This window comes from Hippoglossus stenolepis, chromosome 17, assembly GCF_022539355.2.
Source record: "Hippoglossus stenolepis isolate QCI-W04-F060 chromosome 17, HSTE1.2, whole genome shotgun sequence".
Lineage (NCBI taxonomy): Eukaryota > Metazoa > Chordata > Actinopteri > Pleuronectiformes > Pleuronectidae > Hippoglossus > Hippoglossus stenolepis.
The window spans coordinates 14,754,213-15,330,928 of record NC_061499.1 but is presented as its reverse complement, the minus strand read 5'-3'; the positions used below and the strand labels follow the sequence as shown (position 1 = coordinate 15,330,928).

At 42.8% G+C, this 576,716-nt stretch overlaps 3 protein-coding genes across 3 annotated transcripts; 2 read left to right on the top strand and 1 right to left on the bottom strand.

The window, feature by feature from the left end:
- Positions 1-122,145: 122,145 nt before the first annotated feature.
- Positions 122,146-126,374, bottom strand: LOC118124355. The gene is made up of 7 exons (XM_035182028.2): positions 126,255-126,374; positions 125,991-126,013; positions 125,017-125,208; positions 124,550-124,746; positions 124,427-124,431; positions 123,749-123,872; positions 122,146-122,190 (listed from the first exon to the last, which is right to left on the bottom strand). The coding sequence occupies exons 1-7, from the start codon at positions 126,293-126,295 to the stop codon at positions 122,146-122,148; spliced, it is 627 nt and encodes a 208-aa protein (XP_035037919.2). The 5' UTR covers positions 126,296-126,374.
- Positions 126,375-194,734: 68,360 nt separating this feature from the next.
- On the top strand, positions 194,735-196,523 carry LOC118124985 (tripartite motif-containing protein 16-like). The gene has a single exon (XM_035183278.2). It carries the CDS (start codon positions 194,735-194,737, stop codon positions 196,412-196,414), a length of 1,680 nt encoding a protein of 559 aa, XP_035039169.2. The 3' UTR covers positions 196,415-196,523.
- Positions 196,524-258,810: 62,287 nt separating this feature from the next.
- csmd2 (CUB and Sushi multiple domains 2) lies at positions 258,811-506,562 on the top strand. Its single transcript, XM_047344263.1, has 73 exons — positions 258,811-259,400; positions 277,790-278,006; positions 301,267-301,413; positions 328,072-328,096; positions 333,798-333,957; positions 338,881-339,088; positions 374,921-375,033; positions 376,879-376,956; positions 380,348-380,435; positions 381,436-381,560; positions 386,850-386,971; positions 389,314-389,417; positions 392,719-392,831; positions 397,740-397,922; positions 399,179-399,369; positions 399,540-399,675; positions 402,672-402,866; positions 404,982-405,120; positions 406,506-406,693; positions 407,886-408,074; positions 408,648-408,764; positions 409,210-409,425; positions 410,661-410,849; positions 412,221-412,390; positions 412,954-413,110; positions 413,303-413,494; positions 417,682-417,808; positions 426,210-426,412; positions 426,593-426,784; positions 428,087-428,225; positions 428,352-428,539; positions 432,509-432,703; positions 433,376-433,492; positions 436,006-436,119; positions 441,639-441,734; positions 442,241-442,444; positions 443,283-443,407; positions 446,263-446,359; positions 447,940-448,044; positions 448,214-448,332; positions 451,034-451,103; positions 452,667-452,783; positions 452,962-453,171; positions 455,350-455,538; positions 457,285-457,462; positions 459,490-459,635; positions 459,734-459,814; positions 460,442-460,555; positions 468,716-468,904; positions 469,822-469,968; positions 472,171-472,359; positions 473,273-473,458; positions 473,731-473,925; positions 474,246-474,419; positions 474,517-474,690; positions 475,370-475,543; positions 479,372-479,560; positions 479,930-480,103; positions 481,281-481,463; positions 484,171-484,347; positions 486,683-486,862; positions 487,332-487,505; positions 487,598-487,771; positions 489,569-489,642; positions 490,093-490,204; positions 490,533-490,712; positions 492,215-492,280; positions 492,637-492,798; positions 495,650-495,762; positions 496,469-496,556; positions 499,442-499,574; positions 500,387-500,564; positions 501,045-506,562. Exons 1-72 carry the CDS (start codon positions 259,226-259,228, stop codon positions 500,544-500,546), a joined length of 10,830 nt encoding a protein of 3,609 aa, XP_047200219.1. The 5' UTR covers positions 258,811-259,225; the 3' UTR covers positions 500,547-500,564; positions 501,045-506,562.
- Positions 506,563-576,716: the final 70,154 nt, after the last annotated feature.

Genomic DNA, 576,716 nt, shown 5'->3' with positions numbered 1-576,716 from the left:
TGACGACGGACCAAGTCCTTTACACGTTCCGCCACCTCAACATGATTGCTGTCATGTGTCATGAGACACTGAAAACGGGGCTTACGGCGGAGCCTCTCTGACTACCGAAGGGGACATGATGGTATGCTCTGACGATCAATTCAGAACAGGATATCTCAGAGGACTCGCAACCAGAGGAACTATATCCCGTTTTGAGGCTGAGATACAGCAACAACTTGAAAAGGCAGACGCTTCTGACACTGAAGAACAGAGAAATGCTAAGAAAATTGTTACTTCAACCAATCTTCTCGGCGATTCCACGACTGTGGGGTCACTGACCTCCACACTGTGCGCATCCCCACGGACCAACGCGCTACCGACCTTCGTGACGGTAGCAGGTTCCATTAGCAGCATACGTGTCCATTCAAGACATCCTCGACACTTGCCAGAGAAACGGATAATCAGGGAATGTAATTCAACTTACACCACCCATTTGGTCAGGTGCTAAAACCAACCGAAAGTGGTGTATGCCTCACCATTGATTATCGCCCTGAACAAACAAGTTCCCTTTCCCGCTGGCCCATGATTCACCTGGATCAAGAACTGCCAAGGTAAAAGGGAGCTACCGCGCTCCACCGTGGGACGTGCAAACGATTCTGGACGATGAAAGTGGACTCCAGCTGACCAGTACAAACTGGCTTTCTCTTCGGCAGTAGCCAGTATACCTGGAACCGATGCCCGTTTGGGTATCAAACTCCCCATCGGAGTTTAACATCTTCCTCCATAAGGCCATGAGCGATGCCGCAGCCCGCGAAACCTCATTTATGTGGACGACGTCCTCATGAGGAGCCAACCTTTGAGGAACACTCACTGAGATCCGACAGTGCTCACTCAACTGTCCACAGAGCCAAGTTGGCCCTCACCAAAGGGCCAGTGGTGTCGCACTAAAGTAAATACGTAATTCGACAGTCGGGCGCGATGGCATTGGAACCAAGCTGGGCGGATAAGCCATCCAGGATATCAAGGCTCCAAGTCGCTTGACAGAACTTCAGGAGCTTCCTCGGGGTCTGTAACTACTCCCTGCCAGTTCATCGAGGACTACGCAGAGATAGCCAGACCTTCACCGAACTCCTTTGTAAAGACAAACCTTCAAGTGGGAAGAACCCCAAGAACAATCTTTCCGTCAGATGAAGGCAAAACTCTGTTCGGCATCCTGTCTGGCCTACCCAGACAAAGACAAAGAATTATCTGAAGCAAGTTTCTCATCCCACTGTCTCAGTGCGGCCCTGGTACAGAAGTACGACAATCGACAAACGTTGTTGCCTACGCCAATGACTCCCTTAGCAGTGTGGAGATAAAATTCTCCGACTGCGAGAGCCCTCTCACACAGTCTGGGCCAGAGGAACACTTCCGCAGCTACATTGAGGACAGAAAGTCATCATAGAGACGTGCCACCAACCTGTAGCCTTCTTAAACAGCCAAAGGCTGGAGGGAAGGCCGAGTCACAAACAGCCGCATAGCTGCTTTGATGATGGCACTGCAAGGCCAGACATTGAGGTGAAGTAACGCCCAAAACAATAAGATGGCCCTGGGTAAAGGCTCGGCTGACTGTCACCATTGCGATGAGGACGAATAGCCGCCTCCCCATATCTCCTAACAACCACTCCATCGCTGCCTTCCCACCACTGATACTATGAGGAGAACGCCTGCCAAGATCTCCCAAGGTCTACGTTGGATGGCTGCTCATTCCATCACGAGACCCAACTCCGGCCGGAGTGGGTATCGCTTGGGTCGGGCTAACTGCAGCGAACCAGACCACTACCAACTAGGCCCAAGACGAAGTCAGTACGCAGAAATTGTCAGATACTATTGCTCTGCAAATAAGCCATGTTGGTTATAACGCAGTTGGTGATCTGCACAGACTCTGAACTACGCTGGCACAGTTTCATCTCCCATTTTCCTTTATGAAGGAAAGGGAATGAAGAATGCTAGAATAAAAGAGGTCAAATGACTCTCAGAGCTTTTCCTAACTCAAGTATCAACTGTAACAGACAAAGGACTGACGGCTCCACTGAAGAAGAAGGTCAAGGGTCACTTCCCCAGATCGCTGGGCAGGAAAAAGATGGAAATGACGAAGATGGACTGCTCAGCTAAGCTAGGCGTAGAACAAGGCACGCCTGGGAACGATGAGCGAGGGACCTAAAGTCTCCCAAACTCTGTGCAGTGAACGCCATCACCCGACGGCTGGGCAAGAGAGAGGCAAGAGAACCCCCAAGCCTGCGACAAATCCTGCACCTAGGCCGTAAACCTGAGACGCAGACTTGTTGCTATGCAGGAGCAGGACTCTGCGTTATCAGCGCCATCCGGCAGATAATCATGAACCTCCTCAGTCGCAGATCGCACAACCTCAACTGATGAATCCAGAGAGAAAATCATTCCGATCATTACATTACCATTTAAGGCTGGAGAAAGATTCTACCATCTACGCTCATGACGCCAAGAACCAAACCGGTGGGTCGTCCCCTAACACCATAGGGGGTAATGTTAGCCCATGCTCACGATTCCCTGTCGGAGGCCACAGAGGTTACAAAGCCACGTTAGCTACACTCCAACAAGTCGTACTGGCCAATAATGGCAACCGACACCCAGGCATATGTACGAGGGTGTCTCACCTGTTGTCAGTTCCAACCTTCACACCACTGAGTCGAGCCTCATCACAGTGGGGTGACATTTCCATGGTCCCACTCCAGATCGACTGGATTGACCAGTCCCAAAATCCTCACGAGGCAACAAGTACCTTCTCACGGTTACCTGCGCCTTCACTAAATGGGTGGAATGCCTCCCAGCGCCCAATGACACGGCTGCCACCACAGCAGTCCTACTGTTGAATCATGTGTTCAGTCATTGGGGCCTACCCTCTCCATTGACTGTGATCGTGGAACCCATTTCACTAAACGTCATGACCTCCCTATGCGACGTCCTGGGAGTCGAAGTCAGGTTCCACATTCTCATCACCCCCAATCATCGGGCCGGGTTGAGCGCAAGCAATCGACCATTATCCACATGTTAAAGAAGCACGAAGTAATGGCAAGGACTGGGATAAAACTTCTCAGTGTTACTTGGCAATCAGGTCCACTCCGGCACCGCTCCACAGGGGCTACACCTTTGAAATGATGACAGGAAGGCAAATGACTCTCCTGCACTCTGCTGTACCAGGCTGAAGACTCAGTGCCAGACCGCATACACTGCCCACCAATATGTGGAAGAGCTGCATGGACTCACCTCAAGGCAACATTTGCCTTGGCACAGGAAAACCTGGAGGCCAGTGTGAAAGCTTCTGAAGGCCTACTATGATAGGAAAACATCCCACCGTGAATACCAAGTGAAGGACAAGGTGTTCTATTTCAAGTTCATGAATGGGTGGGGGTTTCAAGAAATTCTCCCCAGCTGGATAGGTCCTCTCGAGATCGGGAAAACTCTCACCGTAGCATACCGAATCAGGATCCCGAAAGAGAGAAGACCACCCACATACAAATGGGTCCATGCAAACCAGATCAAACTGTATGAACCTTCCCCCAATCTCAGGAGCGGACGCTGCCCCACACCTGATAGGGGGAGCAATCCCAACTCCAACAGGAGACCAGTAAAATCACCACACCATCAAATAGCCGCATGCGCCAACTCGGCATCGCTAGCATGCACTAGATATCCTTTCGCTCCACGCCCCATAGTAACTAAGGTTTGTTTGTTTCAGATGATACCTCAACCACAGCATGTCTCTCATCCACAAATGGTTCGGACTCTGTTCAAGTGATTGAACAAGGCCCACCAACCGCATTGTTCTTCAGAACACACCTGACTCCTCATCACCCGCTAGGACTCTACACCCAAAGGGTCTACGCATTTACTGACCCCCCGGGATGTACCGAAAAACACGTCCATAAACCCCACGGTTGACGGAGGAGAGCTTAAGTGGTTCACAGGACACAAGACGCAGTGGAACATGCAAAGCAGACCACTGTGCATATTCTCGAGCAATTGCAAAGTTGCTGGTCACTGAGAAAGATCTCAGTAACCAAAATAGACTAAAAAGGTTCCCTTTGGGGCCCTAGCCGCTGCAGCATCAGCTATCGGGTCCCTTTTCTCTATTGGCCTATCAGTAACTAATCTAACTGCCTCGGTGCACTCCACAGACACATGAGTGAGCTAGACGAGGAAATGCCAAAATCCAACAGAGACTTAACCTCCAACAAGAACAGTTACAGGACCCAAGTGCCACACTCCAGGGCACGGTACTTGCTGTGAACCTCCACTCTACTTCTCCTAAACCATACCTTGTGAAGGCCTTAAATACTCTGTCAATAGTCGTGGAGAGGATGCAGAAACAACGATGTTCAGGTAGTGAAAGACTTAATGCAGGACTCGTGAGAAGTTAGCTCCACTGTTAACAGTCTGAGCGCCGGTAGGACTTCACCTACTTGGTTTCTAGACCTCGTTGAGCATCCTAAAGTCCGCTACCACTCACGGTTGTGCAGTCCTCTCCAGGTACATTTGGCATTCAATCTTGGCAGTGCAATCCCAATATCGGTAGATCCGCAGAACTTAGAAATAGGATTCATCATAAATCTACCGTTATTGAACAACAGAACGTGTACCTGCCTGAAGTCCGTTCTAAATGTTGGGTTTTGGCAGGATAACACACATATTCATCTTAAACACCACCACTACCTACCACGCACGAAAACCCCTCGTCATCTCATCCCAAATTTAAGTTTATGCACCCAAAACAAAGGACATCCATTGGATTGTCCTACACCCCTTTTATCAGGGATGCCAATAATGCCTCTGTGGTTCCGAACCACGCCCAGAACAAAAGTGCCAAGGCCGTATGTCCACCAGAAATGAGAAACACTAACTAGAGTAGAGCGAGCCGGTAACAAATGGTTGGTTAATACACCCGCCACTGAAGCCATAATGGCTCATAATCAGTCATGATACACCATAAAACTGCCTGACCAACCAGACGATGTTTGTGTGGTTCCCAAGGAGCCACTATACATATTGGTGACATTGTCCTCCATCATCTCAACCTGACAGACACGATGTGGAGATTGAGATCTGACGCCTTTAGAGGCCACAATCTTACGATTGACACAACCATCCAACAACAGCTCATAGCTGAGGGGACAAAGGAGGTAAGGTTCAGTGTCAAACCAACTGACTTAATACCAAATTGGGTAAACACCTAGTCGGTCACCAACGCATGTAGAACATCCCATTAGCCTGGTCGCTCTTGTGCTGCTCCTTAGTGGTTGATCATCACGTCATTGGTGGCTTATCTACGTATAAATATATTCAGAAACTTCGCAGGGCAAAATTGGATTCACTTTCTGCTCCACCGAGAACGGTTGCGACAGTGTCTACTTTTTTCCCAAGACACACACTAACATATATGTTTCCTGCTGCTCCTTTTTCCCTTTTCTTTTCATTTCCCACGCCACATCAATTCATGGATATGTGACAATGACTGCCGATCGTATTTATGAAAGTGAAATTGGTGTGCCGTATTTAGAAATATATATTATATAGCCTCTGTCTGCCCAGACATTTTCTTATGCCTCTGTCTGCCCAGACATTTTCATGCCTCTGTATGCCCAGACATTTACAGTCTCTGCCCAGATTATGCCTCATGAAATGAACTAACATTAACTGCTTCAACCTCACTCAGGGATTACCTTTCCGTGGATTATAATACGAACCTCGATTCTAGGGTTTGCCCTGAAACTGTGGCCAATGCCCCACTCTCCAGACCAAAGGGGGATGTTAAATCGAGCCAGACAAAGGATCGTGAACGAGGCCTACGGTGCTTTTCAAGGCCTGTCTAGAGTTTTGCCTCTCCTCAGGAGACAGCCCTCCAGAGATCTGACAGAGCAGCCATGTTGTCTTGACCGGGGCCTGAGGTCAACTTGGCTTTCCTCGTTGGCCGAGAGTCAATAAGACCCTCTGCCCTTTCCAGGAGGGAGGCCGGACATTTTCGTGAGGTAATAAATACCGAGAGCTCTCTGTATTGCTCATTCCCCGTGCACTGAAGATAGGACCAGAACCTCTCCAGGTTCCCTCCAGATGATCCAGACACTTAAGGGAGCAATCCACAAACGTTTGTAGTTTTTTTATAATTTTTCCCCTTTAAGTTCATTCAATCTCCTTTTTAATTTTTGTTACTTGAACTTTATTTGAAAGGACCGCAGCAAAAGTCGAATACTCGCCGGCCGAGTTATCCACAGATCTTTTCTCCGCTCTCACAAATCAGCTGCTCCATAAGGTCTATCCTGCAGAAGCGCAAGTTTATATTCGCCAAGGCATTGAGATTTTCGCCACGGAGAACGAGACCGATTTCCTTCCATCTTCTTCTGTCAGCAGCTTTGCCCGCTGCCATCACATCGAAGCAGCTGATCACTGCTTCCGGACGCCACTAACCAAATCCACTCGTTTTCCCCGAACGCCGCCGCGCATTTCCAAACAACTGCTGAACATTGACAAGTAAGAGGCTTGGTGTCTGGGCAGAGACTAGTTTAATTATTAGTGTGTTACTATTTGAGCGTACATTTGTGTGAGACCGCTGTGTCTAATCTTGTCCACATTGTGCCCGTAGCGTCAGTGACGATTCGCATTTCTGCCACGCCACCGGGCGGTTGTGTTACCGCTTTCAGACCGACTTTTATGGAGATTCTAACCTATTAAAAGATCGGTACACAGCGGATTTGGATCTAGTTCGTTCGCTTGGGTACCGAGTGGTAGAGTCCCCCAAGAAGCTGTTCTCTGGCGGTGTTTGAGATCTCCTCTGATAAATTAGTGTATAACTTTTCCTTCCTCTCTCTTCTCTCCTAAATCCGCTCTTCTGCACGCACGTCCGAACTCATCCTCACTTCACGCCTATATACCTTTCTAGAATCTAGATAGTGCGCATCGCATCTCGACGCCATTCGGCGCTTTGAACCACGAGATAGATCATAACCTTTGTCCACCATTCCTGGTGGTCAAACCACATGGTGCACCGCCATTTTGTAACCCGAAAACCACGTGGTAACTTGTACGCCTATTTTTGATTTCAGAACCCGACACTACACGGCTTTAGACGCCCATCTTGTCTCCATCTTCCCGGACATATACACACACCCACCCACACACACACAGACACACACACGCACACACACACATACTCGTCTCCGGGCAGACACATTGAGGCATTACATATGTGTTAAGGATTGTAATAGATGCTTGTGGTAGTTTCCATTTTGATATAGTGGGTTTGCTGTGATAAGTCATTGAGTTACATTGATGTCATTATCCTAAATAAATCCCTTTTATATTTAAAGTACCGGTATTTTTGTGATTCTTTGTGCATATATATATGTGGAATACAGCTGATTATGACTGCCTGTGCTCGAACTTAAAACCTTCACTGTTCATTATATAATCATTAATAGAAAATATTGAGATTTCTAATTGAACCTTTCAGATTATGAGACTGATCTTTATTGACTGATTGTTGGTCCCCTGATTCCAGGTGGTGTTCTGCCTTTGATAAATTATAATTACAACTTTTATTATTCTTAATTGATAATTTTATTGTTTTTCATTAATTTATTTCATTATTCTTAATTGATAACTCTATCATTTTTAATTAATTATTTTATTATTTTAATTAAATAATTTTATTTATTTTAATAATCATATTTTATGATTATTGAAAATTAGCCAACATCCAGTCTACCTACTATTGCACAACACTGGATAGGTCCCTTCGAGATCGTGGGAAAACTCTCACCGGTAGCATACCGAATCAGGATCCCGAAAGAGAGAAGACCACCCACATACAAATGGGTCCATGCAAACCAGATCAAACCGTATGAACCTTCCCCAATCTCAGGAGCGGACGCTGCCCCCACACCTGATAGGGGGGAGCAATCCCAACTCCAACAGGGAGACCAGTAAAATCACTCACACCATCAATAGCCGCATGCGTCAACTCGTACCGTTAGCATGCACTAGATATCCTTTTCGTTCCACGCCCCATAGTAACTAAGGTTTGTTTGTTTCAGGATGATACTCCTTTGGATCCTTGGCATGTTCCTCAGTCCACAAATGGTTCGACCTGTTCAAGTGATTGAACAAGGCCCACCAACCGGCATTGTTCTTCAGAACACACCTGGACTCCTCATCACCCGTTGTGGACTCTACACCCAAAGGGTCTACGTACGACTGGACCCCTGGGATGTGTACCGAAAACACGTCCATAAACCCCCACGGTTGACGGAGGGGAGTTTAAGTGTAATCCACAGGACACAAGACGCAGTGGAACATGCAAAGCAGACCACTGTGCATATTCTCGAGCAACTGCAAAAGTTGCTGGTCACTGAGAAAGATCTCAGTAACCAAAATAGACCAAAAAGGTTCCTTGGGGCCCTAGTCGCTGCAGCATCAGCTATCGGGTCCCTTTTCTCTATTGGCCTATCAGTAACTAACTCAATCAGTCTCGGTGCACTCCACAGACACATGAGTGAGCTAGACGAGGAAATGCCAGAAATCCAACAGAGACTTAACCTCCAACAAGAGCAGTTACAGGACCTGGGCGCCACACTCCAGGGCACGGTACTTGCTGTGAACCTCCACTCTACTCTCCTAAACCATACCTTGTATGCCTTAAATACTCTGTCAATAGTCGTGAGAGATGAAATAACGTATGTTCAGGTAGTGAAAGACTTAATGCAGGACCTCGTGAGAGAAGTTAGCTCCACGGTTAACAGTCTGAGCGCCGGTAGGATCCCCACCTACTTGGTTTCCTTAGAACTCGTTGAGAGCATCCTAAAGTCCGCTACCACTACGGTTGTGCAGTCCTCTCAGGTACATTTGGCATTCAATCTTGGCAGTGCAATCCCAATATCGGTAGATCCGCAGAACTTAGAAATAGGATTCATCATAAATCTACCGGTTATTGAACAACAGAACGTGTACCGTCTGAAGTCCGTTCTAAATGTTGGGTTTTGGCAGGATAACACACATATTCATCTTAAAACACCACCACTACTCGCCTACCACGACGAAAACCCCTCGCTCTATCTCATCCCAAATTTAAGTTTATGCACAAAAACAAAGGACATCCATTGGATTTGTCCCAGCACCCCTTTTATCAGGGATGCCACAAATTACCTCTGTGGTCTGCGATCCGACGCCCCAGAACAAAAGTGCCAAGGCCGTATGTCCACCAGAAATGAGGAAACACCAACTAGAGTAGAGCGAGCCGGTAACAAATGGTTGGTTAATACACCCGCCACTGAAGCCATAATGGCCTATGACCGTCATGATACATCCACAAAACTAAGCCTGACCAACCAGACGATGTTTGTAGTGGTTCCCCAAGGAGCCACTATACATATTGGTGACATTGTCCTCCATCATCTTAACTCCGACAGACACGATGTGGAGATTGAGATCTTGGACGCCTTTAGAGGTCACAATCTTACGATTGACACAACCATCCAACAACAGCTCATAGCTGAGGGGACAAAGGAGGTAAGGTTCAGTGTCAAACCAACTGGACTTACCACCAAATTGGGTAAACACCCTAGTCGGTCACCAACGTATGTAGAACATCCCATTAGCCTGGTCGCTCTTGTGCTGCTCCTTAGTGGTTGGATCATCACGTCATTGGTGGCTTATCGGATGTATAAATATATTCAGAAACTTCAGGCAAAATTGGATTCACTTTTCTTCGTTCCACCGAGAACGGCTGCGACAGTGTCTACTTTTTCCCAAGACACAGCTTACTAACATATATGTTTCCTGCTGCTCCTTTTTCCCTTTCTTTTCATTTCACGCTCACATCAATTCATGGATATGTGACAATGACTGCCGATCGCATTATGTGAAAGTGAAATTGTGTGCCGTATTTAGAAATATTATATAGCCTCTGTCTGCCCAGACATTTTCTTATGCCTCTGTCTGCCCAGACATTTTCTTATGCCTCTGTATGCCCAGACATTTACAGTCTCTCTGCCCAGATTATGCCTCATGAAATGAACTAACATTAACTGCTTCAACCTCACTCAGGGATTACCTTTCCGTGGATTATAACTGAACCCTCGACCCTAGGGTTTGCCCTGGAAACTGTGGCCAATGCCCCACTCTCCAGACCAAAGGGGGGATGTTGGGGATCGAGCTTAGACAAAGGATCGTAAACGAGGCCTGCGTGTGCTTTTCAAGGCCTGTCTAGAGTTTTGCTCTCTGCCAGGAGACAAACCTCCAGGGTTTTGACAGAGCGGCCATGTTGTCTTGACCGGGGCCCGAGGTCAACTTGGGCCTTCTATTGGCCGAGAGCCAACAAGACCCCCGGCCCTCTCCAGGAGGGAGGCCGGACACTTCTCAGGTGATAAATACCGAGAGCTCCCCCAAATCATTGCTCATTTTCCCCGTGCACTGAAGATAGGACCAGAACCTCTCCAGGTTCCCTCCAGATGATCCAGACACTTAAGGGAGCAACCACCAAACGTTTGTAGTTTTTATATTTTTTCTACTTTAAGTTCATTCAACTTCTTTTATTTTTTTACTTGAACTTTACTCTGAAAGGACCGCAGCAAAAGTCGAATACTCGCCGGCCGAGTTATCCCCAGACTTTTCCTCCGCTCCCACAAATCATAGCTGCTCCGCCGCTATTCATCCCTGCAGAAGAGCAAGATTATATTCGCCAAGGCATTGAGACTTTTCGCCACGGAGAACGAGACCGATTCTCTCCACTTTCCGGCCACAGCTTGGCCCGCTGCCATCACACGAAGCAGCTGATCACTGTTTCCGACCCCACGACCAAATCCACTCGTCTTCCCGAACGCGCCCAAGCGCCGCAGAACCAACACGGAACATCGACAAGTAAGAGGCTTATGTCTGGGCAGAGACTAGTTTAATTATTAGTGTGTTACTATTTGAGCGTACATTTGTGTGAGACCGCCGTGTCTAATTTTGTCTACATTGTGCCCGCGCGTCGTGACGTATTCGGCATTTCGGCTACGTCACGCGTTGTGTTACCGTCAGACCGACTTTACGGAGATTCTAACCTATTAAAAGATCGGTACACAGCGGGACGGATCTTAGTTCGTCCGCTTGGGTACCGAGTGGTAGAGTCCCCGCAAAGCTGTCTCTGGCGGTGTTTGAGATCTCCTCTGATAAATTAGTGTATAACTTTTCCTTCCTCTCTCTCTTCTCTCCTAAATCCGCCTGCACGCACGTCCGAACTGCATCCCCGCACTTCACGTCTTATATACATTCTAGAATCTAGATAGTGCGATCGCATCTCGACGCCATTCGGCGCTTTGAACCACGAGATAGATCAAGTAACCTTTGTCCACCATTCCCTTGTGGTCAAACCACATGGTGCACCGCCATTTTGTAACCCGACACCACGTGTAATTTGTACGCCATTTTGGATTTCGTAACCCGACACCACGTGTAACTTGTACGCCATTTTTGATTTCGTAACCCGACACCACGGCTTTAGACGCCATCTTGTCTCCATCTTCCCCGTACATATACACACACACCCACCCACACACACACAGACACACGCACACACACATACTCGCCTCCGGGTAGACACATTGGAGGCATTACATATGTGTTACGATTGTAATAGATGCTTGTGGTGTTTTATCTTTGATATAGTGGGTTTGCTGTGATAATAGTCATTGAGTTACATTGATGTCATTATCTTAAATAAATCCCCTTTTATATTTAAAGTACCGGTATTTTTGTGATTCTTTGTGCATATATATATGTGAATACAGCTGGATTATGACTGCCTGTGCTCGAACTTAAAACCTTCACTGTTCATTATATAATCATTAATAGGAAATATTGAGATTTCTAATTGAACTTTTCAGATTATGAGACTGATCTTTATTGACTGATTGTTGGTCCCTGATAATAGGGTGGTGCCCCGTCTTCGATGAATTATAATTATAACTTTTATTATTCTTAATTGATAATTTTATTGTTTTTCATTAATTATTTCATTATTCTTAATTGATAACTCTATCATCTTTAATTAATTATTTTATTATTTTAATTAAATAATTTTATTTATTTTAATAATCATATTTTATGATTATTGAAAATTAGCCAACATCCAGTCTACCTACTATTGCACAACACTATTAAATTACACAGCATAAGAAGAGTTGGCTCAATAAATGCCCTCACAATCACGACAGAGGCAACCGAACGCCAATGACAGACTTTTAATCACGGCCAATGTTACCTCCACTTTATCTCGCCTCCTAAGTGGATAATACAGCCGGTGATATTAATCTTTAAATGTGAGTCAGCCTGAGCCTCTGAGGCTGCGACGTTCCGCAGTTTTACCTTGAGACGAGGCAGTTGCTACCATTCTCAGCTTCAATCCTCAGCTTTGTCATTTCATTTAGAAAAATGGTAGCCTACATAAGATAAATTGCATGTTTATCTTATAAATGTTTATTTTAGCTTTTGCACAAACATGCAAGCATCCGATCGCGCCTACACAGACACAATCTCTGAGGTGACACTCAGCCCAGATGGGAGAGAAAACCTCAGAGACAACAGTATATCTTGTCTCGGGGATATTGCACAGGTGGACCACTATTTGTTATTCGCGTTTGATCTAGATTGCCATGTTGCTGTCTTCAGCAACAGCAGCCGCGCTCGTCTGTCTCCTCTTTAGCGGAGTGTTTGTCTTTCCTCTTGTTGTGACAGAAGAGTCGTATCACGATTTCTCAACAGAGAAGCCTCTGGTTATGTAAGGTCTCTGATTACAATTTACATACTCAATGCCATGCAAATCCAGCTCTACAGTGCATCCTCTTGCAGTAGGAGTCTGACAGAGTTGTGGGAAAAGTCAACAATCATAAAGTTTCTCAAGATCATGCAAACAGGTGAGGTGTGAGGTCTCCTTGAATACATTGTTTGATCTTGAATGAACATCATCAATATGTCCACAGCTTTATTTGCACCCATATAGAGCCAGCTCATCTGACAGAGTGATTCTTGACACCGACTCGCTCAACAGGTTGAGCGAGTTGCAAATGCTTTCCTATCGACCAACCTATCGGTGTCTATATGAGTCAATGCTCTGTATGAGTCAATGCTCCTCCTCCTGTCTTAATGAGCATTGACTGTATGAGTCAATGCTCCTCGCTAACAAGGTGGGGTTGGATTTCTCTTGAGTGTGGTCTTTTCTTTGCTACCTCTTCCCAGCACTGCTTTTCTTTCTTCTTCTGTCTCTCGCTCCCCTTGCCTTTTCATTTCCGACCCTGACTTTCTTCCCCTTGCACACTTCAGCCAGAGGAGTACTGTTTTAACAAAACTCTTTCCTTTGTGTGTGTGTGGCTTCCCCCCCCGCACAACATCCTCCCCAGGTGTGATAGAAGAGGAACAGTAACTAACGATGTTCTTCCACTTTTAGCATCTCATTTTTCTCACACTACATTTTGGATTCTTCTCATGTGAAATTAAGAGGAAAAGACGCTTCCCGACGGCCACCTGAGTTGTGTCCCGGCAGGACCTTGTCGAGTCGATGTTAAGTGACTTGAGAGTGTTACCTGAGTATTTTAAGGCTGAGGCGTGGACCGACCGGAGGGGAGGGTGGAGCTTCACTTACAGACACACACATGCTCTCACACACGGGTAATTCCAACTTGTTTAGCATTGGCAAACATGTTGCAGGTGGTTTCAAGGGCAAACGTGTGACATGTGGCAGAGAACCTGCATAACGTGAAAGAGAAGAAACAGCTTTACAGACAAACTGGACGCGGCGATGTAAAATAATGTAATAATGATAGTTAGACTAGAGGCATTTCGGGGAAAAGGTAAGCATCAGGCAGCTAGGATCTGTAATATGAGAGATAACAGATTTGCATGGTGTTGTTTATGATGTGATACTGATGCCAATCAGCAAAGTCTAGTCTGTGAGTGTGAGCACATGAACATGCTGGTTTCAAGCATTTAACCTTTAGATCCCACTTAGTATCTGCTTCATCAGCTCGCTTTTACTGCCCCTAAGCACCGAGATGACTTTACATCCACAAAATTAAAACTGGGGATTTTGGGTGCCCCTTCTTAGCCTATTCAAAAATGAAAGTGTGATAAGAATCTGAGTAGTTTTGAATCAAAAGTGAAAGAAAATGCAGTGGAAATGTCCCTATTGGGGAAACATCAAAAGTTTCCCCAGTAGCACAAAATTAAATCGTCTCCTTCCTGAGCCAAACAACCACACCCCCACACACTCATAACGAAATCAAAACGAACATTCACATGACATGAAAACTGATCCGTTCAGGAAATCGCTTAATAGATCATGACAAACAATTACATACCACAGGAGGGAGGGATTTCTCCGAAAAGCCCCGGACATCCTGGTTTGTTTTTCATTGTTTGTAGGTTGGATTTCATTTCTTTAGTTTCCAAGTGATATGCTGACAGAGACACTTTCTAAATATATACCGTGAATAAAAAAATGCATTATCTGTTTTCTAGGTTTTTACATTGTTGTTACCATTTGAAGCAGATGAAATGAGCAACCCAGTAATTTCAGTCAGGGTGTGACAAAGTCGAACCTGACTTCCCTACAAGCCACAAAGCAGGTTTCCTCATTAGGTTCCAGCTTTTACATGACACCAGTGAGTCTCTCAAACAGACTGCACCTGGCTCAATATCGTTCAATATTATACTGTGTTGCATTGAGACGAAGCAGACATGCAGGGGGGAGATCAAACAGACAGACAGATGAATGCCTTTTCTATAAAGGATATGTTATGACCTCCATTGGCCTCTAGGGAATGCTAATGCTCCATCATGTTGCTGCAGTTTATTTCTGTGGAGCAGAGAGGGCGAGAGGAGAAATGTTTAGTAGACAGAAAAACGGAGGATCTCATCTCGCCTGTTAAAAAAGCAGCCGCAGCATCATCTGTGAAAGAGAGAAAAGGCAGCATCCAAGACAAAGCACCAGAATTGGGCGTCATCACTGGTTTTAATTGCGTGGAAACAAAGCTTTCCTGCGTTATTTAATTGCATCGACCGACACATTTATTATTTAAAGCAGCAGCAGCTTTTTGGTGGGATTTAAGAAATTGTATTTGCATATCAAAGCTATAGCTGCATGACCACTTGTAGATTTTTCTTAATACTCCCTTCCACTTCAGCACACTGCTGAACATGCTCAGCCTATCAGAGTGAGCCCATCCATACCCACCAAGTGTTAAGTAGCTCGGAGCGAACATAACATGTGAACATGTTTGGTTATTTCGCTGTTCACAACTGTGCCACATGAAATTAAGAGTTTTGTTGGGGGGGTTGAGTCTGAACATGGGTTTTATTGTTAAATTCGCCCTCTAATCCAGCTAACTGGTTTTCACTACTGTTTTTGCAATGTGTGGTATGTCTGCACTCATTTGTTATCATCATTGTGCAGATGGTTATCATCAGGACAATGTTGGTTGGTCGCTCTGACAAAGGTAAAATGGACTGGTGGAGCCACATTAGCAGAAAATGATGGTTGGACTTGAATGTTATTGTCTCCTCAAACGTCTCTTAGTTATGCTATCTCTCCAATGATGTAACAACAATAGAGGTTCTTCCAGTATAGCCATTAAGACTACATTTGGACTTTTCACATACCACCAGATTATCAACAGATCACACATGACTGACTACCTGTTTGGAATATGGACACTTGGTGCAATCACGTGCTGTTGCCATAGTGAGAAAAATTACTTCCCTATTGGCGAAAACATTTTGGTAATCGAGTTCCCAAGTTGCTGACGTCATCCCTTATAGACCAATTTGCATAATTTTACAATCAGTTCTAAACAGTGTCCAAGTTTTGTTTCTCATATCAGCTTCAGAGCTCATGGACACACCGACGTCTCACCAACGGCTTCACAACTCGAGAAATGGGAACTTCAGAGAAGCATGAGAATGCAAATTCCCTGCTGGTTTTGTGGTTACTTCCTGGGTATAGGATGGCTTGTATTTGCCTTGTACAATAGTGTGTATGTGCTGGCTGAGCATGGCCCCTGCTTCATGCTAATGTCGCCAGTTCTCCCACACACCTGTTCCACATCCTGCGATCTTCTCCACACCTATTTCAGGACTGCTCGATAACCACTTCTCTGCCAGAACGTCATTTTGTCTTGTAGTATTCACGCTTTAACTAACCTTACTTCATATCTTGCTTGCCTTTGGAAGACCTGCCTGTCTGTACTCCAACTGTAAATAAACTACGTCTGCGTTATCACATGCCAGATTATGAGATAGACATGCCTCTAGCTCTTCTCATTAGCCAGTTTAATATGGCGACCGTTTTAAAGGTCGGCTATGCCAACCTGAAATGGATCTACGTTTCTACTTTAGCGGTGTAGGTAAGGAGTTATGGTGACATGCTTAACAATGCAAACTAATATCACTAGTAAAAATGTATAGAAGTATATGACAACTGAAATTCCAGATTAAGTTCTTGCTCGCAAAACTATTAAGAATGGTGATGTAGCTAATTTAACAGTTGGCTGATTTAGCTTGAAACTGTGAAACTATTGATAACATGTAACCCTGTCCAGCGTAAAACATATTTCACACAAAAAAACTAAGTTTAAATGACATTACTTCAGATTATCTACAAACAGAAAACCTCTGTGTTTGCCGCCGTAGAGCTGAGAGCTTTACACAGCGAGGTCAAGCTGACAAACAACAAAACAGAGAAGTATTTCCAGTCGCTGCAGCAGAGCTTAACAGCACCACTGCTTAAACTCCCTCTAATGTGGTGGCAGAGGAAAAAGAGAGCTGATTCATTCTTGACCTTAGATGAACTCTAAGTAACGAAATCAGCTCCCACACATTGCCAAGACTTTAAATTTCCTGAATGGCTACACCGCTCATTCTCTGACTCACCTGTCTGAATACAGAAAGGATAAATTTTCTTAAATGAATTCTAAAAGTTTTGGAGACTAAGTGGTTTTTCTCTACCCTGAAAAGGAGAGTGGGATTCAGACACCTTTTTACTAGCAGGTATCTGAAGAAAGCTGAAAGGTATAGGAGGCCGCACACTCTTGTGAGTCACAAGGGCAGACCATTCAAGAGAGGCCTGCAGAATAATGAGGGTTCACAAGGGTTCTTTACGGAAGCTGGATGGTGAAGAGGGATATATCACCGGATGTTTTCTTCCCGAGCAGCAGCAAAACCATTTCAGGTGAAGCAACCTTTCTGCAAAAACCCCTTGTGAAAGTGTAGCCGTCGCAGAAACAAGAAACAAAACAAGCAGGAAGCCAGATCGACACCACTCTCCCCCACTCTGCCTCTGGAAAGCACAATCTAACCGAATCTCTTCAAATGGTGGATTACATCTCGGCACCCCGGATAGTTTCTACAGTAACCTGCTGGCAATTCTAGAGGCTTGTTACTTCTATCTTTCTATAGGGCAGAGACCCCAAAAGATTAACTTGGCCCAGACTGATTGGTTGAGCTTACAAATATCCTCATGATGCTGAAGATACTAAGTGAGTTGCAAAGGCCCATTATTGTGTGCAATAACAAAACAAGTGGGGAATCAAAGAGAATGAGCCTAGAAGAAAATATGAATCACACAAAACCTCTCAAGCTTCTTTCTCTCACAACAAACAGCACAAAAGCATTTGTAGAAAATATGGTGTTATTATTTGATGTAAACTGTTGCACAGCTTTTCACCGAACATCCAAACACTGCTGACACAGTCATCCTGGCCATAGTCCTGTGTCTTGTCTCTCTGATACTCCTCAACAAACCGCCCTCCCACCATTCGCTGCTCCACCTTCTCCCCTTTCCATCCCCAGCCCGTCCCCCACCACCCATCCTGTTACTGTCACAGCCATTGCTCCGGCGCGGGTCACTCCCCGTGGCGTGTCAGAGCTGGTGACACCGAGCCAGCACCTCCTCCCTCGCTGCGTGTTGTGACAGCATCATGTCTCCGCCGCCACCATGAATGATGTCAGGATGTCCCCTGGAGGAGGTCACCGCCTCCTTTCGCTCTCTCTCTCTCCCACCCCGTGTCTTTCTCCGTCCATTACACAGACTCCACAGGATGCTGGTCTGCAGACAGGAAAGGAAGGGTTTGTCAAACTGTCGCCAGAGATGGGAGAACACAAAACTGTCTCTGTGCTGATTTATGCCGAGAGCCTGATTGGCTGAGCATGTGCACACATATCTCCATAACGCTGAGGCTACTAAATGAGTGGCAAAGCTCCATTAGTGACGTGTGAAATAAAACCAAGTGATTGGTTTAGTATCTGCACGGGGAAACAATTTATGGTGAATCAAGGAAAAAAACGAGACCACCGTCTTCTTTCTCCTCTCTCTCGGTCTGTATAAAGAAAGGTTCATCAAACTGTTGGGTGGACTTTGGGCATTTTGGGGAAATAATACAATACTGACTGTGAGCTACTGATTACAGCCAATCAAATAACCTTTAGTTATACGTAATGTGTTCTACATGACTATATTTACCTGGCCTACCACCGGGATGCGTTGATTGTGTTTCTGGTTAAAGTGAACATGTTTATTTGCTCAGCTGCATAACCACACTTCACCAAACCCTTTAAATGTTTGAACCACCAGATATCAGCACAGTACCATACTGCAAACATACTGTGTACATGCATTCTGGTGTATTTTATGGAGGATTGTTCCTCCAGGAGCCAAAATGCAACCACGCCAGTCTCTAAAGTAACAACGGCAGCTTTTCTCTCAAAGTAAAGTTAAAGCAAACAGTTTGAAAGTACGAAAAATAAAGCTTAAATCCAACCGCTGTTGACGGTCTTTTTTTTTTTCTCCAACATCCAAACTGTCCAAGTGCAATTTAAGAAGTTGAGCTCAGACACAACCACCGCTGCTCTTTACCATTGAAGTCTTTTTCCTGGGACATGTCCGCTTAAAGTTTTTAGCATTGCATCATGAATGTGGCCTGCAGACATTTGTTAAACCCATAAAAAGAGAGTTTGCAAACAAATCAAAGTTTTAGTGCTGTTCTCTACTTCTCTGTAACATGTTTCAAAAATTATCACAAACTATTCTCAGCGAATGGAGGCGGATTTTGTTTTGATTGTGGATATTCACAGTGGCTGAGTCCTGGTGCCCCCCCATGAAGACTCAAGCCCTGAACCCTCACAGACTTAAAGGCTCAGGGTGTAAGATTTAGGTGAAAGGTATCTATTGGCAGAAGTTGCATATAAAATAGTCCTAGTGATGTTTTCCCTAGTGTGTTTCATCTAAATTGTACACATTTTGAGGTGCTTTTCGTATTGGCCGACCTTTGACCTTTTTACTTTTTCTGCCTGTTTTTCCCCTGAACCCTTCAGTTCTCCTTCTCCTTCCTCAACTTCTCATGTCCAGTCTTCCTCCATCCATAGTTTCGTTAGTTTATTACTTACTTTATTTGGAAATGGACTGAGGTGAAGCGTGAATCCCTTTCAACTTTAATTTCTTGGGCCTGTGCGGATTCAGTTGATGTGGATTGGTGTCATCTCTCATTGCAAAACGATCTCCTGCTGCGAGTACAGTAACACTTGTGCAACGATATGTGTGATGCATTTGGAGAAAAGTTCTGTGATGTGGTCGAACAGCTTCTGCTTCTTTGAGCAGGTCAGGATTTGCTATTCCAGAGAGCAACTGTTCCTTTTTGTATGTGGGCCTGGCAGTGATTGTGGTGTTTGGAGGAGCAGTGAGCTGCATGTAAAACTATGCCACGTTGTTTTGTTGTCTGCTGGAGCAGAAAATTTGCCTTTTTGTGACTAAGCAGTCTGTGATGTCTATTGTCTATCAATAATTAGAGGATTATTAATTTGATGTTTGCAAAATAATTGTTGACCTTGTTAATGTATGTTCGGCAAACTTGAATTGTCCCTGTGATTTATATTTCAGGTCAGTGAAAAAGGAATTACACCTCCTTATTTGAACATCTATTGTTATGTAACCTCCTATTATAAATAATGCATGATGATATTCAGAAATGATCTTCAATTATCTTGCCTTCAGCCTGCGCCTGCATAACAATGCAACGTGGGATGATGCCAAGTAATGGGACTGCATGCACAACAAGTGGGATTATGGGTGGATCTTGTGCAGATTGCTTGCCACTCTTTTGGGGTTTCTTCTTCCAGTCAGCGAGACAACATATTCATCGTCATTCTGCAAACATCCACTGATCAGCTTCAGCCATCACCTTGTTAGATTAGTAGATTGCACAAAACAAACAAAAGTGTCAAACCCGATGGCATCGCCAAAACCATTAGGGTCCAGACTCTGGGGAACATGAATGTTTGTAATCCATTCAAAAGCCTCTTGCTGAATTGGCCAATGATTTCCATCTCTAAAATGGAGGAGCAGGACATTACAAATCTTGGTTGGAAGAGAAAACTTAGTAACAACTTACTAAATGGCAACTGAGGCTACATCCATACTACCACGATTTAGTTTGAAAAGCATCAACTCTACCACTTTGGATGCACCTGGCGTCAAGAGAGCCAATTTAAGAGCCACTAAAATGGAAAAGTTTGGAAATCCTGCTGGACCTGTTTTAGTTTGGACGGAAAGTTTGGAGTAGTTTGGAAATTATGACGTACACACTCACTGCTGATTCGCCAGGCTTCTATCACATGACCTCCTATGGGCAGAAAACTACCAGTATGAACCTCGGCTGCTAGTGTAGAACACAACATGAATAATCAATTACAAGCATTACTGACCCAGTTGTGCAGTTAAACTCTGCATTTTACAATGATACAACTATTTACATGTGTAGGAGATGAGCTAGCTTAGTTCCCTTTCCTTTCAAATGACAATTAACTAGTTTTCTAACTACAGTACTGATCTTCATATAACATCATCTGTCAATTCCTGTTTTTGAAACCTCCGCTAAAGCTAAAACAATTGTAAAAACAAAATGATCCTTTTAAAAGGTGTTATGTGAATTTTTGTGGGGCTTTTGTGGCTCATTCAAATAATCATTCTATTGTGGCTTTAATCTCTGAAGATGCTCATTTTGTATTAATTCATTTGTATTATTATTTTTGGACAGATTTCTAATGAGGCCGGAGCCAAGACTGTACCTCAGCAGACTCTCGTTTAGCGACCCAAATATCCTGAGCTATTTTCTAACAGCCACAGTGAAGACAGCTCGCAGATTTTGCTGATGCTGCTGCTGTCTGTAAGCTCTTCAAATTTTAAAATAACCTCTTGTTATGCGTCTGGAAAATGGATAACGCTTGACAAAGGACTTGATCGTGATGACACAGCAAAGAAGCGGAGGTGCTAAATAACTTGAGTTTTGTTCTGCTGCATCTTTAAAGATCAGAGCGGGGAAGAGAAAAGCAGCCGTTCTTCACCCTCCCTGCCGTTCTCAGCAGCAGAAATGACGTGTTCACACACACACACACACACACTGCTGTTAATCAGGTTCTGTCAGTCAGAGCGAGGCCTTCTAATTACCATGGCGATTGTAATGGCGTGCTCGGCGGAGTTAGGTGATTATAGCGTCCACAAAGGCTGTACCACTAATGGCGTGTGGGAACGAGAGAGAGTGGGCCGTGGTGTGAAAGTTAATCTGATCGCTGAGGGTCAAGAGGAGTCGCCGCGAAGTCGGAGAAATTCACAGAGATAGAATTTGCGCCGCTCGCTTTTCTAATCAACCCAACACATGTCTAAAGTTGAAAGTACATCCATGATCCACACTCACGACGTGTTTCAGAGGGAGAACATTGTTCATGACTCACTGCAGCCTGGTCGGGGGGACTATTAAACATGTCAGCGACTTGAGTCATGATATTGACCTTTTTACTGCTTTGAATAAGATGGATGTCGCCGAGAAGAGACAGCTTGACATATCTATTAATCCAGCACGGATGTTAAAAAACTAAAGTCGGAGGCTCATATGGAGCCAGATTCTTTGCTGGCACTTTATATTCTATATAGCTCCTGAACGTTTTGGCTCCATACAGTGCTCTCATTACCCTCGATGTGATACGACACCATGAGAAAATCTTCAAGCTTTAATTTGAGTGAACGTTGCTCACACAGGAGTCCGAATAAATCTGGCAATAAATCGCTGAAAAACCTTGCAACGACTTCTAAAACTCTGCTGCTAATGAACACATACAGTCGTGTATTTTGTCGGATTCTGTCTCAACCTTTTTTTTTGTGGTGAGATTTCAGCTGTGATTCTGTTTGGCTCTAAATGATAATGAGCAAGATGCTATGGGTGTAACGAAGAGGCATGGAGGGAACGTAAACAAATAAACAAAGCTTTCAACCCAGTTGGAAATCAGCGAGCCAGAGAACTTTATGATCGACAACCGATGGGCCGATTTATTCCCATTTAATAAGACATAAACAGCTGTCAACAGAAACTGAGGATAACATTTAACTTGTTTCCTTTTCATACCTTCTTGTGAGTCACTGATTTAGCAAATAACATGTGGAGTTATTTAACACATAAGTCATAAATCCTGTAAAATATCATTAGTTTCAATGGTTTCTGAGTGGGCTCCTCGAGATCTGTTCAGCCACTCTTCAGGAATATCCACTAGAAAATCAAACTAAGCCTCGTCTAATGCTATGGATAGTGTCATGTACCAACAGTTTAGTTTATCAGCTATACGGGCATCCATGTCTCTGCATAAGCTCTGATTTATTATTCGGAATCCAAAACTCGTGTCGGGTGATGAATATTGATTGATCCGTCTTTTGACACTGAGGTTTCTTTATTGTCTCTCCTCTGAAATGTAGTACAACTCGAGATAAGCTTCCCAAGTGATTCTCAATTAAAACCATTTCTCTTGGATGAAGAGTCTCAAACTCCTCCACCTTTATTCAACAAAGAAGTTTTATCTTTCAGCGTGGGAAATTGTTCTTTTAATTTAAAATCAACCTCCTGCAATTCCTCTTAATTCCTACTCAAATTTTTCACTTGCAGCCATGATTTCTACGACTGATGAGCTCTCAGGCCTCTCTGCCTCCTCTGGGCCTGATGGAGCTGCTCTCTCATGTCATCAGCATCAGGCATGATGCCTCTCTGAGACATCTCACCAATAATTGGTGCTATTTTGTCATCTGTGGCTGACACTGAAGTGGTGCTCCGTTCCCCTCCCATTGCACTGACATCTCGCTTCTCTTCTGCAATTCTGCATTTTCTGGTCGATCATTCTCGGGTCAATCCATTTTTTTCCCCCCATCTGTGCCACACATCTTATTACAGGTGACAAACCATGCACAACATTTGTCTCGTGTCCTTCGTCTCGTTGGTCGTGTTTTTTCCTGAAAGTGCCAGGTACAATATTTTGCTAGGGGCCTCATGGTGGAGATTCAGTTTGTCCCCCATGTCTCTCTTGTCTGTCTGCTTTTACTGATTTTTGGCTCACCACTGCTTCAGAGAAGATGCTTTTCGCTGTAAAATGCACTTTGTCTTTCTTCCAATATAGAAACAAAATAATCCTTTATCACTGTTTATTACAGATTTGATTAAAGTAGTCAGATTTAAGTAAAAAAAATAAAGCAGTAGAACCACCCCAAAATCATTTCCCATAATGCAACTCAAAAGAGTCTTTTATTGGCCTCTTCTTGCCATGTTTATTACGTCCGCGTTTGTTTTCATTACTTTTTTTTTTGTCTGTCAGCAGGGTTGCGCAAAAAACTACTGAACCATTATGAGACTCGGTGGAAGGTCGGGGTATGAGCCAAGGAAGAAGCTGTAAAAAATGTTTTCCTTTCTTTAAAACTGTCAAAATGTTTTGTGTCTATTTGTTAGAAGGATTATGTCAAATCTACTAAACCAATTTCAATTAAAATTGATGGAGGGGCCTGGCCCTGTAATGAACCCATTCATTTTGGTTCTGATGCGGATGAAAAATAAATAATGTAGATTATCAGACAACTTCATTTTTGTATTTTTTTATTTCAACTATAAGAACTAGACAATAATGTGTAGGGTTGTTTGGCCTTGGTGGGGGTCTGTGCTCCGCTCAGTAACATTCCAGTTTGATTAATGTTTTCTTGAAGACAACAATAAGACAAGTCCTTGATAAATATGCTGATGGTTGAAAAGCTGGAACACTCCACAAACAAATATTAATATCAGAAAGTAAAATAGATTTTCACTTTTGTCTGCATCATGGCTCAACACCCTGCCGTCAATAAGGTGGTAGTTAGAATTCTGATGTGTGTGACCAAGCTCTGTTTTTCATCTAATTTCATCCCCTTATCTGTAATTACCTCGCGTGTCGTTAGTGCTTTCAGTGTACATACCTTACAAGTACAGATGAAAGCTCTGTGCACAGAAGCTCCTTCATCCTAATAGGTGCAAACATGCACAAAAACGCATCCATCCCAAAAGTGATTACCAGGGGTGGGAGAGGTGGAGAAAATAAGTGTCTTGTCTCTCTTCCAACATCTTTCCGGGCAAACAATCAATGACGGCCAAGCAACAATTGAGTTACAATCATTTAGTGTTTTTCCGGCCGGGCTTTGATGCCGTCTCCTTCCAGCCGAGGCTTGATCGGACCAGGGGAGGGGAATTGAATTAACGTAAGTCACAGGGGGAGAATGGCACCTGAGAGCTTTGGTTATTCAATATACCGCCATTCATGCACTCGTTCTCTTCCCTTGCTTTTCCTCCCCCTTTTTTAACTCACTTTCCCTGACGTGCATTAAATGCCTGGCTGCTTGGAGACAAGTGAGGAGAGATGCGTTTGCTTTTGTCGGCTGTAAACTGTCTTGGATGCCCAGTATTTACAAATCTTTAAAGGATTACATGGGTATTTCAAGCAATTTCCTGGAGTAAAAAAACAGCCTTTGTTAGCTTTTTTCTGTTCTTGCCATTGTCAAGGACATTGTGTTCAGTAATCAAATTGAATAAAGTAATTATGCCCCTCTGTTTAAACAGACAAAACCTTCAGCAGCTTAATAGAACTGCAGAGCTTGACTAAAATGTGTTAGCATCCAGTGTCTGCTGTTGTTGTTTGTGGAAATAACAAAGTAGAAAAGGGGAACCCACTAGGAATGTTCTGCAAATTAATACATCCTTTGGATATGAACAGATAAAACACCTTAAGCAGAGTTTCTCCTAAAGGTTTTAATTATGCTCTTTTTGTTTGACCTTTATTTCCGAGGCCTGGTGTGATCAGTCTCTTTATGAGAGTCTTGGATTAAAATATCATCAAATATTCATCCAAACAGATTACTCTGCAAACTGGAAATGATGTCTTACAATGAATAAAGTAAAAACTAAAAATCGCACCCTGCCTCTGGTTGTATGCCTCCGCCAACCACTGCAGTGTCAGTCTGCATACAACTTTTCAAAGACACATTTTAGGTCCCTGTGAACTTTGACCTCTCAAATCAGTTTATCTTTGAGTCCAGGTGACAACTGGTCAAAATGTGAAGAAATTCCCAAAGGCAGATTTGAGATATCATGTTTAAGAGGCATCAAAACTTTGACCATTGACCTCTGCCCACCTACATCTAAAAATTGGTCCATGAGTCTAAGAAAACATTTGTGCCTAATTGAAAGGATTCTTAAGATGATGCGTTCATGTGGCGGAAAAATGGCTTTGTGAGGTCACAGTGACCTTTGACCTCCAAATTCTAATCAGGTCATCCCTGAGTCCAAGTTAACGTTCCTGCCACTGGGTGGCGCCAACGCGGAGGCATGAAAAATGTTTGCATGGTCAAACAAACATTGACTAATCAACAGCGTTGACAACTATCATCACTTTCTAGTAACAACTAAAAATTGCCACAGTGTTAAGTAGTTATATAAGAACTGAAGCGTACATATAAATTACCTACCTTTTCTTTTGTTATTTAGAATAGTGAACTTTCTTGCAAATAACCCAGTAGTGTGTTGGGCTTGGGCATCATAACTACTAATATATAATAATAGTATATAAATGTTAAAAATATACTATATATATTATTTTCTAAGAGACCAAACAATATTTCTACAGTAGATGCCGTCCAAGGACATTCCTAACAGAAACAACCATACAAATCAGTGTTTATTTAAATGTTTATTTCACATAGTTTTTAACTGGGTTAAAATTTATGAATGCGTTTGAAAGAATTTTCCTTAATTTTTATCGGTGATTAGGTTGAAGCCCGGGCCTTCTTCCATTTCATCTCATCTACAAAGTGATTCCAATATAAATCACAAGGCTAGCGGGGTAATATCTCTTTGGAACAGAGCCTTTATAGATTTGTTGTTATCACGAGAATGACTGGAAAAATAAGTTTTGCTTATGGCAGAGTGTATCGGAGATTACAAGGGCAATTGTTGGACATAAATCCTTGGCAGAGATTTGAACAGTTTACAGACTCCAGGGGGGACTGCACCAAAGACTTTTGCATAATCCCCTGCTGATACCAGGATATTATATTCTGACAGAAAGTCTTCATAAGTGAGGAGAACACCATTCTTATTAAATATTTGATCTAGTAACACAGTATTGTATTCCATATGAAATAATTACGAGGTGAAAAAATTGTATTCGTAGATAAGAGAGCACGACAATAAAGTCTGGTGATGAAATCATAACTGGGACTTTATCAAAGGTTACAAACATGAAAAAATTATAAACCACCTATGTTAGACAGTATATGAAGATATTGTATTCCAATGGATGTAAGGTTTCTAATCTTAAATGAAATCGTTTAATGTCTGAAAATCCAACTAATTTTCATCACGATTTTCATCAGAACTCATTAGAACAGTTTTCTTCAAATGGTGTGTCCTACTTTTCCATGACAAACTGAACAATGTTCCCAGTCTCTGTTAGTAGTTTGTTTTCAAGAAACAGAGCCACAGCTGCAAGTGTCAGTCGGGAAATTCCTTCCTGCTTAGTAATTAAGATTCTATTTATACCAGCCGATCCCTTAAGAGCCATTGGTTTCATTTTCTATGAGTTTATCTGTATAACCTGATTAATTAAAGGAAATGTGCCTCTGTTTATTCTCAGTAAATAATATTTCTACATGTGGCAATACGTCTAAATTGTGACATTATAAAGGCCAGATTTAGAGAACTCCTTAACAAACATATGTTCGTACAGACCAGAAGCCTCAGATAACTCCCTGAGTGCTTCAACTGCATTTTACATTTCATTTTTTAAGAGTAGTGTTGTGTCATCTGCGATTTGAGTAATGATTAATTCTCCACCAATTAGGGACATTCACAGAGCCATTAACAGGAAGAGTTGGGGGTGTAGATTAAATCAAGGGGATGCACCACCCAGGATAGTTCTAACTTAATATGTATGTATGAAGCCCTATGATTATTAAGAGAAGTGGGTCATATATCTAAATCACTACCATTTTCATTGAAACTCATAGGAATAAAGTGGGATGACCTTTCTTTGCCTTCATAGAATCCATTGGAAATATCAGACTGGTTGATTTAAACATGTATTCCACTCAGCTAGCCAGGTAGCTATCAAGCTAGTAAGTTTCAGTTTAGTAGGTTTAGCAAGTAGAAAGGTCAAGCTAGCAAGATGTTTCACATGCCCGCAAACAGATTATGGTCACGTATTATGGTAAATATGGTGATGAAGATGGTGATGATGATGATGCTGCCGGTTTCAGCCTGAGTCTTTCTGTGGAGAGTGTGCATGTTCTCCATGTGCTTGCATTGGTTTTCTCTGTGTTTTCTCCAGCTTCCCCACACTGTCCGAAGACAAGGTTAATAGGAGACTAGTGGGTGTGAATATGTCTGTGATTGATTGTGTGTCTCTGTATGTCGGCCCTGTGATACGCTGGCGACTTGTTCACCTTGTTCCCTTCGCTCGCACTCTGTCAGCTCTGATTGGCTACAGTCCCACACCTCCGTGACCCTCAACCGGATAAGCAGTATAGATAATGGATGGATAATCAACCCATTATCTGACTGTAAACTGTGTAATCGCCCCCCTTCACGATGAGTATCTACGATGTGTGTTCAGCCTTTGACACGATGACATTTAGAGGTCGTGAAGATTGGATATATTGCGCCGAGAGGAGATGAGATACAGTCGAGGAGTTGGGACTTTTGGGGGATGGACATGAGGGGACACCAACACAGAGCAGTTGCTGTGGTAGATACAGGAAAGACAAAGAGCAGCAGTGTTAATTCGCATGCTACAATATGAGTCACAGAGCGAGAGGAGCACAACAGAGGAAGGGATGAGGCCGTGAAGATGGATGTGATCAGATAGACACGGCACAGACTCCACTGATTACACTGCAGTGAGTAATAAAGGGCAATAGAGAGCAGATTGATGTACATCTGCTGCTGCATTGAATATTGGCTTCCAGCATCCAATAGTGGTGTGTTGTGTGCTGTCAGCCAATATGGGTTGTGATTATGTTCCTCTTAAGAAAGAGGCAAAAATGGCCATGCTCAGAACTGTTGCCCTCACCCCCCACGATTTCCAGTGGTACTGCTCCGTGGGGTCTGTTTCGTTCACATCTGTTAAGCTTTCAGAAGACACAAATGGAATCAATGCAGATGATACCATTTTCGTGTCCGTGTCTAACGTTGTGCATTAATGAGCCTGTTGGGTTTTACTGCAGCTGAAAGTAAAAAAAAGTAAGTTGAAGTAGAACATGTACTCAGCGTGAATGCTGAGCTGCAGAAATGCTTTGATTCATCGAGGATCAGAGCAGGTCAAAGTACAGTTTTTCATACATATTTCAAAAAGTATGAGGAGTTAAAAAAATAATAAAAAAGTTGGAGCTGAACGTTTTGATAGTGGAATGGTTAGGATTGGTATGCAGGAGAAGTTAGAGCATTCACACCGATTGGAAATAAAACCTTTACAATATTATATAACATGATTGTGGGTGAAAAGGGTCAGAAGAAGAAAATTAAAAAGTATAACAAAAGTGTGGATGCTGACTCAGAATTCACACTAAATAAAAACATGATGTTGTGAAAGTTACCCGGCACATCTGATTATCGCTGTGTCTCAATTTATGTTTTAACATAACATGAAAACTGAGCAATTATGAGAATTTGAAGATTTATGTGTGTTTCAATATCCTATATATTGCAAATTACGCCCTGGGATTCCTTGGTTTAGATCTGGCCTTGCATCTCATCTCTAGAACATGCACCGGAAATTGAATTTTGTATATGGGTATGGTGACTTATGGGAAGTAGATTTGTCCGAATATGGGCAGACTATTAACTGGACTCATTGAAAAAGAGTGCCACTTTAAACGTTGCAATATTTCTTCCAGTTACAATCATTTGCTCTTAGAGTAGAAAAAGAGAACTTTTTTTTCTGGCCTCACTGCAGCCAAGAAAACTATTAATGTAAGATAAACGCCCGCCTCATAGTTTATGTATCCACCACTGGGAGTCCTCTTTTAGTGTTTTAGTGTGAAATGAAAAGTCAATGGCATCAATAAACGCTCATGATGAGGTAAGTGCCGTTATGAAGGCAGCTGCTGATTCGATTCAATCCAACATGTTCATGCCATCAAATTATTTGAAAGATTAAAATGTGTTGTTCTTTTATAGACGGTTAAATGTCGAGTAACATGAGGTTTTGGATTGGACTGTGTGGGTGGAGGAGTTGTTCATAATTTTCTTTCCATATCATTTGTTTTTACATTCTCTTTTGTTTCTCTTCCAATTATCTGACATTCAGTTGTAATAATTGAATGTGAACGGTGTGAAACTAATTTAAAAAGTAATACAATGTTTTAATTTCTCCCCTTTTTTTTAAAATATATTTTTCTTTATTTTACTTTTTCTATGTCAGTGAACATCTTGTGGAAACAGGTGTTCAATGTCTTCTGTCAGAATCTGTGGAGTTGCATCATGGGATGTGCACTGTAGGACCCACACTTAAAGTACTACCCAGATGTGGAGCATTCCCTCTTTTGAAAATATATCTCTTGTTGTCCTCAACTTTATTGAAGTGCAATACTAAATCAGTGAAGTGGCCTGCAGCGCTCATAAATCAAACGTACCATCATTCTGAAGCAGTTGCTGAACTTCCTATGAATCAGAATATCATAAGACGTCTTTTTCGGACATGACCTCTGGAGGATGTCCACAGATTTGCGTCAGGATTTTTTCTCCAGAGTTTTACCTTTCACACACAAACAACGCAGCAGGGAGTGTTCAGGCGACAGGTGGCGCAGCAGGCAGAGGCAGCATGTAACGTATTCATTCCGCTGCGGAGATCATGTGTTCTCGTCTCTTATCACCAAAGCTTTCTTACATCTTCGCCGGCATCTTCTACGTGTGGCACCGCTTTTTCATCCTGACATATTTGTATCATTGTTGTTTCTGTCATTATTGCGTCTGTCGTGTGTTAGAAATTTCCTCATCAAACCATCATCTCCTGTTGTTTTTCGCATCGGCTCATTCGGACATTCTGCAGAGTTTTACTGAGGGCTGGCAGGAGACAGGGAATGTCCAGAGGTTCTCCAGAGTTCAGTGCCTGTTTGAAACCAGGGTGTCGACTAAAAAAGTAAAGCTCTCCTCTTATGTTGCCACAGCTACCAATGTGCACTCTCCTTTTTAATTTCGGCTGTAAAGGTGAGTGGTTGTGCGTCTTTTCCACAGTTCACTTAAGACTCCACAAAGTCAGAGGGATTACTGTGACTGTACATTCTGTGCGTGCACACGCGGACACGAGTGTGTGAAGTGTGCGTTCCTGTGTGCACGGGCCACTGCGTCCAGCTCCTTCTTGCTCCAGCTCCCGTCTGTGGAGGTAATGAAGATCAATGAGAGGAAAGGTGGGGGTCGGCTGAGATCCAGGTACTGTCTCGCTGTTTCAAGCCAAAGCTCTATCGATCCCCTTGTGCTCCACTCAGCCAGAATCTGATAAAGGGCTTCTGTACGCACACACACACACACACACCCACGGTCGCACACTTTGTATACAAAACGCACACATTGCACACAAAGACCCACCCGTGTGCACTACCAGAGAAACACACCAAGTTGCTGCGCTCACTCCTAATGCCGGGAGTTAAGCTTCCATCACCCTGTTACAGTTTTTGCACAGTGTCTCACACACCTGGAAGAAAATGTAAGGCTCACATTTCATCATTGTCAAATAATGCTGGCTGAGTGTAGCTATTTTTCACACCGCAAAATGCCTTGTGGTGGTGCTGCCTTCAAGTGCGTTTTGTGAGCCCCTGTGTCAGAACCCAGAGAATGAAAGGGCACATACATCACGCGGATGAGTGTTGTTTCTGCCGGCAATAATGAGAGAATGGATCCCAAAACAACAGTCAAGTTTTCGGTGGCTGTTATTTTACTTTGGCGATGAATGATGCATCCACACGCTCCAACACTTCCACCCTGATGTGGAAGTACAAACAGAAGACATGAGCTGAATGCATGCACTGAATGGATAAGGGAGGGGCTGTATGTTCAATTTTATTTGTATAGCACCAATTAATATACATTATCTCAATGCACGTTACATAAGGTCGAAACCTAAAAGATTGCAGAGAAACCGAACAGTTCCCACAACGAGCAAGCTCTTTGTCAAATGTGGCGAGAAAAGACTGGAAGGAACCTCAAGCAGAACCAGACTCAATGTGGGCGGCCATCTGCCTCGACCGGTTGGGGTGAGTGGAGAAAAACGGGGAAGAGAGGAGGTGAGTGGCAAAGAGGAGAGAAGAGAGAGAGAGGGGGGCAATGGCTGAGAATTCAGCTAGTCATACACATAAGCTGCTTTTGGACTGCAGTGAACTCCGGAGATCCTCAGAACTTTCTCCGCAGGGCCTGTTCCAAATGTTCAGAGTGAGAGCCTCTAGAGTTTCTACAGACCTTGTCTGTCTGCGGGGGGGGGATAAACAGATAAACAAAACCTACTGAAAGAACATAAATATCTCAGGATGAGGAAGCAGCGCCACACACGTACAAGACGCCGACAAAGATGCACTGTGTATATGTTTGTAGTGAAATGGGGAATGCGTCTGAACAGAAACAAATTGACCATAGAAGACACCAATGAAGATGTCAACTTGGAAAGACGACACTCCAGAGCTAATGGTGATTTGCGCAGCAGAACTTATACGTTACATTCCTGCCTCCTGCGTGTTGTGCTGCTTCTCACCGGTACGCAGCTTTCTGTGTTTATATGATTGCATCTGACCTGAAAACTGCAAGGTTGGAATATATATATATTTTTATACCAAATTCCCAGCTTCCCAACCTTCAAACATCCCTTCTGGGCAAACCTTACACTTGTGTGGCTTTTACATTATTGTTGAGTTGTAATAGCACTTGCTGCAGTCTAGCCTTCATGTCAGATGATGAAGTGTTGGAGATAGTTTTGATGCACGGCCAAACCAATTACCAGGTTGGCATTGAAAAAAGATCTGCTTGCAATTCAACTTTGCTGGCTCATACAGGTTTTTCCATTATATTAAATAAATGTGTTTTCAAGAGGGACTACACGGCCATCACAATAGCTATATAATGATATTCAGCCTGGAACAATGTTCGTAGTCCCTGAATGAAAAGGATGCTCCCATTGTAATCTCCCTCCGCAGAAGCTAGGGGAACGATCTCGCTATCTGTAAGAGGGAGTGCCAAGTTCTGACTCCAAAAAAAAACAAACCCTCATGTGATCACATCATCCCCAGAAGCCTTTTTGAAAGATGTGCACTACCCCAGTATGTTCTAAGAGGTGCTAATTGTCTCGGCTTTCCTGGAGATGGGTTTCCAAGCGAAATAGTTCAAGAGAGATTAGATAACAGCACTTTCAAGACAAATAGCTCCTTTTCTCGCTTTATAGGGTTTCAAGCAATTAAAAGAGTGTGTGAATGCCAGAGCCTGGCTCAGTACCGCTATTTCATTTAAATGAGCGAGCCGGAGAGGCTGTCCCTTAGATGGGTGGTGGCTGGTGCTCGGCCAGTGTTTTGCATGTCTCCTCTGATGAGAAAGAAAGGTGAGGCCGTTCAGGAGACCGAGCTGGCCCCGCATCTGAGCCAAGCGCTCGTGTCTGGGCCCAGAATTTGCAACAAGCTCACAATTAGCATGACATTGCCGTTAATGCTCTGCAAACTGCACCGACTGCTCCATGATGCCAAACATGCATTGAATTAATTGACCTAATTAGTGCAGCAAGGAAAGACGAGAGCAGGCTTGCTTTTTACATGGTGGTGTGCTACTTCTTATTCACATCACATTTGAGCTGTGTGTGTGTGTGTGTGTGTGTTCTACATAAAGTTCAATCCAGCATAAGCTGTAGGCGAATGTTAGCCTAAGACACCCTGTGTTGCGCCCCCTTCGCCAGAGTCTGTTTCCCTGTCACTGCAGACATTTCTCTTTTCTGCCTCCTCTTTGTGAGCGAATGAGACAAGAAACTTCTCCTGGCTCAAAGAGATGCACAGAGACGTCTTGTCTTTTTTTTCCGCCTCCCCGCCCCTCTCCTGTCGATCTCTCCATCTTCTTATCATATGTGTTACCATGTCCCCCCCCGGGCGAGGCTTAGGGAGGCGAAGCTCTCGGAATGGATGGCGGGATGGTGGGTGGACAGACAGGAAACACTTGTCACCCATTACGACGGAGGAGAATCACATTATATGAGTCGCGAGGCATTTTTTCCCCTGAGGGCGCCCGATATGCCCATCACACAGCTCAATCCACTTAGCGGTGATGAGGGGCCACTTGTCACATTCACGTCACCGCGCGAAGAAGATAAATCCGACGGGGAAAACGGACAAACATGCATGCAGCGGATGTGCGAGCGCATTCAATTGTTTAAATGCATGCGTGCACATTCCCAGGTCCTCACACAACACTCGTCTCCTGCTCTTCAAGGTTATAACCAAGGCAATTCAATTAACTCCTGACTCGTGTGTAAATTCATAACAAAATAATAATAATGCGGCAGGAAGGATGACAGCACTGAAGTACAACCTGAGACTCTTTACCTAACAGAGTCGATATGCTCTGTGTCGCATTTGAAGTTTAAAGAGATACCTCACACTTAAATGTGCTTTGAGCTGTAAACTGAATCATATGAGTGTGCTTTGATTGATTAATGCTGAATTTAAACATTCAATCTAGATCCATGGTGTTAACATGGCTCATATCGCCATCTAGTGTTGTAAAACCATTTTAGACCTAGCTGGGCCAATGCTTGTGTTGAGTCAACTGTTTAGGACGTCTTGATGACATGATATTTACATTTGTTTGAAAAAGTTAACATCCTCTAATCAAAGGTGGCCAGCCCCCCCAAACACCGGCGACCACTCATGGGAATTTGGAAAGTTGCGCTCACTTTCAAATATATCGTGGAAATAAACAGCTAAACCACTGCATCGTCTATTTTCCAGAGACGTCCCCCATCCTGTCTTGCCCCTTAGCTGTCTCCCACACATCGTTTCAACCACTGCCTGAGACAGTGGCCTATGTGGGGGGGGATCATCTGTGACAGCGGCTCAAACGGCTCAGGACCACCGTGGTCTTGGCCGTCAGGAAACTCCGGCGGCGAGAAGCCCTCTACTTCATACGACGTTTTGCTGCGAAAGAGTGTGTGCAGCCACTGGAGTCGTAGTTCTAGACAACATAGATAACTTTGGTATATCATATGTGTATGTGTCGGGGGGTGGTGCTTTGGTAGTCGTGTCTCAGGCCCTCCTCCCAGCACTGTGTTGTGACATCTTTGGAATTTCCAGCGAGAGACACTTCACCCAAAACTACGTGGTGAGGTTACGCTTCAATGTTTTTCTGTTGAATTATCAAGAAGCTCCAACTTGTCACATGCGGACCCTTCATCAGGACCCCTCGGCCTCACTTTACAATGCACTGGGTGCCCCTGCATTGTCATTTCTTTCAATATATATCTTTTGGGTCCTGACCAACTGTCTACATGTGATGACTTGGGAGCATGCTGAAAGCACACACATACACACACATCAGACATGGGAAGCTCAGCCCTGTTGTCATGCCCTGCCTCTCGGCGCGGTGATGGTGTTATGCATTTTTATGTTGGGCCGAGGCCTCTCTCTAAATAGGGGCGTCACGGGTGCGGGGTTCAGTAACCTTGTGCTTTATTGTCTCGGGGCTGGAAAATGGGTTTTATTCCAGGCTGAAGATGAGATAAGGCTCTGTCAGGAATACTGGCCTCTCTGCCTCTTACCCTCTCGGCTGGAGGCTTATTGCGGCAGAGAGGACTAACATTCCATCTCTCCCTCACTCTGTCTTGTATAGATTTTCCCTACCGGCTCCGTCATTACATTTTTGACGCTTTTGTTCCTGCTTTGACTTTCATGTTTTCTAACTTTTCTCCTCACACCCTCAATTTCACCCATCTTCATTACGCTGTCATTAAACCGGTTCTGATTTCATTGCAATCATTTATCATTCCATTGCGCGGATTCATTATCTGGATCTTTTATTGCTTTTTCTCCTCGGCTGCGGTCTTCTGCACAGGCTGACCCTGCAGTGACATGGCCCCAGTGTGTTGGGATTGTGCTGTACTGTGTGCATTTGTGTGTCGGCATGTGCGAATGAGAGAAAGACGCCTGTGCATATTACTCCCATTTCAGACATTTGACCTCTAATCCTACCCCTTGCATACAGTGGGACTTCTCCTATCTCTGCTTCACCCCCCATCCTCCCCGCGCCGTCCCCTCTCTGTCTTCCCCAGCTGAGGCCACGTCCCATGGGGTCACATCTGGTGACAGGCCTCCTCCCTATAAATTGCCGCTGCTGGATAAATATGTGCGCAGCTGTTAGCCAGTGCTGACACTTTACCTCTGAGTGCCCCCCTCTGTTGCCCAGGGTTGGCTGGTCATAAATTGTCCCGGGCTGAGAGGCAGGAAGATGCAGTGACTGTGAGCTGCTTCCCGATGTTTTAACAGATCCTCCTCTCTGTTATATGCTGCGGTGCAAGACGTTCTGCAAAAAAAAAAACACATCATATAACATAACATTGAAAAAAACACATTTCAAACAAGTCTTGCATTTACAAAATTTGACTATAAAGCCTCAAAGTCCAAAGCATGGTTCAGGGGTGTTTTACATAAAGCTCAGAGACATGCTCGCGTACAGCTTCACCCAACCTTCAACCTGCGCGGAGGTCCAATCAGCCAGAAGTGCAGGAGGTGCAGGGTCTTTCAGCGAAAAAGTAGAAAAGTATAGGCTATAGTAAAATGTGCTTAGGTGTCAAAAAGGTATACTCACTCTTTGATACTTGAAAGTGTTAGCAGCATTTTAAATTCCCTGCTGGTCCAGGTGGAGCTACCTTCTTTTTGTATACACTCAGGTTTCATTTTATCAGATACATCCAGCTGAGCAACGATCCTGCAATGACCCCTGCTTCGCTTTTTGTTGAAGCTGTTATAAAGAGGTGTGCATTCAGCAGCAGGATCATTTTGGACGAGCATGTGGTGCTGTTGAAGTGTACGACATCTTCAAAGATGCCCAAAAATATCAGCATTGTTATGTTATATATTGAATTTTTAAATCATAATTCTTCTTCTTTATTGGAAACTTAGGCCTCATTATGATCAGGTTTGCTTTAGAAATGACAGTCGCTGTAAATCCATCCCAAAAACCAGGTAAAAAAGTGTTAACCAATCAGATTTATATTATATGGGTGTTGATTAGCGGTGACGTGTATATAAACTCTACCATATTAAAGAAAAACTGTGCAGACAACAGATTATAAAGTACTCTATAGATTTGGCAGCAGCTATGGCCATAAAATGTTAGAAGAAATGTTTATCTTATCTGTATTTAAAACACAAGTTACTGAATACAATGAGCTATTCTTTTTTTTATCTGAATTCATTTTATGGGTTTTTGTTTACATTGATTTCCACAAACTCTTTCATGTGATTGAATATTCTCTGCTATCCCGGACGGCAAATTAAGCATCTTCATCGATTTGACCATTTGTGAAGTTCCATCACCACCGATGAGCAGCAGACTTTCATAACTTCAGGAAGCATTGAACTACAGCCAGGTTCATCACTATTTTGGGTCCCCTGGAAACATTTCCCGTGTTGTTTTTTGCTTTTTGCACCGCGCTTCTTTATTTGCATGTGTTGTGACTTTTTGCAGCGCATGTGTTGTCATATTGATGAAGATGTTTTCTGAATTTGCAAGTGTTTTTTCCATTTGCATGTGTTTTCCCAATTTGCAGTGTGTTGAGCTCTCTAGGCCACCGTACAGAATGGCCTTACAAACTGCCATAGTAGCAACCGTTGCATATCTCAACAGTGTTCAACACATCACCGGTAGACGTTTTTTGTGATATTTATTGAACCACTTCTTAAAAAAACAACATGGCACCAAGAGGATTCTGTGTATTGAACGCAGCCTTGAAGCCCCCCCCCCCACAGTTTGTGTAGGAAGTGACAGGTGAATTAACCAGTTAGCTTCTGATTTAAAGTGGGCGGGGCCACGCGGGGTTCACCTGATCTCAGTACAGGGGTTTGAGCCACCTGGTCATTTCAGTGACATCAGCACGTTCATCAGACAGCATGGCAGAGACGTGCAGAGACAAACGAGGCCGAAATTAAAATAATTCTGACTTCCTGCTGAAGCAACTTCGATCTGATGAGAAGACATGACAACTTCTCCACTTCTCTTCCTTCAGATTATTGTTGGAAGAAGGAAAGAGGAAGTTGCCCACAGCTGGCAGTGGACTCCACGTGGCAATATTCACAACTTGGAATAATGTATTTGCTTTACAAGGATAAACCACCATTGCTTCTTAAGGACTAAAGGAATTTACCATTGGAAGAAAGGACTTCATGAAGGTAAGGAGACGCCATGTTTTTCCATCTTGCTGGTTTATGATTCCATTGATCCATTCATGCCATTAACTAATCCCATGAATATATTATGCTGTTGTATGGTTTCAGTAAAACCAACTGTCGACCTGACGGGGTTTTAGCCCTCTCTGTTTATGCATGATGAAGAAAAACACTGACAGCTGTTTCTTTTATTTTAAGCTGTGTTTTTATTATTCTGCCCTGAGCATTCATATCAAATTCATGGGTTGTAAATATCAAAAACACACCAGAAAACTCGCACTCCATTGAAACCTTCAATGAAGTTGTGATTCATCACAGGGCTGTATTGCATTGAGTGTAGCTGGGTGTCCCTAATAAACTGGCTACTGTGTGATTCTAATCAGACAGGTTTATTTTTGTAGGCATTTCACTCACCGATTTTAAAACGGTCTCTTTTAAGCGTACGTACCTAATATTCCTAATGGCGTAGTTAGTTTTTTAGTTTTAACTGCCACGAGACAAATCTGTGAGTTGTGGCGGTAAAATGTATAAAAAGAGCATCACAGCACAAACTGCTGCAAAGAAGTTTGGTCTGTGACAATGATGTAATTACCGGTGCAGTGAAAATGCTCAGCGTGTAAGAAAGTGTTTCTTTCTTTTGCCGATGAGCTCCCTATAGAGTCCTCTACTTATAATCCCTACATAGTGAGTAGGGATGAGTGATTTCAGACACAGCCATTGTCTCCCGCTGGTTCTTGTGACGCATTTCACTGCCTACAGTCTCTGCTGCTGTTTTAAAAAAGTAGAAATATGTGATTCCCCAACGCTGCTCCTGCGTAAACCTCCTTTGTCGACTGTTTGCCTTCACCTTGCAGTTTAACATGGCCGTGTTTTCCTGTCCGGCTCTCTTCACCTTGTGGCTCCTCCTGGAGGATATCTTTTTTGTTGACATGCTGCAGAGCACAGGTTTGTGTTTGCTGTCGCCCCTGCACGACGTGTCCATGTCCAGGTTAATGTCTGTTCTGGTGTTTTTTGTCTGTTTGCTAACATGCGAGGAGGGTGGCTGTTTGTTTGCTCGCCCTGGTTCCTCTCCTGGGCCGAGTAACAGCTTCTGCTCTCGACCTCTGTGAATTCCCCGCCGTGGCTGTGATTTTAAGTTTTTTGTGTGTTTTGCTTTGGTTGTTGTTCGCCACATGCATTGTGCTTTCATCTTGGTAATTTGCGCAAAATGAATATTCATGGTTAAGTGTTAATGAGAACATATTTCCAAGTCACGTCCTGGTTGTTTTTGTTTTTTTAGTGGCGTCCCATTAGCGTAATGCAATCTCTGACTTAAGGGTCGTCAACCTCACATTCATCCCGCACACGGCTCATTCATATTTCCCTGTAACACTCTCTGCACACACACACACTTGGCTTAGTTTTGTTCAACAGATGATTAGTTGTCACGTTCAGTTTTTGCCCACACTTCTCTTTCAGCTCCACGTTCTGAGCTCCTTGTCTACTCTTCATCCAGCAGCTTTGCTCATTGCCAATGCAACACGACGCTCCAGCAAGTAGAGACTGTCTGCTGGCTCCAAGCTAAAAAAAGTTGTGTTTAATATGTTAATTATTGCATGCTGCATAACTAATGTCCGCTGCATCAGGTGGACTGCTGGGCTTGTGATTGTATCCATCTTCATTTCCTGCGTGGGTTTGGAGGCGGGGCAACGCAGCGGCTGGTGCGGTGCTTCTATGTGTGCAGCGAGCGACGAGGTCAGAGACAGAAGCTCAAATGGCCAGTATCAATTCCATATTGACACACGGTAATGAATCTGTTCCACATAATTCAGTTGGCTTAATGCATTATTGCTAATGATTCTCAAAGGAGTAGTTTGACACCATGAAATCGCCAGTGGAGGAAGTCACTGTGCTCGGCAAAGAAACGGTCCTGCACATAACGCACTGTAAAACCACTAATTAGGGAGCGTTAGAGCTGGATTCTGTTACCTTGGGAGAAAGGATAACAGTCGTTATACTCAGCTAAACCAACTTGCTTTGGGCCTTAGCTTAAAGATGCAAGAGTGGTATCCATTTTCCAGATATCCAACTCCCGGCAAGAAAGCAAATATTATTTCCCAAAACGTTGAGCAGTTCTTAACCCCCATTAGGCTTCTTCCTGTCACAAACGTATTCTTGCATCATGCATATTCACTTCTTATTTTGCAGCAATAAAATGAGCCATCTAGTCGGAAGTAAATATCAGATCGTTCCACCGTCTGATATTAACAGCTTATCTGTAAGATTTAGCTCTGTTTGTGTTGGGAGAACACCGCTCTCCTGCTGCTCGGTGCCATAAAGCAAAAATCCCTCCATGAACCAAAGGGATTAAGAAATCTGACCTGGTGGCTCACAGTGTGAAAAACTGAGTAGAGGCGAACAGTTTGTAATTAATGCAGGAAGAATCTTTTTGTGAGCTTTATTTCATATTCCTGACACAGGCATAAAGAGGTCACATGTTCTCCTGCCATTCAAATAAAAGTGTCCACATGAGATGTTTCCTGCGAGGTAACCTCCGTAGCCTGGGCGACTTCCGTTTTTAGGAGTGTCATATAAATATGTAACATATAACGCCACAGGAAGGAACCGTCCATGGACTTAATGAGTGTTAGCACCTCTTTCAAAGTACATAACTCGCATGCAACTGCTTTATTTATAGGTCGAGTCAATTAAAACCTCGGCAAACTTTTTTCCCGTGGAGAAACTGACATGCACGTCGCTGCCGAGCACACGCACGCAGCGCATGTTTGAAGAGTGAGAGATGTTAACTGTGAGACATATCAAAGGTTATTAAATCTCTTAGATTCTCGTTACGTTTGGGTTATTCTCGCTGCTCCCGCTCATCACTGGTGGCTTAACTCGAGGGTGCATAAGCGATTATGGCGGCGCAGTAAGTCTTCACACTCGCCGCAAACCAAACATAACCAGAACGCCAACTGTCATCCCCTTTGCGGAAAGAGAGGAGATTAATTGGTTGGACAGAGCTGCAGTTTAGCCTGGTTGTTTGATCTCCGAAGAACAAAAGTCTTATTTGCCCTGAGGGATCTAAGAAGTTAAAGCCGGGCTGCTTTATAACTTGACAGTCGCTGGAAGAATACGTTTTTTTATGTCCTGTTCCCCCATTTGTGCATAAACTCAAAACAGCAGCAGTCTGAACAACATGCCGTCTTTCTGTCAACTTCTCCAATAAGCAACACGGAATCTCATCCAGGTTTACTATCAGTCTAAATACGGTGCAAACTCATAAAGCTATTAGGACTTTATCTTTGAGTGGACGAGCCAGGGGTGCGGTTGCAGTTCGATTCTGATTGTCACGTCTGATTGGACGCTCCTTCATTCAAAAAATCCACCTGAGCCCTGTGTGTCCCCAACTCCGACTGACTGTAAGTCTGGGGTCATCATCAGTCCGTGAATAATGTGCCTGCAGGATGCTTGAGGGGCAAGCTACTCGTCTGTTATGCACAGCGGGAGGCTCGGGCTGTAATTAAAGAAAGTTAATTTGAGTCTTTGTGCAGAGTAAAGGATCTTTTCATCGCAAAGACAGTATGCCTGCTTCTTGCCGTGATCGATGTTATAGGATCATGTGTGCTGGCGTGTATTTTGAAAGGGAGACTGACTAATCTCCTGTGCAGCTGTGAATGGCCTCCCAGTGTCACCCATCAGCTCCATCTGCCTCTGTTGCCATGATACATCACAGATGTGCTCCCATGTTAACTCATCACCTCCCTTATCTCTTTACTGTGTTTCCCAGCAAGTGAAAGGCTCCGATATTATTCTGAAAATGCCAACTGTACACTACTAAAGCGGAAGGTTTCAAGCGTTGTCTGTCAATAAGAAACAATATGTCAGTGCAATACAACTCTGGAAGTACAGTATAAACCACTCATTAGTTGAGACTGATTGATTTTTTTTTTGTAGGCCTATACCAATATTGGGGAGTAAAAACAATTCTGATATATATATATATATATATACATACACACACACATTTAAAAAAATTTACAATGATTCCCCTTATAGCCTTATGACACAGAAATGTAATTGATGCTTAATATTTTACACTGTCATAAATACATAAATAAGAAACAAATATATCCGAACTTATAAAACCTTAGCTTGGAAAATAAACTTTTGCATCGTTTATTCTGGAAAATAAGTTTTCATATCAACACATTTCTGCCTGACACTGTCTGTGAAAGGCTCATAGTAGTCGACAGAAAACTCTGCCAGGGTCTAGTTATGAGATGATAATAGAAGTCTATAAGTAGATTAAAGTAGTTAAATCACTTTTATCCAAAGCAAATAATTGTATTATATGGTTGTGCTGATGATGGTCAGGGTGATAGTTGATCGTTATGTCACGATGTGTGTCAGCATGTCAGACGCTCCTTAGGAGTTTTTTTTTTGTCCAGCGTTAGTGGAAATAAGGCTGTTGCGTCAGTTAACTCTTCTCATCTAACGTTTCAGTGGCTCGCACACACACAAGTGCACCGCACACACACACAAGTGCACCGCACACACACCAAACGTGACTTGCGAGAGATTTCACCGCACGGCGCACACACAAATTACGTGACTCGCAAGAGGCAGGACACCATAATTGGATGTCGTAGTTTTTACAATTCTTCCGGTTATGAAAGCGTGACGTTATGAAACCGCGGTTATGGCCAAATCGGTTAATCCTGACATCCCTTTTAGATGATCGCCTGATGTCAAGTCTTGTTTTCCCATCATTGTTTAAAGTTATTATTTGAAGTTGTCGTGATGTTAAATTATATTTGATTAGTGCCGCTTTAGTTTGATGTCTGCATCTGCTGCATATAACCAATGCTTGTGACAAGATAGATACACACCAACGTGACTCCCACTGTGCTGGTTGTTGTGTGAAGGCACCCCGCTGATACCGAAACTAAGTGAAGGAGATCATAGACAGAACATGGTGAGGGAGAGAGAGAGAGAGAAAGCGAGCGAGCTGCATAAAGAGCCATTTCTATACACCTCCGCCTGCAAGAGAGAAAGTTTTGCTCAGCACAAAGGGTACACTCCCCCTCATTCATAGGCTGATGTGACTACGGAGAAGATCACCCAACACTAATTGCAACTTGAATCTGGGCGAGTTGAAAGGCGAGCGTGATCACGCTTGATTCGCTGCCGAGGAGCAGCCAGCGTCTTTGATGCAGCGGACAAGTGTGATGCTAGTCTTCAAATTTTTTTTTTTAATTCTCAGAGGGCCATGGTGAACTTTGGATTGATGCCCATCCCCGTCCCGAAGCAGCGATGTTCCACAGCACCACTGTGGGGTGAGACGGCGGCCTGGCTCAGTGAAGCTGAGCGCCGGCACTTGGATTCCCCCTCCTTCTGTCCCCGCACAAAGCGCCTCAGCTCTCTATCTCACTGCTTTTCTAGGTCAGGACAATCCCAGCACTGCAGCAGAACACTCGCACAGAGCTCGAACACATCCCCACACACTGACACGGTTTGTGTACGATCACAAACGTATGGGTCGATGTTTGAATGTGTAAATAAGTGAAGGCTCAGACAATCACGCAGAGCAATTTGTTAACTCGTCCATTGCTGTTAAGGCAGTGATGCAGTCCTTTAACAGGGAAAGAGACAGGACCATTGTAGTGCTGCTATTGTAAAGAGCAGTATGAAGTATTAGGTCATTAACCCAGGGTCAATGAGAATGTACTCGAGCTCAACTCTTCTTTTGTTCATACACTGAGGACTAGGTTTAGGACTAATATTTATGTGCTTTGTAATTGATTGTTATCCTTTCAGCTTTGTCATGTTACTACTTTCATTTATTTTAAACACCAACCCAAAGATTCCTGACAACTCACCAAATGGAGAGAACTTCTTCCCCAAGTTCGTGCATAGATCGACCGAAAGGCTTCGACAACTGCCGTTGTTCCCCCCCTATAGAGAATTTACCCCTTTCTGGTGCAAATACATTCTTTGCGCACAACCAAAGAAATCTAAATAATAATAATAAAAAATCTAACTAGAAGGGCTTTCAGTGAGCACATACCTCTAATGTGTCCACGTCAGAGAAAGTGAAAAACAACTTGCCAGATCCACTTGTTTATCCGGATCTGCTCCAAACTTTAATTGGTTCTTCCTTGGGTCAAGTCACACCCCTCCTAAAAAAATCAATGTAAATAATTTCAGTAGTTTTTGATTATTGCAACAAACAATCAGCATTGAAAGCACAACCTCTCTGGCAGAGAGGTTGAGAGATTAATGATAGTGTCATCAGGGCTGATTTGACAGCAGGTTCATATTTTTATTTGCACAGGATTTGTAGCTTCTCTTCTGGTTTTGATGTCTCAAGCTTGTTCAAGTGCGAGATGGCAGATAGTGATGAATGGGCCACGCCCCCACGTGTGCCTCAGATGCACTCGAGGTAAATATCCTGATCAATTCCTGACTTTGTTATATAAATATATGGAAAATATGATAAAACTCGATGCTTGTACTCAAACTAATACGCTAGCATTTAATTAGATTTGGCTACATTTATATGTGACTGATGCCAAAACTAAGTGAAGCAGTTTGTCTAAGCTGATTATTATTGCATTAATTGACAAAGTTTTTTAATCCTGTTTCATGACTCTCCACATCCAGAGCTTATGACTCAGTAAGATTTGCCAAAACAAGTCAGTCCAGCCGTCATGATTCTCCTCCACCACATTAAAACTAAATTCTTCATTGTGAGCTGCTTGGATTGTATCCAGGATGTTTCTCACACACACACATCAGGACAATAGTCCGTTTGACGTGTGCAGAAACACAGACACATTCGTGGGCTTACTCTTGAGCAACACGATTAAATTATGACAGATGATGCCTTCAGGTGTCAGTGAGGACTGCGGCCATATCTTTTTAATTCAAACCGCAAGACTCATTTCATCGGGGCTCTTTACTTTGTTGTTGGTATCTGGTCACTTGGTGGTGAACTGCCACAGATTCAGGTTGTTTATCAGATGTGACCACAAGGTTAACACTGGGTGAACCACAGTTTTACTCCTCGTCCGTCTGAACAGTGTGACTGAAGCACTAACCAGCTGGAGACCGCGGTGGATGAAACTCAGTGCATTGAACTGAATCTTTACAGGTTAGAGATGTTTAAGAGTTTGTTTATTTTATTCATGAGCATTTTCAGCTCCGCCAAGAAGGTTATGTTTGTGTCTGTGTTTGTTTGTTTGTTTGTTTGTTTGTTAGTTTTTCAGGATTACACAAAAAAGTACTCCACCGATTTCCATGAGATTTTGTGTGGCACAACTCAAAGAAGAACCCCAGTACATTTGAATGAGGATCCAGATCAGGGGGCGGATCAGTTTTTAAACATTGCAAGATTGTTTTTCCACATTGCTGTTGATTTCTCAGAGAATAATTAATGGAGTTCGATGAAAAAAATTAGGCCTGTTCAGGGAACTGATATTTATGAGTGAAATTCTGTGCAGATCCAAATCCAGATCTAGTGAATGTTTAAGTGGCCTTGGTGGAGGTATGCACTCTCTGTGTTCTAGTTGATCACTGTTGGAATCACAAAAACAGATCTGGTCCTTTTCTTTAGGGCTGCAACATATAGTTTTGATCAATGTGACAATTATTTTCCTGAGATCCTGTTTACTCTTTGAAATGGTTTGATATATCCAAATAACAATCTCGAAGCTGGAAGCAGCAAACTTGGCAGCTTTGCTAAAAAAAAATACAAAAACAATTAACTTATCAAAACACTGATATATTAATCGGGATTGATTTTATTTATTGATTATTCCTCAGCTTTACTTGTCTTCTCTCTGCAATTTCAAGTAACCACATTTCACAAATTCACCTCTGTTTGCACTGCCTCATCTGCATGATCTCTTTGTGTCTCTCTTCTCATCATCGACCTTTATCCTGTTCACTGGGCATGAAAATACTAAAGTGACTTAGCAGAGCAAAATAGCAGCTGGTTGCAGAGCTAGTTGTTTCAGTCATTCTCCACCATGAGAGTGCAGAAACAAATGTAGAACCTTGTTTTGAAAGAGTCTGAAGGTTTAGCTCTCGTAAGGAACCGGCAGCCATTATTCCAGATTAGTGGCAGAGTGGTCAAAGAGTTCCTCTTGATTAACAGACGCAGATTTATGAGCCAAAGAGAAAGTGCCAAGCACAAATAAATCATTAGTTCTCGAGGCATTGAACATTCTCTGTAAACAAATTACATCATGGGGTTCACATTTCTATTTAATTTTTTTTTGTCTTTCCTTCAGTGCCCGTTGAGTCACACGAGAAAATGGCTTCTGACAAAGCAGCCAGATGAATGGGGGACAGAGAGGATGGAGCCACGGCAATTCATTTATAAGTTGCCTTGTCAGTCTTGGCGACTGTGTCGAACATTTTGAAGCAGCTAGCTGGGGTATGCATATCTAATGGAGGAGGAGTGCAATATCACGGAAAGCTGAGCAGCCCTCAGATGACACAACACAGTTTGCCACCGAGAGATAAATGGGAGAGAGAGAATGGGAAGAGCTAAACAAACAAACACACAAACCAAAAAACACACAGTAATGAGCATTCCCCTGACTGGTTTGATTGCATAACTCATCAGCTTTCACCACTGTCTTTTCTTCTCCCCCGAGCACCTGCTGTGCAAAGTTTGCAAGCAGAAGTTTAGTTGTTTTTGTGGGATTGTTAACTCAATGCCAAGTCTGACTGTGTCGGGAAGGGTTTATGACACCTGAAGCTGTGTTTGATCGCAGCACGATTGGTGAAAAGTTGGGATAGAGAATAGGTCTGGGTTTAAATAATTGATTCCCTGATTAAAATTGATCTTCGTTTAAATGAGCCGATCCAAGCAACATTTATATTGTACACTGAAATATCCTTAACTGAATCGATATTGAATCTAATTGAATCGGAAATCGAATCAAATCGAGACCTTGTGAATCGTAATCAAATAGATTTGGGAAATCTTTTCACCCCCGATTTAGTTTGTTTGTATACATCTTTATATGTAAACAAGATTATACAAAAACATCGAATGGATTTCCACGATACTTTGTGGAAATGCGTTCGGGGAAGAAACCAGTACATTATGGTGTGGATCAGGAGAAGGATCCAGGAATTTTTTTTAATCACTTTACGCCATTTAGAACCGGATGAAACATCTGCGTGCCTGTCCCATTCGAGGTGGATGAGATGCGTGCGTCATATTCACGACTGATTTCAAGACATGTGACTGATGAAATACATCTTGATTCGCTGAAATACTCGCAGGAAATTTTGCAATATGGCATTATGGGAAATCCAGTTTGTTTGCTAGCGCTCTTAGTATTCAAAAACGTTTTTAAAGCAGCATTTCAAACAAAGGCTGATGATCTAATCTAGGGGAGTGATGTTGAAGCACATTATAGCAAGGTTTCATTGGTGAAAATAACAATGGAGAAGATTGAGACCCAGACGATGTTCCTGCGGACCCGCTGATTCGTTGATAATCGCTAAGAATTAAAGGTTTTGTAAACATTGCCAATTCTGTCGGCTCTTCAGAAAACCATCAGGTGTTGGGTGGTTTTCAAACAATGCTTAGGTTGTTATTTTGTACTTTAAGTATTAATGGGTGAGCATTGCTGATCTTTTTCAACATTTTCACTGTTTTCCCAGGACATTATTTATGGATCTTGACAGGAAAAGATCAGGAACATTTAGGGAACTGATAACTATGAATGTGTGAAATTTGGTGCCGCTTGATTGAGTTTAAAGGGACTGTTGAGCCTTGGCAGAGGTATGCGCTCTACTGAGTTCTATTCTAGTTCATTTGGTGTTGTGATGATGGTGGTGGAAAGTGCTGTCAGTCCAAAACTGTCCATAGGTGTTCAATTATTTAAAAATAGATTGACTGTAAAGGCCATAGCATATGAGTCATTTTCAAACTCATAAAAACATTCAGGGAGCCCTGTGGGTGGGGGGGAATCATCATCCTGGAGGATTGGAAATTTGTACTAAAGTATAAATTTATAGAAATTATGTAAAAACATGTAAAAATGTTCTCTGAGTAAAGATCTTACTTTTTAGGTGGGAAGAGGAGGTGTAAAACATGTTAAAGGGTGAAAGAAGTACAATATGATAAACACGATAAAACTATTGAATCAAATGACATTAATATTTTGGTATATATATATATATATATATATATATATATATATATATATATATATATATATATATATATATATATATATATATATATATATATATATACCGTGTCCATGTGTGAACTGCACCAAAAGATAGATTCCAGTCAGATTTTATTAAACTTGTTTTAGAGAGTTGCTGATTTAACTGTGTGATCATTGTTGAAGGTGTGTGTGTGTGTGTGTGTGTGTGTGTGTGTGTGTGTGTGTGTGTGTGTGTGTGTGTGTGTGTGTGTGTGTGTGTGTGTGTGTGTGTGTGTGTGTGTGTGTGTGTGTGTGTGTGTGTGTGTGTGTGTGTGTGTGTGTGTGTGTGATTTGTAACAGCTTATTTGTAACACCATGGCCCCACAGTGGCTGTCCATAGACTTTATGTTGCAATAATAAGCTTCATAAATCAGCTGCAGCTGCAACAAATGACTCCTTTCATTTGTTGCTTCAATACAGTTAATCATAACTTCATCATGTGACTTTAATACTGTGAAAATATTCTATTATTCTACTAATGATTTTGACCTTGAATGTAGCAAAGTAAAATGCATTACAAAAATTGAGACAACAGAGAAATTGTTCATTTTTAAAATATTCTGTAGGCCTTAACAAAAACAACTTTTTTTTGTGTTGATTTCCTCATAAGGGGACATGCAAATTTCCACCCTCGGTATAACAGAGCCTCTGTTCCCTCTCCCTAAAGGGGTTAATCCGTCAGGCCTGTATTATTCTCTTGGTGTAAACTACACTTTCAAGTAATCTACTTTTATTGAATGATGAAGAATAACTCATCTGAGCATATCATTTATTTCCACATCTTTGTAAACCGGTGCTCGTGGTTTTTTGCAGAACTGAACTCTCAAATGTGCATTCATCTCTGTAATGAATGTTTAATGCACTGCAGCTCTACTATAGCATCACTGTCTATATAATTATTGATGGACTCTTCTTGCTGACACAGTCTGATCATGTCCTGCGTTGACATTCTCAGTCACCTGAGGACAAGCTGCTCTCCTGTTTTCCCTTACCTGTCGCAACCAATGCACAACATTCACATTCATCAAATGGGAGCTTTTAAACACTAAGTTTGGTCCTATGTGCTGATAGATGGGTATACATAGATGTACTGTGAATGCAGAGGTCGTTTTAGATATTGTTCCTATTAAAACTTGGGTTGGGTATCATTTGCTCCGCTCCCTTCACTGGTTACCGGTGGCTGCCCGCATCCGTTTCAAAACATTAGTACTTGCGTACCGTGCTGCGAACGGATCGGGTCCAGTCTACATCCAGGACATGGTCAAACGTTACACCCCAGCCCGTTCACTCCGCTCTTCTTCGGCCAATCGGCTTGTTGCTCCCTCACTGCGAGCTAAACACTCATCAAAATCACGACTGTTTGCTGTCCTTGCTCCTAAATGGTGGAATGAGCTCCCCATGGACATCCGGACATCAGAAAGTTTACACATCTTCCGCCGCAAACTAAAAACACACCTCTTCCGACTATACCTTGAATAACATTTTTAAACTAATAATTTAGTAGCACTTAAATGGCACTTACTTATAGCACTTTGTAGTTTTGCTTTTTTGAAGAAATGTTACTTTCTTGATTCTTGTTGTTCTGGGTTTGTACCCTCATGGTTGAATGCACTTATTGTAAGTCGCTTTGGATAAAAGCGTCAGCTAAATGAAAAATGTAAATGTAAATTTGGTTTTTTTTCCAATCCTATATTTTTTAAATGGTTCCTGTGCCGAAAAAGACATTTGCTGCATGCCCCAGTGTTGGAATCCAAAGGTGTTGCTGTATGTCACGGAAATACATTAACACTTTTGGACCCTTTAGCTTTATGCATTTTGTTGTTGTCCATTTTATTTTATCAGCCAACTGTAGGCTAACATTACGTGCTGCTGTATCTATGTACAGAGTGTGTTGACACCAGAGTTAAGTGTAATGTTAACTAGGCACATGCAGTGATGTTTATGTTGCCTGTTAGCAGGGCAGTACAAAGCTCAGGCACCGAAACGAGGCATACCAAATCTGCTTTGTGATTTGGTCTGGTTGGTCCTGGTCATGTAGGAACTGGAGCCTGATTGGCAACGGATTTCGGTTCCCAACCCTGATTGAAACACCGGCCAGTTGACTCTTTGTGACTGAAGCTGTTGCCATCAGTGCCTCACCAAAGAATCCTATTTCAAAGTAACTTGTATAGTCTAGTCTGAGCAATTCCGCACATGCCACAGCATGGTTGGATCTTAATCGCTGAATTGTTCCGTGAAATGCACCCATGTGTGAGCATCTGCATTCATTACATTTGTCCGCTCATTTATTCAGGTTTCTCCTTTTTGTCACGCATCTGTATTTCCCATCAACGTGATTGTGATGTTTTTGTCATTTTGTGTAAACACCACAGACGGACTGAAACTCACTGTGTGCAGTCATCCGTGTGCTGTGACATTCCACTCAAATCCATCGGTAGACCTTTACAAGGCTCAACTTCCCTCACTGCTGATTCTAACTGCAACACTCGTGTACACAGAGATTTACTGAGCTATTCATCTGTTCATTTCTAGTCCTCTACCTGTCACAGAGGAGGTACATGCGGAGGATATTTGTGTGTGTGTGTGTGTGAGTGTAGATGTGGGTCTTCTTGTCCTACCGTGGAAAGCCACAGAGACCTAACAATAATGTGGCAAAGTTGCTCAACATGGCGTGAAATGACTTTATTGCGTTTTTACATTAAAAGCACTGATAGAATACATTTCTAATAAAAGGACCGCAGTGCCCCGGGGAGCTGGCATGGGGTCTGCCAGTCATGCGAGGTGACGTGAGGGGAGTGTGTGCGGAAAAAAGAATGGAGTGACAGGGTAATCAAAATGGTACTGAAACCAAATGGAACATGTCTAATTTACTCTGTGACGTCGCCGTACACACATGCACGCATTCAAAGACACATCATCACTCCTTTGCAATGCTCTTAATCAGTGTTAAGTTGTTGAGACAGACATACATGTTTCTTCAAATGATGGATTACCTGACAGAAGCTGACTATGTGCATGAATAAGGTGCAGTGAAGCAAGATAAGGGGTAGATAACGTAGTGGTGGTTACTTTAGTGGTCTCTATACTAGGTCTGAGAATTAAAAACAATATTAAGTACTGCAATATCATTTTCATCAATAGCAATGTAACTGAGGTTCAATATATATGGATTATTCACAGTGAGGAGTAATAACACATAATTTGATCTACCGCCGCTCATATCGAAGAGTTTTAATACAAACTTCACTCAGGGGCAGAAATCAGTCTTTAAACTTAACAGCGTTAATATGAACATTTTTATTATGCCTCTGCCCCGGCGTAAGGTCAAAGGTCAAGGTCACAGTGATTTACTTGATTTCAAGTGTTAATCAACCTGATATCTTAAGATCAGCTTGAGGGAAAATGTCTTCAAATTTGGTACAAACATTCACTTGGACTCAAGGATGACCTAAAAAGAATTCAGTGGCCAAAGGTCAAGGTCACATGTTCACTTGGACTCACTGATTAGATTTGGGTCGTCAAAAGGTCAAAGTTCAAGGTCACGGTGGCCTCAAAAACCATATTCCTCGCCTCCTGAATGTGATCTCTCAAAGATAACGTGATTGCATTACATTGGTCAAAGGTCACAGTGGTTGGCGTAGGCATACAACCGCAGTGTGCTAATTGTAGTGTTGATATAAATTAGTTCCATAATGTCAAACACTTCTCTAACTATAACATCCAGCCTGTATTGACATTATTCGTTCTTCTCTGAATATGGGCTTGTGTTGATTTGGGCTCAAATATTTGCTAAGTTATATGAGTGTCCTCCATTCCTCTCAAAACACTCAACATGGAAGATAAAAACCACTTTGGCTGAGGGAACGTGGCTTCATGAGAGTCTGTGGCTGCTCTAATGCACCTGATGCTACCCTCCAGAAGCCAGATTCATTTTGGAAAAAATAAAACCTCATGAGAAAGCACCATCCTACTAATCAATTTTATTTCTCATGAAATTACTTTTATTTGTGAATGCAATATCCAATGCCAGTCAAAGGATATTTTTATGAACACAGAGTTTTGGGATTGTTATTCCAGCATTCTTTACAACCTAATCATCCCAACAACAACCCACTGTAACAGAAAACAGTGACTGTAATGGTCGCTGGTCCCCTAGCAACCCACCTGCCAAGTTTAAAGAAGATTGAAGAACTTTGTTATTGAGGTAGGAGAATAACATGCATTCATACAGATTCCTTGCATCATAATAAGATTTGTTGTTAGAAAAATGCACTCCCTCACCGCCAGTTTCTGAAAAAGTCACACAACTGGAAAGTGTATTTTATAGTTCAACAAAATCAGCAATTTCCTCCAGTTTCTAGATCCGTGATCTTAATTGAATCTCTGAGTTCTTATTTATAGTTTAAATCACTTGAAAATATCGAGAGGCAAATCTTCTAATTAGATTTGATTATGGCTTGATCAGGGATTTGGATTCAATAAGCTGAATGAAAACTAGATTCATTTACAAAAAGCCCTTGAAATCTGATGAAAGACACAGCTGCCTCTGGATGAGGCCAGTGTTTGTGTTTCTGTGTGTTACCACACGTGTACCACCTAATGTGAGCCTTCAGATTTGCTCGTCCACTCTGTGTTTGAACCAGCATCAAAACCAGTCTGCTAACGTGTGTGTGATTGTTCTACAGAAGCTTCAAGCTCACAAGGCTCCAGTAATGGTTTAATCTCTACATCAGCTGCAATCATCTGAACGCTCAATCCACCAAGCTGAGATATCAACGTTCTGGATCATTTTGTTGAGGGACACACTTTGTCTGTGCTATCATGTGAAGAATGGGTTTTATAGCAGAACTTCTCTGAGCATCAGTGCTAAGGACTTAGTTGTGATGTGTCTGTTTTATAAAGAGCAGTGGGTACAAAGAAGAAAGAGAACAGATGAAGAGAGGTATAAAACCCCCTTTGCCTTTGACCAACAGCAACCTTTCACATCCTCCTCTGACATCACCACAAACCCCAATGTCACACAAGCACTTAAGTACCTGGCAACATGTTTAAATAGCCCATCCACTGGCCGGGAACGAGGCTAATTCAAGCTGAACCCCATGGCTGGAGGGGCTCCAACACATGACGTGACCTAGCAACGACATAAAAGGTTGGCTAGACCTGCAGAGAGAGAGAGTGTGTGTGTGTGTGTGTGTACATGCGCAAGAGATGGAGGGTTAGGTAGAGCGAGAGAGACACAGAAACAGATTCAGGTTATCATCATTACAAGGCTAATCACTAACATCTGCACTGCACTTTCACAGGAGCGAGGTTGGAGAACCATTTAGTTAATGCGAGTTTGTGTGTGGGGGGGGGGGGCGTATGCACACTGCTACCAGAAAGCTATTTTTGGAAATTCTACTGGGAGCCAAGGCAAGCGAAGCAGTGTAGGTGTGATTTGGTAAATTGCGAGAATTTTTTTTTTTTTGCCACAGGGCTGAACAAGCAACAAGTGCCTATAACTCAAACAAGGAACATCTCCTCTAAGTCTCCCTTTATGCAGCAGAGTGAGGGCCAGTCACCTGTCTTAGTCATCATGTCTCATCCATGTAGATGGCTTCAAAGATCATCTAATGTCACTGAGCTGGACTCTTTCACTGAACAACATCAGTAAATGGTAAGAATAAAGTCAGTGTGTGTTCATCAGTACACAGCTTCACAGTGTGTGTGTGTGAGTCACATTCATTATCTGAACAGAGATTTTGATTATCAGCCTTCGTACTGCAACCGTCAATGGTAAACTTGCTATGAGATTGTGAAATGATGTTATATTCTCCTGTTGAAGCCACAAGTCCGGATGATATCAACTGGATTTTAAAAACGTGTATTATTGCCAAGTTGAGGAGAAGTACCACACTACATCTTTGATTGGTGGAGCTTTGCTGCTACCATGGAAATATTTACCGCAACCGTGAAAATCATCATGTTGGTTATGATCTGATTGTTCAATGAGGATTTTCTGATATGGAGAAAACGAATGAGCAGATATAAAAGAGGGCGGTCGCTGTAACACTTAACTGCTCGGATAATTGAATACATGTACGTTAGGGCTCGGCAATTAACCGACTTAATTTTGCTCATTAAGATCACGACCTGGTTTGGGGGGGGGGGGCATTAAAAATCATTCATTAAATGTAATCAAGGTAAAAGTTTGAAATAATCGTGATATTGATTTGAAGTCATATCACCCAGCCCTACTATACGTACTGAAACTCCTTGGCCTCTACACTTCTCCAGCATTGTTTTCCTGTGAACATGTAAGTGCAACGTTGCGAGTGAGACGTGGGAGTTGTGTGTTGTCACCGCATTTAAAATCGAAACAACATTGCAGTCATTACTGTTGAAGCTGCTCTGAAACTGTTTTTCTTTCACTGTACCTTTCAGTAAACAAAAGCAAGTTATGTAACATTACATGTCTCACTGTGTCATGCGGCTCCCAAGGTTGACAAACTGTAAGAAAGTCAGTACTCATTCAGGAGAGATCATACATCACATGTTCCCGTTCATCTTCAAATTCATGTAAAACCAAAGTCAAGCCATTTTGTAAATACTATAGACCTTGGTTAACATTTTCTGCCAACAAAGTCCCAGGAGGTGTCTGTGTGTGTGTGTGTGAGTCAGTGTATCACTGATGGAGTGATTTACAAATAACACAACAAAATAGGTCCTTCAGTCATGCATCATGCATAAGAAGATCTCCCCTGAAGCACTTGTGCAGAGTTTGTGGTGAGTGGGTCTTAAACTTTGCAATTTGACTTTATAAGTAATTCAAACTGTGTTGTTATTCACTACACACATGAGCAAATTGGTCAATAATCCAATTGTTGCAGCTGAAAAGTTTAAAACGCAACTGAGTTTCATGATTAAAGATACAAGTTCATTAATTCCAAATTGAATGATTAATGATTCCTTTCTCAGTATTTAAAACAACAGCAACAGAGAGGTCAGTGTGTCCGGGTGACATGTCATAATTTACTATACATGCCATTTATTGTCATGCATTTTCAATTAAAGGATTAGATAGAAATAAAATGCATGAAGAATGGAAAAAAAGTGACACAGACCAAAGAGAGAAGGAGCTGTATCACGAGTTTATTGGCTGGTGTTGGGCATAAGCTGTATTATAATGATGCTCACAAGCCCCAGGTGCAGCTCGGTCAGATATCAATCATATCTGTGGAAACATTGGTATGGGTGCCTTTTAAGACTCTCATGAATAAGAGTATGTTTGTATGTGTTTATGTATCTGTTTTCTTTTTTCTTTATGGTGTATGTCTTGCTATTGGGTCTAGAGCCTGTAATAAAGTTTATCATATGGTTGCTTTTAGAGCTTTTTCCACTGATGACAGCTGAAACCATTCAGAAAACAAAGCTGATGAGAGATAAAACTGAAGCAGTAAATATACCAGCTGGAAAACCAAAACAGTGACCTGAAAAGCTTTGTCGAGCTGAGGATACTAAGAGCTACCTAAAATGACAATCTTCCTTTTATGTCCATTTCTAATCCATGTTGGAAGGCGGGTTTATTACCTAAACTGCAGCTGGCCACCAAATCAGATGATTTGGCTTCATCTATCTTTATATGTCTGGATAATGTGTAGACAATACAAACCGTACAATGAAGTAATTGATGCCAGAAGTAACTTGGAGCATGGAGTTGCGTGTTTATCATTTAAACCACTGGCATCTCTAATCAGATTAAAACACAGTCTGCTCCAGCGAAGACGAGCCGCGTTAAACTTTTTTGCTGAACGACCTTTGGCTGCTGACGTCCTCTGCATCAGCACCACAGCCGTGTCAACGCAGTGGTCACTCTAAAGTGAAGAAATGGCCTGTTGTAGAACAAGCTCCATCATCATATCACCAAGGTTAAAACTGTGTTGTGACTCTCCTCTGCTGTGCTGAAGTTAGGTTTGAGTCTTTTCTTTCTTCTTGGCTAAATTCAAAAATAAATCAAATCACTGTTGGATATTAGATTCATTTTTCTCACAGTTCCACAAATCACATATTTGAAGAGCTGAGGTTGGTTTCAGTAATCGGTGGCTTTATTCGGCTTTGCAAAGTTGATACTTGAAGCCAGTCTTTTGATCAACTCATCCTGGTGCCATTTTAGTGTAACGGAAATATTTTCTAATATTTGTATGTGTCGGCATCAAAAGGCGACATGCAGGTTAGAGCTTGAGCTTCCCAAAATACAATAAGCTCTTTTATCTGGTGGCATTAGACCCCAGAGAACTGTTAAGGAGCACACTGATGTTCAAAAGTAAAGACTAAACAATAGCTTGAAAAAATATGTTGACTATAAATGGAAATTTGGACTTTGAAGACGTGGATGGGACCGACTGAAGCAGGAAAGACAGAGGCCGAGGATATGAATGATTTGAAGGGAGTGGAAATGGGGCGCAGGAAAAGAACGGAATTGATTCAAATTGAGAAGTGAGATGGGAAACGAGGAGAGGGAACAAAGCCACTGAGCGATTTTGAAGGGGGAGAAACGAGGAGAGGATGAGGCTTGGTGAAAACAATAAAAAATGGTTAAAAAGAGGAGGACGAGAAAACAAAGGGCCTCGGTGAAAGATGAGAAGCGCTAAAGAAAGAAACAGGGGAAACAGCTGAGGGTGATGGAGAAAAATGTGCCGAATCTTGAGATATCTCGAGAGTAGGAGAGAAAAAAAACCACTTGAGAAAGTAAAAAGAAAAATCTGTCAGACTTTTAGATTATTTACCACGGGATTTAGTGGCAAACTTTTACAGAGCAACCCAACTAACAAAGAAAAACATGAACCTAAAATGATGCGTAGTAATCTCCTAATGCATACATAAAGTGGGGATGGGGATCCATAGCCAATCAAATGACTGCGTTGGGATTTTCAAAGGTCATGTCATCCTCTTTTTTTTTTTTTTGTGAAACTTTCTCCACACCCGGGTGATCGAGAAGCTGCGCAGTTTATAGGCACTAACTTTATTATTATTTAATTTAGTGTGGCAATTCAGACTGATAACCCAGGTTACTGTGTTTCACGACTTATTTTACCTGAAAATGCGTCTGTCATTAGTGAATTTTGAGCTGAAAATCACATAGAACTTTCAGTTTTTGAAGGAACGCTGCATGAGGGTTAATAATTCAGATTTTTATGGCTATATGCAGATTTAATGCCGGGGCCATTCCAAGGCAAGGCACGTTTATTTATGTAGCACCATTCAGACACGAGGCCATTGAAAGTGCTTCGCAAAGGCATGGAAATACATTAAAATAAGACGTTAAAGACATAAAAAATAAGACATTAAGATAATAAAACAAGGCAATTCAGAAGCGTTGAATAATTAAATAAAACTATTAAAATAAAATCCCAGAAGACATTGAAATTCCATTGAAATAATCAATAAAAATCCATATAAAAAACAATTAAATAATTAGCTAAAGATGAAAAAGAAGTTGTTTGTTACATATTGGTAATTCCCAGGAAACAATAGTGTTTTAGGACCTGATTTAAACGAACAGAGTTTGACCTCAGTTATTCAGGAAACCTTTTCCACGACTGGAGGGCTTTGAAACTCCGAGCTGGTTCTGGAAACACTGAGTAAACCAGTCCCACATGACCTGAGGGGTCTGGGTGCTTTGTATAAAAGAACATTGTGGATGTATTTAGGGCAGTTATGGCTTTATGGAAAAATATAGGGATGTTAATATCTATCCAGTGCAGTGATTTAAGGACTAGTTCTCTACTTTCTTGGTTTGGAGAGAAGACTCTGGCTGCAGCTGTCTGGTAGATATATATTTTTTACACAAGTTTAAACAGAAATCCTTCAATTATTTCTATGTCCATAACTTCAGCACTAAATTTCTGTCCGTCTTTATACTACAGTGCCAGGGTCTTTATTTACTTCAAGAGCAGAAGGCCTCAGACTTTTGTTTGAGACAGTTTTGCATTAGAGAAACACCATATGGCCTGCGTTTATTTGTTTTCATTTTTGCATCTGTCGCAAGTTAGAAATGTCATCAACACGCCCACTTACTTGCGGTCAATCCTACAGTGGATCTCCTGTTTTTCCACATATCTGCTCATTCGGACATAATCTGGAGTATTTACTGGGGGGCAGAAAATTGGTAAAATAATTGTAAACGTACCTCACTCTCAGCGGTACCTGCAGACAGTGAATCACAGCAGTAGCAGAGGGACTAGAGGACTGATGCTGACTCGCGTCTTTGTTCTTCATTCTCTCTTAACCTCACCAAGGAATCTAAATTATTTCCCATGTTAGATTTGTTTTCAGGGGAACATTATTTAGTTAATTGTGACTTGGCTGTTGTGAACGCCACTGTTGCTCCTTTAGAAACAGTATTTAGCTGTTATGTCAGATGCTGTTTCTCCTTAACATTCAAATTCTCCTATAGTAATTCACTACATGTTAACAATCAGGGAGACAAACTCATTAAAATATGCAATAAATAAGAGGAATTCAGCCATTAAGGCGTCCATCAGGGCAAGCGCAAAATAGCCATGGGCTTCTTTATACCTTCTTTTCATATGATTAGTGCAGACAAGTCACATGACAGATTTTAACTGTTGATTTGATTTTAATAGACATGAAATATTAAAAGCTTTTTAATTTACCATCTCCTTGAGTGCCTCACATTCCCTTAACTTGTCTAAACTTTTTGGATCCCCAAACTGAACCAGCACCAGAGGGACATTGCTCACCACGCCCAGGTAGCACTCTTAGCCTTTTGTTTCTTGACTGAATTAAGAGGAATATTTAAGGAATAGTGGCAGTTAAATGTGCCACCGGCTTCAGCATTTGGGCTTCTACAGCCAAAACCCCCCCCCAGCTAGGTTAAACTAGGTTAAGACTGAGATTTCTGTTACTCATTTTACATTTACAAGAAAACTGGAAGAGAGATTGCGAGAGTGGGAGTTAGAGACTTTATGAAGGGTTGGTTCAGTCTGTCAATAAGGCCACGGTGTAAGCCTTAGGTTCTTCATTTCCTCCAGCTTTGTGTCTTCTCACATCCTCTTCAAAATCCATTCCAACAGGCCTGGCAAGTGCTAGTGATGCATTAACACAGATCCTCGCTGCCTCGGAGACCGTCAGCCTCGCACAAGACAGTGATAAGGACACAGACAAGCCTGGAGGATCAAGAAAATAATGAATTCAGCCACGCTGGACCGGCAGTAAAATACACTACATGGCCTTTGGGATCTTGGTGCACTCTATGACTCGGCCTTCAACAAACATGTCTTGTTCGAAAGAAGAGAAAAATTCACACCTACACTTGACAGCAGCGGCACTTCCTTGCCACATCCCATTTTGCTAGTGCCAGTCCACAGTTGTCCCATTTCCCTGCAATGCAACAGTGTTGCTTATGTTGCTATTGGCAACGTCCCATTAAGCCTTGATAATGAAGAGACAGGTCCGAGAGGATCAAGGTGACCACACTGCTGCTCGCCATTATGCCAGTTGGAAGAAAAGACGTGCGGAAAGCCACATCAAGAAAGGGAAGCTGCACTCTCACAAACAAATAGCATTTCTTCGAGAAGGATACAGTTAATTAGGGGGCATACTTTAACATCCTGCCGTTCCCACAGGCTTCTATGGATAGTGACCTTTCGTTACTAGTCTCTTCTCTCTATAAGTGGCAGGTTGGTTGTGGTGCATAATAAGCTTCGTTGCCTCATAGAAAATCAGGTGGTGCCGTTAATATCCTTTCATGACGTGTAGCTCTGTCGTTTCCATCTGAGAGTCCTTCGCTTTATTGGTTTTCTTGTTTGTGTCTTTCACTGTGAGAGGGGGAAGGGAGAGCAGGGCATACGGTAACTAGATTTTTGGAGATAGATGCTATGCAATTATTTTGAGTTATGCAAACATGTGTTTGCAGCATGACTCACAGCCAGTGTGGGTGGTATCTTTCCATAGCCATCTAAAGGCAACCCAAAAACAAAGTGCTCTATCACTTGGCGTGTGGAAACCCCAAAGGATGACACAAAACCTTCAGCAGAGGACAAAGAAAAACAACACGAGCACATTTTCACAACGAGAGGAAGAGATTGAATGCAAATGATTTATATGCCCATTTGTTTGTTGCTTTGTACTCATGGACTTTCTTGGCGTCACCGCTGTAGCATTTCTGGAGGTGTAGTTCACTGGAGGAAACCCGAAGCAGGGGCTGTGTCTTTGTCTCCCCCTCGCTCTAAGGACATACACAACGCACTGTTGTTGAAGGGCACGTTCCCCTCAAACATGATTGATGTAAACATGGTGAGGCATAAAACTTGCAATATAAAGCATGCTTATGTGCTCTTGTCGGGCCTTGTGATTGGCCCTGCATGTGTTCTTGGCACGGCGTCTACGGACAAACGCTCATATCCCTACTTTACAGCATGACTCGTATCCACAGCTCGTATCTGGAAACCTTAATCCAAGTGGTGAACTGCTCTTTATATTTATACGCGTGTCAGACGCAGGGCTGTTGGCACCGCTGTCCATGAACAGAGGTGCAAATTATGTTGGATGTAATTCATGAGGACAGAATGGACAACCATAAAGGGATTTCGGTGATGCTCAATGTGCTACAGTGGGCCCTGGGGGGAGTTAGTAAAGGGACATGAGGGAACACATCTCCTACTGTTGCACTTTATCTCAAAGACATGCAGTACGCAAGGCTTTTAATATTTCCCGCACAGAGAATCGGACACCGTGGGTATTTGCAGGGCGCGGGAGTATCATCACCGACCGTGCAATCACTGAGCAGCACTGATGTGAGAAACTTTTTTTATTTTTGCATCCACTGTGCAGATCTATTTTAACCACCTACTAATCGTGACATAAGGGTATAGAGCGGAATGGCATAAAGTACACAGAGCATCAGCAACTTTGGCCTGCAAGGAATAAATCTGTTATTTTCAGATGTTTTGAGCTCTTTTTGTCAGCATTTCTTTCCTTTATTGTCTCCCCTGGGCTTCATCTCATTCTTTCACGCAAACACACGGGCCTGCTCTCGCCCCCTCTCTCTTACACAGATGCAAATACACAGCATATGCGTGCCATAGTGTCTCAGCTCTGCAGCTGCGTCTCACCCTCTGTTGTTTCTGAATCGGGTGTAGCCAAAGCAACTGGCGGCCTGTTGGTGTCGTGGCACCATGCAGCGGGTCCCCAGGTATTCATTATCTGGAGTCCCTGAAGGATCCACACAGGCCAAGGAATGTGTGTGTTTGTGTTTAGAAATGTTTTTAACATGAGTGTGTGTGCACGTGTTTTTTCAACATTTGTCTGACTCGGATGAATGAGCCGAGGAACTCTATTTATTTAAATCTAAATATATTTATTGTCAACATCTGCAAAAATACAGCCAAAGTTATCTTTGGTTTTAATGATTAATGGATTTGAAGTAATGTGCTTTCCACTTTTAATCTTGTAATTGCGTGCCCATGTTTTTCTCACTTGTGTGGCCCATCGACTGGCAAACATTTGCATCTTAATACTCACGTATACAGAAAACGCCAAAGAAGAAACAACAGTTATTTACCCGATCTCACGCATCCGTGCAAACATAAACAAGGGAAAAAGAAAGAAAAATGGAAATTAAACTCAACAAGAAGGACTAAACTCGGATCGACTTCGAGATAAGAATTGACTGAGGGAAAAATTGGAAATGATGTTGGATCACTACTCCTACCCCCTGTGCAGAGAGAGGGCTCAGTGTGACGGATGAGCTCATACATCACACACACCACAGCGCTGACAGCTGCCACTGTCACAGCTCAACTCCGACCCCTCAGCTTCATTCATCTTACTGCATGTGTGAGCACATCCCAGGCAGGACTACGCCTGTGCTGATGTGTAAACATAACCACAATCATGCTTGCATGCACCACGTGCACCACACTTATCTGCCCCTGCATATTTATGGTTCTACTCTAGATACACAGGCATTCTTGTTCACGGACACCGAGGTTTTCCTCTGGGCTAAATCTCCATATATTCCCCATTTCCCCAGCTGAGTGGCCCTGTGAGTGGGTTAATCGTGTGTGTGGGGGGGCTCGTGGGGACCCTCTGGCACCGGCTAATGGTGAGTATGTTCAGCGTGAAAATGCCATATTGACCCCAGTCAGGTACAACCATTACTCATACCACCTCTGCACAAGTGCTTCCAGTTTTGTTCCTCTCCTTTTGTTGTAACAGACCTGTTGTCTTTCACAGCGATAACGCATGGATCGACCACGACATGACAACAGGTAACTGGTTTTACTTTCGTGGTTGATCCATGTATATTAACTGGAAGGATGATGACTAAAACAAAAACTATTAAAGTTGTATCTGCTTCATTTTCAAATGTGTTCTGTCCTAAGCAACAAGTTATTGACACAAGTTGAAGTGTGATGACGTGCAATTTTTAGCAGCTTTATCAGGAACATTTAGCCACACTAGAGGCATGTCTTTAAGGTCTGGTGGTTAATGGTTCCAACTCAACAAGCTCTGGATAACATGCCATGCAATACATGAAAACACACATGATACAGATATGGTTTGTTATGGGATGAATGACTTTGTTGTTCCACTGAATTTGACTCATCCATAGAAATCTACATGGTGCTTGACTGTGAGATTGTTTCACTTGCAGTGGCTATAAAAAAAATTTAAACTGTAAGATTTATTCAGAAGCATGTGTGCACATGACGTGTGATGGGAAATTAAATCCTAGCATAGCCTCCTTCTTTCTTTCATTCTTATTCCAACAACAAAACCTAAACTTGATAAATATAGAACACCACGGTGGAAGAAACACCGGCTTAGCTCAGAGCAGACGAGACGACCTGCTTAAAACAAGCTGTGGAGGTGTCCATATTGTTCATAGGTTTATACTCTACAGTACATCATAGTGTATGGGAGTATGGAATATTATTTGGGCACCGAAAGTGAGACTAAAAACACAATGGTGTAAGTGAATAACTCGTCCACATCAGTGTTATTTTATTATGGATACAGACTACATTATTTAATCCACATCTTGGGGCGGCTGTGGCTGAGGGGTAGAGCGGTCGGCAGTTCGATCCCCAGTCTTCCCCATCTGCATGCTGAAATTGTGTCCTTGGGCAAGATGCTGAACCCCGAATTGCACAAAAAAGTGCTGCTAATAGATGGTGTGTGTGTGTGTGTGTGTGTGTGTGTGTGTGTGTGTGTGTGTGTGTGTGTGTGTGTGTGTGTGTGTGTGTGTGTGTGTGTGTGTGTGTGTGTGTGTGTGTGTGTGTGTGTGTGTGTGTGTGTGTGTGTGTGTGTGTGTGTGTGTGAGAGAGAATGGGTGTGTGTGTGAGAGAGAATGGGTGTGTGTGAGTGAGAATGGGTGTGTGTGAGTGTGAGAATGGGTGTGTGTGTGTGTGTGTGTGAGAATGGGGTGTGTGTGTGTGTGAGAATGGGTGTGTGTGTGTGTGTGTGAGAATGGGTGTGTGTGTGTGAGAATGGGTGTGTGTGTGTGAGAATGGGTGTGTGAATGGCAAACTGTACTGTAAAGCGCTTTGAGTGGTCATCAAGACTAGAAAGACTCTATTTAAATACAAACCATTTATATTAATAACATTAAAATAGTATTGGATATTGGCACTTACCCAAAATTAAGGGATTTTGATCAGGGCAAAAGTATTTATCGGGACATGATCAATAAACAGTTTGAAGCAGAAATAATAACGACCCTTGTTTACTATTTCTCTTCATTTTCTATGTTGTATCCTTTCAAGATAGAAAACGTGTTATTGTGTATCTAAAGTTCAAGCCTTGCTACATCGTGAATTGACAAAGTCTGGTGCAGTCATCATCCCCAGAGGATGAATCTTCTAGCTCCGCCATGAGGGGAGAAGATACGTCCCTATGAAACTTTTAAATCTTTAAGTCTGCAGATATCGGCCTTCTACCATGACAAATTAAAAACATGTAAACTAACAGCGTAATTATTAAACAATTATTCTTTTAATAACAGACTTAGCAAATAGACAAACACGGAAATTGCTCAATTTCTAAAGCTAAACATATTTGCACGCTGTGAGAGAAACTGTGAGGGAAGCAAATCTAATCAATCTAGTCTAATTAAGTATCTGCTATTTATTGTCTTATATGAAGCTGGATGACTACAGTTACCAGGTGGCAGTAAAGTTGCATGGTAAAGTTTCGCTCAGATGCCACTTACACATTTCAACTTTCCTAAAGCCTAAAAGGGACCCATGTTTATAAGACCAGTTAAGGTTTAGTTTCAGACTTGATAATAATATTGGTGTAATCTCTGATCTGTGACAAACACATAAGCTGTTTGACTTTCACATGTGAAGAAAGCAGCAGGAGGTTGTCTGAGTCAGATGCCTTCACAGCAACAGGAAAATGTCCGGGACATTCGGACGAGGGCTGGCGCCTGGGGAGAACATGCAGGAGACAGGAAATAGTGCAATAATTCCACTGTTTATTTTTGTTTACAGCACATCGACAGCGGGGCTGACACTAATCACCAAAAGCTCCTGAATCTTGTCGTCGTGGGAAGTTGCCATCTCTGTCTGCGTCTTCTACGTGTAGGGCATCTCTCTTTCATCCTGACATATTTGTGTTCTTCCAGTTTCATATCTGTCTCATGTTAGAAATGTCAACAACACGCCCGCTCACTCGTTGTGAATCTTCTGGACATTTTCCTGGCAGGAAACGTTGCATTTTTTCATACAGCTAATCTTGTAAATTTCAGAAATATGCACAGAGTTCATTGCATGTATGAAAGCTGGTATAGAGAGAGACACACACACACACACACACACACACACACACACACACACACACACACACACACACACACACAAACACCTCTGAGGACTGAGGAAAGGGCAGAAGAGCGACGATGCAGTGTCGGTGTGTGTGTAATTTCAGTGAGTGTCCGTGCTGTGAAAAGACGGCTCACGGACTCAAGTGATAATTAAAGTCCTCATGTTTGTTCCTCCGAGAGCAATAACAGTGAAAAATTAATCAGAGATGAGTCCTGTTGGAGTAGAATTTGCCCAGTGAGTCCGTGAAGGTCTTGCTTGTTTAATCCCATTTGCTTTATATCCTTTGGACCTGTGGACTGGTTATCCATCTCTCTGCTGGTTTTGGGAGAGCAGCGTCCCGTGTTCCTCCTCCCTGTCCCAAATGGTCGTTTAATATTGGGCAGGGGAGGAGGAGTAGGCTGTGGCCGTAGAATCAACATGTTTATTGGCTTGTGACGGATGTCAGACCAGACAAATACACTACATTTGTGTGTGGATCTGTTAAATGTTGTTTATTTCATAGATATGCATCACATTAGCGTGTTTGCTGTAACATTACTCGCATCAAGTTGCAGTTGCTGTTTTCCCTCTGGCAAATAATTACCCATGAATCTGCATTTGTATCGCTGTCTTCATTGTGGACATCGATCTGGTTGTTATAATAGTCGTTCTGTCATTGTTATGTATTCCTGATAACTATTCTGGTACCTGGACTTTGCTTATGATTTGATATCTGTGGTGTATGACCTGGCTTAGGTTAAACCCTTTGTAAAAAACAATACACATAGAAAATTAATAACATAAAACTTTTTTTATTACCTAGTTTCACAGTCATAACTGAAAAACTTTTTTAAAATCGCTTGAAACTAAAGTGTTGTGGGACTTTCCAGTGTGAAATATTGACAAATCAGTAACATTTTAACCAGCTCTGGCTATTGCTGCACTCCTAGAAATCCCGTCTTCTTCGTCACTTTTAAAACAGTTCTTGCCAGTGGTGGCGAAAATGCAATGAAAAAATATGTAATTTACCAGAAAAGGAAATTGCAATTTCCTATAAATGAAACTAATATGGGCTACTTTAAAGACGTGGTATCGGATCAGTACGTATATTGCGTTCTTGCCGATGGCCAACCCGGCAGTTCCGGCAACATCTAAGGGGATGTAGTTAGGTGTATGATTTAGTCCTGCTAAGGACCCCGAGATAAACTCTGTTTGGATTTGACGATATATATATATATAATTTTAAATGTGTACATATATTTCAGTGTACCCACTCTGGTTGCAAATCACTCATATCATTATATGCATTAAATCTATGATGGCGAGACTGAATTATTGTGAAAAGAGTCTATGGACCAGATCCGTCTCAGAGGCAGACTTTTGCTCTTTTTCCTGGAATTTGAATCCTTCCTGATGTCCACATCTGTGACTCTGGATTCACTCCACAGACAATACATGCCTCCCAGTGCTCTGCTGCTATCATAATCATCATTATTATTATTATTTTACTCCCTCGTTTACTTTTAATCCTGCAGGCACAAATAAATCCAGCCCCTTTTTGTCTCGCTCAGATCTTATTCCGCACGGTGGCTCTGCACGGAAATCAGGACCTTTTCAATTAATGATTCACCATGTGTGTCCTCAGAAATCGTGCAAAAACAACAACATCATGGCTGAGAAGTGAAAAAAAACAAAAAAGCAGACGTCTGCTGACTTTTCTGTCCAAATAAAATTATGGAGACAAATAGAAATGGCTTTTATTTCATTAGCTTGGGGAGAGAGTTTGAGCCGCGGCTGAAGTTAAAGGAAAATAAAACCTGCTAAGAATCCAAAAAACATAAATAATATAAATAGAACAAAGTGTTTTTTTTTTTTTTTACAGCTCCTCCAGCCATCACATAGAATTGTTAATTGTTCTTTCTCCTCTAACTGTTCTCTGTTTGTTACAGAATTTCCTCGCCACCACCACCATCACTTTATCTAACACATGATGACGCTTTAAAATGTGGGGGGTGCACTGGTTGACATGTCACGCAGCGGCATAGCTCTTGGTCTGCCAGTCCAGACTGGAAGATCCAACAACTCTGACACAACGTGTGCACTTCCTGCAGGGTGGAAGCAGCATGTTAGCCGAGCTACAGCAGCAGCTTTAGTCGTCTGTCAGTGTCTTTACAGGATACGTTTAGGCCACAGTGCCACATGTAGGTCACTCGCATTATGGCAGCACTCAGGACCCCCTCACTGTGGGTGCATGTGTGTAAAAAAGAAAACAAATAACAGAAAAAACAGACTTGCATTAAAAATAAGCTGTGGGTTATGGGGAACCCTGATTAGAAGTGTCTGTTGAATTGAGACAAACTGAAGGAAATGCCTCCAACTTAAGCTACTGCTGCACAATAGTGGCAATGAATGTATTTTGAAATTCAGGGCCTGTCTTACCTGGTTTACCGCTCTCTCTTGACTAGAAGGTAAACGTATTAGGATTCAATATGCAGTATAAAGGAACAAAATAAATCAGAAAAAAAAAAAATCAGTTCCATGGTTATCTTCAAAAATATCCACCTCTAACTGACAATGGCATTTCCTGAATTGTATATTGGCAGTATGTGGGGGGGGGTGTAATAATAAAACATCTTCAACTGATCGGCCCCAATAATCCTGATCGGAACAGCCTTAGTTCTTACAATCCTCACAGTATTTTGCTGGTTTAACTGTAGGTGATGATGAATCAAATCCATCACACTGAATGTGGTCATACCCAAAAGAAATAAATGGAAGTCAGCTTTGAATATAAACAGTCTTTTCATGTAATAAACGTCACAAATGTTCTCTACACGTATTTCTGTGTATAAAGTAACGTGTGTGTGTGTGTGCGTGCGTGCGTGCGTGCGATGACAATGATGTCAAGGCTGTGAAAAGGCTTTGAAGCGAGCGCAGCAGACTGTGAGCAGCAGTCTTGCGTCGTTAGTGTTGTATTTCAGAACAACTTGTCAGCTACAGTAAGTGACAAGAGAACAAACAGAAGCTGCTATTGTTGTGGCTGTCAGACAGAAATCCAGCACGGCACACACTTGTCCTTCTCTCAGACGTTCATCTATTCTTCCAGCTGCTTGACTTAAATCCAAATAAACACCGCAACAATGATTGCTTTCACTTCTACGCACATTCCTTCAGGAATTTATGTGCTTACAATCAGTTTATTTTGCCAGCAATGCATCAATTCAATCAATTTGCCCACGATATTGTGAAATAATGAAAGAAAAGTTTATCCACTGCCTTTTCTTTTTTTAAAGCAACTTTTCTGCAGAAATAGTGTGAATGCCTCAGTTATAAGGACCATTGTAGAGGTGCTTGAGAGATGAGTCACATGAGTAATGTTAGGCAGAGTACACAGTAGGAACACACAGAGCCCATTGGGCTTTATTTGTCCACAATTCATTCACATGCTGCTTCTGAGAGAGACGTCACTGTAACAATAAGTCATATTTTTTCCTTTTCCGTTTGCACAAAATGGCCACAGCTCTGCACAGCTATGAGAATATTATTGAGCAAAGCCACTGACTCCATGACTGTGTTCACCCGGAAGCTTATGACATGTAATACATCACTCCTCACGGGAGAAACACCAATAAATCCTCACACAGTTTCAGCACAGAAGAAAGTAGTTTATTAATTTATTAGGGGCCATGATCGACACAACGGTTGAGTCAGCTGATGTAGTTAATATGCATATGTTGCTTGGTTTTAATAATAATATATATATATCAATTTGTTGATTTGTAAAGTTTATCTTCATAGAAGAGTTGAAAACCCACTCAGGAGTCTTTAAACTACTTTTTGGCCACATTGCCCTGCACCACTGTGGTCCCTGGCCAGGATGATATAAAGACCAAAACAGTGCAATACAACAGTTAACAACTGACCACATTGACAAACAGTACATCACTCATAAAACATCACACAATATACATGATATAGATAAAAAACCTGTTTTTAAAATTACTCAAATTTCTGCATTCTCTGATATCGGATCCAATTAAGTTCCCCTTTTTATTAGCTGCTCGGACTGAGAATGCTGATCTTCCAGAGGCTGTAATCAAATCCGACCGATGCCCTGGAGACCCCAGCGGTGTTTCTGCAGAGTGACAAACATTATTTAGGTGGTGGTGGTGCAAGATCATGAATACATCCATGAATCAGGCAGATATCTGCAAAACAAAGGAAAGTGACGATGATCAATAAATTATAATTTTGAATAATGGTACAGTGATGGAGATAATGGTATAGTAATGGTGATAATGTTACAGTGATGGAGATAATGGAATCGTGATGGTGATAATGGTATGGAGATAATGGTACAGTTATGGGGATAATGGTAAAGAGATGGTGATGATGGTGATAATGGTACAGAGATGGAGATAATGGTACAGTTATGGTGATAATGGTAAAGAGATGGTGATGATGGTGATAATGGTACAGAGATGGAGATAATGGTACAGTTATGGTGATAATGGTAAAGAGATGGTGATAGTGGTACAGTGCTGGTGATAATGGCAAAGAGATGGTGATAATGGTACAGTGATGGTGATAATGGGCTGTAGTGTGGATGATTCAGATGTGCACAGAGTTGGCGAGATAGAACAACCTAACATTTTCATTCGCCGTCTTTCCGCCGTAGTTGTTCCAACCAGTTTTGCGCTCCGCAGCTCGACCTGAATCTGAACTCCACCCGGGTAAGTGGTTCACTTAAAAGTAATACATATCTCAGGAGTGAGTGGAGCTGCTGTCAGAATATGTTTTACACACATAATGGTAAATGTTTGCTTTTGCAAAACAGTCAGAAAAAAAGACGTGTCCCGCTACGAGTAACAGCCTCCTGTCTCATTGTAGTGTAGAGTCTTTACAGTGTGAGTTAGCTAGTTAGTTTTTCAACCTCCACAATGCAATGAACAACACATTGTTGCACAAGATGTGCTTCTTAAAATAGCCTTGTGTAAAATGAAGAATCTCAGTATGTGTGAGCAGTTCCCAAACTTTGTCAAAGGAAGCTGCCTTAACACTTTTCAAAATTAATGTGCTTCTCACACACTGATGATCTGCCATTCAGACAGATTGGAATCAATAGGTGAGGAGGTCACTCTTCCTGCCACCGGGCGGAATTTCATTTTCTACCTCATATGCATAACACGTCTTCTGTGTTATTTTTGGATCACAACAGATTCTCAGCCACAAACATTAAGCTTCTCTTTCGGTGGGAAACGGTGAACCAGTGGTGCTCCAGTTTTTAACGTCACATATCGATCAAAAACATGGAACTTCTCTGATCACAGCTCTTTTTTTATTGTAAAAGAAAAACTGGTTTACTGTTATTTGTAACAACTACTTTAGCTTTTTTTACACATTAAAGAAAGACATTTACAGAGAACAAAGGATTTTGAGGAGCCGGGATTGAATAAATATGATCCATCTTATTTATATGCATGGCTGCTGTCTTCATTTGAAGACTGGTTGTCTACAACTAAATGTCATATTATGCCCTTCAACCAACTTGAACTGTACAGCCTGAGTTTTGAAATGCAGCACTTACATGAAATATAAAATATGAAAATTGCAGGCAAGGTCGACTGCGATGTCAGATGCCAGTTTTAAAGTAGCATTGTGGAAATGTATGTACGAGTCTGTGGAGGTCAACCATCCTCTTAACCCAATGTACAATATACATATAAAGTGAAACTTGGGCTGCTCCTGCTTATTTCCTGCAGTTATTTCTCACAGTGACTGTGTTAAAGATTTTGGCCCAGTTTTTCAAACTGGCTTTAAAAGAGAAATGTTGTGGCCCCCGGGTGCAGTCATTTGACATGTGTACTCATGTAATGAGGGATAAAATGACTTGAACCACTCTCTTCGCCTGACCAGGCTGCGTAAGTGGCCCCCAGTGTGCACCTACCATCCCTGAGGCAAAGAGCCCGTATCCCCCTCGGTTTCGGGCTTTTCAGCCACAGCTTGTCAGAGACATAAATGGACGACCCATTCATAAAAACCAACACGTTTTCTTGGCTCCAGACATTTTCACTGAAATCATTTTCAGTAGTTCAACATTTGGCAATTAGAGCAAATGACCAAGAGCATGTGCTATAAATGTCAAAATGTCACCCATTGTATTAGTTTCCAGTGTCCTTTGGCTTTATAGGAGATTTATTTTTTCACTTTTGCTCTCCTCTGGTGTGTATTCGTTTTTTTGTGAATGTAAAAGGTCAGCAAAGGTCCCCCATAGAAAACCGGGAAACACCTCGCCAGTAGTCCGGCTGATCCAGGGAATCGTGATGTCACATGACACAAGGTATGTCCCCTAACAAAGCCAGGTAAAGTGAGAGCACTTGCTGGAGGAGGTAACCAATCACAACAGAGAGGGCTACCTGGCCAATCAGAGCAGACTGGGAATTATCGGGAGCAGGCATTTGAAGAGTGAGGAGCTAAAACCAAGCGTTTCAGACAGAGGCTGAAAAGAAGTGTTGCAGCAATGGTTAGTGGAAAGTTCTGAACATTGGAGCATGTAAACATTTTCAAATAATTATGTGATAATATAAAAGAAGAATAATGCATCTCCTTAAAGTGCTTTTCAAATTGACTGAACTAGATTCACTCTAGATTGTCGTCATAGGGAAAACTGAGAAGAAATTTATTGTTTAATCGACTATAAAACTCACGTGTGAAGTGACTGTGATAAATTAGCTACTGCTTTGGGGAATGGATTCAAAATGGTTTGGTAAAGAGTCAAACTAATTTCTAAAGAGACTACGCATAATCAAATGAAGATACATAAGCTATTTCCTCTTCTCATAAAAAACACTGTGGAGCTATAGACAGACACACGTACCCACACGTACGCACACAAGCACACATCCAGTCCTCTGTCCTGGTAACGTCCCCTATCTGTATTTCTGATTAATACTAGCCTGTGGTCATCCATCAACATATGGCTGTCATTACACCAATCGAATCCTCACTCTGAAACACATTTAGGGGCAAAAAAAGAAAATTTGACTTTTCTTTTTTTTTTTTGCTCATTGTCCCATCTGGTGACATGGATAATTAATCACCTAAGCGATGCGCCTCCGTTCTTCATTATTTAGCCCCGGAGTAGAGGCTGATGCTCGTGTGTTTATGTGTGTGTATGTGTGAGTGTGTGTGTGTTGGGTTGTAGTACTGAAGAGGACAAGCAAGGTCTGGCTCATCATTTCAGCTTGTACGAGGCAGTTTGTTTGCTCGGCTGCAAACACAAACATGGTCAGATTAGCAAACAGTACTGCTCAGACAATCTACCCCCGCTACAGTTCAGCTAATGAGAGGCATGAGGTGCGAAGTCTTCTCCTTTTTTCTTTTTTTGTTTGTCACAAGGACGGGGAAATTTCAACCATGTAGAGATTTTTGTTGCCAAGTCGTGTAGGATTGAGATTTACCCATCCAGACGTTGGCCCTTACACAATGTGCTGCTAGAGTTTTAGGCGAGTCTGTGGGTTCAATCGAAAAAGCTGATTATTTTCACACCCCCTACTGTGAATGGAAAATGTTACTTGGATTTATTTGAGTTTCCTTCAAGTAAAAAAACTGCCAAAATGGCAACTGCACCATTTGAAAGACTCTACTTAAGTGTGCCACCGTTCAGTCACGAAGGCAGCATGTGGTGAAAAAAAACAATTAAATGTTCACTTTGTTTTTGTGGCCAGTTGACTTCGGCCCTCTTTCTTTCAAAAGGCTATTTATTGTTAGCTACAAAAAGAGTTTGGTTGATGTTGGCAAAGTGTAACTAACTGCTGTCACTGCTGAGCTGTAGAGAAAGGGCAGCAGCTTTAATGGGATAACAGGGAATAGACTCTGACCTGATGTGCAGTAAAATATCAGCCTTAACCCACTCAATGCCTCTCCCAATTTAATCTGTAGCATTATTACGTTATAATACTTTAAAGTTCAACTGGCACACTAGTCAGCTCAGCTTTGCAATGCCCCTATTTTCTTTTTTCTTTAAATTTTTCATCACAATTTCTATTATTTCTGGTTTTAATTATGAGATTTATTCATTCCTGTATTCACTGATCGTATAAGCATGTCATATGCAAAGTAACATTACCTGTAATGGGAAGCATGTTCCCCGCCTCTCGCCCAATGTCAGCTGGGATTAGCTCCAGCCCCCCTGCGACCCTCAAAGGATAATCGGTATAGATAATGGATGGATGGATGAAAATAAGAATAAAAATACATTAGCATAATATAAAAATGCCTCCTGTCTGCCATAAACAATACAAAAATACCCTGTGAAATGTAATTTCAAGGTTAAATTTAAATAGCTTCATATCTTTCATGTTAAATAAGGGCTTTAAAGCATAACTTGTGTATGTATATGCATGCATTCATCTATCTTAACACAAGAGAACTTATACATACATTTTTAAGAATATAAAAAATACGTGCATTTGTAGACAAACTCTATGGTGGGTTAAATTTTCAGCATGTAATTGACAGGAAATAATATAATAAACTCAACTTAAACTCATTGCTAGTTGCTTTAAAGCTTATAAACCCCATATAAGACACATCATGTCTGACAATGTAAAGCTACATTACATAGGAAATCCAGTAAGGATAATGCAATAGAAAACCCACTAGTAGTGGTTCTGGTTGTGGGTAGACTATAGGAGTCAGTAACTGATTCTGGATCCTCAGACAACATGGTTCATATCTTCTCCTGAACGCCAGGGTAAACCAGGACATCCCTGTTATTCACGCTGATGTTATCATCCTAATAAAAAGGCCAAATTGTTTAATTTGTCATGCATACAATTTTTTGTTGTGGTGCAGTAGCCATCTCTAATCATATCAGTTACCTGGACTGAATCAAAATGTAATTCAGAGTTTCTACACCACTGCAATAAGGATTATATTCGTGTCACATATATAAATTCAAATTTACTACTGTAAAAAGTAAGTGCTGAGCTGCAGTAACAGTACGGTAATAAGTCCATTTTAGTTAGTGAAATTATACTCATTCATTCACTCTACTCATTTTTGTGAGCAACGGATGACTGCATGTAATTTGGAAATAATGAGTAATACACATGCACCATGGGCTGTTGTGGATGTATGATGTGGTTATTAGGTCTCAGAAATATATTATCGTGTTCATAGATGCTTTAAATAAATGTGTTACTTCTTTAAGTCTGTATTTGCCTGTACAGTTTTAGTGTATTAACAAAAAAGGAATAGTGTACATTTTGAAATCCAAACATATCGGTACGAGAGGCGTATAAGTCATCTATTTATTTCATGCACCCAACTTAAGAGCCATGGTTCCCCGACTTGGGCTAAAGATCTAAAGCACACGAGGGTTTCTTAATTTAAGGTTGCCAAAATTATAACTACACACTTACTAGAAGCATTTTTAAAGCATTTTTTGGCTCTGACTTAAAAGTCGTAGGCTACTTCAGGGGATTGTTTTCTTGGTGTCCATGTGGTGTCATCAAAGTGTCTGCAAGCCAAGAGGTCAGTTCCTCCGTGTTTTAAGCCTAAAAGTCCACCAGAAGTGGCTAAGCTAGTGGCTGTTAGTATTTCCGACGGCCCCTGAATGCACCTTGTCGGAAGATATCAACAGGCATTTAGGTGAATTTGAATGTCTGGGCTTCTGGACACTTGGATGACGCCACACGAACAGTATGAAAGCAGGTTATGTTTTTTTTCAGTTATTTTTTGGCTGCTACACTGTTTACCCCTGAAACTCCCAGAGTGTTTTGTGGACTCAAACACTTCACCCACCCCGCCATCTGCATAGTGGTGAGTAGATAATGAGTGGATTTTCATTTCTGGGTGAACTATCCCTTTAATAGGTCACATCTTTATAACCTCTCAACCTCTGTGATCCACACTCTCAATCAGTTTTGTCTCTCAAGCTGATCTCAGCTCATGCTTGTTTTTCCAGCAGCAGGGCTTTCACTTTTTTATGAATGAAGTGAAAATGTGGTGATGACTCAGCTGTATCAAAAAAGAAAATAAAGCTATATCTCAAAAGATACAGTGGACTTTTATCTTGGTGAAAGACCAGAGAAAACTGCCAGAATGTGTCAAATGGAGCAACACTGGCAAATAAAACACCACCAGACTCTCGTTGTTGTAGGTTAGAAATTCTTTAACAGGAGAAAGCAGTTGGCGTTGGATCAGAAATTAGAAAATTACTTAAAAGAGCAGGCTATGATTTACATGGAGCCAGGGGCTCAAATAGAAAACAGCAAATCAGACCCACCTGCCTGGAAATTGTCCAAGCTGTGTAGCCCACAGATGGTGGATGAAGTGAAAACCATATGTACCAGTGTATTTTTGTGTCCTTTGCAATTTTTATTGCTATTTTTGCATTTTTTGTACATCTGGTGAGGCGGGAATATAAAACCAGAGGAAAAATGGCAACATCGAACAACTCTCAATGCAAATATATCATTTGAAACTTGTGGGTTCTTTTGTTTTGCACTTATGTGTTCTTTGCTCGACAGTTCTGGAACTGTATTTTTGTATTTAGAAATGAATTTATCTGTCAGTCTGTTGTGAGCATTGTTTCTCTTAAACATGAATGCTCATTTTTACTTTATTGTTGTGTAGTTAGTTTGATCAGCCAATGTGTAGTGTTTTTTCAGGTCTAAACATGGTAAATAAGTTGCATGTTAAACGATACCAACAAGGTACAAAGGTCACTGTGTGCATGTGTGCACCGAAGCCTTTCAGTTTCAGACTGAATTGGATCAGTCCATCTAAAATATCAACTGGCCACAACAAATGGTCCAGAACTCCCTCTGAATCCTGTAAGACTCATCCAGTATCTTTCTGCTCATATAAACATGGTCGAAAGCAATATGACGGCAATGTTGCCATTATGAACATGAACACATTGTCCAATGTTCTTGCATCAAGAATTAACCAGCTTAACACAGTTCTGGAACCACAGAAACATCTGAACCCAGTTTTAGAAACACAGGGGTGGGGATGATTGAGTTGCCAGGAAATGCATTTGCGGAAACCTCCATCCTCCCTTGGCCTGCACTGATTTCTCAGTAATGAAATTCTACCATACGGCTTAATCAGAACTTTATTACACCATGTCAGGGCAAGATGAGTGGGTGTGGGATAAGCGGGGGGAGCACAGATTTAGCATCACAATACACAGCTTTATATTTGTGACAAGATTCACACAACAGAATGGGGGCATGTTATCCAATATAGTTTGCCATTCTGGCCTTGTAGAGTGCTGTTGGAACGGTTGTGATGCACTGATATAGATATCTAAATAAGACCAGATATATATTTTGCACCGTTTATTTTTGATATCTTGTAGGGCATCCGTAACTTTGTTATTTTTCACGTGCAATAGTCTCTGTAGTTTACTCAAAACAAAAAAAACAACTAGCATGCAGCAGTTCTGTAGATGGAACCATTCTTTTGATAAGTGAGGTCAAAGGGGAAATAAGGGGTTTGGTGAATCAGGTAACCATCGCTTACAGCTGGGGGGGTGGGGTTGGAACAATGTCAGAAAGAACAACAGTCAAAACTTGAGGCGGATGATCTACAACAGGAGAAGACCACGTTAGGATGAACTCTTGTCAAGAACATAAATCTGAGGATGCAGCAGGCACTGGTTCGCCAAAACTGGACAGTTGAGGACTGGAAAAATGTAGCCTGGTCTGAAGAATCTGCTGAGGCTGCAGATGGTGGAGTCAGAATTTGGCTTCAACAGCATAAATCCATGGAGTGAACCTTCCTTTTGTCCACAGTCCAGGCTGCCGGTGGGGGTGTGATGGTGTGACCAAGGATTTCTTGAACGACTTTGGGCCCTTAGTACCAATCAATCATGGTTTGAATGCCAGAGTATTGTTGCCGACCATATTCATCACTTCATGGCCTCGATTTACCACCTTCCAATTGCAGTTTCCTGCACAATAACACATTGTGTCACAATGCAAAAGTCTCACGAACATGTCAATGAGTTCAGTGGATTTCAGTGACCTCTGCAGTCACCAGATGTGAATTTAGTAGAAGAGTTTGGGATGTTGTAGAACAGAAGAATGATGGCATGAATGTGCAGCTGGTAAATCTGCAGAAATCATGTGGTGCAGTCATTTTAATATGGAGCAGCGTCTCTAAGATAAGATAAGACCTTGGGAATCCATGCCAGAAAGACATTATTAGTATAGTGTTGTTAATATAGTTGTCACCGTTGTCATAATCCCGTTTTTTACCAATTTGTGTATGTACTAATTCTCGGCACAAATGTCTAGTGCAAAGATTTTAGATTTTTTATATGGTGTCAGGAAAACCATGTAAAATGATTCCATACACAGAATATAATTATACGAGCCAGACAAAGCACATTAATTTGTCGAAGGAGAAACCAAAACAGTTAGAGAGAGTAGGCTGGCTAATTCACCAAAGCTGCAGTAAATATCCCAGCCCTGTAATTAGGGCCCGAGCACCGAACAGTGGGAGGCCCTATTGAAATTGTAAGGATTATTCTTATTATTATAATGACCAAAATGAATTGGCTTTTTGAGGGCTTTAACATGCTCAAATTCTTAGCAAAGTTTGCGGAAAATTTGAAAGTGGTGAAAATGTACATATTCTGGAGTAATTTGAAATGGGCGTGGCAAAATGGCTCAACAGCGCCACCTGGAACGCAGCCCCTAGGTTTCCCTTCGACCGATCTTCACAAAAATCGTAGCCCAGGTGTATCATGACCAGACAAACAAAAAAGTCTCAGGGAGCATTATGAAAAACGCAACAGGAAGTCCGCCATTTTGGATTTAGTGGCCATTTTAGTGGCGTTTTTACTTTGACGAACTTGTCCCAGGGCTTTCATCAGATCAACTTCAAATTGAGGTGAGTGTCATCTCAACAAGATGGAGATATAAACTACCTCGGTATATATGATTTCATCACACGGTGTGACCATGGCGTAGAATCTTGATGATTTGCCAAAAAAGAGGGATTTTTTATTATAACTCCTCTGTGCATTGTTCTATCAGCCTCAAACCTCATTCACACATTAATAGTCCCGCCCTGATCAGATCCATGTGTCAATATTGACTCATCATTACAGCGCCACCTGCTGGCGACAGGAAGTGACATGTTTTATACTTTGATGAACTGCTCCTGGCTGCTTTACAATATACAGCTAAAAACAGCTCAGTCAAGTCATAGGACCATGGTCAGAATTGTGACATTTCCTCAAACCATGTAAACATTGAGGAAAAAAATACTATATATATATATATATATATATATGGTACAACTATATATAAAACGTTATAAGCTGTGTTATCAAATATGTTTTGCGGCTCCAGACAAATTTTATTTGGGGGAAGAGGGGGAAAAATGACTCTTTTGATAGTAAAGGTTGCCTACCCCTGGCCTAGTGTGTAGCCTGGCTTGCTTCCCCCGCTTCTGTTTCCTCCCCCTCCGCCTAAACATTGGCTTTTCCAGTCTGACTGCCATAAATATTTGCTCTGACCGAGCGGATAATCCAATCCCGACCACAGACATTGACAATAGTTTATAGAAAAAGCAATTTTTCGCCCCTATTGTCTCAATTGCTGTTGTAGGACATAAAGACTGTTAAAATAAGACTGTTTCATAATATCTTTCTTCCCTTTACATTTTGTTTCCCCTCAGAGGTGTGAATGTTGTGCCATTCTTGGAGATAATGGGTCTACCGGAGACATTGGTAGGCCTTTTGAAAAACTCTTCGAGTGGCTACACTCTGACTGCATATGCCATCTACAAGGTCATTTGATGGGTTTTTATAGTTTTTGAACATTTTGGTTCATTCCTTCATTGATCATTTTCAATTTGTTTTAAAACAAGCTTATTGTCAGGTTTTCTTAAATGTTCCCAATGCTGATTTGCATGTGTCTCTCATTAGGGCTGCACGATATATCAAAAAATTATCGTCAACGCGATATCAACATGCGCAATATCAACACATGCGATATACGTATCGCAAAAGACTGCTTGAACTGCGATAAATGGTGTTCCATGTGCTATGCATTCATGATCTACATGTGTATATTATACACTGCTCGGGAAAATTGAGGGAACACTTAATTGTCACAGTATAACACCAAGTCAGTTCAACTTCAGGGTTATCAGTCTGTCCATTTAGGAAGCACAAGTGATTGTAAATCAATTCACCTGCTTTGGTGCAAATGAAAGTGACAACAGGTGCAATGGAGAGGCTAAAGCAATACAACCCCCAAAAAGGGAGTGGTTTTGCATGTGGTGCACACAAATATTTGTTCTCTCCTTATCCTTCCTGACTGATTGCGGTCGCAAGAAAGTTTGCTGTGTCTCCCGTCACAGTCTCAAGAGCATGGCGGTGATACCAGGAGACCAGCCTGAACATTTGGCATTGCTCCTTGGGTGTCTTCCCCTGACTTGGTGGCGCTTGGCCGTGCTGTGTGCCCTCTCCCTTAGGCCGTGGTCCCTGTGTTCATAGCCAGGTAGAATTTAATCCGTGTATCATTCATTCTTTTCATATTCAATTAGAAAACCAAAATCAGGAAAAATTAAAAACAAGTCATTATTTTGTTATTTATTTATGAATCTGATACCAAAAAACAATATATATTTTTTTCGTAGATTGGTTTTTTTGCTCGGATCAAAAATAGGAAATGAAAAAACGGATCACGGGCCGAACTTTAATTGGTGTGACCCGGAAGTCAGTGTCCTCTTGTGTTGCACGAGATAAACTTGCAACTAATTTGCATTGATTGAATCACTCTCGAATTGGTCTCAACACCATGGCCGCACTGGAACCATACGCTTAAAGAGTTGTTTGGAACTGGCAAGACGCATGCAGAGATTTCCACCACGCTGCAGCAGATGGGTATCCAGCGATGCTCTGAAATGCAGCAGCGCTGGGTGGGTGGTGGAAGGAAAAGCGGGTCGGGTGTGTTATTGGCACGCTAGATGAGTTATCCACGCTGATACTCTCGCCATGCACCTCCTAATGCCTAAAGGGCTAAAGTGGCCGTCACTCCCAGGAAATATGGCTACATTGCTGTCATCAGTGATTTAGAGACTGAGACCATGTACCTTTTCAAATGTAAACAGAGAGGCAAGGGTTTCACCACAACATAACTTCCAGATCAAACAAATCATACAAATTAACTATCAAAATCAAGTTTGGCCCGTGACCCCTTTTTTAATTGTCTAATATCATGCAGCCCTTTCTTCCATCCTTAGCATAGATTCAATAAAAGCAGATGCAGTATAGTGATTTTATGAGGGATGGATTCAGGGATTCCTTGTGTTCCTTGTCTTTGTTTTCTTACAGATTTCCACCCCTGCTAGATATACGGTAACTCTGGGTGGCACATCACTGTCAATTCAGTATCTCCGCAAACACGGCTACTTGTCCGCGCCACCACCTGTAAAAGAATACATCCAGGACAAAATGGAGGAGACACAAGAGAAATTTACAGAAAAGATGGAGGGGACGAAGGAGAGACTGTCAGAGAAAAATGGAGGTTACAAAGGAGCGCATCTCTGAGAAAATGGAAGAGACTAAGGACAAGCTTTCTGAGAAACTGCAGGAAACCAAAGACCAAAGTCTCATGAGGGAAACTCATTTTTTAGAAAGAAAAATGATTAGCGAAACACATTGACAGGTTGACAATTCATCAGTGAATTGGGAGCAAGACAGCACTTCTGAGACTGGGAGGAACAGAGAGAGACATTGTCTTAGGTCAGAAATCCCCTCACACAGTTAGCTTTCACCTGTTGTCTGTTTTAATTGTCGGATTCCGTTTCTTATTGTCTAAACCCTGCGACTGTTAGTGTTGACAAGACAGCAGCTTTCATCTCTCTCTGATTTTACACAGGCTCAAGTTATCTGGACTTCAACTTCAGCTTTTTTCAGACATGCACTGAAACCCAGATATCCTCAGCAGTTTTATAGGAGGTGTATGTGTGAATGCAAATATGAGTGAGAGTCTCTGTACTTCCTGCCTGGCCCCATAGATTAATGTCCGCAGAAAGTCTGTAGAATCCAATGTGGGCACACAGCAGGGGATCCCCGCTGGATTCACTGTAAGTGAGTGGGGGGGTTAATGAGGCTTTTACATGAGACAGACGTAAAACGACAACAAATATATAATGGTGATAAGTGCCGATGTCAATATGCTGTGAACAAAATCACAAGTTCCGTGTTCATGGGTCCATCTCCCTCAAACTACATTTGTGTAACAACAGCCCCCCCCCCTGCAGACGTTCACATTGTTTTAATTAAACTTCATTTACCTCATGTAATGGATTTCATTTTACTTTGCACTCAGAGCCAAACTGTGGTTTAACAGACTTTAAGAAAAAGCTGTTTTGTACTTGCAGGTTCCAACAGTTAACTCCCACACTAACAATGTGGATGTTGATGTGGTTTGGTTGGTCCAGACTGAAAGACCCTTTGGATTTATTGATGGAATTTTGTAGAGACGCTCATGGTCCTCAGATCACGAATTCTAATCACTTTGGTGATCCACCGGCTTTTTCTAGCTATGTTTTTATTGAAAATAATGGATGGATTGCCATGAAACACGCACACGCACCCACACACTTTTGTCCGCCTCAGGATCAAGCTTCATAACATTGGTGATAACTGAAAGTTGTAGTGCCAATATTGCGTCAGTAGAGATGATGCTGCCTCAGCTGTACTCTGTGTTTACTGCTAAATATAACCTATTAGCTGACATGATAATCATTATACATGCTAAACAATTGCTGATGAGTTTGGAGTATTTTGCTGTATTAAGCACTGACTTATTTTATGTTAAATTATTGTGGTTGTTTAAGATTTTATTCATTATGTATTTTTGGAAGTCTAGTTCTCTGACCCTCATTGCATAACAGTATCCAACAAGATCCACTTTCATATTCTCCCTAATTACAAGGAAAATGCAATTGTGCGTAGTGGAGATATTATTTTATATATTTGCCGAAGCAAATCAACAGTAAAGTTAAGCAGGTAATCTCCTTATTCAAATCTAACCCCATTACAGTTCATTAATGTTGAGTAACTGTGTGCTGCTCCACGAATGAAGGCTTGTATAATTTCTCATTGCAAGCTTGTTCAGTCCCATTACATTAGTGTGTTGTGTTTATTGTTTTTCTTTTAAAATGTATTTTATGTACCATCATGCTTTTTAGTTTCATCGTCTTGTTGAATATATCTAGTGGCTTCCTATGCTGTTGCAAACTCAGATAATAAACCTCTCTCTCTCTCTCTCTCTCTCTCTCTCTCTCTCTCTCTCTCTCTCTCTCTCTCTCTCTCTCTCTCTTTTCAGTTCCAGCCTGCCTCTCTCATTCTTGCTCTTTCCCTCTTCCCCCGGTGGGTATCGCTGCCAAGGACGTGCTTCCAACTGCATGAAGGGTATCGCTAATGCTGGTTATGGGCAACATTCTGAAAATAACGACTGCACCGTTACAAGCCTCCGCTATATGTGCTTGCGCTTGCACAAAAATCACAGCTCAGATCATCACGGGACAACATCCCGTCATTTGTCTTCCACACTCGGGGAGACAGAGCTGTTTGTTAAGCTGTCAAAGTAATGATTCCTTATCTCTGTTGATAATGACATCTGTTCCTCTTGATGAGTTCTGCGCCGCGATGTTCTGTGCATCGTATTCAAAATGCCCCAAATAGGATGTGCACGGTTGCAAAACATATATAAAATAGCTGTGTGTGTGTGTGTGTGTCTGCGCATGTGTGTGTAAGTGTGAGAGAGAGACCATGTGCTCCTGAAAGGATGAGTTGAGGGTATAGAAGAGACAAGAGGGGCGGAGGTGAGCAATGGAGTGACGCCAGTCTTGTGTAAAAGACATTTATAGGAGACAATGACAGTCTTCTTGTCAATATACCCCTCACCCTCCCCTTCCAAACATGAAAGAGAACCTTGTCCAGTCTGGACTACAGTTTAAAAACATGGCGGCCTCCATAGAGACGACCCGCACCCGATGCAAATATAAAGTATTTTGATGTAAAGGGTCTTTCTAGGGGAAAGAAAACAACAATTTGTACTAAGTTTAGATGAAACACACTTGTGAAAACATCACTAGGATTATTTTATATTCAATGTCTGCCAATAGATCCCTGTCACCTAAATCCTACACACTGAACCTTTAACTAGCTGGCGCACGGTGACCAGATGAGAGCATTATAATGTTTAGAACATGTTTACGTCCATGCTTGCAATTTCTTTGCAGATTATCATGTAACACATGAATGCTGGTTCTTCTATCCAATAGGAGATTATGGTTCATCATGTTCTTTATCTTTGGAGTGCTTTTGAAATACGGTCATAGCAGTTTCATTTAAAAGCATGAACCTATGTTACTGGCATCAGTGCTGCACATTAAGTGCCTATGGAAGTTTACAGGGCTAGAGGGTACTTGAGTTAATTGGAGTTTTGCTGTTGTATCCAGGTAGCCTGCTCTATTTTATTCCTTTGGTGTGTCACTATTTACCCTTTGACTCCTTGTACTTCCCGGACATTACACTGGCTAAACAACAATTCCATGTACCAGTCAGGACACAACCTCCTTAACCGAGTATACATACTTACAGTGATCTTTGTAGCCACAGCATAGGCACAATCTCCTGCGCTAGGAAGGAATAAGTGCACATTATATTTTTTAAAGGTATTTTGTTTATTCCAGTGTTCATATAAAACCAGCTGCTGTATAGAAAGTAAAAAATCCTTCGTTTTCCCTTTATCCACTTCCATCAGAGATCTCCACACCGAAGTGACACAAGCTGTGGCAGAAATAAATAAATCTAAGATGAAAAATATGAAGAAGCAACCTTGGGCTAAGGCTTTAGGTCCAATTTTTGCAACCCAACTGAACATTTCTACCACCCTTAAAAAAAAATCCTATTGCTGAAATTGCATCACGGCCTCGAGAAGAGGGCATCCATATTTATAAGACCTTCTTCATGACAAGAGTCACTCGGAAGGTAAAGGCAGGGCCAGAAACGAGAGGAGCCTTGGACAAAAGGTCAACCCGGTGTAAATCCTTTATTCCAAAATGTTCCACCACAGTACTGACACCTAAGATCACGATACAAGAACAATAAGTCCCTCGTATAAAATCTCATCAAGCCCTGTTTATCTTCAAGAACAATGAGCAAACCCAAAGCACACTATGAATATGATGAATAACTTGACGTTCCCGAAGAAAATGCCCAAATTACCATCTAAATGACACTGTAGTGGTAATTATGATGGTAACAATAGCAGCTGTGATCAATGAGATAATACTTCCAATTATAAACATGACATCTCATGGAAAAATAATGGGGATCATGTACTGCAGTTGGCTGTTATGATGTCCTTTGTGAATCGGATAATTAGAAAATGCACGGGTCAATGACAATGCAGAGGACAAATCAGTATATCAGACACAACCCCCAAAAAAATGGCCAACAATAGATTAAGCTGCAGCTATTGTCGTTGCGTCGACCTGTGGGTGATGTCTAATGGCGGCACGAGCGAAACATCTAAAAGGGAATTCCTATAAATGTTTCACATAAAACTTCACTGCCAGTTTCTTGAGGCGATCTGTGTCAGTCAGCCTCTCCTGCACTAGCGTCGTCGGATCGCGGTGCCCGACCGCGGTGGCTGTGCCCGAGGTTGCCGCTCTGCAGAGGGGAAAGGGCGATTGACTAAAGCTCATCAGCGAGCGCTGTAACCTGAGCCTGCTCACCTCTGTAGGAAGGGGGGGGGGTATTCAGCAGCAGGCCAGATGACACAGGCGAGCCACTCAATAGCTTTGTCCGTCTGGCTAGTATTCAGGCCTGTGAATCCTGTCCAACTCAATCTGCTGCTATTGTTACGGTGAGAATGCCACAGCAGCTTTGTGACGGGCTGCAGAGTTATACGGCCATTCTTCCTCTCTCTCTCTCTCACTCCTACTCTCCCTCTCTTTTTATACTTCTCCCTGTGCCGAGACCCTCTCATTCTCTTGCAGCGTGATGACTCTCTTCCCCTCCTCAGAGGTCCTCAATTTCCATTTTTTTTGGTCTCCCGCTCCTCCTCTTCTCCTCTCCTTTACGTTTCCCATGTCACACTCTCGCTGCCACCTGTTCTCCACCCTCCAACACGCGTCATTCTCCTCGCAGCCCTGTCACTCTGCTGTGGACTTTGTGTGCCAAATCACTTTGCTGCTCTTATGTTTCACCGAGCAGGAACATTGACAGGCGACATGGAAGTCCACTTACCCAGACATGAGCAATGAGCAGCCTAGGGGCACAAACAGAACCCATCAGCTTCATAACATGTCTCCTGGGTGGGGTTTGAAACTACAGCAAAGAGAGCCCATAAACACTGCAACATGGTCCACTGCTGCGGCTTGTTAAAGTTGTGGTTAGTCAGTTTGTAGTCAGGCATCTCTAAAGAAACAAGCTGGTCAGATTTTAATGTAAAAATAAACTCTTTTGGACAGCGTGAATCCTAAATTTGGGCATTTTATCCTCTTTCTTTTTTGAGATCTTGTACATTCACTATGTTGAGAAAAACAAACACAGAAAATAAATGATAAGAAACCACGGCTGTTATAAAACAAGAAGGAAAAATGGGTAGTTTTGATATTTGCAAACCGATTCCTAACACTAACATTAGCCTTATTGGTTAAAGACACGGCAAATATCAACTAATAAAAGTCTGAGACTTGGCAGGTGAATTTTCGGTTAAGAGGCTACAACTTAAAAGAACCTAATTTTACACATGCAGGTAATGCCTGCATACCGACAAAATCCACAAATCAAACCTAAATACACGATGCCTTCTCTACACTATGGCTGATATATGTATTTTCCTCTCTATATAAAAAAATGTAAATCTCCATCCCCACAATCTTCATTTTACGAAGTTTCTCCGTCCAGATGAGAACACCAAAATGACTTGCTTACACAAGCATGCTGTGCCAGTAGGTGGCGACAAAGTCTACATAAACGGTTCATCAAATACCAAAGAAGGGGGCTGTGGTTGAAGTAAGATTGGGCGAAGCAGACGCCTGTAAACGCCGTGCAGTGATGATACATTTAGCTCTGAACTTGTAATTGACCTAGTGGTGCTAACCAAACATAGATAAACTGTTTTATAGCCGACACTGCTGGTTTTTCAGTTTTTATGCTCACAACACAAAGCAGCAGGGCATTTTCAAAGTAAGCTGTGATGTCTTCATTACCCAAAAGCTCCTTTTTACACAATTGTTGAAAACCTGCACTTTGAACGGCTTTTTAGGTTTGGTGACTTAAATTGCCGTTTGCGTGTGAACGATGGGCCCGAACAAAGAGGAAAAAGTTCCCTTTACAAATTTATCACATTGAAAATATTTAAATGTGACACAGCCACATTTATAGCAGGCCCCTAAGGGGACACAGTGTGGCGCTCTCCAGTCTGGTGCACTCAACTTGAGCACCTTGTTTACAGACTCTGTTCATACCAGGAGGCTTTATGGTGAGTGCTGTGGTGCAGGGTGATAACCATCTGATCATCTCAGTACCGGCCCCGAGTATGTTGGATGGCTAACCTCATGTAAAACTAGACCACCTGTCAGCCTGTCAGTACACAGTATAGGCGTGTGGTAGCCATTTTTAAATATTTAAGACCCGATGAAGATGCAAATTACACTAATTGTTGTCCATTTTAATAAGTTAGCATTGGAGTTGGTGTGCAAGCGATCCTCATTTCGTTGTTGCTCCTTTCCAGGGAATAACATGCAATGTCACGATCAGCGTACTCACTGAAATTGATCTTAACACAGATCATAGTTCAAAATATGGTGTTTTGTTATACCAATCAGTAAACCAATATGGAGTTATTACAGTGTAGTGGAGTGGCAGGGTAACAGGTTTACAGGTGCACCGATGACACAGATTAATATCCTTGGATCAGATTGAATATAATGTATGTTGTGTGCTTGAAAATCACATCCCTAAGAAATCTGGATTCACCATTCCCCTCCCCCCCCTACATTTAAACTGAGCTTTCGGCTGACATGTTACATTTCAGAATATCTGTTGGGAAGAAATAACTCTGTGTTTACATTGGAGTTGAACAGGAAGTCAAAACCGTAGAGTCGCAGCACTTCAGAGAGCGCCGATGCAGCACCAGACGACACCCAACACATTTTGTGAACCACCTGAGGTTGGCACTCAGTCAAACAGGTGCGGTGACGCAGAGTGCGACAGAGTGCTGCGAGCCAAGTGAGTGTGGAGGGAGAAAGTGGAATGCGATGCAGACCCTACACTTTGGTATGCATTAAACACGCGGCCGTAGATTTGTCCGAGCACTTCTTCTTAACCTGCGTGTCCTCCTCTTCAGCCGCCGGCATTATCATTCAGTCTCACCAGAGTCGATAATGCCGAGACAACATCCCTCAGGCTGAAATCATCTGTCTGATATGCGCTCGGAGGCCTTTGTGCCTCATCACATTATCAGGCTGACGTTCAGTGCTGCTTTTTAGGAGAATTCGTCACGTCCCCGTCCCCGTCCCCGTCCCATCCCTCTCATCTCTCCAGCACACCCTGAAAGTAAACAACAACACTCTGTCCTCCATCTTCTCTCCCCGTATCCCTCCATGTCCCGCATGCATTTATCCACCTGATCCGTTTGCCATCTGAAGGGCCATCTGAAAAATGTAATTTGTGTTTGCCTGGCGTCTCACTCGAGCTGCACCTTGCCACTTCTTGTTTGTGTCAGATGATACTCTTTACAACCCCCCCTCCCTTCTTTATGTCTTGGCATTGAACATTAGCACTCATCACTTTTTGGGGTTTGCATTAATCGTGCTGTAGCGGTGATTGACGGACAATCCTCTGAACCCTTTATGGCAAACCTGTAATAGACCTAATTAAAGCTTGTCCTGGCACATGTAGCTCTCCTGCACAAAACTCTTACCAGAACCCATTTCTCTCTCTTCTCTCTGACACCTGCTCTCTTTTAATATCTACATTCACTCCCTGTATCTCTACGTCTCCTTTCCATCCTCACACCCTTTACCCACGAACACTTTGGAGATGTAATTGAGGCAGTGCTTGGGAAAGGCCTGGCAGTGAATCCGCCCAAAGATGCGAGGGAAGTGAGTGAGAGGAGGCGTCCGACACGCCGCTGGCCTCCACTGGCACGGAGACTAACTTCCTCCTTAGCCATTCCAAAATCCTCCGCACGACTTAGGTGATTAAATTAGTAAGTTCTACAGTGTGTGTGTTTTTGATGCATGGCGGAGTTATGCTCTTAAGGTATTGCGCCATCGCCACAACTTTTTATTCATTGCACTATATCACATTTATTTCCCCTGCTGTTTTGTCTCACCTTGGTTGGAGCTTTCAGGGATGAGGACATTGCATCTTTTTCTGTACTCATTTGAATGCAATAACTGAAGTGAGGGCAATCTAATCAGATGGTTTTTAATCGAATTTGCTATTTTAATTAGCATCATGACTATTGATGACTTACATTGGATCTCTGAGTCTATAATTACATTTGTTAATGTAAGGTAATCAGAAGTAAATGCACTGGACATTTGTAAAGACATGAGATAGATTGTGATAGAATCTAACAGCATATACATGTGGCTGTCAAGGTGATCAATTGATCTGTGCACACTACTGTAGCAACACTTAACACTTGTCATTGATGATGAGGAGGAGACGAAGGGAGACGCAGGGAGAAAGAGATACAGTGATACAGAAGACGAGAGGAAAAGCACAGACGCAGGTTAAGAGAGAAGAACCTAATAAAGATATGCAGATGTGGAACTTTGCCATTGGCTCTTTGTCTAAACTCATCGTACCCTTGGCTGTCCCCGAAATTAAAGATCATTTTTAATCACTTTGATAATGGAAGCTTCTTTTTTTGTTAAGAGGAAACTCTGCTAGATTTAAGAGTTTATGGGAGCTGACAAGGGACATTGCATTGAGGGCATTAGAACTGGCAGCTTGTCAAACAGCCCACTGGAAAAAAAAAAAAGAGAGCAGCAAGTCAGGAGAGGAATACAAAGACGGAGGGAGGGAGAGACAGAGAGAGAGAGAGAGGGCAACGGAGGCAGAGGGAGGAAGAGAGCGCTTCTTAAGGTAAACCGACAGGTCATCAGACAGGACGAGTTTCCACTTTACCTTCTTCCTGCACTTTATCCTCCACCTCCTCATCTTCCCATTGTCCATTAATTACAGTATAGGACACAAGAGGGGTGCAGAGTGCTCTCATTAAGGAACAACAAATAGCCGGGACACGGGAAACTTAATTACCCGGTGACCGGAGATTGTTCTGTGGTAGTGCTGAGGAGATTCTCTACCTCTAAATAAGATCTTTGCCCTCGGAGAGGAGCTTGAAGCGACTTTAAAGCCATGGAAAAGGACATGAAGGAAATGCTCTGTGCCATTGCTATTCATACACATGACTCTTTAAACCTATTATTGTCCTGAATATTTTCCCTAATAACAAAGAAAAGGAGTTCTCCCAATTTGTTGTGTGTGTGTGTGTGTGTGTGTGTGTGTGTGTGTGTGTGTGTGTGTGTGTGTGTGTGTGTGTGTGTGTGTGTGTGTGTGTGTGTGTGTGTGTGTGTGTGTGTGTGTGTGTGTGTGTGTGTGTGTGTTATGATTTTTAACAACTGACTTCCCTTATGGCGTCTGCCTTATTCAATTAATGGCATTCATTTCCCTCGCCGCTCCGCACGAGCTCTGAACTGATGACGCTCCTTAATATCTCGGCAATTGTTCCACGGTCCTTTAATTCCGGCTCACTCTATTCCATCCCCGTCCCCTCTTTTATGTCATGTATTTATCACTGTAATCACCAGGTCTTTTATCTGCGAGCAGATCAACCGATCACTCTGGGTCGTCACAGAGCGGGCCTTAATCTACACAGAACCCCACTGTCGAGCCGCGCGGGGTGCCACTTTTATGATTATCTTAATTAAAGTCTAAGTCATTGGCAAATGTGCACAAACAAGCAATAACAACATGACCTCCCACCCAGGCAGCAGCCACTCTTACAGCAAGTCAACGCTGCGCATCCCCCCCCCCCCAGCGGCAATCAGATATTCCAGTCAATAACGCGGCCTCATAAGAGGGAAGAAAACGAGCAAAATAGGAGGATAAAATTGTGGATGCAATGCTCCAGATGGAATGTTGCCCGCGCCTTTGGCTTTGGTCAATAGCTGTCAATATTTTTTAATCTCTCGCAACGACTTGGAAGGCGCGTATCGGAAAGCGTTTTTGGTATGCAAATCAGGAGCGCTATTGTCATCCAAGATGGATGGGCCCGAGAGATGGGCTGAGGGATGTCGGAGAGAAATGGGGTGCAGTGGAATTTGTCTCACCCCTGCTCGCCCTCCCCCGACTCTCACACTTCTCCCTGCGTTCCCTTAGCGTATCGTTATCACTTTTCCCTTCGCCTCTACCGGCGTTAACTCGTTTCAGATTCCTTCCAATAAAATCTGCCCTACTATTGTCCTCCATTTACCGACTCTTTTGTTGGTGTGTGACCGCTTTCCCCCCCTTTCTCGTTTTCTTTACATCTGGCTCTCTCCGAGTGTTCACAGGTTTACACAGCGGAGCTCTGTCCTTTTTCCTCTCTTCCCCTCCAGGCCACAGGCAGGTCATTCCCTGTTTTACAGCCCACAGAATAGCCTCCCTTCTCAGAAAAGAAAGGGCTCCCTAATTTGTGGGTTGTGCTTTTTTATTTAATTATCTGAGAGGAAGTATATTCTGCTGTTGCTGCAGAAAGCTTCCCCCTTTTCTCAGAGTTCCCATTTCCTCATTACCGGTCTGCTGTAATTTACAACATTGCACTAATTCACACACCGTAATTCGATGAACCCCAAATTAACCTGGCCAGCGACTATTTTCCCCATTAGCTCATTTTCGCTCCCCACTCCATTGTCTCCATAATTAAGACACATCAATGTCCATGAGTTGGATCTAACGCTGTCAGCGAGCGGAGGAGCCGGTGTCATTCTGTGTCTGGGTTCACTGGAGCACAGCAGCCCCATATTAAGGACAGAGATGACGGGTGAATTACAGCCGATTAAGATCTGGTAATCACATCTCCTGCCTATAATGCTGTCACACTATGGTGCCAGCCTCATCTACCTAGGGCAAGAGGATAGCTTGTGGGGGGGAGGGGGGTCGAGGGCTGTAGCTCATTGTACCACAGAGAACTGCACTTTCGAATGTCTTCCCCCTTAATTTTTTATTCAAACACTGTACATTGTGTTATTAGAGGACGTTCCCTCCCTCGTTTCCTGCCACGTCCGCCTGAGCCCAGGTGTAATTGTGTTTTTTCAGTGGGTTAAGTAGCTTCACCAGTATAATGTGCACATCATGTCATTAAATGATTTGTCATGCAATCAGTGGTGGTTGTTGAGAACATAAAACAACCAAGACTGAGACTATTAGAGCACTTTAACATGCGTGGGTAAGCGCGGCTTTGAATGCAGCGGGCCACATGGCCACACTTGTGTTGGCGCTTTGATCCAGACACTGACCATAATTGATCTTCTTTGAGAAGTTGTCAAGTGGCTCTTATTCGACAAGTCCAGTTGTTCCACTCCCTGCTTCGCTGTGATAGTGGGCATTACTCATATCGCTGCTGCCAGCTTGAATTGGACATTAGTGAGCAGAGGCCAGTTTGGTTGTATCAGGTACGCATGTGCGCACACACACACACACAGCGAATAATACACTTGTTTTTATCTCTTCCTGTCAGTAATCCTCAGCAGTGGCTGTCTACGCATTGCACTTTATGTGAAAACCAAGGCCTTCGGTCTCTACGAGTGTTGAAGTGAGTTGACACTGTGAACCACTTCCCTCTTACTGATAATCAAACATTACAGAATGCACTCCACAGTGTAAGAGCCGGAGCCTTTAAGCCTTGATACGATATTTTCTCCGAATACAAAAGGATTTGGTCCATTGGAATCATTTAGCTTTGGTTACGCCAAATGCAGTAAAAAAAAAAGAGTAAAAAACCTCGCACATGGGGAAATCCCCTGTAAGGGTCGTGTTTTATTTGATATTTCTCCAGATGCACATCTTATCTAAAAGTCACATTTGATGCTTTGGCGTGTTGTGTTTCTCATACTGGAGTCATGACAGATACAGAGGAGCTCTGCATCAGTTTATCTCATTTGTCTGGATCTTTTTGGGATCCTTTCATTTATACTATAGTCTCAAGTAATCATGACTGTTAATCTTGCTGACTCCAAGAAATCTTATCACTCCTCTCCTATCTATTTCAGCAGATAATGTCCAGTTAAAAAAAGTATCATATCCCTTTGTAGGTGCTCCTCAATAGAACCTGTACATGTGTATTTGGGAGGTATCCTTTCCTAAAGATTTTAATAGGTTTTCCATTTGATGCGGTCCATTACAATTACTGGAGAATGATCTTAAGTAGCCCCAAAAGACAAAATCTAAATGGAGGTCTTAAATTAGGCAAATGGGAGAGCAAGTTAAATGGTTCTTGACCTCTCACTAGCCATTATCCACACCCAGGCTGGCACGCCACAAATATCCATCCCTGACCCTGCACACCCTCCTCGCTCTCTCCTCTCATTCCTCCCCTCACTCCTCAACACCCGCTCACTAAGAAGAACATCGCTTGCCCTGTGGATGACCACTTCACAGCTCGTCTGTCTCGTTTCTCACCGATTCGAGAGCAAACCATGTTTTAATGATTGTTTTTCGGTTGCTGAAATAATTTATTGGTTGGTGTCAGGTTCAGCTGTGCCTTTTTAAACCCCCCTCCAAGCCGATTGGCTGCCTGTCAGGCTTATTGATGAGCGCACCCTCTGTCAAAAGGGCAGCCTGATAGTTTGAGCAATCAATCAGAGGTCAGGGGTCAAGACGAAATAACCATGGGTATATTAGATTAGCAAAGAGACCTAAAGGATGTACTACCCGATGGGCTTTGCCGAGGCAGTAACACAGGGTAGGAGTGAGGGCGTCTGGGTCAGCAGGGCAATCAGATTACTGAGAAACTTACATTGTCAACATTATGTCCGGATCAAGTCTCACTGGGATTATTGGCTCCAGGGCAACTGTTGCTAGGCTGCGTTTAGTACCTCTTTACGGCTGTGAGAGTGCTTTTCTCCTCTTTGTCTGCTCCACGAGTATCTGTGAAGGATCTAAGTATGAGGAAGTACTGTTAGGTATCTATTTATTTCAATGTTCAGTGATCCCTTTTGAAGCAGATAAAGCCAACAACAAAAATGCTGAGATCCTTTTAAAACCCCATGCAAATGCATACATCTCACTAGATGGCACTGTTCCCACTTTTCCTGAGCAGATCATCCTTACAGTCTCACCTTGTACTGAATTTCTCATCCAAGCAAATCTTGCGTGAAACCGCAGGGCGGGGTAGATCAGATGTTTGCACGCAGGTTTGCTTGCAAAATGCTTGATTCGTTTTTATCAGATCTGTGGGAAGTGCCTGCAGAATTTAAGGCTTTAAAGAAAATCTTTCCATTTCCATAAAAATAAAGCCAGCGACGTCCCTTAGAGGACACAGATCTTTGACTCTTTTGGAAAATGGGGGAAGCGATTAACTTAACTTAAATAACTGGTTTTGCGACCTCACAATAGACCCTAATATTTTCTAAATTCATCCACAGCACCAATGTCATGTTGGCACGCTGAGAGTCATCAGAGGCAATCCAAACAATCTGCTATGTAATGACACGACAGCAGCCGAGAGAGGCCGGAGGTAAAACAGAGGGGAAGAGTAAAGGAAACTCAGAGCTTAAAGCGAGAGGGAGGCTGGGCTGATGATCAGTGTTTATGTCACAAACAACCTTCTGCTTCTCCTGCCATCATGGGGGACTCACTATCTGCATGGCTGCAAGGCACGGGGAGTGAGAGAGCAAACAATGCGCACCTCGGCGCTCTCATGTTTGTGCAGTACGACGCACCTGCTCCTCACTTGTGGGGCATGAGAGAGAGATAAAGAGCACGAGAGGAGATATTCACAGGTACATCTCCCAACACAGACACACCAGGTGACTTTCTATTTCTACTTATTTTTTTTACTATAGCGAGCATCCATCAGCCACACTCTTGAGGGCTTTTGGAGATGTATAAGCTGGTCATGTTCACTTGAATTCATAAGCACTACAGAAATCCAATTTCCCTCTCTAGATCCATACCGCTAGTGCGTTGCGGAGCGAGAGGCTTAGAAACTTAAAATATTATTTCCCCGAAAAAGTTGGGGAAAGTGTTGGTTGGATTAAGCTGATGTTGTGAGGTTTTTCACTCTCTGCCTCGCTGGCTCGGCGTGAAGCAACATCTTGCACAAATCACACACTGCGCTGCGACGTGCCGTTAGACGCACAGTGCATTCTCAACCTGTGCAACCTCATCTCCCTATTTGCAGACTTTCACACTCTGGTTACAAACTGCTATCTGCCAGATTCATGCATGCAAACACACACACACACTGTGTATACATCCGCCAAACAAATTATATTCAGGCTTTGACCTGCATGTCTCGCATGCGGATATAATTTTCCCCACACACTGCATATGCATACTCTCGTAATTGCATAAACCTGTCTGCCGACGAGAATGCACACACCTTTTTTCTATCCATCCCTCCATCACACGTATGCATGCACACACACGTTCACACATCTCCGTCGTCCTTTGGGATTATCATGCCTGACGCCTCTCAGACTAAATGGCTGGTCTCACACTGACAGACTGGTGATCTCAGTCTGCTTCTGAGCGGCGATGGAACCTCCCTCCGCTCTGCTCTCACACCCCAATCCCTGTCTCCCAGCCTGTGTGTACAAATCTCCAAGTGTTGGTGTATCTCATGAAGAGAGAGCGGAGCAGACAGACAGAGCCGGTGACGGAGAGAAAATGAGCAGAGCTTATGTAAAAGAAGCCAAATCCAGGTCAGACTGTAGATTCCTTCATTAGGCGCTGCTTCCCCCTTTTTTTTTTCCTGCACACGGACTTAAATTGGTCCCAAGGCAGATTTAATGTATATCAAAGACTTGAACTGCAAATATATACAACTGTAGAAAGAGGTCACTGTAATGTCCGTCCCAGTTTGTGGTGAAGAGACGGGTGGAACTGTCTTTGGATTCTTTGTCATCGCTTCATTTCTCTGATTGTTGTGCTCGTTTGAATCACTTTGGCTTCAGATAAATTGTGATGGGTATTATTTTTGTGATGTGATTGTGATTTGTTTATTTTATTCCCCTTTTAAACGGCGCAGCTTATATTCAGACCGATGCTCTGTACCACAGATTGGTGTCTACTTCCACTTAAGACACTGCCCTTTACTTTAACTCTCAGTCTTTTACCTGAGACTCTAAATTCTGCTCAACACCCCGTTATCACAGGGAGCATCTTTAATTTGAAAAACAGCACTGGCCTTTACTGAACGAGCTAAACCATACAGGTTGTCCACAGGCACTATTCATCCTTATTGCAACCAATAAGGTCAGAGACACGATCTAAAGCTTATTCAGATCAAGCAGCCATTGGTCATCATATGGTGTAAATGACTAGATGGTGACATCATTATACATTACAACCAATATAAAAAAGTTAGCATTGCATGCTGTTCATTGGCCATTGCTCTTCATATGGCAGTGAAAGTATATTTAGATTACTCAGCCCCGAGGTGGCACAGAGACAATGAAGAACAGATGTAGTGCCATTCAGGAAGGGCTTAAAAAACCCTGAGATAATGATATTTAAAACCTAAAGTCAAATGAACAGCAGATTAAATTTTTAAGGGTAATGGGACTATTTTGAGACTAATTTAATTGCGGCTGCTCCCGCTCTCTACTGTACCATCCAGCTTGTCCTTGATTTGCTCATGGGAATATCATCTTCCTCCTCTGAGAGCACACATGACTTCAAGCTGTCCTCTTGGTTACTCTCCAACACGTATTTATGTTGGTGAGATGGCGAATAACTGTGTTTATGATGCTATAAAGTCTTTTTGGCCAAAGCCCTCGCTGCTTACAGCTTGTCTTTAGGTCCATCGTAAAGCTGGAATGGGCTCTGCCCTTGGAAAGGTACTGCAAGCATTAGTGTGTGTGTGTGTGTGTGCACCTTATATGTTAAGTTGATTGTTAAAGGAGCGCAGGTTCCAGAAGCTATTTTTATGGTTACAAACACACCATCATTTGAATTTGCAGAATTGCTTGCTTATCCAACCCTGTGCCTCTGAAGTGAATGTGTCATGTCATACCAAGATGATAAAGGTACAGTGTCTGTCATGTGATTAAAGTGATCTTCCACCCAATATCAAACACTCGTCACCCTCGAGGCTCACTCTTGTCTTACGTACCGCAGACGTGATCAAAATGCAATTGATTTCAATGGTGACAAGTCTGTACGGCAGTGAAAAGTGCTTTTACTTCAAAATCATATATTTTAGCTTCGAATCTCAACTGGACAATGATTATTCGTAGCGTACTCAGTTTACACACAACCACAGAAGGACTGCATCACGCTGGGTTGATGCGAGTGGTATCTGTGGACATTTTGATACATTTCCCCACTTTGAAAACTTTGCGTCATTAGAACAACATTAACCAACATAACTGCTATTCCTTGCCTTGCTGATTCAGATTTAGCATACATTTTTTTTAAACAAAGAAACCTGAAATGCATCAAATTACAGTGTTATTACAGCAAGCAACATCATAAGCATCAATTCAGAATAGAAGATTAGTGCAATTTGGGCCGCAATTTTCTATCCATACCCGAATAAGCCAGAAAAAAATGAGCCAAGCCTGACCAGAACCCGTCAGGTATTCTGTTTTGTGTCCCAAACTGACCCAAGGCTGATGTTTTCCCTGATTACAGGCATAGGCAGCGTAGAAAAATCAAGTCGATACTGAATATCCCACAGAGCTTTTTTAATCTATGGTGTATTGCATGTCCATGCGCACAAACTTTACTCTTATGTGCAAATTATTCTTCGTGACAAGTTTACAGACTACGGAGTGACAGACAAGTTGCATGCGACATCTGAGTATATGCACAGCTGCAGCTGAACCTATGAGGTCTGACTGTCTGCATGGATGGTAAAAACTTAATGGACGATGTCACAAGCACGTGCTGCACACACATACAATGCAGCAACGAGTGGAGAGTAATTATCAAAATGTGGCAGGACAAATTAGAATATTAGAATCAGTCTCGATAAAGGGAAACACTGAGATAGCCCAGCCAACGTGATCGAACCCGACCTGAATATCGTTTATTAAAAATTGTCAGAACCTGAACCAGACTCTGATCGGGCATCCACACTTTAATTTACACCCAACAATAAAAACCTCATTCAAGAACTAATTGAAGAGCTTGAGGAATTAATTAAAATGATTGTGGCCATTACACGTACATTATACCACCTTGATGCAGTAAAAGCTTTAATCAGAGTTTGTCCTTTTAAGCCTTAGGTGCAGCACACAAGTCTAAATTGAATAAAAGACAAATCAGTGTGGAGAGCACTGACCACTGTCATGCACTTACTGTTGTAGTCTGATTTATGAATTGAAAACGCTATTTTGTAAGTAACAGCACACTTGCAATAACAGTAAAAGTCTATCATACTTTTTAAAGCACTTTCTAAATAAAAAACGAGTTCACGTTTTGACAGATTTGATCAACTAATATTAACTGACTAATATAATCAACTTTTTGTGTTAAAACATTTTTTTAAATAAATAACTATGAGAAGTGTCCTTTTTCTCACTTGAGCCCCTGCCCCTCAAAATGTCTGTGCACGTCCCTGGGTGGAACAACTGCGAAAAAGCTTTTGCTGCCCTTAGAAAGTGTTTGTGTCTCAGAGATAGTATTACAGGCTAATAACTGCTCATAGCACACTGGAGTGGTGAAAGGACGCAAATGATATTAAAGACAAGTGGCGTCCTTATGATTCAAACAGATAAACAAGTACCTGTCGAAAGGATTTATTAGCCTTGGATGCACCTTCTCAACAATTAGCTGACACTGGCATGGACGAGCACTCGCGCGGATATGTTGCCCTGAATAAGTGGGGAAATGAACAGCAAGCTCTATCAATTTTAGCTGCGCGTGTCCCTGAAATTTTTTATGTGTCACAGTGTTCCAACATAATGTACGTCAGGATTGCCACAAGCAGTCGGTTTCAGGTCGGTCTCATTACTAAGGTAATTCCTCCGGAGCAACAGCCCCGTAATGGCAGGAGATGGTAATGATGCTTTAATAGCCCTCCTTATTGCCCACTGGCCAGATCCTAAAACCTGATTTGCCTACTGTGCTCCCACTGAGCCAGGAAGATGAATAGAAAACTAACCATCATTATATCTGCCATTGAAATCAAATCAGAACACCCATAATCTACTTCTCAGCTCCCTCCTTTTTGTCTCATTTTCAAACAGTCCGCTGCACACGCCATACATCTCTCCCCCAGCTTCATCTCCTTTTCTCTCTCTTCCTCCACTCGTCTGACTGTCTGCTGCTCTTCCCTCACTCCTCATTCTTTGGCTCCTCTTTTGTCTCTTTGTACCAAAGCTCAGTTTTTCCATTTCTGTACTTCAAAAGGCGTCAGAAGATTGGATTCTTTTTTTTTTATTGGCATTCGGAGGTAATGAGGGATGACACACTGAGACTGAGAAAGCAACCACAACCGAGTCCGTCTCACCAGGCAGAGCTTGGGAAGTGGGCTAGACGAGGTGCTACGCTAAGTAGCATGGTGTGCTGCAGTAAACGTGTGTGTGTGTGTGTGTGTGTGCACGGGAAAGCATTTCGGGTCCCAGAGGGCCCTGGTTCAATGCTGAGGATTGATAAGGATTTTGTTATCACCCTTCAAAGTTTCAAAGAAAACAATGGTGAATGTGGAAATTGATTTTGTGCGAGTGTGTGTGTGTGTGTGTGCGCGCGCGAGCGTGCGCTTTTAGGCATGTGTGTGTCCGACAGCTGCTGTTATCTGAAGTGAGAAAATCGAGAAAAGGCCAAAAACTCCACACTAATCTCCTGCACATATGTTTGGGTTTCTCACATATCCTCGATAAGATTTAAAGGGATTAGTTTGTCCCCCAAAATAGTCAGTGTGGAAAAAATGGCTGTCTGGAGGGCCCCTTTAATCTGTGAGACATCGGCACTGTTGACATGACGGACCAGTGCCAAGCAAGCGAGACCATTCCTTTACTTGATTCCAAATGATCAGTGTCCAGGAATCACGCTTGCTTCGTTAAACAAGCAGGGGATAAATAGAATAAAGAATGGTCCCACATGTGTGAATGACCACACACGCACTCCCACCCATTTACTCAGAGCTGTTATACGGCTGTTGTCCCTTGGGTGGCTGCGCAGTGACACAGATGATTCTCCGCTGAACTATTTTCCCCCTTTTCTTTCTCTCTCACCCTCTCTCTTTTTCCTCTGTGTCTCAGTCTCTCGCCCCCTCTCCCTCCGTCAGCATGTGCGTCTAAATAATTCAGCTCAAATCCAGGCCAGTCTTTAATCAGATGTCACTACTTCCCCTCACTGACGGGCGCTCAACGCATTATTATAATCATCCGTATCTTCAGATTCGCCAGCCACTAAAGTCTTGTGACACTTCTCCCTTTTTTTTTTTTACTTAAATGACGCTTTGCATGTTGTCTGATATATTTGTGTCCGTGCCTTTTGATTCTGTTCTTTATTCTTGTATTGCTCGTCTAAATTAATCAAAAATAAAAATAATCTACCCTTTTACAGCTCAAACGATGCTTGATTTCTTTTTTAGGCCAGTGTTCATGCAGTGATGGAGACTTTAACGAAAGTGGGTTGAGATAATGATTTATTAGCCAAGTGCTTTAGATGAGGATCTATTCAATTTGGTAGCCGAAGAATTTGCGGTAAGTGGGGAAAATCTAAGTTGTAAAGGATCCCTGGTGGAAAATCCGAATATTAATTTCTACATCACCACAAACATAATATATATTTTTGGGCATTTTTGTGCAACAGCTTCTCAGTTCTAATTATCAGCTGACATGAATGCTGTTCCATAAATCATCAATTATTGACTAGGGTCGAGCGATGTTGACATGTAACAGTGAGTTAAGTGAAATATGGAGATAGACGATGACATAGGAGGGTGATTAGCAAACATAATTAGCCTGGAACAGTATTTTCTTTGCCTGGTGCGGGGCGGCAGTGTCACAGGTTAATCCGACAACTGTGTTGGTGGTGCATCATATCAACGGTAACTAATCAACTTGATGGAAGGCCTATATAAAACTTGTTTGTTGTTGGTCTCCGCACATCGCTGCCAGTCAATGTTAAAGAGAGTTTGTGAGAGAAGGACTGTCACTCTAACAGCGCTTTACGTCATGCCACTGTCGGCGTTGGCATTCTCTCTCTTTTATATCATCTCGGTAAATGTAGCTTACAGACTTTTTTTATTTTTGAACCATGATCTTCAGTGTGTGGAACAAGAATAGAGTTGTGTGTATTGTTTTTTTTGCCGATACTAGTAGTTTATATACAAATGTAAAGAAGTGCAAAACAAAATGACAGTTTCAGTGCTCAGCTATGCACAGGGTTTCTGAATGGAACATAATATGTCCAACTTTGTCCGATGAGGTTTTTATGCTATAATCATCAACTTTTGAATCTATAATCATCCCTACAGTTGTAATGTGTGTCCTCAGATTCATTGTTCTGTAGGTTTAAATATGAGCATGCGTCTTAGTTTATCTTGGTTTGTTGGCCCTGTAACACACTGGCCTCACAAGGCCCCACCACCACCACCACCACCTCCTTCAAAGGAAAAGCGGTATAGATAATGCATGGATGAATATCTGGTTTCTGGTAAATATTGATTGGCCGTCATTAATATATATATATATATATATATATATGTGCAGAAAATAATACAGATAATGTAGTTTTGATGCGTCTAACTTCAGCATCCTCTCTGCATGCCCCTGATCTATTGTTGCTACTGTACGGTACAGTAGCTGTCTAACGTGTTTAGCAAAGGTTGCAGATAGAGATAACTTGCTAACAAGATAAAACAGAGCAGAATTCGCCATGGCCACGCTGCCCGAGGCAAGGAGGAAACGGTGATGGAATTCAAATCTTATCAGTCTTCTCCATAGGAGATACAGTGCATATAGGGTACTCAGACAGGTCGGCTGAAGAGATTTGTCAGGGGCAACATCCCCTGGAAACAGATTTGTCTGAGGGCGTCAATCTGTTGTGTGTGTGTGTGTGTGTGTGTGTGTGTGTGTGTGTGTGTGTGTGTGTGTGTGTGTGTGTGTGTGTGTGTGTGTGTGTGTGTGTGTGTGTGTGTGTGTGTGTGTGTGTGTGTGTGTGTGTGTGTGCGTGCGTGTGTGTGTGTGTGTACCTTGAAAGCTCAGTCAGTCTGCAGCCTCACCACTGTTGCTTGGCAGCTTCTCTCCTCTTTAATTAGAGAAAAAGCAACTGCAACAAGGGTCACCACTGAAAGAGTGGGAGAGCGGAAGAGAGGGTGGTGTTCCCATTGTAACGTAACAAAGCACATTCAGTCACAAAGAAATGCAAGAATCCTTCAAGATTGATTTTGACCTTTTTTGATATGGCTCAAACCTTCCATAATGTAGAAAATGTATAATCAACATCCCACTTGCAGAACCCACTACATTCACCTTTGCCCTTATTCTCACTCAGTCAGTATAGACTCTGGGCAAGTTTACAGGTAAACATTTCTGACTGTTTCAGCTTTTAGCTAAAGAGTTTTCTTCACTCTATATATACAGTTTATAAAAGCGAGAAGCATTGGAGAGGGGACATCACACTGTATGAAACATTCATGGTGGAGCCATATGGGGAAGTGTATAGGTAAAAGTTAAGGTAAAACATTAATGGGCATCACAGGGCTACCATTAGCCATAGTGCCCTGTTTACTCAAGCAGAGGTTGACTGCTTTTTGTTGTCGTACGTATGTGCGGATGTTGTTTGGCTGCACAACATTTAAACTCAAAAGCTTATAAAACACTGACTTGCAGCACGTGTGCTGTTCTTCCGCCTCTGATATGGGTAAACCCCCAGTTTTGACCTGGGGTGTCACTTTAATTTCTCATTATTTCAGATGAACCATTCATGGAGTCCCACTCCTTTTGTTTTCCTCTGTGGTTTATCTACAGCATCAGCAAGACGCCTCCTATTTGCTCTCTGATGTTCCTAATTAAACACAATGGAGTTGCCCCGAATAGGTTGGCATCATTGGCAGCCGAGTAATTACTCCGCACAACGGGCTGAACTGGTCTTTAGCGGCACTGCAACCAGTAGTTTGCCGTTCTTTTTTTGGTCCTCGATGTCATATCTTCCACCTCCTCGTCGTTACTTTTTGTTTTTCCTCAGCTCGTGCTGTTTTCAGCTGCCGCGCGATGCATCAAATGCCAAACAGTCTGAAGTCTCTCTTGTCTCCTTCAATTTCTCTTTGTATGTCATCCAGTCTGTGGAATTAAATCTCCCTCTCTTTGCCTCTTCCTTGCCGTGTGCTCCCCACTGTCCACTTTCAATGTGTGCCTGATACTCTGTCGCTCCTTTTCTGTGTTTCCGGTGTAAAAAAATTCGGTGACATGTGGCGAGTTAAGAATTAAAGTGAATATCAATCACCCTCTTTTTGATCCTCTCTCCTCCAGGCGATGCTCCCTGGCGGCTTCACGGACCTGCAGGGATTTTCCATTATTCTCTCATTCTCTTTTGTCTCCCTGTCTCTTTTCCATAACCTCCTTCACGTACACCACTGCACATGCTATTTACATTCCTCCAAGTAACTGTAGCCCACACCGGTTCACGTTCTGACCCCCTCTCTTTTACCCCCTACTCCTCAGGATCTCCATCTCATTTTCCCTTTCCTCTGTCACTGCCTGTCTGTCTGAGACCCTGCAGACTTCCCTCCCTCACTTCCAACCTTGTTATACCTGAGACCTGTGAAAACTAGAAGTGGAAAATCTCTTCTCCTTTTTACGTGATAAAATCGCACAGAGTGGCTTCAGCCAAAGCCACTAAGCCCGTGAAGGGAATGGAGCTTTATGGAAGAGAAAGATTGGCAGAATGACTGGAAGGAGAAGTGGTAAATAAAAGACGAGCCACCTTTTTTTTTTTTATCCGTTTTTCAGCTTAGGAGGTAGACGACAGAAATGGCTGATCACATAAACTAAATGGCTACCAATTTCATTAGCAGCCAAGAGTGTGTCACTATAGCTCCTCAGTTTGTAGGGTGAGTTCAGGGTCTGTGGGTGTGTTAAGGGCCGGCATCAATCATGGCATATCAAATTAGCTCTGCCCCTTTTAAAATCTTCTGTAAAGTTTGTTAAATTACTCAAATAGTTTCCTATTTAAAGAGAAATATTTAGGCTATGTGCATAGCGATACAGATATTATTACTCTGTAATAACACTACGAACCAGACCAACGTGGAACTGATAATTGATTGTCTCCAAAAGGTCATAAAGGTTTTTAATTTAACTTTTTGAAAGCTGCAGAAGCCCTGTATGTTTCCATGGTGGAATCTCAGGCACTGTCCTCAAATAGAAATACCAAGCCCTCTCTACTATTTCATCATTTTTGAAAGTAGGCAAGGCATGACAGCCTTTTAATTGTGTTGATGCTTCTGTTATTTCAACAATATGAAGCTTTCTACCTCCTCTGCCACACCAGACTTTGGGAAAACCTGTGAAAGTTTTTACTAACACACTCAACAAAAAAAATGGTGACATCAATACATCTGAACGTGGGATGAAATGAGCAGTTGAACCTTGTGAGAGGTTGAACAAAAGAGTGCGCTCCATTTACTCTTTGGACACCCATACTTGGTGGATGCTTTACTCACCCTGCTGGGATACTAATACACTTTTGTGGTCTATAATACATCAGTGACTCACACTTAGTTCCCCTCGGCTATAAACAAATAAGAAATTGGATTTGAATCGATTGCGTGCATTGAATTGAAGTTTTATGAGAGTTATAAGAACAAAGCTGCTTATTTCGTGCAAATTTGATATATCCTCTTAATACCATTTCTATCACTGCCTGCCCTCAAACATCGTATCGTACAATTGATCTTGGTTTAAATAAACTTATGAGACAGCAGGTAGAAAACATTGTGCACCTTACACAGTTCATTTAATTAACTGGGGTAGTGGGTTATGCTGATTTTGACTTCAGGGCTTAAAACGTTCCTTTCTATGTTTTATGGGCATATTTTATGGGTAGTTAAGATAAGGTATAAAAAGGTCACATTTTCAAAGGGAGTTGGAGTGAACTTTTTAAAAAGATGAAAAAAGGAAGGGGGGGTGGAGGAGTGGGAGATGGAGAATTAGAGCAATGTATCATGCTGGCAGAGGTCAGGCAAGAGCAGGATATGTAATTAGCTATAGAGGAGCTCGGTAATCATGCAACTAATACAGTGTTTCAGTAGATAATTAGTCACGCTACTGTACCAGGATGTCTCATACATATAGTACTATATATATAATATATGATTTAAGTGTGTGTAATATATGTACTACAATACAAAACAATACACTGTGAGATTTTTGTTCTTCATTCACTTGGCTGGCTCACTCTCTTTCACTCATACTCTCTCACACGCACACAATCACACTCTCTCATACTCTCTCACAAACACACACACACACACACTCTCTCATACTCTCTCACAAACACACACACACACACACACTCTCTCATACTCTCTCACAAACACACACACACACACTCTCTCATACTCTCTCTCACACTCACTCTCTCATACTCTCACACACTCACACTATCTTACACTCACACACACTCACACTGTCTCATACTCGCACATACACACACTCTCTCATACTCTCCCTCTTTCTCTCACACACACTCACACGCTGTCACACATACACAAACGCATACACATACTCTCTCATACTCTAACACGCTCTCTCACACACAGAGTTGTGTCTCCATGACTTCAGAGGACATTACATCCACTTACATTGATGAGACTTACTCTAACCATAGTTACTACTAGCTTTACCTAACCTTAAAACATGTCTTCATCTTAAAATGTAATTAGTTATGGGACTTGCATTTTGTCGCCATAGGTAAGACAAGCCCCCATATTGTGACGGTGTTAACAGATTGGGTCCCCACAACATAAGCAATACCTGGACAACACACACACACACACACGCGCGCAATATTAGCATTGGGAGACATCTGAAATCAAAGCAGCTACACACGGTACATGCATGTGAGACAACATTCAGATTATCTGAACATACATGCATTCACAACTACAAAGCTCAAATAACCTCCAGCCCCCACCCTCCTCTTTTGTTTTCCTATGCTTCCACGCCTTCATCTCTCCGTCTGTGCTGCGTCTCCCTCCATCCAGCCGCCTCCTCGGTGCGTTCACAACAGACCCCCCAGAGAGGGGGCTAATGAGGGCTAACGATGGGAACGCATGCTGCTGTTTCCCTTTCATTAACGGGTCCACGCTCGCACAACGAACGCGCCTTTTCATCATCAGCAGTCTATCAGCGGCGGCTCCTCTCCTCCCTCCATCTTTCCCCACCTCGCTCTGTCTCTTACCCTTCACCCCCCTTTCATCGCTCAAATGGAGTGAATTTCTTTCGTTTTTCCTCGATCCACACTTATCTTCCTTGTCTCTCGCTGCGCTTTATCTCACCGCCCGCCGCCCCCTCTATGAATACTAACTTGTTAATGTGGCCCTAATTACCGCTCAATGCCATTTCAGTGGGCAGACAGAAGGTCTCTCGGTGAAACAAATGCATCCTCCAACACAGTCTGATGACTCCACGGTCTCTGGAAACTGAGGAGCCAACGTCAGTTCTTATTTTAAGGCCTTTTATAACAACTACTAATGTGTCTCTTGAGCTGCATCTGTTTGTGATGCTTCTGAATTTAGGCATCTATTTTTAGCGTCAGGTATTAGAATATACCGACACTCTAAACCATCAGGGCGAGACTCTTTCCCCAACTAAGAGACAAAAGAAAAAGTTTTATTTTCACCCTATTGGGCATTTCAGGTTAGACGGGATAAAATAAGAATTGGATTTGTATATTGCTTCTGTGTGACTTCTACATCATGTCTGAACATCCAGAGAAAGTTTAGAGGCTTTTTATTCAATTGATCTTTCGTACATTTACAACATCAAGCACTTTTGACTGCATTACTGTTACCCATGATGCATTATTCTCTTTGTTGAAAAGGCCATCTAAAACAAAACAAAGATGTCAATATGAAATATGAATGTTAAGCCTGATGATGATATTTTCATTTTGCAGCGGTGGCCAGGGTACATGGTAACGTGCCACACATCCGCCCTCTTCACTCCCCCGCTGACCCTGTGCTCACTTTACTCTTTAACAATAAACACCATCACTAATCAGAAGCTATTAGGACACAAGCGGGACTTGAAGTTTACTTTGTGTTCGTTTAATTCGCTCTAGAGTTTGAGACACGTATTTAAACACATTGAAAAACAACATTTTGTTCACCTGCTACACACAACATGAGACACGCACAACCAGGACATCAGGGTTAAAGTGACCGGAACTATCCAGATTCATGATCCGACATCATAGATGAGTAACTAAATGAATGTGTGAAGAGCGACAGAGACGAGCACACACAAACACACACACACGTGCAGGAGTTTAACTTCATTGTTGTCCCATGTATCCAATTATCAAATTGGACCATTTTAACACAACTTTCTACATCAAGTTGAGTGTAAAATGCTCATTACTGGCACTGGGAAAAGTTGACATATGCAATCCATCCACAACTTGGCTCAACCTTTCATTTCATATACTTATGCACTGTGGGACACAGGGGTTCATGTTCCCATAGCTCTAAAAGACACTTTTACAAGCTACAAAGAAAATGAATAAAACATCAGAGGCAGTTCACAGGCAGCTGTGGCAGCTCACACTGGCCTCTTGGCAAAGCTTAGCGGAGAAACTGCTTTTCATACTTGATGCATGTTTTGCACATGGAGCCGACTTTATTGACCTGAACAGAACATCTCAAGGGTTTTCCTGATCTGATGCATCCCCAGGCCAGCAGTGTGTGTATAAATATCTTCCCGTAGACAAGGTTGACTGGCATCGATTAGTTCTACATTTCTTTAAAAGGAAGTCTGGACATGGTCTGTGTTTATCAGCGCTCTGGTGTCAGAGAAGCTTAGTGAATGAGACAAGCGAATTTCCTCAAATTTGGTAGAAATATTCACTTGGACTCAAGGATGAACTGATTCGATTTTGGTGGTCAAATGTCATGGTGACCTCACAAAGCGATATCAAGGAATCCTTTCACGTTTGCCACAAACATTCACTTGAGCTTGGATTTCATCTTGGTAGCTAAAGGTCAAAGGTCATGGTGGCCTCACAAAGTATGCGTACGTTTTTCTTGAATGGGATATCTTAAGATCAGCTTGAGGGAATGTCTTTAAATTTGTACAACCATTTACTTGGCCTCAAAGATGAACCGATTAGATATTAGTGCCTGGAGGTCAAAGGTCAAAGTCAAAGTGACCTCCTGTTACTGTGAATGTGACATATCAGGACTGCCAGTAGGGGATTTCATTACATCTGGCAGAATTCACTTGGACTCACTGATGAATTGATTATGTTTTAGTGACAAAGTGACCTTTATATGAATCTGGAAAAAGAGTATGTAGAAATATATATACACAGAAACTGCACCGGTTGGCAGAGCCATACAACCGCAGTGCAGTTATTCTAGTTTTTCACGTATCGAAAAATCTCCCAACTTATTTTTTTGTTCTTCAGACTTCCAAAGAAAGTAAACTGCTGCAAAACTTGGCGCGAGATAATGGATTAGCTGTGGTTTTGTTTTGCTGCTACCCTCAAACTCTCACAGTCTGAGGCACTGGGAGTGCTTCCAGGTTTTTTTTTCTGCACAAGATTGGTGTCGAGCAGATGTGTGGATAAGACTCTGATCACCACTGAGCTGACAGTAGCCACGCCGCCATCCGCTCTCACTGACGGTCATTGATGATTTCAATTTTGCCGTGTGATTTCTTTACGCTCCGCACAATGCTGGGAATAGATTTCTCGCCTGTTGCTCTTGCTGCAGTTTTTGGCTCCAATCGATTTGGTAAGCGGGATATAATTAGATAGCATCTCGCTTCGTTATCATTTCCCATGAGGAGCAGATACTACGCAGCGCAGCCATTTCTCCCTTCGACTCCTGCTGTCTGCTCTTCAATCTTGCTCCTCTTTCTTCTTCATGGCCTTTCCAACAGGCTCCGTCTATTTTCTTTTTCTCCGTCGCTTTTCGCTGCTCTGCTTCCCCTGAGTGTGTGTGTGTGTGCAAGTGCAACATTATTTAGCTTTATTCTCTTTCATTACTTCGCTGTCAAGCAAATGTGGCAATTAAAACTTTCTCATTAAAATTTCCCCTGTCATGCTCCCTCTTCTCTTTCAAAGCCCTGCCCCTGCGTCATCTGGTCCCGAGGGCTTCACCAGAAAGAGGTGGTTCCCTGTTGCCATGGCAGCTCCTTAGCGATGTGTCTTGTCTGCAGAGTTAGGGGTCAAGTGGCTGGAGCAACGCGCTAAGAGGTTCCCACACCACTCGACTCCAGCAAATCCTCTATAATGTTAGTGGCACTTAACTCTTCACGTCCACATTGTTTTAACGGAATTTGCAAGCAGAGAAAATGAAAACACCATGTAGGAAAAACTGAATTAGCAGCACACTCCCGTGAAAAAAATGTTGATTTCCCCGATGGTTATAACATGACGAAACATTTGCATGAGTTTGTGTTAAATGTGAGCTAAACGAGCTAAATAATTAATTAAGTAATGGAAAGATAATTGCTGCATTAATATTAAATTAATATTAAGTTGTAGCCTGAGCAGGAGCTTCCCCTCATGCCGGCCTGCTGACTGCCCCACAAAAAACCCCAATTGAAAAACCAAATGTTTTAAATGGCCAAATGGCATCAAATTCCTGCAAAAAAAAAAAAGATCCTACAGTTCAACCAGCACCTCTCTATGCTGCTTCAACAAAAAAATGTAATATTACTTTTCATTGCGTTTATTGTTCAGGTAGTCCTTCAGTTTTTTTTACCTAGATTTTAGCCGCTCTCTACTGGCTTCTGGCATCAACAGACTTCATTCTTTCAATTTTTTATCAGCTTGTTAAATCTTCTCAAATTTTCAAAACCCCTATCCAGTCGAATGTAAGAATTTACTGAGAAATAGGTCATTTCTTCTCCATTTTTACATTTGCCAAGGAGGTTATGTTTTTGTTTTGTTCATCTCTCTGTTATTTAGCAGGACTGCTAGGCAGTTTAGCACGAAACTAGGTGGTGGTGAGGTGAAGTATGGGTCAGGAAAGAACCCATTAAATCTGAATAAATGGGCGCATCTGGGAATTTTTGTTTCCCCTTCTCTGCAGCATTTCCCACAAGATAATTTCTAATTTATGGCAGTAGCAGGGGGTGTTTTTGCAAGGGCAAGAACATTGGGCCTCATTCACCAACCGTTCTTAAAGGGATAGTTCACCTAAAAATGAAAAATCACTCATCTTCTCACCACTGATGGAGGGGGTGGTGAGTCCACGAACAATTTTTGGAGTTTCAGGGGTAAATAGCGTTGCAGCCAAATCCAAATCAATTGAAGTAACTGGGGTCAACTTCTTCGAACATAAAAAAACAACAGAGAAATAAATGCCTCCATACTGTGTCATTTACACAATGTTTTTATCCCAAATGTCCTCTGGACCTGCGTTCATGTTCGCACGCATACACCTCACACAAGCTCTCTCCCAGCGGTACGTGCGGGGTGTTCATTTATATAATGAATAAATAAAAAACGTTATTTAATTTAGCAGAATATCAAGATAAACAGGCAAATCCAGGATTTTGTTTCACTCTCTGTAACACAGCGAGATGTGGCGTCACTGTTGTCGGAGGTATGCGCACACTGAGTGATTTTCTAGTTCACCAATCTAATATACTCTGTGGTTTGTAGTTCCCTCCTCTTTCAATACCCTGTAATACACTTTTTCCTGCTGGTAGACTGACTTGACTCTGGTTGCAGCTGAAAGATTTAAAACCACATTTCCTTGTGGTTTTCTATTATTGCATCTGTCTGCCACGAGCAGTAAATTATTAACAACGTTATTGACGTGCCACCGACAACATGTTCTCTGTGACATGTTTTGCTGTGAGTTAAAGTGAGGTTAAAAAAAACACACAGAAACCACAGTCAGCTGGGCTTTAGTGACGGCCGACCATTTCAGCTGCATGGAAAATTACATTTCTAAACATGAAGTGTTATATTAATATTTCAGAAGTGTTGTTCTCTCTTGTAAATTCAAAGCTAGGTTTATTTAAAAAAAAAAAAAGCTCAACAACAACACATGTCAGTCTTTAAACAAAATAAAGATGAAACACAATAAAGATGAATCAATTTCACCTCAGTTCTTTCCTCTTCCGTGTAGATTAGAATCCGGCTAAGGAGAAATCCTTAAGGTTTTCTTCACACTACTTTCACACTCTCACCCTAACGTTTATCTTCTCTTCTGAACTTCCAATTCCAGAGACAAAGACATGAATCTCATTATAGATCATAAAAGTACAAAATCAAGAAATGATAATTAACCAAACAAGGCTGGGAACCACCCGGGAACTCTACAAATAGCGTGTACTGTATACTGTGGTATCATTGGTGAAAAGAGTCGGCTAATTATGTGGACCAAGCCGTAAAATAAAACTTTTTGGAAGTTAACATTGTTTATTTCTTCAGGGGGAATCTCAACAGATGAGCCGGGACATATTTGAATAATTTCTGCCAAAAAAAACAACAACCAACAAACAAAGGACTCAAGTTGTAAAAGTCAAAATGGTCTTAAATGCTAATGTCTAGATTTAATGTCACTGTCCCTGATACCTAAAGGTCAAAGCACCGTCTGACTTGCTGCTGTTGTTATTCTGAGTCGAGTCCCAGCAGTAGCAGCGGCCTCATTAACAGCAGACTGAGCAAAGTGCTGCAGATGTACAGTTCTGCACAGTCATGTCCTCCACAACTTCCGTAGGGATCCTGAGGTTTTCCCGAACTTTAACAATCGCACATCAGAAAGCCTTACTAAATCTTGCTTTATACAATTTGAAATTCGGACAATTTAAAGTGCCACTAATCAATATGTTTACATTATCTTTATAAAAATGTGTCTCTTGCGGTAAAAATCCTTCGAAAATGATCACCAAACTTAGCTTTTCAGCTCTCTTATCATCAGACTGGGGAAATGCTGTTTACAGACAAACTGTGGTCTGTTCTTATTCCGGTAGCACAGCGTTAGCTTTGACATCTCCCTACAACAAACCGCAATACCATGGCCATGTGATGTCTACTGCGGGGGTATTGACCTCATTTCCTTCTTCACCGCAATTCCTTTAGTTTTTTGGTGCTGAAAGTTACAGGACTGCATATGGGGATGTGGCACACTGTGTGACCAAGCCTGGCCCCCTAAGAAGGTGGCGTTGTGGGCATTTTGTGTGTGACAGAGGGGGAGGTAGAGTGTATTGTTGTGTTGCTGCCGATGTCAGTGCTAGTGTGGTTAGCTGCAGCCACAGGACAATCCATGAACGCTCACTCATGTTAATAATCACAGTTAATATGTAGTTAGTATGTTGTTAACTATTATTTTACCAACATCTGGAAAGGATCAGCAGCTATGGTGCTCCGCCACGCTGATGCCCACTTCAGGTGACCTTAGAGGGGAAATGTCCTCCACAACAGCCCTCTGTGGCAGCGGTGCCACTTTTTTAATGACCTGTAAATGTCACAACAGTGACACTGACTCCCATCCAGCCCGGCCTCCCTCACCCCCTGAGTCCCCGGCCCACTTTTTTGCATTTTTCGAAATTATCAGTGGTCAGAGCTGCGGATTTAGTTACACTTTGGTGCGTCTTTAAGTTGGTTGTGTTGCTTCTCATCTGCCCAAAGAAGACATGGTGGTAAAGTTTTCAGACAGGACAAACTGTAAAACAGATGGAAAGTTTTTGGTGGATTATTTCACCCAAAAAGATCTTTGCCAAAGAACTCACATATTCTTTTTCTTTTTAAAGTAAAAACTGCACTCTGCCTTCGTTTAATCTTCAGACACTGCCCAGACAACCTGCATTATCCACCGACGTTGTTATCTCAGCTTTCTCATTCGGAGTTTGGTCACATTGGCCTTCACATCAGCACACAGACAAACAGTCATTACAGTCATTACTGTAGTGATTTGCTGTTGCACCGTGTCTGCTCCATCTCGGTGAGTTTGCGCCGGCGATGTGCTCATCATCTCATATTCTGCCCTGCTCCTTTGAATTCTGGGAGATTTGAAAGCTTCAGCAAAGCCCACTGAAAATTCACTTTGATAAACATATATCTTTAGGCTAGATTAAAACAGAAAGCATCAAACCATTGGGTGTCAGAGCACAGCTCTTTTGAACATCCTCCTGTGGGAGCCATAATAAGCCGCCATGCCCACTCCCCCAACTTTTTGCATTTTAATATTTCTCCCCGCACTGTTGACACAGAAAGTTGGTCACATACTGCGGTATCAAAGTAGATCACCTGGATATAAGGCTTTAAGCTTGTTGAACCTTTTTATTTTTCATACAGTCCCAAGAAAGAGGCACGGTAGAATAAATTAAAAGACAGAAAGGAAGAAAAGACAAAGAAAGGTAGTGTTTTTCCACACAGAGTTTTTTCTGATTTGGCTCGTTCTGGGAAACAAATGAAAGGAAAGTGATGGCAGGCAGTTGGTAATGAGTTTTAGTTTTTCTCTCTCTCCTCCCTTCTCCTTTCTTATCCTCTTGGATTCATCATGTGGCTCCACATTCAGGGTTTTCAGTTTGACTCATCCTTTTGTGTCCCGTGAGAAGCTTCATCAAAGATCATCAGCAGTCAGGCTTCACCCCCACCCCCACCCCTCGTCCCGTGTCCGTGCTTCATCTCCCGTCCAGTGCATCTCATTCCACTTCCTGTTGCCTCATTGTCAGCACCGCATGCTGTTTGATGAAAGGCCGATCAAGTGGAAAAAGAATATCCTGACGTGGAAATAAAGAGTTGCACATCTCCACTTATCTTCCTGCTCTCAAAGGCGGTGGAGTACAACTTGTATCCCACTCATGTGGAGACAAAATATGCGCGAGAGAGAAAACGACAAACGCAGACAGCCTGAGAGTAGCACAATGGAAGAATGGAGAATACAACTTGCAACTCACATGGAACGCGTCTTATATAATTTATGTGCCATGCCACATAAAGCGCTGACAGATGATTATATATGACTGAAGTCAGGTCTACTGAGGTAAAATGTGCAGGAACGTGTGTGTGTGTCAGAGAGAGAGAGAGAGAGTCAGTCTTTGTGGGTGAGCAGGTAAAGATGAATACGGATCATTAAAGCAGCCAAGGATGTCTACAAGGCTCCCCACTGCGAGCGGCAATGGGTCCTCCCTCAAGACAGTTTTTAAATGTCAACCTCTCATTGCCCATCTGTGAGTTCAGGGTTCCCCTCCTATATCGGGTAAGATTATGGTGATAATTCCCATCATGTCTCAATTTGTGTCTCTCTACCCTCGCACTAACCCACAGCGTGTCACAGTCATCCGACGATAGACTGTGTCACTCGCGCAGTTCCTCGGGGGGGGAGATATCGGGGAAAAGTCTCACATTTTCTCCGTCTATTTTTTCCACCAAATCAGAAAATCATTCGAACAAGCCAAATGGAAATATTACCTATCGCACACTCAGGGCCACATGCAATGACTTAATAGTTCTCCACGTGCCACTTTCGGTGTCGTGTGCTCTTCCATTGACTGCGTGGCATTTTGCCATGACATTCAGAAAGCCAATATTTGCTGTAGAGAAAAAACAACAAGCTGAACTGATAAAGACTGAACTTGGGCTGTTAATGGGGAGTCAATTGAAAACATGGAGGATGTTATAACAGTGGCTGGGATATTTTGATTACAGCAAGTGCTCAGTAAACAGCACCTTATTGAGTGAGCCTGCAGCGTTTCAGTGTCTGCATCAATATTATATATACCGGCACATCAGTCTTGTTGAGTCTTTGAGTTTCCTCAGTCTTTAGAGACATGATTAAAAATGTGCTCTGGTTTGTGATTATTACACACACTGAACGGTGTCTTTCAGCCACTTTCTTTAGTCTGTGTTTTTTCTTCGTATCCCCATTGCTCTTTTCCTCAACCCTTGTAAAAATGTCATCCGTCATGAATGATGCTGGCTTCCTACTTCGAAGACTTTTTACGAGAGTTGCCATTAGACCATTAACAATGCCAATGAGTGATTAAGCAGGGTTTCTGTCATCTTGTTCTCGGTGTTGTACAATTGCTGAAACTTGAAAAGTTCAATTAAAATGATTTATAGTTGTGATGTAAGGCCACTACAGTGTCCCTATGCCAAAAAAGTTGGACACGGACTACACTGTGGTTTCACAACTTACAACAACCCTGCAAGTGGTCGCTGAGGGGGATCAGCTGTGGCTAAGGAGGTAGAGTTGGTTATCCACTACCTGGAAGGTCACTGGTTTGATCCCCAGCTTCTCCAGTCGACATGTCAACGTGTCCTTGGGCAACATACTGAACCGCAAACCCCCTGATGGTTTAACCATTCGCGAGTGACTATTTGAAATGAAGCTGGAAATTTCTCCATCGGGTCAGAACAGTCTGTGGACCACCACCGGTTTTAGTCTTAAACCCATACTGCCCTTGGAATCCCACTGCTTAATACCCGGTGGATTGTGGCTTTTACCTCTCGTCATTAATGGTCAGAAATACACCATACCAATTTATTTCTAATCTCAGACTTTAATTTCTTCTTCCTTGACAAATGACCAAATGCTCTGGATTTTCTTCAGCCATATGCTGGTCTCAGAGTTTGATTTCCAGCCGCATGATACAAATGCTTTGCATCATTATTCCTAGCTTATAACCTGCACAGGTCCGGGTGGTTTTTAGTGTTTCACTCTGAACTAATAAGAAAATTACAAGGTACAGTTATTTTATTCTGTAATGCAGTGGCTTTGGGGACAAAACTCTTTGCCATGTATTTTCCACCTCACTCCCTTTTCCATTTTTCCCCCGTTTCCCCCTTTCTTTGTGAACACAGATGCATTTCTCTTCCATGGGACATAATGCTATTCTTGCCCAGTGGGTAAGAATTTTCTGGGTAGTTTAACAACCCTTTTATTTCACAGTGAACCTGTCTATCCCTGCAGGATATTGGCTTTTAAAGCCGCCAAGTATTCTGGCCACCTACCACACACACACACTGTAGGTCCTGTTGTGAAAGGTAGAGAAAGGTGTGTTTTTATTACCCCTCTATTTCCACAAAATGACTCTTTTCCTTTTAATAATTCACTGCCACTCCATTTGTGCGGTAGAGATAGCTTCCATCAGCTTCCAGCTAGCGCATCTCCAGTCTACGTGATGGTGTTACTGTAGCGAAGCCACGCTCCTGTTCTTAAGAGCTCCTCCAAACAGCAATGAAAGGCTCCAGCATGGGCTCTTACAGCATGAATGAGGCCGAATGATGGCATGAATGAGATGTTCCACATTTATGATCCATGAACTCCGCCACAGCAAAGTGTGTGATTGAAAAAAATGTGAGAGCAGACCGACAAATAAAAGACTCGGGCAAAGCATTGGCTGCCTTTTGATTAATGTGTTTTTGTTCAGTGGGAACACTGGGTGAAACCAAACAAATGTCTAGTGTGGGCTGTTCAGGTGGATATCCTCAGTGCAGGGAGAATAATAATAAGATATATTTAACTCCGAAGTTATTTGTTTTGTGTGTGCTTGTCAGAATCACCAAAGTCTTTCAAAAGAAGTGCGTAGCTCACCGTCCTCATAATGTCCATTTGATGTTGAGTGGTGCTGTCAGGATGCTGACTATCAGTTCATTCAAAGTCTCCAAAATCTAAAGATCAAAGCGCGTTTTTAATGTCTAATTTGAACAAATGGTCTGTTTGTTTTTCGCGTTATTTGTTCAAGTACAGGGATCAATATAAAAGTTCAAAACAGACAGTCCTTTGTTATCCCACTGTCAATCAACAGTCAATGTTTAACAGATATAAATAATTTCAACCGTAGTAAATGTTGACATATGTTCCTGCTACACTGCACAAACTACACTGCTGATTGTATGGACTGCCATGCCTGCTCCATTCAGGATAGTACAGTATAAACAAAACTGAGTAAACCCTCATGCAGTATCACTGAAATATTAAATGATTCAAAATTGTACCATCTTATAAAACTTGTAATATTTTAGGTTGAAGTGGCATTTGGTCTTATGTATAATTAAAGACAGGTTAGATAGACTACATTTAAAACAAGGGCCCCGGGGCGCCCCCCCAAAGCCAGCTCACCCGGTAGTGTGGGTACCGAGGAGGCTTTTGTCCTCCTGCAGCGGCCATGGGTTGGGTTTCGACGTGGCTTTTTACTGAGTTCCTTCCCCTGTGCTCTCTCTCTCCCCATTTCACACTTGTACTGTCCTATCAATGAAGGCAAAATGACCCCAAAAAACCACTTAACGGTCCAGTGTGTCAGATTTAGGCGAAAGGGATCTATTGACAGAAATTTAATATAAAATAATCCTAGTGATGTTTTCACGAGTGTGTTTCATGTAAATACTTTTTTTTTTTTACCCTAGAATGGGCCCTTTATTTTGAAATACTTTATATTATCCTCTCTATGGACACCGCCATGTTTCTTGTAGTAGCCCAGACACGACAAACTAAACACCCTTTGAGTTTTTATGAAAACTGAAGGTTACCACAGGTTCTCTTTAATGTTTGGAAGGGGAGGGAGAGGTGAGGGGTGTTCAGCTGCCACATGCAACTTCACCACTAGATGTCACTAAATTCTACACACTGCAACTTTAAAAAACATGTTAATAAAAAACAGGCCCCAAAGAACAACGTAAATGTCTCTGACTAAGTATGTCCCCTGACTTGAATTCAACACAAGGCATATTGGCCCCCCCTCTTGCTCCCAGCATGTTTTTGCTATTTTAAGATCAATACAGTCATCGGTTTTTATTTGTGCCCATGTTCGTTCATAGCAACTTGCACTTGTGCCCATCTGAGCACCGATGGATGTGTTGGTCTCGAAATGAAGAATGGTCGGCTGCATTGTTGGGCAGTATCAGTTATTGACCAATAAAAAACGGATCAGAAGTCAATGGTGCAGTATTTCATTGTAATTGGGGCTCATCTAAAAGAAAAAAAGGGAAAAAAGTAACACCGACATAGCACAACGCACACACTCCGCTTGTTGTAAAGCACAGGGCCACACAGCAGTAACGACAAGTGTCACTGATTAATTATTTGATCAATTTTGCAATCGGCAATACAGAGCATGTATAGCAGTATATACACATTATTTATTATGAGTCTCTGCAGAGAAGCATTCTCTCCGCTTCAATCCGAAAATTATAATTGCGGCCCCCCCAATCAGCAAGCACACCTGGCTTTTAAAGGGGATTGGAGATGGCACTCTCATTGGTTTATTGCATCTTACTGCCGTTGAAGTGGCAAAAGCGGATTTGGACACAGCCTGAAGGCTCTTCCCTCGCTGTATAAAGAATCGTCTGTGAGGAATGACAGACCGTCTCTCTACCGATTAAAGTAAAACAGGAGGAAGCAAAAGTAAATGAACACATACAAAATGAAAAGGATGCAACATCACTTATCTTGTTGGCTTTTGCTGAAGTTGGATTTTTAATAAGGACTTTTCATTATTGTTTAATTTGTAAAAAATAAATAAATCCGTTTTTCAAATTAACTGGGATTTGGCTAAAAGCAAATTAAATTTGATTAAATCAACCTCATTTGTAATAACTTAAAATTGTATTGATACTGGAAAATGGTGTATTGAGCTTATGTAACAAATTGAATACAATCATGATACAATGACTCAGGTTTCTCTGTGTTTTGATGATAATTTCCAAGGAAAAACACAGTTGAGAAAACCTTTTTGTTTCTGCAACACTGATTTAACAAATAGACACAGGTAAGCTTTGGGTTGGGCTATAAATCTGTGCACTTTGTCCACATTGTTTTACAAGGGTAATGGCATTGTCTTATGTTAAGTGGAATTAGAGGAAAGTCTAAAGTGCCTTTCCCAGACAGAGTTACAAGCCAAAATCTGTCAATCTTCCCAAGGCACACCCACATGCTCATAATAGATTTTTATTCTATTATCTCTCTGCTGCTTATTTGCATAATTCATGTTAGTGCTTTAGTATTGAGGGAAATGTAGTCAAAGCTCAGAGAGGGGAACATGTTCCCATGACAGCTTTCCAGAATCTTCAACCTGGTTAATCTAGCAGCAACTAAATTCACCCAATGAAGTTTCATGCTCTTGGCCGGAAGCATTATGCTTTGGGGTTGTGAGCCTGATCTGGCAGTTGCCTCTTTATCACCGAGACTCACCCTGGCTCCAGCAGCTGCAGCTACCTGTACCCATTGTGGACATCTCTACCAAGGGGTCATGACTAGAATATCATGAATATCAGAAAGAGTGAACCCCTCTTTGTCAGATGCGTCACATTGTGGTGTTGAGAACTCTGTCCTAGTCAACTGAATATAGACTAGATTCTCGATTATATTCTTACATATATTCTTTTGTTATTTTTTTGTTACATTCTCTGTTGTATTTCCTGCTTCAGTAAATTCACAAAAGACAGTTTGATCTGAGAATTCTTATTTAATTTCTCTCACCGAGAATTTCCACCACACTGATCTTAATGTGCAACTATTTGAGTTTTCGGTTTATAGCTCATAGATAGTAAAGTATGCTTAAGTGTTAAGAAAGAACAAAGGTGCTGCTTCTCCATAAATCATTCTAGAGTTTATATACTTGAGTTTAGAAATAAGAAGTAATACATCCTTTTCTCATAGAAAGGAAAACCAAAATGCACATGCAACTCTGATTTACAATCTATCTGAATATATTATTAAATATTTTTTCTCAATACATGTAATCATGAAATCTTGATTCTTCTCGAGTGGTTTGCAAACAACAATCTCTCCTTAGTATTGACTTTCCAACACGATGAATGAAAAGATGACAACATGTGTTACATCAGCGGATGTGTGCAGACATTTTCCAGGCTTGAAAGTATCAACAGCACCACAAACCATCGGCTGCAGACTTAATGTCCATGCTAATATGGATTTATCCGCCATCACACGAAACTAGAATGAGTTCATTGATGACACACAATGCCCCGACCCACAAGGCTTTGCTCCTTTCGACATGTCTGAAATTGGCGAGGGTCTGTTCACTCAGGTAATAATCACTCGACATGGAGGCACCACTACAAACCGCCATGCCCCACTTCACTGCCGGATTGAAAAATGGCACCGCTAACAAGACAGTTTCCACAGCTACGTTGCCATAGTGACAGAGATACTCTGCCCCGTCATATCAGTAGCGGTGATCTCAAGTGGCGGATTTTTATGGCAGTTTTGTAACATGTTTACCTTGGGAGGATAGACTACTTGTGTCTGCCTATGTGTATCCTTCAGTGTTTTTACTTTGACCAACTTGGAATATTTATTTGCATTCATGTGCACACCAGCCAATTTTGTTCTCACCATCTTGCGTATGTTTGTGAATCAGAATCATTCTAAATAGACAGCAAGTGTCCGCTATCTGCAATTAACATACTGCCACGCCTCTATTTATCCATATAAGGACGTCCGTTTGTCATGAAGAGAGCGGTGTGCTGAACAGAGAAGTTAAAAGAAGTTGAAGTTATAGATTTCGCCTCAACCCTCCTTCCCTCCACGTCTCCTGCACAGTGGTGAGCACTAGAGCTGTGGACATTTCCTTTAGCCTCAGATGCATCGCAACACGGACGTGGACTCTGCTGACTAATTATAACACCGCTGCTTCAGGACCAGGACAGACGCACATTAAAGGTCCGGTCCTCCTGAGTCTCTGTCAGAGTCTGCTTCCTCCTCACTCCTCCTCTGACCTGCGCTCACTTTACACTTTACACTTTAACGATAAACACCGTCACTGATCACAAGTTATTAGGACACGTACAGGACTGACGTTTACTTTGTTTGTTTGATTCGCTCTAGAGTTTGTGAGGCACTTTTTTAAACCTGCTACACAACCCGAGATTTAACATGACGCACAAAGTTAGGACATCAGGGTTAAAGTGAGCGGAACGATCCGGACTGATCATCCAACATCATCTATTAATAACTATTTTAGAACATAGGACTAGATGGTGAATATCCCAATGCGATTATCAGTTTGTGTTTGAGGAGTAACAGAGACGACCACACACACACAGTCCTGCAGACAGAAGTTCTTCCCGCTGATTATGACGCAACGTGATGTTTTAACTTCATTGTTGCAGAAGAAGCGACGCCCGGTTTATCCAGGAACATAAATATGAATTCAGCAGCTTTTTATAAAGATCAGTTCTAAGTGTGATGATTAGAAAACACCAGAGGAGCAGAGTCACTTGTTGACCTGCGGAGTAATGTGCCTCACAGCAGTGGCGCTGATTTAAGTTAGGATAAGAAACAACTTTATTGATCCACACAGCAGGAGAAATTCAGTCGTTACAGCAGCAGGCACGTCAGAATGAGGTAGACGAGGGAATACAGAAATATAAAAAGGCAATAGAATGAAAAAAGTTCAAATTAAATAAAGAATTGCTGAGTATTTACATTTGTACACCTTTTCACTGTAGTGGTTTGTATGAAATGTTATAAGTAAAGTGCAGTGGCACAGAATGATTGTACCAGCAAGTAAAAAATCTGTTTTGTGTAAAAGAAAAAAAGTTTGTCTATAGGAAGAATTTTGTTAATAAACACAAATGTACAAAAAAAGTTATTTTCTGGTTATTCGATTTTTTTTCCATATCGCCCAGCCCTAATCTGTACATGTGTGCCATCATGTGGGCGTGATAACACAAGAACATTTGAAACCAACAGAGCAACTCACTGTGGTGCATCATGGGATAGTCATTTGAATTTCTGATGGCTTTGGCACCCCGGGGCAGCTTGAGCAGCAGGGATAGTCATCTGCAGAAAACAGCAGCAAGGCAGCAAATTTGAAGGTTGCGGTGCTGAGGGTCAAGGGTGTGTGGATGTTGGGGTGTAATAATATAATAATAATCTATTTATACAGCACTATTCAAAACCTATGTTACAAAGTGCTTTACAAATGTAGTAGTGGGGGGTGAGAATGGGAGGGGTAAGAAACAGAGCGTGGAAAGGTGGTGTGTGTGTGTGTGTGTGTGTGTGTGTGTGTGTGTGTGTGTGTGTGTGTGTGTGTGTGTGTGTGTGTGTGTGTGTGTGTGTGTGTGTGTGTGTGTGTGTGTGTGTGGGTGCGTGCTGCTGAGATCTCTGCCCTCAGACCCCTCAGTCTCAGAGTGGGTGATTAGCCTGGGCACGTGTAGCGGCTGGTGACGCCGCTCCAAATGTATCTTACCCATAGATACAGGCACACAGAAGCAGCATCCCATTATTTAGGCAGCAATTTTAAATAAATGAGCTGTTAGGAAATTAGCCATTTCCTAACATCAGGGGAAAAAAGATTTTTTCTTTTTTTCACATTTAAAAAATCTGAAGGCTTTTGTGTGTTTAAATGCCCTCTGTTGAGTTCATTGTTTGTTTTTAATGTAGTACACCATGGCTCAAGGTGAGGCTAGGATTTGTATTAAAGTTGCTCCATTCAGAGGATGTTAATGAAGAATATTTTCATGTTCATGTGCCGTTGGGAAGGTCTGACAAACTATTCAACTGCTAAGTTCCATCACATTTTTGTGCTGTCAATTAAATCAGAAGAACAAATGAACACAGGTGGTTGGCAGTATAATGAGTTAATAGTAGGGGTGTAACACAAATCACGGTTCGGTACGTACCTCGGTGTTGAGGTCACGGTTTGGTACGTTTCGGTACAGTAGAAACAAGGAACAGAAAAAATTAAACAGATTTTTTATTTATTTTTATTCTACCCTGGTTAACTGAACAGACTATGGCTGTGTCTTTCTTACCTAAGGAAACAAAATAAACATTCTCTCAAATAAATAAATACATACAAATAGTAAAATATATATCCAGTAAGGTGCAGCATGTAGAAAGTGCTGTTGTATTTAAACAGCACCGTTATTGTAATTTATCATTATTAAATATATGTAATTTCTTTTTTTAACAATCAAAATAATTAACTACCCCCACATCGTTCGCAGGGAGGGTTTGATGCCCTGCTGGAACTAACAATGGGTCACACTATGGTCAGAGGTTTATAAAGGGCTGGTGTGACTTGCTGGCTGAAATGTGGACGAGAGGGAACTTCATAACAGGGCTCGATTAACTTCAGTGTGTGTTTGAACCCTGCGTTGTCAACAGAGAACGGTCTGTCCGCTGTTATAAAAACACCATGACGCTCGTTATTGCTTTGACATGGTCTGAATGCTTTAATGCCACGGGGAGCCGGGTTTTTCCTTGTCCTACTAGGGTCTTCACACTCCTGCTTGTCTGCGGTCGCTATGACCATAAGCCTACAGCACATTCGGTCCTTCACTAAAGTTTTCCCTCGGAATATGAGACCCTTACACACGCAAATAAGTTCTGTGCGCACCGAACCGAAAGGCCCGTACCAGAAATTTTCGGTTCAGATACATAAACCTCTACACCCCTAAATAATAGACAAAAAAAAATCAGTATTATTACATACAGATATAAAGTTTTGTTTTCAGGGCACATCTTTCTTCACTTGAATGAATTAAGCACGACTTCAGTCCTGCCGGGTTCTGTGGTCAGAAACTTTCTGGTGTTGGCGCTGCCGCTTCTCTTCACAGTGCAGAGAGTCTGCCGGAGATGAGCTGGACCTTAAAGTCAAATTTGTAAAGTCGCATCAACAAAATTGAAACAGACGAAACAGAAAAGTTTCACGAGACTTTTATTGATTCATTTTCAAATGGAAAACAACGTTTACAGAGACAAGCGGCACAAACATGACGATTATAAATGTGATCTTAATATTTTAAGCAGCATAAAGCAGCAACAATCAGTATTTTAAATAAAAGTGAGTCTTCATTGGAAACCTCATCGGATCGGAGCACGTGTGATTCTAGTCGACACAACTTTGAACATGACAGAAAACCTATTTCTCAAAAGCACAAATAACTGCTGACACCAATTTACTCTTTAATCCGCATGAACCAATTTGCTTTTTCAAGTCCAATCTTAAAATCTGCGTTAAAACTATATGACCATTATACATTGAGATAACTTTTACATTGATTTAGATATAGTGTGTTAGTTTGCTTCTCCCTCGCTCATTGTCTGTCGTCCTTGATTTGAAGCTCATATTGTTTTAAGACAATAGTTTCAACCTTGTCAAGCTGCTCACTTTTCAACTTGCAATAACTTTCCCCTGTACATGATACAGATGAGGGCCACTTCAGGCATTAATGCGGCTCTTCTGGACAAAGCCGATGTGAGCCTGAAGTTTCCCACTTTTGGTTGACATGTGGTATTGCTAAGTCTTCCTTGTGGCCCAGATCTGGCAAACTGGAGTTGTCTTCATTCCACTTCAATGCATTTTCTTCATTTTTCTCTCCTGAATGAAAAACTATGTCATAACATTTCTCATGACAATCTTCAGCCCCGGAACCTTCACAATTACACATACATGACACTTTAGATTTCTCACTTTAGGAATAATTAATTGTGATAATGAGATTCAAAGAGATTTTAGATTCCTTATTTTGATTTTGTGTTGTCATGCGTGTTCACTGTTTGTTTAGTATCACTAAGACAGAGTACAGGGAAGGGGGGGGGCGGGGAGAGAGGAGTGGGTGAAAGGGGGTGGGGTAGGGGGCGCGGAGGGGGTGGGGGAGGTACGTGGCAATGTTTACTGTCGATGACCGTGGTGGTGGACGACCCGGCGCTGAGGAGGGAAGCATGAGAGACCGTGGTCAGATACAGATATCATCTTGATCGCCCCCTGGTGGCTGGTTGCAGTATAGGTCATACACTCTGCCTCCTCCATGTTGGTGGATGGGACATGGACCAAAAAAAAAAAGTACGCATTGAATAAACTTTCTCAAATGTGGTTTCTGTCATTTTCGGTCGTTTGTATCACACTGATGTTTGTTCAAGTGCAATTATTTTTTCCAGATATTTCAGTTTTAAATATTTGATGCTATTAAAACATGGAGAAACATCACAATTGACAGCTGAGACTGACTCTGAGCGGAGACGCGTCCTCCATCTTTATTCAAAGTCTATGAGTCGTACCCAGATGCCAGTTTATTAGGTTCATCTAATATCAGATCAATAGTATTAGTATTAATACTGGAGGTGGGAATAGAGCAGATATACTGAGATTATTTCGATGATGTCATGACTTTGGCCAGAAATGAACAAGTGGACTTGTTAAACTGAAGAAAACAACCGTCTCCCTCCCTTTGAGTTTGCAAAGAAATCTGAAGTCACACTTACCCCTGCTGATGGACCAGGAGTTCAACAATAAAGAAAACGAGAAAAAAACATGAGTGATGATAATCAAACGGCATCGTGATCTTTAAACAGTAACAGTAATATGTCGGTAAATCCAGTCGTCACCTGGGGAAATCCAAGAAACTTCCGGATCTCAAACTGCACGATATCGTTGCAGTCAGACTTCAGCAGTCTCTGCTCATAGAACAGACAGTTCACTTTGAGGTGGACGCGCGGGTCGTCCGTCAGCCTCCTGCTGTCAGGTACGACGTGGTTACACTCAAAGGTGTGATACATCACCACCAGGATCGTCGGTTTATTTTCTGTAAGAACAGAGAAAAACACAACAAGCAACTGAGTCGGACACAAGTGGAAAGTAACGAGATCCGTTTGGTTTCTGTGGCTCTTTTTATTCACCTTTTCCTGTATTTTCAATCCAAGCTATAACTACTTCTTTAAGTTGATATGGCAACGATCACACACATCTAGCAGATAGACCAACATTAGCATCGTTTCTGGGCTCCTAATGAACCTCAGTGTTGTATTTACTCTCCTGTTTGCTCTGTTTTGGTCTCCACCCACTCATTTCTCACCAGGAATGTGTCTGAGGGACAAACCCACGTCGGTTCCAACTTGTGAAGTGATTGGACAGAAGAGCAGACAGTAGTCACATTCTTCAGGAGCAGTGACCTCAGTGTGTCCGTTGTTTTTAATCATCTTTACAAAGTCTGCATGAGTGTTGTTCGTGTTTCCAGTCAGGACCAGAAAGAACTTACTCCAGGACTCTGAAGGCAAAACAGAGGAGAACATGATCATTAATCTGCATCAGGATTTTGTGCAACAACACATCCTGAGCGATCTCATGTGTGTGTTCTTACACTGAACCGCATCGAAATTCGTTAAATTAGCAACTGACTAAATTTTAAATCTACTAAGAAAGAGGTGTGTCCTGTTAATCAAGAGTAACAACAAATATTCGGCATTTGTTTGAAATCAGTGGGTCACATGACATGAAAGTTAATTAACGTTTTTGTAATTATTACATTATATTATGATTATATCAAATTATACTCATATAAAATAGAGGACATGTTAGAATCTGAAAAAAAAGAGGAGTGACCTGTTTGTGATGGCAGCAATAATATCTGACTTGATTTAGAGTCGGTTTCCCATATGACACTTTTATTATTATTTATTCTATTTTAAATATGTATTTCTCGTTTAATATATCAGAAACACTGAACTCTATTGAATGAGGTGTGTCATGTTGTGGAGTCAGAGGGTGAAAGGACAGAAAACAGTGACGTTATCTTATCTCAGACCACTTCCCTCATTAGTTACTTTATATTCCTACAATAAGAACTAGACATTGAAATGAAGGATTATTCAAAGACATTCTAGTTTCTAGCAAAGAATAAGATCAAATAAAATAGTCATTAGTCCCACAGTGACAATGGAGAAATTCCCTTTCACTTTTGATTCTCCACAAACTCAAATACTCAAATGGTTGATAAACGGTAGAAACATATGTTGTCACACTATAAACACATTGAACGTGTTTTCTCACCTGGATATATCTGCGGCATGTCTCTGAAACAAAAACACACAGAGAGAAACTTTCAGTCGACACAACTTAACAAAGCTGCATAAAGGTCAAATAAAATCATTTCCGGTTTTAAACATCAGAAGCTGCTCAGCTCGAGCTTTCCTCCGGGACACAGAGTGGTAAATACCTGACGGGTTGATAATCTGTACTGTGTCGATGCATTGCAGAGGTTCAGCAGCTCACAGCCTCTTATTTCAACCACCTTAATGTAAGAAGCCTACTTACGAAATGGAATGATAATCTCTGGATGTGGACGCGTCTGACATGTCTGCCCCACAATCTGCTGCAGAATCAAGAAAACTCCCTCCAGTCACTGAAAATGCCCTGATGCACTTTCACTTTCACTGTCTACCACAGAGCACAGTGGGGGCGTAGACTTTTAAAGGGGACATAGCATGCCCATTTTACCACAAGTTGATATGGTTCCTTGGGGTCTTAATGAAATGTCTGTAACATACTTTGGTCAAAATACCACAAGGATCATTTAAAACAGCACCCTTTTTACCCTGTATAAAACAGCCCTCCACAGTGACCTGTTTTGGGTGCCTGTTCCTTTAAATGCTAATGAGCCAGCTCCCCCCTCTCCCCCCATGATTTTAAATGATATAAATTATCAAATATGCATCCCATACTTTGTATTCCCCTTCTGTTGTCCTGGAGTTTTAATTTTCCCAATCAGATAATTAAATGTCCCCCTCTGCCCATCCACTACAAGCACACAAGCAGACAGACAGAGAGAAAGAGAGGTGGGGGGGGGCTATGAAGACCATCATTTACCCCCGAACCCCGACATTCAACGGGTACAACAACAAGCGGAGAAAGCAGAATCGCGGGCTGACCTTATATATACAGTCTATGGGGCTGACCAGGCGGAGAAATGCTCGTCCCTGTGAACAGCCAGGCGGCTGCGCGCTTGAGAACGGCGCTGCGCTGCCTCGCAGCGGCGCTTCCGCGTCCGGTGTAAACCCGGCGTAACGAGTGGGGGGGCTCTGTGTGTTTGTGCCGGTGTTACAGTTGTGCTGAATACTGCGGAAGTCTTCCACACTGCTGGCTGTGTGGCGTTGACACAAATTCCAGCTCGCGCATGGGAGAGCGAGCGGTCGCGCCCGAGCAACTGCTGCAGCCTCCCAGTCCCAACGATCCAGACAAATGCCACATGTGAGTGAATCGCGGGTTGACCAGCGGAGAAATGCTCGTCCCGTGTGAACAGCCAGGCGGCTGCGTGCTTGGGAACGGCGCTGCGCTGCCTCGCAGCCTCGCTGCCTCCGGTGTAAACCGGCGTAACGAGTGTGGGGGGACGGGGGGGGGTGGGCCAAGGCCATGTAGGGAGACTTCCAGTGCCTTGTTACGACACAAAACCCAGGAAGCTCAATCGAGTCACTCAAGCATGACGTTTCTGACTTAGAGGAACTATAACAAAACGCGCAAGTGTTTTTTTCCCAGAGTTTTTGGGTTGGTAGACATGCCAGATACCCACATTAATGTGTAGAAGCACTAACAAAGTGGAATTTGCATGCTATGTCCCCTTTAAGACTAAAATCTATGTTTTTCTTTCAGTGTGTGTCTGTGAAGATGGCAATGAAACTGAACTCTAAACAAATGCAGTATGTTGGACAGGGGTGGGGGCAGGGGCAGTTTGGGCTGAATATGTGGGAAAATATGCGGCCTTCACATAGTGACTGATAGTAGCCGTTGCTGGCTGGTTTTAATCTTGAAGTTGATTGTTGTGTGTGTGTGCGTCACATCGCAGTTCAGTCTTGCACCTGTCTGATAAGGCCTGTTTTGAGAAGACTGTACATCTGTGGCATACAATACACTGTACTTTAACTTGTTCTCATACCTAACTTGCTATATTACAGCCTAAACTCCATTAGCTTTATTCAAACATCACACATACATGAATGCACTGTTTTCTGAAAAAACTGTGACATACCCTTAGAAAGAATTCAAGCAGCTGCCACTAGGGTCTGAAGGACAGATAGGAAAGGCGTTGTTTTGTCTAGAAAATGCGCATGCCATACTGAAAACTCACAAGCTGTCAGCCGATTCAAGGCTTGTTTTAAAACACCAAACCAAACACTGTCAGAATGTAAAGATTTTCCCAGCTACTGTCAGAGGAGGGGCGAACCTGGGAGCGGCTCCTCATCATTGGCGGATTCCAGTGCCTAGAGGCTGGGACCAGCCTGTGCACTAGCCACGGTGACTCCCCCTCGTTATTGACCAATGAAGTTCTACCTATTATTATAAATATTGCACCTGTCGTCCGTTCGGGGCGACTCTTGACTTCCCCGGCGGTATTAGACGGCTTGGGGCTGTACGTTGAGTGCCCATAGCTATGTAGTAGCTTTTCATTGCTTCTAAATAAATACTTTTTTGAACCAAGACCGACTCTACCCTCTCTACCTAAGGAAAAAAGAACACGACAAGACGTGGCAATGTTTACTGTCGATGACCGTGGTGGTGGAAGACCGCGCTGAGGAGGGAAGCATGAGAGACCGTAGTCAGATACAGATATCATCTTGATCGCCCCCTGGTGGCTGGTTGCAGTATAGGTCATACACTCAGCCTCCTCCATGTCGGTGGATGGGACATGGACCAAAAAAAAAAAGTACGCATTGAATAAACTTTCTCAAATGTGGTTTCTGTCATTTTCGGTCGTTTGTATCACACTGATGTTTGTTCAAGTGCAATTATTTTTTCCAGATATTTCAGTTTTAAATATTTGATGCTATTAAAATATGGAGAAACATCACGATTGACAGCTGAGACTGACTCTGAGCGGAGACGCGTCCTCCATCTTTATTCAAAGTCTATGAGTCGTACCCAGATGCCAGTTTATTAGGTCCATCTAATATCAGATCAATAGTATTAGTATTAATACTGGAGGTGGGAATAGAGCAGATATACTGAGATTCTTTCGATGATGTCATGACTTTGGCCAGAAATGAACAAGTGGACTTGTTAAACTGAAGAAAACAACCGTCTCCCTCCCTTTGAGTTTACATGTGACAGAACTTTGTTCAGTTTCCAATCCAAGCTATAACTACTTCTTTAAGTTGATATGGCAACAATCACACACATCTAGCAGATAGACCAACATTAGCATTGTTTCTGGGCTCCTAATGAACCTCAGTGTTGTATTTACTCTCCTGTTTGCTCTGTTTTGGTCTCCACCCAATCATTTCTCGCCAGGAATGTGTCTGAGGGACAAACCCACGTTGGTTCCAACTCGTGAAGTGATTGGACAGAAGAGCAGACTAGTCATATTCTTCAGGAGCGGTCACCTCAGTGTGTCCGTTGTTTTTAATCATCTTTACAAAGTCTGCATGAGTGTTGTTCGTGTTTCCAGTCAGGACCAGAAAGAACTTACTCCAGGACTCTGAAGGCAAAACAGAGGAGAAGAACATGATCATTAATCTGCATCAGGATTTTTGCAACAACACATCCTGAGCGATCTCATGTGTGTGTTCTTACACTGAACCGCATCGAAATTCTTTAAATTAGCAACTGACTAAATTTTAAATGTACTAAAAAAGAGGTGTGTCCTGTTAATCAAGAGTAACAACAAATATTCGGCATTTGTTTGAAATCAGTGGGTCACATGACATGAATGTTAATTAACGTTTTTGTAATTATTACATTATATTATGATTATATCAAATTATACTCATATAAAATAGGACATTTTAAAATCTGACGAGAAATAGAAAACAGTGAAGTTATCTTATCTCAGACCACTTCCCTCATTAGTTAGATACTTTATATTCCTACAATAAGAACTAGACATTGAAATGAAGGATTATTCAGAGACAATCTAGTTTCTAGCAAAGAATAAGATCAAACTAGGGCTACGTTGTGGCACTAACGGGCCCGAGCACACGCATTTTGAAGCCTTTTGCGGTTAGTGGAAAGAGCGATCAATGACCAAGCGCACGTCTCTGCGTTGCATGTGTTTTGCGCACTGCTGCAAAGATAAATGCTTCACTTCCTGCGTCCGTCACGCGATGTCGATCCTTGCCTGCTAATTGCTCATTACGGTCCACGCTATCAATTGCACATCACACTGTGAAAATTGTATATAAATTGAATGATAGTTGTAAAACAAAGCTTATTTCCTGTTGCCAGTAGGTGGCGCCATCAGTATTATTACATACAGACTAATAGATCTGTTCAAGTAGGGGCTCTGATGTAGCGTGAGCAATTTTGTGTCAATTGGACCATGTTACAACAACTTAATTTTCACACTGATCAGTAGGTGGCGCTATGACCCTGCACTAATATTAATATATGGAGCTGTTCAGGTCAGGATTGTGATCATAGGGCAGTAGTTCGGGGCCGGTTGGATAATGCAGAGTGAATTTATCAAAGTACTTCCTGTCTCATGGCGAATCAGTAGGTGGCGCTATGACCCTGAGGAAATATTGACACATAGAGATGTTCAGGCTTGGACTCTGATCATGAGACAGAAGGTGGTGATAGGACAATGCACAGTGGAGTTATGACAACATCGTCTCCTTTGGCGAAGGATGAATCTTCGCCGCACCTCAATGTTTACAAGGTTTGAGGAAATGTCACAATTCTGACCATGGTCCTATGACTTGACTGAGCTGTTTTGAGCTGTATGTTGTAAAGTAGCCAAGAGCAGTGCATCAAAGTATAAAACATGTCACTTCCTGTCGCCAGCAGGGGGGGCTTTGATGACGAGTTAATATTGACACATGGATCTGATCAGGGCGGGACTGTTAATGTGTGACTGAGGTTTGAGGCTGATGCACAGAGGAGTTATAATAAATCCCTCTTTCTTGGCGAATCATCAAGATTCTACGCCACGCCACGGTCACACCGTGTGACGAAAAAGCGAAATTCAAGGTAGTTTACATCTCCATCTTGTTTAGATGACACTCACCTCAATATGAAGTTGATCTGATGAAAGCCCTGGGACAAGTTCGTCAAAGTAAAAAAGTGGAAAATGGCCAAAATGGCCACTAAAGTCAAAATGGCGGGCTTCCTGTTTGGTCTAGCATATCTATCCAAGAGACTTATTTGTTTGTTATGAAAAGACACATGTCCCTATCGATTTTTGTACATGTCGGTCAATCGTAGTGCCGGGGCTGCACTTTAGGGGGCGCTAGTCAGTTATTTTGCCACGCCCATTCCTTAAAACCATATAAATATCTTCATGGGGGGGCCGTTGTTACACAAATGTATTTTGAGTCAGACTGAAGCATGAACACTGAAATTACAGCAATTTCGTGTGTCACGGCGAGTTGATGAACTTTAACGCCACGCCACTAATATGGCGTTTGACGAAAAGTCACAGTAATCTTATGCCTTCATTAACAATATCTTGAGACCCTTTTGACATAGCTTGACATGGTTGCGGTCAGTGGATGAGGAGGAATACTTCCAAGTGTAAGACGTTCAAAAAACAAGACATTTCCTGTTGCCACCAGGGGGCGCTGTGATTTTAATTCATGATTTCTCTGTTGATGTCATCAGGCCGGGACACTTGTCTTACATGTCTAGTTTGGACTCGATTGGACCATGTACAGTGCCTTGCATAAGTATTCACCCCCTTTGGACTTTTCTACATTTTGTCATGGTATAACCACAGATTAAAATTTATTTCATCGTGAGTTTATGTAATGGACCAACACAAAATAGTGCATCATTTGGAAGTGGGGGGAAATATTACATGGATTTCACAATTATTTACAAATAAAAATCTGAAAAGTGTTGAGTGCATATGTATTCAACCCCTTTACTGTGAAACCCCTAACAAAGATCTGGTGCGACCAATTGCATTCACAAGTCACATTTGCAAGTCACATAATTAGTAAATAGGGTCCACCTGTCTGCAATTTAATCTCAGTATAAATACACCTGTTCTGTGACGGACTCAGAGTTTGTTGGAGATCATTACTGAACAAACAGCATCATGAAGACCAAGGAGCTCACCAAACAGGTCAGGGATAAAGTTGTGGAGAAATATGAAGCAGGGTTAGGTTATAAAAAAATATCCAGAGCTTTGAACATCTCTCTGAGCACCATAAAATCCATCATAAGAAAATGGAAAGAATATGGCACAACCGCAAACCTACCAAGAGGAGGCCGTCCACCCAAACTGAAGAGTCGGACAAGGAGAAAATTAATCAGAGAAGCAACCAGGAGGCCCATGGTTACTCTGGAGGAGTTGCAGAGATCCACAGCTGAGGTGGGAGAATTTGTCCACAGGACAACTATTAGTCATCTACTCCACAAATCTGGCCTTTATGGAAGAGTGGCAAGAAGAAAGCCATTGTTGAAAGGGATCCATAAAAAATCCCGTTTGGAGTTTGCCAGAAGCCATGTGGGAGACACAGCAAACATGTGGAAGAAGGTGCTCTGGTCAGATGAGACCAAAATTGAACTTTTTGGCCTCAATGCAAAACGCTATGTGTGGCGAAAACCCAACACTGCCCATCACCCTGAGCACACCATCCCAACAGTGAAACATGGTGGTGTAGCATCATGCTGTGGGGATGCTTCTCTTCAGCAGGTACAGGGAAACTGGTCAGAATAGAGGGAAAGATGGATGGAGCCAAATACAGGGAAATCCTTGAAGAAAATCTGATGCAGTCTGCAAAAGACTTGAGACTGGGGCGGAGGTTCATCTTCCAGCAGGACAATGACCCTAAACATACAGCCAGAGCTACAAAGGAATGGTTTGGATTAAAGAATGTTAATGTCTTAAAATGGCCCAGTCAAAGCCCAGACCTCAATCCAATAGAGAATCTATGGCAAGACTTGAAGATTGCGGTTCACAGACGGTCTCCATCCAATCTGACTGAGCTTCATCTTTTTTGCCAAGAAGAATGGACAAACCTTTCCATCTCTAGATGTGCAAAGCTGGTAGAGACATACCCCAAAAGACTTGCAGCTGTAATTGCAGCGAAAGGGGTTCTACCAAGTATTGACACAGGGGGGTGAATACTTATGCACCCAACAGATGTCAACTTTTTTGTTCTCATTATTGTTTGTGTCACAATAAAATTTATTTTGCACCTCCAAAGTACTATGCATGTTTTGTTGATCAAACGGGAAAAAGTTTATTTAAGTCTATTTGAATTCCAGTTAGTAACAGTACATAATGGGAAAAAGTCCAAGGGGGGTGAATACTTATGCAAGGCACTGTATGTCCGAGATACACAACCTTGTGTTTTGATGGCGTGTAATCAAACTTTGAGGCCACGCCACGGTCACACCGTGTGATGAAAACGCAAAATTCGAGGTAGTTTATATCTCCATCTTGTTGTGATGACACTCATCTCCATATGAAGTTGATCTGATGAAAGCCCTGGGACAAGTACGTCAAAGTAAAAATGTAGAAAACGGCCAAAGTGGCCACTAAATCCAAAATGGCGGGCTTCCTGTTGCGTTTTTCCCATTGCACCTCTAGACTTTTTTTTTTGTCTGGTCATGATACACCTGGGCTATGATTTTTGTGAAGATCGGTGAAAGCTAACTGAGGGGCTTTTCCTTAGATGGCGCTGTTGAGCCATTTTGCTACGCCCATTTCAAATTACTCCGTAATACAATAACTTTTTGGGGTCTTGAATTTCCTCCCACCGGAGGTGCTCGGGCCCTACTAAACTATCCCAACAATTATTTTCTTTCCGATGCTTACTTTCTGTTTTGCCCCTTTAATGCAGTAAAACTCCATGATAAAAGTATTTATTTAAAAATAAAATAAACATAAGTAGAAGTGATGTAGTTATTAGCAATATTTTATTGTAATAACACAGATTCTGGATCCACTGTGTTGCTACGGTACAGTACTGGTACCTGACTGGACAAGAACAGCAGCAGCTGTAAGTTAAATGCTTGGAATCTGCTGAGGGGAGATTTAGCTGTTCCCTGTTCAGTTCAAATGCTACAAATCTGCCTAATTGGAAGGATTTCAGTAATTCAAGCCATTCAAGTGCAAATCCGGTCGCACTGGAGTTCTTCCAAACCGTGTGGAACAAAGAATTGATGAGGAAAAAAATGCATTACCCCCATATTTCACTATACGAGTGTCTAACATACATTTGACTTGTTTTATCTCCAGCTGTAGAGAGAGAGAGGGTTTCTTTGAATTTGGATTTTGAAATCTTATCTGGTTATAAAAACGTGGGAGATCAGACACATATCAACAGATCTAACCAGTCTTTAGTCTTTTTGCACACATAATTGTATAGAACAGAGTTTGTATACATACAAATGGTAAACATACATTAATGCCTGTCAATTGAAAGTGAAAAATATCAGTATGATGAGCAGTAATGTCTAAAACGCACAGTATACTTTTTTTCAGTCCCTTATTTCTCTTGATAGAAAGCAAATAGAATAACAAATGCATTGCCCTAGATTAATTTAACTAGGAATCAATATTCTACAATAATAATTCAGCAACAGCAAAAGGGTGTATTTATATGGGACAGAGCCTTCTTTTCAGCGTAGGATTTTGAAGGATCACTGGTGGACTCTTTTCTTAGTCTTCCAAAAATGCTGTGGATCTTTTTCCCATGTGGAAAAGCATGTTTAACAAGCACGAGAAGAAAACCATGGTTCATCCGAGGACTAGCATCCTCTGGGAGAGTAATTAGGGGGATTGAGTGAAACCGGATTGTGGGAATACATTTAGGAATGTCTGAGGCTGACGGAACAGGAGAGCCAAAAGGGTTTTGTCAAGGGACAACGGAGTCACAGGGGCGGCAAATGAATTGCAAGTCACGGTCTAACACAAGTCAGGACTGAGGAACATTTAGTAAAACGGACAATAAACCATCATTACATCCGCCTGAGTGCTTTTAAGGAACTGTTTTGACAGATGTATCAGAGATGGATTGAAAAAATGCTAAGTCATTTTAACCCCATTTTCAGTTGCAGAAAAAAGTGCCCTTACTTGATAAATGAGGGTTACGCAATGACAGCGAAGTTTCTCCAATGGAGATGTTCATACGTGTTGACAAAGTATCCAGTTACATTAATCCTAGCGAAGACGGGGTTGATGCCCCGGTCTCTGTAATGAGAGAATAAGCACAGTGATGTGACGACGTGAACGAGGGAGACGATCTATGGGCGCTAACACGACGTGGCTTTAAGTAGGGCGACGGGATGGGGAGCGCTGCCTTTAAAGAGATCATTCTGATAAATAGACTTGATGAGGCTGGATGGTTGAGTGTTCCCTCCACGGGGTAAGTGAGCCGAACCGTCATGGTGGTAGCTCTGCAGCTCTGATGAAGTGGAAGGGATTATGACATTAAGTTGAGTAAGCGTCTCTGATTTTCGCGGGAGGCTTGGTGCTGGAGCATTAAGTACGTGAGCTCCCTCTGAGGTATAGGGACAGACCAATATTTACTGGTTTGATGGTTTTGCCAGAGTCAGGAGGTCAGCAAAAAACAGTAGGACCGATGCTCTGGGGACAATGATTGTCCAAATATTCGCTGACACGAGAACAGGAGAGGTGCAGAGAAAAGATGATGTGTGAACGCTCGAGAAGAGGACACAGAATCATCCCAAAACCTCAAACATATGACTCTGACAAAGCATTATATAGTGCACTTATTTTTTCCCTAAATGCATGACAAATAGACAAACCGATGGTCACTAACCAAGCAATACCTACCATCATGCATTGCACTTGCGGCGGAGATGCGTCAAGAGAGAGGGCAGCAGTAACAGCCCGTCCTGTCCTAAAAATGTACATATGAAGTATCACAGCACAAACTGAGACAAACACGTCTATTTCTACTTTTAAATATAGTCATTAAACTTGTTTTCACCTAAAAGTATTAATACTTAGTGTAAAATTAACATAAAAAATGTATTGTGGGAATTTCTACCAACCGACGTTACAATCCTGCGACAATGCAGATGAGCTCACTATATAGTTCTCTTCAAAGAAGTCCCTATATAGTGAAGAAGGCGTTTGCGAGTGGGTGTTTCGGACACAGCCTTAATGATAATGTCAGTAATTACACTGCAAAAAATAATAAAGTGTCAGGGTTATATTTGTGTATTAAACGTACTGCATTCACATAATACATGACCATTGCCCCGAGATGGTATTTGACGTCTTGTTTCTTTTCACTTTTACCAAGTGCAGGCTTATTGCTAGGACTCTTCAGTTTCTCACTGTAATATTGTAAGGTCAGGCCCTGACTCCGTTAAGTGCCCTCAATTATGTATGTTGTGGAGGTAGATGTAATTAGATTCAATTATATTTAAAGAATTCCATTGTGTTGATGGCACTAAATCCCTGGAATGACAATGACCACATTGAAAAGCTATTAAAGGTGACCTCTTATGCTTCTTCAGTCTTTGTTCAATATGTTTTTGTGAATGTATACGTTGAGCATGACTCAAAATCCCCAAGTCCGCAGCAGAGGGAGCTCTTCTCTCCCACAGTAAACACTGAAGGCTGCTGAAATGCCTCATCTTTGATTTTTCTAATAGTTCCGCTGCGCCTCTACATCACAACGCTGGTGACTAAGCTGGGCCGAGAGGAGGGAGGAAGAGGGAGCAGCGGTTGTAATGACAGTCAAAGGGATCGTTCACCCAAATATGAAAATTCACTCTTCTACCTCGACAGTCAGATTCGTCTCGAAACAGCATCATTCACAACTTGTTGTTAGCCTAAATGTCCGCTGTGATCCACGCAGGAATGCAACTCTAGAGGAGGATATCAGAGGACATTTAGGCTAAAAATCATTGTGTAAGTTTCGCCATTTCGAGTCGAATTTGAATGCCCCAAATTAAAATGATGAACCCAAAACGAGCATCATAGGTCTCCTTTAAACATCAGCAGTATCAACATTTGTCCAGTCAGCACAAAAATCGGTTTTGTTCGAACCAGATATGTTGTAACATTGCAAATATGCTGAAAAAATTTGACAGTGATGAGAAATTAATCATTTTTAACTATTTACAGTACTTTATCATTTTAGGCTTTCAATAGAGTGGAAGTTTCTGTTCCTTAAAGGGTATTGAACTTAAAAATCAACCTTGGAAGACAGACCGGTGTGGACATGTCCTCTGAGAGTTGCAACATAATTCAGTCGTGATCATGCTGATCGTGCTGAGTTGATTAACTTGTGTTGTGTTTACAATGTGACCCACAGACATTCCGTGCTGAGCTCTGATGGCCAACACAGGACGCTCCTGGTGGGAATCTGCTTAGCAATTAATATCCACTGGGGCCGAGACGCTGTAGTGCTTTATGGTAACAGCTCTGGGGTCAAATACGGTTGGGTGGTTTGTCTTCCTCTTGCAAGTTTCATGAACTTTAAAAAAATGCAGGGTCATATGCTGTGGCTGTGACTCAGCTTTACTGGAGTGCACAGAATCTGAGAAAGAACAAGAGAGGAGGAGATACAAATAGAGACATTTGCACAGAGTAATTTAGTATTCATTTGAATTTTTAACTTTTTCAAATTAAATGTGTAGAAAGAAACTAAATCTGCAATTATTTAGCTCCATTACTAAAACAGAAATTGCTAAAAAAAATTCAAACAGGAATGCATTGAAGCTACAATAAAAACTATAATTTGAATGGGAGATTGTACAACAAAAGCCTGCATGAGAACCAAGGTGTTTGATTTTCTTAGAAGACATTTTAAAAATGTTGCTTTTTGCTCAGTTAACTCTGTGTGAGTTCTGCTTAAATGATTAAAGAAAGTTAAAGTCAGGCTTCATAACAAATGCACCACATAGAATAAACAGCTGTTTTTCCAGTAGGTAGTTTGCAGAAACGTTATCATTCAGCTGTAATGACACAAGTGTCAGCAGGGCAGGAGGGACAGACATTAGCAGATGCTATTGGGGGAATATAAACATATGTGGATGCCTTTCCATTTGATACTTCACAATTGAATCTTGACATTTGAAATTAATCTCACTTTAATGAATGACAGTGGTAAACAAGCAGTTGTAAATGTGCTAACCCATGAAATGTCTTGTTGGAAAAAAAACCTCGGAGTCAAAGTTTGGCACACAGGTAGTGGAAGCAGAGAAGCAAGCACACAACACTGAATCACATCCCAATCTCAGGAGATCTTCACTCTTGGCTAAATGAAGATGTGTAGTGCAGAATAGGCGCCCGGCAGTTCAATCAGCCAGCACCCAGGCCTATCTCTAACTTAGACGCACACGGAAAACATCTCCGGGTGAGGAGCTGACGATGTGAGTTTGCGTCTTGTGTGTGTCGGCAGGGAAGGATAAGAGGACCGAGGCAGGGATTCTCTCGGCGGATGCCATGTCTCCTTTCAGCGGCTTGATACGCAAAGAGGTCTCTCCTCTCCCTTTCCCCCCCTGACGCCCTCTGTCTATCGAACAAGACCGACGACATGTGCAAATCCCAAAACACAGTTCCATTAAAACCTTTTCGCTGCTGACAAGGCCCCAGAAGATGGTTGACATGTGCTGCCTCACCCGAAGTGAGAAATAACAGGGAGGCAGCCTGGCTGACGCTGTGTGTGACTCGCTGTCATGTGCGCACCCGAAGGGGGAACCACCCAGCCTCACCACAGATTGTTAAACCCCTGTGCATTCACCCGCATGCGTATGCATTAAGACGGCTTTAATGCATGTCAGTGCAAAGATAATAACAGTGAATTAATTTAATTTAATATTTTAGACATGCTGAATTGCATCCAAATTAAAATTGATTTCTACAGTACACATCTGTCTAAACAACAGGGGGCACAGTAGGCGCAAATGAAAATGTTGTTTGGCAGGAAAGCTTGCAGTAGAATAGACCCATGCTGCGTTTTAAACCATCTAATCAATCACAGAGTATTAAACAGTCAATCGACTTTAGATTTTAATACCACCATCTACTACCATCAGGCTGCTCATGAGGTATGAATGGTAAACAAATGTTTAATGTTCCATGTTACGGGAAACGAGGACACAAATGTTAACATAAACACAATAAAATATATTTTAAAATATGCATGAATCGGATTCCAGCATCAAAACAACACCATGAGAGTTTCATGTTAAAAATATATCATCTATAATTTCCCCTGCTCACTGCTGCCTTTTAAGAGGCAGCGAAACGAAATCAACTCGACATCAAGTGTTATATTAAAACTGCAGCAACACGTTTCATAAAGGGGAAGGTGCATGTGCAGGAAGCCATCCATCATGTCAGAAATAACACCAGCAGCCCATGAAGCACAGTGAATGGACCCATGTTCCCACAGTATCGCTCTCTGCCTTTTTCATGTCGTCCGTACCCAATATGTCACACCTGTCACTGTAACAAGGAACGTGTGCTTCTGTTAATGTGCTGGTGACATGTGTGACAAAACAGGAAAAGGAAACCGTATTGCGGTACCTGCCAAGTACTTGTTTCCTGGGGATTACGGCCATAAGATTGGAAAAAGTCAGTCTTCATCAAACCTGATCCTCCGTCCTTCAATGACTCCAATTTGATTCAAAAGGGCCTCACATACATGACGGGGGAGTAAACTGATTGGATTTAATCAGCCAAAAGCCAGTACAAGTACAAAGAGTATTTCCTACAAATGCCTCATCTCCACCAGCCACGAAGCCAAGCTCTGATTATATGGTTTTCTACTGACCTGCCCCAAAACAACAGATAACTACAATGACCCTGATGTCAGTGTTTTAAAATGGAGCCAAACGGCGACGGCTTCCACTCTTGCTATTGCGCCATCTGTCTCGTCACTGTGTAGGAAACTTGTTTAAGGGGTAAAGAGAATAAATGAACAAAATCAAGTGACTTGACTTTATATTCTACGTAATATGAAATAAATGAGAAAAGCCAAACGATAGAAGGGATGTCTGAAGTCAATACAGCGAGCAACAGCAAGAAAATGACAGACGACAGTCGTGTGTGCCAGTAAATACAAAAAAAAAACGTTTATCAAATGGAACAATTTTGGACACAAATTTAAAGCCATCCAACATTTGGAGCTGCACTCTGTCTGACGCCTGCAGCAGCCTGTAGGTGTGTCGTTTTTCACTTGGAACAAAAAAAGCATCACGTTTCTGTACTGTACATTAGGCTGCTTCTCTAGAGGGAAAGAAATTTGCCTTGCAAATGAATATGGGTTATTTCTTACTGATGTGCTGTCTCCAAGATTTATTTTTGCAACAACTCACTTGAGATCTGCAGAAATCTGCTGTGGTTAACTCTTTTCTAAGTTGGGTTACAGCTCCCATTTGTGCATTGTCTGGATCTGTTACATTTGTGTAGGAGACATTATACATTATACATATACATTATCCCTGCTTTTAGTTAGTTATTTGATTACTCAACAGAAAGACACTGCAGCCTGTCCGTTTTGTTTCATTGGCTGATTTCTGCTTCTTTGTTGCATATCTCTTCTTTGCCAGGAAGTAAATTGATTGTATCCGTATGAGGCCATTCACATTTGCTGGCAACTGGCTTTTCAAAATGAGTTACAGTTTCATGAGTCGACACTACAGTGTGTGAGTTAAAGTTCATGTGCACCCACTGAGTGGAACTTACTTTTAGCGGCATTACTCATTCTTACCCACAATAGGATCAATTCCCCTATGGAGAACTACCCATCTATTAACAGTTTTGTAAAAAGCCACACTTATTAAAAGAAGAGGAGCTGCGTTGAATTAGGAGCACCTGACAATGCTCCTAATTTGTGTCCAGCAAATGGGGTCTCTGTCATTCAGCCAAGAACATAGTGCACATTGTCGAGTCGGATCTGACCAAAGCTCGGTTGCCAAGTGACAAAAACACAATGTGTGTACAGAGAACACACACACACACACACGCACACACACACCTACGAACACGTATGCTTTCAAGATACCACTGTGTTCAAAAGTTCACCTACCCTCTTTTGCCTTTTTTTTTTTTATGTAGCAGTAATTTAGCCTTAAACACACAAAGTCGCAGAAAAAAATCCACACAGGCTTTACTTTTTAATGAGGGATGTCTGGCCTCCAGGCATGTGTGTCTGCAAACCCAAATCTGCTTCATTCTTCTCAGCCGATGAGGATGAGCCTAATCAAGCCTCTGAGGGGTCGCCCCGTATGAAAGGGCAGCCGTGACTTTCCTGCTCGTTCGCTTTTTTCCTCAACTCTTCTGTGATGGAGGCTCAGTCAGAGATGACAAGTCCAGTGATTCATTTCTCTAAAAGTAGTTTCAGACAACTTTTCAGATTTGAAATAAGCTGGCAAGTATGAAAAATACATAATGAATCATCCTAAATTGACCCAGCATATCATTTTTTTAAGGTGAACGCATTGACTGTACTCTACAGATAATACAATCAACAGAAGCTTTATCAAGCAGTAACAGTTTCTCCTCCTGGAGTGAGATGGAGCCCTTCCCTCTCACTCGAAGCGTTGGGAGGGAGAAGCCACAACACAATACCTTCCCCCTCTCCTGAATGCTCCAGCAAATAAAAAGGCAAATAAAAATGCTCGTGATGGATTGATGAGCAATGAATTTGCTGGGACCATCTGCAAGGGGCTACACGGGTGAGTTGCCAGCTGATGACACAGGGACTTATTAGGACCGAAGCACTTGGACAATAAAACGCAATCACTGCACCACAGTTAGATCGCAATCATCCGCCGCAAGTTTTGTTGGAGGCAATTGACTTTTACACCCGCTGATTTCTCATCTCCGTCTTTAAAGCGGCGAGCGAACGAGGAGCGCGAGGCGGCGTCGGCCTCTCCTTACCTGCATCTCCATTCACCTCCTCGCAGTCTAATAATAATCCTTATCTCCCAACTGCCACTTCAAAGTACCCCCCATTGACAGCTGCCCATTGATACACAAATCACTGATTGAAAAAAGGGACAGCTGATATTTTCTCTTCCCTTTTTATATAAAAAAAAAATAAATAAAAAGATATGACAGTGTGCTGATGATATTATCCTTTTTCTCATTCATGCGCATCCAGATTAAGTGGGAGGCAATGCGGTGGCTGTCAGCGCCGGCTTTTGATAGCGGTTTTTCTGTTTACCCATCAAAACAGTGAAAAACATCTCCAGTAATGAGCTGTTCCTCCCTCCCAAGCATAAAGACCCCAGCTGTCACAGTGAGCGGCACATCCTACACTCGTGCCTGCCTGCTCTATAGTGGGCTGATGTGCGGATGATAATGCCATCACGAGGATTAGTGTCTCCGCGGAGAGCAGACTCGCTGCCGTTGTCTCACACCCATCACTTTCACTCTCTGTCTGGAGTTAAACAAAGCCTCACCATGGAGCAGATAGCACAGATCGTGTTTTCTTTGATATAAGACTTGACTCTGTGACACTGACAGAACCAGGTCTCGCTGCGCTTGCCGGTTTTGTTGGAATGCACGCATCAAAATCGAGGTCCTTAAGTGCTCAGACGCCGCATTAACATTGAAAGAAGACTTCTTATACGAACAAAATGCACATATAAAGTTCATCCCTGCGTTAACTCGGTTGGAGCGCCGACTCCTTTGTTCCCACTTTGCTTTGATTTTCTAAGAGATTATTTTCAGCGTTCTTTTCTTGGATTTCACTTCCTCGCAAAACATTTTCCCCAAAGGGATGGTGCATTATCAGATGGCTGTCTTTTCAGAGAAGGTACTTGGAACCGAGTTAGACGTTTCAAAGACAAATGTGTCTTTGTTACAGGAGATTGTCTTTGCGATCACAATGCAGATATTCTTCAATTTAGTAAAAGTATTTGCATACAGGTAAACAAGAGCTGCAATTATATCACCCTCTCCATTCCTCATCTCTCGTCAGCTTCCCTCTCTCCATCTCTCTTTTCTCTTCTCTCGAAGACTGATTAGACGTTTTATCCACTCCTGCTAGCTGGCTGGTATAGCTCGAGTGGATCGCAGCGTCTGTCTATCCCGTCAATCCCCAGACTGCTGCCCTACCTGCTCCTCTGCCTTGTCATGCCTTATTAATGTCCCTTTCTCTGACACAGCTTTCTCGTGTGCAGAGAAGATGTAATTAACCTTTTTAAAAGAAGAATGGCCGTCCAGCCATTAACTGTTTACGCGGCCGAACCCAGCATTCACTTGTGCTGCGTATCCTGGCTCAACATCCTTCATGTGTCATACACGCTTTCTCTCAGACTTTCTCATTCGTGAATCCTTAAGCCGCCGTGTTAACCTTCTCTCTCCATCTCGTTCCGTCACTCTCCCAGACATCCTGCTCCTGTCTATCTCGGTGGCTCTACCTCGGGATGAATTTTTTATGTGTCCCTCACATGTCAGCCTCGAGCTGCAAGGTAGACAAACGTGGCCGGAACAAGCTCGGAAGCCGTGAAGAACACAAGATGATGGAGAGGTGAGGGACACTCCAATTTCCAGCCAGAGGGAATGGGTAATATAATAATTGCCGCAACTGCCGCGTGACCTCTGGAGGATGAACACAGGGCAAAACATAAACTCGGAAATCCCGTCTTGACCTTGCGGCTGCGGGCCTGGAGTCCTACATTGCGAGTGCGAGGGGCTGGGACCGAGATAATGCAGTATTGGACATCCTAACGATGGTTATTTTATTCATAATGGCGGCGTATATCACTTGTGGCCACAGTGACACATTTCGCATTTCAGCGGAGATTGAGGCGTCACGAGGGGGATGACTTATGGGTCAGTGTGACAGGAGCTAATCATACTAGTCTCATACAACAACATGCAGGATGATAAAATAGCAGAGAGGGGAAACCACATACACACGCGCGCACACACACACACATCATGATCCTTACAGATGCACTAAGGGTTGACCTTCAGAATGGACTCTATTAATTACACAAGACTCTTAGGCTGATCTGTCAATTCCACTTCACACTGGGTGTTACTTCTTAATTAAAATAATGAGGCAATTAATAACAACACGGCTAAGGTCACTGCCCATACGACCGCGGACTACCACTTAACACCATCCGAGAGGCTCGGGGTGTGTAATACATGTCTGTGTGTTGGTGTGAGGGGGCTTCGGTATGCATAAAAAAAAAAGAAGCCCTGCACATGATGTGTATCTCTTCTCTTTATATAGCCCCTCTTCATTGCCACTCATCCGCTCACCGCTGTCACCCACTTGCATCCGGCCCCTTTCCTTCGAGCATCCCATTTCGCACCCCCTGTAGCTGAAAGACAGAGCGCCCTTGCAGGGTAATTATATTAGGTTTGGTGATAGGGGGATCATAAAACTTAAAGCACTCTAATACCTGGGAATTGGCTTTGGGTCCGGCTGTGAGTCATGCTGTTGTGTTAGGTGTTGTATCAGGCCTGCTGCCGTGCCCTGCTTGACTCTTGTAAATTGTGCCGTCATGCAAAATAAATAGGCGGACAAAACAAATAGTCTTAAATCAGCATCCTTAGGAATGTAGCACGTGCCGCCGTGCTTATTTACACATTCGGGCCCCGGACGGCTGGTCAGGATGATAATGTTGAGCTTTCTGGCGACATAAAGCCTCCTTCGCCCTGCCTGCCACCACCTCCACCTACTGTCCGCCTGAACTCTCCCTTGTTCTTCCACCCTCCTCCCCCGCGGGCCATCGGGTCATAACAGCCGAGAGAAATCCTCCTCCCTTGCCGTGGCACGGGGATCAATAACTGCTCAAATTATCCCTCACTTGTGATTAAAGTACAACACAACAGCCACGATTACAACCTGCCGGGCTCCCTGTCCCCTCACCCTTTTCCCTACCCACCCCGTGGACGCTGTCCCTGTGTCCCACGCCGACCTCCCGTGACCCACTTGGCTACCAATGCGTTCGCTGGATGCCTTCCTTCACGCTCACACACACATACACACACACTGACACACCTCCAGCTAAGTGGTCCATGGCGGCCTGTGCACACCGAGGGTGATGCTTGAGTAATGACTATGGATTACTTCATTATCCTCCCCTAACAGGCCGGTGGGGCGCTTACATGGGGCTGCCTTTAACAAGCTGAATGGAGGGAGGACACTGGCAGAGAGACAAAACACTCCCAGCGCCCGCGTCCCTGTCGCTGTCATGGATGTTAAACACCAACGCCTGCCCATAAGTTCCAACAAACAGAATTTTCTATCCCTCTGTCTTACTGTTGAACATTTACCGCTCTGTGACTCCCACGTCTCTCATTGGAAAGTTCTCCAGCAAAGAGCAACGCAGGCAAAGATTAATTGTTAATAAAATGTTATCACCCGTCGTAATAATCCCTTCCTGTTATCTGTTCGAACTTTCATCACGGGCCCAATAGTCCGAGTGACAGAGATATGACGTTGATCAATATCTTATCATCTGCGGGCAGACAGTAGCTGACTCACCTTGCAATCAGGAGGAAGACGGGGAATGAGTGATTTGCCATTTGCTTCAAATTACTTTCTGTTTGTAGTTTCTGATTAGAGAGATAATAATGAAGGGATCCCATTGGAAAACACAGAAACATCTGGGAGGATTTTAAATTTTTCTATCGATTATTCATTTGATGTCGTGTTGTTTTTTTCAAACACAATGTCTTTTCTCAATGATGTTTCATCTCCTATGTGAATGTGCGCTAATCTGCCTAATAATCAGTCAATAGTTATATCAACACGTGCGGTGCAGACGTGGATCAGACAGCTGGGTAACAGTATAGAGCCAAATACAACATGCCATTTCTAGATATGTGTCATTAATCATTCGCTTTGCCACATTATAACATGAGCATGTGTAAAACGTTATTCGAGATTTTTACAGCAGCCATTTTGATATTAGAGTAATAGGTAAACACAGTTGTGTCACATTTCATCATTCATTTGATCCTATCTTGAGTTAATGACCGGATTTATTTGTGTGGTCACAGCGACCTTGACCTGTGATCATCAAATCCTTCTCAGTTAATCCTTGTGTCCAAGTTGATGGTTGATTGTTATTTTGTGAAATTCTTTCCTGACATTCCTGAGATTCGACAGGACGGAAGAATGGACGGATGGGAATTGTGCTCCTGGCGGTGGCTGTCCCTCTTGTGGTGAAGTGAGAACAAACACTCTTTAAGGTCGATATCTTTCTCTTATAAGATCAGGTTGTTGGAAGCATTTGAGAGATAATACTGTTTATGCTTGGGGATTTTATATTTTCCTTTCCACCTCCCTTTATGGCTATCTCCGTCTCTCAACCTTTTCTGTCGGCTCTCAACCTTTTCTGTCGGCTATACAGATTCTTTTCTTTTCTTAATTATTCATTTTCAACATCTGAACTGAAGGTCTAAGGACAGAAGTTGTTGTATCCTCTACTTATCAGCCTCTTTGAGGCAAATTTGTGATTTGTGGTATTATACTATTACAGTGCTCTTTCAAAATAAACCTGTAAGCAGTGGCTGATTGCTTGGTAGCATCATCCAACCAATTTGACACTCCACACCACATGTTTCTTACTGCTGTAGTTGACTTTCTAGGCTCTGCTGGCCTTTCTTAAATTCTGTCATGTCTGTGCTCTAAATTGTCCGAGTGCTGAACTGCCCTAGTAGCGTAGTTCCACCTTTTTCTTAAAGTAAACCAACATGTAGAAACATGATTTCTTGAGCTTTCTCAAGATTAATCGGTTGGAAATTTTTTAACAAAGTCCGAAATTCAAATCAGAGATTCCTCAATTTCTTGTTGGATTCATGAAGTTGACTTGACTAGATCTTAGCCCCAGGGTTGTAAGGTTTTCAACAGGTTGTACAGAAGCAGCTCAGCGCTCCCTGATACAGCTAAAGCATGACGGGGAAGAAAAGGATGTGTGAAGAATGATTGTTTCTTTGACTTTTTAAGTATATAATTACCATTATCCCTTTGCAGTCAGTTATAATCATGACCACATTGGATTTTGGCTTTCTTACTCTTACCATATGTCAGCCGCTGTGATAGACTGGCGACCTGTCCAGGGTGTTCCCCGCCTCTCGCCCAATGTCAGATGGGATTGGCTCCCGCCCCCCCAGCGACCCTCGAAGGATAAGTGCTGTCGCTAATGGATGGATGGACCTTAACCATTCATTCTTAGCAGTCTGCTGTCATCCGAGTCCAAATGGATTAAGATATTTCCGTTCAGTGTAGTGAACAGGTAGCCAATTAGGAAATGTCCCAGTCTTTTGAAGAAGAATGATCAGCAGGAAACTAAGAGGCAGCGGGGGGGGGGCGATGGAGAGCCTACTCCTCGAGCACAAATGCTTTTTTTTGTCAGCTCAGAGTGGTCTCCATGTGAGCTCATAGCCCTTGATCCTCGGAGTTTCATAATTACTTGGTTACATCGGCTGGAGTTCGGCAGGGACCTCTGAACAAAACACGAGTGAATGCAGAAATCAGGCTCTTTTTTGGGGGGCTTTGTGTAAAAAGGATTAAGTGAGATAACTTTGTGAATGTATTGATAAATCAAGCTGTTTCTGATGTAAATGGTCAGATTTCCCTCCATTTCAATACCGCAAATCTGTGTTAGCCCCCTCGGATAAACATAAAAACACAAAGGAAGTTTGAAGAGATGCAACCAAAGGCAAACCAGCTGTGCACACATAGGATTTATGAGTTCCAGAAGCTTAAGATAATTCACACGAGCAGCTTGTGACTAGGACCCACTTTGTTCACACTGTTCCTTCATCTTATTCAATGCAAATTGTAAAATATTTAATTAAAAAAATCTGTTTTAAGAGAAAAAAAAAAGACAAAACGCACACCCTGTAGTCTGATGTCACACAAGGTCACAACACTGCACGGTTTGCAAATTAAAGGCAAACTGTCTTTAATTAAGCAGCGTGCCATGTCACATCGTCGTGTTTGTTCTCATTCATGTTGGCATCTGCCCCCTGCCACAGCTTTGTGCTTCTACAGTGAAATGCAATTAATCATATCAAATATTCACATTACACATTTCTTTTGTTGGGATGTTAAGACGAGACCGTTCAGCATTGGGTTGGATGGATGTGATGTACAGCACACTGGATGACCCAATTTATATTCTACTAGTAGTGGTATTAGCATCTTTTTTATTCAGTCATTAAAACATTTTTCATATTATACACATAGTCACAGGCAGAGGCAAGATGCTTATATGTGCCTGCCCTACATTTCTGTCCATCGTATGAATCCTCCAGATTTAAACAAACTAAGCAAAACATACAAATTATTCACATTTGTAACCCTAAAAAAAAAAAGCTTCTCAGACTGTTTTTTGAAAATAAATATGAAGCAATTTGTTTAGATTTGCTGTTCAGCTCTTGTGTTTCTGCTCAGCTGTTGTCCACTGTGCATTTTAAAGTTTTCTTCCTTTTCCCTGCCTGTGTTTCTGTTCGGCATCAAATTTGAAGTGACGAGACATTTCTTCAAAAGTTGCAAAGCATAAATAACACAAGCACTGATACTTCTAAGTCTCGCACGAAACCAACTATTCTTTTATCACTATTTAAAATATTAAAAATGGCTTTTAGTAATAATTTATTGCTTCTTTGCAAAGTTGCTTATGATCTAGTGCTTCTATTTATGTTTGATGTGATATCTGATGACTGTCATGCAAGCTAACGACTTCTACTTCAAATAAGGGTGTTTAATTAGACAGGTAGTGCAGTCTGGTCTGTTTGCAGATTGTCTTCGGTTCCCAGTGTGAATGTGTGGTAAACAGATCACTGCCCCGAAACGCACCATCAAACTTATAACAATCACTATCAGTTGTGGTGATTGAAGAAGCTTTGACATCTCATCCGGCTACACTTTCTACTCTGTCCACTGCTGCTGACAGGAGCTGAACATGACCAGATTTGATGAGTCGTGCAATCTGAAATGCTTTCCCTGCTCCCTACAGTTTGTAAAGAGTGGCTGTCTGAGCTCCTGTAATGTTTTGAGTGAGCTTCCACCAGTCTGACCATTCTCCTCTGACCTCTCCATCGACATGCATCTATTTGCTTACTCCTGATTGGCTGATTAGATACGTGCATGAATAAGGAGGTGTTCAGATGTTCCTATTAAAGTGCTTGGTGAGACTACATTTAACTTAGCTCTCCTTGAACTAAACTGGAAAAGGAAGGAAGGAATCTGTGTTTCATGAGGTCAGAAAATCATTCCCTGACTGAGAGGGTGAGAAGATGGCACCAAGCAAAGCAATGGACAGCTGCTGGTGCGTGTGAATGCAGGGAGGGACTCTGTGAGCAGGTCTGAATCTTAGAATCATAAAAGAAAATAAAACATTTGCATTTTCCATAATTTGAAATTCATATCTACATTTTTAGATGAGAATTTGAAGATGAGATAATCAATAATGTGTAGGTCATGCAAGAGGAAACTAATTAAATGGTCAATGTTTTCATATAGATACTGAAGGTCTGTTGATGTATTCTCAATGGCAATGCAGTGACCACATGTAAGACAACATTCCACCTCCAACATTACCTGTAGCAGTCAGTAGCCTTCGAGCAGCACAGTGACTCAAATCAGTTTTTCCACCTGGCTAATGATAACTAGTACAGATGAAAAGGCAAAAAAAAAAACATCATCTCATTCATTATTCACTCTTCTGAACTTGAACAGCTCGTGCTGCTTCCACAATGCCTGCTGGAGCTTAGCTAAGTTTTCACAGCCTTTAAGATGAGCTTGACCCGAGTATGGATATTTCCTGTGCGGCTTCATTGTTCCTTCACCTGTACTGCCTATGCAATGCTAATTACCTGCTACAGCCATGGTGTCGGGTTTCACTTCTTCACTAGATGTTTGGCCGGCTGCTGTGGAATGTTACCAACATTATGGAATTATTCATAGAGTCAGTCTGATAGTTAGTGTGCAGACTTTCTCGGCCTGGCCGCCTAATATAATGGCCCGTAAAAAAATCCAGGAGAAGTCGATGTGTGAGCACAGCAGGGGATCCCCCCCGCTGGATTCACCGCAAGCGAGTGAGGGGGTTTGTGATGACGCTTTGAACTGAAAACAAAAAGAAAACAAATGTCTCCTGGTGAAAAAGCGGCGTCGTACACGTAGAAGACACCGACAAAAAAGGAGGTGGGCTGGGCATTAAGATGTTGTTTGGATGTTGAGGAACAGGACAATGTCAAGTCCCAACTCACATTATGTTATTTTTTTTTTATTAATTGGATCGAAAATACTGAGGCTCCTTGATAGCAGTGTGTGCATTGAACTGCTGAGCAACATCAACAGCTACAAGATGCATGCAAAAGTTGGATATCCATTTTATGATGCACAGCATTATGGTCGGTGTGAAGTGTACAGGCTGCAGATTCACTAACACAAGTCCTGCTGCCTTCACATCACTGCAGGGGTTTAATGACCCGAAGGTGAAGCTTTTCTGACACAACAGTCTCAACATCAGAAAAGTTTTGCTCCAAAAATATTTTGCTCTTGTTGAAAAAGATCTGCTAAGTGCAAGCTGAGTAGCTGTGCTTCAGGAACAGACGTGGTTCTGAGATGTCTATTCTCAGCACAGCAACATCAACAGCTCGCTTTCCACTGCTTCAGCTGAACCACACCTGTTTGTTCCTCTCCTCCCACCTGTTCACCGGGCGTGCTGCGCCTGGCACCAAGTCACACGCACGGATAAAACAACTTCACCTGTTGGAGGGCTGCTTGCGTCGGCCGTTATAATCAGTTACCAGAGGCTTCTGTCTCTCTCGCGTTGTCTCTCAGCCGTCCCTCTCACCGGCTCGCTCTCAGGCCAATTAATTCACAAAAAGCTTCAACATAGCATTCCCATCATTCTTTCACGTTCGTATACCGCTTGTGAGGTCGGAACTCACTTTCCCACTGCATTTGCACATAAACACATGTAGAATTTGTGTTTGCCAAGACCAGATGATGTTCTTTTACCCAGTCTGAATGTAGAGACAGATGGTGTTCGATGTCACTGTGTTTGACTGTGCATCTATGTGTGAGAGAGAGAGAGAGAGAGAGAGAGAGAGAGAGGAATGGATTTCGTGCAGTTGTGCTGGGAGAAAAGATTTGATCAACGTATGGAAATTATAAATCATGTGGTTTTCAGTGTCGATATTGTGACGGTGGTCATTACCAAATCAACGTATGGACACTGAGAAGCGTAAAAATGTTTGATTTTAATTTATCTTTTTCTTTCCAGGAAACCTATGACACCCCCTGTCCCATGATTCTGTGTAGACGGGACATTTCACACCTTTAAATAGCTAATTAGCATTGGCTAAGAAGTAACTAAGCTACCTTGCTCTCTCCTTGGATAGGTCACATGCCTGTCTTCAGGCTAGAGTCATCAACAAAGGTAATAGCCAATACCAGCAAATTCTATAACAAGAAAATCATGGGATCAGGAGTTTTTCATGTAGGTGGGCTGGCTGTTTTTATCTGGAGGCTCCTGGAGGGAAATGTGAATAGAACTTTGCAGGGAGACTTCTAACTTGTAGGCAGTAAAAGGAAGAAGGAAACAAATACACCCAAAGCCAGGGAGTCTGAAGGAGAGAAATCTGGAGACCAGTGTTGCGAAAAAAGCCGCCCGACAGTCTGTGTTGCACATCACACAACAATATTCACAACTTGGAATACTACACAATCTTTTGGTTCTATTAATCAGTCGACCCTTATGGACCAAATGAATACAAATAAGACTTTGTTTCTGTGGGGATTTTTGGACACGCATTAAGTATTAAACTGTAACAGCTTGACAGAGTTGCTGACAGAGATATTCTTGTTTTATTTTTCTTTATAGCAGAGTGTAAAGCCTTTTGGTAAGCTGCTTTATTATTTTCAGTTTTTGAAGACCACTCTTTGGATCAAGTTCTCTGATATACCTGTCAGTTTTGATCGCTCCACTTTTCCACTATTTTAGAATTTTGTAAGATACGATACATTTAGGTTCAAATAGGTAACATTGGAACTCAATACTACCATATATCATCTTCAGACTAGCACACACAAGTTTTTGTCCATGTATTCCTATAAAATTAATTTAGGATGTTTATGCTATTTAACGTCAGTCACCAAATGCTTGAAACTCTTTACGCTCTTCTTCCTCCCTGCCCTCTCAGATTCCCTTTCTCTACCCTTTTCCCTGAACATGTTTGAGTTTACGGATGCAGACACACATAGTGTCTGCGTCCGTAAATGATTTACTCTCCAGTGGCGAGGTCTCTCAAGATTGGCCCTCCTCCATGCATGACCACATGTCTACTTCATTCAATGTCTCTCTCTCCAGCCGCCGGAAAAACACGCTGTACAGGCTTTTTTTTTTTTACTGCCAACAGAATCACTGCAGATATCTATTTCATGTTTGTCATCAATCTTGGCTGAGCAGGGCGATGAAGTCTCCAATGCTCCTGTGTCCAGTGAAGAAGTCACAAAGGCTTGTTCCGTTGCTGTAACACGTATCATTGGTCTCTGGAGGTAATCTGCGACCCGTTTGCCCTTTGCGTTGTTGTAAAGGTTGGGTGTTGCAGTACACATGCTCCTTGTGTTTTATGGCGGTGTTGATCGCCTGCAAAGTGGTTCATTCACTACAGGTGACTGGTGCTCACTCAGATGTGCCTTTCCAGGCATGTGCGTGTGCGCGTACGTGCTCAAATTTACGCATTCGCTTTCATGAATTTAAACATACTTCCTGTAATTTCTTCTGGCCAAGGTCACTTTGGCGCGATCCCAGGTATACGGTACATCTAATGCTAATGATCGGCTGTTTAGGCCTGCAGTATGCTGGATGCAACCTTCCCGTAATGTGCTGCAATGTGATGAGTTTCCGGGGAGAGTTTGTAGAGGGCGACTGGGGATGTGGTGGAAATACAAAATGCGCATTCTCCTGCAGCCTATAGTCAAGACGCTACATCCATTTAGATGGTTGTCATTGAATTTACCCATTGGTTTGAATCAGGTTTTGAACAAGTGTAACCTAGGTCAGACCGATTTACAGTGTCAGTCCTCTCTCTTGGGGACTTGGTTTTCCTGGAGAAATCACCATGTATATACTTCCACATGTATACGGTATTACACATAGTCGTTGGTCTTTGATTTGCGTTATTATGCAATGTTTGTCTTGTTGTCCTTGATAACAATCTTACCAAGATGGAAACTGGCATGCTCCCATGTAATCGCAAACGTCTGCCATTTGATTCCCGTCACCTGTTGTTAATCAACCCCCCCCCCGCCCCCAAATGAACGCAGCGAACGGGAGATCACTTCACACTCAAGTGAACACCGCTAAAGTCTTTTCTCCTCTAATAAATAGTCTCGTCGCCATTAATTACTGCTACAAATCGTATCATTGTTCATCCTTAAAAAAGAACAAGCGCTTCCAAGATATATACGTGATTGATGAGGTTCAGTCACCAGCACTCGTAAACAGCACAAGTTGGCTCGAGTCAAACTGACTTTGAACGCAAGAGACATAAACAGAGGTTCTAACGTGGTGAAGGAGGATTCAAAGTGCCAACAAAAGCTGTCCCAGATTGGTTTCTTTGCTAAATTGGTACCATGCGTATCATATTAGCCCAATCAATCAACCTCAATGATGCAGATAATTAGAACATAAATGTGTCAAGGTAAAGAGGTGCCCATTCGGGTGTGCAGCGGCATTACAGTAAGGTTAATGCAGTTTTATTAACTCCTCCTCCCCATCTCTCTTTCCATGTCTCTATTTTTTCCTCTATTAACATCTCTCTCTGCCTGTATCCCTTTCTATCCTGCCGCTGAGACAGTTGCTGCTTCTCGTCCTCCTTCATCCTCTCCCAGTGCTATCCAGCGCATCTCTTAAAAGTGGGAGATAGAGATGTTTTTGTGTGGGCTTGTTTTGAGTGAGATAAAGAGAGAGGGGAAGAGATGGCGGCAAACAGACAGATCCCTCTTGGTGATTCTGATCTTCAAAGTCTTATTTATGATTCATTGACCCCCTGCCTAATGCTAATGTATTATAGATCTATCTCTGCCAATGAGGAAGATGCATTATGAATTTTGGCATCATACACAAAGTGGTAACAATTTGCTCCAAGTTTTCTTTTGTCCTGTATTGCACAGAATCATCAGTCATTTGGTCCAGTAAAGCCAATGCAGCATTTTACAGTATGCCATTAAAATGCTGTCCTCCTACAGATTTGAATCCGGTATGCAAGAAGTTACTCACTCAAAATAATAATAAATGATAAATTCCCCACTTCTAATGTTGACAACATAGTTGTGAAATAGAGGTGGGGAAATGTCTTGATTCTTAGATGCATCGCGATGCGGACGTGGGCGACTCGGCATCGATGCAGAGACGGAACATAATCGATTCATATTTTATGCTACGTTCACTTTTTTAGCGATGTCCCGCCGCTGAATAATTACAACCACCATTTTATGGGGATCAGGACAGACGCACACTAAAGGGATAGTTCACCCAAAAATGAAAGCTCACTCGTTATCTACTCCCGATGGAGGATGTTTGACTTTTAGAGTTTCAGGGGTTATCAACGCACAAATGTGTCTCTGGAGGAGGATGACAGCGGACATTTAGGCTAAAAACATGGTGTAAATGACGTCGTTTCGCAGTCAAATTTGAATGTCGGGGCCTACGGACAGTTGGATGACGCCACAGGAGCAGTGTGGAGGCACTATACGTTTTTTTCTGTTGTTTTTATAACGTTTGAAGAATTTGTCACCATTTACTTCAAATATATTGGATTTGGCTGTGATGCTGTTTACCCCTGAAACTCAAAGTGTTTTGTGGACTCAAACACTCCTCCATTGGCATAGTGGTGAGTAGATAATTAGTATGAACTAAATTCATTATTGAAATTCACTATGAACTATCCGGTCGTCGTTTACTGCGTCAGATTCCCCTGTCTAAGTGTCCTCCCTCCACTCTCTGTGTGTGTGTGTGTTTGTGTTTGTTTGTGTAAATACTGTCTCGCTCCGTCTTCAGACACAGATGAGATCAGAGAAGTGACTCACTAAAATGTTGTCGCTGTTCTTATGTAAAAGGGAGTCACTCATGGGAAAAGGCATATATTAAATGAACGATTCCTTCTTTTTGTGAATCGAGATCGGTTCATTTAAATTAAGATCGATTTTAATCATGAAACGATTCTTTAAACCAGGCCATAGTTATAAGTGTAACCAGTAAAAAGCCAGTAAGAGTCCTTTTTTCACACAACTGTTCTTTAACAGTAAAGTGATATTTTAAACTACCCCGTCCACTGTGATATCTTTTACACAGTAAACACTATCACAACAATAACAACAGTACACTTGTTACAACAGTACACTTGTTATTCTAAAAGTAAGTTGTTACAAAAAAAGCCTGAAATGGAGGCTTTCTGTTAGTAGACTGATTTAGCTTCATTAGTTCAGATGTGTCAGATTGTTGAATCTGATGTTGAAACACGCTGAGACAGCAGCCGCCCACATTTTAGCAGCTTTTACCTTTTACCACCCGTGTGTTCTTTATTCAACTTCCCTCAGCTCACATGTCATGTCAGGAATATAGTATTTAATTAATTTACTTTACTTTACACTTGTTCCCACAGAAATAATAAGTCTATATCCTCTGGTTGGTTTGTTGCTGTAAATATTGTTACTGCTCTAGAAACTATTTTTTATTTATTCTGATCTGGTGCAAATGTTTATTCTTTTTAAAAGTAATAACAAGATAAAACGAGCACGAACAAAGAGCCAGATGCAATTTTCTGTACTGAAAAGATGAATGTACCATTATGAGGGCGACACCTTGATGAGAGAACCCCGACTGCCTCAATGCTGCTCCCTCAACACAAGCCCTCCAGAAACTTGTGAACTTATCAAACGGAGCCTGAGTGCAGCGGCCGTGCAGTCACACCTTTTGGCCAATCAGATGAAGCCCCAGCTGGTGGTCAGCTGCCCTCTGTAATTGGTGGAGACTGAGGCTAGCTAGCACGATGGCTGGAGACTACGAAGCAAATGTACATTTATACATCGATATTTATTGCAAGTTCATATCGTCATCACACTGTTGCACAATGTTCTCGCACAACGCCGATTTTCCTCATATTGTGCAAGCTTGAGCTCGACCACAGCTGGGTTCAGGCCACTTATTCTGTCCCCTTGTTTTCCTCCTGAAACACTGAGTGGGCTTTCAGCTCAATGCTGAATCACTGCTTTAGCTCTATAATACACTAATTGCCTCTCTACGTACTCATCATTCAGCGCTTTGAGATGAGTAAAGGAGGTCATGTGTTTATGTAATGGACATTTCATTTTCGGTTCAATTGGCCGGGCATCAAGACGTCGTTGAATAAATGCTGCAAATTACTAATAGACGTGTGCACCTCCCATGCAGAGGACGATCAGGTGCAGAAAGAGACAAACACTACAGACGAATGGAACCACATTTTAAACTCTGTATTTCTGCTTACACTTAATTGATCTGAGTGTGTTAAAAATGACCTTGCATTACCATTAACTAGTGCTGCAAGGCCAGTGGTATCAGTGGGCTCATCACTCACTGTGGCCTTGCTTGGCTCACTAGCCATTTGCATGGGATAGAGGTATTTTGGTTGACGTCAATAGAAGATGATCAAACAACTGACCATTTGCTATAGAACCTCTCTGGAACAGTGATCATCCCGTCACAGTTTAGCAATGGAACGTGTTAGTGGCAGAAGCAAAACTACTCCTAATACCTACAGTGGTATGCTACCAGTATTTCCTAAGAACATTTCATACTGCAGAGTTTTTTCAGGGTTACAGGATAGATTCATTTTCACATTATTACTGTGTTGTATTTCACGACTCTGGAAGCTGGTCCTGGATTTTATGACTGTATGATCATGTTAGAGACTCCGTCCTGCTTTTAATTGGATTTGGGGATATTTATGCTCCGAAAACAAAAAAAGTTTTGTTTAACACATCAGTATTTATATTAAAGTCATTTCCCTTAACCGTATAAATTAAACAAGCATTCATCTAGCATTAAGCTAAATGAGCTATAATACTAGAACTTAATAGCTAAACAGAAATATAAAAAAATGATCCATGATTTCTTCATGGATAATAAACTCGTGAGGATGCTGACTATTTGTCGTTTTAGTTTATTATCCACTGATGGCCATCAATTAGTATAATCAAGGTTCTTGCTTTTAGAATGAGTCAGCTGGAAACATTTGCAGTTCAGAAAAGTGCACGGACTAATTGAGCTACATTGAAAGGTTTGCTGAAGTGGATTCATGCCTGCAGCGGATAATCTCTGATCAAAAAAAGTGTCAGTTCCCTGGCAAAACTTCTGCTTTTGTCTACTTTTGTCTGAAATCATGGACCCATTGTTCCAATAATTTTAAGGATTTCTAAGATTCCAATTCTTGAACTCAAGATCACGTCCTAAGAGGAAAGGGTTGCAATTAAGTCACCCAGAACAGCTTTCTACAAATCAGAGCACAAACCCCTCATTTTCATTTCAAACTGCTCGATGCCACGTCATCCAAACTGTTCCCCCGTAACGAGTGGCTGTCATCCCACGAGATTGAACGCTCAATGGACTTGAAGTATCGAATATATCTACAACCTCATACAAATGTCAGCTACGTCGTTACAGTTTGTCGAAAGTTGCTGGGAGCTGAGAACCCCCCAGTGTCTGGATTTTCCTTCATTTCGCCATGAGTACAGACAAAGTCCTGGCCATCTGCTCTGCTGAAATATTTAGACATGCTCTGTTGCAGCATCGCTCTCTTGGGCTCTGTTGCGACGTGGAAAGACCAAAGGGTGGTGTGGTGGCAGTTTGTAAGGGAAAGGGCACTGTTGCATCCGCGTCTGTGCACAATAACATGCTGATGTAACGCACTGGTGTTCAGGAGGGAAAACAGCAGGGTTAAAGTTATCGACACTAAACAACCCCCACTGAGGTGCCCCCAGGCAAGGCACTTATTATACCAGCCAGGTGCGAATGGGCATGACAGCATTTATTTAAAGCAGAATGTTGATACCAAACAGCTTGTGTGTTTAGCTCACCTGACCAGGAAAAACAAATGTTGAAGCACACTTACCTACATTAATACACACACACACACACACTAGACACAAGCTTTCTTGCAGCCAGCTGTGCATTATGCATTCTACAAATCCCCCCAATGTCATGTACAACATGATGCCATTTCATGCTGTGCAGAAATACATGTTGAGTGATCTACAGGCCTCTAGATGAAAAGATGGCAGGAGCAAAACTGATTTAATGTACATGCAGCAGTGTCCGCTGCCTTTATGCATGAGCGATTCTATCAACTGGAGTGTGTTTGTGTGTGTGCGTGTGCCGGAATGTGGCAGATGGAATAACCAACTTGATGGCGTCATTGAACAAAACATTATAAAACCCCCCCAATCATTGAAAACCGTGTCTATAATAACTAAATATAACTGTTGTCAACTAAAATCTCTATAATAACCACAGCAGCTTGACTCCATATCATATAGATAAATCACACACTGGTGTTCAAACTGAGCTGTTTGCTAACGCAGCTCCGCAAAACCGCTTGTTATTGGAATTCGGCGACGAATGTGTACATGAGTGTCAAAATTCTGACGCTGTAATCATAGACTCTGCAATCTGTAGTTAGCGATTTGATCTTCCACTTGATTATCCATGTTGAATATTTATTATAGGTCACAGTTGCTAAAAAAAAAAAAAGGTGAGCAGAGCAGCCCAGACATCATTTCCAAAGCAATTACTGAACTACTTGGGGGAAACCGAGAGTGCTCTCTGACCAGGAGGGAGATGTAGTCCCCGCAGTGTGCCCTGGATCTGCTCCGGGGCGTTTCCCGGCTGGTCATGCCCACTACATATCCAGAGGGAAGTACCTGGGGTCGTACTGTACTTATCAGCCCAGCTTCTCACCTGGCTCCACAGAGTGTGAAGGGCCTCATCACCAGCCGCTGTGCAATATATAGAAGGATGAAGGTGAAAATGTCAAGCCAGTGAATCAGCAAACCCAATGACATAATGTCGAATATTAATCATAAATCAATGATCATCGTGAACCATGACACATGGCGTCTATAAGACTTCTATAATTGGTTTGCGAAACCAAACAGGTGTGAAAGGTGAAAGAAGTGGTCTCCGTCTGGATCAAACCTGAAACATGGCTTGTTTCTTTTCCAGTTTTATTTAATTTATTTGGGATAGTTCAGACTCCCGGATCAATAGCAGGAAGCTGAGACAAAATTAAACAGTAGAAGACGAAAAAGAAGAAGAAGCCTGTGGACTTCGCCTCAGACAATGTATTGGTTGAATGACGTAGATGTTCAATTTCCTGGTCGTAATACCATAATGAAATCACAATAAAAAATGAAAATTACCAAAGTGAACTGGTTCATTAATTTTCTCCATTCAAACTTCAACATGCCACTAACTCACCAACATCAGACGCAGGCCTTCACGTCTACAAACCAATCGATAAGAATCAATAATGTTTCCAGTTCTGTAGTTTGTGTTTTCTTCAGTTCTGATAAAGAATCATCACCTCTGCCAGGGAGGTTATTTTTCCCCCCGTCCGTTGGTTGGTGAAATGTTGGTGCAGATTCAGACAAAGTGCTGGATCCAGACATTTGTTTTCATTTCCATCACATTGTGATAATTAATTTGACATTTTAACCAATTTACCAGGGAATAATTTATGGATCTTAATCAAAAAAATCTGGCCCGTTAAGGGAACTGATATATATGAGTGTTTGCAATTTGGTTTGATTAAATTTAAGAAGACTGTTGGGTGAAGTATGAACTCTACTGGGTGCCATTCTTGTAGGACTCCATCATTGTATCCCTGATTAAGTCTAATATTTTGTATCTTCTTGAATATAATGTAATTTATTTCTTTGGCCGATGTGCTTATTAGCATCTTGTACACACCGATTTAAATGTCTAAAGGCTGGCGTTTGTTTCTGTGGCTAACTGACTAATGGACAGCCTCAAATCATCTGTTGACTCAAGGACAAAGTATAATGAAGCCGGGAGGATGACTCATTCACAAACAGCAAATGCGACACCAACGCTCACGCTCTTCAAGCTCTGTGTCACCCTGACATCTTTCCTATGAATGAGGCATAAATGCAAACAAGACTCTTGGTCAGGTAGCAAGGAGAAGACGATTTAAAAGATTTAGGAAAATAGCTTGAGCTTGGTAAATCCGGAGAATTAGCACGTCTCCACAGATCGTTTGTGAGAGATGTACCTTTCAAGTACTTGGTGAAATGACGTAAACGGTGAATCTGCTCTGGCGTGTCGGTTTGATGCGTCTGCCTAACAACCTGTGCAGACGCCTGAATAAACGTAGCCCTACTTGAACTCCGTAAGCACTTTATGTAGATTTAAAAATAATCTCGACAAACCACAAGTTCACATCAAGTGGTGCTCAGATCAGCTGCTTTGCCTTGTTTAGTTGGTTGTTATGTACAGGAAGCTGACATATGCTGTGATGTGTATGGGTTGCGGGGGGGGGGGTGGCGAAAGGCGCCTGGCAGATCCACTGGGGGCAACGGCCTGGGAGATGAATGAGAAACGTATTGCTTCTTAGATTAGGTTTGTTTTCCAATTCTCTTCTGGCCATACACCATATTGATTAAAACCTAATAACCTCATAAGACGCTCTCCTCCACGCTTCTCCCTTTACAGCAACACCACCCCTCCCTTTCCTCCTCCTCCTCCTCCTCTCCCCGTCCTCCTCCTCATCTCCTTTCTCTCACTGTCCCCAAAGAGAAACGACTCGCCCGCTCTCCTTTCACTATTAAAGAACCGCTGACAGCAAATCACTCTTCCTGACCTCAAAGTTGAGCCTTTAATTTTGATGGTATCTATCAATCATGACAAGGATATCAAATAAAAAAAAATAAAAAAAGAATTTGCCGGGTTATATATCCGACCCGCGATTAAAAGATATTACCTTGCAACACACACATCAATCTGGGAAAAGTGTCAAGCAGACAAAAGGGTTATGAGGGGGAAACAATCTGGCAAGCTAACGACATTAGCTTTGATTGGCGCAACAATTTGGCTGACAGAGCCTCGCATTTGTTTGGGGGCAATCGCTGGCTGTGAAAACAAAATTTTAAACATTGATGCCTCCTTAAAGTTTCATGAAGCCGAAAGTAACCTTGTGGCACCACGCATTTCGTTTCAGCGATTTCTCTGCAATTGTTCCTCCATGAGCCTCGCAGTGAGCCCTGAGTCGGTGGTTTACCCGCCGTCGCCACTCCACTTCATCGACAATCTGCTTCTGCTTGCGCTGCCCGTATTTCCTCCAGCAAACACTCCGTAATGGGTCTTAAAGCGTCACTTAAAACTTTCTCTCCTCCCATCAGCGCTCCCCACGCCCTCACCCCCCCGGCCCCCTCCATCTGCCCAGAGACATCCCGATATGACATCCCATCACATTTCAGCAGCCTGATGAGCCTTTATCCTCAGTAAGGAAAATCAATAGTGTTAAGACTAGCCGCTCGTACAAACACTCATATGTGTGCAGACGTACACACAGAGTAATATGAGCGTAACCGTCCTGCTGGCTATATTTTGCTGCTGATGGACGACTATTGGTTTTATTGCCTCTAATCATGAATGATGTTCAAATTTGTCCTTTCTCTTCCCGTTGTTGTGTCTTTCTTGGTCTCCATCTTTGTTGCCCTCACTTTAATCTCCCATAAGTGCACAATAGAGGCAGATTGTTGACTCTAAAGAGACAGCCACACATATCCACTTCTCCCGTATATGTGACATTTGTGAACCCTCTACTCAATTTCTTGGGATCATTTAATTTCCCCTTCCATTCTTTGGCGCGGTCATAGGAAAAGAAGTCTTGGTATGTTAATCGTATTAGTGGTATTTGCATTCCAATTAAAGGGGAATTTACTAGCCCAGCAGGGGGGATTAAATGGCACCAACGACTGGTGGGGCATGTGGCAGTCGGCAACCTTTAACAAGGCCCTCGCTTTTCATGTTGTAATGATACAGTGGTTGGGTGCCTTTGTAGAAGTAAACTGTTTCCCTCCATCTATCCAAATTTCCCGAGCTATTTCTCCCCGTTAAGCGGTTTCACAGAGGGGCGTCACACACTGTAGCGAACCTTTAGGTCCCTGCGTCGCTCATTATCTGCCACCGAAACATCTAATCAAAATGGGCTAAATTTAAAGATTCAGGGAACTTCTCAAAATCATAGACTTATAAAAGGATTTGCTCTTTTCTCCCTCACAAAGGACGGCAGCTGTGGAAATTTCACCACCGTCCAACTGAAACACAATTCACATGTTTTTCAGTGTGACTCAACTTTTCCAAGAAAATCCTCATACAATTGTTCATCGCGAAAAAAAACCTGTGAAAAAAAATCGGTGTAGACATTATTGAAAACCCCCCCTCACCATATATCTACATCATTATCCTGTAAATCATATTTTTTGAAATTACTTGTTGCTGTACTCCAGTGATGATTGTCTCTACAATTGTCTGTACTTGTTAAACAGGCACTGCTAATAGCAGCACTGTTGGCGGGTGAGTGGGGCTTTGAAAACCCCTGTGCTGGGTTAATGCTGCCCTGAACAACCATTACTGTAGCTTCATTTAGGTCTCGCTTGGGGTTTGTTAAGGAGGGTGTGTAAACTATAGAGAATGGATCAGGCCATCATTTTATTTTATAATAGTGAAAATCCGCCAAAACCCGACCAGAACCTGACAGGCACGCAGGGGCAGATCCCCCCCCCCCCTTCCAAAGAGTCGTCCACCCCAATATCTTTGCAAACATAAGCAATGATAGTGCTTACATAATTTAAAGATACTAATACAATTTACAGTGAACACATGTTTGCTAATTATAGACGCAAACTGAAGCATTCTTAAGCTTTGACAGATTGAACCCTTCCTCCCCTTGCCTCACAGTGGTTTGCTCCACGGCTATGAATGTAATGCAATGACAGTATCATACTAGAGCAATGTAAATATAATGAGTAAATGGTGACACTATTACTTATATGATTTAAAAACAGTAACAGGTAATTGCATAATTTATTGTTAAATAATGAAGTGTCTAATAGCTTGTCTCTTACACTGTTTTACAGCCACCTGCACCTCCACTGGAGATAACCACAGATGTGTCATAGCTCACTCAGTGTTAGTTCACTGTCATTACATTTATACATTACTGCATTTAATCCTCACCATTAGTACTACTATTGACTGGTTCTGCTGATATCATTAATAACACCATTACCACAATAAGTATCACTGTTATTATTTTCATTGTAACAACCAGTCCGTCAGAGATTAAAGTCATAGTTCACCGAATAATTTAAATTCCCTCATTATCTACTCAGCACTATGCCGATGGAGGGGTGGGTGAAGTGTTTGAGTCCACAAAACACTTTTGGAGTTTCAGGGGGTGAACAGCGTTGCAGCCAAATCCAAATCAATTGAACTAACTGCTGACCACTTCCTTCAAACGTAAAATGCCTCCATGCTGCTCCTATGGTGTCATCCAAGTGTCCGTAAGCCCTGACGTTCAAAATCGAGCGTTTAAGACATTTCGGCTAAAATATGGTGTAAATGACGCAGCACAGGAGCAGTATGGAGGCATTCTATATGTGTTTTTTTTTTTTACCAACCAGTTGAGGCAGATGGCCGTGCACAGAGTCTGGTTCTATTGGAGGTCTCTGCCTTTTTTTTTCACTGCTGCCAAGTGTTTTCTCAAGGTTGGGACTGTTGAGTTTCTCTATAATATTGTACGGTTTTGACCCTGCTGTGTATATAGTGCCTTGAGATGTAATGTATGTTATGATTGGCACAGTACAAATAACATTGCATTGAATAGCTAATGGTGGATGTTGTTACTGGAGGAAAGCAAGAAACATACAACATACATTTCACTCCCCCCCCCCCAGCCTAATATTAGCATTATATAATATATTATATTATATATATTTGCTCTGAGTATTTGGGTTTTTGTTTCACTGGTTTTGTCAGGACTGTCTTGCTGGTTATTTTCAAGCTGAGCTGATCACTGTGTCTGTCTCCCTGATATCCCGTGCTCGCCTCACTGTGGAGATTTAGCTGGCTTTAAAAGACACAACGAGGAGATCTGAATTGATTTGTTCTTGCAGACCGTCTTACTCTCTCAGTTTCTCTTTTACTGTTCTCCTCTCCTTGTCGTGTCTTGTCTTCTTTTGTTAGCCTTCCGTCACTTGTGCAGTCAGTGTTCCCCTTACCATGTCGTCCTTTTTTCCTGCCTATTAGCCTTTTTTTTTTTTTTCTCCTTTAAACAGAAGAACAGAGACATAAAAGACGAGGGCCGACACAGTGACACTCCATGCCTCCCGTTGATTCCTGCTGCAGTCAGGATGGCTGCGAGCGCTTCCCGACTGTAGGTGACTAGCAGGGAGGCAGTTATAGAAGCAGACGGGAAGCTCAGAGTAAAACTGCGTAGAGGTCAGAGGACGTAAGTGAGGTGAGCGTCAGATCAATGTGATCAATAGCAGCCAATGATTGCTTGGAATCAGTCAGCCTCCCTTGATAAGTCAAGGACAAAAGCATGACTCCGCTGCAGTTAACCTGATTATGCTGTGGGAGGGAATGATTTAAGATACAGCAGGATTCTGAATTCCTGACTTTCTGCCCATGCATTATTTGTACCTATTGACAAACATATACTTCAGTAAAATATGAAGATGTTTAAATAAAGTCTTTAATTCTAACACATGATTTTGTTTGTGTCCTTGTTTCTGCTTTTGCGAGGTCTTGATGGGACTAAGCAGTAGCCTTGATGCTTTGGTTCACGTGTTTGACATGTCTCCTTTGTCTTCTCTTCTTAGTCCTGTTTATGTGCTCAGCCTCCTCTGTCCTCTGCAGCTGCCAGTAAAGACCATTTCAGACTGTGTAGATTGCTAAGCCTTTTTAATCTGGCTGCATTCATATTTCCATCTACTGACATTTAATATGTGGTTTATCCACATGTACTCATGCATACACTGAGGCCCAAACATTGGATTTCCATACCAAAGCCATGGATCATATTTGAAACTATTAAAAATGTAAAGCACCTTACCAATGTTTCAGACTGAGATCTGGTCTGCCCTAACATTAAGACCAGCTACCAATTTTCAAAACCTTTCAAACCCTCTAAAAGTCTTCTGTATCCCTCAAAAATACGTATTCAGAAGTTTTGTCCTGAAAGAATTGGACTCATGGCCTTAAAATGTCTGTACACCTTCCTTCGTCATTTTCTGACTGAGATCTAAAAATATTCTTAAATGGCCCTTCTCCTGCTCCCCGTCTCCCCGCCCTTACAGCTCAGCTACAGTTGAGGAGGCTTTTCCAGCGACTGAGCTCCCCCTACAAGTTGGATTGGTCACTTAGCTTCGGTTTGGCTTAATTTCGGTTGGCAGGGAGCAGCACGAATGATGGAGACACTTACAGGAGCAGTAAATTGACAGAGCCGATAAAAACGGTAAAAACATCACATTTTAACGATTCAAACATGTATGAAACGATCCAAATGAATGCTGTCAGCGAACTTAGTGGAGCTGTGCATGGCCCCCTGGGTGTCTGCCTCGGTGTTGCTGTGGCCGGACTGATCAGAAATGAGCTTGGCTTGATCACGTTCCAGGGGTGAGTCACATGGTCTTGCTCTCGCTCTCTTTATTTAACGTATACTCTCCCTTTACTCTCACTCACGTATACATACTCTCTCACCGAGATGCGTTCACAGGTACCAAAATTTGGCACAGATTGATTTAACGTGAATCGGTACCCGGTAGCACCCACGTAATTCAGTCTGTACCCTTAAAGGGGACATAGCATGCCCATTTTACCACAAGTTGATATGGTTCCTTGGGGTCTTAATGAAATGTCTGTAACATACTTTGGTCAAAATACCACAAGGATCATTTAAAACAGCACCCTTTTTACCCTGTATAAAACAGCCCTCCACAGAGCGACCTGTTTTGACTGCCTGTTCCTTTAAATGCTAATGAGCCAGCTCCCCCCTCCCCCCTCTCCCCCCATGATTTTAAACGATATAAATTACATATTTTATATGATATAAATTATCAAATATGCATCCCATACTTTGTATTCCCTTGTTGTCCTGGAGTTTTAATTTTCCCAATCACATAATTAAATGTCCCCTCTGCCCATCCACTACAAGCACACAAGCAGACAGACAGAGAGAGAAAGAGAGGTGGGGGGCTATGAAGACCATCATTTACCCCGAACCCCGACATTCAACGGGTACAACAACAAGCGGAGAAAGCAGAATCGCGGGCTGACCTTATATGTACAGTCTATGGGGCTGACCAGCGGAGAAATGCACGTCCCGTGTGAACAGCCAGGCGGCTGCGCTGGAGAGAACGGCGCGCTGCCTGTAGCGGCACTTCCGCGTCGGTGTACCCGGCGTAACTACTGTAACCGGCGGAACTACTGTAACCCGGCGGAACTACTGTAACCCGGCATACAGTAGAGCTGAACACTGCGGAAGTCTTCCACACAGCTGGCAGTGTGGAAGACCGCTCAAAGCAGCGCAGCGCCGTTCTCAAGCGGCAGCCGCCTGGCTGTTTCACGGGACGAGCATTTCTCCGCGCTGGTCAGCCCCATAGACTGTACATATAAGGTCAGCCCGCGATTCTGCTTTCTCCGCTTGTTGTTGTACCCGTTGAATGTCGGGGTTCGGGGGTTACAGTAGCGCTGAACACTGCGGAAGTCCTCCACACTGTTGGCTGTGTGGCGCTGACACAAATTCCAGCTCACGCACGGGAGAGCGGCGGTCGCTCCCGAGCAGCTGCTGCAGCCTCCCAGTCCCAACGATCCAGACAAATGCCACATGTGAGTGAATCGCGGGCTGACCAGCGGAGAAATGCTCGTCCCGTGTGAACAGCCCGGCTGCGTGCTTGGGAACGGCGCTGCGCTGCCTCGCAGCCTCCGGTGTAAACCCGGAAGTAACGAGTGTGGGGGGACGGGACGGGACGGGGGGGGGGGGGGTGGGCCAAGACCATGTAGGGAGACTTCCAGTGTATTGTTACGACACAATACCCAGGAAGCGCAATCGAGTCGCTCAAGCATGACGTTTCTGACTTAGAGGAACTATAACAAAACGCGCGAGTGTTTTTTCCCCAGAGTTTTTGGGTTGGTAGACATGCCAGATACCCACATTAACCTGTAGAAGCACTAACAAAGTGGAATTTGCATGCTATGTCCCCTTTAAAAGCATTGAGTTTGGTACCCAACCCTAGTAATTAAACATTGACATTTAGCTTTAAAGGCTCCATTATGTTTAACTTTCAACATGTATATGGAAACGATTAGAGCAATCTGTCTGTACTCTATTTTAAACGGAGTAGTACCACCTGATACCATGGGGGGCAGTGTAGTCGATAGTTGAAGCGAGACAGCCAGAACACACAAGTAAAAAGAAATGGATGTAATACATAAAATCATGCCAACGAAATATTTGTTATGGAGTTATGGACCTTGCTATGTAAAGTGCCTTGAGATAATGTATGTTATGGTTTGGCGCAATACAATTGAAATTGAATGGTTACATTGCTTGTTCACATTTAGATACAGGTTGAAAAAAAAAATTGTAAGACAAACATCGTACATTTACTGTGCTAGATTAAATAGTTTGAAACAACCAAAATTAAGTAAACAGTCTAGGTAATTAATAGGAAACGTGCTGAATGGGACAGAAGGTCATGTGGAGCATTTGTGATTTATTGACTTTAATCATAATCGTTCCCCCAACTTCAATGAGCATTTTTGTTTCCTAATCCCCATTTTCCTTTTTTAATTTCAGCACTTTGTATTGCTGTGAGCAGATACGACAGAAAACAACTGTTTGTTTCCAGTGGAATTGAAAGTAAAAATGTTTTACATATTTCTCGTTGGTATTCCTGTCTGTCAGTAAGGTTTGATTAATGGCTGCTGTGTGCTTGTGTAAGAATACAGTTATCCTGTGTTGGACACAATAAGTGATCCCACTATTTAGAGTAGAAGTGGAAGAGAGCAGCCGACAGCATTTACATACATTTACCCCTAAAACAACCAATGCTAAACTTTTCCTTTCATTTCTCAGAATTATTCCCACCTCGTCCATGTCTTCTGTCACTATTTTCTTCACTTTTCTACTCTGGCGTTGTCCACACTTGAGTAGCTTTTATTTATTCATGTGTCCTCTCTGCCTTCCAGTGTAATGTCAAACCATGACTTTAAACAACATTTGTTTGACCTATTAAAAAAAACACATTTTATTATTATTTATTTAGATCAAGTCCCTTTTTCTAAACTCTTGTGTGCTTGAGGAATGCACAGAACAATATGGAGTCAGAAACCTTTGTTGACAATAATGGTTGAAGGGACTGATGTTTCATTCATTTTGTTTGAGATTGTAAAAGATCATTGTGTGTGTGTCTGTGTGTGTGTGTGTGTGTGTGTGTGTAGAGGCAGAATGAAAGAGGGTGGAAGAGGTTGACAAAAAAAAAAAAAAAATTGTTACCATGGGGGTGGGAACATGAAATGGAAGCGCTAACCCGGGCAGCTGTGGAAGCACTGGGCCATGAAATTTTCATTTGCTACCAAAGTTTTTTTTTTTTTCCTCTCCAAGGATTTCATCATACAGAATGGATCATGCTTACAAACTGAGCGGGTGTTGAGGCTTGGAATTACAATACAGCCAACATCCACATTCCCTTGCTCCTCCACAAATTCCTCTGAGGCATGTAGTCCAGTCTGCAGTGCTCATACGAGGCCCGCTGTGTAAGCTATCAAGGATGCAGTTGAATGCACTTTAACAGACATACCGTGTGCTCATTTGGACGTCGTGGAACCTTGTCCTTCGTGGTTCTTTTCCTCCTTCAGCCACTCAAACTCTCTTCATTTCCTGTTGAGAAAAAAAAAACAAAACCCTTCAAGCGTTCCACTTCAGCAGCCTTGCTTGTCTGGTTACTCTTACCTTTCACCATCCAGGAGTTATGGTGTCATTGTCCCTGCTTTGACTGTAAAGTTGTTTGGCTCTCCATTTGTTTTTTTACTATGCGTTGGGGAGGGGATCAGTCGTGACACACTCCACCAAGAAAGTCCTTTCAAAATGAAAAAAAAACAAAGCCACGAACCACTAAGCTGTCTTTCCGGTCATCCGTGTAGTGATGGATCACGGAGGACGAGTTGACCTCGGTGAAGACTACTCTGCTAGGTACCAGCGAACAATGGGGTACGGTATCTGTGGTAACCAAGAGTCAATTAGACTGTAATCGACTGTAATGTGAAGCTGATGTGAGGCTGGAGTACGCTCTCCACTAAAGGACACTCTATAATGAGGAAATGGAGCACTGGTTTGATGTGTGCATATGCATCCAAGCATCAGTAACGTGATACGCGTATGAAGAACAAAGAAGATACTATTACAGCCCCACCAGGAACCATGCTTGCCAAATAGTGTCACTGTCACTTAAACATACATATTTATGTCGTACTCTTGTTTAATATATTAACATTTTGAGAGATACCGAAGTAACTACTCGGACCAGATAAAGACTTCGGGTGTCGTGGGGCTGTCATGCTGCATGGATGGCTGCACTGTCCTTGGATTGGTGGGTTTGGCGATGCCTGTTTTCCAATGAAATAACTGGAGGTTGCTTTTTCCAGCTAATGTAGAATTTACATGTGGACGTTCTTACTGTTTGCAAAGGTCCCACAGGGAGACTGAAAGACAATTGTGGCTTTTGTCCTGCATGGAAAATGTTTCAGCTTCTTATCGTCTCATAGATCGTCTCAAGCTGTCATGGGAACGTGTTTTTGTCCAGTCCCAAGATATGTTTAAAGGCCGACACCGGTTCTCCCCAACTCAAAAATATCCCAGATACAAACACTATCATCATGCGCCAATGACGTCTTTTGGAGCCAGAGTCTGAGCGGTAGAAGTCAGTGGATGGAGCTGCAGTGTCAAGGTCCCACTGATCCACATGCTCGACCAATTGTGAGTCAATCTCACCTGTCACTCATGAAAAAATGTGCACTTGTATATACATCAGTATGATACCTTAAATGACAGAAACGATGAAAATGGATTTAACATGTACTTTGGGATTTAGGCTCATGTCCCATTCACTTACATGGAGGCATTTATTTATATTGTGACCTATAGTGCAGGGAGCCACCAGAGTGGATCACATCCTTTACTTTTAAGGAGCCGTGATGTGTCCGTCTTTATGTTCAATCTATGGTCCAGTCTCATGTTTTCTGTAGATCTGGAGGATGCTCCGGATCATGGTCACCGATTTATTCCGATATCTTTATTTCTTAATTTTTTTTTTTTTACTATGATATCAATTTAAAATATTTATTCCAAGGGAAAGGGGTCAGGTGTTTGAGACTGACCTCTGGTTACACGCTAACGTTTCTGTAACAGGAGAGCACCGACCCTTATCCAGCTGTCAAGCAGCTTAGTAAAGCAGCTTAAATGAGGGTCACTGTTGCTGTTTTGGTGGAGGTGGTGATACTTGACATTGAGAGAATTCAGCTGAGGAGGTAGAGGGATGATTCCTGCTCTTTATCCTTTTAAAATGACTGGGAGGAAACCCAAGGTTACACCAGGGGGGTGCTGGAGGGACTACATCTCACAGCTGGGATAACTTGGGTTTCCCCCTCAGGAGGAGCTGAAGGAATTATCTGTGTCAAATAACATTTGAGGTGCTGTTCATGTACCTGGCATTGAGACCGCGATCAGAATAAATTATGTGAAAAATGGAAGTGTCGGATGGATGCAGGTACCTGGTTTACAGAAGAGCTTAGGTAACTAAGAATCAAGAGTCACTACATCATAGAATGAGTTTGTCTCTCTTGGCCATTTTAAATCTGGAATAATGTGACATAACTGATCTTCTTGTGTCCTATTGTTCTAGTTTTGCTTCTGAGATGTAAAAATAGGATGAATGGCTCCAGAATAAAAAAAAACTGGTGATCTGGAACTTTGGATCTGGATTTCCAGATACTTGTTTGCTGCTCGTGTTCATGGGTTCATGTACAATTTGGGGTTAATCTCTTTTTTTTAAGAGAAGCATTTGATTTTCATTCAATTTAGTCACTGGTTTTCTGCCCTAGTTTTGAATTGCTGTACTCAATTCAGAACACCATTCATTGATTATTTTCCAGAAAGCAGAAACCAAGTTTAATCAATCAATATTAAAAAAGCAACGCACAATTAACAGTAAAACTTGTTTCTGTGATACAATTGTGTTTGTTACATGCAGGAGGGGGGGGCTAATGTATCAGTGGAGGATTGTTCAAATTAGTGGAAACATTAAATTTGTCATCACACAGGAGTCTGTGCAGTGAAGAGCACTTTTGTTAACTCAATTACTATCTGAGGCCGATATTACAATGGCGAGGTTCACTCATTAAGTCATTGCCAACATGTTTTGATTGCTCATCCTGTCTCATTTTCTCTCCCGTCTCCCTCTCTCCTCCTTTTTTCTCCTCTCCCTCCCTCTCTCACTCGCTCTCCCGGAGAAAATGCATCTTATTAGCAAAGGCCAAGCTGTAGAATTAGCAAGGTAATAGATGTGATCCGCTTGCTAACCTCAGCCGACAGTCATGCACGGAATATCAAAGAGGGTCTTAACACGCAAGTAAACAGCATATCTGCTGCGTAGGGCTTGTTGTGCGGAACGTGGATGTGCACGAGTGTGCTGTGTCACGTGTGCAACATCTGTTCCATGTGGGACAAAACCTGTAGAGGTCAGGGTGCGAGCAAATGTCATCTCTATCTGGAAACATGCGATGCCTGGTGCGTTTGTGTGTGTGTGTATGTGCACGAGTGTGAGGATGTTATTTAAACCCATACATACATAATTGCACCGGACTAATGCCTTAACTTTGGAGGATTTTCTTCATCTCTCACTCCGTGTGAGGCCATTCGCCGAACACAAGCACAGACATGCAGGGGATGTACACACACATGCGGAGTAAATAACATCCTCAGGCAGGATGAAAGTCAATTGGTTTTCCCAGCGTTGGCAGCAGTGGCAGCTGTGTGCGCTGACAGGTGCTCTCGCACAGCTTGAATGACATTGCTCCCTTCAGTTACATATCAAATTCTGATCAGCGGAGGGCTCGTATTCAATCTGCATAAAAGGCAGTTAACGGCATCACAATGTGACTTTCAGAGTGTGTGTGTGCGTGTCTGCGTACATGCGTGGATTGTAATGTTGACAAGTGTGTAAATGTGCATCTCTTTAATGCTGAAATGTGTGTGTGTGTGTGTGTGTGTGTGTGTGCATGCGTCCATGTCTGCCTGCATGTGCGTTCTAAAAATGCTGATTTGCACGCTTGAAGGGAGGCGATTTTCATATGTTTAAGGGCAAGCACATCGCTAAGCTATGCCCGACTGAGCTCACTGAGGCATTAGAAAAGCCCGTGTAAACCATAAGCTGACGGATATTGAGAACTCATCCCAATGTGTCCTTCTGATCTTTTTACTTCTCCGTCCCTGTTTTGTCTTTCTTCTTCACACTGTATCTTTCTATCTAGATAATAAAAAAGGCAAACGGCACTTCCCTGCCTCCACTCCAGCATCTCTTCAAATCAGAAGTTTGCTTTTAATCCAGAAGCCATTGGACTTGTATGCAGCAGTAGTACAGGAAATGGTCAGTTTACCATGTGCACAGACCGGTAAATGGACTTTTCCTTTTGACTTCTACACTTGTGGTTTTGGACATTTCTCACCAGCTTTGAGCGGGACATTGTTATAAGTTGCAAAGTTTTATATTTCACCTCTATCTTGTATTTAAATTCCTTATGTAACATGCTTTTGCTGTTGTCTTAAAGGGATAGTTCACCGAAAAATGAAAATGCACTCATTATCTACTCACCACTATGCCGATGGAGGGGTGGGTGAAGTGTTGGAGTCCACAAAACACTTGTGGAGTTTCTGCGGCAGCCAAATCCAATATAACCGAAGTGTCCATAAGCCCCGACCTTCAAATTTGACTCGAAACGTCGTCATTCACAATTTTGTTTACTCTAAATGACTGCTAACAGTGGACATTCAGGTTAAAAACACGGTGTAAATGATGACGTTTCGAGTCGAACTTGAATGTCGGGGCTTACAGACACTTGGATGTTGAGACCACAGGAGCAGTATAGAAGCATTAATGTTAGTTTTTTTCGTTTGAAGAAGGAGTCCCCAGTTATTTCAATTGTATTGGATTTGGCTGCAACGCTGTTTACCCCTGAAACTCCAAACGTGTTATGTGGACTCAAACACTTCACCCACCCGTCCATCGCCATAGTGATGAGTGAATTTTCATTTTTAGGTGAACTATCCCTTTAAGTCCTCATCTCCTCTTCCTCTTTTCTTCTCCCCCGGCTTTCAGAGGAAGCTTTAAAAGCGGTTAGATGATGCAAATGTGACTGACACAAAATACATGGCCCTATCTTACACTGCACAAAAGGGTGGCAAGAACAAAACATGGAACTTTGCTTGGTTCAGACAGTTGTTATTTTCTTGTCGAGTGCCCACGTTTGTTTGGATAGTAAATGCATTTGTGCACCGGTGGGTGTCTGAGATCTAAAGATGAGGAGCGATCAGGCACATTATTGTCACATTGCTGTTTTGAGGGAGCGGAAAGCAGCGGTACTTTTTATCCAACAGAAGCCTGGTCAAAGCCTGGTCAGTAAAAATGTGAAGTCAACTGTAATTTGAAAGGCTCATTATCAAGATGGTCATATGCACCTCGCTAGATGGGGAGGGTGCACGATACACGTTCACTCTGCTCGTTACGCACACAGATTATCTGCTTGAGTGCAAAGTAAAACCATTACTCCTTCTTTTTCACTACCTGGCAAAATCCACCAGTATAATAACAATCTGAACACCTGAACCACACTTGAGTTTAACGGAATGGGAGATGGCACTCGATCGGTTCATTTCGTGTAATGACCAAAGCACACCACTGATTTATATGGAGACTAAAGACAACCCTTTTGAATTATGCACCTGGCGCTGTGACTATACAGTGAAATTCAATGCAATGTATAGAATTGTATATATACATCATTCATATCCAGGTTCTCGTATTAAATCCACAGTATTCATACTACTACAGGCATCAGAGGGTTTGCCATGTTGGGACTGCCTTGATGACTTAGCTTTTGTAAGCTTGCTGTCTGGCGGCAGGTTTCCTTTAGTATTTCTCCTTTCTAACAGGTTTGAAATTTGCTCAGAAGCACAGAATGTCTCGTTTAGCTGTGTTCACCTTGCGCACTTGGTTGTGTTGTGGTTATCCTGCGGAGTATTTTTGGTTCACACGTCACATTTTTTGTCAGTTATAATTGTGTTATAAAAGCTTACTATGTTCAGTATTTGGTTGGCAGGGTTACCGTAACTTTTGTTTTGCAGCAGCGGCCCATCGTTCCTTCAGGATTGGGGCAGACGCACATTATAGGTCCGGTATCCTCGTAACGTGCCGCATGTCGTCCCATCATCAGAAGTTATTAGGACCTGAACAGTGCTGAAGTTTACTTTGTGTTTGTTTGACTCGCTCTGGAGTTCTCGACACATTGAAAAGAAAGTTCAACATTTTGCGTGCACGCAGTTCAAGCTGGGATTGACTCCTGCTCCCTCCACGACCCTCGAAGGATAGATAACCAAAGAGAAAGTTGAGAAGTACATGAGAAAGGAAAATGAGAAAAACAAGGGCTTATTTAATGACTTCTGGAAAGACCAACCAGACGAACGAAGGGTTTGTAATGTCTACAGTTTACCAGGTTTGTAATAATCTGTTTAGCACAGCAGGGCATGTTGCCTTTTTAGCACAAACATGCAAAAATGAGCATTCGGAAAGCCGAGACAATATGCAAGTGCTGACCTAAATATTAAAGATAAATATATGAAAATGTGTATGCATATATTTGCACTTCTATGCATATATGAAATCATATCAAGTACATCATTTATCAAAAAAAAACAAAACAGAAACCACCAAAAACTTTTAGAGTAAGAAATGTGGAGACATAAAAAGAGGGTCGACAATCAGGTGAGATCTGACCCTTTGGATTGTTATCTACAGACTATGGAAGGATGAGGAGGTAGACAGGAGGCGAGGCCGTCTGCATGATGAGGCTTTGAAAACCCCTTTGTTGGTTGGGAGCAAGGAAAGGAGTGATGTGAGGACAAGCCGGTTAGATAAAGAGAGAGCGCGAGAGAGAGAAATGCAGAATGTGAGAAATGTCGGCTCTCAGGAGAATACTTGGCCTTGGCAACGCCTGAGCAATGCAGAACTCTCGTTGTTTTGTTTTACAGTTAAAGTTGAATTTAGTGCAAGAACACAAAAACAAAACTCATCGCAACAATGAAGGACTTAAAATAACAAATGGGGCAATGTCTGGAAAGTGAGTGAAAACTGCTTAGGCCTGCAGACGGGGATGATGAGTTTCACTGAGCTTAACACGTCTTGGAAAACTTCCACATCTCAGGTAGCCACGGGATTTAATGTTTGTATAATAATATTGCTTAATGGAACTGGTGTTCAGCAGGACGTGAGCAGTGTGTTCAGAATACAGATTGTAGACAGAGGGAAAGAAGAAGCCTGAGCTGCAGGGTCTCGCTTGTGGAATCACTGAAAATATGTCGAGAGGTCGCAGATCAGACGTCTTTCATCTGCCAATCACAGGCAACTTGCTTACTTGGATCTGCTGCTATCAACAGTTTTGGGCATTAAAGCACAACTTGGTAAACCATCAGTGATTTGATTTTTTATGCCTCTGCACCAGCGGCCGTCCGTCTGTTCCATTCTTTTCAAGACAGATAAGAAGGCAAATTTGGTACAAAGGTTTAGTTGGATTCACATATGAACTAATTCGAATTTAGTGGTCAAAGACCTTTGGTCTTGTGAACGCAACATCTCAGAAACACCTTCAATTCAGTACAAAACGTTCATGACTCAAAGATTTGATTTTGGTGGTCTCAGGTCAAAGGTCACTGTGACTTTATGTTTTTACGAATGTGATTTATCAGGAACATCCATATGGAATAAACTCTTGAATTAACTGATTGAGATTTGGGGGATCAAACATGCTGGCCTCACAAAACATGTTTTTTGGCCTCTTGGAAATGATATCTCAAGTCTGTCTTTAGGGAATTTCTCGACTTAAAATAAATATTAAACAAGATTTGACAAGATTTCAGTACCCAAAGGTCCCTGTGACCTCATAAAACTGGGCGGTGATTGCAGTTTTTTTTCCAGAAATAAACATAACCCTATACTAACCCTAACCCTAACCCATATACAATTCAGAGATTGAATCACTAATACTATTAACACCCTACAGCAATTAATATAATCTCAAATAACTCTCAACCATCTCTGGTTATCAGCCGTAATACTTCAACAATAAACTTATTGGAAGAAATTTGTATTTTAACAACCAAAAGCCCTCCCTGTACATGCTATATCATAGTTTACACTGTATTTAATACATTTGGTGTATGCAAATAATCAAATAGAATGTTGTCCTGCCACTAAATAAAAATGTATAGATAGAAAGTTTGTGTTTGTAAGTATGTGTGTACTTAATGTACCCAAATGTCACTTAGTAAGCCGAGTAGAGTTGGTTTAGTTTTCTTAAGATGACCCCGTTTCCCCTCTGAAGCAGGGCAGCCTTCTTTCTGTAGCACAAAAAATAAATAAATAAAAACTTGCCCCAACCTGCAGCTAAGTGTACAGCAAAGGCCATGAAACCATCCATCTATATCCATTCTCTCTCTATCTCTGTATGTGTGTGGCAGAGGGCACCTTGAAGCCAGACACTTTAAATGTACAGCAGAGGAAGTGCACACACACACACACACACACACACACACACACACACACACACACACACACACACAGCCCCTGCTCTGTCCTTGTGCATCCCTAACCCTTCCTCCCCCTGTGCATCCTTAGATATCCTCTCCTCTCATTCTGCCTCTGACCTTCTCTGTTACTTTTTCCCCACTTTAACTTCCTCATGTCTCATCTCTCGTCCCTCGTCTCCCTAGAGGAACTACAACTGTGACTACTAATGATTCAGTCGCCGCTACAACAAATATTACCACTGGTGCTCCATGCGTTTCCCAATCTTATGGCCTTGTCGTGAAAAGTTGAATTTCAACATCATAAATGTATTTATTTGTTTTCCCATGAAAAAAATATTGTCCTGTATGTTAAAGACGAATCCTAAAAGCTTCTACATTTCACAGTCTATTAGACAATAGTCTCCATGTTAATGTTATGTTTAATAATGGAAAGCTATACAACAGCACACACTCAAGATTGGCTGGCGGGTTTATCTACATTTGCTGATGTCTTGATTTTTACTGATTAATATATTTTATATTATTATTGTATTCACCATAAACCTCAATAACACAAACACATGGAGTATAATTTCATATAGTGTATCCTAAACCTTCAGATGAGAAAACAAGCACAACAAAGACACAGCTGGCCTTGTCTTCCAACATGCACACCGCTGGCAGGACCTGCTGCGTCCTGTGTTTGTTTGCAGCTCATAACATGAAACATAATGAAGACGCAGAGAGTTTCCAACACAAATCATTATCACTATTATCACCAGGATGTTACCTGAGCCCCTGTGGCTCCACCTGCCTCTCCTGCCGTCTCTGCTCCACTACATGCATGTTCCTGTTGAAATGAAACAAACTCAACATAATCTCTGAACTATCTGTTCATGCTCACACCAAACCAGTGAGTGTCCGCTTCGACTGCTGGGATTATCATCGAACCACTGCTATGCCAGTAGCTATCTAGCACTCAATTTCACTGTAACTCTTTTATTCACTATTCTCTGTTGCTTTAAACCGCAATTTTGAACAAATAAGAAGTGAAACGTTTTTCCCCAGTGGACAGCAGGTTAGCCAGCCGGTCATGCTGATTATTTAAAATAGAGAAAGTTCATTGTGCAAATGTGGGGGTGTGACATCACAAATTGGCTACTGCATCTTTCATCAATTCTCGAAATAATATCTTCTTTTATTATTCCTCCTCCACTAGGAAATGCATGTATGAACATTTTGCAAAGTTAAGGAAAATTATATTAAAAAAAAAGTAATACTGGATCAGCCGTCTTAATTGTATTTACACCAAAAAGACGTGGCCCATTCCCCCCCCCCCCTTACCCAAAACTTTGGTGCTGAGCAGTTCAGTATTTTCTGCATTATCCTGCTGACTCATAAATATTAATAGGCTTTATAGACATAGTGATTGATCCAATAATAAAAAAAAAAAAAGAAGATAACTAGAATGGCACTCAGTAGAGCGTATACTTCCCCCAAGGACCTATATTCCCCTTAAATTCAATCAAGCTGCACCAAATTTCACACACTCATAGATATCAGTCCCCTATATACTGTATGGACATTTTTTTCCCATCAAGATCCCTGAATTATTCCCTAGGATATTGGTGAAAATGTCCAATCTAAAAAAATGCCCTATGTGACAATATCGAAGAAAGTGATGAAAACATTCTGGAATCGGTCTCATGATCAGGATCTGCAACAACATTGTTTGGGTTCTTTCCTGACTCGTATTCCCATTCTTCCAACAAGTTCCGTGGTAATTCAGTAATTGCGTAATGTTGCTTACAAACAAATGAACCAACCAAAAAACAAACAGGGGTAAAAACATAACCTCCTTGGTTGTGATAACAACTTAAATATCAGAATAATGACTACTTGCAGCCCTGCAATTTATACCTGGCACTGAGCAGGACAACAATAAGGCAGAGTGGGCTCATGAAAAATACTAAAAGTATAAGAACTACTGCACTATTATTTTATCTCCTGCTGCCACGGCAAGGACTAATACCAATACTTCTTTTGAGTAAAGGGCAGGGTGCAGGCGACTGCAAGGATCTCCACATTCATCATTGCTCCTCAACCCTTCCAATTTAAATAACCTCAACCACTGTTTCCACTTTTATTCTGCATTTGTTGTCTTTTTTTTTGATTTTGAGACTCAGCATTCTTCCTCTGTGCAAAACGTAAATATGAAGCACAGACAGAAACTAAATAGTAATCCTTAATCATGCCCACGTGTTATTCATTCTATTAATAAGCCATTTCACACAAGTTGGCTGACTTCACATCAGCTCTGACTGTACAAGGACCAGTCGTGTGCATGGATGTGTGTGAGATCTCTTGTGCTTTGGCGTATAATTGTGCTTTCAGTGCACTGAAGAAGGAATCTGATTTAGCCATGAATGACATAACAGAGGATTGTCATGAGTGGCATCATCTGTTTTCTAAACTCTAACATTATTACTTTTTATAAATGGTTAATGTGTTTCTTAAGAATACAACTTGGAGAAATTACTTCCGTTTGTGTATCAGTAGTTTTGGAACATTTTCAGCAACAATACAGTAATACTGATAATGTGATCAGTATGTTTTCACAGCGTTTCATCCATATCCATATTGATAGGGTATAGTACAGTATAGTCTCTGTGTATGATTTAAACTAATATAATCAATTGCAGCACTGGGGTTTGTCAAATGATATTATATCAAGCCTTATTTACATCTTTGTCCATTTTATAAAATGTGGCTTCATTGTTATTCCAACTCAGATCAAACATTCTCAATTGCTGAAATAAACTGTGCAATTGACCTCTTGATTAATTGGCCAATTGTGCTGCAAAGAAAGGGACTGCAAACACAGCAGGTTTTCACCAGTCATACAGTACGTAGGTAGGAGCTCACACTCTAGCTCACACACACACCCACACACACACACACACACACACACACACACACACACACACACACACACACACACACACACACACACACACACACACACACAGCCCAGGATCTTCCTGAGAAGGACAGATGCCCTTATTCAGCATCAGTTAACAGGCGGCGTGTGAAGACATTTAGAGCAGCACATTTAACATCCCCACCTTGCCTCTCACCCTATCCCGAGTTGTTTATCTTCTGCCCTTGATAAAGTGAAGGGCCCATTTTCTGTGTGTGTGCGCACACACTGTGTGCGTGTGTGTCATGAACAATCACTTGAAACATTTCCAGCAGTCCCAAACCCGATCAATTGACCTTCCACAGACACGTGCTCAATGAAGAGTGATGGACAAAAATGGGAAAAGAGGATCAGCGCTGTGGAACCATGGAAGAAACAACAGGAAAAGAAAAGAAAACCAGGCCGTGTGTGAAGAAAGTGGAAGAGGAGGAGGAGGGGGGATCAAGGAGCAGGAAAGATGAAAGGTAAGGTTGTGCACACGTGATAACCAGGCTCGGCTGAACTCACCCTTAATCTGTTGTCTGTGCCGGGAGGCCTCCTTTAGGTCGTATAATCTATGAGGAGTTCTGTTTTAGACTCACAAGTCATGGTATCATTTATGCCATCTATATTTGATAAGGTGATTTAATTCTGTTGAAGCACAAATGCACACTTTAGGTTAGACCACTATTCTTTCACGTTGAGACACTTCACTGTGTTGTGACAGTGTTTAAGCTTCTTGATCATCTGTGGGGTTAAAGAATGAATAGTTGTAAAAGATGTATAATTCATCTTTTTTTTTTCTTTTAGCAGCGAAAACAATTTGTTTAGAAAAAAAAAACATTGTTACTCATTTCATCACTTTTAAAGTTTTTTAGCAAATTAGCTCTTGTTTATTAATTCATCCAGCAGATGGAAAGCAACATGATCATTTACTAGCAGATGCGTTTGTAAACCCCTGGTAAATGGAAGTTTAATATTCACAGAACTGCTTTTAGTTTGTAATGTTAAAACCAATATAAGCCTAATTCATCCTAATTCTGTTCGTTCATCCCCTCAAATAGCCCTTTGGACATTGTATGAAATAACAATGTGAAAATATTTTTATTAAACACATATTAAAGCTCTTTCAAAGTCTTTAGCCATGTTATCAGCTAGGCTTGGCTGTGCCTACTGTAGCATTCATTGTGCCTTAGGCTAAATGCTAACATAGGCATTTTAACATGTTGAACTGATGATGCCAATAGATGAAAAATAAGATGATCACCAAAGTTATCATTTCATATCATCGTATCATTTCCCACAAAATCCTCAAGGAAATGATAAGTTAGAGAATCACCAAAAATCTGAGCAGTTCATCCCCTGGGCACCATGAATCTGTACAAAGTTGTAGAGCAATGTTTTCTGACATGTTCTTGTCTAACCAACCAACCTGGCTCATAGGTAGGCAAATAAACGCAGCTTTTACAGATCTTGTAGTCTGTTTTAAATGTTACTTTTTGGTGAAAATTTAAGTATTTTACAGTCGAGAAAAGAGGAATAAAACAAACTAGTGAAGGAGGCTGGAGTGTGTCGAAGGTGGGAGAGGGGCAATATGAACCAAAACAAACCAGTGCCAGTCCCCAGAAAAGAGCATTTTTCAAACAAACCCCGAGGACAGCCGGATCTCTCAGTGCCCACTCTGCAATCCTTCTAAATCTTCCCCAAATCCGACCTTAAAAAGAAACGGTGAGGAAGAGAGGCTGTGTACGAGCTATGATCATCTTTTTCTGCCCGCTACCACTCCGTCTCGACAGCAACGCAGGCCATGTGCCGTGGGAGCTGCTGAATGAGCGTATTTCCGATAAGACAGTCAACCAAGCCAAGGTTGTGAGCAGAGCTGAATGGGTTTGAATGTGTGAACGCTGCGTATGTAAACAAGTCAGTGCCAGCCCATGTATAGACGAGCAGTTTATTATGTCTCCATCAAATCTCCATATGCGTATAGTGCATCAGACGGATGCAGAGGTCTGGTTTACGAATTCATGTTTGAGGGGAAGATGCTAGAAATTGGTTAAAGAAAAACATTGCTCTCTATAACTGTCTTTTCAGAGATGAGACTTTAGTCAAATAGCATTTTGAGTAATTATTGGAAGTTGAGAGACAATTTGCGAGCAAGTAATGCTCTGGAGCTACTTCAGGATTATTCCTCGTCAATATTGAGTCCTCCTCAAACAGTTCTGCAATATACTGTCACTTTTTATTGTTTGTGTGCTGGATGCTGTGTGCACAGCTTTTTATAAACAGTCTATGATGCAGAGTGATGTCAGACAACAATGTGTTCATCCTAACTAGTTAATCTGCAGTGAAGCTGATAGGCCGGATCCTTTTTTTGGCTCTGATTTAACAGTCAACGTAAAATGAAACTGAATTTGCTTTATTGCTGTTCACGTGTGTATGTACGTTTGAATGATTATCGCTGTGTGATTACTTTGAAAACAAGTTGCTAAAGAGAAAGGGGTTCTCTGAATGTTGTTGACATGACGGACATCAGCACCTGCGAATGTCTGTGTCAGTCTGATATGGTGACATAAGAAATAACCAAATTATCTAAAAGTAGGTTAACTAAGGATGAAGATTTTTCTCCTTATCTTCTGTACCTTGAATATCGTCTTGTTTATTGAACCCATCCCCGTGTGGCACAAGTCGTCTCCTCTGCCACTACACGGTGACTTTCATGCCCTCTTCCTCTAGTAGCAGTGGTGGTTAAAAGCAACTGGAATCTTGTATTTAAATCAGACAATATAGTTTTGCACTTTTTAAAAGCATTATAGCTTTCAGTGTCAGATTAATGAGGCAGTAAGCTGTAAAATGCATTTTAGTGCTGTAGGTGTTTAACTTCTCTTTATGTTGTTGGGTAGTTTAAATTTAAACACTGCATCGTGTTTTATGAGCTTATCGAAAATCTGTCTTTTGTATAAAAGCCACTGTCTCTGAATGTGTGCATGGAAAAATCTGAGCTACATTTTGTATTGTTATAATTTTTTGTTTCGGCTCCAGTTATTTTTGGGGGTTGTTTTGAAGCTGATGACACATTGTGACACGATATATGAAAGTTTTTAATTGTTTTTTTTAGTCAAGTCACTCTCCCTGACATACTGTAGAACATGTCAACTCAATAACACATCAAACCCACAAAAACATGACTGTAACCATTAAAAATACAGGAACTTGTTCTCGAGTGTCAGCATGGTTGAACACCACTGAACTATTTATTGCACAAAGGAAATGAGAACATAACCCACTTGTTTTGGATCACAAAGACCCAAAGTGTTTCAATAAATTAAGATTCTGCTTAAACTCAAACAAACAATGTCAAAGTTGATTATGTTTATATTTCTTCTGTTCAGTTCATTTCAAAAATGCTATTGAGTCTACAGTTCCACCGTGAAAATCCCCCCCCCAAAAGAAGAGAAACACATTTGCAAGAACACTTCGGAGACACATCAGTGGCTTCGGGACAGTGTTCATCTATCAATCTTAAAGTCAGTCAGACACTAACTGACTTTCAGGTTCAGTTGAGCTTCTGTGGAGATGCAGCCAGTGTAGGATTTTACTGCCTCTTTCCTCGGATGTGTCTGAATAGGTATAATAATTGATGTCATAAAACCATCTATGGATGAGGTGACTGTCAGGTATAAGAAGGTGTGCAAATTTGTGCGTCTTTATTTGTACAGTTGCCACAGAGTTATAACATCAGTGTTCAGAACGTCTCCCCTCGTGTGGTTGGGATATTTGGTTTTCAACAACGCATTTTCTTTTTCCCCTGATGATTATTGCAGCTTCGTTGCTGGCTGGGACGCAACTACTCCTGTTTGTTGCCTAAGCAGAACCACGACGCCTCTGTGTGTGGGTGTGAAACACTCGGTACTTGAGGTGACCAACAGTATCCTGACACTATGTGTGAAGGAGGCAGTGAGATACTAAACTGTTGAGTCTATAAAACACTGTTTAAGACGGTTTCTGTTGTAAAATGAAGTGGAATTAGAATCATCGTAAGCATTTCACATTCCTCCTCTTCTACTTCATCATGAAAATGGGGGCAAGTGTGATATGTCATATGTAAAAAAAAAAAGAATATGTAATTCATTTCAATCATTGAAACTGATGCCAATATGGCGTTGGTGCTTCATGGGTGGTCTGTATCTACAATGCTGCTGCAATTAATTAGCGCATGAATTATCATTGCTGGATTAAGTCATCGTGTGTTAATGAGTCTGGCTCACTAGACACTGGGAGCATTCACATGGGAAATTTTCGGCTTTTGTAACATTTGCATTGCACACTGTATTCTGAACGGTTAGATCCAGCTGGTTGGTTTCTGAAGGTCTTGAAGGTCTTAAATTCCTTGAAGTCGCCTGTGCCAAGTTTATGAGATGATCCTCCATCAGTGGATGGTGCCCGTCTGCCCTCCATCAAAAGCTCAACTCCTTTAAATCTTTTTATGGGAGACTCGGTAGTGTTGCTTTCACACGGTGCACTCCATCAACCCATGGCATCAATAAACACCCACATTTCACTGGAATTCACGCACGACTTGTGCTCTGGCATTTCACAAATGCACATGTTTGTCCATCCAGACGGATCACTTGTTGTGAGCTGGTCTTTGTTTTCAATAAAAGCGATATTACATGTCAATGGCCTACGAATGGGCTTATTGTATAGTACAAATCCTTGAGCCGAGGATGTTCAATTATATTAAATATTATAATCATATAAGGACATTAAAGCAACCTTTACTCTCTCTATAGCCTGGTTACAATGGGTTACTACTAAATTGATTTGATCTTTCGCTCCAGTGTTACTTTACAGCCCGAGGAGACAAACAGGTGAAACCCAACTCGACTCAACAGACACACACTTCAGTATAAATGGATGGTTCCACGCCCCCCATTGTGCACTCTGCCTGCCGTCCTGTCTTTATCACTTCCAGGTCAAGGAATCATGAGCGCTTTCCTGCACCTTAGGAAACTGCACCGTGCCTTGTGTGAGAGTGGAGCTTCAATTATTAATTATTTACACCCTCTTAATAAAAGCTGAACAAATTACTGCAGCTGTTGTGTCAGCAGTTATACTGTTGATGTTACCTCTTAACGATTAAGTCACTCCTCTTCATGTCCGTGGTCTGTTTGTTTATGGTGTGTTAACGGCTGATGTACGTAATGACCTGAAATTAGCAGCTCATTAAGAAATCTCATTGGCAAGTATATAACCTTGGGCACCTTCAGTCATGATTCCTGCAGGCATTTACACGCATTTAGCACAGAATGCTGCTGTTGATCTGCAGGGAGGCTGCACATGCTGCTCAGGAGTTAACACGGTCGTCACATCCCACATCTGTCTCGCTATGTGTTGCCCACTTTAGCTTCTCCCATCCTCATAATGCATCCTTTATTAGGGGCATAAGGCGAGGCGAGAAAAGTTTATTTGTACAGCACATTTTTACCAACGAGGATATTCAAAGTGCTCTACATAAAATATAAAGGCATCAAGACAAAAATATAAAAGCAACATAAGGCAATATAAAAAAGCATTTGGATAGAACTTTAAAAGGACTTGAATAGAAAATAAAAAACAACATTCAACAGTAAAAGAAACAGTGAAAGAAATGAGTAATTTGATTTAATAAAAGGCTGTGGCGGACGGAGGAGTCTTCAGCCTTGGTTTAAAAGAACAGTGAGTCTCAGCAGACCTTGAGCAACTGAGCACAGCTTCACGTGTAAACCATTCAGTGCTTTATAAACCAACATCAGCATTTCAAAAGACGTGAAAAGAAAAACTGTGATGCACTTTCTTGGTCTTTGCAAGAACTCAAGCAGCAGTGATCCAAAATAGCTGCAAATGTCTGAACGACACCTTTAAACCATTACATTAGTCAACTTGATTGAATAGACACATCTTCCAAATCCTGCTGAGTCATACGTCCATTAATCCTTTATGTTTGAAAGGTGATAGACTAATTTGGTCTTAATGTGACCGTTAAAAGTCCATGACTACATCAATATCTCTGACTTGGTGTGTGAATTTTAACCTTTAATTACTCTGCCATTCAATTGGTTATTCAATTCGACTCTCAGCGCTTGTATGGAATCATTGCCCCGTGGTCATATGGTTTTGTAAAATTATACCATCTGAATAATTACAGTAATACATTTTGTTGTTTTACACAATCTGAGATAGTGGAAGCATTTAACAGAAAAGTCCCAAGAATGGAGCCTTGGGGAACTCCACATGACACTTTTCCCCACCTTGATGTGTAATTAGCTATAACCAGGAAAAATGCTGTGCCAGTTTTCTAATATGTTGTGGTTTACTTTGTTGAATGCAGTACTTTGATCCAGTAATGCTAAGACTGAAAATGTCATGGTCTGTGAGTAAGTTGAACGTTAATGTCCGTGTTCATGAGTCGTTAAACCACATACAAACGAGTGTGGCTTGCACACTATCTTCTGTATGTGTTTGCTTTTTTGTTGGTTCATTTAAATTTACCCAGTGACAGGATTTTAAAGTGTGTAAAAAGTCAAGTAAATAATTGTGTTACTGCAGTATCTCTTATTTAGATGCAGAGAATGACAGAAATCCTGCCTAGACATAAGCTTCTTTTCCCACTGGTGCTACATGTACCATCACAGCACCGGGACTTGTCAAGACAAAATTAAGGACGGTCTGTCAGGGTGAGACACTTGGCCTTTTTTATACCTCAGGGATGTTAAACTTACATTAGAAAATGGTGTCTATTCTTTACTGAGCAGTACCCACATCCTAAAAAAAGTACAGGTGGAACGATTTGATCCGCCTGCTGCTGACTTCAATACCAAATTTAGGATATAATCCTGTCAACATTTCATTTGTACGGTCATGCTAATGCATCAACCTCACAAACACTAACACACTGTCATATTCTCATCTAATGCATGCAAGACACAAAGTTCATGCCGTGTTTTGACTGGCTACAGCCGGGCCGAGCTACATAATGACATTATAATAACGTAATAATTCAGATTTAATGATCCGCTTAAATAGGTCACTGAAATGTCCATCCCTAATAAACGTTTGGCAGGACTCTTATCTGTTCGGCCATAGTGGTGCTGCCAAAACTGATAAACTTTGCACATAAGATATGCTAAATGTATCTACAGTTGAATGCAATACTCCCAATTAACATTTGAAAGAAGTGCTAATTTCAATGACTGTTTGCTGCGAGGTTTTACTTCTATATTCCTAATTTTTAAAAAAAAGGTAATTTGCCTTTAGCAAAGATACAACTGTTCCGTTTCAAACATAAAGGCTTTCTTTAATTGACTGGAAATTGACTTATTTGGTGGAACAGAGTGACAAAGTTTCTTTTACATGGAAAATAGGAATATCCATTTCAAGAGAACTTGTGAGGTAAATGCTTTTCAAAGCTCATTCGTGACATAACCTCCGTGGCCACTGTGGTCGTGACGCTCTGTGTTACCCTTCAGATACACCTTCGGATTTCTATCTTACAAAGAAAGTCCTTATGATGTAGTGAGGGACCCAGGAAAAACAACTATTTACACCAGAGCCCATCAAAGTCACGTTTACACCACTGGCTCCACAGTATGTCACTGTCACGAAATGCACCACGGGATTGTGTAGAACATGCACTTCTATCATATACACAATCCAAATCCTTCACTAATCATAAATCACAGGCCCGTGCGGGAGCGATGATTGATTTCATCGCAGCGAATAAAAGGCAGGATCAGCCTCGACTGTGTGTTTCTCACAACCCCTGCACCTCTTTCTGCTGCGCTCGCTCTGCCAATCCCCAAAGCAACACGGCCGACATCAGCAGGGAGTGAGCGTGTGGGTGTGTTTGCGTTTGTGCATTTCTATGTGTATATGTCAGTGGGAGTAATGAAGCAGAGGATGAGGCTGACATCAAGTCTATCAGAAGGTGTCAGTTTGGGTTAATCCTGAAGTTATCCTGTCAGTGTACAACACACACACACACACACACACACACACACACACACACACACACACACACACACACACACACACACACACACACACACACACACAACGTCTCTGACTTCAGAAGACATTACATTGACTAACTCAAACCTAATCATGACAATTTACTGACACTGACCTTGAAATATTTGATCCTCTTAAAATAATTTATGCGGGCTTGCTTTTTGTCCCCGTAAGGAACACACATGTAGGTCCCCACAAAAGAAGTAACACACACACACCTGTCCCTCCTACACACATGCTCTCACATCTCCTTGGTTTGACACGAGAGTAATTGAGGAAACCACTGTTAATTAACACTGTTTCTCTGTCTCCCTGACAGCAGCTAACCTGTCACCCCTTCCGTCATTACAACTACGACAGAGTCAATCACCAATTCCAGTGCCATGCTTAGTTTGCTTTGTTTTCCGAGGGCATGGGTCGCCGAGGTCTTTAAGTGCCTCTCTCCGTTATAAATAGCGTCGTAATTGTTTTAAATACAATGCTCTCCACGTATCAGGAGGATTATAAGGTTTGTCCCTATTTTTTACAGATGCTGGTGGAATTATGGGAAAATGTTTTTTGCCACTCAAACTCTCGAATATAAAGTTGTTTCCAGATTTGTTTTATTTATTTCTAGATCATTCCTTTTGCCAACTAATCCCACACACCCCAAAAAACAAGCAACATTTGCGATGCATGATAATAGCTAGTTTGTAGGCAGGGTCATCTCACCAAGTCGGAAGGTTTATAGTTGTCCTGTACCAGGGCACTTGAAAATGGGGAGAAAAGCAGGGCCATCATAGATTCTCTGCTGGAAGGAATATAAGGGAAATTGTTATGTAATAAATATAAGAGAAAGCTTCAGAGAAATACTTCAAACCCTGCTTCCCTTTTCACCTCTGCTCACTTTTTGAAAAGTAGCAGGAATTGTTGGACGCACGTTCCTCTACAATCCAACGAGCACCTCGGTCGGAGAACATTGGTGCCTTTGATTCATCTTAGAACTCGAAGACATCCCTGCCACGTCTGTTGCCGGCAGCCCAGGCTTATTCATTACTGAAGATGTAAATCCTTTAAGATGTCTCACAAATAACGTTTCGCTTGGAAGAAAACAACGGAGCACCATTGCACAGGCATTTTGATACTCGTTAGTGAGATTAGTTCACCGATGCCTTTGTTCTATCATTGGCTTTTTGTTGGCGATAGCACAAATCGGGAATCTCACCAGTCACATTGCCCATCTCTCTCCTGCTGCAGAACATCTATTAAAGTGGAGAAAAGTTGTTTTGTTTCCCGCTCAAATTTATCTGCTACCGATGGCCTTTCCCGGCCTCTCTGTCTCTCCCTCCTCCCTCTGCCCTGCGGCCCTTCCCCACGTGGGCCGACATTTCCCAGCAGTGCTTGATGTATATCTGACCTTTGATGTTGTCGCTGCGTGTCCCGGAGCCTGAAGCCCAATTAAAACTAACAACCCCCGAGGCCCTCCAACCCTCCCTCGAACCAACCCTGTGTCTCTTCCGCCTCCTTTTTCGTCTCAGCCATTACTTTTCCTCTCTTACACGCTTCCTCCTGGCTCGTCCTCTCTTGCCCTCCTGCCACTGTGCACCTCTGCTCCTCCTCCTCCTCCTCCTCATTTCTGATTCTACCCTCTCTCGTCCTTATCCTCCATCAGGGTTTCTGCGAGTCCACTGACAGCACGAGCATTCCTGCCTCACTCTGCTGTCTCATCTTCTATCATTGGTGGGCACACGGATTCTGCTTTCCCTCCCATTTGAGTAATAGTTGTGTTGGAAACTTCGGCGCACGAATTTCAGCATAGTGCTCATTTCCTGACTTGATACATGGTCGGCTTCATGCGGAAGCAATATGCAGACCTCATTTATTCAATTTAAAGCCCATTTGGTGATTTCAACAAGTGCAGATGCTGTGGAGTCCTGCAGCATATTCACTTTGATGACTTATGCATGTAACTCATCAGTTTATGTGGGCGTGATTTCAGCATCTGCTCCTCTTCAATTTACATTATTTAAACGAGGAATGTATTAAATACACAGACTGTATGATTGCATTTAACACATTAATGCAGTTTATTTTAAAAGGCTTTTTTAATTAATACATTTTTAGAGAAAGTAACATGAACAGTCATATAAAGACAGAAATCAACTGCCAACAGTGTAGGGAATATGCATTTTTGGTCGACATCCATAATACTACATTTTCAAACAATCTCTTTGATTACTATGGTAACTCCATACTAACACACATGAAAAGACATCACATGACTACTCCGGTACACTGGGCATGTGCTTGCCGGTGTAAACACACCGTGCAAAAAGGACTTGTCACATATTGCTCGAATTACGGCTTGACTTCGACACAATGTTGTATTATTGTAATATATTATTATTATTATTGCTGTCAGGGAGATAGAGAAACAGTGTAACACGGTTGTTTTTCTATAGAAGGGGGTCATGTGATAGAGCATCGACCTGAATATTGTAAAAGCAGAAATACTACAACTAGTAAGTTTGTTGATGATTGATCAATATTCTAGTGTTTGGGGTAAATATTAGATACAAGTCTTCACTTTAAATCATGATAAACTTGCTATATGATTGTATTTTGAAATATGTTGTGAGTAAACAATTTACTGATATACATGTCAATGCTTTTGACCTCATCAGTACTATTGATTAATGCTCCCTAACTTACAAGCGACATTACTATATCTGTTTGCCATACGTTTACAAATTAGTTTAGATGTAGAAGTCAGCGTTGCTCTGCTACATCTGCTGGAGCCTCACTCAGCTTAAGTCAACCACCATCTGAACGTTCAGTTAAAGTGGAGACTTCATTAAAATGAGTTACATCTGTGACTATGGGCCAACGATTTCTGGATGACCACCCATAAAATCTGTAAAAATGCCTAAAATGCTTTGGTTGCTTATAAGTCAGTGGGGAAATCTATCCAACCTCCATCTACTCGCATATACATGTGAGAGTAAATAATTCATATAGCATTAAAAGCAATACCAATTTAAATGCAGGAGAAATTTTTGGAACATCCGCATTTTTACTTTTTAATGATATATTTTTAATTTAAAATAACGTCCTCTCTAATATAACTTCGTATTCAGGCTGATGTGGATCCTGCAAACTAAAATGTCGTGTGTGAGAGCACTCTGAGCTGCAAATCCAAAGTTTTATTTCAGACTTAAAAAAATAAATAAAACACTGAACACTACTGAATGTGAGATGAACTCCCACATTCCTGATTCTGGCCAGAGGAGGGCGACTGCTGGCACCGAGCCGAGGCCCCAGGGAGCACCGGGTCTTCCTCCAGCAGGTCCTGACCTGCTGTCCGGCCTCCCTGCCCCGCTCTGTTAAATAATGCATGCAGACTGGTCACCTCCCTGACTCCTCCTGACAGCCTCGCCGTCGTATCGAGCCATCACTTGTACTTACACTCATGGTGAGAGAAGGTCAACGTATATGGAGGCAGACATGTAAATGTGAAGGTATATATATACGGTGTAGCTGGGCATACAGATACGACTCCTGTGCTGAAAAGTACAGATTCAAGTAGTCAGAGAGATATCATGCTTAATACAGTATATTGTGTAGGTGTGGAGTACAATAGGTTAACTTAATGCCTCCTTCACGTGTTCTGTATAAGTCTCAGACAGACCATTCTGAACATTGGCAGACAGGAGAGATTAAGGATCAGATGTTCTCTTCTTCCCGGCGTCTCACTCCCATACACTTTCTCTACGTCTCTCTGAATCTCTCTCCCTCCACGTCTGTCTTGTCCTTGGGGAACGGTGTGACTCGAGGTGATTATGACGTGAATGCCTCTCGCCGCAAAAGAGGCTGTCAGACGTGAACAAGGCACCGCTGCTTTTACATGTTTTATCCACGAGATTACCATAATCATGTATCTGAACATAGGCCGTGCCTCCGTTTGATTTTGAAAGGATGTTGAGACATGTCTGCTCTGCAATTTAGACAGTGTGCATGTGCAGAACATACTGAAGAGTATAGGACTCAATCCCCTGTGGGGAATCCTTCATGCAAGGCTGTTTTTAAATGGTTGCTTATACATTTTCTACTTGTCAAAATGCTTTACTTTATAGGGATTGCACACCTACGGATATAAGCTACTTTCTTTCTCAAAAGTCACCTTTTCCCACTCATTTTTTTCAGTTTATGAAAGTCACCCAGCGTGACATCTACACTATGCAAAGTTTGTGCCTGTGTGGCGATATGCAGAGCACACAGTATTTAGATCTCATATATCACTTTAGAAGTTCCAGGCCATGGCGGTCCAGAAGTTGCTTAGCCTAAGTGTGGCTGCTCGTGGGATCATGGGCCACCCTGCGGAGTGCCACGACGTAGGCTCATTCATCTTGCCGTGCTGCATTGTGGGAAGATGCGGGGGTCAGGGGTGATGGATGCTGAAAAACTCAGGTGCTGTCGGGACAGAGGGGTGACAATCTGGGCTTTCTGGGACCGTGTCGCGGTGCAATAGCCCAGGTGGGATAGCAAGAGCTGAGGGAACACAAAACCTTCCTGCTCAAGGGCAAGAGGGGGATGTCAGTGCGGCACTGCTGGCTTCCATGGAGTCTCCTCTGTACCCTTCCTTGTAAAGGATGCAACACCCCACCAGATCTATTTAGGAGCCTCATTCCAAAAAACAGCAGCGGCACACATTGCTGTCTTGCACGCGCAAAAACGCAGGCGTACAAAAACACATACAGTGTGTGGATGACCGAGCATGCATACGCACACCCTGCCACACTCGGTAGAGAATCACACACACTCCATCACACACTCCCTGCTGCTAGCTCCCTCTCTCTGAGTGACCCCTGATGAAGGAGTACCACAGTAGTTGGCAGTTCTTCATTGACATTCAGGGTAGTGTGTTTGTGTGTGTGTGTGTGTGTGTGTGTCTGAGAGAGAGAGAGAGAGGGAGAGCGCGAATCCGTCTACATCCAAGTACAGACAATCCCTACACATTCAGCTGTGGCCAGATTGACTTGGTATTCCTCATGGCACCACTCCTAAACCACTTACTCACATTAGCAATGCTAATGCAGAGAGGTGCAGGGAGACGGATTCATCATACACACCCACCAATCTGCCCCCCCCCACACCCACCCACCCACTTGCTTTTTACTCCACCATGCACACAGACATGCAAGCAGTTGCCCTGACTGTCACCAACCCAGTGAGGAGGTAAACAGTGGTGTGATTGGTGGATTCTAGACAGTGGGAAGGAGGAGACGGGCTAATGGGGGACGACGTGTTGTGTGAACGCCTCTGAATCAATTTAATACGTACATGTAAATCCATGCATGGTCCATGCATGTGGTGCAAAATGACCCATTTGTTTGTAACGATGCAGTGCTGGGTGATTTAAAGCTTATCGAGTCGTGTTTCAGCTCAGATTTATATTTGTTTATAACGTTTTTATTCCAAGTTCTGCACCAGAAGCGGTACAAGGGCGTTTCGCAAATTGAATGGTTTGCAGGAGTAAATGACTTGGGGAACGTAAACCAGCGAGCAGGAGAGCGGTGGGTCACACAAAATGACACACGGTTACTTGAGCGGCTTTTGAAGGCTTATTGATATTTAATGGATTTCACGCAGAATTTGGAATGGATCGCTGCTGCTGTAATAATGGAGCCATATTTCTCATTCATGTTTAAGAGGCCCATTGTGTGCAGGTCGCCTCCTATCAGACAGTCCTCTGATTTCTAACCCTGTCCATTTGAATAAATATGTGTTTGGCCCTGATGTTCAAATGGCTTCATGTTCATAAAACCACCGAAAAACTGGTCTATGAGCCTGCTGCTGTTTTTTTTGTTTTTTGTTGTAATTGTCTCCATGGTTTTGGTCATGCAGCACATTGTGTGCCTCTTGAGCAAGGTTGAGTCTCTTCATTTTTGAATGTTATATCATGAGACACCAGCAGCAATTTAGCGCACATTAAGCCAGCATTTTTCATGAAGCCTGGCAGATGAGCCCCTGCAAAAGAAGATGTGAAATGTCATGAGCGCCCAGATGTCAGGGATGTGCAATTATTTCCGGGGGCCCTCCGCGGACACGAGAATGGAATATTGCACATTGAAATTCAGGTTGCAAGGATAGCGACCTCTGTCATCAGATGCTCGTGTGATACGTCTCATTTCCCAGTCGTTATCAAAACTCGCTGCACTGTGGAGGCTTGCTACACTGCACACTATCATAATGGAACGCACCAGAAGCTGAACTTCTATCTCTAACTCTCACTGCAGGAATAGTCTCACTTTGACATATAGTTTGTCAAATTACAATTTTTTACGAAAGAAGAAATGTTTAAGTCGAATACTCGAACAAATGTAAAACCTCTAATCGCTCTCCAGTAATGATTTTTTTATTCCAATTCACAGTAATATGCACAGCTCAGTGAAGAGGTTTTATTCATAATTAAATCCAAACTTCAAACGTGCTGTTATCGTACCACGATTTGATCTAATTCTAGTTTTTAAAGTGTGGTCATGATTACATTCCTTTCACCTGTAGTGTTTTTATACTTTAACTCTTTCATACGTGTGTTTTAATGTATTTTTACTTGTGTTTTTCATTTGTGAGGCACTTTGTAAGTTGTTTTTATTCCATTGAAAAGACTCGTTAACTTTTCTGGAAACTTCGAAGAATGTGAATCTTACAACCTGTGCTGTTGTGAGCTGAATGTGACAGTTCCCAGTGCAACTATTCACTTTGAAATGTGATAACACAGATAAAAACTCACCAACAGCTCATCGTAGTGAACTTCTTCCTCAGACACAACCAGCTCCTCCCAGTCAGGATATTTCTGTGTCTCCTCCTGTGTAAGTGTAAGGACCAGTGAACAACAAGCTGTGAACTGTGGGAGATGAGTCACTGCAGGAAGTGAACGAGAGGGGGAGGAGCAGAGATCTGTTTCTGGTTAGAGGAAGTGAAACTGCTGAAATGGCGCAGCAAGAAAATCAACTGGACAGAGAAAGATTCTGCTGTTCGATCTGTCTGGATCCACTGAAGGATCCAGTGACTACTGGCTGTGGACACAGCTACTGTATGAGCTGTATTAACACCCACTGGGACAAAGAGGAGGAGAGAGGAAGCTACAGCTGCCCTCAGTGTAGACAGACCTTCACACTGAGGCCTGTCCTGGGGAAAAGCACCATGTTAGCTGATTTAGTGGAGGAGCTGAAGAAGACTGGACTCCAAGCTGCTCCTGCTGATCACTGCTATGCTGGACCTGGAGATGTGGCCTGTGATGTCTGCACTGGGAGAACACTGAAAGCTCTCAAGTCCTGTTTGATTTGTTTGGCCTCTTATTGTGAAAAACACCTCCAGCCTCATCTTCAGTCAGCTCCGTTGAAGAAGCACAAGCTGGTGGAGCCCTCGGAGAAGCTCCAGGAGAACATCTGCTCTCGTCACGATGAGGTGATGAAGATGTTCTGCCGCACTGATCAGCAGTGTATCTGTTATCTCTGCTCTGTGGATGAACATAAAGACCACGACACAGTGTCAGCTGCAGCAGAAAGGACTGAGAGGCAGAGAGAGCTCGGGCTGAGGAGACAAACCATCCAGCAGGGACTCCAGGACAGAGAGAAAGATGTGCAGCTGCTTCAACAGGAGGAGGAGGCCGTCAATGGCTCTGCTGATAAAGCAGTGGGGGACAGTGAGAAGATCTTCACTGAGCTGATCCGTCTGCTGGAGAAAAGAAGCTCTGACGTGAAGCAGCAGATCAGATCCCAGCAGAAAACTGAAGTGAGTCGAGTCAGAGAGCTTCAGGAGAGACTGGAGCAGGAGATCATTGAGCTGAAGAGGAAAGACCATGAACTGAAGCAGCTCTCAGACACAGAGGATCACAACCAGTTTCTACACAACTACCCCTCACTGTCACCACTCAGTGAATCTACACACTCATCCAGCTTCAGGATCCGTCCTCTGAGGTACTTTGAGGACGTGACAGTAGCTGTGTCACAGGTCAGAGGTCGACTACGGGACATTCTGAGTGAGACAGAGACAGAGATTTTACAGATTGTGTCTCAAGTGGACGTTTTACTGCCACAACCAGAGATCAAGAACAGAGTTGACTTCTTAAAATATTCACAGGAAATCACACTGGATCCAAACACAGCACACAAACATCTGTTATTATCTGAGGGAAACAGAAAAGTAACAGGAACGAGTGTAGAACAGTCTTATTCTGATCACCCAGACAGATTCACTTATTGGTGTCAGGTCCTGAGTAGAGAGAGTCTGACTGGACGTTGTTACTGGGAGGTGGAGGTGGGGGTGGAGGTGATAGGGAGAGTTGATGTAGCAGTCGCATACAAGAATATCAGCAGAGCAGGAAACTCACTTGAATGTATATTTGGATCAAATGATAAATCTTGGTCGTTATATTGCTATGTAAACAGTTATAACTTTTATTACAACAGCATCAACACTCCAGTGTCAGGTCCTCTGCCCTCCAGAGTAGGAGTGTACCTGGATCACAGTGCAGGTGTCCTGTCCTTCTACAGCGTCTCTGACACCTTGACTCTCCTCCACAGAGTCCAGGCCACATTCACTCAGCCTCTCTATGCTGGAGTTGGGGTTTATAATGGAGCCACAGCAGAGCTCTGTAAACTCAAATAGACTTGAGTCATTAAAAGCAGGGATTTAGATTCTGTGTTTAAATCTTTAACTTCTTTTGTCTCCATGTTTGTTGATCAAAGTTCGTCGTGGTGACGTTTCTGCTCCGCACAGAGATCAGCTGTCAATCAAACACTGACCTTCCTTTATCACACATATTTAGTTCTCACTTTGTAAAGACAGAAATCTATAATTACACTGACATGAATGTGTTTGAAAGAACTAATGTTGCTGTTGTTTTCTAAATCAATGTAGAAATAAGGTTCTGTGATGTTTTAGAACCTGTATTGATCCTGATCCTCATCAATGAGCTGATTATTTGTTCTTTTCTTTTCCACGTGTGAGATGGAGGTGAAACAAACTGATTGTGTGTCCATGAAATCACTGAACAAGAGTCCCTGAACAGACTTTACTGGTCTAATCAGTTCATCTTCGAGTCCGAGTGAAGATTTGTGACAAATTTGAAGAAAGTCCCTGGAGGCGGTCTTAAGATATCGTGTTCACAAGAATATGACGTGCAGACGGACAAACTGAAAACATACTTCCACTGGCCACCAGGTGTCTACGGCGAGGAGACATTAAAACTATAAGAACATTTTGTGACATTATTGTCGGAGGAGAAAAAACCTGCTGCTCCAAAATCATCTGGAATTTATCACAGTTCAAAACTATTCACCATCAATTAAACAGTGTTTAAAGTTGTTCTGTTAATATAAAACATACCTACAAAAACTTTAGAGCTTTTTATTGTTTTGATATTTGTTTTTATTATGTGTTAATGTCATCAGAGGAAAAATACACATGTAACTTAACCCTGTGTAAAAATAATAAAACCTTCATAAAGTCGTCAGCTTTTTGTCACCTAATGCTTCTTGTTCTTGGAGGAAAATTAAATATAAAATATGAATAATAATTAATAAAAATATATTAATTATAATAATAATAATAATAATGGGCCCGAGCACATGCTTTGGTGAAAATTTGAGGTCTTTAATTTGTTGTTGAATCCTTTGATGCTGATAATGCAGGAGTGGAGTTGTTTGTTGACGGCTCAGCATCAAAGGATTCATGGTCCATGTATGTCCGAGATACAGAACCTCGTGTTTTGATGGCGTGTAATCAAACCTTGACGCCACGCCACGCGCCACGGTCACACCGTGTGACGAACAAAATCGTTCTTTGAGGTAGTTTTTATCTCCATCTTGTTTAGATGACACTCATCTCAATTTGAAGTTGATCTGATGAAAGCCCTGGGACAAGTTCGTCAAAGTAAAAATGTGAAAAATGGCCAAAATGGCCACTAAATGCAAAATGGCGGGCTTCCTGTTGCGTTTTTCAAATTGCACCTCCAGACTTTTTTGTTTGTCTGGTCATGATACACCTGTGTATCGATTTTTGTGAAGATCGGTCAATGTGAACACGTTCCGGGGGCGCTGTTGAGCCATTTTGCCACGCCCATTTAAAATTACTCCAGAATAAGTACATTTTCACCACTTTCTAATTTTCTGCAAACTTTGGTAACAATTTGAGCATGTTAAAGCCCTCAAAAAGCCAATTCATTTGCCTGAAAAAAATTTATAAAAATAAACAATTTCAATAGGGCCTCCCACTGTCTCCTACTGTTCGGTGCTCGGGCCCTAATTATTGTAAATTGTGAGGCTGAGAATGTGCTTTTCAAAGTCAACTGCTAGACATCATTAGAGAAAGGCAAATAGGCCAGAAGACTAAAATAAAATGGCAATTACAGAGGACGTGTTATGTTTGACCAGAGCTGGATTATTCACAGCCCCTAAATTCAGCCTGTGTTTTTTCGGCCTGTGTTTTTATTGATCTTTTTTTCAGAATCACGGCGTTCGCCTCACATGTAACTGTTGTTGAGGAGATTATGTCCAAAAGCAAAGTGCGAACATGACAAATACCTCAAACATCACGTACAAGTCCCTTGAATATCTTATGAAATAAATATGACAAATGCTCCCTCTGTCTCTCTCATGTTCCCCCCTCCCTGTCCTTGCATCGAAATCATGTAACCACAACGTCTACCCTCATTTTCACATCCCCCCCCCTTTTTTTTGGTTACATTAGTCTGTGGCATCTCGCTGCTTTGAAATCCTGAGGTGAAAAAAAAAAAAAACACCTTTGATGTTCCATTGCGAAACTTCAAAGCAGAGCAGCGCTATAATTGACCTTGAAGTAATTAGGTAGTGAATTGTTGATCCTGACATCAGTTTTTCTTGCAGTGCAAAGTCCTGCTGGTTAGTGGGAGTTCAGAGACGTGCCGCGCCACATGGTCGTCACATGGACTCTGTGATGAGGGGGTCAGAAAGACACAGATGCTTTCATCTCCATATGTTAACTCAAAGGCATGTACATACTGTATGGACATAAAGATGTGTGTTCTCATATAGAAGCAGCAAACCGTGTCTGAGTTAGTGTGTGTGTGTGTGTCTGTGTGTATGGGGGGGGGTGCTCTGAAAGTGCTGCTCCTATTGAAGTGGCCTCAGTGTCACTAATGAACCTTCAGGCACAGTGACAGGGATGGGGGCCAAAGATGTGCGTGCCTGTGCGTGGCAGCAAGTAGCGCACAGGTTTGTGTGTCCCGTGTGCATTTGTGTGACTTTGCGTGCGTGCGTGCGTGCGAGCGATATCTTGTGTGGCCAGTGGGGACGAGGAGGCTGCAAGCCGGCGATAGCACTGGCCTCTGTTGTGCTCGAGCTAATCTACTGAACAGCAAGGCACAGGGGGGGTCAAGGAGAGGCCTCGTCCTCTCGGGGTGCTCGGCCCAGCAATCTAAAACACACTCCATGGCTTTGTGTACTTCTCCTCTCCCTCCACCAACGTGGACCAAAATGCAGGTGAAACGAAGCCGGCCCTTGTTTTTCCAAAGTATCAGTATGTCAGCTTAGATAAGGGAGTTTGGAAAAGTTAGAGCTGTGTGTGGGGAAGCGGTGAAGTGCGAGTGTCTCTGTTGTATATATTTTAATGTTATTAAACAAAGTCATTAAGGGCTTCATTAATTTTTCCTGCAATATTCGCCTCTTGATTTGTATTTGTGCATCGATACCCAAAAGCAGAAAAGTTATAGCTGGAGGTTTGGTTTTGGTTTTAGCTGAATTAAGCTATTTCACTTTTGTGATTAGGAGGTTAACAGTTCAAAAAGCACAATTGCTAATAAAACACCAGACTAGACGAATGAAATGAAGCATTCGTTCCTTTTTTCTAAATTCAATCTCGCCAAGGCTTTCCGCTAACTCTCCAGCTTCTGAAACCCCAGCAGTGATTGTTAAGCTCTGAATCCATCCATCTAAATACCCAGGACAATATCGCGTCCCTGAGTGTCTCTATTTATTCCCCTGAATAAGACAACAATGCGTTCAATTCATTGAAATCCGTTCTGCACATCAAAAGCATATCCTTGCACATGGCACACTATCCTTGATTCTCTCACGGCTCCCTGAAAAGAGGGGGCATCTGCCGTTAAAGCTGCAGCAAAGCGTTCAGGCTCAAACAGCGATCATTAAGCCAAGGTTGAAATCAGTCAAGGGCCTCCCCTTCTGCCCGCTCCCTGCTATGTCTGCTGTGCCCCACAGGAGTAGAGTTCAGTGATTAAAATGTCTGTAATTACTCCACTAGTGTGCACACAGGCGCAGCGTCTGGGTGCGAGTGTTCAGGAAGGTGTGTGTGTGTGTGTGTGTGTGTGTGTGTGTGTGTGAGAGAGTGAGTACACGTGTAGGTGTGTGTCCGTCCAGTGTTGTTAGCAAAAGGACACCTTCAGTGTGGCCCCCGCCGGGAGAGAGCTGTGTAAGTGCTCACTATGTGTTGGATAATTCGGCTCAAGGCACTGGCACCTGCAGAGGTGTGCAAGCAGTTAGTCAGAAGCCAAGTATCTGCCAAGCCTGTATGTGTGTTCATGTGTGTATGTACACACACATTTTTTTAAATGTTTGTAACACATATGTCCAGATTCATTCCTCTTATCGGCTTGACACTTGCATTAGGGCCCAAGGAAGTGCAGTGTCAAATCAGGTGTGATTTGGACGCTTGATACGTTCAATATTAATAAACCTTAAATAAACAGGCAAGAAGTGCTCTGGAGCTAAGTTCTAAATGTACTTAATGTAATTGATGTTTCCAATTGTGACAATGGACGCATTTATGACAAAGAGGATGTTGAACAAGATGTTAAATCTCAAGGGGTTTATCTTAATACATTTGGAAAGAAAACTAACAAACAGGCAGGTTAAGAGCAGATACTTTACTAATGAAAGAAAAAGAGAATATTGACAGTAATTACCAGCAACTTAAACTGAAATGACAAGTGAAAGACAATTGAATAAATGTGTCACTTTTCATTTTCTGATCTTTAGCAGCCTCGCTTACTGTGTACTTTGGAACTACATAGAAAAGTCCCATCTATGAAATTGTCTCAAGTTGTTACACTGAGTGTCTTGACGACCGCTCTGCCAAGGAGACAGACAAAGACGCCCTGATTGAGGAGGCAGCGCTAACGCAAACACCAACACATTGTGATCGAAAAAGGTATTGTGTCGAGGCCGCTCGTTTGTGTCAGGGTGCATGAAGACGCCAGACGCTCGGCGCCTTTGTCTGCTAAAATTACCCACCGGCTGTGTGTGAGGCGGGCTCAGTGTGGCGGCCTAGTTATAGACTGACGGGAGCTGTGTGACAGTGCAGTGTGACTCTGTACCTGCCTATTGTTGTTCTATACCCGCTGGTTTTCATCTTCTGGTGCATTTGCGTGTGACCGTGACTCTGCGTTTGTGTGTATTGCCAAAACAGAAAAGTCGGGCACAGGCTGCTGATTTGAAGCTCAGGAGCTGCAGCTGTTTAATGGCACATTGTAAAACATTCGTTTTTTGTCATGAAATGAGTCGGCGAAGCATTGAGGAAAGTGTTGTTTAGGGAATTTATGGATCAGACTATTCTTGAATATGTTATGAGAAATTGTAAGTGTGTTTGCATATGACTCTTACTTCAATCGTAAATCATCCGGTGTTTGAATTAGAATGACATTGCAGGGATTTGCAGTCAAGTCCTCCTTATCTTTCTCTTCGTCTTCACACACACACACACACACACACACACACACACACACACACACACACACACACACACACACACACACACACACACAGTTCCTCGCTTGCTGCATGTGTGTTCTCATGCACAGGTAAGGACACATATGGACTCACACACACAGACTCAGTAACTCACTAAGTATGTGTAAATAAATAAAACACCTGAAGATCCTCATCAGGAAAACCATGCCAACAGACAGCCTAGTTTCTACATGGCTTCAGTGAACATGCCAGATTTCCTGTTTGTGAAAGTTAAACTCATTGTACACAAAGATGCTCGCTCTATATTTAGATCTGCACTGGGTGTAAGTGTGTGACTGGCTGCCTCTGTTTTGTTCCGACACTCGTCCTTCTGCTGTCGCTCCCTGTTGCAGTGCTGCAGGGTGGAGGGGTGCAGGGGGTTTGCAGGTATGGCTGGAAAGTGAGAGACTTTATAATGGTGATGATCATCATGACTATAATCAAACAGGGAAGATCCACTAAGAGCGAAATATAACAGTAAATATAGGATGAAAAGTCTTTTGAAGTAGTTATTTGTTAATTTGCAAGAGGGGTTTTCTGCATCTGCACATGTGTACGATAATGTTTGCAATATCATAATTGATCCAAGATTAGTGGAAGTCAAAGGAAGCTTGACAAGCTTCACTTCTCACACTTCTCTGTAGCTAGTCACCTATCAGAGGTCCAGAGGAAGCCACCGGAAGTTCAGTGGTCTTATGTAGACTGAGCTCCGTTGTAGGTATTTTAAAGCCCCGTTTTGTAGGAAAAGAGGACCTAGTCACTTTTTTGCAGGCCAATCAAAACAAATGGTTTTGCCTACGCCCCTGGTTCACACCCACTAACCCAGGTAATGAAGCTAGCATCTTGCAACAGTAGCCTAGTGCAGCCACAAGATGGCAGTAAGTTACAAGACGGAAAATGGTTTGAATTTATATAGCGCCTTTCTAGTCTTGATGACCACTCAAAGCGCTTTACAGTACAGTACTCTACAGTTTGCCATTCACCCATTCACATTCAAACAGTGCATCTATTAGCAGCCCTTTTTTTTCTATCTATGAACGGCAATTCGGGTTCAGCATCTTGCCCGAGGACACTTTGGCATGCAGAAGGAGAACTCGGATCGAACTGCAGGCCTTCTGGTCGGAGGACGACCGCTCTACCCCTCAGCCACAGCCACCCCAAGATGACAGTCACTTGTCGTTCAAATTGATAAAAATTTTAAGTAGTGGTCAAGTATTGCTTCTCCGGCTTGACCTTATGGGAAAGATGTTGCTGATGTCATTGATGAAAAGATATCAAAAAGTGGAATTCCCACAACCTTTTTTAGAGACCCCCAAATTTCAATGAAGTCTGGCGAGGATGACTGCTGAAAACCTAATGTACTTAATGCAGACAACTCTCCACAGATACTGCGAGGTTGAAAAATTGGCTGAACCATGCAGGGGATTGTCCAAAAATGCTTTATGCTCTTATTGTGGTACACTGGCTCGGGCTGCACCGGATTTGTGGCTCAATAAAGAACCATATAATATAGACTGATCATATGAGGAAGAAATAAAACGATGCTTGGCAGTCTTAATGCACTGGACACTTTACAGCGAGAAAGTCCATTTGTATTTAATAAAGCAGATAAAACACACATTGTGCTGCAACACCAGTAACGCAGATAAAATCCACATTGTGGACTAATCCTGTTTTGTACAGTTGGAAGTATGCAGCCCAAAGAACCCTGTCACTGAGTGGGGGGGAAATAAGATCTCTAATAACTACATTCAAGGGATTTTAATACGTTTCTAAGGTCTTAAATTGTGATTTCAGCTGTGAGTTTTAGGGTCAGAGCCGGGAACAGAAACTCAAAAAAGGGAGAGGGTATCATAATAGAAGTGGAGAGAGGGAGAAGGAGTGGAAATGAGAAGATTTGGAGGATAGGAAGGAGCGGTGTGTGAAGGAGGCAGCCGAGAGGACGAGCGGTACACTGCGTGTGTGTGTGTGTTTGTGCGTCCTTGTGTGCGTGCGTCCTTGTGTGCGTGCGCTGGGAATGCGTGTGAGTTCACGTGAAGGATGCAAGTCTACGCCGAGGGGTCGAGGGTGCAGCGCGGTGGGAACGATCACACCCAGACACCGGGAGGGGATTAACGTCTAATCACCCACCAGGAGAGAGCCTGCAGAGATGGATATCAGAGAGAGAGAGAGAAAAAAAGAGCGAGGGATAGTGTGTGTGAATGTGCGTTGCTGTGTGAGTCAGAGAAACGGAATAAGAGAGGGGGGCTGGTTTTTATAGAGAAGGAAAATAAAATATCATTAGATAAAAGTGATTATTAAGAATTATTGCAACTTAAAATCTAAATACAAAATACACAAGTGTTTTGCATCACTGAGGATGTAACGACAAATATTACAGACATGTATGTATTAAAATGTTGTATTGGGGTTTTATATGGGCCATCTCAGACTCAGGTACAAGACTTCAAAGCCTTAACATTAGACTTAATCGCTGTGTCCCTGGGTTGTTGTTGTAACTTCCCTCTTCCGACTCCTCCGCTGCCGAAGAAGCTGACATCACAGCAAATATCCACATTGGGCCTTTTTTTTTTTAACACTTTCATATTGTAATGAGGCTGCAGATTAGAATGAGGGAGGAAGAAAAAATAAAGTGGCTTAATGCGAAGCTTTGCGGAGACTAAAGCACTCAGTCGGAGAGATTTGTGTCAACCTCAGGAAACCTCAAAGACCGGAGCAGCGGCGGCTGAAAGTGAAAGCATGGGAGCCATCGTTATAATTACCCTGAGTATTTTCGGTCTGCGTCGTTATCAGCCCCATCCTAACCCTTTTTACTTCCTCACTAGTCTTCATCACAGTCGTCTACATTACACACATTAAGCTGAGGCTTTTATGCACGGAGAGGCCAAAATACCTTAAAAGAACAATGGCTTTTTTGTAGGGCGTGAACTTGTGACCCTCGACCTCGTAAACTATCTTCATCCCCCTCTTCTTCAACTCCCAGCTATCCCTGTTGCCTCTCCGATGAGGATCTCCAGCCTCCTCTCCCTCGCTTTAACCTCCTGGCTGCCTTTTTCCTCCCTATTGCCATCGTCTCTCTCCATCTTACACCCTCATCATTATAATGTCCCCGCTCGGTGTGCGAGGGAAACAGGAGGGGGACATTTAACCAATGGCCAGAAGCGATTAGTGCCGCTGACCTGCTGAGTTAGTGTCCAACTCTGCCCTTGACCAGCTCTGACCACACTGTGAACCGCTCTGCAAAACAAACAGTGGGGGGAAAAAACCTGGCGTTGGCCTCATATGTAAGTACTGTGTGCGAAGGTGAATATTTACAGCCTTTCTTCTCCCCTGTGCTCCTCACACAGAGCAGATACACGGTATAGGAATGATGCACACATACACAAACGTGTGCAAGACGCTCAGCGAAAGTTGCAGAGCCACCAGCATGCATTAGCGAGCCTGACAAAGCTCATTTAGGTTTGCTGGTGATGAAAGGAATACACGGCCCCGTCCCACTGAGCTTCCTGAAAACGTTGTGACAACGCAGAGTGATCCACTTAGGAGGTGCATAGTGGCCCTCGGGGGGTGGCAGCCCTCTCTGGTGGCTCTTGTTGCTATTGTGGATGTGAGCAGTGCTCTAAACGCTGCAGCCATGTCCCTCCATGTTCCTCAAGGCGTGCATGGAGGACACCACGCCGTGCTGATGGAACGGTGCGGCTGGTAGTGGCAGTAAAGGTGGCACTGCTTGAGAGGCCTGTGTTGTCATTGTGTGTGTGTGTGTGTGTGTGTGTGTGTGTGTGCTGTGTGTGTGTGTGTGTGTGTGTGCGTGTGTGTGTGTGCGTGTGCTGTGTTTGTCTAATTACGTTTTTTCTCTCTCTCTCTCTCTCTACCACTTTCAGAGAAAATATCATTAAATAAATGTATACCAGCAGAATTAGCTTCTTCTCAGTTTCTCTCCTTGCTTTCATTTTCTCTTTTTTTCTTTTCCTGCGTCTTTTTTTCCTCCTTTCTTTGTCTAGGCCTCTGTCATCCTTTATGAGAGAGAGAGAGTGCTGTGTGGGCAGATAGAGAATGTGTGTGTGTGTGTGTGTGTGCAGGTGAGCATCTTATCGTAGATGGTACTAACAAAATTGTGGGATCCGCAGTTTATTTTTAAAGAATGAATGGCATCTTAAAGAACAGGAGGAAACCACTCTCTGTCACAGTCTGTCACAGTCAGATTGACCATCTGGGGGAGCACTGGGAGAAATCCTACCTACAATGTTGACTTTTAAAACATCCATAAAGATTTGACCATCTAAACTCGAGAGATACCACGTTTAATCAACAAGCATTTGGTTTTCTACTGCATAGGTGTCGTCCTGGGGTCCACATGCTAGCAACTCTATTATTCTTTTTATGTAATTTCTTTCATCCATAAAAGAAAGGTGACAATGTAAAAATGACCTGCTGACAGTAGTCCAGCACATGATATGATAAAATATGATTTAACCCTTATATATTATGTGCTAATTAGCGATCTGTAGAGCTGCTGTGAGGTGGATTCTGTTACCTTCATACAAAGCTGGGACCTTTAAAATGAGCTAAACTTAGTAGCTAGTACATGTCTTACGCCTAGAGTTATTCATCTTCTCATCTAAGCCTTTAAGTTTTGGCCCAACTATAGAAAATAGTTATTTTTTCTTGATTTTTGCTCGTGTTTTATATCAAACCCCATGAAAAAGTCTTTGTCTCTCCCTCCCAGAGGACGGGAGTGAGATGTGTTCATCACACTTTCTGTGCGACACTTGCCGTGTGCCAGGAGGCACAGCGGTCACAGGTGGTGCAGTGGCACAGATGGTAGCGCAGGTGTCGAGATGCCACCACATCAAGCACAGTCATCAGCCTCATCTAAACACACTCTGGTGTGCGTACATTTACGCGCACACACACCGTTTGCATAAGATCAGATAACTTCAGGGCTGTGGCTTTAAAATCCTTTTCTTTTCTTCCCCACATCTGACAGGAAGCCGAGCTGTCGGCAGCCCTGCTGTGTTAATAATTAAATCTAAAGTGGAGTCGAAGTGGCCATAGCTCTTGCAGATTAAACATTGATGTTGGGAGTAAATGCATCTGTTATCATAACATGTAACAATCCCCTCTGTCCTGCTTGACTTTTACATCGGCACTCTGGATGACAGCTTTCCCAGAGCACAGATTTTTTTTTCAAGCGCTTCTTTTTTCCAGCATGTCACTTGTTTGTCATTGGAACTGGCAAGCATGGAGGAGTAAACAAAACATGACAGCTCGAATGATACCCTGATTTGGCGCCGCATGGGAGAAGTTCAAATGGATTGTTTGGAAAGTGACATCTCTCCTGCTTGACAGGGCTTGATATTTTTGCATTCTTCTTGGGGGTACATGTGTTTATTTTGAAATACAATGAATGATGCTCCGTGTCCCTGTCTTTGTCAAGGCTGTCCTCCTGTAGAAAACTTTCTTCAGTCCGTTCTGTTCTGCACTTCCTGCCTTCACCTCGTTCTTTTTAACGTGCAGGACCTCTTGTAACAATTGATATGGACTTCCAGTAGCTCAGGTCTTTAAATGTTAAAATGTCGAGGAGCTGCAGAACATGTCTCATTTAACATGTTCTTGACCCTGCGCTGAGGTAATGTGTATGTACCGATAGCGGTGGCAGCATTTCTAAACCACTGTGGTGGATTAATTACCTAAAAGCGTGCTCTTCATGCTGAATTCCTAAGAGAACGGGGTGATTTGGTTCATAATGAGGCTCGCTCATTACAATGACAAGTCCTCACGGCTCATCAGCCTGACTTTGAGAAGGCATATTCAAGTACTGAGTCTGCGGCTTTAATTTAGGCTTTTATCAATATCAAATTAACAATAAAGCCTGGCTGTCAACTGTTAGGTCGTAGAAGTTGAACCTCCCACTTTGATGGGCTCTAAAAAAAAATTGTATTATGCTCTTGTGTCAGTAAGGGACTGTGTAAAAGTTTCCGCCTGTTTTATCCTGTATAAAGCTGTTAATTGACTGTGTCTATATAGCGCTAGACTTATGAATTCATTCTTTTTAGTGCATACACAGAGCTTTCTCTATCGAGCACCATTCAGAGCCATCTAGGGCAAATTCATGGTTCACTGTCTTGCCCAAGGACACTTCAGCATGTGTCCTAGAGGAGTCAGGGGTCGAATCACCAAGTCTCCAGTCAGAAGACGACCGCCTCTACCTCCCGAGCCACAGAAAGAACATGGAAAAGAACAGGAGCCTTATACTCAACTTGAATATACTCTTGATTTCATTTCCTGTGCTACATTGCAAAGAGTAATAATAATCTTGGCAGCTTGCGACCATGCACATGTATTGGAACCCACTGCCAATTTGACTGAAATATGCACTCTGGTGCGTTGAACACTTTCCCTAATGACTATTAACTGCTTCCTTCCAGCTTTCAGGAAACAAGACACGTTATGAGTTCATGAAAATATAGTGGAAGCAACAGTGAAAGGGGACATTATAACAATTCAGCTTCATCACAGCCAAGTTCTCCGGTGGTGAATAAAGGAGGGGAAATCACCCTGTGGCCCTAATGAAAAAATTGGCCTGTTACACACTGTTGTTCCCAACCTGAAGCCATTTATACAAACAGAAACCTGTAAAACTGTCCCTCCACCGTCATCAAAACTAGATTAAAGTCCGCCGGCGGCAGCAAGCGCTGGATTACCTACAAAGATGGTTCTGGTTTGTGGTGAGTGCAATGTTAAGATATTCCCTTTTTCTACTCTGTCAGTAAGTCTGACTTTCAGCCTCGACCAGCGTCTGTCTTTATCTTTGAACCGCAATCTTTCAAACTCCCCTCCTTCTCCTGTCTGATCCGTTTCTCCCTGTCACGCCTCTGCTCTTTGTTAATCTTTCCCTCTGTACCCTATGTAGTGTGCAGTTATGGTGTTGGTGTGTGTGTATAGAAGCTTTACAGTTGTGTCACACAGCAACTGCAGTGGGCGTCATCCTGGACTTCCTCTTATTTTGTGGAAACAATAGTTGTATTTCTAACAGAATAATAAGTCTCACTGCAGTGTGGGTGTAGGGTGAGCTGAGTAGTATTACAAGTGAAAAGGCGCAGGCTTGAAGATCGGTTTCACACTGAAACACTGAATAGGTCTTGTCCCTAAAGCAAATGTTCTGCCTTCAAAGCTGACGAGGTATTTATATTTTAGATATAATATCCACCGGGGGACTTCATCCACACGAGATACTTCCTGACTGTAGAGGTGGTGCTGGTCCTTCCAAGTTCCGTTTCAGAAGTAAAATGTGAAAAGGAGCTTCTCCTGCGTGTGAGACGCGCTGCTCTTCTAGAGGGTCGGGGTCTCGCCTATTTTCTCCCAATACCACATGCAGTACACCGAAAAATAAACTGTGTAAATGGTCTTTCACCACAGTTTTAATGTCCATTTGTTGAATGTGTCAGAAACATTTATGTGCAACACTTCCTGTTTGTGTTTCAAAGTAAAAGCACTCCAGCGTTTCTATTAGCTGATCCATTCAGTTGTTAGTTGGTGAGTTTTTTATTGTTATTGTAGGACAGTAAGATGCATGACTTCACACCACACCATAGAGTCCCAGCATTTGTTTCAGTGTATAGACCTACTTCTATCTGAGGAAATACATTATTCATACCAGAAACTCAGGCGTTAGGCTTTTGGATATAGACAAAAAGGTCACATCAACATTTATCAGTTCGCACATAAACACATTTTCTTCCAACTCATCCCTGTAGCAGAATATAACTTGGGCCACATCATGCTTTTAACTCAGGTGGAACCATCAATGGTTCAGATAAAATATTTGATATTGTTTTGCACTGAAAACCAAGAGTGACAACAGATGACTGATAACAGCTGATAAAAACTGAAAGATGTTTGAAATAGTTTCTTAGCACAAGGCTAGTTTGCTAGCTTGGGCGATTTTTAACATGGGCATCCAACATCACAACAGTCTATATGTAAGAGAAAAGAACAAAAATCATAATATTTCTCCTTTGACTTTTCATTGACTAAAATCATCAACCATTAAAAAGATCTAATTACAATTTATGTGGTTGATACAATTTATCTCAGAATACTGTAAAAGGTTTCAATCACTTTTTCACATTTTCAAAGGCTGACGAAGAAAAACAAACTACCAGATCCACAGATTTACAGAAACTAGTGTCTGCTGCTGTCTGTTATCTTTGTTCATCCTGGAAAAAAATAATTTGAAAAACAATCAGAACTCATGGCACATACTGAGATTTTTCAGCTTTTATAAGCAATCCAGTATTCAGTAAAATTAGCACATAATTAATATTGTGCTTAATTCTGTGGGGTTATAGGAGATGAAGCTTGAGATTAATCAATCACTTTGTATGAATAGCAAATAAGAGTTGCGACTTCCAAAATGGCCACCAGAGGGTCCGTTACATCACCATGTGCCTATGTTTCCGTGTCACTTTTCTTCCCTCGCTCTTCTCTCTGCCTCACCTCTGTTTTTCCGCCATGCCCTCGCCCCCTCCCTTTTTCCATCACCGCTCCGAGCCCTATTGATTCCTTCGATTGTGGATGATGATGGCAGAGCGTTGTTTGCCATGAGATAATTGGACCATCATTGGCGCTGTGATGAGTGCTTCACTCCCCCCTGCTTATTTATTTATTAATGTGATGTGTCACCTGCTCCACGCTCAAGAGGGAGCAGCAGGCGGGTTAAACAACTGGAGAGCCGGCCACCATCGATTAGTGTGCGTGTGTGTGTGTGTTTGCGGTGTGTGTGTGTGTGAAGGGAGGTGTTTCGGGGTCAACATGCAGTGTCCGAATACATATTTGTAATCAGTAGAATGGAAGACCGATTTACAGGGGAATGGGAGCAGGATAACCCCCTCCTCCTCGCCATGCTGTCTAGGTTATTCCAGTAATAAAAGCATGGAATGGTTTTATTATTGTATTGATCCGAAGAATCGACTGAGTGAGGGAACGAGACACCAAACATCGCACTTGTGTTGTGTAGTGTTGTGTTGCCCACTGGTGCTAATTGCAGTTTTTTCAGTCAATCAAGACAAACTAGTAAAGGATTTCATGTGTTTATTGAGGAATACTGAACAACACGCTTTGCCATTTTCTTTTTTCTGTTCATCATCATCGGACCGCCATCGATTTCTTTTTTCTTTCTTCTGTCGCCATGTGGATACCAGTTGACACACTGGTGTGATCGCCCTAGCAACAGCCGAGAAAACTCACACATGAAATAACATATCCTTACAAACTCATTTTTGCTCAGAAGTAGGTGGTTTATAAATTAGATATTAACTATCAGTGTAGCTTCAGCTGCCATGTTCTGAGGGGACATACACTGTGGAGAGTACTCGCATGACATCTGTAAACATCTGGCCGGTCAGCGTCTCACACCACCAGCTTCAGTGTCCGAATCATCCTCATAAATATTGTCTGAGCTGTAACTCAAAACCAATCTGCATTTTTTTCTATAAAAAAAGAAAAGTAGGCTACACTTTTCTCTGAAGTTATGAATTTTTGCACAGTTTTGTTGCTACATCTTAACAATTGGGCGTTTTTGCATATATCAAGTGGGTATTTCATAAAGTAGATATTTTAAAAGGATCATTCGTGGTTGTAAGTTTAAAGTAATATAATGCGATACAAAATGTTTTCAGAGAGGACCTATCTCACTGCCATATTGTGTTTTTACTCCAATATATCTATCCATTGCTTATCTTGTTGGGGTTTTTGGGGGACTGATGCCAATCAGATTTGGCAAGAGGCGTTGTACACCCTGGACAGGGTGCAAGTATATTGCACGGCCAATATACATACAGTAAACAACAATTCACACCAACTTTGATTCGATAGAAGTCTCCAAATAACCAAATTCCAATCAAGAACCTTCTTCCTGCAAGGTGACAGTGCTAACCTCAACACCACCCTGCCCCCTGTGTATATAGCATTTTTTATTTTAATGCAGGTAACGTGGGTTGACTCCATTTCCATTGTCGGAGGAGGAGTTCTTCCTTTCTTCTTCCTTTCTCTGGTCAAGTTCGATGTCACAAATGTGCCAGAAAACAGGGTGAAAGAACTGCAGAAAGCAGCTTATAGGCCAGTGACTTTGTGATTTACTTTCATTTACTTCTTTAGAATATTATTAACACGTCTATTCAAAATGAACGCTGACTAAATAATTTTTGAACGTTACTTGAATGGAGATGGAGGGAATTTGTGTCAGAGATGGTGAAGAGTTGTAGAAGGTACAGGTGGAGGAGCCATGACCGGTGTCAAAGCCCTGCACCAGAAAAGGGATGAGAGTTAGCGTGTCCACCCGGGCTCCATGTTTCCATCATGGCTGATCGGAGCTGGAGGCGATACATATCCGTGACTACTGCAGAGTCATTTGACCCGGGAATGAACACAGATGGTACCCTCTCAAAACTGAAGACAAATAGCACATGGCTGTTTTATTTCCAGCCTGTGAATGCTACAATAATATTACACTTCAGTCTCTTATACCGACCCAAAAAAATGATTTCCTTAATGAATAATAAAAGTCTCCTCCTTATTTCAGAGATAAGAACTTCAGGCAATGTGTTTGTTTTTATTTACCCCTGTAAACACACACACACACACACGCACACAAATTGGATCTTAGGAAATAGATTTGATCAGTGTGTAGTTTGGGATGGATGGCCATGAAATGAAGTAATTATCTAAATGAGGCAAAATTTCCCATCTGCTCCACTGATATCTGAGGAACTGCTCATGTGACCGTTCCTGCCATCAACCTTCCCTGATTACAGCATTAAAACATATCCAGATACAACAAACTCAGTGCCCTGAAGCAAAACACTGCATCTGACAGTTGTGGAGACAGTTTCAGTTGACACTGATTAGCCGACCATTTTTCTCTCTCACTGTACGTCTGCTTTATTAGTATAAATGCATAGAAGAAAGAATCGGGGAAGACAAATGAAAGTTTGAGAGTGTTTATCCCGCTTCTGTTGTCATCAGAGGATTTGATGTCTTTTTGCGAAGCCTTTTTGAATCACAATGAAATCATTCACAGATGCCAGCTTGCCTTGTCACTGGGATTTTCCATTTAGATCAGAAATCTTTATGTGGTGCTTCAGTCGAGGATTTGGCAGAGCTGATTCCTTGCCTTGAGGTTGCTCCAAGTGAAACAGAAGATACAGAGACACTTCAGTTGTTTCGGGCAGGGCAGACAGCTGTGGAGACGTTTTTTCAACCAAAAGTCCCAAGAAGTGGAATCTCAAATAAAATCTACTGCCAAAGCATGTGTTGTTTTTGAGGACTAACAGTGAAAAAGCGATTTGATTTAGAAAGATGAGACGAGGGAATTTACGTGTATCTTAGCAGGACACATTCATCCCACACTGATGATATTAGAAAAGTGATCTTTGTAAGTTATATTTAACGCTCAATAAAAGCTGTTTGCATTGTTTTTGACCCTTTTGCAATATGAACTTTTCCCATATTGTACAGAGAATCCCACTCGTATTATGGTGGAAAATTAACTTTCCAGTAACCTCATTTAACGTCAAGTGTATCCATGACAGACTGTATATCTAGATGGATGTAAACTCAAGGGCCAGAAAGTGAAGCCAATGCGGAAGTACCTGAAACCTGTATTCTCCCAAATGACCAACAGAGGGCGACTCCACTGGTTGTCGTCAGTTTCTATCGAGGCCAATGACAAAATGACCCTACTTCTCACAGCATGAGGTTTATTTTGTAAATCATATTTCCATTTAGAGTAAAATAGACAATAAAGCACAGTATTCATTCTCGCGTGGATAGCGTGTGAGCTAGGCCTGTCCCCTGGGTGCAGGGCGAAGGTGTCGGTGGTCATGCAGTGGCTCCGAGCTTCAAGTCAGCACCCCCTCGCTCCTCCAAATATAGTTACTTATCGTTTAAAAAAATAAACAGATGGCGCTGACCAAAATGTGACCAAAATGGGTGATGTGACTGTTGGTTACGGTTACGTTCGGTATCTACCGATTTATTTTGTCGAGACTAATTTACTGAACCATTTATTCCCTTCTCCGACTAAACTAAAAACTTTTAGGACCCTCACAGACTACCTACCCATCTCAGCATCAGAAACATTTTGAATCACTCCGAGGAGAGGCTTTTTCGGCAGTCAAGCAGCTCTCTGATTAGAGCCCTCATCTTTCCACTGATTGCTGGTGACAGAGGGGGTGATAATATTCCTCCTCTCGTAATAAGTGTTACTCCCTGTCGTTAGAACACTAGACATGACAGATGCATGGGAACAGCTGAGGGCCAGCGAGTGAAGGCAAAATTGGAGGGTGGACTCGTAATCCAGTGCTCGGTTCTTCTTAGTGTACGTCCTCCCTTCCTTGTCCTTCTCTGCTGTCTTTTGTCCTTTTTAATAGTTGTCTTGGTTGTGAATCAGTCAATGTCAGTGGAAAGCTGCAGATGAGGCTGGCTGTCAAAGGGGAGGGTAACATCATTTTTAACGCAGAGAACAGCATGACCAGCAAACGGTACACAAGAGACACAATGAAAAAGAGTTACTACAGAGTCGATTAAGGCTCACTAGCAAACACTATGGCTACAAGGAATATGCAGCTGCAGTCATAATGAATAATTATTTAGGTTGCAGCACAAACCAAGGTCAAAGGTGAGAGGTTTAACAATCAATGTCATTGGTTCAATGGGTCCCATTGAGCATAATAGATAGGGTGGGTCATTGATCATTTACACAAGTAATTTATTATCTTGTTTTGTCACAAATCAGTGATGCAATTCTCATTGATAGAGGATTTTACATAACTTTAAAAACGTCAATAATAATAGGTCAAAGCAACTAGGTGTAGGATATTTATAGCCACATTAACATTGTGACATTATTCAATTTTACGTAAGGGCAGGAATGTGTGTTCACCTGCCTTCACGCGGATTCATGTGCATACCATCTGTAACAGTCGGTGCTGAAAGACATTGCCCAAAATTATGATTATACATAATGATTATCTAATTATCATTAGACACTTTAACATGGACACCAATATTCCAATATTAACCAGTTTAAGACAAACGTTTAAATAGGACACTGCCATGTGACCATATTCTCTGATTACCTTTACCCACATAAGGTCATATTCGTGATAAGCAATAATCTATATTGAGTATTCCGACCATTATGTTGACATATGTCTTAATGGCATTATTATGTCCTTCGGACATCGACATTTGGTTGTCTTGAAATCTCTCTTCATGTTTATCACACTCTAATGAGTTAATACAAATCATAGTGAGGACTTAAGGGCTTAGCAATGTCTTTGAAGAACAAGTGGCAAGAGAGTTTAAAGTCTATATGTGAGTTATCCCTGTGAGGAGAAACACATAACACATATTTCTTCAAATGGACTTCAGGAAGAACACCAGTACCTGTACACCAGTAATTCACTAGGATAGGTAGATACATTAGTATGTATATATCAAAGTGTGTTTCAGAAATAATTCAATCTGTTGCTGGTTATTCAATGTTAACGTACATAAATGCATCACTTTTAAAGTTACTTAATCATGTACATTATGTCAGTGAACGCATCGGTGTTAAAATGTTCTTTGGTATGTGCATGGGTTAGCAAATGCATCACCGTTCAAGTGGACTTCAGTGTGTTTATTTGTTTATAAATGCATAATCATGCAAATACTCTTCAGTACATACACCGGTAATGTTCAAATGCACTTCAATCGTGAATGCATCTTTGTTCCCACCTCTGCGATGTTTGTACTGATTCCCTCTTTCTTCAGTAGAACAGAACATCGAGAACAAAACTAACATATACACGCACGGTTTATAAGATTAATAGTTCAGTCGCCAACTTTTTATCTCTCCTCCATGATTTCCTCCACCAACCTTGGTTGGTTGGTTTGGTTGAAAAGTACTGAACATACACTACCGTTCAAAAGTTTGGGGTCACTTAGAAATGTCCTTATTTTTCAAAGAAAAGCACTGTTATTTTCAATGAAGATAACATTAAATTAATCAGAAATACACTCTATACATTGTTAATGTGGTAAATGACTATTCTAGGTGGAAACGTCTGGTTTTTAATGAAATATCTACATAGGTGTATAGAGGCCCATTTCCAGCAACTATCACTCCAGTGTTCTAATGGTACATTGTGTTTGCTAATCGCCTTAGAAGACTAATGGATGATTAGAAAACCCTTGAAAACCCTTGTGCAATTATGTTAGCACAGCTGAAAACTGTTTTGCTGGTGAGAGAAGCTATAAAACTGGCCTTCCTTTGAGCTAGTTGAGTATCTGGAGCATCACATTTGAGGGTTCGATTATACTCTCAAAATGGCCAGAAAAAGAGAACTTTCATGTGAAACTCGCCAGTCTATTCTTGTTCTTAGAAATGAAGGCTATTCCATGCGAGAAATTGCGAAGAAACTGAAAATTTCCTACAACGGTGTGTACTACTCCCTTCAGAGAACAGCACAAACGGGCTCTAACCAGAGTAGAAAGAGAAGTGGGAGGCCCCGGGCATGCACAACTCAGCAAGAAGACAAGTATATTAGAGTCTCTAGTTTGAGAAATAGACGCCTCACAGGTCCTCAACTGGCAGCTTCTTTAAATGGTACCCGCAAACGCCAGTGTCAACGTCTACAGTGAAGAGGCGACTCCGGGATGCTGGCCTTCTAGGCAGAGTGGCAAAAAAAGTGTTATGGACAGACGAATCAAAGTTTGAGATGTTTGGATCACACAGAAGAACATTTGTGAGACGCAGAACAGGTGAAAAGATGCTGGAAGAGTGCCTGACGCCATCTGTCAAGCATGGTGGAGGTAATGTGATGGTCTGGGGCTGCTTTGGTGCTGGTAATGTGGGAGATTTGTACAAGGTAAAAGGGATTTTAAATAAGGAAGGCTATCACTCCATTTTGCAACGCCATGCCATACCCTGTGGACAGCGCTTGATTGGAGCCAATTTCCTCCTACAACAGGACAATGACCCAAAGCACACCTCCAAATTATGCAAGAACTATTTAGGGAAGAAGCAGGCAGCTGGTATGCTGTCTGTAATGGAGTGGCCAGCGCAGTCACCAGATCTCAACCCCATTGAGCTGTTGTGGGAGCAGCTTGACCGTATGGTACGCAAGAAGTGCCCATCAAGCCAATCCAACTTGTGGGAGGTGCTTCAGGAAGCGTGGGGTGAAATTTCTACAGATTCTACAAATTTCTACAGATTACCTCAACAAATTAACAGCTAGAATGCCAAAGGTCTGCAATGCTGTAATTGCTGCAAATGGAGCATTCTTTGACGAAAGCAAAGTTTGAAGAACAAAATTAATATTTCAAATAAAAATCATTATTTCTAACCTTGTCAATGTCTTGACTATATTTTCTATTCCTTTTGCAACTCATGTGATAAATAAATGTGTGAGTTTTCATGGAAAACACGAAATTGTCTGGGTGACCCCAAACTTTTGAACGGTAGTGTATATCCACGGAACTTGGTGGCCCTGGCCAATAAAAGAACCCTTTAAATCTTTGTGTGGATACAGGAATTTTGTAATCACTGTCTTAAACATTGTAAGATAATGCCCTTGGCAGAGGTATGCACCCTACTGAGTGCCATTCCAGCTGTTTCTGTGGTTCCTGTGTTCTTTTAGTAGTTATTCAGGACTTGTGTGTGCCTGTTATGGCCAACAAGCAAAAGCAAAGAGTTTTCTTTATGCATATCTATTTCTGTATAGTTGGACTAGGCAAGAAGCAAAACATGCAGCAACCCATGCTGAAAATGAAGGAAGGGTTGTATACAGAGTTTCATGTGTGTTTGCTCAAAGGTGTCGGCCACTAGAGGCTCATACTCTCCAGCTGAGATTGTGCGGGCATTAATATGAAATGCTGAGCAGAAAATGTCAAGCGAGCTGCTTTTGCGATGTAGCCATGTTGAAATGTCACACAAATAATAAATGAATCTCTCACAAATGTATGTGTGGGAAATGTAGAAACTTTGCCGAAAACTTGAACCTTCTGTTTGAGTTTGTTCGTGGTGTCTGGGGTTAAGTAAAACAGAGATGGTGAGAAAATGTCTCAAACCAACTGTGTTGTTTTACGTGTGGACATATTAAGTTTGTAAGACAATTTAAGATGATGAGCAGTGACATGGATCAAGAATTTTCTTTCCTTTTGGGTGACGTTCCCATGTTTTGCATTAGATGATAAATAGATATACTTCTTGGCCTGTTGTTTAACCCATGGATTTTCTGTTCAGCTTAGCTAATGTAGCTTATGATAAAAACCACACGATTAGAGTCCTGCACACGTCCATTTTTGCAAACCGCACCCGTAAAGCTCCACAACGCACTCCTCCGTTTACCTACTATTTTCTCCAAGTCAAATTCGGATCCGCCCTAATCCACCCGTGACCTGACCCGTCCTCAGTGACTAAACACACAGGCTCCATTCGCAGTCACTCACATTAAATGGCTTATGGCCTCCTCATTCTCCCGTTGTGGTAGTTGAGTTGTGTTCTTAGAAAAGTATCAGTGCTCCTGCACCTGTCAGTGTGTTTCCTTAGCGACGAGGTGCCTAGCTTGTGCCCATCAAAAGCTAATAATTTGTGGCAATATTTATAAGCAGTAAAGCCACTGAGGACATAGTCACAACTGGCTATTTTTGTTTTAATGTGATGTATTTTGATGCACTAGCTAGTTCGGTGTTGGCACTCAGTAATTTTTGCAGAAGTTAAGGCTTTCACAATAATATAAGTCCTCATGGCTGTTTTTTTGCACGAATTAATACACGTGGTGCTGTGTGCTCTAATTTAATCGTGCATAAGAAAGGCTCTTGCACCAAGAGGGCAGTTTAATTATGTACACAGTATCTGAGCTGGCTAAATCAATTCCTCTATCATGTAACAATGAAAACATGTATTTGTACTGGTAGTGGCTAGGATTTAAAACATAATTTTGTCTCGCGTATTATGTAATTTACATCTTTTCTATGCATTAAAACGTATAATAAGATATAATAATATGAGCATAACCCTACCAACAGTTAAGAAGGCAGATATTGTTTTGTTTTGTGTATATATACATATCTCCCACCATATGTTTCAGTATATGCAGGTACATATGCATATGTACATTTACATATGTATCTCACGCCATATGTTTCTGTGTGTACATATATATATATAGCTCTTACACCATGTTAAATATATATATCACACAATGCTATGTTAGAATCATCTACTGTGATAACTGTTGTACAAGTACTGATTCAATTATAATTCAGTTATGAGGCCTAATGTATAATACACGTGTAAATGGGCAAAAAGCTGCGGGTACATCGACAGGAAGCCTTGATCACATCAGGCAAAGCGGCACAGGGACAGGGAAGGTTGAAAGCTTCATTTTGTTCTCCTGCGCACAAAGACGCTGCGGCACTAATAACAGAGAAGGGCCATTAAAATGTAATTTGCTCCTTGTGTTCTGTTCGAGCAGTGTTCGAGTGGTGGAGTGTACAGATCAGCCCTGGCAGAGAGACGACGACGACGCCTACAAGTGTGCGAGCGTGTGTCCGTCAATGTGTGAAGGCGTGAAATATTGATTGCGGATGCCCATTTATTTTTTTTAGGTCACCCTCTGCTCATTGACCTCTGTGTAATTACCTTTGGGATGACTGGGAGTGTTATTTAAACCCGTGACATTCTGATCTTGTTTACCTCCGCTCCGAATCTTACAATTGAAGTACATGAGCTAATTATAGACCCAGAGCGCCTTTAGAAGGTAACATTGAGGATTTTTTTTCTCGAATGGACAGCAACCACCTGCACCATGTTCTCCAGCCCGGCTCTGAGGCACTTTGTTTTCATTTTCCCTCCTCCTTTCTTCTTTGATGCGAATATCTTTCCATTCATCATCAAGGATTTTGCTGTGTATGAAGGCCGAGCGCTCATCTGTCAATCATCTGAGCTCCTGTTTGTAATTATGACAGTTACATTTTAAATTATTCATTCCTTTTCCCAAGCCATTAAAATTTGCCATTAAAAACTAATCTCACATCAATGGGTAAATCCTATGCAAAAGCAACACAGGCCCGAGTCTTTAAACTTGTTTACTCTTCCATTAATAATGATGGAGGGGTTTTTTTTTGCAAATGGAATCATTTGAACAAATCTAGTTTTTGCAAATATTTTTCATAGAGGCTTTTAGGGAATTGCTGCCACTGTACTGCGCTTCCTGCCTATCTGTAGTCGTGTTCTGTTTAAGGTGAATATGCACTAGAACTCGCCGAGTGAGGGAAGAAAAAGACAGATCTAATGCACTCTTCCAACTCCCCATGTGAATATGTCGTCTGTGGAAACAAACACATTTGGGATTGTTGGTTTTTGCTTAAAGTGATATATACCGTCGCGCTGCGATTGAGGGAATTGTGGTGGAGCACAGGTACCCAAGATGTGCCTACACTGTGTAATGGTCCCTCTGTGCAACCACAGAGCGTCTAATACATTTTGTGTATTATGCATCCAGATACAAAGACGTGACATTTGGAGAATACTAATTGCTGTGCCTGGGTTCCCAGTCACATTTAGCAGTAGTCTTTTATCATTAGCTCTCCGCCAGCCAATTAAAATGCAAATGCCACCGACTTCATGCAAAACACAAGGCAGCCACCGATTTGCCGATTTCTTGTTTATATTTTTTTCCAACTCAGGACATTATAATTAATCCAATCTATTAAGCAAAAAGTTCAAAAGTGTAGAGGCAGTAATTTGTTCATCGATTGCCATGGTTTTCGTTAAAAGGACAAATATGTCAGAAGGAAATAGCAGCGTGAATTAACTTCTTTTGAAGCTGACACGCGGAGACATATTTGAATCAATAATCAAGTGAAAAGCAGGAATTAGCCACAATTTGCCTCTGAGAGCTGGGAATGTGCAAGCTGTCATTCCAATCAAAGGTCGAATCAAAAAGCCTTTTCCCAGCTGAAGGCTGAGTGATCTCTGAAATCATCTGAAGTAGTGTTTGAAATTCAAATCTGCATAATCCAACAGGGACAGAAAAAACAACCACCGAAAAACATGTACAGTATATTTAAAAAAGGATATTTTGAATGTTTCAAATAACCTGAAGGACTAAGTGTTCCATTAAGGGTGGACATCTTATACATTTTCGGCCACATATAGGCAACATTTAGAAACCCTGTGGGAGTAGGTGATGAGGTAACTACATCGTCACAATAATAAAAGCAAGGGAGTTTTTCTTTCCTATTTTTAGCTTATTGGAAAATTTGATGTTTCCATACACAGTATCCCCGTGACAGCAACAATTTGATACAGTGCAGCCATAAAAAAATGTGACATCTTATCTTTGACAATTTCAGATATGAGAAACTGTGCAACAAGCCGATAAAGAATATACAGCACACGTGATACCAAATGCTTGCATGATTCCACAAAACCACAGACTTTGCCAACGTTTCCTACAGTATCTGTCCATTGCAGCTTTTGTTTAGTTGAAAGAAGCACCGTGGTTAGAGTTAAAAAAAAACAAAGCAAACATAAATCGCAGGCCGGTGACAGGGGGGGGAACAACTCTGGTCATCCACATTTGAGTAAGGTGCGCTTCACCACCGGAGCCCTGACTTCCTCACCCTTAATTTCCATCTCCCCGCATAAAGGGCACAGTACGTCTCGGTTTGGCACTAAACGTTGTCACTGTATGTGAATCACGACCTGCAGAGTCATCTAGTTTAAATGCAATTCGCACGATGCTGAAAGTGTGTGCATCGTTGTTATTTTAAATCTAGTTTAAGAGAAACTTAAGGTAAAGGTCAAAATGTTTAAGCATCAAAGTGGATTTGTCCGGCCGGGTCGCAGGAAGGTCACCGGGCTGCAACAACTCCGCTCCCCAGTTAACACAGAGACTGAGCTGAGGCTGAAACTTGTTTGACCCCCCGAGTCTTTGTCTTGGTTATTAAAAAAAAAGGATTTCACCGAGCAGGGGTGCAGGATTCGTGTGTTTGTTAGAAGCCACATGATCCCGTACTTAGTCTGAGGGGAGTAATGGAAAAAATAAATGCTCCGTCTACAGTAAATTTATTTCACTTGTACTCAGAGGATGAATTTTTTAAAACAGGAATTTTTTTCTCCCACCGAGTACACACAGCGATTTGACACGGACAACCTCGCACACAAATACAAACACAAGAGCAAACAGAAACATACACGTACAAACAGAAAGTGCTGGAGGATGCACTGCAGATGCCCTTTTGCACTCTACTGACACTGCAACCAACATCCGTCCAGTCCCAGTGTCTCATTCAAAAAATCTCTCATTTTAACTATGGGGTTTATTTAGTTTCAGAATTCATGCACGTCAAAACCACACCACATATGATGCGCAAAATCCTACAAGCCAGTGAGCGTTTCTTCTCCACGTGCACAACCGTGGTTCCCGCGAGCGACGGAGCTGAGACAAGTGCAAACTCGCCCCCCTTCCCGACGCGCTCGCAACTGCTCAACACCAGCCCGACAGTCGCTCACTCGTTAAGTTGAATTCTGAGACTTTGGTGTCGGGGACGGTGACAGATTCGATCGGCCACTTAACGCACTCCAGTTCCCTGCCTATCTCTGACCTTCTAACCCGCTTCTTGGCAGCGGGGTAGAAACGAGAATATATCCGGGAAATGTCGTAATTGGAGAAAATAATGACTGGCAGCTTTCCCTTGCTGTAATTGCAGAGCACTGACTTGACTGTAGTGTGCCCCTCCGCTCGCAGATACTGTTCTGTGCACGAGGATCATATGCACGAGCGTGTTTTTTGTACATGCATGAATTCTGAGATCAGATAAAAGATATTTTGATCCTTTCCTTAACACAACCGAACCGTGAGCGTTAAGACCTACAGTATGTGGTGTTTTGAGTTGGAGGAGCTGTACGTGCTGATTAATTTTGCAAGAGGAATTCTTCACTGTGTGCTGCTGGACAGAAAGCAGTGTGCACATTCAACCACAACAGGGAAAGTTGAAAAAGAGGGAGTTGTTTAAGGGCAAGGCCACTTACAAACAGCTGATTTGATTATTATGAAGATGGCGCCTGCAGCCGCCTCAAACGACCTGCGCCGTGAATACACGCCGTCGTTACTGCTCGCTGTCAGCATACTGCTCAGCACACCTCCGTGCGCCATACGCGCACATATGTTCTGTTTCCCGCCAGAAGCGAGGCAGCTGAAGGAGGGCATGAATACATTGTGAAAGGGCAGACGGCTCATCACCGCTCTGCGCTCTCTCACATGCGTGCGTGTGCGCCCCTAGGTGCTGAGGAGGTGTTGACACGGCTCGGGAAAAAAAGGAAGAAAAAGACATATACTCCGCTCCTCACACAGCACACACACATTTTATCATTTCATTTTGCACTTTTTCCTCCCCTCACAATTATACCTGTTGTAATGTCAGTTTTAATCCGACAGCGTAGGGTGTCTTTGGCAAGGCATTTCATGTTCCATTTCACAAAGCGCTTCATGTTCCACATCGCCTGTCCTCTGGTATTTGCTGTGCAGGGCACACAGAGGTGATCGGAGCTGGGATGTGCACATTCATCTTTTTGTGCTTTTTTATTCTCGTGCTCCAACGCTCGGCTTTATATGCTCTTTAAAACTCAAATATTAAAGATTAGCATTAAAGAGCCATTCACAGGCACCTGCAAAGAAGCAAAGCATTTTCAAAAAGCACCCTCTTATCTCACAGCGGCACCCGCCTGATGCTGTTGAGGCAGATGAAGTAACAGAGCCAAAAGGTACTTTAGCCGTTTGTGGGTTGAGACTAGAGAGATCAGATATCAATTCTGTATAAGTCTCCCATCTGTTTAGACCGGTTTAGTTTTCATTCTACTTATATCAGGGCACGGAGGAGTTTTTACATAGTAAGTGAGTGGGTCGTATGAGTGCATGCCTGCGCGGGCTGCGACAGCACTCTCTCTTGATGGACCGTCATTTTCATCAGCATGCTCATGCTTAATGAACCCAGCAGTTCACGTCTTAATTGAATGCCTTTTATGCCGCCATGTTCTGAGCTCCCCCGGCCAACCCCCCTCCCCCCTGCGCTCTTGTTTGTGAGGTAGGACGCTGATGGCCGGTGATGGAATAAAGGTTCTTTTATGTGCCACACGTCTTATGAGGCCTCGGGGTCACACTTAGAGATATACTCACATGGTACATACATGCGCACATACATACAGTATATGCATATATACACTGATGGGGGTGGGTCCCTCCTGCGACTTTTTCTATCTTTATGTTGGTTTGCATCCTTTTCTGAGGGGAGCCACTGCAAACCATCAGTGAGTAATGGCAACATGGGCACGGTCAGAAGCTGCTGCTGGATATATGTGTAGTATTAATTGAAGACACACATACTGTCAGCTAGAAGCTAAAGTCGCTAACTGCAGTGACATGTGCTGCTTTCGTTCTTATTTCTGTCGCTTTTGTTTCTTTTTTTTTACGTAGTCACGCATATAATTTTTTTTTTTGTTCTGAATTTGTCTCTCAATGAGTCATCCGACTCGCTGCAGGTCAAACAGGGCCATTAATCTTCTGCTTCCACAGTATGTGCAAGGACATTCGTTATCATAAACAGTGTCCTTGTCATTTTGTACTCAGTGATTCTAATGTCAGAATTTATGAAAGCTGAGTTTTATTCATGCATTTATTTGACCATGACAAATAAGGTTAGTTTTTCGTGATAACTTTCAAAGCGTTTGGTGCCAATCAGGGCAACCGAGGCCACGGGTTTTCTCCTGTTTGCCTTTGTAATTCAAACAGGTCTGATGGTTACTGTCATGGACTGTATCTAAAGATGGACGACCCGTCTCCACTTCCTCCCACTGTTCAGAAATGAAGCCAAAATATCATGGATACGAACGCTGCCATTTTTCACATTTAGAGACAGATTGTGCAGTAGCTATCGGGGGGGATGGAGCCGCAGTGGTCTCACTGACACATGATGTTTTTTGAGCGTCGAATATCGAATTTAAACCAAACTTGTTTAAAAAATAAGAACTTCAACCTCTGTCAGTGCGATAAGAACTACCTAAAATGAGAGAAACCATCTTTGAAACATTTCTTTAGACTTTTTTTGCCCATGTCCCATCCCCTAACATAGAGGAGGTGGGATTAATTACCTATACTGCAGCCAGCCACCAGGTGGTGATAGAGACGCTTTGGCTTTACTTTTGAGGAACAGTCATGTCATCCATCTTTATATACACTCATTGGACACTGTGAGTGCTTGAAATAGTAGATTATAGTGGAACTAGTGGACTGTATGGTTTTAATTTCAGTTTTGTGACAAAATATTAAGGGATGTTCACACAAATCACAGCTTTTTTAAAATGTATTATTTATTATTACGTATCAACGCATCATATGAGGCATTAAAATACAAAACTCCCCAATTTCATTATTAATTACTCATGCTTTGGAGGCTCTAAAACATTCCTGCCAGCTTCCACCATCCCATCAGCAACTTGTCCATGTACCATGTCTCCATCATTCAGATCAGTCAATTTGTCCCCACTCAACCGTGCTGATCAAAGGCTCCAGCTGTAGCCATTTAACCAAAAAAAAGGGAGTGTTAATCCATGTATTCAATCCAAGACTTATTATTTAGCATATAGACACAGGGCTGTTATGCAACAAGTATTCAGAAACAAAATGGAACATTGGCTTAGAGCTTGTTCGACACTTACCATCTGTGAGTGTCTCAGCAAATTGATCTCTCAAGAGAGAGAGAACTGCAATTACATCACAAGTCAACTAGGTGCGGGAGTGACAGAAATACAGAGGCCGACGATAAGAGAGTCAGAATATGCAATTTATTCAAACAACACATTTCAGTGCAGAGCCCTAATCTGGGCATTTTATCACAGTCTTGCATAAGAAAAATCAACAAGAGCATTGGCATCAAAGAATCCAAATTAAAGAACTTATCAAACAACTATATGCTGCTTTTCTAACAGAAAACAAATAGGAAGTACACTCATTACTACCTTAAATTGTATAAACGCATGTATTTCAACATGATAGATATGTAATTCATACATTACATGCTGAGGAAGTTTGGAAAGTGAGAAAAAAAAAATCGATTAATTAATCTGACCTGCACCAAAATGCAATGGGTTCTCCCGGGGGCCCTGCTCAACGCCTCCACTGTGTTTGGTGCAACTGGGATCAGGACTCTGCATAAACCTGTGGATACATAAAGAAACAGACATGGTTGAAAACATAACCTCATCAATACAGGAAGTGATCTTGATCCTCCAGACTGTAGGGTAAATATAAAAAAAGTGGTTTTACTGTTGGTTTTGATTGATCAGAGGATCTCTGAGAGTTGTTGAAATCACAGAAACCAAACATAAAAAATTATATATATTTATTTTGTTGCATCTTTATGGAAGCAATTCACTAAATGTATTCCTATTGTTATTTAGCAGTAAATAGTAGTAATATTAAAAAAGGAGTTACAGGTCAGCAGTACATTGTAAGTAGATGTACACTGTTATAGTACACTGATCGCAAACTTTTAATTTAGTTTTGATAGAGTGGTATTCCTATTTTCATTTAAGTGAATGATCAGACCACCTCTATTATTGCTGAAAGTCACAATAAGAAAGTAGTATTTTTGGGGGGCTGAACAGATAAGAAGGTGGTTACTACCCAACAAGTCCCATAAATTGCTCAAATTATATATAATTACTTTCAAAGTTATTTTTTGAAATAGTGGTTCATATTGGAAGCTTGTGAGTATAATTGACTGTTTTTTACAAGGTTGCACAGACAGTGTTTTTTATAGTTTGTACCTGTGACTTTGTATTTTATTTTCTACAAAAATGTGCCGAAAGCCCCATTTCACCGATCCATCACTTGTTATTCCTATCATTGCATAAAGAGCAGTTCAGTGCTGCGCCGCCTCGGTCACATTTGTTGTTTCTCCTCGGTTCAGCTGCACCTGGGCCAATATTATCAATTTGAACACCTGCCACGCTGGCACCACAGGTTGTGAGACAAAAGCAGCCTTGTTGGTATTCAAATACCAGTGTCACTGTAATGAAATGGATATTGCCAAGACGGAAGACAATTTGTCAGGCGCTTACTCAGAAAGTACAGATTTTATTATGGAGATTGGTCGCCAGCCTAATTGGCACAATGAGGTCAATCCGAAAGTGTCAGGCATTCGTCCTGATGGTTACTAATGGACTCTTGTAACTTAGTCCCCCCCCCTTTATCCTCCAAAATCAAACTTTGCTGTCTAGAAGCCGTATTAAGAAAAGCAGCTTCTGGTTTTGAGATGACATAACTTCCTCTTCGTGACAGGCGGTAATGATGCATGTGTGACAAAGGCTATGCAAAAAGAACAGATTGAATATCACAATAGATCATTGTCCGCCGCACAATGAAGTGAGCGGCTGTGTTAATGGACCGTCAGCCGTCGTATCTCAGGTGACATCACGGGCATCACAGGACCGGATTTAATGAAGCTTACAGGGATGATGTATCAGCTCTGAGTGCTGCTGTTATAGCACATTAGAGTAATTGCCCTAAGGGTGTCACTAATTAAAGAGCAACATTTTTAAGTTTGATTTGGCAAGTCTCTTACATGCCCGAGCAGAATTTGTTAAAATATAGAAGGATGCTCAATCTTTTTTTTGGGGGATTTTCAAAACTCCTGATGTTGGTGCTTAACATTGGGGTCAAAATATAAACCATAGACTGTAGTTGAAGATGGACGACGCGTGTCTGCTTCCGAGTATCTAGAAATGGTAAAAATATGATATCATTTGGAGCCAGTGTCTGCTCAGTCGTGATCATGGGACGGAGCGATATTAGCGAGGTACCGTCGACCAATCGCGTGTCAGCCTCATGACGTCTCTCCCCTGTTTTAATAGCCTCAAATAACAAATCAAAACCAAACCTACAGGAAAAGGAGCTGGTCAGTGTGATACAAAACTACCTTGAAATGAAGGAAACCATCTTTGATAATTATTTATTTGATGTATCCCGATAGAGGAGGCGTGGTTTCTGACCCATGCTTCAGACAGCCACCAGGAGGCGATCGAGATTCTGCAACTTCACTTTTGGAAAGCTGTCATGTCGTCCGTCTTTATTTACAGTCTATGATATAAATCCATATTCCCGACACCACTGGTCTGATCAAAACAAATGTTGAATGTCTTTAACACTGGTTTAAAAAAACAAAAATAAAACAGCGTAGATCAGGCCGTTGCACCCCCACACACTTACGGGTGTGCAACCACCAGGAGGGGGAGCTGATAAAGGTTGTAGTTCTCTATGATATCATTGTTTTCAGCTTTTGAAGATTATTCTGTTTATTGTTTTGATTTCCTTTCTTGTCTTTTTAGGTATGTTTTTCAAGCTTCTGTTCTTAATGCTAAGCTAACAGCTAACTGCTTGCAGAAGAGAGAGAGTCTGTTTTGATGTAACTCTCGGCAAAAAAGTGAACAAGTGCACTTCCCTAAAGGTCAAAATTACTATCCTTAATAAATAGGCTAATGTAGTATAAATGCAGTTTTCCCTATAAATTGTGATGGCAATTATTTATGAATATAGTCTCAATGGCACACATCGCCCTGAATCCTCCCTCCAGTGCGCCTGAAATCACGTCTCTCCACCGCGCGTCTTAAAGCTGCTGAAGGTAACATCACCAGCTCATCAGCCAGAGGGTGATTTCTTTCTAAATGACAAAAACATTGGAGTCAAATGTCAGATTTTTACCACATCCGCTTAAACCTTTATAACCAGCAAACTTTTTTTCATATTTAGCAACGAATAACTTTTGACATTTGGGTGAGGATTATTAGTTGTAAGATTATTTTATGACAAGATGGCGCCGTAAAAAGATGAAGCACGGCACCTCTGAGACGGTGCAGATGAAACGATGCAAGGTTGTAGAACACAAATATCCTTTTTTTATTTAAACACATAAAAAACATTCTTTTGCTTCTATATTTTTTGACTTGACGTCCCCCACACCCCTTCCCCTCCAACGTCTCATCAGCCTCCTTCACCCTAATAATGGCTGACATCTGAAATGGCAGGGCAGGGGGGGGGCCTCACAGTTTTCTACCTTCTCTAATTTCAATCAAATGAGTTGGAATGAGCCCAATCTGCCATTCAGCGGTGAACCCGCTCATGGATCAATGGCCCCTGAGCCTTGATAATCTCTCAAATTGATTGGCTGCCTCATTGATCATTACTCCAGCATTAACCAATCAAACGTCTCTCCAGTAAACAAACACGCTGAATAAAGACATCCCCGGAAGTTTGCTCCCGGGGGAGAGTGGAGTGATGTGAGGAAAATATATAAACCGAAATCCCCCTTGGAAGAGAATATCAAATCATAAGAGTGCTTAATATTTCACTGACTTGATGAAATATGTATTGTATCCCAGAATGGAGGAAAATGCAATGATTTGGATGCATTATGTATGAGACGGTCCGCTGGCGAAAATGACACTGCACTGCTGAATAATCGCCATTTCACTATCACCACAGCACAATGAGATTTTGTTTTTTACTACGCATCGCTCAATTCATTTGGAAAGTGCATACAGTATGCATTTTGTATTTAGGGCCTAACCCATGTGTGCACAGCATACAGATGCTCGCTAATGAATTAAAACACTGACTGGGACGTGTCCTTTGCCTGCACTTGACAACCTCACTGTGGCTCAGCCCCAGAAGAGCAGTAGGTTACCCAGGAAAGTGAACTGTGGCTGTGTGACGCAACTGTTTATTAGGCTACTAACAAGGACAGTAAACAGAAGGGAGGGGATTTATTCACCGTCCAGCTACGTCACAGCGGTTGTCGTCTCATCTAGTTGTGTTTAGATGAGTTACCTCCGGCCTGGAGAACAGACAAACACAGATGTTAAGTGAATAAGAAATGGGACGTAATTTGTTTCCCACACAAATATAGACTGTGATCTTAATCCTGGGTCTTATGTCTTTTTGAACTTCAGGTAACCTTTTTATATTTTATACTCACCAGTTGGACATAAGAGACTAAACAATACTTTATATTATACACTTTATTTATTTATTTGTCCTTTAACTGGCTTGGGCCCTGTTTCCCAAATGCACCTTAACAACAACACTGCGCAACTTTCTTTTACCTAAAAATATCAACTTTAATAATGTGTCTGGAACAGGAAGAATGTTGCCGCCTTCATTCCCACTCCCCACCCAGAATGCCCGACTGATAGTCACACCTTAAAGAATCAGACCCAGCACGTTCTAGAATAATATCAAACAGTAAACCAGTTAAAAGGACTTAAAAGGACATTAAAAAAGAGCTTTGATCTCCGATATTCAGTGAGGAAAATGTGAGAACGTCTGCGGAAACTCAGGACGCCCTCACTCCGACATATTTCGTTTGCACATACGCCTCTGGAGATCAGCGCATGTCTGAAAGCAGTTATAGCAGCTATTATTGCTTTAAGACTAAGATGGCTGTAAAAACTGTCGTATGGCATTAGAGGTGTGTACCAAAAACATTGTAGAGTTACTAGGGATGCTGATAGAGGCACTCGCAGATTAAGAGGTACCTACTTAAGAGCGTCTTTACATGTAATGCACTTTGAAACTCTCTCCTGTGTTTCATTTAGTTTTAATTCTGTTACATCATGAACTTCATCACGATCTTTGATTCTTGCAAGTTGCAGTAAATATATTGTGTCATTTCTGTTTATTGTATATGTACAAAGACAAACTTTTGAACATGACCATGTTTGACCATGATTAGTTTGGGGTCATCCACATCACTGCGTGTGCAGTCGGTGTCCAGCAAACAATGTGGCCATGGTAGATAATTGCCGGACTTTCTGGGGGAAGACCAGGTCTGATGAAGAGAGACAGCTCTCATGTCTGAGCAAGTTTATTAGACAGCCAAAGTCATGACAGGCCAGATCAGGAGATGGAGTTTCAGTCTAATACGCTTCTCTGGGCTTCTATTAAAGCCGTCACCCAGCCGTCCCCAGACCACCTAAATCAAATAAATCAAAAGTAAACGTACAGAAGCATGAGAAAACTAATTGTGCTGTTTATCTAAATTGGCGAGATTACTTTGTTTGTACTAAAACTAATTCAGCTCTGTTTTATTGAAATTAACAAGAAACCTTTCTGTTAATATGATAAAACATCAACTTGTTTCATTATAAGATATATATTATAATATTGTTTTCTATTTTTTGAAAATAATTCAAGATTTGTTCATGTTTTCCTGATAAAAAGAAGTTGCTCTGTTTTTCTGAATTAACTATATTTATATAAAGTAATACAGGTCTTTTTCCTGAATTAACAAGATTATTCCTCTGTTTTTCTGAATCAATTCATTTCCGTCTGAACAATCCCAAATTCCTGAGGTGCCCGCGCAAGTTGCCAAAGTAATAAAAGGAATGAGAAAAAACTCTCATTGAGTAACGGAGCAGATTTTTATTCTCAAACAAATGAAATATCCTCTCAGAAGAGGCATCATACATTAAAATCTAATGAGAATGAAAACAATCAGTGCATTTAAACATGGACTATTAGATATTAGATCGCTATCATCTAAATGACTATTGCTGCTGGAACCGGTTTGCGGCGAGGGGAACATGTCGGTATAGTGTTAATGAATCAGCACCTGCTACTTATATTAACTCTCACATTCCTCGAAGCGCAGGAGGGGTCACAGCCATTTTCCACCTTATTAATCAGCCCTAGACCCACATTTAGTCATAGCTCATTTAAAAGCCTTCCAACTCAAAAGCCAATTCTGCTGCTCACTGTAAATCATCCTCCTTTTCCCCCTCACTCCGAATATTTATCTGAATTTCCAGACTTGTTATCGGAGTTAGTGCTTAGCGCAGATAAAGTAATTACAGTGGGTGATTTCAACGGCCATGTAGATGTTGACAGCAACAGCCCCAGTTCTGTATTTAATTCACTATTAGACTCAATTGGCTTCTCTCCACATGTAAATGAACCCACTCTGCTGTTTTTAATCACTACCCTCGATCTTGTTCTGACATATGGCAGAGATATCAAACATTTAATAAGATTCCCCCAAACCCTCCACTGTGTGAGCAGTTTTACTTACATTCGAATTGGTAATAATGGACCACAAAGAATCCCACAATCTGTGTATATCTAAATCTGTGACCAAGTATAAGAATATAATTCCGCTGTTATTTACTCCACTGCCATCGCAACTCTACTCCCACACGGTTGATGATCTTGCTGCGCACGACACTCAACACTGTTGCTCCTCTGAATCAGAAGAGGCTGAAGTTATCATATTTCACCCAAAGCACCTCAGACATTATATGATCATGTATGTACAGCATTATTTTTCCTCCAGTTCTACTCTAAGGACGCTTGGAGGTGTTTGACCAGGACTTGTCCTTTGTCTCGAACAGAAAGCAAGTCTCTTGGACAGTCTTCTTCTACCCACACAATCTAAAGGCTGCTGCACACTAGAAGATAATCTTCCCGATTTTGGACCCGATTTGCTCCTTGTTGTAAGGAGCAAACCCTCCGCGTGTGTGTGTGTGTGTGTGGGGGGGGGGGGGTTCAGCCTAAGGATCAGTCTGTGCCGATTACCTGCCCAAATAATCCTGAAGTGTGAGGTTTACTAAATAATCTTAATGCTACCTATTGAGCCTCCCCGAACTGGAATTGTAACATGTTTGATAATTTCGATAATCGTCTCTGACGTGAAACCAACAATAGAAATAGAAATGAGAGTGAGCTGACCGGGAAGTGTCGCCAACCGGATGTTGATTACTTGTACAGCTGCGATTAAAAACAAACATACATTTCGGCTGCAAAATGTATTAAGCCAATTCCACCTTCTCAGCCACAACTACATCCAGAGTTAATTTGAATTTTTACTTTTTCGCTTTTTTCAGTTGTCCAAAGTTGTGAACCAACCGCCATCAAAAAACAAGTTTCTGTGACATTCCAAGAATCAAACGGCAAATGTGTGTTCTTACGCTCTCACCAAATCCTCCAGTTCGTGTGCTCTGACGATTATAAGATTAAAAATCGGTTAAATCAGTCATTATGCAGCAGGACTCTAACGCAGCTCAATTACTGCAGGTCACTTTTACAGTTTCACAAAGAAAGCTGCATTATCACAGGACCAGCAAACATCAGAAACATCCTCCCTCAAAGGGATGCTGAAAAACGAGTCCATGCCCTTGTTACTTCTAGACTAGACTGCTGTAATTCCTTTTTATCAGGATGTCTGTGTAAAGCCTCCGGTTGATCCAAAATTCCGCAGCACGGGTGCTGACAGCAACGTGCAGAGGAGGATCATACTGTTCCCACACTAGCTTCTCTGCACTGGCTCCCTTTTTTTAAAAGCCAGAGTCAAATTCAAAATCCTTCTCCTTATGTACAAAGCCCTTAATGACCAGAGCTCATAGCATCGTAATATCCCAATAAAGCACTTCGCTCTTTAAATACAGGCTTACGTGTGGTTCCTAGAGTCTCTGAGAGTAGAATGGGAGCAGTGGTGGATCTAGGATTTTCTAAACCAGGGGTCATAAAGGGGCCACATTAACACAGAGGGGCCAGTTTTAAGTCCAGCATTAATGCACAGTTCCTGATTCACATTTATGCCATTTCTCTTTTTTACTGTTAGCTCTTTAGCTTTGACCAAACATCATTGAATATATTTTTTAAAAGTTGTTCCTTTTTTCAAGCACATGAAAAAGCTTAGAAAATGAAGTTTTTTTTTTTTTTATTGTCAGGAAGTGAAAAAGGCACTTCAGGGGCCAATCAGATTTCACAAGCACTCTCTCTGAGGTGCTGCCACAACAATTTCCTGAACTGTTAAAATGCATTTATTGAAAAGCTTCTTGGAAAACAAGTCTATTAATCACCGGAATATGGTCTAGTCTTATATATTTGAATGTTTCCTCTGTGAAAAAATATGTTTTTGTGAGAAATAACACATCAAAGCGTCATAATATGGTTTAAAGCAACATGAAACCATGGCAGGGGCGCGCTAGTTTTCCGTATCCCCGTGGCTCTACCTGCTGGGCCCGGTTTACACTCGGTACAGAGCTGGCGTCACTGCCAGCAGGCTCCTGAGTTGGCCGCGCTAAACCCTTCTGTGGCAAGCAGCCACGGCAAAACAAAAGTCTGAAGACAAACACCTGGGTAAAACAAAAAGGATAATAGCTTCACTATTCTCTTCATCACCAGCCATGGAACAATTACAGTTAGTGCCTTTTTACATTTTTTTTACAGTTTTTGTAAATAGATATCATTCAAATGAATCATCAATGGAAATTCAGTTGCAAGCTAGACTTGCTGAAGGGTCTGATATTTGTGTCTACGTCACCTGCAGGGAGTAATAAGTGCTTCATAGATAGTAATTGACTTGATATATACAAACCCACAGTGTTCTGAATGCCGGAGTTCAGAGGTTGAAAACTCCATTCAGCGCAACTGTTGCTGCCCTAATGTGATAATTGCACATAATGTGTTGTGTCAGGAAGTAAATGGAATTCTTTTCTCTCTTTTTTTTTTACATTCTCCATTTCACAAGGTTTTTTAAATCGCCGAGCGCTTTAATTTCCGAAGCTAAATTTGGCAAATGTGCTGACATCATTGCAAATAGATGTTGACATACTACACACATTTCTAAGACATCCTGACACAAGTACAAGTTCTGGATGCCACACATGGTGTTCGGCGTTAAAGAGGCGCCAAGCTTCCAACAGGTTGATATTTGCACACAAATCTTTTGGACGGGAATTTACAAAAGTAATTGCAACAGGAGGAGGCTGGCTCTGGTAGGCACAGGCTCCGGTGTTTGCTGTGGACTTTTACAGTATACGCAGCTCAGTGCTAAACCCTGGGTAGCGCAAACAATGACAGGCTCGAGGCTCAAACAAGCGCTTTCATCAAGGCAGGGTGCAGGGAGGAGTGTAATGTGATGTAGCACGTCTATCCTGGGTACGTCTCTTTTAAAGGGACCGGTTTCCTAAAGTGCACTACTCAATGTTTTACAAGGATGACTCCTCGCTGCCTGATTTAAACTCTGCGTCTCCCTGACACCCAAATAAAAGTGCTCGCTCTCTGGAGTTCCCTGAGATGTCGGGAGTCAAGGTGATATTTTTGCATTTCTTTTCATTAAATCTTTACTTTTTGCGGCTGCCATTTTTCTACAGGTGTGATTACACAGCGTGTCACGGGGGCGCGTTTAGACGAGCCACACAAACACACCCCGAGATGAAATAAGCGATTTGTGACACAAAAGCCGCTTTCAAACACGGCGGTTGTGTAAAAAAGGAGCGGGTGATGAGGCCCCACAACCCAGCGCCTCGCTCGCTGCCTTCTGAAAGGCATCAATGGATTCATGAGTTGCAGAATGTTTATACTCGGGCCTGAATGATGGGAGAGATTAAAATATTTCACTGCAAATAACAGACACCTTTAATAACCACAGGAGCGCAATGGAAACACAGAAGGTACTGAGTGCATAAATGATTTGGCAAATAGCAAATTGATTTTCCAGCGGAAACTTAAATACAAAAAGGTCTGGCTCCCAGCCACCTCCCTAAATATCGTTCTGAGGCACTTTCTTCTGCGCCCTCCTCCGAGCCAGCATTTTACATTTGTTATTTCTCTGTTTAGCCTCATTTGTATCAGCTCATTCATCATGCCCGTTTTGTTGGAAATCTTCGGAGGGACAAGGTCAGAATATGTGGACTTGATGCCATTTTGAAATAAGCCAATTTGCCAGGCTTGGAATATTTAAAATGCCACAAGGAATAAACTTCCCATCAATCAGCAGTTAAAGATGGTGGTGTTTGTTTTCGGAGAGTGAAAACACAGCAGCTACACAGTAAACCGAGGTGGATGTTACCTTCTGAGGTGCAGTGGTGCTGACTGTTGCCGAGATGAGTTACTTGATAGACGAGCATTTCAGAGGGCTGTGTTCACACTGCTTTATTGCTGGTTTCACTTTTCTAGGAGAATAAGACACTGCCATAAAAGCATGCTTTACACTGCCTTTCCCCCTCTTGTGTGTCAAAGACTAGAGAGACAATTTTCCTGAAGTAACAATCAGAAGATCACTCTCACAGCCTGCACAGTGTCCAAGCTCTCCTCTACCTATCGCAAATCAAGCGGTTCAAAATTGTACTTGACTGTACAATAACCAAGCTGCAAACTACAAAGGGGCTCTGCTCCCGTCTTTGGTTTCTGAGACGAGTTGCTTCTGACTGCAGCCTGCTGCTTTTCCACGCAGTTTATTTTTTATTGTGCATGTGTGTGTGTCTGATAAAGGGACTGAGATCTGCCACATTTGCATTCATGTATGCATTTGGTGTCAAACAGTCTAAATATTTAAGACACTAGAGGGCAAATGGAAGAAACGTGGGAGCTGTCAGAAGATGCTGTATTACTGATTGATTGTCCTCACTGATCCCACTGTAGTGTGGGGGCTGCGCACGCTTCCGTGCACGTTTCTGTGAGGAGTGATTAACCGCAAGTACTTGCCTAAGAGGACGGCTGGTGTGCGAGTGTGGGTATATGTGAATTTTTGTGTGAGTGTGAAAGGAGAGACAGAGAGATCTCATAAATATGTATATCTGCGTGTGTGTGTGTGTGTGTGTGTGTGTGTGTGTGTATGCACACGTCCACGTCACCGTGTCTGCATGTGTCCACGTCACTCCGTGTGCTCGCCGCACCATGTGTGCGTCGTTGTGTCTTCGCTCACGTCCATGCGATGAAATTCAAATAAGAAAATATCAAGGCGAGGATAACATTCGGATGCTGCTTGGATGACAGGGAAATATTGGCCTGGCAGTGATCCACCTATTGCGCTGTCAGTTTGACGGTCAATGAGGAAAAGAAAAAAAAATATTCCTTCCCTTTTTTTGTTCTTACTTCCTCATAGACAAACATCCCACACAGTTTTTTCTCACAAGCTCTTTTGCCAAAAACCCACCTCTCTCCAACAAAAGCCGGCATCACGAATAAAATCTTTCAACTCTCTATATCCGTATCCTCTCATCCTTTTATAATCTCAGCCAGTGATTCGCAAATATCACTTGTACCAGGGGATATATCTCTGTAGCTGACAGAAGGATATGTGGAATTAACTCATCTAATTAACTCAACTGCTCTCAACTAAAAATATAGAAGTTGAGATTTTCTTCTGAGGACAGAAAACAAACAAACAGGAATTTAAATTTGGTGTGAAGCTGATCTTTAGCCCACTGTATTTACATCAACAATCAACCTGAGTCAGTTGTTTGAAGCCACATGTTGCGGTTGATGGGATCGTTCACCCCAAATTACTGCTGCAGTAAAAGAGATGAGATCAGCAATACTTAAGAGTGCTCAGGAGACAAGATCAGCAAGATCAGCAGTAACTAGGAGGAGGATCACAGGGAACATTGAGGCTAAAAACATTAAGTTTCAAGTTTAATTTGAACGTCTCTACTTCCTCTCACTAACCAGAAATGAAGCTGAAATATCCTGAATATGAACACCACCATCTTGTGCGCTTGGAGCCAGAATCATTACAGCAGTAACCCGGGTATGGAGCCACAGTAGAGAGGTCCTGCTGTCACAGATGTGGCACCAATTGTGAGTCAGTCCCACCTGTCAATCACAGCATTTGTCAAATAACTAATTGACACCAAAAACGCACTTCCCATAAGTGCATTCAACTTATACAATCAAGTTATATATTATAATGAATAAACAGTTGAGGTAGTTTGTTAAAAAGTAAACAAAAAAAAAAAGAAACTGTTAGCTAAACGTAATGGATGAGTGATTTAAATATATTCAGCCTCTGCCGCTTTCAGACATGCACTGAAATGTGGATCCTCTGCTGACAGTCTCTGTGTGTGGGAACACAAATGTCCAAGTGAGAAGCTCTGGAGTTTCTCTGGAGTTTCTCAGAACAGCATTCAACGCGATCAAGTGTGCATGTAGATGACGTTTCTAACACTTGACAGATGCAAAACAAAAAAAATAACACATGTCTCAGAATGACAAAGCTGTGCCGAACATGTAGGAGACACAGAGGAAGATGACAAGCGATGTTTTGGTACTAAGGGACGACGCCAGTGTTGATGTGCTGTAGACAAAAACATGTGATCTCTGCAGCAGAATTTATACGTTACGTCCTTCCTCTGCCTGCTGTGCCCCCCCCTCACCTGAATGCTCCAGTGACTCATGTTGTTGTGAACGCATCTGAGCGGAGATTCTCCTGCTGCATTGTTCATGGGTGAAAGGGAAACTTTGTCAAATGTCTGCATAATTGTTTTTCGGACTTTCTCCGGACAACGACTCAGTCCGTTTGTTGTGTTACATCGTGAGACCAGTGGCTGTAATTGATGCCAAAGGTGCTTTAACTAAGTACTAAATGGGTATGACTACATATATCGATATGATATTGATTTGATCCCAATTTTTTGGGGGGGGCTTTGTCATTTTGATGTCTTGAGCGTATAATTTTTTCTATTATAGCAGAAAGCTACAACTTAACAAAATATGGAAAAGGTGAAGGGGGTTTGAAAACTTTCTGAATGCACACATGAATATTGGCTTCTAGTAAACTCAGAAGTTGAACCAAGCTATAGATTTACATATGCACATTGGTATCGTTTAACTCAATTATATGTTAATATAACATGTTATTAGAGGAAAAATAACAAATAATAACACTAAAAAGAAAAAAAAGAAATAACACTAAAAAGCACAGATGCAGAGACACTATTGTGCACATGGTGTTGAACTAAGAAACAGGAGGGAGATAATGTGGGAAAGTTGTGAGGGAGATAAAAAGGGAGGTGACATGAGGTGAGCAGCAGAAGAAAAGAAAAAGAGCATGAAGACAGTGAGGGTGAAAAGGATCTAACACCTGTAAAAAACTGTGTCCCTCCTTGTATTTTCTTTCTTCGTCCTTGTGTTCCCCAAATGACACTGCTGAACCAGAAAATGCTGCAGTGCTCACCTCTCGCCCCTGCCTTGTGTCGAACACAGATCAGGCTGCGACACTTTGACACCCGTAGTCACCCTCACCGTTTGTTGCCCGGGTTCCGGTTATCAACGGCTGCTGCAGTCGGCCTCAATCCCACATGCTCACTGGAGGCGCACAAAAGGTGGCTGACGGAAAATGGCATTTGAAATACGGGGGGGAAAATAGAGTGGCACGAAACAACCGTTGATGAAAAGCAGTGAGGAATTTAGGAGGGATTGAAAAAGCTTGCACTGTTTCATTTCAAAGACATTTTTGTTTTGTTCTCTGCCTTTGGTGCGGCTGAAAGGCGCTTGATGATAGAAAACCGAATTGAATCACGGAGTTCCTTTTTCTCATGAATCGTCCTTCTGCTGCAAGTAACGCTGCTTCTAAACTAATCTTCGATGAAAACACAATAAATTGGACATTTTGCCTCCTGGCCTCTTTCTTTTCCCTTCATCTTCACGCACGAATCCAACTTGTGCTTCCTTTTTTGACAAGTGATTGGTACTTTAAGTGATTCACTTATTGCTAAGATCAGGAAAGTCTTTTACATTTGCTGTTGTAAAGAATGCATGAGCAACAGTGGGCACGGGCATCGGTCGACCTCAGCAGCGACTGCCCCTTGTACAGGTCGTCCATTCTAACTCTGCCAATATTCGTCATGTCCATTTTTATTCCCAGACGTTTGCAAAGATGCATAAACAAAATCGGAACATGCTGATGTGACTTGAATATAAAGATGGTTGACACGTCTCCACTTCCTCCCACTATCCAGAAATGAAGCCAAAAATACCCCGGTAAAGAACGTTGCCATCTTGACCGTTTGAAGCCAGATTCTGCGTAGTGTAACGATGGAGGGATGGATTCATGCTGTTTCATCTGTCAACCATGACATAAGCTAACACACCTTAAAGAAACACTTGAACATACTTAACATCGGTGTGATGAGAATTTATAAAACCCTCTTAGAGAAAAATTTTAAGTCTACTTAGATTATTCAGTTTGGTCCATGTCCCATCCACTAACATGGAGGATGCCAGATTTATGACCAACACTGCAGGTACCCTCCAGGTGGCGATCAAAACATTTTTTGGGAGCTCTCATGCCCTCCATCTTTATATATAGTTTATATATGGTCTTGAAAGTGGAATGAAAGCTTTGCCAAAGTGATGACATTCCACCACACATGATCAGGTGGTGTGTAGCAGTTGTGTGTGAAGAGAAGACACACACCTCCCGACACATTCAAGGAACAACAGCTTCATTTTTAGTTAGCTTTTTCAAATGTAATCTAAATCCATTAGTTTGAACGGAGTTTGAAAGTAAACACAATCTGGAGTTCTTACGAGGGGTTAACTCGAGCTCCGCCGCTGAAGGCTACAGCCCAGGTTTTGATTTATGGATTTATTTATAGCCTCAGATTGATCACGCTACCGCAACCCCAGACGGAGTGTATATTATCAAGCTGTGTCCTGCTTTAATCAAATTCCCCTCCAGTAAACATGTTTACATTATTTCATTTACGACACAATGACGGTGGGGCCGTCCACTTAGTCTCATTAACGAATACAGGAGACTGTTCCGTGGACTTGCTGAACTTTGTCTCATTCGCTGTGATAACGAGCAGTGGTCACGTGTTGGCTGAAATTTTGTCGTGGATATTTCTTTAAAATCGTTGGTGCTGTCAACAATCTTCACTGGCGTCAGAAACTTGCAGGAGAGGACACAACTAGCTGGAGCTGACCAGTCACACTTGGCCATTCGTAGTTATCGTGTTCCACGTGTTCAGCCCCTGTAGTAACGATATGTAGTTAGTTAAAGTAAAAGAAGACATGCATAATTACACCTGGACAACATATGTGGCCTTAACTTCACGTATGTAGCACAACCGTAGATCCAGTTTTAATCATTAAAGGTGCAGTAGGAAACCTTTGCAAAAATACACTTTCGTTTCTGAACCACCAATCAGAGTCAGGGGGAGTGTCTGAGTGTCAATCACTGCTCATGCACAATGCGAGCAATGACCAGACAGCAGTTTGATGTTTGTCCTGAGTCTGGCACATCTTAAATGTTGCTGTAGCGGTTTACTGCGTATGTGATGGAGCAGTCGCGCTAATGTTAGCGTGTTTAAATTATAACTGTTACTGGTGGTGAGCGTCATATTATTGCATTTGCAAAGTTGCTGAAAGTGTAGTTGTGAAATGACACTGTCGTTGTTTTTCTCTGGTTGATTTAGTTACTATCCTACTCAGGCACCCTAGTATACTCAGCAGTGCAGGGAGGGGCTATGGAGACGGCTTCGGAGCGGAAAGGGGGGGAGGAGTCTGTAAGTTTAATTCGTTAAAAATCCCACCTTTCCTGTAAAGATACTCACTCATTTGGATCATGGTATCTTCAGGAGTTATATAAGTATACATAGGCAAGTATCAGGTTGTTTTTACATAATTGTACATATTTGGGCCAGAAGAGAAAGTAGCCATCTTTGTCAACCTGGAAAAAAAACTATCACTCAACACACTTTCCGTACACTTTCTGTACTTTTCGAAATACTACCGACTGCAGCTTCAAGGATTCGGTTCTGATGATTCAACATATTAGTCCATCTCTAAATTAAATGATAAAATTAGTCATTTGCAACTGACCCCAGCCTATCAGATCTTGGGAGATGAGAGAAATACCAGTACTTTGCTCACAAATCTCACCAAATTCACAAATAGCAGTTATTGGTATGCTTTGCTGTGGTATAAAGATCCGGGACCTCCACATCTGGTCTCATCTGAGGCCTCGAGCTTCCAACAGATTATCAATGAAGACGAGATATGAAGAAAATGAGGAAGGAATCAAATGAAAAGTTTGATAATAGAATCTTTGGTGCCTGAGCCCAACTTTTTAAAGAGTCAGACTGCGGTTCCACTCTGCTTAAGATAACCTAAATCAGAGCATCAGATAAACACGCTGAACGCCTTGGAATTAAATATGAAGCATCCCATCCCCTTCTCTTCCTCCTCTCCTCTGCCTTTTCTTCCCTCTCACCGACCCCATCACACTCTCTTCCTGCACCTTCATCTCCTCCTCCCTGCACAAAAAAAAGGTGGGTGGAGGCGTTCCGCATTCGTGCGCTAGGTTTCGCTCTGCTCCGTGCGCCTCCATGCACCACGGGGTGCATGTTTTCTCATTTAGTATGTCAAGACACGAGGGGGATCTGCTGTCACCGTCTCTCCTGCTAAGTGATGATATTCAAGGGACCACATGACCCACAAAGGACTTGTGTATCCCCATACACAGGCTCTAAATATGGAAAATCAACATGAGACATCATTAGGTTCAGTGTGCACGAGCGACTTGGAGGCCAAAAACTCCAACTGCGCCGGAGCCACGAAGTTGAAAGCCTCTCCTGGAGGATCAGGCTCTTTTCCTTCCTCATTTTCCCCCACTCATTTATTTCTGTGTTGTTCGTTTTCCCTCACTTCTGATGCAACGAGCCAATGGTGCCATGTAAGTTTAAAGAGCTTTGTTAAATATTAATCGCGGGGGTTTCATCGACTCAGTCAAATCTTTACTCATTTCGCCACAACAAGGCATATTTCTGCCCGACTATACAAGAGAGGAGACGGAAAAAGAGAAGACAGCGTGAGACGCGTGGTGTCCTTTGAGCAGCTATTTGACTGTCTGTTTGAAGCTAACTGAGAAATGGGCCCCTCCGGCAACGGCTGCTCACCACACAAGGTGAATGAGGCCAGCGTTTGAGTTCCTTTCCAACTTCTTACACCTATCAGATGTATGATGCATCACAAGCAGACACTTACAGACACTGTCGCGCACACAGACGGCACTTAAAATAAAGACACAGCCCACTGTGGATCAGTAATTACATGCCACGAATACAGATGACTATGGCTAGGTCACACTTTTCTGAAAGGAGTCATGATTTAAAGAACCATTGGCGGTGTGCGGTGGCTCTGAAGGTGGAGGCCGCCGCCGCCGCCGCCGCCACACGCACATACACACGGCGCTCCGCAGAAAGTAAACCGACTCGGAGATTTGCACTCGGTTTTGGTGCTCAGCCACATTAATGAGAGTGTCATCTTTGTCCTGTTGAAAGCTGATAAGCTGGCAATTTAACAGCATGAGAAACTGTGGCAAAGTCGCTGATGGCTGTGATAATTCCTCACCTCCTCTGTCACAACTAACAAGCCAGAGAAAAAGTGTTGAATCTATAAATATTAAATGTTACAGACTGGTGATAAGCATCTTAGTCTGTGATCCCGGCCACCTCCAAGTTTAGCTTCAGGCATGATGATGCTTCTGGCCATCACTCAACACTATGGATTTATGTTTCCGCTTGTTTTTAGTTTTTTTTATTCTTCACACACCTAATTCAAAAAAAAAAAATGCATTTGCTGATTTTGCTCATGGTCTAATCGGAAAATCTGTTTTAGGGCATTTAACAGGTGGGGCCCCATCACCCTATTTGATGTCTTCTCTCGGGAACACAGGAGATTCTCCTTTTGTAGGAACTCATTAAATCACTTGATCTGCCCCTCTGTACTGGTTTAATGGCCACCAACTGGAAAAAAATAGTGCCACCAGATGCTTATTCAAATGAAGCAACTCCTCACAGAATGATGGTGGATGCGCACACAGAGATCTACGGGTGAGCACACCCCTTCGCCTTCAGCATACATCATATTGTTAGAGAAATGTGAAACTTTCTACATATGTGATTTCTTCAACTTATAATTTGAGAATACATTCATCAAATGCAACAATTTAATTCAAGCAAATCTGGAACATGGGAATCACATGAGCAAACTTTTTATACTCACTTCTCTACTTCCAAACCCCCCCCCCCCCAGGTGTCACACTTGCTTGGACTAAGGCCATTTTCAAACACAGCCTTCTTTTACATCCCAGCTGCAGCCCTGTGACTGCACCTTGCACAGTTGTGATACTACCGCAGTGACAAAATCTGTCTATTGACCGACAGACAGACTTGACATCTGCCAAACCCTCAGTGGTTGTTCCCACTGGGTGTCTCCACTACTGGAGACCGGAGTGTGTATCCACAGCCACATCTTTGGCTATGTCTCAGTAACAAATTGGTTATTTATTAAAGTTAAATAAATGCATTGTGTCTGAAGTCACTGTGAATTTGTTCTGATTTAACACCAGACCACTATCTTTAACTAACCTTAACCAGGAGCTGCAAGTTCCTAATTATAACTGTAAAGAAGCTAAATGCTGTAGATTGGATACTTTGGTGGAAGAATACATTGGATACGAACATTTTACTGATAATCTGATTTAAATGAATTCACAACATATTTTCATTATTCTGATAGTGTCGTATATTTAAGCAGCAGTGATGTTGAAGATGATGATGAATCTCCGCGGACACCGTTCTTGCTTGTATAATAAGGTTTATTACACAGAAGTTACAGGTCAGGACAGGTATCTAGATACCCGGAGACGTTCTCAGCCAAATCAGAAGCCTGAGTCGCCGGTGTCGGACAAGCATTCATATAGGGAACTTGTTTACGCTCAAGACTTGAGATAAAATGACGTCACACATAGGGGCCTCTAATTCAAAACATGCTTTGTACATAAAGATGGAAATCCCTCTATCTACAGGTCAAGGAGCTCTCTCAGAAGGAGAGAACTTAACAAGTAACATATGGAATAATACTTAGGAAGTCTGAGAGTCCAGAAATCAGGCGCCGCTAGCTTTAAACCTGTCATTATGTTTTACACACGTGTCAAAATGATGTACGTTAGCTAAATATACCACAATAGAAAATTATATCTGGTAACAATGACTTTTTCCTTCAAAATGTATTTGCTGTTACAAATGAGTTGTCCTGATTAGTGAGACATTCCAACAATAGCCACAAGGGGCACTAGCCTGCTACAGGCTCCACATCCCCCCCCTCCATTGGAACGAATGTAACTTTAACAATGTGTGAAGCTGTGCACACAGTGTGAGAGATCTGGAGAGCTTGTGGCAGCACCCACAGTGGCTCACATCCAAAACATGACATGCAAAGTATGGAGGAAAAAAAGAATTCACCAACTGTATCCAAACCACTGGAAACCGCTGAAATAGTAATGCGGCCTCAAAAAACCTCCTCGCCCATCCGCCCCATGCAGAATGTATTGTCATTAAAGTGGAAAATTATGTATATATGATGGCAGAGCGCGGGTGAAAAGCTGTCCTTTCTATAGCTCTGCCATTTTTGCATTGCCTTATGATGGCCGTCCGACTTATTATTTAAGACAGCCTGCCTCCTCCTCAATTAGGACAGAACAGACACAACATGTGGCGGCATGAAATTCACTGTGACACCATGAGCTACCAGTGCCAACAAAGAGAAAGGGGGAGAGAAGCAAGTGTTGGGGCTAAAGCGAATAAAATATGATGGAGAGGAAGGGTGAGGGAGTGGGAGGAAAGATGAGGAATGATGCCTGATTGTGCTCGTCTTATGAGGAGCATCCATCAGGAGTGACACCCGGACAAATAAAATCCTTTTTTACCCTTTATTCAATTACAGAGCATGGGGCTAGTCGGCACACACATTCACTCCGATGCATGGACGCAGAAAAGAACACTTGAGCACACATGCACGGATCCATATGTCGACTAATGTGGCTTCTATTTCGCATCATCCTTGCAGAAGCATGTTTAATCCCTCCTGAGGAAGATTTATTGTGCGATGGCAGCGCCTTTTATATGTAACAAGGTGGCAGTTTCATGAAATAAAGTGAGAATCAATGGAGAGCTGAGTCGCAGCTGCTGCGTGCCTGCACAGACTCCCACGTAAACTACAGTTGGGCGTAAATTCAGGGACGCAGATTAGAACTGGCTCCAAACTTCGGGGACATGGAGGAAATGAGATTGTTAGCAGCCTCACCTGTTGGAAAGGAAAAACGACATCTGAATCCTGGAGGACAGTTGGCTCGGTGTGCCGCGGCTCCAAAGCGCTGGAGGGAGAGAAGGAGATTAGATAAGTGATTGAAGGGTGGAGAGAGAGACAGAGAAAGAAAGGTGGAGGGGGAGAGAAAAGACAGATTAAGAATATGCCTGAGGATGTGAAAGGAGGAATCAATGTTGAACTAGTCTGAAAGCCAAGAAAGTGTCAATGAGCAGCAGGTCGGAGGTATTTCTCCGTGGATAAACAGTCTCACCAGGTTGGGCAGCGTTGCCTTGGCAAACCAAATGAATATGTAAAGAGATGAGTTCAGTGAACTGTCCGTGTGCCGTATTTCAGAAAATACAATGGAAGTGAAGTTAAAAAAAAATGCAGCAATATTTTTCAGGAAAACAATCAGGACAAATTGCTTTGGAGGGTTTCCATTGGAAAAGGTAACAAAACACCTTCACTGCAATATCACAGAACTGCCAATGGTGCGGAAAAGTCCTATAAAGTTGTCAGGAGAGTGTGGGTTTACGGTTTTATAGCTGAACAGCCTGTATTCAAAGGTGCTATGTCTTCTATGGAGCCATGCTACAGTTCAACTGAATGTATTGCTGATAATTCAGTGTCTGTGAATACTATCTTCTAAGAACTGTTAATATCTAAGTGTTTTTTTCAATGCAGAGATAGAATCTTTTACATACGTGTTCTCTAGCCCTTCTTTTTTGTACAGGTGCAAAGCCAGTTCCTTAAGATAATAAAAGCCAACTTGAATTTTGACTGGATCAGAACCGACTGTCAGTCCTGCACGGGTCCAGTTTGTCACACCCACTCACATCTACAAAGCTCCGTACTGGAATTGACCAGCCAGACCAAACCTGTTAACATATGTCCCATGATTAAACACACATGCTACAATAAATGGATTATGGCCTCCGTGACCTCCTGTGATTGATTTGCATTTGTGGAATAGCATCATTGAATTTTTTACAGCACCTTTGCTACTGCAGGTGCTGTGACAATGTGTTTCCTCATCGACCGCGTGCCTGGCATGTGGCGATCAAAATGTGGCGCGGTTAAGCCCTGAGAACATATCCACCACCTGCTATTTTTGTCTTGTGAACCGTTGTGATGTACAAGCTAGTTCAGTGTCGATACTGACAGTTATCCCGGCGTTGTGTGATGGGGTTCAAAGGTGGTGTCGTAGGTTTTCACAATAACATAAATCCTTGCCTCTAGCTAGGTTTAATTCAAGCTGATGTAGACATTAAAAATACTGCACAATCATTTTGATCGCCCGCAGGTACCCGACCCGGTGCAGGACTTTGGCGGCCGTTATTCCACACTGCTCACCAGTGTGAACTAATCAAATTAACTAATTCATTGTTTGCCAGCTGCCAATAACACTCAAAAGAGGAAAAAGGGGGATGGGATGTTGTCAGAAGGAAATCATAGCTGACAGAAAGCAACCACTTGAAGTTAGCTTCTTATTGATTTACTTTCAAAGTCATTTTATTTTGCATTTGAGAGTTTTTGGAAAGCTTCTCGCTGCTGCTGCTGCTTTTACTCAGTGGCAGAAAATAGCCACCATTCTCACATGTTCCAAATTTTGGACGAGAGATTTTATGGAGCCATGTGCCAGCTTTTGGCACTGGCACGTAAAATGCCTTAAAAGGTGGTGTCAATTTTTGGTTCTGACTGACAAGTGGTTGCACACGCGCAAAATGTGACAAAGGGCACTGAAAACCAACAGAGCGAATAGACTCAAATGATTAAAATGTCCACTGAGGAAAGTTTGTGTGGCGCAATGAGAATAGTGTCACATTTGTCTCCATTGTTTTTCACTGTTTGCAATTTAACTAGAGCTCTTTTCCATTATCTTTACGCAACCTCTCCTCCTTCTGTGTTTTAACGGTATCTGGCTGGGAAATTGGCGCCACTAGCTGTTTTTTTCTCAATAAACCAACTTGTAACATTTGCACAACAATTGGGGAATGTAGCATTAATTCACAATTCTCTCAAAATGAGGTTAGGATTTTTGCTACATTTGATCAGCAACTTAATTCATGTTGTTACTTTGTTGGTGGAAAACTCTGCGGCTCTGAAATAGTTTGTTGGATGGGTTTAGTTTCAGCAGCCACACACACAGGAAACCAGCTGAGCAATCACAGTTAGCTGCTACTCAGTCCCATTTAACTGATGCAACAGCCAACAGGCAGCCAGTGCAAGTATGATTATAGCTTATATTTCCTTACACAAAAAGAGAGAATAATTCAAATTCCTGTTTAATACAGTATTTTCTCATAGCCTATCATTAAACCCTTTATGTATAAAATTAACATCTAAAAGTTTGGTAAATCCTATTTTGCGCAAACAAAAACCTTCACTCAGAATAGTGAATTTTTTTTACATAATGACCTAAATTGGCAAACATTCAATTATGTATGTGGATGGGGTCAGTGCCACTATTTAATGTAAGATTTTACATATAACAAATATATATATATAACAGCATAACATAATAATCTGGTTTACAAAGAATCATAAGCAACAGGTACTCATCGTGTTCCTTCGTCTGGATTCCCAGGACTTTGTTTATTTAATAAATCAAACCTTAACTGTTTCACCTATTTCTTTTTTTTTTTGTCCTCTCTCTCCATTTATATTTTATGTGAAGCTGCGAAAGGTCCGAGGAATCTTCACCCGGGGGGACTGAAGGGTTAACGCGGGGGGGCTGGAGAAGCGAGAGGCAAAGAACTGATTTCCTGATTACGAACAAACACATTGATCGAACCCATGACCGAGGCTGTGGCTCACATGCCCACCTCAAAACCAATCTATGGAGATCTCTCTCTGCCCTGGAAACTATTAGCTCTGCTCTGCTCGAGGTTCGATTTCCACCCCCGTGCAAACAGCCACCGGAGGGACAGTCATCCCGTATTCGTCGGTGGGGGGTGGGGGGGGGGGCTTTTGAAGTATTTCCCTTTACAGCACCTACTCACGACATGTAGAGCCTTATTTCGTTGCCTAGTTACAAGATTTCTCAGCCTTTTTTTACTTTAAAGATTGCCTCGGCCAAATGAGTTCACGTAAGCAGAATCAATAACGTCTACGATCCAATGGACATGCTGCTGTTGAAAGACTCCGGGTAACACATGAACAGATGCATCAACGGGTAAATCGTAACACCAATGCACACCAGACAAAATAATCATTAAAGTTGTCTGAAAGAAAAACGCAAGAGTTTGTGGTGAAGAAGCACAAGCGGTGTTATTGATGTGTCAAACTCTAATCACATTTCTTGATCTCTGTTCCACCGTCCTGTCACTTCTTTCAATTTCTCTGTCTTGATATCAAATAAACACTCTTTAATGTATCCACAAACACACACACACACACATGTAGAATGGAAGAAAGAGAAAGGCCACCTGCCAGAGAATAACAACAGACCTGTGTAGCCTAGCAACAGCTCGGAGAGACAGGCTTATTAGCTGGATGAAGAGCGAGGAACGTGAGAGGGGGGAACAAAAAACGTTAGCCCGTGTCTCTGCCACTCACGCACACACTTACACAAACTGAAGAGCGCACGGGGCTCAAACGCACCAGCCTTGTTCCGCCAACCCCTCTCTCTCGCGTGCCCTCCAAACGGGCCTCGTGTCGGACAACCCCACTATTGCAGCAGCCCATCGATCAGGCTGCTCAACCAAACCATTTGGCCGCTCACTTCTTGTTCTCCGTCTGCCAAAAGTGTGGGGGGGGGGCATTCTTAATTGTCAATTTGTTGCTCTATTTTATTTATTTGTTCTACTTTGGAAGCCACGGCACCCAAGATATGCCAACTCCCCAACACTATAAAAGGGCTTCACTTAATTGCTCTCTCTGAAAGGGAGTATCTGATGTTGTGGATATGAGCACTGGGGCAGCTGAGGTTTCAATCAATGCTAAATAATTGTTGGGCTGGCTGAGACACTCGGGATTTAGACATATGTGTAAGACCTTTGATTGTACTTGAGCGGCCTCAGTGTTTGTAGTTTCATTCACTGCACATCCTCATCCATACCCTTAAGATTGATTATTTATAAAAAAGATTCTTAGATCCTTTGGCAGTTTCTGTAAAACGTTTAAATTCAGAATATTACGGTTATGGTCGGTGACGGAGCAAGAACAGGCAGACGCATGCGTGTAAGTGTCTGTGTGTGTGTGTGTGTGTGTGTGTGTGTGTGTGTGTGTGTGTGTGTGGAGAAAGAAAGACAGAGAGAGAGCAAGTTCAAAACGCGTCAGTGTATAAAATAATTCATAACTTTTTCACACTCACATGTACTTGCATCTCTGCATCAGCTGTTTTGTTGCCAAAAATAAATCTTTTATAATGTTTCTTTCCATCATTGCACATATTTTATAGCCTCCCTCTTTCCCTCTCTCTGTCAGGCTCGCTCTCCTTGCATCTCATTTCTCAGCTGACACCGAGAGACCCCCATATTGCCACTCTCACCCAGGGGGAATGTGCATCGCGGCTTCAGTAATTATCCTGTTGGATTGGAAGTGCCGGGGCCAAAGGGACGCGCCTCAGAGTGCAGCGGGCCTCGCTGTCACTGTCAGAGCAGCATATGGTAAAAGGAAGTGCCACCCAAATTTAAATACATGTAGGTCATAGGCAGTCAGGGCAGAGTGGGAAGGGATGGAGGGAGGGAGAGGAAAAAAAGTATGGGATGTGTGAACATGTGGAATAAAGACAATCTTGTGAGCCTTTCTGCAAAGTCTCAATGGAATCAAGACCAAGATGGAGCTTAAACAACATCAGGAAATTACCCTTAACACACAGTTTTTAGTACCTCCTTATACTTGTTATCTTAATACAAATATTTTAGCAGAAAACACTGTCAGGGGTAAGCCTCCACAGCTCCTCCTAATTAGCACGTTAGCTCTGTGTTCACAGATGAGATGCTGGGAAACCAGAGACGGAGCAGAATTTCAAAATACTCTATTCCAAACTGCAATATGCACTTGTTTTCACGTTCTGTTTCGGAAAGTCAAGCTCAAGACTTCTCCTGGTCAGTAATTGATCCCATAAGGTCGACCTCGACAGAATACCTCAACCGTTTTGCTGCAAGAGGCCGCAAGTTGGATGAAGAGGTCGGCACCACTCTTCTGTCTGTACGATCCACATTTATCGAAGGGGCCAGGTGTCTGTTAGCTTAGCGTAAAGACTGGTGGAATCAACTTTGCCACCGTGGATCAAAGTTTTTAAAAGAAAATCTGCCAGTTCCTGAAGTAAAATCCTAATAAGAGCTTCAGCTTTTTGTACCATACTGAATGTGCACCCTAAAAGACAAAGAGATCACCAGGTATATAAAGTAGATACCAAATCAATTTGTAGAACATTTCTAGTAAAAGTATATATATTTTTTTATGCTGATTTTGATGTGTAAAAAAGTGTTTAACTCGCCACATAAAAAATGTTGAGTCACAGAAATGATTGAACCCCGTTGCTACACGCTGCAAACAGGGACAGCAGGAGTTTCAGTGTCATCTGGTCGTGTGTCAGATTGTTTAAGGTCCTCTGTCATTTTGTCACCTTGTGAAAAGCATGATGGGCTTTTTTACTGTGTGACACGAACCGTTTGCCACGAGGCAGCCACAGAGAGGCTAGTTCACAGGTTTTTCACAAGCACAGTTTGACCGAATGATTGAGGACGGTACCCAGGGCCACGCACATCATTGGATTTGGAGCTTCATTCCAATCCAACCACTGTTTTTTTCACATCATAGACAAACTAAGAAAATAAATTCACAGCACTGGAGGCAATGACACTGAAGAGGCTAGAAATGGACTAGGTAACTATACTGTGACTATAGAGTCTTGTCCTGTGGTATTTTTATGGAGGCACTGAGAGGGACAACAGTGCAGCATCTCGCAGCACTGCTGGACTGAGAGCTGACGTTTGAGTGATCAGCTCTGAATTACTTGTAACCAAGTAATAATGCAGGATAAGTACAAATCTCTATCGAGGCATTTTATGTTTGTTTTTTTGTTTTTTTTTACGTTTGAAGAGTCAATCCCCAGTTACTTCAGTTGTATTGGATTTGGCTGCAACGCTGTTTACCCCTGAGACTCCAAAATCGTTTTGTGGTCTCAAACACTTCACCCACCCCTCCATCGGCATAGTGGTGAGTAGATAATGAGTGCATTTTCATTTTTGGGTGAACTATCCCTTTAACATCTGAACACTGGAGCACTTTTGAAAATGCATATAACCAGTAAACCATTCAAATGGCTCATTGGATATGTAGCCATTATAACTATTCATGAGTAGATACGGAAATTGCCAAATGACACTGTACACATCAGCCCACAGAGAAAAGTGTGTATCAGTTACATCTCTATAATATATTTACCTGATGGTGGGGTGGACAGGCCTAACTGGGAAGTGGATCATAGGAACAGGGCAGAAATTAGTCAAATGGTGGGGAGGAGTCACTCTGGAGGATTTCTGAGTGAGAGGAAACCTGGCTGTGAAAAGACACAAAGAAGTAAAAGATTAAATGCACAAAAGGAAAAGAGCTCAACAGTGTGGTTCTAGTGATTTTGATTATCAGTCACAATATTGTAACCATCAGCCACGAGATTGTAAAAAGATGTTACATGCTCCCGTAGAAGCCACAAGTACGTAGGATATAAACTGCATTTTAAGGACATGTTTTATTCACAATGTCAAGGAGAACTATTCCACTACACACAATCTCCAGGTGTAATGATGTCTCTGAATGTTTACCACAACCGCAACAATCATGTCGGCTGCAATCTGTTCATCTAGCGTTACGATACGTTTACCTTAGACCACGATTTCCTCTCTTTTTTTTTTTCGAGATGAGGAAAAGAAATAGGTGAATAACACTACAAGGTTAAACTCAAGAAGAAGCCTTCACTTGCACTGGTTTATGGGATGTGTAGCTCCTTCACTCATAAAATGATTATGTACAGTTTCGTACTATATTTTTTCCCTTTTCCACTTTCTTTTTCATCTGAATCAAGTGATTTGTGGTCATGAATCATCTCGAGGCTGGTTGGCCTGGTTCCAGGCTGAGGGCTGTTTTTATAGGGATATTTTGAAACGTCAATGGAGAAAACGAAAGGCAACAAGACTGATTCAAAAGTGGGCAGTTACGATTTATTGGTTGTGTAAAATTATTTTAACACTCCACCTGCTGTCTTGGTGCAGTTTTTACAGTTGCTTCTAGTCTGCTTGCGATGCTGATATTTTAAGGACAAGCATGTCAATTTAAAAAAAGAGTTTTTACTTTGATCATGCACAATCTTGTACGCCGTTCATTCAGCAGCATCAGTAGCTTTGTAATTTTCACTCTGAGGACTTTGCATGAATTCAGTGAGAGTTCCGAGGAGATGTTTATTTTCCAAATACGCTTGCAAAGTTCTCACAGTGGCTAAAATAATACTGCAAAAATCCAAACCTCTCCCAGGAGGCAATTCAGTTTAGGTGTCGGTACACTCAGACATGCAAATTTGACCTGGCAAACCCGAAAGCACAATTCGACGGAGTGACTGTACACATTTACAATCTCTGAGAAGTACGTCGAGCCAAATTTGACGAGTGACAAGTCTGAAAGCAAATGTTGAATATTTTTTTGAACGTAGGGGTCTGCTCGGTTAGTCATGTTTGAGTTGGAAAATCAATTCCCCTAATTAAAAGATGTAATGACACCGAATACACCATGACTTCATCTATACACGTGCGTTGGAATCTCTGGTTGAAAACTGCCTACATCAATTGTCTATATTGTTAAATTGACACGTTTTTATTTCTATCGTTATCAGACAACTGACTTTGCCAGACCTGTGTCAGTGTTGATCTCAATAAAAGGGACAAATTCATTGACGTCACAGACAGGGACAGTGGGACAGACCGCCAGTCAAGTGCAGCCTTGTTTACATCTGGTGAATGTTCCATGATATCCTAATTGATTTGACAGTAATATATTGATGTTTAAAAATGCTACACGCAGTAAAGGGCGTGGGGGAGAGGGACGTGCTGCCTACTTCAGTTTAGCAAGCATTGCAAAATAAATACGCTCAACAAGTGATGATCATGATGAATTCTTTATGCGGCCCACCGTGCAACGTGATCCCCGCTCCCCTCGACACAACAGCTCTCGACACACTTGCACTTGGAGAAAGATGCCGAGGTATAAACTTACCACCGGCTCTGTTGTTTGGGATCTATCTGCTGAAAGGTGCAAGGTCTGGCTTTCTCCTGAAGGGCAGCTGCTCCCCTCATGCCTGCTTTGGCAACGCGAGCCCAGGTCCTGGCATTTACACCCACGCCATCTGTACCTGCAACTGCACAGCAAGGGAGGAGAGGATCAGTGCTGTACCCATTTCACATGTGCACTGTCTTGCCTGGGCAGTGTCACGTCAAGTGGGACGCAAAGGGCGACCTTAATCGAAATGCGCTCCTCTTCCGCTGCATTGGTATTTGCGGTAGTAGTCACTCACTTCAGGGGGTTCAGCAAAGTGCTATTGAATCAACAGGAATGTGTTATCGGAGGGTAAATTCTGTCATATCAGCACTGACTGCAAAGCGCTGGGGGGAGTACCAGCGGTATGTATCACATATGCACATGCATGAGCAGAGCCGAGCAGCTTTCAGAGACTGTCATGCACCTGATTGAAGCAGAAAGGATTTCAAACAGTAATATATACAGATAGATGGAGTGTTAGAGCGCTGGAGCAAAGGTATAGGTTAGGTTAGGTTTTTTTATTTGTACCCGTAGGTAGATTTGTTTTGCAGCAATAAAAAGAGAAGGCATCCATCCAAGACAGTACACAATTTTAAGACAAGACCACATAAACCATGACAAAAAATGCCAAAATGCATTGCTATCAATAGAAAACTGGAGGTATGACACCACTGCAGAGTGTAGGTGCTGTACAAGCCATGCTCCATACCGAAAAATGAACACTGTGCACTTGAGTTGTTCTTGACTTAATTCATATCTGTGTCCACTGCTCTGTTCTGCAGCGGCAGCCAGTATATGGGAGGCTCACCGTGCACTTCTCTGCAACGCTCATGCCGAGTCACAGTGTTTTAGCACCTACACGGAGCCATGCAACGCTGGCATGTGTGCGTTAGTGCGTGTGTCTGGGATTGCGATTGGCACAGAGCAGCACACGACTTCATGATCAGGAAGTGGGTCTAAAGCTCAGGGAAGTAAATGGAAGTGGCGAAGCTGTGTTTCTTTGTGGCAGAAACAAAAGAGCTTCATTAATTGAGTTGTAAAAAAAAAAAAAAAGGCTGAGGGAAAAAGGTAAAACTTTGTGAGCTGGACTGATGCAAGTTCTAAGAGGCAGCGTTTCATCCTGGGACAGGTTCTGCTGCCGCTCGCCTGCCTTTAATTACTAAGGTGTGTAATACATTTTTGTACAGGAACGTTTGCATGAGCTTCTGTGTATGGAGCACCAGAGACTATTAAGTCAGACATAGGAGATGCATGTGAAGAGCAAAGCTGGACAGAGACACAAGGCTGATTTATCCCCTCTAGTAAGCAGGTGGTTGGTAGGAGAGTTGTGTTGTGTACCTCCTGTGCAGATGGAGGAGGCCTCATGGGGCAAATTGTCCATCCTCCACTGATGGGGAGCATCTGATGCTGAGGGATCCGTTGGGAAGACGGGGGGGGGGGGAGTCGGCCAGCAGGTCAGAAGATTCCTCCTGCTTTGGAGCTGCTACTCTTGCCCAAGATGAAGTACGGTTGTCACCTATTTTTCATTTCACACGTTTCCCCTGAAATGACAGCAAATGTAAAAAAAAAACCAGACAACAGTGCTATTGTTTAATGAAGAGGTTTTGAATAGAACATAACTGATTGGATCTAATTGTTTTTGGGGTTTGTTGTTGGGAAAGCGGCGGTTTAATCGACTAAAGCTAACACAACTTTAGCCACCAAAGTCACTGTGCTCACCAAGTTTCTTTTCCTCTCTGCCTCTCCCTCATTTAGTTTCATCTCTGCTTCCATCACGGGGCTCGGTGCCCGTGCAGGCTCGGCAACGTGGGAATTTCTGAGGCCCGAGAGATAAGAGCAAGGAAGGGGGGGGGGGACGCTGTGTGGTATTTCAGACCGAGATCATCAGTCACCTTCTGCTGCTCCTCAGCCCCTAGACACAGAGAGAGACAGGCATGAGGGGGTGTGGCTGTTTCTGAGGACACGCAGCAGACCATCACACCAACGTCTCCATCACAACGCGGTTAACTTCCTCACGCTATCGTTTATTCAACCATTTTCAATAGAGAAAATCGAATGTGTTGGATAATTTCATGAGTCAGGAAGGATGGGGTATGGGTCAGTGAAGAACTCACAAAATGTTGGTGTGGACCTAGTCATTATTTTTTAGACAACATTTTACTCAGATAATAAGTAATGGGTTCTTGATGATAACAATAGCCATGTTTAGGGGACTGATTATATGAGTGTGTGCAATTTGGTGCAGATCCAAATAATAAAATAATAAAATACGCTCTACTGTGCCATTCTAGTTAACATTATCCCATGCCTCATTATGAGAGTATTTCACATCATTCTAAACTAACTGGTTAACCAATAGGCCTCTAGGTCAATCAGTTAAAAAGAGAATACTGTCATTCTACTGCCACATTCGACTGGACTTAGCGCCGAGCTTCACATTTTGCGAAAAGAGGATGAATCACTGGGTCCACGGCTCGCCGCGCTGTGCGTGTGGTGCAGCACCCACTTCAAACCATGACTTTTTAATGAGGCTATTCTTTAGTAACCAGCCTGTCGACCGCCGAACCGTGATGCGTAACACGCCGTCCGGTGAGGCCCGGGACGCTTATGATAACGGAGATGTCACTGAAGCTCCTGGTGGCAGCCGAGCAGATGGTGTACATTAACATTAGTGGGTCAACGACTGCACAGCAGCTCACCTGATCTACACTGCGATGATGGCATCCAGGTTAGAAACAAGCCCTAACTTCTAATACATCCTCCTTCCAATTCATCCATTGATTCACAATCCCCCTCCCATAGACTGCTAACTAGTTAGAGTAAAAACCCATTAGCCAATATAGATTAGTTATCTTATAGTCCCCCGAAAGTGAGGAACCTTAATTAATGGCTTGCCGTAATCTTTAACTGCTTTACTAAACCAAACACACAAGTATAAATACAACCCAACAACTAGAACTTCCCCAAACCTGGCAACCCAACACCTTTTCTTATGAATATCTTATAACTGACCTTTAAAAATATTCAGAGTAAACAATGCATTTACGTTAATAATAAATTGACTTTATCAATGTTTATTAAACAATAATGAATCCATAATTTCGGACATGCAATATCAATTGGCCTGACCTTCATAAAGCATTTCAGTATTAGTAACACTTTCTACACAAACTCTTTTGAAATTCCTAAGAACACAATGAAAACAGGATAATTTACCATCGACAACATCATCCTAAGTTATATAGACATTAACTTCTTTAATTACATCTACTAAGTAGGCTACATTTGTCTTGGAGGGGAAGGTGAGAGGATTTCACTGAGAAGGAAATGAATTGATGAATAAAGACCGAATAAACCTGCAAAGGACCAATGTAAAAAGTATCAATACAAGAACCAGGACAAGGCGATTAACACGGGTCTCCATTAAGATGCACTACAGCCTTTGTGTTTCATTGTGTATAATGGCGGCTGCCAGATGTCTGTGTGCCTGACTCTGTCTCATACCGGTGACTCCGTGTGCCCTCCGGTGGTGTAGGGTCTTTAATCTGCGTTGTCTCCGGTGGTCTCTGACCTGAGCCACACTCGCTCTGCTCCACATGGTTTTTTTGCAGACATGATCACAGACGTCGTACGGAGCGTGTGGATGGATCAGTGCTGGAGTTGTTTTTCTTGAGATCAACTGGTGGTAACACAGATTGCCTCATTTTCCTCTGTGACGTTCCCACACACGTCAGTCTTCTTGCTGACGTGTGTGTGTATTTTACCCCCACTATTCTTAAAGAAAACAGTATCCGTGATCCTGACAGGTTCCTATGGCAACCGGTTGAAATTCCAGAATGCTAAGTCAGCTGGTCAGGGGTCATGATCTCTATGGTGATTCCTGCCGTTATTGTTGAACTATTTACCTCTAATGAACAGTGAATGAATGAATGTTGCTTGGAGACATGATGGACTGTTGCCTACATGCACATGAATACAAATAATAGGCCATACTATTAGATGTTCCTATAGTTCACCATATGTGTTTATAGAAAAGCTGATTCTATAACCTGGAAACATGCAGCATCCGGTGATGTCCCGGAAAACAAAGGAGCGGGAGCTGCCCTCCAGTTTCATGTAATGTTGCATGGGAGACTGTTTATGACCTCCATCTTCCTGCATGTAGGGGTCAGGGGTTGGCTCGCCTTTCATTATCCCGACTGTCTCCACGCACGGCGCGTTGCGTAAAAACTAATTATACCGGTCATATGCAGAAGTGGGAATGACATTCAGATTTACTGGCGAGGGGTTCCAGCCTGTTAGGCATCAATTTCACGTGTAGTGAGCAGGAAGTGGACGTCTGTGTTAAAGTGCCGGGCAGCCCCATGATTGGTCCAAATGGATGGACCATATGGCCCAAATCTTAGACAAAACCCATCTCGCCATCCATTATTATTATTATTATTAATATTAATATTGTAATTGCTGTTGATTCAATAGAGAAATGACAGTCTATATAGCTTGATGGGTCAGTTATTGACCTTTCAACTCACACACTGTTTATCTTGATCACTTGTGAGTGGTGCAAGTTTGATATTTACCACAGTACTTTATAAAATGTGGGCATATGATGTGACTGGAGAGAGAGGGAGAGGGAGGGAGGGAGGGAGGGAGGGATAGAGTGAGTGGGTGAGAGAGAGAGGGAGAGAGAGAGAGAGAGCGCGAGAGAGCGAGAGAGGGAGCGGGGCTGCAGTCAGAATCTTGGCGTCGCGCAGACCCGAGACGACGCGGTGGCGAGGCGCTGCGAAACCGGGAATACACGCAGTAGCGCATCGTTCCCTCCGCACAACAACCAGCACTGACCGCGCTCCCCAGCGTCGGTGGAGAACTTCTGAAACAAGGCGATTTTTTGGGAAATCTCGGATCCGGATAAACCTTTCCCCCTGCAGCCCCTGTGCGTCTCCTCCGTTCCTCCTTCGTTCCTACGATACCTCCAGACGTGGATTATCGGCACCCCAGATGCTGCTGTTACTAAGTGGAGATACGTTAAGGAGAAGGACATAGAAGCTGTGGGATAAACTGGAAGGAGGGATCTCCTGGTCGCTCTCTGGTTCTATCAGGTGCCTATGTGGAGCGGACGAGGGATTTTCGTGATTTTTGCCCTCTCCTCTTTACGCATGTGAGGTAGCCCAGTGGCCACTCGAATCGCGTCTCCCCCGTTTCGGTCTCCCTCCCTCCTTTCTCCCCTTCCTCTCCTTTTAGGTGTGAAAATCTATCTTCTTCAGACAGAGACTCTGAACCCCTCGGTCCCCGCATGACATGGTTCAGTCCAGCTGCGAGATCCGAGCCTCCTCCATGCATTGGGATTTTTCTCAGCGCCGACACCGAGTGAATCTCCCCTTTCTGACCATCTGAGGAAAAACCCACCGTGCGCGCCCCCCCTGCCACACCAGAGAGGAGAATCTAAAGCCCCTGCCATGACCGCCGCTTCAAATCGGGACGGAGCACCGGGACTTGCGAGGAGAGCGGAATGCGCATGCAGGAGAGGGGACGGAATACGGATTTTTGCTCTGATGAAGGCGGGAGTGCAGGCGCACCGCTGGAGCCGGCTGCTGTTCTTGTACATGGGGCTACTGGCCGCCTCGGCGAAGGGTAAGTCCCCCGCGACTGTGCCGCTTGTGGAGATGCAAAAATGCAGCAGGTTTACCCCCACGCTCCTGCGCCCACCCTCCCCGATCCCTGACTGAATGCAAATCAGCATCGGCAAACACACAACCGCACGCACGCACACACACACACACACACACACACACATACATCCATCCTATACAGGCGCATTGTGGATCAGCCTCTCCTCGGTGTCCCAGCGCCCAAAGTTATTAATACACAAAGAGGTGGTTCTTTTTGGTGCCTGAGCTTCTGTCTGTACAATCCCCGACTCAGCTCACGCGTGTCCATTTGCAGGACCGTGCGTCAAAAGGCGGTTGTGTGGAGCCGAGTCGGGTTAAAACGAGCTGTTGTGAATGTGTGAACGTTGCCTCCGAAACACCAGGAGGCTTCTCGGGTGAGAGGAGGCGACGTTATACAGCAGCAGCAGCAGCAGCGTGTCCTGCTCGGCTCCCCCCGAGGTGCAGGAGCAGGCGGTGGATGATGATGCTGTTCGGTCCAAGTGTGCGTGTGTGTGTGCGTGTGCGTGTGTGTGTGTGAGAGAGAGAGAGAATGTGCCTTCTGAGTTTCCCCATACAATAAGACACCCCTTAAGATTCTCCACTTTCCCTAAACGCCTTGGAATAAGAGTTAGTGTGTATTTTGTCCCCCTCTTTTGTCATCTCAGTGTGTGTATGTGTGTGTGGGCCACTTGAGCCTGCGTGTGTGTGCGTGTGTGCGTGTTGTGTGTGTGTGTATGAGGCCTAATTAACTGACTCTTGGCTTTCTGTCCTTGATTAATTGCAAATGGAAATCTCAGGCAGCGTTCAACAGATTATCCTGACAGTTTGCTTGTAATCCTGGCGTGTTGCTCAAAAAGATCACTCCCAAGTTACTGATCCGTGATTTGATCCTTGCTTTGTTTGTCTTTGTCTTTAAACTAAATTCCATCACTCGTGTGTGTGTGTGTGTGTGTGTGTGTGTGTGTGTGTGTGTGTGTGTGTGTGTGTGTGCGCGTGTGTCGTGATTTAGGGCCCTGGGCTTTTCAGGGGGGAAGCGCCGCGATGGTTTTTGTCGTCCTGAGCAGGTCCTTTGGCACCGGGAGCCAACCGTTCTATCACTGTCTTGGCTCCACACCCGCGGAATGGGAACTATTTTTAGCGAAAGCCAAGAATACTGCCACGGCCACAGTGTGGATTTGACAGCGAGGCATCGCTCCGCGCTCGCCCACTCGTACCTTTTTGGTTGGAGAGAGAGAGAACGCATAGTTACAAGAGTGAGTGAGCGAGCGAGTGAGTGAGTGGGGTGGGGGTTGGGACAGGCACGGGTTTTTTTTTTTTTATCAGCATCACCAAAGCACAGTGGGCCGTATCATGATCTCATCGCTGCTGCGTGTGCGTGGATCCAAGCTGGTGCGTTACTCTTCACCACGAAACGACCGCCTCTCGTGTCTCCCACCGCGCAACACCCACTCTGTCGTCGTCGTCCCCCCCCAGCCGCCGCTGATCAAACTTGCGTCGTCAACCACCCACACGGTTTTGGGGTGAGATGTGGGTTTATCACACACTCAGCTCTGTCCACACGAAACCATCACACTTCCCTCTTGACTTTCACTCTCGCGGAGTAGATCCCACTGCGGCTGTGGCCGTGGGAGGCTGCTTGCTTTATTTGCGCTTTAGGGAGCTTTTTTTGGACATTATTTTATTATCGCTGCGCACTCTCCTGGCGCCTGAGCCCAATTCTGGAGGCGACTCCAACTTATTGCGCATATCTACTGAGAGCAATGGCCGGTCGGACTCTCCGATAGTAACAGCGTTTACTCTAAACGGTGCCAGTAAACATGTGGAGTGTATCACACGCCGTGGCGCTGAGGTGGTCCGGCGCGTCCCTCGCTGCCGCTGCCACCAGCAGTTGCCCCATCCTCCCATTGAGCGGCACCAGAGCCTCACACTATGCTGAGAGGCGGAGCGGGGAGGAGGGAAGGGGGGGAAGGGGGAGGCCGTGGGGGGGTTTCGTGGCGTCTCTCCACTTCCACGCTCCAAAGCGAGGCCGGACAGTTGATTGACCAGCCATGGCTGACACATGTTGCGCTGTTGCCTGAAACGAAGCATTCCCCCTTTTTTTGCAGGCCGTGTTTGATGCGCGTCACATGAGGCCTGTGCGCCTTTTTCTTAAATATTCAACCGTCGTCATTTGTCAACCAGCCTCCCTTTAAACGATTCTCTAGACTCCCCCCGTAACCTTATTATCGTCCCCCAAGGGCCGCGCAGGCAATGATAGAGATGTGCGAGAGGCCTGTGAAAGAGAGATCTGAGGCGAGCAGTGCGCCGTCTCCGTGGGATCAAACCCAGCTGTCCCAGTGGAGTCGTCGCTCAATACGCGTTAATCAACCTCTATTCTATTAAACGCGCAGAGGAGATCGTGCAAAAGGCCGGGGATGGGAAAAAAAAGGTGGGGAAGGAAAGGACGAGCAAGATGGGGATGGCGCGTCTTTCATCCGTGCGCGTTTCGGCTCGACTGCATTAGATCATTCGTCAGCGGCGCATGAGACAGTCAGCTCAGCGTGTCCGTTTACAGGCACGATCACGCTTCGTGCATGGTCCTGTCCCCTCAGCCACGCTCCCCTTTTATATAAAGGCACCGTGTTGTGCTCATGATGAAACTTGCAGAAATGTTATGAGGACTGGAGGGCTCGATGCTCGCTTTCCTTTTTTTTTTTTATCTCTCTCTCTCTTTTTTTTTAACTTCATGACATGTGCTTGTGTTCCTGCAGTCGTGAGGCTTCGGGAGGAAGAGATGGAAAGTGTGTGTGTTTGTGTGTGTCTGTGTGTGTTTGTGTGTGAGGCGTCTGTGCGTTTCTAGTCAATGACGCAGCGAGAAAAACGTCAGCAAATCAGTTTTTGGAGTTTTATAAAAACAATAAAAAAAAACTAAACAGTTGTGACTACTTGAAAACGAACGATCTCGTGTCCTCGTGTAAGAATAGAAGCGGGGGTTAGAGTGAAACTGTAGAAACACTGTGCGGCGACACCTTCAGCAACCTGGACAGCGACAGGCGCTGCTGCGTTTGCCAATGTTCAGCACCACGGACAGCTCCCGCAGCCAACAGCCTCAGTAACAGCTGCTCATCGGTGGAGAGCTCAGTGGCCTCATTTAAACCTTCAATTACACACGGACTTCAGATCCTTTTCACAAACATTTTAGAGTAAAAATGCCAAAGAGGCTGTTACTTATAACGACAGCTTCTCAAATTTGAAGATTTGCTGCTTTTCATTCGTCCATTGTCTCTGAAAAACACTAGAAATCTGAAGGTGTCTACTGGCTCTTGAGGAAAGCAGCTCTAACAGACTGTAATAGATCGTCTTTTATGGGGACTCTGCTCAGTTGAGTTCAGTTGTTTATCTTCTCAGGTGTGGGAATTTAACTTGCAGTGAGGTGCAGAAGACAACAAAACACTGCATACTAGAATACAAATACAGATATGCTCTTAATATGTCTACTTTAAACAAACTAACCAAAGTGCAACACGACCACACCACAGTCTTGGTCAGACCTTGCAATGAGTAGAATTGATGCATACAAATATCATGTTTAGGTTTATTGAATGGGGACCACATGTTTTTCTAATTCTATTGCACTTATAACAAGCTGCTCTTAATATCCGGCCTGAAAGAAGAGTTTCAAACTCAGTGCAGGGAGTGATTTGTGCGGAATGACCTTTCCTTACATCATGTGGGCCACCTCAGGCAATGATACAGCACCTCTAGCTTTCTTTTGGCCTCGACAAAATGGATGTGGCCCACTTGTAAAATAGTAACTGCTGCCCAAATACCCCAAAACAAATGTGGCCCTTTTTTGGCAAGCTCGCCAGATCTGGCAAACAGGAGCGGGCTGCCCCAGTGCCATTATTCCACATGATATGTGGGCCGGATGACACAGCGGCAGTGTCGGCCAAATTGGGGCTAAAACAAGTTGGCTATGTGGATGTGGAATGCCCATGACCTCATCAGCCACCTTCACAATGTGTCACAGCTGATTTACGTCCTTATTATTTAAATCTGTCAGACGGATCTTCACCCTAAGATCCAGGAAGATCCCAAACTCCTCTGTAAATCACCACACCTGTAGTAGCTCCCTAACAACGACGGGTGGTAGCTAAACTGGAGATAGTTCTGTGGTCTTCTGAACACAGCTGTTCATATGTCTTATGACACCCTAGTATAACCAAACCTTCACACAAATCCGTCCATATGTCCCAAGTGCCTCATTTGTGTTTTGATTCTGTCTATAATGGTGCCTCACTGTCTTTTTTTCCCCCTCACCTGTCCCGCTCCCACCTGCCGGATACTCTCAATCTCAAATTCTCAACTACCTGCACGCTCCATTTCTTCCTGTCTCCCATCTGCTCTCTATATTCACCGTTGAGCAATAAAGGAAGGAACGGGGAGCTAAGAATCAGATGACATTATGTATTTACTCAAAACTGAGGAATGTGCGGGATCCAGAGTCGGCGTGTATCGCCCCAGATGCTGCTTTTGCCTACTTGCACAGAGCAGAGGGCGCGGTGGGGAGTGAGCGGTGGTCAAGTTGAAGATGGATATATAGAGGAGCAGGGAGGAAGAAAACAGTGGAGCAGCAGGGAAGGAACTTACTGGGAGAGGTAATAAGAGGCAGAGGAGGAAGACAACTGTTGAAGTAGAGCGGTGATAAGCTCACACCAGCTGGGAGATAATCTGGGCCCTGTGTTTCTGTGCCTTTTGAGTGCCGGGCGATTTTTCTCCTCTCTTTAGTAAGTGACCTATTTGGAGGGCTCAATTTCTTATCAGGCATCAAGCAGACTCCTATTTCCACATCTAACAGCATGTAAGTGAGCTTGTGGGCACATGTATGGGTGTGTTTGGATGAGTCTGTGAGTTGCCATCCCCATTCACTCCAGGCTGATTAGACTAAAGTGTTGACAAGCAGGTCATTAGCTAACTCAAAAGGGGCAACTGAGAGACGGTGTGTGTGTGTGTGTGTGTGTGTGTGTGTGTGTGTGTGTGTGTGTGTGTGTGTGTGTGTGTGTGTGTGTGTGTGTGTGCTTGTGCGTGCATGCCAGAATGTACGCAGCTTTCAGATGATCCGAGCGCTTCGTCCTCGTCAGCTCCCCTTGTTTCCCGTCCTACCTGCTGATGCGTCATGCTTCTCTTCTCTCTGTCTTACCCTCGTACCTTCTCCTCTTCGCCTCCCTCCCTCCCTCCATCCCACCACCACCACCTCCTCCTCCATCCTCCTCTCTGATGATTCACACTGTCATCTGTCTCCAGATGGCCAGAGCTCTGTCACTGTGCTTCGTCACACTGATCACAACCACACCGCTGACACACACACACACTCACATAAGCACACTCACACACTCACATACGCACATGCTCATAACACAAACTGAATCATTAGACCTCGTGAACTTAGCTGGATGCACGTGTGCAGAATTTCTTGATTAAAGAGGCACTCAGTGAGATGATGAGGAACATCCAATTCTTTTTCAATAAAGTGCGATGGCTTCCTCTGCTGTTTCTTCTAGTAAACACAAACACTCTCTCTCCCACAGTGTCACTGTGCTTTGTTTGGAACCCTTTGGTGTCCTTCCCTTTTTAACTTATTGGGTAACATTGCATCATGTTTCTATGTGTAGGGGGTCTGAATGATGTCCACTGTTCTCTGCTGCAAGTTTAAAGTTGACACATGACTGAAGGAGACCACAGACTGTTGATAAGAGGCGAGACCGCTTTGTGGTTTTGAAGTCACAGTGGACTTTTTCTGTATTACCAAGGTTTCCTCTTGGTCTTAAAAAGTACATTATTCAATAACCTGAATTTTAGCCCTAAAAACATCTAAAACATGTTAAAGTATTACTTACATACATTTAGGTATGTCTTAATTATGTTAAAGTTCCATTCACACTTCACCCATCAACCTTAATTACCGTATCTTCAATTATCGGGAAGTGTAAGTAATTCTGGATTCTAGGTATTCCTCTATGTCTGTGGTACTTGACACAGGTCATAAAGTTCATTCATTATAGTCTTAAAAAGTCTTCAAATTTAAGTTGCCCAAACCTGCAGAAAACCTGATTAAAGGACACTGCAACCTTTCCTTAAACATAGTTGTGGAGGACTCTGTCTACCCGGCCCACGGAGACCAACTGGTTCCTTGGTTGCATAGACTGTGAAGCCTGGTCTACAAAAGTTTTCTGTGATCGGCTTCCCCAGGTCATCAAGCCCTTATGGCTTTTGCCCAGCAACAGAGCTGAAGTTGGAAACAATGAGAAAGTCTTAATGCCCCTTGGTATGTGTACCGTTAGCTCTTCAGTTGAAGCGTGATACCCAAGCAAGGGACGTCTTGCCGGCGACATTACCTATTGGGAAAACAGCTCATCACTGAAGCAAGTTAAATCCTGGGATAGGTTGGACTTTTGTTTTTTCGGAATGGAAGCCCATTGTTCAGCCGCGTTGGAAGGAGCCTTCGGAAGAGGACAGCCTAGTCACACCGCTGTGACACAATGGGCCTTCGAATGCAGCCTCAGAGGGACGCAGCCTTTGAATTGAGACAGAGCTCTAACCAAGCACCGTCAGTGCCTCCACACAAGTGTTTGTAAGTTTAATATTTCTGTAGTGTACCCTGCACATTGAAAGGTGTTTCTGTGTGTGATGAGTTGGGAGTGAGAATGCATTGGACTTAACAACGGTATTACATTTAGATGGTATTACCATTATAGAAAAAAAAAAGGATTGCTTTCATTACATATGAGGCGTACACATTCAAACCGAGGCATTTATATATCCAAGGACTCTGGTTGTAAAGTCAGCAGCTCACATCGAACACAAGCAGCGAAACACCTTGTCGGAAAACAAATGAGAAATACTCTTGTTTCCTTCAAATATGACTCCCAGCGTGTCCCTGAGCTCGGCATCAAATTAATAAATGTATATTTTGGCTGCTTTGCGTATGCAGGGAATATAAATCTAGCACCGTTGCTCTGCTCTGGCAGCGCTCGTGCTTCACATTCAAAACACACTCCCCTGAGTCGTTCTGTTTAACAGCAGCTATCTGCTATTAGCATTTCCAGCTCCTTTAAAGACACTGGATGGAAGGTTATAGCAAAGTGCCTTCTCAGGGTACGTGATTCTTCAGGCAAACGTGATTTTCATTTAACTTTCCCTTATTCTAATATCTTGTCCAGGGTGTCTGTTGTACTGGTCAGCTCTTAGATGTGCACGCCCTGTAACTGCTGTTGGACAAGACGTGTCAGGAAAGGAACATACGTGCTTTGTCAATCTTCCCTGGATAACCCAATGTCACGATAAATAATACCCCAAAAATCCAGAGCTTACATCCCCCCCGAGCCAGGGTATGAAAGCAAAGTCTCAATCTTGATTCAGATTCTCCTCTTTGTTATCAGACATGGGAATTTGCTCCAGTTACTGTAAATCCCCAGAAACCTGAGAGACGGATGTAGATGCCCCATCCGTCTTGTACAGACACAACGCTCAGGCAGGGGATTCTTCAGCTTCCTGATTTACACTGTTCTTATCGGATACCAGTGATCCCAGAGATTGAAGATTAGATCCTGGGCAGGAGGTATCTTGTCCCTACCTTTCCCTGTACCACGTCCCTCTCTATTCAACGTATAGGTAATCTGTCGGTGGTCCATCTCTGGCAAAGAGGTAGAGTCATCATGTAGGGGTGGATAGAGGGGGAGGTGGAGAGCCTTGTATTTCTACACTTGTCGGGTCCACTTTTAGTTTTTGGATTGATTTATTTTATTTTTATTCATGTCTATTCTGGCTCATTTGTAAATCTCAGCGTATTAGGATCAACGTGGTGTGACACTCGTATGTTATAGTCACTACTAAGAGAGGTTAATCTAATCACCAGTTGTGTGTTGGCTCATGTTTCGTGTGTTGCTGCCACTGAGGATATAAATTCCCAATAAGCGTAAGTGAGTGGAAAGCATCTGACGTCATTACTGCTGAAACGGACCGGACACAGTATCTGTCGGAGCAGAGAGAGATAAAGGGTAAAGTGATGTTTAATTTACAAATGCTTGCTAATCTCAAATTATCCTGTTCAGACCTGGTTTTAACATCTGTCTTGAGTTATTCAATCACAACTGGGCAGGTCTGAACTCGCCCAGATGTGTCCTGAGATCCGATCGATCAGATTTACATTACGAGGTGATCTGGGACCCATTCGGACATTTTTCTTTTTGCTGTTTGAACAGAAATGTGTCCTGGGCCACAAATTGGGAACCGCTGACTCATGTCTTCTGACCTGCTACAGTTTGAATGTGAATTTCTGCCTCTCAGTGTCCATATATGTTGATTTGTTTGTAGCTACCAGCCCAATATCAACACTGACCAACACATGACTGATACTTTTCTTAAATTGGTAAAATATGTCTTCATAGCAGAGCTGGTTCTCTTTCTCTCTCTCACAAACATTGTCATCCAACATATCTGTAAAGTCAAACTGGGTAAAAACAATCAAATTTGGAATTTGCGAACACACATTTTGTACGTGATCATTTGCACATAAAGCGGAGAAGTGCGATCCGATCACAAGTGGTCCCAGGAGACACATCTGGATGCATTCTAATACCAGGTGTGAACAGACGAGAGCTTTAAGCTGTCCACTTGTGATCGGATCTCCCAGGACGGATGTTAATACCAGATCTGAACTGGGCCAAAAATAAACTGTACCTGGAATGTCTCAGGGGTTGAATGATCAAAAATGTATTTATCGATTGTATTATCTTAAATAATTATCGTAGACTTCAATGCTTATTTGATACAAGCTAAGATAAGTATTTTTGTCTCACAATTAAAAAAAAAAGAAATATTGATTGACTTCAATGAACACGCACATTACTAATGCAAGTTTTTCAAATCCAAGGCAACTGGCAGTGTGGAAATTCAATGTCATAAAACATTATGTGAATCAGTAGTTATTATTGTTATTTAAACTATGTCCTGAGTGTGATGCATGTAGTCTTCAGTTGACACTGGAGTGTTCCTGGGGGAGCAGTTAGGTTCTGAGTTGAAAGGTCAAAGTGTATTTACAGTTAGTTGGGATGAGGCTGATTGATCGTCCGATACAACGATCCTGCTGGGATGATCATGACCTGACCCCTGGATCAGTGCTTCCTCTCAGGTTAAACACACACTGCTGATAGAGGATCAGATGTCCATGAACACACACACACACACACACACACACACACACACACACACACACACACACACACACACACACACACACACACACACACACACACACACACACACACACACACACACACACACACTGATCGGTAGGTTGAGGTCTCTTACTTTAATAAAGTCCCCTAAAGTCCCCTAATTCGAATGCTCCAGATTCCCCCGTATTGTCTTAATTTGTATTGCCTGTAACAGTGTTAATTGATGTGGCTTCTTGTGAGAAGTTTTGAGTTTTTAAGATTTTAATTATGGTAATTTGGGGGATTATTTCTATGTTGAGCTGTCCATGATGTTTAAAGTGCACGTTCATCATGGGTCGGTGAAAGATTCAATTCTCTGCCTCGGCCTGCAGAGCACCAGTCGCCTCACAGTGCTCTAGTTATCCGAGGATGGAGAAGAAGATATGTTCAAGTTGCTCTACAGACTGCCTGTTAAGTCCCGCCCCCACTGACTGCAAAGCATTGTTTGTCTGTTAATTACATTTTTATTGATATAGAACTTATCATGTGCAAAAATTGCACCAAATTAAACATTGCACTCCCTTGGGTCCTTAAAAATACAAAAAGGGTGAAACTGAAAAGATGGACCGCTGTCGAGATATTCGTTCCACATGCAGGCCGACAGACGGATTTGGATTAGTAGGTAAAATGGATGCTTGAGTCCAGAGAGTGTATTTTTAAGTGCAAATACAAGACAAGACCTATAAAAAGCAATGGCTCTCCAGCATAGGCTGAGTCAAAAGTACCTCGGAGAGCCTGGCTGTCAGATGTGAGGGGAATGAAAATGAGGTGATAATTGACTTCCGCTGTGTCGCACATTAGCGTCAAACATAACTATGCTTTTTTTCTATAAGTAGCAGGGTGACAGGATGAGGAAACAGAAGCTGTTTGAGGCATGAACCGTGTGTGTGTGTGTGTGTGTGTGTGTGTGTGTGTTAGGACGCACGGGTGTATTATGCACGGCCGTGTGGGGGTTGTGTGCATGTGTGAGATTAAGTGTTAAGGCAGACTCGAGCAATAATAAGTAATTGAGGTTGGCGATTTGTCTTCATATGTGTTCTCCTGTATCCCCGTTGTCATGGAAACAGCATTCAAACTTAGTCGACGAGATCAGTGAATGAGACTCTTTGAACTGCACTTATCTCCTCCTCCTCACGTTCTCTTAAAGAAACCTCATCTTTTCCTCATCAATACAAATGCGCACACACGCATAAACATAAAAAAAACACACTTACACACACGCACACACACATTTCTCCAGGCATCCCACCTCACTGTGTTGTGTGTGGGAGGCGCGTCTTTATCAGAGCTGAATAACCTCTCCTGCGAACAACAGGGTCTTTCAGAAAGGGAGGAACATCGACTGTAACGTGCCTTTGACTCGGAAGGGGTTACTTTCCATTGATCAGTTGGAAACCTCGGTGCGCCTGTGGATGAGGCCCCTGCGTTGTTCACAGTAACCCCAACTTACCACAGGGCGATTTGAATTTATCGATGACAAGGACTGAGGAGAAAAACATGTAGAATCCACACAGTTTTCCCTCAGTTGAAGCAGTGTTGGAACTGGGTGTATTGTTGAGTTTTTGAGAGGATGGGTTGAAATTGTGTCAAAGTGTGTGGGTGGCTGTTTTTTCTCTTGCTGGGTGGGTGGCTACGTTGCAGGTCCTTTTGGCTGGCATCGTAATACCACTGGTTAAATATGACCCAGCTGGAAGGAACTGCCTGCCCTCCTCCCCCTCCTCTTCCTCTCTGTCTGAGAGGACACATGCTCCATTGTGCTTCTTTCGCCAGGCAGCAGTGTGCGCATGCACTCTCGCAAGTGTGCGTTTCTGCACGCTTGCCTTTACTGTGTTTCAGCATACAGCCATTTTCTTTGAGGCTTTAAACTTTGCACGTGGGTGTTGTTTATGTCCTAACCCCACACATTTCGCCCCCCAGCTATGTTGTTGTGACAATGTGTGTTCGGGTTTTTGTAAATGCGTTTGTATTAACTACGTGTTGCCATAGGCGTCAACAGATCTTGAAAAAAACAAACAGCCACAGTCCTAGATGTGAGCGCCACAACTGGGACAACACCACATAGAAAGCAGCCGCGTTGTCACCGTGGCACAGATTTGTGTTCCCTAATTTACAGTTGAGTGTATTGTGGAAAATCCATGTATGCTTGCTTGAGTACTCTCTGTGTGTTTGCAAAGATAATCTCACATTCATGCAGAAGACCGTCCCTAGCTTTGCATGTGCACCATTATGGAAGCACGAGCTTTGCTGCCCCTTTAAGAAAACAACATTTACCATTCATCCCAGTGGTAACGACCTCGGAGTGGCGGTGGAGGGGGCAAGTCAGTGGGAGGGAGCCTATCACTAGCGCCTTCCACTGCATTTGGCTTGTCTGTAATGGCAGACGTTGTGGTCCTGGCCCGGACATTAGCCTAATGTATTGAGGCGAGCAGGATCGCTGAGCTTGCCTATTTCCATTTTAATGGCGGCCATCTAGAGGTTAATTTGGATATGATGCGGTCAAGGCGCACATACGCGCTGACACGTCAAGAGACAAATAGTGGTGCTGAGAGGATCTATGGGGCGGAAGGGTTTATCTTCACAGCAGGGAGGCAGTTACTGGCGCGCGCACACACACACACAACACACACACACACACACACACACACACACACACACACACACACACACACTCAAAACATTTGGTTGTTTGAAGTTTACTCATGGGGGTAAATTGGATGTGATATTAGACAGCTTTGTTACTCAATAAACCCCCTGGGACTCACTTGTTGGGTTGGAAATTACTCCATGTTTTGCTCCCATGGGACGCTCCTGCTATGTATATGGCTCCTGATGGACCCCATATATCAAGGCTTAATGGTTCCCCTTGAGAATTAAGAAAAAGAGCTGAACTCCATATTTCAGCTGTGCAATTTTATTTTTTACAGCGCCAAATCAGAACATGCATTATCTGAAGCCAAGGCACTTACAATATTATGTCTCACGATTGCCAGCAGTTGCCACAATGAGCAAACACTCTGTGATTGTGGACAGGAAATAAACTGAGGTTGATTGATTGTCAGACTGATAATAATAGTAGTGATACTTCCAGGTGTTATAACTGTATTAAAATATACTGCACATGTTAGGACAGCAAGTGCAACAATAATTTCCTGTTGCGTTTGATTGATAATTTCTATATATTTTCTTTAGTATTTCTAAATCGCGGCTTTACATTTAATGTCAGTGTCACAGACTCACTGTGCTGAAGTTCCAAGGGACCTCTCTTTAACTTCTAACAATAACTTCCTTCTTAGCTGTATCCCCTCATGCGAGGCTTTAGACTTTAGGCGTTTCTATTATTGACTAGAGGAACGGGACGCTCCCTGCAAAATTGTCTTTTGTCCAAAAGCAAACTTGAATTGCAGATGAGGAGACGAGACAGAAGCGGGGATGAATAAAGCAACAAGGGGAAAGAGAAAAAAAAGGGGGACAGGGCCCAGAAAGGAGATTTGTACTTCCGTATTGCCTCTATTGTTTGTGTCTTTGCGGCATTATGTGAATGCGGCGTTGGGATTATGTTCCCCAAGATATCATTTCCTCCTGTTGAGCGTCACTGTAGTCGGTGTAATTGTATCTCAGCAGAGCAGTTACATGAGGATATGTCACACCGTACTCAGTCAGGGTATAGGGATTACACTCATACATGTGCAGACAACCAATACCTCTGTGTACAGAAATGTGTTCGCACTCACCTCACTTTACAGTCACACACACACACACACACAAACACACACACACACACACACACTGATCCCCCAGTAGACCTCTAGCTTTAGCTAACGGTGCAGATTAAGCTCGATCTTGCTATGAATGTCGCACTTGCTGTTTGCTGTGACCTCGACGCACAAGAGCAGCAAGATGCAAAAAATAGTTTCAAAAAAGAAAAACACAACAACTCCGATATAGCCTTCCTCCTCTTTCCAACTCATTTACGCCCACTGGCTATTGCTCTTCCTCTCGTTGACCTTCTGACAAGCACTTACTTTCCCACTCTCCCTTTTTTCCGCTGCTATTTTTGAGCATTTCCCCCCCTAGTCTGTCCCTCACCTCACCTTTGCTTCTATTATTATTATTATTTCCCATGTCATGTCTTACAGCTTTTCTCAAACATCCATATAGTCAGTCAGTCAACGCCGTGTCTCTCAGCCTATGTCGCCGCCACCTCTCCCTCTTTCTTCTTTGGCTCTCTCCCTGTCCCCCTCCTCCGCTCTAAGGGGTTGCTGTCCTGCCTGAGCGCAGCACAGTGACCATCGATTCATCAAAGTGTCACGGCGCACTGCAGCAGCTCTGTGGGCCCCGCTACTAAACAACTGCCCTGGCAAATCAAACAATAGCACCTGCACACACACACACACACACACACACACACACACACACACACACACACACACACACACACACACACACACACCTGGAGCGCTGCCCCGGCAAGGTCAGACACCTATTTGGCAGCATGCACGCCGGAGTTGCCAGGCGGACGCTGCCAGTGGCACAGTGGGGCTAAGCAGTGGACAACATATCTGTTGAACATCCACAGTTATCGAGCTTATAGTTTAACATTCCCGTACGAGGCAATGCAAATACTCCTCATACACATGCTGTGGAATAAAACCACTGGAACTAGTTTAGCAGTTTTGCTGAACCATCACATTGAAGCAGTTCCTGTACCATGCTGTTCACCTGAACTCACACAACTTAGAGAAAATATGACCTTCTACCTTGCCGGTGGTCTAACTGGGCTAAAACAGCACTGCCAGCAGTCTGTTTGAAGGGTCTTTATGGTGTGTCACTGGGGTCATCTGCAGGATGGGCTCTTCCCTATAGGTTTAAACTGAGGGGCTTCAGAGTAGGTCACCAGCTCCCAGCAGCTAATTTCATAATGCACCCTGGGCGAGGCTTAAATAATTCAACCAGGCTCCGAGTGCTGGATCTACTTAATCAAAGGCTCTGGGTTTTGTGGAGATTTATGTGCCTCGTGTGTACCTCCTCCACCACACTTGTATCTTATATGATGGTAAACTGTGTTGTGAGTTACTGCTGCAAAGATCCAAGGAGAATATGGATCAGTGTGACTCGACAGCGCAGCAGACAAACATCTGGCTAACATCCCCGTTATCACTGCGTAATGTGGAAATTAAAACTTGATGATGCTGTAAATCAGTCCCTAATGTCCGCAAATGTGAGTTCTCCAGTGAACTTTGATGTGTCTGGGTTTTTTTTGTGTCCAACTCGATTCTCAGCATCCCGTTTTTTTTCAGGGAGGATAAAACGTGACAAAAAACCCCCAAAAACTCTCTGAAAGTGCCATCCTTGTTTTTCATCCCAGATTGCGTGCGTCATTATCGATTTAAGCGTCGGTCACTTGGCACAGGTGCGCCCACTTCAAAATAGCATTTTGGCCGAGCTCTGGCAGACTGAGTAGATTCTTTGTCATGAGTTTTTTATTTATTTATTTTTGGGCTCCGCTTAATTGTACCCATAAAACACAGGAACCGCTCGGCTGCTTGGTTGATCACCTGTCGTATATATCAACATGTTCCATCCCCCTAATAACACATGAACCCTGGCGTTTTTCACTTCTGCTGCTCAAACTCACCGGGTCGATTACAATCTAAAAAACATTCATTTTGAACACCGAGAGCTTTGTCTTGAGTGTCAAAGAGTAATTTCTTAACCGTAGCGTTTCAGTTAAATCCCGAGACTGATGATATTTATGATAACAATAAAAGTTCAGCCATTTTAACCTTGCTGGTATTGTTTTGTAATCAAGCCCAGCCCACACCCACCCAACTCATTACCTATGTACAAGCGGTGCACAGTCCACTCTGACCCCTATCAAGCTCTGCCATCGTGAGCCATTGATTGGCATTTGTCTGATAGAGGCCTGGTAATGAAGGAGATGATGAGGGTTTATTGACCGGGCTGTGTATATGAAAATCAGGCGGGAGGGTTGGAGGTGGAGGTTTTACTTGGATATTAGTATTGACCTGCTGGTAATGGCGGGTGTGGATGCTCTCTCGTTGGGCCTATTTAAAGGCTTTTATGCAAGATCGGACGGCGATAGCGCTCGCTCCGGTCTGTTTGTGTTCGCCGCTGGTCGGTGGTTAGAGACGAGGGAGGTGAAGAGAAGAAACGCGAGCCCACACTGTGATGATGCTATTTTCAGCGCTCTATAACACACGCACTGTTAATACCGGTCTTATTTTACACGGTGTTGTTCGTTTGGTTTCCAAAACTCCACTACACAGATCTCAGCGCCAAACAAAAGAGCTGAAGTCTCAGTGCAACAACTGGCGCAAGTGTATTGACGTGTCCGTGGGTTCAAGTGTGAGCACATTAGCATCTTTTGGAAGAGGTCAAGCACGTATGAAGCGGTGAAGATTGACGGGCGAGAGGCCCCTACCAGGTTTTTTTGCTGAGACGGGCCCCGGGGAGTCAACAGTGGCATGATGGATGTACTGTGACTGGAGATGCTATTATCCTCCTGCTGCTGATGCTGATGCTGATGCCATCCAGACAATGTGGATCTTTACCTCCTGACATCTCCCCTTTCCCCCAGCCCACCAAAAAAAATTAAAAATAAACGTATTGTGATACAGATTTGTTGCGCTGACCAGAAACAAAAAGCTAATATTGGTTTTGTTAGTTTGTGTGCTGCTTTTTTTCATAAACGATATTTCAGAATTCATAAATGTGCCACATAGACCCTGAAATCGTAAACAACAGCCTTGATTATTGCTGCGAAAAACAAATCCAGCGTTTGCTCATCTGGCTAACCAGGGATTATCCGTGTTCATACTGTAATGCTTTTCTGTCATTTATTTTTCTCTCTGTACTTTCTTTTAAAAGAAGACCCCAAAAAAAAAAAAACTTTTATTTATTTCAGTTGTGTTATAACACTGAAAGGAATGCAAATTACTTTCCTCTACCTGTAAACCACTGTTGGTTTTATCGAGACGTGAGGGAGGGATTTTGGATCTTTGGGACTTGTTTCGTCCCATCAGAGAGCGAGCACACAAAGTAGCACAGAATCTGTGTGTTTCACAAGCGTTCAATTATTCAATGATACTCACATTTCCCCTGAAGGGGATTTAACAAAGCCGGCTTCACTTTTACATGTTTCAAAGCTGCAGTGTGTTTACTCAAGATTCCAGTTTTTTTTAATGCCCTCAGGTAGTTGAGCTCGTTTCCATTGCATCGATTTGCTATAGACATTTACACGGTTGTGGGTGGGGATACAAATGAACACCACAAGAACTGTATATCTACCGCTGCATTGTTTGTGTTGAATAATGTGGGTTACCCTGATAACAGATGTCCTCCAATTATATCCTCCTAATTACATTTTAATCAGGCTGCATTATGATTCAGGTTTGTGGCTGGAGCAAACAAAAGGGAAAATACAGATCGTTTGTATAAATAGAATGTATTCTTGCATGACAATCTAATTTAGTACCTCTGTGAGGATGCTCATTTATTCAGGCTCCTTTTGTGTGACCTTAACTGAGCTTGCGTTCGGCTTTTTGTTCAAAGGAGAATCAACTCTGCATGCGGCGTATTCCTGCAGTCTTAGGTCACACGCTACAGCTCATGTCCGCGGTGTTTAGATTTCATTATTCCGTCTTCACTATTCTTGTCATCTTTGTATGACAGACTAACGACTGAAGAGACTAAGGCCCAATCCCATTTCACCCCTTGGCCCTACCCCTACCCCTTATTTTCGAGGGTTATCTTGGCCCGTTGATACGGAGTCACAAGGGGTAGTGGTTGAAATCTTTCCCTACGAATTGTGACAGCACTTCAAGAAGCCATTACATCATCATTAGTTGTCGCGAAAAAACCCGACACGTCGTCAGTAGTCTTCGATGGGGGTTGCCGTATGAAATGATATGGAAATACAGGATTATCATGCAAAAAAAAAAGAACACTAGCATGCTAACGTTAGCGCGCTCGCAATCTTTTTTTTAAGAAATTGCAATAATACATTGGAATGATATATTACAATCATTGTCATAATTTTGTAATCCTTATTAATGGAGAAAATACCACATTTGTGGGTCTCCCTCCCAGCTTGCCGGTGATTCGCAAGGCATTCTGGGTCCCCCTTTGTTTGAAGTGTCGGTCTGAAAGATCTCCGTTTGGAGGGCTATAAAGCCCCTTAGCCCTGCCCCTCCGTCCCAACAGGTATTGGGACAGCCTACCCCTACACTGGGACACGCAAAACAAAGGGGAAGGGCCAAGGGGTGAAATGGGATTGGACCAAAATCAACATGTTTGATCGGAGGAGAAAGCCGTGACCATTAGTTGTAATTAGTTACCCACGATGCTATCCCTGCAGATATTAATTTGCGCACCAGCACTGAGAATCCACACTGAAAACACACGGAGCTGCACAATTTTTTAAAGTGCAATCACACATCAGTCCACATTAGTGATGAATTACAACTAAATGCCTTTGATGAACATTGAGTAAAAGTCTGGGCTGTGCTCACATCAGTGGGAGACTCACTCACACACACACACACACGCCTTCAGAGCTCGCGTGCCACACACCCACCCCCACTCTCAGTGGTGATGAATGGCAACACACGCAATTAAAGTTTTAGATTGAAGGCGGTTTGAGCGCCTGCGAAAGAAACATGCAAGATGAGTACTATAATTGTGGTATTCAAGTGTGTGTGTGTGTGTGTGTGCGCGTGTGTCTCCTCCCCTGCTGCCCTCCGTCTTCTCTCCCCCAGCTCTTTCTTGTATTAATGTGGGAACCTATTACTAATGTGGTGAGTGAACAAGTGTGTGATGATGGAGGTGGCGAAAGATGGGAGAGTCGTGAGCCATTTAGCACCGCTGTGTTAACGGCTTGTGCTGCATGCTGTAGGTGATAATGGATGTTGCAGCACTTGACTGGTGGTGTGCATTTGTGTGTGTATTTTTATCATTTCTATTCAAGGATCCGGAGGAGTGTTTTTTTTATTTTTCGGGGTTTTTTAAAACTCATAATTTCTCCACAGTGCAAGCTATTCGAACAGGTCTTAAACCCTTTTAATAAATAACCACCTTTTCCCTTTTTCTCTCTCCGCAGCTCAAAACTGCAGCTACACACTAAACAGTCCCAATGGGACGATAGAGAGCCCCGGCTACCCTTACGGTTATCCTAACTACGCCAACTGTACATGGGTGATCGTGGCGGCGGAGCACAACCGGATACAGCTGGTGTTTCAAGGCTTCGCCCTGGAGGAGGACTTTGACCTCTTGTCTGTATATGATGGGGCGTCCAGCCCAGGGAACCTGAGGACACGGTAAGGTTGGACTTTATGTGCGCATGTGTGTTGGTTTTGGAAATCATTTATTCTGGTAACAGTGACACTTTGAACATAAAGTTACTGTTGGATGCTTGTAATACATTACATAGTATATGTATTACATTGTTGGGCAGCCAGCATGAAAAGAAGGTAGAGAGACGCTGTGTTAACACTTAACTGTTAAGTGTTTAGTCTTTTTAAACATATCTCATTTACTAGATCAATATCTGCATTCAACTGTAACATACAGGCTATGTCTCGAATCAAGGGCCGCATCCTTCTGTATTTGAAGACCGATTGCTTCATAGTGGCTGGACTCTTGTTTACAACATATCTTTTCATACAACCACTTATCCCTTGCATCATCACATTTTGTTGTGGTGCTGTCACCATTTCCCCTGATTTCAGCAATAACTGCAGTAGGTACAACACGATTGTGAGCAATAACTAAAATCGCCCCAAACCATACAAATGAAACCCAGAGTTGTTTTAAACTGAAATGATCCCTTAAAGACTCATTTGGTCTTGGAGGTATTGGTAAAGGCAGCGGACTGGAAACTGGAAGAGGTGAAATTATAATGGAGACTTTAATCACTGGCAGTTCGGGCAAAGCCTCTGGTGACTAATACAAGACTTCCTCTGTGGAGACTGTGACTGCATCAGGGTTTACTCAGTGGAATTCTGGGCACATTTTGCTCCTCAGAGCTACCAGCAAAATTAAATAAAGACCACTTGGGTGTGTGAAGACTCAAAAAAAAAACAACTTCTGAATGAGCAGCGTCATTCTTCTCCCGTAAAATCAGCAATTTAGCAGCCTGGGAAAGTGCTGCCATGTGCTAACTTTGCAAACTGAGCCCTAGTCCTCACACACACTGGTGTTTATCAAAACAGGGGCTTCCCTCCTTCGATCTTAAAAAAGAATCCCGTCTACACAAACAAAACAAAAAAATGTTTATTTAACCAGACGATAAAATCTCATTGTCAAGAATATGCCGATGCAACAGGTGGCGATATGACCACCCACCATGAAGACATGCTGGCCAATCAGAAGTGGTGAATTCTGTGTTGGACGTGTGTTGGCCGTAGCAGTGACCTCTATACAGCCTTCTGATGGCTGTTCCTCAACATAGAGCCAGAGGAGCTGTACAGTTAAACTAGGCTTGTCACACTATCAGATTTTTTGATCACATGTAATTCATAAACGATATAATCATGATTTTTATAGAAAGTGGTTGAATGACAACAATAATGCTATCAGTCAATTTAGTCTTTAACTTTATTTTATGTCAAGGAGCTCATGTTTTTACCCCTGTCAGTAAATTAATTGGACTCAAACTACTAGGGTTGTGCAGATGATTGATGATCATCAGTGTGATTACAGATAGCCCAGTTTCCCCATTAATGTATCAATGATTTATCATAAAATAATATTTAAATAATTGTATTTAAACATTTATTATGCCCTGCTGTAGTTTCATGTCTGCATCTCCTACACATCACTGGAACACGCACCCACGCAAAATAAATCCAACTTTTCGGGCCTATCTCCAAGTGAATGGACAGTTTCCCCGTCTCCACATCAACACTGAGACATTTCTGAACATCCTCAACCACGAGAAGAGTTCTTCAAAAGATCAGTTTTTTGCTAGAACCCAGTTTGTGTGTGTCAGAAAGGTCAAAATACAAAGACAAATCGACATTTAAAGTGGAGTAGGCTTCAGATATTGTCTCACTGGTTTGCAGTTTCCTGCTCATTGAGTTTAGACCGTGGAAATAAATATTTCTAGCCTGAATTTGCTATCAAAAAAGCCAGACTTCTCTTTTATATTAGCTGAAATAACGAGATACAGCCAGAGAGCTGCAACTCACTGATGCATTTTGTCTTTTGATACATTATTGCTCGCATCCATCAGACCTCTTGGCAGACCCTCACACACACACTGGATCAATTAGTAACAATTTCCGCATCTGATCAGTTGGCGCCAAACCAAAGCTGCTTTTAATTCCTGTCACCTTCTGCTTTGAGCTTAGCCTCGCAAATACTTTAATGTTATGGAAGCCCTGAGGAGACGGATGACTGAAACGTTCGTGAGGGCCTTTGTTACCGACACTGTTCCGAGACTCTGTAGGCCTTCTCTGTTTCTCCCTGTCGATAACCCGCTCCCTCATCTCCCTTCCCCTCGCTGCGCCTCCCATTCTGTGAGGAGAAGAAGAAGAAGAAAATCCATTATGGATCGGTGTTGCGCTGTTCTCCTCAGCCTTTTCTCCTGTTTGGACCTATGGGCTCTGCTGTATATTGATGCTCCAGTGGGACGGAGGGAAAGCGTTCCACTCTCACTGTCTACACGCTATGAAGATAAGTAAGAGGAGGGAATCTGGGAAGACAAGAAAAAAAATGGAAAGAAGGAAAAAGGTTGTTGGGAATAGAGAGACAAGATGAGAGGGATGGAGAAGCTAAAGCGGTTTCGGGATTTCACAGGGAAAAACGGATCTCCTTTAGATTCTGCCTGTGTCGTCTTTGACCCGACGCTCTTCACTTCCAAGGGAGGCGTTTTGTAAAAGTGAGACTTCAAGCTTTATCTGCGAGTGAGTTTGGAAAAGCTGGGAAGAGGCAGCTCTCTCCAGTCAGCTGCAGTCTGTGAGAACATGCATGTGTATTTTCACTCAAAAACTCCACACACACACACACACTGGCACATTTTCATACACACACACACAGATGCACGTTTGATAATTCAGGCCTCCTTTTGCTCTCATCTCCCGCTTGTGTCAAATGTAATTTTCTCTCCATCTCTCTCGCTCCTCTCCCTCCAATTTCTCCCTCACTCCTCTCATTTCCCCCACACCTATTTTTTTAATATCTTATCTCTTCTGCCCGTTCCCCATTTTGGGTCCTGCACACTGCATTCGCTGAATTTCATCAGCCTTTCATGTGTACCACGCCATAGGTTGCTTGGTGCTCGGAGAATTGCTCCTTTTAATCTCAGCTCGTCATCAAAAATGAATGTTTTGCCTCACTTCATATTCAAATGATCACCTCTGATTTCTCTTTTCAAAGCAGTCACTTTCCTTTAGATTTGTTTATCTACCCATTAATTCGTCTGCCGCCGTCAGTGAAAAGCTGATGAAATTGTTGTTATATTCGTGAACGCCAGCCCACAAATCAGTCCGGCTTCATACAGGATGTGTGCTTATGTGTTTAAGTACACAGTGTGTGCTCACTGATGCGTGTGTGTGTTTGTGAGTGTGCAGATTCTTTATGAGTCACGCTCGCTCCTTAGGAAATGCATGAATGAGTCAGTCCGTTGCTGCGGCACTTCATTAAACTCCGGATCCCGAGTGACACCTGAGAATCGGAGAGAGAATAGGATGGAAGTTTTGTTTAGTTAGAAAGAAAAAAAATAAAATAATAATCTCATGAATATTCAGAGATGTATTGTGAGTAAGTGGTTAAGTGCATTGTGTGGCCTCGATGTGTTCGGTAGCTTCACACAGGCACAAAATGTAGTAGGGAAAAAGTGAACTCAAGGAAAAATCAGTCATTGCAGACTAAAGTAGTTCAAATGTCGATGTAATATAAAGTTAGTATTTATTCATTTAGAATATCATAGTGTGACTTTATACTATATTTTAGACTTTGTATTATATTTTGAAATTAATTTAAGAAAATGCCATTAGATGAAAACTTTTACAGCAATCTCATATTTGTGGAGTTTCAATGGACGTTTCAAAGTGTGGGTTGCCTTAGTGTTGGTAGACAGCTTTATTATTGCTCTCTGTACGTGTCCTGGTAACATCATAGCTGTTCACGCTTGGTAAAACATTTGGGTCTTTGGTGATCTGATCACAAGTGGACCGGTCTAAGTACAGGTGTGCACTGAGGATGCATCTAAGATCTGACCACAATCCGAGGTAGTCCGGGACGCATGTTGCCACATTCTTTTAGCCGCGAGCAAACACAGGTCCTCAGTCCCGCTACAATATTGTAATGACCTGAAAGTATTTTTACGCTTCTACAATCAGTGTTACCCATACGTTGACTTATTTGTCTGGACTTCAAATGACTAAAACGATGAATATTTCATAGCAGAGGCTCGTAGAGTAGTGGTGGAGATGAGTACTACAGTGGGCCCAACACACCCCCACTCAAATCGGTATACTCTGACTGGTTAGAAATATTAGCATATGGTCTCTGCAAACAGAAACTATGCACGATGACTAGAGGCACATGTGGAAACGCTTTCTCATGCCAGTTACATGTTTTAATTCCAGGTATGAGCAGGGCCTTAGTGATAATAAAACACAGCGCCCTGCTTTTGTGTGTGAAACGAAATAGCAACACCACATAACTCCGAAAACCACAAATTATGTTTTTGTTTTACATTGCTGTCTGGTGACAAAAATAATTATTTTTTAAGAAGTGTTGTTAAGCCTGTTTTTTTTAACTTTGTGCTTCGTATTCTATGCCAAGCTTGGCCAAAACATCTCAAGTCCATCTCCGTTTAGCTGGATGAGTGAAAGGGAACACGGTCATTCTTTGAACACAGATGTTGGACATTTTCCTTTGTAGAATGATTCATCCAGGGAGCAATTCTATTAAGTATTCAGTATTTTGCAGTATCAAAATCACAATGACATCACCAGAGATGTTCCTGTACGATACCAGCATTGCTTGGGCGTTGGAGAGGACACAAATCTAGAGTATGTCATCCGATACCACGTCTTTAAATACACTAGATTCTTCCAGATTAAACTGCAATTTTCTTTTCCATGAAATCGCTCCATCTTCAGCACTCCAAAATAGCAATGGTGCTTTTCTGCCTCTGGAAAGTACTGCTTGTTTAAGTGTTTTTTTTGGTACCGTATCGTCAGCCAGAGCTAGCTACAGCGTCTGCAATGTTTCACACTGGAAAGTCCCACAAGTTGCTGATGTGTGCCGTATGCAAGACTTTTGAAGGGTCACACTAGTGTTGCCTATTACAATGATAGCAATCTCATAAAGCATTTGAAGAACCATCACACTATAGAGCACGAGGAGTTCACCAACGCAAAGGGAACAAAAGACAAACCACAGCAGCAAACTTTGGAAAATGCAAAGACAACCCCAAAGCAAGAAAACAAAAAAAACTTGAATTCATTGTCGTGTTCCAGATGTAATTTGTCTGTAGATGGTAAGTTCTATGGCTTTGAATTATTCTCTGTATATATTTGTTTTTAAATGCTAAAAACTGAGCCAGACCATACAAGCATGATAGCATCATCACTTCCACACAGGGTTTGTAGCGACCACTGCTAACAAACCTATAGAAGTAATTGTTTTAAATGCCCTGGTACTGGATTGGTACCCGGTATACACAAAGTCCAGGTATCGCAATGAAGGAAAAAATGGTCTTGGAACATCTCCATCCATCTTCTCCAAGTTTTACATATGTCGTCCTTCACTCTCATCACCTTCATTGTGTTGTTACACAACCGTCACGTGATGCAACAAACCGGTGCTCAAACTAAACCCTGTTAACATAAGAAACACTGAAAGCCACACGAGAGCAACATTACACAACCGGGATCATAATTTCACCAAATCTGTGTTATTGCTTATTTCTTGTTGACAGGAAATGTTTTTACAACAACACAGTTTATGGATGTGAGTGTTTACAACATCTGGCCCTCAACTCCGTGATGAAGGAGCACTTACTATACATCAGCTGGACGGACAGTTTTCAAAAGGGTGCAGCTGCATTACCACATGGCCAAAAAAATTGTTTCTTCATCTCCATTTTAATTCCCCTCTCCCTAATATCCTCACGTCTGCTGCCAGAACTGTGTTTGCCATGGTTAATTACACTTAATGAATTCAGCAAAAATGATAAGTCGTGTGGACATCTATCTGCAGTCATTCTTATATATTTTTTTTTTCATAAAAATTGTCATGGAACGTCTCCCGAGACCCCGGCAGCCCCCGTGTCCAGGGTTAAACAGAGCCTGTGGTGTTGTAAGCACTGTAGTCACAGAGTGCTTCCCATGACTAAAGCAACAGCCAACTTGACCTTAAGCGGAAAACACTGAACCCCCACCAGCTCACTCACTGTCACTCCGAGTGCACATTTCTTACTTGTAAAAAGCAGCCCCCTTTTTCCACTTTTGTGTCACATTTCACCTTGTAACTGCCAACTGGGGGGGGAGCGCTGAGTACATTTCAGCGGAGGGAGAAAAAGGCTACTGGGGTGTGCGAAGGCGTCTCTCGCCACTATGCCTCCCTCTCGGTGATGGAGTGATGGGGGCGGGGGGGGGACTTAAGGCCTGGCAGTCTGGCAGGGGCAGGAGAGTGTGAGAGGGGAGGAGGCGCGGGAGAGACAGATTTTCCGCCCGCGGGCTCGATAGGACCTAAATAAGGAGCACTAGTGCATGGCGCTGGGAGTGGCAGTAACACTACAGTCAGGCCTCGGGGCTGTGAGGGGTTGGGGTGTCACAATACCAGCTTGTGTGTGTTCAGAATCTGTTTACAAAGGCAAGTGATAGGGACCTGTCCTCATTATGGCTCGTATGCTAAGATTTAAAGGTGGAGACATGTTTTAAGGATAGATTTTAGGCTATTAATGGTTCGAGTGGGTTTACAGGATATGGATATAAAACTTGTTTTCACAAATGAACTCCAGAAAATGTCTGAAGAATCGGGTCTGGTCTTTCTCTGTGGATTGCCTTTTCACGTATGAAGAACGCAGCAGGAGATTGTCCGAGTCTCACGCACTGACTACTCACAGGAAAATGTCCAGAGCAGCAGGAGGCAGGACATGATGTGTAAATCCCGCTGTAGAAAGCAAAGTGTGTGTGTCTACAGCGCGTTTACACCAGCGTAGGCCCTTAACGTCACAAGCTCTTGAATGTTCTTGTCTTTTCTTTTCTCCTACGTGTATGGCACCTCTTATTTTCATCCTGAGATATTTGTTTTCATCCAGATTTGCGTCCATTGCCTGACAACCGACTCGATATGCTCACATGCAGCCCCTCCACAAAATTCCAGGAAAGTGTCCAGACTTCATTTGTAAACAGCTTAAGTCATGGATACACAACTTTATCTGTTTGTGTACGTGTGTGTGTGTGTGTGTGTGTGTGTGTGTGTGTGTGTGTGTGTGTGTGTGTGTGTGTGTGTGTGTGTGTGTGTGTGTGTGTGTGTACGGCTAGACTGTGCTTACAAAGGGAGATCAAGGCTGGTATAAAGCCCATCTGAGCGAACTGATTTAGTGTCCACAAAATGACGTTTTATTGGAATAGAGATAAAATGAACACCACACTCGCAAACTCAGAAAAGAAAACACACACACACTCTGCCTTCAGACAAACACACTTCTAAGCACAGAGTAAACAGCAGTGGGCTGGAAAAAGTGTTAACCCTGTAATTTTCTCAGAGTCACAGAGGTTTTTGAGATGTATTCGCTTTTGAGCAAGGATTTGAAAGCGCAGTGTCTGAATGAGAAGGAATGAAAGGATTATTTGTGTGCTTTTATTTTGCTTCTGTTTGGAGTCTTTTGGATTTGAGCTTGACAAATCTGTTCTCTAAAACACACCATGAAAAACAAACAAATGTTTTCCCCGCTAATTGATCATTTGATCATTTACACCTCTCAGTGGTGTCATGCTGTGCATGCATCAGCGCTGCGGTTGTCTGCCAAAAGCTGTACAAATGGACTTTATAAAATCAAATCTGAGGCCAAATTCCCCCTTTACATCTTGGTTATATTTGATATATGTCGACCAATTGAGTTTGATGTGACGTCTGGATCTTACAAGAAACAAGTGCAAAGGTCGACTCGCTGCCGCTCTGAGACAAAGAACCAGCAACACTTTAAAGATCCTTAATGTGAAGCTGTTTTACCCGATTTGTTTGAGAATGAAGGAAACCTCTAAACCGCTAAAAAAGCTTTTGAATGATGAATACTGAAGGAATGCTCACATGAGATGATGGCAATGACAAAGACTCCCACAATCCCTCACTTCGTCACAATGTCACCAAACTCCATCTTTTGTTGTTGTTTTGGTTGAGACACCCATAGCGGCAGGAAATGACCTATTCTGAATTTAAACCCGAAATTACAAGTGAATAAACTCTCATTTAGTCATGTGTCAGTTATGAAGCTTTCATTCGGAATCACGTTTGGGCCCAACAAACGACTTTCAGTCCAATATTCACTCTCCTTTAAGCTCTGTTGTTGCTTTTCAGCTGCTAAATGCTGCACTCTGTCCCCCAGGTAGCTAATTCGTCTGTTGTTGGGTGCTGTGCTAATGGAGTTCAGTCGGGTTTCAGAGGTTTTCTTGCTCAAAATAGCTGCCTGATGCATCCACAAGCGACATTAACAAGAGTGATGTGACTGAACCCAACAGTGAAGTTATGGGCCTGAAAGATGCTGGGAACTGAGGGGAACTGGGAACAGGGTCAGGTGATAACTGGTTTGTTTAGTTTGTTGGTTTGTTTGTCATCACGCAAAAACTACTGAACCGATCTCGGCCTAACTGGAAGGGTGCAGCCTCTGTCTTGGAACTCATCAGAATTTTGGTTCAGATGCGTTTTAAGGGACATAATTTTCTGTCACTTTATTTAACTGTTTTAGGATGGATATATCATTTAGGTTCCCAGACCAATTCCTTTATTATTTCCACTATGGGGATTAGATAATAATGTGTAGGATTTTTTGATTCTGGCGTATGTACACGCTTATCTGTGCCATAGTTCTTTGTGGGTTCGTCAATACGAGTGAAGCCTTTCAGATTACACACAACTATAAAAAGTAGCTGCTTCAAAGAAAAAAATAACTCCTAGTTAGTAAAGAATGACAAATGTTGTTTATAAGGCTGTAAAGATAAAAACCTACACATCATTTACTGCAGTTTTCCTTTTTTAGTAACTAAAGGCCCTTACATGTTTTTTTGATCATCTTGTGGATCAGCTGCATTATTTTTCTATCATATTTCTCTTCAACGATACCACCTGCTTATACATAAAAAGAGATGTGTTTGCATGCATTTAGCTTTAAATCAGCGATAATGTCCTATTTTATCACTTCTAAGATAATGCTAGTCATATAGCAGACCTACATAAATGTAAATATATATAAACAGTAGTGACTGTTTCTCTCCCATATCCCTCGCAGCGTGTGTTGTGTTAGTGTGCCTCCACGTCTCCGACTGTATGTGTGAGCGGGCACAATGTTAGTCAATGAGTCAAGCTTGAAGAGGGCCAATGTCTGCAGGTCAGGGTGAGAGTGGCTGACGTACACCGACACGTCCCGCTGGAGAGCGCTCGCCATGGCAGTAATTCTTCTTCTGTGAAGGCCTTGACCATCAATCAATTGTGCCGCACATACTTTGCAAAATGACTCCAGCTCTCCAACATGTGTTTGCATACACACACACACACATGTTTCCTCTTTGTGCGTTCAACCCAAGCTCCACATGCTTGTATGTCAACATGTTGTGCAACATCTATTGAGTATATTGTGTATTTACATGAGGAGGAAGAGGAGTGTTTAATGCTTTGTGTGTGTTTGTGAGTCAGTGAGTCAGTGAGTGAGTGAGTGAGTGAGTGAGTGAGTGAGTGAGTGTGTGTGTGTGTGTGTGTGTGTGTGTGTGTGTGTGTGTGTTGTGTGCGTGTGTGTGTTAGAGAAATATGGCTTCAAGGCTGTGTGGTTTTACTTCTTTGCAGTGGTCATGATTATGCATCTTATTCAACACCTTCCACATACACATCCATGTAATCTATGTAGGTAGATTATTTTTTCCTACACACCCCAGACATATGCAAGTAAACACACACACACACACACACACACACACACACACACACACACACACACACACACACACACACACACACACACACACACACACACACACACACACATGCACACAGTTGGATTTATGGGTCCTCTGAATCTGGGCTGTTAATGCAGAGACTGCCACTTATCAACGCCAGCTTTAACGACAGACTGCTAAAAACAGGGGGAAGAGTGATAGTTTGTTTTTCATCATCTTGCGCCGGGGAAAAAAAAAAAAGTGAAATGATGTGGAGATTTATGGCATCTGCTCACCTGCGAGGCAGAATTATTAGGCCCCGTAACCCCAGATTAGAGAAATAATCAACTAGATGGCTGTGAATTTATCCCCTGCATCCTGCGTATCACTCATTGTGTGCACTGCTATTGACATTCTCCTGTCCCGGGGCCTATCAATGTTCTTAACAGGAAACACTTCACCAGCGGCATGAAATGAAATGTTTTCCTGCTGAGATAAACGATTAAATACGCATTGCACCCTTTCAAGAAGATGTGTCATTCTCAGGGCTCCTCTACTCGCTCACATTCTTTTGTGTTGTGGGAATGCACCTCATTATTTGTTAAGGCCGGCCTATTGATAATTTTAGTGTCCAGGGGTGAAAATATAATCACCAGAAACAAAGGTATAATTATCCCCATGGCGCTCTCTGGTCTCATTTTAGCCAGTTAAAAAAATATAATATATATATATATATATCATTATTCCTTTTGCCTTGTACCGTTCCAGTTACTAAAATGTGAATGCAAGTATTCAAGAAATGGGACAAAATCTAAATTAGGTTGAATAAGTCTAATTGTTTGGCCAGAAATTGGTGGAATGTTGGTGGAGACAATTTTTTATAGTTTTTTTTTATTATTGATGCATAGCACAGCAGCAGAGAAAATTAACATACTAATGTGAAATATTTCCAAACATAGACTAGATCGTATCAGAAACAGTTATTTGAAAATGTTGTCATCTACAAATATTTGATTAAAAAAATCCATCTATTCAAGTTAGTCCCGTGTACAAAACCCACAAATTGACATGCATTGTTTTCATTTACATGTGTGTAGTTTATTTTGAATCTTGATGAGCACATACAGTACCAACGAGTATGTACATATAATTTGACAGCGATTCATACAAGAATTTCATGAAACAAATTGATCAAAAACCACCTTACAAAGGGATGGTGGGAGGCAGATCTTATGCGTTTCTCACTGCAGGGAATTCAATGTGTTGATTTGCGTGACAACTTATGCAAATCTCGTCAGTCACAATTTTCCAATTACAATTCCTGAGGCGCAGCGCGACTCGTGAGCGCGCATGTGCGGCAGGTTTAGCATGTGCAGCGCGTTGGAGGAGTGGGAAGAGCAGGCGGGGCTCGTGTCGTAGCTCATTTCACTGCCGTTATTACTTCTCTTATTTGCAGTAATTTCCGATTGATCAAACTGTAGTGGAGGTTTACTTTTAATTTTACGTAATAATAATTATTTCTGTGAAAAATAGCCATTTTGTTGTTGGGACTGTGTCTGTTGCATCGCCTAGGAAACAATGCAGCAGCTTTGTCTTGGTGAAATCGTGTTTGGATGAAACACCAAGTGCAATTGTTCGCATTTTTACAAATCAGACAAATCAGTGGAAACGATCCATTTCCATTCTTCTCTTCCATTGAAGTGAAACACCGCTTCCATCGCTCTAAATGGTGCCGTGCTGCAGCCTTGATTCACCTCCAGTATAAACTCTGTTCAACCAATCCTGCACCGTCAGCCTGATTTTAGCTGACGTCACATTACTGCAGGGCGATGGTGGTTGAAGGATCAGGTCAGCACCTGCAGGTCAACGGCTGTTTTGCAAAACCAGGTGACTGTTTTGCTAAAGAATTCATGGAATACATATTCATTCCTTGTTTAGATGAGATTGATACAGAGTATTGTGCATCAATGGCTTATCTCTCTCTCCATGGATGAAAATGCCAAAAAGTATTTTAACCAATGCTCTATGCCAGAATCAAAAATCGGTTTCTTTGTTTCTTCGATATTCCTTCTGCTGTAATTAGTGGTTTATATTATAAAGTCTGAGGCGATGTGCTTGTGCTGTTTATATATAATCCGGTTTCTCATGCATATGTAAGTAGTGGTGAACACACATCATATACATGCTCTCAAGCGCTTTCCAAAAACGCATAAACAACCCTTCAGCCTTAAACGTTTGACAAAATGACAGTGGTAAGAGCTCTCGCACAGAGTCCCCACAGCGCACAGACATGGAGTGATACACTCTGCTGTGATACTTCATCTGTGTGTCACTGATGATGTAAGGTTGTATGTTCTGCCATTTGTCGTTATGCATGTTGTTAATCACGCGTTCCTTTGAGAAGACACTCAAATCTGTCTGGTTTGAAAAGTGTTTGCCTCCATGAGAAATGATCCAAATCAACTTTAGATATATCTGCAATATATAGCGACAGCCGTTTCTGGAGAAATCCAAAATGCCGACAATGAGGACACCTCCGCCTGCTGAGAAATGTCCGTCCTGATTGGATGATGAGCTGCAGACCTGCGGCCCACCTCCTGTTTGTGTCTCCAATGTCTGATATGTCACAGTCAAATAGGAAGACAAATAACTGCATAAGGCTATTGACTGAACTGCAGGTGTGTTCAGCAGCCATGGTGAGAAACCAATAGGCTATTCAGCTGTGCAATGCAGCCACCGACTTTTAGGGCCAATTAAAAGGAAAACAAATATTTAAGGAAAAAAACGTAATATTGCGAGGAAAAATATGTAAATGCGTGATAATACATTTGAAGAATAAAGAGAGTAAAATAATATTACGAGGACAAATTTGTACATTTACTAAAATAAAGTTGAAATAGTAAGAAAAGTAAATGAATTTACCAAACAAAGTTTGAATACTAAGAGATGAGTTAAGTGTCATTTCACAGGGGAAATATTTGAAGATCAGCCTGCGTCAAAATGAGGATGTTAGGCTAAGTTTTTTAATTATTACTCTATTGTCGTAATGTTACGACATCCCTCTCAATTATGACTTCATTCTCGTAGTATTTTGACATTATTGTCATAGTTTTACGATTTATTTTTCTTGAAATGACCCTGATACTTTGTATTTTGGAGATTTGAGCATTTTCGCTAAAATAAGTTTAAATTGAATAGACATAATTTCACATGATTTAAATCATTTTAGCATTTGATGTCTTTTTTGCCACTTCATTTAGAATTTTTGATGTTTCTCAATATCTTGAAATGGACTCGCCAACGTCTGATATCAGTCTCTTTTATAATCCTAAAAAAATCTCTTTGTGCCTTTAATAAGACAATTTAAAAGAATCCCATCCTCAGACATACACTGTATCCCTTGTAGAAGAATATAATGTATTATTATTATTTGTCTGAAATTGCCCAGACTGTTTTCATTAGACTTGTCTTGACCTTGTCTTGAGCAAACTCATGGAGACAAGAGCTTACTTGGCAAAGCAAGAGTAGTGTCTGTTGCGTGTGTGAAATCATTTCTCGGACTGAACTCAATTGAAGTGTGATGTTTGAAAAACATTCCATTTTAGCTCCCGCTCACTGCAGGGAAAAATGTAAGAAAAGAAAAAGAAACAAAACAACAATATGGGGGCATAGAACCGTGGGTATTTACCCCCCCCCCCCCACTGAAACCCCACTGCTAAAACCAGAGGAAATACATTCCCTTTAGCTGTAATCTATGGGACTGTGAAACACTGTCACGCCATTTGTTTCCCAGCTTAGGCAAATCCCTGGCATATTTTTCAAGCCTCTGTTGATTTTGCATTTTATTTCTTTGTTTTTTTTCCTTTTTTTCCTTTTTTTCTTTGTGCTGCCGCGGTTATATTTTCCTTCTTTGACTTCATTCTTTCCCTTTGTTTTCTCTCGTTCATCCCTGGGAGACACTGAGCATAACAGTCTAATTAGGTATCCAAACACCTTGTGAAATGTGATAATGGATGAAAGGTGCATGCACGTACACACACACACACACACATGGCATACAAATAGGCAAATGCTTTTTGGGGCCAGTTGCATTTGTGCTTATTTAGATGTGAGAGAAGTTTCAGTGAGCTGTTCCATCAGAAGCAATGTGAAGAGTGTGAATGGGTCTGTACAGAAATTACATGAATTGCAGTGCAGAGATGTTGAGGGCTGCACAACGAAGAGACAGAGGACATTAACGTTGAGTTCTACAGGGAGAGAGGGACGTAAGGAGAGGCTGTCAACAACACACAGACACAAGACGAATGGCGTCTGGGCACATCAGCGTTTGCGAGAGCCTGCAGCTACTTCTAGATCACAACCAGTGCTTTTTTTTTTTTCAGTCACACAAACACACCACAGCCATCCCCTCCTCCTCCTCCTCCTCCTCCTCCTCCTCCTCCTCACCCTCCTCTCTCTTTTTCCCCTCGCTGTCTCCTTCCCTCTGCTGCTCTTTGATCATCCTTGCCACACGAACGACAGCAGAGCGACGGGTAGAAAGTAAATAGCGTCGGTTGGGCGCTCCATCGGTCACCGTGTCCCTATTAGCCCCGCTGGCTAATCAGATCTTCTACCCAAGCTTGTTTTGGGGGTTTATTAGTGGCATCCCTCCACGGAGCGAGGGAGAAACTGAGGATCACAGTGAAAAGCTAAAGGGAGGGAGAGAGAGAGAGAAAAAGAAAGAGAGACCAGTGCACATTTTGAATATAGAGTCAGAGCGTCATCAAACGTCTTAGGAAGAAACGTCAGTGCATCACTGCACGTGTGCAGGAAAACGTCTGATTTCAAAACAATGGGCATTGATATGATGCTGTTAGCCTCCACTACTGCTTATAGACTTTCTAGCCTGGGTGCAGGGATTTACACCCATTGAGCCACAAGAGCATTAAGCTGAGTTCACACCATTTTAAGCCTGTTTTGCCAGTAGCCAATGTTTTTTGCGACTCAGCAACAACTCTCCGATTGGGGCCCGATTAGTGGTCGCCAATCGTTATGTGTGAACTCTTCAAAGAGCGAATAGAATTGTCCGCTGATTAAATTCCCAGCCCGTAGCAACTCCAACCACCTTTAACCAATCGGAGCTTAAGGTGGGTGAAGGTATATGTAGTGGTCAGGTGCCCCCCCAGATTTTTTTACACAGCATGTCTGTAATCGGGGAAATCAAGCAGCAACCATAAGTGTGATGGACAGGGTAAGACAGACCCAGTGCAGCTCGGGTCAGGTTCGGACTGAAAGAGTCATAATGCATGTGGGGTTTGAGTCGAGGAGGATGTAGTGTAGTGTGAACTTAGCAACTGAAGGTCTGTCTTACAGTTCATTTCATATGCGTGTGCTGGCCAGTCTAGTTTTTTTGTGCAAGTCAGAAAACCATATCTTTATGTGCATGGCACAGGGGGTGCTATCGCGTCGAAACAGGAGAGGGGGGCCTTTCCCAAACACACAGTAAAATCCCCATCAAACCGTCATCATTATAATAATTACACTTGTGGAAAATAGTGACAGAAAAATGGCATCGAAAATAAGTGTGGTTGAGGTTTGTAAAAAGTTGACTTTCAAAAAGTGATATTTGTTTGTTTTTATGTTTGATAAAACATTTACTGCTCCTAGCAACCGTCTCCGCAGCTTCCATGTCGACAGAAAAATGGCATCGGTGCATCACCCATTATTGATCAGTAGTAGGGGGGAAAATAACGGGAGCGCAGTATCAGGCTGAATGAATGAATGGATGAAGCAGAGTCTGTCTACCAGGCTGATGGAAAAACAGCCCTGCACAACAAGAGTAAACAAACAGGAGTCCACAAGGTTTTGTTGCGGATACGACACAGTAGACGAGGTCAGAGACAGACGATGAGTCAAAGACAGGAGGAGAAACGCACAGGGAACAAATGCAAGGCTCAAGGGTTTTATCAGCTGTGTGCTGTCCTAAGTGGCTGCATCATATCTTTTTAATCGGGGAGATTTCGGAGAAGAGCAGCCAGGATTGTGTGCACAAGCGTTTTTTTGTGTGTTTGTCTTCACTTACATTCCCATCGTGCCTTTTGCTCTGCATCACTGCACTTAGCCAGCTCTGTCTGTTAAACCTGAGAGAAACGCTGACGCATCGACGCATTATTTGGACTTCGTTGAGCTTTGTGTTTTATTTGGGCAAAGCGTCGCCCTGTGACTGTGGCTGGAATCATTTTCACATAGATGAGTCTGAACCGACGAGGACGGTCACACACGTATGCAAATGTTTCAGTGATGAACCTCCGGCTCCTGTTCAATTCCGATCTGTGTGGGCGAGGGGGCGAATGTAACAGTTGCTTCCTGTGGCGAGGGCAAATTGCAGTGTGGCTTCACATGGCGTTCAACTTTGGTGACGTAAATGTGACCATGCCCCTAGACTGCATTTAAAGATGGACAATACGACAGCTCCCAAAAAGTGAGGCCAAAGCGGCTAGATTGCCTCCTGGTGGCTCGCCGCAGTACAGGTCATAAACCCTGCCTCCTCCATGTTAGCGGATGGGACACGGGCCTGTTAAAAATGTGGAAAAATATTTTTCTCAAAGATGGTGAATCATTTTAGGTACATAACACAAATGCATTTCCAAGTGCTACTTTTTTTTTTGTAATTTTGGATTTAATGTTATTCGATGCTGTAAAAACACAGTGAAACTGAATTTGATTGGTCGAGCTGGTGTATCAACAGTGCCTAGATACTGCGGCTCCACCCCCTGATAGATACTGAGCAGACTCTAGCTCCAAAACACATCCTTGGTGTAAAATGGTAGCGTTCATATATTTTGGCTTCATTTCTGGATACTGGGAGATGGTGGAGATGCGTTGTCCATCTTTGTATAAAATCTGTGGTCTGTACTCTAAATGTATGATATTGTAGATTATAGAATCAAATTATAAACTTGAGTGTGTTTGTTCAAATCAATAGTAGATTTATAACCTTCCATGCAGTATGGATATGTATACACACGCGCACAGACCTGCAGACACACACACACACTGGCGAGTAAACAACAGCATCTCATGGCTACCACTTAGCTTTGTCACTCTCCTAAGGGCGAGAGTGGCACGGCATTGAATTAGTTTTTTTTTTTTCCTCACCGCTAATTCCTTTCTGCCTGAGGATTATTGTGAAGCGATTTGTGCGGAGCAGAGTAAAACACAGTGGACGCATGAACGTCACCTTGTTTCATTTGTCAGCCTTGATTTGTTTGCTGTAAGTGTAATTGACTTATTCCTCTGCACGGGGAACAAATGAACAAAGAATGCAATTCCTTTTCTTTTTTTTTCTTTTAATCCATCTCTCTACTGAGCCATAATTTAGTCAAGTATTCTACACCGGTGCTTGTAATCATCCTTTTTATTGCATATATTGTTTCCTTAAATGCATATCTGTCGGCGATATTAGTTTATGTCACGTCTCATATGCATTTGTGTACATGTATTTACAAAACAAGCAACGTTATACGAAGTTGTACAAATCCTGCATGGCCTTCTCCATTTTCATCTATCTGCTGAATGTGATGTGTGTAATGTGGTACGAGGGGGACTGTGCAGCCCACCGTATTGCCTCACAGGTGTCCATGTTGGTGGGCAGATGCAGATAGCATCAGGACAATGTAATGCACTGTTAATGGAGTGCAGATAGCCTGGAGATAAAGCAGTCACATCACTCACTCACTTGCTGACCAGCGGCGACTCCAGGGGAAGTAAATCTGTGTGTGTGTGTGTGTGTGTGTGTGCGTGTGTGTGTGAATGTGTAAGACATAACTGCATATACCAACCCTTAGGTGGAATTAGATTGAAGGAATAGATGCAATTCAAGAGTACGGAGCGCTTATCTGTAGCAAAGCCGCTGGTACAGTGTTCTATAACTCCTCCACTCATTCATATGCACACATCCTTTAGTTCAACTGCTGATGACTTGAGTCTCTCTGCACAGCGACAACTAATCGGGCCTGTGTCGCCGCCCGTGCATTTTCCCTGCCCGGACGTGAACACGTCTGCAGAGTGATGCTTTAAATCACTGTAAATGATCCACTTGTTTAAAATTCTCTTTCAATTATTAGTTATATACTTTTTTTAAATCACCTCACTCTATTATCTCTTACGATTTCATTATTCTTTTCCTATTATATAAATCTTTCTATTTATTTCTATTCTATCCAATTCATTTTCTTAATTGCTTTACTTATTTAATTAAATTACATTTTATTTGTATTTCAGTCTCCTCATTGGTGTGTTCGGGGGTTGGACAGGTGGGCTTGCTTTTGTTGCCTGTCCATGGGGCTTCTTCGGTACAAGCTGACTGGTGGGGAGTAACATAAAAAGAGCCACAGAGGTTATATGCCCGGGACCCCCAGCTGGTCCTGTCGTCTTTTCTTAGTGCTCTATTAAGCACTTGCTTTGTGTGTGTGTGTGCATGTGTGTGTGTCCGTGTGTGTACTTCAGAGGGTTGTTTGAAGCACTTTGTGTCTCATTTTGTTTGTATGAATAGTGCTGTATAAATAAAGTATGATTGACTGATCCATTCATGGCTTTTCAATCGTTCTGCACATTACGTTTCCACCTTTTTTTCACCAGCCACTCTCCCACTCCCCCCACCGTCCAATCCAGACGGCTCCTTCCCCCTTATATCAGCTGCCCTCCCCCACCGTCCGTCCCCCCCCTCCAGAGACCCTGGTTTGTTAATGACTTCACTGCGGTTTGTCTCTCAGTTGGCGCTGACTGCGGTTGATTATCTCCGCATCAGCATTCAGTGTCAGGAACATCTGAGAGAGACTCTCCCACCCTCGTTGTTCAACCCCCGATGCGCAAATACCTTGTGATGTCGCGCACGTCTGAATATTAACAAGCGCTCGCATTGCCACAGCGCACCTCTTTTCAGGAGGAAGACGGAGTGGTGAGCCCTTTTCATTCAGGAGGATGCCAGTCTTGTTTGAATTATTGATGGCGTGTGGGATCTGCGGAGGGCTGCGTATGAGAGTTGCAAACTGTTGCCCCCTCTAGCTAGTTTCACCTGTGGTGGTGGTGGTGGTGGAGCTGTGTGTATACTTGCTGGACAATGCGACGTGATGAATCCAAAACAAGCAGAAATCCATTCATGTAGAAGAAAAAAAAGTGGCGTATTTTATCACGCGCTTTTACAAGGACGGACCTTTTTAGATGTTGCAATCCCGTGAGCTCAAGCAAAAGTACTAAAACCCTCTGATTACTGGTGACACGTCTGCAGGCATTCGGATTTAATACCACGAGTTCTAACTGAAATGGAGAACGCTGAAGGCTAACTATGAAACTCTATCAAGGCGAGATCACGGCCTCCAGAGAAGTGATGTGGTGCATTACAGCTTACCCGAAGAGAACGGATAAGAAGGCTGATAGAGATACAGTCTAATTGCTTGTGAAAGTCGTCCTATTAACTGGAGGAATTAAATCATGTGTGTGGGAATGGAGTGCCATCTTAACCTCTGCTAGGCTACACAGGCTACACACAGGTCAGCCTTTTTTTTTTTCTACTGGTGGGAGAGCCAGTGATGAGTCACACACACACACACACACACACACACACACACACACACACACACACACACACACACACACACACACACACACACACACACACACACACACACACAGCAAACCGGAAACAGTTTGATATTTTTTATGTTTTAGTCGTTTTTAAATTGAGTTTTCATTTTTATTTTGCCTAAAAACATTAAATGCTAGTACTGGAACTACGTGTGTGTGCTTTTTTTGTGTGTTAGTGTTTGTATATAGTCTGATAGGCACAGATATGCTAGAGCGCAAACGAGTGTCAGGTCCCTACCTTGACCGCTGACAAGTTATAGCTGCGTAGGGTGTCATAAAGAAAGAGACACACACACACACACACACACACACACACACACACACACACACACACACACACACACACACTTAAACTAACACACGCAAACCTACACATATTGTTCTTCGCTCTGCACTTCAACTCCCTCTCCCTCCCCCTCTCTCTCTTAGCACCCATCATTTATGGGCTAATGTCTCCCCTCTACTCGGCCATCAAAATCTTGCTGCTGTATCTGTTTTTCCTTTTTTCTTCCTCAGTCTTCTCATCTTTTTTTTCCCCCTCGTCTTCATCATTCCTTCTGGGTGAAAATCTGCTGTATCAGCACTGTGCTTATCCTCCACCCCAAGTACACGCACACACACACACACACACACACACACACACACACACACACACACACACACACACACACACACACACACACACACACACACACACACACACACACACACTGACTGAGGTTAAAGGACGAAACACATTTGAGGGAGAGGGATGGGACTGTCACAAACACACATGCTTGGAAATGTTCAAATGAAATGAGTGTGTGTGTGTGTGTGTGTGTGTGTGTGTGTGTGTGTGTGTGTGTGTGTTGTGTGTGTGCGTGTGCCTGTGTGTGTGTGTGACATCATGAGCATGAATCCCTGAGTAGCGTTGAGGCCTAATGAAGGAGTTTCTCACCATGACTCATCCTCGCTCAGAGAACCCCGATGGTTAGTCTTTGCATGTCTCCCTCACCTCCCTGCTTTCCATACTCCGCCCTCCCTCCACCCGCTCTTCACCGCTGCCATCTCTCCTCATTACAATATCTCCAGTCCATTCCCATGCAGCCATCTTTCTTCAAATATACTCTGCCCCCCACACCTGTCTGTCTCACCCCTCTCTTGTTCCCATGGGCACTGGTTGGATAATTGGAAGCAGAGGGTCTTCGTTGAGATGATGCTGAGGCCAGTCAGGTGGAAAGCCCTCTTAATAGACCTTTGCTCTCTCTATACACACACACACACACACACACACACACACATGCGTGCATACACATGCTCTTATGCAAACACTAACGCACACATACAGCTTATACTCTTTAGTGTGGATGCAGCCGTGCACACACACATCCACCCATTCTCCTCCTCAGAGGCCCTTGTGTTTGAGATTACTCAGCTTTCCCAAGTCGAGAACCACCCGATGATTTCCCATAACTGTGCTATTTTTCTTAACTTCTCTCTCTCTCTCTCTCTCTCTCTCTCTCTCTCTCTCTCTCTCTCTCTCTCTCCATCAGTTTACCACTCACTTGAGACACCTGCGCTGCATATCCGCTCTTTTGTGTCGCACAGCTACAATCATATCTCGCATCTTTTTTCTTGATAGCAGGCAATTCCCGAGTCTGCCTTTTTTTTTCTTCACAACGCCGGCAGCAGAGCTCGCCACAGTCCGTATCACATGACAATATTTAATCTCCCCACATATGTGAGGCCTCCTCCTTTGTGTTGTCTGGAGGTATCCGTTTTGTTCTCACCCAACCGACTCGGGCCTCGTATCTAGTTTTTTGCCAGATGATCACGATTTGGAAGCGCCAAGAATCCCTTCTAGTTTGCAGAACCCCCACCCCCCTTTATTCAGCCACTCCATCACACCCTCTATGCACCCCGCCTTCCCCGCAGTGCATTGCTCAACCAAGATGGCTGCCTTCCAACTCAATTTGCGGTCAGCGAAGGGGCTATTTGCATGAACATGTGTCCCATCGTTTAGCTGATATCCCACCGTGACAATCTGACAGAGAGGAGTGAAATCGTGCATATATTAGAGTCCTCTTCTCTTTTTCATCCAATTCATCTTACCCGCACTGGTGTTTGGCTTTTTTTTTGTATCCCTCCCCCACCTCCAATGTGATACTTAATGTGAATAAGTGAAACACTGTGGCCTCTTAACGCTAAGAGATGGAAGGGAGGGGTGATGCTGACTGTAGAGAGAGTTATGCACGGGGAGTGAGAGAAAACATGTGGGAGCAGAAAATTGAAGTGGCACTTGGGAAGGGTAAATTCAAGGACGATCCAAAATTGAAGTGACCAGCATTGTCCTTTATTAGAATCTGTAAATCAGGATACTCATTCATATATATCCATGCACAGAAGAATCTGGCAACATATGAAACCTCCTGTTAAAAGCTAATAAGACAAAACTCATTACTCAAAAGTATATAGCTTGTTTCCAACGTCCTTTTTGTGCACTTGTTAATAATCCCTCGGAGGCTGTTAACTTGTTACAGTGATTTATTAAGCGTCTCCAAACTGAGTGAGTCTGTCTGCTTTTACCTCAATGAATCAGAAACACCTCACTGTAGTTTGACTCCGTGACTGTATAAGAATGATATGCCTGATCTATATATTATATATCCTCTGAAAAAATCAACGTAAATGTTGGAAAAAGCCCTGTGAAAAAACAATCCTGGATGTGCACCAAAATTTAAGGGGTTCTTTTCTGACCCATACCGCATTCTTTCACCAAGTTTCGGGATAATCCGTCATGTAGTTTATAGGCAATACTGTTAATTAAACTATAAAAACAGACGGAAAATCCTCAACGGAGGTAAATATTTCATCATACATTCCCATTTCAAACATGTGTTTGGCCATGTAAAAGCTGGCAATACATTATAAAGTACTAATTTTCATTATTTTTTTTAAACTGAAAACGGCACATGTTGTATCTCATATCATTCAAGCTCACGTCACACAGTTAACACTTTGCACCACAAGAGGGCACTAACATGTTATCCATGATCTTTTTTATTAAATTAGTAATGCATGTCTTCTTACATATTACAAACAATAGGACCAAGTCTCATCTAACAGCGTTGAAACTTAACACATCTTAATGACCGACTCTGTCGACAACTATCGCTAAAGAAAGAGGCTGAAAACTCCGGAGGACGTTAGCTAAATATATAATTAGGAAATAATATATTGTTATTGGCGATAGTGTGAGCTGTAAACTGGGCTACCCAATGTTTTGTTGCGTTAAGACTCAAACCATATAAACAGGGGGAAAACTGAAATGCTAAAGTGTGACTGAAATATCCTTTATTTACAAGTAGCTTCTCATTATTGTGTTAGACTGATAGTAAAATAAGATTTGGAAATGAAAAGAAAATTGAGTATTGAAGTTGCAAAGTCGACAAAGCTACAGATAACAAATATTTCCTTTTCCAGTTGATTCCACATCTGAAAACTACTGGATGCTTATTAGAAATATCTGTTGACTCAGAGTCTGACGGTTTTATGTTTGTTCATCTGTTGGTTCCTTCCCACAGCGTGTTTGTAATTCATTCTGTGGATATATGATTGCAGTTACTCTTTCTTCACCGAGGGAGACTGAGGTTTTCTCTCCTGTTGAGGTCCTGGCATTTTAATAATTTGTGGATGATTCAGAGCCTCGTTACACAAAGCGCTATCCCTGAATGCCTGAGGGAACAGCTGGCTTGACGGAAGCGAGCGGGCTCCGTACCTGACCTTGCGACCAACTCGGCTGTTGATTGGACCTTTTTTTTTCCTGTCCTGACTGATCATTATTGTCCTTCTGTCCATTTGTTCTCAGGTTAACGGGGTTCCAGCTGCCTTCACCCATTGTGAGCACAGGCTCCAGGCTCACACTGTGGCTACTGTCTGACTACGCAGTCAGCGGGCAGGGATTTAAAGCCGCCTATGAAGGTAACGCAACTTCTATGTTGGTTTCAGAAAAATTGTATTGTTGTTTTATTCTTTTCTTTCCTGCAGCATAAATGTGGATGTGATGCATTTAACACAAATGTCAAATTACTTGTGTAATGAGGCACATAAGCTCCTTCTCAGATTTGTGACTCATTGCCCTCGTGTCAGTAATTTATGGCAATAATTTCAAATATGATGAGATCATTCAGTCGCTCCTGTTGCTGGTTTTCAAGGGAACAAGGGCAACATCTTTTAAATAAAGGGAGAAAACAAAGTGTGAAGGAGAAATAATGGTGTATAGCGTGACTCACACTGCACAGCAAAGGTAGCGGTGTGCACTGAACTCACTGCATCCTGAGACGATTAAATTTAAAGCCAGCTAGGTTATCGTCTCTCCCTTCCCAGGCCAGGACAGGAACCTTTATCGCGGTGACGTGGAATGCTTTATGACCCGTGGCGGGATGATATTAATGATGGCACGCTTCAAGCCCACGCAGGGGGAAAAAGGCGAGCCTGATGAGTGGGGAGGGAAGGAAATACAAGCGAGCGACTAATTAGGCTAATTACCTGACAGGGGTCTGTCAGTCTTTTTGAGATATTGCGAATGTGGGGATGTGGCTCGATGGAGCAACGTCAGGCGACTCGGGAGGCCCGAGACCACATTGCGTGACGAGATAAAAACCAAAAGATAAAGGAGGAAAGAGACTGTTTGTTAACTCCACTGGGGGGGGAGAGATGGGGCGTTGTTACTTTAGTGCTCATCACCCGAAACAAAACTGACGTGTATGTGTTCTGACCTTGAATGATACAGTTGTCGGGAGCTGCAAGTATTTTTTAAATTATGAATTTCCGTAGTTTTAACGCAACATGCAGTCATACGCTCCAGTCTTTGACATGCTCATACATCAATGAAGCTTAGGGAATAATGTAATCTGATTTTGTTACCAGGGAGACAGGATGAGGGATATCAAGCATGTTGAGCACCATGGGAAACGTGTGCAAAGCCATAATTACCTGTCACCCACCTCACATGACACTGGCGAGACCAACCGCAATGACCTGTGTTTCACGGGGAGAGCGAGAGGCCCCCCTGCTGTGCTGACAGGTGATACTGCACTGAAGATTACAGGAGATATGCAGAGCACAGTGTCAGTTCGTTTGTAGCCGAACGGAGGGGGCTCCACCGATAGCTTTTCATTTCACACAGGATATGCACATTTATGAGTCGTAGAACTCTTTTCCTCAATCGCCAGATAAAGCAGAGCCCCGGCCATTTTCTGCTTCCCTTCATCACGCTCTGTTATATTCCATTCTCTGCTTCCTTTGAACCATTTTGACAATTTCCTCATGGCTTATATCGCTTCTTTGACTTTTCTGTGCCACCGAAATCCCACTACGCTGGAGATGGACCTGCTACATCTGGTTTCTGATTAGATTAACACCAAGCCTAAAATCAGCAGGTTAGGAAGAGCAGTATTTTGGGGTATTTTCCATGCCGACCAAAGTAAATACTTTTCTTTTCATGAATATATCAGTAGTCATTGTCTGTGACATTTGTATGTAAGATTGAGTAATGTCTGAAACATTTAGAGAAGAGATGAAGGAGATTTTAAATGAGATGTATTATGCATTTCTCATTTCTTTCTCTAGCGTTTCATTTTTTGTGTTAGTGCAATTCCAAGTGCTTCACATAAGATTGACAATATGATAATAAGACAGACATTCAAAAAACAATTAAAAACAATTTGCGACTAATTCACATAGAAAAATGGAGATAACAATAAATAAAGAAATGAATAGACAGAAAAATACAAATGAATATGATATAATGAAATGGCTGATAAAAGATTGGAACAAAAACTAAAAGAAAAGAAAAGAAGAAAAAAGAAGAATGAAAATAATAGATTAGAGTGAAACAGAAGTTGAGATAGGAGCTAGAGCCAAGCGTTTCTGACAGAGGCTGAAAGGAGGAGCTGCAGCTATGGACAGAATGAGCAGGAACATCAGAGCATGTAAACCTTTTGAAGTAATAACCCAAATTAAAAATATGAACCTGAATATGAGCATAATAAGTCTTCTTTAAAGATTTAATTTAAAATTCGCCCGATCCACTTTCACTATAAATCTTTTCTTCTTGTTTGTGTGAAGAGACAGACTCACACCTGCCCTCAGCACGAATCATTTGAAGTTCCAAATAGCTTTTCTCTGCGACTGAACTTCCCTGGAAGCTGAGGAAACGCCCGGCAGATGTCACAGAAGCGGGCGCGCTACTTTGTGTACAGTCGGTTTGACCAGAAGCCGCTGGCACCGAGCCACTGTTGTGCTTTGATTTGATTGGTTCACAGTTAGAAAAGGATAACAAGGATCAGCAGGGAACAAGTCTGAGAACAAGCAACAACCACAGATTGCACATAATCACAGATCAGGCTGCGTATCGTCTCAGGAAGTTACTGATATCTGTTGTTCCTCGGGTGGTAATTTTGAAATTATATCCGCGTTGAAACCGATAGTCTTTGTCCTGTATTTACTCCCTCAGTCATTTCTCATGCTCTTCCATGTAGCTAGAGCTCTGCTTGCCAATTTACTTCCCTCTGCCTCCACAATAGTTTCTTTTTTTTATTTTAGCAGTTTGTTTCACTCCATTTGAGCCAAATATACTCATAAACAAATATATCAGCGCATGACCAGTTATTTCCCTCGCTTCTAACTGCACGCTGCCCGGTTTTATAGCAATAAAATGTGATATGGAAACCTCATGTCTATATGCATAATTGAATTCTACTGTAAATAATTTGCTTTTATTGTCTGACAGTAAGCACAGCTTATTGCTGCATGTCAATAACTCCTCCTTAGTGAACTATATAGTCCGTAATGGACCAAGTTGTACAATAAAAAGCTTTTCAAATTATGTTTATATCAGTGCATCTTTGTTATTGCGGTAATTTCCTTTTTTTTAATGCTATTTGCAGGACATACTCTCAGTTGTCAGGTTTGTTTCTTTTCTCCACACGAAACGTCCAAGTGGGGCGTGTAACTTTTACCCCACAGGAAAACAAACTTTAGAATAGTGTCTTGAAGAACAAAGAGTGCTGTCTGTGTTTCGTTGGCATTACGCAGAGCACAGCTTGGTTGCGTCACGGTCGATGATTCTGCTGCGTCATCAGCCTAAGTATAACATTTTCTTCTGATTCAAACTTCAGTTTGGAATTCATACATACAAATAGGCAGGAGGCAACTCATAGGATGGATGAGCTAAGCTGCCAACCTCTTCAAACCAAAATGACCTAAAAACATCCCACCTAATAACCTTCCAATCCTGCCAGCCCCTCTCAGCCTTCCCCCATCTCCAATGAGAGAAAGGGCTTCCTGTGTGCATGCTGTCTTTGGTGCTGATAATGAAATCCCAAGACCGGAATTTTTATATTAAAAAAAATTGACACTGAATGCATCAACAAGAAGAGGAGGACAGCGCTCTTGGCCTCACTCTCCATCTCAGTCAGATTGACCATCAGGTGAAATCTTACCCGCGTCAGTGGCCCGGGGATTGATGGACATCCGTAAAGATTTCACCGTCTGCGCAGACATGATTCAGCTTTTTAGAATGTTGACAAGATGGAAAATATCCCTCGTACGTCTGAAGGTCGTCAGCTCTAGTTCGATGTTGAGTTGCCAACCACCAGCGGATGTTAGGGACATATCATCGGTTGTGTACCTTGATGTCTACGGGTGTTTCATCCTTTTAATCACAGGAGATGCTCCTCTAAGGAAGGCCCACCACAGGCAGATCGGACCTGGGTACCACCCAGGGTGTGTGTCCCTAACATCTTGGGGCCCAGTTGGGGTCTTTCCTCCTGAACCACAGGCATTGGCTGCAGCCTTCTGGAGTCTGTGATGTTTCTTGTATGGTCTTGTGCAGGGCTCGTCTGTGGATTCTGTAATTCTCCATAAACGCTGTAGATAACGCTTTCCCCGTGCACGTTCTCACAACAATCATCCAGTGCTCTATTGCAGAGGTGTCGCCACCACCACCCCCCCAACCGATTGGCTCCAATCACCTGGAGATAAACTCCCTAGTAATATCAGAACCACCCCACTGGTAAATATGAACTAATCACTTATTGCAAATTGGTGTGAGTCCACAGACAGTACTTTCATGAATATTCCTTTTTTTTAAATCAAATATATACTGATCTTGAATTATTTATTAAGTAGTCTACGGTCGTTGCTGGAGAGAAATTGCACACACGTTAATCTTAAGCTCCTAAAGGACCCATCTGTCATTAATTGTGGGTTTTTACAGGGACAAGCTTGAAATGAAGTCTTTATTAGTCCTCCACTGTCCTATCTTTAGCTGCTGTGCCTGATCATTACATGGGAGCCCACTGCTTGGCCAAAGACAACAGCTGTTTGTCTTGGCTTTGTAGAAATAGAGTGGTTGCACTTGGCTGTACCGGAGGAGGATGCATCTAGCTCTAATTGAGTTTCGGTGCAGATACATACATGCATGCGTTGTCTGTGCACCCTCTTAGTATGCGTGTCTGAATTTTACTCACTAGATGTCCATTCGTTTTCTCAAATAGGATACATGTCTTTTTTTCCGTCTGCCTGCCTGGCTTCTCTTGGCACATCGGTTTGCAGTAAAACCTCTGTATTCTCCAGCCTGTCTTTATTAGGCCTGCGCTCACCATCCACCATTTTGGTGCGATCCCCATCTCGTCTATATTAGATATCTGTTCTTTTTCAGCCCACACTGCAATAAGCCTAAGTGCTGCATAGTCCATCTTCCCAACACACTGCGTAATGGCTGAGACCACTCTGGAATCTCTCCCCTCGCGTAGCCATGGCAACCGCCAGACTCCCTCTTTTCAGTCTTATTCTTCTCCTTCTCCTCCTCACCATCTTCTTTTGCAAACTCTTTATTCATGTTTAATCTGTAGCTACAGAGAAGGAGTCGAACAGAGGCAAAGGGAATTAGAAACACGCGCTGAGCTTCTGAAAATATCTGCTGGGAATAGAAGTCTTATCCCTTCATGTCTTGCTGCGTTCCTTCCCTCCATCTTTGTCTCTCTCCTTCCTTATTCCTCTTCTCCCCCCCTGTTCCTGCTGCACCTCGAACCTCAACCTCAGCGCCCCCCATGTTCTGTTGCCTTCTCCCTAATTTTATCACTCGCTCTGCCTCTCTCTCTCTTGAATATTAAATCACCGTGATGATTATCAAGTCATGTGTTGCCAAGTTTCTCTTCCGTCTGTGTCTTAGTTGCATAGTCAATGTGCCTCCCAACTGGGTCAGCCGAAAGAAAAGACACAGCCAGCCCTGCAGCAACACTCGAGCAGTCTGCCTCCTTAGTTTCAAGTCACTGCAGGTGTCTAAAATAGTGGGAAGGAATTAGGATTTACATGTTTTTACCTTTATTAACAGTATATGCAAGTTCTGAATACGACATGAATTATAAATGTGTTGTATTCTATGTATTCATAGAACTGTATAATGTAGATGGGGGCTTCAGAGAGAAGAATTTGAATATAGAATGGAATAAAAAAATCAGTCAATCAATGACTATGTGGTGAATTAGTCAGGTCACCGTTTAGTCAGCCACCTCCCAAGAACGTCGCCTTCTCCTGCATCCACCGGTACCGATCTACAGTAGCGTCTCATCTAATCGCCATCGACCACTGCCGCCGCCCCGCTTTCATATCGGGCACGAGAAAAAGAGAGAGAGAGAGAGAGAGAGAGAGAGAAAGAGGCAGGGGCCGAGCTGATGAGGGCGAGGAAAGAGCAGTGAAGCATGAATGAGTCCACTGGTTAATTGAAAAATGAGGCCTCTCCCCTTAAGTCGAGGAGTTGGCCAAACGAACGTGCGATGACAAAGGCGAGCGATCAGTATAAACCAGGTTTAAATCTGTCCTGATCTCCCTCCGCGGGGACTTGCACACATTTTAACTAAGCGGGTGTATTATGGCCCCTGTTTGTGTGTTTAATTTACAGGGAGGGGTTGAAGGGGTTTTATAACCTGCTGAGCGTCTAAGTGATACTTCCCTGTTGCTGCTCGCTCTGGTAGAATTGGCTGCGATTAGGAGCAATTCGCTAAAGCAATTGTTTGCCAAAACGCAATTCACACAGATTGATTAAATGATTTTGATTAGCATATTGCTTTCTCGCAATATCAGTAAAGGCGGTCTGCTTTTTTAGAGATTAAATTTGGCCACAAACCATGCCGACTACTTACAGATTAAATGTGACCAGTCGCCGCCAGCAGGAAATAATCATTGATGTACAAGAGAAATTAAAACATGAACAAACAAGCATACAAGATGTAAACAAAGCATCGTACTATTTCAAAGATGGCACCAGGCCCGGCCAAAGATTACAATTTTTTTTTTTGTTGTTATATCTGCACGTTCATTAAATACATTTGAATAATAATATGGTTCCTGCACATGCATGTGTGCGTCTGTTTGTTGCCACCATTAGTTCAATGTGAGACTGGTGCTTCCATAGATGAACAGTTGCAGGCTGTTTTTGTTGTTATGTCGAAACAAGCAGAGGTTCGGCTGCAACGGAACTAAACTGAAGATACACTTAATTTAACATAGATGAATCAAATGAGCCATGAAAGGTTGCAAAATGGAGGTTTGGATTGAAGTAAGTTACTGGTCCTGTTTTTAATGTTGCTATTTTATAAACTATGGTACATAAATAAGTATTTAACTATCAATTATATTTAATTAGGTTTTAATTGGACTAATAAACGTGGTCATGCAGTTTATAGAAAGATAGTTTCCATGGCGGCAGCACATCACTGTATAGGCCCGTCTCTCAGCACACGTCGTGATATGTCACAGTAGTAAAAGCACAGATGATGATAATATTAAAATGAATGATGGGTGAGTTGCATTCAGCTGCTTCCATTTCAGGCTCCAGGTATTTTGCTGGGAAACCCGTCAAACGGTCATAACTTCTTGGGACACTTAACGATTCTGTTATTCCTGTGTACATTGCTGCTCAAAAAAAGAAGTGGGACTTTATGTATTTCAATTACATATGAAATTACATATTAAATGAAGTGAAACATATACATAAATATAAACATTAAACACAATGTATGAATCAAATCACTCTCAAGTTAGGCATATCAGGTTTATTCATACTAACTCAACATGATAGAAAACACTTCATAAAAAATGACCTTTTACATTGAATTTATGTAATAAAGTTACATTGGAATCGAACATGTAATTGAAATACATAAAGCAACCGTTAAAGTGTCATGATGATTTAAAAATTTCAATTGGACAGAAGTAGCCACATCAGACAATATAATATATTAATGCAATGGAATCAGTTTGAAATAATATTCCCCCTACAGGGACGGCGCAGCAGCAGCAGGTGTCGTATCTGCATGCGGTGAACTTTGTGATTGGCTCCACTCCATGAATTAATTGATCTCTCATGCACTGCTGTTTGAAGCCGCCTCTCTGATGGCCTGTGTCTTTCACTGAGTGTCACTTCACCTTAAATGTCTCACGGGGGCTCACCGTCAGCGGGAAGCGGCAGAAAGCACCCCGAGTGACGACGGCTTTAACGCTCTTTGATCCGGACCATTGATCAAATCCGATTGAAACGTGAAACCGTTGTGCTGGAATGTGCGTCAACCGAGCTGTGACACCGCGGAATGTAAAGAGATACAAAGGAGCCACACCGTGTAGCAGGGTGTGAATGCACTCTGCGTGTGTGTGTGTGTGTGTGTGAATATATGCATGCACATATGCACAGCAGCCTCTCCTCTGCTCTGAAAACAAGGCGTCTGATGCCTCTATGTTTTCATGCTAATCACTCCCCCCCTCTTCCTCTTCCTGTCTCTCGCACATTAACAAGATTTTTCAAACTGGCTTTTTCCCCATTTTGCCTCAATGATTCCATTGAGTCCTAATGATGCTGGCATATAATACAAACAGTGATAATGATAATAATACTTAAAAGTAATTTACAATTGTGAGATAAGCATGGCATATTAGCATGTTGTGCTGTCATGACAACTCAACCTCTAATTATGCCGGGAGTTCAAAAGGGATACGGCAACGAGGCAATTTTCTTTTCAGCGTGATCATAAAAAACGAATCCCAATGCAAATATTGCAGGCTTAATTCCTCTGCTCATTGGCTGGTGATTTAATAGCTCCACAGGAAGCAGTGGAAATTTGGGTTGCAGCTGGAACGTGTGTAAGAGATTGTTAGCGCCTCGAACAGAAACCTACTCTAAGACATCAGGGGCATTGAGAAGCCTCCAGACGTGGCCACAGTCCCGTGTGTGTGTGGCTACAGGCGTGTTAAGATTACCTTTTTTACTTGTTTACTTATACCTGCACTCCTTCAAGCATTGACTCGCCTGTGTTGTTACCAAACCGTTTTCCACACAGCATCCTGACTTGAACTTCCTGCAAACGAAGCTGTGTACGTGTGTGCTTACCTGTGTGCATTCACACGCCCCCAGCGAACCAACCAGGTCCAGACCATCTTGATCCGTTATTTTTCTGCTTTATAGAAAAAGCAAAAACCCCGGCCTTGTGAAATATGTTCATCAACTCCCTCAACATTTTTTTTTTTTTTTTTTAGAGAACTAATTCAACAGTGTAGCTTTGCAAGTTTTCAATTAAACCCTCCAACAAAACAGCGTTTGCTTTGTAAACCTGATGCCGCCATCTTTCATTAGTCGTTACAGTTCTCTAGAAAACACAAGCTTCTGAAAAACGTTGAAATGTCACTGCAGTTGCCGCGATTGATTGCACAGGACATGACAGATTTTTTTCTCCAAAGCAAATTTAGAAACACACACAAAAAAAAGACCTGGCGATATTTGGGAGTGTTAATTACACACCTGGCCTCACAAGAGGAGAGCGCCATTCTAATTTTGTCATGGAGACGGCGGGTCCGATGAGGTCGCGGCACAAATGAAAAGCAGCTCAGAGCAGCAATTGGCTCCTTCATGTTAATCGTGGATGCTCACGTGGGTCGTTTGCTGCAGAGGAAGCCAGAACCTAGTTTAAGTTAAACGGAAGTCCAGCTGTTACGGCTGCGAAGTCACTGACTGTATTTACTTATTTACTTGGAGAATGTTGGTGTGTCTGGCACGTCCGTGTGAGCAGATTGTAAATGTTGTGATCGTCTGCCATGAGAACTGGCTGCCAGCGTGTTTGACCGCTAAGTGCTTCTGACACTTAATTAATGGCTGATTGTTGACCGGCAGTTCTCCGGCAGCCTAATGAAGACTGTTTTGGAGCTTCACTACACACACACACACACACACACACACACACACACACACACACACACACACACACACACACACACACACACACACACACACACACACACACACACACACACACACGCACTACTTCGTCATGCATGCACACTGACTTTTGCAAACAACACACATCTATATAACACATTTCAATGTTCTAGAAACAATTAGACATCCTCCAAAAGATGTTGATACATTTTGAACAACTTTCCCACAGTGCATTTGAATTTGAAGCATGGTTTCACATCTACCACTTTATCTGTGATTTAGAATTTAGACTTTTTTTATATTCCAGGATTTATATGAAGGAAAAAAAAGGAATTCTGGTTCTGTTTCTCTACGTCTATGCATCTTGTTTTCTCCGTGGACACAGTTAAATGTTTCTGACTGAACACCCTAAATTATTTGTACACTCGTCAGAAAGGTGACGTTCAACAGCGGCTCCTTGCACTTTACTTCAAGTGTAATCATGCGTCAGATTGTTCATAACTTAAAACGACTGCTGCGGTTGGAGTTAAGAGAGTTGTGTAGTTGTTTAAAAAACGCTTGCAGCTGTTTCTTTCCCTGCTTCACGTAATGTTAATATTTGATACCGGATCCCACATCTGAGTCTTTTCGGGATTATTTTTCATATTTTCTTTATTGTGTTCTCTCTTTTTATAGAACTGACATGAGCTAAGAGAGCTCCTGACAGTTCCCATTGCCCCCGTAAGCCACTGCCAGGCACGTCTGCTCCGCTGCAGTGCTGCGAGATGATACTAATTTTTTTTGTGGGTCTCTACCCTCATTCCTTCTTGCCCTCTATTTGTTTTCTGGGTGAGTGGGCGGTAAGACAGGGTCTAGTCTGTGGTCAGGACAAGTTGTTGTTTTGCTCTCCAGATAGTGGATGGAACAGCAACACCTCCACTGGGGAGTTGCACACACACACACACACACACACACACACACACACACACACACACACACACACACACACACACACACACACACACACACACACACACACACACACACACACACACACACACACACACACACACACACGGACATACTTGCACAGTACACAGCCATTCGCACAAGTGGTCACAGGAGTGCACCCTCAAACATAGCACGATCTATCTGCTGCTCAGCGGAGCATGAACAGGAGGGTCATCCATCCCGGTGAACCTGTGGCTTTGGGGGAGTTTGTTTGCACGGCCTCCGCGCAGCCCAAGAAGTGTGTGCATATGTCCATCTAAAACACCACTTCTCCATTACTGCCTGCATGGGTGGCCACATTTCTGCTCCCCACTAGGGACGAGACAGTATACAACAATCGATGTGTGGTCATCCCGTAAACATGAGCCCTGTTCCTACCTGGCGTCAGCATGTGTGCTTCTCCAGTGACCACACGGGATCCGATCTCACTTCTCTTCTGCATTCGCAAACACAGAGATCATTTCTGTCTGCAAACTTGTTTCCTGGGCCTGGTCCGACAAGAAAGAATTACACCCGAGGTGTATGCCACACTTTTCAAAATGTTCATTCTCCATGGACAGCCAGCTTCCGCTATTTGAGAACCAGTTTAATTTGTAGGAACTCACACGTACATCCTCTTACACAGAGGACGTTCTTGAGTAGGCGGTCCTCCGATGTGGCCCAGGACACATTTCAATGCAGTGACTAGATCTCAATGCGTCTCAGGTACACCTGTCCACTTATCCACCGATATGCATTTAAACACAAGGTACGAACAGGGCTACTGAATTATAGAGAAGATACCTGCTGCATTATTAGTGTGTGCCCGTTGTGATTTAGGTTTCACGTGGTTTGAAAAGGACGGCTCCTTCAAGGGCATATGTATCTGAATAAAATCTTTGAAAATCCTCCGATCTCTGTGCAGTTGATAAAACTCCACTTGCTGTTTAACAGTCTTAACAACTACATGATTGAATGAGGACAGGGGGCGATCACACAATCTTTCACCAGGAGAAACCCCTGACTAGGATGTCTGGTCTGCTCTGATTGGCTCTAGTTGCCGTTGATCCCTCTCGATATATTATATATTCTAGAAACCGGAAGAGGTGACATGTCAGCAAGCCCTTCAAATCGCATCTTTGAAGAATTCACACATTGCATTGCGCTCATTGGCTGCTGTAAATCGAACGCCAATTTCATCAAACCATGAAAACAAGAATGCTCACATTTAAAGTGACAAAGTTACAGCTAAAGAAAACTGAAGACTCTCACCCATGTTTCCTCACACAGTGTGATGTGGGGATGTTTGACAGAGTGCTTGCAGCAAGCATGGCTGTGTGTGTGTGTGTGTGTGTGTTTGCACAGTGTGTTGTGCACTCATGAGAGTGCATATGAGTGGGACCTTGTAATGGGCTGAACACATGTCGGTGGAGAAGTCGGGAAGGGACCGAGGCATGAGCCGTGCGACAGTGGCACGCGGTGACAGCCAGACTGAAGGGAAATGCTCGGCCAGTGGGTGGGATGCGTTGGCAGTGTTGTGCATCTGTTTGTGTGTGTTTTTCGAGTGCATTTCTATACTGCACATACAGGCTGTGGAGGGTTGTCTGTGTGTGCAGTCAGGGAGAGTGAACATTGAGGTGTTTCTCGGATGCCTGTCTTTGTTTGGCTTCTGTGAAAGGCCCTCTGCGCTCCCTGCTGTTCCCCCACTGACAGAATACACACTGACAGGGCCTACCCTCACTGCATCCAAACAAAGAGAGATGGAGACGGGGGGGCAGAGGAAAAGAGACATCAGCAGGTGAGGAGGTGGTTAGCTATAGAAAGAAGTGAGGGGGAGAAGGTGGAGAGTATAGCAAGGTTAAGTTTGGCAGCTGTATTTTGATTCAGTTCAAACCAGCACGTCATTTGACAGAAATGTGTTTTCATTTAGGTGATTTGCTTTATTGTCAGTTAGAGTTTTGTCGTCGTCAGTGACACGATAGCGCCATCCTGTAGAATTACCATGGTTACAGGCGTGTCTCGCATGGTGCCCGTGTGACTCTGCTCCGCAGTCGCACAGACAGCCTCACTCCAGTAAGTCCAGTTACCGTTTCCAAACACCCCGCTTGTTTGAACAGAGCCACTCTCTCTAATCTGATGTAGTTCAGTCGTTTGTGTTAACCTGGCATCGCTGCAGCTTCCTGAGCTGTTCACTGCAGAGCACTGAGTCATTCCTGGGCTGGATATTTCTCGCTGGTTCTCTAACATTACTGGTCATTTCCTGGGTTCAGTTTGAGAGGAGACTTTATATTATATCATCTATACTGGGAGTTTTATCTCTGGGAGCAGATGATTCAGACGGACTGACCGCAATAAGCCTTGAATTTGCTCACTCCACTGAAGATGGCCGACTGAGAGTAACATTAATGTGACCTCCACATCCTCTGCACTTTATACCTTTACCTTTTTACATCTGCCAAGGAGAAGATGTGAGAAGGATGTGGTATGGGTCAGAAAATAACCAGAACAATTTTTGTTCCGTTTTTCCACTTTCTTTAACATCGTGATACAGGTTCTTTTTCAACGATTTCTCAGAGAATATTTCATGCGGGGACTGATAATTACGAGTGTGCAATTTGGTGCAGATCTAAATATAATTCTGGATCTCGTGAATTTAAATGTGGTTTCATGAGGGGACTGTGGGGCCTTGGTGGCGGTATGCTCTCTCTCTCTCTGAGTGCTCTTCTAGTTTGTAGTTTCTCTCCTCTGTTTTGTTGCTGCCTCTTGACTAAACTCTGAATGGTTGGTGGATGAATTGAATCCATCATTTATTTTTTTCTCAAAGGCAGGTAACATGAGATGACGTGAATGAGTGACACACAACTTGGTGCAGTGTATCTTATTGAAGGACATTTTTTTTAACATTTTTGCTGAACAACAGTGTTATTCTGCTGCTACTCGTGTTCTGTAAAGGTACAGAACACAAAGCCTGTCACTCACTTGACCTGAGTCTGTGTAGTTCCACTCACCGAACTGAAACACGACTGAATGGTTCCTCATGATCCTCTGCTTAACTAACTGGAAGTGCTGTCGCTGAAACACATACGGCAAAGTCTTTTCTTGATATTTTTAAAAAGTTAACTGACTGAATATCAGAGATGACAATTTTTTTTATGACTTCAACGTCTTTTTAACTGATCTGCATTGCTCTCGAAGTTGCTGGGACTGATTCTGGGAGTTTTAGCAGCTCAGTAGCATTTAGTAAGACGTGTAATTATAAGACAGTTTGAATTTTAAGAGGAAAAAAAAACGTTGCATAATTTTGCTGTGATAGAAGCGCAACAGGTCGGGTGGCCAAATCATATGAGATATTTTGGGGGGCAGAGAAAACAGTTTTACTAATCAGGACATAGTGTGCCCGCACAGATGCAGTATTTAACTTTAAAAATATATATTTTTAAAATTTCTTTACTTTTCAGTGGTACTTTACTTTTAGTTTTAATCTTGTTAATGGTGTTTTTGTCGTTAAGAAAATTAACTCCAAAGTATACAAATTGGAAGAGACAAACAGAAAGAGAGGCACAGGGATTGAAGTCTAAGAGATAGACCAGGATGGCTCACGACCGAGAGGTAATGAATGAAGCCGTTCTTCCTCCTCCCCGTTGGAGATGCCTCATGAAAAGGAGGCCAGAAGAACACAGGGAACTTCACATGGCACATTCGCTGCGCCGCTACGCACTGCACAGCCCTCGCCCCTTCTCCGCAGCCATGCATTTTTTAGTCCGTGAGCTCATCTCCTTCAAAAAGCACCAAGAACCCGGAGTGCTCCCGCGCCTCTGACGGAGCACTTTGTTATTGGGTTTTGACTGCATGAAATGTCACCCCGCAACACTCCAGCCCCTCTCTCTGTTTGGTTTGACTCCTCCGAAAGGTTGCTGGTGTTGTTATTCCTCCGCTGTTTATATCTGGCACCAGTCTGGCACACTAATTCCGCCACTTTATGAAAGTGTGTAATTAAGCACCTTGGTTGGCCTCCTGTAAATGTCATCTGCTCAGCCCTCTGGATGATAGACTTTGGTGTAATTAATTCCCGCCTGAGATAACCCCCCTCTCCCATCAGCCAGCCTGCTGTAAGTAAAGGTGAGAGTTCACCTTTTGAAAATGCGCCCTCTGTTCAATGGAGGGTGTTGGGATCAATCTAATTCTGTGTACAAAGTGCTCGGTAACCTCAACGACAGTAAGTGAGTTAGGGATCTAAATGACATGCTTAAGTTACAGGGGAATTTAATTACTTGGGCTGGAGTTTGATGTTTTGGCTACTGGCACAGCAGGAGCCAATTAAATCGAAGAAAGAGAAGTCCCGAAAAGTCACCTTGGATGTAAATAGTGGAAAAGTAGAAAGGCTCATTGTTGGTTTTATTTTTTGGCAACTTGTCAATTTGATCAGCTGTTGCTCACTAACATGACGCTGTGAGTTGGTCAACATCTCAATTCAAATCTCTGTCAGTTAAACTAGTGCAGTGCCTGTTAGCAGTGGGTTGTCAGAATGATTCCCTGTCATTAGGGAGTCCTCCTCAATCAGTTCTAAAATACACTGTCACTTTTTATTGTCGAGAGAGGTTAGACAACTTTGTGTTCGTCCCACCTGGTTAATCTGTAGTGAAGCTTTTATAGTCGATGTTTATTCTTATAATGAAAAACAAGTCGGTTAAGCAAGAAATACAAGCTATGTCATTCAGCTCAATTTAAAACATTGCAGAAACAAAGTGATCATTATGCTTTTACTTTAAAGACAGATGGGCAAACAGGAAGCGATTCTGTGAATGGTCTTGCCATGTCGAGGATCTGTACCCATCGTTGGTCAGTCTCAGTCAATTGCTGAAGTCAAATAATTAAAATATCAAAATGACCTGGTGGCGATTTTGACCCGTAGTCCGACCCAGTTGTTGACCACTGCTGTAGTTGATCCAAGGACGTAGAAGAATTCAATTCGGTCCAAAACTGAAGGCACACTGCCCCGACCCCAATGACTGCTACAGAGCTGGTTGCCTGCTTATAGAATTTGTATTAATATTGAACGTATTGCGTTTCCATATCAGTTTAAACTCTGCACTGCACCTTCCTGGGTCCTTTACAACAAACATATCAAATTGTGAAGCCGATTACATGAATGGTTTGCAAGATACGCATCCCACATACAGACAAAGACAGAAAGTAGATGATCCTCTCTCTCTCTCTCTTTCTCAATCGTCCATTCTCCCGCTTCCTCTCTCACTCCTTCTGTCTTGCCCTCCCTAACAGTCATTTTGATCCTCCTCTCCCGGCCTGTATCTCTCATCAGGATTAGTCTCCTTTGCTTGTTAGCGTGCTTGCTCTTCCCCCCTTTCGCTCCTACGTTTGTCTCTCCGTACAATCCCTTTTTTGTGTGGATTAGTGCCTATATTGTCCTCGGATTAGGGTGTCATTGTTTCTGAGCTGGGATGAGGTAGAGACGTGTTTCTGAATACATATGGGTGTGCGTGTGTGTGTGTGTGTACATACAGTATGTTCAATATCCACATTTGAGACTGAGGTGATGAATCATCTTCTCTACACGGAGCTGCACAGCACAAAGTAGAACACTTTGCAGCGCCTCTGTTTCTTACTGTATTTGGCCTTTTTTTCGTGTTTAATCTAATTGGCATTTGTTTCCTTTACTACCAAGTGTCGATGCAGCGCAGAGTATGTGCTGCAAAGCTGTGAGGCAAACATGGAGATAATTTGTGTCTACTCAGGTCATTGGGTGGCTGCACAGGCCTGGAGGGGAGCTCGGGCGAGAGGGAATCCCAATGTGCTTGGATTGTAATGTTTTCACGTCATGTTCAGTCATGTATCACGGATGCATAGAGAGGAAGAGGAAGAGGAAGAGGGGAGTTAGAGTATAAAGCTATTAACTAAATTAGATCAGACAACACATGCATGTAGATACTTTTAAGAGCGGGTGCGATGTCTGTGTGCTTCAGCCTTAAGAGCCGGATGAGATAAGGGGGGCGTCTCATCCGCAATGTTGTCTTTTTTAAGGGCATGTGACTGATGAAATACATTCTGATTCGCTGAAATACTCATGGCAGAGACGCGAGACTTCATGGTAAATGCATTATGTTTGTTAGCGCTCTTACACCTGTGCCACACAGTGTTGAGGCTGCAAACGTCTCACAGGCGTCTGTTGTACAAACAGGTTGTGTTTCTGCTGCGTGTCTGTCACGGAGCTGCTACGTGATGTTTCTGGTATGAGTACAACTCTATATTTGCTCCAATAAAAGTAGGCCTATGTACTCAACTCAATGCCAGTATGAAGCTGTGCATCTTCTAACGCCGGGCGTTACCCTGCAAAAAGTTTTTTTTTAAGTATTGTTTCAGACAATGGCTGACGGTCTAAACGAGGGGAGCGTTATTGAAGCAGGTTACAGCAAAGTTTCATTGACGAAAACAGCAATGAAAATAACAATGACGCAGATTTAGACCCAGACTGCTGACCTGCTGACCAAGGCTTAGTTGCTAAGAGACATATTTGAGGAGGAGGAAGAATTTTCCGGGCTTTATTGCTATTTTTTTTTTTATGTTCATAAAGTTTAGTGGAATGTTTTTGTTAACCTTGGCATTTCTGTCAGCTCCTCAGCAAACCCTCAGGTTTTGGGTGGTTGTTTCCAAACTGTGCTAAGGTTTTAGCGCCCTCGGTCCTAATGGGTTAAAGGAGGTATAGTTACAGCTGTTGGGAGGCAGAGCGAGGTCTGCATCTGTCGAGATGCACAAGAAAATCCAGGCAAAGTAATATCAGACTTCTCATCTATTGTTTGTGGCAGCGCGTTATTTAATGGCTTATTTACTCTTCTTATCGATCCAGAAAATGTCCAACTGTTGGGTATAACAGTTATTCAGAGAGACGGCGCACAATCATTATAAATATCCTCACGTTTATCACTAAGCAGCCCTGTAATCTGAAACATCATTACGGTTGCCTTGCACGCATTTCGCCATCCATGATGAGATACCCAGTGACGGTTATGAACAGTAACCAGTGCATTCCCTCTCTCATCACTTTAATTGATATCAATCAAGTGGCTCCTTCTTGGCTGCTGTGTTTAATCATTCCTCCATTTACTAGGCCGCCGCAACGCACGGCCATTCATCAGACCAGACTTATCGATCAGCCATTGCCAATTCCCTCCACTCATCCCTTTCAGACCTTATCGACTGTCGAGTCTTCACTTGTTAGCCACCTAAATGTCGGAGGTCAAATTTAAGGTCTCGTGCATTGGTTCAGGGAAGTTGTGATAGTAGATGCGCCTTTGTTGACTTAGTCTTGTCATAGATTTTTTTGGGATGATATTTTTAAATCTGTTAGTAGTCACAGTTACTTAAATTGCCATGGCTGTTAGTTTCCACATATTGAATGTGTGAAATCATGGTTACTGACTCGATATGGGTTTGCTGATTGTCCTGGATTGGATTTTGAATTATTCAGTGTATACCAAGATAAATCACTGTGCAGAACCTTTACAAATTGCACACATAGACTCATAAGCCAGGAGAAAATGTGCACAGAAATACACACACACACACACACACACACACACACACACACACACACACACACACACACACACACACACACACACACACGCGAGTGTTTACACACAAGCAGTGCATAATATCCTTCCCTCCACACAATCGCATGGGTCCGCTGTGTTTGTTCTAGTTCAACTTCACTTATAGAGAATCAATGTTTGCCGAACTCTGTTGCATTTCCATTGTTTTGACGCCAGCGGTAGGGAAAGCAGCCCGAGCAGTTTCAGGTGGATTTACTTGAGGGAGGATAGACAACGGGGGGGTGTCGAAGAATAACAAACAAGACCAATATCTCTCACATGTAGCCACACAGACGCTGAGCTTTCTCTGTGCGCCTGACGAGCATCGCGCCGAAGCTCGCGGTGCTAATGCGCCATCGCTGGAGCGTAAAGGCAAGGCACACCTGTTTGTGTTGTGTCTCGCTCTCACCCGTCATTTGGCATCGCTCCGTGCTCTATTTGAGGCCTTAATCCACAGTTGCTGTTTGGGGTAATGATGCGAGGACTGGGAACAAGCTGAGGTGTCGTGTCAAAGGTAGAGGAGGCGTGGGGATGTTTGGGGGCGACCCAGTAAGTAAAATTGGCCTCCCTTTGTGTGAGCTGAACGTGGCTTCCCGCTTTACATACACTGGGTATAAGCTTCTGAACAATGTGAGTGACAAAAGGATGATCGTGTGGTTTATTCATGAGCTTTATTCCAAATGCCCCTTGATTCAGCTTCAGCATGAGCACGGAGCTTTCTTTACACGACGGAATGTGTGCTGGATTTTCATCTCTGATCATTTTCACAGGATATTGATGGGTCTGAATAATGTATTCGATCGTTATCTTTCCACCTAGACCACATGTATTGGTGTCTGTTGCAAAACTCACCCGGTTTTCTTTTGGGGCTGGACGGAGTAAAGGCAGGAAAGGAACAATACGGAGAAGTTAGATGAGATGTTTACGAAATATAAACCATGTGAAATGAGGCAAAGTGTCCTTATGTTTGGAGGAAATAAGGTAAAGTAGTGCAGAGGAAAGTTTTTATTAAGAGTCAAAAGTGAAGAAATTAGCTTTTGCAACAGAGCAAAACAAACTGCAATTTTGTGATTGCATGACTCACCGCATTTAACTACCGTTCAATAATTGGCCAAATGTAGCTTATTATAGAATCACAAAAGGTTGTTGATGATTGCAGGGCAATTTAGCGTCCCTGCTCTTGAAATGCAACGGAAGATCAAAATGAAACCAGTTGATCCGCTCATATTACAGGTACAGCAGTGCGCTCAGATTGGAAATCTATGGCGAGACCAACAAATCTTTCTTAAGAGGTTCTTCACGCACCTCATGATTCTTCGCTCATCTAGTTTGCAGGTCAGCGTGGGCGACCGACACTCCTGCTCCACGAGAAACAAGCTGTTATGTATTGCCAGCTGCCACACAAGCAGAATCAGGCCCTTGGTTTACAAAAATGTGACCATAAGAAATGAAGATGACAGGATGATTTAAGTGGTGAAGCGGAGCGTACAGAGCAAAGGCAGCGCTGTGAGTTAGAGTTGAGCCAAATGCAGAGCAGCATGGAGTAAAGAGGCTTCATTCTGGCACAGGATACTCGCTCTGCAGGACTAAAATACTTCTGCCTACCTTTTTGTCCAAAAAGACCTCTATTACAATGTGAGACAGTGTATTATTTACATGATATGTATGATTAATACATTTATATTGATCATATAAAGAGTTGCCACATCTTTGGAACAGAGAACTGAGCCCTTCAGATCTTATAATAGCAAAAATACATGTTTTTGCCATTCGATTTTTTACAATAACAACTATAATGTTGAATTTGTCCCCAATTATCCTGTTGGAATAATACAATTACAGGATCCTGTTTCCTTTAATCTTTCCTACTATGGTGTAACACATACTGTATAATTTGTCATATTGATTACTTTATCCCACCAAGTCATAAACATGACTCACTGTTTGCAATCAATGGTATCAAAATTCCATAACTAGTGCAATAAGCCAGTAGAGATGAGAAAGAAATGTGGAGAAGATTTGTGGTTCTCTCGCTCCGTTGGCGGTGGAGGTGTAGGCGGAAGCACACTGAGCAACATGAGCAGAACAGCGCACAATGCAGGAGCTGAGTAATGACGCACACGAGCCTGCATCTAGAAACTGAGCCGCAAAAACGAGCTGTTGAGACTCCCAGGATTTTGTGATGTCACAACTATACAGCCGCCCCCCTCAGCCACGCCCCCAGCACGCCCATTGTTTATTTTCTTTTTTACACAACACAACACTAAGTGGTCATTCTATCGCTGAGCTATCAAGCTACGTGACGGATACATTTCCCCGAAGCTCATGTATCATTGGACAGCCTTCCCAAGGACAAGTGTGAGAGACCATCTCTAAAATATCGAAGCATCTGTTGGGCTCATTTCAGCACTAATTGACACTATCTGAATTAGCTGATGAGATTTAATAAGCTACAGTGGCTGTGCGTCACTCAGCAATCAGATATTAAACTCTGAGACTGACACGCCATGTAATTGTTAGAACTCCAGAGAGATACATGGACGACATGGTTCAACTGCATATTAATGGTTTTTGGTATTTTTTAAAACAGGACTTTTGAGTTAATGTGCACTTTTAGCTTCGCACACCTGAAACTAAACGTTCTTTTAACTGCCAATGTTTACCTGAGGCTGTATTACGCACCTACATGACTTGAGTGTGTAATTTGCTTCTTACTTGTCCTACTAATCTAAAATATAGCAACAATACAACACTACCATTGTCTTTGGATAAAGTAACTAAATTGTGTGTATTTAATATTCATGCAACACAGTACACACGGTATGATTACCAGCAGGAAATCACCAGATGTCAATATCAACCTCAGAACACACAGCACTGCATCACTGCTGGATAAGCTTTTGATTCCAAGGCCAGTGGGTCTGGATCAAAGGAATATTTTTTTGCAGGGGTTTGAAGTGTAGTGAATCTGGAAATCCCTGGAAACGAGAGAGAGAGAGAGAGAGAGAGAGAGATGTCTTTTGATTACCCCCTGGTGGTTCGTGATTGTGACATGGAGCAGACCTCAAAATACACGTTAAATACATTTTGTCTATGATGGTTTCTGTCACTGTTGTTTGTTCAAGTCTTGATTTTTTGCAACTCCAACCCCCGATCTCTACTCTGCACACTCTGGCTTCAAATGTGCAAGATGGCAGCATTCATATGCCCAATATTTTTTGGCCCCAGTTTTGGACAGTGAGAGGAAGCATTTTCCGTCTTTATATATAGTCTATGCATGTGATGGAGACAACATTAACAAATAAATGTAAGTAATGCAAATTCTGTGCTGGTTAAAATGTCATTGATTTCAATGAGATCTCTAAATTGACAAAACTTCAATGAAAAGGTAATGGGGCATATGTATGTGTCAACATACCACAACCTGGGGGACACTCAATGACCTTTGCACATGCACACACACACACACACACACACACACACACACACACACACACACACACAGACACACTGTTAATATATAATTAATATATGTATGTGTATTGATTTTGGTGTCGTCTGATTGTTCTTGTTTTGTTCTTTTTTGTCATTGTGTACTTTGCTAAATTGTATTTTGATGCCTTGGCAACAATGCTTTCCTTCCTGCCAACAAAGCACCCGTTGAATTGAATCGAAAGAGAGCAAGTGAGAGGGTTAGGGGAAAAGCCAAGGTTAAGTGAAAGTATCGATTAATCTTTCCAGTGCACCTCCGCTTCATCAAGCCATCACTTCTCTATTCTCTGCACAAGTCAGATAACAAAACTGATGGGAAAGGAAAGAGGACTGAAGGGCACATGTTCCGTGGGACGTCAGTCTGAAGTGGCATTTGACCCGCTGACCTGACATGGAGGGGTCAGCAGTGTTTGTGTTATATGTACATGTATAGAACACGTGGGTGCAGGTTTGAAGATGACCTGGATATGTTCACATGACGGAGATTCACAGATGTACTGCCTCTGTAAGCGGAAATGTGTTTGTTTTGTCATATTCCCCACAAACCTGCATATTCACGCATCAACACTTCCCCTTCCACTAAGTCCTCTCTGGTGGGCCTTTACTGTTTCCAAGGCAACCTGCAGAGCAAGGGAGAGAGGATTGGCTGAGGGGAGACAAAATACAGAGAGAGAAAGAAAAAAAAAACAGATAGCAGAATAGTTGGCTTCTGGTTTGTGGCTCCTACAGCGAGACCAAAGTATGGTGATGTAGGGTCGACTGCCTCCGCATCACACATGCGTGTTGCACATGTGTTGACAGCTACTGACCTGATTACCATATCATTTGGTGTTTGTTTATGTATTCTCTTTCCCCAGAATATGGATGATAATATTTTTTCGTTTTTCCGTTCCTCTAGCATCACCATTAAGTGGAAATATTGGCTTTCAAATAATGTGTATGTTAGAAAAATCGTAGAAAACAAAAATAATACAGGGATACACTGATCCCAGTTTTCAAAATGTTTCACTACTTCTCAAATCGGATTCAACCACTGATTAACATCTCACTTCTTTTCCTTAAATATGCAACATTTAAATCTCACTGAGTGTAAAATACATATTAAAATCAGGTTTCCGCACTCAATGTAATTAGTTAAGCTGCAGCTATAATGCTCCTGCAGAACATTTTAATCACCTCATTCTCTGAAATGATAGAGTTGAATACTGGCTACCCTGTTTATGTGATGTTGTTTTGTGTAGTTGATAGAGTTGTATTCATTTGTTGTAGTATTGGATATACTGTAACTTATTGCAGTGTACAGACATAATCTACTGAATTAGTAAAGCTTCATGGATGACACACTGCGATAGTTGAGCATCACCAGCTATCAGCAGACACAGTCGTTAATGGGCAGCTTTTCAAGTAAACCGGTGCAGTGAGTATTCACATGGTCCCGATTGTGGACAAACGTGTCCGTGTGCATCTGCGCACTTGAACTTGCAGGCGTGACCTCTGGATTTCTTTGATTTTTGTTTGCAAGAGTAATGCCAGTGGAGAGATAAGCCCTGAGAGCCGGGGGTTTAGATGCTTCAACCCTGACAGAGTGAAGGCTGTACACATACGTGTCGATCTCCCCTCCCAGCTCCTCCAGTCCTGCCTCTCATCTGTCTTCTGGCTTTCCTCGAGGTCTCCCATGCACCCTGATCCCTCTTAGTTTAGTCTCATATATAGTGAATGGCTACTGAATGGCACATTATTCTGTTTTGCAGCCATTGTCGGCAGCCATCAATTCTGTATGAGCTCTCTCTTCACACCTCGCCGCCTCCCACACAGCAACTGGCCATTTTTACCGCACCTGCTATTGTGTGCATGGGAAATGACGATATCTGGAGTTCATTCCCGTCTGTATTTGTGTGCATTTTTTTGTGTTTGATTGTGTGTGTGTGTGTGTGTGTGTCTTCAGAGACACAAACCCCTTATTCTCTCTCTAGAACTTCGCCTGTTGTCAAGTTAGAGAAGCTTTACACGCAGCTGAGCTCTAAGTCAGACAGGGATTTTCAAAGTTGGATCTGTAGCCCCAAACCATTCAGGCAGTGACTCGCTTTCCCTCAGCCCATCTAAATCGAAGGTGGCTGCGATAAGTGTCTCTCTCCACTGCCTCAAATCTGAGTTTGGAAAATGAGCATTGCAGGAAAGTAGTGCTGCCGAAAAACACAACCCAGTAATGAAATGATGGAATTATGATGACATTCCGAACTAAAACGTGACAAAGCGTGCTCCTTTAAAACCTGAAATGAATATTAATGTAATTTGGTGATAACACTGGGACAGAGCATGGACTGTAGCTGCGTCCCAATTTGGGTGCTGCATCCTTCGGAAGCCGCATTTGTAGACCAATTACGTCGATTAGGCTCAACTAGGCTGTCCCAAATCGAAGGCTCCTCCAAATGTCGCCAAACATGTGTCCCTTCTCCCAAGAGCAGAAATTTAAGTACGCAAACGGGACATATGTTTAAAAACACGTTTTCAATCAATTGAAGCACATCATCGTCTGTGGCTTTGTTGCTAGGCGACGGCTATAAGGCCCGGGACAAACTGTTGATGAAATAGAAAGACCAGACTGACTCGTTTTGGTTTGGCCGACGCGTCATTGGAGGATGCAACCGAAGCCGGGTCCCAACGAAAAATGCGGCCACTGAATTGAGCCATGATTTAGATATATATATTAAGATGGATGACTCATCACTTCCTCCCATTGTATGAAAATGAAGCTAAAACATCCCGGCTACAGGTGCTGCCATCTTGCACATTTGACGTCACTTGGAGCCAGAATCTGCCCAATAGTGACCACGGCGTTTGAGCTGTGGCAGCGAGGTCCCACCAACTATAATGGCATGAGTTACTTTCTGTGGTCAATTTTCTGTTCCTTCTGAAGTGGTACAGGCGTTTTTTTTCTCCTCAAACAGACAAGCATCAAACTTTAAACGACAGCTGGTTCATCCAGGTTTTCACAAACGTCAAACACTTGACTGGAGAAAGAAAAAAAAAAACAGAAAGTAACTCTCATTTCATTGTCAACTGTCAGTGTCGCTCACTTCTGTTGTGATTGGGTTTCTGTTGTGTGGCTTTTGTACTTCCACTGTGGCTTGTGCATTCGTGTTGTCACTATTGCATTCATGTTGTGTCTCAATGTGTATTTATGGGAGAGATGAATTGGTGCAACAATGATGCACATCTACAACAACTTTGTTTCAAACACTTACTGTGTTCAAACACTTAAATATTATTAACTAAAATATGGCGTAAACACAATTAGCTGCATTCAAAACAACTCATATAAGTATAGGCTACAATTTATATAGCCTATACTTATTTATTCTCTGCAATATAATGCATATATAACACCCACACACACACACATGCACACACACTCAGCTAAGTTCCCTTTTGCATTCCTCAGCCTCTCTAACCTAAAGTGATGGGAGTTGCCCGCCTTTGTCCGGCCCATGTGCGGGGAACAGGAAGCATTGATTGAATCGCTGCTTGACAAAGCAGAAACGGCTTATTGAGCTAATGTACCTGTGTGTTGGGATCGATTTTGCAATGTCACTTCCAAATACACGGCGGGAAGACGGAGCGGAAAGGAAGAGGGAGAGAAAATGAGGAGGGAAGGAGAAAGGAGGATGGGGAAAAAGAGTGAAGTAAGATGTTCTGAGGCCAACTTTCAATCATCCCAAAACCAGGTTGGGCTTCTTAGACTCACAACAAACTGTGCGTCAGTCTGGGGTCATTCTGCGTCCTTGTTTCTAGGCCCAGGTGCTGCAGGATTCCTACTGATGATAAAGCTGCAACTATTTATTTCTTTCCATCTGTCTATTTGTACCTGTTTTCTGTCTGTGGGTCAGTCTTAATCACTATTCCCAGACTGTACTATCCTCCCTCCATGTATCGCTTCTTTTCTTTTTAAACAAAGGTGGAACTCTGACTAAAAAAAGGATTCAGATTGAAGGAGAAACAATGTAGCTGGTAATGTGAGGGAATGCAGCTATGTGAGACCATAGAAAAAGAAAAAAAGAGCTTGTTCCTCGTCTGGTACGTGGGTTTTTATTCTAAACTTCCACGGTAGCTCTCTCGACACATTTACGTGTAACTACTTTTCCTGCCAGGTTACACTGTCAATCATGTGTCTTTCTCTGCAGTTCCATACCTGGCAGACAGGGTGATTGCAGTGGTGTCAGCTGCACTGAGATAGGCCTGTCTACCCAGCTGGTTTTGTCTTTTTTTTTTGCTCTTTTCCTCAGCATATTACTTCTCACTTACTTCAGGCAGGCGTCTCACTCGGCGAAGGTCTTTGTAACTTCAGAGTCACAATAAACAAATCTGTCTCAATCTGGGCGGACACGAACCTTGTTTTTGTGCCGATTTCTGAGGTGACTCATTTTAGAGCCTGATTGAATTTCAGCTGTGCTGTGCGGAGTTTGTCGTGCAGTGCACAGGGGGCAGCGAGGAGCGAGAAGATATTTACTGACAAACCATCAGCCGATCGGATGAATTTCTGACATGTAAAAAAATGTAGGTCTGCTATCCTCAGGCCATCCAGTTCAAGCACGGTCACAAGTCAATTCCACAAACTTGGTGCCTTTCTTATTTCACTGCACTTGTGCCTGATTGTTTTAAAAGATGGAGGCTAGGCTGGTCAAGCTGGACAACATACCTGTGTGTTCGATCTTTACTCCTACTCCTATCATGGCCGACATGGCAGAGATACATTTTTCCTATGTGACCTCCACCAAGGAGGTTGATGTTTTCATCGTTATCCAGTTGTTTGTTGGTTTGTTTGTTTGTAAGCAAGATTAAGCAGGAACAACTGAATGGATTAGCAAGAAACCTGATGGAAGAATGTGATATGGGTCAGTGAAGAACCCGACTTCACTTTCTTAAACTTCACCCAATAGGTTGTTTTTCATCTTGCCAGAGACTAATTCATGGATGTTGATGAATCATTCCTAATTCTTACCAGGCTGCAATTTGGCTTGATTGAATTAAACGGGACTGTTGGCCCTGGTGGAGGTTTGCCATTATAACAATGATATAGCAAAAAAAACATCAACTTCTTCGTCTTTGACGATAGTCAGACTGGTCCTGAGGGGCCAACACATAATGCACAGTTTGAGCGGTGAGGTTGTGGCTTGAATACAGGGGAATAATATATTACTTGTACCCTTCTTCAATCTCCCCCTGCACCATTTCAAGCTACTGTGTCCATACATCTAATAAAATTGGAAGCACTTCCTGATACAAAGCCTCTCACTCATGTTAGACATTCACAATCTCTTTTATTTTGCAGCATTAGCTTTTTTTTTTTTTGTCCGAGAGCTGTTTTGTGACGAATAGATTCTGCAGTGTGATCAGGTATGTAGCCAGTCCCCTTTGCCTCAGGAGGAGAGGATGACAAATTGAGGAGCATGGCTTGAAGACGCCCAGGAAGAGAGAGCACCAGTCTTATTAGGGTCAAAAGTCATCCCAGAGGAGACGAGCTTCATACCTACTCCTTCTGTCCTGGTTTCCCCCAGTCACCGTGCAGGGATGAGAGGGGGTGAGGAGGAGAAGGGAGGGAATGAAAGAATGCAAGGAGATGATGTAAGGGACGGACGGATGGCGTGATGGATGGTGGGGCTCCTTGCTCTCAGTGTGTGTGTGTGTGTGTGTGTGTGTCGAGCTTGTGCATACGGCTCTACTGTTAGCTAGTGTGCACCGCAGAGTGGGATGCATTGATGGACGAGGAGCATCCTTTGCCGCTTCAGCAGTGGAAGAGCTCAAAGCTTCCGGGGCCCCAGGGACGGGCCGCGACACACTCTCCCATCCTGGTGACTTATGGACCTGCCATGACAAACACCTAAGTGCTTTGGTTGTGGGTGGGGGAGTGGGTGGGGGGTGGACCCTGAAAGGATGGCACCCCTCTGTTTTAAAGCAGAACCCACTACGTGCAGCTAAGTTTCCACATTGAGGCTCTGAATCTGCTGGAATTGTGAAATAATTCCGATGTGTGAAAGTGTGTGGTGCAGGTGGTGGCAATGAATGGAGAGCAAAGCGCAGTCGTCTCGCAAAAATATTTTAAAATTGTTTTCTCATTATTTCTCTCAAGCTGCTCTGTGTGGGTTCTTAGTGTTTCACTGCATCTTTTTCATGCTCCCTCCCCGTTTAGGGTTTAGCCTGCAGGAATAAATGGAAAAAGGTTGTGATAAATTAGTTTAAAGCACAAACAAAGGGGGAGTTAGAAAGGCTGGTTGTTTTTATACACTGCAGCCTTGATTTACCTGACTTTAGCTGCATAGAAACTCAGCAGGGTTCTTAAGCTTCAGTGTATTTTAAAAGTTACCTTTGTATATACTGTATTTTTGTCGGCTAGGACAATTATGCCTTCTTTGGTGGGAGAGCAACTGCGTCAGAACAAATCAATGTGATTTTCAGGTGTATTATGAACGATGAATGTTTCTGTATCGATGCTCTGTATCAAAAACTGTCCTTTTTTTTTTTTACTCTTAATGTTCACAGGTGACACATAAATTCACATTGCAGGAATAAAGAAAGTATTGATGATTCTTAGTCGCCTAAAAAAAAAAAACGGTATTTGCCACTTCAGTGCTCCAGGCATAGCCCTGTTCTGGGGATTGCACCAGTAATGGCACTATTAGACTTAATTTACTGCCCAAACTAATAACCTGAAATGGAGGGTGTGATGGGAATATCACACGCATGCACACGCACACAAATATAAAGCGCATGCACGCACACACCGACACTCGGTGTTGTGCCCTCAATCAGCTCCAATGCAATGAAATCCGTCATCCTGTTCATCTCTCTGTCACTCGCTCGCACTTTGTCCGCTTGTAACTCTCACAGCCTTTTCGCACAGAGCTGCCATCTTCTTTATATCTTTTTTCTCCCACCACAACCCAAAATAGATCCTCTCGCGGCGGACATTTTGACTTGTCGTAGTGTGAAACGCATAGGTGTAACTAATAGCATTAATGATGTCTCCGTTCCGTTTCGCCGTGCCAGTAATCTGTGCCAGTGCGCCAGCATGTAGGATATCAGGGCGCTGGCACCGGGCGCATCTCAGTGGAATGCAGCCGGTGTTAATGTGTTTTAGTTACATGTGCGTTTGACAAGTCAAAATGTCTGACTGTGAGAAAGTGCTCTATCCCTACACCCCGCTCGTTGCTCAACGTGACCCTACTTCCCCTTCGTTCTCTAGAATATTCCTCAAACTTTTTTTGACACAAGTGATCCTGCTTACATGGCCACGACTGCAGGGGGGGGGGGGAGCAACCCCCTGCCGCCGTGCTGCAGCACTAAATCCGGAGTCCCGGTGGCGAGAATGCAAATCAGGCCTTGTGTATATGCTAATGTGGTAGTGATGGAAGGGAGGCTGTAATAAGGCGGCCTTGGTGGGTCAAAATAAAGGCTATGGCACAGTGGAGCCTGAAAGCGACAAGTCAGTCCGCCACCAGACTACGGGATTAGGCCGGGGGGGAGACTACCCGAGCACTAACCAGGTATTTTAAAAGGTAATTCAGCGGCGAGTCATTTGGGGCAGAATCTTCTGCGTCTGAGCAGGTGTTCCGCCTTCAGCAGGTGACGGAAAACACCTGCTGTGAAATCAATGCTCGGGATGTAGCTTGAAGAGCAACATGCAGCTGCAGTTTTCTGCCCGAAGTGAACCGAGGCTGATTTTACCCTTTTTACAGCCTCTTAAAAAATCTAAAAGTCACAAGGAAATGTTGCGGAGGACAACAAGGATTTGGCTGATGTGTTTTGCTGCCGGCCAACAATGCTGATACTGGATTTTTTAATTGTAAGGTACTTGTTTATTTTTAGTCTGGCAGCTGCTGGTCAAAATGTAATTGGTTGAAAAATGCCTGTAAACATGGGCAGTTCTGATACTAATCCAAAATGTTAAGTTTTGTTTGAAACTTGAAGTTGATGAATACAGATGTTTTCATAGTGAGAGGTTAAGAGAGTTTGTATTCTGTCAATCAGGGATACCATCTCCAACATAAGACCTACACCTTAATTTCAATTGTCCTTTGCCGACCTCCTTATTGCCGGGCATGGACGAACACAGACAGTTGCGAGTTCATGCCCAATCTGTGATAGCGCCATTAAGGCTCCCGCTGTCTCACAGTTTTGTAGCTGAAGTTTACCTTTTGTGATGTTTGAAGTCGAGTCCTCGGAGGTCGTGTTTGTTGTGTGATGGGTGGACTGGGCACAGGCTGTGTGCAGTCTGTTTATTTACCAGCCAGTTACTTCCACAGCTCAAGCTCTGGGATGCACTTTTGGGTAAAATGACTGATCTGTCTATTTTAGACCTTGCTCTAAGGAGGCCTTAGCTTACTGGGCAAGAAAGAGGAGATCATTAGTTTGTTTAGGCTCTAGATTAAAACTAAATTCTAAATCTCCTAGTTTTGAGTGACATGTGGAAATATAACTGCTGAAACAGACAATGGAACTACAGTGTCTCAATTCCTTATTTATTCTTGTTTAACCTTATTTAGGCTGTTTTAGACTAAATTCCAAACGTATGCGACTTGTTTTTGTCAACATTTTATTTTGCTTAGGCTAAAAAATGAACTGATTTCCCTTGGATTGGAAAAACTCTTTTGAAATGCATTGCGAAGCTGCAAACATTTCATTTGATCTGCCATAAATACATAGAGTGTACATAAGAGTGTGATGGTAAGGTGCCAGTGAGCTGTGTTGCTGTACAGGAGCCACTCGGTCCTCTCTGGATCTAAGCCCGGTCCCCGTGGAGAGACCGAGTTTCATCCAAAGTCCAGCACATGCTCCGGCCAGCTCCCCTCGCCGAGTGGGTTGGTGGGCGGCTAAGCTGGATGCCAAGGTGCATGTGTGTTTGAGATGCACACTCATATAGTATTTTAGCTAATGGCCTTTTAGGGCGGTTACCCACACTAATGTGTGTCATCGAGGAGAACAGAAGCTATCGTGTTGCATTTACTGGAACGTAACAACAGAAGAAAGAGAACAAGGGGAGCCAGAGATTGGCTGAACTTACTTTGAACTTGATTTGCATAATAACACACAATTAGACACTGTGCTGTCAGTACTGACCTCACTTATTTGCATGCAAGTACAGTTCAGGACAAGCAGCAATGGTCAACATGGCGTCGCTCAGTGTTTGAGTGACTGCAGTGGGCTTTAAATCAACAAATATACAATGTATAAAAGTTTATTTGTGTTTTTTCTTGAAATAAGTCATTGTTGGGCCAGATATAATAGAGACCATGCGTTTTGGGACAGTTACACATTCTGTGGTCCTCAGGCTCTGTGCTTCAGCACTTGCCGTCGGAAATGAAATAATGGATATTTCATTTAAGTGCCAAGTCTAAGCTTTAATTTGAGTAAGGTGTACATCAATATCGAGAGAACTGTGTGGGAGACCTTTGAGCACGTAGCGCTTTAGCTAATTTAACAAATGCACAGGAAGTCAAATAAAGTCATCGTATTTAATAATGTGTGGAAGATTCTTGGCAGTCGATGACCATCTTAGGTCTCGGATCCACAGACATCAGCATCCACTTTGTAGCTTCCCTGTTGATGCCCCCTCAGACTGTCATTGCAGCCTCCTTCAGCCTCATGTTGTGAGATCTCTCTGCCTTCAGTCTGCTCCTCACCAAGTGGGACACTGTTCAGTCGGACTGGGATCAGGCGACCCACTCGGCCGGTCAAGGATTATTCCTACCTCCTCTCCCTGAGAAGCTCTTTGGTTGATTTGGTTGAACATGTAGGGTCCTTGTCCTGCTGTGTCATGAAATGTCCTCCAATGAGTTTTGATGAATTTGTCTGAATCCGGGAACAGAATGATCTCTTGTACCTCTGACTGGTTCCTGCTGCTTCTGTCAGCAGTGAAACCATCAGTAAAAAGCCAGTGTGCCAGTTCCTTTGGCAGCCGTACTACAGACCCAAGTCAGAACCATCGCCATGTTCCTGAGATGGCTTTGGGTCAGGAGATTTTCCCATCATTTTATTTTGTCTTATCAAGAGTTACACATCTTTTGACAAGTCTTCGGAGGTTAGGCTCATTAAGTCGGCTTTTGACCGATAATAAAATAACATGTCTGGAGAGTATTCTAGACATTGTGTGAAGTCTTAAAAAGGCTTTTTCTTTTTCTCCATTAATTTCTGCTATCCACAAGACTTCTGCTCATAGATATACCTGGTTGTCAGTTTCTACCGTTCCAACGTGCACTTCATTTGCATGGTCACCTGTTGACTGAGGGTTTCAAGTGAGCAGTCGACGCACAGCTGCCCATGCAACATTCAGTAGCCAAACATCCGATGGCATGAGAAGTCCCGCTATTTGGGCAGTGTGTTAATAGAGCTCCATCTCACACAGTTATACAATATTAATGCAAACATACTCAAATGAAACCCTGAGAATTGGCTCATATTTTAATGTAGTGTACCTTGTTTTAATTTAAATTGAATGTGCTGAAGCGGAGAGAGGCTGAAGAACAAAAAGGGCCCAAATAGTTATGGTCTGGACTGTATGTGGTGAGCAGATGGCTTGTGTGTGTGTGTGTGAGGGGTGTGTGTCGGTGTGTGTGTGTGTGTGTACTTATATATTTGTGAGGACCATTTTCTGCATTGACCTTACAGAGTGGGGACTTTTTCGCCAATCCTCACTTTTTCAAAAGCCTGTTTGAGGATTAAGATTTGCTTTTAGGATTAAGGTTAGAATTAGGTTTAGGCTGAGGTTGGGATAAGGGTATATACGGGTTTATTTGTGATGGTTAAGATCAAAGTAAGGGGCTAGTGAATGCATTACACTGATTAGTGCCCTCACTGAGATATAAATACAATAATGTATGTGTAGTTATGTGTCACCAGATGCTTTCTGTACTTTTCCCTCATCTTCCGGCTCTTGTCAGCACTAACGTGACGCAGTACCACAGACCCAACCACAAATTGTCTCATTAACTGTCCTTCCCCTTCCCTCTCACTCCCCCTTCTCTCTTCTCAGCTTTGCCCAGCTACACGTGTGGTAATCCTGGACAGCTATTCAATGGCCACCAGCAGGGGTCCACGTTCAACATCGGGGACAAAATCCGCTACAGCTGCAGCCCGGGCTTCGTGCTGGAAGGTCACACCACCCTCTCCTGCCTTGCCACCTCAGCCGGTACTGCTGCCTGGGATTTCCCCCTCCCCTACTGCAGAGGTAGGCAAGAGAGTCACTGGAAAACTGTCATAAAACTGTTATAACAAGATTCAAGGCTTAATCTTGGAATATTTTGGCCCACAAGGTCAACATTGTAATTGCACTCACTGTAAATGGATTGGAAGAAACATATTTATAAGCCCAAGAATTGTCAGTCAGCTCAGAGATATCCCACCGATGAGCAAACGTAGTCTGATAAATATTACATAAAATCTGAGTCTAATGATATGTTAAAATGGATAAATATCACAAAAAAACAGTCAAACTTTAGTTGAATTTATTTTTTCCATCAGCTGTAAAGTCTGGGTAAACCAACAGCAGAATCAGAATCAGGGGCCGGCCCTGTATATTTGGGGGCCCTGAACAAGTTTAAATACAGTTTTGACCCTTATTCATTTCAAGTTCATAAGTTTAAAGTATTATCTTAATCATTACAATCAAACTCGAAATGAGACATAGATTTGTTTGCTTTTTTATGCAAATGTCCCACCTTTTATAGGTGACCTATTCAAAACTAATATTTTTTGTCACTAGACATTCCTCCTATAGAAAATATAACATGAATTAACTTCATCTTTTTCACTCTCAGTTTCACATCATTTCGACTTGCCTGCGTCATTTTTGGATCAAACAAATGTGACATCACTTGTTGCCTTTTCATACAAGTAGCAAGAATTACATTGTCAAACATAATTCTGCGAAGTACAATGTATGACTTACGTATGTGAAACCACATATAAAATGCAGTACATACCTTAGCTGATTATGTGCTAAGGGGTTATAAAGATCTCTTAACTGGAACATGAAAGTCAATATGACATTGCATCCGTCGCCTCTGGAAACCATCAAAAAATCTATAATGTAAATGCAACACTGATGTTGATTTTGAAATGAAGACCAGTCAACCCATTTATAGTCTTTGATTCACAATTGATAAAACATCCTATAGCATGCACGCCCATTTATTTACAGTTGCCATCGTATGACCCAACAAGGTCTTCTGCGGTTACACTGATATCTTATTTACCATGACAGGACCGCATGTGGTCGCCCACAGTCAGGTGCTCGTGCCAGTTGTCCTCCCCTCACCGTTAGCGAGCACCCCTGCGGCAGCGACACCTGCCAGTGTGTGTTGTCTGACTCAACATGACATAGCTTGGGAAAACAGTTCAGTGTAGGCAAAGGTGATATCATTGTGTCTCATTCACAGGATTTCACTTTGTGTGAAAGTGAATTTGTGCATAATTAAAAGCATGAGCGGCACACCCATGCACGTTTGCATGTCAGGGTATGTCCGTTTGCTGTCTTTGTGTGTGTCTGTGTGTGTGTGTGTGTGTGCGTGTCCGTGTGGCCAATGGTTTGTGTCAGTGTGCCTGCTGAGCGGAGCGCTGAGACACAGTGCCATCTGCAACAAGGCTGGGAGTCAGGAAGCGCACATAGGAGCACACATGGCTGGGCAACATGTGCCAGCACACTCCCCTCCCACCCAATCGCATGCTGACATGTGCACATGCCTGCACTCTACAGCCAAATGTGAAATCATTATGTGTGCATTTCGTCATCTCATTCAACCCAATTTCCTACCTTCCATGCACGAAAACTTTCAAGAGCTCTGTCATCGTTCTTGCCTCCGTGTTTTCACCATAAATCACTGAGTATTTGCTTTTCACGCCCCAAACTCAAGATGTTTCATTCTCCTTCTCTTTGCCCACTTTGGCTCCTGCCTGGAAAGAAAAATGCTCATACACTTGAGGATGTGATTATACCACGTAATGTAATATAATTGGATCTGCACCAAATTGTACACACTCATAAATATCAGTTGTTTGTCAAGTTTCTTAAATTATACACTCAGAAATCAAGGAAAATATTGAAAAAAGAAAAGAATGCTAAAGAAAGTGGAAGAAATTCCTGGATCTGCCCTCTGATCTGGATCCAAACTAAACTTAAATGGGTTCTTTCATGGGTCATGACCCACCGATCCGCAAAATCTTCTTGGAAATCAGGTCAGCAGTTTCTGTGTGATACTAAAAACAAACAAACAACCACAGATTAAACCACAGATTACGTGCCAATACGTTTTTTTTAAACTGTCAGTCGTGCCTGCGGTCAAATGAGGTCTGGCAGCGCCCTATGAAAATCAACATATACACCTGAGTGCTCTTTCATAACGCATAAGTGTATTGTCATTGTCCCTAAACCCCTTTTTATAAAAGAGCAGAACAGCCTTCTTCTTTGGGAGCATTGGAGAACATTTTGGCACATTCACGATTCTGGACCGAGGAGAAGGCCTGTGTGCCAGCACTGCCAGGCCATAGATAATAACTATCTACAATATCTACAACTGACTGAAAAAACCTGCAATTTTCTATTCAATGCATAGCAAACATGAATGATTTTATAGCTTGCGAGCATTACCCATAACTTAGTACCCATGACACTGGAATCGAAGTGGCTCCTTACACTGACATCCTACAGATGAACTGCGTACTCTTCAACCGTAGAACGCCTCTTAATATATGCAACTGACTGAAGAACATGCATTTGTTTTAATGCCGAGTAAACATATATCAGATTTTATAGCCTTGCATGCATTAACCCTAACTTGTTTCTCATGACACTCAGAGAATTTGAAGAGGCTCCATACACTGTGCCAGCATCCGAATACACCACGTCCTCTTCATGAGTGGAACGCTTCTTAATATATGTAACTGACTGAAGAACATGAGTTATTTTGCAATGCATGAATGTGAATGATTTTATACGTTACATGCATTGCTCGTGTTTTCCCCTTAACTTGGTTACCATGACACTCAAAGGAATCAAAATGGCCCCTTGCACTGACACAGAAATACACATTGATCTGTTTGACTGAGTGAAGAACACAATATTTGTTCCATGCATAGTACAGTTAATGACTTTCTAGCTTCCATAACTTGGTTACCATGACAATCGAAGGAACGTGTGGCTCCTTGCTCTAAATGGAAAACAATGACATCCCCAAAAAAACTATGCACTGTTCAGCATCGACAACTGACTGAGGGAAGAACCCTCACAGAATGAAGGGGTCAGTAGTCCTTTCTGGTTTCATATGGTCAATGCTATAGCCATTGTTAGTTTTCCTTTGGGGTGGGGATCTCGCATCGGCCGGCCGCCGGCACAAAATGCAGAGAGCGGAGGAGTGAGTCAAGGTGAAGGGTAGAGTTAGGAGAGTCAGATACCTCCCTTCAAGTGTGAAGAAACTGTCTGGTGTAGAATACCAATGCACTTCCTCATCCTTTCTTCTGTCTGCCTTCCACTTCCTGTCACTCCCACTGCAACGATCACCTGTCACCCCTCTCGCCATCTCCCTCTCTCTCTCCATTGTCCGACCTCCCTCTGCACCTTCCCTCTCGCTCCATCCCCGCTTGTCACCTGTCATCCTCCTCACCCCCCGGTCTCCTCGCCCTTCTGTTGTGGTTTCCTCATATTCAAGTTCACACCTCACAGGTTCCCGCTCGTCCGTACACTCCCTCGGCCTCCCTCAGGGGGGTTGCCGTGGTGACAGGTAGGATGGATGATAGACAGGGCCGGCGCCCTGAGCTCCTCCCCCCCCCCCTCTTTGAAACACCCCACTAGCTGGCCACTAATGAATCCCACATCACACACACACACACATTCAGGGGGTGTCATTCAAAACTTACTTGGACGGGTCCCTTCTGTTTATTAGCACATCCTGTGGTGATCAAGTCTGCATTGCCACCAGAGGAATCGCAGTCCACAGATCACATGATGCGATTTTGTAAAAAAAAAAAGCCATAATGAACATATCAGAAACTGGGCAGGAGAATCATCCTGGCACGACATTAAATGCACGCTTCATTATTTAATGTTCTGCTGAAAATGGTCTCGAGGAGGGAAGAGTTGCTTTGATTAACAAAAAATATGAATTAATCAGAACTTAATCACCTCCCTCCATGTTGCATTGGGTTGCGTCACGCATCCTTCCCCCGCTCCCTGCTGACTGTAAATGCACCGTGGAGCATTTTAAAAAATCGCGTGGGTGGCCCGTGGCGAAGATTTCAGACATAGGAACAATACGCTGCAAGTCATTGTCTTGCAAGAATTTCCAATTCCGGATCTTGTAAATATGCAGTTGAGCAATAACCCAAAAAAACAAACATAATTTGTAGCTGGAAAAAAAAATATTCCTATTTATTATTTCATGCTAGAAAGCAAACAAGGTTCCTGGCAAAACTTCCCCTGATAAAGTTCCCTCTAAGTTTAGTCTCTGTGACACACTTTGGTTTGACTTTTCTTGCTGAATCATTTTGTCCGTGTCAGTGTTATCAGTCAGGAGCATCTCTGCCCAGACAGTGTTCTCGAAGGGGTTTAATCAGCTTTAATCATCATTTTTCTTAATTGACATGTGTCCATATAGAATATCCTTTTTGACACTTTATACTAATGCGTTTTAACATGGCAATTCTGTAAAATACAGGATTAAATGAAATGTTGCATAATACATTAGTGGTTTTATAACGTCACGTCTTTCTTTCACTCTGCGGCTCTCGTGTTGCATTAAGAGAGCATCGTGTTGTGGGTCTTTTGTAACGTTTCAAAAGGTTGTGCAATGCAACTCCAAGCACTCGGCTTAAATGGGGTTTGCCCGCTGTCTTGTGTTAGGTTTCATGGCTGAAATGAAACACCTCTTGGTCTCTTTAACACAGGAGTAGACCAGACCAGAGACAAAAGACTTCACTTTGACCGTTTCTTGGGTCAAACTTGAGCTGTTACAAAAGCGTTTGTGTTTATTTGCCGAATTATCACCCTCACTCTTTCCATATTTCTGCACACCTTCAATTACCTCTGCATCACACGTCTTTGATTATATTGGTTTTCCCTCTTTTGGTAATCCTTCCTCTCTCCTCCGTTCTCTTGCAGCGGATGATGGGTGCGGGGGCACGCTGCGAGGCCAGAGCGGGGTGATCACCACTCCCAATTACCCCGCCGAGTACAACAACAACGCCGACTGTACCTGGACGGTGCTGGCGGAGCCGGGGGACACCATCGCCCTGGTGTTCTCCGACTTTCAGCTGGAGGACGATTATGACCTGCTGGAGGTCAGCGGCACAGACGGCTCCTCGCAGTGGTGAGTTTTCTGCCTGCAGCATTTGGTCTGGAGTGTGAACTGTGCTGGGGACGTGAAGGGGAAGGGGAGTCCACTGGTGTTCCACCTGCCCACAGGCACTTTCACACACGAGGGAATGAGGTGGTTGGAATATGTCGGTGGGGGCTGGGTGTGTCAAGTGGAAAGCAGGGTGACTTCCTCTCGACTATTGCTCTCTGTGGGGAACAGAAGAGGAATAAGAATAGATCCTAACATCAGGGTCATCAGATTATGTTCAAAGCTGTTTGTATCATGTTGTCTGTGGTTTGTTCTCAGTTGAATTTGAACACTCAATCTTGGTCATTCACTCATTCCGTCAATTACTCAGTCGCACACAGACACACATGCTCGCCTCTAATGATGAAGAGCTCGGATGTCCTGGCGGGTCTCTCGCCATCTGTGGCAGCTCCTCCTCTCTCTGACAACTCTCTCAGCTCAGGAAGTAATTAGTGAGCTCGATTACCACCGCCAGCCACATAGTGTCGTTTTACCCACAATCACACACACACACTTACAAATACTCTCTCTCTCTCTTGCAGACTGTGGAACCCATATGGGCCCAAATGGAAATAAGTATTCACACTTTCAGCCACACTGATATATTTGTCCTGGCACTCATCAAAACTTGCACACAACAGACGCACTCTTCCACACAATGCCTTGCCACAACTCCTCCACTCATTTAACGCACATGGGGTAATATTGGGATGAACGCACACGTGCACTAGGAGAATCCAGTGCACTTTCTTTGTCCTGGATTAAAAAGTGAATAAATTGCAGGTTTAGTTTCCGGCCACAGGCAGTCGGCTGGAAGGGACAAGCCAGAGCACTGGCAGAGCTATTAAACACTTGAAATGCACATAGACCTAGAGAGAGAGAGAGAGGGGGGTGGAAGGAAGAGGGATGGAGAACTGTTGATACAGCAAACAGGCTCAGAAAGAACAGGTGAGGAGACATATCCCAGTGACTCACGGAAACTTGTGTCACTTTCACTCATTCACTCCGCGGTTAAGGCAATGACACTTCCCCAGGAGAACTTGATTGATTGACTGAGAATCGTGCTTTGTAGTCTGGTATTAAAGTCTCTTTGAATGTCTGCACGGCTGACTGAAGGTCGGGCGTCTCACAGACGGCAGCTTGACTGCGCTTCTCTTGCATGTTTTACAATGTCATCAGCTTCTTGTCCCACACTTTGATTTGCTCTCTGTTGTCTTGCGGGACGCCCGGATCTCAGAAGGCGCCGTCATTTTTTGTGTTGAGTGATGCCGGGGGGCGCCTATGGCAGCACACCTGCGGGGAGGTTGCACTGTTTTAGAGATCGAGGGAACTGCGGGGGTGGCTTGAAGGAAGGGAGAAGGGCTATTGGCAAGAGTCGTGGAGCACAAGTCACAGTTGATCATGCACATTGCAAGGAAATGGCAACACAGGGGACAGAGGGCACGGTGCAGACGTGCTGGCTTGCCTCTATTGTTTCATTTCTCTCCAGTCATGCTGGCTTGAGTTTCACCAGCATGAAGTTTGAATAAAAAAAAAACATCTCGTCCCAAAACATAAAAAAACTCACCAGCCCTTTTTCAACTCAGTCACTTTACTTCTGAAGCGTTTAAGTAGCTGCGTATCCATAATTTTGGAGCGAGCCCGGAGCAGTTGGGATGGACGAACGGGGACGACAGGGTTCAAACAGCGAGAAAGAGCACGGCACCCGAGGAGAGGAGCGGAGAGGAGGGCAGGACCTTTGGAAAAGAGGATGGACATGAAAGTGGAGAATTGCATAGATGGGGTGGAGGGTTTACGGCTCTCCAACCGGTGGATAATTAGAGAGGTCAGGTGGAGCGCTGATGATGGTGCTGACCTAAAGCTCACATCCTCTCTGTGAACGGCTGTGAGCCCTCCCCACTGTGGAGCTGGAGGATCGTGCTCTCCCTCCTTCTCTCGACATATAATTGGACTGGTCTCACAGTTTTACCATAGATTGTAAATGAAGAGGGAGGACGCATCGCTGTTTCCTCCCACTATCCAGAAATTAAGCTAAAATATTCCGAATACAAACGGCACCATTTTGCACATTTGGAGTCAGAGTCTGCGCAGTAGGTATCATTGAATAGAACCTTGGCAGCGAGGTCCTGTCGACGCATTCGACCAATCACAAGTCAGTCTAAGCTGTCAATTGTGATGTGTGACCCCATGTTTATAACATCAAACAGCCAATAAAAACCAAGCTGTCAGGAGAAAACTTAACTCGGACTTCTTGAACTATCAAAAATAAAAGAAACCGTCTTTGAGGAAAAAAAAAAAAAATATTTGTACTTATATATATTTTTTATTTTGGTCAAAATCTAACCAATAACATGGAGGAGGCAGGATTTATGCCCCATGCTGCAGCCAGCCACCAAAGCCTTGGCTTCACTTTTGGTGAGCAGTCATGTCATCCATCTTTATGAACAGTCATGGTTGAGTTTATAGAATTTCTTCTTTTCAGGTTTGCTGTTAAATGTGACTTTGACTTTACATTCAAATAATTTTCTTAAAACTTGATTGTACATGGAAGTGCTGTGCATGAGTTTTTATCAGAGAATGCATGTGACTTCTACCTGGCTTCTTGCTAGCATCCCACCATCCCACTGGTTACCCTTACATCAATCTGTGGGGAGTTCTAGGTGTAGTATTGATTGATACCTGACAGACAGGTTGACTGGTCCGGTAGAAGAAGGGGGGCCAAGGGTCAGGGTCAAAGCCACGCTTCGCTGATCGATCCGCAACAGCTCGAGAGAAAGCGGGCTTCACATACACACCTGCTGTGTCTGCGTCCGTGCTTTGAGCGGGAGGAAAAAGAACCAGAATAAACACCATCAATCACCATCACCAGCATCACCCCTTTGCATAAGTGAACCTGATCTCGCTCACTTGGGCTCTTGTTTACCGTGCCATCCGGCGATTTGATTGGCGGCCCTGCAGCGTTGGCATTCTGAGAAGGCAGCGGGGAAAAAGACAGGCTCGCAGGCCGGCTTCAGGAACGGAGATGTGCATGCGTATTGAATGTGGCAGTGGGATGAGCCGGTGAAAACAGCGACTGAATTCCACCTCCACTCTGCATTACCCTGACAGGACGTCTTCGGCGCGGCTCGCCCAGGGGAACATATTACTCTGCGATTACACTGTTTGCATCCACATTGATTTTCTTCTCCCATCACCATCCACTTTGAGGCAATGTAAATAACGCCCGACGCTCACCAATTGCCAGATGCTCATTCGCCTGCTTGCTGCTAAGTGGAACTCACAGCTATTTGACTTGTAATTTTCTTTGGCGCAGAATTGTTTTTGCACAGCCCCGTCATGCATTTTCATCCACCAGCAGTACTCCCTCGAGATGATGAAAGCAACTCCCGCAGCACCTTGGATACTGCAAATAGAAAGTATAAAGTGTCGGAGTCTGTAGTTGAAAGCACTCTGAATATTGGCATTACTCCCTTGGTTGAAACAAAAAAATGAAACGAAAAAACTGCGTTCTGTTCTAAAAAAAATTCCATGTCACAGTTCAGTGATCGCACCATTTTACAGAAAGTGTTCCAAAAACTAAAACTTGTGTCTTCGCTTTTCATTCCAGTAACTTTTTTCCTCTAACTCTATTTCCTGTGAGTGTTTTCCTTTTCCTCATCTTTTTTTTTATTTTTGTTTTGTTCTTCCATGCATCTATCGCTGACAACAGAAAGCTCCGCTGGGTAAAATGCAACTTATTTCTTCATGTTCTGGAGATCTGAGAATCCAATGATCTGTGATCTCTGTAGGTAGTTTCCAATCCGCTCCCCTCTCTCTTTTAACCGCACACCCACCGGACCCGAGATACTGACACTTGGCAAACATATAGATTATCTCTGCTGCGCTGATACGTGTCATCTTGTCCCAAACCATGGAGGGTGGGTGTGTGTGTGTGTGTGAGAGAGAGAGAGAGAGAGACAAAGAGATAAAGAGTTGTTGGAGCAGAGTACAGAACACTGGATATATATTGATTGGCTGTTGGGTTGACTCACCTGAGAGTGAGCCAATTGTCTTCGGAACAGCTTTTTAAGTCCAGGGGCTGTTTTCTCTCGCTTCCGATGGGAGTAACAGCACTATGAGTAGGTTTCATTTTTTTGTGGAGATAAATGCCTCAACTTTTGTTTTTGTGTTTTCAAAGAGTCTGGTCTAGTTTTTAGTTTATTTAGTTTTTTTCTTTTACAATTTTGCCTCATGAGATCCAAGTTTGGGTTTGACTGCAGCTTAAAATCACTTTCAGTTTGCCTTAGATGACCCGTTTCCAGATTTGTGTGCATATGTATGTATCACAGCTGTTCACCATGGGGGGGGGTTAACACATTCATTCCATACTCTCTCCCAGCGGGACTCAACGATGAGCTATTGGCTGCCAATCATACACTTTTCCCATTATGAAACACATCCTATGACAAATATGTTCCTGGCAGCACAACAATCGGCGGTTACCCACCCATCCACCCGCTCGAAAACATCATTTAATGTATGTTCAGCCACTAAGGCGGTTATTGTGAATACAGGGCATCGGCAGAGGAAACTTAGCATCGATGTGTTTTGCAAACAGTTACTGTGTGATAGTTGAGTGAGCGCATATCCTCTGCCTGAATGCTGAATTCATTTTTTTTTTATTTTGTATTCATTTCTTATGCTGTGGCCTGTTTCTCACAACTCAGACTGGCGGAGTAAAGGAAGCGTTTCGCTCTGCAGCTTTACCGGTAATTCACTGCAACATCACTAGTCGGGTCACGTCCAGGAGGCTCTGACTCTGGCAATTCTCTCCTTCTCACTCTCTTCCTCTTTCGGAGGCTCTCTCTCGCCCCCCTCTCTCTCTCCCCCCCTCCCAGCTCGATGGGCGTCATAAAGCATCTGAGTGGGTAGTTTGATCTGATTGTCTAATGAAAGTCTATAGTCCTTCATTATACATTCTGAAGTCATTTACTGTAAGTGGTGCTCTCATCATAAAACCAACATGCAATCCATCCCAAAACAAAAGCAAACTACGGAGTATGAATAGCGTGCGCTGAATTCGGCAAAGTCTTCCCTGATTCCGGAGACGCACCCCTAAGGTGTTCGTGCAGAGCATGTCAGGAGATTTGCTTTTGATTTGTGGATTCACAAACAGTCACGGAGGACCCGTGTATTCCCCTAACATTGCATGTCTGCTGCGATGGGGATGATGTGCCATGTCTAAAAGCTCACAACTGCACTTCTCCCAACTTCACAATGCAGCGGGCTCACGGGAGAGATAAACTTTGGGTCGAGATGGAAATGTTTCACGGCTGATGTGAGGGATGTTGGTGGAGCCCTGACGCACGTCACAGATCATCACGTCAAAGACAACACAGCAGAGGAGCCCCCCGATCGTGTTGTATCTCGCTGCATCCAGATTCTCGTCCTTCTCTCTCTGACTCTCCAGAATCCATGACTTAAGCATGATGCAGCTTTCAGACCTTTAGCAGAACCTGAGGAGTCACCATTTGTTGTATAATCAATACTTCAGATGTATGGAAGTTAAACAGAATTAAATAAAAATAAAAATTTCAATGGGAACATACAGTAGAGCTTTTTGCACCATTGTAAATTTTTTATTTGGGCCCATATATGATTTAATATTCCATTTAATCTATAGGTTCATTGATTCATTTGTGGTGTTATTAGTCACACAGTACGTTGGATTTCCTGCCAAACAGATAAACAGTGTATATATTTATACACATTCATACGTATATAGCCTATATGTTGGAATAAGTAATGATTTAACCTGAGGAATGAATTTGTTTACTCCACCTGAATATCAGATACTGATCGATAAAACAACAAGTTTAGCCATTTTAACTTTATTTTGACCAATACTTCAAAATATCAGCTCTGCTGTCTTCTTGGATGCTTCTCTCATTCTTCACCACTTTCTTTTCCTGCTTTGTCAGCTTTATTCATCCAAAACCATAGTTTGGCTTATTGGCCTGTGCCCGACCAGCCGATCGATAGCTGTCGCTGCCACTCTCGCCGCCATGCCCCCTCAAAGTATGTTTGTCTGAGTCAGGATTTATTAACAACAGCACTCGGTTGAGGACTCATTCTGCAACGTGCCATCGATCAAAAACTGCAGCCATGATGAACTCTGCACCACCCGCCAAGGAATGCTCCGGCGGAACATTATCTCCAACACCTGGTGCTGTGCCGCAGATTGGCTCACCGCAGCACTCCGCACTTTGTTACTCGCTCTGTCACATTGCTCAAGCTAAGAGCGGGAGACGGAAAAGGGGATTTGGAGTGCAGAGAGCAAGGTTAGCAGAAACGGGTCAAATCTTAACCCACGTGTTGTATCAACCTTGGTGTGGCCGTTTTGTGGTTACAATGTCAAAATTACACACCACAGATTCATCCTCGTCTTGATGATTAATTATCGTTAATTGTCCCTGATTGTCTGTGTTGTGGTAAGAAACAGCAGGCGTGGCAATTTACTCTGCGATATTTGGTGTTACCCATAAACCAGCTCCCCCGAGGCAGGCAGCCTGGATGGGGATGTGACTGTGTCTAGCCATGTGTTACCTCACCCGCGATCCCACTGAGACCAGAGAACATGCAGAGGTTAGAGGTAATGGGCCAGATCAGTGTGCGCTGACTGGGTGTCTCTTTAGTTGTGTTTACTAAGCACTGCACCACTGGGATCCAATCTGTCGCTTTTTAACAGTCCCACAGATGCACTAATAGCTTTTGATTTGTACACAGAGACACATTTGAAGCTCCGCACATTGGCGCCCGGGTTCTTCTAACGGCTTTTCCTGAGATGCACCGTTTCTCAAGCTAAAAGTGTCATCTTGTGACATCTTCCATATCAGATTTGCAAATCTCATATTTGTGGCTGTATAAAATAGTATTGTTTGTGAAATATCCTCTTATCCAAGTGTTTTCACTGTTTTTCTCTGTATCTATAATCCCCCGTACTCTTATATCTGCCCTTTAGGACATTGGATCACAGGGTCTGTTTATCTCCTTTACTAAACAGTGTCTTCTGTCTTATGTAATTTGATTAATCATGTCAGGATATGACATGTGGAACTGTTCAAACTGAAAGTCTCAAGGGTCAACACACTCAAAACCCCAATTAATCTCCTGTTCCCGGCATCTTTCATCATCTATCACTTTTATGAAAAGGGTTGTTGTCCCGGTTCCGCTGATGCTTCATCCCGCTGTTTGCTTTGATCCCTTGATTCACTTCCTGGTTCAAGTGCTGCTAACCTAATGAAGAATGGCTCGCTTCAGAGGTTTATTTATAATGGCGTGATCAAAAGAGAATAATGGCCGCGTGGAAACTGTTTTTCAGCGCCTTGCAACATCCCCTGTTTCCTGCAACATTCTCGTGCCTTTAAGCTTTACATGACCGTGAGGGACGTCACAGCACTCGATTAATCAATCACAGTAATTAGCTGAGATGGATTAATAGGAAAAGGGAGGGATGAGAGGGGGAGAGGCTTAGGAGGAAAAGGAACACGTGAAATCAATTGGCCAACAGCACAACGCACTCGGTGGTCGGTTGTAGAGGACACTGGCTATACGGCAATTAGATTGTAAAAGCAGGGCAGGGAGGACAAGTACACACAGCTCTTCAATGCCAAGTCACTGCATTACATCTGCTTGTGTTATTGGATGTGTGTGTGTGTGGCTGTACGCATACACACACACACATTGCTCTTGAAGAGGTTCTCTAGGAGTGAAATGAAAAATCCAACAGGTCCTTTAAAGCAGGCTACCATACTGACTAATGGAACCTGTCGTCGACTAAACCCTTTTAACTGAAAGAGAGCAGATGCTTTATGGTTTATTCGGGATGTGTTATGTCGGAGTGACCGAAATTTTTTAGCCCGATTTTTCCCTCGCAGACGACTTTCAGAAGTTGGCAACAAAAGCAAGATCGGAGCCAAATCGGTATTGGATCCCCAATGTGTGAACTCTTGAATGAAAGGCCGCCATGACTATACATTTCAAGCAGGCTAAATATATAATACAAATAATCTGCAGTAACTACAGTCAATCAAAGCGCAGGACTTTTGCATGTTTCCTTTGTGTGAAGTACTAAAGTAATTAATTTAGTAGTACGCTAAAAAATAAAGTAAAAAAATGTTGGGTGTGTGTCGTGATCAAATGTTTTTTCAACCTGGTTTTACCTGGTTATACAAACTCACGACTCAAGCTCAAGCTCACACAAAGCCAAGTCGGGTAGCGTGAACTGTTGAGTGATCCAATGTCTTTCAAAGTTGTGTAATCTGAACTCTGCATCAGAATGTGCTTTTTCACCTTAACTGCTTCACGCTAACTGCTTAACTGCCACTGAGATGTGGAATGAAGCTTTAACATTTGCAAACCAGACCGAAATGGAAAGGAAAGAAAACATTTCATTTGATAACACCATCTTCATATAATTATTGTGATTATTCTTTATATTTTTGCATTTACCGTATTAGTGACATTATCTCAACACATCACTTGTGCTTGTGTTTGTGATGAAAAAAAAGATATAAAGACAAATAGAAGACAAACTGACTTTTAAAGGTGAACCCTTGCTTGCAGTTTGGCCGTGCTGCAGTAACAGCAGAACATCTTGTCCCTGAGTGTCCCCTGGGTGGACGGGGATGTCACAGTCTGATCTGGGTCACTGCTCAACCACAACACTTCCCTGTTCTCTGTCTGCATCCTTCTCTTTTTTTTTTTTCACATAGCAACTTCAAAATAAGGGCATGAACCACGACACATACGCAGCCTTCACTTTGAAAATCCAGCCGTCTTGATTGGTAATTTAACGTGACAGCATCACCCAAGGGCGTCCGATAACACCCCTTCTTTCCAATGCAAATCAGCCTGCTTTTGTTGTATCAAACGCCGATGTGCTGATACCAGTGGAGCGATGCACTGTTCGCTCGTCTCCACTAAATCCCTGGCAGAATGAAACAGTCCGATTATTTTTACACTAAAGAGTATTTGCAGTGACGTAGGTCCGCACATGAATCAGCCGTCACACATGTGCCCTTGGTCCTGAAGGCTGAGTCATTGTGGTCCCTTGAGAGCCCAGACACTTGATGCAGCCGATAGAGATGATAGCGACTGTCTCACTCTCACCTTTGAGGACACATCACTCGCACAGCGGGGTTCCTCTTCTACACGCTGATCATTCGTGAGATGGCCTTGTAGTTTAGGATCACAATTGGGCTGCGGTATTAAAAGAAAGAAAGAGGGATCAAAAGAGAAAGAAGGGGAAATTAAGCCGGGACGTGTTTGCTGGTCTGAAATGTAATATATCTTAATCTTCTTTGGAGCAGCCGGACATGTATAGTGTGTGCATGTGCACATGTGTTTGCTTCTGTGATTGGGTTTGTGTATTTGAAGAGTGTTGGTTGACTGCCCCTCTTCTGCCTATTCATCAGACTGAGGTCGTCTTTTTTTTGTATGAGGTGACACTCGGCCGACCTTGATATATTTACCGAGGAACCTTTATGAACTCGGGTGAACGTGGCTTGACCGGAGATTAGAGACGGCACGGCGGCGTGCCTCCATAAAAACCCTTACCAACTGCATCAATAAACAAGGGGGGAGGCAAAGGGAGACGTGCAATGGCGTCGATTACCGTAAAATAAGCCTTAGCTGCACTTTGAGGTGCAGTCAGTGTCGTCATTTAGACTTTTGTCAGCTAGTTTGCACAGTTATTAGTGAGTTATACTGAACAAACAACATAATAACTTGTGAGCTTGAATTATCATCTTGGTGCATACAAGCAAATATCTTTTAATGCCACAAAATAATTAAGAAACATGTTCATTTATTACATTTTCATGAAGAACATGCCACAAATCATAATAACCTGTAATAACTGTAAAATATAATAATGCATTATAGGTAAAAAGTCATTACATTAAGCTTTCAGCTCTTTTATTGCATTGGAGGTTGGATAGTGAATTATGATTTAATTGCATTTTTATTACATAATTAGTTCGTTTTTTTTTCCACTATGAGTTTCTGCGCAGGTGATTTTGTTGCTTTGTGAGAGACGCATAAATTGAATTTATTCTTTTTCATTATGTTTTTGAACATCCAATTATACTTTTTGGAAAATACAACAGGCGTTTCTTGAGGGGTTAAAGTCAAAGCTGAAGTTATACAGTGGTTGTGTGATCCATTAGACCCCCCCCCCTCTCTGTACGTGGGTCCTTGCTCGGTAGGAGATTTTTGGATAGCGCCAGAGAGGTGTCGGCATCATATTGATCTCTCAGCACTGCAATCTTTCTTAATCCCACTTTCTCCACTGACAGAATGAGACAGAAGCAAAGACAGAGACCGAGAGAAAACTTTTATCTCGACAAAGCTTTAACACGTCTGGTGTGACGGGACCTAGTCAGCGCACCAGACCGCACCGACATCCAAACTGCTGCATTTTGGTTTAAACATGCTTGATCTCAGCTACACATATAGATAGATAGATGGATGGATAGATGACTTTATTGATCCCGGAGGAAAATTAAGTTACCATAGCAGCCAGGTATATCAAAATACATTAAATACAAGGTAAAAATACTAAAATACTAAACCTGTTTTATTTTGAAAACTCTGGGGCTGTGTTATAGTCTGCACCGGCCATAAACGGAGCTATATGCAAACGAGGACATAGAAACCGCTCTTGCTGATTGGTTCTTCTAGATCACAATCTAACCTTTGCTGATTATTTACTCTTGTATCACATGACCTTCTGCTGGAGGAAAACAAGCAGCACTAGCCTTGACTCCCTGTGTAGAACCCAACATGGATACTCAATTACTTACCCTGTTGTGTTTGCTAACAGCTGTTGTCCACTTCATTTCTGCATTTTACAATTATACAACTATTCACATTTCTTTACATGAGCTATTATTCGAGCAATTAGCGTCTATTTTGCAACTAACCACCAAAAAAAGGCACGAGCATGCCCGGTGTACATGAGTGGTCACATCATATATAAGTGTTCAGGTGTGTTAGTATGGACGGGGATTAAAACGGATGTAGAGCCAAATCGCTTGTGTGGACAGAAATAATTTTGGTTTGAAAAAGCTGTTTGCAAACAAAAACATAGCAGTATGGATGTAGCCTAAAACACTGTAGTTCTTCTGTCAATCGTAAATGTTTTTGAATATAAATTATGAAAAGAATAAGTAGACACACATGCATTGCACACACCTGCTAAACATGCAGTTCACTCGAGCATATAACACAGGCTATCATCGCCCCTCTGGCAACACGTGCTACATATACGTGCACCACTGACATCCCACCCGTCTGAGACACAGACGCTTCCTGCTCGCCACCATTCCTGTTTTTTTAATTAGATGGTCTGATTAGAGAACATTGACAAGAAGGGGAGGAAGGGTGGCGAGGAGAATAAAAAATAATTAAAAATAGGGATTAGTCTGGTCTGGGGCTCATGCAGACAGAATTAACGGCCGGGGCCGCCTGCCTCTATCACTCGCAGATCAGTGTTGCTAATATCACGGTGTTATTAGCTTCACTATCCCCCCCCCCCCCAACTGTGCGATAACGGAGGATTACGGAAGGTGCTGTGGCCAGTGAACCAGGAAAAAACTGTGCGAATTGTCTTAGCATGGCTAATTAGTGCGCTGTTTGCATGGATGAAATGGATCAGGGATGAAGCTGTTTCTTTGACGGAGGGCCAGGTTCCGAGGCTGTGTTGTAGCTCGACACATGGATACATGCACAAACGCTGTTGTGTCGCCCGTCTTTTGTGTAGCCATAAATAAACAGAAACCGGGCATTAAATCAGATTATTTCCTTGGTCAGTGTGGTGGAGGCAGCAGGGTAGTCATGTCTGCAGGCCAGTGTGGGGATCCTCGCCCCCTGTCTGTTTGCTCACACTGCTCTGTCATGTTAATTACTGCTGCTGACGTGCCCTGGGTGCAGGATGCTGCATAATGGAGTGCTGTGTTTGATCCGTGGGTCCGCATGGCTGGCAACATACATTGTGTGTTTGACTTGCACTTTGGTGTCCGATGCTGGAGCCGGAGGCCTCCTAAGGAATTGCTCCCTCATATTTTGCAGATGCAGGAGTAACAGTGAGGTTTCATGAAAGTCTAACTGACCAGAATCTATCTGCTTTGAAGTCCCTTTCCCACTGGTCAAAAACCTGCTAACGTCTGTCTATTGTTTGCAAAGGGAATTGATTTATTCCGACTCCACTTCTGGGTTTAATGATGCCTATGCCTAGATTATAATTATGTCTATTTGATTAAATCAAGTGAAACTCATATATATATATATATATATATATAAATACATTAAACCCACAAGTTCAATTTAATCAAATCAGTCAAGTTGTTATAAAGTTACATGGAAATAAAAAATGTAGTTAAAGTCCATAAAGTCAACATTTTAGGCCTTGTTACTTTTTGAGTGTAGACATGGGCTTTTAAGGTCTCCGGCTTCCGGTGGGCACTGACGGTGGCCTGACACCTGGGAGAGGGTGGCTCATTTCTTCTTCTGCTTCTTTGTTTTGTCAGTCTAGACACTGCACATTTTCTAAACAACTTAATGACGCACATTGACCTTCGAGGCGATGGCACAAAAACAGCCATGAGTGTTTGTGTACTTGTTTTTCAAATCTTGGGAACAATGACAAACAGCATTTTATTTCTTCTTATGGTGCAAAATGCAACACTGTCAAGACTTTCTACAGTTTCTGGCACATTTGTGAAGTTGAACCTGGCAGAATGGCAAACTCGCATTATTTTAGCTGGTTTTCCTGTGTTAAAAAAACCCTGTGGATACCTTCTAATTTTGGTGCACAAGAGGTCTTATATTTCAGAGTAATTATGTGCTGCTGTTCACATTTCTTTGCATTCATTTTCCTAGTTTTGTCCTGTTTCTAAATTCCTTTATGAACTGCAGTTCTCTGTTTTTACAAGCGAACCTTGATGATTAAGTGGGCTTATTAGCGGCAACGCATACTTAAATATATTGCATGTAGGACAAGGATTTCTCTTGGAAATATATGATTGGCTGATTTTTATGCTTAAAAAAAAAAAAACCTGCTGTGAAATTACTGGGTCAGTGGCGTTGGTTCTCTTGGATTCCATCTATTGTATCCATAATTAGCTCCTGTAACGTACAAACGTTTTGATCCCTTCGTATGGTTATGAATTCTCTTTGCAGTGTAAATTCAAATGAGTTCCGAACTTAAGTGCGTCTTCCCTGATAAAGCAGAGTCAGTATTCTATGTGAAGAATATGTTTCTGGATAACCTTTGACTGAGAGAGCTGCTGCGTTCTCTCTCTCTCTCTCTCTCTCTCTCTCTCTCTCTCTCTCTCTCTCTCTCTCTCTCTTCCCCTTTGTTGCCTCTACTCAAAAATACTTGATCCTGTTAGAAGCTTTTACTTTGAAGGGTGTTTTTACGTTTGGCATTGGAGGTGGAGGCATACTGTATTTACCTCTTTAATGTGCTATAAATAGCCCTATCGAGGCGAGGCAGATAAATGGTATTGCCGAGGGATTATTCTGCCGTCCCTCCTCTCGGTGTGGAAGCCATGGGGATGGCGGTGGAGACTATAGTCTATAGGTTACACCACAGCTAATACATTTTGTGCCTCTTTGCTATCCTTCCTTTTTACATGCAGCTCACTGACACAATGGCTTTCCCCTCCTCTTATACTTTTTTTCGCCTGCACTTCACAGCTCACACCATCCTCATCTTTTTTTCATCTCCACGCTTCGTGTAACGCCTCGCATCACAGAGCACATGCTGCATTGTCCCGCTGTAAGCCTCGTCATTGTGTTTATCTGTCCATTAATGCTTCTAAAATCGGTTTCATTCACTCTTTATATCACTATACACTCCTTATATGTGCACTTATTGTAAGTTGCTTTCCATAAAAGCGTCAGCTCAATGATATGTAACGTAATGTAATGTTATACAGACTGAAAACTATTTTATACACAAAAACACAAAAGCTATTTTACAAAATCTAAGGTTAAACCATAATTCTATTTTGTTTTGTATTTTTATTTTACACATTTATATACGCATTATTAGTTCACTTCAACAACTTATGTTTATGTTTATACAGATGTCATCCTTTTTATTTATTTTACATCTTTTAATCTCTTAAACTCTCCATGTTGTTTTTTAATATCCCTGCACTGCACCTTGAATCTACCTCTGAGTACAAAAGGTGCTTAATAAATAAAACTGCTTTGCCTATTGTGCTCTGTCAGGTTTTCTGGGAAACTGTCCCCTTTGTCTTCTATAGAAAAATATGCAATTCTAACAGATCTATAAATGTCAGAGTTTATTTTGAAACATTATTAATCTTGAAGGGGGGGAAGAAGTCTTACCGCTGATGTGGAATAAACAGAGCGTTGCCACTGCAGTGATCCATCTTTCTCTAGGTAATTTCAGGACATCGACAATTCATTTCCAATTATCGATTTCTGGAAGAAAAAAAAATTGAAAACACAGAAAAATAGATTGTAAACATGTTTTTTTCAAAAATAAAACAAGAGTTGATTTCTAATAAACAACACATTTATAAAAGGGGGCCTTCTAGGTGACGCATTTCACAGTGTTCCTCTCTCACTTCATTGATTCCTCATGTTTCCCTCCTTCCTGCCCCTGTGCCATGTTCTTGATTCCAACCCTTGGCCCGGTTGCGGCTCAGGAAGCCCCACAGCAGATTAGCTCAGGCTTTAGCCGTGGCCCCGACATCAAAGGTGCGAGGGAAGAGGAGGGAAGCGGCAGCGGAGCAGAGACGTGGGACAACAAACGCTGGCACCCGATGTGAGAGGGGTGGGGGGGTGGTGGAGTGAAGGCTGAGCAAGAGATGCGGAGGATGGAGGGTTCACAGAACAGCAGGGCAACTGAAACCGAGAGTCTGCTGAGCATTAGCAAAAAAAGTTATGTGTCCGGGGTATTCAGAGCACACCAAGGTCAAACAGTGTTTGTGCAGCGTCATTCCACGATTTATTTGACTGCAGCGGCCAGATCACATCGATCTTCCTCATCTAATAACGAGGAAAGGAAAATGTGGACGATTGCGAGAATGATGTTGAAAGTTTATTTTGTAAACCCTCTCGTATAAAGCCGGAGTGAAACCAAACCATTGTTGACTACGAGGAGATGACCAAGCAGAGTCCATTAATTATTAACATTTAACAATTCTACCGAGGCCTTGTGGGCTATACAATGTGGAAAATAAATACTAGATGTACATTACTCCCCCGAGCCGAGCAATTGCTGTTCCGTGTCAGAGTTAAACTGGATTAAAGATGATGAAACATTAATGATCCTGTGGGAAAATCTGATCATTTCAGTAAGAACGACACGCTGTTTGTGATGATTTAGGAACTAAAGAGCAAAAAATGGTAAAATATCTAAACTGTAGTCAACTTTACTGTCTTGAAATATACAATATATTGCTTATATGTAATTATCTGCATCATATACTGTCATCAAGAGGAAAAACTTCCACTAACTTCCACTGCACTCAGCATGCAAGAGATTCAAATTATGCACGATGCAGCATTTAGCTACAGAGGTGTTAAGTTATTTGTTTGTGTCCCTTTGTTTTGATACGTTCAAACGATTGCTTTCACATATGCAGTAAGATTAAAGAAATAATCTGCTTCAAAGTTTGATTTTGATAATATCATATTAGTATGATAATGACTTTCTCTACTAAAACTAAACATTTACCAATGTAAATGTTTAGAATACAGTAAATAGCTGATAATACATATTAAACTAACATTTACCCTTTATTATAAACGAACGCTGTTAACGGATTTCAGAGTACGACTCCATTTCCATCACATGTTTGGTGTCGCCTCAGGAGGCAGAGCGGGTCGTCCACTAACCAGAAGGTCGGCTGCTCGATCTCTGTCTCCCCGATTCCACATACTGTCCTTGGACAAAATACTGACCGGTCAGTGTGTGATTGATGTGCGAGAGAGAAAGTGCTGCACATAGATGCACTGTTTGTATACTGCACTATACTATGTGTATACAGCGTGTGTATACAGCGCGAACGGCAAACTGTACCGTAAAGAGCTTTGAGTGGTGATCAAGCCTAGAAAAGCTCAATATATATACAGACCATTTATCATATTTCCAAATGACAGTTTAACAGTAATTTATTTTGAAGCTCCAAACACATAAATCATGTTTGTTTGTCTCTGCTCTCTGACGCACTCTACTTTATCATATTTCTGGGCTCATGACCTCTTATAACCTCACTCAACCACTGCCTGCTTGTGGCAGACTGCAACCTAAGCTATAAGGCACTATGGTTCGCTCTAAGTGACTTAGTTTGATTTATTTTTTTAAACAGAGATAGAAAATTGTTCACTAGAAGGCATCTTTTAAAAATGGAGAACACAGGCATAGTAACAGGCAACTTGTAACAAAAATAACAAAGGCATAATAGCAGGCATTACCATTTATTTCACATCTCTTTTCAGAACCCCCGAGGGTTCCCGACTCCAGTACATCTATCTGTCTCAAATAAAGTTTTTATTTCTCTTTTCTTAATGTTACTTCTTGCGGGCAATGTTCCTGAAATCAGCATTTGGCAAAGTAGGCTTGGAAATAAAGAGGAGCCGGCCGCTCGCTCACTTAATCATCTGCCTTGGCATTTAAAACACTTGGGTTTGTGGTTCATTTGCACAGGAAAGTGTGAACCATTGTAATAGCTGGTTAAACTCCTGGCCACTTGTTGCTGGTGTGGGCCCCGTAGTGCTTGATCCCCACTGCTCTGTTTGGAAGAACGATGGGGGGGGGGGAGGAAAAAAAAGAAGAGAAGACTTTATTGTAAGTTGCCACTGGTTACGGGGGAGTGGATGATAGTCACTCATAGCAGTCACCCTTCCCTGAGGCAACACTCCTCTCTGCCAACCCAGGCGTGTGTTCACAGAAGTGCTGAATTTGAGGCTAATTATCAAGCACACACTGCTGCTCAGGGAGCTCCGTGGCAGATCCCAGGACACAGGAAGTGTGAGGATTAAGTCACATACACATACACACATGCGTGCACCTACACACGGCTACACCCACACATGGGATATATTTCTTAGTGGGGAGATGTTCGGGTGCTCATGGGCATGACTTTAAAGTCACGCCATTTCTTTAACTGTAGCTAATTGAGTCCGGTGGGATTGTTTGTCGTGATTGAGGTTTTTTTTTTATGAGGCAAAGAAATCGGGAAGGTGGAGGGAAGGCAGCACAACATGCATGTGTCTTATTTTATACATACAATATACACATATGTGTCTTATATAGTGTTGTTTCCACGTTCTCTCTCCACGCCAGTCAACGGGAGATACACTGCACTTCTCATTTCGTACACGATAAATGATCATATTTCTCTGCAACCGTCTGGCATTGGCAAATGGATATCATTGATTTTAATTCTAACCTGAGAACTCAAACTAAAGTCCCGCTGTTAAAATACAGTGTCTGTCAGCGGTGGTTAATGATGTGCTCTGGGTATTACTTCTGGGATGTCATATCATTTAGAGATGTAACATTTGTCTTTCTTAGACGCCGCAGCGACTCGTGTTTTGCTCAGAGTGATGAAATACCTTTTGATTGCCTCTGTTCAAACAAATGGGCCGGCGGTGGCATATTTATTTTGGCTGTATACCTTGTTTACAGACGGACTGTGTTCCTTGTTTGGCGTTTCCTCACAGTGTCACGAAATTTGTTTAAAACGGAAACTTGAGAGTTAAACAGTAGAAGAATAGTCGAACGAGTGGCAAGTAATTGTCATCACCGTGGCTTTTAAAGAAGAATTCTCTCTTTCCACGCTTTTGGTTTTCCATTCAAACTAAAAAATGCTTCTATCGTCTTTTGTGTGAAGCTATCTGGTATTTGTCAGTCTGAAACCGTAATTTATCTGTACACCTTCTTCTTAAGTGCATTGATTTTTGCAAAAGCCAAAGTCGGTGACCTTTTTTGTGCAACACATTTACTCAATACCAGAGTTCTTGTACTAACTACAGGAAAAAGGGAAAGAAACACACATTCATCAGAGAAAACATCACTGCAATTCAATATTCGCATCCCGATGTAGATAGGTTTGGAAAATGCAATTGTTGATAATTATTGTCTGGTGACTTTGACCCGTTTCACTCCAGGAATGCAGCGAGCAGACGGGGCTACACCGCAGGGCCTTGTCCCTCATACTCAGGAAAGCGACATACAGTACAACATGACGTGTGACTGCGGTTCCACAGGCTCTCTGCCTGTCAGGGGAAGACTGATGCTGATTGACAGCTAACACAAGGTCTCTGTCGCAGCGGCTGTAATCACTTTCACCATGGCAGAGCTGAGGCACACTCGCTCTTTGATGCCTTGATGGCCCGGAGGTACCGAATGTATGAGAGGTATTTTTAACCGTGATGCAGTCGTGATATAGAGCAGCTCAAGTGCAAGCCGTAGCAATTACTGGATCTGTCTATGGTTGTTTTTTGTTTTTTTGCAGTGTGTGGCACTTTATGCACAAGCCTGCTGTGTATTTGAAGTCAGATATTTATATTACTAATATATATTTACTGTGTACACCAACATAGCACATGGGCATAGACATGGCTGCTATTAGACTAGAGGTCTGTCTGCTTAGAATGCGCAATTTACGGCAAATTGTGTCTGCTTTGCCAAGGTTGGTAATAAAGTTTGGATGTTTTAATGGGCCAAAAACGCAGGTAGGATAACTTCCGGTGCTGCCGATGGTCGATCTGAGTGTGACAGACGGTCAATGTGTTTGTCTGTGAGAGAGAACAACAGTGGAACACATTGTTTTGTTGTAATGAAAATATGGCGGACTGCCACAGTCTAGAGCTTTGCCCCTGACATGTCCGGAACCTTTCTCGCAAACCCCTAACCCAGGAAAGTGTCTTTGTTGATGACGCAACACGTGCCAGACTCAAAGTTGAATAAAGCTAAAAGAATGCAAATAGCTCATGGATGAGACAGATGGGCCATACAAGCAGAGAACAGCAACGAAGATGTCATCTTCAAAAGACAACAAGATTTTTCCTGTTCTTGTGAACATGTTGTGAAAATGTCCAGATCGGATTTTCTCGGATTTTCTTCTTCAGTTGGAAACCTACTTGGATTATTAATGGGAAACGCTGCAGTAACATACATAACATAGGTGGACAGTACTTACAACCCCTCCCGTGCTTTTCTACTGTGTATTGTGATCACTATTTGTCAGGCCTTCCTGCCCTATCATAAGACACCGTGCCCTACCTGTGCCTTCGCATACGATGCTCATCAGTGCTTTAAAGTAGCTGCCCCGCTGGTTTCCGAAGAGCTGGAAGGAAGAATGATACAAGTAGTTATTGACCTCGCTTTGCCTTTGCTTTCCCTCGACTGTCTGGTGTCAAGTGACAGGCGAATAGACAAGTAGAGGTTTTGTAGATGTCAGCTGGTTCATTTACCACATACTAATGACTCGATACTGTGAAAATACATAAACGATAATGACACTTGTGTACATTATACAGCAAGCTTTCTCCGTATGAGTCACACAGTAAACGCTGATGGACACACAATTGCGAGTTAAATGGTGTTATGTATTATATTTTCCTCTCTAATTCAAAATGAGTGAATTATTTTTATTTGCTGAATTGTAGGCAGAAGACTGATTTAGTTTCTCTCTGCGCCACTCCGTCCACGCATCCGCCCCCACAACCTATTTCATTTCTCTTAAGTGCCTCCCGCTTATGGCTCCGATATTAATGAGAGGGAAATTAACAACAGTGCCAATGGTGCCGCCATTGTCATGCCATTAGGCTGCTCCTGTCCCAATTAAGTGACGTTACCGCTGTCAGTCTCATTACCGATGCTTTACCATTTAGAATTTTGAAGTTGGAATGAATATCAATTACCGTGCGCTTTGAGCTGAGCTATTTCGAGCGGGGGGGGGGGGGATAATAGCGTTTGTTTGTTTGGCAGGGGAGCGCTGTGTGACGACCCTCACACTAGACACGGTGATGAGAAGGGAAGGCGAGTGACGGCGTGCACAGCGAGCAGACAGCTGTCACCAAACCACCACAGCTGCACCTGTGTGCATGTGCGCAGATGTCTAACATTGTTGATTGTGTGCGTGTCTACGCACAGGTTGATGCCTTTGCTCTGTCGACTGCAGCACTTATCCATTTTGTTAGTGAGTTCCGATTTGCCATTTGTTGCGTGCACACCAAATACCGCCTCACCTTCCTGAGGAGGAAACACACTTGAGTCTGGATATTTGAATGTTGTGCAGAAGAGGTCAGGCATCAGCGCGATGTGTGAGCATTGTTCAAACACAAGTGCTTCTGAGGGCCAGGGAAGGTTGATGTGGGTTGCTCAGATTGCTCAGAGCACCTCTCGTCTACATTTGAACAGCTGCTCTTGTTGCACTTTTCAACATCCTGCTATTTCCACGAGGTTAAAGTGCTTCGGTCCTGTGCCAGGATTCTGCCATGGTGTCGTTTTAAATTTGAACAAACTGATAGAAATATTTGAGCGTCAAATTTTTACAACCACATGGCAATAATAAGGCTGTAGATGTATTAATACAACCATAGGGGACCGAATGTACAATATTAATAAAGTAGACCTACTTGGCAAATAAGACCAACATTTTGAAAGAGACACAGTTTGGATTTTCTTATGACAATTGTACTTTGACACAGTTTTAAGTCCACAGTTTATGACTAAGGAAAGGCTGAATAAATAATGAGTTTTTCTGTCATTTGAATGTTTCAAGTTAACGTGAGGATTCACATGCAGCAGCGATTAAATTTGGCATTTCTGTCTTTTCTTTAATGGGTCATGAAATGAGCCACAGCCGCCGTCCATCCGTAGCTGTGCAGTTAAGTAAAAGCTAGATACTGAAGCGTTGGACGTCTTGTCGCTTGCCAGCACCATGCCCTCTTTGCAACAGTTTCACTGAAGTGCAATGGATCTTGGGGTCGGTTGGGCAAGGAAGGGTTCACCCGTTGGATGGGCCAAAGGATGCAGCCCCTGCATGCACACTCAGCTTATGATATTAGCCTCTTAACACAGTGCACTTGAGCATTTGGTTCATTTTGCTAATTTGTAATTGTATAATAAGTTGTTTGCTTGGTGTATCAGTTCCGGTGTTAAACATGTCATAGTTGGACTGACCCACAGGAATTCAGATCATACACCCGGAGAGCTGCATCCCCCCATCTCCAGTCTTTTCATGTCTTGTCCCTCCCACCTCACCCCGTTCCCCCCCCACCCCCCCATCCCTTGTTCTGCTTGGCATGCTCACACCTGACTGGCAGACATGCTGCTGATGAATGTGTTGATAATCACCACGGGGACAGTGCGGGGTGATTAATACTACTCATTTAACATAGTTAGAACCTCCACTGAGTGTTTGTCTGAGTGTGTTTATACTGTACGTCTCCTTCGCCCAGGTTTTTTGTGTGTCTTTTGTGAATGACTGTGTGTCTGTGTGTGTGTGTGTGTGTGTGTGTGTGTGTGTGTGTGTGTGTGTGTGTGTGTATGTATGTGTGTTTGTTTGTGTACACATGCGCTGATCATTGTGTGTCGGTGCTGTACATGTCATGGGAATGATTTATGTGTATCCACTCTTACAACCAGAGGGTAATTGTTGTGAAATGAAGGCATGTTTACACCTTTTCTGGGTGTCATTGTATCAGCAGCCTTTTTGGATGAAGATGGTATTGAAGGGTAAGCGGGCGAAGCTCCATTTCATTGCCTTTAACGTTTCCACGGAGATTGGCAGACGTCCCTGAATTGACAGATCCTTTGGGACCGAACAGAAGAGCACTTGTGTGTTGGCAGTGGCCTGGACCCGCACTCCCCTTTATGTGTATATAGTGGCCTATACAGTGTTTTATTATGAAAGAATCTCCAGGGTTTTGCAGTGTAGTCAGTGGCCACCCAGCCTAATGACACAGGCTATTAAGGCTTCATTAATCCAAACAGTGAGGATGAGGATAATGTGTCTCCCTTCAAACTGCAACCACTGCAATGTCCTCCATGGACCCACATTTTATATATATTTCCCACAGCACAGTGTGTCCTAGTCAGTGACAAGCAATGAGCATTTTTTGTTTTCCTCTGAGATTGGGAATTCGCAGCATTTAAGTACATGCACAGTGCACGTATCACACATACACGGGCGGTAATTATCCTTTTTTCGTCACCGTAATAATCTTCATCATCACCAGCAGACTATCAAGCCAGTGTAAAATAAGCCTTATTAAAAGTCTAAAACAAGCCCAGACAGAGAAAGTAGCTAAAGGGACCCAGTCACTTGCAATATGTGCATTAATTTGATCTTTACACTAGTCTTAAACAGAACTGATTACAGGCAGGAGACATGAAGGCTTGTTTTTTTAAATCACCCACTGTTCAGCACATACGATTTGCTTTCCATCGCTGTACATACGTTAAGAAAGATCGATGGGTGCAGGGATTCGGCGTGTGAAGAGGACTCTAACACCACTGTGTGTGTGCGCATGCATTCGTTGCCTCGTGATAATTTGCTTGTAGCTTTCACAAACCCTTTGTGTTTACCTCTTAGAAACCCGTGTGTCTAATATGTAGTCAAGTGCTGTGAGTTTATCTCTGAGTATGTAATTAGCTTTGAAAAATTTGAAAAAATTTGACTGACAGTGAAAGACTGCATTTATTGAATTTTCCACATGTTTCTGCTTTTAAATGGCACCATCATCCTCAGTTGAAGTGCAATTAAAGTGTCTTCTTGTTCCCATGAAAGCGGTTAAGGTTCATTATATAAACGAGAAAATGCTACAATATGTGTTCTATCACTTAAATTCCCTTGCGTGGTGTTCATGTGAACTCCGGTAGTTCCTGGGTGCTTTCTATCCTCTTAACACACACCTGCAATGAGCAGAGGCAGTGCATATATCACGCATGAGGTGAGGTGGGGCAGGGTCAAAGGTCAGCGCTGACTCAAGAGGAAGCAGATGGAGAGTTCTCTTTTAATTGGATGGTAGTTTTACAACAAATTGGTCACGGTCATGGGTAATGTGGAAAAGATAGCTCTTCTCCTCCACCTCCAGGTTTTTCTACCCTCGGTGCTCTCCCTTTCCACTTTAGTTGATTGATGACTTGAATACTTACCTGGAATCTCCCCCCCCCCTCAACATTGGACAGGAAAATACAAAAAAAAAGCACAAACACTTGATAGAGATGAATATATTTTAAAGCTGTATCTATAAAACACTATGGAACTGTTCGGTCCTGGAAGTAACATCCGTCCTGAGTGATCTGTCGTCCTGAATTTGTCTCCTGTGTGATTGGATCTCACACATTTGTCATTTCTGACACTGAAGACCTAAATCATTAGGTGCTGGTCACAAACAAATCAACGTTTGATAACTGACGAGCGTGAAAAGATATGTGATTTATTGTGAAACTGCAGCGGGTCACGGGACGTCAACCGAGAAGGCGTTTCACACAGCAACACGTACGTGGCCACATCAGTCCCAGACCACCTCCCAATGTGGTTTGAGTGATCGGATCTCAGGACTCAGTTGTGTGCGTTCCCACTTCCCACCTGAGCTTAGCGCTGCCCACTTGTGATTGGGTCGCTCAGGACCAAACAGGGTCTTTGGGATCAGTTCAGTTCAGGCTCTATTGGACAGGTTGAATATAATGAAAGACAATTGGTCCCACTTCCAAGCATATCCCCCTACACCTCAATCAGTTTTCTGTGCTTGTCTTAAACAATGGCGCCATTAAACCTCACACCTTGGTCACCAATAGTTGTTTGAGTACTTTGATTTCACCATCACTTCCTCGGCAGTGCCACCAATCTAGATTCAGGGTTGGGAGTCAGTTCAACTGTCTCATCTGTTCATGGGCAGAGAGTCAGTGGTTCAATCCCCGGCTCCTCCAGTCCACATTGCCGTCCCAAGTGTCCCTGGGCAAGACACACAACCCAAATGTGCCTGTGATGGCTGTAACAGCATTGTGAGAATGATTCACATATAAATTAATATACATAATGAAACTTGCAGAGTAAAGCACTAAAAGCTATCCCAACGCGGTCCATTTGCCATTTAATCTCACTTCGACAACCTATCTTCTTATTGGCCATGTAAATATCGATTAGGAAATATGATTCTTTCCCTAAACCGTTTACAGCCCATAAATATACGACACAACAGCCTGTTTCATTCTCAGGCTCGTCTTCCCTCTCTCTGACTCTCATGTTTGAGATAGAAAAAAAAAGACAAGAGCATTGACGATGGCATCCATTTGCATCGCATATTGTCCCAAAAGTAGGATGAAGCAGCGGAGTAAGACCGAGTGAGGGATTACAGTGAGTGATGGCACAAGACAGAGAACAAATCCTAATCCCCCCCCCCAACCCAAAAAAAAAACAAGAGTAACAGTCGAACAAAAGGCCAGTTAACAAAACAGTGGGATAAAAGCCCTATCGTTTTTTTTTCCTGAATCTTTCCAGTTCATGTATTTGGATTCATTTTTGAATGGTTGCACAAAGGAATGGCTTTGTCAGCGACCCTCGCACTAATTAAAAGAAAACAAATGCGCGGAGCTCCTGGGGAGAGAGAACACGGTGGGTGGACAGCCTGTACGGAGGAAGAGCCACTGAAAGCTGAGGTCTGAGTGAATTTTATATGTTTTTTTGTTTTTTGTTCTCACTGCTCTCGGTGCCTGGATGACTCATTCCCTCAGTCCCCTGGAAGCTACTCATCTCCTGCTTGTTCGTACCCCCTCTCCTCCTCCCACCTTCCTCCCACCTTCGTCCGCGCTGGAATTCTCACAACTCGCATCAATCCTCGCAACCCGAGTGAGATGCTGTAGTGATCTCAAAGATCATGAAAAACTGAAGTTGGACACTAAAGAGAAAACACGAGGGAAAAAAAGATGTGCCCTGTGATACAGCCGGGCTTTGAGTGAGTAATACCACAAGGGACTGAGGGGTCTGGCTGAGATGAAAGGGGGGGGGTTATTGTGACACCAGATTTTCCACCCGGGTTCATCCACGATTCTTTACCAGCTCATCTCAGTGGCTCGTTGCCACACGCCGGAGGCAGCCCAACATGCGGCTTTACAACCAGGAGGACGCTGACTTCAGAAGGGCACAGTTGCAAGGCACAAATATAAACCTCAAATATCTCACAATATCTCTCATATCAAATAATGTTCCTTTTAAAGTTCGATTTATATGTCTGGAGAGACTGCAATGCATGCCCATATGGTGCACATGAAAACAAAATACTTAAAGTAATAGTACAATGAAATGTTTCTTATAGCTCACACTGTTTGACCTGTATAAAGAACAAAATGTAGAATACAAATTGGAGTAAACTATAAAAGGAACATTTATTCTCCGACCTCTATGATGGTTTCAGGGACGTCACCTCCAAATAAGAAAAGAACATGCTGGACATCCACTTTGTGAGCAGCTGTGGCTCAGGAGTTGGAGTGAGTCGTCTACCAACTTAAGTCAGTGGTTCGATTCCCGACTCCTCTATCTTGCTTGCCCTAAACCACAAATTGCCCCATAACAGTGTGGGAGTGATGTGCGATAGAGAAAGTGCTGCACTGTATGAATGTGTGTGAATGGGTGAATGGGTGAATGGAAACTTTACCGTGAAGCACTTCTGAATGGTCATCAAGACTAGAAAAGCGCTATATAAATACAAACCATTTACCATTTGCAAACTATTTACTTTACATACGATTACAAATTAATTGCATTTTTTAAACCTTTCAAAGTTTCCTCTGGATTGAATACTTACCTCATAATAAAAGGTGCACAGTTAAACACGTTTTTTTTGTGAGGTCACCTTTTATCTTTTATCTGTGGTTGAATGTCACATAAATGTCTCTGTAGCTGCTTGCTTCTGTGATTACGATCGCTCTGAGCAGGCGGTAACGTGTTTTCTTTTCTTCTAAAAAAGTTCCCTGCACCACCTGACCTGCAGAAGCCTCGGTTTGCTCTGCTCCGCCCACCCCGGTGCAAAAGGTGGGGGCGGCCTTTGGATTTTGGAACAGGTGCAGGCACAGAATAAGGGGTCCGTGTTGGGGCTATCGACAACTTGGCGCCGGCACGAAATAGAGTTTTAGTCCTATTTATTTCTGTAAGAGCCTCGTCGGAGTTCGTCTGAAAAGATGCCAGGGAAAAGCAGCGCAGTGGAAATTGAGTCAAGAATCCCTGATAAGTAGCACCAGTAAGTGATAAGGGAAAAACTGGAGGACGTGCGACAGGTAAAGCAGCAGCTGTATGTTGAAGTAGGGGGATGAGAATAAATGTGTGGATAGAAGCAATTGAATTCAAAAGAGATATACAAGCTGTTTCTTCCCCCAAGCACTTGCATGTCTATCGTTAATCCTACCCCTATCTAGTTTTCATATGCTCCTTCTGATTCAAGCAACTGTGTTGAGTCAAAATAGGCAAAATAAAATCGATAACCATCAAATGATGAGAAGAATGTGAACTCTCAAGCTTTTTAATCCTGAGCCGGCAGCCTTACAAAATAAGCAAAGAGGGACTTTAATGGTCATCATTTCTTTGTATATCTCTCCCACTTGTCGTTAATTAGCTTTGCTTTATACATAATGCCGACCTTTATTTACTGTACTATTCTTTAATATGCAGGCGCCTCGGGGCTTATTGTTTTAAAGGGGAAACTCTGACTCGGCACTTTTCAGCACCTTCATTATAAAAAAGTGCACGAGAGCAGATTGTATAGCAACATAGGTTTATATGCCATTTGGTTTTATGATTGCCAGTAAGTTGCTGCTACTAATGGGCTGCTGTTAAATCATGCATGCATTTAATATCCATACACGAACCTCAAAAGTTATAACAAAGAAAAACGATGCATAGATTTCCTCAAACCAACAGCACTTATCTTCGGTACACATAAACTGATACCGTGTCATTGAGGTTATACTGCACAGCACAGAATTCTGTAAATCGATCAGACAATTCAGATTAAAGTATCAGACGTCCTGCTTCTGAAGTGATGTATTATGCAAATACGTTTGCCCATCTGTCCAGGATGTGTTTGCATCAAAGATGGTTTCAGTTGAAGCTTGTTTGTATGGGCTGTGGATGGACATGCAATCACACACACACAAAGAGAGATGCAGGAAACATCCCAACAGATCCTGTTCTAAAAGTAATAACTTGGATTTATATTATACCTTTCAAGGTACCCGGAGCTGCTTTACAGAGTTAGGAGAATAAAATGAAAACAAACCAAGGACAGGGGATAATCATAGCGATTCTGGCCGGGGATGATGAAAGTAGTGGTCAAAAGTCTTTGTGAACAGAGATGGGGCATCGTGATTCTCGAGGAGAGAGTGTGGGGGCTGCTACGCCGACCACCCTGCAACCATCAGGCTGGTGCAAGGGGGATGGCGAGCAGACCTGTGGTCCAGGACCTTGAGGACTGTAGGTCTAGAGATGGAGTAGAGGGATGGAGAAGGTCAAGCAGGTTTTGGATTAGTTGTTGCGTTGCTGTCTGGCTTTTGTTTGGGTGAGAACCTTAGCAGCTGAATTCTGCACATGCTGGAGCCACATGGAGGTTCTCTGGACAGTGGTGATGAAAGCGTGGATGAGGGTCTCGGCTGTGGAGTCAGAGAGCGATGAGCAGACCATAACAATGTATTTCTTTCAGGATGCTCTGGTATCCGGGGGAATACAGTGTGTCGGCTCCGTTCGGGGGATTTTATACCGTTGCTGGGTTCAATATCATTAGTGCGGTCATACCTGTCTCCTCGCATCCTGCATCATCCCAGACTCGCTCTGAAAAAAACTGCTCGTACACACAAAGCACAAGGGAAGACAAAGAGCGAGAGAGACAACGAGTGTGATGCAGAGCGAAGGAGAGAGAGTGATTGTCCAGCGTCACATGAATGTCCGTCTTACACTGACAGGCGATCTGATATAGAAACTTTAGTTCTAATACTTAAAGAGAAAGATAATTCGACGTGCCACTGGGAGCACGATTTGTCATTTTCACACTTGATGAGATGTAATTTGTTAACTGATGAGCTGGAGAGGTGCTGGTAATTTTGTTAACCTTTGGACAGAGCCAGGCAAGTTATTGATCCATCTTCATGCTAAGCTAAGCTAAAAGGCTGCAAGGTGTAGCTTCATATTTAGAATTTCAATCCATTTGTTTTTAAAAAATGTATATGAAAAATACAATAAAAGCCTACTACTGATGTGTGGGACGCCCCCTTCATCTTTCATATCATGTCATTTTTAAACATTTTATATGTTTGGTAACAGATCTCAAGCTTTTTTGTGAACTTTAAGGGACCGCTCTCTCTGGTAAACTCTAGTGGTTGTATCATATAAGACAAATATCTTAGACAGCTTAACATGGCACCGCTTGACGCTGCACTGTGTTGCATGATAAGAGCTGGTTCTATTGAAGCTGGCATTGTTTCTGTGTCATTTTATTGTATTATTACCAGTATTGAAAAGGAATATGCAGCCAAATGGAGAATCCCCCTGACTGCCACTCTGACTCTGTAACACACAACATTAAAACCTGTGAGCGGTTTTAATGATTTTGACACTACATTAAAACCTGTGACTGGTTTATAACGCGGTGGCTGATTGGTATTACCGAGGCCGGTAACACATTGATTATGGAGTGTTAGATAGAGGGAAAGTTGAACATTGGACCTGTTTAAAAGTAACACTCACCATGGTTTCTTTTTTTTTTTTAACCACAACTTTTCTGTTCTCGTATTGACTTCTCTCTGTCACACTGAGACGACTCTGTGACTGTCTCTCTTATACCTCATTTTTGTTTGGTCTCGCTCTATATCTCCTCAAGCCTCCCGTAGAAGAGAGGGATGATGTCCCTGTAATGGGCCCGGGGATATTATTGGCCTCTGTTTATTGTTGTGTTTGATAGATCCACAGGGAGGGCTCAATTATCACAGCCACCCAGAGTGACCTTGGAAACTCATTTGTTTTTCTCTTGTTAACCACATATCCAATACCTTGCGCGGACAATTACAGCCATCGAGAAGTGTGCGCACATATTGTTTTGAGTAGTGCGATGCGCTGTGTGTGTACACCTGTTGTGTGTGTTTGTGTCTTCAGCGGTGAAGGTGACGGCGTAATGTCGGCTGTGTTTGAGAAGGGATTAAACAGGAGGAGAGAAATGGAGAGAACAGCCACTAGCTTGTCTACTCCTGCGTTTGCCGCTGGCTTCATTTTAATCAAACAAGTAATCTGTGCCGGTGCAGGGTCATTTTGGTTGAATTTCATTGAATAATTCCCCTTTGGTTTTTCTCATCGCTATTGTCCCACAGTCCATTCAGCGGCACTCCTCCTCTGCTCCCTGTGACTTTGCTTGCATCTACCTTGACTTTTTGAGCGAGAGCAATAAATCACGTTGATGCTGCGATCAACTGTGGAACAAGCGGCACTGAATTCTTCCATCATTTCAGCCACTTGACTTTATGTTTCGGCCCCATTTTGTCTGCTCGCCCTCACGCCTTCTTTTTTAGGCTGCTACCAAAATATCTCTCTGCAATATATGATGTATTGCATTGGCGGGGTCATAGTGCGTGAAACTGATTAACTCTGCAGACAGATTCTCTCAAATTGGACTGTGACGGATGAAGTAATGGGGTCGCTCTCTTCTCTGGGGTGGGTCACTTGTTTTTTTTCCAGAATTTAACATTTTAATGGATTGCCATGAAATGTTATCCAAGGAAATGGTAAGAGTGAAATCAAGTCCTGAAATCCAATCACTCAAATGGCATTATTGTCTGGGACACATGTGGCCACGTTCTTTTTGCTGTGTGAATGCAATCGTGTAAACCTACTTTTTACGGTTCTCAGGGTCCATACATCAATTTGTTAGAAGCCACCGCCACAATATTAACACTGATCACCACATGATGATTTATACATTTCTAAAATTGGTAAACTCTTTTTTCCTAGATGTCAGATTCAGTCCCTCCTGACACCGCTCACTCTCTTTCTCTGTCTATCTCTCTCTCGCTCATACCAACACACAGATACACACATACACACACACACACACGTGTTTATTTGCATATACAACTGCAAAGTGAGATCTGATCCCAACTGGTCACAGACACACGGTCAGGAGGCATTTTTCAAAACAAGTGTGAACAGATCAACTTAACACTGTCCAGATGTCATTGGATCTCTCAGGACAGATGTTACCAGGTCTGAACAGGGCCGCAGATTGTGACTGCACAAAAAATCTAAGTGAATCAAAAGCTAGGACCTCTAAAAGAAAAATTGGGTTTGATAAATGGGCGCGTAAGTTGTAGAAAGAAAACAATTTATCGCCAGCCTTTGATATATTCTGAGTTTCATATGCACACTGTAGACCGTAATTACTGCAATCCAGGTCAAACTAAAAAAATCTTTCTTTTATTCATCAGCCCCCACGCAGAACTGTTGCCGCCTTGACTTGAACCTGTTCCTCACAGGACACTTCTCTCACCGTCAGCGTGACAGATCACTGCTGTGGCCCAAAACTATGCTGACGTTCTCTCCGGACGTGACACACTGTTTGATGTGTGTCTCGTGTACTTGTAAGAAAAGAAAGAAAAAAAAAATCAGTTCGACCTCATACAGCTTGAGATTTGCTCTTGTGTGGCTACTCTGCATTTCTCTTTGGTGCTAATGAAACCACATGGCAGAGTAGCCAATAAGGTTAGTGTTCATTTGCATAGGTATTAAAACTGGAAGAGCACATCATCAAACAAAGACCCCATTGCCCTCGTATTTCCCCTGTCTTTAAAAAAGAGATAGTTGTCTTTGACAGCTGGTTATCAATGACAAGATGTTGTGTGGCACATTGTCCCCACAGAGTTATCCCCACGCTTGAGGTGTGTATCCATTGTTTTTAAAATGACTGAAACCCAATTAAGTATTTGCAGGAAGCTTTTAGCCAGGCTAAGAAAAAAAAAAAAAAGAATACGGGAGGGGGGGAGCCAAGATGAAGGCTGCCGCGTTGTACTTCCCAAAAGGAAATTTCTTTCAATCAGTGTCCATATTATATGTTCTGTGAGGGCAGAAATGAGTTGTGGGAAGAGGAAGAAAGGAATCCCTCAGAAGATTTAACAAGGCTTTCTGATGGGGCCAGAGGTCTGTGAATGAATAATGCATGAGGGCTGAAAGAGGAAGAAGAACAGACATTTTAGCTCTGTTGGACCAGGGAGTTTAAAGGAAGAGTAGGCATGCTGGCTCTGATGGGTCTGCAGTTATACTGACTTGGCCAGCGGTGGTTTCAGCCTCCTCTGCAGTGCCTCTTTTTCTTTTTTTTTCTGCACTCAAGAGCTTCGCCTCCTGGTGCAGCACAGACCCAGGAGGCATAACTGCCCCGAAGGCCTCTCTTAATACTCTGGCCTTGATTTATAGTGTAAAGTTGATGGTTTTTACTGCCCGGGTGGTTGTTGTTTGAAGAAATGAATGGGTTCTATGTGTGTTGTTTGGAGCAAGTGGTGGTTCATTTAAACCCCCAGTGTTCGTCTGATCTCAGTTACATTTGAAGGTCACAGTTACAGCTCCACTGCCAGCACATTAATAATGCCGGTCTCGACTTAAGGGTCTTCCACACTGATTAGTTTTACCTCGGAAAGATGTGCCACGTGCATGTGTGTTTGTGAAAAGACAGGGAGGGTGCGGGGAGAGAGGATTTATTGATATCTGCATACAGTACGTGTTTGTATAGTGAAAATACACTAGCTGTGTTGTCTGTATATACGTCTGGATGGGCTGGCATGTGCTATATTTCACGAAGCCTCATTAGAATGCTCCGACTTTTGGCTGTAAAGTCACCGTGACCCACAGTCTTCTGTAATCACCAGGACCTGCATACTGAGCAGAGCTCCGATTGATGGGCCTGCGTTGCTCCAACTGACACAGACGTTCCAGCACACCCACGCAAACACCCACACATGAACCCACGTTCGGTCATCAGATGCTCTATCGCAATTAATATCCGATTTAATGCTGCTTTATCCAAATGCAGAGTCGGCCACCTTTGACACGCAAACTCCACCCAGTACTGATTGTGCATGGAGTCATTTGACACCTTGCCCCTCGAACAGAAAGCAGATGACATGAAACGATGAATATAAAGCAGGAAAAAAAGCCCCTTTCACCGAGGAAAGGTTGCTGAATTGCCTGATGACGACGACCTTTGTTCAAAATCCCGAAAGGCATTAACAATTTAATGAGTCACATCACATCAGTATGGAGAGTGTCTCTGTGCTAGGCTTGCGTAAAATGGATTGTGACTGGTCCTGCGTCTTCCCTAGACCCTCGATCTTAATATAACAGTGAAAAGACAAGTCTAAGCGACAGGGGGTTTGCAAATCTGATTTCAGATACCCGCTAATCAGATGTCGTGTAACCATTTCAGACTTTTTTATTAATATTGATGACACACAATATTGATGATTCAGATGAAAGAGCTGCATTAAAACCAAGCTGGTTTTCAGAAAACCACCATGTGTGGTTTACAGCTCGGCCCCCTCAGTCAAGAGCAGCACCGGCCGCCTCCGTCACCTTGCCCTGCCCGACGTTCTTTTCTTGGACAATCATCAAAAGTCTCAGTCCGAGGAGCTTTGGGGGCCTGGAAATGGAAACTGATTTAGCGCTGCACTCTCAAGACAATTCCACATAAAATCTAATATGGTCAGCGAGAAAAAGAAAGAGAGAGCGAGAGAGAGGGATGGCGAGGTGAAAAGGAACTATAGTAGTCCCACCCTTCAGGAGACCTCCATCAGCCTGCTCAGGAGTTTTTCTGTCGCTCCCCGTGGTCACTTTCACCCTGGAACTTCAATGTCTCAAACAAGAAAAAAAAAAATTGGGATTGGACTTAGAAATGGGAAACGGCAGATGTGACATTGGGTCAAAATGTTATTTATGGTGGTCTTTTCATCCCTCATCCCATATTTATTAATCGTCTAATCCTTAATGGCATATCCATCAGTTCTTGATCCTCGGTCACTGCCACAGTTGTTAGAATCTTAAATCCGTCGTCAGTTTTTTTTGTTGCGTGCTAATGAGAGTTGATTCCAGCTTAAATTGCTCTATGATCTCAAAGGGACATTTACATTTCTCCCTATGTTAAAAAGGGGGAGTAAGTGTACAGAAGAAGAAGTGGTAGATCCAGTAGATTAATGCACCTTGACGTTGGTTGCCACCCGCCGATAAACCAACAAACAAACTTGGATCTGGTGTTTGGGGGCCTTTGTGTGTATCTATGCTGGTTGGCGGGGTCATGTAGCCTACGGCAATTCATTGGCAGGAGATTTGCTAGCAAGGCTATTCAGCTGTCGCAGGTCCCGGCTAAGTACTCAGAGCCGGAGGTGACATGCGCCGGACCCTACACGAGCCCCCTCCCTGCTGTTAAGTGATAAAACATCCCCAGAGACATGCTGACTCACTTTATCACTCTTGTACTCGCCGTTGTAAATCAAGTCCAGTGTCATAAAAAATGACTTAACATTTCCGCTTAATTTACATTATTCCGTGCAGCCTCTGGGCCACACTGAAAGGAAGAGGGAAATAATAATCTGATCAGATAAATACCTTTAATTATGACCAAGTATGAAGAAAGAGCAGCAATACAATGCCAGTGAAGACACGGTGTATATGATTGGATTATAACCAATGGATAGTGTAGCAGTCATTTGGAAGGTGTCCTCAAAATACGCCAAAGGAGCTGTTGGATTTGATACTGTTGCTGTCATTGAGTGTGTGTGTGTCGAACCCTTCCTTAATCTGTTTTTTACACACACACATATTTTCCCTCTCCAAACATTGTATTAAACGGAGCTCGTTCATCTAGTTAGGAAATAGGGTCGACCCCCGTCCGTGCACAAGACCCTGACCTCTACCCTTTTTGAGATGTGAACATTACTGTTTGATTAGTGGAGCTCGCCTCAATGGAAATCATGTCTTAGCCAAGGATTGAGGTCATTGGCTTCGCTGACTTACAAGCGAGCGGATGGAAGCAGCCACGGGAGCCGAGGGAAATGCTCGGGGTTTCATCAGCGACATAATCACTTTTCTACACTCGTCAACATTTTCTTTTTTGCCTCTGCTTGCAGCGAGGCTAAATCACTGACATTTTGAAAGCCATATTTCTTGATCATTTCCTCATTGTCTCTCGTCTCACTTGGAGTTTGTCCGATACGCCGTCGAAAAACTGTTCTCCACTCCCTGATTTTTCCCTGCGTCCATGTTCAGCTCGAATAATACGTTTTGCTACGACATAGTGCAGCTTCCTTTATTACCTCCGCCAAGAAGGTTATGTTTTCACCCCTTTCCGTCCATTTGTCGGTTGTTTTGTTTGTTTGTAAGCGAGATTACGCAAAAAACACACGACTGATTTCCACAAAACTTGGTGGAAGGATGTGGCCTGGATCAGGGGAGATTCAATTAAACTCCACCCATTAAATCCTGGGGCGAATCCAGAATGTTTTTTATTTGCACTTTCTTTAACATTTCCGTTGACTTCCCATGGAATAAGTTGCAGATGTTGACGAAAAATCGTGCATTTTAAGGGGGCTGACATATATAAGTGTGTGCAGTTTAGAGCAGCTCAATTGAATTTAAGGGGACTGTTGGGCCTTGGGGGAGGTATGGACTCTTTTCTCTTTCTTTGCTTCTATTACAGTTTGTGTTTTTTCCTGCAGTATGAATAAGAGCTGGGTGGAGGTGTGCCTTTAGTATATATCCTCACTATAAAGTGAGGCAGATAGGTAGGTTTGGGAGATGAGGTGGACACAGTTGGGGAAATTTAATTTGCTGTTGGGGAAGTGGAATTACCGCTCGCACTCGTTCGAATGTGGCAAGAGGGTATAGGTGCACATACTGGAGTGTGTGTGTGTAGGAGCTTGTGTTAGTGTGTCTCAAGATACGAATGATGTTGGCTTTAACGATTTGAAAAATATAACACAAGAGTCAAATTCAACATTGCTTTTAAATGTCCCTTTTCTGCAAATGCCACCACTGTTCTTTCCCAGTCGCTGTTTTTTTTTTTTTAGTTGTTAGGTCGTTTGGTGAAGAGACATTAAAATTACATTTCCTCTTGATTTAGTAGATCTTAAAGGTGCAGCATCTTAACACCTCCTATGTGATGTCCTCATTCCTTTTGAAATGTTAGTGTAATTATCCTGAACAAACAAGGCAATCACCAGGAAGACTGGGAGGTTCAGCCAGCCTCCACAATATATTGTCTTTCCATTGGACTTGACTTTATGGGAAATCTGACGGATTGCATAATGTGGCGCGGACACAGGTGCAGAGCCTCTTCCTTCTAGTGGCAGATGATAACAGCGAATAGCTAATGACAGAGAAATTTGTGTCTCCATGTTTATTTGCAGATAATTACTGAGCAAAATAGCAGCAAGAAGAAAATGATGTGTGTATCAATTACAGTATTTTTTACACTGGTATATATTAAACACGACACAGTTACATTTAGTGTTTTATTGCTTTTTTACTGGAATCGCTGCCTTGACAACCGAAACTAAATAAATATCTGAGATGACTTTGGAAATGCCTGAAAGAGCCGTCACGTACAAGGGAACTGATCAGTGCTTATATTATGATTACAGCGTATGCTAATTCTTACAGCCGTTTGCAATCTGCTACCTTCGCATTATTACACCTCAAAGCACTCATTTGCGGATATGCTAATAACAAAGGACACTTCTCTCTTCTGTCTCTGTTTCCGCAGGTTCACCGGCCCCAACCTTCCCTCACCCATCATCAGCAGCAAGAACTGGCTCCGGCTGCACTTCACCTCCGACGGCAACCACAAGCTGAGAGGGTTCAGCGCCCAGTACCAAGGTATAACCAGGCTAATCTGATTTCCACCCACATGCAAGAAATAACAAAACCAAGCCCCCGGCGCTGAAATTAGGCACATTTGTATTTTCCAGAGGAAACAGTCTTGCCATTTTGGACTTGAACTTTTCCTCTCATGCTGCCCTCGGGCCAGAATGTGAACTTTGTACAAAATGTTTCTCATGATCTTAGAGGCAGATGGCCTTAGAATTTGTGGACCACGATCTTGCTCCTCGGGGAGGGAAGTGTTAGTGACCCCTTTGCTTTTTATCTTCACTGTCAAGACACAACTGAACAGAGAAAGCACCAATATGTGTTAAATCCAGTAGAGGGAAAATATCTGATGGTTGACTGACATTTTCATCGAGTTTCTGGTGCAAATAAACATTTCTGCGGATAATCAGGTTCTTTCTTGTCCTAAGATTTTGCCGGTTGTGAAACTGTACTGGCAGCGAGTGGAATTATTGAAGTATGTTGGCAGAAGTTGTGATTTCAAGATTGACAGACTCCTTTTTTTCCCCTCTTATGCACACACAACCGTACAAACACAGAGATCAGCTACAGCATAGAAACTGTTTACCGGTTTCTAAGATGTGCGTTTACACACACATGCACAGAAGCCTCTCTCTCTCTCTCTCCAGCACATCCATTACCCCATCCCATTGCTCTCTGAGGGTTCGGGAATCACGGGCGATGTCCATTCAACCTTTAGAATGGATGAGCTGGGAAAAAGGATTAGTTCGTCCACAGAATAAAGGTGATCTCCAAGGATCTCACCTCCAGCCAGCTGCTGGAAATCTCAGAGGCAAAAAAATATAGAGAGCGAGAGATGGGGGGGGGGGGAGGCATGATCAACATGGAAAAGAAAACGCGGTGAGCCCATGGGATTACAGGTTCAGTGTTAGATAAATATGTTTAGAAGATCAGAGAGAAATGGGAGACTAATACTTTAATTAGATTAAACACTGACTCCATCTCTAGTACCATCCCCCCACCAGCCATTCTCATCATGACACCGCCCGTGATTCCACAGCAGCCGCATGATTGAATATCTCCATTGGCTTTGTGTCTTGCTTCTGTGTCCGTTATACATGGCGCAGAGAAAACAGCCCCAATCAAACACTGCACCTATTAGCTTGGTTTGCTCAATACAAACACAATTATATATTTTTTGTCTTCCTTTTTGCCATCACTCTACCAGATCTGAGAAAGATCCTTCATTGTGATCTTTCTTTCAGACCCACAATAAGCACTTTCTCCCCCCCCGACACATGTCTCAGATTAGCTTTGAATTAAAATGCTGCTGAAACTGAGCAAAGGATCAGACACATTTGTGCAAAACAAGTCAAAGTTACATTGTCAGGAAGCGTTGGAGTAATTAAGTAGGGTGAGTGTGCACAAAACCAGCTGACGGTGCTGCTAAAAGTGATGAATAAATATGCATTTAGAGGAGCCGCTTACTTTGCAATGATGACTTAGTATTTTTTATTTTTTCCTGCAATTATCAGGAAACTAATTTAAAGCTCATATCGTTCCTTGCAGACCCTGCCTTAAAAAAAATCCTAATATCAAACAGTAATGTTATTCCCTTTACCCCTCATTACATGATATTCTATGGGAATCGTGCATAACGCCATACAAATATGACCTTTACAGATGGACGTTGCATTCAAATATTGTGTTTTAGTGCGATAATAAGTTGCCGTGAAGCAGGTGTGGGCAGGGAGGTATAGAGCAATATATTGTATATTTCATCTGCTGCAGGTATTTACCACGGCAGAAATGCGTGGGCGTCATAAATTGCGCTCTCTGTCGCTCATGTGTGTCTGTGCTGTTTTCCCTCCGCAGTGAAGAAGATGACTGAGCTGAAGTCGCGAGGTGTAAAGATGCTGCCCAGCAAAGACAACCACCACAAGATATCAGTGTGTAAGTCAGACACTTTAATTGCCGTGTTTTGCAAAGAAAAAGGCCTGAAAATAATTGTTCCACTTTTCCAATACAGAGGCCACTGAGTTATCAGGGGAGAGAACAAGAGAATAACTCAAAAGAAAAAACTTCTTGCAAGTGTGGACTAAAGCACATCTAATTCGGCAGCTCCATCAGGAGCTTCTGCAGATTGACTTATGCCACTAAAAACTCTAAACAATTATAGTGAAGTTGTTAACTACGAAGTCCCCCCCTGTGACATTTGAGGGAAAAGTTGCATGTCCAGTGTACATGGATGGAGCGTGACGGTGTGCATTAGGTATGTTGGTGACTACATGTGCCTGAGATCAGGTGAAGATAAGGATGTGTGTGTGTGTTACCGGGAGCGATTGACTTAACCATCTACACTTAGTCCCCCGTCCCATTTCCTCCCTCTCGGCCCTACCCCTCGATCTGAAGTGCCCTTCGCTAGTCGTGTCCCCGCCGAACGTTGAATAGCGATTTTCCTTAAAACGCTTGTCACAGCAATTCAATTACATTTTTATTAGCTACTGGATTCAACTAAGATATTCCGTTTATTTTGAAAGATTTCATACTTACATTTATGAGCATTTCACCAGCAGCGGTCACCGTGGTGTTTCGCTCCGTCCGTTTGTAAAGCATTCAGGAACTTCTGTCTACCCCTTCGTTTTTTTTTGGGGGTCCTGAATACACTACGGTTGAAGGGGTGTGTTTGAAGGGCTAGATGGCCACTACCCCTACATCACATAGAGAAATGGGTCAACACTACCCTTTCACAGCAACACACAGAACGAAGGGGAAGGACCAAGTGGTAGGGCTAAGGGGTGAATTAGGACAATACTATTATAATTAGATCTTTCTCTTAAGGAGAGTGAGCGCTGCATAACAATGGAGTTCGATAGTAGAAGTTAATCCAAGAGGTTTCTTCAGTTCAGCTTCAGTGCTGTCAGTAAAGAACAGACACGACTCTTGTGGCCGCGAGTAACTGACTTAACAGTGGGGAAAAAATACTTGTACAAGTAATTCAATACACGTTGAATATGCCTGTCGACTCCACAATGTCTGCGTCCTCCTATGAGAGGAGATGCCAGAGTCCTTTTCATCTTCTCACTCTCCCCAACTTCCTTGTTATTTAAAAGTTTTTTGTTTTTTTTTCTTTTTATCCTCCTTCACTCCTTGGCCAGAGAAAAGGGTAAATACTGACTGTAAAAGGTACAAACACAAAGGACGCACTGTCTGTTGCAGATGCTGTTCTAATGGTAAATGGACAGCAGTAATTGCATTGGTGGCTCTCTTCACCGTGGCAGTCTTCCTTGCCCTTGTTCTCTCTCTCTCTCTCTCTCTCTCTCTCTCTCTCTCTCTCTCTCTCCCTCTCCCTCCGCCTGTCTGACTCTGCCGCTCGCTGTTATCCGATCCCGGCGTTATTTGAGCATCTGGGACATTAATAGCTTGACGGCGGCGAGTCACCTGACGAGAGCGGCGTGCAGAGATGGATGTTAGAGGGTTTAAGAACAACCTGTTAGACAAAAAGAGGGGTGCATTAATGGTAATCCTGCCTCAAGGCCATTTTTTAAATCATTTTATCCACCTCCTCCTCCCACTTCATCTTCTGCTTTTAATCCTCGTGTTTCTCAGAGAAAAATCACTCTTTCTTCTTTCCTTTCATTTGCGTCCCTTTAATGCTTTTTTTTTATTTTCTTTAAACCGTCCTCCACTTCACGATCCCCTATGTATAACATTTCCATATTATGTGACTGCCCGTGACCCCTAATGGAAAGACAGGCAAAAAGGTTTTGAGTTCAAAATGATGAAGTTCATTACTTAGATAACTTTTCATACAAACTGTAAAATGCAGTCAAACCTTGAAATCCTATCAAAATGGGGTTATTTGTATTTTCTTAATATCTAAAGCAACATGTACCGTATATTACATTTAAAAAAGGAATTAATGAATGGTAGTACTTTAAAATAATCTACTGACTGCCAGCCAGCCTCCTTGCAGCTGCATTATCACCATGTCACTGCTTTAACCTGCTGCTATGATTAAGTATTGATTGACTGATTATCTTACAATGTTCACATTGCATATATAGGGTTCGCAATCTGTTTTGTTAATATGATAAACCACAGTGTCGTCTGTAGAGATGTGAGTAAACATGACATTGACAGTCAAGAAGTTAACACTGGCCTCCTCCTTCTTTTAATCAACAGTAGCTTCATTCCTCTGCCGTCCTTCCTCTCTTCCCTCTCTTTCGCCCTGACAGCGGCAGCGAGCCTCTGCTTTTGAACCCATTACTCTCTCGCATCAAACTTGGACCGTGGCCAATGAGCAGGTGTCGCATTGATTTGGCCCCCGCGGACCTTTGACCCCTCCCAGTCCGTCAGATGGGCTCCCCCGCTTGCCCGAGTTTATTTGACCCCTCCTGGCACGTTGCCTTCCACTGTTTTGCACCCGGTGACATGATTTAACCGAGCAGCACCAGGACTGTGCCCGGGGATAAAATGTTCTGGATGAGAAATGTTAAGCGGGTCAAGGTGTGTGCTAAACGAGTTGATTTATGCAAGTGCAGTGCAAATATCAAGCACTCGTTTGACAATAAGAAAAGAGTAAGGGAGCTCTTAGCACCGATTCTGCTCATCAGCCTTTGAACCTTGCTTTGTAATGATAAAACGGCATCAGGTGATTATTGGTGACCGGAGGGCAGGAAGTTAACAACAAACACCCTGAGAACAATGAGGGCCCTGACTAATACCTGATGCAAAGCGTTGCAATGCACAAAACAAGTGTCCATGCCAGCACCTTCATAAATGCACCTGCACCCATCTGAGCACCCATTAGTGTCATGGTCGTATTTGATGTGGTCTGGTGCATTGTGGGTGCACTGCGATCTTGAGTTAGTGAAAAGTGATTTGTGAGTGATCTCAGTGGTCACTATTATTTTAGGGACTCATCTTTAAGACAGGAATATGCACCTTACATATAGGAGGTCACACAACGTGCACACACAGATGATCTGCTCAAAGGGAAACGGTTTCCTCTGCAGAGAAGGTTCGAGTGCACACCAACCTGACTTTTAAAGGGAATGTTGGGGTTTGTCGCACCCAAAACACACCAATGATCAATTAAGAGACAAAGTAAAACACAGTTGTACCATGTGCCAGGTGCAACAACCTTTTTTTCCCCCCTTTCGTTAAACAAGCAAATGTGGATTTAGACCATTCTGACCCTGCGTTTTTTTAATTCCCTCTTGCCAGGACTTGCCTGGCAAAATGCCTGGGCATTTTAATATGCATGTCAGTTTTCCCCTAATTCAGCACACTGTTACCCAATCTGTCCTTAAGCCTTTTTTCTCTGTCTTTTTCCCATTAGTGTCGCAGATGGGTGTCGCCCAAGGACACAACATGTGTCCAGACCCGGGGATCCCAGATCGAGGGAAAAGAAAAGGCTCAGACTTCAGGTAAAAGAAAGTGAAGAATGATTTGAGAAGCCTTTAATGTAATGAAGTGCCATCTCTAACTCAATAGATAAAATAATTATAGATTGCTGCATTATGAATAATAGACAATAAGTTATATAACATTTTTTTGAAACCTCACTTGTCTTTGAGGCGTTTACAGTTTTATAACTTGACTATTGTTTATTTCCATGAGCTACGCAGTGTTACTACACAACATAAAGGCATACGGCTTGTGAAAACACATATCAAGGTCATTTCATTCTCTATTTCGTTGCATTCATTTGCCTCAGTCCTTTCTGTTGTATCTCGTGCGAAGGTTCCTCAAATAAGCAACTTCAACCTTCAACACAATGTTTTCTGATTCAGTCATTCAGCTTATGTTAAATGAATAACATCAGTAATTATTAGTAAATTACTGGTTCTTTTTTTTTAAGTACAATTTTAACATGAATTGACTTATTATAACACGCAGGGGTTTTTTTTCCAACACAGGTCTCAGATTAGCAGTCTCAGTATTAATTGGGGGAATTCTACAAATGTGAGTTTTAATGATGTGAGTTTTAATCGGCAGTGAGCTGGGAGGACTCACTGGAAATGTGGCCACACTATTGGGTACTATGACAAAATCAGGAACTGCCCATTATCCACCGTCACGCCCCATAAAGCCACTGCAACCAAACCAGGTAGAGAAACGTGTACACTAAAACAAAGTTGAGCCGCTGCAGTTAATAGGCTGCCTCTGTGGGACGCCGATATTACCGGTGGGATTACAGAGTTTCATTCCGCTCGGAGCAGTGGTCAACTGTAACAGAGACAAATGGGGAACATCCATCTCCCACAATGCAGCACTTTTTGGAAATCACAGCCAGGAAGTCAGCTAATGTGTACTTTATTTTGTATTTTTCTTGTTACATATACATCATCTGTGCTCACAGCTAAGTGCTGTTTTTTTTTTACAGGAAACGTTTGTGGTGCTAATGTTATTATTGTTTCTGTATAGGCGAGGAGCCACGGTGCATTTCTCCTGCGATGAGGGCTACGAACTCCAGGGCTCGAAGAGCATCAGCTGTCTCAGAGTGACGGACAGCTACGTGGGCTGGAGTGACGATCGGCCCATATGCAGAGGTAAGGACTGACCTGTGGGTTGTCCATCCATGCGCATGTGTGTGTGTGTGTGTGTGTGTGTATGTGTGTGTGTGAAATGGAGTTACTCTCAATATGACCTCCATTTATATGTCCACACTCAGAACTGTGATGGTGATGTGTTTGCTTCTTCTATGTTATTTTCCGGTGACTGGCGTGACTTTGACCTTTGGCTAGTGTTCTTTTGCTTCCTGCTGTATAGCCACGGTGGCGCGGCGCTGCCCATCAGTCATGTCTTCCTTCTGACCACTCTGTGACAGGCAGGGAAAGTGGTCAGGCTCCCTGTACGGTGTTCCTGATGTTCATGCTCTCCTCAGTTTCAGTTCTCAGCCTGAAAGTGAAGTGAATTCAAAAGACTGGATTTGTTTTTTTCACTTTTTTGGAAGTATAATTATTTCGATGGTACATCAGACTTTGAAACATATATATTTTTTTCTCTATACAATCTAATTGCACTGTGAAAAATGACATGGCAATTGCAATGTAAATATGAAAAACAATATTGTAATGATAATGGTCTAAAATAATGTGAAAATCCTTATTGGGACATTGTACAATGGTCAGTGTATACTAGTGACCCCCTCCTTCTCACACACACACACACACACACACACACACACACACACACACATAGAGTTTGACTCGGGCTGCAAAACCTAACAGAGTCATTTTTTTTTTTTCAAACCTAACCCATCTCAGATGATTTCCCTGATTTCAAGCATGTTCAGCGTACAACATCAAGTAGACAGCCCAGCCAACGGGACAAAGCCCATCCAGAATATAATAAAAAAAACTTCTGCAAACCCAACCTGACCCATCTGGTCCTGATGTGCTCTTCTATCCACACTCTAACACACACAGACACACAGTGCACACGCCTCCCAGAATCCAAGGGGGGTTGGTTAATTGGATCTTGTATATTGATATAAATCCTATATTCAAAAATATATATATTTTTTTAATGATTTAATGCATTCTAAAAGAAATTAAGGCATCGTTTTCAGGTGGGAATTCTTTTCAGTTTCAATTGAATAGAGCTCTGCACGTCAATACTAATCTTAACACTCTCACTGCAGACAGAAAGACTTGTCAAATTATACAGAACAGATCCATAGGGTTTAAATACACTGCGCTGCACCATCGGGAGTGAGGTATCTTAAAGGAAAGATAACACAAGCCGTACAAAATAACCTCTTTCTAGTCATTCCTCCTTTAAGCAGCTATAATCAGTGTATTTCTAATAACAGTGCTTGAGATGATAGTGTGGGAGCAATGTGCTGAAGTGAAAGAGGTTATTCACAGTGAATGAAGTTGCTCTCCTCAGCTTTACGGAGCTTTGGGCTCACAACCTTTTGCCCAAAGATGCACAAAAAAAAAAAGGTTGGTGGGTGGTGGTTGATTGTTGTTTCATTGATCCAACAGCACTAAATGCTTTGTCATTACTATAGAATGGCCCTGTAATTGTAAAGTGCTGAGTGATAACTCCAAAAGGTTGAAATAATTAGGGTAAACAATTCTGCATGCACCAACATTGACATTAATTAATCAATCACAGCATCAGGAAGTGCACGAGCAGAAGAGCAAATATGAGATTGTATTTGTAGGTTATTAACAGTAAAGTTTGACTTGTACTAACCTGGAACCCTTAGTTTCATTACAGTGATTTTTTATTTGCTTTGACCCTTTTCCTCGGAAAGACCTGTCTCCCATTTTGTACCAGTTTCCCCATTCATGCTTTTGAACACCATCGCCTCCGTGAGATAATACTGTAATCACCTGCAGGGTTTGTGCAATTCAATCACTGTGCAATCGTTTTTCATGTTGTCCAAAATTCAAGAATGACCACTTTTCTCTTAGACTCACTTAAATTAAATTACAGCACTAAGAAGATGTCAGAAGGATTATTTAAATGTGCTTCATCTCAGTTAAGACACTATCAGTCATAACAAAAGAGGATTTTTGACATGAGACACGGTGACGAGGGCCTGGTTCTGGCACATCTGTCTTCTGTTTTTTTCCCGAGTGCAGGCCCCACTATCACCATCAGCTGCTTTTCACTTTCATCTAAAGAAACAGTGAAGATTGACACGACACCTGCAAAAATGTCAGCACAATTTGCCCTTTAAAGATATCACATTCCATCATCGTCATTTAACCTTTGTCACTTTTGTTCTGCCTCAAAATGAAGATCAGACATCGTCCAGGAATAATTGAAGAGATGCGTCCTAAATCAGAATTAGCTATCGTGAACCCTTCAAAATCCTGGGCTATGTGGGCGGTTTTTAAATGCTTTTAAATTGTGCTTTTACGTACCACACTGTGCGTAATTTTTACCTTGCCAATGTTTTGTGACTTTTGTAACTCCAGTCATTCATCTGTGGATTAAGCATGGTGCAGTGGTACATCAGTGGCAATGCATCTACAGCAGATAGTACTCACAGGAATGGTAGGGGGCAATGTAGGCGCAACAAAAGACCTAAAGTGTCGCCATGTTTTTTATTTAAAAAAAATGCAAATTTCGTAGTTTTGTACGAGTTCTGCGGTGCGCCCTCCTAGAGGAAAACTCATAATGATAACATTCTTAGTACGCAGATAGTAGTGCACAGCAAGTATGTGAACAACTACGCTCATGACGCATCTAGTCATCTTCGCATAACAAAAAGAAAAATTAATCAACTAGTCGACTACTGTTTGGGAATAGTTAACAAATACTAAAATGCAGTAGTTGTGCATGTCCGACCAGATAATCAAATACTCCCTTTTACAGAGTATATCAAAATATTGCACCTAAATACACAGCACAAGACACATCATGTGATGTGCTTCGCGATGGTTTGATTTCAGAGGGCGAAACAATGCACTATCATTAGAACTGGAAAAAAAAGACTTAAGCTCTTGCTGCAAAAAAACGATTCTCTTGATATGAAATCCACTGTTTTCCTTTTCGTTCACACTTTCTTGCTGGTGACACTGATTTTGATTGCTGGTTATCTCGCTGCACTTATATGCCTGTCGCTGAACACACAGGCTGGGCCGCGTCGGCCACAATGACGATCCCCATGATTAAAGGGAATAGGAGTGGATGCGATTGCTTCTTTGGGCTTCCTCTGTGCTGTATTATTTTCATTAAGGTCACCCTCACTGTCAGCACAACTCATATTAATTACTTTATTCTCCCCTTAACTTCAGCAAAGTTCTCTGTGCACTTTAATAGGGGTGATTTGGTGGGCGAGGGGGTGTAGCACCGAGCGGGGCTCGAACACCCGAAGGTCCTGTTTTACAGACATAACTCATTAAAATCAGGGTAGCTGGTTCAGGCCCTTTCAAATACTTCAGGTTGTCCCCCCCACATTTGTACACAAGTACACACTAATGCCCCTCAAAGTGCTCATTACGAATTCTGTTTTAATTTGAAGGGGTTTTTGAATAGTTCCGCCATGCAGACACCCTCAGGCATTGATAAGAAAAGTCACATTGTCCTTAAAAGCTTGGTTTCCAAAACGACTCCCCCACTAGTTTCAATGAGAATATTAAAGTGTGATACTTATTACGTATATTAAACATGTTTTTTTCTATCACGATAAGTTTTCCAACTCACAAGTTTCGGATTGTACCCAATCTTATTAACGGTGTGATTTTGTGTACCGTGACCCATTTTAACAATAGCAGAGTCTGATATCCTCTAGTTAGTTTTATTGTCATAATTAATTACTTGCATTTCTTAGCCTGACAATATTCATCGCAGTACATTTGAGACGTGTGTGATTTATGGTTCAACCTGCCTCTTACGCTGATGCTGAAAAGTAAAACATTATAGATAATGGATGGATGGATGGATGATTTATGGTTTTGATTAAATCCCTTTGTAATTCCACCACATTAAATTGGCAAGACGGGTCTTTAAATTGAGCTGTGCAGGTGATTGTGTTTAGATTGCTCTCGGTTTTAAAATATGATAATAGCCACAATGTCATTAGCAACCATTTGCCAGTTTTCAGAAGTGATGCTTGATTGCAGCTTAGTCAGTCACACGTAAAGTTAAACTGGAATGGAACTCAGTAGAGTGCATACATACCTCCACCAATCTGCCCTATCGACGGTGGGGGGAAAATCTTGTGTCCGCCCCTTTTGTCCGGATCTGTCGAAATTGAATTGGTTCTTTTTTTTGTCCCGTGTCCCATCCGTCCTTTTCTGTTCAGTATTGTAATTCTATACCACGTGACTCGTGGTCGACAGTTTCAACAGTTTCTTTTAAAAGCAGACAAAAAGCACACATCTACATATAAAGAAAAGATTTGTATTATGGTGTGGTAAAAGACTATTCAGGGAAAGTCGTTGAATTTGTTGGAAACTTTCACTTGAACTCAAAGATGAACTGATTAGATTTTGGTGCCTTGACGTAATAAGGTCAAGGTCACAATGACCTCATGTTACTGTGTTTCAGTTGTCAAAGATAAGGTTACACTGACCTTCATATGTTCACAGAAACTGAACAGGTCTGCGGAGGCAAAAAACTGCAGTGCGATAATTCTAGTTATTTAAATTATTCCTGAATCAATATTTGTGTCACTTTCCTTTTAAAGAACTATATTATAGTAACATTTTCTCCCTTTTCCCTGAAATGTTTCAATATTATTATATTTGTTTTTATTTTTTTCTAATTTATTTTATTCTCTTTAATTATTTTTCAAATGATATGTTAAGTCATTCCAAATATTGATCGTGTATCTTTGCTTTCTGTCATTAAAGCACATTGAGACTGTATTTGTCAAATGCAATCTGCTGTATTAACTTGACTTGTTTTGTGTAGTCCTGCTGACAAACAAACAAACAATCCAGCCAACCTACAAACCAACGCACGGGGGAAAACATAACCTCCTATGTGGATGTAAGAAATGCATTTTGACTAGTTTCACAGTTGTATTTGGCAGATCGCCTCATTATGATGCTCTTTAGGATGCTCATGTCGCCTGAGTTCTGAGTGTCGAACACCCACGCAGGTCGTTTCTGAACGGAACAAGAAAATGTGAAATATACATAATTCAAGCCAACATATACAATTGCCACTATGAGTAATACGAAACCTTAACAGGTGTGGAGGCTGATGTAGCTGAGGAATGACTCTGCACAAGCTGCAGCCAAACCGCATCATGACTTGTGGATTTAACAGGAAATCCAACGCAGGCTTTGACCCGCAGCTTCATTCTGTGGATTCTAAATGAGGAATGTGTCTTTAAACATTAACCAAACTCTCCGTGTCCTCTCCTGCAGCACCAATGTGTGGAGGTCAGCTGAGAGGACCCGGCGGTGTCATCACGTCACCCAACTACCCGGTCCAGTACGACAACAACGCCAACTGCACGTGGGTCATCGCAGCCGCAGACGCATCTAAGGTAAAAGTTGATTTTAAGCAACAGTGCAGCTATTTGGTTGAGCAACTGATCACATAATCCAGCGCTGTCTTTAAAGCTGCTTTCAGACATGCACTGAAGGTCGGGTTATCTCCGGACATTCTCTGGAGGGGCGCGTCTGTGCGGAGAATCTCCTGCTGTGTCGTTCACGTGTGGAAGGCAAACTCCAGAGAATGTCCAGACCGATTTGTTTGGACAATCTCCGGAGTAGGTTGATTGAAAAGAGCTTAAGAGATGTGTTGAACTGCAAAAAGCAGTAAAGCGGTTGACTCGTTTCATGCATATTACTACAGGAACGTTCAGGGGTCTGTTAAAACCACCATGTGGCGAAAGCTCACTTGTGGACAAATGTGAGCGATAAGGCAAATGAAAGAAAGGGAAACCCTGGACCTGAGCCGACAGGAGACAAAAGAGAGCTGTTAGAGGGAAAGGAGAGAAGAGTACAAACGGCGAGAAGACTAATGGAGAGGTTTGGAGTACATGCTCAGAGGATATCATGAAATGTGTCATCGTTGCTCTGTTCAGGCCATTGACTTTGAAGTTGTTTTCAAGGCCACCCAGCTGCTATTTCCTGCCAAAAGATCCTTCTGTGAAGTCAAACAAAATGGTTGTACAAATCTGCTCGCTCATTGCAGGAGTGACGGAGGGGCCGTGTGAGGTTAGAGGCAGCGCGATAACGGCGCATCCCCCCACCCAACCCCACCTTTGTTGCGCACACACACACACACACACACACACACACACACACACACACACACACACACACACACACACACACACACACACACACACACACACACACCCTTGGGTATACCCGGCAGGCATCCTGTCTCTCGCCCCGTGTCTGGTCCAGATGAAGATGGAGCGAGGCTGTTCTTTCTGTTTAGAGACGTAATGGGCTTCTATTCCTGCCCGTCCGACCCGGCCCGAGGAGACGCCGGGTCGGGGCGGGAGACTGAGGCGGAACCGCACACGGGGAGGTGGGCGGGAGTGTGACACAGCTCTTCTAGACCTAAATCCCACCTCGTGACATCATGACTAATGTGGGTTCTTGCTGCTTCATAACGTCCCGATGGCAGCGGGTGCAGCCATTTTTAGTTTTCATTGACGTTACCCGTCAGCTTCAGGGACACTTGGGGTCTCTTGTTCCCAAACGACCAATATATCACAGACACTTTTAGAGGTTGCAAACAATATAAAGTGTGTATATATATATATATATATATATATGTGTGTATGTATGTAATTGCTTTCCTTTGTGCCTCACCTGTTGAATAGCGGATGTGAGATGAGTTCGGGGTATGAAACTCTATTTATCGAGTGATCGGACCCATTTTTCCCGCACACCATCCATCTCTCCTCTCCACCTTGGCAATTTTCATTAGGCACCGGGTTTAACATAGGACAGAATGCAATTTGCATTTATATAAGCTTTTTCATTAGGCCTTGCTCTCTCAGCCCTCTGAAAACATTAGGTATTTGGCGGAAATCAGTGGCAGCTAATTTAAAAATCGGAGACAAAGCAAGTCCTGCCTTTGCTTTTGCTTTTAAAAATGTTTTATATATATATTTTAGTCTGCCGTATTACTCCGCACCTTTGTCTTTATCTATCAACATTATGTGCTATCATAATGAAATCTTATTTATTTGTCTGTCTTTATTGGACTCACCCCTTGCTTCCTTCAGCGAGGGCACATTTATTATTTTTTCTTAGCTCGTTTCACCTTCTCTCCCACACTCATAAAAAATGAAATGAATATGTGTCTTTTTTTTCCTCGCGAAACTTAAAATCCAATATGTAAATCTTTAAAAAAACTTTCCTTTGACCTTTTACGATGCATATATTCACCTTGCGGACAACCCGAAGTCCCCTGCCACATCTCTGCGATGTGCTTAAAAGTCGTCGTACGTCTGGCTAAATTGGCCACAAACGTGTCTGCAACCTGCTGATTTGATGAGCAAAGAGTAGGGGTCACGCAGAGCGTCTGGCAGGCAATCAGATATCGGATTATCGGGAGAGAGTTTATAATCGCCAGACTGGAAGTCAGATGTTGCAAAGTAAACACACCGGAAAGGCGTTGGATTCTGATTGGAGTCATATTTAATGAAGATTCGTGAGTATTTGCAAGAAGGGAAATTTACGAAAAGCAAAGCACGGATGTGTTGGATACCATATGCACAGCGTGTAATGAGCATAGACAAATACTCAGAGGAGATTGAGAGATGACAGACTCATGGACAGAGGGATGGCAAGTCACAGATGGGAGGGGTTTGAAATGTCTGCCACTTATGGTTGTCTTGGCGATGTCCCCGCTGTTGTCCAGGTGATCAAGCTGACATTTGAAGATTTTGACCTGGAGCGGGGCTACGACACCCTGACGGTGGGAGACGGCGAGGTGATCGGAGACCAGAAGACCATCTTCCACGTGTGAGTGACTCCTTCGACCTCCACCTCTTCGCCCCTTAATCTCCCGTCTGTTCTCTAACTTCCTCTGGCTTTTTACTCCGCACCACCTTCTCCAGCAGCGCTTCTCATTTTTTTGCGACTCGTGTCCCATGTAATCGTATTCTGTCTCTTTCTTTCTCTTTCCTCCTCACCTTTCTTCTTTCTTGGCACACATCCCTCTGCTCCTCCCTCCTCCTCCACTTTCCCTGCAACCCAGCAGCACCCCTCGCTCCCCGCTTTACCCTCCAGCCCTTTTCCCTCTGTTGTACTCTTTCTCTTTCATTTCATCACCACCTGATGCAGTGGTGCATGAAAAATAGATGCCGCAATTGTCAATCATCACTCTCTTCGATGTTAAAAACAAGATCACAGCCATGTGGCGCAACATTGCAAACTGCATATTGATGCACCCTAATGGAGTTTGCAATAGCAGATGCTCCTTAACAATTCACAGGATGTTGTTATTAATTGTGCTGGAATTTACCACGTTAATAAAGTTTTTATAGATCTATTTTTATGCGCGGCTGCCTCTCCCGGATGGAAGTGGAGGAGGTGGGGAGATAAATTAGGGAAAGGTTTGTGGAGGAGGGGCTCGGTGATGTGTGAAGCTTTTTCTCACTTTAATATTTTCCCTCCACGCACAAACTGAAAATGACCTAATCTATTCAATTAAGGAGTACCTCTGCCGTTATGGACTTCTTTATGACGGGCAAAAAGAGCGAGCGACTCTGCCATTGGACGTGCCTCTCGCGCACAAACAAACCACAGCAGTTTCGAGCCGGAGAATATACTGCAGCTATCAGCGCAGTTTAACTCGGGACTATATTTTTGTGAATCAGCGGTGCAGGCAAGCGTGCGCGGAGTGAAGGGAATTATTTCTTTTGTAACTTTACGGTCAGAGGCGCGTAACCCCCCCCGCAGCAGCACAGTCATAAATGTGCTGGTTAATAGGCAGTGAGTCACAACCAATCAAGTGCCCTCTTTTCCCCTCACTTGAGAGACCCTTTTCAGTGACAGTCTGATAATGGAAAAGGACAATTTGGTGTGAATCTTCCACAAACGTTTTTTTTTTTTTTATTTCCATCAGGAAAATGATGTCCTCGTGCGGGAGGGACATAATTGTAATAAGGAAGAAGATTACCTTAAAGAGGCCGATGTGCATTATAACAATTATCTTGCAGATAAAATATGACACAGTGTCCAGTGTGATTCAGTTCCTTGTTTATAATGAAATAGCTCAGAGAAAGAAAATGTGATGTGATGTTAAGTGAATATAATTGTGTTGGTTAGTCAGGTGATCATCCTCTTGTATGGTCAGGTTTCATCTGAAAAGCATTTAATAAAGGAATGTATAAGTCAAAGGGGAATGCAAACTCTACCCTTGTGCTTCCACGAACAAGGAAACAATTTAGTCTTTCCTCCCACACGTGCAGAGACGAGTTGACAGAAACAGATTTAACAAAACACCGACCCGACTTGTCCAACACTACGTCCTTGCTACTCCCATGTACGGCCACTGGAAGTAGAACCCTTAATCACTTACTCTGCAGCTATGCACTTAGTAATTAGAGTTGGGTGGAATTACTATTCAGATAGGATTAAATTACGTCTGCGGCATTGACTGATCCTGCCCTCTTTTCCCACTTTCCTGGCACCAACAATTTAGCATTAGAGGGTTTTCACAGGCTGCAAGTGCCTGCAACAGTTTTAAAGCACTTATCTTTGATGGGGGAAGTCAGATAGTTGAATATTTACAGTAGCTACAGAAAATACTCAGACTTCTTCCTCTCCTGCATCTTGTATTGTGCTGTAGATTGAATTGCTGATGGATAAATAGTCGTACCTCCTTGTCAACCACAATGACAATTAGGGGATGTCACAAGAACCGATACTTCGGTACCAAGCTGATGACAAAATTCTGAAAACGTCACTCTTTTTTTCATAGTACCGGAGACAATACGGACGGCCACTGCTGCTTAAGGATTAGTGCAGACACATGTTACATGTCCAGTGTCCCTGTCCTGTGCTGTATCACCCCGCCACTTGTCCACACTCCCCTCTGACCTGAGCTCACTTTACATGTTAGCAGTAAACACCAACACTAATCAGAAGTTATTCGGCCACGTACACTACTGACGTTTAATTTGTGTTTGTTTGATTCGCACTACAGTTTGAGACACGTATTCAAACACTTTGAAAGCAAAAGTCCAAGAGTGACAGACATGCCCTCGATACTAAAATGTTTAAATATTGTTAAAACATAGCCACATAGCCAGTCTTGTTTTTTTTATGTTCATATTTTTTTTTTAATAAAGGAGTACATGGGATTTATCGTACTATCAACTACAAAATATTTGGTATCATGACAGTCCTAGTCACAACACACTGACAAAATTTTAGCAAATGTATCAATCAATCAATCAAATTGTGATTTGTAAAGCCCCTATTCAAAAATCATGATTCGCATCTATAGGGATTAACAAGGTGGCACATCTTCTGCCCTTAACCCTCAACTAGACTGAGGAAAAAAAAACAATGTAACAGGGGGAAAAAATGTGGAAACCTTCGAGAGAGTTGCCATGTTCTAAACTGAATTATTTTACTTGAGTATTCAGAACCATATTTCAGTATTTTCTAGAAGCCCACTTGGCAGAAGTTAGCTTTTAGTCTACTCGGGTAAAGTTGTTACCATCTTTGAAAACCTGGATTTGGAAAGTTTATCCCAGTTTCCCAGGCACAGCCTCTCAGGCTTCTTCGGAATGATGGGAAGCTTCTACGGACTTCAGGTCTCCACAGACGTTCAGTGGGGTTTAAGTCTGGACTCTGGCTCGGCCACAGTTGAACCAAAGTAGAGATCTCTCAAGCATAATTTAAGCAAAGAGGATGCACCTGACGGGACTGACTTTCTTTTTTTTTTGTAAATTATGGGTTATTGAATTTAGATTGATGGGCAAGTATGGCAGTTTTATCTATTTAAAATTAAATCCACAACACATTAACGTGTTAAAAAGTTCACTGGTGTCACTCTAACATCAGGTTTTATTTTAAGTTTTTTTTAATGATGGAGTAGAAACGTGACCTTGGGCTCAAAAGCAGTGACTCTAGATCTCAGCAGTAAGTGCAAACCGTGCTTATATTATAATAACTATAATATTATAATAATTATTATAAAACACAACTTATCCTGGTTTCACAGTTGACACACTTAAATGTAGCTCAAACATCCGGTATTTCCATGTCCACCATTAAAGGGATTTGTTGTCCTCTTGTCTCTTTTTTAAAGCCTGTCTGGTACCACCACTCCAGACCTCGTGGTCAGCACCAGTCACCAGATGTGGCTCAACTTCAAAACAGACGACACCAGCGGCTCCCTCGGCTTCAAGGTCTCCTTCGAAGGTAAGGAGCCTTCACACATCCTGGCTGGCCCCGCTTGCTGCACGAAAAAACTTGGCTTGTCTGAGGTTCCCCTGTCTCAACTGACTCTCAAATAGCTTTAAAAGAGGTAAAGTTATATAAAAGTGGCAGCCTTGTGACGTTACTGTCTTTGGAACTTTTTTCCAGACGACCCTGAGGTGCTTCATCATTTCAAAGTTTCACAGAAACAGTCAGTTAGGAAACAATAATATTGTCTCGCCGCTTCGTAGACGACCTCGAGTGGAATTAAATGTCTTTTCTGGGTCATGTACCCCTCCGCCTTGCGACTCCCTGACATCATGAGCTCCGACACATTTTGCTTCAGGTGACTGTAACATTGTTGCCCTTCCCTGCATTCTGATCATCCTCAGCTTGCTTTCAAAAACACGAGGATTAGAGATGCTGCGTCTGTCTAGTAAACGACTTAAAGGACCTTAGAAGTGTCATAGAAAAATAGGCAAGGTGCTTTAAAGCCCCGCTACCTGACGTGTGCCACCTGGCAGCTAGATTACAGAGCTGTTCAATAAAACATAGGAATAGAGATCCCTCTTTGACAATGCAAACACAAAGGAGCTCTGCAGGTGAGCTGTTTTTTTCATTCTGACCGGCTCCGAGCAACGATTGTCGGTAAATGAAACCCCAAATTGACAGTTCAATACTAACTATGCACAAATTGCGGCAGTTACTTCATGGAATAAACTGTTCAGAAACAGTCAATCAGCTGTCACCGCAGATCACTGCAGATTGATGACACATTTGCCCCGTTGCTTAATCTGAGAGTGTGTGTGTGTGTCTACACTTCAACAAATGTGAATTCATTTGTGTATATGTTGGCATGCACGTGTGAAAATGAGTCTGCGAATCGGTGTGTGCGCGTGTGTTCTCTTGTCTCTGTGTGTGTTTGTGAGGTTTGATCTCCGAAGCACAGCGCGTCTTCTCACTTGCCCACAGATGCTTGTTTTTCATCAGTAAAAATAACAGAGAAAGTGGAGCAGCGTGCTGCAACGAAGTGTAATTAAAACAATGAGTTCTACTTAATGAAGGGGAAGAGGCGCTTTGAACCACTTCACCTCCCAGATTGGAGCAACCCGAAATCTAATTTGCATTCTCAATTACTTGTATTTTAAGGCTGATCATCAAGTGTAATTGCAAACGTCGTCATGCCAGGACACACACACACACACACACACACACACACACACACACACACACACACACACACACACACACACACACACACACACACACACACACACACACACACACACACTTCCTCTTTACCCATCAGCATCTTTGCACATGCTCTGCAGTGGCCTCAATCTTTCAGATGAATTTCCAATGCTTGCAAAGAAAATCATGTGCAGGGCTAAAGCACCACTGTAGGGCTTTTTACCAACACTGTCAGTGTGTGTAATGCGAAAACAATTAGATGTACAGGATGCACCATGTATGAATGCATGCACCAGCAGGAGTGGCGCTAACATGGAGGACACAAAGGTCATAGGGGAGGGTTTCGTTTGGAGTTTTCTGATGCCGGTGTTTAATCCGTACTTTAACAAAAAGCACAAAAAACGAAGGTTGACTATAAGAATAGATTTTTATTGCAAAGACACATTGGAAGTTGAGATTGAACATGTGAAGTGTGAAAACTCCTAAATACACAGATATCAATAAATTGACATCGCACACATAATAAGTTAACCTAACCCCAGTGCAATACACTTTCAGTTCTTAACACAGCAAAATGCCACGTTCCTTAAATGAGAAACTGAAATCTGCGTTGTGATTCGGATTGGCACCGGATGCCCTTTATAATCTTTTCTTCAGTATCAGTCTGGGGTTTAGATTCGGTAAAGTGCAGCAAGAAGAGAGTTCATGATGAAGCATGTTGGGCCATAAAGTTACAATAAATTGAGAAACTACCAAATATATCCCATTCCCACAAATGGTGCTGATAGAATTAGGCCCAAATGGAAATGCAGGTATATGGAGTCCATCAAGGTATTATGTGCGATAGTGTGTTACACAAATATACTTGGCTATCAAAGTCCCTGTGTGATCCTAAGCCTCGAGCAATTGCGGCGCAGTTGTTGACAGTAATGTGAGTTTGAGCGCCATAACAACGCTCGGATTACCCTGGAATGTCAAGGAGATGCGGGGGGGGGGGGACAACAACAAACGTCTCTTCCCTTATTCATGACAATCAAGCGCAGGTTCGCTCTGTCCTGCCTCTGTGTGTGTTGCGCCTGAGAGATCGTCTCATCCACGATGACGCAGATACATCCACTAACATGTGTATAACAGCCGATTAACGCAGTCCACAAAAGACTTCACTTCAAAGGCCCCTCTCATTTATATCCTCCATTTTTCGCCAAAGCTCTACTTTAAACGCTGCCGTGAATCTGCTGCAGTGTCAAACAAGTGATTGTATGATTGGGTGTGCGTGTGGTTTTTGCGCTCGTAGCCGGTTTCTCCTCCCCGATCTGGTTTCTTTTGGATCTCGCACATTCCCCCGTCATTCCTTCTCCTCTCAGGCTCGGCTTAAAACCCGCTCTCGGCGTCCCCCTCCTTTTTAAAGGTGACTTCCACGTGTAAGATCAATGAGTTGTCTTGTGAGTGAGGTCGCCTCAGGATAGCCATACATCCAAACAGCAGTGAGCTCTAAATATGTGTTCTAAATGATGATCATCATTAGGGCCCGGGTATGGATTTATACCCAGCATCACCCCTGGTGCGATTTAAAACCGTATTAGGCCCTGCCGTCATTTCCTGGATGGATGATCTTATTCGCTCTCTGTGTTTCCCCATCTGGAAGCCCTCGATAGGATGCCTCAGCATTCCCACATGCAGACTGCATCCTTGGGAAAAGTAGAAAGAAGAGTGAGTGAAAGAGAGGGATGCGCATAAATCTCGGCGTAATGAAATTGGGCGGGTGCGGCGTTAAGGGCGAAGGATGGTCATGGAGGTGCCTGTGTGTGTGTGTGTGTGTGTGTGTCTGTGTCTGTGTCTGTGTGTGTGTGTGTGCGTGTGTGTGTGTGTGCGTTTCTGACGGAAAGTGCGTACGTCAGCTTCCAGTGCAAGTGAGAGCACTCAGCAAAGGGAGGGATACATTTGATCGCGAGATAGAGAGATACAGATAAGGTAGACTTTTTTAAAGATGAGCGAGTATGGGGGGTAAAAGGTGACGCCAATGGAGAAAAAAATAAAATAAATCCATGCTGAGACGTCACGTTGATTTTATCGCCATGAAGTATAGAAGCTAGTCTCTCCTGTCAGCCTGTAATGACCCCCGCACACTGAGTCATCCATAGTTAATTGCTAATATCCATTCAGTTATATGTATCCGGTCTAAGGTTCTAGACAGGAACAATATCTCTTATGCAAAACACGGAGGAACTGAGGTGAGGACCAGACTGATGACACTCTCCAGCTGAGGACACATTACTCAACTTCACTTAGTGTTGAGGACATGCTCACGTAAGGACTCTCAGATGACTTTTTTACAAAATACCCAACTTCTAACGATTGCAGAACCCTCACATCTGATCGAGAGAAACACGAGCTCTAATGCTACAGTCACCTACAACAAGCAGTTGATAGTGTCGATAATCAGATTTAACTGTTGCACTAATGTCCTGGTGTGCATCAGATGAGCCGGCACTTCTGTACTGTAGGAAGAAAAACTCGATCTGTTCCCGAAAAGACACTGGATCTACAGGGCGGATGCGGCTCAGGAGACAGAGAGGGTCGTCCACTAACCAGAAGGGTTTGATCCCCGTCTCCTCCAGTCTGAAGTGTCCTTGGGCAAGATACCGAACCCCAAATTGCCCCTGACAGCTGCACTGACAGTGTATGAACGGTGTGTGTGATAGAGAAAGCGCTGCTGTATGAAGGTGTGGGTGTGGACGGGCGAAGGCGACTCGCTGCTGGACTGTAAATCCCTTTGATAAAACCTCCAAATAAAAAAGACTCCATTTATCATATATTTCTTCAGTAATGTAAAATTCCAAGAAGGTTTTCTAGATAAGAGCTAAACAAGACCATGTTGGTGTTGTTGTGTTTTCTTACTTTCATTAAGTCCATGTCCATGTTAATCATGTCATGTCCATCAAGGTCAAATAAATCCTGTCCCCTTCGCTAACATACAGATATTAAATGAAGATTGATTATTCATCTCGGTATTGGAGGACACAAGAAGCAACATATCCCATAATCTGCGTTTCGTTTCATGCTCGGCACAGATTATCCATAGAGCACATTCTGTTCCTCCTCTTATGTGACCTTCAATGCTTCCTGCAAGGGAAGAACTTTTTATTTTGTTTCTCTACTCTAAGATGTGTCATCCTGGGACACACGTTCAGCGCTCTACGGACACATGTTGTGTCAAACAGCTGAACTCACATTTGCCTGAAAGCGGAATATAGCCCTGTTTGATATGTTTTGGATGGAACGTGCGATCCTGCATCTCCAGATCACTTCTTATCTATGCAGTTGCATCTTGTCAATATCTGCTGGAGGCAACAGGCAGTAATAACCTTCGGATGAGAAGCCCTCCCCTCCTCTTCTATTTGATATATATCTATATTTCTGGGCAAAAGAGGAGAAAATATTCCTCTCATGTGCTACAGGCCCCCACCTGATTGTTAATGGTGTTAAATATAACTTGCTATGACATTACAATTTCATTTAATATAGGAGTTAAAGTGAGCGCGGTCAGGGAGCTGGGTGCAAATTACATTGTGACCTTTAAATTTATATCTCCACTACGACACCAGGTAATAAGGACGGGTCTTTATTTATACAACCCACACTAATGTTTCCCTTCTTGAAATTGCTTATTATCATTATGGCTTGCATAGTAAGTAATCTGCCTGTTTCCTGACCACGCAGAGATCGACCAGGGCAGCTGCGGAGATCCTGGCATCCCAGCTTACGGCAAACGGGAGGGGGCAGGTTTCCGTCACGGGGACCGGCTGTACTTCGAGTGTCTGCCTGCCTTTGAGCTGGTCGGCAAGAAGAACATCACCTGCCAGAAGAACAACCAGTGGTCGGCGAAGAAACCCAGCTGTGTTTGTAAGTCCCATACACCCTGTGCACACACACACACACACACGCACAGGGACAACGCTGCTCACGCGGCGCATAAATGAATGCCGATGAGTGCGGGGAGGGCTGCATAATAAAACGGTCAGATTATCCCTACAGTTTGCAGAGCAGAGGCTGCAGATTCTGAAACAATAGGGGGGCTTATTAGCTAATTAACGCCATGAAAGACAAACACCGAGCGTGAGAGCGTTGGAGGATGAGGGCGAAAAAAGTAAAAGGGAGCTGACCATGCAGATAATACCCTCTGTTGTATTATTGATGAGATAATAGGGGTGGACAAAAAGCCGCAGTATCTAGATAAACATCACTGAGCTGACTGACAGTGGCTCCTGGCGCCGGAGTCAGTTTGGCTGCATAATAAAGGGAGAGAATGTTTATTTGATTAACATTTAACAATACGTCGTAGTCGTGTAGACACAATGCGGCAGGGTTGTCTTTTTGTCATTGCCAGGTTGTTTGTGTGCATTAGGTTTTAGAGATATTTATTCGCATCCCCTTGATTCAAGCCAACAGGAGGACTTTACACCAGTTTAAACCGACCAATCAAACAACCTCACCAGCCCTCAGGTGCTGTTCAGACATCGGCCCTGAGAGAGTCGATCACAAGTTCGTCTCTTCGCACCCGACGATAAAATGCGTCCTGAATGTGTCTCCTGTGACATCTTGTGATCGGATCTCACTTCCCCCGCTCGATATGAAAATAACAATTGCTGTCATTTGTTTTTTGCGAAGACCAAATGTTGCTTTTTTTACAAAGTATAAGTGTACAGGTGTGTTTGATGTCAATGCTGTGTTTGTCAGTGTGTTGGCAAAAGCGACAGAAATACAGAGAGATAGAGAGATAGAGAGAGAGGCATGCAGAGTCATGAGGGACTGAATAAATCACTTCCCCCTTTTAGAGGAGTCCAAACTCTGCCTACCTCTGAACTTAACCATTTTTGGAAATTTGACTTTCTTCAACTTCCATTAAACACTTTGCTTCTGCATCTGGGTATTCACGAGTTTCTTTTTTTACATTTGCAATGTGCTCTTAGCAAGTATAACGTCATCGTACACCTGGATGTACTATTTCTACAAGATAACACAGTGTGTCCATATGACTTCCTCCCAGGGCTCTTAGATGTCTATGGTTTATGAAGTAGATGTATTCAGATTCAGTCAAATCGAATTATATTGTCTCAATGCTCATTCTTCATGTCTTCAACTCTCCATCACTCCGACAGTTTCCTGTTTCTTCAACTTCACCACTCCATCCGGGGTGCTGCTGTCCCCCAACTACCCTCAGGAGTACGGAAACAACATGCACTGTGTGTGGCTGATCATCTCCAACCCAGAGAGCCGAATCAATCTGGCCTTCAACGATCTCAGCATGGAGAAACAGTTTGACTTCCTCTCGATCAAGGATGGAGGAAAGGTAGTGACGGGTTATAAGCTGCTGTCCTTATTTCGAAAATATTTCTCTGTGCAACTTCATCCACTGGCCTGTCTGTCAGTTACTGTGCTCTCAGTAGGAAAAGCAGCCTGTATAATCATGTGTACGATCTCAGCAGGCTTTCTTATTCTGCCCTTCTTCCTGCCTGACAGGCTGAGTCTCCGATCCTGGGAACCTTCTCCGGTGACGTCCTTCCTCCTCCCATAACAACTAGTGCCCACGTGGCACGTCTGGAGTTCCTGACTGACCACACCTACACAGACCGAGGCTTCAACATCACGTTTACGAGTAAGTACTTCAGTGGAGGAGTTTCTCGAAGGTTGTAACAAACTGGACTGGATGTTGTGTTTACTCCGGTCTCCCCCCCAGAGTGCATACACTCTTCCACCCGTCCTTACCCTCACATGCATAGTCATATAGAGAAAAGACACAACAAAACAAAGGTCTTTATTGTCTAGATATAGACTTGACTTATAAATAGAACCCAGACAAAGATGCGGCACCCTTACCTGACACGTCCATTGTGGCTGCGCTCATTAAATTCTATTCTGGGTAACTGCTGACTTCTGAGGAAATTCCGGATGGGTTTTATACTCTTTACACAGCACATGCTGGCTGCGTGCTGGTAAGCCCATTTCATGGATATACTGTACTGTGAGGGGTTGGCAACGGAATTATTGTATTCAACGCATGTGCTCTATTGTGAAATAGAGGCTAATCTGTGCAATTTATTTGTTTTACACATCCCAAAATAAGCATCTGCGAACAAAGAGTCCAGCCCTAACCTTATAAACCGACAAAGCTATTCATAAATAGTTATGGTGCCGTCGGGAGGTTTGTTTCAGTACGACTTGTCTTTGAGATTAGGGTGTGAGTCAATTTCATGCACGCAATAAAATGTTATTTTTATTTAGACAGTTTGTTTTCATAGCCTCTAGTTTGTACTTCTCACCCTTGGTCCAGCTCAGTATAGTACAGGAAGACTCTGGCATTTAGCTGCTTGGGAACATATTATTAGTAGTAATAGTTATTGGTTAGGTAGTTATGGTATTTATGGTCGTGCCCATAGAAGTGTCCAGTGCACATGGACTTATAAAACCCCAGAAATACAGTTGTAGTTAATATGAAACCTTGCTAATACAATAACCTAATTTCCTTTGAACCAAAGGACTGAATCTTAAAATCATGTAATGAGAAATACACATAACATTTTTTTTTTTAACTGGGTGTCAGAAAAAATAAATGCGCTATTTAACCTTATTTCTACAAGGTGAGTCTCACGGAGATTACAGCATCTCTAAATTAATCTTACCGAATAAAGATTGTATCTCTCTAATCCCGGGATGTCTACAAACTGCACAAAATGTCCCAGTTACTAATCTTTGTAGTTACACACTGCTCCGGCATATGCACACAAGATTGTCTGATCCGCTCACATTTATGTATGCATCTCCCATAGTTGTAGTATTAAGGAGACACTGCACACTTAGATTTGTTTTTTGAGCAGTAAATTATACGACTGTTCTTTGATTAATACATTAATGTTGGTTTTATTTCACAATAAATACTTTATACTCATAATGCTATCTATCTAACCAACGCTTGCATAGTGTCAGTTAACAAACAAAGTTACCACCCTCCAATCAAAGGTGGGCAGCCCCCCCCCACCGCCAGTGACCGCACATAAGTAGGAAATTGGAAAAAAGCGCTGATTTTCAAATCTATCTTGAAACTAAATCCCTCAACCAGCACGTCGTCTACCTTTAGAGGTGTGCCCCATCCTCTCCCGCCCCTCAGCTGTCTGTCACACACCCACTGAACCACTGGCTGAGACACTCCCCTGTGCCGGCGGTTCTACCGGCTCAGGACCATCATGCCCCTCAGACAAGGGTTAGCCCCAGCTGTTTTGGTACCGGTCAGTTGTCCCAGCGTTTCAGTCGATCCGGAGGGCCGTGGTCTTTGCCGCCAGCAAACGGCGGAAGGTGTCTTAGCCCCGCCTCCCATCACTCCGCTCTCAAGGCATTTTTTTAAATCTTAGCCAAAACTCAGAGGGGAAGTTACTTTAATATAATGATTATTGTTATGGTAGCCGTGGAGACTTGCTCATCCGTATTTGTATATTCATTTAAACCAATGCAATCTAATTCTAATTGCATTGTGCCCTCAAGACTGCTTCTGTTTCCTGCTCTTAGTTCTTGAATCCGCTAACAACATACCTCAGCTTACCCAGAATGCTCTTGGGTCGTGGGCTCCAGCTCATTTTCACAGCATCAGCTCGGCCCAGGTGTCTGTGTAAAGCCACGGCGCGGCTCACACGTGGCAACTAATGCAATAATTAGCAAGTCAGATGAACACATAAATAACCAATGCTGCGCAGGCGAATGAATGTCAAGAGCGGTTAATTGAAGTTGACGGTTGGTTCCTGACGACGGCGGCGTCTAACTGCAGGTTTTTTTTTCCGTGGGGGTTGCGGGGCTGAGCAGACAACTTCCATCATTCATGTTAATTAAGGACATGCCAAACTGTATTGAGGGGATTTTTGCCTGTTAATAAATAGGATGATCGTGATGGATGAGGTGTGGCGGGCACTCTGTTTGGGTCCAGTGGCTGCAGAAGAGGGATTTATCAACACCCACACGTCGTGTCACCTCGCCACGTGTGTGTGTGTGTGTGTATACAAGAGTGAGAAATTATGTAGAGAGAGATAGAGGCGCAGGTGATGTATTTGTTTACATGCCTTGTTCCGGGGTTATGCCTCTTCTATAGTGACTGCGCGGCCCCTTCTCACTCGTACCTCCTCATTAAGAAGCCTGAGAGGTAAAGTTTTTGCAGACGTGTGAAAACAATTTCCCCCGTTTGTCTGCTCCACGTATCATTCAGCGGTGTCATCTGGCGCCGACGATTTGCATACGCTGTGGTTTCCCACGCGTTGGAATTACTGCAGCAGGTTGAATCAATGTGACTCACTAAGTGAAACTCATTTCTTCTTGTTAAACGGCGGCATTACTAAGTGCTGACAGTGGAGGGAAAAAGTTTGGTCGAGAAACTTGGGTAATTATTTTAGATTCTCCATGGAAATTAGAATCCTTGCAGTGAAAATGCAATGTGTGACAAGGATTAATGGCAGCAGAATCGCATGTGATCTGTTCGTCTAGCGTTTTTCAAAAGAGTGGCACTGTTAAAGTTGAATTTCCTTTTTTTTTATATTTTGGAATTAGTAAATAAACTCTCCTGGCTTCTACCTTCACACTGACGCCGTATTCTCTCTGGGTTGTTTCCGACAGCGTTTCGCCACAACGAGTGTCCAGACCCCGGTGTCCCGGTTAACGGGAAGCGCTTCGGTGAGAGCCTTCAGCTGGGCAGCTCCATCTCCTTCCTGTGCGAGGAGGGCTTCGTGAAGACCCACGGCTCTCAAACCGTCTCCTGCATTCTCAAGGATGGCAACGTGGTGTGGGATAACGCTGTTCCCCGTTGTGAAGGTAGGTAAGGGAGGGGTTACCGCGGCAACGTTTTGGCTTCACCCTCCGATTTTTAAAATGTTTTAATTATGTGACAAAAGGTGAAGCTTCACGCCGGGGACACACATTGATGTAAGGAAAGTAAAATCATAAGATTTGCCGACAGAGTTATTGTAAATATGAACTAGCTGAGTGGATTTTTATTCCATATGTTCTATCCAATATTACACAGGTATGTGTTGATATATTTACGCTGCTGTTGCCATAGTTACATGTCGTATGGAAGTCTGGGCAACCCTGAGTGAAAACAATATTTTTGTTGACTCAGTAAAATATAATACAACCACTCTACCAAACGGATACTAAACATGAATGTGATGTTGATGCATTGCTGCTTTTTTATTACATGAACTAAAAAAGCCAGAAAAAAGACGACGGATGAAAAAGCCATGAAATCACAGGCAACGACATCAGGAAATGGAGGTTAAGGTGAAATGTAGAAATCAAGATAAGGTCTGGAAATCTAAGAGACCTTCAGATAAAACTACACGTCTGCAGAAATACAAAGTAAAACCCTCACGTGAAGGTGTAGCTGACACAGGAGCGGTGGAGCATCGTTCCACCCGGCTCTGTGAAGACATAATGTGTTTGCTGCAGTGGCTTTTTTAAAATAATTTCATGTCAATAATCAACAAAATTCCCTGAATCTCTACATACAACTGCAGTTTGAGTGGATAAGTAAAACTCCAGAGACCACCGGGATAGATATGCAGAGGTGGAAAGAGAAAGATGAACATATATTTTCTTTCTTTCTTTCTTTCTTTCTTTCTTTCTTTCTTTCTTTCTTTCCCACCCAGGTGGCCGCTCTTAAAGCTTGTATATGACTGTTGTAAACTGATTAAATAACAGCGTGTTGTTTTAATTTAAACATTGAGTAAAAACAGGAACTTAGGAAACTCCTACAAGTGCCCATGGACACCTGGACCTGCCTGTGCACCTCGATGGAACCCAGACATTTAACCTCTGTGTTTATTTACCTATGTAACTACCCACTCGTGGTGGTCGAGCCAAAGAAGGAACCTAAAGGCAAAACATCCCCAAGAAACACAAGCAAACCCAGCTGCTCCACGCACACCCGCGCAACTCCCAAAGACACCAACGAGGAAACATCAAAGGCAGAAATTCAAAAAATGAGTTCAAAGCTAAATAAATGTGAACAAAAGAGAAATACATTTAAAAGAGAATAAAATAGTGAAATCTAAGAGAGAGCAGATGTATTACAGGGAGTAATATCAAACATTTAAATAGAGTGTATTAAAAGGGAAATAATCAATAAAAAGACAAGACAGAAAACAAGCTGTGACTACCACTTCCTGATTCCGTAGTCAATAAACTATTTCCAGCAAAACACAGCAGGCTAATATGGCTAACAATGCTACGATAAAGCTAAGCTTCAACCAGCGTAGGTTGTTGGACTGAATGGTTAGGAGTCTGAAGGGGTCTAATCTAGTTCACCACTCATATGCAAAGGAGGAACCCCCCGTGTGCCCGAGCAGCTTTGTATTCCTCCGAGACCATCTATCTTACCCCGGTGTTTGTAGCGTAATGCGTTTTATAGATGTCCTTCAATATGCTGAGTTGGCTGATTAAATCATTCCTCTTCAAAGAGAGCGAGGAGCTGGCACTGTTACTAAGCCCTCCGCTTTGCACGTGCGCTCTGGTCGAGGATCGGCACGCGCACGGCGAAGCGAGATGAGGGGTCGACGTGCTCAAGTGTCTTTTGTGCTAACGATCAGGGATATTCTGTCGCTCCCCGTTTGATGGGTGCGACAGCGGCACCTCTTCTCTTCCTGGGAAGGGGTTAAACGACAGATTTGAAAGACAAAAAGCGTAGAGGGGGGGGGGAGAAGCTCCTGCAGTCGCTCCGACACATGATGTATGCGCAGGGCATTCACGCAATAACAGGCCCGGTCTTAGGCGGAATAGTTAACCTTCAAGTGCTGTCACCAATTTACATTAAATAGACCCCGGCAGTTAAAGAAATGGGATGAGCCCCAGCTGATGCATGGGATCATATATGGACATTGTCATACAGCAGCTGTTTTTTGTTTTTTTTGTACCGTTTCTCTCCTTTAGCCCCATGCGGAGGAGATCTGAAGGCTCCCACTGGGATCATCCTCTCCCCCGGCTGGCCAGAACTCTATAAGGAGGCCCTTAACTGTGAATGGATCATCGAGGCTCCTCCGGGCTACCCCATTAAGATCATCTTCGACAAGTGAGTCACCCAGATAGCATCGCTTCTTTTTTTTTTTTCACGCTTGGAAACAAGTTTGAATTTCTCTCTCGCTTTTCCTTATTTTCAACACGTGTGTGCGTGCTTATCTCCACTAGCTTTAATCTCTTCCCATCTGTCTTCCATCGCTGCGGGTAAAGCACTTGATCTAATGCACATTAACATACATCTCCTATTGGGAAACCACTATGTTTTATTTAGTAAGTGCCCATTAGTATTTCATTTGATACCCACTCTATACCCGCCACATCTACACACAAAGAAATCCAACCAGGACCTGCAAGTATGTAAATGGCGTTGGTCTGTCAAGGGGAAACGAGGAGATGGGAGAGGAGGCCCTCTCTGTCCCGATTGAGAGAGAGAGAGAGAGAGAGAGGGCGACATGCAGTCGTTGGATCAAACGCTACATCAGTGTTTCGTTTCAGCTCATCCTTGCGAGCCCATCTCATCCCCATCCCCGCCACGATCGCACGCCATGCAAAATGAATACAACATAAATGTTTGTTGCTCTTTAATTTTTATGTAACATCAATAAAATATCACAAACCGCTTCATTTAGATGACATGCTTCCGAAACTGAGCAATTTATTCATGGCTTTGAAGATGAAGTGGCTCTGGCAACAAAGGCAGAGACGCACGAACGGACGCAGTCGCGCGCACGTGCACACGCCAACGCGGGCGCGCTCGCACAGATGCACTCACCAAAGCGTGCCAAATGTCTTCAGGATTTCCCACAGCTCAGACGTGTGCAAATTGGAAATAATTTAATTTTAACCGTCCTGGTTTGACAATGTTGAAAAGCTAACAAGTTGGTTTAAAAGCTTAAAGTTTCCTTCAAGCGTCAAAGTCAGACACATGAGGCGGCAGTGACCTTTCAGCTCATGTAGATAAATAAACAAAGACCAAATCATTCTTCAGAGCTGACTTGATATTTAACGTCAGGGATATTTTCACTCGAGTGATGAGGTTTCAGGCACTTTTCAGGCTAATTTCACACCAGTTTCATAAATATATTCATCAAATTTTTGGGGATCTATCCAGTTGGTTTCAAATTTGGTGGATTTGTAAATATTTGTATGTATTTTGTCATCTGTCATCAATTCCAAATTACACTTAGCGTTGGCCATTTATCCCAAAAATTTGATTAACCCACTTTGAGGCCCTTGGGCATAAATGAAAAGCACACCACTTTTCAGTTTGTGCTAATTTCCTTAAACACACTTTTTCCAACCGTGTAAATATTGATATTTTTCCAAAATATAGAACGTGCCTAAAAACTGTTATCATTTCAGTTGATATTTCCCCTTTGGTAGATTTCCAGAAGCAGCCGCCACGCTCAATAAAAATCCCCGTTTCCCTGTCCTCAGGTTCCGCACGGAGGTCAACTACGACGTGCTGGAGGTGCGTGACGGGCGATTCCCATCGTCGCCTATGATCGGCAGTTACCAAGGCACCCAGGTTCCCCAGTTCCTCATCAGCACCTCCAACTTCGTGTTTCTCCTCTTCTCCACTGACAAGAGCCACTCGGACATCGGCTTCCGCATTCGCTATGAAAGTAAGTCTCGTGAAGTCAAACCTTCAGATATACAGTAGATGAAAGAAGAGCTCATTCCCCCCTGCTCCACAGACCCTAATAGAGATGACTCCATCACATACAAGTTAAATCAGAGACTGAAAAGAAGTGATGCTTGTTCAACGCACTCGTAAAATCTTCGGAGTCATGGCTGTAAATATAATCTCTGCAGGCTCTCAATTTCACCATGAAGCCATTCGTATTAGAACACCTATAATTAGAAAGGAAATGGGTGGAGATTATTCTCTCAGATATGACACACATCGCCAAGCTCAAAATTATATATACACACTGCCTATTGCGCGCGCACACACACACACACACCACGCCACACACACACACACACACACACACACACAAATCCTCATCCCATCAAGTTCAACCCTTGAGACAAATCCTCCTCTGATTTCCACCTGTGTGGCTCACACTGGTTACAGTTTGCTTTTAAAATCTCTGCAGAGCTCCAGTAATTCACTGTGAGCACTACTTGGTTGGAAGCTCTGCATGGTGGAGTGGGAAGGAGCTCTGAAACATTCTCATCGGTTAATTCCTGTTGATGAACAGGGTTTGTGTAAATTATTTATCGGAGCTGCTATGGGATTGCAAACTGCCAAAGTACACACGCATTTTACGGAAGTAAAAGTTCAAATAAATGGACAAAAAGGTACTCAAGTAAAAGTACCAAATTAACTTATCTAATTAAGTAAAAGTAACTAAGAACTTCCTGTTAAATAGCCTTTAAGTGTTCAAAATAAAAGTACTTTTAGAGTGAATGCTTATTACTGAGTCATTATGTTTGTTGCTGCCGCAGAAGGCGGGGTCTAATGTTACCTGTCTGATCTGATTGGATCAGTGGACGAATTCCCCTCTGGTTATTCATTACTTTTGAAAATATATAAAACAATGCAAACATGTAACACAATGCATAGAGTAGAAAGTACAGATATTTGCTGATATATGTACAGTAGTGGAGTAAAAGTGAAAAGTACCTGAAAACTGAAGTAAATGTACTTAGTTACATCCCACCACTGCTTTTAACATCCATTGACCTGCACTATTTAAAACAGAATAAAAGCTTAATTACAGTAAAGGCAGGTGGTGTTTTTCTTATATGTGTATTTGATCATGCGTTGATCCCCTTCCTGTTTTCTGACGTCCCTCTCCTCCTCTCCAGCCTTACAGCTGCAGTCGGATCACTGCGTGGATCCCGGCATACCTGTCAACGGACAGCGCCACGGCAACGACTTCTACGTGGGCGCCTTGGTGACATTTAGCTGCGAGGCCGGCTACACACTCAGTGACACTGAGCCTTTAGAGTGCGAACCCAATTTTCAGTGGAGCCGCCCCCTGCCTAGCTGCGATGGTACGTTCCATAATATTGACCCAGAAATGAGTAGTCGCCTGCCAGATTTCCTCCGTATGCATAAATGGGATTAGAGCTAATTCATTGTATGTTTTTTTACAGATTCAAGATGAGAAATGGTTTGGAGCACTTTGCTTCGTATTGCATCACGTTAAAATCCTTATATACGTCTGCCTTATTATAAAATCTATATAGGATGATAGCGTTTCTTTCTACAACTCTTGTTTTTGGCTTTTAAAAGTTTCTTCCTCATTTCATCATCAATGTTTTGTATGTGCCGCAGTGAGCTTACCCTTTGATCGTTCCCTTTTTCCTCATCTGTAAATTCTTTTGTGTTTAAGGGCGATATTGATTTCTGCCCACTCTGTAATGATATTGATGATACCACTCTCTCCTTTTTATGCTGTTTTGAAGGGCATCCCTTGTAAAGTGTGGTTTACTACACTGTAAATGCACAGACAAACTTTTTCTGGGATTTTACTTCCGTCTCCTGTGCCCTCTCTTATTCCACCCATCTCCCCTTTTTCTCGTTTCTCTCCTTCCATTCGTCTCCGGCGTGCTTCTGCTCGCCAGCCTTGTGCGGCGGTTACATCCAAGGCAACGTCGGCACCATCCTGTCGCCTGGCTTTCCAGACTTCTACCCGCACAACCTGAACTGCACCTGGATAATCGAGACCTCCCATGGCAAAGGTTAGCGGTGAAGTTCCGTGTCAACACACGCAGCAGTCAAATTCAATTTCCGTGACAATGTCACTTCCCCCTCGCCGAGAGGCCTGTTTACTTTGTCGGACAAGATTGTGTCCCGGCGCCTGGAGGGCTGAGAGCCTGGCCTGCGGCGAAGGCACCGCGAGACGACTCTCTGGTCACGTCACCTTTGATAGAGCACTCGCATTGAATTGACACAGCCTCATTTGCAGATGCTCGCTCGGCGTGGGTGTAATGTGTTTGGTGAGAAAGAAGGGGAATCAATGCAATGTTTTATATGCAACTGCTTAACAGCAATATATTTATTTGCATATATTTACATTAACAGACAAGCACAAAAACTTTCAATTTACTTTTCCTGAGGACAAACATTGAAGAACATTACCAGTAGCACACACTGATATCGGCTCTTTCTTCCTCTCTCCTCCAGGTGTCCAGTTCAACTTCCACACGTTTCACCTCGAGAGCCCTCACGACCATTTGCTGGTGACGGAGAACGGCAGCTTCTCTCAGCCGCTGTGGAGGCTGACGGGCTCCACGCTGCCGTCGCCCCTCAGCGCCGGCCTGTTCGGAAACTACACGGCCCAGATCCGCTTCCTCTCCGACTTCTCCGTCTCCTACGAGGGATTCAACATCACCTTCTCCGGTGAGAGGGATTCGGTGACTCAAAAGGGCCGGGGGTGCCGTTCACCGCGCCACAGAGCAACTTGAAGTGTTTAGAAGAGACTGAGAAGGAGATCGGGGGGTTGAGACGGATCAGAACATTAAGAGACTTAGATGCAATTTGAGAGTGGACGTTACGGAGAAGAGATCAGACTCTGTGACCCCTTTAATCACAGGAGTCTGTTTCAATAGGTTATTGACACAAACAGAAAAGCAGGCTTAGGAGAGAGCAACCATAGACGAGGAGAAAAATAATCATCAATGTGTGTCTCTATGTAATTACGTGCACTTGAGAGTGAAATCTGAAAGCGTTAACATCAAGGGAAGTTAATCAATTTTGCAGAAATTTATTAGGATGAAGGATGAATGGTCCTTTACCTAATGCCCCCCTGATATAAACATCTAAGTAAAAATATATAACATCGCTGACACTTTAAAATGCCTCCTTTCCCCAAAAAATATTTAGCTTTTTAGGACAAATGGAAAAAAAACAGTTGTAAAACAGATGAAAGGTTGAATGATGTGAAGATTTCATTACTTCCGACGCCCCGAGGCACATCGTGCTGTAATAAATGTAATAAATGACGTCTGGTCTCCTGATTTAAAAAAAAAATCTTCAAATTGGTTTTATAGGCGATTCAACTTACTAAAACATGGTTAACCCTCCAGGTCAAATGTGGAACCAGTTTAGGGAGCCTTTTAAAACATGACAGAAGGAGTAATTGGTTAAATTTACATGTTTACACACTATAGGAAGTGGCATGTAGTCTTGGTAATAAACGCAAGTACAAAGAAAAAACACCCATCATCACTATTTCTAGACTGAGGACCAAGGGTGACTTTATTTTTTTCTGTCAGGGAGCCCGAGGAGATCAGACTGGCTGACTCCTTATCCTTTTTAAAACGCTTTAAAAAACATATTTTTATTAATGTGCATTTATGGATCTTGTGCTCTGAACTGACTTTTATCTGTTGAGTCACCTTATGACACCTATTTTAATTAAATGGCATTATTGTAACCCCTATTTTATTTGATTATTTTAATTCTTTCATATTTCTTTTCTTATATTCGGCTTCTTTTGAATAATGATTGCTTGACATTTAAACTGTTTTTTAATGTTTTCTTTGCTCCATCTTGTAAAACACTGTTTTGAAAAGAGCTGCATAAATACAGTTTATTAGGATTAATGTGCATTCACACTCTTTTCATTCTGCCAGAGTATGATTTGGAGCCATGCGAGGATCCTGGAATCCCACCGTACAGCACCAGGAAGGGCCTGCAGTACGGCGTGGGCGATGCCCTCATCTTCTCCTGTTTCCCAGGTTACCGTCTGGAGGGTCCGGCGAGGGTGGTGTGCTTAGGGGGCAGGAGGCGGGTGTGGAGTTCCCCTCTGCCAAGGTGTGTTGGTAGGTGGTCACATGCTTTATTTTGGCTTTTTTTCACTCCCCCCTGAGGTCTCCATCACAATTACGCCACACCGGCCCCTCTCACTAACACCCACTCATTAAGACGTGTAGAAAAAAAACATTTGGACGATGAAGCACTTCCTTTTCAATCCTCCTCATTACCATCCCTCCGTACGCCCACTTTTTTTGTCTGCTCATTGGATAGCTTCCCAGAATCAGCCCTTTTGACTTTGTCCAAATTACACAGAGCAGCACCTCTAATGAGGACGACATTAAGCAGTTGAAAACATGTTAATTATCGACGCTGCTCGTTGCGGGCGTCTTCGGAAAACATCACTGATCAAACTGCAGGGATTTAGGTCAGTGTGTTGATGCTCCGATGGATGTGTTGTGAATGTATTCATCCTAATGGTACTAATGGTAGGTAAAGCACAGACTTTCATGATGATTGACGTACTTATTAACACACTTACAGTAGTTGCAAATGGGAGACGGCACTGAGCTACTACTAATTACTTCTTTAGGATATTTTGCACAGTTTTATTTTTATTTCATAAACTCAGAAAGTAATTTGTAGGCATTAAGCTTTCAACACTGCGTCGGAAACAAGTAATTACAGTTGAAGTCATACACATTTTCAAGTCACACCAAATAATTCCTGATATTTTTCTCGTTTCTTTTTCAGTTTTTTTACGCTCCTGTGAAATACAAAACGGCAAAAAAATGTATTAACATTCAGTCGACTGCCTCGTTTTTCTTTCTATAGTATTGTAGCGTTCAGTTTTTTTTCCCCTCTTAGATGAATCCAGACCTTTAGAGGATGACAGTCATGACATATTTCTTCCTTTTCACACATCTACTATATTCAGCCTTATATCAGAAACTTGATACCTCTCTATACTCCCCCCCCTCCGAGCAGACCTCACCTCATCTTACCCTGCCGCACTCGTGAAGCTCACATTCTGCGCACAATAGTGGTCATTTCAATTCTCTCTGATATGTTTTCTATGGAATCCCACCCTCCTCGCTTTTTGTCACTCTCTCCCTGATTCGATTCAGGGAAAAAAGGTGATTTTCAAATAGAGCCGACACCGCTGTTAATCATATTCAGATTGCGGTGTGATTATGATGATGTGCCACTCAACATTCAGGTGCAGTCAGTGGCCATATCCCCTCTCTCCATCCCCTCTCCCGTCTCCCTCTGCATGACGGCATGAATAAGTTCCCTCTGAGTTTCAAACATATAGCGATTGACATGTCCTCTGCTCTCTCCAACACCACCACCACCACCACCTCCTCTTCTTCCCTTCCTCTCTCCTCCTCTCTCTTCTTCTGTCTGTCTCTTGCTACGCTCCCTCTCTTTTTCTCTAGCTGAATGCGGCTCATCCGTGACGGGCATGCAAGGGGTGCTGCTCTCACCCAACTACCCCGGCTACTATGGCAACAATCACGAGTGCATCTACTCCATCCAAACGCAGCCCGGCAAAGGCATCCAGCTCCGGGCGCGGGACTTCAGACTGGAGGAGGATGACATGCTCAAAGTGAGTGGGTTGGGAGAGATACACCCTCTCTCCGTAGCTGCATGTCAATTCAGGGGCTGCGTCCTTGGGAGGCTGAACCCAAATAAGATGGTCTGGGATGATCATGCTTGCCATGATAGGCGCCACCAGCTCGTCTTGCCTTGAATGCTGTTGCCTAGCAACAGAGGCGAATTTGAACATGACGGGAAAGTTTTAATGCCCCTTGATTTTTACAAAATGTGCGTCGCGTTATCTGTTCTGTTGAGTTGAAGCGTGACACTCAAACGCTGGACGTCTCGTCATTTGCCGGCACCATTACCTCTTTGAAAAGCGGTTTGTCACCGAAGCGCAATGAATCCTGGGATTGGTCGACCCAGGTACGAACCAACCATTGGAGCCTGCGTTTCTCTGGGATGGAAGGTTAGGATCGGTCTTCAAATGCAACGTGCAAAGGATACGGCCCCTGAATTGAGAAGCAGCCTGGTTAGCATTTCTATGTGTGCATAACTGATCATCTTAATTCCTCCCACTCTCTCTCTCTCTCTCTCTCTCTCTCTCTCTCTCTCTCTCTCTCTCCCTCACAGGTCTTTGACGGCAGCAGCAACAACGCTCGGCTGCTGGGGCTGTTTACAGGCAGCGAGCTGCTCGACACAACCCTGAACTCCACCTCCAGCTCCATGTGGCTGGAGTTCATCAGCAACACAGATAACACCAGTAAAGGCTTTGAGCTGCACTTCACTAGTGAGTAACGCTGTCTTCCTTCCAAACAAACGCACCCGCCTTACTTTACATTTCGTATTTACAGCCAATCTTAAATCTGCTAATTCATTGTTGTCTTCTTGTTTCCTCTGCCACATAAATATCCCCTTAACGCATTCTTATCCGATTCCCTCCTAATACTTGTTTGGTTCCCTCTCCCACTCTCTTCTCAAGGTTTTGAGCTGGTGAAGTGTGAGGACCCAGGTGTTCCCCAGTTTGGCTACAAGAAGGAGGACAAAGGTCACTTTGCAGGGAGCTCCGTGTCGTACAGCTGTGACCCGGGCTACACTCTGAAAGGCCCCGAGGCGCTCACCTGCCTGAGGGGGGAGAGGAGGGCATGGGACAGGCCCCTCCCGATCTGCTTTGGTGAGTCCGATGCTCTTCTAAAGCTGCTTTCTGACATGTACTGAACTCCGGATAATCTCCTTACATTCTCCGGCGGGAGAACGCAAATGTCCAAGTAAGAGGCTGCCGACGTTCTCTTAAAGAAAATCCAGATAATGTCCGAATGAGCCCATGTGAGAACACAGCGAAAGATTGGGGGGGGGCATGTTGATAATGTTTCTAACCAAATTAAAACAAATAAAAGATGACAAATATCTCCTGAGGCAGTGCCATACACTTTGGATGCTGCTGATTGGCTCTTGCATTCTAGTTCCTTTGTTATCTCAGTGTTGCATTGTCTAATGTCCATCGCTACAGTTGGATTTTATGGGGGGGCCTTCTTGAGATCAGTGAAGATCTGAGGGGGGACACGTGAGGGGAGGAGGGTGTGACAATGTGGGCGACCTGGGCGGCCGTGTCAAACCTTTACATGTAGAGTGTAGGCTATTTGAAAGGTAAACAGGCATTTAATGACCCAAATGCAAAAGGTTTATATGTTTTATACATATATAAACTATATATATTCATCGTTATGATTCTGATTAAAATGCATGAACGCGTGGGCGGCAATTTAATCTTGCAGCAGGCCAGCTTGTACCCAAAGAGCGTCCACACTGTCGGTAGTTTAATGGTAAACAACTCATCAAGCTCTATAGGGCATTTTGTTTTTTAAAAAAATCTTTATGTCAAACTAATGAGTCGCTGAAGCTGTCACAGAAATGTAGGGAAGCAGAAGTGTAAATTAGCATAAAATGGAAATACTCAAGTAAAGTGCTTCAGAACTATTTTTGTTGTAGTCCATGACTAAATGTAGTAATGTCAGGCACATTATGGGATGTTATGGAATGTAATGTTGATAGTTATTCTGCACCATCCCGTGTACCTACATCATTGATATATAATTCTGTAAAGTGTAATTTCCCAAACCGCATGAGAATATGCTGAATCTGTAGGGGAGGGACAAGGTGTTAGGGTCAGGAGTCTCTGACCAAACATGAAGACAGCTTTTATTAGAGATCAGGCAAAATGTCAAAGTATCACTGTTTGTGTTTCGTGAGGGCAAACGTTTGACTCATGATAAAAGAAAATAGTCGTCCTTCAACAGTGTACGGCAAACAGTCGACGGCGTCTTGGCCTGCAAAGCCACTGTCTATGCCAGAAGTGCCAGCATATCAGCCGTCGTCCCCTGAGGCAAATTCTTTGCCGAGATTGTGTTATGTTAAAGTCCATCAACTTGTAAGGTTATGTAAAATAGCAGTGTTGTATAACATTACAATACAGTATTCGTTAGCGGTTGCTTGACTGTCTGGCACATCACCGCTAATCCAAACCCCGTTTTCTTTTTTGAAGGAAAGAAAAAAAAAATCTGACCTAGTTCCTTCTCCGACAACAATGTGAATACGCTGCTGCAGGTTTAAAGGAGCTGTGAGGATTGTTTTTTTTTTAGCGATGCTATTTTGGGGATATTCATTTGGTTGCTTTCCCAGCACCTTATTCAGTGCGTTATCTCCTCAGAAATGATTGTTTGCTGCGTAGCTCGTCATCTTCATATTGCATCATGCAGGCAAAGTCCCCCCCCTTTTTGTTTTACTATACTGACATTTCTTATATTTACAACACACCAACGCTCATGGGCAGGTGCTTAACCCTGACCTCTCCGAGCTGAGCAGACTTCCACAATTAACTCTGAATCAAACCTTTCTCCATAAAAGTTAAAGAGACGGTGCATCCATCTGATTTGAGTTCATCCCCCGTTAACCTGCTGAGCTTTATTTTCAGAATGATTAAAACCATGAACACGGTAAATGTGGAGTCATGGTAACAAACCCAAAGCAATTTTTTCATTTTTTTTTTGCATCTTCTGCTTCTTGGTGACATCCTTGACAGAGACTCTCAGAAACCAGTCGCGAGCTCGGTAAGGAAAGCGGGCAGAACGGTGCCCTGTAACATCAGCCAAGGTGATTAGAATAATATTGCTCGGCTCCCCTTTCATCCCAGACTGACAGGTAATTTCATGTCTGGGGTATAAACAACATTCATGCATTCTGTGTATCTCCGAACGCGTTTGTCCTCGCCGTGCCCCTTCTTCTGCAGATGATAGCCCGGCAGACAGAGTGAATTTCGGGACTGCTTGTGTTTGTAATGGTGGGATTATTTTCCAGCAGCAGGGACACGCCGAACACAGATGAAAGGTGGTGCGGCATCCGGGGGAGGGAGGGAGGGAGGGAGGGAGGATGGAATTTGAGTTGAAAACAGCGGAGAGAGTTGACGTCCTGAAAGTCACAGAGGAGGGAGGTTGCAAGGTTGAATCCCTGAGCAGGCCGGGCACTAAGGTGTTTACAGGGTTGTGTTTTATTTACACTTAAAATCAACCTGTTTATCCAGTGTAAAGAACTGCTTTTAAGTGTTTTCTATATAACTTCACATTTCCACACATTAATGTCAAACCAACATTACATATGATTCTCAAGGGTCTAAGGGTCATCAGTTGGATGAACTTGTTTCACTTAAACAGCTCGAACTTAGAAAGTAAAACCTGATTGGCCGTTTTACTATGGAACAACTTGAAAAATAACAAATAGAAAATACTTATATAAAGTAATACCTTAAGACTAAAGGCCTTTGTACATCATTCAGAGGCCAATTTGAACACACAAATTGCCGTCCTCCTTTTCTTCCTTTTGAGACATTTAAAGCAAATATCTTTAAAATCGTGTCTGGAACAAAGCATTTACTCTGTTTACAATAAGTGTGTGTTTACGTGGGCGAGTGTGAGGTTTTTAGGAGTTTATGCTTTGACAGCAAAAATGATCGGAGGCCAACTCCGGTGATTATTGCTGTTTAGACGTATAATGATGGTGGTGAGGGGGAGAGAGAGGAGGAGAAAAGAGGGAAGGAAAAACAAAAGAGAGACCGCAGACAAGGGGAACGGGCGTTTGTTAAATGAAAGGTGTCAAAATGTTTACGTCTGTGCACGGAAAACAACAGCTCGTCCCTGTCGAACCCTCTGTCTGCGTTTTATGGTAATCCAGTTAGTTCCTATACTTCCCTCTTGCCAGTCTGTGGGTGTGTGTGTTTGGGTACAGAGCTCGCTCGACACACAGATGGATTTCACCGCCGTCGTCATCGCCATCATCATCAGTATGATTCCTAGACCTCCGTTTCTTCTCCCGTTTTTTTTTTGAAGGAGCTATTTTCCTCTCAGGGCGAAGAAAAGCAGCACTCTCACCCTCCTCCTGTCAGCTGAGATGGCCTCAGAGTGCGAACAAAAACACTTCAAACCCGATGTTGTCGAGGAACCTTTTCTCTCATTTCTTTCCATTCACATTTTTGGATTAGGGCGCTAGGTGGATAATTGAAGGGGGCCTGACAATTGCTTTTCAGCGTCAGATCATTTCTGATGGCAATTCATCACTTCAGGCTGAAAAAGAACCCCTCCCTTCCTTGAACAGTTTTTGACAAAATATTTTGGCAGCTGATTTGACCTCGTGGTGTCCTAGATGTAGCTTGTTAAACCATGTTAAACCGTGACATGAGACTCCAACCATCCTCTTGACTACTAGGAGTACTACAGTGACACCGGCAAACATGCTCAGTGTCCTCTGGTGATTCATGACAACTCCTCCTCCGTGCTGTTATGATCTATCGCCTTTCACATTGCCCAGTAGATACTAATATCAGCTCCCATTACGGCAACCGTGCTTCTGTTCCGCGCCCGCAACCGCCGCGCGCGCTGGAATATCCGAACCTGACTTGATATATTGGATGTTGTGTTGTTCAGTCAACGAGCCCATCAGTTTTCAAAGGCAACGAGATGAGATCATCGTTGAGACGGCGATTTTGCCGTCGCTGAGCCAAGAAAAGACATATATATATTAAAGTGCATTGAGTTGGCTGCTCTCCCTCCTTCTCCAGATGCAAACAAGAACACATCATGTTTGAGTGTATGGCTGCTATGTCAGTAATTAATAACGATGAGTGGAAAGCGATGTGAAGCACTTTACTGGAAGTGGCATGATGCAGTTCCTGGTATGCCGGTTCCTGGTATATCCTCGCCGCCTCTGCTTATTAATTGGACTTTAAGAGCATTGACGAGCTTTCATTTTGCTTTCACTCGCTCTCCTTGTTCGCCTCAGTAAATCTCTCTGTCTGTTCTCTTTTTTCCCCAGCGGAGTGCGGGGGCACCATCAAGGATGAGCCTTCCGGTCGTATCCTGTCTCCGGGCTACCCAGCTCCCTATGAGCACAACCTGCACTGTATGTGGAGCATCGAGGCCGCCCCTGGAAGCACTATTAGGTTTGAGAAACACTCCTTTGTTTCCTTTTTCATGCTTTCTAGGTTCCTGATTACACTGTTTTTTTTTTTTTCTTCCCACCAGCCTTTCTTTCAATCTACCACCTTTCAATATACTTCCAATTTAGCCCCCCCTTTTTTGCAGTGGTATTCATCACTTTCACAGGCTGCTGTGTAATCAATCTTCGGTCAGCTGCTGGTTGGCCAGTGGTTGAGTTACTACTGAGTGAGGGGAAATGCCACATTAGACCCTCCAGCTTTTAGACGACACCAAAGAAAGTCAAGTGCTCCAAGCAAACTCTGGCTTACAGACGTTACAGCCTTTACTTTCCTGAACTTGATGAAATGTGAGCCGGCGAGATCCTGCAATGGTTTTTGGCTCAGGGTGGCGGTTGATACCTTTTGTTAGCCAATTTAATCCACTCGAGTTCGTGCTCTAGCACTGTATTTATTTATTGTCGTATATATCGAGTTGGACTTGTACAGGTGCTTTAGTTGCTCATGAGAGGCAGAGTTACGGTGGCATCACAGCAAAACAGACAACGGTCCATCGTCCAAACTGCATCCTGTGGAATCTATGGATGCTTCCAAGACTTTGGGGTATTGTGGTATGTTGAGTGTTGTCATGGGCTGTGCAAGGATATGGATTCCTGTTTGGTCTCACCCTACAGAGAAAATGGGCTCATGTCATGTAACAGTCAGCAGATCCCCCATAATGTGTTTTATTAAGTCCAGCTTTTAAACTATTGACTTTTCATGAATTTCAGGGAAAACGATCTGCCCTCCTGCTCTCTTTGCATAACCTCTGCATGCATTTGTTTATTCCTATTTTGTAATCCATACATCGAAATAACCAATAACAGTCCATCCATTAATGATTGCAAACGTGCTCGGTGCGCTCCGTCCTGTGGTTTCCAGGGGACAGAACTGACATGTAAAGTGTACTTGAAGGGATTGTGCTCAGGGCGCAGTGCTCTCACAGAGACTGCAGTTAAATCCTTGAGTACATGTGTAGAAGCAGAAAACGTGTGAAAGAGGCAGAGAACACAATAGATGGTTTAAGTGGGAGGGCTGTAATCTCTTCTCTTTATAAATTGGATTAACTTTCACGTTCATAATTGAACATTATGTATTCACAACATACATGTTGTGTCTATAGACGTCATTCTCCGACACAAGTGTTTGATATCTGTTGTAAAGAATGTAGCAGACTTTTGGTTTCAGTACTGGTAACGCTCTGTAATGCTCTAAATGCCGCCATCTTTAGTATTCGGTTGTTTCAGGTGCTTTTTAGGTCCAAAGCATCACAATGCATATACGAAGACTTTATGACTGCACTGTATATAGTTTTCGGTCCACTGCACCTCAGAGTTCTGAATCCATTATACATTTAGGTTGGCTCATCTGCATGGATGTATTGGAGTGTGGATGTTGTCTCATAACTCGCGCATCTGACATTCCCAGGTCCCCCAAGAGTGTTAGTTTAGGTTCATTAGTGCCTTCTCTGCATTTGGGTCCCAGGCATTCCTCTGCAAGGTACGCTCCATATCCATGCCTTTGATCCTACCCACGCAAATTCATTATTGAGGGGAATTTGCAATGCATTAGCTCAGGGATTCCTTGTGTATCGCATGCTGCAGATGAAGGTAGCACACTAATCAAACCACGCTGGGTCTGCGCGAGACCAGGAGTCGTGCCGTGCGACAGAAGACATCTAAAATGCCGATGGACTGGTTTGCTGAGAGTTATTGACAGAAGTATATGGGTGGGAGGGAGAGAGCGGAATGCAGCCATAAAGAGATAATAACAAGATAAAAGGAATAGGGATGATAATGGAGGCAACGATCCATTTCACCAATGGAACATTGAGTAGGTACTCCTACAGAGATCAAATGAGGGATTTAGGGCACATGGTACACTGCACAATGAAGCCATATTTATTCATCTTAAAAATTGGTATTTAGCATTAAGCAAGAAGCTTACTTGAGAGCTGCGGGGTTTTAAAATGTGGTGATGAAGTGGGGTTTATAATGCATGTGCTGTTTAGACCGACTGCTGTTCACAAGGCACCAATAGGACTAAGACAGTGTGTGCAGAGCAGAGAGACCTTATAAGGTGTTATAAGGTGCATGGTGGAACTTTTCCTCGAGTACATTACAGTGGAGCTGCATAAATCCTCATTTATTGATTTGCTTTGTTTGTTTTTTTTTAATCTCCACACACACCCGGACTACACTTAAACCAGTACACATATCACTCATATTTAAATGTTCAACCAAAAAACTCACTGGTATAGTAAAGCCGTTTATTCAAGGAACACCTTTACCCCTGCATGCAATGATCCAATCAGCGAATCATGCGGCAGCACGGCAATCAATGAAATCATGCAGATACAGGGTAGGTCAAGAGATTCAGGTAATGCTCACAGCTCTTATCGGAATGGGGAATAAGGACTTTGACCATGGCATGATTGTTAGTGCCAGATTAGCTGGTTAGAGTGTTTCCGAAGCTGCCAATCTCCTCGGATGAAAAAGTGTCGATGAGAGTTCCGAGAAGAATGGCCGGACTGGATGAAGCTGACAGAAAGGCTGCGGTAACTCCGGTAACCGCTCTCTGGAAATGCGTAGCCTCGTCTGATGAGGCACGCAGGGTCACAATCTGGCATCAGTAGCATGAATCAATGGAGGATATGGGATGGTGGTGGAACAGGAGATTGTCAGCGTTGCTGTTGGCAACTCTGCAGAAATGATGTGAGCAACATAGAAAGTCTCCAACTTCTTCCATGCCACAAAGAACTGAGGTTGTTTTGGCAGCAAAGGGAGTACAGTACTGTTACTGTGTCCTAATACATTTCTTGGTTTGGTGGAATTGCCTCTGAGGAGCACAAGCGTTTCTTTGAAGACATCAACTTTAACGGGAATATAAGCTGTAGGACAAAATGGGAGATAAGGAGAGAATTGTTCAAATATGACAAAATCCCAGCTCTAAAATACAATTTCAAAAAAACCAACAACATTATTTTTGAGGTGGATTTTTTCCTTTCAGGAGACACATACACCACTTTCCCATTTCAGTTCAACACCCATTAGCGCATTTGTCATGCTCTATCTCAAAACCACCCTCAGTCTCAAATGCATATGCACATAAATGTGTATAAAAAGAATTCCATTTCGTGTGTGTGTGTTCGAATGCATGAGTGTGTGTTTCCTTAACCTCTGCTTTTTTTTTCTCTCTGATTCATTTCCCACTTTCACACCTCCTGCCGCCAGAAAGTAATTGGGAACTGTCTTTTATCCGTATGATAGCACAGCTTACACGACATTACATCATGTGCCTCTCAGCACTTGACCTGACCAAAAAAGTGCCGTGAGCACAACTTTATTCAGGTGTCAAAGAGAAGCAGCCCCCCCGCTGCCGCACGCCGGTTACACCGTCTGCTGTGCTCGGTGTGTTTTAAGGTCTCGTGCTGTGGGTGTGTCTCAGTCAGCCTTGATGAATGATCCCACTGGGACGGTCCCACAGAGGCCACATCCACACACGTTGAGGAGGTTGGCTCTCAGCGTCAGATTGGCTTCAAACACGCAATCTCAATTAGACGTGAACGAGCAGGCGGCTGCAAGCGATCGTCACTCTTCTTCCTCATCCCCTCATATCCCAAACACACACACGCACATCCATACAGCACCCCAACATACACACTTGTTTATCATCCTCATACACACACACACACACACCTACTGTGAAGACTCCCCACAGGACTCGTGACTGCAGCTCCACTGCTCTGTATTCATGCCGGAGAGTCTCGTTGCTCCCAATTTCTCTTTATTTCTCTCGTATGAATACAGAACAGTTAAGGCAGAGTCAAAAGAGACCTGAGTAATCTCTTCCATCCCTCTCTTCCCCCGCCTCCTCGCAGCGATTCCTCTGACACTTGATTGAACTGTTTTATCTCATTAAAAGAGGGACAAGTGTAAAGGAGAGCCCTCAGCCGTAAACTTCAAAACACGCCTTTCTATGATTCCGCAAAACGCTAACCGAGCACCGAGACCCACATTTTCCTTTTTCCTTGGTGAGACGTGCAGTAATTCCACTCTTCAAAAAAACCTGTTGTTTAATTCATCCCTTGTGTCCCTCCCCCAAGCCCACCCAACCCCCAAAGCATTTTTTTAAGTGCAGGAGTTAGCTCTAAATCGACTTTGCCCACTGGAAAGTGTTCACTGCTCTCCGTCTTTCCTCTGAAATGAAGTTTGACGACAATCCGTGAAGCTTTTAAACAATTGTGAACTCTAGCACACACACTGCCCTCTCTTCCGCGCAAGATCTAGAGGTAGCCATGGCAGCGGGGTCTCCATCTCCACCGAGAGGATTGGGTGCATCCAACATCTCCAATATGAGTTATATGTGCTAGAATCCACATCTTTTTTTTTCTTTTTTTTTCTATCCCTCTCGCTCTCACTCTTATCATCTCACCGCTGCCACCCTGCCAAGCCTTCGCTCTTGGAAAGTGACAAGGAGAGATACGCCATTAAGATCTTGTATAAAAGGAACCAATTATCCCAACATGCAGCCCACGTCCATCCCATCCATCCGAGCGCTCGGCACAAACCCCCCCCCCCATGCTTCAGAGCTTCCTCTGCTCTCCATCAACCTCTTATCCTCCTGCCATCATCCTCGTCTTCGGGCGGCCGAGTGGCCATGAACGTTGGGCTTGTTTTTTTCGTTTCCTCCCCTCACCTTCTGCTTTCCCCTGGTGCGCTCCTTCCTCTTTCCACCCACCTTTTCCCATCCTCCTTTCAACACTCAAATCTGTGAATAGAACATGATGCCGTGGCAGCCATGAAAGTTGCATTAGAACACGAGACCTCTCAGCATGTCAGCATCAACCATACACGTGATTGGAGCTCGACTCCGACATTGTTCATGCAAATCCCCAGGCCCGTCCTCTATGCTCACTCACACCCTCAATGCTGTGTGCGTACACACATGTGAGCACGCCGGCTGCACATATGCAGATTCATATTCTCCGCGGGATGGTACACACCTGTACATGTATTACAAAACATGCTGTTTTTGTTTTATTCATGGTGGCAAATCCTGCGAAACGCCTCGGTGTCTCCTGTCTAGAGTGTGGGGAGGTGGGGCGTAGGAGGATGGGGGCTGCACACCTGAGGGTTTCACATCAGCATTTGCATGAGGCGCTAACGTGACAGGGTTGGAGGTTTTGAACGTCAACCTTTGGTTGGTGGAAGTGCAGGAGCTAACTCGGACGTTATGAGGTCACAGCCACATCTATCAGAGTTTAATCGTGTTGTTTCTGTAGCTCAACAGGACTTATGTTATGTTATATCTTTTTTTTTGACCGGTTAACTTTTCTAGCAATATTCACCATCACATTCTGGTGTCTGGTCAACAGCAGATTATTTACATCATACTTTTGTTCTACACAGTATGTGTAAATATATCCAGAAAAGATGATGTTTTGATGTATCTAATATAGATGTGATTTAACAAATTACCAGATAAAAACGAAAGCCAAGAAGAACCGCCATCTTCTACTGGTGCATTTCAGGGTCCACCACAACCAGTAGTTGGTCAAGAAAAGCAGGTCGTCCACTAGTGGGTCAGTGATTGAATCCCGGTTGTGTTCTCGGACAAGATACTGCCCCCCCGACCCGTGTGAATGATGTGTGATTAGAACGAAGCCCAGCATACCTGTATTTTGCATTTAAAGCACTGAGTGGATTTTGTATCCACTCTCAATGCTGCCACCACTCTAAACAAACAAAATGATTTTCTTCGCTAACTTTTAATTGACCACAAACTTCAGGGTTTGATTCTCTGTGCCTCAGAGAAAACACAGTTGTGAGTCTTTTAATTCAAGCGCGGGGGCCCCCCAGCATACTCAGGATATGTAAATAGATAGAGCCTGCTCTGTTTTCTATCTCCTCCAACATGTTCTATTTATTAGTTTTATGTTGCTTTCCATTTGCAATTTTACAGATTGTATTGAGCTTCGAATGATAACTGTATACTGCAAGGCATCTTCAGTGCTTCCATGAATATAAGCAATAGAGCTGTATGCAGGTTGGAAACATGTGATGCGCTGCTTCACACAGATAAGGAGGTTAATGTGTGCACTGTATGCACGCATGTCTCTGCTCCCTCAGCCGCTTTGCAGGCGCGGATGCTCATGTTCGAGTGTGTAATGCATCACACCCCTTAACTCTACCTATCAGTGCACATTTGTGTGGATGTGCTGGATCGCCTGTCGGCATCTGTTTGTTTTTTCCCCATGCACTTCGCTCACAAGCGCAGCGACAGGACTTGTCAAGTAGGTTACGTACAGTATCCACACGCACAGCCCATTGTTGAGTGGCCCCTGGCTGCAGCTCGCACATCAGACGGTATGGAAATCAGAGTCTGACACCAATTATGCAGAGATGGTGGGAACGTGTTGCTAAAACCCGACGTATCGGTGGGTTGCTGTTTCTTCTCTGCATCATCCCTGGCTCAAGGCTCTGTGTGTGTGTGTGTGCAGAGCGATGAGGACACTAACAGCACACAAAGTGCCATGATTTCCTCTGGATGACTGGGGAAGAGATCACCATTCAACTCATTGAATGTGAAATGGTATTTTGAGTAAATGACCACTGGACAGGTTTATAATAAGCTGAGCTGGAGCTGGTGGACACAATACTGGAATGTACAGAGGTTCACAGACTTGTCTATTTAAAATAATTAACTTAAGGTCTATTTTATTAAAACAGTTTTATTATTTTATTATAATAATATTATATTATAACAGCAACTTCAGAACATCTCCGGTTGTTTGCATCGAATTAAAAATATTGACACAAGAGGGAGAGTTTCAGGAAAGTGGTTTGAGTAATTAAATTGATTCCATTATAGATTTTCAATTAAACTCACTACATTTGATATGATTGTTCATACCATGGAAGCACAAAAGCCATAATATTTGGATACCTGTGGGTTGATATACTTTCTCACTAAATGCACACAAGACGGAGAATATTTGAATCGTCAGTTATCTTTGGTGTTATGAACTCGAAAAGGAAAAAAAAAACACGTGTTGTGATTGATGCTTTATTTCTGTGTGAAGCAGGTGGATTCAGCTCGACACACTAAAGTGCTTCCTTTACTTTGAACGCACACTCGTCTCAATGCATTCCACTGTATTCTTTTATTTTGACAGCATGCAAGACTTGTCCTTGATCTGTGTTTCAGAGGGAAGCAGAAAATCAAAGATGTCATTTGAATGAGCTTGCATGTTTTTCTTCTTTTTGTATCATGTCTTATATGTATTTGCAAAGAATAAAGAAGCTCAGAAATCTTTCCCTTTATGTTGAGGAGTCCATGTCAACGTCACCCTCAGTCTAAAATACCACCGTCTGTACTTTTAGTCCTGCTGAGCCTGTCGAAAGCGAGTACTTACACAAACTCACATATATGATTTCAAGCAATACATTAGGAGTCCCCTGCACTCAGGCTGACACACGCACATATACACACACACACACACACACACACACACAAATACATATACATGTACACAACCGCAGTGCTTTTCCCATCCAGTGGACTACCAGCTGGCTGACAGCTGTCTCGGCAAGAAGTGAAGGGAAGATACTTTGACAGCATCGTTTTCCTGACGTCTAGACTGAAACTATTAAATGCCGTGGCAGACATGTCTGTTTGACTGACACTGTGGAACATCCATTCAAAGCTGGTCTGTGATTCACTTTGAATGCTGTTTGTTTCCCTCCTTTATACTCGGCCCGGAGTTTTCCTCCGTTCTTATTGTCTCCTTTAATCACATTTTTTATTTGCATTGATTCTTCTAAATCCCCAGCAGTTCCATGTAATGCATTCACTTCCTCCTCCTTGGCTCTAACTATCTTTTTGTATATTTAAGCAATTATGAATTGTATTGCTAAATTGCCTGGATATTATTATTATAATTTTTTTTTTGTTACCTTCTGCTTCTGTTGTTGTTGTCGTTATATCTAATTTTAGTCTCTAAACACAGCAAACACCATCTGAATCCCCAGTCGAACGTTATGTGACAGAACAAATGGAGCCTAGATCTTCCTCTTCAATAAAGCTGTTCATGGAAACACTGTAACGTATTGGTTACAATTAGCCGCGATTAAAAGGATCTAAGATTTGTTTGAACAACATTAAAAAGCTAATAGGAGGTGGTATTCAGAGCCAACCTTTTAATTTCTCTATGGGGAAATAAACCGCTTTTGTTTGCCTGAGGTTGCGCCCTATAAAGGCTGAATTGTGAGGGGACATGCGTGAGGGTTAAAGTGTAAATTCAGAGGGAGTGTTGTCTCCCAGCTGTCATGGCGTCTGAACCGTCTCTTCTGTGTCTTTTCAACAGTCTGCACTTCCTGGTCTTCCACACGGAGGAGGTCCACGACGTGCTCCGGATCTGGGACGGGCCCCAGGACGGAGGGGTCCTGCTGCGGGAGCTGAGCGGTTCGATGCTGCCGCCCGACGCTCACAGCACCTTCAACACCGTCAGCCTGCAGTTCACCACCGACTTCTTCACCAGCAAGCAGGGCTTCGCTCTGCAGTTCTCTGGTGAGGAGGAGGGATGATGGGAGGGAGGGAGGTAAAGGAAACGTTGTGTAGAGAGAGAGAGAGAGAAGTCAACACTCGGTGGTTTAATTGTGAACTATGACAATAATATCTTCATCATCTTGTAGCTGAGCATCACTTCCATGTCCTTTCCACTGACTGGGCTCCGTCTTCCTCCTTCAGTCTCCACCGCAACCTCCTGCAATGACCCGGGCATGCCCACTAACGGCACCCGCAGCGGAGACAGCAGGGAGCCCGGGGACCACGTGGCGTTCCAGTGTGATCCTGGCTACATCCTGCAGGGGTTCAACAGGATCACATGCACGGAGATTAACGGCCGCTTCTTCTGGCAGCCGGACCCTCCCACGTGCACAGGTACTCGTATCGCCACACACACACACACACACACACACACACACACACACACACACACACACACACACACACACACACACACACACACACACACACACACACACACACACACACACACACACACACACACACACAGAGTTTTCCACTGTTTCATCAATGCCACAGACTTTTGTTTTGGTCTTGAAATGTTCAAGTGGGGAAGTTAAATAAATACACTGCTGCCATTTTTCAAAACGCCTGAATCGAGACTAATCTTTCAAGATAACAAGATGCATAAGTGAGCTCTCTCATTACGTATGTTTCATAATGGGCAAAGACAGAGGAGAACCGTATAAAAGTAAAAGTTATCATATGAAGTGTATCATCTCTAGAAAACGGTGTAACCTCTCTTGCTGGTCTGACTTTTACCAAAGACGGTGGTAATTCCTAACATGATTACTTAACGGACTCCTTAAGTGAATCTAAAGTGGCAAACCCGATTGCTGTGTTCCCCAGACGTTTTCCCCGCAATCACTGCAGCAGACAGAGATCTGATTATCCCGTTTCCTTAATAACACAGACCACTCAGACAGACTCTTTTTAGTCTCCTATATATTATTTATAGGTCTATACGATCTCACTTGTTGCCGCAAAACAACGTAACGTAGTTAGCCGTGGCAGCTGAGGCCTTTTAATTATCTGCCCTGTTTAATTAGAGCTTAACAGAATTAGTTTCATCGTTTCTTTTTGTGCCGGGCTCGGGCAGTTCAGTTCTCTGACACTTGCGTGTGAGAACGTGCGGGAACCAGTGACAACAGGCATCAGCTCCGTCTCAATTAGGCATCTGTCGCTACAACTTCCTGCAGGGACACCACACAACATGCAGCAGGAGATCATGATGTGGGTTAATTACTGTCATATATTTGCAAACTTTATATTCACAGCCATTCATTTGAGTCTATTTTCCAACACAAACGCTTTTGTTCCTGCTGTTTCATTGTTCCTTCTTCTCACGTTGTTTTTTTATCAGCGGTTGGTTTGAGATGTAGCCCCGCTGCCTGTGCACTTTAACTTTAGACTGTGTATAAAGATGGACGACATGATGACAACATTTCCTGTTTCTTTATCCCTGGGTCTATCAAAATTAAGGGAAAGGACAAATAATGCATATAAAGAACTAATTGAACAAGGTAGACTGAGGCAAATCACTACTTTTAAGTCAACATTTTTTCTCTAATGGGTTTTTTGTTTATATTCAAAAGCTTTCAAATTTGATGTTGGATTTATGACTGTGAATTATAACCAGTTGCTTTCATTTTACAGCTCCGTGTGGTGGGAATCTGACCGGACCTAGCGGGCTGATCCTGTCTCCAGACTACCCTGAGCCTTACCCGCATGGGAGGGAGTGCGACTGGACAGTGTCCGTCACAGAGGACTATGTCATCGCTCTGAGCTTCAACCAGTAAGATCCAACAGCATTTTGATCATTGCTGCCAACCTGCAAATCACAATACTTGTGCTTTAATTCATTCCATGCGTACGGTTGTTACTACTCTCTTACATTATGTTATGTGATGCCTGTTTCTAGGTTCAGCTTGGAGCCCAGTTATGACTTCCTGCATATCTATGACGGGCCGGACTCCCTCAGCCCTTTACTGGGTAGCTTCTACGGCACAGACGTTCCTGAGCGCATCGAGAGCAGCTCCAACACGCTCTTCTTGGCCTTCCGCAGCGACGCCTCCTTAAGCAGCAATGGATTTGTGCTGCAGTACACAGGTGGGTTATTCTTGCTTGCACAACTAACTTTTTGGGGGGGGTGGGAGTACTTTACATTGGAGAAAACTAAATAGGATTTTGTGTGTCCGTGTTTGCGTGTGTTAAATTTTTAATCACTATTTTTTTTGTTTTTTTTCTCAAGTCCATTGTGGATTTTAAATAGAGTATGAGGTTTTATTCCCTGAGCAACTCGTGTTTAAAAAAAAATCTTCCTCTGGCACAGCTAGAATGGATTTAGCCTCTGCTGCTTATCGACCTTGCAGATTGTTTCTTTTTCAACTTTGTCTGTGTCTGGTCCAAAGCGAGCGAGATTACTGGTGTGAAAATTGCCTCAGAGAAAAGAACAGGGTGTCTGCGCCGCGGCGTCCCGATCGCCGCCCTGCCATTTGTGCCGTGGCCTGCTCGGGCGTCACTATTGATCGGCGCCTCCTCTCGTAGCTGACTAACGCAGAGAATTATGAAAATGAAAAGCTGCCAGCATGTGTGCCTAAGCTCTTTGATTAGTGCTTTGCAGCGGCACAAAAGGCTTCTCCAATGAATTAGAGCAAACAGCGTTCTGTTGTCTCATGTCTAAGCTTAGCTGACCGCAGCATGTTGTTCGGGGGGGGACTCTAATTTATTTGCTTACATGTGGCACTCTGTTCTGCACACATGGCACCGAATGATCACAGGCGTTTATAGAGGGGCCAGTTGTTTGCGAGCATACGACATGAGACGTCTGCGTTTCTGTGTTTCAGCCGCTCAGGCCTCAGCGCCTGTATGTTAGAAGCCTTTTCCCTGACAAATATACGGACGCTACAACAAGCTCTAAATTAGACGGGAGTGTCTTCGTTAAGGGATTTGCTTGAGAGAACACTGTTAAATCTTCCTAAATCTCCCAGCCTCAATTAGAGCTGTTTAAGGTATCAGACGTTTAACCAATTCCAGATCGACCCCGGGCTCTTTGTCTCTTGGCCGGTGTCCAGATGGGTTTTCATCTACACAAGCAATTTGAAAGATTTTTTTTGAAAAAGCTACCTGTTCCCGTGCGACAGCCCTCTGATTCATGGACACACAGTCTTTTGTCGGGGCCGCGTTACAGAGTCTACCCCTTAACTCACTCCCAGCACTATTTACTGCAGTGTGTGATACTGTGTGTGTGATACTGTATGGCCAATCTGGTGGAGCAGATGGACCCAGTGTGTGGCTCAGGAAAAAAAACCCTCCCCTCTCCCCGCTTTCAATTCTCCACACTAATGAAGCATAACCAAATAATACATAAGTTACCTCCTCGGCTTCAGACAAACAACATGGCGCGAGAACGCGTTTGGCTGCAGGTTTCGGTTTGCGTTTGGTCAGGGGGGGAAGCGGCGAGTTGACGAGTTGGCACAGCCGGCGTTTGGTCGGGCCGTCAGCCTCTTAACTAAGCAATCGTTATGTGTTTGTGTTTCTGTGTCGCTGGCTCCAGTGGGCAACATGCAGGGAGACAGGGGTTCCATGCCTGAGCCACATTTGAACACACAGACAGAGACATCGACGCCCACACACTGACATCTCTTACTAATCCAATACCTTCAGCGGGTGCCTCGGCTTCACGCTATCAGAGCCCCTTTGAGGATTTTCCCAAACTGTTAATGTCTCTTGTCTGTTTTCTCTCGCAAATGTCACAGGGCAAGGCTTGTTACCTCCGTGTTTGTTTTTTTCTGTTAGTGAGCAGGATTACGAAAATACAAAACCTGGTGGAAGGATGTGAAATAGATCAGGATTTTTGTTCACTTTCTTTACCATTGTGTCTCGTGGCAAAAAGAAAGAGCTACTTCCTATGATCCATTTCCTTCCTCCTCTGTCCACGTCTTCCTCCCTGAGTATCCCTCCTCTCTCTCACTGAGCAAATGAGAAATTAAATGAAAATAAAAAGGTGAAAAATTCGGGCAGCTGAAGATTTGTGCTTTATCAAAATTTCAGAGGAAAGATTCTCACCACACAGAGCTAAAGAAATGTATTTTCTATTAACCTCCATCAGGGAGGTTTTGTATTCATCAGCATTTGTTTGTAAGTTAGCAGGATTACGCAAAAACTACCAAACTGATTTTCATGAAACTTAGTAGAAGAATGTTGATTATGCATCAGGGAAAAACTAATTTTTAGTGTGGATCTGGATCAGGGGGCAGATCCAGGATTTTTATTATCACCTCCTTCATCGTTGCGAGATTCAAAGTTATTTTTAACTTTTTAATTGATTTCTCGGAGAATAATTAATAAATATTGATGAAAATGTTTACTAGACGTCTGATATTGATGACTTGTGTCCAAAAATCTTGATCTGGTGAATTTATATATGGTTTAATAAGGAGACTGTTGGACCTGGGCAGAGATATGTGCTCTTCTGAGTGCCATTCTAGGTAAATCACCCATTTTCATCGTGGCAACCAACCTTCTCAAAACTAGCTTGTCCCCCGGCTCAGTTCCGAGCTAATACCGGCTACATCCATTACGCCTCCGCTGTCCCGTGCCAGGTGCGGTGGTGAAATGGTCGGCGGCTGCGGGGAGAGGGTCAGTTTTAAATCAGCCGATGAAAGGGCCCAACCTGTCTGGAGCAGTTTCCCTGGGTGACAGACAGACAGAGCGGGCCACATGGCCGGCCTCAGCACGCTGCTCAACCATGAAGGGCAGCATCCTGTCTGGTCAGCGGGTCTCCAGCTCCCAGCTTAAGAGGCTATAGGCATCAAGCTTCATCGTGTACATCATGAATAAATGATTAGAACTTCCATAAGGCAAAGCCGGTGATATAATCACTATGCAAACAGAAGATTTAGCAGGGAGTGTGTGCGTTGCTTTAAGAGCACCAAGGGCATTTGATCGTTGCAAGCGTAGCAACACAAAATAAAAGCATGAGTTTGTTGTCGATGCGACAAACTAAACCCTTTTCTAAATGGCTGAATGAAGAAACATGTACGAGAAAAATCACTTTCAATGTATTTGTAAAGAAAGAACAACAACCTTGGAACGGGTGACATGGCTTTTTGGTTGATGTGATAGAATGCTTTAAAAATGTGAACTATTTACAGTTTGCTTTTGAGTAGTTGATGTTGAGATAGTTTAGGCTTTTAAAATGTTCTCTTCCAGACAAAAAGTAAACAAAAGACAACATTACACTCACCTTGCTTCAAGCAGTGTGTGTGTGTGTGTGTGTGTGTGTGTGTGTGTGTGTGTGTGTGTGTGTGTGTGTGTGTGTGTGTGTGTGTGTGTGTGTGTGTTTGTATTCAATCATCAAATATTGAAGTTTGCTGTGAGGCCGCGTTTAAGATTGAATTAAATTGCTCTGGGCGTTTTTCCTATGTTTATTTTAGCTGTGAGGGTGTGAAGTGTGCCAAACTGACAGGCTTCCCCTCACATGCACATTTCCCCACCTAAGAACAATGTGATGGTAGATTGAGCGAGACATCTTTCTTACGACCTCAGGAGGGGTGATTGATATGTGGTTGGATACAGTGTGTGTGTGTGTGTGTGTGTGTGTGTGTGTGTGTGTGTGTGTGTGTGTGTGTGGAGGGGTGAGAGAGAAAGAGGGTGGAGAGAGAGAGTGAGAGAGAGAAAGCTTGCGTATGTGCATTGTCTTCTCTAGTTGACTGCACAGTGAAGTGTTGTGCGAGGAGCAGTTGTGTGCAGTCAGCAGACCTTGGGCCAGAGCAATGCCACTCTCAATCAGCTGCCTGTCTGTCTCTGCTGCCATACATACCTCCAGCAGCCACAGATGAGGGGACACCGTCAAGGATTAGAGAGGAAAGTGGCAGTCAGTGAGATATATTTACTGCGAGAGGAAAGCGACAGAGTAAAGAAAAAAAAAAGGAAAGGAGGGAAGTAAGAAAACCGAGATTATGAGGAACCTTCGACATATTTCTATTCAAGCTTTATGCAAAAAAACAGCTTATTGTACATTGACTTGTGTTCCCTTCTGTCTCTGATTTTCCGCCACGTTACTTCCCTCCACAGAGAACCCCAGGGAGTCGTGTTTCGAGCCCGGCGTGGTGCGCAACGGAACACGGGCGGGCGCCGACCTCAAGCTGGGCTCCACCGTCACCTACCACTGCGACAGCGGCTACACGCTGGAGGGAGACCCAACCCTCACTTGCATCATGGGAGGAGACGGCAAGCCGAGCTGGAACAAGCCCAAGCCCATCTGCATTGGTAAACACAGACCGGGGGTGCGGGAGTATAAAACCACACAGCAGTGCCCTATAGATTTATCACATGTGAACGTGCACATGTGATCATGTGCATTTCCTCACAGATCTATGTCCTACAGGTATGTGTTTGGCCTCTGTGGGTTTTGCTCATGTTAATAGATGTGAGGGTGCAGCTTTGATTTAATCCGCAGTTGGATAGACGGCTCTGTTTATTTTGCATATCTGCTCCGCGCACTCACGGCAAAACCTGCGTCATCCCGGCCCTTCCCTGACATTCCCACGATGCCACTAACACACGCTGGTAAAAGACCCAATCTGCCTCTGACAGAGTGAAGTAATAAATGCATTTTCACATAAAAAAAACATGCACATATGAAAGTTTGGCTCAGAGCATTTTTAGGAGGCTTTAAGCGGGAGAGGAGAATCGGGCCTCACCGCGTACAGGCCTAACCCAGAGGGACACTTGGAAAACATTGCAATTTCACCGTGGCAAACACCAGGGACATCTTCCACCCAAAGCCCAATCAGACAAGAAAAGTAATTTCGGAGTGATGGAACAGAGGAGGTGGAAAACAGGAGGCGGGGGAAGAAATGGAATCTTACACTATTGGCTTTCAGACCTTCCTTCTGTGTTTGCCCCGTCTCTTCATGCCTCGTCTCCGTGTCTCCCCAGCTCCGTGCGGAGGACAGTACTCGGGTTTGGAGGGAGTGGTCCTGTCTCCCGGTTACCCTGGCAACTACAGCAACTCGCGAACCTGCCTGTACACTGTGGTTGTTCCTAAGGATTACGGTAAGCCAGGGAAGAGCATTGTGTTACCGAATTTGCCGCGTTTTCTCTGCAGGTTTTTTAATTGTGCATGCTTGTTTGTGGCTTTGAGTTTATACGTAAAGGTAATTATGTGTCTTTAATTAAGATCCAACTATTACAGCGCACAAAATGCCCTTATTCGGCTCAAACTATGCTCAAGTGCCTCACTAACTTCTATACATTCCCACCTCTGAATATAATGAAATAAAGAAGAAGACCGGTGTTTATGGGCTACAAATGAATATTCTCAGTGACATGTGTAGGAGAAAACAAGTCTGTGAAAAACTCCCACCCACACCATCCTCTTAAATTGCAATTTTAGTGCTTTTTATTGCACATTCTTTTGCGTGGTGACGTCGCACAGTGGTAGATAGTTCCCACATCCCTCTATCCCATTGCCATACAGACACTTTCACATTGCTGTAGTGGACCTATTAAATCATTGTCTTACACACTTGGCATACAATATGTCCGTCTGAGACACACACACACACACACACATATTCACCAAAAAATAATTGGCGTCAGAAAGACAGTGCCTGGAGTTTTGCTACTTTTTGGCATTTCCATCCGAAAGGTCACAGATTGCTCGCAATATGGGATTTGATAGTTTGGAAGCAGCAAATTATACGGAGAGGAAAAAAACAATCTAGAAGCTGGACACAGCTTGAACATGCAAAAAGATACATTTTTCACTTTCCTTCCCAACAATTTGCACTTTAAAAGTCTAAAAAAGTCCAAGATTTGGTTACCTGCATTTTAGGCCTTAGGAAGTCTTGAATATATTGATATGTCATTTATTAGCTCTTAAAGACATTAATGTAGGTCTTAATTATGTTAACTTTACTCGCGTCGCACTTTAAAATTAGGTTTCGGTTGTTTTTTATTGAGTTGTACTGAAAACTCATTAAACAACTGGCGTTAAAATAATTGCATTTGCAAATTACTGAACAGGTTTATCGAGTAACACACTAAGAACAACAATACGACAGAGCACGAGACAAGACAAGAGACAAGACAGCAATGAGAGGCAAAAGTAAAAATGTTAATATATATATAATTATTTTCAAAAACTACATATATATTGGTATGAGTGTTTAGAGCTCAAGCAGATCTGACACTGCAGTCCTCCTTAACCTCCTAGAATGTATGTGTTCAAACTGTCGGCCTTTCACAGAACGTGTTGTGTCTTTACCTCCGTTGAACAAATTGGGGAAGAAGGGAATAAAAGGAGAAGAAGAGAAAATTTGTGTAGATATGTCACTCATGGATTGTGGGGAAACCCAGTTGTCTATATTGAAAATAATAAGTTTATATAACACAGTGCTTTACAACAAACAATATGCAACTCGTGAACAATCAGAATAATATAATAATGACAATAAGGATATATAAAAGCAATACACATCACATGATTAAAGCTTTTTTATAGAGATATAATGATGAGGAGGAGAAAAGGGGAGGCCAGCTCACCCAGAATCAGTTTTCACACCTTCCAAGTTATGGGGGCGTCTGAGTAATTCTGGGACTCTGATATTCCTTCATATCTGTCGTTCTTTTTATAGGTTTTAAATCGTATTAATTATGTCTTAAAAAGGTCTTGAAAATCTTAAATTGAACTTGTTGAAACCTGCGGAAACCCGGCCCTCTGCTTTAATTTGTCCTTTTCTGTGATCTTTCTCTCTCCTCCCTCTGGCTCTCTAGTAGTCTCTTATCAGCATAGCGGTCCTCTGAGGGAAAGCTCTCCTCCCACTATTGTTAAATTACACCAAACAGCACCAGCAGCCGGCGAGTGGGCGCACTTCACCCCAGTCTTTTGAATGTAGAGGTCACAACGGCCGTTCTATCAATGGACGGACACCCATATTTGTCTCCTTGGATCCTGTGGGCAACAAACTTCAACTCGATGAAGTCGGAGCGAGAGCGATGAAATAGGAGTAATTAAATTCCACAATTGCATATTCCTGGAAAATGACACAGAGGCCCCAAGGCAACACGCTATCCCTCTCAATACAGAGGTCAGGGTCGGTTAATGGAGAGCGATCGTCCTCCGTCCCCTCTTCCCTTCATCCAGCCCTTTAACCTGAAATACCCACCTCAACTAAACTGGACATAGATGGGATGTGAAAGGGCCGAATATTTCCAGGCTGCGGCCGATGAATGAGTTGGTTAAAAGGAATGAAAGCGCCATGGTGGAGCTCCGGCTGCACATTGTAGAACAGATTGGCTGTCATCGCCGGGGCCTTTCACTTACTGACGAGCCATCGAACCCACACAGAGCTGCTGATCTCCCTGTGTAATATCACCATTCGGTCGTGTTGTCATAACTGCTGGCATAATCCACATTCGCTTGAAGAGAAACGAGCATATTCTTTCGAATGTGGACGCTACAAAGTACATTTTTTTTCTGGGAAACGTTTCAGATTTCGATGGGAGTGTGATGCGCTCTGTAATTTTAATGAATTTCCCTTCCCTCTCTTATCTGTCTCTTCCAGTGGTCTTCAGTCAGTTCGCCTTCTTCCAGACGGCTCTGAATGACATCGTGGAGGTTTACGATGGGGCGACGCAGCACTCCCGTGTCCTCAGCTCCCTGTCTGGGGCACACACGGGTACTAAAACAAAACCCACAAACACAAAATCATAATCACACACTCATGAACACCTTTTACTTCATATTCATTACCAGCAAATAATCTTGAGGATTCGATCCCCCTCTCACCGTTACTTTGACCACAGGAGACTAAATTAAAGGTTGTTTATTCTCCTCGTAAGGAACCAGTTAAACTCTGAGACAAATTGCTGACCCAGGCAGCTCCTCCAGTGAGCTGTAAAAAAACAATTCAGCAGTGACAACAACTTACAGAGTCACAGGGACAACACACCAGCAGACAGGCTCCAGAGGATTTGCATTGATAACCACCTGAACTGGTGCACAAACACACACGTCAACCCCGGGGGTACACACCCATGACAAAATGCACCCACACTGATTTCCTCCCTCTCATCAAGAGACAGTGACATTACCACAGTTATTAAAATGGTCAATTACAAACGAAGTATCGGCGCCAGATTAATAACATTTTCTCAACTGTTGTCTGCTTCCAGCTGTTTATCCATCACTGAACCACTAAAACAGCTGCATAAATCTTCTGCAGCACGATAACAAGCCCAAAAAAAGATGGTCACGCACCAAAATTGTTGCAATACCTAAAATTAATGACAAGAATAAAAGCATTTATACCCTTTGGTGAGGAATTATTCACAGTTAAAAACTCACTTATTGTCTAGTTTTGATGAGAAATCCCAGTTTCCCATGAAGAGCAGTGGCATATTCATGGGAAGCAGTGGAAGTTGTGTTCAGTGACTTTTACAAAGAGGAAATCAGAGCCAAAGAACCAGCTACACCTTTCACACCCATTCCTGGCTGAAGGAGCATTAGCATTATTCCTTTGGAATGATAGTCAACACAATACAATACAATACAACTTCACTTTTATATCCTGAAGGCAATTTAGTTTAGGGCAATTAAAAGAAGACCAAACAACAAGATGCAGACAAGCACTGACACACATCATCAAAACACAATGAATGAGTTGTTCAGTTGCATTGAGCTAAAGTGCAATTCAAAACAACAACGACAGCGGTCGTCCACTAACCAGTGCGTCACTGGTTCGATCCCAGTCTCCCTGATTCTGTGTGTTGAGGTGTCTTCAGACAAGATGAACCGAACTCTGGGAGTGTGTGTGATAGAGAAAGTGCTTCTCTTCATCAAGTAAAGATGAGTCATCAAGACGAGAGAAGATAGCCTAGCTTCCAGAAACGATAGCCGTCTGTGGCCACAAGAGGGGAGTAAAGTACAACATGAATGCAAAAAGGCAACAACAAACAGAACGCTGTTTTGAAGAAGAAATATGAATCTACTTTGGAATCTTAAATTACTAAATTACTTTTTTAGCTTTAACTGGCCAAGCAGTGCTTCCCTTGCTCATCCCGAGAGCACATCACTGATGATAAGTGTCTGTAAAGACCCAGGAACAACACTCCATTGACTAATCTCTTTTCCAACCCAATGGTCTGACATTAACCAAATCCCGAAAACCACTCTTGACACATCTGCGAGTCCAAACACCAAATTTACTCTGATCTTATTTCACACTTTATCTGGGTCTTATCCTGATATTGTTTTTTTTCCTTAATCCTTAAGTTAAACTTCAACATCCAAACTTCAGAAATCCCCCTCCTCTGGCAAACATCTCTGAATAGATGTGTGCAGCAGAGTTACAGCACCGATGCAAACAGAGCAAAGAACGTGATGGCGCAGTAATGTAAGGCGATGGAGAAAAGTAAAAAAGGGTAGCAGTCGCAAGGTTAAAAGTGAGAGAGTGAGGGCGAGCAAATACGTTCTGTTCCAACGGTGTCGTAAAACCGCGGATGCATGGATGTGATAAATGCCGCAACTGTGCAGATTGGGTCACAATAGACGTAGCGCGAGCGGGGGGGTTTCAGTGTTTAAAGAGCGTGCGAGTTTTTGGGCCGGCTCTTCATCTCGGCCCGCCCCCAGCCCCGAGGCTCGACAAACGCAAAATGATTACTTTGGTTTGTGTCCAGGGCAGCCTGAGAAAATCCAGTTTACAGCTCAATAAACAGGATGCCATATTAACTGCAGAATCCTGGTGGCAGGTTCACGGAGCTCCCTAACCAGGCATGGCAGCGTGGAGCGGGGGCGCACTTTGGTCGAGGGGAGAGACGCGTTTAGCCCACACAGACACTGTGGCTGAAGAAGTGCACGCAGGTGTAACTAGCATAGATGAGGCATCGTCCCGAATCGTGCGCCTGCCCCTACTCTGCAGATGCATTGAAACTCGCAAATCAATTTCCACACGTCTGTGAGCTGATAAAGAAAAAACACCCACTCAGTCTGAATATATTGCACGAGCCGTGATTACATGTAGTAAAACATATCGCCAGGTAATGAGCATTTCAGTGGTCGACAGGATACTATTCGTCGACACAGTAAATCACATTAATGTAGTTTGTTGTTAACACTGACCTTGAAAAGCAGATCACCTTAAACATTATGTTTTCAGTACGTCCATGTCTGTTGAGGAGAAAAGGAAATGAGTGTGAGTTATCAGAGACGAACAGAAAACAGTGAGAGGGAAAAAGAAGAGCAGAATAAATGCACGATAAAAGGTGGGAATTAGAAAAGAAAGGTAGTGTGTGTGTGTGTGTGGGGGGGGGACTGAATCAAGAAATCAAGGGAGACTTATCTAAATGCAAATTTTTGAAGTGATTTTTAAAAAAAAAAAACAGCAATTTTCACTCTGCCATCAAAAGTAACTGCGCAGTCCATTTTTCATTCCACTTTATTTAAGTTTGAACACTTCTATTGCTAATTTGAATTTTTGGTACTTTTGTCTCAGCGTGAGCATGCTGCTGAATAAATGCAAAAAAACATGTATATTCATAAAATGTAAAACTCACTTCCTGAAATCCCTGCTGGGCTTTTTAAAAAAAAAAGTCTTAAAAAACTGTGGTTTAACAGCTTGAGTGTTAATCCCTCACACTGCTCCCCGTGACTGCCATACGTGAATCAGTGCAAACTGCCGCTGAACTCCGACGATGAATTCCGCTCGGTCCTCGTGAAGCCTTTCATACTCCAGCGTGGTGGATCATTTAAGGGCAAAGTGGCTCAGGGCTGGAGAGCGGCCAGAGGGGTTGATAAGTTACACGCTGACACGTGTTTGATCAGCGTCGACGGGTGTACCTGCTGCAGAGCGAATTATGAAACACCATCACCACGACAGCACGCAGCAAGGAGTTCCTTTAATAAGCTACCCAGCATGCCTCGGGGATCAGACGGACGAACTCTGAACAATCTGGCGGTGACGCGTCTCGTGCTGCCGGTGCTATCTCAGGACACCGCTCTTAAAAATGCGCATATTCAAGTACCCCAAAAAAAATATATGCACGGATGGGACGGACTCGCTGACACACAAAGGCTGACGCACAGTTGTTGCCTCTGGATTTACTCACGTCCGCCTCCCACTACAGTGCGACAGCAAACAGACACAGAGTAATGACAGTCAGCCAGCAGCACGCTGACAGCAGGACGGAGACGCCCTCACCTCGGATCACGCTCCTCGTCAGTCAACAAATAGTTTTCCACCACAGGAAGATGGAAGACCGCATTGGTTTGTTCTTTGGTTTGAACACTTAAACTGGTTAGGATAATTCAAAAGTAGTAATGTCACACCCTACACAGATTGGGTAGTTTTCATCCCAGCATTGAGTAGACACATGAATTTAGGGCCCTGAGCTGGGTTACACAAAAACTACACAACTCCCAATAAAAAAAACAGAAAATGGCCCAACAGACGGACACCACTGTTTGGTTAGATACACTAACCCAGTAACAACATATTCTCTTTCTGGGAATGTGTAGTTCTCTCAGGTTTCACCCCTGTCCCCTTGTTCCTTGGGTGGTTTGAGGGTTTGTTTGTTTATTTGTATGTAAGCAAAAACAACTGAGCAGATTTCCATGAAACCTGGTGGAAGGATGTGACCATGAGGGTCCAGGAAGAACCCAGTTAATTTAGGAATTATTTTATTTCCCTTTAACAGACAATTTCGCAGCATATTTATTGTTTTCTCAGAGAATAAATCATGGATATAAATGAAATCAGACATGTTTGGGGGACTGGTATTTATGTATGTGTGCAATTTGGTCCGGATCCAAATAGATCCAACATTTAAATGTGGTTTCATAAGAGGAATGTCGGGCCTCGGCGAAGGCCCTGAGCACCGTTCTATATTTTATCTATGGTCAGAGATGTCCTTTAAGGAATAGTGCTGTAGTAAACTAAAAAGCAGTCATGAAAAGCACTGAACCACGGAATCTCCCAGTAAGTTGTCATAAATTTAGCATCATGCAGCAAACCTCACAGAATGCTTTACATTCAGTCTGAAAAACAAACGTCTCACACACACACAGATCGAACAGACGCTACTGAAGGACACGTCTGCGCAAACAAGTTCTCGGATCCCATTTAAAGCAGCGTTCGCTCCCGAATGGTTGACTGACTATCGGCTGAAATGCTGCGGCAACAAAACTCGATCGGGCTCGCTCTATAATTTTGACAGATGGACGGCCGCGAAGCTCCGGTCAGGTGACCTCAGTCCTGCCTGTACGGTGTGTTATTACACCTCCGCTCCATGTAAGCAGAGGCTTGATTGCCGAGAGCCTTACGCAGCAGGTGTTATACGTCCAACCTTGAATTTGATTCTGTATATGTCACGCAAATAGAGGGGAGGTGTTATCTCTGCAGGCGGTTCCGCAGCACTTAGAAGCGTTGCCGCACCATTTTAATAGCAGCAGCAGGTTCTCCCGTAATGATTGGTTAACAGGGAGGTTGAGGTAGCGAGTTACAATAGTCAAGCTTTGAAAGTAAAAAAAGAAATGAACAGAAAATCTATTTCAGAGCTGAGGAAAGCAAGAACAGGAAAGTGAGTTTGCAAAACGTTCGAGGCTCGTTCTTTTCCCCCGAACGTGACTTTTCACAGATTGACTGTGGTCAGGTTTCAACGTCGCTGAGGGAAATTGTTGGACGATAAGCACATGGTCCTATCTGAAAAAAAATAAAAGACTAATCCTAATAACCATCATGCATTTGAATATTTTTGATGTGTTCTTGTTACATGCCTTGTAAGCATGCTGAATTGAAAAGCCACTCAATCACACGCAGATTTCCTCTGTTGCATTTTTCAATTTTCATGCTGGACACAGAGTCACTAAATGATCAGTGACCGTCACATGGACATTTTACCTTGTTTCTGTCCCACGTGAAGTGTTTTTATTCTTTTATTTATTCTTCTACGTCTGTGTTTCAATTTATTTTAATTTTGTATTTGACTTCTTTGTTTATATATTGTAACTGTTTTGAGAATCGCTTTATATAAAGATATTTTCATTATTAAATGTCGTCATACTTGACCGATCAGGAGAATATCTGTTAGTTAACGGCATTAATGATGATGTATGGTAAGTAAACGCATTTCTTTGTGTCCACATGAATAGAAACTAAAGGCAGCACTTTGTTAAAAAAAACGAACTTTGTCTCCATCTCAGGCGAGTCTTTGCCATTAGCAACCACCAATCAAATCCTGATCCGCTTCACCGCCAAAGGCCAGTCCACCTCCAAAGGATTTCACTTGGTGTACCAGGGTAAGAGTGTAACACACACAAGCACACACAGACAAACAAACCCTATGCTGCCTTGTTTCTTTTGGAGATCCTTTGTTCTAACAGCCCCAGCTCCTCTCTGCACTCACCTTCATCCACTGGTTCAGCTGTAATGTGTGTATGTGTGTGGTGGAGTATTAACACTGTAGAAGGATGGCAGTCTCTTGATATGGTTGTGCTTGAACTCCCTGGTTCATCTATTCGCCTCAGAGGGACTTTTTCTCTTGAATAATTAATTCATTTGTTTTTTGCATTTTATTGTAAGTAAGCTGAAGGAACCAGAAGGCAAAGAGAAGCTGAATATCATATTTTGTGTTAATTGTTTTGGCGCATCCTGTGATCAAACTGACGCTGATAAATTAGTGCTTTTTATAGTAAACCCTACGCAGAATAAACTGTTAAGAAAGCAATTTTTAAAACAGCTTTTTATATTAGAAAAATGGTGCTCAAGATCAAATCAACCTGTCTTTCCCTGCGTTTCTCCGAAGCTGTGCCACGGACCAGTGCCACCCAGTGCAGCTCAGTCCCTGAGCCTCGGAATGGCCGCCGCATGGGTAACAACTTTGCTGCCGGCGCCGCCATCCGCTTTGAGTGCAGTCCAGGTTATATGCTGGAGGGATCGAGCGCCATCGAATGTTTAACTGTTCCCAATGCCTTGGCGCAGTGGAACAGCTCCATACCCAGCTGCATAGGTAGGACATGAATACTCAAACGCGCGCACACACACACACACACACACACACACACACACACACACACACACACACACACACACACACACACACACACACACACACACACACACACACACACAAACCCACACAAGCATTCCCAAGGCTGTGTTTCTTTTACTTTGTTTCTTGCAATGTCTCATCTTTCCATCTCCAAACTGATTCGTTGAGTATAAAAATCTTAGGCCGAGACAGATGTGGGCTGCCAGCCAGCGCCTGTCGCTAACACAGCGAGATGCAGCCAGGCAGCACGTAGGTAGCAGGCACTGCTGAGGGTCACACACACACACACACATATGGCGAGATCCACATTTACATACAGAGACACACACTTTCTCACACACACTCGACACGCAGCTGTGGCAGATGCTCCTACACGGTCACCAGATGTGTAAATGTGCAGAACACGCTGGGAAGATGTCTGCGTGATTTGCATGTTTCTCGCACGGACAGGTGGATCGGATGTGGTGCGTATAGTCAGGAAGAGGTTTTCTATCCTGGTCGAGATTTAATGATTTAAGTTCGGTTTAGTTTTTCTTTCCAGGTAAGGAGAATTACATTTCCCTGTGCTCGTTTTAGATTGTCCTCGCAGAGTCACGTCTGCTGTAGGTTTGAGGAAGAATATTCAATTGAAGATTAATTAATGTTCAATTCAATGTGCAAACTGATCTGTGCTTGTATGCGTGCACCTAATTTTACTCTCTGTGTATTTGTACATTGCAGTTTGCAGCTGAGATAAATGATGTGCTGCTGTTCACACGACTCACATCTTCTCTCCTCTCTTTTTTCCCCCCTGCAGTTCCATGTGGAGGAAATCTAACCCATCGAACTGGGACGATCTTATCTCCTGGTTTTCCCGAGCCGTACCTCAACAGCCTGAACTGTGTGTGGAAGATCACTGTTCCCGAAGGATCAGGAATCCAGGTTTGCTCCACAGAGTTTATTTTTCTCGGTTTTTCAGATGTGATTCATCCGCGTTAATGGCAAAGTGTAAATCGTTTACATCCTCTAACAAATCCAAACCCCAAGCCTGCTTTTCTAAGGCTACATCCATTCTACTGCGTTTTTTGTTTGAAAAAGCATCAAACGCCATGGATACACCTGGCGTCCACACTACTGCGTAGGAGAACAGCTATTATCTGAGCAATCTGTGTACAAACACAATTTTCAAACAAAAATGCAGTAGTCTGGATGTAGCCTGGAGGACTTTTGGACTTTTACATTTGTTACAGTCTCAGAATCTCCTCATTTGTGGAATTTTCTTTTGTTCATTTGGACTTTGCATTTATTTTGTTTGCACTTTAAGTTCTTCTTTCCTCTTTTATTTTAAAACTGCTTTGCTTCCTGTCTTTGTCCTGTTTCCTGCCCTTATGATCATCTGCCCCTGTCCCGATGTGTTTCACCGGTCTTCAGTTATCCCTGTCTACGCGTTGTCTGTTTGGTTGGGCTCTGTTTGCATTGCCTATGTTATTTTACCAGCCCTCTTTAGTGTAAGCCAGGTTTCTGATGAAATATTTTTTCCCGCATTTCCTGCTTTTTCTGCGTATGTCTGCGTTTGGGTCCAGTTCTAACAGATATGAGTTCAAACGGCCTCTGGTCAGACACTTAAAGGAATTAACCAATTTTATTTACCTAAACCCGTCTCCACTACAGCCCTGCATCCAATTAACGGCGCTACCGACATTATGTCAAAGTACAGCATTTACAGTTCTCTGGGTACAGGGGAGCTGCTAAATGATAGTCTATAGACTTCACAGTGGCTCAGAATTTAATTTGGCAGATCACTATACCAGAAAGTTAAGATTGCCCAACCTGAAATAAATTTGTACATAATTGCCTCTTGAATTACTTTACTTTTTCGAACTGGGGACTTAATTCAGTTTGCATTTTCCTATTCTTTGATGCGTGTGTGATGGAACTGCACCAGGAACCCGGTCGGGGTCCCTGTGGATCTGCCTGACGGAAAAAAGGTTTTAGGCTTATGCTTCAGCCTCTCTGGCTAATGACCTCAGTGGCGTCCCTCAGCTATTAGCTCCCCCACCTCAGGTGACTGTCCTTGCAGGTCAAATATGCGAGGTGGCCCGTAGGCGCGCTTAGCATGCTGCGCAACACACAACGCAACAGCTAGGGGGTGAAACAGAAGAACAATAAGAACTGAGATTTTATGTAAATTCAAACATTGTAATACACCAGACGGAGGTAAAGGTTTGGAGGTGATTTGTGACTACACACACAGGTACACACATTCCCTGCTTGTGCTGCTTAAATACGAGGTGTTCGTTGAGGGATTGCTGTTTTTTTTTGTTTTGTCAATACTCTTTGAAGATGAATCCTCCTCGTCCCTACTTTTCCTCCTCCACCTCATCTGTTTCACACCCTCACCCTTGCTTTCTCTGTGTCTCCCTCGCTGTTTCTACCAGCGAGCGGAGACACATTAGATCAAAGTGTCGAGATCCAGAAGAGAACTTAGAGGAGTGAGGTGCCTCGCCGGCACATTTGCCACGGCCCCCTTAATGAAAGATCAATCTGTGATCTGCCTCGTCTCCCCGGGATGCGCCGGGGCCCCCGACCGCCCCTTTAATTGGCTCGTATCCGATCTATTACCGTCAGAGGTAGAGGAGAGGGCCGAGGAATGGATTAGCTGGTGAGAGGGAACGGAAAGGGAGGCTTGGAGAGAGTGAAAGAACGAAGGAGGACACATACAATGCCAGAATGGATGAACTGTAGCTAAATGCGGAGGACAGAGATGTAGTAGATGGCACATTGTAGCCTCATTTCACACATTCACTTTAATTTGTCACACAGCAAAAAACAAGTTTCCATCCAACCCGAGTCTTGTTCTAACAGTGTGAGCTGCTTTCACACGTGCACTGAAGAGGAAAAAGAGGTGTCCTACTCTGACGCAGATGTAAACTTGGAAAGCCAATGAGATTCAAGAGCTTTTGGAGATAAAGGCCAAAGCTGGTGCATGTACCATAAAGAAAGAAACACGTGGCCTCAAAAGTGGGATTTCTACGTCATGTCCTGCCTCCTGCACGCTTCACCCAGCCCCCTCCACCCACATGACTGTTCTGGACATTTTTCCTGTTGTTGTGCACGAGTCGGACCCGACCAAGCTCCCGCTCCGTTCTCATATGTGAAAGGCAAACTCCCAAACTCTCCGAACACAAGTTTTCAGACATATTTTTCCCAACAGAGGTAGCAGTTGTTAGAGTCTGAGTTAAAGTCCGAGCCTGCCGCTCCTTTAAGAATATTCAAAATTCTCTGCAGCTGTCCTATGGTTTTCTTCATTTGCAAAACCCAGTGCCCACCACATGAACAGAGCCTTTTCCAGGGTGCTTTCATAAAAGCAAAGAAAGCAAGACATGTGTTGCAAAACGACTTCTATTGTATTCCTCTGAGAATTATGAACTTTTGCTGTTTGCAAAGTCCTGCGTGGCTTTGATGACTTTGGGATGTTGTTTCGCAAACAGAAGTATCTTTTGTCGTGATGGGGGATTTTGTAACATTTTAACAAGGAGTTAGTTTTGTTAGCGTCGAGACAAGGCCCCTTTTCTCACATACCGTCTTCTCCCACTCACTGATCTTCCACCGTTCAACCTAATTTTTCGGTTTTCCTACGCAAACACACTCTTGAATTTATTGTTATCCTTCGTGTCACTAAATCCCATCCTTCTACAGTTCGGATGTTTTCTGTAATTTTTTTTCCTGCCTCAACTTGTCACTAATTGTGTTCCTCCCGCGTCCCCTCGTTCCCTCTGTGTCTTCCTTTTCCTCAGATCCAGGTAATCAGCTTTGTCACCGAGCAGAACTGGGATTCACTGGAGGTGTTTGACGGAGGAGACAACACTGACACCATGCTTGGCAGCTTCTCAGGTACTGCCGTGTTTATGCGTCTGTTCGTGTGAGTTTTATTTCCCCTGCATGTGTTTAATCTTAGACATGAAACACATTTTGGAAAAAGCGCTTCTCTGCCAAAAGCAACTTCATAGTGCAATCAGCTGTCAGCGAGCAGCATCTAGGACGTGGAGCTCACGCTGCATTTTGTTAACTGGTGCGTACGGTGTTTAAAAAATGGGAGCCTCACTCGTGACGGTACTGAATTAGATTCAGAGCGTTTAAAGATGTGATTCTTCATAAAAAAATGACTCGACCTTGACTTATGTTCTTACGTTATCCAAAATGTTTCAAACAATGTTCAAGCTCAGAGAAATACCACATTTTGTGATTTGTTTCAGTTTGATCGCCTTTTAATTGCATTATATCTGCTTTACTCACGGCTTTGTCCGTCTCTGCAACAATCAAAAACAGGGAAAACCTATGTAGGAAAAACACACTCTTAGTCAGTCTGAGGTTTTTTCCTTGTGATAGCTGAATCACAATTATTCAGGACCTGCTGTGTAATGTTAATACAATTTGAATACGTTACCTCATCCGTGAAACATGTCCCGTCAGGTAGACTTTCAACCGCAAATGATGGTGAGACAATCACTCCCATGATCCCATGCTGCTTCACTACACCGTCAAACTAGGGGTGCATTGGAATGGTCCATTTGGCTTCGGAAGGTTCCTAACTGAGGGAAATGACCCGGAAATATTCCAGCAGTGATAACAGCTGTTCGCGTTCTCTGAATGATAAGGACAGGAGCTTCAGTGCTTCCTAACTTATCTCCTTTAGCAAAGGGAACTTTGGACCATCCTTTATGAAAGGAAAGGAGAATAATGCCGTCCCACAATTCATCGTGGCAGCAACATTAAAAGTTGGTTTGAGTTTCTGATTTCGTCCCTCACATTTGTCCCGTGAATAACAGGCATATTGTACTTATTGTTCACAACACCATCATCACAACACAATACACATATACAAATTATTTCAATGCCCAAACTGCAGAAAAGAGAATTTTGTTCACAGTATCTGACTTACTCTCATTCCTAACAAGGCAACAGGGAGTTCAGCTTTTTTGTTTATTCTTGGAAACAGACCAGAAGTAAATGTGAGACAAACCCTGAAGCAAAACGCATGAAAGAGAAATGACAAGACTGAGTTAACGACCAATTTTAGGTCATATCTGTATAATGCGATGGTTACTGTGGGATTGTGTTTTCTTTTCAGTTTTTTTTTGGATGAATATTTGTTGCCTACTATTATCAGCTGAATACAAACCCACACAATGGAATTGAATTGTGTTCAAGTCGAGAAGGTCATACCATTTTCCATTTGGCATCTGCTCCCCCAAATATCCTAATGCACCTTTACACAATCATTCATGAATACATCTTTTCTGTATGCACACTCTCACACACACACACACACACACACACACACACTCATTTATATCGGTAAATGCAAAAAGAACCACCTTTTCAGCTGTTGCCAGTAGTTTATACACTTAGTTGTGGCCGGCTGATGCAGTGGCATATCATCGCTAAACTCAACTATTAATCTTCTCCCCAAGGCACCACGGTTCCAGCGCTTCTCAACAGCACCTCCAACCAACTCTACCTGCACTTTTTCTCTGATATCAGTGTGTCTGCGGCCGGATTCAGGCTGGAATACAAAAGTAAGTGAAAAAGCGGTTCCTAACCACCTGATACAAAAATATGAACAGCCTGAGGATGGGAGAAGGAGAAGGACATTTCTGATTTGTGTCCCTCTCCACATTGTGCAGTGTGCTTTGTCATATTTAAGTCCGTTACTATTAATATTGATGTGTCCTTTTTCTCCCTCAGCTGTGTCTCTGACCAACTGCCCAGAGCCTGTGGTTCCCATGAACGGCATCAAAGTCGGGGAGCGTCTCCAGATGAATAACGTGGTGTCTTTCCAGTGTGAACCTGGATACACTCTACAGGTAACATCTGCCACCTGCAGATACGGTTCAGTCATAAGTGACCATAAAAACCACGGCGATGTTTATCCCTTTCTGGCCTTTGTCGCCGCGGCTCCTGTCACATTTCCCTCCTGTCAGTTATCTCCCAGAGCAGCGATCACGTTTTTTTTAAACGGCAGTGAATAAAGCAAAATGTCAAAGAAACTCAGGTAAACTGGACGGACCGGTGCACGTTGCCAGATAACTCACAGCTTCTTCTCGAGAAGTTTTTGTGGAAGTTATCCTTTCATTTTTAAGCCTCAGTGAACTTTACGCTCTGATTATGTAAATGTGATGAAATCAGTGTAAACATATTTGCAATAACATTTGCAGTACCCTGACCTCAGCTTTCATAGGCACCAGACAGGAGATGAGCATGTGCTGAGCTCAGTGTTCTTTTTTGCGAAAATTGTCAAGTGCGGTTTTACAGATTAAGGGATGATGTGTCACGATTCGTCTTTGTCATCCTACCTGGATGTAACGATGCGTGACAGTGTTCCTCCTAAATTCCTCCAAAGACAGGATGGGTAACTAGACAGGTAGCTGCCATATGTTGGTTATAATTTATGGGATGTGGAGCCGGTTTGTTAGAAACTCAGAATTCGCCTCAGCATCCCAAGTTTGACTGTATCCCGCACGTCCTCCAGTGCCTCCACTGTCACCATGGTGACATCTATGGAGCACATTGGATGCAGCAGTTTACAAAAACTTTCTCGGTCCCTCTCTGTTTTGCATTACAAAGCGTATCGGGACTGTGTGTTCCCATCAGCCCTCACTGCATGTCCTCATGCAGAAATACCAGGTTTGGTTTGTGTCACTCACCAGTTTTACTTAGCTTGTTCTAATTGTTACAGATATTTGTCCAAAGGCTACGATGGCATGTTTTGATAAATTACGGTACAGATGAGGCATGAAGCCTGTTTCGTAAAATATGGTTTGAGGGGATGATTTCAAATTTGTGTTTACCTCACACTTAAAATTTGTGATAATGGAAAGACACCTATCATCCTGACCTCCATCAAAGATTGTATTTTGAGCCCTCTCAGGTGGCGTTATCGCTGTGCATAGCAAATCCTAAATCACATTTTATTTGTATTGCAAATATGTACAAATCACACCTGACTAGGTTAAACACTTTTTTACATTGGAAAACAAATGTAGGAACTTCAGAGAGTCACACGTGAGGGCTCCCTGTCCCAGGGCAGACTGAAGTGAAATCGCGTGTAACTGATCACATCAACCACAGAATTAATTAAATCTCTGGTGGTGATGTGGGTGCAATGGTTTCAGATTCCGAGTGACAGGTACAGAGACTAAAAAGCGAAAGATAAGCTCTCAGGTGAGAGAAAATAACACATTGATGCCACAACTGCAGCTAAAACAATGAGGTCTGACTGTCTGCGTGGACGGTAAAAGCATTCTGGACCACAGCGTGAGCATACGGTAGTTTGCGGTAGCGTGAGCGACCACGCTGCAAAAAGTGTAAAACGTGTTTTGGTTGAATATGAAACTGTGGCGGGACAAATTAGAATATGGTGGGCAGTCACAATATAGATACTTAATGGGAAACGCCGTTTTAAAACATTCATGAGGAAAGACAGTGTCAAACATTAATGGGGAGCTTTATCAATGTTTAATGAGATTATACAAATAAATGAATGTTATGATAAAGAGGAAGGTAGGGGGTGAATGGAAGGCAGAGCAGCAGTGACATTTGTAATGATAAAGGCATGGCCAGTAATTGTATGTGGGCAGGCATGTTGTTTATTGAGTTTAACAATCTATATGTAATCATAATCCACAAGGACTCCGGGGAAGAAATCAAGTCCGTAATCCTGTGTTGATGAATGATTAATGTGATGAAGAGCGAGAGAAGGAAGAAGAAGCTCCACGTATCATGTCCCCCACAATCTAGGCCTATAGCAGCATAACTAAGAGCTGGTCCAAGACCTGAGCCGCCTCCATTTATAGGCTTTATCGAAAAGGAAAGTTGGAAGCCAACTCTTAAATGTAGAGAGTTCTTTTTTTATGAAGGTTTCTTGGTTTTCACACTCTGCCGCTAGAAATTCTACAAGGATAAATTGCCACATCTTACATAAAGTCTCGCCACGGACATATCGGTAGATGAGATAAGGAGGAAATTAAACTCTCATCCTTCTCGGTATCTGAGGTCATTATCAGCAGCAGCATTTGATCAGAAATAGAACATTAGAATAGTGTTACTTGGTCTCAACTCATTGCCCATACCTGCCTCTCTTTATGACGTTAAAGGTCATCTGCGTTAGTCCAATATGGTCTATTAGAGAATTTAAAAACAAAATGTTATTTCCTTTTTTTTAATCCTCACTGTGTTGAAAGTCAACTCCAGAGCTTTCATTAAATGCCTGTTTTTGTTGCTTGTTTTTTGGCAGAGCAACAGCAACCAGTGAAACTCCTCTGTAATCTCTCCCTCCCTCTGAATGATCATCTTTATATGCCTGTGATGCAGCCTCTCTGTTGTTCTCCGTCACTTCAGATGGATGCAGTCATTTAGTCGACGTATTTATTCCTGTGGAGGCAGCCATCAGGTTCAAATAATTAGAGCAACAGATGAGCGAGAGTGGGAAGAACAAATTAATGAATCCAGCCTGTTCTTTGTTGCACTCTTTGTCTCATGTGTTTGTGTGCGGATGTTTCGTTACAGGGGAACTCGCACATCACCTGTATGCCTGGAACCGTGAGGCGATGGAACTACCCGCCTCCTCTCTGCATCGGTAAAGAAAAGACTTTCTTCATTCTTCCCGTCACCTTTTGCTTTTCTGCCATTTCACACGCTTTTCATTTCAGTCATCATACAGGCCAAGGTCCCAGTGCACAGACTGTAATTTTTGACATTCATGTTATGAATAAAAAGCATCATTGGAGTGCCAAGCTGGTACATATATCAAAAAGATATGTTTTATCTTTCCATTACTGTTTCATCGCTCACACCACAGACTGTATATAAAGACGGACATATAAAATATCTCCGGACACAAAGGCGGCCATCTTGCAAATTTGGTGCCAGAATCTGCAGAATAGCATTCGGCCACAGTATCGAGGTCCTGCCGTTGCACACGCTCGACCAATCACAAGTTTCACCACATTTCCATAGCATAAAATAATGAAGTACTTGGACGTACTACGAAGTGATAAGAACTATAGTGTATTTTTACTTTATATTTCAGTCCATGCCCCACCCACTAACGTGGAGGAGGTAGGATTTATGACCAATACTGCAGCCAGCCACCAGGTTGTGATTGAGACGCATCGGCTTCACTATTGGGGAACAGATCCTGTCGTCCATCTTTATACGCAGTCTTTATACTTGTGTCAGTGTGCTAAATTTAACCGCGTTAGGTTCCTTCAGCATTCTCCTGCTGCCTCGTGCGAGCACCTTGACAAACGGGTTCCGCTTATTGGAACAACCTACTACTGCCTAGTTAGTCTCAGGCTGTGATTGGTTGGGGTCGAGGGAAGATTCATCGCGTTCACAAGCATCAGCAGTTTCCTGATTACCTCGGGCTCTTTTTTTTCTGCGGCTACAGTGTAACATTTAACCCCCTCGTTTATTCCTCACAGAAAAGACAATGGTGCGTCACTCTGCTTCCCTCCATGTGGGTTTCTCCCTGACTTACAGAAACTGTTTGTCCCATTTGTTTCTTAATCTCTCTTCCCGCGTTTGCCTTTTTTTTGGGTTCTTGCTTTCTCATTTCCTCGCGTCAGCTAATTCAGCATCCTTTCATCTTTTTTTAATTTTGGTGATCTCTCGCTCTTTTCATCGTTCTTGATCCCATCTCCTCTTTCACTCGGTATCTGCAAGAGTCAAAATTGTATTCATCCATCAGTGATGTAAACTAAAAGGCACAAGATGCAGTGTATTGAATTTTGATATATCAAGTAGAGGAGCAAGAGCCTCATTGTTCTTTAACTACTTTTTTAAATAAAAGGTTTTTATTATTACAATAAAAATGAATTGCTGCAGTCTCACCTTACTTTCAAGAAATGCAACCTCACCTAAAAAAATATATTATATGGTTTATTTGTTTCAATATTTTCTTCCCTCAGACTTTAGTGTCCAACTTTGCTTTAACACGCTTTGTTGCTTTAGTTTAAAATTACACACTATTTCAGATCTGCTTCATCTAAGACTGAACCATCTGACATTAGACTATGATTCTCTGTCTGGTGTAAAGTGAACAGGCCGCCTGCTGCCGCTAAACAAAGAAAATTATTTTAATCTTAGAGAATGACTGTTAGCAGATGCTAATGAAATGGGTTTTTTTGCCCTCCGCCAGCGCAATGTGGCGGAATCCGCGAGGAGATGGAGGGCATGATTCTCAGTCCTGGTTTCCCTGGCAACTACCCTAGCAACAGCGACTGCACCTGGAGAATCTACCTGCCAGTTGGTTTCGGTGAGCGTCACGAGAGGAGCTTGTCACACACAAGAACATTTAATTATACTACTAGTAGCCTGAATTGTGACATTTGTAGTTGTAATAAACTATATATGGCTAAATTCATGTACCTTATATGAAGTTACCTAAGTGATATTTCAAGGAAAGCATGAATTTAATTGCCTTTCTTTTCCAGGAGCCCACCTTCAGTTCCTCAACTTCTCCACCGAGGCCAACCATGATTTCCTTGAGATACGCAACGGGCCCCTCGATACGAGCGCCGTGATTGGCAGATTCAGCGGCCAGGACGTTCCCACCTCCCTGCTCACCACCTCCCATGAGACCTCAGTATATTACCACAGTGACCACTCGCAGAACAAACCGGGTTTCAGGTTCGAGTACCAGGGTAAGAATCCCAACATGACGCAGCGTCCCCCGAAGCTCCTGTAAAAAGATTGCGGAGATAGAAACAGGAAATTATGATCCGCCTGTGGATCGTCTCTGACGGAAAAATAGACTCTGTTAATATATATTTATAATAATGATCATAATCACCGAGACTGAATTTTGCTAATTGCAGAGCTGAGGCAGTATCAGTTTTATTAGTCATTTTCTTGTGCAAAGCATATTCAAACTAGTCATTTCTTCAGCGCAACTTGAGCTTTTTGGCTTCTTTAAATGCTCTTTAATGAGATGTGGTTCAATGAATGTAACTGTAATGGTCAGAGCTATTTCCCTGAAAATCACATATTCACTCTAAGCATCAATGTCAAAGAGATGATGTATGACTTGTTAAAAGCATAATGATATATAATCCCTGGCAGTTTTAACTTTTTTCCCCCCCTTCATGTTCACTTATGTATTATTAATGCCACTGCGCTGGGAGGTGTAGTCATGTAAAGCCATAACATTACTGAATTAGCCTGCGGAATTGACTATGTCAAAGTAATCAGCCCACACAGCCAGTAAATTCCCCAGATCTATAAATCTCTGTATATAAAACTGTTGATCCCCTGAAAGATTTCCTCACTATGTGCCAATAAAAGGCGTCAGTGCATATCAGCATGGCTGCGAGGAGGAAATTGCCCTCGTCCACGAATGCAACAGGCGCACGAAGTTTGTGTTTTGCGATTCGACAAACGAGCCGACAAATCGAAAGGCAGCATTGTGCAATTATATTATGTGTATATTAGCATATAAATGTGGCGTCACATTTGCATTATATAAGACTCCCACTTTTGCACGAGTTACCTCCGACAAGGGGAAATCAATTCCTTTTGTCATATTTATATCCTTGCTCTCTAAGGCTTGCTGCCTGCTCTCCTTTTGTATCTATAGAGGAAGAAAAAACGTATAAGCGTTATTGACCCACTCTGCCTGTGATCACTGCAACACACTCCTCCGGCACATGTCAAAACTTTTTTTCATGTCTAAAAAATCCTGTCTGAGGAGGAAGAGGAGGAGGCAGAACGAGTGAGTGGGAGGCAGAGCAGAGGGAGGAAGAACAACAGACAGATGGGGAAGGGGAATTAAAGACGGAGCGTAGAAATAGAGGACATCCAGCTGCTGTTCTCTGGGAGCAACATTTACATGTTGAGGAATATCAGTGGTGGTTGTGTGATTTGCTCGCAGGCTTCGTGCAGGGACAACATTTTGGATCAGTAAGCTGGTCAGCAACCATGGTGATCATCCCACCAGTAGGAAGCTAGAAACAGTCAGTCCCTGGATCTGCTTTGTTATCGTGTGGACACAGAAAACTGCGGAATATTTTTTGATTGTTGTGTGTCCAAGTTTAACTTATTGGACATTCTACTGCTGTGTGAAGCTTATCATTACAATCTTCTGTATGAAATATAAAAAAGTTTAAATTTGGAAATTATTTATTTATTTAATTTTCTAAATTTGAATTCTTTAATTGTCAATGCAATGTGGAATTTGTATAATGCTCAATAGAAAAACAGAAAATGAATATGAAAATTGTAGCATTGACATTTCTGTTTGTGTGTTAGCGCACGGTTACTCATAAGCTAATGCAAAGTTCACCCAAGTTGAACTCTACTCGAAGCGATGCTGCGATTTGCTTCACTGCAGAAAGCAGATGTTTTATTCCCTTACTCGCTGGTGCTGGTTGGAAGTGAATTGGAGGCGAAGGATCTCCACTGAAACATTGTGTGTGTGTGTGTGTGTGTGTGTGTGTGTGTGTGTGTGTGTGTGTGTGTGTGTGTGTGTGTGTGTGTGTGTGTGTGTGTGTGTGTCTGAGTGTCTGAGAGGGCAGGATCTAAACGTCCGACTCAAATTACATCTGATTGGCTAGTGGGGGCTGCTTGTCCATGCTACATTAAGATCTCAACATTTGACAGGGCTATATGACTAATTCAAATGTCTTGTATTACGTCTAATCTTCCACCAAGTTCCATGGTAATCAGTTCAGTGGTTTTTGCGTCACCCTACTGACAACAACAGACAGGGGTGAAAACATAACCTCCTTGGCGAGGGTAATAAAAGTGTCTACAGCCTTTATTGGAAATCGATGACTGATTTAAAATAACTGATCTAATTGCTCCTCTCTCTATCTCTCTCTCAGCGTATGAGCTACAGGAGTGTCCCGATCCGGAGCCTTTCCGCTACGGGGTGGTGGTGGGCGCCGGCTTCAACGTGGGCCAGTCCATCTCCTTTGAGTGTCTGCCTGGGTATCAACTAATGGGACATTCCATCCTGACCTGCGAACATGGCACCACCCGCAACTGGGATCACCCGTTCCCTCGCTGCGAAGGTAAGAGATCCGAGGTTTGTCTTAAAGCAGCCGCGTTAAAACATTTAAATAATCTAAACACTAAATACAAACTAAACGGCCTCATTATTGCGGAACTGAACTAATAACGTAGTAACTTCCTGTTTAGGACGTATTGAGCTATTACACCATTAGTGCAAACTCCGGCCACGGAGATAATGATTATCTATTATGAATAATGCAATTAAAGTGAATTATCATCCCCCATTAATGAAGCGAGGAACTCCACAATGAAAATCAATACTGTGCAAAAGAGGAATGGAGACAAATAAAAGATGGAGAAAATAGGGCCCAATTTGAGAAGAAAAGTAATGGGTGCGCTTTCTTTTTTTGGCCTCGTCCTTGAACCACATTCTCACGCTCCGGCTGTCGATTATTCAATAAGGAGGGCAAAATTACAGAGGGAGGTGATGGCCGTGACACTGGAACTTTGAATGGGCAAGAATGGAGATAAGTGGGAGTGAGGGGGGGGAGCAGCAGAGTGAGAAGGCAGCATGACAGAGGCAACAGGAGGTAGTTTATTCTCCCACTGCTATTTTTTCTTTTGTATTACTGCCACTATGTGTGTGTGATTTCATGTGTTTTTATGTGTGTACAGGAGCAAATATCTTTATACATATGCAAATAATATAAGATAATAGACTATTAATCACATTGCGGTACCTTATCTGTAGTTTTAATGTGCATCACTATAGAAACATGGCACTCATGAGCAACACCTCCTCCATGTTCGGGGAAGGGACATGTCCCAAATCACACGTCAAATTAAGTGACAGGGCTACAACAGGCCACTGTATTACATGAACATGCATGGAACCTGAGTGAGAAACATGGGGATGAAACACGCTGCCTCTTCTGCCGACGATCTCTTACCCGTTGGCGTTCCAAGGGAATGCCGTCAAGCTCAATGCCCCGTCTGGTCTGCTTGAGATGCCTGCACTCCCGCGATTACTTACCACTCCTTCCCGATTTCCCCTGCCTCACCGCTGTGAATGTGAGCTTTCTCTAAGGGCGCCAGCGGGAGTGTTAGCCTTGGTAAATCGTTAAGTTGGCGAGAACCTCCTGAGTTCTTCAGGAATGTTATAAGTATAGTTGCCATTGCTATTCATGTAGATTTGAGGCTGGTTAAGGGTTTATTCCTAGTGTGTGCGTGTGTGCGTGCGTGTGCATGTTTTATTGTGTTTGCGTGGGATTGCAGGACTTTCTTCTGGACCTCAGGATATCCGGCCTGTCTGGGCCTGTTAGGTTCCAGTGTTGTCAGATTTGACATAGACATGCAGTTGTTACCTGTCCTGTTACTCATGCATATCCACTCTTCATAGGCCTAACACACATGCAAACACACACACACACACACACACACACACACACACACACACACACACACACACACACAAACAACTCAAAAGCCCAGAGCACACTAACCCCTCGACTCATCTCTGCACTCTCTCTCCCCCCAATGGGAAAGGGTTGAGGCCTTATCTGAGCAAAACACTCTATCCAAGTCCCCACTTCCTAACAAGCTTTACTGGCTAATCTTACGCTCAGACAAGCGCCTGGGCACTAGAGGAAGAGTGAAGAAGAGGGGGAATGGGACACCGAGAAGGGAAGTAGACGAAGAGAGAATAAAAAAAATCCCCCTTTTCGTCCAATGGGAGCCGAATTGTGTATCACGTTCCTGTTGTATTCCTGGCCTACTGATTTATTAACACTGCCTCCCTCCCTCAGTGCCCTGTGGTGTGAACATCACGTCTGACAACGGGACCGTCTTCTCCCCGGGGTACCCAGAGGAGTATCCGAGTTCAGCCGACTGCTCCTGGCTGATCACCGTGTCTTCTGGCTTTGGCATCAAACTCAACTTCACCCTGCTGCAGGTTCATGGGCCACATGACTTCCTCACTGTCTGGTGAGTAAATACCATTCCCAGGGCTTGTCGACAGCTGGAAAGGCGGAAATTAATTTTATCAAATGCTGTGTTTATTTTCTACCTCCACATTACTTGTCTGCGGAACTCATATCTCCTTAAATGTGGCAGCTGATTAGTAAAAGATGCTTCAAAAAACACATTTTCAAATATATATCTGCACATTATCCGGCTACGGAGACAAATTCAAATTTATATTGATCAGAAAAATTATTCCATATCAAATCATCATTTATGTCGTGAAGAAGTCAGAAAATGACATTGAGCAAAGTTAGAAAATGCATTTTTCATGGTATATCTGCATCTTATTGCATTGCAGACGCTAATAAAGCTTCTAAAAATAATTTAGGATCACATTGTAGGAATTTGTCACTACATGGTGTAAATGACGTCATGATGGGCATCATTATGAATTTGCATTACAGTATGAATACATTAGCATTGCCTCATCGGAAAACATATACAGCAGACATGAATATGCAGCGCCCATTTACAATGCATGCTTTTCTTTGGCCAGTTTTTCTAAAAACAGTCAAACCTAATTCTTCAGGCAATCTCGACAAAATGTTGAACTTTGTACTTCATGTTCTTACGTCTCATTGAAATATTTCCATGTTCATTAATTTGTTTGGAATTCATTTTTCTTGTTATTATCACCCTCGTAATGCCTTATCATTGATGTCCTTGGCGCCCACTCATTCTTTTCATACCTTTTACACCTGCAGCTTTTTCCATCATGTCAGCCTCTCTTCAATGGTATGAAAAGAGTCAGAGTCCAGTTAACTCGGCTCTAATTCCCCTGCCCCCCCCCCCTCTCCTTTAATTCCAGTACATGAGTGGGAGAGAGCAGAGGCAAACAGAGTTGTTTTTTTTATCTGGCGGAAATGTTGTGGTATGTGGTAGGTGTGCATATATTTTTTTGCCTAACTGAGAATAGAGGAGTCAAGCTTCCTCTCATCACCTCCATAATGCACGCCTGAGCCGCCCATATGTGCGAGCTAAGACAAGATTTTGCATGCATGATGGCTGCCAATCCCAGTTGATCCCTTCTCCCCGGGATTCGCTCCAAAGGTCCCAGCTCTCAGTGAGACCGGAGATCTCAGTGCCAGCCAACCTGGCAACTTGACTCGGATGAAAAGTGCACATGGCACGGGGTGACATCTATGTTTTGCAGATTGGGCTGCTTATAGAAAATCAGTGTGAAGATTTTTGGTCCACGGAGAGTTTAAGTCCCTAAGTCGACATGGCGACCGAGCCAAAATATCCGCTTTCTATCGATTGCTGCTCTTCTATAAACGGCCCCCACTGTGTTGATATTTCTCAGCAAGCTCCCGCAGAGCCAAGATGGGCGACCATGATGTTCCCCAGTTTCCCAGTTACCACCGCTTTGTATCTATCCACTGAACTACTGAGCCAAGGAAATGGGCCCCGTAATGGCGGCTTGGCCACAGCGCTGTCAGGCAGCGGTCCCTAGCCAGCCGTTTCCAGAGCTGCTTGTAATCGCCCATACCCAGTCTGACAGCCAAAGACAGATGGTTTTTAAGCTGAATGGTTGTGGCAGGAATCCGGGAGCTGGCTTAATCGGCCATGCCCACGCCAGGGGACTGCCAAGCCTGGGCCGCAGCTTTCAGAGACACTCTCCTCAGATGGCAGTTAGCAGGAACGGCACAATCCAGACCTGTCATTCCACGCTTATCTGTAATTTTTTTACCTTATTTCAACATAATCAAGCAGAGCAGCCCGATGTAATTGCGTTGGGTTTGATGAAGTGAACGCAGGTTGGTTACACTCCTCCGCTGGAAGCTGCTTGACAACAGTCTGGCACGTGGCCATGTTTTGCTTTTTCTCACATGCGTCACATACTCTCGAGGTGCTGTTTGGTTAGAGACCGAGCGAGCACTTAAGCGGAGGCGGTTGACAGAAAGCGCCCGTGGTTATCATCGCTGCATCTCCAGAGTATCGTTATTTTTTGAAGTTATAGTTAACTCGGGACTTTTCTCTTCCTCAAGGGATGGTCCACAGGAGACGGCCAGGAAACTAGGGGTGTTTACCGACGGCGAGCCCAATGACCCGCCCAGCAGCACGTCCAATCAGGTGCTGGTACGTTTCCGGAGTAACACAGAGAAGGGGGGACTGTTCCGTATCAGCTATCAAGGTATGTAAATGATCTCGGTTGATCCCTATTTCTACAAGATATCTCATATATATATTCTGTGTTTGACTCGCCTTCCTGTCTTTGATTCTCTCATTAAGCGTACAGACTGCAGTACTGCCTGCCTCCCCCTATCATCCCTAATGCGGAGATCCTGATGGCCAGCAAAGAGTTTAAAATTGGTAGGTGGGAATGCTGTCACAAAAAAAGACACATTTACACGCAACACACGGACACACACGCGCAATCACTGCTGTCAAGGCTCAGTTGATTTTTGTTGTAAGAGACGCCGGTCCAATCCTGACCCGTGGAATTGCAGCGTTCTGAATAGTTAATCCGGCTGTCACCTCACCTTCCAGCTTCGACAGGTTCCCCTTGCCCCAACTTCACTACACATCCCATAAGCCAGTGGGTTTGAATGCACACCCAAGGCTACATCACCCACGGAGTTGAGGCAGCTGTATATAAATGAAGGGTTCTGGCAAAATAATCAGAATGCTACAGGGATTTGGGGCAAGTGCTTTCATTCTCACCTGTGGAAGACAATGGAGATTAATTCTCCTTATCTGTTTATTTGCATGCATCCTTGACTCATTATCATTCAGAGACACAAAGGCAATGACACAGACATAGTGTTTCATCTATTGGACTCCCACTGGGGATTTATTGTGGTACTTTTCTCCACCGTTAACTTTCTCTTTCACCGACACACAATGGATCATGATTAGTTCTCAAGAAATGTTGGCTTGTTGCCACCGTGTCTGACTTGTCATTGAATCTACCTCATTCTCCTCCATCTCCCCCTTCAGGTGACATAGTGCGCTACAGATGTCTTCCAGGCTACCAGTTGAGCGGAAACAGCATCCTGACCTGCCGGTTGGGGACCTACTTGGAGTTTGAGGGGCCTCCGCCCTCGTGTGATGGTGAGTGAAGCTCCTGAGGCTTGAGAAGTTGAGATAAACGTATCCAAGAGACCCTGTTCACACCATCGACTGAATATAAAGATGGATGACGCGTCTCCACATCCTGAAGCCCAAATATCCCAGACATGAACGCTGCCATCTTGTGCATTTGCAACGTCCGGCTGATATGTGTGCACGACCAATTGCGAGTCAGTCTATGTTTATAATTTAGTCTATGTCCCGTCCACCAATATGGAGGAGGCGGGTTTCATGACCTCCTCAGCAGCCTTCAGCTGACTATTAGGACACTTTGGCTTCACTTTGGGGATTTTAGCTCATGCGACATGGTAAATAATTAAAAGATTATTCACCTTTAGACATCATGTAAAGACAATTTAAGTTCAGATCTTTTTTGATCATAAAGACACTAAAACATTGAGAAAACATTGTTTTTGTTTTACTGGTTTAATTTGGTTTCAAACTTCTTGGCTTGGTTGACACCTGGTCTTCACTCCAACTCCACTGACGCCCATTTAGACCCAACAACATAATGGTGCAGAATGTAACTGACACAGTAATAGTGTGGGTCTGTGTCGTCTCTCTTGCAGAATATTTCCAGTGGGGATGAATTTGCACCAGTATGAAAACAGAATGTAAAGTTGTAAAATGTCATTTGCATGTTCCCCCCATGTCTGCAGGGGTTTTCTCCGATATCTCTGCAGACTGGGGTTAGGTCACTCGGAGACTCTGTTGACTGTAGGTGTGAATGGGTGTTTGCATGTTGACCCAGTAATGGGCTGGCAACCTGTCCAGGGTGTACTGCACCTCTCGCTCCGCTGGGATTGGCCCCTGGATGAATGGATGCATGTAAAAATATAAGAAAAGATTTCCACCTTAAGTCGCACAGTTAGATCTTGAAAAACAGTAACACTTTCTTCTCTAAGCTGCACATTACGACCCATCATAGTGGATAAATGCTTTTTGTTTGCAGAATAGGCCTCTTGAGATGCCGTCATCTTATCAGAGGGTACCACTAAGTCATGATGTTTCACATATACATCACAGCACAGGTGACACATCCCCTTCATCTGTTTATTTCCAGCAGGGTTGTAAGTAGCCACTATCATTTTTGATCTAATCACAGACTCTAGTCGCAGTTTCTTTTTTTTTTCTTTTTTTGATCTGCCTCCCGTGGGGACTTTTTTCCGCCTGTAGTCATGAAGCAGCTGCCACAAATCAGTTTGGTAGCACTTCCTATCTCCGTGGATGATACTTCATTCCCACGAGGCTGAGGGTGGCTGCCGCGGTGCTCTCCGCATGCCGAGATATCATCGTCCCAGAGGACTTAATGAGTGCGGTGTTCCCAACACATCCTCATAACACTGAATGTCGTGTGCAATGCTTCTCCTCTGGGCGAGAAAGTGGGTGCATAAAGGGGTCTCTACGTTGTTTTCTGCTTCAAAGTTTCTGAAATGCCTTCTGCTTCTCCCCCCCTCTTCTCCTCCTCCTCCATTTCGCTTTGCCGTTGTCATTTTATGTGCCTCCCTCTGTTTGTGGGTTTTTTGCGGTAGATGAGGAGGAGTTGGCAAAGTTTGATAATTCTGAGTGCTAAATAGGAAAAATATGCAAATGCTCTCAGCGTGAGATGAAGAAAGAGCAGAGATAAAAAGGAGTTAGGCGAAAGAAGGAGGGCAATGAGAGGGGAAGAGGATCTATGAATAGGCCAATAATGAAGATGTGGAACAAAGTACCCAGGCCACCCAGTGAGAGGCAGAGCGGAGCCTGGCAGTGTCATAATTCAAGTCAGGAAGAAAAAACAATGAGCAAGGAAAATCCTGTGTATGCAAAGGTTTGCCTTTTGACTGCTTCGACTGTAACTGCAGATATTTGCATCTGAACATGAGCAAGTGAAAGTTTCGATTGAGAATTTGTTAGCATTTATAGAAATATGAATTTTAATGGCAGTGAGTGACAGTCGAATGCTTTTTCTGCATAGGTGGCAAAAGTGCACACGTTCTTTACTTGAGTAGAAGTTCAGATACTCATGTTCAAGACAACTTAAGTATAAGTACTGATTCAACTTCTTTACTGGAGTAAAAGTATAAAAGTACAGTCTATGAAATGTACTCAAAGTATAAAAGTAAAACGTAGCCCTCTGAAGGCCAGTCCTACCGACTGTATCCGTGCAAACTGAAACTCATGTCACATTCATCATGTAGTTTGAGATCTATTTAAATTAAACCACTCTTACTTCAAATAATACAAAAAAAGATATATAATGACCAGGGATGGGAAACGTTTTGTTGGTCTTATTTTTCACTTTCTTCCAATGTAAGGAGTAGAAAATACAGACATTTGTGATAAAATGCTAGAATACTTGAGTAAAGTACTTTTACTAGTTATTTCCCACTTCTGCATTCCCTTTGCAAATCTACACCAATGCTCAGCGCTCGTCTTCCCTGTTAATGGTTCCCCTTGTGCTGGGAGACTGGGCACAAACAGTTCCAGCTCCAGCGGAAAAAAACTCCTACCTGCAAACCTGTCACTTTTTCTCGCACCGGGACACAGAGCAGCTTGATGAAGAGGAGAGCCTCACTCGACAGAAGCTGGGGGAAGTTGTGAGGGAGAGGAAAGTCAAGGTACAGAGTGTAAACGGAGAGGAGAGGGAGAGAGAGGAGGGTCAAAGATAAAGGATTCTTGATGGAGAGAGAGAAACTTAAAGCACATGGTGGAGGAGAATGAAAGAGAGACTGCTAATTGAGCAGAAGGATGGCGACTAAGAGAGAGCGGGACAGGAGTTAAAAAGCGAGGGGGGCGAGAGACGGGAAGAGACTGAGGAGGGGGTTGGAGTGAAGATGTGTACAGCTCATTGAAATGCAGGGGACGTGGCGGCTGCAGCTGCACCGATCAAATCGCCACTTCTTGCTCTGACAAGCACAACCCTCGCTGCACGTCAGGCTGCCCCCCACACACACACACAGTGGCACAACCATGCATGTACAGTCTAGACATAAACGCCCGGTCAACCTTGTGTGTGGGTTGCGCGGCGGTTTGTCATTGCGATCCTCTTCCAGGCAGCACCGGAGCCGGGCTCTGCAGTGTTCGCTCGCCCCCAACCCTCAGCGCCAGCATCCCCCTCTCATCCTCTGCATTCCCCTCCGTCTGCACTCCCCTCCTCCTCCCTCCCTCCCTTGCTCCCCCGCCGCTTCTTCCATCCCCGCTCGCGTCAGGCTCCTGCTCTTACGTAACATTTTTATTCCCCCCCTCTGTTCTCTTTTATTCGGTCCCTCTCTCGCTTCAAAACACGCCGCGGTGTATTCTCACACACTTGAACGCACGGGTGTCAATCAATATCCAAATCTGTCTCAGTCTCCGTCTTTCCCCACTTTTCTCTAGAAACCGACCTGCAGGCAGAGACATAAAATCCACCACCACACACACACACACACACACACACACACACACACACACACACACACATCGTACAAACAGACACACACACTTGTTTTCTTTATTTCATTTAGTCACAATGGCAAATGGATTTAGCCTCAGTGGTGTTTCCTGCCATCGGAGCCACCGGTTGATTCATATAGAACATTTGATTAAACAGGATCGTATTGGACCCACAGCCCTTAACTACATCTGCCGCCTGCTGGGACTGCAGGGAGCTCCGGCATCACACATGCACACACGGCAGCGGCGGCATCGGTAGAAAGTGTTGCATGAATTCATTAATAAAACACAATGACTCCTGATGATCCAAATTCCCCGAGTTTATCCCCCAGACAGATTTCTGGTTAAAACCTGCATAATCACCCATCACATTAGTTTCCCCACTCGGTTCCTTCTTCTCCCTCGCCTCTCCGGCTAGCTCTCTTTTATTTGTTCTCTACATTTTTTGCTCTTTTTTTTTGCCCCCGCAACTTCCTTTCATCCGACAGAATGGATTAGTGCTGCCCCCTTTTTTTTAAAATCTCCATTGTCATCCCTGACTTCTTAGAGTGGTTAGTTCCTGATCCACGCTAAGGCTTTAGTCGTGGCCCGCCCCCTTCAGTCAGCTAGTTATTGCTCCTTTGCTTATGCTAATTAAACACACACTAAATTGACAATACTGCAAAACTGTACAGCCTGTGGATGTGTACATGCACACGTGCACACTTTGTTTGCCGGGGAGCACGAATGCGAAGGGCTGCACATGTGTGCGCGTCTGCGCTCGTTTGCGTGGAAGCCTTCCGATGCATTTGTTTTCCACCGGGAAGCTGTTACATATCACCAGCAATTTTCTGTACAAACAGAGAGGACGTCTCGCAGATTGCCATTCCTCCGGCCCCGTTTATTCCGCCCCCCGTCTTATTAAAGGGAAATTTCATTTTGAGCCCCTATCACTGCTCATCTCACCTCGTGTGCTGCGAGCTGCCTTTTTTTTTCCAGATGTCGGATTTGTCCCCTCGTACCCTTTTGTTTACAGCCAAACACAACTGACGCTTCATTTCAAAGTGGATTAGTTTAATAAGTAGCTTGCCTATTGATAAGAGCCCTCCTGCCTGTCTCTTTTAATCGGCCCCCAGACAAGCTGAAGGCAGTTTTGAAGACACGTCGGAGCTCCGTGAAAGGTCATCGACAACACACATCTCGTCCTCCCGAGAATTGATCGTTTAATGAACTTCACTCTTAGATTTTATTTGCTGCTTCCAGGCAAAATCTGTTTCACTATCGGTGATGGATTTAGACCTTTTGCCTCACATCCGCCGAGGTGCCCGAGGTTGTGAGTGATTTCACAAACTGGCTGAATGTCTTCCGTAAGTCTCGGATCGAAGGAGATTACTGTCACTTTTATTCCAAAGCTCGATGTAAGAAATACTTTGTCGATCTCCAATTTCAACATCCTATGCAACACAAGGATGCCACATGCTACTGTGCTGTTGTTCATGCTGCTGAAATTGGAATCTCTACCTGCTTTCAGACATTCTCGAAAGTTTTCCTGAAATTATGTATGTGAGGATGTGAATGTCCGAATCCGGTGCTCCCGACATTTTGCGGAACTTTGCCGTGAGAATACAGCAGGAAAGTGTCCGAAAGCAAGTCCACCAAGCAATTTCTAAAGTCCATCACATTTATAACATGTACCGGATACGAAACTGAAAGAATACAAATATCTCAGGATGTAAAAGAGGTTTCATACACGTAGAGAATGCACACGAGGAAGTCAACTTTAAAAGACAATGAGATTGGAGAGATTTGGGTGAAAAGGGCTGACACCGATGTGCTGTAAACAAAAACAACAAAACAATTTATATGGTATGTTTTGGCTCCTGCATGCTCTACCCAGGTGCCTCTCACCTAAATTTTACTGTTGTCATTCAATACGTCTGACCCGAACAATCTCCATCTGACTTCTGCATATGTGAAATCCAGAAAATGCCTGGACCGGGTTTTTGGAAGATTTTCCAGAGTTCATGTCGGAAATCCACTTCTGAGATGTTGTTCCTACCATAAACTTCAATTCCCACTTTGTGTGTTTTGAGTCAGCACACTAGTTTGTTTGCTTTTATAAAAAGACACAATATGAAAGTGTGACAAAACAGCTTTGCAGATACTACGTGGTTGTTTTGTCCTTTAGTGGTAACGTTTGGTTCAGCTTTGACAGGAACATATTTTTGAAGTCATTTTAACACGCCTTACTGTCGGTGACATCTCACCTGACATTATCTGAGCTTTCCCGAGGCAACAAACCCCCGCACACCCCTTGATGCAGCAAGCGAGGTAAAACAAATGCTAATTATTTACCAAAGGCTGTTTAACCCAGGCTGTCTGCCATAATCTTTTTTCCTGCGGATTTAATAACGTCTTCCCCCTATGAACCCACCGAAAGAAGGTATTACACCCCGTCTGCTAACACAGACACACAATCGTATCCATGCACGCACAAAATACACCCACGTGCACTCACACATTTGTCCCACAAAGGAGCCACTGCTAGAATGCGACTCAATATTTCTCCACTGTAGGAGCTGCAAGTACCAAGAGCTCCCCATACCCTGAGGCAGAACAGGCTCGGCTGTTCAAATTGCAGCACACACAACAAGGACATTTGCATCCATTTGAAATTTGTCTGCCACCCTTTGGTTGACAAACACACACACACACATATAATGTATGAGCATGCAGAGAGCACCTGAGTCACTTTGAAGTGGCCGCTCAATCCAATAGAGCCAGAGAGCCCCCCACACACACACACACACACACACACTGTTTTAGACCTAGGCATGCGTGAGCTCCTGTCCCACGACGAGAGGGAAACTGAATATCTAGTATTCGTAGTAACATTATCTCGGCTGACAATTAATTCCAGCACTCTGTGATAGTCACATCAATTCACTGGTGGCACAGTGAACAGCTTTAAGCGGCTCTCCACTCAGATTTCCATGGCTGTGCTCTTTAAGGTTAAAGTTCATCTGTCTGTGTTTGTACGTGCTTGTGTGTAGATATACAGATATTATAGATGAATGTTTATTATGTAGGGATACGGCTGTTTTAACTTAATAAATGTTTATATTGATTTTTTTTTTTTTAAATCAATATCCACAAACTTTTTATAGAAGATAAGAACATTTTGTGGATATTGATTATTTTAATAATGTCGGCAGCCTTGATGGAGTTCGGCTCTCCTGGTTTTCTGCGTAATGTCAAAATGTCGGAATCAGGGGCCGTGGGATTCGTGCATTGCGTACGTCTAAGAGTGGTGGCGTCTCTCCGGCTCGGCAGGAGGACGTTTCTCGTTCATTCACATTTGTGGCATCTTACGGTCTCCTGCATTCCATCCTACCCTCCTGACGGTTACAGTTATCGGTCAGTATTCTGTTAAAAATTGTAATTAGGGGGTGTTGATTTAACTGTGTGATCGAATAAGAAAAACAAACGCGAATCTCTCGCTGCTCTGGAAACCGTTATTCACGGTCTGTCTCTTCAGTGCTCATTACCCGTTAAGTGAGGTACACAAACAACAGGAAACTTGTATTGTGTGGTCGTCGCAGCGTCGGCTTCCTCGCGTGTCGGGACATCGCTTCTCACTCTATATGCAAAACCCTCAGGCAAGTTTAGACGCCGAGTTCACAGCATTGCAGCAACAATGCAGGAGTGTGTGTGTAAACTGAAACCACTATGAAACCTTAAAGGATGTAACGCAGATGTCCCACATATAATACCAAGCACAGGGGTGGGGGACAACGGGACACCGGCTCGTGGCGATTCAGTAACATAGATGTTATATTATCCTTCTTTCTGGACTGACGTAGCCTGGATCTGTCTTTCCTGCACCCGCATCAGGACCAGAATGACAATTAGCTTAGTTGTGCTTTTAGTCACATTGAGTCGCCCTCCAACAGCAGTATGGATAAAAGCAATCCAATTTGTGTCTCAAGGTAAACTCAATTCACCACAGAGAATAAACAGCCATTAGAAGTTATCAGCAAAGAAAAACAAACAAGTCAGTATTGCTGAAATTCAAATTGTTATTTATATCATTATTATTATTTTTATTTTTAACTCGGTGTGGCACGGTGGTGCAGTGGTTGGCAGGAGCACTGTCAGCTCACAGCAAGGAGTCTGTGGGTTCAAACCTTTCTGTTTTTTTCATCTTCCTCCCACAGCTTAAGTTAACTGGAGACTCTAAATTGCCTGTATTACTGAAATAGGTGTAAAAGTGAGAGTGAATAGCTGTTTGTCTCCATATAGCCCCTTTTCCACTGGTCAAAAATCCCACTGTAGCTAATTACATCTGACTTCTGTCAACAATGGCTACAATCAGAATCCACTCCCAGGTCTGATGACTCTGCAGTAGACGTAGAGAAACATTTTATTGGCTCTGGCTCCGATCGGAAGTGATGGAAAAGTGACACCTGGGTGAACGTGCCAATTTGGCAAGTCAACAAAGTGACAGAGCACCTCAGTCTCAGGATTATTTGTGATGTTGAACACGAGGCACCAGGAAAAAAATAACAGAAAGGCAAACTTCTCTACTGGCAATGGGAAAGGAGTCCATGTTTTCACCCTCGTTTAAGAAAACCTGCATATATTTGGTTTAACAGACGTATAAATCAGCTCTCATCCAATGTCAGATAATGTCAGGAATAGATGGGCTATCATTAACTTTTTTGACTCTTTTTTCGTTTCTCTCACCAGTGACGTGTCCCATGAACGAGGTGCTCACAGCTTCCACGGGAGTCATCATGAGCCAGTCCCCGGGCAACGGGTTCCCCCACTTTGAGTCCTGCTCCTGGGTGGTCAAAGTAGAACCGGGCTACAACATCACGTTCACCATTGAACACTTCCAGACCAGCCGTCAGTTCGACGAGCTCGAGATCTTCGACGGTGAGTCACTGAAGTCAGCGTGCGCCCATGCGGTCACATGCGGTCACATGCGGTCTCGTGCAGTTTAGCTGAGCAGGGTCATCTTTAATTTGGCTTTTTTAACTTTCTATAAATTTTAATTGGCACCCTGATCCGTTTATTTTTTTCTGACATTGCTGATCTCAGAAGTCTATTGACCGCCTCTCCCTGCGGCATTTCCCCCCATAATCCCCTGTTCAAAGACTCATTTATTCACAAATATCCACAATTATGGGCTAAAATGATCCCGACAGCTGAATTTACCATCGCTAACAAGGCATCCACTAACGGAAAATCACACACAAGCTCCCCTTTCATGGTGACAGAACATCTCCCTCTGCCTTGTACATTTGCATTTGATTAGAGGCACAGTCAGCAACTCTGCCAGGCTGCTCTGAGAAAATGGCGGTCGTATACACTGCTGTTGCTGATTAGTGCTTTTTTTTTATCTTGTGCCGAGTGGAAGGGGAGCAGGCGTTTGCTCACCTCGGGGCTGCTGAGCCAATTACCAAGCAGAATCTGTCCGCTCCAGCCGCGAGAAGCTAAACAAATCTTGATTAGCACCATCCCTTGAATCGAATAAGTCCGAAAAAATTGGATTCACGTCATAATTAAGTGTTTTTTTTAATTAAATCTGCACAAATAGAGAAAGCATTTTCATTATCTGTTGTGTTGTTGTTTATTTATGTGTACTTCCCAGAACAATTTTACAAAATGCTTCACAAATAAAAAAAAAATGTCTGAGAAATAACATAAAAACCAATAAAAGTAGTAGTAACAGAATGTAATATAATTTTAAAAGCATTGGTGCCTTTTTTTTCTTTTGCACAAAGTCATGAAACTTTGTCGGCTGGATTTCTTCGGATCTTTCACGTTTCTCTCCATATTTTGTTCTGCAGGCCCGTCCCGGCAGAGCACCCTCCTCATCACCCTCAGCGGCAACTACTCCAGTCCGCTCAGCATCACCAGCTCCAGTAACAAGGTCTACCTGCACTGGTCCTTCGATCACACCACCAGCCACAAAGGCTTCCGGATACGCTACTCAGGTGGGACTTCTTTGCAAAAAGTGATTTCACTACTTACTGAAGAACTGATATTTGGCTTTGTTGCTATTCGACGATGTTGTACATTCAATCTCATAGTTTACTGAGTCAACAAGTCCAACATTTGAGCTTCCGTCTGCAGCTGAACCAGCTCGAAATATGAACCATCTCCATGACAACCTAGCGGGGGCGGCGAGCATCTGCGGCACTCCTCGCTGTGCGGCACAGGCCGGGGGAATTAGCGGAGCGGTGTTTCTTATTATTTTTTTGTGTTTTGTCCCGCTCCCGTGAAAGATCTGTTGGTATATACGACACCTGCATAACTCGCCCATGAATTATGACTGTGTAAATATTTAAAAGGCTCCCTCCGTGCTGTATCAACACCACTCAGCCAGATTGACTAATCGTCTCTCTCTCCTCCTCCTCTCCGTGGAGCGCTCTGTCTCTCCCCAACCGGATGTTCTGTCGTTTCCCTGCCCTCTTTTTGTCTTGCTTTTTTTTAAAACCGTGATGGATTTTGCCACGGCGGGCGAAGTGACAGACGGGCGAAGTGACGGCTGAGAACCCACGAGTTGCCGTGGTCAGTGTGGAGTTGCCTTCTTCGACGGGAGGCGGGGGAAGAAACAGATGGCGCCGGCAGATTCAATGTATTCAGCTGTGATCTTCATCAATCCATCTTTTCTCTCCACGGGCCGCTCCTCCATCTCCAACCTCTCTTCTGGAAAACTCCCCTTCTCAGTTTTCTCGTCATTCTCTCCATCCACTGCTTTTTCTCTCTCGCTTGTAACAATCTGTCACTATTTTCCTGACCATTATCTCTCGATGCCTAAATCTCACCCTTTCTCTACATCCACCACTCTCCCCCCCCTCGTCCTCTCTATTATCCATTCCAGTGCAGTCACCTGCTCATGTGATCTGGTTCCTCTGGCCTGCAGGGCTGATTGCACTGAGACAAGCTGCATCAGGCAGAAGGAAAGAGCGAGGAACACAGAAAGAGCCGCAATTTGAGTTTAGACTCAGAAAGAAGTGAAGACCTGAACTCGAGGGCTGGCTCAGGAGCCGCCAGTCACAGTGACTGACAGGAGGAGCAGATTCAGTATCATTTGATTTAAACATCAGGTTTGTTCTATTCCTGACTCGCGGAGGCTTCAAGGAGGACATTCATCCCTTGATGATTGTGGCGATGACAACCTTTTCACACTCGAATGCAGCGCTTCACAAAAGTACACCTGCTGTGTGTCATCTGCTTCTTAGTGAACCTCAATGTCAAACCTTTCTGTGCCACTAAGTCGTCTGCAAGCTCTCTAGAAAAGTCTCAAATTCTCCGACTCGCCGGAGCGATTTAGGTGAGGCAGCATCATCCCATGCACGCAGAATGCATATTACACCATCGTCACGGCTTCAGTGTGAGGGAGTTTTATCTGATTGTCTCTGCGCGATGCTCAAAATTCCCACTTACTTGAAAGTGAGGGATTTCTCGTAAGTAGATATGAGCAGTGGGAGTCGGAATTAGCATTTTTATAGAAATGTAACGTGGTCGTAATAATTCAGTGTAAATGATAACGTGTTATCTTTTGTGTCCATGGTCCACTTCCCATCCAACAATGCTGCATACTTTACCATCACATATTTTTTCGAACTGCCCTGCGTTCTCTTACTGAAACTCTCCGTCTCCAGCATGTGTGTAGTCACGCCGTGTTGTTGTACAGATGTGCAGAAATGCAATTTAGGCCCGAGCGTTCTCCATTTTTTTTGGGAAACCAGGGACCTGTTGCTCACGCCATTTCGGATGATGAACGATTATTGCAGCCGCCAATTTAGCCAGCAAACAAAAACAGATACTTTGCTGCCGTTATTATGTATCCATCACTTTTATGATCCTCCTCCGCTAGCTGCTGACAAACTCCTGTTTCGCTTTGCAGAGCATTACTTTGCTTTAATCAATTTCTCTTGTCTCTCGTCTGCAGTTTGTACCTTAAAGAGATTGTTTCGTAGGGCTGGTATTAATACATATCCTCCTTTGCCACGCCAGGCGTAGAAGACAGATGCACAAGAGATGTGGGAATCTGTGCTACTGAAGGCACATTAATCCTTCACCTCCTCAGCAACACCTTGCATCATTACTTGGTTTTTATGCCTGTTGCATTCCATTATTATATGTTTATTTATATCTCTCCCTATTTATTTTATTTATTTGTTCCACAGCGGCCTACTGCAGCCCTCCAAGCAACCCCCTGAACGGCACGATGCACAGCCTGACCGGCACGAAGCTGGGCAGCACACTGCGTTTCACCTGTGACCAGGGCTTCCGGCTTATTGGCCAGAGCAGCGCCACGTGCACCCGCAGCGCACAGGGGATCTACCAGTGGAACGCTCCAGTGCCGCTGTGCCAAGGTGAGGGCGCCGTCGTAGCAGCAGGTCACGAAGAAGGGATGAGAGGGTGGTAGTTGCTAAAAATCTAGTCAATAATGTATTTTCCTTACTTTAACTTCATATTTCAAATGCAAAGCAATTGGTAGACGAATTTATTTTGTTAGTTTCATCTTTCTGATTTAATTTAATTGAAAAAAAGTGGGAGCAAATCCATTTACTTGGGATTCAAGTGAGCTGAGAGTGCGCCTTCATCAACAGTCCTTCAGCCTGAGGCGTGCTTGAAGGAAGCTCACGTCGCCATCCCTCAAAAAATGCTTTGAAGACAACAATGCATCACATTAATGATGCGCGATTTACCTGAGCTGAACTGTTTATTTCAGTCTTATGGGTCACAGCTATTACCTCGTGGCTGCGCAAGAATCAACAATATCGATTGAGAGTTTGAAAGTATTTTTATATGAAAGTAAACTTGAATCATATAAAGTCAAAGGCATTGTAAAAAAAAAAAAACACATCTATTCACGGTTTTTCAATTTCAGATTTTCCTTCTTTTATTCCAAACACATGAAATCTCTGCTGCCTGAGTTTAGTTTCCAGCCGGCCTCATCAACAGTGTCAGCTGAGAGTGAAAACTGGGAGCGGCAGCGCAGCCATTCAATGTCTGGTCGAAGTCCGCAGCAGGTGTAATCGCTACATGAATTTGCACGTGGTCTCGCTGGACTCGATTGTTTACTATTGTGCAGATGGCGGCCCGAGCTAATGTTTACCGCACATCAAGGCTGGCCCTGGGCTCGTGTTTGCACTGGGAGCCTGTTGTGAGCCGGGCACTCTGCATAAAACAATGGCTATTAGAAAATACTTACCTGTGTTCTCATTCCACCGACCGCATTTCCTTCGCCGTCCCTTCCTGATGGATATTTCTCTTTCCTTCCAGTCATGTCCTGTGGAATGCCAGTGCCTCCGGTCAATGGCAGCGTCGTTGGCCAGGACTTCTCTCTCGGAGCCAGAGCCACCTACCAGTGTAACCCGGGGTTCCTGCTCGCCGGGCCGGTCACCACCTCAGTGATCTGTCAGGAATTTGGGAGGTGGAGCCCCATCGAGGCCCCACCCAGATGTATACGTGAGTATTTCCCCTTTTTTTGTACCAGTTTGTTGAGTTGCACAATCGGTGGTACTATTACAATCTCTTAACTTGTCCTCAGTTCCAAATATTCCCATCAGGTTTAAGATTGAAACTAGTTTGTCACTCTTATCCAGTAATAAATCAATAAAATGTTGTGTGTTTGTGACAAGCTAACCAGATATTCATCGGTTCACTGCTACCGTAATGTTACCAGCATTAAATCAATCTAGATTTGAATTAATAATCTTGGTTTGACCTTTGACCCTCAGCCGTGACTTGCCCCGACATCGGCCACTCCGCTGTGGAGCATGGGAGATGGAGACTGATCTACGGAACTCAAAACCAATACGACGCCATTATGATGCTCATATGTGACCCAGGATATTACTACAGGGGTCAAAGGGTCATTCGCTGCCAAGCCAACAGCACCTGGAACTACCCAGATCCACGCCCAGTCTGTGGCAGTAAGTGAAAACTGCAAATCATGTCGACTAATTTTTCCTGACGCTGTTTGAATTAACTCCCTCATTTGCTCTAAAAAAAATAGAAAATCCTCGGCCAAAAAATTAATTTACCAGCCTCGAGATTTAATTGCATCCAAACATATCTTATTTCCACTGTGAAATTGGGAAAACATAACTAAACAGGCATGAATCTTCTAACCAAATAAAATGGATGAAAGCAAAACAAAATAATTTCCCAGACAAGACAAATGATTATTTCTGATTTTATTTGGACCACATGGGATTTGCAATATTCATATTATAATGTTTTCCCATTTCAGTCATCTCCTGCGGGGATCTTGGGACTCCACCGAACGGCAACAAGATCGGAACGCTGACTGTGTATGGAGCCACGGCCATCTTCTCCTGCAACACAGGTTATACCTTGGTGGGCTCCCGGGTACGAGAGTGTTTGTCAAACGGGCTTTGGAGTGGAACGCAGGTCCAATGTCTCGGTAAGATCTTCAGCTCCAAAAAAGTCCTGTAGTTTGCCTCAAAATGTTTCAACGCCTTTGTCCGACCTTGACTGTTTCTTTCTTCATTCAACCACAGCTGGGCATTGTGGCTCCCCGGAGCCCATAGTGAATGGGCAGATCAATGGAGAGAACTACAACTATCGAGGCAGCGTTGTGTACCAGTGCAATCCAGGATTTCGTCTCATCGGGGTGTCGGTGCGAATCTGTGAACAGGATCACCGCTGGTCAGGACGCACCCCCGTCTGCGTCCGTAAGTGCCCAGTGATGACGCTCAGTAGCTAGCTTATCTGTGGGAATCAGAGAGTCTTTTCGATTTGGAGCACAGGTTTGGTTTTAAAAAGTTGAAAGCTTGATGACTTTTCTCACTTGAATAGCTTTGCACATCATAGTTTTGTACAGATATTACCAAGGGATGCTTTAATCAGGCTACTTTAAGATCGCCATGGACGACCACTTTAGTGTAATTAGACTTGAACCATCTGGCACTGATCACTACTTAATTTCGGTTATTGAAGATTTTTTTTTTTTTCAAAGCTCCTGCATAAATTAAACTATAGAAGCCAGTGTGTTTTACTATGACTTTTTCAAAGATGTGGTCATTATTAAAAAAGAAAATACAGTATTTCTCTATGATAATGTTCATTTCACAAGACGTTAATTTGACTAAAGATCAAATTAATCACAATTAATCAAATCACGGGGGTGAAAATAATGACACGCTCAGCCACGGTGGAGCCTGATGCCTGTCAGGTTTGGATCATCATTCAATTTCAGTGTCTGCACTAATTAGTTCAGCATTTCCGTGACGGTTACTAACCTAATCCGGGCTTTGTTTATCCAGGTGTTTAACATTAAACTTCTAAATCCCTCAAACTGCTCTGCAAATGCGCTAACGTGATTTTTCTCTTCTCTCCTTTGAATTTTACCAGCCATTACATGTGGGCATCCTGGCAACCCTATCTTCGGCCTGACCCAGGGAAACCAATTCAACTTGAATGATGCTGTGCGCTTTGTCTGCAACACTGGATATGTTCTGCAGGGGGCGGTAAAATCTGCCTGCCAGGGCAACGGGCAGTGGAGCAACACCCTCCCCAGGTGTAAAAGTAAGTGTCAAGTACAGCAGTCAACGCACATTTAATTTCTGGAGCACCCTAATGGCTACGGATTAACGGGAAGAATAACTGCAAAGTCCCAGGACAGATGCAAGATGCTGTTTACCAGTGGGTCCAGTTGACACTATCAACTGTGGTTACACGTAGATTTCCACCATGCTCAGAGGGGAGTGTTGCTTTGCCCTTGTTGTAGTAACGAAGAAGCGAATTCAGAAAACGAAATTGTGTGTGTGAGGGTGGGAGGGAGAGAGAGAGAGAGACATCAATTTATCAGAAAACTCTTTAGCCAACTGGGATGCAGGCAGAGTTGATGTACCGGAACGGGAGGAAGCGAGCACTGCGGTTGCCGAGGCCACAAAATCTGCGACGGCAAGGACTCTTCATCATCCAAGACTTTAGACAACACAAGATTCTGTGCCAATGCCAGAGCTGCATTTTTCCTGCTACATGCTGGAGGGCTTATTGGCAGAAGAGTTGAAGACCATGCATATGGGCGGCGTCACTTCATTAAGTTCCTCTGCAGAAAAACATAAAGGTCTGCTCGGCCCACAGATCCTTCTGTCACAGCTGAGGGCAGCAGCACAAACGGGGCAGAAACTGGTCGGCAGGTTCAGTGACTGAACTTTACTTGAAGCAGACTAGACTCACAGACAAATGGACGGACTCTCAGGCAGGCGGGTACAGAAACATGCAGGCGCCGGGGGAATGGGAAAACACACTGGGATGTAAGCAGACAATCTGGCTCGAAGCTGCTGGAAATGGCTGTGAAAATGAGGGAACAGGTGTTTGTGGGTGAGGAGGTGGATCCGACAGTCAGGCAACTGGGATGAAGTGGAGCGAGGCAGGAGACGATGGATCGTGACACCTGTGATCACAGTGCAGCTACGTCAGCAACGTATAGACAGAACAGAGCAACTCTTAAGTCGTTGCTATGATGTGTGGGAGCTAAATAAGCCAATGACACCAGCTCTGTCACCAAATGCAGAGTCGGAGCATTTTTTTTTTAAAAACGTGTGCTCATTTCCATATACTTGCCTGTGGGAGTACGGCTCTCTTTTTGTATTCTCTCCCATTTATTTTTGGGCAGGTATTAAATTACCTATTGTGTGGTACAAGGTCAAACCTTTCTTTGACCACAAACGACCCCAATCACGGGCAGCGCAGAGATGAAGCGCACGGACGCCCAGAGGGAGCAAGAGTTTGAAAGAAACATATTAGGAAGGGGAAATTGAAATGGAAAAAAAGCATGGATTTTTTTAATTACCACTGTCTCAAGCTCACTGTCCTTGGAGGTTCCAGATAATATTTACATGTGATGTTATTTCCTCTTTGCCTCTGAGGCTCACCTGTCTGTCAAGGAAACACACTTGGTTAATAACTATGCAGACGCGGCCAAAAAACAATCACAGGATTCTTGGGAGACTCGCGTTCTTGTCTTTTGCTCAGAATAAGAAGTACCCTGCTCCGCTTTGAACACGCAGAGCAAGGACTTTTTTTAATTTGGCGGTGTTATTTTTGCGACAAGCAACAAATCCACGTCTGTCCCCACCAACTGAAGGCTTCATGACAGGCACAGAAAAAGGGGGCCGCTCGCAAGGACGGGCCCACGAATGTGACAAGGCGGTGGCAGAACCAGTGACGGGTTGACTTATAATTTTTGTTTTAAATGAGGAGAGAAAGGATTTGGCTTTTTTTTCTTTCCAGACGTGAGGATGAGGAGGTCACGAGTCTCCCAGGAATCCTTCCTCAGTGGCGGCTGCATGCATAAAGCAGGGAGATTTTCTCCCAGACATACGCCTTAAATCTCCACGCTCTAGTAGTAACATCGTATTAGCATTGGCCGTCGTTTCCGTGCAGATGCTGACTCTTGGATGCATTTTCGCTGGAGACTCGATGTGCTCTCTCTGTGTGGGTGGGTGTGGGCATCTGTTTTGATGCCACATTATCCTCTCCGGTTGATGTGGAGACATAAGTAGCTTAGAAGTCTTATCCTCAATCAGATTTATCACCTTAATTACAGCACGCGAGACATATTTGGTGAATCGCGCGCTCCTTGTCTGCCACGTTCTTGCTCCCCCCCCGAGTGGAGAACTCGAAGCGCTCTGACGGCGTCTGCCTCATCCATCTCACCTTCGCCTCGGCTAAGCTCAACCGTCGGCTCCTCTCTTAGAGTGGATGGATACAGGCGGCAGGAAGAGAGGTGAGGCCAGGGCAGGAGTCAATCAGAGAAAGGTAATGATTTCTGCCGTCTAGATTTTAACTACAAGAGTCTGTAGGCTCCATCAATAATGCAGGGAAGCAGGAGAGAGTACCACCAGCCGGGGCCAGTCCCCTATCCCCCCCCTAATCACTAGCAATCTGAGTCACAGAGCCACAGCAACACCCTGTTTGGACGACTTGAGTGTGTTTATTTGTCTTCCAGCGATAAAAGGTAAGAGACACAGGACAGGGGGAAAATACACCCTCAGACACCCCACTTACAGGGCCGTCTCTTGGCAGGAGACCAGGAGGAGGAGAGGGCGACCGGGGTCCCCACTTCTGAGCGGAGCAGAGATGAATTACCCTCAGCCCCTTCTGCGCCTCTCACTGTTGTTTCTCTCTTTCCCTTTCGTCCCCTCGCTTCCTCTCTCTCGCTGCCCACTGGGCCGCGCACAACATTTTTTTTTTTACCAGAAGGTCAGTTGTTTGAGATGACTGTTGGATCCCTTCTGAGCCCGCGCCGCCAGAGCACATTCATTCAAAGCTGAACTCCGAGCTCGGAAAGTCTCGTGCTGAAGCAGCTCCACTACTTCAAATGCGCTTTTATGGTGTTATTATGCAGTGAGTTGTAAATGATGGCACCACGGGTCAGCTCTCTACTGGAAGGAATACATTATAATAGGTATTTGGGGGGGTGATTTAGCTGCGCTGGCCTGCTTGGGAGCATGGAACGAGAGAGCTTTTAGGCACATTAGCATACAATGGGTTCCTTTTGGCATTGGCAAAGGCACACTCGAGGAGGGGGGGGGTGGCAAGACTGGCGAGGCAAACTGGGGCAAAATGGCTGCGTGGGCACTCTCAGACACGGTTTTAGAAGCCATTAGAGTTTTGGCATCATCGTACACATTTATTTGTTGCTGTTACAATATAGAAAAAGACTGAGCAGTAACTGTAATTCATTGCGCTCTGACTTAATCGAGCCAATGTAAGGTTTTTTTGTTTCGCGTCTCCCGGATCTGAGACACTCGAGACGGATCGGCGCTGGTAGCAGCCACAGCCTGACATTCTGTCATGAATTTTAATATATTCTGCGCCATCAGGGTCTCTTCGCCTCTAACTCTGTAACACACACCCGCCCCTCGCTGTCCCTCGCTCCTCACTCATCCCTCATCCTCGTCTTCCCTAACTCTCCCCATCTGGTGCTAAACTGACATGGTGCCTCTTCTCCTGTGAGCTCTCCATCCATCACCATCTCTGCACCACTGCGGCCAGCAGGAGACTGGCTCTAATGAAGCAAATGTTTATTTCCGGAGTCTGCCTCCTACTTCATTTGGGGTGGATGGATGGATTCTGGATGGGTGGAAGTAGTAGATCAGGAAATTAACAGACACACGAGAGTAAATGCAAGAGAAAAATTGCCTATAATTTGGGGCGTGTTCCCATATGTGTGTGTGAGACATTTATCTACATCATAGTTTAAAAAAGGGTCAGAACAACAAGTCTTTGACCAAAAAGAAAATTCATATAATTTATTATATTGAACCTTAAATGCTGACACAAGATGCCTTTTTTTTCTCTTTGTCTCTTTCTTTTCACCTACCCTGCATCCCCTCTCTTCAGTTGTGAACTGCACGGAGCCGGGCCACGTAGACAACAGCGTGAGGCAGGTGCTGTCCAGCGGGCCGCATCGCTACAGCTTCCAGACCACGGTGTCGTACCGCTGCAACCCAGGCTACTACCTGCTGGGCACCAGCTCCATCTCCTGTCAGGGGGACGGAACGTGGGACCGCTCCCTTCCCAAGTGCCTGTGTGAGTACCTCGACTTCTGAAGCCCCGTGCTTAGGCTGCGTGTGTGTACCTACGGCGTTGCTTTGACGCAGAAGCATTAATCGGCCCTAAGTCACTAAATGATGGATCAAATAAATGTACCTCTCCTGCTGGGTTAAGTTCTATTAGAGTAGGAAATATTGTTTTCCTTTTACAACATTTTCAGTCTCAGTTTGATTTAGTAATGGTCTCAAAATAATGTTTTTGTAAAATACTTTAATTCTAACAAATCCAATGTAACATCAATACACTGTAATTGTGCTAAAATGCTATAAACAATTTATGTTTCTTACTTAACTTTTTCACATCCTCACCTCCACTTCCTCTCGTCTCTCTTCTCTGATTGGACAGTGGTGCTGTGTGACCGCCCCAGCATGCCACCTTACGCCCAGATCTCCGGCGACCGTCGGACAGTAGGCTCAGTCATCCGGTACAGCTGCATCGGCCAGCGCACCGTCATCGGCAACACAACGCGAATGTGCCAGCTGGACGGCCAGTGGAGCGGCTCGCCGCCACACTGCTCTGGTACGGAAAACTACACCCAGATTGACTGACTGAGGGTTTGGATCAATAAAGGGGAAAATAACCCGTAAACAAATCCCTATTTTGTGAACAAACAGCTTCGGGTTGTTAATATTTGGAGCAATGTCCTGCACAGCCCAGCTTGTCGTCCTCTCTCCCCGTCTGCCTTTAACACTTACTCAAGTCAGTTGTAATATCGCCTCCCAGTCACACCGATGATCTCGTTACGCCAGGCCAAGAAAATAAACTGTTTGTGTGGCAGCTGTTAGCAGGTAATGAGCAAAGTAGGTGGACCAAAGACGGAGCTGCCTGTCTGCTCCACAGACCTCAAGGGCAAAAACAGTGTCCCCCCATAAAACTGCTTTAATCTCGTCTTATTTGACTGAGGAGCAGGGATGTCCACACCTCCGCTGGGTTATGAAGCACTATAACATCGCAGTCATCAGTCCACATACTTCCCCTCCCCGTAGAGCGATTCACTTCAAGGTTCCTAGTATATCTTATCCCCATGCAAAAGGCCCTGGGGTCGTCCAGACACGCGAGTCCACAAATACGACCACATTCACGAAGATGTGACAGGGACACACCAACCGGAGCGTGCGCACAGTCCCACAAGCCGTGTGACAATAAACCAGCATGCTGACAGTTTAATGTCACAATTCATGACACTCATATATATCCAGGGGATTGCTAGTGTTCTTTCAACGGGCAATAAACACAACATCTTTATAAAGATTTGCCCGACTTTCTTAGCTAAGCGCTATTAAAGTGATGTTGACCAGCTTCTTGGTGAGAGCGGTGCACAGCCGCACTAAACAGTCTCTGAGTGTTTTCAATTCAGGACAAGGAATTATGTACCTAAGCACAAAATATGGCGGGTCGATGAATCGTATTGCATATTTTCTGCTGGTTGAACAAATAGGCATAATGAAACTTGATGTATTTGCTGAGCTAATCGCTCCTTACCGAGGTAGAGGGGTATAACTTTGGGAGGCAATTGGTTTGGAGGGGGTCTGGGTTACTCTTCTATCATTGTGTTTAATATGTAAACATCACTCATGCAGGAGTGCCTGTGCTGTTCTGCACAGGAGTGATATTCTCATACTGTCACAAAGAATGCACCTTTTTTCTTGCTACATTTTTTCCCATTCATGAATACATGTTCTTCGCGCTGTTTCAGGAGAGTCCACGGGGCTGTGTGGAGATCCAGGTGTTCCCGTGCATGGTATCCGTCTGGGAGAAGAGTTCACGGTGGGAAGTGCCGTACGCTTCAGCTGCGAGCCCGGCTACATGCTGAAGGGTTCCCCGGAGAGAACCTGTCTGGCCAATGGAAGCTGGGTGGGAACCCAACCTGAGTGTCATGGTAAGGAGTGGAGAGGGGGTGGAGGACTCTAATGTAAAAAAGAAAAGAAAAGTCATGCACACTCTTTATACAGCAGGATTATTCAGCATTTACAGGAATGTTTGTGCCAGAGTGCTTGGAAGGAGAGTAATCATGGATTTCGGCCTTGCCTAGGTGTCGTCTACATGTCTTTCAACTATCATGTCTTGCAGTAGTAGCTTTTGGAATAAGTGGCAATGAGAGTAATGCTTCCTGGCTATTTGATCCTTATATAATGTAAGTGGGAGCCTTGTGTGCAAACTTGGTTGTAAGTTGAGTGGATTCACTGTGATTTTTCACAGACAGGGTTGTATAAATGTTGGGATCATGTGAGGTGATGGTGAGACCAAATCAAGAGGCTGATTGGTGCAGTATCCACTAATTTGTGGTGAAAAGGGAGCTGATCTCCGAGGTGCAGCTTCAAAGTTCCATCTGTCACTTGTGGAGTCAAACCCTTTTGACTCCACAGAGGTACAGAGTGAGTGTCCTGGATACCAAGGAAACATGTCAGCCTGGATCGCTCCAGCCATTTGCTGCATGTCTTTCCCCATGTCCTCTCCCCATTTCACCTTTAGTGTTTGGTCAGTAAAGGCAAAATGAAAAATAAAAACAAAAATATTTGTTTTCATTTTATGTGTATAGAGCTTTCAACAATGTTCAACGATACCTTGTGGGATTACAAAAAACAGCAAGTAGATAAAAATGAATAACATTATCATAATCATTACAAGTTGTGAAAACTAAAAAAGCAGAAATGCCTTTTAAAAAAAGACAAAAATGTATGTATGCACTAGTCAAACTTGTACCGTCATTAATTGTTGGTGCGTAACAGTGCACAGAAGTTTAACCACAACCAATGCAGTGGGAGTGGTTAATTATGGGTTAGTAGACACCCAAATAATTTCCCTCATAAGTAAATGTTTTGAATGTGTGCTTGCTTGTCTTTTACTAGCGAGCTGATCTGAACAGAATCCGTCCCTGAACTGCACATTTTAAGCTTAATACTGTATTCACAGTCATTTGTCAAGTAATTAGATGCTGCTTTTTTAGATATGCTAACTGGTGGACAATTCTTTTTTCTTTTTGTTTCAAGTAAAGATTATGCAGCAAAAATTATACAAACTCTTTATTCTGAGGTGTTTAAATTTAGCCTGATTTACATTACAATCAATTAATTTGCTGTCAGTATGCATGGCTTTCTATTTTTACAGTATTTCTGCAGCTGTCACGTTTTTAGGATCTATTTTTGTTGCCTCACAGAGTCAAGTTCCTTTTCTATTTTCCATTCTCATTACGTCAGGCTATACTGCATGAACAGCAGGTTTTGACTCATCACCTAGCAACACTAAAATGATAAAAAACCAGCCATAAACTTAGCTGCAGTTTTACACCTTCCAGCTGGCACGTCCTACATCCAGTTATACAGTATGTACCACTGATATTATATTATATTCTTCTCCTGACCTTTTCTCATTCTGAATGAACGCATGGCCCCTTTTCTCTCCTTCATTGTATGCAGTGTTATTTCTAGAAGCTCCGTCCCGTCTCCCACGCAGTTTTCACTCGTGCTCCCAGCGCACCCCATGCACGCACACGCAAATAACCCCTTCCTCTCACTCCAGCACCACCTCTCTCCCCGGCCTCGCTCCGTCTCCTTCCCTCTGTGGCGTGCGCTGTGCCTTCCAGCCAAGGTTGCCCACCTGTTCTCGGTTGGCACAGACTTCAAGGGGCCAGGCCACATCTGGTCATTACGGCGGGGCGATGCCCACGGGTCTCTGAGGGCCCAGGGCAAGCTGGAGACTGTAATGAACAGAACCATCAGTGGCGGACGGACAGACACTGTGGGATGTTTTCTGAGCAGAGGATGTGTCCATCAAAGTGGAGTTACTTGTGAAGTAGGACGCGGGGGAATGTGGGGAAGGGGCTGTTTGGGTGGAACGGAAGGAAAGCAGAGACGTGGAGTATAAGTTATATAGTAGAATATCAACCCATATTTTTCTTAGCTTAAGGGAGTCATACCAAAATGCATATTAATAGCAATATAAAACTCTAAATAACATGGGATAAAGGGCCCTTTTAGAAAACTAAAACTTTGTGATTTGTCAAATACACTCAGAAGAACGATACAAGATATATATTGGTGGTTTATTGCCTTTAGTGATCTCTGATCAGAAGTTATGCGTGATGGGTGCTAGGTGCAAAAATGTAATTTGATGGTTTAGGGCTTAATGTTGTGAGAAAGACAGGTTTAATATAGAGATAAGTGAATGGATAAAAGAAGTGAAATGAGAACAGTTCGAACTGGTCATTAGGGACTTAAAGGGATAGTTCACCCAGGAATGAAAATTCACTCATTACTATCATGAACTATCCCTTTCAGGCTCATTATGCTGTGTACCCAATAGTTCAACTGAGACGACCAAAGGACACGAGGAAGAAATTTCCACAATGGCGTAAAACGAGTTGAAACATGATGTTACTTTTTGACTTTTGCGCTTTCCTCTAGTGGATATTTTGCTAAACAACCATGCCAACGTAAAAGACACATGGAAGTATGTAAAGGTGACAGTTACATCCTTTGAAATGGACATATCTCTTTTGGAAAGTAAAGGTAAAACGAATGAGCCTTTAGTCTGTAAATATATATTTCCTCATCCTTTTCTGTTGCCGTCTCTTTTCCTTTTTTCAGTGATCTCCTGCGGAAACCCGGGAACTCCACGGAACGCCCAGATCCTGATCCACGACGGCCTGACGTTTTCCAGATCCATCACTTACGCTTGCAGGGATGGGTATTACTCCACCGGCCTGCTCTCCCGACACTGCACCGTAAACGGCACCTGGACCGGCAACATGCCTGAGTGCTCAGGTAATAAACAGCTCTCACAGAAAAAGGAACCAAACTGCATCTATACACAGTTTTTTTCTTTTTTGTGCATATTTAAATACTTCTTCATGCTCAGTTATAGGATGCTTTCCTGTTTTCTTGGCTCATGCACATCTAGGTTCTCTATCTGATCGCATCTGATCTTTATGTGTAGTGCAACACTGGTTTACCCTTTGGTCGAACATGGCAGCACCATCAGAATACATATCCAGGATTAGAGAGAAGGGACATGCAAGTTAAGTAGATAATATTATGCAAGATATGTAATGTTGGGCCAGAAATGCGAGGGGACAATGACTATCATGGGGCATGTTAATCACTTGTAACAGCTGGTACTTTTATAACAATGAAGGACTCATGTGGTTCCCCTGGATCAGTGGACACTGGTTCGCGGAATGATCCCCTCAAATGGCACAGGGCTGACTGACAGCGCTTTGCCATCATGTTTCACAAAAGACACACAGCTGCTGGGCAGAGCCAAGAGACCCGAGCAAATAGAGGTCACATAGAGAACCTTTTTCTCGTCAATGAAGAGGATAAAACCCCTGAGCGGCGCCATTATGGATTTCAGAACTCACTGACTCCGTGGGGAGCGAAAGGATATATGTTGACACACTTCAGCGGGAACACCTTCGGGGACATGTGAATAGGAGCGCTTTTAGTTCAATGATTTCTACTAATCCGGAACAAATTATAGGCTAAAAAGGGATTCAGACGTGGATAGAGTTTCCTCTCCATTTGAGCTGTAACTTGGGCTACATCCATACTACTACATTTTTTATTTTCAAATGTTTTGACTCCATATCGGTTTAAGTCCCCGTCCATATACTAACACTAACTGAAAATGGATGTCACTGGACCACATGGAGACATTTGGTCAGTAGTTGCGGAAAGAGCAAGGCTACAAATGAGATTGCTTGAATAATAGCTTGTCTCCTACACATGTAAACAATTATTGTAAAATACAGAATCTAACAGGGTCAGCGACGCTTGTAATTGATTATCCATGTTGCGTTCTACACTGTTGGCCCGAGGCTGATGCCGGCTGCTTTCTTCCGGGAGAGGGTCATGTTATAGCAGCCTGACGAATCAGTGAAGGCTATTCATGACCAAAAAAAAAACAATCAGCAAGAAGTTGTGTCTACGTCAATTGTTTCCAAACATCTCCGGTTCTGCCCGTCCAAGTTTAAACCCGAATTGAAAATGGGACCATCAGCGTTTCCAGACTTTGCAGATCTAGCGGCTCTCAACTTAGTGTGGACGGCAGGTATATCTGAACCAGAGTTAATACATTTTCAAACTTCTGTATGTAGCCCTAAAAACTGTGAGGATAATTAATTTAAAAGTTTGATTTAGCTCTCTACCATCAGGGGCAGGGTTAGGGCTGTTTGGCAATGACAATCTATGATAATATTATCATCTCGGTGCATCTCAGCCCTGTAGGTGTTATTCCAGGGTAGATAGACATACAGTAGCAGCTTGCCAGCCCAGTGGGACGGACAAGTACTTGCTCGGTCAAGGGGAGACATCCCACTTCCAAGAGACCCAGTTTCCTCGCCCCTCCTGGGATTCTCCTTCTCCATTTACAGCAGAGCCGAACGGCGACGCTGCTGAGTCACTCAGTGGAATTCTCCCGTCTTTTGCTCAGTCACACTGTTTTCCCTGCAGGATGTAAAAGTATAACCAAGGATAAATGTGGTACATTGTGGAGCCAGTGGGTGGTGGGGGGGTGCTGCAGAGGGATACCCATCACAAGATTTAGTCTCGATGCAGCCAAAAAGCTCTCAACTGTAGACTATCAAAGCACTCAAGGACACTGCTTTTAGATAAAAAAAAAAGAGCCTTAAATCACACCAGGGGTGGTGGTGATTGAAAAGTCTGTCAGTTGCAAACTAAGTAATATTTTTAAACTCATACAGGGTAGAAATTTATCATCCAGAAGTGGTTGGGCCATAAATGAAGTGCTAATTGCCTGTGAAGACTCATCAACTACATTGCTTTTTAGATTAAGTTTTGTTGGTGAGGTGAACTGCTTGGGTCAAGCACATATAACAGTTCATTAACTTTAAAGCTCAATGCGGTGTTTCGTTTAAAAATAGTGTGTTTACTTGTTTGTATTAACCTTAAGTGTGTGTTTGCTATTGATTTCCTGCTTTACCGAGTACAGGGAAATGTAGAAATATAATTATAGCATCAAGTAATGTGGTTAAGACAATGACAAGGTTTCAAACTTTTCAACTTTTCCAAGTCAGCTGTATTAGCCAATTAAATTGATTCTCACTTGCTGTTATTTTTTTTTATTATATATTTTCTGCAGTAATCAACTGCGGTGATCCTGGAGTGCCAGCCAATGGGGTGAGGGTAGGGAACGACTTCACGTACAACCTAACAGTCAGTTTCCAGTGCTCTCCTGGTTTCACCATGGACGCCGACCGGGCCTCCACTCTCATCTGCACCAAGGATCGCACCTGGAACGGCACTAAACCACAATGCAAAGGTAAAGCTGTGTAGAGTTTTAGCTGCAAATGGATGGTACTGATGTTGTTATTGTTACAATAGTAATTTTCCATTGCGCTTATACTTACAAGGATTGGAATCCATGACACCATTTATAATAATATGAATGCAGTGTACACCTGCCGCGCTGCAGTGGTCGATAATCGATTTCTCTTTTTCTTCTTTCTTTTATTTTATTTCCCTTGGTTTGTTTTTCTGTTAAAAATGATACTTGCCATTTTGTGAACCTTTTGTTTTCTGAATTACAAGTGGGTTGTCCCTGTGGGCTGGGGTGCAAGCAAGGGAAATCTGTGATCTGGGTTGTGAAGTAATTCTTTCAAAATTAAAAAAGTTGTGTGTACTACTTTTCTATATATATATAAAAAACTAATTTGCTTTATTTTCTATATAATGTGTTGTTAAAATAATATGACTTCATTTTCCTGCAATGCCTCTGCATCTCTTTGTAGCGATCGTCTGCGGCGCACCTCCCACCATCCCCAACGGACAGGTCGTGGGTACAGATTTCATCTGGGGCTCCAGCATCAGCTACGCCTGCAACCAAGGTTACCAGCTGTCCCTGCCCACCGTGTTAACATGCCAGGGCACCGGCAACTGGAGCGGGGAGAAGCCGCAGTGCTTCCGTAAGTGTCATTGATTGGTACAGTATGTCGGCCTGCAGTATGTATGCGTGACGTTCGATTCACATATGTTTCTCTCTCCTGCATCTTTGCAGCTGTGTTCTGTGGAGACCCAGGGATGCCAGCCCAGGGGAGGAGAGAGGACCGAGGATTCACCTACCTCTCCTCCGTCTCCTTCTCCTGCTACCCGCCTCTTGTCCTGGTGGGCTCTACCAGGAGATACTGCCAGTATGACGGCACATGGAGTGGCACACAACCCTCTTGCATAGGTAAGCTCGTCGTCTGTGCCTCCATTTACGGTGAGACTAACATGCTGAATTTGTCAGAATACGTTAGTGTAATAGCCAAAGCCATTAGATACAAAACGGATAACGGCTGTTGCTGACATCAGTGTTTATGGCCTCTATAAGCAGAACAAGTATTGTATGTGTCCAACACAATTAGCACCACCACCCATTAGCTTGCTTAAATTCTGACCCCTTATGTTCTCCCCAGCGTTTCGCAATCAAGAAAATAACGCATGCAGAAACTATTTAACCCAGCAAACAAGATTTAATGATTTATCCGTCTAATTAATTAAAACAGCTCAGAACACTGCTTTCAGAATGACTGCCGGTTCAGCCAGATCTTTATTTTCCATGGCGACATGATGCGGTGTCGCACGAGGGCCCAGTTTCACCAAACTTGCCTGGAACACGCAAACTGCCATTTGCAATATGAGACCGATCCCTTCTCCTGTGCATTTTAACATGTTTCACCGATGAATGTGCATGAGCAGGCAAAAACTCCGTAGAGCTCCCACAATCATCTGCAATGTCCTAGTTGCAAAACTAAACGTTACTTCCTAACGTTGCTACCATTTGTGAATTCTATGGAAGAAGTGCTTGTAACACACTTTTGTGAAACTGGCACCCGTATTGAATTTCATACTTCCATCTTGGCCCTCTGTAACATAATATTAAAGAGTAATATCATTTGTGAAGCACTCTCCGCCGAAGCACTGAAGGAAATCTCGCTGCGTCGACAAAAACACCAAAGCACATCGAATAAAATGCACCGTTTCAGCCCTTAGGTCCGTTGCGGTATCCAGGGGTTAAAGTGAGGAAGGTGTAAAATATGCAAACATGAAAACCTTTGACCCAATAATAGTTAGTTTAAACATTAATTTATTATAGCCTCGGGTCACTGATAAGTTATCCGCCTAAATGCATCATTTATCAGCAATTTGGTTTAGACACTGATGGAAAACTATAGCTCCCGACACGTGGGAAAGGTTCGAGATTTAATCAATTAAAATAGAACTCTTGCACAACCTCTTATTAGCTTTACATTCCCTTGTTTGGGCTCTCGATTCAAACAGGACTGCACTAAGGCTGAGTGAGACCCCTTGAGAAATAAGAAATGTTACATTTCATCCTGACCCCCAGGCCTTGGTAACTAGCATATGATGAGCATGGTGTATATGTTCAGCTTTATTGTCACGATTAGGAATTTGAAGCTTCCTTGATCGTCCTCCCAACGCAACGTAGCCTGCAAAGGAAATGAGACCCAGTGAGAATTTAATATTAACTTTGAGGTGGTGAATATAATACATTTGTTGTTGTGGGGGAAATTATGTCACGATTATGCGGCTGTGTGGACTGATAAGGCCTGAGAGCTTGTCATTGTGTTATAAGCCTCTCGGAGCAGGGACTCAGTGTAGGTTCAGATCACCAATAAAAGACTTTGTAGGATTTGTGAATGTGACTGTGTGTATATATATATGTCCACTTGTATAGGTCCTGTGTGTGTGTGTGTGTGTGTGTGTGTGTGTGTGTGTGTGTGTGTGTGTGTGTGTGTGTGTGTGTTTGGTAATTTATGGCCTGTACTCTCAGTGTTTCACACGAGACCTGGGAAGATTCCCACACAATGTCTCCAAGGTGATATATATCGCAGGTGATATGTGTTATAAATGGGACTTGCTTTAACATGGTAGTCGATGCAGTTATTTAAGAAGTGTGTGTGTGTGTGTGTGTGTGTGTGTGTGTGTGTGTGTGTGTGTGTGTGTGTGTGTGTGTGTGTTTCAGATCCCACGCACACTACCTGTGGAGACCCTAGCGCTCCTCTCTTTGGAAATCAGAACAACAGTCAAGGCTACCAGGTGTGAATATGTGGTATTTTCCTTTATCACTGTACCTTACATTTGCCCGTGTTGACTGTAGGTTTAAATTATTGACTTCTGACATTATTGACTTCTCCTTTGAATGGTTGACTCTAAGTAATCATCATTTTTATTTTATGCGGCATTATGAGCCATGTTCAACCCATTAATGTAGATATTTGTCTTTATAAATGTGGTAATAAATGTGATTTTAAAACCAGCATTACTATATTTATCAATTAACTGTTATATGATTTAATTTACAGCTAAAAAAAATACATCATATAACAATATAATAATATAATATTACCTCAGCTCCAAAAGTCGAGGTCATATGTTTCCTTTGAATCAGTGCGATAATGACGTGATCATTAAACTGCCGTGTGTGTGCATAATCAGCTTGCACTAGATTTGTCCATTGTCCACATCCTCCTGCGTTTCCTCTTACAGATCAGCAGCACTGTGTTCTTCAGCTGCAGGAAGGGCTACTTACTGCAGGGCTCCATTTCCCGCACATGTCTGCCCAACCTCACCTGGAGTGGTTTTCAACCCGAGTGCATCGGTAAGAATGGAATATGCTCATATTGCAAAAAAGACTATACAGTGCATAAAGCAGAGTGGGAGACAAAGCCTTGAGCCAAAGTTTGCATTACTCAAAGTCTGACACCTACGTATCCCGTGTCTTGTTCTTGACCCCACGTCTTCACCTAGGAGCTCTTTTTCACTTTATCTCTTCCACTGCATTTGTTCTCTTTTGTTTTGTACGCCTCTGATCCCTCTCCCCCGGCTCATCTCCTCATCCCAACTTTAACCTGTTTCCCTAAGATCCCGCTCTCTTCTTCTTTGGTCTCTTTAATCCGTTTCTCCCCCTCGTTCTCTCTCCTCTCCAGCCCACCACTGCAGCCAACCAGAGCTGCCGGCCCAGTCTGATGTGAGAGCCATTGAGCTGCCATCTCTTGGCTACACGCTCATCTATACATGTCAGCCTGGTTTCTACTTGGCCGGAGGATCAGAGCACAGGACCTGCAGGTCTGATGGGAGCTGGACAGGGAAACAACCTCTGTGTGCAGGTACAGACGTGGTTCTGTTCCATCTATAGGGGAGCATGGGGATAATATTTGATATTAAGAATGTAAATATGTGTATACATGCATTTGTTACTGCTTTTGCTGCTGCTCATTTCAATAATAGTATTAACATTACTAGAGTGAATACCAACACGTAGGTTGGATTTAGGCCATTGGAGCTAAATTGTCAGAAAGTGAGATTAAAGCCAGGCGAAAATCCAGGAGATTTTACTTAAATGCACAACAGAGCTGGATGACAGGCCAGTCGGCATGGGAATGGCGTGATGGTGGAGACTGGTGGAGATTAGCTGGTTATGGAGATGTGTCTGACCTGCTGGCGTGGTAACACAAGCACAAACATACAGGCAGAAACACACACCACAGAAGTGTGCACACCCAGTTTCCCAGGGAAGCACCTGTATTAAAAATCTAAAACATCTCACCTCTTGTTTATAAAGTGCAGTTTCTATTAGCTGCTTTTATTGAAACCACTGGGATCTTGACTGGTGCCCAATTCAGTGGTGCCTCAGGTTGGGAAATTGGGGGTTCAGCTAATGTTGATGAATAGCTCTGTTAACACTTGCTTATTCTGAGACACATGCCAGGGTAGAATGGCCCATCCATCACACAATTACACAGCATGGACACACACACACACACTCAGAGCTACACACACATACAAGACTTGAAACATTAACAAGGGGGCAAAACCTGATTAGACCAATGCATCCCATTGATTAGGTTAGCAGAAGTACCTCTTATAAATGGCGAAGCGGTGTTAACAAGGTCTAGCAGACAAATGGACTGCCATTAAGACACCCCTAAGCATTGGCCTAAATACATATAGGGAAAAAATATAGTCATCGACACACAATTATCTCGGGCAGACGAATGCTAATGGCTTAAAGAGAAATGTAGAGGGTGATGTCTATGCCATTAAGTGAAAGGCAAGAAAGAGTACTGGCCTTAACACGTATGGGACATTAACGGTGCCTGTGGGTGCAGTGATGGAGGGGCAGCTCAAAAGACTGGCAGCTAATAAAGTGGAAGGCTGGAGGAGTGTGTGCGTTTGTGTCTGTATACTTTCTTTCAAGGTGATGTTTGTGCTCAAACTACCATCAGTGTCCCCCGTCCTTGGTGCAGTGGTGTGTAAAGCCCTCTTAGCACTGCATGTCCGTGTGGGTGTTACCGTTTACTCAGCGATGTAGACCCGCGGCCCCCCCTGTGAGTTGTAAGGCATTATTAAAGCACTTCCCCTTGAAGCTACAAAACTGTGTCTCCAACTTAGCTGTGGTCCTGCAGGGACACCTGGGCAAGACCTGTCCCAGGTACGCCTCACGCAGGGCACCACGGGGGTTATTTGGTGCAGAGGTAGACAGAAAGTACTTTAGGTGGTGGAGTCCTTCCGCTGCTGTGTTTAAAAAGTTTAAACACACTGCACCTGTTAAAAGGATAAATAGTTGAAGTATTGTCTTTGGTTAATGTTGTGTTATTGTCCCCTGCAGCTGATAACCGCCCAAGTGGTAAGAGCCCAGTGGGGACAGTACAGGAGCCACCCTCCAAATTACCAGGTGAGACAGGTCCTTTTTCATTTTAAAATGTTTGCTCTGGCAATTTTCGTTTCAAAAAGAATTTAATATCACTAAACTTGAATTGGTTTGTATTAATCTCTATTACAGTATGTAATGATAGTAAATTATCGCTGTTATATGTAGTACTTATTCTGTGTCACTGATTAATTCCTCCTCTGATCTTAAATATATTCAAATCAGCAAAACAGACCTCCCTCCCTGGTTCACAGTTTAGTGGAAGTCAGTTTTTGATCAATGTCCATGGGTCGTTTTAAGAAATGAAAATATTTTTTAGAATATATCTTAGAATTTTAGTAAATGCTTGCACTTTGCTACACCTCTCCCCCTTCTTTAAGTCCCTGGTGGAGTATTTGCGAAGAACTCTCTGTGGAGGGGATCCTACGAGTACCTCGGGAAGAAGCAGCCGGCCATGCTCAGCATAACTGCCTTCGAGCCCTTTAGCAACCGCGTTAACGGGACACTCATCGACCACAGCGGAGTGGAACTCAAACTGGCAGGTGGGTTTTTCCTAAAGTTACAGTCAACCCCTTCAAAAAACACCTCTCGCACATTCACACACTCTGCGTGACTCTTCTCCGTTTGTATTAGACATCATTCTCACATGAGAGCCCCCCCTGTTCCGCCTTTTATCCAAACAGACTTCTGTCAGACACATTCAAGTGAGGACAAGGAGTGAATGTGCTCCCTGCATGGAGCTGATCATTGCCGCTGTGACAGAGCAGCAGACATTTTATTTTTTCCCCCCCCGTGGCATAATCATTGTGCAGCTGTGATCATTAAGACAGAATTTGCAACGGAAACGGCTTGGACACTTCACTCCGCTGTACCTGGGTGCCATCAATCTTCATTATGGTGTATTTAAACTTACTTTCTACGGGCTACAAACCGAGTGCCACACTCTCTACTGAAAGTAATGTTGCTGATTCAGGCTTATAGATTGTTGATGTGCGTGCACCTGTGAAAAATGTCACGTTACTTTATTGTAAATTTTAACATCACGTTTGTTCACCCCTAATTTTAACAAAACAGTTTTTTATGCATTAAACGCAGGTCTCAGTTTCCAAAACCCCTTAAAAGCACATCAGCCAGGGTGGCCGGGTGACATGTTGCCAAATTACCATGAATATGGGCACTGTAGCTTAATTTTAGTCAGTTCTATATACACTATCTTTCCGTAAATAGTCACTAGTGCACTAAATTCACTGCTGAAAATAGTCCCCAACAAATGCAGAGGTGTGTTCTCAAAGTTTATAATTGTCTTCTGTCAAAGTGCCATCAAAGATTTGTAATTGTTAACAAAAGTTGCCACGACAGACACAGTAGTGTGTGAGCTCCAGTCAAGTCGACAAAAGGGCGGTTACACACAAGGAGGAGTGAACACAACATTCCAAGTGCTGTATGATGTTTAGGCAACAATGGGTTAAAAGCTTGAGAAGAAGTGAGAAGAACTTCCATCCGTCCACATCCCTTGTTTCCTAAATGACTGGCTTATCCAGATGTTGACTTTATGGTTAGGTGAGGTCACAGGTAAGGTTTCATGCAGATGTTTTGTTTTTTTATGTAGACCCTGGCTGGACATATATACCCTCCACCACTCCAACTTTCCTGCCGCTGCCTTGTAGTCACATGGGGGGGATTTAATCTGCTTCTCTACCCAGCAGACGCACAGTTTCTTCGAAAATTATTCTTGGTTTTACAGATCCTGACTGACTGATTAGTGATTTCAAGATAGAAGTGCTTCAGTGTAATTGTATAGTCTCCGTTGCTATGTAGGCATCAATCAGCTTCACTTTCAGAGAACTTATTATCTGTGGAAATGTCGTCAGCTGACAGTTACTGATGATAATTCTTGACCTGTCTTGTAAGTCAGTAAAGAGTCAGTAAAGACCCTAATGTTAGCGATTTAAGAGTGATTTAAGAGTGAATCAAGCCATCTGGCTGCTTCACAGAGTTCCTGAGTACAATGATGGTTTCTTAAAATGCTTTTACTTCACAAATGTTGTCTTTTATCTTCATGTTAGACGATGAACTTCTGCCTCCATTTTGTACAAACAATCATGAACTGTGAAAATTTGTCTCAGACTCGAATGTTCTATCTCTGACAAAATTGAATACATTGAGTTCCTTATGGAGGCGATGGAAAAGGTTCTACTGCATGATGAAGGTTAAAACTAGACAATAAGAGACAGTTGAAGTACTTTAATACTGTTCTAGGTCAGTGTTTGCTCTCAGCATGCATGTGAGAGGAAATGGACGTTTACATAGAGTAGCTCTCAAACACACACACACACACACACACACACACACACACACACACACACACACACACACACACACACACACACACACACACACACACACACACATGAGACATTAATCCTGAGGCGCTATAGACTTGTTTCTTTCCTCCCATGTACACGGAACACATAGAAAGTATTCAGGATCTGTGAAAGAGACGTCCTGGAGTTTACATGTCCAGTGACCATGACCAACAGATCAGTAAGGATAGATGGAACATTAACAAGTGATGTATGGACATGACCAGGAAAAGAAAGCATGCATTGATAGTCGAAGAGAAATCTCATTTATATATGTTGTATTTTGAGTCTTGTCAATAAATATAAAGACGCTTAAAATTGTATTAAAATCTTTTCACTTCAACAGCAATCAGCTAATTATGTTATTTTCCCAACCTTTTCCATCCAACTGTCGCTATATCACATAAAACTCTTCAGGTCCAAGCGAGAACGTGCTTCACATTAATTGAATAACACCAGCAAGGAGTGCTACACACTAAATGAGCAATTTAAACACTGTGAAACACAACCAAAACATGTGGATTCAAAGGAGACGCTAATTAATTTGTACGGTACATTTCAACAAGTCATTTCAAAGTGTTTTAGATAAAATATGAAAGGCATCACGACAAATTGTAAAAGCATAAACATAAGACTATACAAGAAGAATCATTTAAAAAGAAATTAAAGAGTTACATTGAGAATCAAAAATATATAATATTTATTTTATCATAATATATAATTATATTAATATATAATCAGATATGAAAGATTGAAAGAGAAATGAGTATTTATTTGATTCAAATAGAATCAAACAGTACAATGTACACGGTGAGACGAAAGCCAGTGTGAATAAATGGGCGTCCAGTTGTTTTTGAAAGGCTTCAATAGATACTGCACACTGGAAATCAATGGGGAGAGTATTCCACAATGTTCTTCTTCAAAAGTACCACCACCTTAAGTTTTTAATCGGGTACGTGGGACGACCACTGAGCCCTGGGCATTGTGACTGTGGCTCCTAAACCTCTGTCATGCTGTTTGCATGTTGCAGGTACATACAAGAAGGAGGAGGCTCAGCTGCTGCTGCAGATCCACCAGATCCGAGGCCCCGTGGAGATCTTCGTCAACAAGTTCAAAATAGACAACTGGGCCCTGGACGGACATGTAAGTGCAAGTTCAGGCTCGGGCTCAATACAGCATCTCTCTTTTGTAGCTGCAGCGATGTTACATCAGACACACACAGACACACACATACACACACACACACAAAAACACGTGAATATTTTGTGAAATATGCACAAGCACACATACACCTTGTCACTCTGGGGAGATGGAGGGCCCACCAAGAGTTTTCTCTTTAATTAAAATGTCACTTAAATCATTGCCTGGTAATCAGTACTCGACAGACATCCCCACCCCTCCCCTCCCCTCCCCTCCCTCTCTCTCCCGTATTATGCCCCAACCTCCGGCCCCTCCAGTGAGCACACACTCCAGATATAATTAAGAAAGCAGGTCACAGTTTGTGTATGAACATGCGACTGTGTGTGTGTGTGAGTGTGTGGTTTTTTATGCGCGTGTTTTACATTCACGCCTGTCTTGTGCGAAGTGGAGCATTCCTCTTGTGTAAAAGTGTATGTGTGTGTGCGTGTGTGTGCGTGCAGTCAGTGCGGCTGAGTGTGTTGATGTTTGTGCTCTTGAGCAGAAAAAGGTGTCATATTAAATGTCAGCCATAAGAGCACCTCTCAGCTCCTTTGACATGATATTTCATTTTTCTGCATGCGCCGGCTTCTGACACTCGGATGATACGCTCCTTTGTAAAGCCTGGATGTGACACATGAAGTGTCTGTCTTCCATTCCTCTCTCTCCCCAGGTGTCCTACATCCCCTCATCCAACTCCTTTGTGTACCAGGGATTTGTCAGAGGCAAAAGCTTTGGCCAGTTTGGTCTCCAGAGGCTGGGTGAGTGAACTCTTCATTTTAACTCCACCACAATCAGAAAAGAAACTCTCAACCCCTCAGTCTACTCATGTTTTCGGCTTTTGTGTGCACTGAACTAACACACACAGCTGCACCAGCGGTGGACAGTAACTAAGTACATTTACTTGAATACTGTACTTATATTGGTAATTATACACCTCTCTACTTCTACTCCACTACATCTACAAGAGGGAAGTATTGTGCTTTTCACTATATTTGTAGGACAACCTAAGATACTTTTCAGATGACACATCTGGAGATACATGGTTTACATGTATCTCCAGATGTGTTGATGTGAAGAATGAGGTGTTTCTTCATGTGTTGAGAAAATTCCAACACAACTTTTGTGTGAGCTGGAGAATGCATCATCACAAAGCAGAAAGCCGGCTGTGTTTCTGAGCTCATGTTTACTTTTCAGAGATACGTGGTTCACACCGACTCATTATCATCTTATATATAAAACTAGCCAACAGTAAATAAAGTGAGTTCAACCTCTAACATCTACAGAGACATCTACGGCAGTAAAATGCAACAATCCATTTTATTGATATGCTTTTACTTAAGAATGGGCTTGAAATTTTGACTTTGACTTTTACTGAATACTTCTTCCACCACTGAGCTGCAAGAATCTCTTACTAGCCAAGTGTCCAGTTATTTTTGAGTGTTTGAATGGTTGTATAAAAGGTAAAATATTCCCCAAAGTTATTTCTATTTCTATTTTCTATGATACTTTAAAGAGTTTTGGTTTGTGTAGCAAAGAGCCCGAATAACAAATAAGGTGTAACTGTGCCAATACTTTTCACTGAATGAAGAATCCTTGAGCAGAGCAGCAATTGCTTTCACAGCATGTGATCTGCGGTGTTGGATTTGTCATTCATTTACTTTTGCAAATGCGAGAAGACGTCTGGAGGATGTGAATCCAGCGTAAAGAGGCAAACACAGCTCCCAAGCAGGATTAATAATCATAAAACGACACCCACACGCACGGCACAGCTCTTTGTGCTGATTCTCATATCAAGTGACCACACGTCACGCTGCTTTGACACAGTAAATATCCGTTCTTGTCCTTCTCTGCTTCCTTCTGCAACTTGAACTATGCTAAGCCGCAGCTATCGGTATATTCTGCTTTATGTTCATGACTTAGAAATCCCACCCACGTCATCCTCCTTCGCTGTGATTACTCTTCTTATTGCTACAGTATGTAAACAGCAAATCTGTACATCCTGACTCCATGGATCCGGACTCCTAGGGCGCGCGTGTGTGACCTGTTTTCCCCACGGTTACTTAACAAGGCACGCGTGGAGGAGAGATATAGCATGTGTAAGATTATAGATGCATGTGTTGATGCACTTTTTCATTGCTGCATAAAAATGCTGTAATTAAAGCTTAATTATAAAAAAAATACGATGGGAGGTTTGTACCTATTCTTAAATGATTGTTGCCATGGCAGGTCACACCACGGGTTTACTGCTGCCACCCACTGTTACACTCCAGTTAAATAGGTCAATGGTAGCCTATGTATGAAGAGATGAAACATGTATTTGATGGGACACATTAATGCAAATTACTTGTGGCCCCTGACTTAGAATAATGCTACATCCACCACTGACTAGGCATCACGTCTTTTCCACCTCACAAGCGGTTTTAGACTTTTTGGATAAACCTCCCCAGGTTGGCCTTCGTCCCACTTCTCAGTGCAGAGCAATCTGATATACATTAACTTAAACACATTAGTTGTGGTTCATTAAGAAACATAATTTTTTCAAGTCGTCTCAACAGCCTGTACACGTGGAGAACTATGTGTCTGAGACATGTGGCTAAACTTAAAATGCAGCTGAGAGCCTCCATGTTCAGATTCCGTCCCTCGTACTGGTACATTTATCCCAAATTATCAAATCGAGCTAATAAGTTAAATGGATAATGCTGATTTGGCTGTCTTCTTTCTGCTGATGCGAGTGATGGAGGCAGATTTCAAAATCAGCTTTTAAAAAGCAAAGCCGCGGTTGCAGTAGCGTCGCTGCAAACACAGATCCGGTCCGAGCAGGAATTCTTGAACTGAGCATGAAGGTATGCGCTGCTAACATCAATTATTATGTTTGTACAGCAAGAAGGCTGCGTGAAAGTGGATGTGAAACCCCCCCCACCACACTGCACACTGATTGAGCCAACAGCTCTTTATTAAAACACAGGACCGGGGCCGGTGCCAGGGTAACGGATATGAGTGTGGGAGGTGGGCTGATCGTCTTGGAAACAACCCTCCTCAATTTGCCGAGGTTTTTTCGTGTTTTGTTTAACACTGCGCTGGTGCGATTGCGAGCCGTGAGTGTGTTTGTGCATCTGTGCTGTGTGCTGGAGCTCATCCGGCGGGGGGGCTGATTGGCAAACGCCCGCAAAAACCCACTAATTGAATTCCGTCTTGTTTGTCACTCGTGCTTTATTGGAGCATTTTTGGCACTCTGTGGCAAACAGGTGGACTGTCACTCCTCCGCCGTCGCTGCTGCTGCCGCCGCAGAGACATACCTCCATGAATTGGAGAGTGAATCTGAAATGAGTTAATAGCTGTTGGCTCTGGATGCCAGTAATTAGGAGTCATTGTTCGGATAATGGAATTCGAAGGGAGGGAAATTAAAATAAAGCACGGAAAGAAATGTTTAAACAAACTGGTAAAACTCTTTAACGAGTGGAGTTTTTTACTTTTACTATTTGTCTTGAACTGTTATCAGGTCAAGTTCTCTGCACTTTCACTTTTGTGAACTTTGTGTTTTGGTCTTAGTGTTGTATTATTTATAGGGTATTTATACTGTACTATATCTGCAGTCATTTGCTACTGAAGTAAAGGCTTAATGTCTTATCTTTTTTTCTTGCAGAGAATTTAGATCCCAGCAGAGAAAACCCAGGCTACAACTTTGCCTCCAACAGCAGTTCAGTGGCGGCAGCCATCCTAGTGCCTTTTATAGCTATGATCATTGCAGGCTTCGCTCTGTACCTCTACAAACACAGGTAAGCATCACAGCGTTGGAGTTTTCACACTGCGACATCAGGGGCCAGCAACGTTATGACATCAGTTCTGATGTTCGGCAATTCTTCCTAAATCCAAATAGTTTTGAGTCAAGGGTCACATCACCTCTGTAAAGAACCAACATTTTTGCTTGATTTCTTTCTTTCTTACTTTTGCATTCGCCCTTCAAGATATATTCACCTGATATGGATGTTTTGCATGAGGCACATAATGATCCCAATGAGGAAATCATTATCTGTGACTCCTATACAGGCAGATTAAAGTAGTTGGTTTAAGTTAGAATAATAGATTGAAATAGTAATGAGTGAGTCAGTCAGTGCTTCCCTTGTGTGAACAATAGACTTTATCTAAAGTCATCTCTGTCACCCCCCGGTGGTTGGCAACATAATAGTTCATCAACTCTGACCCCTCTGTGTTAGCAGATGGGACATGAACAAAAAAAAAAGAAAAAGAAAACATTTTCTTCAAGATGTTTCTGTCATTTTAGGTAGTTCTTATCACATTAATGTTTTTTTCCCAGTAAGTAATAGTTGCTTATTTCTTATATTTGTCCCATTTCCGTTGTAATGTGCAAGATGCGCAAGATGGTGGCACCTGTGCCCAGGATATTCTGGCTTCATTTTTTTTTACAAAGGGAGGAAAAAGTGACACGTGTCCATCTTTTCGTCCTGTAAAAACAGTCCATCATATTGTGACACATATTGTATCTCCGCTGTACATATTTCAAATTTGTTGTCCTACGCTGACGTGAACACAACTCATCTGTGGATTATGTGGATTCATTTCATTGTAGAAGAAGACCCAAAGTCCCCTTCAACGGTTACGTGGGCCATGAGAACACTAATGGACGAGCTACGTTCGAGAACCCCATGTACGACCGCAACATCCAACCCACGGACATCTTGGCCAGTGAGACAGAGTTCACCGTCAGCACAGTGTGCACAGCTGTATAGCAACCGCTTCCTCCAGAGGTAAAAATCACACATCACTCAGACATCTGTGGGTACAGGGAACAACTGAGATCCTCAGGCGTCTTTAGATCCACATGTCAATGACAGTAGGTGAGGTTATCAAGCGAGACACTGTTTCTCAGAAACAAACTAAAACTTTTTTGCAATCCCTCAACAATCTTCTGCAGATAAGGAAACGGAATCTGATTTCTCGATCTGCAGTTCCCTTTGATCCATATCTCTTGTAAAAAGGACCCGTTTAGTTTGTTTATACTGTATTGGGAAAGATAGAATATGTATAATTTATTTTAACACTGTTGAGAGTATCGCATTAATGCTTTTATCTTCCCTCTGTGTGATTTCTTTCATCTTTATCGTCTCCATTACTTCGGTTTTGCTTACCTTTTTTTTCCCCTTTTGTCTATTTTCCATGTACATTACTCTTTTCCTTCATCCTCCCCTGTGACCCATGTCTTCTCCAACACCCGCGTCCTGTGTTAGATCTTTTCATTCATCCTTGATTCACCTAGGGGAGGAGAGGTGCACCACATCTTCGCCTGCCTGCCAACAGAGGACATCCATCGTTCCGCGAGCAGAGGGAAAGACAAAGATTACTTTATTCGCTGAAAAACATTCAAGAACCATCTCTAGTGGCGAAGGCTCTGACTCGCAGGAAGTTGGAAGAAAAAAAAAAAAAGGGAAAAACCATGTGAAGCCAACAGCAACTGTAACAAATGCCAAGAGCAAAATGCTTTTTTTTTTTGGTAACTTTTACATGGTTTCTCGATCGTTTTTTTCCGTATTTTAAGGAAACGCTTCCACCGGAAACTGCAGCCGCCAGGAGTCCCTGCTGGAAGCAAAGCTGTGATGACCTTTCTCACCGCCCTCCGCCTAAACCCAAAGGGAATTTAATGGTCAACTTTGAGTCAAGAAATTGACCAGTAGCTAACAGAGATCTCTGTGCAAGTGAACTGTGAGGCAGTCGTTGGCCCGTGCGAGTCAGAAAGAGACAGTCTGGACTGTTTGGATTCATGCATCTCTGTTTTCCATTGGCTTTATTTTTGCTTTCCTTTTTTTATGCGCTGCTTGCTTTCTGTGATCAGTACTTGGGAACCCTGTCTCCCCCACACACACACACACACACACACACACACAACTGTCTGCTCCCAGAGGTTGTTGAGAGGTTTCCACGGAGGCTCCAGGTCTCTGGCTGAGGATGAATAAAAAATTCAGTGAGTTTCAAAGGCCATGTTGAAGATACACCATGTTCTGTCATTACTTCTCAAGCCTGACTCATCCTTTTTTTTTTATTTTTGGAAGCAGGGATGAAATTCTGTTTGCTGAGGCAGCTGTGTCCAGAGCGGGGGTTAAAAGGTAGCCAGGGCTGCTGACAAGAGCACTTAGTGAGAATTTGTAGAGAGAATTTACGTGTATATGAGAGGAAGAGTGTGTGTGTGTGTGTGTGTGTGTGTGTGTGTATTTCTGCACATGTGGCTGCAGTCTGTCCCAAAATATCTCCTGTCTGCTGCCCCAAAGATTCAACCAGACACGTCAGATCATTTGATAAAACCTCTTCTTTTGTTTTCTTCCTGTATTTGTCACTTTACTTTAAGAAATGCAAAGATGTGGGTTTTAGGAGCTTCACTCTCATGTCTCCCTGGATGCTCTGGACACCAGTCAATGAAAAACCTATCTGAGGACAGTGTACAGATTCTGCAAGAGATCAAAACCCGAAGGCTCCTTCGGCCTCTTGCTTCAACATGCATCCTCCTCCTCCTCCTCCTCTCGGTGTGTGGTGATCGTTCACCAAGAGGTAATGTTGTCAGATTTGCTTCACAGGCATCTGGTAAAAACCGCCCACTGTCGCTCTGAGGAGAGAAAAGACATCAGCCGGGTCCGAGCAGGAAATTCAATGGATAAACAAATGTCTTGGGACCACGTCATACCTGACTCTTGTTTTTTGGCTTCATTTCCAAAAGTCAGACTTCCAAGTCTGATGTCAAGTTGACGTTTCTTTTACTCCCGGATCCACCGCTTCACATGTTCCTCCGGCTTCAAGGTACACGCTTGTGTGTCTCTGAGATCAAGATGCAGAGAGCGAGCTGCCTAAACTTGGGCCTCGGGAAAACAAAAGATCAAACGAGCGGTCATCATCCCGACTCCTGTTTTCCTGGCGGCGTCTGAGTGTGAAGAATGAAGGAATCAGTGATGTTTTCCCCGTGGATTACATTCAGATCTTTCTTTTTCCTCCCAAGTTAACTCCTGACAGCTCCAGCCCTTTGAAAAAAAAGAGTGATGTGGCTTTGTTTTGTCTTTGCTCATCATGAAAATGATGCGGAGGGCTTCATCAGAGCTGTGACAGCAGGGAGGCCGCTGCCGCACTGATTACCACCCATGCATTTAGCTGGAAATGATTATATGATGTATATGCCTCTAATGCTAACACTCCTTAAATCTATGGCAAATGGGAAGTGATGTAAAGAAAATAGTGTTTTGAAAGAGCCACACAGGAGGGAGCGGGATCACACTAGTATTCCAACAAAATGGCAGGACTCTATCTTGGCTGGTGAATGACACCCGTATAGTGTGTGTGTGTGTGTGTGTGTGTGTGTGTGTGTGTGTGTGTGTGTGTGTGTGAGTGTGAGAGTATGTGTGTGTGAAGGAAGGAAGCCCACTGGATTTCAAACACGCTGCTCCCAGCTATTTACCACTTTCCCATACCTGTGTATCCTGTGGATGCTGAGTGGGGTGAATAGTGCTCGAATTTCACTGCAGCAAATTGAGACATTACATGCAATTTCCTTTAATTTAGCTGTGCTTCATTGTCAAACCCCATACCGAAAACAGAATTCATCTTTCCATTACCGCTGACGGGACAGCACCTCAATTACGTGATGTCTGCCTCCCAAAATAGCAGTCTACTTCCCAGACTGCTCCATTTACCATGTACTCTTTGCCATATATGTGTATGCATATATACATATATCTATATATATATAGATATAAATGTCTTTCCCAGTCAAAATCAACCTCCACAGCACCTGTTTTTTTAATGAAGTCCTCACAATCACCCACAGTACATGATTTCTCTCAGAATTTCAACAAATGAAACAAATCACTCTATTGTTCCTTCAATCAGTTCCGCCGTGGGTCGGTAATTGCTTTTACATTTTTATTACTTTTAAAGCTCTCGCTTATCTCGACACTACAGATAGAATATTGCCACTTGCCCGCTCCGGTCGTGAATTGATGGGAAAGGAAACGATTGAATTACCCTGGAGATTTCACGGAGGAGAGAGGAACAGTTGCACTCATTCGTCTTGAAGGCGCCGGTGCTCAGTTCTCAGTGTTTAAGCGCCTGTTGCCCTGTGCGTTTTTTTTATTTTTATTTGTTTTAATTCTGAAATTGCTCCAGATATTTGCGCAGAATGAGTAATCTTCATTAAATTCCAGTCCCTGTCGGTTAAGGCCACTTCTGGATGGTCTTTCTCCGTAATTGTTTAACACACATTATGCAACACTTTCAACAAACTGCGTTAAATATTAAACAAACAAATGCGATGGTGGCCTCTTCTCCTAGATAATAGTGATTCTATCCGATTAAACACTGGATTGGACAAACACAATTCACGCAACTTTGATTGTTCTTTATAAACAAGGGCTCAGGCTGAGAGAGTTCAGAAATTGTTTTTAAATAGTCGGATTCATACACCGTTCTTGTTTTTGTAGCTCCTCCAGTCTCCAGTAAGCACTTTACATTCATTATAGTGCCTTGGTACAACCCCATGATGTAATGAACCAGCACCAGTGGCTCTTTTTTGTTTGTTTGTTTTTTTAAAGAATTCATCAATTCGATATGACGATTGGAGAGAAGTGGTTTTCCCTGCTCCGCCAGTCTGACCCTGACACACTGTTCATCGACTTGAATAAACTTGGCGCTCTTTGCACTGGTGTTTTTGATCTTACATGCAGGAAAAGTTGGCTTCTATTTAGAGTAACGATTCATTTTTGTCCCACCCCTTTTATTATTTAGCTTTTCCGTCATGAGCAGCGTGCTTATTAGTGCTTTATTTTGGTGTGCAGGGATCCATGTCTTGGATTCTATGTGCTTTGCTACATGTTTGGCCTTGTGCTTGTGTCATGTTTGTTAAAAAAATTTCCCAGTTTTAACCAAAGAAAATCATCTAAATTCAACCCGATTAATATTAGGCAAAATAACAGAATTAAGATTAAGAATTGATTCAGTTCCATTAGTGAGGCACGATTTTAATAGGGACAGAGACATTTTCTAAAATCCCTGCTGGTGATTCTGCAGGGGATGGTTTTCACCTAATGGGCCGATAGAAACTTTTTTTTGAACCTATCTGGGTTAATCCAGAGAGTTCTCAAGAGAAAGTCCAGTCCTGTGTAAATGGAGATCAGTGAGTTCTGGATGGAGCCGCGCTGTAAGAGCTGGGGGACGGTCTTTCTTGATAGCATGCGGCCCCGGCTACTTCCCGGTTCTCTTTGCATATTTTAAGAGCGAAACTCCGCTCATCCTAAGTTCATTTCCGTTATCAGCCCGACGCAGCTCGGGAGTTCTCTCCTGCTCACCATCTCTTCTATAATGAAACACATCACGGCTACGGCCTTTTTTGAGTTTCCAGCGAGTTCACTGAATTTCCTCACAGTCGGGGGAAATACTTCCAGGTTCTTTCTGCAGCTGCAGCTCTCACTTGCATCGCACATTTACCGAAAACCAGAGAAATGCATCAGTCATGCTGTTTTGACATATTCTGCATCAACTGTCATTTACAATCTTCCTTTTTTGTTTTGTCATTGTCACCGCTTATCGACGGCAGCATCACAGCCGCGCTTCTCTGTGTTTTTCAGGCCCATTCAATGTAATTTGCCATCACTATTCTGCCCATTTCAGTGTGTCTAGTGGACTTAACCACGAGGAGGGGCGGGGTGTATTTTCAAAGGCTGCGGGGCTTAGAGGAATTTTATTCTATAAATGGAAAGGATTGGTATGATTTGTCGCCGGAGTTATTGCTGGAAAAAAACCACTGAATGTATTTCATTTCACTGAGTGCATCAGAATTTATCTATCTATACCGTGTTCAATATCTGTCAACTGCTCCCCTGTTTGTGTGCAGTAATGGAGAAAAAAAAAAATGGCAGTATGTGTCATCCTTGGAAATAAAAACAGAATGTCCAATTTATCTATAGTGTATAACATAGCAAACATATTTACAGAGAGCTGCTTTTTATTACCAGAGACTTTTACATTCCTGTGTGTTTGTCATGGTAACGACGATATTGCAAGGTCCCGAGTTTTCGTCTTTTTTTTCTTTTCTCATGATATTATTTCATGCCAGTCCGGTAGGTCTCCACTACGCGAGGCTGAAAGGCATGACAGCCCATTGCGCCGACGCAAGATCAACATGGCCCTTAAACGCCTCAATAAACCAACGAAACAGTAACAGGCAGTGATGGAGTGTCATTCTCTTGCTGTACACCAAAAGGGATACGTGTAAAGGAAATGGACAAGCGTGGACGTGAGCAGACTGTGTGTTACTACAGAGAGCAACTACGGAGGGAGAGTGTGACTCTGAGAAAAAGAGAATATGTTAACGAATTAAAACCTTTTTTGTACAGAGATATATTTTTATGAAAATACATTTGTAATATAAAAAGAAAAAAATGGATCGACATATATGTAAATGTTTTTCTTTTTCATTATTGTAGTACAAATGCTAGTGGGGAGTATATGGAAAAACTATATATATATATAAATATATATATATAAATATATACAAAGAAAAATAGAAACAAGGCTTTTTGTATATGTAAAAAAGTTTGTAAATAAAAGTTTACATACATACTGTACATATGTAAGACCCACCATGGCTTGTCTGCAATATATAAAATGTATTTTATCCGTCTGTATATGATGCTTTGCATTGTGTCTAAGCTTATTCTACTTTCTTGAACTTGAAACTTATTTTGAAGGTTTTGGAATAAAATATAAAACCTACTTTCAATTGTGGGGGATTTTATTGAACACAGTTTTGTTTTTTTTCACTCTTTCAACTAACAACATAGACAAACAACCATTCACTTTCACATTCACACCTACAGACAATGTAGAGTCTCCAGTTACCCGAGCCCCAATCTGCATGTCTTTGGACTGTGGGAGGAAGCCAGGGAGAAGTACACAGGGAGAAAAGGCAAAATCTCAAACTGGGAACCTTCTTGTAATGAGGACGACAATGCTAACATTCTCCGTTTGTAAGTCCCGATACCATTGTAACGCAGTTCTTGTTTTCAAGATGGCTTTTGACTGACGCCCCGTTTGACCAGTGAGTAGCTTGTATGTCCTACACAGGGTTCAATAGCCAATGAGTCTGTGTTGAGGGGAAGGATCTCATCCTGTTTAAGACCAAGCCATCTGTGGATGACTGATATATGTGTATAGCTAATGAGGAGATATATTGATTAACATGGTAGATTTAAGGCCCAGAGAGAAACCCTGTAAATAAGGGCTTTAGAATCTATTTCTGTTTTTAGAAAATAGAAAGAAAGAAAATGTTCCATAAATCAGGCTCGTCCAAACCCCTATAAGTTCCACTGAAGTGGTGATTTCTGGCTCATTGAAGTATAGTCTTATTCATTTGGTGTAAATCATATAAGATAAAAGACGTCTGTTGATATTGTCCTTCAGGTTGAGATCATAGGCTGTGGCCTCTCAGTGTAAATCCTGTATGAAGGTTGGGGTGACGGGGCTCCAAGACTTTCTCTCTGCACCTGTTGTCAGGCACTTGCACAGAATCAACAGGAAAACAAATCAGATGCAAACAAATCAGACAACACTGCACTACGGTAATTTAAGATATTAATAAGCATAGAAGGTCTTAATTGGATCCTATGTCAAACTTTATTTAAACAAATGTGCTTTTGATTCATCATATTAGAAAAGGGATCAGAACCATAGTCATAATATCATCATATATCATATACATATATAAGCACATATATTTACAGCTGTTTATTTGAGCAAATATTTTTATTTTAAAAGAGAACAGCAGGGGACAAGACATTAGATTTTAAAAACTTTAAATCTCAGCAGTTACCTTATTAATAATGCACCACTGATCTCAACTTTATAGTCACAAAAACTTTTTGGACCTCTTTGTAGTTCTTCATTTAATGTTTTGTATATTGTGACAGTGCAGACATGAAAGTACGCCTCCAAACGTTCCCTCAGTTGTCACTTTTTTTGCAGCTGCACAGATGATAATGATGATGACAGCAGAAAATGCCTCGCAGTCCTTATATCTGTTTTTTGAAGTACTCATGACCTGCTGGGAAAATGCCCTAATCTCAGCTTTTATACAGATATAGAAAAGTGTAACATCTGACAAAGAGGTTGATATTTGCTCATAAAAAAAACTGCTTTAATAAGTGAAACACATAAAGCACCACATAATGAAGGGTTGTCTTTGCCTTCACATGTCATTCTTGCACAAAAACTTCTTTTGATTAACAACATGTTGTTCATATCAGTAGAGAAGTCAATATCATGCAAAGTGTTTAAATTATAAATTGGTGGTTCAAATGAGTGAGTGTATATAGTGTGTATACTGTGTACACACTGTGTATGTACTGCATGTCCCACAATAATTAATCAAACTGACCTGCAAGACTGTTTTTCCTCACAGCACGAGTCTTATGGCCTTCTGTCCATAAGACTGGACTTTATAAAAACAATACACAACCTCAGTTTTTGTGTCCCAAATCAATATATATCATTAACTGAATGCCTTGCTCTACTTTATGACTGACTAATATACAGATTGTCTGGCCTTCTCGTGACAAAATGGATGTGAGCCTAAAGCTGCCGACGTAAAATAGCAAATGTGGCCCAAATATCCCAATCAAAGGTTTCGTATTTTTTGGGCAAGCTTGTGATGCTCTATGCAAGGTGTAATCTGGATATGAATCTATTATGGCCCATGTGGTAAATAGTGAATATGGCCCAAACAGCTCAAAACAAAGTCGGGGCCACCTTTGGTTGACATAGGGTATTGCTATGGCTTACTGCAGATTTGACTAATCTTGGCTAAAGCAATTTGCTATCGGGGGAGACAATACAGATCACAAAATGCTGTTGATTTCATTTCCAGGATTGCCTCCTCATCGGGTTAGAATCTGATTCTGCTCAAATGCACTGCGTAATGGTTGATCCTCATGTGAGTTCATTTGAAAGATCGACTGGAGTGCTGTGGTGGGGATCCACTCTTGGGTTTCCCGTAAAGTTGCGTCTCACTGATAATTATCTTTATGTGCACCGTCGCGTCTGTTGAATTTCAGTCCTCTGATCAGTTGGCGCTTCCCGTGACATCGCTCCCATGAGCCGACGAGATAACATGCTAATTCAGCCCAACTACATTCTGACTGACATACACCCACTAGGAGGCAGTCATTGGAACGCCAGTCATCAAATCATCAACATCTGTTTTTACCGTGCCGCACAAACACTTCCCTCAGGCCTTTTAACAGCAATGGGAGAAGATCTGAGGGAGAGGAATGGGAGAGAAATGGAGAAAAATATTTTCATGGGTCCTCAGAGTTTCTTTGATTGTTTACGTGGCGACAATTAGCTGCGTCGCTTTCATCACCGTGCAGAGTCTGACACATCACACTGACAGCTATACACTCCGCCGTGTTGCCCGGAGACGACAGCTGCCAATTACCCAGGTGTCCGGCAGCCATGTTCCTTTTGTTGCTCTTTTTAATAAGGGGGTGGGTGGGGGCTCGTGGCGCTGCACTGAAAAGCAAGACTCATTGCAAAGATCGTTTGGGACTCAGCAGGTCCCCAACTCAATTTAAAATATATGAGCTGTTTACTTGAATTCCTCTCAGAGGCTGTGTGTGGTTTTGAGAAATTAAAGATTGAGTCTTTACAGCTTTGGCAGGCTGAGAGTGTTCAATCAGATGTGAACGTAACTTCTTGTTGAAACTGCTTTTGCACTGAGAGTTCTGTCCCCACTGTAAATGGCCACAAAAACACAAAATTAGACAATTAATAAACCTTATCACAATGTGTTGGCCTATTTGGTTTCTTTCTTTAATTATTTTCCCTGTGCTTGTCGTGGGTCAGGCAGCGGCATCACTTTGGGATCAGTCCACTCAATTTCCCGCTGCCACTTGTTTCACTGTGTCAAGCTGGGATTTTCGAGGAGACATCAAAGCACAAAGACATCACACATCCACCCCCCAGTGTGCCGGCCTGTGCCTTGGCTAATATCAGGCAATCCACCCTGTGCTGTCCCAGAAGACATTGGACCAAGGATGAAGGGATTGACTGATGAGAGGAAATTTGTATTTGCTCTGTCAGTTGAATTTGTCCGAGGGCGGCTGGCTTGCTTGCTGCAGCTGATACACCGTGGGAATTCTAACCTGCAGCAATTATAAATAAATATCGGAGAGAAATCTGGGATTCATGTGGTTAACAGGAGTTTGAAGGCAGAAAGGATTCAAATCTGAGATTGTTTTATTCATTTAATGAAATTTATCAATATAAAACACATATGAGCCAGCTGAAGTTGCAACCTTTTGTGGGCGAAATAACAATGTGCATTAACAATAATCTCCTCTTCTCTTCTTTATAACAAATAATACATTGATTTAATTGATAAAGAGAGCAGAGAAAAAAAGGCAGATAACTTAGAAGTAGAGAAACCTTCTCATTATCTAAAACAATGAATGAGTAAAACGAAAATCCGAGCACAATGATAACAGTCAACAGTGGGTCTCTATACACCACCATCTTTGGCTCATAACAATAGGACAATAATGAATTTGGAAGTGTCTTCACTGAGTGGCGTAATGAGATAGAGATACCCGAGATGTGGGTGTGGAAGAAGACTTAGATCAGCTCTTAATCTCTTTTTCAATCTTCTTTTGTCACTCTCAGTCTTTAATTTTCCCATTTATTCAACTTGAAACAAGCGCTCTTCCCATGTGTGACTGTCAAATTCATTCATTTTCACATTTGTGTAATTATGAGTGTAATTAATGTCAGTGAGGAACCTATTGATTGAAGCTGAGTGAGATGATGATTTGTTTTTACTTTCCTTTAACCCTGAATGTGATATGACTAACTTGGAATGTTTATTTGCTGCTATGGCACTCGATACATGACAGTGAAAGGCAGTCGCAGAAATGGCCTATTACAGTTTCACGGATGGTAAGAAGGTGACTGCAAAACAATGACAGGTCAATTTGTGCTGTTCTAAGTTGTGAGTTTTTCTTGAAAACTATCAGGCGGGTGTGAGCTGAAAGCTAAGCCTCAAAATGTCACAGACTTTAAACTGCAACAATCACCATGTTACGGAAATGTAATAAATGACCATGTGAAAGGCATTGATTAAAGGGATGATTTGGGTTAACAGAACTGTGTAGCCCGGTTCAGCTTGAGGTCTTTGATCTTGTGTCCTTCCTGTTGTGGTTTTCTCTCACTGCTCCCATCACGTCATATCTAGGCCTCACTGTTTTCAGTGAAAATGCTGGAAAAAACCCCACTGTGCACTGCCAAGCACCAAACTCAAAACTGTTAGTTCAAGAACCAGAGGTTTCCACAGGGAGTTGGTTGAAACCAAAACCAGAGCTAAAATGGATTTAACATTGTCTCCATATGACTGATAATGTTGCTCTGTAACTTTTTGATTAATTCATAAGCAAACATTACATTTTGGTGGATGGGGCCGGTCCGGGCCAGTTGATGTGTCTACGTTGTGTTACCAGCTTGTTTCCGCTGCCTCCAAGTGGCCAAAAAATTGAGTTGTCTGTTGCTGGCCTAAATGCCACTGCTTTCTCAACACTTAACCATCAAGACATCACATGGACTTCAGTTCTTCAGATATGTCACACCTCTATTCAAGAGGGGTATAGATTGATGTTTCTGTGAGAGGTAACATGTTGCAATATTTACTCCAACTGTATTATACATGTCAAGTTGAGCTTAGTGGTTGTAATAATGTCAATTAAACATTTTCCATCTTCAGATAAGTCTCATCTGTCAACTGGCTGCTGGTTTCTGCAAAATATGACCAAAGGAAAATGTTTGGAGACTCTTTATCCTACCTGTACAGAAACAATGAGCAGAAAGAGAGGATGAGGAAATAAATACAATAATAAAATGTATCTTTTATCCAGAAAATATTAAAATTTTCTGAAGTAGATGGCAGTAATATACCTTTAAGTTGGTTGCCACGCACCAATAAACCAAACGAAGAAGAAAACATTGTTAGTAATTGTGAGTCTCAGCATTTCAACTGTTCTCAAAAAATTCATGATTTACTAATGACATATTAGTATTACAGTTTATTTAATTTCAGTTCATTTTTATTATTTGATCAATATTTCATTTTCATTTATTCTTCTTTGGTGCATTACCGCCATTCATTTCAAAATATTGTGTCACTTGAAACTATTACTTTGATCTTGGTCTTTGATTTTGTCTTTGACCCAAAATGTTTAGAGTGTTTTCACAGATCAAAGTCACTGCACACAATATATAAGATGCACTACGTGTAATGCAACATTATTATATACCTACAGCTGCCGTAAAACAAGAAAAAGTTAAACAAAGAAAATGACGTTTTTTTAGTAGTTTTTTGTCATCCAATGGGGACTTCCAATATGCCTTCCAAGCTACCTACCAAGCATTACGAGTTGGACAAAGGAGCCGTTCTCACCTCTGGGTCTTCCAAGTACTGGGTGCAGTGTATCCTTGGGCAGGGCTCATTTGGTAAAGTTGCAAAATGCCTAAGGATGGAGGACAGTAAGACTGTGGCCATCAAAATGATCAAGAATCGAGGCAGTGATGTGAAGATAGCGAATCAGGAGGTAGGAAACGAGTCTGGGTGTGCTTTTCACAATTTGGGTTGTACCATCTTTTAGAAAATGCTTTATAAAGTTGTTCAACCTCATTTAGAGAAATACCTATACATGTGTACTGGCTTGTTTAACTTCACATGGATTTATATAAAATCTGTCTTTGTATCCAGGTGGCTGTTCTAAAGAAAATTCAATCGTTGGACCTGAACAAATGCAACTTGGTTGAGTGGTACCGGTCTTTCATTGATAAAGGACACATTTGCCTGGAGTTCGAGTACCTGGACAAAACTCTTCAGGATTTCATGAAACAAAGAAATTACAGTCCTCTCCCACTGAAAAAGATCAGACCCATTGTCCAGCAGGTGTGTCCTACTGCTTTCAGTGTGAAAATATATACTGGTGAAACACTGTTGGCATTTTAATTAAATGAATGACTGGAATCACCTTTCAGATCGCCAGTGCACTCAATCACTTGAAGCATGCCAGTATTATCCATACAGACCTCAAGTTAGACAACGTGATGTTGGTTGATCAGCAACGGGAGCCCTTCAGAGTGAAAGTCATCGATTTTCGGCCTGGCCCGTGACGTGTCAGCTGCCAAGTTGTGCGCAAATGTTCAGAGCATTCCATACAAGTGAGCACCTAGATCCACAATAGATCTCTTGATGGTGTACTAGGCACCACTTTCCCGGTGTGGGCCCGACATCTGATTTTCAAGCCGTTTGCTTAGTTACAAATGTCAGATGTGTTTATTTCATATATAGGCTACTGGACTTACAGTATATGGAACACATTCATTCTTATTACTTTTATTCAAACATGCTGGTTGTAGCGTTAAGATGAATTTGCACTCGTAAAAAGGGGCATCAGCAACCCTGATTTATAGAATTTGATTAAAAATCAGTCTCACATCATGAGTCATTAATTATTGATTCATTGGATCCGCGTTCTCTACTTCAAAAGAACACCCAACGCAACAATGGATACAAAAATATATGAGATTTATTAACTATTAACTCCAAGGAAGAGAATATTTACAAGGATGGTGAATATGCAACAAGCAATAAATGAAACATCTGGATTTATAGAAATGGGTAGGTGATAATCTATGTGATGGTGTAAGATGACCACATCAGAAGAATAATATCAGCAGCTGTTGATTTGGCTTAAAGAAAAATTTTATATCGCAGAGGAAAGACACTTAAACTCACATAATAGAAAGTAGTTCTATAGATAAACCTGAGTTAAGTAAAAGAAGTGAAAATTAAGTGTTAAAAGTGAGATGAGTCTTTGTGCGACAACTGCGAAACCTCATGTCTAAAAGGCGAGGTTGCATATCCTATCTCCACCGTGACCCAATAAACATTCACTGTATGGAAAACCAAATGACAGTATAAGGCAGAAAGTGAATAACACAAATATTGTTTGATTATCTATTGGTAATCACTGAAGGATCAGTAAAAAAAACATTAGAAGTTATTTTGATAACAGTGTAATAAACTATTATAACATTCATAAACATTTCTAACAGCCATACATGCATGCAGCTATATGGCAAGAGAAATAAAACATAACATTCACACAAATGTATCTGTGAGGCGTTGTACTCTGTAAAAGTCACAGTTAAAGGTGTCTGTCAAACCAATTCAATACCTATGTGATCATGGTTGTTGCACCTCTGTCTCAGGTCTCCAGAGGTCCTTTTGGGACTTCACTTCACAGAGGCCATAGACATGTGGGCTCTGGGCTGCATGGCTGCCGCGTTGTACTTTGGCTACATGCTCTTCCCTGGACAGAGGGAATATGAAACAGTACATATTATTCAAAGAATCTGGATTCCTGTTTTATTGAAATTGTATTATCTTGAAATTTTGGATATAATATGTTCATGATATAGAAATAAATCAGTGGCCTTTCAGCGAGACTGATTTTTAAGCTGTGTTGTATTTTCAGATGAAGTACATAGTGGAGACTCAGGGTCAGCCCCCTGACACCATGCTCGAACGAGGATTTAAAACTAATATGTTTTTCTTGAGAGATTTCAAGGACACTTTCTGGAAACTCAAAGTAAGTACATAAAACAACCTGATGGGTTCTTTTTCACATTTCTGCTTCGCTGTAAAAGATTGGATTCCTTCTCTGTTTTTGTCCAAGTTTGATGTGCTCAGAATATTACTGCTAACAAGAAAACTTTCTTAACAGACAACAGGAGAGTACTACAATGCCACAGGGATTGAGCCGAAGGAGAACAGGACGTTTATTTTGACTTCTCTGGATGACCTCCTGCATGTATGTCTTGTTTTAGATCATTCAACATGATCTTACACATGCAAAAATGTCCAAGAGACATTTGTATCTCCTCTGGAGGTGCCTGAAAATAACCCTTAACTTAATTTATGTTTTAGATGGGGAACTTCAGTGGTTCATTTAAAGTTGCCAACTGCAATGATAGATGGATGTTTGTGATCATGCTGAAGGGCATGCTTCAGCTCAAGGCCAGTATGCGGTTCACACCCCAACAGGTGTTGGAGCATAAATTCATCAGCATGCACCACATTGCCAGAGGATACTACCACAGCCACTAGTAAGTCAATGTGAAGTTTTAAACATATAATATTGTTTATTTGTTGAGGGGTGCAGAAGATACGTTTCATATGCAGGTCATTTAAATATGTCATGTATCTTAATAATCTCACATGCATGATAAACCTGGCTGATGAATAGTTTGATTTTATTGCAGTGTCAGGTCAAGTTTTCAAATGATGGAGGTATGTCAGAAAGAAATCCCGCCTTCTGACAGTCAGACAGTGAGTGGGTCACTGAATCAGTGACAGGGAATCTCATGTTGAGGGGCCGCCCCGCTTCACCAAACTACCTCCCTGCACCACCACCCAGACCAGAGGACCTGATGGGTCAGGGGTTAAGACGAAGATGGCTAACGGTAAAGATCCTGACCACAAGTGGGATCGTGAGAGGAAAATAGCCCAAAATGCCTATGGAGACAGATATACCTGGCATGCTAGTTACAACCACTACCCCAGTGTATATCCCTCCGATAAGAAGAAGACCTTTCACGGTCAAGACTCTCGCCACTACAACAGATGGGATTATGTGAATCAGTATAAATGGTGGAGCAAGCCGTCTGGTTACAACCACTACCCCAGCGTATGTTGCTCAGATAAGAAGAAGACGGGTCATGGTCAATATTCTTGCCACTACAACAGTGGGTGTTGAGGAATTTTTGACCATCCTGTCCAATTCCACACTCACTCCCTTCTCTCCAAGAAGTACCCAAGATAAGGTTATAGATTAAGGACCAACCAACACTGCATTGTAGTGCTGTGGTCGTCAACGCGTCAATGGCGATTGACTGGTCGATCTCGACAGTCTTCGCTGTCGATCTCTGTAACTCTCTGGACTCACTGGCATTTCCTTCAAAACAATTCGGATTATGTACTAAGCTTAACACCAGGACACTACGGTATGAAGACCTGCCCCTTCCGGTCTGTCCATTACAATCAAAGCCACATTAGAACAAATGAATGGATTCATGAAGTGAAACGCTGGAGTGCTTTTAATTTGAAAAGGGTTCGGGAAGTGTTGGGAATACATACGTTTGTGACATAGACAGATAAACATTGTGTTTCACAGCAGAATAAAAAAAATGAAATTATCTTTCACCTGAGTTTTAATGTTTTGAAGTTAAATTAATGTCACAAACATAAATGGTTGAACCATTTTTATGTAGGCCTTAAAGCACTCCAATTTTTCTGTTGACCGAATCCATTGTTTTGTTTTTAAAAAAGTTTTTTTATTTTCAAATATTTGCAGGAGCGGAAGATGCACGGCTTCATACTATATAGTACTGGTATTTATTTGAGTACACAGGACCACTTTTATACAAGGAAATAGTCATATGTATGGCCATGTTCAAGGCAAAGCCTATGTAAAAAGATTGTGCTGCATGTAGCAGCTCCTCTGCGGAACATATTGTTGAACCAAGAAGCTAAATATTGTGCATTAATGTGTATATTTATGCTCGTACATTCAGCCTTTAAAAGAAATTACAAAAAATAATAAATATGACCCTCCGAAGTGTTTTTCTTTTTGGAAGATATCAGGGTTGTAGATCTCAACTTAGGTTTGGAATTATAAAGTGATCTTTGGCTCGAAAAGGTTGGTGACCACCGTTGTAGTGTCTACGCTTAGGGACTATCATATCTAGTTCAGATGCCCAGACAGAGAGGCACCAACTTCAACTCTTTTGCTTATCACGCCAGTGGCAAGTGATTAGGACACAACATGATTTAGGAATGCATGCTCTTAGGCTTAACTAGCCAATAGGATGCGAACACCTACAGCTGCAGACTTAAGGACGCAATCCTTGTTAGTGCTTCAAGTTAATGGTGGCTGTCTACCAACCAAAATGGAAAACACTCGCTTTGTTATAGTTCCTCGTCAATCATGGGACTGTATGTCGGACTGAAGTTCACAGGCTCACTTCCGGTTTACGACAGCAGCGCCGCTCCCCACGAGCGCTGTTCACGGCATGTCAGCCATTCACTGTGGCATTTGTCTGGATCTTGGGACTGGAGGGCAGCTGCCGGGACGACCGCCTCCGTGAGCTGAGGCCACACACAACAGGGAGACTCATGTTCAGCCTATGTAACCCACACATTCAACGGGACAACAACAAGGGAGAAAGCAGAAGCGGCTGACTTATATATACAGTGAATGCTCGTGAACAGCCAGGCGGCCGAAGCGCTGCGGCAGCCAGCTGTCTCAGTGTTCAGTCTAGTAGTTCCGGTAAGGTACAGAGAGCGCGAGCAGCCCGCCCCCCTGGCTGTCGGCATTCGTCAGCGACTTATATAGGTCAGCCCGACTGCTTCGCTTGTTTACTGAATGTCGGGGTGGGTAAATGATGTCATAGCCCCCCCTTTCTGTCTGCTTTTGTGTTGTAGATGGGCAGAGGGACTATTGGATTAATAAACCAGACAACAAGGGGAATAAGTATGGGGATTTATAATTTATACTAAATATTAGTAAATCTGGGCTGTATTACTAGAACACACTCAAAGTCTTTGAGGCTGTTTAGGTGCTGTAGTCTGTAAAAGATGACCTATTAACATCACAAATGCTCATGTCCCTTAATGTCCATGCTAATATGGATTTATCCGCCATCACACGAAACTAGAATGACTTTATTGATGACACACAATGCCCCGACCCAGAAGGCTTTGCTCCTTTTGAAATGTCTGACATGGCGAGGGTCTGTTCAGTCAGGTAATAAGCACTCGACATGGAGGCACCACTACAAACCGCCATGCCCCACTTCACTGCCGGATTGAAAAATAGCACCGCTAACAAGACAGTTTCCACAGCTACGTTGCCATAGTGACAGAGATACTCTGCCCCGTCATTTCAGTAGCGGTGATCTCAGGTGGCAGATTTTTATGGCAGTTTTGTAAAATTTTTACTTTGAGAGGATAGACTACTTGTGTCTGCCTATGTGTATGCTTAAGTAAGAATAGTGTAGGTTATTACGGGAGATGTAAACAACAGTTTTCTTGAGTTTACCAGACACAAACACGACACTCTGCTTGGCATATCATTCTTTTTTTGTTCAACCTTTATTTACCATGGCAATCGTCTGTGAAGTTCCAAGAGACACCTGTAGGGGTAGATGAAGGAGACAAAGAAAATGAAGAGGTTTATTGAAGTCCACAGGAATTTAAACATTCTGTGTCAAATAACACTAACATGCTGCGTTCACTGGTGCCCCCAAATACAGCCTGACATGTATGGAAGATGGAAATTCCTTCTGGAAAATATTAGAATCTTATAAATGGAAGTTAAAGAATTTGTCAAAACAAACAACTTTTTTTTTTAATCTTAGTAATTTAGGTAGATTAGAGGTAATGACTTCATCCAGGTGTCATGTGGAAGAAAAGTCATGCAAAGTTAAGAGGTCAAGAATGAAGCAAAATTAATGCAAATCGAGATGTAGCTCTTCTTCTTTGGTTTATTGGCGGGTGGTTCCGTCATTAGCGTCATCCCCTGTGTTGGTGCAACTTTCCTGGAGGTACTAGCTCGATCTGAACAGCGTGCTACGTCCGACTGGCCCCAAGCTTCTCTCAGTTGAGGGCAGTTAGTGAAACCATGTTTGATTTTATTCGTAGGGATACGTGTTCACAATGCATTAACTCTCAGAGTGGCCTTATAGATTCTAACTGCACATGCCTTGGCCTTGTGCGTACCACTGAGAAGCTCTGTCTTGACTCCATCTCGAATCGACATTTACCAAATCAACACTTGTTTCTCTTACTCGACCAGGTAATATTGTAGCTTACAAATGCAATCCCTGTAGCAAAGCGGCATTTCTCACCGATCGGATCCCAGGATCTGTAGTTTCAGACAGTTTGCGCGGCTACCTGAGTCACTTCCGGCAAGCTACACTCCGTCTCAATCCGCCAACTACCAAGTATGTGCTACTCGACCAGGTAAGATCTTGGAATATAAACACAATCTTTGTAGCAGGACGTCAGAAATCACCGATCAGATATCAGGTTGTTGAGTTACAGCCTAAGTTACCTGCTCCGGCCGCTCCAGTTAGCATAGCCTCCACTCAACGTCACTTCCGCCCAGCATCGCATGCTTTAACGCGACAATTATATCCAGTTTAAGTTATATTCCTATACTTGACTACTAAGCTAACAAAACATCATGCTATCCGTGCCTTGTGACTGTGTCTCACTTCATCCTGTTCTACTCCAAACCACCATTCCCCTTGGGCTGCTTTAGCTTTAGCAGAATCGTCTTAACAGCCGGCTCCAGTCCACCTGCTCAGCTCAGTGCCTTGGCTTTGTTGACAACTTCAAACTGTTCTGGGGTCGCTCTTCCTTCTTCAAAAACGATAGGCTCCATCCCAATGCGCTAGGCTGGCGAATGCTAGCGGCTAACATACAGCATGTTGTACATTTTGCTGCACGAGACTGACTGCCTACTTTCAAGACACGCCCCCTAGAAGTGTCTTCCTCGAGTGCGGCCTTGGAGTACTACTCCCACTAGCACCCCCAAAACCAACTAACCAATATAAACTGATCCAAAAATTATTACATGTCATTATTACTCTTCCTGAACCTATGTTAAGCATCCCTACCGTTTATGTCTCAAACAATGAAAGACCAAAAAATGTATTATCAACCATCACAAATCCCATCCATATTCCCAGTCAGGCCCAGACTCCACATACGCCGGGTACTTATTATATCCCTGTTGTTATTAACTATAGGCCAAACAGAAAACATATAAATACAGCTGGGGATCGAACCCAGTTGCTCGAGCTTTGCCCACCCAACTATGAATATTTAAGCACTCCCAGGGATAATGGCCGGGGGGGGTGTCCTAGCTGTTGTTTGTAAAAAGTGCTTTACTTGCAGCCCCATTACCACAGATAGATTTTCTAGGTTTGAGGCTGCTATGTTCATAATTTGTAGCACTGCTCCAGTCCTTGGCCTTGTAATTTATTGCACTCCCAAACCAAATGTTTATTTTGCCTCTGAATTCTCTGAAGTTTTATCTTTCGTTGTTTTAAAATTTGACACAGCCATCATTGTTGGTGATTTTAATATCCACATTGATGATGTAACCAATGGTGTTTCAGCTGAATTCTTAAACAATACTGAGTCTTTCGATTTAGTTCAACACGTGACTGGTCCAACTCATAACTGTGGTCACACATTAGATCTTGTCTCTATCCTCGATCTGAGCATCAATTCCTTGACCTTAGAAGACGTATTTGTCTCTGACCATCTCTGTGTTAATTTGGAGTCCCTGTTCCACGTTGCCCTAAAAATCATCAAAACTACTAAAAGCTCACACATCTTAAATGAACATAGTGCCTCAGAATTGTCATCTAACTTTTTGACAGGTCTTGTTGATCTTAGCCTTTACGAATCATCTGGTCCTATTGTTTTACTCAATGGCTTCAATTATCTCTGTCAAACCGCACTGGATATCAAAGCCCCTATTAAAACAAGACTGAAATCACCTGTCAACACCTCTCCATGGGTTGATGATAGGATACGAGATCTCAAAAAACTGTGCAGAAAATCGGAAAGTAAGTGGGAAAAGACTAGATTGCATGTCCACTACTTATACATGAAAGACCTCTTAACTTCCTATAATAATATAAAAATAAAATAGCAAGAGCAAACTATTTCTCAAAACTAATCACCAGCAATCACCATAATCCCAGATTCCTTTTTAAATCCCTTCAATAGACTCATAAACCCAGCTACTTCGGCAAGCCACTTCAAATACTGACAAAAAATCTGAACTAACATTGTACAAGATACCACAGCAGAGCACCCTGTCCTGTCTGTCCCATTCTACTTAGTAATTTTCAGCAAGTTTCTCTTCCTGAGCTCACTGACACTCGTCTTCCCGGCCTCTCGACATCCTATACTTCCCTGTCAGTGTTTTATCCTGTGACCCTGATCATCTGACGCAAATGCATGACTTAGCAGAAATGGAAAGGTGTGCGGGGGAAGTAATCAGCTTTGTGTGGGGTCAATAACAAGATCAGATGAGCCCCATTGTTAATTGAGGATGGTTCAGCACTTGTATCCCCCCCTGCTTTGGAGTTGGAGAGAAGATAAATTATGAATGAGGAATCCATAAAACATACTTATTTATGGAGATTAGGGGGTTATTCTAATTAAATTCAGCTGACTCAGGGTATTTTGCCAGAAATCCCTGTAGCTACGACTTATTTTTGGTTATTGTTATGAAGGAGGTGCAGCAGGGAGCATTTTAAAAGGTGGCAAACAGAAGCAGTTTGCATGCACAATAACATGTTTCTGTTTTATAAAAGCCATTTTACCCCATGCAGCCTCTCATTGGCCTTAGTTGTTATATCTTCAGCAAATCATGCGCAATATTGATCGAATTTTGTTTCTGTCCATCACTTTGATTCCTCGCAGTCGGTTGCTAAAATAATCATTGAGTGAATAAATGTATTTTATCAAAAAATACATTCTTTGAGCACATTGAGGCAGACAGTATTGATTGAGTTTTTCTCTGCATTATTTGTTTTGTAGATACAGAGGCTTCACGTGACTCTAGCTAAAGTAATATTATTGAATATTTACTTTTGGTTTTGCATGTATCCTTTATTTTTCATGCATGGATTTTTTACAGCACATTGTATGTGTTTTTATCAGCAGTGTACACAGTGAGATCACGAATACATAAATCTGCACCAGGACTTCGATGGAGATCAGGCCTAAGCCATAGACTATATAAAGATGGACGACATTAAGGCGCCCCAAAGTGCCGCTAAAGCGTCTTGATCGCCATCTGGTGGCTGGCTGCAGTATAGGCCATATATCCCACCTCCTCTATGTTAGTGGATGGGACATGGACCTAAATAAAAATGTCAAAATACACATCAAATAACTTTTTCTCAAAAATGTTTCATGTCATTTTATGTAGTTACACTAATGCTTATTCAATTGCAATTTTTTTCACTAACTTTTAATTAGTTATTTGATGATATTAAAAGGGGGTGAAACATCAAGATTCATAGCTGAAACTGTCTTGTAATTGAGTGTTTGCACAAGCTCTGGCTCCAAAAAAGTGCAAGATGGCGGCGTTTATATCAAGATATGTTGGCTTCATTCAAGAATAGTGCAGAAAAGGGGAAGATGTGTTCTCCATCTTTATATACAGTCTCTGATGTTGACTGGTTGAGTAGATCACCATTCCCCACCCAGCCTTTTGCTTGTAAAATGGCTTGATTGTATTCCTGGTAACTTTTTAAAAACCACTAAATACAGTGTCTCCCCATTCTCTTTCTTCTCTTTTCACAGTGTGATTCATCTGATTAGCTGGTTTTCTGTTGAGTATTGCAACTTCAAGAGACAGTTTAATGTCCTTACACTCTTTTCACATCAATCCCGCCTCACACACTTTATTTCCCCACTGCCTTTAAACTGTGATTATGTGTCTGTCTTTGCTGCCCCGGCACAGGTATATAAACGGGGAAGACAGATTGAGTCCTTTGCCAAGATCACTCAGGCATTTTGCAATTACATATTTGGTCAAAGAGATAGTTGATGGTCTTGTGTTGTTCCAAAATTTTTAAAAACTTTATTTTCTGGGATTTCTTGCCCAAATTGACTGGACTTATAGAGACCTGTAGCGGCTTCTTGTGATGGTGGTGAGGCGATGAGTGCATAGTGGCTCCATTTAGACACTACAGAGAGTGCAGGAGAAAATGCAATCAACTACACTCTCCATAATGAAAAAGCTCCCAGCCAGCTGCTTCTGTGGGGGCCCGGTCACATAAACACCAATCCCATAGGGTGCCACGTCCGCTGGACACGGTGCTTTGTTCAGCTCCTCAGGTATTTGTAAAATCAAACTATCAGTCATTCCACTTCAATCATACTCTGCCAGCGGGAGTGGATGAAGCAGGAGCAGCACATCCACTCAAATCTTGAACAAGTGTGAGTGAACACCGCATAAAGTAAAAAGTAAAGGCACATTTCATCATTATTATTCCTAAATGTTATTAAGCAACAGGTCTGCAGAAGGGGTAGGGCAGGAGAGACGGCCTTTCTGCACATGGATCAACACCTTTCCACCGCTTGCTTTGTAAATCTTTTTCAACAGCACCGCTGTGGTTGCACCAATGTTGAGCAAAGGCCTAAAGACACAGGGATTTCTCCCCGCATGCAGGGATTGACCAAGAGTGAAATCCGAACCTCAGTGATCCTTGTAGACAGGTTCGTAAAACCCTCTATCATTCTTTCTCTCTGTACCAGGCTTACTGCGCTCTCACAGCAGCAAACACCAACTTTGTTGTTGTGCGTCGGCTGTTTTGTGACCAGTGTGAGGCTGTTCTTACCGTATCATGGCTTATTTTTTTATGTATTAAACCCCAGGAACAAAACATCAAGGAATAGGAATTGATGACGTATGATCTAGAGCTCAACAGCTTTGTTCCAGAAGTAAAAGTCCTACCCATTTTCTGAACATAATTATTGAATATCAGCCAAAATACTTTAACAATCCAAGGTACAAGATTATGAAAGAATGTCATTTGTTTCTGTAGAGGCCACAAGTCTGTATGGTATCAACTGGATTTTGAGAAAAAAACACGTTTTACTTGTGATGTCAAGGAGACGGACAACTCTTCCCACAATCCTTGTGTCTGATAGCGACATCTCTAATTGGTGGAGGTCACTGTTACCATGGAAAATCATGTCTGTTATGATCCAACTATTCAGTGTTTCATTACATTTACCTCAGAGCATCAATGATTTCACTTTCTGACTGTCAATCGTGAGGTTTCACCTCAAATAACTTATTTGAAGCAAACACTCGAGGAAACATCAGTGTGAAAATAAGAGAAACCATCTTTAGTTTGTGGAGGAGGCGGGGTTTATTGCGAACAGTGACCAGGGGGTGATCAAGATGTTTTGGCTTCACCTTTTGAGCTGTCATGTCGTTCACACAGTCTACGTTATAGAGTAAAGTCACTTGTAAAAGTCCCATTTTAATGATAGTGGTATAAAGTTGATCTAGCAGTATTTTATTATCCTCGTTAAATTATTGCAAGGCATCAGGCTCTCTATATACTTCACTGCACCATAAGAACCACGAGGACCAACTACTGTGCTTTCCAAGGCTTTTATTATATTGTAGTCTGGCAACATGACACCCTTCTCTGATTGTAGTTAAAGTTAGTTGTCAATGACTGCAGCCTAATAAGCTAAAGATGACTCCAAAGCATAAGGAGGAACATTTTCAGGTGCGCAAAATCATAAAGTCATTTCTCAGAGGAGGATAACATGGCTGCTAACTTTACTGCCAGCTACAGAGAGAGGGAGTTTATCTGATGTATCAAAGTCTTGAAGCTGCTCTGACATGAAACACATTTTTACCAAAGGCCCCTGATGTAAAGATGAAGCACGCAAATGTATATTTATGACCACCCACACACTCAACCTATGACCTCGGTGATCAGAGTGCCTTGTGGACGAAGGGGAAATATATTACAGCTGGAATCAGAATGGAGTCCTCATACTGCTGTGAATAATGTTTTTTGGCTGCAACACAACAGTGGTAATCAACTCTAAAAATGCAAATGTCTGTAAGTGCGTGAGGGAGACCGCTGGTTGGCTGGCAAAGTGTTGAAATTTTCCCATTTGCTCCTCCTCTGAGGAGTTATAGTTGCTCATGATTACCTCATCAGGGGGTGCAAGTCATTCCCTATTGGCTGATCCTCTCAGCTCCTGCGTCAGGGATCTGCCGAGTTCTGCCTGCCTGCCGAGAACTGGTGTGACCATGGCAGGAGCCTGTGCAGCTAAAGATGAAACCGCTAGTGTTTTGGCGAGTTGACATCGCCTGTCAATGCCGTCAGCAACCCGGCAGGAGAGCCGTCAACTTTATGTCTACAAAAAGGGGAAAACAAGTTTGGATAAAAACTAAAGATAGAAAACAAAGTTCACATCGAAGAGCGACATGCGTAAGTTACTTCTTACCGCTGATGTTTTGTCACGATAAGTTTTGTTTTCGTCCATAAATCGGTTAAAGCTGCTTATCAATCGTCTCTGTGTCACTTTATAACAATCTCGGGTGCATACCACCACCTACTCTTCTTCTCCTCCCCTGAGTTTAACTTTTTTAACACTTTGCCATGCTTAATAGAATGTTGCACGGATAATGTATGATTTCATATGGGATATTCACTCAAAAAGTGTCACATTTTGTTATGCAGAAATAAAATATTTAATTTTTACGGTGCCGTAAAATGTGAGTATCACTCAGGTTCAAACTGACCAGTTCAGCTCACTGAAAATATGAGCACGTTCAACGAGCAACACTGAAACATATGGTTAGAATAGCAGCCGTGTGTGTCGCACAGCTCGATGTGCAGCTGTTAAGGGAGAAAAACCTTGTCGGTCAGATACTGTCTGTCAAGATCAAATCCTTCATCAATCTGACAAAGCAGAATGTCGTGATACTTTTTTGAACAGCCCACACTGGCCTAACCAACATTTCATCATTTTCCAGATTGTCTTTCAAAGAATCAAAATATGACTCAGCTCTGTCTTCCAAAGCAGTGGGAGTTTAAGAATTTTTTTTTTTTTTTTACTTCAGCCTGTGTTTCTGATTTGAAAAAAAGTTGTGGGTCTTATACTGCAAAGTCACACCGGTAACAGAGGAATCCTGCTTTGTGAGGCCGGCTGCTCGGTTTCTATAGTGACAACACGCACCATCTCTGAAATGTGAACACAAGAGCTGTGTCTCAATTCAGCAGAGGATCCGCTCTACGCAGCCGATGTTTCCTGCATCCTCCGACGGCAGCATACGCCTCGTCGGCCGAACCGAAATGAGACAGTCTGGTCTTCTAATTGCGTTACTAGCTTGTCCCGCCGGTACAGCTGTCGCCTAGCAACAAACTAAATACGAAATCGTTCTTTGGTTGACGTGTACCGTTAGCTGTTCGGTTGAGTACTTAGATTTTTAAATAAATCCTCCTGACGTTTTCGCCTCACTTTTTGCTGCCATTACCTCTGTGAAAAACAATTTGTCACTGAAGTGCAATGAATCATGGGACGTATTTGGATGAGCCTTTCGAATGGGGACAGTCTAGTCGCGCCGCTGTGACGCAATCGATCTACGAATGCAGCCGACGACACAGTTAAGAAGTTGGTTCATTCATACCTTGTGTAAAGTAAAAAAAGAATATAGGAAACTTATAAATCAACGCTCAATTCACTGAGGGCTACAAAACGACATGTCACATGTGGGAATGTGTTTTCTTTTCACCTTTGCCTTCAGGCTGTTTCTGAGTGTTGCAACACATATAACCCCATGAACAGGGCCCACACAGAGGACAGCAGTCAAAACATATAATAAAAAAAGTGATCGCAGCTTTTTCCTGCACCTCTCTTCGCTTATCTTAGAGCGTTTCCCCGTCCCGCTCTCTGGAGGAGAGAGAGTTTCTGAGAGGAAACCACAGACTTGCCTAAGGCCTATGTGTCGTCTTCTGTCTCCAACTGCTCTGTGCATCACTTCTTCTGCAGAAATGCAACCAACAAAGAGATGCAGAGTTTATACCAGGATTTTTGCATTTGAAAAATAAAATGGACCGTTCATCCAGACATCAGGATACAACAGAATAGAACAATTCTCCAACAAACTTGTATTGCCTTTTGTATGTTTTCCACTAGTTACTGTCTTGTGACTTAACAAATCTTTTTAGCCTTTAGATGTTTTCAGATCTGTAAAGAACATATAAATAGGATATTTCTGGCAGGTTGGGTGCAACCAAGTCATGTCTGCAGAACATGAAAAAGGGGAATACTTTATTTTGAGGGGCAATGGGTCAAATCCCTGAAGTATCTGATATTATCTTCACTAATCTGTTCTCAGACTAGTGAATAAATATTGATCCTTGCGAAGTGGTTTGTAGTTTTCAGGCTTAATTTCAGTTTTTTTTTTCCAGGATGCTGGAAGACGGGGATGATTAAGGGACTACAGTACCCCCTATTGACAAGGGATGTAACTGCAAGGCAAAAAAAACGAATCTGAAAGTTTTATTACCTCCGCTCCTTCATGCAAGGGGGTCATGCAATGTTTTCATTATGGTTGTTATTACAGGATTACACAAAAACTTCTTGACTGCTCACCATGAAACTTGGTGGAAGATGCAGTATGACACAGGGAACCACATTTTGGTGCGGATTTGGATCAGAAATCAGATTCATTTTACTTTCTTTAAAATTGTGAGAATAAGTCATGGATCTTATTGAAAAAATCAGGCATGTTTGTGGACTGTTTATGAGTGTGACTTTATGTCTGAGTCTTCAAACTCTTGCTGCTGTAATATTGCAAATTTGCCCATTGTGGGACTAATTAAGGATTATCTTATCTTATCTTATTTTATCAACTTTACAAGCATATCCAGTTTCAGCCAATTTAAATGTGATTTCATAAGGGGACTGCTGGATCTCATTAGAGTGCCATTGCAGTTCCATGTAATTTTCTAGAGTAACATTTTGAGAGCAGTTTAGCAGCATTTTCTACAATATTTGATTTCTTTTCATTCAGTGCATTTCCTGTTGTTCAAGTTTGTTGTGTGTTGTAAAATGGTTTCAAACTGGGGTAAAATGTAGGTTTCGGCCACAGTATCCTCCTCCATACTGATCAAATCTGACCGATGTAGGAAAGTACTTCTCAGCATTGATCTTTTGTTGTTTTAAGAGGTGGTGAGAGTTAAAAAGTCAGATTATGGTCTGTGTGTGAGGGTTTCCTGCTGTACACTGCTGTCCAAACACTTCCATGTCGGCTCATGTTATAGCTGTGCTGGGTGAAGCATGCCAGAAAATGTCGGGTGGCAGCTCTCGTTGCGTCACTCTGCTAAAAACATGTCACATAGAGGCCAGCTACAATGGGAAAACTGTGGTGAAATCTTTATCTTTTCTAGTTTCTTAATTTTTGATATTAATTTTCTTTGATTGAGCTGCTTGCTGGTTTATGAGATGTCACGTGCTGGTCAAGACAGCAACGTGCATTATATTCAACCTCGGGGTAAAGAACTTGAGGTCATAAAATGCTTCTTTTTAGCCGTGGTTCGCCTGTCACACTGACAGATGCTTGTTTTTGTCATCATTCGGGAACATCTCTTCTCCACTTTCCTTTTTCTCCCCATCTTCGCTTTAAATGTGGTGGCCATTGTCAAGCCCCCTCGTGTCTCCTTCCTCACTCTAATCTCAGGCCTCTATATTTTTTTTCATCCTGTCGCCTGAAGCTACAAAATATCTTTCACATTTCTCCCTTTCATTCCATCTCACGACTTCCTCTACCCACCCCCCCCCTCTCTTTTTTTCTCCTCTTAGCTCAACATCTCATCTCAGTTTTTCGTCCCACCCCTGCCACTCCGTGCCACCATCTCATCATCTTTGGCCTGTACATTAGATTTCCTACCTATTGGGATGCCACAGATGCCAGAGGGGAGCATTTAGTGGAATCTCACATTGCTATAGCACACACATAGATATTGGACGCCTATAAATTGCACACACACACACACACACTCACACACAATACCACAGACGTGCCTTGCCAGGGATAAATATGTCATTCATGTATCACTACACTGCCTGGAGCCAAACTGTTAAGGTGCCTTGACACTGTTCATCATTTGGGAACCTAGAAAGGCTCTCTCTCTTTCTGTCTCACACACACACACACACACCCTCACACACACCTATGCTCTATTTCCTCCTCCTCCATTCCGTTTTCAAATTGCCACCCAGAACATGAGAGCATCTCAGACAGATTAGAATCAGTCATCATGATGAAATCTGGGTGTAACACCTCCATCTGTGTGGCCGTCGTTATTCTACAAAGCAGACATGAATGAGGTTTTTGTACATCCTTTTATCTGTCTCGCACACTAACAACCTTACTTTTATCTGGAGTCGAGGCAAGATGGACAAAAGCCCACACTGACGAAATTCTGTCTCCTGCAGGTTCTGTAAGGGCCGCGTGCAGCAGCAGGAAACAAATTCCCTCAAAAAATAAATAAATGTGAAATTGAAAGCAGTCAGTTGGCCACAAGTTTGGCCCGCAGTCCAGAATGGCATTCTGAAGGTGTAGCTCGATGTCAGGTTGGTTTAGGATGAAGTGGCCTGACACCATGTGAACCAAATGTTTCATTTCACAGCAGAGATTCATTTGGCTTGTGTGGAGCGGCTGTGCATGAGTCCATCCCAGCTGCTCTGCAGAGCATCAGAGGGAAGGAGCCACATCAGTCTCTCAGGTGATAGATTGGAAATCAAAGTTTTAATCATACACTCTGGGCTGTTGCCTGGCAACAGGCCTCCCCTTGAGGAGAAGCATGGAGGAACGTGCAGCTGAACTGCATGACATGTCTGACTGAATGTGTTGCAATCAAATATTAAAGGATAGAAACACTGATAATGTATCACATTCAGTTAACAAAAGCTGTAGATTTTGGTACAACTTTAAAGAAATGTTTTTCATATAAACTTTTTTTTGCAGTTTGAGAACCTTTCACATGTTTGACTGTCTACATAGGAATTTCATTTCTTCTCTTCATCACAATACAAGTCATCATTTATCTTGTTACAGCAGAGCAGCTTGTCTATTAAACTCATAATGTAAGCAGCTCTGTGCACAGCCTGCACAAAGTCCACCTTTGCAGTATAAGCGACCTCTCAAGCCAACGATAGTTTCCTGAAAACTTAAATGTGTTCAAATCTGTTGCTCAGGATTTAATTGTGGCTATTTGTGTTAATAATTAGATGCATTAATTATTGTTATTTCATATGTCCTACCCTTTGCCAATGTGGCCTGGCTGTCTTGTGATGATTAATCATTATCGCTATAGCAACGACTAGATGAGCGGGTTAGAGACAGGGCAAAGACGTCTCGGAGATTTTGGAGTAATAACTTTATTTCGTGCTTGGTCAGTGAATGAAGATACAGTCTCTTTTTCTGCTGCAGGATTTTCTTCTGCAAAAGGGAAGAGACAGCTTCTGAATCTGTTATTGTGGTGGAATCTCAGACTGTGTCTAATGTGGCTGTCCTCCTGTGTATTGTGGAGGATTTTTGCTAAGGGTTCTATAGATGATTTTCACTCCCAGTAGCATCGGCATCTCAGACAGAATCGAGCTTCATCAGCCACACTTGCAGCCTCCTTTCGTGCTCTAAGTGGGTGTTGCCTGTATAGTCTATGGGTGTTTTGTACAGCCCAGGGAATGTGGCCCTAAATCATGCAACTAGAACAAAAACTCAATCCAGCCAGCTCCTACGCAGATGGGTAGAATGTACCCGTCAAGTCTCATCTCCGGGTTGCGGTAGCGGCTGGCTGCAGTATAGCTCACAAATCCTGCCTCCTCCATGTTAATGGATGGAATATGTACAAAACTAAGATGTAAAAAAATGTAACAGGTCCGTTTTTTATTGGCCCTACATTAAAGGTTCAGTGTGTAGAATTTAGTGACACCTAGTGGTGATGTGCATGTTGCAGCTGAATACCCCTCACCTCAACCTCCCCTTCCAAACATGAAAATGAACCTGTGTTAGCCTTCAGTTGTGGTTTGGGTTGTCCAGTTTGGACTATGGAAAAAAATATGCCAAACTTCGTAGAGAGGGCCTGCTCCCGATGTAAATATGAAGTATTTAACTAAACATAAAGGGCCCATTCTAGGGTAAAGAAACACACTAATGAAAACATTACCAGGATTATTTTGTATTCAATTTCTGCCAATAGATCCCTTTCACCTAAATCTTACACTGAACCTCTAAAGGACGAACATTGGAGTGACTGGCAGTTATTAGTTTTCAAGTAACTTGTCATTGTTTGTGTGCCTGTTTCTGAATAAACTGTTTTGCCTTAGTCTTTTAAGAGACTAATTGCATTTTCTTCATTCTGAGCCTCAAAATTAAAACAACGATGTACTTCATTTGAACATCTTACACCTCCCAGTAGTTTTAGACTTAAACAAACACGCATTGTTTTCTGTCGGATAAATGCTTTAATCATGATAGATGATGCAAATATCCATTTACTAGTCTTCATATAGGGGACTATAGATTTCATATGTAAATGTTGGTCATGTGCAGCCAAGAAGATGAACACTGACTTGTCTCCTGATAGATTTAAAAATAGTTTCATCTGGATGCTCCTGTGCCAACTGCTTTATTTAGTATTCCTGCAGATAATTTCACTAAATATCCTCTCTGTGATATTTTACTCGTTTACTCTCCGAGCAGCTCATTGTTTAAGCCAGTGATGTGTCCTGTAAATGGGTTTCTGTGGGCATAGATAGATTTTGGAATGGCCCGAGTGGACAGTCGACCCTTTGCTGTGACGACTTGAGCATTTTTGACTGAAAGTGAATCGCTGTTGCTTTCAAAATGAACATTACAGTCAAGTCACCTGGTCTGTTTGCTATAAGTAATCATAGGAAATACCATGCCTGCCACAAAAATCTTGAAGATGAAAACCCTCAAATTTTCTCAAACTCTTTCCCCCCCTCATATTTGATCAAAAAATATGGCCAAGAAGCCAAATTGGACCCTATCCCCCCCAGCCACCAATTTTTTTTTACCCTCTAACTTCAGCTTGTTACCGCTTACTGGTTGGTCGTGGATTTCCATTTATTTATGTCTTGAGTTAGGCGCATCGAAAGATTTTCCTGCAGATAAGGCATCCAGCAGTGAAATCTCCTCTCCATATGTAAACCAACAAGTTGCGTGAGCTGAGATGGATCACCATTTTTCTGAGTTCTTTTTTACAGTGACACATTTTATATATCGCTTACACTGCCATGTTTCAACGAGCTGCCATAACCCGTCTCCAGAATAACTGCATATTTAATACCTTCTCAATAATAACAATAGCTCGTAGCTATAATTAATTAATATAATGTCATATAATAGATTCATATTAATATAATTAAAGTTTGAATAGCTTGCACAAAATTTTAAAGAAAGAAAACAATCTGAAAACCTCTGGCTGTTCTTCGAGGCAAACTCCACACTTGCCTCACATTACATATAGAGCTTCGAAGCCAGCAAATCATTTGGAATATTTGATTTACAACCCTTTGTGTTTTAGTGGTATTGCACAGAGAAGATGCAAGAAGACTCTGGCCCGAAAAGTTCGACCTGTCATCCAACCCACTTGGTTCACACATCCATCGCATCAACAGAAAAGGATGGGAAAAGGGCAATAGATGAAAGTGCAGATGCAGCAGCCAGAGTTGACGTCCTCATTCCTTCTCCCAGGTCTGTTTTATTACAGTAGTGTCAGGGCTGAGCCTTCCTAATTGTATTCAAGATCACCACGTCTCCCTTTGATGATGCGTACAATGGGAAACAGAGGGAGAATCAATCACGGGGCAGCCCTGCTCTCTCGCTCTGCTGCACAAAAAACGCAAGCACGCACACAGTTATTCGTTTGCTTATCTTCAGTATTCTCTATATTCTCTCTTTCCTCATTCTGCCTATAGTGACACACAGCACACACACACACACACAGGAAATGAAGCTGTGCAAGTGTGTTCCATCTTCTGTGTGCAAGTCAGTGTGTGTTTAAGTGAGTCATGTTTCATGAGGTGGGACAAGACAAATGTCGTGAGGGTGGTCCTGCCAGCTGTAAAGAGGGTTCGGTGCAGGGTGGAGGTGCAGATTCAATTAGCGCCGTGGGCTCCATGAAGTGGTGATCGTACATACTCTAATGTCAACAAGCATCGAATCTTTTTTTCAGAGAAAGAGCTTCTCTCTCCCTCCTCTCCCTCTTTTTCTCTGCATCCTGCGTGCTTTGTCCTTCATGTATGGCGGTAGTTAGGGTCACAGAGGCCGTAAATTGCTGGTACCGGGACGCGCAGCCAACGCCATTCATCAATGTAATTAGCGTTCGGCGTACGACCCTGCTGCTACAGACGTAGCTGCCCGCTTTCTGACAGGCTATCTAACAGGCTCCCGTCCTCGCTCTCTGCTTTTCATGCCATCTCTTAGTTTGTCTCCACAGAGGGGGTGTGTACACCTGTCACAGCCTTCACCTGCTCTGTTTGATTGTCCTCCCGCAGTAAAACTTTCATTATTTGAGTGTGTGGATGAGAGAGGGAGAGACGGTTTCTGGATTCCAGTGTGTGTGTGTGTGTGTGTGCGTGCGTGCGTGTGTGTGTGTGTGTGTGAGGGAGCGAGCAGGCCGTGGTATTGTGACATTTGTTCATTTGTCATTTCGGTTGAGTGGTGCAGTAATTACTGCCACTGGGGGCTCGCTCTTGTGTTTGGGGCTCGGCCAGAGAGCAAAGTGTGCTGTCAATGGGAAAATGCAAGGTCCCTGGAGGAGCCGCTTTGCTCTCTCCCCTCATTGATAACGCTCCCATTGTGCAAACAGCTTGAGTCGTAGCCAAAATTTACAGTAGCCTAATTTTGTTTTCAAATATTTCTAGGTGAGGGTGGGATCTGCGGTTCGGCAGTGTGAAAAGCATTAGACATGCTTACCCCCAGATGCCCACACAACAGTACTCAGAGTAAGAATCGCACAACAATGGAAATCAAGACAAGGAGTCACAAAGAAACAGTATAGGATCTTCCCATGCTCTACTTCCACAAAATGTCTTTTAGAAGGTTGCATAACATCACAACGCTCGCTCTCCCATTCATCCATTTCCACCCACGTCCTCCTCCGACACATATCCCGTCTTCGGAGCAGGTGTTTGTTAACTCCATCCGGTTCTTTGGCCGAAGAGGTCAGCAGTGATCCGGCACGCTGCAGTGACTGAATGTGGCTTGGTTGATTCCCGGGTGCGTTCGGAGTACCAGAATGCCAAGTCCATTAAAGTGAGAAAGGTTCATTTGTCACAGCCTCCACTGGTGCTGCCGTAATGACCAGGTATGCTGGTGACAAATGGCCTGACCTTTTCCACTCCCTTATAATCAAGAGTATTTGCCCAGTACATGGCCATTCCCAGAAGTGTTCAGTAACTAATATACATATTGTGTGTGAGTGTATGTTTACATAGATAGAAGGATAGATCATAAAGCATATATCTAACTTTATCTTTGTTTGCTCTCACATACATTACATTAGCTTGCGCAACTGATTAGCTTTCTGTGTATTTTTATATCAAGCATCACACTGCAATATAATTTTATAATTTTATTTATTTTTATGTACATGTCTTCTGCATAACAATGTTATGAATACTTTCTCTACCACTGACTATAAGTGCTTTTGTACTATTACCTTTATAGGCAGTCTTTTGTGGTTTGGATTATTACACTGTATTTATTTTCACTTTTTTAAAACTGTATGTAAGTAATAAGTACATTTGCAAAATACCATTATGTTGTGTGCGTGTGTTTAAGCTGCAGGACAACTGTGTTTAAGCAAGTGTTTTTTTGGTCTAGCTTAAATGCAAATGTATTCAAGATCCCATTTTCACATCAGGAGTTCCAACAGCAAGGAGAGGGAAATGTTGAAATTAAGCTGTTTGTCATATCTGCCGTGCACGCTGTGACCTCCACACAAATCAAGCTTCACCTCCCCATCGCTCCATCACCCGCTGGATTCGCGATGAGCAGCCACTCTGGATGACTTATGGATGATGTTGAGGCAATCAATGCACATTATGGAGTAAGCTATGCTTGCTGTTACACAAAAGAAGGTAAAAATGTATTTAAACTCTTGGTAGATGAAAAAAGTAAGATGCAACAGTCACGTTACATGACTGTAACTGTTCTTCCCTGCAGGCACTTTGCTATGCCTCCTCTCTAATTCTGTCATTCCAGATGATTGAGCCGAGAGCAAAACACGCTGAGGATTACGCCCCGTGCTCAATCGAGAACGGGCAAAAAACCAAGGAATCAGCGTGCGCGCAGGCTGACTGGCAAATGCGCCACAGTCCCGTGAATAAAGGTACCTGGCAACGGCACAAAACTGAACGGTATCAAAGAAGAGCACAAGTGCAACAAGTGTCTGTCCATGTGATAAGGCTCCATTTGAGACAGTGGGAATCAAGAGGACACAATCGCTGCTTCTCTTTGCATTTCAATATATGTAATCTCTCTTCCGCTGACACTGTGCTGAGGTTCACGTCTGTCCAAGCTGCTCTGTTTATTGAATTTGTCCCGTGTTGCTTTAATCTCGAATGCGTAGACATAGCATGTACAGACAGACATAAGCTGCAGGGGTAAGTTGAAGTGGCAGGGAAATGTGCTGACAGGCTTTCGGTTTGATGGGGAGGAGAACTCAAAATTGAAAAGGCAAAAATAGGACAATGGAGGATGTACACAAAGCTAAGATTCTCTTCCCATCTTAGAGGGGTGGAAAAAAAACAGCTGACTGAAAACCTATTTTCCAGGCCTAACATGCACGGAGAGGAAAAAAACCATTTGCACTTCATTTCAATAATATCTTGAAAGCTTTCCCCATCCTAAGTTATGCCTAGGCACTCATAAATAATTAAATCATTACACTAATGACTTAAAATACTTCAAATAGCATTCTTTCTTCTTTTTTTTTTACTCGCTTTACGAATAATTGGAATGGAGCATAAATGTTTTTTATATGATTTTTCTTTTTTCTTTTTTGCAGTTAAGTCAGTCTTCAGGGCAGCTGGAGAAAGCTTCAAAAACATTGTTGCTAAATCTCCACCGGCAACAAAACAGATCTGGTAAAGCTGCAAACAGCATAATGGTCAGAAGGAGCCAAGGAACGATTTGTGTGTTTGTCAAATGTCATTTATTGCAGCGCTGCATAGTGTTGTGAAGTGAATAGCTAACTAGCATAGATCCAATTTCAGACATGGTGCTGCCTCTTGACATATCAACCTTCTCCCCACCTCCTTTTGTCAAACACACACACACACACACACACACACACACACACACACACTGTCTTGCAGATATTATACAGCAGACCAGGAAACCTGGAGATTTTTTCTTCCCCAAGCGGTGGATATAGTGGAGGAGGGGGATTTCAGAATCATGCATACTAATAATCAGGTAGATGTGCCTATAAAGCGATGACCAGCACTTTAGCCTCAAGTGGCGTTCACATTATGTCTCCAACCGTAATTGCTCACTGAAGACCTGCAAGTGATCATGAGAAAAAGAGAGGAGACGGAGAGAAAGATCGGAGATGGTTTCCTCCGATGAATTTATCAATACATTCATGAAACATATCGATCAGTTGCATGATCACAGAAATGTCACCACCGCCACCATCGTCATTTTATTTATTTTTGTCTTCCAGAAACACAGGCTGACCTGGAAGCGTTGGTGTCCATGTATTCTCGTTTTGTTAACGGAATATTTGACCAAAAATCCCTTGTTATCCACTCACCACTTTGCCGATGGAGGTGTGGGTGAAGTGTTTGAGTCCACAAATCACTTACAGACACTTGGATGAGACCACAGGAGCAGTATGGAGGCACTTTCTGGTTTTTTTTCTGTTGTTTTTTTTACGTTTGAAGAATTGGTCACCATTTACTTCAATTGTCTTGGATTTGGCTGCAACGCTGCTCACCCCTGAGACTCCAAAGGTGTTTTGTGGACTCAACCACTTCACCCACCCCTCCATGGGCATAGGGGTGAGTAGATAATGAGTGAATTTATATTTTTCGGTGAACTATCCCTTTATACACCTCAACAGGTTTCCTGAGTTGCTTTTTTTAATTTACTGGTAAACGAAATTGTATCTTTCTCTCTTGCAGTCTCTAGCCAGTCCCGTTTCCTCCACCCTCCCACCTTCACATTTCTATTTCTTCTGCCAAAACAGGCAGAGGTTTGGATACAGCGCTGACTTGCCGCTGGGCGCTAACCGCACACGCTGACCTCTGCTACCAATGCTTCACAGATTGCTTCGCCAAGTCCTCGAGGGGCTAGCACTCTGGCACTCTTAACCTGGCAACGCAACACTGGCACAGAAGGAAAGGGGAGGGTTGGGGGCCTGGACCGACCTGGGTCCACCATTTTGCCCATCTGCTGTTTCAAAGCCTGTAACAGCAGACTAGCATATAAATGCAAGCTCTCCGTCATTTGCATTCACCTGCTCGCCCTCTGCAAATTCCCAGTTAGGGAAAATTAAATTATGGATGTGGAAGATGGAAGGTTAGAAAAAACACACACCCTTTATTAAATAGCACATATTGATTGGTCAGTGTCATTGATTTTTTTCAGTGACAGTATGAAAAATTTACTCAAATACTAGATAATTGATTTTTGTAATCTTATTTGCATCTTTTCTTGCCAAGTCTTTTTGGCACATGTGCTCTTCATGTGAAACCTCAGGGTCTGATATAATACAAAGCTACGTATTAAATAAACAAATAATAATAACACATCTGATTTGGTAGTGTTGTATAGCACAAAGGGAGAGCAGGGATTAAGCAGAGAGTCTTTCAGAGATGGGGCTCTGAAAGCAGGAAGGAGACGTTGAGTGAATTTGTCTTTAATTTACTTGAACAAATCAGCTACTGAAAATGTAAATGATTTTATTATAATTCACCATTAGTAGAACAAATCCTCACTTTCAGTCGGCTGCACAGTAGATTGTATATAACGACAGGAGATATGAAAGCTCCCAAAAAGTGAAGCCAGAGCGTCTCAATCGCCTCCTGGTCGGATACTGACCAGACTAAAAACCTTGTCAATTTTACGGTTGATCCCATCACACTGATGTTTGTTCAAGAGTTAATTCTTCTGGTAAGTTTAGTTTCAATTAGCATATTAGAGAAATGTCATAATTGACAGCTGAGAATGTGTATGGAGAGAAACTCGCACCTTCCTACGATTGCTACTGCACAGACTCCAGCTCCAAAGATGGCCGTGCTCACACAGGATATTTTGGCTTAATTTCTGGACAGTGGGAGGGAGTGGGAGCCATTTCTTGGCCAAGCAGCATTTACTCACCCAGTTTAGATTAAACAATGACCACCTCTATATAACGAAAGCAATGACAGACTGACAGTAGCCCTGAACCTAACCAGTGGGTGGAAGTTGGCATTGTTTCATTAAAACTGAGACAGTAAAAACAGCCGAGCTCATTGACTTCCTAAAGACTGTTTTGTCACCCTGATGTGGCTAGATGAAGAAATAGTTCCGGCACAGAACACAGAACAGAGGAAATTGTCAGTTTGAACCTGTTTTCTTCATTTGCTTGTGTTTAAGTTGCAGTGCTTCAAGTTTTCTTGGCCGCTTCAGGAAAAATGCTTATGATGTTAAAATACTGATTCTTCTGTATTGGCCATCAGACTCGAACGATCAAAAGTTGACCTTTACCATTTTCCTTTATAAAGGCCCACATACCACTTGTATTTATTATGCGTTTCCGTATTTGAGCAGCTGTTGCTCCTGAAAACTCTACAACTGTCTTTGTCCCTTTTCCCACGTCCCCCAAAAAAGCATTTAGATGATAATTAATACATGTGGTCTCCATTAGCACCAGACCCATTCAGAGAACGCTAAACCATGCATGAAATCAGCCTCCTTGTCTGGTCTGCATTGGGACACCGAAGTCTGGTCTTTGAGGTAATGGCGGCACGTGAGTGAAGCCTTTGCTTTCTCACCAGTGAGTCTCTGGGCTTTGCACAATAATGGACTGGACAGGGAGAAAAATAAAACAAAGTCGAATTTGCATTACATGAGTTGTACATTAAATATTCATATGAATGAGTTTTATGGACCCGGCGCACGGCTGCTGGAGAGGGGGATTTGTTGGAGGGTGAGATGAGGGGAAGGGAAGAGGGTGCACATGCACTAGCTTCACCCCCAACGTAATGCATTTTCATAAAAAAATCTATTATGGTGTCTTATTATCTACCAGAGGTACGTTTGATGCATAAATGAGCTTTTAAAACATGAAGTGCCAGAGTTCGATTGCCCTTGTCCTCATTGGTGATGGTGGAGAATCATTCCGTAATGCCGTGTAAACTCAGCTGCCCCTGCACACACACACACACACACGCAGGCACACACACACACACACACAGAGAGACATTTACATGCCGGTCACTTTGGTAAAGGCTGACACAGGGATATAACGCTTCATGTGTGGGAACGTTTAAATGTAACAACGACTCAATGGGCTTTCAAAAAGCTGTTAACCTGCTGGCACACCATAAAGTGCTTTTGCAGAGAATGTCTCCGGTGCCTTTTTAAAAGCAGCCAGTGGGAACATCACAGCACAACCATAAAACGGTGAGATACTTGCTCGATAATTAGGCTGTCTATAAGCTTAATTAATGCATTGTAATGCCACCAATTCTGAGGAATCCGCGTCTGCAGTTCAGATTACGACGCATTAGACGGCAACAGTGTGCAGTTTCTAAATGCACATTTTTACTAAGTCACAGTTTAGGACAGCATTAAAAGCAGGGGCTATATGAGGAGGCCATGAAATAAAGTTAAATGGGAGCGAATGAGTAAGTTAAATTTCACAGTCCAATAAATACACAAAAACGGCCTCAATTCATAAAAGGATATTGAGCGTAACAAAAATAAAAGTCTAACGGCTTATTCAACGACAAATAAGCCGTGCGCAGTGCTTATCATAGAGAGGGGTTCTTCCCTCGACAACAACAGCATTAAAACGTGTCCAGGAAAAAAAAATGTCTGAGCTTCTGAGTCCAATTTGTGATATTGCATTGATGCATGTTGCTTTGCTGAGAACAGCAATACAGTTTTCACAGTAACTTTTAAATCGGTTGTATTGCTTATAAAACAAAATGTGTCAGGAGTTTGTTTGTTTTTTTAAAGCTTTGTTACTGTCCGTGTAATTTGTTTTATCTGGTCCCCCTTTAATTCTCCGTGGAACCCCACTAACGCAACGACGGCTTTTATTCTGGAAGCAAATTCCTCTTGTAACAGGAAATAGGAGCGATAAAACCGAACTGCGGTGGGGTTATATGGCCGTCATATTTCAAAAGAAAATCTATTTTGGATAAGATGAGCACCAGTAATTTCAGTGTCTAACAAAGAGGCAATGACTGTGAGCTGGAATAGTCGACTGTATATTGTCTATTTTTAGTATCTTCCTCACAGAGGAGCATTAGGGTGCTGATCACTGCAGGTTTTTTTTACCTGTGAAAAGCTTTAATGCAACTAATATTTCCTTCTACAATAATTAGCTCAGCTCTAGAGGCTCCAATAACTTTGTGTGTGTGTGTGTGTGTGTGTGTAGCAGGTGTGTTTTAACAAGCTAATCAAACTGTGTCCACCTGTTTTTAATTTGAGGAAGACATTTTTGAAGGACCTGTGGGCAGCTGGTAAAGGCCGAGGATTACACTCAGCGACTGTAGAACACATGGCCACGCCGCAGAGGACGCACACAACCTCGCACACAACACACACACACACACACACACCTCATATTCATACTGCGTAACGCTGCAGTCCAGCAGGTTTGGGGGAGTATGATGAGCCGAGCTGCTGCTTTGGTGGAGCTTATTACGTTTCTGTCAATAACTGGATTTCCATCCAAGTATTTTTTGATCCAAAAATATGAATTCAATTAGGACGGCTGAATGGAAAAGGCCAATCTGATCAAATTTCCGCAATTGCACAAAAGAAAAAAAAGTTTGCTTTGCTCAAGGCACAGATGCTTTTGGCAGTTGTGTCGAAAATACATGCGGGGAATTGTCGTTCACGCGGAAGTCGTAACCTCGTCGTTCAGTATGTGCCGTCAGATGTTCAGTTACAGATGATTATTGCCTTGGATGTTAGTTGATGCATTTCAATTTTAATGCATGCATTTTCTTTTACTTAATATGCAGCCACTAACAGCTTAGATTGAAGGACTATGGAATTAACCGGCAGTCGTTGTAAAAACCTCCCTTCTATTCAAGCCATTTTCTTAGTGATGTATTTCAAAAGCTCACTTAAAAAGTGTGCTTATACATTGCACTGGCCACGTTTCGTCATGCATGTCCTGTATAAACATGTGTGAGCGTGTTGTGATTATGTGTGTGTGGGAGAGACCAACGATCTGCCCACCACTTAATTCTGTGCCTCGGCCGTGCCAGGACATCTCCTCCCCTCGTACTGACTCATTGTAGTATTGATGCATTCATTTCTTTTGCATTTGCTCCTCCATTCCTCCTGCAGTCCTCGGTGCCCAACCCATTCTTATTATTTTAATGATGACAGACTTATGCATTGGCCGGGCGCTTGTAGAGTAATTATGGGGAAATGAACCTGCGGAATGCATGGGCCATTGACCAGCATATTGACTTTGACTGCCACCACAAGCAATTAAACTTAAGCTGCGCGTCGTCTATAGTCGCCCCCACCTTTCTTTATTACCACCCCCACACACACATGCAAACACACTCAAACTGGATGCAAGGTCGCCAAAGAACAGTTAGTCAGCATGTTTTTCTGAGGCACCGCACAAAGTGCCATCGTTATGCTTTCTTAGAATCACAAACAAAAAAACATTCCTTCCAGAAAATACGTGTGATTTTTCTCCCCTCTTTCCTCTCAATACTCCAAGTCATGCTCGAAACAGCGGAGCGGACGACATAATCTTGGCCCCCTAGTGTGGACTTCATAGTCCGAGCACTCTACAACTGTTTTGACATGCCTTTATCAACACTTCTGCCTCATGGCCGGCAGCAAGGCACTGACAACAGGGATATAATCCATCTGTCGAGCCATCTCTGAGTCACAGAGTGCTCATCCACTGGGATGCGTACGGAGAGCTGTGAGTCCGCAGCTATGGTTGTTCACTCGATTCAGATTTAGGAGGAGTGTTAGTGAGCCAACCCAAAGCTGGAGGGATGGCAGACAAAAAAAAAGAGGGTAAAGAAAAGGTCATGCTACACTCGTTAAAAAATGGAATGGCTCAAGAGAAGCGTGCAGGGTTTCTACGACTTGTGCTCCTAGATGGAACCATTTGTAAACACAATTTTCCCAAGAAATGTGTGTAGAACCAGCTCTCGATGGTTTATCTCGACTTGCTGAAAGTAGCTGTTACTCCTCCACCTATCCTTTAAGGGGGACCGGAGCCAGCAGCCGACACTGGGTGAGAGGTGAGGTACATCCTGCACAGGTCGCCAGTCTATCACAGGGCCAACATATAGAGACAAACAACCAGTCACTCTCACGGTCGATTGAGTGTCTTCAATTGACTTGACCCCAATTTGCATAACACGCATGAACAGCTAGAACACACAAACTCGACACAGAAAGGCTCTGGCCAATACCAGGATTCAAACCAAGAACCAATGCTCCAGCCTGCCCCCCCCGTAGCTATAACTCAATCACCCTGATGTGACTATGTTTCATCGAGAAAACTTCCATCAGTTCTGCCTTAACCCGTATATTGACAATTTTGACCGCTTTTCTAGAAGTAGAAATTGTGCGCACAACACTATCATATCAAGCTGAATTTTCAAAGTCGCGTACCCATCCAGCAGATACAGAGATGTAATTGAGTTTGTCCAGTCATGTTCGTGTCATGCTGAGTACAGCTCCAGTCTGTTTTTCTGTCCAACAATTCCTGAGGAAACCATCTGTCTCTTTAGCTGTGAAATGTCCTAATGTGTTCAACAGCCAGCCGCTAACTTCCACTGTTGTTGATTGATGAAGCGATTTTTAATGGGTTTTCGAGTTTTTTCCTGTGAAAACTTTCTTTTGTTGATCTCAGTATTAAACCACCAATGAGGAGCTGCCCTGGTCAGTCTGCCACTGCCATGCTGCAAACAGTCATCACCCTGCTGCTGGTAAAATGTTCGAGCAGCTCAATGTGCAAAGTGGCGTTAAAACATATCAAATTAAAGTATAGTGTATTATTATTAATTATAAAAGCCTATAACTTGTTGTTAGTTTGTTAAAATGGAAGGACTGTTTTGGACTCTTGCTTTTCTTTGTTTTCTTTTTTTATAGGGAAAATAGTGACAAGAAGAGTGAAGTACAAGATAGATAAGGCATACAGAAATACGTATAGAATGAGATTATATATACAGAAAACAAAGCAGTTAGGGTTGGAGATTAAGAAGGTGTGTGCATATGTGTGTGTGCATGTGCATAGGGGTGATGTCTGCATGAGTCCATGGTACTTGACAATGGTACATGTCCATATTAAGTGGTCTTGGACAAGTTAATATCTGAGGGTATAGGGAGTGTGTAGCGGAGAGAGAGGAAAAGATGTGGTGTTAATACTTTAGTTTCAATAAATATATGATGTACTATCAACATCATTATACAAGTAATAATAAACCAATATGATATGATATAATACTGTTGCAATCACCTTTAAAAAAGAATAAAATAAAAAAAATATATATTATTATTGTTACCATATAATTTGATAATAACCATTATAATAACTAACATACATCTCTACAGTGGTGAGTCGTGGCACCAGACCGGGCCAGCGGCGAGGCGAGCAAAGGCCCCCCCCCCACAGGTCCCCCAGCTCCGAGCCTGCCTTTACTTATTTGCTTATCTATACACTTTGGTGGGGGATCTTGCTTTGAGCCACGCCCAGGACCAGAGGAGGGTTTTGGCCCATGCAGATCTAGTGCCTCATCCTGCCTTGGACCACTCCTAGACCGTTTTGGAGGAAGCCTGTCCGTTGAGGAGGGACATTCTTGGACATTTTTAGGAGCGGGAGGTAGACCCCACCAACCCCAACCCTCAGCATTCTGCCAACAGAGCCCTGTGCCATGCCACCAGAAGGGAGAGGCGGAGACTCGTGATTTCTAATAGGATCTCTCATAGAAATACAACAAAAGTTAATCACTGTAATATTTACACAGTGATTAATGCCCTCGACTATCTGCAAAGCTGCATTAATTGATAATGTCGTGTCATAAAAGCCTGTTGTCTGAGCTACTCTGTCGTTTTAGCTGCATTGTTACTTGTTACTGCATCTGACGGCGGAATTTAACGGTGTGGTGCATTTGAAGAAGGACTGGAACAAAAACATACCCACAGACTAGAGACGCGTAGATTGACGTAAGCTATTAAAAGGAAAAATGCAAGGTTACCAACCGTGTCTACAAACGTTAGAAATACATGTTTGTGAAACCTTTTGAATTAGCTGGTGAAATAGCTACGTTCCCATCACTCAAATCTTTTTTTTCCCTCCACTCTTCAATTTCCTAATTGGCACTCGAGAAGATTCCTGCGTACCATTCAGCTTTTTTCCCTTCTCACCCAATTACAGTAACATTGCTTGAGTTTTTTGTCGGTATGCAATCGCATTCGCCTTCAATTAATGTCCTCTGTGACAGATACATATCTATATATATTCATCCATTCGACATGTAATGTATCTGACGTCTATCTGTGTGTGTGTGTGTGTGTATGTGTGTGTGTGTGTGTGTGTGTGTGTGTGTGTTGGGTTAACAGCCTCATCACACTAAGTCTCACCGGAACTAAATGGGAGTGCAGAGTTGCATATTTTCTGGATGGCGCCCTCCAGCCATTTCTATCCCTCCTCCACTTGGAGAGTGATTCAGTGGATTAGTGTTGGGTTCACTGTCAAACAAACAGGCCTACTGCTCGACTGGCACTGTGACTCTAACAGACCTCCTCTGTGTCACGGGGACTCTGAGCACATATTGACTGAACACCTGTAGGCCAAGGCTTTAACTGACTGCTGACACTGTGGCTGAGGACAGAGGATTTTAGGCTGTAACAGCTCCCACAGGTTAGTATTGTCGGTTGTTATTCTTGTATTTGGGCTGTTTTTACCGACGTGTCGCTCAGATCAGGGAAATGCTTCGGTAAGCTGCACAGTGTCAATCAGGGCACAGAGCACTGCCCTCTTAAAACAGCTTAAAAAACGTGAGAGTGACATGCTGATGTTGGCATGTACCATTGTCTTTATCATGTTTAGTTTGGACGCATGCTGGCATCTACTAACTTGGAAAAACACAGTTCAGTTGAGGGAATTGAAATTGTTAGCAGTTCTGAGTGTATGCCTATTTGGTGACAAACCTAACATCAGCTCCTATTCACTTGATTTAGATTCTCAGAAGCCTTTTAAAGTTTTACAGAAGTGACAAAAATAACAATGCTTTGAGTAGAAATTTTCTTCATTTGAGTGCAGATAGCTTTTAGCTAAATGCTTATATGGAAATTATTTTTTATCGTGTAGTAGTCGCTGGTTAATTGAATAGTTACAGGACAAAAGTTATTTAAAAATATTATTCAAAATAAATTCATCAAACAAATCCTTTCATGTAGGAAGTCTAATTTAAATGCAGATTAGTTTTTTTTTATTTCTCATTTCTTGGTTGTCAGAATGAGGAGTGTCCTAATTGCATATCACCAAAGTCTGTCCAAACTGTCCATCAGCTAATCAATGAAAAAGCAAAAGAATAATTATTCAAACATGATCTTGTGCTGAAGTGGACAAAGAAATGCAAAAAGTTTCTAATGCGTGGAAGTTTATCCCCCTTATCTAGGATTGCTAATGTCGGGCTCAGTGAAGCCAGGTACAGTTAACCAACGAGAGCCTTGAGGTTGGACTTACTTTGTGAAAGATGCCTCTGGAGATCCCTACAGCTGCTGCCGCTGATGGAACCTATACGTCTTCAAAATTGCTGCTAGTCTTCTGAGTCAGTATTCATGAATAAAAATAACAGATATGACAGCTTAGTCCTACGTAGGTGACATGTGCAAGGAGCCTACACATGGCAGCTGAAATAATAAAGTGCACTCCTGCGTACATGCATTCATATACAAAAGGAATCCAAAGTCGTGCTGGTTGAATTCTTCTGCGTCTGGCTCTCCAGTGAGCTGCCGCAGGGAAGAGCCAACAGTTTAATGTCGCTAATATTATATCTATTTCTAGGACGAAGGTAGCATGTCAGAGAATAATCACATTTGAAGAGTAATTAAAGTTGAGGCCGAGGCTAAAAGCGCTTGTAATTGATTACCCTGGATTCTCTCTGAAATAGGTTAAATACTCTCCAAAAATGAGTTCCATTAGTCTCTCGCTCACTATTTATATTCTCCCGCTCCTCTCTTATTATCCAGCCACGATGGCTGTGATTAAATCGCCCCATGCTGTACCTCTTCCCCGCCTCTGCCTCTCTCCGCTCCCTCTATCTCATCCTCTCCCTCGGCTGCTTGATATACCCCATTGATCAGAATGTATTTTGCAGCATCGCACCTCTCTCTCCTCCTCCTCTCTCTCTAGTGTACCTCTCTAATGACAATACAGTCGCTGTGATGCTGCGGTTGGCCACATCCATGCCTGCAGGACAAGGCCCAGCGACGTGTACTGATGGCGAAACAACTGAGGACCCTCACCGACCCGCGTTCACCATGGTAACGTATGATCTGTTTATTTACTCTTCCTTCCCCCCAACTGACCTTAGAGGTTTTAAACTTCTTTTTCAAACTTTTTTTTTTTTTTTTAGAAATGGATCTTGTTTTTTTTCAAAGTGGCCTTACTTCCAGCAAGTCCAACAATCCAATAAAAGCCAATACTGTGAATGTCAACTGACCCTGTAGGCATCAGTTTCCAATTTGCCATTGGCAGCAGTTTTGAGAGGAATTTTTTTACTCCGGTTCGTTTTTTTCTTCCATACCTGGCACGGTTAGCACTGTGAATTCCCATTCATCATAATAACCAGTGTTGAGTGTCCATTTATCAAGTTCTGAATGCCAGTGCTTTACTGTGGCAGGTTGAGCCAAGGGGATTTACCTTCTAACGACTGTTATAAAACCTTGTGCTTATGAGACAAATTAGATGACAAAGGAGGGGAAAACAAGATGGCCAGCAACCGCCCACCTCCTCTTCCCTTGCAAGCCATAAACACTGTTCCGAACAAACACGCTGCTGCTTTTCTCGAGCTGATTACCATTCACTCTTCGCCAATCTCTTTAAAGTGGACGGGGCTGTGAGGAGACTTCACAAATCAGCAGGTTTCATATCTCTAACTTCATCTATTGTATCTCAAATTTATTTTTTTTTGCGTCTCAAAAACACTTTCATAGATCTTTGGTTGATATTCGAAGTAAAATCATCTGTATTCGCCGTGTAACTTGTCATCTGCAATAGACACATAGAATCTCTCAGTCACTCCCCTCTCATTTTTCCTCACTTCACACTTTTTGACTGGGGCAATAAATTAATGCGACGAGCCTCTGCCGAGGCGCCTGCACCAGAAGACTAATCTGCAATGCGCGCCTGTTTGAGTTTTATGCAAACCAACATGCATTTGCCCAAAATGTGATTAATACAGCCCCTTGTATCCCACAAGGTACCATTTTGATGAATTAACAAATCAGGTGTAAATGTCTCCCATTTAATCACAGTGAGAGATGAAACGCTGGACAGGAGGGGCAGGCCGAGCAGGCGGTAATGCATTTCCATCCATTTCCCAGTTAGCAGTAAGGTGATGGCTCCAAACCTACTTTGGTTTGATAGAAATCCAAACGACGAAGGTCTGGAGAAGATCGGAAGGAACTGGAAACAGTTCAAGAGTCTGCGCCGGCTGTTATAATCGGTTTCCTGTCAAACAGAAGTCTATGCTTTGTTTGTGCCAACCAGAACTTTATAATTTGTTATCAGGCGGCAACCACTAGCAGAGCGTAAGAAGTGTTTCACCCGACCTGATATGTATCTTGTGTGTGTGTGTTTGTGAAGAAGTGGGAAAAAGGAGCTGAATGGAAGTAGTAGTGTAAAAAGAACTGATTTTATAGGAAAGGAAATGGAATTTGAAAGCAAAGAAATGAATGAGGTTAAGAAAGTGGAGGCAGAGGAAAGAGAAAAAGTGGGCGACGTAGATAAAGGGGAAATGAAGATGTGGAAGTGGAAAGGAGAAATACAAGAAGCACATAAAATGCAGGTGAAAGAGAAGGAAGAATAAGATGAAATGTCAAAGTGGACGAAGACAAAACGGGAAGAAAAAGTAGAAAAAGAAGTGATAGAGAAAGTAATTGCAAAAGAGAACAAGGAAACAAGGGAAAGGAAATATGTGAAATTGAAAGAAGAGGAGGAAGTGGAAAGCAAACGTAAAACAGAGTGGTAAGAAGTGAAAGTGTGTCGTAAATGTTATTGTAAAATACTTTCAAAGAGACTGTCGGACCTGGTGAGAGACTTTTGATGTCTCTGCAGACTTTTGATTCATTTTTGTGAAACTTTGTGTTGAACTCAATTTTGAACTGGTGGTATTTAGATTTTGAGTTTGGATTTATAATCTCCTTGTGTTTGGACTTTGGTTGCACTCTGAGTTGATTGTTTCCTGTTTGACTCTGAAGATGTTTGCTTGTGTCTCTCTTGTTTTACTTCCTGTCTTAGTCTCGTTTCCCTCTGTCTCCATTGTCTCACCTGAGTTCGGTTATCCTTGTCTGCTTTTGTGTGTAGTCTCTTTGCCCCTCACTCTTCTCCGTCTGTTTTGTTAACTTCCCTGGATTTCTCCGTGTTTCAGGTTTGCTGGTTTGTTCCATTGTTTGCTGCGGTATTCATCACAGGGGTTTAATATCACTCAGGCCCGCCGCATCTTCAGGGACAGCATGGATCAAGCAAGACTAATTATAGCTGCCTTCATGAACTATGACACAAAGAGAAAAAAATCCACAGGCTACGTGGATATAAGAAAGAGTTACGGTTAACAGGGAGGAGAATACGTTTCCACAATGAGTTTATGACCAAGGTGAAATGTATGAGGCGAGGTCTGTGTAAGCCGATTAGGGACCAACTCAGGAAGGAAAATATCAGCTCCATCGCTCCAGCGATACCGAAAGTGTTCAACTAAGATGGGATGATCTAAAATCTGCAGTGGCCCAGAGGAGGCATCCGGAGGCCTGAAAGGAGGAAGAATGACAAGAACAAGTGGCACTAATAACCCCCCAAGACAGGGAAGGGAGCATTTGTTAATTTTCAGTTGTCATGTTACTCAGGAGAGGCTTCGGTTGAAAAATGAACAACATTTATTGCCATGCACAATAAGAAGAAAGTGATGTGATATAAAATGAGAGTCTATTTGGTGCTCAGGTCCTGGGGATCTCATCAAGGTTGAGAAGGGGTGAGGCCGTGCACAGTTCAGAAAACCCCACTGGTCTAGACACTCGCGGTGGTTGATTGGATCTAGAGAATGTTGAGGAATTGAAAACACACTTACTTGCTTACTTTCACTGCAACTGTTCCTCTCGTCTACACGCAAATGGCATTTTAAGTCACTAAAACTGAAAACATGACAAACGCCTTCCGAATTGCAGATTTGTTTTAAAAACTCTGGCTTCTGTGTATCTGTGTGTACAAACGCACATTGTGCGTCTGGTCACAATCTGCCTCTGCTTTTTTAACTTTGGCAGTTAAGAGATATTCTGCCAATTCACAATCTCTGTTTGGGGACTGATAACGCTCTAATCGACTTTGGCTTCTCTCTCCCTCTTTGTCTCTATCTCAGGGATGGAGAGAGAGGGGGTGAGAAAACCAAATTAAGGGACAATTCTTTTGCCCTTTGCTTTTCCAAAATGCTGGAATTTCTAAAGTCAAAGCAACAAACTTAATTAACTCTAAAGCTAGGTTTTGAAAAAAAAAAGGAAGCTGTGAGTGAACAGGAAGAGGCGAGGCATGTTGCTCAATGCTTTTATTTGTACACTTTTCCGTACGATGAGGAATGGATGGACCAAACTTTAAGGTAGTGTTTGATTGTGTGTGTGCTTGTTTTTGTGACCTCTTTTATGACCGCTTAGCATAGAAACTGACCTTGTTCGGGACGAGTAGACCTCAAACATCATTTTTGCGGTCCTGGTTTTGGCTAAGATCTGAATCTTGGTTAGGTTAAGGTTAGGAAGGTATTGGCCATGGTTAGGGATTTGATTTTTCTATCCACAATGAATGGAAGTACATGCAGTGTCCTGACAAGAATAGCTGTCCCGACCTGTGTGTGTGTGTGTGCTTGGCATGGTTTCAGGTCATGCTCCCACCAGACTCTCCTACGCACTTGTTCCACATCATCTAAACCACCACTCGCCCGTTGGCAGCACTCGGTCTTCGCCAGATCTCTCAGTCACATCAAGTGGTATTGCTGCTGCCAACCTTTGCCTGAAGTAAACCTTGTACTTTGTTAGTTTGCCTTGTAGTAGCTTGTGTCTCCTGTGCACGAGGAAAACGTTCAAACATACTATATTGCTTATTTTCTACGATAAGCCATGTGTAAAAAAGTTGATGAAAGAAAACATAGATATGGTGTTTATCCAAGAAAGCAATTTGATAGAAAAACGACTCAAAAGCCAAAGTTAATGTTCAAGTATTTTCATCTGTATACAGATCAGCAAGAAGGGGGGGGAACCCATATTCCCTTCTGAAAAGAGAAAATCATGTACAGGATGAAAAAGGATGGTTTATGTTAGTTGTGAGGAAAATAGAGACAATTGAATTATCTGTGATGAATGTTTTGTACACCCCAGATGAAGGGGCTGAATTTATGACACAAGGGGAAAGGAATAATTATTTTTGGCAGGGACTTGAACTCGGGTCCAAATGTGGACTCAGCAGCTGGAACTTGTGAGGCTGCAGCAATACTCAGGAGAATATGTCCGGAGACAGCACACTAATAGATGTATGGAGAGCACTGCATCCACAAACCAACGATTATACATATATCTCTAGTAGACATTCCACTTTCAGCAGATCGGATTACTGCTTTGCGTTCATTTATTAGCCCATGTATTATGGGAACGCGGAGAGTGTGTGATCATGCAACTGTTACCCCAAAGGCAAAGCTAAATTCGAAGCAAAAGAAACATGGAGAATGAATAATTCCCCCTTACAGGAATCGAAGTTTAAAGAAAAAAAAAACCACTGCTTTGAACTAAACGATACAGGGGGAAATAAATGAGATCACCTCATGAGGAGAAGAAGCTGTACTGAGAAGTGAAACCATTAGCCTTTGAATCTGCAAAGGAAAGTTATAAAAGGAGCTTGAAGTATGAATTAAACTCCTGCACGGTGAACTGCAAACTTAATATTAATACTGCTTTTATCACACAGCGACAAAAAGGAAAAGCTCAGAACTGTGGAGATAATGGAGATAACGAAAATGGAAACTCTCTAGGAAAACTTAAACTAAAAAGAAAGAAATTTCACATAAGAATATGTCCCTCATAGAAGTGATATCACAAGACAAATTATGGAACTTAAAAAATGAATTTGACTAATATTTAGGGAATTATTAATACCAGTCTTAGATAGAGTCTATAACCATCCCTACAGAACCTAAGGACTGTACTGAGTGATCATTATACATATTTATGATCGTATTACACTGATCAAAACACACTTCAATAAATCAAATACTTGAGTCGAGAGGTTAAAAGAAGTGATGCCACATATACTAAATACAGACCAGTGCAGTTTTGTATACAACAGGTACTTAGCTGATGACACGAGGTGTGCTTTAAATATAATTGACCATTGTTTAAAAAAAGATTGGCTTTTGATAACAACCGATGCAGAAATAATCCTTTGAAAGGCAGCAAATTTGAAAAAAAACGAATATAGTCACAAAACAATGTGCAAAATCCCTGTAGCACAAGTAAAGGTCAAAGGTCAAAGGCTCCTTATCAAGATGTCTGTGAATACAAAAGGGAACCAGACAGGGGGGGGATTCACTGTCTGGCTTTATGTTGTTTATGTTGTTTTTTTTTTATATAATTGAGAATAGGTTTGTGTGTAAGCTCGTATACCTCTACGAATATTATCTACCAGTGTGTGTTTGTATGGACGAATATGTAATTACTTCTTTCACTCTTTTGTTTGTGTCGGTGGGTGTGTAAAAAAAACAAAAAATGGAAAAGATAATTACAAGGATGTGGAAATGTACTGGAGGTTTCTTGGCCGTGTTGATTCATAAATCAATTTCAATAAAAGTATGAAGAAAGAAAGACAACATAGTTGAGGAAGAGGATGAAGAATGGAAAGAGGTTATAAATATTCAAATTCAATATCCACAGTGATGCTTGGAAAAATTGCTTTTGTCCAACTTTGTCATGAAAGTCTTTACCGATGTTTGACATCATGCAACCTAGGAATTAGGCAACACATTTTTTTCTGAGGAAACTGTATCAGCCCTTTGTTATTGACACTGAATAATTAATTGCTGCTGATGGTCAAGTCACTTTTGAGAACTTTAAGAGTTTTAAAGTTAGGTTGGATTTCCCGCCGTGCCCTTGATTCATCTGGTGCAATACGGGTAAAGCCAGGTTGTTGTCTTCCTTAAGTTCTCCTTCCCTTGTCTCGTTCAATCTGTCTGTCTAAACATTTAAAAGATTTTGATCTCTTTGAGAGGAACAGAAGGAGCGCTGGATACTGTGAGGGGAATTAAAGGGGTAGAGAGAGAAGCACTACTCGCTCAAAGCCAAAACATTCCCCAGCCCGCCTCGCTTTCACTCACACATTCTCTCTAACAAGCTATATGGAAGTTAAGGTTATGCGCATACAATAGCTGCTGGCCCAAGAGTCAGTACGACAACAGACACCCCAATTAGTTTGTATGTGTGTGTGTGCGCTCAGCTGTATTCCTGATACTCTACATGCATGGATAAAAACAGAAACGCAAACAAGCTTACCACGCTGTGCCCGCAGCCTTGTGTGTGCAGAGGGGCAGGCAGACCTCCCTGCGAGGATCAACTTCGGTTTAGCAACAGTATCCGAGATGCGTCAAGACAGCAGGAAACTTGTTGACATATTTCTCCTTCTGTAGCTGTCGGACATGATCCCACACAGAACAATGCGAGACGTTAAGTTGTATTCGGCTGTAATGTCCCTCTGCCTGGATAGACTTTCTGGAGAGATGACTTTGCGAGTAATGAGAGGTGATAGAGAGTTTAACAGCTGACGTGTTCAAGGATCAACGGTAAAAACGGGAGCAATCTTCGGGGAAGTTATTGTCGGAAGGTTTGTGGGTAGAAGGAAAGAAAAAAATACACAGGAAACGGTCCTTAGACCTTGTTTGGTCCAGATACGGATTTTTCAGCTTAGTGTTAGAACAGACATGAATGGTCTCTCGGTCTGAAACAACGAACCAAAGTCGAGTCAGATCAAAAGCGGTGGTCTTTGTCCGAATCAAATGAACCATGGTTCTGATCATTAGCATTTTCAGACCTTCGAACAAATTGCAGAATGTTGAGACCGCAATAGAAGAAGAAAAAGTGGAAACAACTCTCAGGATTGTTTGAAATCTTCCCTCCTGACGTTCATTTTCCTGGTATTAATACCATAATGATATTACAGTGGCACCGTGTGAACTGGTTGAGACATTTTATTGAAAAAAGTTAGCAAATACAATCGCTGAATTGACAACATGCCGCCAACAGACGCACGCCCGTCTACAAATCACTCAATGTCAAGTAGGTTGCCGCAGCCCCCGTATGTGATGATGACAGGACATATGGTATGTCATGCAAAAGTCTTTAGGCTGCTCCCTAAATTGCAATGTGAAACTAAAACCAACCAGATCAAATGCAAACAATGTGACGGAGATATGAGTCTTGGCTCCTCAGATTCCACCTGAAACATGTCACCACTTTCCTTTCAGGAGATTAATGTTAATAATGCATCCATATGGAGCTGTTTTAACCACCGTCTGAACCGTCTGTCTGATGCCACTTGGGAACATACAGTATCTATGGTTCCTTCTGCCCGATCCTGCTTCCCTTTACTTAGACGTCTTAGGTCGGAATTAGAAGAGGTTGGGCTTTAGTGGCTGTAGGTACCTCTCTTAATGCTCGACAATATCTTCACACACAATGGGTATTTTTAGTGTCCCTTATCTCTTTATGAAACATGAGGCACGCTGCGGAGGCTTATGTTACACACCTCGGATAATTTGGCTTAGGCTAATGCAGGCATGTGGACAGGAGTCTGGGTATAGGGGGGTGTAGGAGATGTCTGGAAGAGTACAGAATAGAATTGTTGCCCTCAGAGACATTTTGGTTGTGTCTTATTTTATATTTTATAAACTGTCTCACGTTTTTTTTCAGCTTAACGGGAACTGACGCTTCGCAGCACAAACTGCTCTGAATGTGATATACACAGTGCGTGTGCTCCCGTTGTTATTGAATGATAAAAATCAGGCGGCCAAGGTAAAGCATAGAAAATCTCATGCTCTCATAAATGAGATGCTGATAAATGTCCCTCGGCACGATGAAGGATTTGCGGCTGATATATAAGGATGCAACAGCGGTTTTACTCTCCCCTCATCTCCATGAACCAACAATCCTGTGAAGCCTTTCAAGATAACAGATTCACTTGTTAAACCCGTAGCATTAATCAATGCTGCAAGGCCGGGCCTCTTGTCTCTTGTCTATTGTCTCTCGCACGATCTGGGCTGATGTCTAAACTGACTTTTTGGAAGAATTTATTCCAACCTAATTACCATCTGTTATGAGTCAAAGTCAAATCTTTAAGGAATTCGGATCTGTGCAGCGCTGAGTCTGCTCTCCTCACTCTGACCAACATTCTTCTTTTAGAAGCGGAGATGTGTGTGTGTGTGTGTGTGTGTGTGTGGTGTGTGTGTGTGTGTGTGTCTGTGTGTTTTATTATGTTAGATGTCAGTGGAGGCTTTGATGCTTAGGAGGTTAATTCTGTTTTGTTAGATAGATCTCTATTATAAACTGCACACATCTTCTATCGTGACAGGCAAATGGTAAATGGTCTGTATTTATATAGCGCTGTTCTAGTCTTGATGACCACTCAAAGTGCTTTACAGTACAGTTTGTCCATTCACACACACACACGTACAGTGCATCTATTTGCAGCACTTTCTCTATCACACATCATTCATACACTGCCGGCTCAGCCGTCAGGAGCAATTTGGGGTTTAGTATCTTGCCCAAAGACACTTCAGCACGCGTAATGGGGAAGATGGGTATAAGTTATTGTCAATTAATATGGCAGTGATGGAATGATTTCAGTTGTTGAGACAATGTCGTACCGTGATTTCATGGATTAAAGAAAAACTCACGATTGATATTTATGGTCCCCAGAGGATGAATCCAACTGACTTGGTGACAGGCTTTCAGTGGATTTAGTGAAATGTTTCTTATAAACTATTGGATGATTTATCGTTAATTTTTGTACAGACATTCATAATTCATCAAGGTGACTTTGGTGATCTCTTGCTTTTACTCCAGCTGTTGTTGAAATCAGTAAATGTTAGCCCGCTGACATGCTAAAATAAAACGGTAAACGTGGCATAACAGCTAAACATTAGATTGGTAGTATTAGTCAGTGTTAATCATAGACTGTAATTAAAGATGATCAACACATTTGTCACATTTGTGTTTACACAATTCTGCCCACTGTGTAAAAATTAAGCAGAATATCCCAGATACAAGCACTGCTATAAAATGTGGCTTTGAGATTCTAATTTCAAAAATATGTTTTTTCACTTATTCTCATCAAACATTTTGTCTTAATGAATTTACAGTAAATATTAAGTAACATCCTCCATAATGCCGCAGGAACTCTTTCCTACATAAGGCCAATAGGTAATAGCCACCTTTTTTAGCAGCAGTATACCGTTTACACTCCTGGTCAATTTTTCCACTAATACCGTGTCTTATTTTACAGTCTCATCCCAGACTATGATGTGATCGGCCCACCCATAATCACTGCTGAGCACCCCTTAGCACCTCCAGACTGAGAAGCCAGATGAGGTAGTAAGTATGGCTCCCCGCCGTCTCCCTTCCACTTGCGCTGTGGATGCGATTGAGTAGGAGGGGATCCCAGGGCAGACGAGGAGACGCTGGAGAAAGGACATCTCGAAGCTGACCTGGAAGTGCCTGGCCGTCCCCCAGGAGGCAGCTGAAGGACGTCGCCATGCAGAACGATGTCTGGGCTGCTCTGATTTCCCCGTCGCTGCTGCAGCGCTGACTTGAATACGCAGGTAGGAAAGGGACGGGCGGGGTGGGGGGGTTGGATGACTCTCCAGGGTTGCTGACTTCCACAAAGACTCACTTATCTCCTTTATTGTCTGCTAAAGGGGACATTTGCTCACCAGTGTTTGATTTTTATTCACATATTCATTAGTTTGTGTCAGTCGTCGGGGTGATTTAAATAAAAATGGGATAAAACAAGCATGAAATACACTCAGCTTGAAGGTTCATTTCTTGACTTTGAAAACAGGAACATCTAGTGTTTGACGGAATAAAAAAAGGCAAGGATAAAAAGTATGACAAGCAAAGCTGGTACCATCCATGCTGCACAAACCCTGTGGAGTTTTTCCATTATAAGTACACCTATGATGAAGCAATGTTTTGTTGCCTCGGCACAGGAAGCAAATTTCGCTCTCAGATTGGAAGTGAACACAAGGTGAAAAATGTGCCACCGAAACATTTGCATGTGTGTGACCATTCCCCAATCCTGTAAAATGTGTTGCTTCACAAACATTGTCATTTGTCAGTGTGTGTTTTTGTTTGGGGGTCTTTGCAAGAGAAGAAGTTATTTGAAAGTAGAATAGACTTTGTTTTCGCACACTAGAAAAAGCCACCAGAGGGGGGATATCGATTACACTGTGCAAAATGCTTATTATATCTCAGAAAAAGTGAACCAGATAAATACATAACTGTGCCTTATCTGTAAATCTGTGTTATTCATTAGCATCGTCCCATTCGTCGCACCAAGCCCCCCCACCTTTTCTTCATTTCTTTTTTACCGAGTTGGCAGTTCATGAGGAGTTGGGAATCGATACTCTGCTCGCAACAAGGGGGCAGAAAGTCCAGTAGCGGAGCAGCTTAACAGCTCCACAAAGACCTGGATGTTTGGGCTGGGAGGCAGGAGATCAATGGTGTAAAATAGGAGAGAATTAACAATGGTAGTAGAGCAAGGGGAGGACAGTCTGCTTTGACCCGGTGTGTGTTGAGACGACAGGCCTCACCCTGCCGCCCGATAATCGCTCCACTGGAGGGGAATAATGGCCAACAGGAATGGCTGTGATAAAGTAAAAAAAAAAAGCTCCTGTGTATCTGGGTAAAGGAAAAGTTGCTGAGGTGATTATTAGGACTGTGAAAGTTGAATTACATAGAAAAAAACTACAGTGAAATAAAAACGTGTTATATTTATACGGGGATTGAAAGAAGACTGGGGAATTATACTCAAGTCAAGTACAGTAAAAAAAAAAAAGTTTCCCCATTATCTATTCCGATTATCTTTTGAGGGTGGCAAGGGGGGGTTAGAGTCAATCCTAGCGGTCACTGGGCATGAGAGTGGGTGCCCCCTGTAGGTCTCCAGGGTATCACAGGGCCAACATACAAAAGCGCCACGGCTACGCCTGGCAGCCTCACTAGTTAGAGAGCCGCCAAAACAGAGACATTTGGAAAAGCTGCTTCTTTAATTTAGAAAACTCTGGGGCAGCGTTTTAGTCTGGACTTTTTAGTCTGGACTTTTTAGTCTGGACTGAGATGTTTGGAAACTATGGCATAGACACTCACAAGCATTTGCTGAACTTATTTCAGAGTTGAATCAACATTGTAGAGGGTGAGGGTGTGTGTGTGGTGTGCGGTTGAGCTGTATACAGTATTGCTGTATTGTGTGTTATACAAAGATATTTATTTGGCCTATACCTTCATTGATACAAATGAGGTGGACAAAATAAGAGTAACACCAGGGCACCACAGTGGCTGTCCATAGGCTTTATGTGGCAATAATACCCTTCATAAATCAAATAGCTGCCACCTCTTGTAGAATAAAACAGCAGAAAATACAGAGATGTATAAACAACATAAACTCTACAGCGGCTGCAGCTGACAAAGCAACACAGTAGTTTCTGATGCCCTGTACAGTAAGTTATAACAACCATGTTCCGACAATTTCTCTCTCGATGTAAATATATAAATACTACACAAGATATTTCCTTATATTGTTAAATTTCTTTTCAGGCAAAGCCCCCTAAAAGTCTTAAATTATTGAACCTTCTCTCGTAACTTTTCAAGGTCCATCTATACAGTCTGATGTAAGCCTGCCTTTCCTCCTGTCTTTTCTTCTGCTCCTTCATTAGATTAACATTGATATTCATTAACACCTGATTCACCCTGTGCACTGGCACCGTGCCTCCATAGGAAATCAATAGTATTTTCATTTATCCAGCAGGGAGGGCCCACGTCACTTTGCTTCCACGTGCAGTAGCCGCAGTTGTGATTAACGGGCTGGAAAAGGAACACGCAGGGATTCTTAAGCGAAAGCTGTGGCTGCAGACTTCAGACGTCGCTGTGGTCGTGTGTAAATATGTCTAAACAAAATGAGGAGAGAATAAGGCGTAGGACAAAGAAAAAAAGGGAGGGATTACGCTCAGGTTATGCTCAATCGTGTCCATCATCTCGCCTCCGTTACTGATCAGGGAGTGAAGGATGGTGACAAGTTGGCCAATTTCCTCAAACTCCCAGTGGACGTCCTTGAAAATGACAAATCGCCAGGTTAACTGTGTCGGGGTCACGGCCATTTGGAGGCAATGAGCCACTTTATTCGGAGCGAAAATCCATAGAGGGAGTTCATTCCCAATCTGCTCTTGCCTCCGCCTGGATCCGGTGAGGGATGGCCTCGGCCCTCATGGGAGGAATCCTAAACCATCCCAAGTGAGACAGGCACGAATAGGAATACAGTTCATTTTCCTCAATTCCGGGCCATGACAGTAGTATTTCCAAGTCAGCGGCCCGACAGGAAAAAGAGGCAATTTTCTATCCCCCCTGCGATTAATTGCAGTTCGCTTTCTGTCTTGATATCGATGACGCCGGGGACTGATTCCCTCAGCGACATTCCAACCAGATGCGTTCTCCCTGTCCTCCCTTCAGTACCACCTCTTAGTGCCCCAATGCAATTTTAAAATATCTATTACATTTATGCATAAGGGAGGCCAGACAAACAATTTGAATTACATTTTAATGAGTACAGGCAAGGTTGAGCAGGGTCACAAGCCCGAAGCCAGAAAGGAGACAAGCATTGGAGCTGGTGGTGGAGTGTGTGTGTGTGTGTGTGTTGGAAAACTGTCAGCAGTAAGTATGAGCAGAGATTTTTTTTATTTCGGGGGGGGCAAATGAGTGGGGGTCTGACGCAGAGCCAGCTCCGGCCTCTCTGCCACGCTGAGATTAGGGCAGAAGAGGCTTTCATATAACTGACTCTCCCCTGTGGCACGGCTGCGGAGAGGCAGTGAGAGCAGGCAGGCGGTCCAGAAGGACAGACGCACGAGGGAGGCGAGGGGTTTTAAGAAAATAACAAATGCGAAAACCGGCGCAGAGGAAGAAAGCGTGAGCGAAACTCTCTTTTTGTCTCTGCCGGTACAAGGAGAGGTATGTTTGGGATAGGAGCATCCTCCAGGAATCTGATAATAGGTTGACAGACCTCATTCTCTCCCCTCCGCCTCTCTTCCCCCTCATGCTGTGTTCCTGTTTTCTCCCGGCCCGTCTTTATCTTGCTCATTCACCCTCTCTCTCTCTCTCTCTCTCCCCTTCTTTTTCTATTTATCTAGCTCAGTTTCTATGGGAGCAGCCAGCCCTGGGAGCCTTGAAGTCGGAGAGAAGAAGAAGAAGAAGAAGAAGAAGAAGAAGAAGAAGAAGAAGAAGAAGGAAGTAATGGCAGGTGTGCGGAGGAGAGTGTGTGTGGTGGGGGGGGGGGTGCACGACAGGGCAGAGAGGTGAGGGACAGACACTGGAGTGTGTGACAAAAGGATGAGCTTCACTGCTAATGACTCCCACAGGGGAGACCAGCTGCTCAGCCTGCGCGGGCTTCGTGCATGCGCCGCCGCCGCCGCGACGCAGGATTTGCTCGGCAGTGAGATGGAGCGTGCACACGGAAGCACAAACTTTACAACTTTTGCACACACCAAAAAAATAAGCACCACTAAGATTCCTCCTCCAGTTCCATCCCCACCCACTCAGCCCCCCTTCGAAATTCATCTAGATTTGTGACAAAAAAAACAAACAAATAAAATTAATCTTCCGTCTGATTTGGCTCTGTCCTCAAATTGCACTCCGGTGCCACGCAATGCGACGCAGTCCTGCTTATGAATTCAGATGTTATGTTATACTCCACCTACTCAGTATCTTTTTTTGTCCTCTGCTATAAAATGGGGATGTTTTGCTACAATAAAGCATGATCAATAATACATTGGACAGTTATCTGTGGGAGAGAGAGGGAGATTTCTAACAACCTCCCCAATGCTTAAACAAAGAGGAGCACCACTGTACGGCAATGCATGTGAGCCCTCTAGTGTTAAGCCAAGTGCTAGTTTCATGTACTTGGATAAGGGGGATACAACAACAGCAGCAAATAAGGGCTCGGTATTGTGTTTGTGTGGTTTTGTAAGAACCCTGCACACATTTGTGTATATGACAACTATATGATCTTTCAAATATTCAAACTGTTACACACAGCATATGGGCTCAACTGCTAGTTGACTGGATAAAACCCTCAAGACAAAAGCTCATATTTACCCCTTTTTATACAGCGTGTGGAATGGACATTTAAAACGGGCACAGAAGTCTTTGATGTTCAATACACAAATTACCATTCAGGTGACATTTGCCTGCCGATTTTCCACAAGAGGGGGAATGGGCCACCGCTTTAGACGGCATGGAAAACCTTAAAGGCCTGGACTCGATCTGGTGAATAATGTGATATTAAGTAGATGTGACATTTTAAAAGAGGCTTTAAAATCCGGGCATTGATCAAATGCAGGGTGACAAGCATCATAGCTCAGTTAATGGCTTCCTCGATGAGACTCTCCGACGGTTCACTTACGGACTGTGGGCACTTCACGGCAGGCTGCTGTGGATTTCTCTACATCTGTGTTTGCCTTTTATAGTAAGTGGTCTTAATTCTTAATACCGCTGTTCATATTGCGCTACATGAGCAATATGGCGCCCAGCGCACACGCCCCGCTCACTGCCAAGGGTCAAAGCAATGCATCAGCAGGGAAGTTAATTAGCTGGCTATATTTTGCTTGTGAGAAAACGGTTTATTCACTGTTAGACAGCCTGTGATGGAGCTGAATGTTGATGTTATTCAAAAAGAAAGTTCCTCTCTAAGGGGAGACTTGAAATATACTTTCGGTTTGACACAGCTGACCTCAGTTCATTGTACCTTTAAACTTAGCTCCTTGCATGTAACAGATACGATCTATGGTGCGGTACTTACGATCTGAATAGAGTGGAGAGTAGATTCACATTCAATACACTTTCAAGGCGTTTGAAATGTACGCAGTCTACTTGCCCTCACAGAGATGATGAAGCGAGGTGGCGCTTTGGAAGACAAGTTTGCATTCTGGAGAGTGCAACGTCTGGAGCACACCGCCTACCTCATCTGTGCATGACGGATAACTCGGTGAACTTCTGCGGCCTGCAAGAGTGTGTGTGTGTGTGTGTGTGTCTGCGTGTGTGTGTGTGTGTCTATACCACCAGCGTTGGTGCTGAATTGCTGCTACTGCCAGCCCCATGTTTTTACATTTGCCTCTGATAATGGCCAACAACAATAGCAGAATGTTAGATTTCATATTATTTTAAGAAGTGATTCTATTTCACCTTCAGTTAGAGCAAGATGGAGGATTAGCCCCCTGATTAACTTATTTACATAATATATTACCCTTTATTGGGTTTTGATATCAAAATAGATATGTTCCCTCCAATATATACATATATATTTTGCATGTCTGATCATATAGTTTTGACGGGTTGATGATGTCAGATGGTATTGATGATGATGGTGCTATGCCCTCACCTGAAATTGGCCAAAACAACAAAAAAAGTAATCCTCAACTTTGGTAAAGACAATAATTCTTCCCTCATATAAAACTGAGCAGTGATCCCACACAAAAAAATGACTAGTTGAGTTGTATTTGTTATGTCTTTCTGTGTCTGTTCTATTTTTTTTTTTTAGGCTGCCCGACTGGGTTACGGCAAGACGTTACCCAACCGTCACACACAGGTGAGGCAGACAGAATAGCCTGAGCCAAAGGGACAAAGTTACTAGGTTGCATAGGACGTCTGGTCATGTGATTTCCTGAAAGAAGTCGCTGTCAAAGAGGATTCTTCATAACAAGTGGTTCTTATACTACAGTCATTTGCTCAGTTGCTCATTATTTAGACTCTTACTTTAGCAGAGTAAAAGATTTGTGATCATGTGGAATGTTTTGCCAACCCATGCATAAGCCGAATGTGTTTTCTGGGTAATGCATTATTTTGGCAAATACATAAAAAATTTAGCACGTGCTTAAGTCCAAAATTTGTTCTGTCAGATTATCTTTTAAGTATAATTTGTTGCCCGCTGATGTCAAAAAATGTTAAAATCAAACTTCAGGTTATTCTACCATGTGTAACTCCGCAGGAAGCAGAACATTTTGAGTAAGACACAGGCGTTTTCTTTCTGCAGACATTGCATCCCTACAAGAGTCCACGTGAGCGGAGTGGACCCACCCAGGCCTGATCATTAATCATTTCGTGTTTAGAATGTGTATAGGCGTGCATTCGTACAGTACGTGCACGCAGCAAAGTGTGTTCGTATGCGGAAGCCTGTTTTTTTTTTTCTTTTAGCAGTCAGTGCGAATGAATTTAAAAGCCAGGGAGGTAATCGATGGAATGGACTAAAAGGTCACGAAACAAGGGCATGGTGGGACTGTGCTGGAGAAAAACTGTTTCACCTCTTTACGTCTCTGCTGGTGAAGCACAAATCAATCACTGGGACCGAATACTGACAAAAACATGCATGACAAAGTATGGTTTCTATACAGACAGTTTATACAAAACAATTTCAAGTTTATTTAATTATTAGATGCAGAGTTCAGATTGATAATATCAAGGGTTATCGTTCTTTTTAATGACATTTATATGTAAATTAATGGGAAGCCTGATATATGGGCTGCAGGTTACAAAGGATACGGAAAATATTGTCAATAAATATTTTTTACGATCCCTGTTTATTGCATAGTATGGTAGCCCCTGGATATTTATTTTATCTTTATCTTGTCTCGTCTATGAAGTTGCATGAGTTTTTCCGAGGCTTTGAGAATTTGCCACAGTAATTTCATTCCTGTTGGCTTCCAGCTGAAGAGTTGGCCAAACGACCACGATTAGCGGCACGTCCATACTGCCTGCCCTGATTGGTTGGCCGGCAGATACAACATTTTGCGTGCACGTTATGAAAGCCCAATCAGAGACAAAGAGGAGAACAGATGAAGCAGATTGCACAAGGGAGGGGAGGATGAAATTAATAATCTCCAACTTTGAAATCAACCACCTTTTGAAATTAAATCCCCCCCCCACCTTCCCCTTCTTTTCTCTAAAATGAGTTTGGGAAACCAGCTGAGCGAGTGCGTCTCTCGGCGCTGTTTGTCTGGCTAACTGCCGTGCCGCGCGAGTGTTGTTCTACAGCCGCTGTGGGTTTTCACGCTGCCCACATCCCTCCTCTCTACCGAGACCGGCCTCCTCCTCCTCCTCCTGCTCCTCTTCACTGCCTCGGACCACTGCTGGCAGCGGGACTGAGCACTCAGTAAGATGTAGAGAGATACATAACAGGCTACAATTCCCCAACTCCCACCAGGAAAGTCACTCTAAGATTAATGAGTGCCGCGATGTCCGCTGGCTACATGGTCGGCCATCAAAAACTTGGACACGAGATAAGTTCAAGGGACGCGGAGGGGGACGGGTGGGCGGAGGGGGACGGGTGGGCGGGTCTTCTGTTGAAGTTTTTGGATGGAGTTTTTTTTCAAGCTGGGCCTACAGAAAATATCACTGTCTGAATGTCACTGAAGAAAGTGCTCTGTATTCATTTGATTTCTATAAAACATGAAAACCCGTGTATGCTCCTTCCTAGGACACGGTATTTCAGTAGGAACCTAACACATGCTGGTTAGGGCAGAGAAATAATGAGCAGATGGAGCACGCCAGACTACAAGACGGCCGCAGCTCAGGGTTCCTGGTTTATTTTCCTTTCCCCGAGTCAATCTTGTTGCACCGATTTTTTTTTTATTATTATTATTTTTTATTCCTCGGCTTCTTCAGAAGGCTGCCTCATTAGTCATGTAGACGAATGAAAAAAAGACGCATTTCATTTTGTCAGGAAGTCATCCGGACAGACAAATGTGTGGCAGGGATTGAAATAAATAAGGAAGGAATGGCAGAAGTGAGTGGCTGGGCTGACATTTACTGTGATTAGCTTGTGTAGCGGTGAATGCATTTCTGTCATCCTCTCACTCACCATCTTTGTTTCGTTCCCCTCCCGCGATCCCTCACGTTCAACTTTTCCCGGCTGCATGCAGATGTCCGTGACCTTTAGCGTTGCCATATGAATGATAATAATAAGGAGGGGGAAAAAAAGGGAAGTGGATTCACACACAAAGGTGGACTGTAGAGGATGGGCTGGAGCCAGATGCCAACACTTCAAGAAATAAAAATAACTTTTCTAACAAAATTGTATTTGGTGTGTGATCCTGACAACATTTCACTTAATGCATGATGAAGATACAAAACCCCACAACGAGGATGTCTACATGATAAATGTAAAAGTGCGTTTCTGCACGTGCCCTCTCTCCTGCACCTGCTTGATTTGCAGACATAGCACCGAGACCATTTTCTGTCTCTTCCAGCCACATCCAGAGTTCCCCTCCATCAAGGGCATAATGGTGCGATCCGTCGGCCGATAATGGCGGTGCGATCCGCAGGTCCGCCGACCCGGCGCCAGAGCAGAAGAGCCTCTATCATGGCCCATTACAGTCCGCTTAATGACCACGCTGATGGCCCCAAACTCTGCGGCGGCCCGTCTTCACGCTGTCTGTTTAAAACAACATTTCACTCCCCTCGTATTCCGCCGCCTCTCTGACAGCTGAGAGCAAAATGGTGGATTTTGTTTGCCTGCACATCTTGGTGGTTGTCACCGCTTTTCATGGTCCAGTCATAAAATGAGTTAACAAGTGTTCTGTTTATAGTAAATAGATTAAGCAATAATGATGCCATCCAGCTTCACAAGTGCAGTTTTTACGAGGAATGCAACTTCATTCACATAATGTAAAATAGGGCAATGTGAACATACTGGGTAAAACTATAGATTAAAAACTAGAGGTTGTGCCTGTTGCTAATGCATTTCTCAGGGAGGCTTTTCTTTTTAAATAAATGTGAGGAGATGGTTGTTTTTTGCTCTTGAGAAAGATGTTTTTTTTAATTTCTAAGGGTTGAACCGAGTAACGTTATTATACTTAAGTTGATACACTGCACTTGTGAGGTCTGTGTTTTGCTGCCATTCATGAAATAAGTACGTTTTCCAGAAGTTATATGTCTTCACAGAAAATGGAGAAATGACGTAACCAGGGTAACATGTGCTGCACTTGAGGAAAGTGGGACTATATTAAAACCTGGCTTCTCCATAATGAACTATCCATAATGACTGTATAAGTGAGTGCATAGTGTTTCATTAGCCTAATAACAATACGATTTAATGGCAACTAACACGTCAATTTGAATCAAATAGTAAAAGCCACTATCACAGATACAGTATGTGACCTAGCATGTTAAGTATGGATTGCCTCAGGTCAATGTGACTCTGATACACCTGATCCAGAACAAGTAGGGGGATTTTTAAAGCCATATAATTAAGCATCTAGTAAATCAGCCCCTGCAACCCTCTATCTATGTGTGTGTGTGTGTGTGTGTGTGTGTGTGTGTGTGTGTGTGTGTGTGTGTGTGTGTGTGTGTGTGTGTGTGTGCCAGAGGTGGCTTCATACAGACGATGATGCTTGCATTACTTATTTATGGTGTATGTGTATGTGCATCTCCAGACTGGCCGTGCAAACTCACACACACACATTACAGCATATACGTATGGAGCAAATACTGCAGAAAAAAGATGGATGACACGACAATAAAACTGAAGTCACATTATCTTGATTGTCCTCTGGAGGCTGGCTGCATTGTCCTCCATGTGAGTGGATGGGACATGGGGGTTCGACCCATGTCCCATCCAAAAAGTATATATTTGAGCACTATTCAGTAATTATATCCAGCCTGTCGGTTTGAGTGAGGCACAAACTTAGAGTTCTTACTTGTGCGGCCATGGACGTTCCAACAAATATCGCACATTGTTCAGAGAATTAGAATGACTTTTTTTTTTTCATAATTAATGATAAATGAGCCATAGACCTACATGTTTGCTCAACATGTAATTACAATTGTTTCAACAAATGTCCTACGACTACTTTACATGGTCTTGTTTGTAGTGTAATTTTTCAGCTAAACACAGCCGTGGTAATTCTTGGAAGACTCTCCTCGTCTCACCAAGAATATTTGCAGGATGCAACAGAGGAGGAATCCTCTGGAATTAATTTAATATTCGCTCTTTCTTGGCCATTTCCAGTGTCCCTCACTCTGTGTCTCTCTCGCTGTCCCTCCCTCCCTCCCTCTCTCGTTCCTGGCCCCTTATGATATGTGGCCGTGTTGTACAGTGACTGGAAATGACTGATGATCTCTCTGAATGAGTAATACAATCAGAGCCATGGGGCATTAGAGTGAGGGAGAGGGAGAGGAGGAATAGATCAGCCCGAGATAGGGGACCGAATCTGGGTATCTTAATTTAGTGGGCCATAATTAAAAATCTGTTTGCCAGTTTTTCCTCGCACTTCTCCACAGTCCCACCTCCCCTTGACAATTAAAGATTTAATCACCATCTGCAAAAGGGGGCCTGGGAAAGTGTGTCTGTCCCACAACTCAAAATGCAAGATGAAGCTGGTGGGGGACAACATTTGGCGGACTTGGACACAGTTTCTTTGCCGTCCATTTCCATCCAAGTGTGAATCTGTTTACTGGCATAATTACTGAAATAATGAGCCACTGGAAGCAGACACTTGCCTCTCGTACTTTTACTTTGCAAAACATCACAGCAACATCTGAGCTTTTCGTGAGCTTTCCCTGGAAAATGCGTGCAGAAGTATCATGTTGCAGAAATAATCACATACAACTAACTGGGGATACTCCTTTTGCATTTCAGACTGAATAAATAAAGCAACGGCTCCATGTTTTGGGATGGGTTTTAAGAGCTGAACAGCATTTTAAATTTAAATTCTGCAGTAGCACATTTTGTCTATTCAACAGACCAATCTGGACACAAGCTCCAACAGCGAGAATATCAAATGCGCTTCTGCACCGTGTGCTGGGAACACTGTGTTCCACATTCCAGCTCCGACCTGCTCTCTCTCTCTCTCTCTCTCTCTCTCTCTCTCTCTCTCTCTCTCTCCCTCTCCCCTCTGAGTGCATCAACTGACAGCAAACCTTGAAACATAACAACATATAAACACAAGCATTTCCCCTCTAAAGTTCTCAACTCCCTGAGTATTCAAGTAGAAAATAATCACTTCTTTGGACTGCGGCCCTCCCGTAACAAAAAAAGGAAATTTATTTATTTGTCGAACAGAAGAGAAAAGAGGTTATGTCCTGTTTCGTCAGCCTCTTGTAATCTCATGTACTTGTTACAATGTGATCAGCCTCCTGCAGTGTTCATTGTATTTGCTGGTGATCCCTCCCACCAGTTACTTGTAAAGATTCGTGTTCTTTCAGATTAATATATTCAAGGACCGAGTGGAAATCATTTCAGCTGGTGTATGTACTCGTAAAATAAAATGCTATTCCTAAAGATCCCCTTGCATTCATTGCGGGTTTGTGACTGCTTAGAAAACACTTCAGAGGATAAAGGAACAGGATATCCAAAGATATTGCAAAGTTACGAGCTTGTTTAAGTTTAAAGTAGGAAGAACTGTGATTTTGAGTAATTTGGGGTAGTTGGGACTTTTATTTTCTCTGCTCGGCTCTCGTAAGATAACTTTCTTGATTTAGCAGAGGAACTCCAGCCTAAAGTCGACCCTGGTGGATTTTATTCCTTTATCCACAATGGTAAAATGAGGATGGCTGAAGAAACACGTTTCATTTTCAAAGACAGTCACTAGACTTTTTTTCCCTCATATTATGGAATTTAAGCATTAACCATACACACCTAGCCTTAAATGAACCTTAAAGGACACATAATATTCTTTTATCAGTTTTTCACTTTCCTCTTGTATGTTATTTAAGTTTTTTGTGTATGTAAAAGATCCCCAAAATATATAAGACTATAAAATAAGATAATCCTTTATTAGGGATTAGGGGGAAAATGTTGGCCCCACATTTACATAATTCACACTGAACGTATAGTCTGGCACTCCCCTAACAAAGCCAATTAAAGCAAGAATGGATGCCGACATTTCCTACATGCACCGAAGCAATTGACCAATGACAACAGAATGGGCCAGCTGGCCAATGGAGTGCAGTGTTTCACACACCATTGGATGCAACATGTGGTGGTTGTTAAAAAGAGCGGGGTGGTCAATGCCCCCTGCTTACAGACCTCCATCGTTCTGCTGTGCCGAGTTTCCTCCCCCTTTGTGCTTTCCTGCTTTCTGAGACATTCTTGCTCTCCTCTCATCGGGCGTTACAGTAACAGTAATTGAACTGCTCCCAATCCCAGCCCTTCCAGTGCTCATCAGCATGCTATTCCTCAGCCTTAACCTTGCCTCCTGGGCGCACCACTTCCTTCCTGTTCTGACCTCAATACCCACAGAGGAGCAGAGCAGGACTTCTCTGGGTCAGGTGACCTTGAACTCCACTACTAGACCACTGAAAGGAAGCTGAAGCTTGTTGCTATATTGTTAAACTGTATTATTATATTATTTGTATTAACTGCTGATTAGCGTTACTATCCTAACGCGCTTCAATATATGAACATGGTTAACATTCTACCTGATTGTTGCTTAAGTGCTCAGTGGCACTAGAATGACTGAAGACACTTGATCTAATTTACACCGAGAGGAGGAATATTGTTGTCATTTTAGAAATTCTGAGGGTTTCTGAAACTTAATCATAAAAAATGTACGCGGCCAACCTGCTGCGGGCCTTTGAGTGTACTTACAGGAGGGCATCTGCAACTTAACAAACAGGCTGTCTGGAATGTATTAGATACGCTGCTCTTCATATAACAGACACTATTTAAGACAGAGAATCGGCTCAGTGTCCCCCTGTGAGACAAATCCTCTATATAATCAGTGGATGAGAAACCTTGAAAATCACGTGTATTCTTTTATTACGACAATTTGCAGAAATCAATAGGGACATTCGGTATTTGCTCAGACCTTCTATTTTTGTGCTTCAGTCTAGGACAAACTAAATCCCCCCCTGTAAAAGATGACTTTATCTCGGACTTACCACATTCTGTAATTAAGTCACAAAGTAGAACTGTCTGGAGTTATCTACTGGGAGAAGGTGGGCAGGGAAACTTTGAGACGGTGACATATCATGAATTACAACTCAGTCTATTTCCTGGCCAACTCTTATCGGGTTCAGAGACCTGTTCTAAAGGGGAGCTTTAGTTTTGTGTATCAGGCCAGTGCTTAATGGAATTGATGGCTCTGTATCAACTTTGGCCCGACAGAGGAGCGGGGGGGGGGGATTGGAGCTGGTTGGACTCGGAGGATCTGTGCCAAAAAACCAGAACGTGTCCTCAGCCTCTCTGACTGAGGTGATATCAGTGTTGGAGTTAAGTACCTAAATTATGTGGTTTATGACCACTGGAGAGATCATTTCACTCGAACATTAGTGTTTTGTTTCCAACACGTCGGGCGTTGTGAGATAAATACCTTTTGAGTGTTGGCCATAACAGCCTTGGTTGGAAAGATAAATGGAAAGATGGGATGATGAAAAAAACAAGATCAATGTGGCCATAGATGGAGGAATCGTATTTAAAAAGAAAGAGACGCAGATAGGGTCTCCTTTGATCACAAATCAAGAATGTACTCAGCCCAACAGTAGTTGGTATTAGAGAGGGGGGGGTATGTTGTCAGCCATGCCGGCCTGCTGACTTCTCGCTGGGAGCTAACAAGGCATCATTGCTTTTAGCCCAGTGCCCAGAGCAGGAGGAGGTTGGATGGAGTAAGGAGAGGCACATTATATCCCTCCACCAGCCACAGACAGGGGTCCTTCTGATGCCTTGCATAAAGCTCTCATAAATGTTTCATTTTGTTTACAGGGAAGCACAGTATGAAAAGCAGTCTCATCACACTGAGTAAGCCTTGCCTCTGCTGAAAGCCTCCGGTTAGGCTTCCAGTGGCACACGGCTGACAGGAAGAATGAGGAGCCGTCAAGAAGCAATGAGGAATGATGGAAATGAGGTTGTGCTTGAGGAACTGGGTTTTTTTTCTGAATGCTTTAAAGACACTGTGAGTCTGGAAGTAAAGTAATGACATTCATGAAACAAACCTGTGAAGCTTAAAACACGTTTGAAAGTATGTGTCACCAACTTTATATATATATATATAGAGTCCAATGTTTGCCAAATATTCAAAGCAGACTGAACACGGAACTGGGTCACGGATGGGCTTAACAAAACTCAGGGAGCTCACTGCAGTTTGGGGTCCTGCAAGGTACGTATTTAAAGGAGAGGGGGATAAATTTTACATCACAGATTCAATATTTCACTATTTCCGGAGGAGAGGGAGGTTCATTAAATAGTCGATCTAACCTGGAGAAAAAATTTCCCATATTTATTTTCATTTCATTTGACTTTCTTGCTTTATCTGTGCTGCTAAACATCATCATACAGCCCCCTAAATGCCCACAATCCAAAACTTTACTTCTGTGTCCATCTGAGATCACTTTAATAGATCCAGCTGTCTGGCAGATAGATACTGGAGGACAAGAGTTCAATAAAGTGCAACGTTTTTCTGACTAAAACACAGTAAACTGCAAAATCTTGAAAGCACTTTCCGCCTGCTATAGAGCCAACAGTTCAGTTCCACTGCAGCGTTTGCTTCTGGCAGGGTGGTCCAGGGCTACAGTGCAGGACGTGGCTCTCAAACTCGCTTCTAAATCAATAAATAAAATGAGTGAGAAAGGTCACGTGGATACACACACACACAGCTGAGACAAAAGTAAAAAGATTTATATAAACACATTAGCACTATTGATATGTATGCTAGTTGGGACAATTAAGTGTGCACTTAAGTACCGATTAGTAAGTCTATCTTTGGATAATTGCCTTGTAATGAAAAAAAGGAACATTTATTTGTAGCGGCAGCTGAATCAAGCACTTGAAGTTATTATGCTTGTCACCTAAACAGCTGTTATGACGGCTGCACTGTTTATTCCATCATAATTAGATTATTATGTTTATTAACAGAAGCGTGAGCTTGTGAAGGAAAACATGTTAGATCATGAGACACGATTTGTAATCAGGAAACTCATTTGTGGAGCATCCATTCAAATTGAGGTCTCAAAAACACTCAGACAGTAAAAAAGTCTGTGTAGCGTCTCACTGACTGATGAGGTTTAGGAGGCTTTGTGTTTGTGTGTGTGTTTGTGTGAGTGCATGTGTGCGTGCTCATTGTCACACCTGCAATCCCACGTCCCTTTGTCTAACTTTTGTCTAAGGGCTGCTGCACACTAGAGGAATTTTACCTCTTAATCGATTTTACCACAAACGTAATCACAGTTTTAACCGGTATTTAATCAAATAATCTTCAGACCACACACACTTGCCGTTAGTACGAAGCGATTTCACAGTGGCAATTCCAGAGACTTGAAATCTCACAGAAACTCACAATTACTCATAGTTTATTTATTTTTTATGGCGGTTGGCCAACAACTTTTAGGCACATTACCGCCACCTTCTTAACTGGAGTGTGGAACAATTGCGTGATTAAACGTAATTTCAGAATAAAAACAAAAAATGGAGGAGGACCTACTGCATGTGTTCTGTATTGCAGCAAAAAAACCCGACAATTATGGATGTAATCAGAGCCGATCAAACATGTTTGATATTTATGATTTGAGATCGGGGGGGGCTCCGACCCCGAACACTTCAGGATTATCTGGGCAGATAATCGGCAACTAACCTGTCTCCTCACCTTCAATCCTTGAGTCACTGTTGTCTTCCCTGCCCCGGACCCGTAATAACTTTTTGTCTCTGCAAATGACCATGAGCAATTAATGTCACATGCATTTAGTCACTTATAGCAATAATGCAAAACGCTTGCAGTGTACAAATGTATGTTTTTTAACAATGTTGGCTGACTTTTGTCACCTTTATAGTATTTTTGCCGCTTGCAGTTATGTGGATGATAATGGTTTGACGAGAGCTGAGCGGGCATAAATGCGGCACAGGTCAAAGAGCAGTGACTGTGCCCTGTGTCTCTATGGCATTTTCCTGGCTGATGCAAAACCCTTATGTAAGCCGGGTACATTTGAAAGATGTGTTTTCAGCAGATGGCTCTCAAATCTTATTTGCCAGTTTCATATCCAGTCAGTATTAGTTTCCAAAAAAGAAGACAAAATAATATCCCAGCCAGGTATTAGATTTCTTGACCATTTGGCCTGCCTCTGTATTCTTATCTTATATACTGATAAAATAACCACTCACAGGCCTATGATTTATACGAAAACAAAAGCTGCAGTCACAACAAAAGAAAAGATGGATTCAATGAAAGGTTGCCTGGGGTCCTCAAATATTATTTTCTATTCTTCATTGGGCAGAGCGGCCGTACTTTTATCTACATTTATCACTGTGAAGACAGAGTCACAGGAGACGGACACGTGGACAATGTCAAATATCCCAGCTCTTCCTCAGCACATCACCCACATGGTATTGTAAGATAATATAAACAGTGAAATTGAACGCATTGCTATTCTTGGCCACGTTATGAGTCATATTAGTCTTGTTCCCACACACATTACTGAGCCAAGCACACAACTTCCCACAAGTATATCATGTCCACACATTGTATTTTTGTAAATGTCATCAGTGGATAAAATGAGGTATAACTGAGGAATAAATTAATAATGTTGAAAATAAGACTTTCAACAGGGATAATTACCCGAGCTACATTATGAATTATTAAAAAATAAACACAAGCACTTAGCCAAGCAAGGATACTCACAACATGCCATTAAGCTTTCAGATCCCGAAGAACTTTACCAACAAGTCGACAGGCTGTTTAGACATTCTAGTGCAACAATGATGGATGTAAGATTTAATACTGGTGTTATAATAGAATCAATTCAAGCTGAATACACTCACTCTAAGTGGTTTTACCGAAAAGTCCTCTTTTGTAACAAAGCACCAGCGGAGCACAACGAGACGGAGATTGTCAAGTCTCCCCTCATAATGGTCATGGGAGGCCGAGTGAAAGTGAGGCGGCAGTGCAGTCAACAGTGTAACGTGTCAAATGGCCGAGGACTTCTTTTGTTTGGGCGCCCGGTGTCATGACTGCTGCCCTGAGTTGAGTGTGTCATTTCCGTACATGCTTTTGGAGTCGACATAAAAAAAAACCCCACACACATACGGACACATGGGAGCTTTGCCGTGCTGATTTGTGACCTATGTCATCAGTAAAGCCAAAGGGTCTTGATCGCCACCTGGTGGCTGGCGGCAGTCATGGGCCATTAACGCCACCCTCCTCCATATTAGTGGACAGGACATGGACCAAACTATATGGTCAAAGTTTGCATCAAATCTTTCTTCCTAAAGATGTTTTTTAGTCATGTTAGGTAGTTCTTATCACATTGATTAATCACTTATTTGATGCTATAACAAAAGGTGAGAAATGTCATGATTGACAGCTGAGACTGACTTGTGATTGGTCAATACTGTGGCTCTGTCCCTCAATCGCTACTTTACAAAATGGCAGCTTTCCTATCAGGAATATTTCGGGTTAATTTCTGGATAGTTGGATGAATAGGAGTCAATGAATCCTGCTTACTCACTGTGATCCAGTGACTGTTCCTCTAATGCAACCATGAGATTGACTTAAAATTTATATTTGTCAGTATTGTACAACTCCACAACTTTTGGATTTATTGCCAATACATTTGCTGCACACTTCACGTTCCCCTTTGGAGGATCAACAACAACTTTGACATTCCCTTAAACTCTCATGTAGTGCTACCATTAGGACAAAATTCCAACTTGTCCAATACTTTGGTCTAGGGGTTTATGAGATCTCATTTCCAGTTTCAGCAACACTGGACCTTGACAATGTCGACGCATGAACCAGTAAATGATATCTACTGGGGTTTGGACTGGAATACTGTCAATCAGAGTGAGCAAGAGGAAGCACATGGGATGTTGTGTAAGTATATGATTGCTCAGCACACGTCTTCATGTCGGTCCTTGTAGGTCTAGATATATACAGTATGCATGAGGTTTATACTGCTCATGTCGTTGCTTGTTTATGTTGATATAGCCAGTATACACAGGTTATATGCCAAGATAAAAAAAAAATGTGTGGATACTGTCTAGCGGTGACGTCCCTCCCTGCAGTATTTACTTGAGAGAGTAAAACATTTATATGAAGCCTGTCAATGAGGAGCCAGAGAGGAAAAGGGGAGATCAGGAGTCTGAAATAAGTTAAAGAACACAATGACGATGTAAAGCTATAAGTTTGAGGATCATAAGTTAAGTTTAGGAAAAACATACCTCAACTTAAGGGAGACTTTTTTAAACTAACTTTGAATCCATGATTTGGGAAGTCCTAAGAATATGTTTTACAGTTAGCCAACATATTAGCAGCTTTTACAGGTGTCACCTGTAGCTTTAAAGAAATAGTTTGACATTTAAAAAAATTTGCTAAATACACATATATACACATGTTGATGTTATGATCTAACTCATTGTATTTCAACCTATATCTTTTCAAAATGGAATTTAAGGCATCACAGTCTGTTGACAGGTCTAGGGGAGTACTGCTAATGCATATTTGAAAAAATAAAGCCTTTTGTGTCTTGCAGCCTGCGGCTATATCAGTGGTTACTAATAGAATACACCTGAAACTCTGACCACCGGTGGTTGAGATGCAGATTTGACCTGACCTATCCAAGATATGCACAGAATAAAGTGTGGCAGTCCACCTGCACAAAAAACAAGTGGCTAATAATAGCCAATTTCACATTCCTCCATTCAATAGCAAGATATGTGCATATGGCACAATTGCATTGCATAATAATAAACCCTCTAACTATTAATCAGTATCAACTCATCATTGCTTTTTCCTTCTCTGGCAACTCATAACTTCTTTTCCATCTCATCTATACAGGTCAAATCAACAGAATCCAGTAAAATTAACGAACAGGCAACATTGTGGGTAAAATGTTCCCACAATGGAGAAGAATTCCCCAAATCATTGGGGAGCGTTGCTTCCCGTTAGCAGGTTCTGTGTAATCCCACTTCATCCTTTACTGACTGTCAGCTTGCCAGGCGAATGTAACACATCCCTGTCACTTCATTTCTCCCATCCTTTCAGTGCAGGTCTGAATTGCAACACATGAAGAACTGGACACGAGCCAGGGGCTCCACACAACATGATGTGAACCCAAACTGAAACATACGATCCTTGTGTGGACATGGAGTAATCTATCCCCCACCATTTGCTCAGAAGAAATGAAAGCACTGGCTCCACTTTCATCACATTGCTCTTCTTTCATGCATCCGGTCATGGTAAAGGGAATAGTAAGCACTGTAAGCTCCCCCACTGTGAATCCTCTAATCACTCACCACATACTGAAGTCACCCCTAGAGCAGATGGGCCCTGCTATTTAAATGTAACCTAAAAGATTTATTCTAATGATTTGAACCAATGGAGACGGTAGCTGTTTGCCATAGAAACGGGCAGCAAATTTCAGCGAGAATGTGGGTTTGAGCAAGGACATCCATTATGGATTTATCTGCTTTGGGGATATTGTGGAATCGTGAACTGTGGAGTGCTGCATCTGGGAAGTGCACACCATAAACCAAACACTGTGTGAGGGCACGGACGGAGGCAGGGGGAAGCCAGAGGCAAGACAAAGGTTCACATGACAAATAATTGGACAGAGGTACAGCCAGAGGTGGTGGTATTAAATCGAATCAGGGGAGGATGTGGACTGTAAATCAGTAAGATACAATTCATGTTTATTGATTGGCTGGAATTATATCAGCTCTTTTATATTTGTGAATTTATAAATAAATTCATAGTCATATTATGTGTCTTGTAGATTCATTGCTCTTTCCAGAATGGTGTTGTATTGACTGAACCATTGTGACAACCTAGATTTCTGAATTTGGGTTGAGTGCATTTCTCTGTGGATTGAGCGTTTTAATACTTTACATATTTACATAGCACCTAGACCTGATGCAAACATTTTTAAAGAAATACAAATCTCACTTTCTACAATATGGGACCTTTAAACATGCCAAATATCCACTTCTGAATGTGAGAGGACGGGAATCTGGGCCGAATCCTTTCCACGAGGACACGGGCATCTATTATACCTGCAGTTCCATTTCTTTTCCAACACAAGGAGAGCACTCCCCTGACTATGAGAGGACAGGATCCTGAATTAGATATGGAGAATTAATAATTGATGGCACGACGCTTCCACATAGACACACTTGCCCGAGACACACACACACACACACACACACACATGCATATGGTGTCTGAGCAAGTATTAAGGATCTGCATCCAAAAGGTCAAGAGGGAGTTAAGGTTTTTCTCCTCGTCAGTTACTTATGACCAAATTAAATATTGAGTTTCTCAGACGGAGAGGGCTCAATATTCAGCCTACTGCAGCGGGGAATGAATTGGCCACTCAAAAAGAAATGATGTAAGCACTGGGAAATAGCCCCTCTGCCTGATGACTAATGATAAAGAGAAGCACATACGAACTGAATTTGAAGATTTAAAATTGCCAATAAGCCACATTACAGAGCAGAAATATAAAATAAGC

Coding starts and splice junctions, on each gene's coding strand:
- LOC118124985 (XM_035183278.2), top strand. CDS start 194,735: ATGGCGCAGCAAGAAAATCAACTGGACAGAGAAAGATTCTGCTGTTCG.
- LOC118124355 (XM_035182028.2), bottom strand. CDS start 126,295: ATGTCAGACGCGTCCACATCCAGAGATTATCATTCCATTTC. Junction 126,014..126,254: donor AGAGATTATCATTCCATTTC/GTAAGTAGGCTT, acceptor TTTTTGTTTCAG/AGACATGCCGCAGATATATC. Junction 124,747..125,016: donor GTCCCTCAGACACATTCCTG/GTGAGAAATGAG, acceptor CTGTTCTTACAG/AAAATAAACCGACGATCCTG.
- csmd2 (XM_047344263.1), top strand. CDS start 259,226: ATGACCGCCGCTTCAAATCGGGACGGAGCACCGGGACTTGCGAGGAGA. Junction 490,205..490,532: donor TTTTCAACCCGAGTGCATCG/GTAAGAATGGAA, acceptor TCTCCTCTCCAG/CCCACCACTGCAGCCAACCA. Junction 492,281..492,636: donor GCCACCCTCCAAATTACCAG/GTGAGACAGGTC, acceptor CCCTTCTTTAAG/TCCCTGGTGGAGTATTTGCG.